Consider the following 532,411-nt stretch of genomic DNA (forward strand, 5'->3'; position numbering starts at 1 on the left):
CACAATTTTATTCTCATAAATTGAGAAGTAAAATTCACAATGTTTTACATTTCTTCAGCATCTGTCACCCTGAAGTACTGCGTGAATTAACTGCAGCAAGACTCATGGAATAACTTAGTCAAAGAGTAAGAATAGCAAGTAGCACTTACAGGCTGTATAAATAAAATATTTTCTACTATATCCTCATTCCTTAGGGAACTATGTGCTTTAGCAATTATCTGGTTGGGACATTTCATATCAAACTGATTTTAAGTAATGACTTTTAATGATAGTAACTGTTTCTAGATTCAGGCAATGTTAGAACTTTACTTAGTGCCAAGTAATTACTAATTAATGAAGTGCTAACTAGGTGCCAAAATGTAAGCTATACTATTTCAAATTATTAGTAACCAAAACAAGATTAAGAAGTGTCTTTTTTTTGCAGTATTTGGGAAGCTTGGCTGAAAGGCAACAAAATGAATTTGATTTTATATTAATGTATAGTTTCAATATCAGAGCTTTGTATGCAGCATGATCTGTTCAGTCATAATCAAATACTATTTCTCTTTTTTTCCTTAAAATTTTCAGAATAATTTGCATTGTAATCTATACAAGCAGAGCTGATTACATTAAAGTAACTTACATTATAAATTTTTCAATCTGAAATGCTTATGCTATATTCTGTTAATGAAAGTATATTGAACAGTGACTGTACTCTGCTGGCATTTTTATAGACTTAGATCTTACACTAGCAAGTGCATTGAATTGCAGTCTCAACATTTCATTACAGCTGCTCCTGCGAGGATATTACAGTTTGTGCATGGAAGCATACAGATTTTATGTTGCTGAATGGAAAAATACTTTTGATCCGTGAAATTAGAAATATACAAATAAATTTCCATCCTCTCAGTTGGTAGATAATGTTGAAGGTGCAAGCTGTTGCTTTCAAAAGGAAATGTTATATCCTATATAGTTTGAGGGGGTTTCTATTTACCGTGAGGCTAGTTACACAATTGCAGAGAAGTGCAGCTTCTTTGCTGGGCAGTGGATTACACAAATAATCATTGCTAATAAAATTTTGGACAAGTATGTCTGAAAAACAACTTCTGAGATCCATAGTGATTAATTATTCAGAAGAGTACTTATCCGCAGGATGGATTGACAAGTACCATTTCTAAATCTGTTCTCTCAGGTGAAAGTGGTAATGGCAAGTGTGATGTCCTGTGGGCTGTAAAATTTTAAGCCACCTTCTTTTGGAATGATCTGTGTAACAATGTCTGTTCAGGTTTGGCCCTCTGCACCCGTTCCCTTTGCAGTCTGCCAGTCACAAGTGACAGTGGTTTCCTGTTCCTTTTGACAGCAGCTTTCTTCGTTATAACCAACTATTTTGCCACATATTTTCATCTAGTAATTTCCTCTCTTTTTGATGCTTCCTGTGATTTGAATATTTAACAGCACAGCTGCAATATTCAACTAATAATGAATTTTAAATGCAGTACTTAGTGTAACAGGGAAAATCTGTACCTACAAAATAATAAGGAACATCAGCTATGTGTATAGAGTGGGCAGCTGAATATTGGAAGGTGGTATCATGGAAAATATTTCAGAGAACATAGGGAAAAAGCAACTAAACATGGGGGTCTAGTGTGAAACTGTCATTTCAGTTTCACAGTCTAACATACATTCTCCTTCCCACTTATTCTTTAAAACTCTTTTTGAGATTAAATTATAGCAAGACATCCAACATTTTCTGGTTTCCTCCATTTCATATCTTGATGTTGCGTGCATGACTGTGTTCATAAACTGAGGAGTGATTTCTACAGAACTATTGCCTAGGATGCCTGTGTATTTCTTAAACCTTTGTTTTAGTCTCCTCTACAACGTATAACCAGATTTCTTTCCTCCCCTAGGTACTGTGTTGTAATCATGACTATTTATCAGTATTGAATTTGTCACTATATTGTCTTCATACACAGTTAGGTCACTCAGAGTATCTTCCCAATCTGCCCCACAATTGTGAGTTATTTCCTCTACAAATGTCTCCTTCTGTACAGCCCTTTTTCTATATTATTTTAAGGGTATTTACATCAAAACCTTAAAAACACCTTAATCTTTTGGCTTTTCACCATTATTATGAATGACTATGACATTTCGTGTTTCATCTCTCTTAGGTTTTGGTCTATGACATTACTTCTTCCTCACAACTCGCTATGTAGTTTTTCTGGAAGCATTTAATGCAAGAATTGTAAAACATCTTTCAAAATTTCTATCACCTAGCCCCTATATCCACCACTTAACTAATGCAGAGAAGCTTGTTTTATGAGATAAAGTAGTTTATCTCCTGCTTTAGTGAAGGAGAATAGCTTACAAAGGGTTGACCTCTGCTTCCCCCTTCTGAGGTGTCTTTACTTCAGTTTTTTAAAATTTTATATTCTTGCTATAATCTTTTTGTTGTTAAAAGTTGTTGTGGTCCTGAAACTGGTGAAATACTATTTCTGTTCACTGACCCACCTGCTGAAACTCTTGCAGAAGGCTAGCATTGAGCATTTTATTTTCCTTTCATTTACTCCAGTTCACCATGAGTTTGACACTATGCCAGATTACCGTGGTAAAAAAAAAAAAACAAGAGGAAAGAATATTCTCTTTCCAGGCACAAAATTTTATTAAAATTGGGAAAATGGCACTGTACTTAAAAACAATGCCTTTCTGCTTTACTGTTGAACTTGTACCTGGTTTCTCAAATCCTTCCTGCCTTCTTTTCTTGTCATGGTTTTAAAAGCTGGGACCATCTTCCAGCCTGCTGTACTAGTTTAATCTGGGCCTCTCAAATACACTTTGGATCCCAGTACCTATATTCTCAGCAGTCCGCAACTCTTATTAAAAATCAGGCACTATGCATAGCAGGTGGCTATATATTGCGTTTAAAATGCCTAGCAAGTGGCTATGCATCAGATGGCAGCAATGGGTTATCTAGTAGAGGAACAAATTACTGAATCCGTCTCCCAAGGTTGTGAAGGAAGCACTATCTTAATTCCATGACAGAATGAAAACAAGTCAAAGAGATTAGGTATTGTTTGTGAAGCATTCTGAATATGTATAAATGCTAGCTATTAATTACTGTAATAACTCACTGGGGCTGGAGCCTCCCTGGCAGGGGGTGCAAATGGCAAAGTGGGCGATGCCAAGTCCTGTCTCCATGACAGCAGCATTGCCAACTCTTGCGACTTTATGGCGACTCTTGCAAAAGCCGGTGGTTTTCTGAGAGCTTTCACTCCTGAAATGATGCAAACACCTCGAAGGCGTCACTTTCCTCTTGCCAGCTAATAACTTCCCCACGACTGTGGGAGCAGAAAAAAAAACCTAGATAGTCTTTGCACTGCCTTCCTTCTAAATGTAAGAATTTTTCAGCAATGTTTTTTGGGGTTTTTCTTTTGAGCCAGTCCCTTCCCTTGCCCCAACCGCCTTTCTATAGCAGGGCTGAGGGGAGGGAGGGGGCGAGGCCGCCCTGCGCGCGACCGCAGAGAGAGCGGGAAGCGCGCGCGCGCCCGGCCCGCCACCCCGTGGCCGGCGGCGCATGCGCAGTCCGCCCCCCCCCAGCGCTGGCGCGCCGCCACTGGAGGAGGCGGGTCGAGGGGGTTCGGTGCGCATGCGCGGGTGGCGGCGGGCGCGCGCCCCCCCGCCCCCCCCCCCGCCCAACAAACCCCCCCGCCCCCGTCCGCCTCCCCTCCCCGCGTGTATGTGTGTGTGAGCGCGCGCGTGTGTAGCGGCGGTACCGGCTCCCCCGCACCAGCGCAGCCCTGACGCGGTGAGCAGCCGCCAGCGGAGCCCGGCAGCCGGAGCGGCTTCCCCGTCCTCGCCCGCCACCGCTCGCTCCCGCCCCCCCCGCCCTCTCGCAGGTGAGCCGGGCTGTCGCGGGGAGGAGGAGGAGGAGGAGGAGGAGGGAGCGGGAGCCGCGGACGGCGCTTATTGTCCGGCTGGGAGGAGGAGGAGAGAAAGGAGACTTAACCCCGGCTCGAACGCCGGGCCCTGAAGGGCTGCCGGCCGGGGATTGGAGGCGCCCGGTCCCCTCCCAGATCCGGGGAGGGTCCCGGCCCCCACCCGTCCCCCCGCCGCCGGCCGGCGCCTCCCGGAGCGGTGCTCTCCGCCGCCCACCTGTCGCCCGTCTCCTCAGAGGGGCTCCGTGGAAAGGGCGGGGGGGGCGGGTGGCGGCAGGGAACGAGGCGCCGTCCCCCGCGGGCCGGCGGCTCGGCAGCGCCCTCTCCCCCGCCAGCGTGTGCGGGGTGTCTGTGTGTGTAGGGCGACGGCGCTGCCCGGGGTCCGTCCCCCCTCCTCCCCCGGCCTTGCTGCAAGATGGAGGGACGCGTGGCTGCGGAACAGCCGCAGGCCGAGGTTGTTTGTGTGCGTGGGGATGGGCAGAGCCGTGTTCCCGCGTGGGTCAGCGGGCCCAGCGCCGCGGGAGGGGGGCCGGGGCGGCGCGGCGGCTGTAGCTGTAGCTGTGCGGTACCGGTCAGCTCTTTCCCGGGGGGGTTGGGGCACCTTCTTCTTCAGCAGGGCCGCCTTACCGTGACGGGAGGTGCAGGGCAGCGCGACCCCGGCCCGGGGTGGGGAGGGGTATTCGGAGTATCACACAGGACACGGCCGTGGAAATTGCATGGAAAAGCAATTATACAGATGTATTCTAAACCAAGATGAGTGGTGATGATAGGTAATAGTTTGAAGTAGCTTGTCCCTGTGTATTTCATAGTAGTTACTAGCCTGGTGAAATTCTGTGGATGTGTTTGTCTGTTGGCGAGATCCCGATGCTGACAGAAGGTGCCTTTGCACAGGTCTTCTTTCCCCCTCCCCCTTCTGTTCCTGTGCTAAGCGAAGGGGCTTTGCCATCACAGATAGCTCGAAGAGAATGAGGCTATTTCCTTTCCAGTGGGGTAGGTAGATAAGCAGACAATCAAATGTTTTGTGGGCTTACAGTTTTTTAGTTTTTCTGTCAAGACTGGGAAATGTTATAGGATGCAGAATGATTGCTTTTTTGTTTTTTTTTTTTTTCTTTATTTTTTCCTTATTGCTGCCTGCCTCTGCAGGGTGATTTGATTTTAGTATTGTGGTGGTGTTTTGTTTCTAAGCAAAATGGCCTTAACTTTCTATTCACATCCAACAGCGGTTTGCAACCTCTTTTGGTTGCACACCTATTGTGTTTTTTAGTGGTTGTGCACGTTTTTGTTTAATGGACTTCAACTCACCTTTTTTGTTTTGTTTTTATTAGATCTCAGTAGGCCATTGGAAATAATACGTGGACCTAAGGTTAAAAACTGCTGATACTTTAGTATTGTCTTCATCCAAATGGTTTAATTTTTGACCCTCTTAAAACAACATCGAATACAGAACAGGGAGGAGTAGAGAAATATATTGTCTCCCAAAGCTTTCTCTTGACAACATACATGTGTTTTTTCATGTATTGTTACTGTGAGGTTTAGTATCTAGGGTAATATAGCCAGAGGACTTCCATAGGCACCTCTACATGAGCTGTACTGGCTTGGGCCCTGCTCCTGTAGATTGGTATGAGCCACACAGGTGCCAAAACTGCTTGAGTGAATTGGTACCATCAAGTACCACAGTACAGCATAGTACAGAAGTTGGTAATTGCTTATGATCTTCTACTAGCAGTGCCTCTGGTTACTCTGAAAAATATTTCATGTTTCCAGGGTAAATTAGTCTGTTATAAGTTTCATTTTGGTTTGGCGGGTTTTGGGTTTTTTTTGTTGTTTTTTTTGTTTGTTTTTTTAAGGGAAATCTCATGCAGAAGCAAAACTATAACTGCTTTCTACAGCCTCCGTGCATCTCTGCATGTGGGTTGTCTGCAGTCTTGCTCAGAAGTTTGCTAAAGCTAGGTCACTGGAATTGAAAGAGTGCCCTCTGGTGACATCTGTTAGAGTTTGAACTGCATGTAAAGATGCACTCCTGCTAGTCTGAAATTAAATATTCCTCTCAATGAGGCTGGAGATGTATTCTGCACTGAAATGCTAGTGTGGCATGGCTGGGATGGGGAGAAGCAGTCACTTGCAAATTCACAGGGAAGATGTACAGCAGTCACTTGAAGGAGTCTGTTAGTCTCCTTGTGAAATACTCTACCTTGTAATTTATTTTTCTGGTTTTTGGTGAGAAATGCTTGATTCATTAGTCTAATGGAGGAAAAAACTGTCTTCATGAGGTTATCCTTTTTATGATCGGGTCTTTTATTTTCTCCACTGAAACCTACCTTTGTGCAGAACTTTTGGAAAGATCTTTTTCCTTCCACACTTCTATCTTGCTGGCAATTGTGTAGACTGAAAATCCCAATGTTTCGATATTTTATTGCTCTTGATGCTGCTCAGCACCGGTGAACAAGAATGGAGATACAGGGCTGACTCTTTAACTTCAGTTACTTGTATAAACTTTGATTTTTAAAATTGACTGTGTTTGTAATAAATGTGTTTAAGACTTCAGAAAGCTAATGAAGTCTTAGTGTGCCAATGTTCTGCTTGACATGTCTTTGAATATTAAAAGATTTGGATTGATAAGGACACACCTCCATCTTAAACAGTTTCTTCCCCTATTTTTTTTTTTTCATTGAGATTAGAGATTAATCTCTTCCTTTATATTTGCTTGGAGCTGAGTCATTTGGTCTCCTCCTTTCATTCAATAAGTAAAGCTGAGTTGAAAACTTCCTTTAGGGGTGGGGAGTGTACTTAGTTGCATTTTGTTGAAGTATAAGACATTAAAGGCATGGTGTATTTCTGATTTGAATGTTGTTTTGCAGCCCTCGTTAGAAAAAATACTTAAAAATGCATTTTGAAAATAATGATAAAACATTCTGTTAATAACCCTTAAACTTAAATACCTGGAACTGCTGTAGTAGAAATAATCTTTTAATATTTGTGCATGCATAGTACTTATTGCATGAACAGAAGCTTTGTGGACTTTGTGTTTTGTCTGTTTATTAATTAATCACCTTAAATGTCTAATGAAGCAAGAGAGTCTTAATGTTACAGGTGGGTGTTTTAAGTAGATGCTCTGCATGGTTAGTCCCCTAAAATGTGCGGATGTGTGACTGCAACTCCTTTTCCTTTACAAGGATCCTTAAAGGCCTTGTAGGACTCCAGGGAAAATGGCATTGGAATCCTTGTGGGCAAGCTGGTGCCACCCAGTATTCTGCCCAGCGGAGAGGGGACACCTGAAACGCTGGAGCGAGGCCGTTGTGGGGTGTCAGAGCTCTTGCAACTCTTGCTGCTGCAGTGGCAGTCCGGTCACTGGGCTACGCTGGTGGCAGCAGCTTTGTGCAGTCAGGAGGAGCTGTGTAAAGCAGCGAAGGCGGGGGGAAAAGGGACAGAGTGGCCCAAAGTCACAGAAGGAGAGGACGTATTCAGCAGCATGGTATGCTCTGAACATAAGAGCTTCTTGCTGTGACTTTCAAAAGTTAGCATGGTGTAAGTGATGATCATTGACCCTGCTTGCTGTCTGAGGAAGAGGGAGACTGTTTCCTGTCTATGTTTCAGTTTATAGGAGAGTTTGTCTAGAAAAACTAACCTGTTCACTGAATCTTATAGTATAGCAAAATAAAATATAGGGAGATCCAGTGGGCCAATGCTAAGTATGTGAAAATACAATGTTCCTGACGTGCTTAAAAGGTTAACGTTTCTTCTCTTGGGCTTACTGTTCCGAGGTGTGCTTCTCTCAAGTACATTCACAGCTGGTCCTTTCAAAACTCCCTACAGGCTTCCAGATGGGTTGTAGACTGTCATATGACACAAATGGTGTATTCCTGGAACACATGGAGATGCCTTGAGAATGCTCTCTGAATCCTTGCTCTCCCAGCTTTATTGTCAGTGTAACTTTTTCCATGGCCATAACTTCAGTGCAGAGAAGTGATGGCCTCCATGTTTGTTGTGTGCCTTTCTGTAAGTAAGGCTAGGATTCCTTTTCCTTCCCCTGCCTGTGTTGTCTTACAGCCCAAACTACAAGAACAAGTTTAAGTAGAACTGCAGGGCAATAATGCTGGGGAAAAAAAGAAGCTGTGTACCTTGCAGGTCCCAGAAGCCTTGCCCTTATTTCCATAGGGCTGCACCAGTCAGGCTGTGTCTTGGCTCCTTGACTCTATCAAGTGCATGACCAAGTCAAGGCTTCCTACCCCAGAAAATCTCTGGCAGTGCTGCAGTACACCTCTCTGCCTGGCAAAGGGAGGCTCAAGAGCTGCTTGGTCAGAGGATCAAGAAATGCTCTTGTCAGCCCCCCATATGCATTGTCTTTGTGGTTTAAAAACCTGCTTATTTCTTAGTGGTAAAGAGCAGCCTCCTTTGTTAAAGATCGAGCTTGTAACATGGCAGTTGATTTGATGCCAAATTGGAGAGAGCACTGCATCTGTTGTTGCTTGATGGTTAAATTGAAGCCCCCTCCCCCTTTTTTTCTTTCTTTGAAGCAGATATTGCTTGCAGTATCCTACCGTCCCTATGGTAAGATTCATCTTCATGCAAACTCTTAAGAATAACTATTTATTTTGCTTCTTTGAGGTGTTGGATTTGCGACCTGTTCTTCATGCCTGTCTCAGAATTTTATTTGTATGTATACATACCAATAGATGTCATAGGCAGTGTAAGCTTTAGATCGCAAGTGAACTGGGAGAGGCACGTGCCTGCTTTATTTTCTCTGGTCTATCTGGGGAGACTGTCAGTCTCCCCCATGTATTGCAAGTGTGACCACAACAGTGAGTGTAGCTCAGTGCCTCATCAGCATGTACTTGAGATTTGAACATGGATTAGAACAAGCTGGCTGAAGTTCAATCCAGATAAAATATACATGATGATGTGGATGTAATTATCAGCCTTCCTAATTGAAGGAGTGCATTTGCCATTAGGTAGAAGTGTTAGTGCCCTCTGGTGACTCGAGTTTATTAGTTGTTGTTCTTAGCAATCATATCAAAGCAGTAAAATCAGTTTCCTAAGTCTTCGACTGGAAGATTGAGACCTCCTAACCTGATTAGAGCTGACTAGAATTTGGTTGGAATTCATCTCTGCCCCTCCTTCCCATTGGTTTTAGATCATTATAGCAGTTCCTAGTGCAAGTAGTGAAATACAACTTGGGGAGGGCGTGGATCACTTACGGTAGAAACAACAACATGCCTGGGGATAAGCAGAAATGCCAGAGAGGAAGACAGATTGTTAGGCTTGCTGTGGAGTCCAAGTGGAAAACCCAAAGTGGTCGGCCCAATTCAGAAATTTCTTGGAGCTTGTGGATCTTCTCGCTTGTACTGCTTGTACTGTATGTTTCTTGGCTCTCCAAGGGCTGAGGCACCCAGGGTGACAGAGAAGAAATGCATAACGGGGCTCGCAGAGGAGAAGTTTGAGATATATTGGCTTTCACACTGTAACTCCATTTTAAAGTGATTTGGAGGCAAAATGTGGTGCAGAAGGTTTTGCTGACTTTAGAGCTGTCTCAGCAGGAGTCAGTGGCCCTGATGCTTTGGGATATGTTTGTGTTACCTCTTTTTTTTCCTCTTTAATGGAGCTGTGGTATTGGCAGCAATCAATTAAATCTGAAGTGACCTAGGGCTGGCTATCAACTCTCTGACCGTTGTTGTAGTAGCGTGGCATTAAAAGCTGTTTGATTTGTGCCTCCCTCATTATTCATTAAGGAACAGCTTTGAGACTATGGAATTTGCTTTCATTTAGACAGGCTTAGATTGATCATGCTAGGGAAGAGAATATTGATGGTTTTTAAAAGTTGAAGGTGTATTTCTTAGATAATAGTGCCTAGATAAAACTGGCAGAAATCCTGGGAAAATGATGTTAATGCAGTTTTTAAATTGGATTGCTTTCATCACATTATTAGGGTGGCCAGGGTTTGGTATAATTGTCCAAACTATAGTATTATATTTTCATTTAGATGTAGAATAAGTGGTATAATGTCACAGAGTGACTGGAGTTGCACCAGTCTTGGCTTGGTTTATTGCCAAGTTGTTAGTTTAATCTTCTAGTATCTCTTAAGTTCTGTTATTTGCTTGATAATGTTGGGGTCCTCCACAGGTAACTAATTTAAATTGGCTTGTAATTGAGTTAGGTTGTGACTTCCACATGCAGTGGGGCAGCTTATTTATTGACTGCTCACTTTTCACACTGTTTTAGCAGAAATACTAATATAGTGAACTGTGTCAGGAAACTTGCCTAGCTAAGAAATTTAGCTGCTTTTTTTTTTTCCCTTGCCTTGTTTTTCAGTTTGATAGTTCCCCTAAACTGTTTGTTCTTCAGCCATGCAAAATCTTGTGCTGATGTCATGGCATGAGGAATGAAAAAAAAACAGTTAGTGGTGGAGATGACTAGCAAGTACAAAATCAGAGTTCCTGTAAGCCAGCTGAAATCAGTTAAGTGGATCAGTTGCCCCTTTGGTTATAGCTGAGCTTGTGGACTGGTGACTTCTGGTATTATAGCACAAGCTCAACTATATCTTGAATCCCTAGCTGGGTTTGAAAGTGTGGGAACTTGGGGAAAAACTTTTGTTTTGGATGTCATGCAGAAATATTTGAGGCATTATAGGATCCTTGTGACATTTCTGAAAGTTCCTTTTGCATTGATCTTTTATGGTAGGCTGGTGGAGTGAGTTGAGAATGATGATGGTGTTACTGGAAACTTGGAAATACAGCCATTTTCTGATCAAGCAGAAACTAAACAGAAGCTTGTGAGGTATTTGGGGGGATTCCAAAAGCATCTGAAATCAGCTTCCTTGAGTGAAGTGTTAGAATGCTGGTAGCATCGCATAGTTCCTTAGGTGTACACTTTGTTTACGTGCATTTTGAAATCCAGTTTGAACTGCTAAATCAATTAAAAAAAAAAATGGCCCAAAGATTTGGACTACTCTTTCTTCCATTAATGCATCACTGTTCTGTGCTGTCACTAGTTAGTAACTCTGGTTTCATGAGGTGTATTGATAAAGCTAATGGTTAAGTGGATGACTCATAATCGTTGTATTTCATCTCCTACTCTCACATAATTAACTTTCTCCATGTGGTTAAAGGGCACCTGATCTGTACTGCTGTTGCTAGCAAGTCCAGACCACTCTGTAAACAGCCTTGTCTTTGATTACCAGCCAGTTTTCCCATGTGCTTTATTGGTAAGTATACCTGAGTAGTGGCAGCTATCTCATTTGTTTTTAGAATAATAGTCGCATACTTTTAGACTGACCAATTTATTTGGGTGTTAGTTGTCAGACTTGACTGGTAAGTACCTTAAAATAATTCTGATGTTCTTACTGAATAAACTTTTATGGTAATATACCAACAGGTATTTTGGAAAGGAGTAATATATAAGAGGAGTATATTGAATTCAATCCTTCCATGCAGTTGAGGTGATCTTCAAGTATCTTCTGGAGCTCAGAGTGCAAAATTACTGAAGGCTTAGCAAGATTTCTTCTTAGCTACACACTAACCGTGTGCTTCTGAGAACCATGAATGTGGTGGACAGTCAGCAGCCTGAAACTTGAGATGTTTGTTAGGGCATATAAAATGTGGGCTTGGCAGGTCTGCCTTAAGACAGGATGAGCATAAGCATTACCTAGGTATAAGGTTTTATTATTATTACTTTGCAATATGCCATGCACGGATGGTGTCACGTGTGCATTTTCTTATGAAACTGGTTTATATTTTATTTATATGATAATAGCAAATGCCTCTCTGTAGTAGAAATGTTTTTGGTACTTCCTGTTTGAAAAGTGCTTGGCTAGCCACCCTTTGCTGATTGATTGCCCTATTGATGATACAGAATTTCTTCTAATCCACCTTTGGTGTTTGTGGGGTTTTTTTGGTTTGTTTTTTTTTTTTTTTTCTTCCCATTCTGGCACTATTTTGCATTTATTTTGAACAGATTTTGCCAGATAACTCTTTGATAAGAGATTTTGGTGTTTTTAGTGGTATGCCCTGTTAAAAGTTGGACGAGGTCTTCATTACTAATGTACCAAAGGTAGCAGTACCAAATCTAATTGCAGTATGAAACTGTGATTCTTCAGTTATTTTTTTATACCGTTGTGTAGATCTAGCTATGCTGGCAGAAAGATATTTTCTTTGTGGAAGTTGTTCAGCTTTACTGACAATATCTATTGAAGTGTTCAAGGTGTCCACCAAGAAAACTTGTAAAGACATTTGGGGAGGAAAATTATTTTAACCAGGTTGTAGTCAAGAGGCAAAGTTGATAACTTTTCACTTGAGGTGGGTGCCAGATGTACAGTATTTTATGAAGTTGAAGGCATTTAAAAGTGATAGTAAAGAAGTGGAAAGACTGCTTTTTGGTTACAGTATTTCTTTACTTTTGAAGTACGGCAGCTATTCATAAGCAGATAGTGTGCTTTAGTACTTGCCTGCAGATAGTGCTTCCTCAGTCTCTGCACGTAATGACTTGCCCTTGTACTTAACTCGCTGTCTTTTTTTTATTTTTTTTTTTGATGTGGATAGGATCTGTGTGATGACAGAACTCTAACTGTATTTCATGCTGTGACTTGTGTTTAATACTTCTGAAAAGTCAATCTTGACTCTTTTCTGAAGCTGTCTTAGTGGTGGAAAGGCTTCTTTGTTAGGACCTAGTTCATGTTTCAGATAAGGTAATTCAACTTCTCTTAGAAGTATTTATACAAATCTGTATCAGCTAGCATTTGGGAGCTTTGGTTTGTTATAGATGTCTCAAAATTCTGTTAGAGATCAGCCATCAGAACTACTTTAGTTTTTTCTTTTTGGTAGTGAATGATGTATGACTAAGAGAGGGAGAAGAAGTCTAAATGTATTTGTTGTTACATGATCCCAATTTTTTTTTTCTATGTAATGGAAAGTTTTAAATTATTTATGGTGACATGTCAGGGCATCTAGAGAAACTTACCAGAAATCTTGATGGGTGTTTTTTGTCAGGTGAAATTGTGTGCCTTCGCTGTTCAATTTGATTAGCTTATGGGAGAAAACCAAAACATCCACTGGTGTGGAAGCAGCATTGTACACTTACGGCATGTGCTTGTTATAAGTCCAAAGTGAATATGTGGATATGAATTCTTAAACTTAGAGTAGCAAAAGTATATGTGCCAATGATTTGAGGCTGACGCAGTTTTATGGAGGAATAGTTCTTCATCTGAATTTTATGACTAAGAATTGGAAGGGTATTGCTGAGGCCAAAAAGCCATTTATAAAGGATAGCTTAGGGAAATAGTAAATTTGTTTGTACAGATCTATATAGTAATATAATTTAGAGGTGTGTTGTATTTATGTTATGCTAAGTTAGATAGACATAGAAATCTAGTTAGCCTATGTTAAGTGATACTGCTAAAAAGGAAGCTTGTTTGATAAATAATGAAGTAGCTAACATAAAGGTGTCTTGCCAAGATATGATGCCCACAAAACTCTAAAATCCCTCATTTATTTGTAAAAAAAAAAAAAAAGGTATAGTGTAGAAAAGTGGAGAGCTTTAAGTAATTATTTCATCTGTACCTATTTAAAAAAAAAATTACCTCTGTTTTTCGTGTCCTAGAAAAAAAATCCATGATTTTACATAATTTTTCTTCCTCTCTTTCTATGAAGTGATAGTCTTAAGTGGAAAACAGAATCAGGCAGTAATGGAGTTAAAGGACAAGGACAGAGGTGAGATCTCTCCAGGGAACAGGAAGAAAGACTTCGCTTGCTGGAGTTTCTGCATTGCTTTTAGGTGTCACATTTCTGTGTGGACTGATACTGAATGTCATGAATATCATCTTGATTTTACTTGTTGGAGTGAGGGAGGGAAGATGAGGAGAAGTGATGGGCTTCAGCAAATGAAGTTTTTGTTGCTGGTCTCTCTCTGGTGTCATCTTTCCCTATTACATTCCAGGTCGTTAGTGGAATTGGATATCTTCCCCCTGCACCGCCCCCCCAGGGGATTAGGGTGTGTGTCTATGATCTTATTAGACTAGCTGATTGGTGTTTCTTTGCAGCTTTTTCTCTATTTGTGATTCTCCTAATGTTGTTAGAAGTGCTTTGCTTACAGAAAGAAAATTGCAGTCTTTTGGAATTCATAATTGGCATCTGCTCTGATGCAGAGGAAGCCAACATTTTTTAACGTAACAATCCTCAAAATCAGAAAATATGTCTTGGAATAGAAAAAGGGATCTTCCCTAGGTTGGAGATCCCATTTGCAAATTGTGTTCTTTTTGGGGGTATAGTGCTGGGTTGAGCATGCAGTTGGGTCCCAGAGTAGAATTGATGTTGTTTGCTTCATTCATCAGTGAGGGAGCTGGCTTAATGCATCAGCCTCTGTGGTAGAGCAGCCCTACTGCCTGCGTTTTGATAGCTTTGTCAGATTTATGGTGTTTACTAGCTACACACAACTCAGGAAAACCCTACTCTGTTACTAGATCCTTAGATCAGAAAGATCCTGTAGATCGCTATAGGAATATTGCATTTAAATTGGTAGCTGCATTTGCTGTTTTTACTGAGGTTCTTTTTCTCTGTTGTCTTGGAGGTAGTGGAAGATAAGTTTGTGTAGCTTGTTAAAATATCTTCACTTGTAAGAAATAAAGCTGTTTCAAAAGTATACCGCCTGCCAAAGACACGCTAGTGACTTCAGTGGTGTTTCAACGTAAGGTACCCCTAATCTACTTATGATGTGGCTTGCTCTTGTTTATATTTAAATAACATTACCAGAATTAATTTGAAACTAAGTAAAAAAAAATCAAGTATGTTCAAAGTGCAACCAAAGTATTGGCTTTTTCAGCCATTCTTTTAACAGGTAAGAGGCAACTTGCTTCCTGGTGGTATAGAATGGGAAATTAATTACTAATGTGTGGTAGATTAGAAATTAGGAAAAACTTTTTTACGATGCGAGTTATAGAACACTGGAACAGGTTGCCCAGAAAGGTGGTGGAGGCCCCATCCCTGGAAAAGTTCAAGGCCAGGCTGGATGAGGCTCTGAGCAACCTGATCTGGTTGGAGATGTCCCTGCTTCTTGCAGGGGGGTTGGACTAGATGACCTTTGAAGGTCCCTTCCAACCCTAACCATTCTATGATTCTATGATTTAAAAAAAAAAAAAGTAAAATTCACTAATATGGATAATCTTGGCTTTGTGACAACACTGAAAGATCTGAATTTATTTAGTTAAAATAAATATTTTCGAACTGTAGGAAAGTGTGTCCATTTATTCATTTATTTCACCAAATTACTTGTAGTTCAGATTTTTCAAATCCTCATGGGCAGTATCAGTTGACTCTCTCATGGTGGTGACACCGTGAAGTGTTGCAGTATCACCAACTATCAAAACACAATGAGATCTTTTGTCAAAGATGGAGCAAGGCTAGGAGAAGTGGACGTGGCTAAGGTTTGTATGTTCTCTCTCTTTGCTTCAGCCCCTCCATGATATCCAGCTGATTTTTCTGTTACTTCCTTCTTGGACTCTTTCACAATGTGAAAGGTCGCAGCTTTTCCTTCCTATTCCTGGGTTATGGCCTTCCATTGCCAGTACACTTCCTTCTGGGGTCCATGGGCTTTCTCACCTCTGAAAGTCTATACACATGTTTGGCAGCCTTGATTTTCTCTGGTTTTTCAGGAAGGACGAAGTAGACGGATCTACCTCTGGTACTCGCTAATGTCAGAGGGGAGAGACCACATGGATAACATCTTGATTTAGGCTATCTGAGTATCCATTGCAGTGCTGCTTTTCCTACCTAGGAGAACATAACTGTGACACAAGTTGATTGCTTGAAGTGATGTATTTAAAAATAGCTTTCTGTGACCTTTCTGCAGGATCTTCTTTGTATTTATTAAGTACATTGTTTTTGTTGGAGGCTTGAAGCCAAATTTTACCAAATCTTCATAGAAGGAAATGAGGGAGATTCAAACATACTCAAACAGTAGCACTCTTTTTTTTTTTTTTTTTTTTTTTTTTTAGAATCTAAAAAACGTAAAATTCACATAACACACTTTTTAATTAGATCCTTAATGCCTTTTGTGTTTTCTTTAAGCTAGAGAAGCAGAATACTTTAGGGGGGACACTTGGGGGTCATCTAGTCCACAGTGTTGCTCAGGGCATGGCAAAGTTTATTAGTAGAACCGTTTGAAAATACAGCAATGTAAATTGTTTTAATATATCTCTTATGTCATCAAAGAATACCTTCTGGAATTGCAAATTTACACAATTTCTGAACCTGGAATCAACTTCACTCCTTGCTGCAGTATTGCTGGGATAAGGTAACTTGTCTGAAACTCCCAAAAATCAGGCACTAAAAATGCTTAAATGGTGCAGAATTTAAAAGTGCATGATTCTGCACAGTATTACTCAAATATCAGCCCATGGGCTGTGGTCTGCCTCTGCAGGGCAGCAAAATGTCCTGCTGGCAACCAGGTTCTCTGTCCAGCTCTCCCAGCTCTGTTTTTCCCAGCACAGCTTTCTCTTCGCTGGGGCTTTTTTATTCCTTCAAGCTAGGCTGCTCCCTATTTGGTGTGCATTGTCCACTTGCATTTCTTATGTAACTGATTTCCGTCTACCTCCAGGACAAGGGTGGTTTAAGTGTCAATAATGATGAAGTGATATCAAATCCTTGTCCAAATTGTAACTTAGACTATTGATTCCAAGTATTTAAAAACTGTTCCTCAGACCCTTTCAGTTCTCTGATTAAATCAGGGCCTTTTTTTTTGTTTTTCCGCCTGTTCAAGGAGAGTCTTGGACAACAGCAAAAATTCTTGTCTTGGCCAAGCTGTGTATTTATTTAGGGGACAAATTTTTTTTTTTAATTTTAAGTAAAACTCTTAAGGCAGCAATACAGGGCATGGCATGGTCTCGAAGTGTTGTGTTTTCATGTAGATGATGTTAAGAATTAGTTTTCATTGGTTTGTCCAGAATGGCTTAAGGGTAAGCCAGTGCTATTGATTAGTCTGCGCCAGAAGATCTCCTCTCTGTAGAGGTGAGGGGGTGGGGGAGGGAGAAGGCTTTTGGGCAAAATTTAGGGCAGAACCCCTGGGAAGCTTCCTGCCGGAAGCTGCCAGAGAACAGAAAAGCTTACCTGTTAGGTGTTTTAGGATCTGAGGATCTTTGCTTTTGCTCTAATTGTGTTTTCCCCAAGATCTACAGTACTCCCTTGTTTTAGCACTGTGATGGGTTTGGTGGTCCTAGAAAGGAAGATAAAGCATTTTCTAATCAGTGTGCTAAGAGTAGAGATTGTGGCTGTTACTGCTAACTGAATTAGCAGTTTAGAGTGGATTTTTTTTGGAAGGTGTCAGACTGTGAGCTTTTTAAAGATACAGTTAACATCACTGAATGGTCATAGAATAATGGTTTTTGTATTACTAATTGTGATACCCTGCCATGTAATGATGTAGACTTTCTTGCATTATAGCATTCTAGATTTACTTTTATCAGTTAAAAGATTAATTCAAAGATGAATGTAATTTTCTTTTTAGTTAAATGAACTGTTAAACAACATGATTTCCTTATTATGATTTCCATGTTATCTGCTGTAAAACAGTAGATTTACATTCAAAACACAATTCTCTCTTCTCTCTCTGTCATTGATCTTGGACCCAAGTTTTTAGCTTGCATGTGTCTGCGCTTAAATAAATTTTTAATGCATGCATCCATTAATTTGGCAGAAACGAATGCAGCTGCATTTCATAAGCTGAAAGATATGTTTAAGTAATAATTATCCAGTCATCCACCAAATATCTCAAATATCCAAGTAGCATTTGGATAGGATATCACTTGTGAACAAACTGCTGTGTTTGTAGTGCTAGAATAATCTTAATCATGAGCATGGCTCACAAACAAAATGGCATGCCTCTTCCTCCTTAGAAAGTAATTTGTGAAATTACTTGATTTCCTTGATCCTTGGTTAGTTTTAAAGTTATTGTGCTGTGAAGAACTTTATTCAGTCTTTCCCCTGCAGTTTGTCTTTTTCCCTGTTTTGTAACAAGAATTTGAGGCTTGGCTTTACTTACCATTAGAGGTAGACAACTGTTTTTGCGTAGTTGATTCTCGGTGTTTGCCAGTTACGCTCTTCAAATTAATGTTTGTGCTACATCTCAGTGTCTTTTTGCTATCTTCTGGAAGACACTGTATTCTACATCAGTTATACAAGTTCTACAAACTCCGTAGATATTTATTATGTCATTCATTCTTTAGAGTGATCCTTTCATCAATAATGTAGATAGATGGCTTAGAAATAGCTCCAGCAAGGCTCTCATTTATACTGTCCATTTACCTGAAATTGCGTTTAGTTTTTCTGGTGAATCAACTGTTGTCGTTAGTCCACAAGGCGTAAGGTGGATACACCAGAATTTCAGGCCTTCAAATAAATTCCCTTCTGGCTTGAATATCTCAAGAGGCAAGATTTCCCTACAAACTACTGTAAGTTGCTGTTTTGATAACAAGAGAAAAATATGATACCATCTTAAAAATATTCTCCTTCATAAAAATGTTCACTCTAAATTATTTCAGTTGAAGGGAACATATGCGTGATCTCCAATTTCAGGCGCTTTGAGTAGGTCATTGAGATCTGGTTGGGCCAGCTGACAAATCCTCTGTGTATTTATCTGGTCTTTCTTGAACATTTAAAACAAGATTCCAACATCCATTTGGTTTGTCGAAGCCCTGGATTTGTGTGAATTAACTTGGATTTGCTCAGTTTCTGTATCATGTTTTATTAGGCAGATGCTTTTGGTGGTCAGCAGTTACTGACTGATCTTGGGTGAAAAAAGTTGTTCAAAGTTAAACTATGGCTATTTGTGTCTTTACTTGCTCTCTCATTAGTTGCCTGATTTACCAAGGTTCTTCTAAAGGGAGTTAGAAATGTGGGAATGATATGGATGCTTGGATCGATAAGTAACTGGTTTGTGTATTGTTTACTTGTAGAAGTTTGTATCCTCTGAGCTTGACACATGTTCATAAACAAACGCAGGGAATGGGCAGAAAATCCAACTCTTCTCCAAATGTCTGTTGTAGTTCTATGTAATAGTCCTCATACCAAATATAGACAATTCATATGCTGTTAGATTTTTCCTGTTAGCACCATTTCTATAGCAACGGTGCAAACTTCCATATAGATGCACAGTGTTAAAAAAAAGAATAATTATAGAGAACATGGTTGAAAAGCTGTCATCACAGGTGTTACCGATAAAGACTGTACTCATCTCTTTGAAAGCTGAATTTCAAAATGAACTAAAAATTGTGTGTCTTCTTCAAGAAAGATCCTAGTTGTTTATTAGTGGCTTTAAAAAAATACAGTGAAACGTTCTCTCAACAGTATTTTGTTTTTCCTGAATGAGAGGGGCATTCAGTTTGGCTGGAGTTTTGCCGTCTTTCCCCTATATGTAAATCTTCTGTTTGTTTTACTATACAAGGAAAGTATGCAGTTGAGGCAGATATGTAGCGAGTCTCTAATTCTGTGGATTTGGAGGCTGTTACTCAACAACAGTTGGTGCTTTGTCATCTCTCGCCTGTTAAAAATCAATCCCTAGGATGGTTTGATCGTCTTGGTTTTGATTTGGCTGCTCACAATTTTGACTTCTAACTCTTAATGTCTACAGAAGATTATTCGATGACTTGAATGGATATTTGAGTTTTCTTTACATCCATGTGTGATGTGTAGATTTACACAGAATTTGGTCTAGATCCTCAGCCTTAGTCTTTATCATTGTTTTTTTTTTTCCTTACATGTGCTTTTGATGTGCGAGCTGTGGTGATTATTGGTGCCAGAGTTCCTGTAGCCTTTTGACAGTAACAAAGCACCTTGCTGACAGTTGCCATCTCTGTTTCAGAACTTGGAAATGTGCAGTTGTACATAAAATTTTATTTAAATATTTTTCCCAAATATTTTTCCTGGGAAGTACCTTTTCTATTCTGAGAGAAGGTATGTCACCCACATGGGTCCATTTGTAGATTGTTATAATTATTTTTTTTCAAGTGTGCCTTCTTTAAAAAAAAAACAACCAAACAAAACAAAACCCTAAGAATATAAAAGGCAGCTTTTAGAGATTTTTCATAGTGAGTATGTTCTGATGTTTTTCCTGATACGCAGTCTTATTATAATTCTTCCCTATGCATGTGTTGCTTGCATCATCCAGAAATGAAGCAAAACTGTGAATCTGAGTACCTCTGACAAGGATATTTGGATCCTGAAGTTCATGCTAGCAGTATTCAGTGTTCCACTGTTGCATGCTCTGAAGTATGACTCTTCTGTTCAGAATGTTGTATGCAGATGTATTCTTCCTTTGTTAGTTCCACTGACATGTCTAAATCATAACAAAAATATTTTGCAAACTGAGCATCAGTTAATCAACATGACATTAATCATTTACTGCTCCTCTTGTTTGCAAACAAAACTGATAGTTAAATGGCCATGCGGTGGGGGTCTTGGAAAAGCCGGTTGTGGAAAGGTTATTGTCTTATAGAAGTATGTAATTAATTAAAAAGTATCTGCTTCTAGTTTAAGTCATTCCCATTTATTTTCTTTGCCTTCTTTTTACCTCTTATTCATGGAAACAAATATCAGTAGTTCCTGTCTTTAAAAAATATTTCTACGTTATGATTTCTGCTGTGTTATGTGTTTGGGGTGAGGAAGGGTCCTCCTCTGGTTCCTAACTCAGCAAACTTGGATTTCTTCTTCAGATATTTAAAGAAATGTTACTCAAACAGGCTAAACTGTTGGTAGGCTTGAATTCTGGAGAGGGAGACTGAGGAAGGCAAAACCTTATTATACTTGATGTACTTTCTGTACTAAAATAATTTGATTCCCTACTGCTTACTCTTTTGGCGTATGGGAGGAAAAACACACCATGCATCATAACTTCAGATGTTCAATCTGTTCTAACAGCAATTGTAAAATAATAGCCAGATCCAAAGGAATAAAACATTATTCTGTGCAGCATCCTTTCTAAAGAACTCCAAAATGGAACAGAGACTTGTAGATGATCTCTGAAGAAAGAAGCACTTTGTAAGCAGTTTGTGAGCAGCAACTTCTTCAGTTGTTGTGCAGTTATTAGTGAACCTACATTTTGTCTTTTATTGCTCAAATGTTGCTGGAGAGACCTTTTGTTAAAAGAAAGCAAACATCTTTTAACCCCAGGCTAAACTTAAATAGCATGTACACATGTTCACATTTTTGGCTTACTCCATTTGTTGCCTGCAATGATTTTTTTCCTTCTGCTTGATTCATGCCTGCTTTGTGTGAGGGCTGGGATCTGCTACTGCTTGCAGCTGTGTACCAATGCTAGTGCTGAAATTTGTTGCCTTGTGCTATGGTGTCTACCAGTTAATTCTTGGCTGTGAGTCAGTCCACTGAGTATAGCTGGCTCTTGAATGGTGGAAGTCAGAACAGTAAGGCTCTTCTGCCTATTTGTGTGTAATTCATTTTTAAAACCTTCCATTTTGAGCTGAACTTCCTTCTTGTTGTTGTTGCAAGTTGATTACAAACTGAGCTAATAGTTTGATTTTTGTAGTAGGTTTTGGTAAACAAGTAACTTGTGCCCTGGAGAGGGATATTCTCCTGACTTTTTGACTTTTTTTTTTTTCTGTATCTTGTCTGACAAAATGGAAGCTACAAGTTGTAGCAGTTCTTGAGATTAAAGACGAGAGCACTGCATACTGAAGCACCATGATCTTGATAGCTGGAAACTGAGTAAGGTAGGAATGAGACAGAGCCTTACTATATATAACTTTAATGTTACTGCTCTCTCTTTTCTTCTCCCACTCCTCCCCCTGAAGTCAGAGAATGAAACGCATAAAAGCAGCAATAAGATGATTTTGTTGTCCAGAACGTGAGCGTACACGTGATAATGAAAGTGCTCTGCAGGTAGTGTTGTCTTAAAAAAGAATAATAATTTCACTTAATTATTTGTCCAGGTAAAGCCTTTTCCAGGGTAAGAGGAGAGAATCTACAGTAAGGATGATATTTAAATTAAGCTTTTTCTTGTATTTAAAACTTAATTGTCAAACCAAATAATAAAACAATTCTTTTGTTCTGTTTGCTATTCTGTGGATTTTAATTTCATCTGTCTGTGGATTTTAATTTCATCTGTCTTGGAGCTTAAGCAGCTGATACAACTGTGACTGCTGTGCAACAGATGCTTAGAGAAAGAGTGGATGGGTGACATAACTAATCAAACCAATGAAAAAAGAAGTCTGTGTTACTCTGTGTGTGTATATATATACACTTATATGTATGTATATATGTATACAGCTATGTTGCTGATGCAGGCACCATGTGACCTGATTTCTTGCAACAAGGAGTCTAGTATCAACTTAAGCAGCTGTGGTTTTTTTTCTTTTAATAGTGTTTTCTGGAAGCTATTTAAGAACTCAGTTGCTGTATTCTGATTTTGAGCATCAGTTTACATTTTATTCATACTCATGGTTTGTCCTTCTGATATTTAATTGTGACAAGTGTATCCTTGTGCAGATTTGACTTTGTAGTGTAAGCAAGCTGAGGTCTTCTGGTTTCCACTTCTGCAATGGAGTCTTCAGTGAATCTGGAAGTGCTTCTCTGCACATATTTTGTTCAAAAGTCTTTTGGAAGCCTAGTGACCAGAACTATATAGAATACAGGATCAAGGTCTCTTGTGAAATGTTTTGAAGGTAGTATTTGTCCATAACTAATGCAAACATCTTGAACTCTTGTGACTACTTCATGCTTCCAACATCGATGGCAGTCATTTCCAACTGATACACTGAAATTCATAGCAGAAATTTTACAGGGATCAATCCAAATGACCCTTTAATGACTGACTTTAATTTTTCTGTCTGTCAGTTTTTTGTCTTATATTATGTTGCTTTTCTGTGTTTCCTAATGTTTTATCGTTCTAACATGTGTGCTGGTGTTGCATATTTAAAAACTGTTGGTAATCTCTTCCTACTCTAATATTATACTTCTCTGTCTCTGTTTTCATCATGTCTCTAGCTTGTGCATGTCTTCTATTAGTGTCTCCTATCTCAGTCTTCATTAGAGCCAGCTTATCAAATGCTTTGCCAAGATTTATGTGTCTGACCAAAGATTTAGTAGTACGTGAAACTTCAGATCTGGGATTTGGTTATCTTCAGTGATAAATTTCCTGCATATTAAGTTGCTTGTGCTTTTATTTCATCTCTATTGTGGAAGTTTCTATTTTAATCAGTTTTGTTGTCTTATATTACCTCTTAATGTTATCATGCTTACTGAAAACTGGATTAAAGCATTTGTTTAGGTGGCTGTCATTTTTCTTTTTTAATGCTGTGTACATACTATCTTTATCTCATTGGAGTTGTTTTGGTGGGTCAAGTGTAAAACTAATAGATATAGTTTGGAAGAGACAGTTTGGTTTGACTTGATATAATCTTCTTGCATAGCTGGATGAACACTTTGTCCTATCTCCTATTCCTTACTGACTTTCTACTTGATTGTGGGGCTTTTGTGCGTGTTGTTTTTTTGGTTTGGTGTGGGGTGTGTTTTGTATTTTTTAAATGTCTTGTTTTGTAGTTTTTGGTTTGGGTTTTTTAGCAGTTATCTCTGCCTTTGAAACAACATGTTTTCTTCCCATCTTTCAACTTGTTTCCAGCTTCACCTATCTGTACATACCTCTTATGGACTTTGAGAGGCTCTAATGGGAAGGAGCTAATAAAGAACAGTGGCTTCTGGGGCAAGAGGAGGCAGCCATGTGTTTCTCTTTAGGTCAGGAGCATTAAAAGCATGGTGGTCTGCTCAGACTAGCGTGGATTTTTTCCCACTGCAGTACCTGTAGTCACTTTTGTTATCACAGTTCAGCCTTGTGCTGCTTCCCAAATCTTTCCTGTTGCAAAACAGACAATATGCAGCCTGGCAAAAGAGTGATTTTTCTTCAGTATTGGGCAGTATGTTCCTTTGCTAACACAGTCCTTATGTACCCAGGTCTTCTAGGTATATTGAGGTGCATGTGCACCAAGCTGTGGGGAAGAACTGAGTGTGAACAGCCCTTGCCCTGATGGCAGATGTTGCGAGTACCTGTATATGGTGGTGGCTATAGTGCCTGCATGCCAAGGCATTTTGTCTTCCTTACTTGATCTTCTGTGATGCCTGTGTGCCCCTGGGGCACCTTGAACCACTTCCAAACAGTTAACTTGGGTGTGTGGCAGATTGTATGCAGCTAGGGTCACACAGCACCACTACATAGCAAAACGTCCAGAACTTCCACTTGCCAACTTGATACAGAACAGTCAGAGGCGTGCGAGGCATCCGTGCTGGTGGTTGGGTCAGCAGAATTTCATTTATCCCTACTTGCTCAAGATACAACACGTTATTGAAGTGAGTGTCGCAACATAGAATCATAGAAGGGACCTTCAAAGGTAATCTATATATTGATCTTACAGGAAGTATGTTCCGTGTTCTATTAATCTAAAAACCAAAAAATCAGACTAAAACATATTTAATAACTGTGTGCCTTATAAAGGTTAAGGAAAAAGTACTTGGAGAATACACTGAAGTGGCAGCATCTTAACATTGCCTTTTTTTTTAGTATTGTTGGATTCGTTTTGGCCATATTGTTGTGAATTTTTAGCAGAGAGATTTTACCTCAAACAGCTGGGGGGGGAAGTGCACAGGAACCCAGCACCCAAAACCATGATGACTTCTGGGTGCTTTTTATTTAAGGTAGGAACTACAGTGTGCAAAATGAGTAATTGTAATAGAGGCTTATTCTTTAGCCCTGTATGGGCTACAAGGAGCTATAGATTAATTGGCCTGTTTTACATTTAAGAAGTTCTGATCAAAAGGGAAATGAGGCATCCAAGATACTGAAGTGGTTCCACAAAGTACTTCCAGACAGAAGGATCCAATTTGGTGCATATTAAGCAAATGTGGCAGTTGCTTAAAGAACTTGAATTTCTGTTTCACTAGACCTTCTACTTTGTGTTCAGTGATTAGAAGCAATGTTAATTTAAGAAAGTGCCAAACAGTGCTGGAAAAAATACACTTCTAACTAAGAATTAAAGGGCTTATATCCAGAATTAGAATTCAGTCAGTGGCTCCAGGATTTCACTGAAGTGTCTTGAGCTCCTGGTGTGGAAAAGTTGAGCCTAGCTAGGCTGTACTGTGCCTGGGAGAGTGAAGATTCAGTGAAGCCCAATACATTTCTGTTTCTTCTTCAGAAGAAACTTTTCCTGTACTATTTGTCAAAATACCAGTGAGAGTTTCCACAAGATCAGGAGCTCAGGTTCATTGAGTCTGGAACTAGTCTTTTGATTTTTACAGTGCTTTGGTCTCCAAAGCCTTTCATAGTGGCTTTGCATTCATAGTAGATGGTTAATCCATGCAAGGTCCTTCTATTTTCTTTGTGGGGATTGGTGGTCAAAACAAATGACATTCTGTACTGACATTATGAATACAAACACAGAGGATCTTGGTTATCGTGTCTTTTGAGCCATTCATAAACTTGTACTGTGGCTATGTTTCCTCAAAGCTTTTGTATGGTTCTGGACAGGAAGTTTTTGCTGTCATTTTAGAGTCCTGTTTTAAAATGCTATTTGTACTGTGTATTTTTGGGATACTGTTTGACCCAAGCTGAGACAAGAATATCTCTGGATCTTTCTGTGGCAGGGATTCAGGTTTAGGTGAATCAAATACTCTCTAACCAGTTTTTTTAGATAGTCCACACGTGGAGAGTGTAGTGTTTAATACTGAATTTACCAAATTGAAGATAGCTGATGGTAAATGGGATTTCCGAATTATCAGACTGATACAAAATATACTGAAATCACAATAGAAATGCAAGTTACACTTAACAAAATGTAGCAATTGCAATGTAAAGTTCAAGCACAGTACCAATGTGATCCCTGTTATTCGTCTCTGGAATATGCTCACCATCACGATGTTGAGTGTTTCTGGGAAGGAATATGTGGGTTGAAGCCAGCTGAAGCCTATTGCTCTCTTTGAAATTCCTTTGTTAGTTGTTTAGTTTCTGTACTGTCTGGGCTGAGCTGCTTACTCACTCCTCCCATACTGGCCCAGCTAACTTCGAGGGACATTCACTTTTTTAATGAACTCAGGGAGAAACATTTACACCACTAGTTGATTCACTCAACTGTAATAGTCGGATGATCTGCTCAACTGACATAGCTGTTTATCTAAAACAAAGGCCACCCTCTGGTCCCCTTTGTGCTGAGATAAAGTCAGCTTCTTTGCAGCAGCTGTGGTCAGTCACACCCTGCATTAGTCCGAGCTTCATGGGCACGTCACCCTTGCTCTTCTTTGGGAAACTGCCTTTCGTTTTGAGGGTTTGTAGGTCAGTCACTCTAATGGAATGATCATCAAATACGGCCTGGGGTGAATTTGCAGAAAAACTCAGACTCATTGAAGACAGTAGACCCTGCTTAGTCTAGATGTTTTCATTCTTTGGGTATGATTAATCTTTGTATCAGTATTATTAGTTTGCTTTTTACTGTAGAGTATGCATGGCATAAAGAGGTAGGAAGGTATCCCATAGTGTATCAAGGTTTCAGGTTGGCATAAATGCGTGTTTAAGTATTTTATGCCTCATAAAACACTTTCAATTCTGCATTTAATGAATTTCTGAGCACAAAGGTATTTGTTAAATGGAAGAGGAGAAACAGGCTGGAAGTTCAAATTACTCAGTGTAACTCAGCTTTGGTAATTGGATATACAGGGTATGCAGTGAACACCGTGCCTCACTATTGCAGTGTGGCAGGTCGCTTCACGTATTCAGTGGTGTTGCTCTGAACAGCTCTGCTGCTGCTAGCTTTCTGATATTGCTGTTTGTGGCTTATTTTGTTGTTGAGCAGAAGGGTGGTATAGCAAGTAAATTATTTAATTATTCAAGTGTTAGGATTTTTTCAGTATTAGTCTTAAATGACGCACTGGCCAGAATTGTTGCTGTGACTTTTTTTTTGTTAAGAGACTGGTGATATTCTCATGTCTAATGCAGCTTTGAAAAGTACATTTGAAATATGTTGCAAATTCTGGAACTTTAAAGTTGATGAATGATAGTTTATAGCAGTTCGGTACTAATTCTACCCTTTACTGTATCTCCAGGAAGCAGGAAAAAGTATAAATGTATTAAAACATTGTAATGTAGCAATGGGTACAATGTTAACATTGTGTGGACAGCTTTGTTATGATGCAGCCTGACTGGCAGATGTTATTTTGTAATCTCAATTTCCTTTGTATGCAGGGTTTTTCTAAGTGATTTTCTACTTAAAAAAAAAAAAAAATCCACTTTTTACTATATATGCCTCATAGGAGTCTCTTCTCATCCTGGTGGCCAATTTTAACCATTCCTGACTAAGGGACAGAATTCTCACAGTTCTCATCACAGTCAGTAACTAGGTAGAAAAGGAAAACCCAGATCAGTGTGCACCACCACTGTACAGTCCTCCAAGTGGAAAGTCTGCCGCATCCCAATTCCATTTAGCCTGCTGCCAGGTGGATAAGCGTGTGCTGTGCTCAGACAGCACAGGAGTAAGTGCTTGTCTGGCACTCAGAATGGGTGGGCAGATACGAGGAGAACTCATAATAGCTCCGCAAACAGGTAGCAAACTGGAGCTGCTTGTTAAGGGACCAAGTGTAAGGTTTGAGATGTGCATGAGGAAATATGGGGGTAGGCGGAGTTTACTGGTAGAGAATGTCTCGGTGCCTATGGGTTATATGACACTAATCATTAGGAAACTGGGCTTTAACCCTGTTGCTTGTGGAGGAATTAGTTTGCTCTTCTTTATCTGAGGCTGCTCTGCCAACTCTGTAGGCTTCTATGATACCCATAATTTCTTTTAAGTAGCACCATCCAAATCCCTCCACAAATCACCCCTGTCCCCCGCCAAGCTTCAGGTTTCGCTTTTCCTTGGTCAGAAACACTTCTTCCCCAGTTCTCCTGCTTGTTACTGCCCATTAGTATGGGGAAGGGGAGCAGCAGTATATGTGAGACAAGGGTCAAATACATAACCTTTAGTTTAAGGTTGGCTTTGTGTGATATAATTATGGGCCATATCGTATGATGAAATTGTGCTAAGTGTCAATTTTCCTTATAATTACAGTGGTTTAAAAAAAAAACCAACAAATTTTTGAAGGGTAACGTTGTTCAGCAGATAAGAGTGTTAAATTGGGACATGTGTACTGCTTTGAACATGTGGAGAGCCTGAAACTGATTTTGAGGATGTGGTACCTCTGTTCTCTACTCTCACTGCATAAATGAAAATTATGATGCATTAGTTGGTTTTATTTCATTACTTTTCAGTTCAGTAAATGAAAGAGACATTGGGGAGCTGAGCATTTGGAAGTAGTCCACGAGACAACCTGGAGTTGGAGTATAATGGGCTTGGGGTATAATGTTAAAGTGGAAGTAGCATCTTCTGTCCCATCAGGTTTTTTAAAAAAAGCAAAGCAAGGAAGGATAGAATGTGGGTGGCTGTTCTGAACTGCAGAGATACAGCTCAGTGTGGTTCAGATGGGGACTATGAATACCAAAAATACCTAGCAGCTATAGAGTTTGGCTTAAATGTGCGATGTGACTCTTTCAGTTGTCCTCCTTTCTGTATTGCATGCCTGCAATGACACTTTAAAGTTACTGCTTTTTTAAAGCATATTTTATTACTTAAAGTCCAGAAGGTAAGAAACCAAAATATTTATCTGGCATACCTGGTTTAGATCACTTGGAAATAGACCTTTTTGGATTACTTCAGTTTATTTCATTTCGTGGGAGTCTTAAGTATGAGATGCTGTAATACTGTTTCGTCATGTGGTATTACTCAGGTAACTGTCATTTCCCTTCTTCATTTATTTGCAGATCGTGTAATAGTTCTGAGTTAAACTGCAAACCTGAAGTGAACTTCATAAATAATAGCAACTTCAGAAACAGTTACACTTCTTATAAATAGACTTATGAAAACTAATCTATAATCGTTTTCACGCTAGAGGGCACTAACATCTCATGAAACTTAAGCCCAAACCAATGTTTACTCTCTCTGTAACACTTGGGTATTGGGTAGTCTTACTGTTCTCATAGTGGATACCAAAGGTTTAAATTTATTTGCAGCCTTTTCTCTGTAGAAATGAAAAGTAATAGCATTCTTGCAATGGTGCATTAAAAGTTAGTGTGTGGAGGTTTTTTTGTGTGAGATTTTTTAACTAAACAGTAACTTTGGTGATTCAAGGAGGAAAGTGTAAATTCCACTTGTCTTTTTTTTTTTCTTTTTAATGTGTTAATTTTGACTTGAAGCTGGTGAATAGACATGTAAGATAAGAAATTATTAGATAACTTCTTAGGAAAGTTATCTAATAGAGTTAACATCTGGAATATACTCTTACAAGTTAGTAATCAAAGGAAAGAATCATATGTGAACTGATGTTACGGGCCTAACTTTGATTTAGGGCTAATGCATACATTTACGTATTGATACTTGGTATATAGAAAATAGTATGGACAAAAGAATATGAAATCTATACTGCCAATAAGTAGTGGATAAAAACGGAACCTTCACTTGTTCATGTTGTTTTTAAGTAGGTGATTTTTAGATTGTGTTTGAATCTGAAGCTTGGACTTCCAAAATGGCGACACCGCTTTGAAGTACTTTACTTTTGTTATGGATTTTAGATACTGAGTCTTGTTCAAAACACGTGAATAAAATAGTTTCTGATTACTTTTTGCTCTTTGTAGGAATGGTTATTCAGTTGCCTTGGAGATGATCCTGCTGCTGTAAATGCAGGGCTGAAGATTAATGGTGTAGGCAGTATGGACCTAATGAACGGACAGTCAAGCAGTGTTAATATTGCGGCTACTGCTTCAGAGGTAAGGATTACAAAACTCACTCACTGGATTCTTAAGACCATAAGTACTCCATTTTTTATTTTAAATGCACCAAAATGTCCTGGGTTTTTTTGACAGATCTGGTACAGCAGATTCTTGTTTTGTGTGTTGATTTCATATGCCCCAGATTAGATGTGAATAACTTCAAGTTCTGACCTTTGTATACCAAAAGAAAGCATGAGCTAGCATTTACAGCCTTGCCATAGCCAAAGCTGCCTTTTTATGTTCTATTCCATCGCATCTAGACAAGGAAGCTTTTATTTTTAAGTTTTAACAATAATGGATGCTCTTAGCACAGTAAGATGGGCTGGCAAGACCTGTGGGAAATGTTCTCTTCTTTGACAGGTACTTGTGTGTGTCGAGGGGCGGTCTGCCACAGCAGCACTGGAAAAAGGTTGTTCCCTTTGTCTCTTGGACTATATTCAGGCATTGGTATGGGTCCGTTTCTGCCCTCTAGAAGCAAACAGCTCATGAGTTAAGAGCATATGTTCCAAGCAATGCAGATTGACCTCCTATGCTGATGCCTCTTATTTTGAAGTTAATACAGTTTTCCATTTGTCACCTACTTCTTAAGGAAAAGAAAGGACAGGGTGAAGTTAGTACCAGGATTTTTTTTTAGTTCTTTGTGCTAGGATCATGTGAGGAGCTGTTGAGAGTTGTGACTGATTCCTAAATCCTTAGCAATGCTGGAGGGTTTGCAAGACCTAGTTGTTCTTTTTGGTTTGTTGTTTTTGTTTGTGTTTTTTTTTTTCCTAGAACTCCTGCAAATCACTCCTCCAACTTTTTGTTGGTTTTTTTGTTAATGCCTTATAGTCCTGGGATAAAGGGAACTGAAAATGTGCCTTCAGTGTATATTGAGTGATCTCTGCAGATGTGCTGTTTGCTTTCTTTCTTTAGGGTAACTGAGTATGTTTTGGCTTGTGCAGATGTAGAATACTAACCTAAGCTTTCTGCTCAGGGGAAACAATTAGTTTATTGCTGAGGTATATTATTTTTATTGCTTTTGCCACAGTGTGAAACATGTTTTTACTGTAGTTGATTTTAGCTTGTCCTTTTTTTTTTTTTTAAATTCTTCACTTATCTTTTGTCTAAAAGACAAGGTGTTCAAGAACACTACAGAGTAAGTAGTGATGAGAGCCACAAAATCCTGAGAACAGTTGCTTCCTTTGAATCTTTGGACCTTACCAAAGGTGTTTGTTTTATTTATATAGTTACACATCTGTGTTAACAGAGCTGCGTGTGTGCTGTGCGCTTGTATGTGCATATGGAAATGGGAGGTACCACAAACAAGGTGGAAGGAAAATTGCAGTGTTGTTATCACAAGGAATAAAATTATCTCCAGCACAATTTCAGAAGTATTGTCAAGATTTAAACAAGAAAGCTTGCTTCAGTCTCCAAGACCATTGTTTGTTTTGATACAGATTCTTGTACTTTTTGTATTATTATATTATGAATCATTGACCATTTGTTGGCATGCAACTGAAAAAAATTATTGGAAGAAAGCTCTCTTTTTACTCAACAAGATAGTCTTGAATGTGTGATGTCTGATAAAATTGAGTAAAATATATTTTGGGAAGTTATATGAATACAAGTGGTATTTTTTTTTTTTTTTGTCGTATCTTGACTAACCAGGAGGAGGGAGGGCTTGTAACTGAAACGTTTCTCTAAGTAACTGAAAATGCTGATCTGGTTTGGAGGTTTTGGTGGTGTTTGCAAAGTCAAGTTTTTTAGAGAGATGGTACTGTTAGAAGAATCTAACTAAAACAAGACATGATTATTAAATGAGTACGTATTTTCCTGATATGTCCTTATAACAAATGTGCTTAAAAATGGGCAAGACTTTATTTCAGCTAGCTGAATTCACAGGGAGTTCAAATGTTCCTGTTACTGTGAGTGAGAAGCAAAAGTCAAATTATATAATGTAGCCCTAAAATACTGCCTTGTTAGGTTTTCAGGAGAAGACATTAGCACAGTAGAACTATTTACCAGCATCAGTGACCATGTGCTGTCTTCCCTCCTGCCTTGACATCAGCAGACACGGTTCAGGTGTTACTGAAAGTACAGTGCAACACTCGTAAGTTTGGCTTCCACCAGAAGTGATATGAAGCACTCATTCGTGTGTGTGTAGTGTAGATGACCCATATCCATGGTCTTGGAAACTTTCAACATTAGCAGTAAAATTACACAGGCTGTCAGAAACGTGGGCCAAACTCTAGTCTTGTCAGCTTTTTAGGAGGTATCCCCCTGGGATGGTGGTTAGGGTAGTGTGCTTAAGGATACATCAGTTTCCAACTTAAGACTGGGCACCAGTGCTAGTTTTCTTTCTCTCAAAAGTATTAGCAAACAAAGTGTTAGCAAAACTGTTGTGGGAGATCTGTTAGTGCTTACGTCAAGGCTTTGCTGTTGCTGAAGCATGCAGGTGCCATGCTGTACCTCAGGCAAGCGTGCTGTTTGTTGAAGAAGGGGAGTTAAAGTTGATGCAGTTATTGACTGTAGCCACTGTGGTCCTTCATGATGATTTTGTCCACGTGTCTCATCTCATTTCTTCCCTTTTTTAGTTGGGAGTTTGCTTTATGCTAGGTTTCTGAAAGTGAGAAGAAACTAAGAAGCATGCATAGCCTTTCGGGTCTTCGGAGGAGAGTGTGGGGCAGCAAAGTGATTACATGCTGTATGCATATTTCTGAAATAAGTATGCCTGGGCTGCAGATGTGAACATACATCCTGATGGGACATCTCAGTTTCCATGCAGAAAAAACCCTTTTATCCTTTAATGACCGAACAGAATCTAGATTTGCACCTATATACTGAAGGAAGTGATTAGTCATAACATAATGTATTGTTTTCATATCAAACAGTTGAGAACAATATATGAAAACAATATGAAGTGTTAATTTCATACAAAGTGTTTTTTTGAACCATATTTGTACTTTGCAGGGAAGAGAAATCTTTGTAGATAAACATTCATAGAATAATATTGTAGAATCTGGTATTTTTTTCAAATGTGAATTACTAGCATTTTTTTTAAAACCCACAAAGTAAAATTGTTTATACTAAGTGTCTTCAACAGGAACACACATGTAGCTCATAGTGTAATTTTTGTAAGCTCTAAAGCTTCTAAGAGAAACAGGAAGAGGTTGATACTGTTTGATGTTAACTATTCCCCTGGGACAGACCTTGTCTTTTTCTTCACCATAGCAGTATTTGCTGTTTGAAATTCAGTGTGACTGTGTTGTTGTTGTTGTTGTTAACTTTCCTGTCAACAAAATTGGGATTTAGTTATGCATTGAAATGCGACTGCTGTGTTTTGAGGAACAACTTTGAATTCCATTGAAGTCAGTTTGAGAGTCTCTGATTTTAGAGGTCTTTGTCAGGAGGAAGTATGTCCTGTGACTGACTTCTAACTGATAAATTACCTGGTAGAAAAATTCTGTGAACAGTGATGCTCGAATGGAAATTTTACTTTTGCGAGTGTAAAAATGAAAAAGAATAGGAGAGAAACAAAACATCATTAGTGATTTTGTTTGTTTCTGCAGAAGAGTAGCAGCTCTGAATCCTTGAGTGACAAAGGATCAGCTGAACTGAAGAAGAGCTTTGATGCAGTGGTATTTGATGTTTTAAAGGTTACACCAGAAGAATATGCGGTAAGCAAGTCAAGTAGTTTTCATTACTTTGTGTGTGAATTTTCTTGGCAACTCTTCCTGTGCTTCTCCATTTTTTTTTTCTTTTTTTTTTTTTTCTAACTTCCATCGTCCGTAGGTTTCAAAAATGGATCCTGCACTATAGTTCCTCGTTGTCTATATTCTGTTTAATGTTAAGTGATCTTTTTGGGCTATGTCATCGAGGTGTTGCTCACACTTAGTATGTAATGTAGACAAAGGATTCTTAAAGCTATATGATTCAGCTTAATTCTGACGTGCATATTTTAGTTGCAAGAATACACTTGTTTTATTATATCTGTATATTTTTATATATATGCCTAATATCTGTGCTTGTTTTTTCTGGAGGTCTTTTGAATTTTATTTCTGTTAATTTTTACATCTAGGGAGTGTTCCCTAGTTTTGGGTGCAGTGGTACAGAATGAGTTGGATATCCTGCAGAACCAAGAACAAATGAGTAAAAATACTTAACCAAAACATTGTGTGGTGTTTTTTTTTTGTTGTTGTTGTTTTTGTTTAAAACAAAACAAAACCCTACTTGTGGGAGTTAAAATGATGATCCCTCTAAGTGATTCAAGTGTGTTACTAGAAAGATTGCTAACAAGCTATTGCTCCTACTGCATTTATAATTCAGGTGATGAGATTCATGATGAGTTGTCCTGGGGAGGTTATTGATAGTAGTAGTAGTATGTGTTGCAAAATATTCTCTAAGTTTGTTCTGTTTTTTAATCATTAATAACTATTTCAGTTAACTATTAATGACTAAATTGATTTTAATGAGCACACTGAAAATTTAAAGTCTCTGGATTATGAAGTGATGCTTATGCATTAAATTCTTCTTGGATAGGTAACGGGATGTATTCCTCACTGTGGTTCAAGCCATGTAGTTAGGGCCTCTTCCTTGCTCCGTTGTCAGGAACAGCTGGGCAGTGAATCACCTATTCCTTATGGGACAATGTTTTTGGGGCTGACTCTCCTTTCAGTTTTATCTTACAATTTCTCTTCATCGTGGAAATATAAGTACTTAGGGAGTTTGGGGCTAGGGGCCTGAATTCAAGTGGAATTATTCAGGCTAGAGTAATTACAGGTTCCTCTGGCTCTGCTATTTAGCTAGTGGTGGATGCTGTTGAGCAGCAGAGTGGATCACATAGTCTCTGTGGAGTTGCTGTCAGAAACTTAGAAAATATAGGAAGTTGTTTTGTCTTGTATCACATTTCATAATCCGTTTGGTTTACTAAATAATCTCTCCTGTGCAGAAAGCTTTTACTTTCATGAGTTTTCTAAGTGTTACCTACTTAGTAAATCATGGTTAGATAAAAATCTTCATTGAAATCCAGTGTTTTCACTGTTTTCATACAGTGCCTCAAACTGGGCAGAGCTCCACTTGCAAACAGGAATCTTTTAATTAAGCATTTTGCATGAACATGTGGTTGTATTCTTGGTTTCCGCTACCTGGTATAACTGCCATTTTTCTCAATTCTTCAAAAGAAAACATCTTTACTTTTAGCTGTCTCCCTTTTAAAATATCTAGTTCTTATTAAGTCTCATTTACTGCAACTGGATCTGAAATGTCTTATAGATAAAATTCTGAACAATTGGGTGTAATTGGTTCAGCCCTTTGGCAAGGTTATAATTAATATAATTTCTTTTCGGTGTTTCTGTACACAGCTGCACTTCTTGGTTAATGTTTGTTTCCTCAGGCAAGTTTATCTGCTTTTCCTGAATGACTTGCTTGCTTTGAATGCTGTCTTTTTCTGATCATTCTTGCTAAAAGTTGTAGAAATAAGTAAATTTGCCAAAAAACTAGGTACCTTGTACCTTTGACCCTTACAGTTGATTTCATTTCATTGGCCATTTCCTTATTCTTCCTGTTTTTAGTCCTACCATGACATTCTTCATCTGGATTTCAGTGTTAATGTGAAGATTACCAGAGTCATGCAGTATGGCCAATCTCTTGAGGATACCAGCACTGATGAGAATGCAAAACTGTTAGTAAGGTTTCCATTATAATAGTGGGTATGTGCCTCTCAAATTGGACATGGATATGCTACCAATTGCTTTTTCAAAGTGTGAGAAAACTTCTAGTTTAGTGATAGCTCTTGTGAAATGGATGCAGTGCAGACTACTGACATCTGTGACTTAGTGAAGGCTGAATTCTGTTACTGACTGCAGAATGAATACTGTTTAAAAAAACTGTTTTTGAAGTGGTGAACTGAAGAAATAATTTGTGGGCTGTGTAAGTACCTTTTTTATGGAGAGAAAAAATAGTGTGATAAAGCCAGTAAAAGAGCAATAAAAGCAAGTTGCTGCATAAGACCTTGTTAGACAGCTCTGTAATAGTTAGGAAACCTTGGCTCGAATGAAAAGGAATTCAGTGCACAGGTAGCATAAAGATGAGAGTTAACTGATAAAGTCAACATCAGCATTGAGAAGTCTTATCCTGTACCTTACATGATATGTTCCATTTTGATCAAAACAGGTCGCTGTGTACAAAAGGGACAATTACAGTTATGCTAGAGAAAGAACAAAACCCTGAAAGATAATTAAGTTTGAGAGAGAGTGGAAATAAGATAGATGCTCGTGGTTTCAGAGACACACAGAGATCTTTTCAATTGCCACTGTGTTAGAGACATTGTTATTTTGAAACTCAATCTGTTCAGTCAGTTAATGGGTAAGAGACAAGTTGGACTACAAAAGCTATTGCTTGTAATCCTGTATTCTCAAGAAGCTGCTTACCATGCCAAAGAGAAGCCAAAGTGTAAATATTTGTGGTGATTTTATTTCCATATTCTTCCCTTTGACTTTTTTTCTAGCAAAAGTGTACCAGCCCTTCAAAGGGTCTAGTTTGAATAGTAACAGAAATTATTATTGTAATATATGTGTTACAGCACAGTCACACTGTTTTTAACAACTGGGTGTTTTAAGTTGTTTGTAAGGTTGAAGACCAGTCTAGAAAGGGCCAAGTTATAGCTGAAACAGGTGAGATCTTCAGGTGTAGCTGCTGGTGTTGCAAATTTAGTTTGCTTTGTTCCTCTGCATGTTACAAACACAAAATTTTCAGGACATATGTTGAATGCCTGTGCATTTTGTAAATTTTGAGGAAAAAGAATCTCATTCAATGAGTATAAAGTAGGACACGTTTGTGTTCTGCTAAGGGTTTTACAGACAGCTTTCTAGCTGTAACTAATAAGATGACTGTCTCTGTCTTAAATACCTGCTTTTAGGCTGATCACTGCTCACTTCTTCATTAAACAGCGAAAAGCCACAAAGCAAGTTGGTGCCAGGACTACCCACTGGTGTCTGGCGCTGCCGATGGAGCCATTCAGTACGCGTACAGGGTAGACACAGTTGCAGTGAATGCTGTCCATTTTCGTTGAAGGGAGAAGTGTGGTTTTCAGTGTACAGGGCACAATTTGTAGAGGAGGGATATGTTAATGGTGCAGTGACAGTAGAAAGGGGGGGCCTGGTGAGACTGAAAGCAAAAAGAAAAATGCTTTGGGGACATGAGCTCCATATTAAGATGCTGGCAGCCTCAGGTTGAAGAAATATTTATTTTTTTTTTTTGCTTTACGGTAAATTCTTATTCCTTAGACTGCTACTGTTTAATTATTTGACTGTTTATTACTTTTTGACTCACTCTTCCATTTTATATTTCAACTTAGCCACGGTGGTGTAAATATTTGAGGTAGAATTAAGGGAATCACAGCTGTACAAATCCATTGCTTTTTTTTCCACCTAGTTATCTAAGAAGGATTCTTTATTCTTTGCCCTCGTCTCTGACAGCGCTCTGCAGTTTGCATTGAGATGTATGTGTATTTCTCTTCCTTTTGATTACAGTTAAGCTTTGTCAAATGGATGTTGGAAAAAAAGAATACTGCTTAATTTGGAAACAACATACAAGTAAAGATTATTTTAAAATGTTTAGGTGAAACATGGAGAATTTTTCACAGCGATGTTCTTAAAATATTTAAATATCAAGTTATCTATATCTGAAGAAAGAGCATGAGAGTGTCTTTTGTAAAGGAAGCAGGTCTCAAGAGTTCTGGAACCGCATTGCGTGGGTAATGAAAGTGCAGAAATAGATCTTGAGGTGTGTGGGGTTCAACAAACATATTTTTTGCCACTTTGAACAGAACAAAAATAACTTAAACTAGCCTGAGGTTCCCCCCAGCAGAACTTTCTCTCTTGTGCAGGACTCTGGCGGATTCACAATCCCCTCTGCGAGTTCCTGTGCAGCTACTGGTGTGAATTGTGCTTTGCGGTTCCTGACAGTAATGTTGCTTTTGGCCTCTCCAGAGGCTGTTTGTCTGTGGATTAGGGAGTTTGAGGCAAGTCTGTCTGCTGCATCTGACAGCAGTTGGAATAAAGTGAAGTACTGGGCCCTAGGAGCTTTTGATGAAAAAAGACTTCTGCTGGTATGTGTCCCTGTTAGCTTTATTTTACAGAAGAATGCTAAAGAATAAGTATGCTCCCAATGACAGCAAGACGCAGCAACTTTGTTATAGTGTGTGGAGGAACTATTAATGATAAAAGTTCTGGAGCAGACTTTGTGAGAAAACAAGTAGAGTTTCAACACAGGAACTTTAATCCCTCAGCATTCGTTTTGGACAGCAAAATGATGCAGTGCTTAACAGAGGCTTAGCTATTTTTTCAGTGAGGAAGATTATTCTGGCAGCCTGGAGAAACAGTGCTAAGCCAAGTTGGAAGGCTTAAATATAATTCCTTCTAAAAATTCAGATTAAGGAACAATTTATGAAGTGCTGCTTGGAGCAACATGGCTTCAAGGAAAATCAGATTATGGCAATATTCTTCAATAACCAAAATGTGGTGAATTTATTTTTTTTCGTCTCAGACAGAAGCTTAGTTTTTCTTTTCACAATGAAAGTCTCTGTCCAGGAGCTCTATGGGAAGTGCACTGTCCTCGCGATAGGTACGTGACAGGAAAACCTGTGGTACAGCAAGTAGCCTGACAGATGGAGCTCGTGCTTGAGAAGGTCTAGGGACTAGAAAGTGGGATTATAGTCCAAATCGAAGGAGAACTTTCATATAAGGGCGTGGAGAGGAGTTTGATGAAGTGATGTTAGCTGCAACTAGAAGTTCTTAAGTTACAAAGGTTTTACGGAAGGAGGGTAATCCATGTGTGTTCATGGAGAAGAGAGAAGGAATTAAGGAATATTTTAAGATTTTTATTTCATTGAGCTTCTCCATGTTCCTCAAAGAAACACAATGAGATGTGGTTCTTAATCATCCGGTGGTAAAATTTCTAGCCTGAAAACCTTGCCTGAGAGAGGGGTAAATCTCTTTATCTATATATGAAGCTATGTGTTAGTAAATTTAGTGTTTTGAAGTGCTTGTTAACAAGTCCAACATCTCAACACGCTGGAGAGCTAAAATGTGTTATTAGGGACTATCCTCAGGCAAGGTCTTTCAACTACATGCAAAAGCTCCAATATCTGAGCAGGGAGGTAAAAAGTCATCTTTCCAACTACCATTCCAGTGTCTTAATTGCAAGATGATCATTCACCATTTTTAAAATACGGTTTTCTCTTGTAGGGTTCTTCAAGTGGTTGAGGATTAGGAAATACATTAGTTGTACTTTTAAAAATATGCTGCTTCTAATCATATTCTAGAATTATTATCTGGGACCTAGGGTAAACATAAATATAAAACTCCCTTTCAGGTCTTTCATTGCCTGAGCAATGGAGAAGTTCTTTATTATATATAAATGAACTTGACAGACTTCTGGAAGGGTAGAAATGCCAAGTTTCCCTATCTTTGTGTAATTAGGATGCTTATTTAAATGATGAGTAAGAATAAGTTCAAGGTTTTGTGTTGCACGTGTGATTTTATATTTTTTAAATATATGCAGCTGACAACTCAAAACCTAGAGGTTATAGTTGGCTTGCTTCATGTAACAAATTGATGTGAACACTTACAATTTTTGGCTTGACTGTGAAAACATTTAGGAGAGAGAGCTATCCAGGAATTTGTATTGGCTGGGTTAAGGAGCTGGATAGAGAAAAGTGTATTGTATCTCATCGCTACAGAAACCAAACTAGTAGTTTCTTTGTTGGGGTTTAAATTGCCCATAATTTGATCATGGTAGAAGTTACTTTTTTTGTAAAGTTGAGCGATGGCATCTAACATAAATATCATAAATTATTTTATACGTTTTATCATTTCAAGAGCTATTAATTAGAATGCCAGCCTTTCAGTTTGCTTTTTCTTTACTTAGCAGTGAGCAAGCACCCTTAAAATGGTAAAAATTCAGTGAAGTGTTAGATTTACAAATATGAATAACTGAATATTTTTTAAAAAAATTTGCCAAATGTATTTTTAAACACTTGTTTGAGGCACACTGTCATATCTACAAACCCAAATAGCTTATTATCCATCAGCATAAATATTCAGCTATCAGTTGTTTACCTCTTTTGAACTGTGAAAAAATTAAGTGCTTGGACCTCTTAATGGAAATTGCAAGCTCTCTAAGAAAGAGTTTTTAGTGAAAGAGTGCTTTTAGTGAAAGCAGCAAGATGTGTAAACCAAAGCAAAAAAAAAAAAAAATCCAGCCTAGTATCAATGTGAAACTGGAAGAAAGAAGCTTATCTGTTAAAATTTACTGGCTTTTTTTTTTTAGCTCTTAATAGCAATTTTAAATCTTTTTAGTAATGAACGGTAACCTTGCATTTTGGCATGTGTGGGTTTTTTCACCTAGTGTTAATATTCCATTTCCTATTTAAAAAGTACACATTTGTTTTGATGTGTGAATTTCGGTGTGAAGTTGTACAAGTCTTTGTTTTGTAAATAGTGGATATTGAGCCTGTCTTGTAGTAATAGTTGGTTTAGGAGTCACTACTGAAACATGAAATATTCTAATTTAGCTAAGGCAGTTCAGGTTCATTTAAGATCACAAATTCTGGAGGTCTGGGAAGAAAGACAACATTTATTTTTAAGAATTCTCCCTTCCGTGTGTACAATGAATCAGTTTCCTGGCTCACTTTTATTTTACTGATGGTAATCTTGTTTCAGTGAGGAGGATTTGCACTGAAATGTTAGTGTCTATTGAAATGCCTGTGTCTTTTGTAAGGATGTTTTAATATACCCTATACTAAAATTTGATTGTAATGCACATTCTTTTGGTTTCACCTTCCTCACTCCAGCCAATTTTCTAGTTCATTTCTTCTATTGGAAAGCATAGTGATGCATTCATTCAGCCACATATTTACCTAAAAGAGTGGGTTCCTGAAAAAGTTTGGTATACTCTAGCAGACAGACAGGAGATTAGAGTGTGAGTTCTGTGGCTAGCGTTTCAGGACTGGGTTCTTCACCTTGGAGGTCAAAAGGAAGGATCTTCTAGTCCATTTTAACTCTTGTTAAATATAGAGATGCACCTGCCCTAATGAGAATACCTGATCTAATGAGGCAAGAAGTGATGTGTTTTGCCGGAGATGACCAAATAAATAAACAAACTTGTGCCTCAACTCCTTTTAGGATAGGTGTTCTCTGAGCGCATCTTGCCTTATTTGTAGTTGACTATGTGGATTCATTAAATTGGTCTGATTTAATCTGACTTCAGCACAAGACTAGGAAAATCTAATACAACTTTTAAGCATGATTGTTTAGAAGAAGGAGCAGCCAACTGTAGCAGAATTCAGGCAAATAAATTTGTAAAATGGAAACTCATAAAGGGCTTGTTACTTCTATGGTGGTGTACTGCAAAGTACCAGATGATTTTGTCCAGTGTGTCGATTATAGAAACTAAAACTGATTTATCACTTTTCTAATGGTCATGTTTGATTCATACCTAAAAAAGAAATTGAGGTCAAGGAGATCTGATACAAAATGTAGATTTGGTCATCTTTTACAAAAGGCATAACTTGTCTCATTAGACCAGGTATTCTCATTAGGGCAGGTTCATCTCCTTGCATCTGCTTTCTTTCAGTTAAAGCATCCTAGTTAATTTTTTTTTTCTGAGAAGCTATTCTGCTATCCAACAATAGCATTCAATAGAAATTGCAATTTGAGAGTCACACAGCTGCTGGTGTGTAGCACAGTGTATAAATGGGGGAACTGCCGTTTTCAAAGAAACGGGAATAAAGCTATGCAGCTCGCATCCAAGGAAACTGAACAAGGTCCCTGGATTCATTATGAAAAGGGTATTTGTGACATCTAACTTGGATGGCAGTGGTATTTCTGGGCAACCTACATACTCTTTAAAAGAGACAGTATCTTTCTTTTGGATACCTAGGCAGACAGCAATCCTAAATTTTATGCTTAAAGTAAGGCTCTGTGAATATGTTTCAAAACGCAAAACCTGGTCTTGACTCTGTGAGTTCCTCTTTACTCTTCTTGAAGCCAAACAGACATCCCAGAATGAAAATGTACTTGTTGGTTCTGACTCAGTGGAAGTGAGATGGCTGTATTGAATTTTAATTGTTGGCTGTGCAACTGAACAATTACTTAGCTTAGTTATTCAAATATGGTTCAAGTATTGATTGAAAAATTTTAGGGATGTTTCAGTAGAATTCTGTAACACTTAGACTAAGAGTCAGAGTTTGGAGAGAAGCTGCTCTTGAGCAATGAAAGTTAGTTCCTTGTATTCTTAGGTAGCTTCTAATACAGTGTTTCTGAGTTCAAGCTCTGACTTGCATATGGAAGTGCAGGATTATGCTCCTGAGAATAACTTACCATAATTTGTTTTCTTAAATGTGAAGCACTTCATTTTCTGATTTTGCAGGACAACACTGTGGTAGGAGCTGAAACCTATGAAATTAGCTACAAAATGGAAGTCAAATAATAAAGGGAAACAGAAAAAGTACAGTTCTCATGCAGCACAGCAACTTAATGGAATGCAAGGTTAATTTTAAGCTTAACTAATGATACATATTTTTTAAATTTCAGGGTCAGATAACGCTGATGGATGTCCCTGTATTTAAAGCAATTCAGCCAGAGGTAAGTAGTTCATTGGGGTTTTTTTTTTTTTCAAATTTAAATGAAAAAAAGTTATTAAGTGTATAAATTCTGGAATTGCAAAGTGTAGTATGTTGATAAATCTTCATTTTTGTCCAAGTTCATATATCTCCAAAGCAGACGGTTTTAGAACACAAAAATATCTGGAACTAATAGTTTGAGGAATTAATTACTGGTTCAGCTAGTGCTAAAGGTGAAGTATCTGGGTGTCTTAATGTTTCTAAATGATGAACATATTAGTTTGACTATTCTGATATAATGTTTTAGATTTCACCTCCTAATAGCTCATGCCATACCTCATCCTGTCCCGTGTTTTCCTAACTGATGTATATCTTTTTTTTTGTAAAAAAAAAAAAAAAAAAAAAAAAAAAAGAATGGCTACAAGATGGTAACAGCATCTTGTATTCAAGATGGGTGTGATCTGTGGATATACTGGGATAATATATTGATGATTGTGTTCTGGTTTATTTTTATATAATGCCATATTCCTTTCTGATAGCAGCCTGACTTGAACTGATGTTTTCAGAATCTTCACAGTGACTATAAGTGATGAATTTGTTTATCCTTATTTCTCTATGATTAGCAGTTTCCTGTGGGCATTGTTTTGCACTTTTAAAAGCTTATTTTTCAGTTTATTGTCTGCTTTTGTCAATAATGTGGAAGTCTTTTTCAGCTTATCAGTCACCTTTAGACTGGCATAAGCTATTTTATTGGTAGCAGACTTTCGTCATGTCAGTCTTGCTGGCACGCTGAAGAATATTTTGCTTGAAGGAGAGAAATCTGACAAATCTCTTGGCTGTGATTGATTCCATCATCTGTGTACCCACAAACTTTTTTTTGAAAGCTTCCTTTTTGATCTGTACTTGAAAACACTGTCATAATTTAGCTTTCATGATTTCAGCAAGCTATTTCTCAACCCATGTGAATTTGTGTGGGTGTTTTTGGTTGAGTTTTCTGTTAGTTGGTTGTGTTTGTGGGGTTAACCTGTCTGACTTTTGCTTCTGGGCATCCTTAGACCTTTTCATTGGCAGAATATGTTTATCCTGATCTTCTGATAGGATCTCTTTTCTTTATTCCAAAACTTCAAAGTATTTTGCCCTTTTATCTGACTCTAAGTATTTTCCTCATGTGTGTGTTTCTGTCCTTCTTTTTCTAATGCTAAACACTACTCCTGTGTAGGATTACACACACACACACACCCCGCCCCCCAGTGTTGAAGTTGAATAAGCTCTGGGTGCTTTTATGCAGTGCCTCATCTCTAGTTACACTGAGCTTCAAAGGACTGGATATTGAAAAATCGAAACACCAGTTTGACTAGATAGGACTTTTCCTAATGATGTGCTGATAAAGAAATGCCGGTGCTTGAGCCTGATGGTAGTTTATTCTTTGCAGTCTGCTTCCAGCACTGCACAGGATGAGCAGTCAGCTGTGTAACAACCACAAGCAAGTTCGATACAGTGGCAGTGATCCAATACTCTATACCTCATAACTTCTTGCTAATACCTCCTGTATCTCAGGTGATGTTGTGTGAGCAGATCTACCGAAAATCTCTGGAAGATGAGAAGAAATGTCAAGAAAGCACTTTTAATTTTGTTAGCTGGTCTAAACTAATTGTAAACCATAAAGGGGAAAAGCAGGATAATGTAACTCACTAAGAGGAAAACTGTGAGAAAGTAGGCGAATATATCTAGAAAGTAATTCCTCTTAAGAAATCTGTAGGTACTACGTAAGAAAAATTCATGTGATGCCTTCACTGGGAAATATCCATATGTGGAAAGGTTATTGTTTTGACACTTCTCAAGTGTTTGCGTAAAAGCAGTTGAAGGCACTGGCAGCATGCAAGTATTATCTGTCCATCAGTGCTCCGTCAGACGGGTCTGTCCTCTCTCATCTAACGAGCCTCTAAATTGTGTTAATCCCCTATGGAAAAGGGGCATACAGATTAGCTCTCAGGTCAGAAGAAGCTAGAAACAGTTGAAATGCTTCCCTCCTGTTTTGCAGAAAGGGAAAACAGACATGGAACACTTAGTTTGCCTGGAGGTGTATTGACAGCAGAGTAAGGAGGTGCTCTAGGTTTGAGTTTCTTTGAAGTATCTACCAGACTGTGTGCCATATTTACATCTTGGTTCAACTTGTAGCTCTTATATATACCTTGATGCGTGCACTCAAGAATTGTTGAATTTGTAATTAGAAAAGAAGACAATGTTGAGCTGATTTCACCTGTATGAAAGGGCTTCTAAACTGAGGCTTTAATGAGTGATTAAAAGGCATTGATAGAATTTGGGGTTTTCATATCAATGCTAGTAGATTGTAGTAGATTAATGCTATTTAGAATCAAATTTTACAGCTCTCATCTGCATGCATGATGGGAGATGATGAGCAGCATCTTTCCCATGTGCCTTTAGTGTTTTCATTTGTTCTCCCAAATAAGAGTTCTGAAAGTTATATTCCAAGATGCTTAATTTTTAACATAACTGAAGATGAATTTTTTTCATCTTCAGGATGTATGAGCAGCATCTTTAAATATGATCATTTCTCTTGACTATCAAAATTATTGTGTTGCATCTTCTTTATTGTGTTAAAATATTTTCTTGAAGTACTGTAGGCTATTATTGTAAAAGTAACATCAGAATTTCATCTTGGTTATCTTAACAGAAACCAGAGCTGAATAACACTTTACAGCAATATATAGTGATTTTTCTTTTAGCATCAAAATTAATGAACATACTCATAGCACACACTTACATACTTCTACAGCCTTTTGCTTCTATTTGTAGCAAATAAATATAATTATTTCTGTTTATATTCAGATTTACTACAAATATCATGGGTTCATGTGTGTGCTAGAGTTCCTACGTATCACCTCTTCCTGTTTCATGCACCTCAGAAAAAAATGGACAGGGAGCTTAGCGTAGCCTGCATAACTCAGGATTAAGGTACAGTGGGTCACTTTATGTTTAGGGTGAGCCAGAAGCATGGACTTGAACAGTTGCTTTGGCTTAGATGGTATATACTGATGTGATTCTCTGCCTCAGCTTTAAACAGACTGACTCCAAATGATACTGGAAACTTTCTTCATCATTAAAAATTCTGCAAGTTACTTCTCTGAAAAGAAAGTAGAAGGAATTACTGGTTTCGTTAATTAATAATTGGAGGGTGCAGTATAAGAAATGAGGATAATAAAGAACACACATAGAAACTTCTATCTGCATAAAAGCAGCTGATTTACATTTTCGGGAAACAAAAAAAAGATGGAGTTCTCCATGTCAGTCATGATTTCCACCTGTTCCTCAAGAATGACAATTGGTGGGGTTTTTTGTGTTCTTTTTCTTGTAGTGGTTGTGGCTTTCTAGAGAGCAGTGACCATAAAGCAAAAAGGCGGTCATAGACTTGTTCAGTTGTGCTGCTGCTAGCTGCATTAACATTAGCTATGCCAGATGTCTCCTTGCAGAACGCATTAGCTTGCTTTTGTTGGAAAATCTGATTACTTATTTTACATATTTTAATACATTCTCCAAAATTATTTACCCATATGTACTCACACTGAAAATCTTTACTGGGTTATTGCCTTTAACTTCTTTATCCACTCTGTTTCACTAGGCTAGACAGTGGAAAAAATAGAGTTTGCTTATTGAATATTCTTCTCTACTTGTTCTGAAGTTGTATAGTGGTTCCACTATTAAGCCTTGCTTTTTCTCTCCTTCTGTTTTTTAAACTTCCACTTTGATCTGTATATAAAGACTTTAATGAGAAGCACAGTCTCTCCTTCTGCCATGAAATGCAGGTTATAATTCAAGTGTTCCTATAGTATTTTGTTAAGGAAAGTAGAATTCTGTAGACTCAAAAAGGAATGAAAACCAAAGTGTGTTATGAAGAAAGTTTAGCTTTCATGGTCCTGAACTTAAATCTTTCAGTCTTACACCTAATTTTAAATAAATTACACAAAATAAGGAATTGGTAGTTGTAGTAATGTAGCTCCAGTGCTTGAGTTGACTGACTGATCTGGAAGTAATCCTTATGAATACTTCAGACTTGAAACTTGTGATAGAAGTGCAGTTCTAGAGGAAGAGAAAAGAAACATGCATGAATTAGAGTAATGAAATAGGCAGCACAGTCTCTTTAGCAAATAAATGAATATTTTTATAGAAGTATAAGAAAAGTTTCTGAATACCAGTTCAGCAAATTAGTGTGCTTTATTGCAATAGTGTGTGCAGAGTCATGTCCATGCTTATTAGGACTGTATCGTACTTCTCCCAGACCAAATGCACTCAAGGCTGCACAGTTGTCTTGTGCATAGTCATTGGAGTATAGACATAAGATGAGTGTGTGCGTTCCTGTGCTGAACATGCCTGCATTTTTCAGGATAGGTTTTGGTGGCAGAACTTCCTAGTGAGGTTTGAAGGAATGACCCTAAATACAAAGCTAGAGACTCTGCATTTGTCCCAGTACCTACGGAGAGGAACATCTTGGATGTCTAACAAATATCAACATGGCACAAACTTCAACAAGTGGAAGAATTCAAGGTCTCTCTCTACTAGTTTTGAGACATTGGTTGAAAAGATGTTAAGAAGTTCCTGATTAAAAAAGAAGACGAAAAAAAACCCCAAAATTTCAAAAACCAACTTCATAGCTTAGAATATCTAGATACCAAATTCTTTTAAACTATGACTATCTTAAATGGTGCAATTATTGGTTAAGTGTTGAATCATCTTACCCACGTTATAGGTAGCTGTACATATAGTGTGATCCTGGTCGCAGTAAATAATTTTCAATGTGGTGATAATTTTCAGTGTGGCTTCAGAGTGAAAGATACAGAAAGAAGGCATGAATAAATAAAAATAAAAGGCTGTACTTTGCTCTTATGCCACTTTAATAATTAAACTGTCTCTGTATTGAATATTTTTCTTGTAGCACTGAGGAATAGGTTCTGTGCTGTATATGCTTGCATCTATTCTGTATGCTATTCTTTATGAATAGAAGAGCTCATTGGTACATTTAGTTTTGCATTATTTCAATTAAAACTGCTTTATTGAAATTAAGTGGCAGTAAATACCAAGGAAGATGATGTATTTGTCCAACTGCCAACTAAATTTTACAGACAAGTGAAAAAAAAGATGTATCTTTGTAGTTATGAAGTAATGCTTTTTCAGGCTTTACAAGTAGTGTGTTAGATTGTTGAGGCCTGTAGTTTTCAGGGTGACTTAAGGAACTAGTGAATTTTTTAATGATTATTTTTTAAGTCCCTTTTCTCCCTTTTACTCCACAAAACTGTTCACTTAAGTGTGGTTCAACTTAAAATAAAATTGTCTCCTTTGAAAGGGAAAACTGGACATAATGTTTGTTTAATTGTTGCTGCAAAAGATTGCAATTTTGCTATTTCTTTAATGCTACATGCCAAGTTAAAATAATGGCACGTGTCTCGATTGATTTAACGAGTTGTATCTTCTCAGTAGACTTTTAAATATCTTCAGAAATCAATTAAAAACAAAAGGACGTGCTGGTCTCCCTAGCTCTCATAGATTCACATATAAAGCAGGATTTTCTGTGGCAACAAAATGGATCTTGAGTCATTTGACTGGTTTCTAATAAGAGCTGAATTAAAAAAAAAAAGTCCCTAATTCAACAAAAGATGAACTGTAAAAATCTATTAATTGAAAATTAATGACACTTGTGGAATCTCAATTTACAGAAGAAATCGGAAGGTGTAACTATTACTTCAATGTATTATTGCTCTATTAAGTTACTTTGAAACTTTTAATATTTGTCTATATGCTCTTGGCTCTAAATGTGTGCGTTGTGCACTAACTAAAAAAAACCCAAAACTTCATTCTTGTTTTCCCAGGAGCTGGCAAGCTGTGGCTGGAATAAAAAAGAGAAATACAGTTCTGCACCAAATGCTGTTGCTTTCACCAGAAGATTCAATCATGTGAGTTATTTTTTTCCAGTGTCATCATATGTACACGTTTAAGAAGTCTGAGGAATTAAGTGTTCTGACACATGACTTTTATTACTGATCACAGCTGATTACTTGAAAACTTAAAGTATCTGCTGTAAGGAGTTCCTTATCTTCAGGATATTCATAAAGACCAAAACAGTACTGAAGAAATAGCTGTGATTTTGTTTTAAATAGCAGTTACTGATGAAACAGGAAAATATGAAGTGGGAGTTTTTTTCCCCATACATGTTGATTGTTCTTTACATAAAGACGGAATCATCATTATAGGTTAAAGGCTTATGTTACAGGATTTCTGGAGTAGTAATTAGATGTAGCTTCTTTCTGTATCAGTTGAGTGTCTTTTGCTCTACGTAGATGCTTTTATCCTGAGAAATATGAGCCTTTTGTCAGTATGGTTACCTTTTTAAGGTGATTTTGGGCCAACTTTAAAAATTCCAAACAATTTTACTGTACAAAACTTGTTCTTTATTTGGTATAATTTTTCTGGTAGCGTATTTGAGGTTTATGGCTTTCTTGCCTAAACATTTCTCTGTGTAAAATCAACTTCTAAAATAAGATCAGAATTTTAACTTTCTCAGCAATTAAAGCTGTATAACTCCAGCTACTAGTTGTAGCTAAGTCTCAAATTGTATGTAGCTAAGTCCCAAACAAATCTCAAAACTGTAACGCTTTTTAAAAATGTAATGCTGTATTTTGTATTTCAGATGAAGTAATTTTGTTACCCTCATCTCTCCTCTTGTAAATATTTAATAATGTCTCAAACTTAGAAGCTCTGTTCCAGACCTGTCTTCTATGCCTAGTCTCAGATCTACAGACATCTTTGTTAATCATTAAAACAATGATTAACCAAACCTCTAACCTTTTCAGATTTTTTAAAATAAATTCTTATGTACTTTCTCACTTTAGATTATTGCTCACATTCAGGATATGACCAAATCCTACTGCTTCTCATCAACACCGCTTAGGATATTTCTTAACCTTCTAATGGATTTTGGACACTTGCCTGATTCTCCTCTTCACTGAAGAGAAAAATGTTACAATGCAAATTTCTTGTTACTGTACCATCTACTGAAATCTGGAGGGCTGGGGGTTTGGGTTTTTTTTGGTTGCATTTGGTTGAAGTTTTCCTGATCTAGCTTTTGAAGTTGCTTCTTTATTGAACTATATATCCAGCCTTTGACTACGTTTACACTAATACTTTTTACAGTAATCTCACTGATAAGCTAGTGATTCCTATATTTGCTGTCTTGTTTATTCGTGTAAGTTATCCCTTCAAAGAAACACTTTGTTTTGCTGAATATTCTGAAATGTTTTTGTAGTAAGGGCCATGTTAGGCAGTGAACCTCAAGGACCTTACTCCTCATTTGTTACTGTATAATGTACTAAAGAACTGCAGGAATTGGCTAAACGGAAAGTCAACTTCAGACATATTGGAGAATTGGTGAAGTAGGCTTAGTAGCAAGGAAAGAGGGGAAACCTTATCATGGGAGCGAGCAATCAGCTGTGTGCAAACTGGCTGTTTGTCATTATAGAGCTGCTATTTAAAAATATCTAACCTGTAGAACATGTTAAGGATAGAGGGAAGGATGGTTTGCCTTGTACGGCTGGCCTGAACCACGAGGAGATACCTGTACTTTAAAAGTAGATGTTAAACACCTTGAGTGTTGCTAAAATATTAACTCTGTTGTTAAATAATATTTAGAAAACTTCTAAATACAGTATTTTTGTATTAACATACAGGAATTCCGTCATGCCAACAAAATTCTATTAGTTTATTACTGCAATCCTATCTTAAATCTCCCCTTCTTATTCATCCTAATGACTTTTTTGTTTTGTGACCATTTTATATTTTATTTTTTTTTAAGGATGTTTCTGTATTTTACTCTGTGGAAGATTTATCAAATCTGTTCACTGAATTATTAATTGATGGATGATACTCCTCATTTTGTTCAGTCTTAGTTTTTATAGAAATCCATGCAAAACTGGCTATATGCATACAACAAAGGCAATGAGGAGAATAAGATGCTAGAAATACCTACCTTGTAGTAATACATTTTTTCATAGTAGTTGATAGTCCTGTTTCCCTGGAAAACATTGCTAGCTGGTAAAGGGAACCTTACGTATTTTCAGTACCCTAGAATGCATGTTAGTTGTTGATAGTCACCAGCTTTTTAATCTGTCTTAATTTCCTTCTTGTACTATACTTCATTTATTTCAAGGAACTGGTATTTTTGATTGAAAGACAGGTCAATCTGAGAAAAAAAAATATAAAACTAGGTGGCTCTCAAAGGTCTGTAGTATATTTGAGCTTGCTCAATGTGTTTCAATGGTCTAAAAGACCTACATTGCTGTTGAAATTGTTTCAGTGTCGTGAAGGAGAACCTTGACTGAAAGGCAGCGGTCAGACAACTGCTCAAAGACATTCAACAGAGTTTCTTGTACTGTTTCTCTCCCTTCTTTCCCTGTGGCTTTGCATCTGAAAGCCTTGCTAGAAATGATGAAGTCGGAAAGGGACTAAGACTTACAAACTCTCCCTTTTGTAGCTTATTTTTGGGGAGGGCCAGAAAAGTAGTAAACATACAAACAGAATGTATTAGCATTAGATTGATGCCATGACAGGTGGTCTGTGTTTCTCTTTGTACGTCATTGTATTGACGTTCTGTATAGTGGCATGTACACCAATATTGCTGCAGATTTTCTTGTCATAAGGTTTAGGTTTGTGATTAAGCCTCACCCCATTCGTGTGCTTTCTGTACAGCCATAAAAGTTGGATATATCCTTCTGTCAGCTGACTGATCCCTTCACTGAGAATATCTTTGCTAATGATTGCTTAAGAGCCTTCTTAATATCTTGAAAATTTTGGTTTCTGTCATCTTTAAGCTCCAGCAAAGACCAATCAATCTGACAGGATCTGTCCCTGGCTTTCAGATGTTTCGTTGGCTGCTACAGAAGATTCCCTTACTTTGATGCCTGTTATTGCTACTTTTAATGTGTAAAACAAATACATTGCCAGTAATCTGAATTGTCCTTGGGACACCTCTGAAACAAGAACAGTAGCGAAATCTAGAGCATGTCTTTGCTGTGTTAGTGAGTTTTGCGGAGTCACCAGTGCAATCAAGATAGACCAGTTTGAGGCTCTGTTCCATTGATTATGTCTCAAGAAATGAAAAAAAAGGTCTTTTTACTAACAGGCAACCAGTACTCCAAGTACTTGGAGCCAGTGCAATTCACCATGAAATCACTCGGAGTAGAACAAGTGGCTTCTCTTTGTTTTTCACTTTGTCAGCACCATCACAGTTGGATGTTGCAGTGCTTAAGCTTTCTCTTGGACTGTATATAAAGCCAAAAGATTTTAAAGCGTTTCTAGGTCGTCTTTCCTGTTTCTTTTTTTCTTGTTTGTTTCTGCTCTTTTTAAGGTGTCATTTGGAAAACGTTGATATAGGGGTCATAGTAGCCTGTAGGAGAAACTCTACCTTGAAGAGTCGAAGAATAGGTAATAAACAGGAAACAAGTCCAGCTATTTAATGTCTGCTCAGATGCTGGGTTAGTTTGCCACTAACCAATTTTCTGCGAAACTGCTGCATGCAGCTTTGATGGCTGCGGGACATTCCATTTACAAGAAGCTCTTCCAAGAAGATTACATCAGCATTTATTCTGGCACGAAGGAAAGTCTTACCTTTGTATAGTGGGACTGGAGAGGGGAGGGTAAAGGGGCAAGTGTTGTTTCCATTGTAGGTTCCTATTATTCATGTTAGAACCTCAACTTTTGACTTAGTGAGAGTACTTTGGATAACTTTTGATGTGGTGTGGGCCTGTGGTTCCAAACGTGTTGTTGTGGAGCACTTACTCATTCCACTATTAATGTCGTATTTAGATTCACAGTCCTTTTGGGAGCAGTGAAACCCAAGGATTCTGATGGGATAGACAGTGGCAACTGGGAATAAGAGACATGGTGGAGTAAGGAATTTTAATCTTTCTTGTCTTGTTTGCTGCCTTGACGTTCAATTCTACCCCAGGTACTTGTTCAGCAGAGTGTAGATCCTGCTGGGCACCTGCCCAACTTACCTGAGGTTTCTAATGCTTACACCTAAAATAAGTAATCAGGAAAATCACTGTGACTTTTGGCTTTTTCGGACGTGAATACATTTCATCAAACTTCTGTTAACCTTTGGAATTTCACTGGGTTTAAATTGTGCATTATGCACCTTTGTTTCCTTTTTCCACTCAACTTGCCAAAGGAAAACCATGAAAAGCTCTCACTTTGTAAGTAAAGAGAATATTAAATCACCAACAGCTGCTTCACAGCAAACTGATCTACTGATAGCGTTTTGGAAACCGTAACAATTATGTCTCAGTCCACTGAGAATGGAGTAGTGTATTTCCAGCATTAGTTATGTGATAATTATATGTGGTGCCTGTAAAAACAGACCGAGTTCAGGGAAGAGAAATCAGTTGAATCGTTCCATGCCAGGACTCTTTTATTCTTGAAGAATACATTGCTATGTGGTAAACCATAGATCTACTCATCTGCTACTAGGTGTTGTTTTTCAAGATGTAAATTCTTTACATAGTGGTTTGGTTTTTTGTTTTTCTTTTCGTTTGTTTGGGTTTTTTGGGTTTTTTTGGTTTGTTTTTTTTTTTTTTTAACTCCTGATATCTGCCTCTTCCAACTTACTTCTGAAAGTTAGTAGTATGCTTGCATGCTACTGGTAGATCTGTCATGAGAGCAAAATCAAGTTTGCCTCCTTACTAAACTATTGTTTTCTACCTTTTGAAAATGATGTTGATATGAAAATATGTCATAGTTTATGTAAAGGTAACTATTGCTTACCTTAATAAAGGTAACTATTGCTATGTATTAATTATATGTATTAAAAATTTCTTTCTTCAGGTTTTTATTTAAATGGGAGCGGAACTGTGCTTCTACAGAGCTTAAAATATTAGATAAACTTGTCAAGTGGGTTCAATACATTTGAAGCATCTTAAAGCAAAAGATCCAACTTGAAAAAGACAAATTTTGTGTTTAAAACTGTGAAACTAGTTTTGTTGTGGGGTTTTTTTTAAACCAAATGGAAACATTATGTAGACGACGAAGTTTGTCTTAAACATTGTAGTGCGGCTGAGTTGCAGTGAAGTGTGACAATGGAATTCTACTAGGGTTATCAGAAATTAAGAAATGGAGTGGGGAAGAGGTTAATGTACTTCCTTTGGGAACAAACAGAAAAAACCCAAGGATTCTACCTTAGTTGTAATGGTGCAAGATCAGTATGTCTGTTTCACATTACATACTTTGTGTAGCATGTCATAATGTTTTTAACGGATATTTGGAAGAATGATCCAGAAACTCCATTGAAGAGAGAGTCTTGGATTTCCCTATCTACTAATTAGCACAGAAAACACAATTGGTTTCAGAGCCAACGACTATGAATGTAAAAGCACTAGTATAAAAAAAATTAGTATTTTCAATAAGGCAAACGTGATAATTTAAAAAATTTAAGCTGTGATTCAAGAAAAGGTATGTTCAAAAGTTAAGATGTTTCTCTAGGTTGACCTTAATAGGGAAGAATATAAATACACAAAGGTATGTCAAGGGTTAAATGCTCTCTTGAACTAGTATCAAAGACATTGGTGCCCAAAGGCCGTGGGTCATCTAATGGATGGGTATTGATGGGACAGTGTGAGAAATAATAACATTTAAGTAAGGTGAGAGAGAACTTGAAGCAAAAAAACCCCCACAAAATACCTGTGGAACAAATACGTATCATTTAACGTGAAGAAAGAAGCTGGTTAAAATAAAGTAGCATACCGAAGCAAAAGGTTTGTTTTAATAGATTATTTTTCAGTATTTGTAATAAATTAGATGATGGTGCTGCCTAAAGATACCAGTGAATAGACTAGACCGGTCAAAAATAAATGTCAATGCCAGTAAAAACACATCAAAGAGGAGTGGAGGTGGCTGGAGTGGAAATGGTTAAGTGTGTTTCTTTATCTCCTGCTTGCTCTGTGACTGAAGGGCTCGAAGCTTTGAAGAAAGTTTTCCATTGTTTTTGTTTGTTTTTTCCTGTAAAAGCTTAGAAGTGTTGAGACTTGGTCTGGCTGGGACTGGGACAGAAACCAGGCTTCCTTGAGAAAACAAGAGTACTTGTGCAGCACAATGCTCATGTCACTGTGTTACTAATGAACTTTCATAGAAGTCAGGGCCAACGTAGTGCATTGTTTGTTTTTCATCATTATGAAAATGAGCATTGCTCTGTATTTTGAGTAACTGTTTCATAGTCTGGCCTACCACAAGCAGTCTCCTACTTCATCAAAACTCTGTTAACTTGAGACTGAAGAGATTGCAGATTTTAAAGCTCAGCAGTACATCTGTTGTCTCTACCTGATTATTTATGATATGAAAATCTATGTTAAAAATTTTAATTCCCTTGGTCTTCAAAGGGAAACCGTATCTTTAGGAAGTTGTTCATCACTCAAGGGAAAAGTTGGTTTTATCAAGCTGTGTAGCTACAGCAGAACATCAAACCGAGGTTTAACTTTCTAACAGTATTTTGAAGTACTATCAAATACTTCAGTATTTATGTATTCAGTACTTACATATTTTATAATAATACTGTTTGCACAGAACCTTTTTTATATTTGTCAGGGTAACACAGTTTATCTGGAAATATTTTGGTTAAAAAAAAACAAAAAACAAAAAAAAAACCCACAAAACCGAAACTTGATCTCTGTGCCGATTCTTTCCTGGCTAATACAGCCTTAGAAAAACAGGCTAAAGGAAAGCAGTTGTTATGCAGGATGTTTGTGGGGTTTTTTGGTGTGTGGTTTTTTTTTTAATTCTTCCATTTTCCAGTTTCAGAGAGCTGTTGTGTTTTGACATCCCAGTTCTTGTCCTATCACTATAACTTAACAAAAAATATAATTATTTTGGAGGTGTGGATCTTCTCATGCTAGTCTGTGTAAAGAACTGACATACTGTACAAAGTGATACAGGATAAAAAAGATATTTCATTTTTTAATTGAAATTTTGAGCAGGAACCTGAATACATATGTGATGTTAGTTTACAAGTAGTTTAGCATCACTGTTAAAAATCAGAGCAGCGTGACAGGTTGAAAGGTATTTACATATGAGAGCATATACCTCTTCATACACTGTTCTCAATAGTTTTGTAAATAGCAGTCATACTTTATCTTTTATTTTCCATTGTTCTTCTCTGTGATGAAGTATTTTGAGGGCAGAGGGCATGAAGGCAGCAGAGGAGAGAAAAGATTAGAACTTGTTAACGAAACATTTCCGAAGTACAGCTTTTATGAGACGTTAGTGTAACTACAAAACGCAGCAACCATCCTTCATATTGTACTGAATGGAACTGCGGTTTTTATACAACAAGGAAGTTAGTCCTTAACTTAAAAAATGAGTACGCTAGTGTGCTGTATATTAGCAGGTAATTGGCTTTTAGATTTAGTATTATCAGATAGATTTAGGCTAGATATAAGGAAGACATTTTTTACAATGCAGGTGGTGAAACACTGGCACAGGTTGCCCAGAGAGGTGGTGGATGCCCCATCCTGGAAACATTCAAGGCCAGGTTGGACGGGGCTCTGGGCAACCTGGTCTGGTTGGAGATGTCCCTGCTCCTCACATGGGGGTTGGACTGGATGGCCTTTAAAGGTCCCTTCCAACCCTAACTGTTCTATGATTTTATATTGCTCTGATCTTTTTAAGAGGTGTGAAGAATTTGGAAATGTCAGTGAACTGTAGTTGAAGCCCTTCAACTCATCTGAAAGTTGGATAGGGCAGCTTTGAAGTTGCAGAAAAGCAAAACCAAAGGGTATAACTTAATTTTAGTTTTTATAATCTTTTATTTTGTAGATTCTCTTTAATAAAATTTCTTCATGATTTTATTTTCTTGGGGAAACATTGTTTGAAGTTTGACAGTTTTGCCATGTCCTTGTGTCTGTGAAGTCTCATCCTCAAACTTAGCCTGAAAATGAGTCTGTCTGCATAGACTGTACATGACTGATTCTGCTGAGGTTTTCTGAGATGTGCTGGCAGCAGAAGGGTTTTACTCAATAGAAAACCAGATCCTGCTGTCATTGTGTGCAACTAACTGGTGTGAAAGATTTTACAAAGACAAGTTCTAGCCATCCATACGCTTATTGGGAAAAACAGGTACCGGAACATGCACTGTCCAACAAAATAATGGCGTGCATGGCTACCTGTTATGAAATAGGGAAGGTGAAGAGAGTAACAAGATAAAAGCTTCATTTCTAAACGTAGGTTAGATTTACTAATTTGATTTAAGCAACTGCTTGACCATGTAATAGTAGAAGGCATCTTGGGTGAGAATGAGCAGAATACCAGAGCAAAACACTTTGAAGAAAGTTCTTTATTACTGTCTGGGTTATATTGTTTGGGATTTTATAGTATAAGTGTTTGGATCTTGTGGCTTTATAGATGGAAGTTGAATGCTGTAAGACTTTTAATGTATTACTCATGAAATAAAAATATTAAGTGTAATGTTGGCACTCTGTATTTTAAAAACGCACGTTTTCTTCTTTTAGGTAAGCTTCTGGGTTGTTAGAGAGATTCTACATGCACAGACTTTAAAAATAAGAGCTGAGGTTTTGAGCCACTATATTAAAACTGCAAAGGTAAGAATTTGGATGAGGGGGAGGGGAGGTTGTGGGATTCACCATGATGAAAGTTTTTATACTTAAGTTGGTCAGTTCAAAAATACACATGGGTAAATATTTATCTGGTACCTGATTTAGCTGTGGTTGTATCTTTTGACATGAACAGCTGTTTGGCTTCTGCATGTAACAAAGTTGTCAGAAATACTGACAGACCAAAGTCCTGAAATGGAAGCCTTTGTTTACAAAAAATAACTTACGTAAGGAAATGTAAAGATGCCTTATTTCAAATAATATTTATTAGATAATATACTTTACTGGATATGTTTCCTAATGTTGGTTAAACCGAAACACTGTGTGTAGAATCGGTTCAAACAGCATCAGTCAGAACAGAAATAATTTGTTTGCTTTGACTTTTGAAAGAATCTGCTATCTCTTATTCTGATTGTGGTGTGAATAATATCAACCTTATAATATTTCAGAAAATATTTTTGAACTCTCATCCTTCGATATCTTCCTGAAAGCCTTTCAGACTGACATAAGAGAGTCAGCAAATCTTTACTTAAGTGTCGATGAACCAGAGTCCTGGCCCTTCAAACAAAATTAAATTTCTTCATTGTAGTGTGAAGAGAGGGATGTTTTTCAAGTGTTTGCTGGCAGAACATGGCTGACTTACTACAGCTAACTTCTGTAACTGTGTCAGTTTACCTGCAAAAAAGATGTAAAATTCTTGCTAATTACCATGGTATTATTCATTTTGCATATGCATTCTTTGCCTGATATGCACATTTTTAGTGAAGTAATATTTTACTTCTACAGGATTTGACTTAAATTTTGGGCAAAGCAAGCTAATTTTGTAAGATTCCACAGACTTTGCTCAATAATCATGCTGTGGTCATAGTGGTTGAGAATGTTTTAAAAAATCAGAAACTGTTAAAGATCTCTCTTAAATATCCTTTGATAACTGACTTTGGTCAGTTAATGTATCTTCATCTCATTTATTTTTAAAAATAAATTCTTGGGGTTTTTTTGTTTGAAATACAAACATACAAAAATTTGCCTCCTGATCTGTGTCCCTCCCTAGAAAGGGAAGGGTTCACCAGTAGTGACCCCAGTGCAGAACCCATCTGGGAAGCCAAGCAGGGGTAGGCTGGTTAGTTCTTGGACGAGACTTGCTGCCACTGGGTGTTTCAGGCTCTGCTTTGGGCACAGCACCCTGAATACGCCTGATCTCATCGCTGAACTGCAGACAGCAATGTCTGCTGGAATGCTGCTGGTTTTGAAATAGTTATGTGCTCCAACAAGTGAAGTTAGTTGAGCTTTGCTTGTCTAGGATTTGTAAAATCACAATTACTAAAAGCAAGAAACTATATATGGGGTGGTTTTATATCTATTAATTTTCTTACTGTAGCTACTCTCTCGGCTTTGCTTACATATGGCTACTAATGTGAAGTACTGCAGTTAGCGCTGTTTGAAGAATTTTCAGTGTACACCAAAGCTATTATCAAAGCAGCTTGTTGCCAGAGGTCACAGTAATTAACTCTTCTTTAGGGAAGCTGTAAATCCACTCTACAGTGAATTCTTTGTGCTGGTGACTATCTAGCTATTGTATAGCTCAGTCCTTTAATGGTATCTCATGCTATACTGCTTTATGCATGAACTAATTGGACTTAATAGTTCCATTCCCTTGAAATTCCCACACTGTCCTGATTGATTATGACTTCTGTTTCAATGCTGGCAGCAGCTAGGAGAGCCTTTTTTTCATTTTTAATCAGCTGCCCTGCCCTTTGGGACGGTGAACTTTATTACCTTGTTTGGGGATGTGTAAGGGGGCAAAGAAGGGTTATTGTTTGAGTGGCGGGACAAACACCAGCAGTACTCTTGGGAGGAATAGTAGGACTATGATATATGATGAATATCCTCCACCCCACCTCACCCCACAAAATATTGATTGCTTTTTACACATGGCTACTGAAGAATACTCCTGAAAGAGGATTAGGAGAGGAAAACCGTTCTTCAGTAGGTGCGGAAAGACTCTCATGTGTCAGTAAACATGCTGGAACAGTAAGGGTCTGGGCACCCAGACTGAAATTGCTACTGTGACCTGACAGTAAGCATTAAAATGTGGCATTTCTGAGTAATGCCTATGAGGATTTTGTTCTATAAAAGGATGTTAGTTTTCTGGCAGTGTATTAAGTGAAGAGAGAATAATTTCCCTCTGCTCTAAAACTATTAGCTGGAAAACCATCCTTGCAGTATCGCTTTTGGCCTTCCAAACAAAAGTCTTCTCTGACATTCAGCATTTATTCAGAATGAAGTTAGCATGTCTTTTTTGTTGTTATCTCCTGAAAGGCCTCCTAATCAAGAAAACTTGGGTAAGCTAAGTTTCAAGGTGGAAAAAGACTTCCATCATTTTTGGACTAGAAGGATTCCTTATATTATTGTATCATTTCTAGCTGGAATCCTAACCTACCTTGGTAATCTTTCCGAACAGATTAAACAGGAATTGCTATAATGTGATTGAGTATCCATTTCTCTTTATCAAAATCTTTGTTGGGGTAAAATCTCAAGTTTGTGTGCACTCCACCAAAAATCCCTGAATGTAGTTCAGGTCTGCGGATGCTCTCAGCTATCAGAATAATTGATATTGCAGAAGAACTTAAGGAACAGTATTTTCTTCCAGTCTGTTTTTAAGCGTGTTTTTTTTTTGGTTTTTTTTTTTTTTTTTTTTTGCAACAGTAGTACCAGTAGTTAATTGCCCAAGGCAAATTGGTGGTTTTGGAGACAGAAAGAAAAATGAGGGGAGGAAAACTCCAAATATGTAAGAAAATGCACTTAGGCTCAGTGTATTGTAGAGAGTTTTAAAGAAAATTATTTTACTGTCTTCTGTTTCCAGTTTTGATTTTGTTGTTCCTTTCCTCTAGTTAGTTTTAGTTGTCATACCTCAAAAATTGTCATTCAGTGAGAGAAGTACTTCAGGTGCATGGCTTTTTAAATTTACCTGCTTGATTTCATCGTGCAGCAATATTTTTTGGATGCTTTGATGCAGCCTTGGTAGCTACGTAAACCTGCAGTGCCAAATGCATTTACAATGTTAAATACTGCTATGGGTACATCCTTCACAACTGGGGCTATGTGTTATTGCATGTTGAGTTTTAAAATTCTGTTGAATGCTATGAAAGGAATTTGTCAAGTGTGAATGTCAGAATACTTATGGCACTTGTTATATGTCCCAAGATGTGAGCCTATATAGATTTTTTTTTTCTGGACTATGAAACAGCTAGTATAGTCTAATCGAGACCTGTATAGATGCAGTAATGAAAAATTAAGAGGTGCCATAAAAGTGGTATGGATGTACAGCAGTTCACTGTAACTCTTCATTTTAGAACATGCAAGATTTCTTCATCTTCAGATGTTATTTATTGTGTATTCATTATTGACAGCATTTGGAATGTTGTTTATTGTTATTGTATATATTTTTGTCCTCAGAAACTATATGAGCTGAATAATCTACATGCTCTTATGGCAGTTGTGTCAGGCCTACAGAGCGCTCCAATCTTCAGGCTGACTAAAACGTGGGCGGTAAGTGAGCAGCAGGACGATGAAGGGGGTCTTAATTTATTCTTAGGAGAATACAACATTCTGTAGCTTGTTTTCAAGGTTGCAGTAATTATTACAGATACTTTTAATCTTCTTGTACCGTGTGCATAATGTTTCCAGGGCCTCTTAAGTCTATGGCTTGCTGTTGAGTTTTTTTTCCATTCTGGCATAGAAATATTTTCCTTTGAAAAATAGTTCCCTGCAGAGGCTTCTAATTTGGCCAGAAGCTATTTTGTATTTAGTTGCTGGAAAATTATGAATGCCAAAGTGGGTCATACTTTAATTGCTGAGGGGTTTATACTGTTGGATTTGGTTTTTTGGTTTTTTTTTTTGTTTTTTTTTTGCTATGGAGAGCAGGTGTCCAGAAACTCTTAATTCAGTTTCCGTGCAGAGATTTGTAGTTTCTCTGAGTGATAACTCTGAGGCAAATTGCTAGATTTAGTTTTCAGAATTGTTTTCATAGTTATAGCAACTGCATTACACAGTGTATTTCTAGGTCTGCTTTTGTACAGTTGTGAAGGAATGGCATTCTTTGGAGACATTTTGATTTGACATCTGGTTTTTTTTACTGAAATTTATGTTTTTATGCAACTGTATCAGTGATCAGAAGAACATTAGGAATTACTTCTGCTCAGTGATATCTCAGAGCTGAGAAAATATTGTGCTTGATTCAGCCATTCACTGTGTAGCTATTCAGCTGTACGAACAGATGAGCTGTCACATTTTCAAATGTGATAGAAATAATCAGGTGACTGAAATACTCCTGTGTGTGGGATCCATATAAGTAGGTTGTTAAAAAACTTTGACTGAAGACATGTCAACACACCCTTGCATGTTACAAAAAAATGTGTCTTTGATAATTGAACGATGATAACGTTCAATTGATAAATGTTACCAACAATTGAATGTAATTCACTGCTGAGGTAATAATCTAGAATTCTGCGCACATTTTGCAAATGCACATTTAAGACATTGTTTCAAAAGACCAAAAATCTAAGGAAATCTTAATGAAGTTAACACTTCAAAATGATCTCAAGAGAACTGGGTTTGTTTTTTGTTTTGTCATGTTGATGAATTGATGCCTTAACACTTTTTTGTAATGGTGATGCCAAATTGATTTATTTTTTTTTGTGCATAACTTGAAATAAATATCAAATGTAACCATTTATTAATGTAACCACATTAGTTACTACCATAATTATGCCATTCAGAACTGGGAATCCCCAATTTCTTTTCCTGCTTAATCAACTAGAAATGCTGGTTTGCACTTATGACAATTATGTGTGTGCTGTTGACATGTATATCAGTTTTTAAAGTTTGCCCGGCTTCCAGCCTCTGGAATGTCAGGTAACTTCTCTCACACTTCCACAGGTGTTTCATTTCTCATACAGTTGCAAGCGGGTCTGTGCTTTTTGTCATCCGTCATCTTCTTGTCAGCCTCTGCAAATTCAAGTTGCAGGATAACTCCTAGCAGTGTGCACTGCGAACTTAATCAGATGTCTTTCTCCTGGAAGTTCAGTTTATAAATTCTTGAAGTAATTCTAAGCCTTTGACTTTGTGTGTCTTAAAAGCAAGAAAAGGCACATAAGAAGGCACAGCAAGCCATTATTTGAGTTGCCAAGTCATTTGAGTAAGTTATACAGTATCCTTCCAAAACCTTCAGTAAGGAAAGATTTCTCCATTTCTGAGATTGTTTGTAGCAACCTGCAATCAACCCGGCTTACAAAGTCAGGAAAATAACCGCAAGCATAGTCACTCAAAAAAAAAAGTTACCTTATACGGTTGGAATCTAGAGTTGAAAGGAGCCATTAAATATTTGCTTGGTAATCTAATGTTCCTTAAAAAGATGAAATTCATGTCTTCTGACGATATGTCTGTGTATGTCTGAAATCTCTCACTCATTGCCTGCACACTCTCTGAACTCTGGAGAATAATAAATGCTTCTAATGTGTGATTTGCCTTGTTCAAAACTTGAAAAGAATTATGAACCTTTCCAAGAAAGTACATAGAATAGAATATTCTACTTCTCTCTGTTTAACGTAAAGGAAGTCTAGATGACCAGCTAGGACTTGGACAATGTAAGCAGATAGTTATTAGACATCTGAAGTTAGGTGAGTGAATCCTGCCCGACTTTGCCATGACCCTGAAACTTCACCTCTCCTTCCTTGCATTTCAAAAAGGTTGTTTTCAGTGCTGGCACACTGTAATTGGAAAGCAAAAAGCAGCCTGGCGGACTCTGAATCCTTCCCTGATACTATAAACTATCAGCCTTAGCTTTTGTTGTCTCTGGATATGTCTATATCTGCATTCATTGTTTTTAAAATTGTAATTTAGTTAAAGCTGTTTATCAAATCTTAATAATACTGGTTTGCTCTTTGGGAAATTAATTTTTGACATAGCTCTCGAATCAAGAATAAGAACGTATGTGGGAATTTGAGTTTTTGTGAAGCAGGATTAGTATAAAATTTATCAGTGTATCTGAGAGAGAAATGTTAGCTTATGGATTATCAGAGTGAATAAATTAATAATTTGAAATACTGTTGATATGGACAGCACATGAAATTGTGAAGTGTGTTAGCTAGATTAGTTTTCGATAACTTGTGGATTATTTCAGAAGGATTCTCCAGGATACCCAAGTTTTACCTGGTTATTTTTTTTAATGCATAGTTTAAATTTAACAGCCAAAATAGCTGCTTTTCTTTGTAAACTCTAAGTACTCATCCTTAAAGAGTAAATGCTGTAATTGTTGAAGCAGTTGTAGTTAAAAAACAAACCAGTAACAGCAACAGTGGGGAGGTGGAGGTGGAAATCTGTGCTTACAAGGATAAAAGAGAAATCATTATGATCAAACTTAGGCTCATCTGGTTTTGCCTTTTTTTTTTTTTTTTTTTCCCCTACCCTAGTTATTGAGTCGGAAGGATAAAGCCACCTTTGAAAAGTTGGAGTATGTAATGAGTAAAGAAGATAATTACAAAAGGCTTAGAGACTATATCAGCAGCCTGAAGATGACTCCTTGTATTCCCTATTTAGGTAAGTTGAAGTACGTTTAGTGGGAAACACTAATGACAAACATACTTCTATAGTAACTACACAAACTAAACACCGTCTTTTAAGCATTCATGGAACTATTTCAATACTTCGGCAAAGAATCTGTAAGCACTAGTTGATTCTGGATACTCTATATATGGCAAGAAGTAACTTCACTGGCTTCAGAAAGAAAATACCTATTAACCCTCAGAAACACTTCAGGTTTTACATACAGTATCAGTTTTCTAGGAAATTATTTTTCTGTATGTTATATAGATACACTGACTTCTGGAGAAGTACTTAAATTGTTATGCATGCTAGTACTCTTATAGCTAAATACTTGACTGTTATGGTAATGATGGCTTTTAATTTATGAGAAGCTATAAATCACCAGCCTCTGAGATAAATAAATGTAGATCTTAAGGTTTGGAATATGCTAAAATGTGAGATATTACTGCATTTAATTATACTAAGGTGACAAAAGAAACTGAGTTATGACTGACTCGGTTTTATGCAATAATTAGAAGTAAATTATATTCCTGTGTATCTGAAAACTAGATAAATGTGTTTAATATGTATTGGTTTTGTTGCCAAGCTAATCTAGTGTTACTTAATGTCTCAGTTTAGTTCAAAGTGATCAGTGTGCTTTTTTAAATGTAGCTTTTCTTTGCGATCATAAGATGTTAGTAGTCACAGAGAATTAAGGAAATGTTCACCCAATTTTTGCTTTTCCAGAAAAAAAAATTTTTTTTTCTGGTGCAGATTACTCTTGCATCCCTGGAGACGTTCGGGGCTGGGTTGGATGGGGCTCTGAGCGACCTGATCTAGTTGAAGATGTCCCTGCTCCTTGCAGGGGGGTTGGACTAGATGTCCTTTGAAGGTCCCTTCCAACCAAAACCATTCTACGATTCTGTCTGTTTTCAAGATAACCTCCTGTGGTTGCAAAGGCTTATAAACTGTCATCTCTTTGTTCCTGAAGTTTGATACTTCCTTTACTCAGCTGGGCTATTAACGTTTTCAAGATTAATAACTTAACAGTCTTCTGAATGCTGTGATCTATGTGTCTGTTGCAATATTATTTCAGTTGCTTCGTAGCTTGATATGAGCGATAATATCATCATTGATGTTAGAATCTAGAGTGGTGCCTCTAAAATGCATATATTCAGATTTTGCAAAATTGGTTGAATTTTACGTGCTTTATACTTAATTTTAAAAACAATAGTTTGCTATGGAGAACCAGTAGTAATTTTAATGACAAGTACTCCTATAGAGTTCCTCATTCTGTCTTCATTTTTTACTTCCCTGTTACATTCCTCCCAGTAACATCCCTCAGTTCCAACATGATCTTAACAGCTGTTAATTTCCTATATTTTCAGGTGTATTCAGATGTTGGTAATTGTTTGTACCTAGAACAGAAGGATCAGTATGAGGGTGGTGTACTGTGACGTGCTACCGTTTGTTGACATAGCTGTTAAAACTAGACCTGAATTAAAAGGGGCAAAAAGGAAGCCAAGAGCAATGTAATGTGATAAACTTGTCACTTTGTAGCTTTCCCATCATGTGTATGTATGTGATTCTGAAATGCAGTTTCTAGCTTTCCAGTTGCTTTTTACCTATATGCTTTGATTTTTGAAACATGAAACCAGATTTAAATTGTTTTCTTGCTGATTATAAAAGTCCCAAGCCAAACTGCTTTCAGATTTTTTAAAATCTCGTGATACTTTGACCCCTGTCATTATGATCTTCTGATACGTACTGCTGTACAGAGAAATCTTTGTGCTTTGGTGTATTTGTCTGGCGCTTTAAAAATACTACCTTGCGATGTGCAAGTGTGTATTTAAAAAAAAAAAAGGGAAATGTGGGAAAACGATGTTTTAAGTTTTGTTGCTTTCCTCAATACATTAGCAACTTCTTGTCTAACTTTTGCATTAGAATAAGCTTTGGACTGGGCTTCATAGTTTGAAGTGAAATGTATGTTTCTTTTCTACTTAGAAAGAAAGAAATGCTCTTTGCTGTGATCCCCTGTAGTTAAAGAATGTGTTGTGACCTGGTTTCATATGATATCAGTTCTTACTAGTGACATAAAGAATATCCTCAAGCTTTTTTTTAGTTCTCCAAAGGAATAGCAAGTGTCCATGGATGTGTAAGTGGGAGAAAGAACAAAATTGCCTTGAAACTGCAGTCATGATGAATCTGGATCTATCTGGGAAGACTGGCAGTTGAGTCAGATTTTCCTCATTTGATCAAGGCTTTACTCTCCAGTAAGACCTGAGTGGATTTGCAGGGATATGAATTTTAAAATTTCTTTCCTAAGGCATTTTTGCTAATGTAAGTCATATGGAGCAGAAGTAACTTAAGTTGCTTGTTTTACTTCTTGTTTTAAGCTTACCAGCTATAGGTTATAATTCCTGAAAGTATCTCTTTCTGCTGTTACTTCTGGTATAAAATCGTAACTGGGAGTAGTGCTGCTCTTGGTTTAAGATGTGTAGAAAAGTTTACCAAAAAGTCTGGGGTGTGAAATTCTGATCATGGCATGTGCTGGGGAGGGGGATTAATCATAAGGTCCTATTCCTCTGATGGTAAAAGAAGGATTGGGGTGGGGCTTTCTTCACAGTTGGTGCGGACATCTTGCAGTTGCTGTGCTCCCCTAAAATGCTCTTTAGAAGAGTGTAGAGCGTCAGGCCTGCCACACAGTTACATTTGCCATTGCACATTCTATCCGGAGAAACGTTGGCACTGGTTGTGAAGGACCCTGTTTGGTCATAGAGAAAGTGAGCATATAACGGAATTTCAGCTGCAATTTTCGAGGATGAATGTTTGACCCTTCAGAGGTTACTAGGTTTTACCCTTATGCAACCAAATATTGAGTGTAAGTGTGGAATTTTTTTTTCATTACTGTCTTGGCATTGTAAGATAAATGGAAGTGCTTTTTTTGTGTAGTCTTTGGAATGGGAAGGGAGCAACGGAGGTATAGATTGTTTCCTTATTACCACAGCTCACTCACTGTGGTCAAGATAAAGATGTCCTTCCACATTTAACTACAGGGAAGAATAGAAACATTTTTCAGTTCCTTGCAGCAATAAGTGTGATGTGATTCCAGGGTTCTGGAAATGCAAGTGACAACAGGATATCATCAGTGTGAACTCCTTAACTTAAATGTGAGTGCAAAGAGCTGTGCAACACTAATAAAAACAGTGTTAAATTCTCATTACTGGATGTCAGACGTTCTCAGTGTTGCATCGCCTGGCTAACTAAAGTAGCTGAAACAAATAGGAGCCGTATATGTGAAGTTATATTTCACCTTAGAATAAAAGCCCATTCTCAGAGTCTTATCATGGATTTCTGATTCATTTGAGATTGCACAATGAAACAATTGAGCCATATCTTGAAAAGTAAGATTTTTTTATTTAACTAAGCAGTACTACCTTGTGAAATATTTTCTTATAGTTGTCTTTCAGGAATTGTATCCAGAAACAGAAAAGCTGAAAACAGTTATTGAAAAAATCATCTGATGAACATTCTGCTGCTTCAGTGATAATGCTTGCACTAGACTTTGGAAATATATGTGAAAACTGTGTTTCAGGTTTAGTACAGGTTAAACTCTTTCAGGGCCTGCTTGGTTAAATTTGAACTAATGATACAGGAATGGTGAAAGCTACATCCTTCATAGACAGACTGCTTCTGAATGTCCTTTCCAATAAGCTTGAGGAATGCTACAGCCTCTTTCAAAAGACTTTTCTAAAAAATGTGAGAGAAAACATTGAACTTCTAAAGTCATTTGCTCTGCTTAAAAAATTCAACCCAAAAGCTAAGAACTGATAGTTACCGGCATTTGAAAGCAGTAGATTATTGTATTGTATATGATCCAATATGAAAAAGAGGCACCATGCTTTCCCTCCTTGTAATCTATAATCGGCAACTTAAAATTAAGTATTTCCTTTGAAAAAGACTTCCTGTACAGTCTGAGCTTTCTGAGTGTATTTTGTAATAATTTTTAGTTATTGTCATCCTGCAGCTGTAAGTTGGGGAAGGCTAACTTTTTAGATGTCTAATATATAAGATTTAATTTAAAGGCTGAGTGCAGGCTAATTTTACTTAGGGGTTTCTGCAAAGTACACCTTTCACTGGCTGCACTGAATAAACAAACACTGTTTTTGTAGCAGGCAAGAAATTCTTGTGGTAGAATAAGATCTCTTCCAAGGAGAGGAAATCTGTTGGTTGAATGAACTAAAGCTGTCAGAAGTGTTCAATAAAGAAATGTTTTGGAGGGCACTTTCAGCTTTTAAATTTACCTGAACTGCGCTTCTATCCAGCTACCAGAGGGGAAAAAAAAAAAAATAGTCTGAATTTTAAGCGTTTGCAATTAAAAAGCATTTGATAGAACATTCAGTCAGTGAGGTCTGTGCAATATTTGTAACAAACAAATATTCCTTTTATGCAGAACAATTTCAGAATTGTAGTCTTAAATGTTGGTCAGTGAAAATTTTTGGAACTTGAGAATGGAATATGTTGGGAGTGATTCCCCATCTGCCCACCCACCCCTGCCAACCCCAATTAAATATTGTTGAAACTTGTTGGTTCTGACCAAATCTTTAAATACAGCCCTTGCAGCTGTATATTATCAGTGAAGCTTTATCTACTCCAGAGAATCTGTTTTGAAAGCAGAATGCTATTTTTTCCCCTCTGAATTACAAATGAGATTTTGCATAGCAATTGATATTTACTAATTTAACATAACAATTATATTGGGATCTCTAATGTTAAATAGGGGCAAAGTTCCTTAAAGTGTTGAAGGTACATACGAGGTGTGAAACAAATACATTGGTTACAGTTTGGAACAGCATATTTAGTTTTTGTGTAATATCAAATTAAATTAGGTAAGCTGTGTAGCTGAGTACAATTATTAATTTTGTATACTAGGAAGAAAGCTTTCATTTTGGAGACTCTCATACCGAAAGGGAATGTTTTGTTATTTTCGATTTTGGAAGTATGTTATTTTGATGCAGAATCTTGTATGGCTTTTGTTAAAGGTTGGAAAAGTATTTTCTAATTCATTTCTTAAATTAGATATTAGCTCTGATTAATATCTGATATTAATCTGATATCTAGAAGGTAGAAAATTTAATATAGCCAGTATCAAAAGTTGTATATGTTTAGAGGAGGGGAAATGGGTGTCATAAAAGCAGTCCAATTTCGGGGCACAGGGAGAATATACTCAGAGCTGATTTCTAAGATTTGTTTTATTATGTTGGCAGAAAATTGAGTTGGAGAAAAACTTCTTATACCCAGAGACTTGATCCTTCTCTAAATTAGTGTGTGAACACTTGTTCAGACCTCATCGCTCCTAATTGGAGCAGGAAAGGAGTCTCCCAAGTGTCAAGTCATGATTTTAATAGTAGGACCTTTCATTTTGCCTTTTAAAGTTCAAAGTATCAAGAAATGTTTTCGTTTCAATAGGATGTTTGCACACAGAGGTTGAAAGTAAAAAAAAAAAGTACCAAGCAATTTGGTTGTCTTAAGTCTATCAATAATTTCATACAATAATTTTTCTTTTCTTATGTTAGGAACATTTTGCCTAAGTATTTTACAGAAGGTAAGATACATAGATCGTAACAAATGCTCTACACCACTAAGAAATCTTAGATTTTATGTTTAATTCACTGCTTCATTTTGAAATAGCTGTGTTGCAAAAATCTGTCTCTGCTGGCAGAACTAGAATGTCTTCAATTTTTTAATGTAGCTTAGCTTCTTTGAGTAAATCCTAAGCAGTAATATGAAGTGAGATTTTCATTGAAAGAAATAGCAACATTTTTAAATAAATTGTTAAATAACTAATCAATTTTCACATTAAAGCAAGACAATTTCATTTCACATATTTACATTTAAGTGTTGAGCTAACCTGAAAAAGCATAAGCTTTTTAAGTGAAATAGCTTATATCTTGTCATAGATCTGGAATTTTTTTACCAGCTTTAATAACTGTTTACATAAAGTGTGTTGGACTTGAACAAAGATAAATACACTTTGCAAGCACAAACATCTGCTTTTGTGAATATTTGCTTAAAAAAACACCGTCTGTCACAGTAGAAATGGTTTCTATAAAAAGGACAGGGGAACACAACAGGGAACAAAAGGCAGGAAATGTGTAGACCTGCTTTCTGCAGAGGCAGATTGTGCAAAATAATGATTAAAAAGTAATATTTTATTTTTCTGGAACTCAAGCACTGAGAAGTTTATACATGGTCACTTGAGCACTGTGGATTTTCCTCCTCAGTCTATAGGTCTGATCATCATTTGAACTGCTTTCAAGGAGTAGGAACCTCCCCGGTACTCAGCCCAAAATATTCCGTCCTGATACTTGCTCCTGTAGTGGCCTCCTCTGTACCACACCCCGTTAAGGTTAGAATGGGCACACGCATTGTACCACCAGCCACCTTTGTGAAAATGAGCACAGTTTCCTAAGGAACAGAAAGAGAAAAATGAACTTCAGCATTCAAGAGAAGTGGAGATTAGCAAAAGCTTTCATATTCTGGCTTGTTCTTAAAGGGAACTTAGAAGTACTTTGTGGTCATATCAATTGCTGCTTCTACCTAAATTATAAATTCTGTTGTAACAGCAACCATTGCCTGGAGGGGGGATTATTGACACAGTATTTAATGTGACAGCTGAAAACTAAGGAGATCAACTCTTCTCAGGCTACCAGCAGTGCTTGTCTGTGAGCTAACATTCAAGGAACTCGGATTATGTGCTGTTTGGAAATACTTCAGTGGAAGCAATGTGAGTTGATACAGTCTCAAGCAGCGTGCAGGGCCACGGTTCCACAAAGAGTTGCTTGTAACTTCTGTATTTAACGTTACAGGCTTGTTTGAGTTAGCAAGATTTGTCCAGCTTTATGGTTATTGACAGCTGAGAAAAAGCAGTTGAAGTGTTACACTCCCCAGCCTTTCTTTTACTGCCGAGGCTTTAAGGTGAAAGAATGAACAAAAAAGTATATTTTGAGGAGAACGAAGGAAAGTGATGTGCCCATTTCTCACGTATTGTTATATAACTAAGCCTGTGCACAATGGCAGTTCCTTTCACGCTGTTCGGAGGCTTTAGTTCATGGTGATTATTGTTTGTGGCCAAAGCACTGCTCTGAGAGATGCCCCAGACGGGTGCTCTGACTGCAGAGAGTCACATGCAAGTGATAAGAATGTTACTGAGCTAAATACAAAGCTTGTTCAATTGTGCCTGCAGTGAGGGTAATAGAATTTGAATTTCTGAATGGTGCAGGGGCTTGAAGGGGGCCCTGTCAATGGGATTTTTATTGTTACTGATTTGAAACATCTTTCAACAGAATTGTTTTATCACAATTTGCGTACTTTTTTTTGTACTGTATTCTTTTTTTAAAGGTGGTATCGCTAATGGAATCTACTGTATTCACTTTTCACTTACATAGTAGTTTCCTTACCTGAATACATATCCCTGTCTCTGTCCAGTGTTGTAAATTGCTTTCCGTTGTGCCATATCATGGAATCGCCTGCATTTCCTTGGTATGTTCCTAGGCGTAGCCTGTAGAATTCGCTTTCGGGCTCCAGGCGGAAGCTGCTGTACTCTGCATAGACTTTCTTATTGCTCCAGTCCTCTAACTCAATCAATAGTCTGTAATTATCCTGATTGGTAAGCATGTAAATATTTTCTAGTCCTAGCCAGTACTCTCCATCAATGTTTCCAAATCCTTTCTGTACAAAAGAAGATCAGAAGGTGATGTTAGTTACATTTTTCCTGTTTGTCAAAATGCTCATCAACAGGAGTATGAGTACTGAAAGCCTTTAAGCTTCTGAATAACTGCTCAGCATGTGCATTTAAAAGCTTTGTTTTACTGTATTTAGCCATTTACTCAGTTGGACTGCTAGCCCTGTGAGGTACTACCAGAATCAGTAAAGGTGGAGAAACTATCTGTTTTCTGTGACGTCTTCTTTTTAAGATAGAGATAATAGGGAAATGGAAACAATATATTTCTTGACAAAGCTAAGAGGATCTGTAAGAATGTGTAAATAATGAAATTTAAGGGGATACAGTTCCAGGTTGGAAAAGGTCTCCATGTTCAAGATAAATAACTTTTTGTTGCCTTTTTAATGTGACGAGTGTTGTTTTTACTGTAAAATCAATCACATAATTATCTATACTCTTCATTAGATATATTAGAAATTAGATATAAAGATATCTTTCCTTTCAAATCACAGACTACCAGTTTGGTAGTCGTGAAGTGGTATTGCATGTCTGCTGTCTCCTGTCCCCGAGTAAACCAGTGTTGTTGATGTTTTGTGTTATAGCTAAAATAGGTACATCACCCACTGTGGCTGCCCTATGCTTCGTGGTTTCTGAGGCCTTCCTACCTTCCTTCTCAGGCCATTGATTAGGTAGGACCTACAATTGATTTCCTGCTTTGAATCACTTTCTGGGGAAGTCTCTCTCCAGTAGATAAACAGTCTAGGCTCCTAACTCAAGCTGCAGTTTCACAAGAGGCTTAGATTGATCTGGCATCATGCTGCTGCCAAAAATGGTAGCAGTGCTTTTCTCCTGGCTCGTGGCCACATTTGCAGTACTTTCCTTGCGTCAGCGTTGTAGCTGTGCAACCACATAGAAAGCAGTAGAAATGTGGCCATGGGAGACATTGCTGCTGTTGGTGGTGCAGCCTTTAGTTTAAAGCCAGTCACAGAGGTGCACTTGCGAGTACCTGAAGTTCAGTGGTAATAAGAATGCGATCTTCTGCCACTACAATTTAATGAGAAGTCTTAGGGGCAAATTCTTGCCCCAGATTGAGCCATTATTAAACACTATTTATATGCTCCTCTATATTTTTGTTGCGTTATGTTAAAAATTTTTGTGGTAATTGTAAAACACACTCCATAGCTACCTTAAAACATATCTTAAAAAAGCAACCAAACAAAACAAACCAAAAACCAACAGCCTGATTTTCTGAGAAGACTACTTTGAATAACGATTACTAAATGCTGATTAATATTTGAATGATTAAATCCAAGAATGCAAAAAGTGAAAATCCTTATAGTAATCTTTTTTTTTTTGTCATTTTCTTTGTATATATGATATTACTTTTAGATTACTATTAAGTTAATTGTGGCTCAGTTATCCCTTCAGATACAATGCACATGGCAATTATGGATCCATTTAAAGTGAGCACAGTATCATAGGGAAAACCTGTGTTCTATGTGTGTGAAGTCAGCACAGGATTATTATTTTAAGAACTCAACTCAGATTTCCTGTCTAGCATGTAATTACTCCAAAGGAGCCTGTGTTTGTCATCCTGTATGTTATGTTTGCTAGTGCTTCATGTCACAGTAATACACAAGAATGTGTTTTCCTTCACCAGCCTTACATCTTCAGATTTTTAGCCTAATTTTAAAGGTAGAAATTATTTCCTTTAATTCATTATTAAGAATGTTTGTTTAAATTGAGGCCCTGATCCTGCAATGTATTAATATGCTTAAATGAATAATTCCACTGGCTGAGCTTGCTTATTCATAAGGGAGACAATTAAACTTCTCAAGTACTTACTGTAGCTTTCAGTGTGTTAATAGAAATCATGTGTTTACTTAGGTCTCTGTAATAAATGGCTTCCCAGTCACTGTCTAGAATAACATGTGTCTCCCCAGTTACTGTGTATTACAAATGCAGGCTATTTCAGACAATAAGTTAGTTCATACAAAGTTAAGTAATGCATCGAGTAAAACAGGACATTCCCACTGAAATGTTTGCCTCTGAGGGATTCCCATGCTCTTCATGTATTTTTTTTTTTTGTTTGTAAAATTAATTTCACTGTCTAACTTAAGCAGCTATCTATGTCTAATTCCTCAGTGTTTATCTTTCAGTATCACTGTTTGGAATGAAGAATTGCACTGAAAAAGTTTGCACCTTTTTGATTGCAACAGATAATGCCACTGCCGCACTGGAACGAAGGAGCTGATTTTCTGCACTCCATAATTTACCTTGTAACTGTCCCAGTTCCTGAAAAAGTTAACAGATCCGTCTGTCCTCTTCTGAATAACTGCCCATCCTCCAGGGTCCAGGCTGTTCTCACACCATAGCTGCATTGGCTCATTACTGTTTTCAGGTTTGATCATATAAATCCCGCTGTTGGAATGCCCAGCTTCCTTGGCTTGTTGGCAGTCTTTGAATGGACCTTTTTGGAAAGAAATACTGTAGGCATTCAAGCTTGTCTATGGAGTGTCAGTTGTTCAAGAGTATTTTGTAATGATAATAGAAAGTCAGTAATTCAATTAAGGTAAAACTACCGTGGAGAACAGTGTAAAAAGTTACTCTAAGATTAATTGTGTGTATATAAACAAACATGTCAATATGCTGTATGTATTTAAAGAAAAACTTCATTTTGCTAAACAGATAACAGACTTTGGTTACCAACACCCAATTTTTAACTTTGTCTACTCTGCCGAAGTTTTATACCCTGACTCTTAATACTCAGGAAGTTCATGATTTTCATGAACTGTTTTCTCCTGTACCACTTTGACAAAAGGTAGATGTCAATTTACTTAATTGTCCTAGTGCTCCCGTTTGAAACTGGTGAAAGTTTTAAACAAAACAAACTCAAGACAACCAACCCCCCCCCCCCATCTGAATACATAAATAGTTTTACAGCTGCTGTAAGAAATATTTAGTGTCAAAGTCTACAGGCATGGAATTTAGTGGAAGAGTATTCTTATACTGTGTAACTTTTTTGCCTTTATGTACTTACCCAGGCCTGGGATCAACCTGTTAACTGTGAATAGGAGTATTCATGTGTCATCCTTGTGCAACATGTGTAGATGGATACTGATGAAGAAAATATGCAACAATGAAGTAGGACTTCTGAGCAGCTAAAAGGGCTCTCATACTTGTTTTCAGAACTGTCATTCTACAAAAAATGCCATTGACAGTGCTGCTTGAAAGCTCTATTTTAGACCATCTGAATAGTGGTTTTACAAATAATACTTCGAGAAGAGCTCTTGGTTGTTCTGTAAGAAGCATGCAACTTGCATGTCTCTGAAAACTTTGCCTACTTTGCCTTTCAATTTTTATTAGTATTTTTGTTTTCTACTTTTTAGAAAAGGATTTGTGTTCATGTATCATTACTTCAGTTGATTTAGAGAGTGATTACGTACTGATGGAAAGCAGGATATGTTCTGAATGGCTAGTTAGTGGTGGATGCCCTAAATATATTTGAAAACTCATACTCAGTGAATCTGAAAATAAATTACCTATGCTTTTCCTTTCATTTTAGAAGGCTCGTTTTCTCAAATCTACTTGGAAGTTGAGAGAACTCATCAGTCAAAGCAGCTGCTAATTGGTGAAGAAGCGTAGAAAACAGTTGTTGAGGTTATTCTCTCATCAAAAGTAGAGGTCGAGTGACAGTGACCTTCATTGCACGTTAAGGTTGTGTGACAAAAGCTAACTGAAAGTTGCACTTCTAGATTTTAAACTAGTAGTTGCCAGTTGGGTAAGAGTGTGGTTAGCAAGAAATACATAAAGTATTTCATATTAGTTAGCATGCAAAAGCTTGTGTATCTTATGAAGGTGACTACTTAGAGCTTCTGGCTGTGACAGTGCTACCAAGAATGCTACAGACTTTGAGCCATCACTGTAAGTACTGCTGCATATGGTACTGTCAGTATTGGACAGTATTTTTGTTGTTCTTGCAGTGCATGCAGTAGTAGCTTAGGAAAGAAATACTATAGCTTTGGTATATGAGTGCTTTTTCTATTGTTCACAATTAACAATTTCAACATTGCAAAGTTTGTCCAGGGGATAAATATTTCCTGGGCTAAGTTGAGTCTCATTCCCTTTCCTTGAACTATCTAAAGTAAATTTGGGCACTGTATAACTGAACAGGGAGGTTGTTCTAGAAGTATTATTGTGAAGCAATTATTGCTTTAGAAAAACTGTAAATAGACAAGTAGTTTGTTTTGTTTTTTTTTTCGTAGTGTTAATTGAGTATTAAGAACACCTCTGTTAGATCTGCTGTGTATTATTTCATGTGATTTCTGTTGGAGGAGGAATTGAGGACTCACTTTTCCCTAAGAGACTCAAACAGATGTTTGGAGTGACTTTAAGTAGCTTTTAAGGCAGACAGAATTGTACTAGTCTGTATAATACACTTGGATAACTTCTGAAATTTGGGTGGCATTAAGGTCACAGACTGCAACTTGTCTGCTTTTTGATGCTCAGATTTGTCTATATGCTTATCACAAGTTAATGTTGTAGTAGAAGCAACAGATTTCTGCTACTACTGTAAGGAGATCCAGCAAATCCCGTAACTTTTGGTGCATAGCTTTGAATCTTTTTTGATAAGAAAATTCTTTTTTTTATGTGTAGTAACTTCAAGTTCACACATAAGAACTGATCCATTTCTTGTTCAGTGGGATTTGCTAAGATTTGAAACTGTAAGATTCTCCACAGTGGTGGTCCAAGGAGGGGCTCTGGCTAATGAAAAAAGCATAATGATTCTGTTGAAAATCTTGTAATCTGTGTAAGGAATGAGTATCTCATGTATATGTAGTCTTTTGTAACAGCCTGCGTAAGCCAAGTTGCTGAGACAATTAGTTGTAAGTTAGAAATATTCTGAGAAGATGATCTGTTAAATATTTCACTTCTAAAATTGTATTTTAGATGTATGATTTAGTATAGATCATATTCTACTGCAAATTACATGTAGAGAAGTGATGTGATGAAATATTTTAAGTTGAAAGCTTAAAATTGTGGCTGAGTCCTATTTTAAGATGCCAAATGTTATCTTGAGTGAATTATATCAAAGCTGTGCTTGTGTAAGCTTCATACAGAGGATTTTTTGGGCACTAGTAGAGGAAAAATAAAAAATGAAATTGGGCATATATTTTTAAAAGTATGTTGTTAGCTGAGAGATTAGCGGCAGAGTCGGGGGGATGTAATTTTTAAGTACTCTTTCTGCTTGAAGTTACTTTTTGTAGCATAGTGACAGTAAAATTTGGGAATAATGGTTGTTATTCCAAGGATTAAGATAATTGTGAAAACTATAATTCACAGGAAAATCATTCTTCCTCAATTTTTAGAGCAATTTCAATGAAAATTAAGCAAAATACTATTCAGAGGATAAGATCTCATCCCTCTGTTCCCCATATGTTCTGAATTTTACTCTCCGCTCATGCTATTAAGATGCACGTTGACCCGTCTGTAAACTTCTGCTGTGTGCAAGTATGTTAGGTACAGCTTCTTCAGGTGCAGTGGGAGAAGGCTCCTGTTTGTTTATCCAGTTGTTTATTCTGTCATAATCAAGTCTTTGACAGGCCTATTTCCAAATAGGAGTGTTTGGTTTTCACTGGTCCTTTTTTGACATCTTTATATATTATAGTAATCTTTTAACTGGAAAATTCATTTTTCTATGACAGACAATTTTAGTTCTGTGCACCATTAAATATGCTTACCTTAATTTAAAAAAAAAGAATCAGCTATAGTAACTGCTTATTGTGATGCAATTTGGAAGTTTTTGTTTTGATGATTGATGCTTTACCACCTGTGGCAATTATTAAACCTCATTTTTCCAAGGCACTGCAAGAAACACTTAAACTTCAAACTCAAGAATCGAGTAGTAAATAAAGGAAGTTGAATACTTTTCAAATAAATTTCCTAAGATTTTTGTGTTCCCTTCCAAAAATGGATTCAAACTCTGAACTTTTAGGGGTAAAGGGCTTAGTGAAAACCATGGTAGATAATGTAAAGGAAAATATATGCTGCTTCATTTTATATGTACAGCAGTTGTATATTGAAAAAGATGTATTTATAACAAAACCTTGAAGCACAGGTTTTCTGGGAAATGGGAATTCACCATTTCTCCGAATTATACTTTTGCTGTCTGACCAGAGATTAACGTAATGCTGTAGTAGCTGTTTCTTTTGTGTTATGATGTGCAATTTAAATTCTTGTGACATCTGGCATTTTACTTGGGCTCATGCCTGAATTTTTTGCAGACCTTGAATAAAAATAGTTGTTCTTTATATCAGCAGCTAGTTGTTTGTAATGCTGTAGAACAGTCACAAATAAATGTTTGTCTTAGGAATCAAGTTGAATGTCCAACTGTGACTAAAGGCAATTTGAAAGTAAAAAAAAAAAACCCCAACTCAACCAAACCCTTTAGATGTGCAAGTTAATAGAAGCCAAGAGCAAGCACATGCATGGATGTCTCAGTAAAAAATTGTTTTTCTGAATCCTTTATCACAAATCTGTCAAAACTGTAATAAAGTGATGATCATGATAGAATTTATGGCACCTGAGAGGTAGTCTATTTTCTTGTCACTAGTTTTGTTTCTAGTGATAAGTGAATTTATCTAATGACCTGAAGAATGTAACACATGAAGATGTGATACAATCTCCTGAATGTATTTTCATAATATTTATAGTATTAGTTTAACTTGCCATCCCTTACTGACATCAAATTACTGGGAATGTGGTTACTCATGTTAAATTTTGAAAGCTGAAAATTAAATCTAATTGGATCCAGCCTTGATTCAATTGTCCTTTCAAACTTACCCTACTCTCTAGCATATTTCAACCAAACACTTACATACTTACTGCACAACTGTGTTGGTGGACTTAGATGTTAATTTTAAAGCAACTGAGAATAGAAGGAGTAAAATTCTTCTAGCAAGTGTGTAAGTATAAAGGACCACTACTTAAAATTGCTTGACTTATTTAAGATGAATTAGCTTCTCTTATTCACCATTGGTTCCTGTAACAAGTAGCTAGTGTAGGCATCTTCAAAGAAACAGGGCTAAATACTAGAAAGTGTGTGCTATATTGCATTTTTATCCCTATAATTCAAGCCCAACTGGAGACAGAAACCCCAATACTTGTGATTCAAAGGTGTAAATTCTTCACATTGCATTTCTGTATAGCAACTATTTCAACAAATTCATTTTATGCAGCTATAGCTTAAGAATTAAACTATTTGCCACTAAAGCTTTCCAGGACAGGGGGTGGAGAAAATCAGAATCAGGAGCAAGTGCTAGCTGTACCAGATACTTTAAATTCTAAAATTTAAAGGATGGTTTCCCTCTGAAATAGAAAAATCTCAGGTTAGGTAAATAGTGATGGGTAACTCACCTTCATTAATTAAAGCTAGTGGTGGTACTCTGAAGGGACTTTTTGTAGGAGAAGTAGCTGGGTCAGGTGGTGGCCTTACATCCCTGTCTCTAGGGTAACCCGGATCTCGCTGTATCTCGTTACCTCCTAGAAGAATGGGAGTGTATGGCTGGCTGTTAGGAATGTGCTGTGGCACGACTTGAACAAGAGGTGGAGACCCGTGGGTGTCCTGTCGCGAGAAGATTCTCAAGCACTGCTCTTCCAGCAGTGAGATAGTCACAGACTGATTATTTACAAGATCAGTTAGTGCTGCATATTTTAGTTCAAGCTCCTTGTATTTTGTTGCCATCTTCAACATTTCTGTTGTAACATTAAGGACTTTGTTTTCCAGTTGGGAAAGCTCGAGTGAGTTATCACGCTTTCGAATTATCTCATGCAAGAGTTGCATATAGAGTTGGGTGACCCGGGAGTTCATGTTACGACTTTCTTTCCTCAATAACTTTACTTCATTCACGATGTTTCCATCCACATCCACCACCAGCTGTAAAATGTCAATCTCCCGCTTTTGCTTGGACAGCACATCCTTCAAGTTCTCTATGTCCATTCTTGTGACTTCATCTTTTCTGTTACCAGTACCTGGTCCGTTAGTATTCACACAAATTGGCCCTGTGATTTTTTGTTCTGGGACCAAAAACGTGTAGCCACATTTCTTCCCTTCCTCACCACTGTCTGCCGAACGAGGGTGCCTCCGTTGGGATGTTTTGTTAGGCGTAGATTGTTCTGTACAGCGCCCAATGGACAACAACAGGAACAATAGCACACCCAAAGTCCATTTAAATATCTTCATTTTAAAGTAAGTGTGATGACTGTCAGAAAAGACTATTAAACAGATAAAAGATAAAATCATTAAATTAGAGCCATAACTAACTGTACTGCTTAAACTGCCTAAACTGATGGATTTGCCAAAGACAAGTCTTTGGAATCTGTTGCTTGGAATTAGATTCCATTAGATTAGCTTCAAAGAATGGCTTTCTTTTCTGAGCAGCAAACCCTAAAATTTAGATACTGGATTTAGTAGAGAAGTTGTTGCAATGGATGAATTTTCAGAAATAGTGTTCTACTTAAATTACATATTATGCTTTCACTGTAACTTTGACTCTTTAGGTCTATACTCCTTGCAATTAAATGCACAAGGTTGTAGAACATCGAGTGCTTGCAGAATATCTTAATGGAAAGGAAGTAGGGAGACAGAGTGGTAGTATTTTCAAAAATGTATAAATTCTGGAATTGGGGTTCTGTAGGCCTTTCTGGTCCTCACTTAGCTTTATATATGTATATATATTTAGATGTATAATTTGTTAAATATACATACCTGTTCATATATACACACATTTTTCAAATTTATGTATACACAGATATAGTAAACTTGAAAAATACACACATATCTAACACTGGTTTTGGACATTAGTGTTAGGCAGGAGATGAGAGTAAGATAATTGTCTTAAACATTGAAAATTATATATTCAAGTAACTTTAAATTTGTAAGGAAAGCCTATAGCACTGTTTGCTCTCATCTGTGTCCCTACATAGTTGCCTTTTGACATGAACATTTAAAATTGCTGTTGCACTATTCTTGTATTTTTGAGAACACTTCTATCCAGATAATGCTGCAGTATCAGGTGTGTTATCACTATAAATAGCATCCTGAAGTGCTTCATTCACCTTTTAAATAAAATAATTAATTTCTTTTAACTTTATGTATATAATTAAAGTGCAGTGATAAAGATAAAAGAATTTTTTTGAAACACCTGGTTTTTAAATATTTGAGATTATAAACAAAGGTAGCACTTAAATCAGGAAAAGCCCCTCATTTTCCATGTTCTGTTTGCTTTGTCAAGCAGATCACTCTTCTTACCTCAGCTATTGATCTGGCTTTCCTTTCCAGACTCCTATTAATGGTGTACAAGGCCTCATACAGTGGCCTTTGTATAGTTACAAAGAGAAATAAAGTAAGACCAGAGAAAGTTAATGTTCATGCTGTTCCTGCCAAGTTCAAGTTTAAGTGCATTTGGCAATCCTGGAACAGTTGCCTTGAAGGAGGAGCAGACCAGTACTGCTTCCTTTAATTCACATTTATGGATGATAAGCTGACTTTTCTGTCAGGTCAGTTCTCCCAGTTCTGTTACTGGCTGTAATATTCCTACGTTTTATGTCTGCTCAGCCTCAGAGTAAACATAGCAAGTCTTTATTTTTTGCCTTCACCGAGAGCAGTGGTTACAAACTTCAAGCCATGGCGTACATGCAGTCAGGAATTATATCTAGGAATCTTGATCAAATGTTCCACTGTTACCTAAAAAATAACTTTTTGTTTGGCTTACAGTTGTATTCAAGCCCTGCTTCTGCGCTGCGAAGAAAATACTTGCTTTTTAACACCTACTGAAAATCATTTACTCTACATAAGTGGAGGGAATGCATAAATGTTTGCTTATATTTAAAAACTTACTCCTGTGTGTTTCAGTTTTAGTATGTAGTAATAAGTATTTTGATGTCTACTAGTAAATTTTTTTTTTTTTCAGGAACAGAACTTGGTTAAAAGTTTTGTTAGTATTTCTCTGCTGAAGGTGTAACTTCTGTTTTAAAAAAAAATAATAATTAGGAAAAAGTATCACTAATTGTGTATTTTTCTTCAGTAATTTCAGACATTTAAAATATTAATCACTTGAACAGTGCGGTTTTAAGTTCATTAGGTTCAATTTTCACGTGAATCATGGTAAACACATGGGAAATGGGTCTGTGCATGGTTTCTAACTTGCCAAGGCTGAGCTGAACTAATTGTCTGAAGTTTGAAACCTCTTCACATCTCCTAAGTTATTTTTCAATACTTCTGTTCAGTGTTTGCAAATGCAAGGAAAGTGACCTCATGGCATATGGTTAAGGATGAGGCCATAGTACAAGTTCAGTATTTTACTCTTTTCACTGTATATAATAGCTACTTCATAGTCCAAAAAGGTGAATAACACTTTAGTTCTTGGTAGTTTTTAAAGACCCTATATAATTACTTAAATAATGAATGACTGGAAGTTCTCCTCACAGCAGCACATTTTTCCCCTGAAAAATAAGTAAAACTTAAATGAATCTTTGAAAACCAAACATTTTGTGACGCAGGCCGCTTTCTGACCATGTATTGTGCTGTAGTCTGCTTTCCGAATATCTTTTAATATTAAATGCATTCATTTTGAACTTTCACACTTATGTCTCAGAAGTTCTGTATCTATATATGTGCTGTCAGACCATAAAATGAATTAAATGGTCTAATATAGCATAAGCAAATGGAAGAGCTGCGTAAGATTATGCCTAATAACTTTGAAATAATTCAAATGTCTTGTATTAAACTGAGACATTCAGATAAGCAGGGATGAGTTCCTTCTGAGAATCTACCTGGTAGGGAACGTATATGCTTCCATTAAAATTTTGATGTTGAAAAATTTAAATGTCTTAGGATGTTGCTTGGCATGTTTGAGCAGCTTAACGCCTAACTTGTCATACAAAAGTAGGTTCCGAGTAAAATATTTACCTGGAGTTTTAATCAGCTTAGAAGGAAATGAAAATACTGTTTCAGATATTTCCTGATGTTCTGGGCAAGCAGCTTAAAAAAATATAAACTGTTTATCCAAAATATCACAGAATGATAGCCTAATATGTAAGACCTAAATGCGACAACGTTTAGAGTTGGGAAATAGTTTTTGGGTTTTTTAATCAGACACATTGTTACAGATTCCGAGGTTTAGGTGTTTAGGTAGTGTCATAATCGCTGTGAGATAAAGTGGTTGAGGCTCAGGGATCAGTTTAGACAGAACCACAGTCTCAAGCCATTCCTGCAAATCTAGAGATACTTGTAGTGAGTGGGGTTACTGAAATACCTGAATGCAGACTCTTGGAAAATAGGCAAGGGAGATCACGGTTACAGATGCTGTTGCTTTAAAATATGTTATTTAACTCTTTATGAACTGTCGTGTTTTTTAAATCAGAATAGACTGTCGCTTCATTTGGTTCTGGGTGTCACCTGGTTTTGGCTCTCAGATTTCTCTAGAAGTGGCATTATGTTTGTTCTGGCATGCTGATGGTTTTTTGCTTCTGCAGGAGATGATGTGCAACTATTCCTAGTAACACAAACTGCGTTATCATCCTGTCAGTAATACTCAGAGCTGTGGATAGGGCTTCGATACCGTTTTACATTTAATGCCATTCTTGTGGTTTATTTTTTTCCAGACTGATCCCTATGCAAAAGAAAAAAAAACTTGCTTCCAAAATTAGTCTTTGATTTATTACTTAAGATGCTTAAAGGAACAAAATTTGAATTTAAAAGAAAAAAAAACCCAATAACTAGTATTTTTAACTTTCACTGAGAAACTACTGTAACATGGGCTGTATTACCCCCCAAATATTGTATCACTTACAAATATTAAGAGTTGCAGGGATGAGAAAGTGTGGAAGCTAGTATGTATTGGCATATTTTAACTTTCTACACAGCAAACTGTTTGTTTTTTTGTTATACTGCTGTGACTCACGTTCAGTAGGATGTAGAATTTGGAGACCCACAACACAAATTAGAATCTGTTTTTTCAGAGCTGATGAAAACTGCTTCTCCCTGGGCAGTGTAGGTTGTTACAACTGAACGTAAGGGAAGTGTTGCAGGTAGATGTGAATACAGGATTCCCTTTGAATGGGAACTGCAGTATCATACATCTATTTATTCAGAATATTTATTAAAATAATATGATCAAATGACAAATACGAATGTTACCCTGTCTTATAAGCTTCCATTTGTAAATGTGTGAAATGTTTTTTTTGAGAAAGGAAATTATAATACAACATAAAGATCCTCTGAAATGTGATACTAGTTAATCTGAAAGCTCTATTATTGATGTTACACGTACTTCATTTTTTGTTAAGCTTTGAGCTAAAACCATCTATTCTCCAATCTCAGAAAAAGTGGAGATTTTTGTGGAATTTTTTTTAGCTTAAAACTCTATCTGTAACATTAGAAGTAATACTGCTGTGAGGAAAACACTCTTGTTATATGAGAAATGTTCACATGGAATTTTTGATGTATCTTTGTACTTCTGTAAGTTACTTTCCTCTACATAAACAAGTGCTTTTTCCGGTAATTCATTCTGCCTTTGCTGAAATAACAGGATTACTCTCAATTATATTGACTGAGATCCAGAAATAATACGTACTTGGCCTTTGTTAGTCAGATACATGATGTATTGAGTCACAGAATTCTACTTCTCTGAGATTAAAGGGAATCTGATTGTTTTTAGAAAAAGCAATCTAAAAATCTTCAGGGGTTTTTGAAGTACTCATTGAAAATCTCACTTCTAAAAATGACAGATGTTTAGAAAATCTCTTCATAAGAGATTTTTAAGTCTTGTCATACTAGATATTCTGAAAACACAGCAAAATAGCATAACACTTCCTGATTTTTTGGTGAAGGTGGTTTTTATTAGTGAGGGTTCCTTTACATTTGTTTGCAGCCATTGTGTGTTTGCACCGTTTCAACAGGCAGGTACAATGGAGTGGTGCGTTTTGCATTTGGAAATGTGTTCTTTAGGGGCTCCAGAATTCTCAGTAAGATAGATACTGAAGACATGAAGCATCTAGTGATGTTTGCAGTAGGAAGTTTTTTTTCATTCATTGGTGTATAAGTTTTAAGGAGCAGGCTAATAGAGCATGTTAAGAACAGCAAATGAAGTCCAGTAAAACAATAGTGAAAACCTGATAAAGCTGTGTATGTACTGGCAGAAGTTTAAAGATTCAAAATTTCCGCTCTTTGAAGTGAATTGCTGTAAAATTTTAAATAGCATATTTTTCCATCATACTTCAGATCATTCTTGTGGCACCAGCATAATATTAGTAGTCCATAATTTGCTTAAAATTGTATTTCAAAATGTGAACTCTAAAGTTGGAAGACAACAAAAGAGAGAGTTAAAACCATGCATATTGCTTTAAAATGGACTCAACTGTTTTCGTTTGTGAAAGATTTAGGAATTATTCTAAGCAGTGTAAATCAAAACCTTGGCTAATCATGAATGAATGGAGACTGGTGTCCAAAGCACACAATGTAGGCTTCAAATGGCAGGGGGTGGGGGGCTTGTTGTTGTTTAGATTATTCTCTTTACTATTTATGAAGCACAAAAGGGTAGTAAGAAAAAGAGCTCAAGAACTTGGAAAGAATCCATCTTTCTTTTTTGTCAAGACTACTTCAGACTTTTTTTCCTCCCGTAGCTACTAAACCTTAATTAAGTTTGCTTTCTGTAACACTTTGCCTTTTCTTTTAGCATCACCCCTTCATTCTCTCTGATGCCAAACGTTTCTGGGAGTTTGTTAATACAAATACATAACTTAAATTAGTTTCCATTGTTCTGGATTATTTACTGCGCTTTAATCTCCAAGTCAGCATGAAGAAAGGCAAAAAGTAGAAAATTATGTATTAGCAATCCTTTTTTGTTTTTTATCTGTACTGTCTGTAAAACAGCTTGCTTGTTTTAATCTTTGACTTGCAACTGCGTCCTTCCTGCTCCCTCCCCCCCAAAGAACTGTAACAAAACCCTCTATTTTCACTTAGAATAGTGTTGCCTTATATATTGCATTTAATGTTTATGAAATAAATCTTTATTTAGAAGCAACCTACTGCCCAATTGAGGTAGAATTAACTTCCCCATCCTTCCACAAATTGTTAAAAGAAGGGATCAGTGCCTGTTGCAGCAATGTCTTTGCATTTTCAGCTGCACAATCGTTTGTGCTACAAACTTCGTTATATTAGGAATCAATGTATGGCTTGTTTCTTGGTTGTACAATTCTGACTACTTCTATGGCTCAGAACGACCATAAATAAATTTTAATTGAAATGATATACAATGACTGCTACTTACAGATGTGCATTGATTTACTTGGGACTATTTACAGTGGTTTTATTGAGGTATCCATTTTCTAATTCTAGTAATGCTACGTCTGTGCTCTGGCGTTGGGTGAAATCCAGCTTCCCTGAAGTCGATAGGACTCTTGGCTTTTGCTTTCTCGTAGGATTGGAATTTCACATTAATATGTTCGCAGTACCCAAATTACATGCTTAGCAAAGAATCTGGTAGTCCTAATTTTCTGTAACTGTATTTAACAAAATCTACAGAAGATTTACAGCTAAACAACTGAAACTTGTTCATCCTTAAAACTGGAATGAGTTAGTCTCTGCTCTTAGGCAGAGTCCCTTTTAATGCTTTCCAAGTTTCCAAAGTCTAACAAATGCCACAGAAGTAAGGTTTGTGTTTCAGTTGTCAAACTTTTCTCAGGCTGAGAGATTTGTTTCTTCACAATTGTATGTTGAGGGAGATATATGTAGAATTCACAAATAGCTCAAAATTAAACTTGCAAGTAAGAATAACTTTAAAACTTACCAAGAAAAAAAAATTCCCCAGCTGTTCTGCGTCGGTGGTAGATGGAAAATCCAGAGGCCAAGTTGCTTCTTCGTATGTTACCCGATGCTGTGGATTGTTAATCTGCAGTTGGAGTTGAAAACTGCTTTTGTCTTTCTCTGTTAGATCCAAGCTGGATGGAGGAATTCGGTTTCTCCATACGATAACCAAGCTAACTAATAATTTAGGGGAAAAAAAAAAAAAATGTTCCAGTATGTTTTATTCCAGAAGAGAGAGTGATGTTTTTTGAAACTGCAGTGTTTGTCTCACATGCAGAAGTGCACTAACCAGCTACAGCTGACCCAGATTCCATATACATCACTTTTGGACAGTTTTTTTTAAACAAACACACACTCGACTTAAATGTTCAGCCCACCTATGATGTCACCACGAACACACTGAGAGCAGAAGAAACTCCTCCTTCGGATTTCCTATCCATACCCTCCAGAAAAGGAGGGGGTAGGGAGGCTGAGAAGTTATGAACAAGGAAAGATTGTTTGCCAGTAGAAGGGAGGGTACCATATGGCAACAGACTGTGCAAGAGTTCAGCAGGCAATTACAAATCAAACATTTTTACTACGCTGCCTAAAGATGCCTTTCAAGTTATTACAGTACTGGGCTTCATTTAGAAGAAAGATTCTTTCAGGCTGATAAAACTCGATGTGTGTTGCTGGGAATAAAAGGGGCAGCCTGGCTGGATAGAACAGGAAAAATGAACCATTTATAGTCTAGAAGAATGTTCAGCAGAATGTCGCATTCAATTCTTGACGTTCACTTAATAAGAAACAGTTCCAGTTGTTAAACGCATAAAAACTCTGGTACATGTGGAAAATGTTAAAACTGTGTGTGTGATGGTTTTGGGTAGGTATTAGAATATTTGATAACATCTGACTGGTATTAGAAGTAGCAAAAGCCACAGAGATTATGCCTCTGAGGAATGCAGAGTACTGGTTTTAGGTCTGTCAATAGTCAGCCAGCACTGAAGTGCATTCAGTTTGCTTTCATTCATCTTTTTTGTTTCTTCACAAAGGACGTGTCAATTACATTTGAAGGAGAATTGCCCTGTATGTTTCAAAATTATTTTAGGCTTCATAGAAATGCATCAAATAAGTTTAGAGAACAGCTCTCTACAGAAGAGTTCTTGATTTAGCTTAAAAAAAAAAAAATTCAGTGCTTAGATGAGCAAGTCATTCAGAGACTCCTACAAATACATTGATTTATAAAATCCTGCGTAATATTTTAGGTGCCTGTTCATAGTGAATTTCCCTAATCATAATTAGTAAACATTATTTACTGTTTTCTGCGGAAGACTGAGCAGGTTTGGGATTTTTAGGGCCTGTTTGGACATTGCTTAGCAAAGTTAGGTTCAGGGCAGCTTATGCAGTCTAGAGAGCATAACGATTACGTGTGACTCTGTTTCTTATTATCCTTTCTATTTATTAATATATTGATTCTAGCAGAATAGAAAACTGAGAAATTTAGTAGTGTATCAGGTCATGTGTAATACCTTTTTATTCACTTTTTATATGTCACCTTTCAACCACAAGTATTTTAATTTGTTTCTGTGTGTGTGCGCGCACATGTGTGTATGTGTTGATTTTGGAATGATGCCCAGAGTTTCCCAACTCACATTTGAGGACTGTACTGGTTAGGTGCTATACAAACACAACTGCTGTTCTTGTGAGGTTGTATTAATAGTCTTCCACCTGTAAAGCCAAGCTTCTTGTTGTGATTTTGGTTATAAAAGGCTGAGAGGTAAAACAAAATATAATTTTATAAATTCCCTGTTACTGAAATAAGTTTCTTAGAAGTATTGTTTAAGTTTGTACGTTTCTTTTTCTAATTTGGATATCTTGTGGAAGATGCAGGGGATGAAGAACAATTCCTTTTAATAGCAGAGTTGATTGAGATATGTTTCATTTAGTTGAGACAAAAATTGTTAGTCTTTGGGTGAAGTTAAAGAAATGGAGTTGCATTTAGAATTGAAATAAGTGGTTTATCTACAGCATGAGTATGTAAGGACGAGGATTTTCCTCTGCATGATGAAGGGATTGAAAGAGTAGTAAGGTTACAGTGGTGGTGGGGATGAAAGCAGGTAGAATACTTTCAGAGACTTATCTAGAATGCTGTTGGATCTTTGGAGTTGCAACTAATACGGATTGCAGGATTTGTACCACATTTCAATCTGAGAGCACTTTTTGCCTGGTTAATGTTTCCCATGTTGCTGCAAGTTGAATTTTGAAGAGGTATAGATAATATGATTTTTCCTTCTTTGTTTTTTTTCTTTAATTGCTAAATGGAGGAATGAAGTAGTAGGCTTCCTAAAATCATTAGTAGTTTTGATCATGTATTTTAACATTGTGTTTAGTATGCTTCATATTTGTCAAGGGAATGATTAATTAGTGATATGGTAGAAGATCAGGTTCATGAGTAGTTGTGCATGTCCTTGTAATTACTTTTAGATTTAGAAATAATGACACCGTTAAAGACAAACTCAACTAGTACATGCCTAGTGTGATGCAGGAGGAAAGGGTCCTCTCTGCCTCCCGCTGTTATTTGTCACTCAGAGAACGAAAGCTTGTACACAGAAACCTAGCAGTACTCGTAGCCTCAGCGTCTGCAGGTACAGTTGAGATAAGATGGACAAAACTAAGGATTAAGTGATTGAGGAGAGTGCAAATTCAATCCCAAAAAAGGGTGGGACAGTGATGTACTTTCCTGTAAGTCCAAGCATTGTTACCATTTTACTTTGAGGCTCTTGGAGATCCTGTTGAAATGATTTCTCAGGTAAATCCAAACTCCTATTCTGAGGCAATGCCGTTGTCAACCTGCATGCACATTAGTCAATGAAAGCAAAAATTCTTCTAAATGTTGTTTGTGAGGGTTTTTTTTTTTTTTCTGGTAAACAAGAGACACTAAATCTCGACGTCAAGGGAGGTGATTCTCCCCCTCTACTCTGCTCTCATGAGACCCCACTTGCAGTACTGCATCCAGCTCTGGGGCCCCCAACATCAGAAGGATGTGGGCCTGTTGAAGTGGGTCTAGAGGAGGCCACCAAGATGATCAGAGGGCTGGAGCACCTCTCCTGTGAGGACAGGCTGAGAGAGTTTGGGCTGTTCAGCCTGGAGAAGAGAAGGCTCAGGGAAAACCTTATAGCAGCCTTCCAGTACCTAAAGGGGGCCTACAGTAAAGATAGAGAGAAATATTTTAGCAGGGCCTGTAGAGATACGACAAGGGGTAATGGTTTTAAAATAGAGGGAAGTAGATTCAGACTGGATATAAGGAAGAAATTTTTTACACTGAAAGTGGTGAGGAACTGGCCCAGGTTGCCCAGAGAGGTGGTGGATGTCCCATCCCTGGAAACATTCAAGGTCAGGTTGGACGAGGCTCTGAGCAACCTGATCTGGTTGGAGATGTCCCTGCTCCTTGCAGGGTGATTGGGCTAGATGATCTTTAAAGGACTTTAACTATTCTACGATTCTAAATAAATAAACTTTTCATTCTAATCTTATTCAGGTATCTATCTGTCAGACTTGACGTATATTGACTCTGCCTACCCGTCAACAGGGAGCATTCTGGAAAGTGAGCAAAGAACAAATTTAATGAACAACATTCTTCGAATTATTTCAGATTTACAGCAGTCGTGTGAATATGGTAAGCTAATGTGTAAATGTTGCAGTATTTAAGAGAACAACATTAAATGCTTTGATATTTGTCTTCTGTAATGCAATGTAAATAAGTCTCTGCCCACTTGAATGCTATTAGTGCTCTCCCTCGCCCTCTAAGCCCAAAAGTCTTAAGTTTATTCTGGTACTGTTGGTTTTGACAGAGCACCAAGGTGAGGAGACAGAATAAAATTGCCATTTTTATACATCACACACATTTAAAGTATGTATTTTCTGCTGAAAAAATGTGGAATACATTGTACTTAACAGTAGTTTTACTAATACATTATGAACTTGTATATCCCTGTTTCATAATTTTATGACTATGAATTCTAAAAATAGTAGAATTGCTTTTGGAGTAGTACTTTTACTGGAGATAATGAAATACACTCAGCTTGTCCTTTGGACATTTATAGTTCTGCTCATAGATGAGATAATGTATTTTTTTCTTCAAAGGTGGTCTCCTTCACAGTCTTCTCCAAGTTCTAGTACAGTCATAAGGCTGCATTTGTGATGGTGGAATGTGAATTAGCACAGGATGTGGCTTCACTGGAAGCTCAATATAGTGAGAATGTGGCTGTGAAGGAGTCTCAGATATAACCCTCCAGGTTCCAGGTGTGGGACTACAGTTTGACCAGGAGCGCTCTGTCACTTTTCCCCGATAGATGCTCTGATAAGCAGAGCAGCGCTAGGAGTATACAAACCTGGATTAATGGATGTGGAGAATGTCAACTCAATGCATGAGAATTGCTATGAAGGAAAAAAAATTCAACATCAGTAGGGACTGTAGTTTGTACCTCCATCTCACATAAAAAGGCGATAGATCTGATTCTGTTTAAATAGTTTCTGGAAAGTAACTTTGTTTACCAATGAATGGTGAAGTGATAATGGATGTCATCTGTTCTCCAGATATTCCTCTGTTGCCTCATGTCCAAAAATATCTAAACTCAGTTCAGTACATAGAAGAACTACAAAAGTTTGTAGAAGATGACAATTACAAGTAAGTATGAAATGCAGAAGATGACAATTGCAAGTAAGTATGAAGTGCTATAACTGACTGTAACTTGTTACAAAATAACTTGTATAAGACAAAGCTTGTCACTTGTAAGAGTGCACTTGTTTCAGGGGATTATGTGTCTCAGATGCACCAGTTGCAAGCGGTGAGGTTACAGCAGGATCCTCTGCTCAAGACAATTTTTAGCATGCTGAATGGCATATCTCCTCCTTTCCTATGTCTGACTGCATCAAGCCCTGGCTTTCAGGTCTGTTTGATCTGTTAATTTGGTGTGCAGACTCTGAGTGTTCATTAACGAAGACTCCGTACTTCTAGGTCACAGGTAACACTATTCAGTTAACAAGGCGAATCCCATGGTTGACAATAGCCTGTGTCACTTGTCATCAGAACAGTCATCTGTGTGTCCAGTCCCAAGTTCTTACCAAGAATGACTTAAGGCATTCACTTTCATATATATTTCACTTTCGTTTTATATTTTTCTTTTTTATTAGTTTATACAGTATGAGTAAAACATAACCATTTGATTTTTTTTTTTGAGAGGCAAGATATTGCCCATTTATGTCCCCACCCATTCCTCCCCCAAGTATACTACCCCAAACAGAGGTTTCTACTTCCTTAATTAAAAGACTATTACTGTATTAAGTGATTTGCCATCCAACAAAACTGGGGAATGGAAATCTCTGGCAAGAGACAGGAACAAGCCCTGAGGACAGGAAAAAACCTAAAGCAATTTTGTTGCATATGAAGAAAGTTTTTGTTCACTGACTGATCTGCTGGAGGAGGTTCCCCACCCATTCCCATCCTGCCCACCCTGGAAGTTTGTCACCTCAGTTGTGTTGAATTGGTTGCTTGTGTAGCTAGATTCAGATGGTGAGAGGGGTATGTACCCTAGAGGAGCAAATACAGCTTACCATTTAGTAGCCCTAACTTGGATTTACTAAAAGGCAGCAAATGGGGACCCTTCAGTTTATGTCAAAGACAGTTAGTGAGGGCTCAGACACTTTGTTTCCTCTCATGTGTTACAGTCTTTCAGATTTGTAAATTGTTCTCTGCATGTCCATATGCAGGCATCCAACTTTACCTTTTTGCTGGAATGTTCTATAGCCCGATTGTGAAAGTATTGCATGCTTGTCACTGAGAGTAAAGCTCTGTGGTCCAACGTTTGAAGGAAAAAAACCTCACAATCCCAGGTTCCTTAACCGCAAAGTCTGCTGCTTGGTGGTGTATTGTTTTCATGAATCTCACACTTTATCCTCCTCCACCTTCACTAGGCAGGACTCGCTACTGTAGCAATTCTATTGCTGAAGGAGCTGCAGTCTCTTCATCCTGTACAGCCCACATTTTGATAACAGGGAAATGGAGACAATTGCATGTAATGCAGAAACACGTCTGCTATTCAGAAAGTCTGTTTTTTACATCTATGGGTTTTGTACATCTCCAAAATGATTTTTTTTTTTTAATGGGATGGAGTGTATTTTGGAGAACTACTCTTACTATAAGTGTCTATTTTACTCTTTATCCCCTGCGAAAACACTGAAGTTAGAGAACAGCCCTTGTAACTTGAATACATGTGGGTTTTTTTCTTCCCAGAAGTTTTAATTTTATTTCACAAAATGAATTTTTTAAATTGTAGTGAATTACTGTTAAACTGTCTGGGAGAGGAGCTGTCAAACTTCAACCTTTTTCTCCCCAAAATTAAGTAGATGCTTGTCCAACCCTGCTAATTTCAAAGATTCTAGTTCTGCAGACTGTGTGGACAAGATATACTTGATCTTTCTGGAGTTCTTTGCTTCCGGAGTCGGCCCTCTTTGTGGTATTGTTGGAAATGGCATTAAAAAGTGCCTGTTACAGAAAAAGCTTGAATTATGTATGTGGTCAAGTTGATAATGTATTTTCCGAAATGCAAAAGCAAAATTTTGGCTCTTAGACCAGTAAAGACAAAAGGCTTGGCCTGGTGCACTAGTGCACTTTATAGAAAAACTTAATATATGAAGTGTAGTAAGTATGAATATTTTATCCAGGGTGGGGGGAGCAGTTATATACTTTCTGTTCCTCCCAGGTTTTATGCCAGAGTAGCGGTATCCTCACCGAGTTTCTGGTGTCTGCTGGCAATCCTAGGGCTGTGTAGGTCCTGGCTTATGTGTGGCTGTGTTTTCCCTGGAGGGTGGTAGCAATGCAGAGCAGTGGCCTCTTCCCCTGCTCCTTCCACAAAGTGTGACTTTGCCACAGCTTGTTAAGCTCACATTGAGCTTTCGCTGTCACAGAGGGTGAAAGTGGCAACTGGTCGCTGTTTGGCTGCTCGTGGCCAGCAGTGTCAGGCTCCCTGATGCAGAAGAGGTTGTAGGGCTGTGCTGTAGCCAAAGTTTTGCTGTTGAGTCTGGTCCTCTTTCAGCATTGCAAACCCCTTCTGGCCTATGTGAACCAAAGCAACGGACTCATTTTCTACATTATGCCCTAGCATGTTATGATTTGAATTCTGAACCCTGTTATAGTAGTAGGGTTTTTTCCACCCCCCAAAAAATGAAAAAAGAGTATTTGGAAGTTGGAAGTAGTGTTTTTTGTAAGTATAGAAACAGGCAACTTTTCAATTGTCAATTTAAATAATTTTTCAAAAACTTACTTTTATATGCTGCTTTTTTCCTGATAAAGTAATCTTTAATGCTTCTTTAATGCAGACTTTCATTAAAGATAGAACCAGGGACCAGCACCCCCCACTCTGCTGCTTCCAGAGAAGATTTAGTAGGTAAATGCTTAATAAATGTGTGAAGACTTGAGGTTGTCAAATGCATTCTTTTTCAGTTGCAAATGTGGAAAATATTTGCCTGAGGCTAGTAAAGTGTGAAGTCTAAACACTGTATTTGTAGTAGATAGTCTAAAGGTGATCTGTAAAGAAATTCTTTCTAAGAATTGAGTCAGTTTTTTATGTTCTTGTATGTATTGTGGCACTAACATGTTAGTGTAATTTGGGGTGAAGAGCTGTTAAATATTCATTCCTTGTTGTCTCTAGACAGAAGGGCCTTCATCTAAACTTTTCATGGTATAATGTGCTTCCAAAAACGTGTGTTATTTTTGATCAATGCCAGAAGTGGTTGAAGGCAGGAGTTTAAAACTCAGAATCAGTGGGACTTGTTTAATGCCACTGTAGTTAATGCAGCAACCTTTAGGAATTATAAAACACTTGTAACTAGGTGGTCTATTTGAAATAAGTGTCTTTATTTTTAATCCTGTGCAAAAAAAAAAAAAACTGCAGTAGAGGGTTTTTTAATTATCAGTGTATCAATGAGTTTTATTATAGGCTGTCTCCTAAAAATTGGTTAGGAAGTTTTGTGCAACTCTTCCACAATTTTCTGAGAAGTAACTCTGACAGTAATTCTGAAGTTACTTGGGAGTAATTTCCTTTTTCTTCCCAGGCTCTGAAGTTGGAGCATCTCCACAAAGCGGACGGAAAAGTGTGGCAGCTGAAGGAGCCTTGCTACCACCAACACCTCCTTCGCCTAGGAACCTGATACCACATGGACATAGGAAATGTCACAGTCTGGGATACAAGTCAGCATTCTGTCTAACCTGAAAATCCTTAGCTTTGTGATGTGTCATCTTTCACAACAAAAGCTTTGGTTTTATAAAGTAGCATGATTTGTACACAGCACTTCACTTAAGAGATCAATTTGTGGCAAGAGAGCAAGCTCAGAACTGTAATGGTAGTGTCCTAACCAAAAAGAATTAGTCAAAAAAAAGGAAAACTGTGTGGCTGTTATGATAAGAATAACCAATGATTTAACTAAAATAGCCTTTTCTGAATGACAGAACTATCACTTATCAAGCTGGAATAATAGCTTTATTGGTATTTTTAAAGTGACATCTCCTTTGTAGACTTTCATAAAGCTTCCAAGTTTCTTCTGTGTAGATGTACTTCTAATTAATATCTTGATCATTGTGTCATCAATTCCCTTGTCATTTTTTTAAATGCAAGATTGTAGTTATTTAGTAATTCATCTCTGAAGTTGTATTATGTAAGTTTACCTTTTATGAACTAAGGTTCAGTTATGTAACTGATATAGTAAGACAAAAATACCTTAAGATGTTGAAAGTAATTTTTAAAGTACTTCTGACTTTCTCTTTGCTCCAAGAGCGCCGTGCAGTTTTAAGACTAGCAATTCCTGTAGATAATATAGTTCGTGCAGAGTTGCTTATGACTTGCACAATGATTTAGTTTGGTATTTGGAACACACTGCATGCAATCCTTCAGGATGTTAAACCAATGACTCAGGAAATGTATCAAAGATAATGTTGTAACAATTTTGTCCTTGCTCATTTCTAGTTTCATACACAAAATGAATACAACTGAATTTAAAAGCGCAACATTCCCCAACGCAGGACCAAGACACCTACTGGATGACAGCGTCATGGAGCCTCATGTTCCATCCCGAGGGCAGGCAGAAAGCTCCACCCTTTCCAGTGGAATTTCAATAGGTAGGAACTGTAAACATACCCATGCAGTACATGGTCTTTTAATAAGGATTTCAGCATGATTAGTGGTTGTACAAGTAGCGGTACTATTGTAAAATACCAATTCTATTTTAGAAAAAAATTGAGAAATGTAAGTGAAGGGCAGCATAACTTCCAAAGCATGAACAGACAAGTTATTTAAAAAGCAATTTTTTTCTAGATCCCCTTTAATGACCCAGCCTTTGATACTCCTCTGCTTCCTTGATGGCGGGGGTGGAGGGAAGTGCATGGCACCCTTTCCTATTATCTTCTTTCCCCTATAAATCAATCAAAATCAAAAATGTTTTGTGGTAAGATTTCTATTTTAAATGCCATATGGAATTGGCAGAACTGTAAATTGCTGGCAGACTTTAAGAACATAATTTCTAAATAGTCCTGACTTTTGTCAGGTGTAGATAGCAATTTAACTTTCAGATACTTCAAAATGTCAGAATCCACTTCATTTTTATAAGTTCCTTATTTCAAATATTTAAGGTGGTGGTGTTCTGAAAACTCCTGCTTCCTGAGTTTCATGTGACAGCAGTTAACTCTTTTTTGCTGTTACACACAGGTCCTTAAAGTGGAGAGAGGGCAGGCCAAGTGCCTCTCAGGTCCCCTAACTGAGGCCAAGTTTAAGAAACTGAACCTGTATCACAGTCCTTTTTGTCAAAAATTACTAGCTTGATAGAATTCAATGGTGTTTGGTTTTTATGCGTTTATGTTAATAAAGATTTTTTTTGCATTCCTTTTGGTAACTCAATTTTAAAAAACAGTTTTGCTTTTTAGCCTTCATGGAGAGAGAAAAAGGTCGCACAGTTTCAAATTATGCTGTTTTCAGGAGCTGCTCATGTATTTTCTTGAGGAGAAGGTCATATTCTGAGCAAACATTAAATATATTTTTCATGTGGAAAAAGTAAAATATCTAGAGGCAATAATTAAAAAAAATAAAGTTAATAAGTAAATCTGTGGGACTTGCTTAGACCAAGTTAGAACCTGTTCACTTCAGACAGCGTCCCCTATTAAATGTGCATTGCCTGTCTCTGTTTTCTACGGGTTCTCTGACGTGGCAAAGCTTGCCATTTCAAAACCATCCAGCAGGAATGGCGCTTCACACCAGCGTACAGACAGCTTGCATTCGCGGAGGTTGCACAGTACAGGAGAACCAAACTTTTGTCACCTTTGAGATGTAGCATTGCTGTTTTCTCAGTGCAGTTTTTTACTGATGTTTTCTATCTAAATATATAAGAAACTTCTCTGCAGTTGATCCTTTTTTTCCTGGGTAAATTATTTGTTTACCTCCAGTAGAGCCTAGCAGGGAGAGTTTGCCAGAGCTGACAGGCAGTTTTTCTTGAGGCACAATTAAGAACCAGTCACCATCTAGACATTTTGGAGAATACAGAGTGTGCTGATTTTGGCTGGGGTAGAGTTAATTTTCTTCCTAGTAGCTAGTTTAGGGCTATGTTTTGATTTGTGCTTGAAACAGTATTGGTAATACAGGGATGTTTTACTTAATACTGAGCAGTGCTCACACTGAGTCAAGGCCTTTTCTGTTTCTCACTCCACTCCACTGGCAAGTAGGCTGGGAGTACACAAGAATTTGGGAGGGGACACAGCTGGGACAACTGATCAAAGGGATATTCTGTACCATGTGACATCATGTTCAACATATAAAGCCAGAGGAAGTGAGAGGGGTGGACCTTCAGAGTTATGATGTTTGTCTTCCCGAGTAACTGTTACGCATAATGGAGCCCTGCTTTCCTGGAGATGGCTGAACACCTGCCTGCTGATGGGAAGTAGTGAATGAATGTCCTTGTTTTGCTTTCCTTGCGTGTGTGGCTTTTGCTTTACCTATTAAACTGTCTTTTTCTTAACCTGTGAATTTTCTCACTTCTACTTTTCTGATTCTCTCCCTCATCCCGCTGGGGGTGGGGAGTGAGGCAGTGAGCAAGCACCTATGTAGTGCTTAGTTGCCAGCTGGGGTTAAACCACAACACAGGGTTTTTCTACTTTGTCTCATCTCTGAATTTTTCAACTCTGTTCTCTTGCTTAGCTCAGGTATGACCTTATCGACTTGATGTAATCACCCTTACAAGTTGGAACAAAATTGCCACTTTAGAAGACTTCTATAAATCACTTGTAAAACAGCAACTTAGGCGTTTTGTGTAAGGTCAGCATTTGTGGTTACAACTTCCACTCTCCCATACTCTTCCACCTCCAGGCTCCCTATACTCTGATACTTTATTTAGCACTGTTTTGACAGTCTTGCATCATTGTCATTTTGCTGCTTCTTGATTATGGAGATTTCAATGACACAAAACATTAGTAGCAGTGCTAGAAATACATATGGAGGAGGAGAGTAAGTTCTAGAGGCTTGCAGTATCTGTTACTGAGGATTTCTTGGAAATGTAAGTTGTCTGGCATTCTGTACTGCTGCTTCAGCAGGATTTGAGGAAGTTGATTGAAGCTGCTAAGTTCCTCCATCATATTTGAAGTTGTCTGTTTACTTAGTACTTGGAAATAGTACAGTCACTGCAGCAGAGAGGAGGTTTACAGTATTCTACAACACAACCTCTAAAGCAGATCAAGAAAACTTCTTCTCAATGTTTGTACTGAAAAGTGTTATTCCTCACCTTGCCCATAAACCTGGATTTAAACTTGTTGCTCTAGAAACAGGACTGCCTTTTCTTAGCTGTATGCCTCTTTTTGGATAAATGATCCCTCTTCAAAACATGGACAGTGTTTCTGGTGTGCCAGCAGCTTGAGTGTAACCTTAAAGATGGCTGTAATACTGCTTTAAATCACTCATGTTTTGAGGGCTCAGAAGTGTTCAGGCTTTCCAGTCCTTTCATACTGGAGGATCTGATATAATCTGCCTCTACATCAAATATCCAAACAGCAGTGTAACAATGGTATCTGTAGGATGTTTGTGTGCAGCACTGTGCTGTTATGATGCTTCATCTAAATCGTTAGAGTATATGAGTTCGTACATTTTCATCAGACCTTTTGTGTGAGTCGCCTTTGCTGTTTAACAGATTACTGTAGTCCATTTACAATTCGGTAAAGCGATTTATAGGCATGTTATGAAGTTTCATCAGAGTACTGGTTCTTTTTCTACTGATGAATGTACCAACTTCTTCAGATACTTAAGGACTATTCCAGTTAGGTTTCTTCAGTTATCTCTGTGATAGAAGCTTTCAATCTGTGCCAGAGATAGGTTAGAGCATCAGTAGGCTTGAGATTCATGGCTGGATGAAATTCTATTCTGCGTATAAGCTTGCTAAAACTAAGCCGTTAATCCAGCAGTGCATGTGTGTCTAACACAAATTCAAGTGGTGATAGACAATTTTGATTGTGGTGTGCTGGGAAAGACTGATGATCCATTCTGGGAATGGTGCATAGCATAACAGTATTTTTACATCAGTGTAATTTATATTTAAATATGAAGGATACACTAAGTGGGTGTTTTTCTTTGCAATTAGTGATGCCTAAAACAGCAGCAGTGCAGAAAGTGACCCAGGTGTGGGATTTTCTGAAAGTAGCCTACCTGTAACATGACAGCCATGGTCAGAGATCTTTCTCAGTTTCTTTTCTGATTCATTGTGGACATTCAATTCATTCTGCAAAAACTTAAAACTATATATATATATATACATATATATAAATAAAACTATATATATACAGCTCCCATATATACGTTAACTTCTTGTGCTTAGATCAAAACAGTTCTTGTTTCTAGAACTATGAGACTGTGTTCAGCAGACAGTGGTATATTTTGCTAGAGTAAGGGAGATATAAATCCAATTATGTTGCCTTTTTCTTTATAACATAGGAGCTTGTTATCCGAACAAAAGTGAGAAATCTTTAGCCAGCAGTGCCAAGGCTATCCTAATTACAAGGAAGAAACACTTCACCAGTCATATATACAGTATCAGATGGGAAAATGTTCTCATGAATTCAGGAATGTAACAAAAGGAAATAGTACCTTTTAAGTTTTAAATGTTCATAATTTAGACAACTAGTCATTTGGAGCTCTTTAAAATCACACAGAATTAAAATAATCAAGGATATGATTAATCTCATTCTTAAATGGGTGGCTAAAAAGAGGTTATATGACTTGTGTCCTTAAAACCCCACTTTATGTCTGTTGACTGCAAAGAGATTTTTCACAGATAACACATGAAAATACAGGTAGATAATACTGCTGAAAATAGATTTGTTTTGTGTGGACAATCCAGAATATCTGCTTTTAGTAAACTGAGACAGATGCTTTTACTTGGCAGTGAAAGTTCAGTGAGAACCCACACAACTGCTGTCAGTAAGTCTTAAAGCCACTATAGCTGTGTTCCGCGATCCCTCTGTTTTGATGAGGTCACTGTAATACACTCTTTTTTTTGGAAGAGTGAGTTTTCTGAGGTCTAAGCATTGCTCTTGGCTGAGTTGAAGGAACCACCTGGACTCTTTTAGCAGCTGTTTTCCTGCATGTATTTACCTGCTGTCAACTCCTCACCTAAAAGTAGGATAAATTAAGATGCTTTTACTTAGGTTGTGGTTCGACTCAGAAGTAGCATGAAAATTGCATTTATTTGTAAGATTATTTTTTAAGAATACATAGTTTTCAAGTACTCCTCAATTGTCTTATACTTTTAAAATTTTCTTCTCTTGCTTAAGCTTACTTTTAAGGTTCTCTGCGGCAATGTTCGCTTGCCTTCTTTAATATTCTCAGAAGTTTTGATTACCACCATTCCTTATGATTTGTCTCAGCTGCACTACAGAATTTCTTTTCTGAAGCTGGCTTTGTTTGCAATGGCTAGTTGTCTAAATAATTCTGTAGAGACAGTGCGAAATAGACCCTTCTTTTAGTATATTGCTTCTGTATGGCTTTTCTCTGCTTACATCACCTAATGTACCAGGTGCAAAGTAATTTTGCTTAGGAGGCGAGGTTTTTTTTAAGGGTGTAGTCTCACATGTGTGCCACTTAATAGATGTCAAAGTATGAACACAGAAATACTTGACTGAAATTGAGAATACAATTTTAGGTATTTAAAAATTTGAAGAAACACATTTATGGATTATGTTTGTAGCAGCGTTGGATGCAAATTCTGTTTTAACTTTGGATTGTTTTCTTTCTCAAACTGTCTTTTTTGCACTTATTTTTCCTAATATACAATTATATGGATGGCTGCTCTGGAAAAACACTCTTGGACATTAGCCTTCATTTGTGTGTTTCTTATCACTTGAGAATAACTTGAGCCTTTATGGTAATGCAATCAGAGAAATTAATGCTGCAGAGTCAAAGAAAGGTATTTCAAATTAGTGTGAATTAATGTAGGAAAGAGCTTTTATACGAACGGTACATTTTCAAAAAGAAATTGGCTTAAAATTACATAAAATACATACGAGAATTTCAACATTTTAATTCCTCTAAGTCACCATCTTGAAGTGCTTGAATTCTACAAGGGATTATGTTTCTCTTTAAATACGTGAAGTACAGGTATATAGTGTATGCATTTACTTTCAGTTTTTTAGCAGCCTGTACATAGAGAAGAACTCTACACAGCCAATGTTTGTTTGATTCCTTACCTTGTAGTATACTGTTCAGGTCTTTAGGAGTCTGAATGATCAGCAGTCTGCATCAAAGACCAAAGTTCAGGTAGAGTTTCAGGCAGAAGAACTATGTAGGATTTTTTAGCGTTCCATTTAAATGAATATATAGGTGTCTCTTGCCCTAAACGTGGATACCTCACTTTGCTTTTGTGAACTACTACTTTAGTGATAGGGTAAATATAAGAGTTGTATATTACTTCAGGTTTAAAATGCACATGTAGGTGCCTGGATTTGAGGAGGAAAGGGATATACAGGAGTTTTAGTACCCTATTTCTTTCCCAGTCCTTATTACTATTGTTTGGTCCAGGCATATGCTCTGGGGTTTTTGTTTTGTGTTTAATACAGCCGTACAAAACCCTTGTTTCTCCTGTATCTTTATTCATTTTATTATTTGCCTTTGTTAGTTTTTCATGATGAAACTCATTATCAGTGATGGTATTAGATGCTTTTGTTAATTCTCTGGTGGCGTACCACTGAGTCATTTGCCAGTCTTTACACCATTTTAATTTGGTTAACTAACAAGCCAAATTTGAGCTATTTTAATTTTATTGTACAATAGTTAAGTGGTAATGAACGAGTTTAAATACGCGTGAGGATTTTCAGTATGGTCATAGATTCAGCAAAGCAGAACATACTTTTAGGGCATGGAGTCCATCTCCATGATGTTAGCTGGGCTGTAATGTGCTACAACAATTGATGTTCAGGTCTTCAGACCAATTTTTTTTCTGTTTTCACGTTAGAATTTCAAGCTCTGTTGGGTCAGTTGTCGGCTACAGTGACTAGAGCTCTGGAAACACTGTGTAACTGGAGTCAAGAGAGTGTCAGTTGGAGATTTGAGAAGGGGAAAGAATTTTTAGTCTGAATACCTTTAAAACTCTTTGGGGTTGGTTTGTTTATATTAACACCTGTTTAACTTTGGGGACTAACTTCTGGATAAAGGAAGCCTGTGTTAAACATTCAATATCCTCAGACTTTCAGCAAAGAGTGGATGCTGTGACCAGGGGAGAGTTGGGTGTGCAATGGTGTACGCATTCCCTATCACATATCTAGGAACCTGGCCTCACGCTGTTTCTGTGGCGGTAGCACAGACGTGTGTATATGTGCATCTACAAATCTGAACAGCAAACTCGTACCTGTATTCAGCTATACTATTAAAGCTCTGTGAAAACAACCCTAACATTTCTCAGATAATCATCAGTACAGTTAGCGAAAAAAAACCATTTTGCCAATTGCTGTTATTCCTAAGATAGGAAAAAGCATTCCTGTTATGTAGTAAAGGTAAACTCAACTCTGATTTATTTTTGTGATCTTGTACAATAAATTTTTAATTTTATTAGCAGTAAAGAAAGCTAGGAAGATAGTAGTTTGTTTCAAGTGGCTTCTTACATAAAACCAAAATTTCTGTAGAACGTTACTTAATAAGAAGGATTTATACTGCCTAGGATTGGTTATTAAGTTTAACCTGAAGACCTGCTTGAGATCGTTGGAAAAACTCAAATATTGAGTACATACTCGAGAAGAATTTAAGAAGGTGATATATTTTTTGAAGTGCTGAATGAATGAAATATTTCCAGTTGAGGTGATAATCAAATAGTGCACTTAATGTTTAAAAAGAATTTGGCTAAGCATCTAACCTTTTATAAGTTTTTAACTTAAAGTTTTTTAATAAGTTAAAAACTTTATTAAAGTTAAAAACTTATTAACCTTTCACCTCTTTGTTTTGGAGGGAGGGATGTAATGTCTATTGTTTTGCTTTTCAAGAAAGGATTTTTTTTTTTGTATGAGAACTTCTGTTGTGCAAAAAGAATCTTCTAGAGTTTTTTAGAATCTAAAATAAGCCTGCTAGAGATGTTCTATATGGATGTTAAAGAGGACTAGTCAAATGCTAAAATTCAACCTTCTCCAGGTTTTTGTTACATTTTTTTTAAAACTTGTATAACCGTAAATATAAATGTTAAACCAATAGCTGTGATGTTTGGGTTACATTTTTCTAAATAACATTGCTTTTATAAGTGTAACTGAGAATTTCTGTGTAGATTAAACTTTTTAAAGGAAACTTTTTGTTTATGAATCCTCCAAATTTGTTTAACTTTTGTAACTATACTGATACTGTGACTGTAACAAGCATTATCACTTTCTGAAAGATGACACTTATGCTCTTTTGCTCTAGATTGTTTTCCATTTGTTTAAAAAAATACCAGCTTTTAAGTGTTTCTGTAGAGTAGTTAGTACGGTGTTTGAAATGTAACTTAGCAAAGCTAACATAGTTGCCATCAAAATGTCCTTTCAGATAAAATTCTTATGATCAGCCTATTTTAAGTATGAAAAAATTAAAGTACTGTTAGTGGATTCTAATTTTGTGGGTTTCTATCTTGGGGGCCTCAAATAGAGTTCTAGTCATATTAAAGTTGCACTTCTTGTTAATCTAAAGCTAAATCTATGCAGTAGTAAGGAAATAAATAAGACTCTAATTGTCCCTAATAACCTATAATATGTTGGCTGGATGACTACGGCAAGCAGGAATTTCTGCACCATTTTACAGGACAGACTGTTCCAAGCAGCAACAAGGAAAATTTCAATTACATGCAAGGACGTTTTTTTTTCCATGTGCAGATTGTGAAACACAGGAACAGGTCACTCAGACATTGTAAGCACTGCATCCTTGAAGAACGTGACTAGACGAGGCCCTCAGCAATCTGATGGTCAAATTATATTTGTTTTGAGTAGGATGTTGCACCAGATGACCTCCCGAGGTCCCTTCCAGTAAGAATTATTACAGAAGTCATAAGTAGGATAACTTATAGAAACAAATAGAAGAGACTCTCTGGACAGGTCTGGATCACGCAGTCTTAGAAACAGTTCAGGACCTACCATACTGTATTTGTGGAGACAGTCACTTGAAGTAAGTACGCTTACTCAGCTGTAGTAACTGTGGTTCTTTGATACATTGTCCTTGCAGCTACAGAGGAGCTATAAGTCACAGAAGTATAAGTAACTACTTTTATTTTAAGGGCAGGCTACCTGCTGCTATAACCTTTTAAGCAGTTGCATGCTTGAGGATCAATGATCTAAGAATGAAGTAAGTACTGAAATCTTAGACACTTCTAGAAAATAATTAGTCACCTGTTAGGTATCGTACTCCCCTTCTTGCAGACCTAGCTTAGGAGCCGGTACCTCCACTGGAGCATCGCTTTTGTGTGTTTCTTATCTTCTTCGACTATACAAGTCTCTTGTACTGTAATGTTAATGTGAACCAGGTTAGGATCTTCCTTTAGGAAAAGTTCAGGATAAGCTGAGACCAAATTATCTAGTGTCACTTAGAGGTCATGTTAACATAAGGATGTTTAGCTAATATTTGGAAAAGAGGCATCTGAGAACTTCAGTCTATGCTGAGGTTTTTATGGCTCTTGGCTGAACTTACCCCTCCTGTGTGAATTTTTATTGCCTCCATCTTTGCTCTGTGTTTACTCAATGGATATCCATCCAGACTTAACTTTGTAGAGATTATCTTTGTTCTTCAGGACACCCCTATTCCTTGCTGATTTCCTCTGTAAAATTACAGGGAACTTGTTCTGATTTTCAGCCCAATCTGAAAGGTGAAGAGCTAGCAAGATAACAGCTTGAACATTGTTTATAGTGCAGTTAGTAACTGAAGTTACTGAGTTTTGTTAACAATATTTGTGTATTGATATGCATTTACTGACTTTTGAGAACATTACAGGTAATACTACCTTGTTTCTGTATTTAAATACTAATTTTCCACCTGTTGTGATTTGCTGTAATTGTAAAGTTGGTGTGTTATTTATGGGCCTGCTGTGAGTCCATGCATCAGATATTTGGATTTTGTTTTATGTCTACTTTCAATGTTTAAAATAAAATACTTGCAGTAACATTGAATTAATTTGTGAAGTATGGAGGGATAAAATACTGTTGTAATCTGATACAGTAAGCGGGAGATAGCTTTAAAAAGTTGTTTAAAGCTTCTCAAATCAGCAAACCCTTCTAATGTATCAGAGATTCAGCAGTAAGTTTGCACTGCTGGAATTTGCACCTCTTTGTCATGACCATGTATGACTTCATAAGGAATTACTTAAGTGACCTTTCTTTTTAAATGCTTGTTGTTAATATGAAATTGACATTTAGGATGTTCTTTAAATTTTGAAAATGCCTTTCCCCTTTATTAGCACTCATATTCTTCAGCTTCTTAATGGGCACCTAGACCCAGTTCCTTGAAATCTCTGCCTCAGTTTATGTGAAATTCGTGAAGCAAATCACAAAGTATTTTCATTGTACTATTTTAATGAAGTACTTTTTTTACACATTTCCTCTTAAATATTCTGAGGAGAATCAGACATAATTGAAATAGATGGATGATGAAATAATGTATCATTCGTTCTTATCTTTTTCAAGGTAGCAGTGATGGTTCTGAACTCAGTGAAGAGACTTCCTGGCCAGCATTTGAAAGGTAAGCAAAACTGCCACTGAAAACGTGCATTTCTCTCTTCAGACATTGCTACTTACAGTCTCACTCAGTCATGAAAATGGTACTTTATTTTAGTGATCTAGAGATCTTCCATATGTAAGAATATTAATAAACTGTAGTAAGTTGACTGGATCTATTAAAAGAGCAGAGAAGTATCCTCTGCTCACTAGTAGTTAATATTGCTTTTGTCTAATTGGATGCTTCTTCATTGCACACATTCTTTTAAATAGCTCAACCAGAGTGCCATTAAACCCCAAAATGATTTGACTGGTTTTATATATTTGTATATTCTGTGTATGCTATTCATGTAACATGTATGTTTTTCATTTTCACTTTCCCTGAGTTATTTCATCCATTCTTGTCTCTTTTCTCTTGTCATTGACATTGTCACCCATTTTGTCCCTCTCATCTGTTCTTCACTTCATTGTTACGCTTGTCCCTGTGTTACATGGGAAAGCACAGTAATGCCCCTTGCCAATGCCTGCTTTTGTGGTTCAGAATTAATATCCTGCTCCTTATCCAAATACCTGCTCAGGTGACATTGACCACTTCAGTCCTTTCCCATATTATGTTTGAGAACGTGGAAAAAAGCTGTAGTTTAATAAAGTAAAAGGTGGAAATTTCATCTTCCCACAGTTCAGTTAGATGCACAATACAGTGCTTAGGTTGCTTCTATAACTCAATTTCATGTAATCCATCAGCTTGAGTTGCCATAGATGACTTTTCTAACATACTTTGAAGGCATATTTCATAAAAAAACTTCTGTTGAATAAATTTATAGTTAGGAACTGTTATGATAAACCTTATATTCTGCTTGAATTAATTGAAGCAGTTGAAGTTCTGTGTTACTTTTTGGAAGATGTCTTTGAAAATAGCTCAGTGCCAAAGTTGAACTCTTTGATATTTCATGCTATGAATGTGATTACATACATGAGGAAATGCCCTTATAATTCCATTATGTCAGCAATAAGAACGTACCATATGAACATAGACAGAAAATTGGGTCAGAAAGAAAATCTGTAACTTGTATGTGCTCTGTGGTGCAACCTGTAACATTCAAAAGGCTTTCTTCTTGCTTTTCCTTCTCTGTTACATTACAGAATTAATTCAGTTAAGGTTATTTCTCAAAGCCCAAAAGTTACATGGGAAAACCTTAGACAAAGTGGTGAACTGAGTTCTTTAACCTTAAGTAGCAGAAGAAACTTTAGGATTTTAGTAAGGTTCAGGCTTAAGCTTACATTTTCAGGGAACGGTAATGCTCTCCAGAACTGTGTGGACTTTGGAGATGAAGCAGAGGTTTTTCATTCCTGGCTGGGCCAGACTCCCCACAGTTAAAAGATTTGCTCAGTGTCAAACAATTATGTCAGAAGATTTCTCCTCCTCCAAATTCCACTTGCCTTCAATACTTTCCTCTCTTCTGAGAGTGCTCTTTGGGAGCTCTGTTTGAGGTTGCATGCTTTTGAGGGTGAGTTCTCTTGCCTGCTTCCAGGGAGATGGACTGAGTTCCTTATAGATACTCAAAACATCACATGTGAAATTCCTAGTGATAAGCTTTAACCTCGTGTCTGTTCCTTGGTTTATAAAATGATGAAGCATGTTTTGGAATTTAATAGATAATACACTGAAATGCAAATGTTAAATTTGAAGATAACTAGAGAGGACATATCTCTAGTTTTGATCTGTACAGTGGGTTTCCATTCTTATGAAAGAGTTTTTAAGTAAGGGAGAAGCATTAGTTGTCTGGAATTAACAGCTACTGGCAAAATTTGGATACTTCTAGTATATCTAGAAGTATTCTCACAGGTGACAGATTGTTAGATTTATACTATGTAGGAGATCTTGCCTGTACAGTTGTCGTAGTTCAGCCCCGATCGGACCAGACTACGCAGTCTCTCTCGCACTCCCCCCACCTTCCGAGAGAACAGGGGGAGAAAATATAAGGAAAAACGGCTCGAGGTTTGAGATAAGGACAGGGAGAAATCCTTAAAGTTACCGTCATGGGCAAAACAGACTCGACTTGGGGAAAACTATTCATTTATTACTACAAACAGCAGGATAATAAGACAGAGAACAAGATAACCTCCATCCACCCCTCCCTCTTCCCAAGCTTAACATTATCTCTACTACCTTCCCTCCCCGAGCGGCACAGGGGGAAAGAGGGAATGGGGGTTGCAGTCAGTTCATCATATGTTGTTGTACACCGCTGCTTCATGGTCGGGGGAAGAACTCCTCACATTCCTCCCCTGCTCCAGCGTGGGGTCCCTCCCACGGGCCACAGTCCTTTGTGGAACTGCTCCGGCGTGGGTCATCTCTTCCACGGGTGCAGTCTCTCTAGAACAGCTGTCCCAGCGGGCCCTCCACGGGCCACAGCCGCCTTCAGGCATCCACCTCCCCCGGTGCGGGGTCCTTCACGGGCTCCAAGTGGATCTCTGCTTCTCCGTGGACTCCATGGGCTGCAGGGGGACAACCTGCTCCACCATGGTCGTCACCACAGGCTGCAGGGGAATCTTGGCCAGGAGCCGCATTACTCCTCCCCCTCCTTCTGAACTGACCTTGGTGTCTGCAGCCGTTCCTCACAACAGGCTGGTAGATGTCTCTCAGGATCCTTTTTACATCTTATTCACTTCTCATCTCCTCTCCACTTCTTGCAGCCGGGCTGGACTGAGTTGGGCCCAGTCGGCTGCCTGGCGAGAGGCCAGAGGGTGAGGCCTGCAAGGCCCATGAGGCTCGTGCCTCCCCCTCTGCGCCTCTGCCCCTGCTCAGCTTCTTCACATCTTCTCTTCTCTCTCTTTTTTTTTTTCTATTTTCCCATTCTTAAATACGTTATCGCAGAGGCGTCATCACGAGACATTCTGCTACCAATCGGCTTGGCCTTGGCCAGCAGCGGGTCCGCCCTAGGCCTGGCCAAGTCCCCTGAACAAAGGGGAGCGACTTCTAGCAGTTTTCTACAGAAGCTACCACCTTAGGCCCCCCCTCACTAAACAAAACCACAACATTAGTTGTCATAGTCTTGTACTTAACTGCCTCTGTTACCAAAATTAGAGCTGATTTTTAGTCTTTCTACGTAATACAAGCAACTAAAATAGTGAATAAAAAATAGGAGGTGAGGACAAAGTGCATATGCTTCTGTTGACTTAAATGGAATTCAGTCAACTAAGAGATCTGACCCAGAAAAACAAGGTTCAGTGAAGCAAAGCAGTATTTGAAGGCAGGTCTAGAACACAAATCCTGGCTGTGGATAGCAGTATAGATCAGGTTAAGGACTCTAAAATGTGAAGCATGTTTGTAAAGTTTAAAGCTTGTATGAACTGGAGAGTTGAAATGTTGCTTAACTTACTTTAAAGTTACTTAATACAATAGTATTTTAAGCAGTGTCAGTCATATTTTGATAGTGCTTTTGATTCTTTTCAGCCCAACAGTTTGTATGTGTGCATACTCACAGAATTTGAATAATTTTTCGGCAGTAACATCTATAATCAGAATTCAGACATAGAAGTTTTATTAATATGGTTCCTTTACATTAATCTCGAAGAACGATATGCAGACTTTACTCTCAAAATGTATTATTCTTCAGTGCCAGTAAACCACTCCGGTATTATGAGTACTGACAAAGAGAACATTTCATGAAATAAAAAACATGGTATCCACCCCTGCATGCATTTTTCTAAATAAAATTATCTTCTGTTTCTTGTGTGGAAGAAGTGGCTTTGTGATACGCACACAAAAAAATACTGTGCTGTTTTAGCAGTGATGCTATTTGTGTGAGTAAAAGTATATGTAATGCGTACAATTTATAATGGAATCCAACAGGAACAGGTTGTACCATTCTCTCGGTCCGGGGACAAGAGTGTCACGAAATGGCTATCGAGGCCACATGAAGGCCAGCAGGTACAATCCCCACTGCACACAGAGGTGTCAAACTTTCCCTCTGGTGTTGGTGATTTGGTTTGGTTTAATAACTTAAGTGCGTGTTTTCTGATGTTATCTTTCTAACTTACAAGTCAGAATAAAGATAGAGACCTTTTTCTTCAGACTTAAAGCTTTCCTTCTCTCTGACTTAATCTGTATCACCATAAGGGCTTTTGTTCATTCTGGTTTGCAAATCCAAATTTTGAACCATTGGATCTTTAGATGACGGCTTAAAGATGTTTTACCAGAGGTAGCTTTTTAACTGCCCACCACTGTGTAGCACTGTTGGTAGTTCTCATGTGAACAACAAAGCTGCTTCTTGTGTTAATGGATGGCATTCAAGATGTTTTCTTTGCTGGCGTTTCTGTATTGAATTTCTTCTCCCCTCTTCCCTGAAATAAGAAATACAGCTAAAATGAGTAATACGTTAAAATTTGCCCCAGCTTATTCTACACAGTATTGTTTGCAAGCTGATGTAGTAATGTAACCGATTATTCTGATTAATTGAAATACAAATTCTGTCTGCAGCTGTGTGGCACTGTAGTTGGGAAAGAGATGACCGTTAACTATGAAACTTTTTTCATGTCAAGAAGCAAGCATTGTCTCACCGAATTAAACTCGTATTCATATCTGTCAGTGTCCAAAACTGTCTCCATATCATCATCCTCAGTAGATGCTGGAATGAAAATGTTTCCTAGATTTCCAGTTTACTTGGAGCATTCATTAATGTTAGGATGGATGAAACAGCAAATCCTGGCTTAATGTAGAATTGAGTTTCAGGTGCTGTTTAATTTCTTGGCTTTTCTAGAAAGCTGCTGAGTTCAGCAATTTAGTTATATGCTCTGATTGACATTTACTGAAATGATTCCTGATGTAATCTTCTGACTGAAAATGTTTTGTAAGCCAGTCAGCTTTGTAATTTTAATAAAGCTAAGTTTTCTTTTCAGTGCTGTACCTGGCATTTGTTTTAGCCTATTGTTCTTAGATCCTACATAGGCTAGATGATTAGTAGAGCACCAGATGCATTAAAACACCTTAAAGCTGTGGTTTGGGTTTCTACTCTTTATTACTGCTTCTGCCCACTTTTCTTGCTTTCAAATATTTTAAAGATTGTGCATGTTTGAGCTATGCTTTGGTTTTGATGTGCTAATGATTCCAGTGTTTCTAACAAAAAAATACTCACTTTCTTGCAAGGGCTGAAGGAGAGGTTTTAACACACATAGCAACAGTGTGAATGTACTTCAAACGTTTGCTTTTTAAAATTAAGTGTTCCTGTATTTCAACTGTCTTGAGTTTTTTTTTAATTAAGGATTACCTGCTTGACTAATTAATTTTTCTGATCACTTTTGCTTGTGAGTGTAAATTCCACAACAGCAATTCCTTGTAACAACCAAAGTCTTTTTCCACAATGAAGTCAATAAATAAAAAGTTGACGTTACTAAATTAAAATACAGATGTTTGCATTGGTTTGTGGTAATGATTGGAAAACTACTTTAGGAAAAATATTTTTCACACAAATCTTTATACGCTCCTTTCAGCTCCCTAGAATCTGAAGATTTGGCTGTTCATTTGTATCCAGGAGCAGTTACTATTCAAGGTGTTCTTAGGAGGAAGACTTTGTTGAAAGAAGGCAAAAAACCTACAGTAAGATCTTAAATTCATTTTCTGACCTTCTTCCTTTATTCATTTATAAACACAATAAAATGGCTATTGTGCAACTCATTCAAGTGTCTGAGATCTATTCTGCCTTGCTGATTAAGGTTTAGGGTAACTGAGAGTTTGCATTCTTTTGGTGGATTTATTCAGTTTATAAGGCTGTACCTGTAATCTAGGGAGTAGGAGAGAAATCTAATGCTACATAAAATTCCTTACAATTACGGATAACTTTAAAAAGAGAGAAGCATGTTTTGTCTTCCTGAATAGTAGGTGGATCCTAACAATTTATCTGTGGATAATAACACTTAGTGTTTGCATTGCAAATGCTTGATTATGAATTACAAATCAAAATACATATTCTTGACAATGGGGGATGGATACCTTACGGTAGTACAGAAAGTGGAAAAGGGAAAAGGACAAATGAACTCTTAACTCGATGAAGCTGTCAGTAAGGGTTGCAAAAAGCATAGAGTAAGGTGCAGAAAGTTGTTCTCAGATGAGCGAGGAAAGGTACGTGTGCTTTCTGCTTTCTAGATTTTCAATGGATTCTTAGGCCTACACAAACAACTAGAAACAGTGGTTTTGGAAACATGGCTGATGGTTTGGCTGGACAATTAGTGCTGTCATGTTCTTGCAGGATGATGCCTGCTACTTTACAGCTCAATATTATGAAACATTTCACTTATCTACTGCACTGGTTTTTTTTTCCGCTCTTTTCTCTCTAGGTAGCATCTTGGACAAAATACTGGGTAGCACTGTGTGGAACCCAACTCTTCTACTATGCTGCAAAATCTCTGAAGGCAACAGAGAGGAAACATGTACGTAAACCAGGCGTATTCCAGTATCATCTGCCAAAATTAAAATGTGATTTCCTGATGTAAACACTGAGAGTAGTTTAGGACTTGCATGATTTCTAGTCCACGCTATCCTGTCTTTCAGTCAGTCACCTCATATGGATATGTCCTAATGGAAATATCATGCACGTTTATATGCTACACCAAGAACATCTGCTTTGCATATGCCATGGGTCTCTTTGAATTTTTTTTATCTATAGGGAAGAGAACTGTCATTGGGTCTGTCTGCTTTTCTAAGGTAGAAGTCATATCTTTTGATGATCTCTGAATCTTGTAACAGTTGCTGCTTGAAATCCAAACAAGCCTTGATGTGGAAAGACTGAGAAGTCACTACATGTGACATTAAACATGTACTGATTTCATATATGAGGTGAAATTAGACTACTGTCTTTTTCAGTCAAATTCTGTAATCCATTAGCTACAATGGAGTACAAAACACTTCATATGTTAAGCAGAGAGCTAGCATATTATATGATGCTGGCTTTCCTTTTATTTGCTGCAACTTTATTTGAAAGAAGCTAAAAATACTTTGCTTATGCGGGGAAGTAATAAAAGGATTTTCTGTAGCTAGTCCAGGGATGTTACGATTAGTTCCTGTTTTCTGGTGGTTAATTATAATGGAAGAGGATGCCACCAGAGATTCTCTTAAGAAACTGGGTAAAATTTGAGATACTTGGATCTTTTTCTGAGTTCATTCACTACTCTGAGCCATTACTTATAGTTGCCTTGGCCAGTGTTTCAGTTTAATTTATAACAACTGTCACTGAAGAACATTTGCTTTGCATAAAGCTTATGTAATTTTACAAACTACTGAGGTGTGTTCCTAGAATCATTGTAAGGGGACTGTCTTATTTCTTTCTGGTACAAAATACTGTTTTCTTATCCTAATATTTTTATGTTCAGAGGGTAGAGATTTGAAGCTTAAGACTTCTGATTAGCAGACTCCTGGATATTTGAATTTTCTCTGTGGAAAGTTCATGTGTAATGTCATCTTAATCTACAGAATAATTGAATATTTTCCAGTTTTATTGAAAGTAGTTCACTAGGAAACAGTATTCTAATACTACTGTAAAGGAGTTTATTCATAGCTAATTACTTGTAGAAATATTTGCATAGTTTCTTTGCAATCATACGTCTGCCCCATCTGTACAGGCTTTGATTGCTTAGGTGGAATTGAAAGTGATCCTACTTAATTTGTCTTGCTAGTTAAGACAATGCTAGCCCAGACCAAAGGCCTGTTAGCTAAGCATCCCATCTCCTGGGTGTCTTTAGAGAAGTGTATGTGTTTGGATGCATTTGCCTCTGGTATCAGTGAAAATTGTCTCATTAACAGTAAAGATAGTTGGAAAGAGCAGACTTGTAAACTATTATGAGCAGAAATGTGAGTATTAAAGCAAAAGAACCCAGAGAGAACTTGCGCTGGCATTATGTCACTAACAGTTGGCTGCTTGGTTTTTTCTGAAAAATGGAGAAGAATTTTTTTATGTTAGACTTTGTGCCCCTGTTACTGATGTGATACCTTTAGGCTTTATGCCAAAATAGCATTTTGTTTCTTTTAAGAATAGAATGCATTTGTAAGTCTTGTCTACTGTCTGTCAAAGTACTGAATGATAGAAGACTACCATGCTTGCACCTATTCAATCAGAAGCTTTTTCAGTATTGTGTACAAATATTTTAAAACAATCTAAATAACATATGAGTTTAGACAACTTGGAAAAATTGCATAGCTGGTAATTTTATTGTTTGGAAATTAAGTATATTGATTTTTTATGTGGTCCGTTTGCTTATACATTTCCTTCAGAATAACAATTTAAACATTTAAATGGTCTTGCCCTTTATTTAGGAGAAGTAAATGGAGTAAAAAGGTAACAAATTAAATATTCAAGTCTGGTATCTGATCCTCTTGAGTCTCTGTTACTGCAAAAGCCTTTACTTTTGTCTTGAAATACAGTCATATTCATTTAGAATGCTGTTTCAGAAATTATTTTCTGAACCTATTGAATTGACTTTTAACATCCCCAAGTCGCTGATGCATTGTGATACCTACAACAGCTAAACTACCACTGAACAAAGACTAGTGCCGAAGAAGCTGAAATCTGTCTCACATCCTTATGTTCTCGTGTTTATTTGTCCAAGGATGTGCCAGCAGACCAATAATGAAGTTTGCAGATAGAGACTAGGAGACAATTCAAGTCTATAATGCTGGCAGGATTGCCCATCAGAAGGCTGCCAGCAAATAGTGAGCGGAGTTTGAGCAGTGCAGTTCCCAGGAAAGGGAAATGGAGAAGCAGTAGTAAAAAACAATGACTGCTAGAGCAGATTTATTTTTTTTTTTTAGCAGTTGGCTTTATGAAATTGGACTGAACTAACCAGCACAACTTTGGATTTGTCTGTTACACAGCTGATGTCTTGCTTTTAGCTTTTTAGGGCAGCAGACATATTTTGTTCTCTTTGTGGATGCAAAGCATGTTATGAAGCTCAGGTGTCTGATTTGGTTTCCCAGGTGCAGCCATGGTTAAAATAATGTAATATCTATTAGCTACAGTTTGGATTGTCCTTCATTTAAACAAATAGTTCACAGTGAATACACACATGCTTCTGCTCCAAAGGTTATTATAACACAGAGTATATTCTTTTTGCTGAAATTAAGGACGAAAATAACCTGGTAACTGCTGTGGGAGACTGAGGTCGGAGGATTAGGGGTAGAGGCTACAGTCTTATTAAACAGCCTGATAACAAGAGGTCTGTAACTTTGTTCAGCTAGTCTACCTGTGTTATACTTTTGGCCTAGCTATTGATAACTTAGATTTCCATCCATTTCACTGCAGGGTTATTGTACAAAATTTCAGCTTTTGTTCTGGAGTCTGTGAAGATGATTTGTCAAGCATCGTGCTTCAATTGACACTTGACTGTGTTTTCAGAATGAAAATTAATCGAGAGAATAAACTGTAGATGGTCAACCATCTGTAGATAGCTAGTGCATAAGTATATGTTCACTGTACAAATACAGTCCAGTGATATTCCTAAGATGTCTGCCCTGCAAAATCAAAGAATCATAGAATGGTTAGGGTTGGAAGGGACCTTCAAAGGTCATCTAGTCCAACCCCCCTGCAAGGAGCAGGGACATCCCCACCTAGATCAGGTTGCTCAGAGTGAAGAGATTTGATGCTAGATCTAGGCTTTGTTTTGTTACTGTCCAGATTAAATGCATAAAAAGGATGATACTGTCTACTTTGAAGCACTTCTATTTTTCAAAGTATGATACATTTGAGATATACCTAGGTAAAATATTTCAAGCATCTTCTGGAGCCATGTAAACATCTGTCTTTTCAGCTTCCTTTCTCAAGGCCTCTGTGACATGGAAAGAAGCGCTGGCAGCAAAAAAGTCAGTCTGCTATATAAAGTTTCCTGGCTAGAGCTCTCATGGTAAATGTGTCTTGATTACAGGCATGCTTTTGACTGTTCTGCTGCTGCTATTGCTTCAGGCAGCTGAGACTGAGGACTTGGAATGTGCTGACACTCAAAGCCTTTCCAGGTTTATAATAGCCAACCTCTTTGGAAAACTACCTCATAAAAATCCCAATGTAATCCAGCAAAAAGGGCAAGAAATCCTCTCTCTTTTGAGAGGGGCAAGCCAGCTCTTCTTGTGCTTATGGTCAAAGGAGCGCAGCCAGTATAGTGTGTATTCTAGATGTGAATCTAGTCCATAGGAAGAGGATGCTGTAGATACCTGGATATGTGACACTTTCTTGTGCTGCATCTACTAAGAAAGTCTACTAAATATAATGAGCTTTGTATTTTAAATAGTGAACAAGTTTCAGTTATTACTACAGTAATGGAAAACTCTAATGAGCATATGAAATTCAGAGCCCAGAGGTGCGATAGAGGAGAATCTGAGAGGAATGTGTGTAGAATGTTTAAGGTTTTCTCATACGCTGAAGTGGTACCTACAAACAGTGCTCAGTACATAAGTGGGGGTTGGCTGGGCTCTCACACTCCCCCCCTCCCCCCCCCCGCCATTTAGTGTATTTTAGTATCCCTGTATTTTGTTATCGTTGTCATTTTCCTTTGCTATTCTAGTAAACTGTTGTCTTCTCAACCCATCAGTTTTCCTTTCTTCCCAGTTCTCTCCCCCATCCTGCTGGGGAGGGGGAGGGAGAGTGAACAACTGTGTGGTGACTAAGGCCAAACCATGACAGTACTTGGAAAAGCAACAGACTTTTTGAGGCTTCATGCTCAAGCACGAACCCTTGTTCATTCCAAGCCTTCTATTGCCTGTTATATTCAGAATTAGATCCATTTATTGGCACTCTAGAAAACTTAGTAGTTGTTGCTCAGGCACTTTCACTGCAATACTCTGATAAAGAATGCTATCATTCTAGGAAGTATTTTCAGCTACTGAGAAAATTATTTGAATACTGGAAAGCTGTAAAATCTCAACAGGAGATGAAGAGGAGGAGATTTGTAGATGCCAAAAGGTTGGAGTGAAAAGTCTGTTCACAGATTGATTAAGATTTTAAAAAAAATTAAAGATTTATGCATAAATGCCTTTGAGCTCAGAACAGCAAGAAAAAAAAAAAAATTGTGAAGCCTAATGCCAGAGCTGTGTTATTTTCTACGTGTATAAGAAGTGTCATTCCAGTGGCCTGTATGAAAAAAGCAAAGAGGGACCGGGAACGTTAAATTACAATGAAGCTTTCATTTCCTTCACGTTAACAAAGTAAACTTGCTGTTAGCAAGGCTCTGTGCATCAGTGGAGAGTGAACTGCCCTGGGGGGACTATGTAAACATGGAATAGAAATCCAGCCGTGCACAGGGATGGAAAACTGACATATGTTTCACGTGATGATGGATTGATGCTGACAGGAAACGCCTTCCTTGTGTGGAGCTTTTTACTTTTTGGAGAACTATCATGATTAACTAATTGTTTTGAATAAAATGAAAAACAAGTGAGCTCTGGTAGTTTTGCATGGTAATTTCACGTACTGTATACATACTGTTATGATATATAACTAAGATGGGAAAGTGCAAATGTGCTATTTTCATGAAAATCTAGAAATGAGTGCAGTTCAAGAGGTATATTGTTGATCTCTAACATATTAAAACTGCTTTGTGGCTCAGATTTCCATCTCTGTGAAAATTGCCTGTTAATGCTTTGTAGGACTACTTATAAGTTTGCGTTTTGCAGGTCCCTTTTTAAGTGTAAGTTGTGTCATCTTATTTTTTGAAGCAGTATCTTCAGTGGGTCCATAGCAAGTCCTGAAAATGTTTGTTTTTTTTTTCTTTTTTTAAGAACTCATGAGCTATATCTGTATTTTATTCCCTTTCTCTGTCTTTATTCCTTCTTTCAGATAGAATTCCTTAATGTTTTTCATTAGTGACTGGAGTATTCAAAGAAATTTTAGTTTCTCTTTGGAAAGAAGTTACGTTATCCAGCCCTCACTGTAAGAAAATGTTATCTGATAGATCTTTGCAATTTTACTCTTATGAGGTGTTAACAAATCTGTCCACCGCCCAAAGGCAGTAGAGTTACTTAACTTCAGTATGTGTGATTCTGCGGGTTTTCTGAGGAATGGTTTTTCCCCTGCAGTTTTAGCCATAGTAATATCCAAAAAAGCGCATTCACTTTGAAGTTTGGCAGGCACGTCTTTCCTAAGAACAGTCATCAGCACTTCTATGCTCTAACTATCTGTACAAGCATCCCTTCAAAGTTTCCAAGCTTTTATATTTCCACTGATGTTACACAAATGCCAACTGAACATGACTGGTAGGAATTTGTGATGGAATGGTTCCTGCAAGTGTAACTATAGCGACCTAGAGGGCAGTATGTAGATGATACATTGAAAAGTTTGAGATGCAGACTGGAATCTTAAATTATTTTGAACTTGGTTAAAATACTTTTTCTTCAAATATTGGTCTAACATTTATTCATTTTAAGTTCTAATGTATTTTAAACTGAAGTTTCAAGTGCAGTCTGCACAAGTCCCAGACAGATAAACTTATCTGGATATTCTAGAGGCCTAAGTTATATGTCAATGTATGAGTAACACCTTGGACGGGAAAAGCCCATCATTTTGAACATCTTGTCGATAAATGAGTATGTTCTGCACTCTCATTTGATACATTTCATTCATCAGGTCATAATATTTAATTACACAGTTGAGTTATCTTGTCCACAGGATTCATGTTATGTGTAATTACAAACTACTATAATAACAAACACATGTTAACTTTGAATAATAATGGCACAAGTTTAATTCTTCTACTTAACTGTGGAGGGATTAGCTTTGCATTGTTAATGCACTTTTTTGAACTATAGTATACATGGTGAGGAATGCTGTATTCATACAGTGCAGTTTATATGTCTGACACATTTAGGGATTGTGAGATTCCTTTTAATTTGTTTTTAATGTCATTCATTGTGTTAAGTTCTGTTTTCACTAATTCTATATAAAATTTATAAACTTTATTAATTTTATGAAGTGCTGTGCTTTCTTTGAAGTTATTCTGTGTCTTTAACAGTCACTGAGAAGAGTTGCCCTTTTTAATACTTGTTCTGTGCATGCTGTCAGTCTGGCTGAAGCTTCTTGATTTACTTTGGTTTACATCTCTGCTTCTATTTTTAGTTCAAATCCACACCGAGTAAGAATGTGTCAGTGGTGGGCTGGATGGTGATGATGGCAGATGACCCCGAGCATCCAGATCTCTTCTTATTGACTGATTCTGAGAAGGGTAAGCAATGCTAGCACCAAGAGTGCAGTGAGTCCCAGAATAAACATTTGCTTTGCTGAGGTATTCATAAGCAACTAAATGAAATTGGAAGGATGTTGCCTTTCTCTTACTCAGCTGCTCTCCAGTGTGTCACGTTTGCCTTTGGAATGCTATGGGAACAATTGTGGAGAATCCTTAGTGTCTTCATTAAGTTCAAAGAACTGTCCAAACTCTAACAACTTCATTTGTGATTTTTATTGGAAGTGTTAAGCTGCATTCTTTTAAACTATATTTAGACCACTCAGACATTTTCACATATGTGAAAATGTAAGTAACAATTAAAAATGCAATATTTAGCTAACACTAGGTGCTCTGACCAGTCCCCTCTTCTCTCCAAATGAAAAACAAAACACAAACTATCTGTTAAAAAAAAAAAAAAAAACAACCAACAAACCACAACCTAAGAGATCCTGACTATTTTGCAGAGAGGCCTTAATTTCTGTTACTCCAGTGTAGCACCCTGGTTTCAGTTTAAACTGAAGAAATTGTTGCTTTTCCTTAGCGCTTTAAACTATGCAGAAAGAGCATCATTAAGGAGCTCAACATTATTGCTTTGCCTACTTCAAGCCTTAGTACATTTTCTTCCCTTGCATCTAATCTAGCACCAGTGATAGTCACGTAAATTATGAGTGCTTGTCAGCTTAAACACAGCAAGAGTGACCTGAGATCTTTTTGTAATACTTGGCCTTTTTGAACCCAAGCAAGCTCTGTATAACACCAGACACTGAAAAAATTAGTCTGAAATACATAAAAATGTTTAGGAACAATTATCAAATATTTTCCAATGTAGCTTTCTAGAGTGCATTTTAGTGCTATCTAGCACTTCATTTAAAATTATTACATGATATTATACACAAATTGTAGTAAAGGCAATGAACAAAAATATTTCTGGTCTGTGGTTCTAAGAAATGTTTTGTTCTTTCCTAGTTGTCACTGATGTTAGTTGAAATCTAGAATGTTGGAAAGGAAGACAAGCGAGCTGAGACTTCTCTCTCACTAGATCAAACAAATTGCACCGATACCAAAGTGTAAAGTTATATGAACTTTCTGATATTGCATCTTTCCGTAATGTTTAAATTAAAAGTTATTTGAATATGGGTAGAATTTAAGTATAGTATTGTTTGCATTTCTTTATCAGTTTTTTTCCCTACCTTTCTCACCTAGGAAATTCATATAAATTTCAAGCTGGAAACCGAATGAATGCAATGCTCTGGTTTAAACACCTGAGTGCTGCCTGCCAAAGCAACAGACAACAGGTGAGGGTAAGATGTTGAATAGAGATATGAGCTGTGAAGAACTCAGAACTGACAGGTCTTAAAGATGACCGAGCTGTAACTGATCACTTTGTATGAAAAGCCATCTACTCTGAGTAGCCTGTACATTGTTTTCACATGCTTATTGATTTACCTTAGCTTTCCTGTTTGTTCCTTTGCAAACTAGTCCTCAGAGCTTCTGTGTTAATGAAGAAAGATTTGGGGCTATCTTGAGGCTAATGTAAAGCAGCTGGGGAAATGGAAGGAATACTCTCAAATATCTGTCCTAGTTGCAGTTTTTTTTTTTTTCATTGCCCATGTTAAAAAGGCTATTTTACAGTTATATAAAAAGCTGTAAACCATAGCATTCAATATCAATTCCAGATAACTCTCCCATAGTGCTGTTTCATTAGGTCTTGGGCATGCATGTTTTCTGTTGTTTGTATATATTTCTAAAGTTCAGTCCTGGTTACATTTGGCAGACTTTGAAAGCAAAAATAGGATTTTTCCATTAATCAAAAAGAAACATGACTACTCTGATGAAAGAAGGGATTAATACCAAGGAATCAAGCTGATAAATAGTGATCAATGATTTACTAACCTTGAGAGAGAGAACAGTAGAGTCATAAACTTAACATAATGAGATACTTTCAGGATGCTCTAGCAAGAGCTAAGGTAAGTTAGATGGGAACATCCTGAGGGGGTACAGACACACTGGCTGAGACCAAGATGAGGGGATTTAAGAAGTTTAGAACCAACTGATAGGGTGGAATAACCAAGGAAATTGGGAACCAGCAAAGATAAGTCAGCAAGAAACCACCCTGGCAGCAAGAACAAAGCAGGACTAAGGTCTGAATCCACGCAGCTGGACATAGTAATAAGGAGAGAACAACCACCAGAGAGACTGTGACTCCTGAGCACAGACATGACATGGATGCAAAGATAGGGGAATAACCTGTCGTGGGAGGAAACTTATGATAATGATTTCTCAGAAACCTAATTAATATAACCAAGTCCATGGGAATTCTATGAATATGGATGTCTGTGATGCGTAAATACTGTACCTGTTGCTTAACACATTGCACACGTTTGGAGGAGCAATGCCCCGTGCTGCCCAGCGCTGAATAAACATACCTACTTTACAATCTTACAGATTGTGGAGTCTGTTTTCCGCACGTCACTGACACCTATCAAATTCTGTTCCCATAAATTCTTACTGACATTTTTCATCAGCAAGATCCTTTTGAAGTTACCGCTTTGTCATCCTGAAATCTCTTTTCTTTTGCACATTTGTTTATGGAGTTCTTAAAGCAAATGTACTACTGAATTTTAAGGGGAAACAAAAGGAGCTTTCCAGATCCTTTTGTGCTTTCTTGTTCAGTTCTGCTTCTGAAAGAAATCTAAGTAGTAAGGAGGGTTGCAGAACCTCCCTTGAAAGTATTTCAGACGGTGCAAAGGAGAGGAAATGGTGTTTCTGTCTGGAGAAGGTGGGAATAGTAGCAAATAGTGGCAAAGAGCATGCAAGAAAGTGGTGACTTCCAGGCAGGCCTGTAAACTACCCTCTGAGGACAGCTTTTATTCAATAAGGCTTAACAATACTATTTAATGCAAACTTGTTTAAGGCATTCTGCCCCTAACTTGTGCAAAAGCAGCAGGCTTTGAGGATCTTGGCAGGGTCTCCTGTGGAAAATATGACAGCAAAGTGAAGATAACTGTAGGAGATTATAAAGGAAAAAAAGGAGGGGAGGATTAATGAAAAAAAACTACCACTAAAAGGCCAAAACCCCTGCTACCATAATCTGTTGCATGTTTTCTGTTTTCTGGCATGTTTGTAGTTGTACTCTATGGGTTCTTGCAGCATAGGTGCTCCCACAGAAGCAGCAGTGCTTCACACAAACAGTACATAGGTTACAAAGGTTGGTTTACCAAATGAGTAAAAAAATTTTTTTTTTGTAATCCTGGAAAATTTTTCTGTTGATTGTGATTTGACTCCTGAACAGTGCTTCTGCTAGAGAGGTACCTTGCGGGATGGTTTAAAATGGAAGATCTTGTTTGCTTGTTAACAGTGTGACTGCCTAAGAAAGACTGGATCTTTAAATGTGCTTTCAAGAGGGTGTAGACACCTACCCAGCTGAGTAATATTGGCAACTATTTTAATAGCTACTCTTTTAAATTTTGATGGTGGAACTTTTAGCCCAGTTGATGATTCTCGCTTCTACAGGTAAATGGTAAATGTGAAATAAGAAAATGGTTACTTCAAGTCTGACCAAACTGGGTATTTGTTGACAGTCATCTGGAATGCAGTGGCTCTTTAGTAACCTGAGTAAACAAGAGTTGCTGCTGTCAGGCAAATTCCTGATGGGCAGAAAATGGGGATTTAAAGTACTGTAATGCAAGCTAGCTTTAATCTTCATGAAAGAGAGCGATGTCTGCAGCAGGCATTCAGGTTTCCCATGGGAAAACCTCAGGCAAGTGTTTATACTTTTTTTTTTTTTTTAATTAGTCTTAAAAATACTAGAGGGCATACATCAATCACTGACCTGTGTGCCAGGAATTCTCTAGCTGGGACTTAAGTGAGAAAGTTCTGTTTGTGTAGTTTGGTGCTGAGATATATCATGTTAAGATTGTTTTGCTGAAAACTTAAATGTCATCAAAATTAATAAGATCTAAGGCCATATAATGAAATTATAAACAATGCGGCAGTTTAATATTTTGGTTATACCTGGAGTTTCTACAACTCTAAGTGTACTTGTACTGCTGAATGATAGTTGCCTTCCTTCTCCCCTTTTTTTGAAACAGACCGGGCGTTAATGATGTACATTTAAACAGGTGGCTAGTCTGTGAAATGGTGGAATGTAAGTAGCTACTACCCAAAGTAAAATAATTTATATTTTTGTTTTCAGGTTCCTGCCAACTTGATGACCTTTGAATAACTGGCTAACACAAAACAAATAAAAGAACAATTTGAACCATCTCATAGTTGAGAAGGAGGTCTTGGTGGAAAATGTGCCAGCTGTATTCTGTGCCAGAACAGAGCCTGTCAACTTGATCTCTGAACTCTGGAGCCCTGAACAAAACCACTAATTGCTGGGGAGTGGAGTCCCCTAAATTAAAAATGGAGTTGCAACATGAATTGCCATGGACCATGCTTCGTTATATTCTCTGAACTGACCTATGGAAACCACTGCCTTAAAGAGTGAAAGGAAAAACAACATGAAACACCAAATAGTGTGTGTGAAACTTCTGGCGGTGCTGTGCTTGAGTTAAATAGATTGTAGCTAGTTTGAGTTTCTTTTAACTTTATACTAATTTTGAAAATAACTCACCTTTTTAGGCATTCTTAAGAAAACAAGAAAACTGGTATTTAAGAGTTGTATCAAAAGCTATGTATGGACTGGGTAAAAGAGGTACTACATGTTCTAGAGATGTTGTTTAGACTATACCTGGAGTTCTCAATGGGAGCTTGTCCCAGGCACTTGCCCTGGAGCAATGTTATTTCTTGCAGACCTACAAGTAGAAGAAAGGTAACAACTGTAAGTTTAAAATAGCAGTAAGTTTGCAAACCTTAGTACTGTATGGGAGCCGTATTCTCTCTGACCTGGTACAAAGGCTGAGCACTTACGCACCAAAAACTGTTTTGGTACGTTGTTACCTAATTCCTGGTTAAAAAGGTAGTTCACGTGTTTTGGGTGGTCAGGATGTTTGTGTGTGTGGAAGAGACAAAACTGAAAGCACTGTTGGGTCAGAACTGAGTGTTTTCTTCCCATTTGTGTCTACACCTGTCACTCTCCTACATATGAAAGGTGAATGACAAAAAAACGCAGCACCTGGGTACTGTTCACTGAGACATTTTACTTATCTGGGTATCTGTTTATTATCAGTTAGGGACCACTGTCAGTGTATGGCGTTTCATAGTCTCACTTAAAAGTTCCATGTTATAAAAAGATAGAGGAACAATTTCAAGCTTTCATGTTCTCATTTGGCAATAATTGATTTTATTGTCTGTCTTGGTCAAAATAGTTGACATTGTGTGGTATTGGTAACATCGCCTAAAGCAGACCTTGTGTACAGAAGCTCTTTTGATCTTCAGGCAAATAATTAATTTATTAGAAGGTAGGATAACCTGTGGAGAGAAAAGGTGTGGCACTATCAAAATTCCATCCTTGACAGGAATAATTCTTGGTCACTGAAATTACTCAGAGAAAAACATTATGGTTGTAAAAAGGGAGCCATGCTTTATGTGTGTTTTTTTGCTTAAGAGCTGGATTCTGGCTTTATTTGGGTTTCCTTGACGTCACCTAGATACAGTTTCCTGGATGATTAGTCTTTCTTTAATCTTCAAAAATATGATATTTGTAAAGCAAGAGAACATTGTTCAAAGTATGACTCCAATATCAAACTTTGAAGTCTGTGAAAAAGTAGTAACTGTTCCATTGACGTTGTGATTTAGTGGCCATAAATACGCTTGCAGATTCCACTATGAATACTTTTTAAAAAGAAACAAGCTACCTACCAGTCTGTGAAAGAGTTCTCTGGCTATCTAATAAAGGTTTCTACTGGTAGTGATTCTTTAGAAAACGTACAGTTTGTTTATTGCATCCAAGTAGAAGCCAATAAATTCACTTTTTGGGTTTTTTTTTTTCCAGAGTCAAATTAATTTCTTAATGGAAATCATTAATTTCTGATTTCTGAGGGATAAAAAAGAAGGATAATCTAATCTCACAGTAAAAATCCAAAACAAAACAGAAAAACCCCAACCACTTGGTGATGTCAAGTAAAGGGTAATAGGCTTAATAGGCTGATTTATGTTTCCAAGAATTGTTCTTGTGAATTGGCTCGTGGTAGAAAGAAAACAGTAGAAGGATGCTTCTGTCAGAATTACACCACAAGCACCATGGGAATTTGTGTCCCTTTGCAGTTTTGTTATTGTTTTGGTGGGGAATGAATAGTCTGTTCTGATCCTGAAGCCCTATATTTCGGGAAGGGGTTGCTTGTGCTAAATCCCTCTGCAATTCACGCATCTCCAGAGTTTTTACCCATGTTGGGTGTATAGTAAAGACATCTTCATAGCCAGCAGTGTTACTGTAGTAGACTTTGCACAACTTTAGTTTTGGGGTTCTTTTTTAATTTTAAAAATTACTGAGTGTGTCTTTCTTCTCAACAACTAAGTGTTTTTAACTGTGTGTGTACTTTCTTAAGCATTGTGGATAATAGCCTGTGGATTTTGAATTTTTAAATAAGCTATTATAGATTAATTGCAGCATAACTGTATCTGTTCTTCTGTTAGTGAAAGGAAACATGCAACTGGGAGCCGCAGCCTGCATCAGCCACAGCTTTGCTAAAGACAGAGCCAGGTCAGAAGGTGTCATTTATTACTGAGTTTTTGTATTTTTCCAGCTGTTTTGAGTTAGATTTTTGTGGTAGGAAGATGGTGCAGAAAACAGTTCACAAATCATCATTTAGTGAATTGTTGCTGTTACCAGCTTTCCTTGTTCTTAGGCCTCCTACTCTTCCTTGTTTTTCTACCCTCAGATATTCTGTTTTTCATGGGATTGATTGAATATTGTGGGAGGAGTTTCTTAAAATGCGTAGCAAAGCTAACTGGAGTGATTAATGACAACTTGGAAAACCTTATTGGCACTTGTTACAATGAGTAGTTCAGTACTTTCCTATTTCATCTGCTATTTAGACACATAGTCCTACAGGGCAACACAGAAATACTGAAATGTTACATATTTTGAGATAAATGGTGCTCAAAAAGAGGCGGTTGCTTTGTTCCCTGAGGGAAAGCTGCCTCAGCTAAGCTTTGGAAAGACTCAGACAAGTCAAATACACTGTAAAGAACATATTAATGCTCTTTTTTTAAAAGGGGGTTTAAAAAAATAAATAATTAAACAGTGAGTCATGATATCCAGGTAAGGCTGTCATCCAGACTACTTCAGGTAGCTGGATGTTTAGCTGGATAGTTTCTCTTTAATTTTTATTTTTAATGTATTGTTCTAATTCTTTATCTTATTAATAACTGCTGAAATACTTCAGCTAATATTTGTCACTTTATTTCTTTAATGTTTTGATTTTGAAAGTAAAAATCCCCCATACAGTTTTCCTGTTATGGAGGCATATAAGCAAAAAGTATTCAGAGTAGATCTTCATAGTAAGACTTCACTTGTAAACAGTAATCACCAGCTGACTGCTGACAGTTAGCTAAACTAACAGTCTTGGGAAAGATCGAACAACAGGGAATGCCTGGTTTATGGAATTGGTGCAATGCATTAGAAATACATAACATCGCACTGGCTGTTGAATACTTACTGCTAACTTTTCTAACTTAATCCATACTAGTTCTGGCTAGGTTTTTCAAACCTGACTTCTGTTCCAGTGTTCTTGAAAGCAAATAAGGAGATAAATTATCAGAGTTTTTCAGAAATTAGAGTAAACATAGCTCATCCCAGACACGTATTTCATTTTGCAGACGTTTCACGCCAGGGGAATATTACTCAGGCTATTATGATTCATTAAGTATTTAGGTGCAAGCTATAGGCATTAAAACTACAAATATTAAATGAATGCACATAAATACTTAATGAATGAGCTTTAGCACCCAACTTCAAAATTGTGTTACTGTTAGCTCTTTCAAGTTACTGTGAAAATCGTATACTACTTAAGAAAGATGTGAAAAGGAAAATACTGTAGAGTCAGACATTATTTGTCAATGCTGCAGCTGGTGTGTTGAACAGATGTTTTAGCCTCCTGCTTGAGGATCATTCTCTTTTGGGGAACCAGCTGATTAACTTTCCTCCTCAAAACAAAACTGCGCAGCACTTGAGCTTTTACCAAGTGTTTATAAAGTATGCGTATTTGAAAACATATTGGGAGCAAAAGAAAGCATAAAAAATCACTGCAGGATTTTTAGTTAACTTTTCCTCACTGAAAGTAAATTTATCTAATCTAATTTTTCTTGCAGCATCAGCCTCCTCTATTTGCATTTACACAATTTCAACAACAGTCCTCCTCTCTTATCAGACATAACAAATGTTAAAAGGAAATGCTTTCCCTTCCAGCAGAAGTAATTGCAGTTCTTTGTGCTGCTACGTTTTTTTGAGGAGGTGAGGTCCCTTTTGATAAAAGGCCAATTATCTTGTGGTTTTGGTTAACTGCAGCAAATCTTGTCCAAATCAAGATAAGAGAAATAATGGGATATTGTTTCTTCTGGCTCTGTCAGTGGCATTTTTCTTCATTGTTTGAGTGCGTTTTTGGTTTTGGTTTTTTTTGTTTTGTTTTTTTTTGGGGGGGGAGGGTGGTTTTTTTTTTTTTCTTCTTGTGTAGTAACTCAGCAGCAGTAGTAGTTCCAGTCTTTTCCATGGCTGGCTGTAGTATGCTGCCTGTTGCAAGCATCAAGACACCAGGGCTGGTACTAAATCACATGAGTTAACTGCTCATTCTCTCTCCAAGGACAACTTTTGGAAGTTTTGTTATTATTTAACTGTTGCCCTTTTTCTTTTTTTTTTTCTCTAAAAGTGGCTTGTGCATGAGGTGATTTGGCTTGGGCAAGTTTTCATTAAAAGAATCTGTACGAGTGGACGTTGAATTTGTCTGTAGGGGTTATCCTTTTTTTAAAACCATCGTTCTAATTTGTAATGCATTGAGAGGGCGAGTGCTTGGATTTCAGGAGGACTTTTGTCAGTGCCTTATTATAAACTTGAAGACCAATTCCTTTATTTCAGTGCTGAGAGTACCACAACGGCAGACTTGCATAGTGTCCTTGATGTACCAAGCGGTAACAGTTCCTTACAGCCATAGCATTTCTGCAGAAGTTAGTTGTTTCGGTCAATGTAAAGTAGTTGTGGCTTGAGTTGCTTTATTTTTTTTTCTGTATTTGCACAGCCTCTTTTTAGGAAAAATGCAGTGGTATTTGGTGGCTTGGGCTTGTTCAGCTTTTATCAGAAGTAGCTCTGACTTCTTCAAAATCAATTTATTTTTATTTTGGTATATCTTTAAATAGATTTAGTAGGGGGGAAATTGAAAAGGGTAGTCCAAGGCCTAGACCACATGAATTTAAGAGCTCACATTATTAGAAAGGAGCTTACTCTTGTCTCTCCTGTTTTGATTTAAACATTGAAGAGCATTCTTGCAAGAAGATTTTTCTTACAAGCTTTTTCTTAATGTAAAATAAATACTAAAGGAAAAAAACCTGTTTGGGGGAAGGGAAGGCTTGGATAAATCTTGTTCGTTCTTAATATCCCATAAGCTCCATTTTGTATATTGAGTTTCTAGTGCCAGCACTATGTAGAGAGTATTGTCCTTCACTGAAACAACTGCTAGAGATTTTTTTAGTAGCAAAAATTTATAAGCTTTAGAAGGAGAAGTGAAAGAAAGAGTGTGTTGTTCTTAAGCAATTAAATATTTGTTTTCCTGGAACACATCCTTATAAAAACATAGCAGTTGTACTATAGTGTTTATAAATTCAGATGTTGGAAAGGGAACGATAACTTCAAAATTAATCTTATGCTTTCTAAGAATCTTCAAAGACAACAGAAGGGTCAGGTCAAAGGAGAAAAGACAAATTAGTTAGTTTAGCCATGCCTGTTGCAGAACAGAGCTGACAAGTTTTCTTGACATTACATTGCTAAGAAAACAGCTGCATGAAATGTAATGAAATGCAAGTTCCCGTGGATCATGGCATGGTTATGGCTGTTAGCCTGGTCTTGCTCTTGAATGACTAAAAGCATCATAAATATCCCATTTCCTTTGTGTGTTCAACTATAGCGTATTATTTCTTTATTTGGTTAGATTCTGGTCTTCACATGTGTTTTCTGAAGGTATTTCTTACCATTCCAAAGCTGTTCACAGATGAAACTGAGAAGCAGTATAAATCAAATTTTGAAATAAAGGGTTCTAAGGTGCCTTGTTTACAGGCACTTCTAGCTCCTTGTGTGGAGGAGCATATCTGTTCGAATACTACTTTACTGAAGTGTGAAAAGCACCAGGAAATCATATATGTTTTTATAATAATCCTGTAAGGACCAACTGTCACTGGAAGGGGGGTCAATGCAGTAAACACAAGCCATTTTTAATATTCCCTGCTGGCGTGAGGCATTTGAGGGATAGAGGGATTGCACTATGACCTCATGGAGTGATGTGCAGTTTGGCTGTCCTCTAGCCTTTTTTCTTCAACTTTTAAAATTCTTTATTCTGTGCGTGTGTGTGAAAGTTGTGTGTTTGCATAAGCTAGTTTAAATGAATTTAAGTACAGGTTTCAAAAATCTTTCCTACTGAAATAAATGATTTAAAAGATGGCCTGTGTCTGAAGTTTTGATTTCTCATTAAAAAACTGCATTGATACCGCAACCAGGTTTTGCAACATGGAATTAGACTATCTCTCAGAATGATGGATTAGCTGGAATTTTAGTAGCTTTTTTTTCTATGAACCTCTGAAATGTAGCATGTAAATATACCATTGTCTGTTGGTACAAAAGAAATCCCCAAGCTAGCAAGAAATACAGCTCATTGAAGATGTTTGTTTGGTTTCAGAGATCATTCTGTTACATTATGTGGTTTTTGTTTGGTTTTTTTTTTCTTTCTATGGTAGTTTGGCAGATTATTTTTTTTTAATCTCTGTCTTTACAGATGTGATAAATTTAAACTCACTGAAAGCAGTCATCAGGCAGATTGGTTCTTAACTTAAGGAGCAGCTACATGAAAGATAAACTAAAAAAAGAACAACAAATGAATAGCATACAAAGGCTTGTACTGCATTTGCTTTTTTGTTTGGTGTTGCTTCTCTACTTTCTGTGCCTTTTAAGTTCTGTTAAGCCCTACTGAAAAGGATCGTACAGCTCTCAGTGGGAAATGCTGTGGGGTCACGTTCTGAAATGCTTGTCAGATTGTGAGCCTTGGGCTCCTTCTCTTTTTTTTTTTTTTTTTTTTTTTCCCCTCCTCCTTAATGGAACAAATTATTTCAAATTTATTTACAAAGAGGAAATGAATAAAGTAGATTTTTGTAGCCCTCCTTTTTCTCATTTCCAGATTACTGAGTTTGAGGAAATGTGCCCAATAGTGTAAAAATATACACAGAATTAATTAACTGGTGATTTCTATTTTCCTTTTTTGTTCCTTTTCAGAGCTCTTTTACTTGTCTGTTTCTGGCAAACAGATTTTCTGATGAGCTACTTTATTAACTTGAGTGCCAACTCCATGTTCTCAGGCAATAGCCTGAGACTGCAACTTGAGAGACAGAGAGTGAAGTGATTCTTGGTTCAGGTGCCTCTTCTCGGAAAAGACTTTTCTCCCCTGTTTCAACTGCATCTCTCTTGGCAATAGTGATTGCGAATCTGGCGCTCTCCTCTGTTAGCTTCTTTGTTTATCTGTGACTTCTCTTTCATATACTTCCTTACCTTTAAATACTTAAGGGCTGTAGCATCTTTTTGCAGTGCGTGATAGAAGTGGCTGGAGTGAGAGTTCTTTGAAGCTGTTTTGTTTTTTTTTTTCTGGTTGGTTTTTTTTTTGGGTAGTTTGTTGGTTTTTTTTTTTTCCTTCAAATCAAGGAACATCTCGAGGACTCTTTTGGCCTCTTTCCTTATGTCCTTGTCTCTTGGATTGCTGCCTAAAGGAGAGGGCCCCCAATCTGCAGAGTGAGAAGACAGGCTGGGGAGAGGCACCAAATCTCTTCCTTGCTTCCCAACTGGAATGATTTTCATTGTGGATATATTTCCTGCTGTCTTTCACCAGATGTATGTGCTGATGTCCATCAGTCCATCTTCTGAATGTTCCTTTTGAAACTGCAAGAAGTATGAGCTGCTGCTACCTTGGGTTTGTAACTTCATCTTTCTTTGTTTTTTCTGTTTGCATGTGAAGGAACAACAGTGTGAGGAGAGAGGGTGCTTCGCATCCGTAGGAGAAACGGAGAAACCAAACCCCAGAGGCATGAAATAAGCTGATAGGAGCTGATCTCTTTTTTTTTTTTTTTTTTTTTTTTTTTTTGTATTAAGCTTAGGTTTTTTTTTAAGAATGAATGTTAGGTAACAAAAATGTAAGTAGATGATATCCAGATGTAAGCAGATGATATCGTTTTGGCATGAACTTTGATTGAATAGTGGGGAGGTGCATTTTTGTAACAGCAGATAAATTGAATACAGAAAACTAAATCCTTGCTTCTAACTTGTAAGTGGTATTTTTATTAGTTTTCACTTAAATTGAGCATTATTAATGAAGTATACATCTTGACATAGGTAATATTTATCTTTGCACTGGTATTTGCCTCTTTCAGTTCCCTATTTTTAGTTCAGTTTGCTACTTAAGGACAAAATGCACATTCAAAGTAAAACCTTCTGCTTGTCTCCCTGAACTGATACAAGAGACTTAGTTGCTACTGGGCAAAACTAGCTTTTACTAAATGTGTTTATATCGCTCTTTTAAAAAAGCGGTTTGTATGTAACTTGTATAACATGATAGAGCATGGCAGGGACCTGAGGAAAAGTTCCAACATATAAGATGTTGCAGTTTTTATTCTGAAATACTCAAAAGGGTCTGCTCAAAATAGATCTGCAAAGGGAAAAATGAAAGTCTATTTTTTTTCTGATTAAATAAGTGGGAGTTTTTATGTGTAGCAAACCACAAAATGAGTCCAAGCCATTTTTTAAGCTAAAGAGAGACATCGTACAAGAACACAGCCAGCAGCCAAGCGCTAATATATCTTCCATTTTCTTATCAGGTAGGAAAAGGTTTCACTTTTGTTATGGAAGGAGCTGAGCTGTTTTAATGCCAAATAATAAAGCTAAACATTTAAGTAATTCATTGCTTGTTGAAGATGGTTATAGCCAAGGGTAAACTATGGCTTCTGTTACTCACTCCCTGACTGCAGAATTTCTTTAAATGTTTTAGAATGACTGTCTGGAAGATAGAAAACAGATAATTCTGTAGACGAAGATGTATGGAAATACAGTGAGCAAGCATGAGAAGAGGAACAATCCCAAAGCAATGACTTACAGAAAAATTTATGGTATTGTGAATAACTCAGTGGCGTTACATGAGAGAACTGGGAAAAGCATATGCAAGTTCTGAGTCCCCAATGCTGAAACAGCAGTATGTGTACGTACGCCCTTTAATGACTGTAAACATGGATCTAAGATTTATTCAAGACAAGTCTAAATTGGATAATTGATCTATTATATTTCTTGATTTGGGGATATTTGGTATTAGCAAGCATTTTATGAACTTTTGACTTGTGTTACATATGCAAAATAATGTGTATAGGCAGTTACTAAACCCCAGTTACTCTCACCTCAGTAATCAGTTCCCCATCAGTATGAAATCTGTAATGTTACACCAGTGCTGCTTTTGTTCTAATACTGTGATGCCTGTATCAGAAACTTCAGAGGAAAGTAAACGTACAGCGTGCAGGTGAGGACTTAACTTTTAGCAAGGTAAGTAACTTCTGACACTTAATGAGTGGCTTATCTATTGAAAGCTTTATAGTTTCAATTTCTTAACTTTATAAATGTTTCTGCTGATTTTAGTGTCCTTGATGTAATCCATCAAAATGCATGTTAATGAAAATTAAAACACTTCTGATAATAAAAATATTTGAGATCTGTGTTGAAAAGTATGTTTAAAATAACCCTCCTCCAGAAGCTTACTTTTTAATGTTGACTATTGCAGTAATCTGGATTACCGAACAAGCCCCCAGTCAGCACAGCTGAGAGCTGTAGCAACTTCTCAGGTAAGATTAAATAATAATTTAAAAAGTAATATGTACCAACACAATTTCTGATCTTGTTTTGACCCAGAAGCCTTTGCTTGACAGCTCATGGGAGCTCTCGACAGCCCCACCTTCCACTGCCGAATTAAAGACTGGATAGCAATTAAATGGCTCAAGAATAATCTTGGCCCTTCTAGAAAGGGTCCAGTCTTTGCACGTTTGTGAGGAGTCATATACACTGAGATACTTCATAGCTGCCACGTAGCATGCCCTGAAATGGATCAGGTGAAATGGCTTGGAGAGACACTATTCAACAGCACATTTGACATTCCTTTGTACTGAGCCTCTTTGACACTCACTAGAGAAGTGCCAGATAGAAAATAAGGATCATGTTCTGCATATGCTTGCTCAGTTTTAATTTAACTTAAAGTTGCTATAGAGAAATGAGAATCCATGCCTGATGTCTCTTTCCTGCAGTACTGTACACCACCAAAGCTGTAGGAGAGTTTTGTGACTCCACTGGGAGCAAGGTGGTACATAAAGCCCTTTGTATGAAGCTTACTTTTTTATAAACCCCAAAATGTATTTGGGGAGTGGGCAGATGGAGGGGAGATGAGATGCTTTCACTTCCTATTCTAGAAATAATGTTTTTCAAAAAGGAACTAACACTGTGCATGTAAGATGATAAAGAGCAGAACCAATGTGGCATGAACACACCAGCTTGGCCCCAATGTGAAATATGCCCCAGGCTTTGTGTTAAATCTTGGTTTACATCTTATCAGAGACATCTGTATATTATTAGTTGCTTTTAGGAGTCAAAGTACTTCATGTAATGTCTACACAAAAGGTTATTGCACGCAGCTTTGCATTTAAGTTATGAGGTGTTGGAATAAGGAAACTTTGAGGATAAATGTCTTAGCCATTTGGTTATCTGAGAAGATCTGCTAGCCATTATGCAGAGACATACCATGTTTGCTACTATGGTATCTAATAAATATTTACTAAACAACATTTGCTTAAATCATATTCCTTGTGCTGCTATTGTGGTCACATCTGGCCAAATGAGAGCTGTCAAATTAAGTAACTCAATGGTTATAAGATTTCAGGGAAGCTGTTCTTCAAGAGTGTGGTGATGCTTTACTGCCCAGTTCTTAATATTACAAGCAGTTAATATGTCTGCTCTTACCAGGGGATTCATCAGTCAGTCTCAGTGCCCTACAGAGGAAACCAGTGCCATACTGTCCTTGTGCTACAGATGGAGAAACTGAGGCACAGCAGAGGAGAAGTAGTGTGTGTGTGTGTGTTCAGTGTGCAACAGTAATAGTGCCAGGCTGGAGATTAAGCCAGCTCTGCTGAGATGATATCCAGTGCACTTTCCAAAGGGTCATAAATGCATAAAATAATCAAGTGAGAACTTGTCAGAGCACATCTGCTCCAGTGTTTCTGGCAAAAGTATATCCGTTATCCTGATTTAAATCATAGTTTTTGACACTGATGATGTGTGGAGGTAAAGCCCATTGGTGGCCTGACCATGTCTCTTGGACAGACAGACCAGGAAAAATGCTGGGCAAGCTAAATCATTTAAATCCTGGTACTGCCAGGGTTTTAGATGGGTGTATACGAAAGTGGGACCCCAGGGATTTCAGTGGGGCTCCATGCAGACAGAACGATCTCTTGCACTCAAAGAAGCTTATAATATCCAAACCACTATAAGAAAATAGTCTCTAGACAAAGCTTACTGAGCTGAAGTCTTTCCAATAGCACATCAGGTACTGCTCCAAAGAAGTGGTTTATTTAAGATTAATAATGCACTTGGATGACTGTGAGATGGCCTACTGCTCCTGTTGAAGTCTTCTGCTGGTCTCGGAAGAGGAAAGCTATTGGTCCTCTTGCCATTTTGTTTGCATAAAAGTGGCCAGGGAAATTAAGTAAAATCTTTCCTTCAAATTAAAAAGGTAAGGAAAAAATTATTTATTGAGTGCAGGTATAAAAAGGAAAGTACACAAACCTCTTAATTCACCCCTGTATTGTGGTCTTTTTAAAGAGTAAAAGGAGGTAACAAATCCCACAAGGCTTACACATTTATTATTTTCTATAACCGCTGCTTTGTGTTGCCTTTTGATCCTTGAAGTGCTTATTTTTCAGTGCTGAATGTAAAATACAGTGGGGTGTTTCCCTCCTGCTGTGCTTGTATGAAGAGCTTCCAAAGGAGGCTTTTGTGATGCATCGGACTGGTTCACCTGAGCTCATCAAGTCCTTCAGTTAAGCATGAGTTCTTTAATATATCGTTAGGTAATGACATAGAGCGCTCTGATGATACCAACCCAGAATTTGTTCCTTCACTGTCAAGGATATACAGTGGAAATGCAATAGTCAGTTAAAGTAAAAATATTCTGCTGGCAAGGAAGTAACAGATTGGATTAAGTCAATGCTGGTTTGAATGTTGGTAACTAGATGAATTTTAATTTCTCATGGTTTGTTTTAAAGAGCTCTTTAGGCACCCGACACTCCATACGTTACGGTTATGTTACTGTTTTAAATTTACTTCCTAATTCACTTCAGTATTTGAAAAATGTATTATTCCCATATTGTGAAACTTGAAGAGGCTCTTTACCCATTCCTGGAACACAAGAAATGGAAAAGAAACATCTAAAGTAAGAGAAGATTGTCATATGAACAAATGTGCATAAACTGGCTATAAATAAAAGATAAGCTTCACACCATCAAGGAGGGAAAGTTTCTGTTACAGCTTCTCAAAGGAACAGTGGGGAGCAAGCCCCTAACTGTGGGGTGGTTTTTTTTGTGAGTCTTAATCAGATCATGAAATAAATTATCGTACTACTTAGATGCCTGCAGTACCACGAGGCAGCAGTTGGCCATGTAGGAAGTCTCTTCCGGGCTGCGGTGTCATATGAAAACTCTCAGAGACTGTTAAATATTGAAGCAAATGTCATCATCTAAAGGTACTTTTTAAAATACCATATTAGTTCCAGTTGGTAAGCAGTACAAAATATTGAGTCCAACTGTACTGCAGGTGCAGGTATGCCTGGCTAGAATGGTGCAACTCTTACTGAAATCTGCCGCTTTCTGGGAGCTCGCAGGGTAGCCCAGAATTTCCTTCTATTGAAATTCAAGTTTGTAAGATGCAAGTTTTCAAGTTATGATGTCTGAACATCAAAGAATTTGAAGTTTCAAATAGCTATGAGCCTCTATTTATCTTAATTTAAATTGTAGGGGTTCTCAGCTACCCTGAAAATGCAAGTTTGATGCAACTCCTCCAAAGGTGGGCTCTGGTTCCTTTGTTAGTGTTAGAAGATTAATCAGAGCAGGTGTTTTGTATAGAAGTAATTACAAGCTATGGGAAAATGTTCTTTTAATTTTCCCTGAGCAATCAGGCTAAAGATTTGAAGTCATAACACATTTCTTGTGGTAACCCAAACTTAAGTCATGTGAATCGAGAACTGTAAGGGTTCCATTAGCACGCACGGAAAGTGGGATTGGATCTGTAAAAGTATTGACAGTATGTCCTGTTCCAAAGTATTATTTTTTTTTTAAATTAAAAATTAAAACCCTCAAGTGGCTTTACAGTTAGCTGACAGTGCCAGCACACTTTAATTTCCATTAAAACTGAAGTTGCCACGCTTTTCACTTTAAATGGAAATAGTGTTCTGCTGATGTCACTAGTGAGCTTTATTTTCTCCCAGTAAAAATGTTTGTATTAGAGTGACTTTTGACAGGAAATCCCTTGAATATGTTTGTCTTGGTGATCTGCTGCTGCTTTAGATGAAAATTGCTATACCACTCAGCTTGTGGGAGGATAAAACTACTTTTTTTTTTTTTTTAATTCTGTCAATTTAAATCCAATGTACACTGCAAGATATTGGAATAAATGTGGGGTTTTTTCTGCTTGGAAGCCTGTTCTGGGAAGAGGTGTCTCATCCCAATGCACAAAGGCTGTTTCTCATTTTGTTGATTTTTTTTTTTTTTTTATTAAAAGCAGTATCTATCTTTTCTGCTGGAACGCGTCTATTAATGCATGTGTATACCCAAATTTGTAAAGTCTCTCGTATCTGACTTATGCTTCTTTCGTTTCCCTCCCCAACCCTCAAAGAAGTCTCACAGCTGTGCCAAGTTACCCTCAGGACTGCTTTTGGGGATCCTTTTCGTCCCCATCCAATGCTCCATAGTAGCAGCTACTGGATTCACAAACACCTCGTGCTCTGTCTCTGTGAGCTTTTCAGCTGAGGGTTGGGCAGAGGCACTCTGCTTCTAGCCCGCTTCAAAACCTGCCCCTTCCATCTGCCCTGCAGCAGTTCTTTAGGAAGAACCTTTCCAGGCATTCAGGGAACAGGATAAAGTCCATTTTTCTGTTGCCGTGAGACTAAATGCTTCATCAACATGCATCGGTCCTCAGTAGGACCATTATGGAAAATGTTGTAGCCTTATTTTCCAGCATTGTAAGAAACATTACTACTCCTTACTGAAAAAAAGTAATCAAATTTAGCTAATGTGGAGTACTTTCTCAGTCGATTCATGAGAATTTGACACTTCAGTTGAGTACAATAGTGATTTTTAACTTTTTTTTTTTCCTTGATACGGCTTTCATGCAAAAGGGATTGCCAAATGCTTTACAGATCGTACAGAAAAAGAAAAATCATTTCTGGCACCAAATGGATCAGCCAACAGTAAGCAACCAGTTTAGCCAACCCTGAGCAACCAGTTTACCCAACTCATAAAATCCAGAATCTTATTTTAAGATGTACAAATCTTTCTGCCATCAAACAAAAAAAAACCCTGTCCACTTTAACCTGCCACTTACCAAGTTTGCCTTTGTTTTTGCAAAACTTGCCAATGGGTTTTTACTTATTTCAATGGGCATGACTTAGTCGTTTATATTTCTGCTGAAAGGTGGTGGCTTCCCCTGGTATTTATTTCCATAGCACGGCATCAAAATTCAGTACTGATGATGCCTTTCTGTCAGTGATTTATGGGTACCTCACTAGCAAGGTGTTTAGAGGAAAGACACATCTGTAAAAAAATCTTCCCTCGCCCTGGAAGGGCTGGGAAGTATGAACTCCAGAAACATATTTCCATAATAGCCAGTTGGTATGTGTGTCTGAAGTGACACAGGATTAAAACTGTCACACTCTTTCTAGAGCTGCATTTTTGTAGCAGATGACAAAATTACCTCCTCTTTTTTCTTTTTTGGTTTTTTTTTGGGGGGGTGTTGGTTTTTTTTTTGTTTAATTTGAACTCTAGGAAGAATAGTGATGTACTTCCAAATGGGTTTTGTGCCAATGAGATTTGTCTTTTGTGGGATCTGCTAGCTCTTCTGCAGGGGAAGGCTTTCTTTGCTGCCTGCTATTTGATCACCATTTCTCTTCCACTTCAAGTTCACGGTGACCAAGCACAGCTTGCCACATGTGGGTGGTGTAGCTGGTGTGGGGCAGTTGCACAAGGTGGGCTGTAGTAGTCCCTGAAAACCCAGGCCAAACACAGTTCTGTTTATTTATCTTGTCTTATTTTTCTACTGTCTTCCTTGTCTTTTTTTTTTTTAAGACTGGCTTGATGTTGTATCATTTGAGATTGACACGATTAAGCAAAATCCCATTCCAGATTCCTGATAATCCCCTCTCTGTTTGGTATTAACATTGAGAATTTGTTTCTGGTTTGTTTGTGGTTGAAAGGCTTTCCTCTCCCACAGCCCTGCCTGAGATTGTTCAAGAAATGTTGAACGGAGTGCTTAATGATTTCCAGTGCTTTCTCTTGACATTTCAGTTTTGGAGAATGAGCAATGCCTCCGCTGGGGACTTCCCTGGCAGATCCATGTCTGAACAGCCAGGGCTGGCTTCCAAGAACATTAAATTCCAGCTGCTTTTCCATCCAAGGCAAGGTTAGTTTAGTATCCCCCTTCCTCCCTGTGTCTTTGCAGCAGGAGATATTCTAGCCAACGTATTCGTCATGTTTCTGAGCCTCCCTGCTGCTTGATTTATGCAGAGAGGACCAGGGAGAGAGATTCCAGAGCTGTATGCCGAGTGTGAACTACCTGCAGGTGTGCAGGAGGGCGCGATAGCCCGGCACGGCGTGGGCCGTACGTACACGGCTACGCTGGTTAGTCCCCACGCGCAGACAGACGCAGCTGAGATACACACTGCGCCTTCAAACGCACCAAATGAGGCAGTATCAGTGCTGTCTGGCCCTGCGGATGAATCTTATGAAACGCTGGAGGCTGCGCTGCATGGGAGCAGCATAGAGAGGCTGAGATGGAGTGAGGGATGCTGAGACAGCTTCTGAGCTGATTCTGGCATCTGCTGTTGCTTCCCCCATTTATGGAAAGCAGCAGTGAAATAGTATGGTGAAATACTAAGTTAAACTGTAGGTAACAGTATGTAAGGCTTTAAGAAAATTTATGTTATCTCTCAGTGATGTTCCCTGTTACTTCTCCATGTTGTGCAGTTTACGCACTAAGTGCCCTTTTTTTTTTAAGATTAGTTATGCATAGTTGGTGCCTGGCTTAACACTTCAAGGGACATAATTTTCAGTGGTATAATGGACTGTTTGAGACTCTCTTGTCAACTGGGAGTTTGAGTATGTGGCACATTTGGAAATTCAGCCCATCCTGACCTCGCAACTGGCAAAGGAGAAATCCAAACCTATCAGTTGCCATTTAAACCTGCGATTTCTGCTTGCTTTTGTCTTATATGAGCAGGATAAGGCATACCTCGTGTCCTCTTTCAAAGCTGGTTTCACATGTGGATTTGCATGATGAAAGGCACCGCAGTGTTTTTAGAAACCCCAAATGTAGCCAGTCTCCAGCTGGTAAAGTTGTCATCGTTCACAGCCTAATTGAACTACGGAAATTTACCCAAGTAGAGGATCAGGTCCAGTGTACACAGCTGGGAACCAAGCTGAGCTCAGTAACTATCTGTGCTCAGCCCGAAGCCCAAGCCAACTGGGTTGCACACAGACGTGTCTCCTAGGTAGAACACACGGATCAATGTCCTCTTGTTCACTTGCATCCATGTCGTCCCCTGTTCTCCCTTCCCTTCTATCTAAGCAGTGCCTCACTGATACCAAAAAAAGGCATCGTAGATGAAAACCAGTCACCTTTTTCAAATGATTCAGACAAAAGCATTACTGCCTTTACACCGTAACTTCTCCAACAGTGGTTTTAATTTGCTACACACCTTTTCCTTGTTCGTGAAACAAGTAGGAGTTATGCTTGGTATGAGTACAGGAGAGAACAGAAAGAGATATTCAGGGATGCTTATTCTTCATTGATAGCACTTGTACGTTAGAAAACTTAAAGGTTTTGCTTAGGTCTTAATTTTCTGTGACTTTGTGGTCATAATTTTTACCAAAGCTTGTCTACAGATCTGTACTAGGACCCAAACCACTAAAATGCTTTGAAGTCGATCCTTTGATGCCCCTGTGTATTCAGCTAGTATGGTAAAATGTTTTGGTTTTTCTTTTTTTTCCAGAGTGTATGAGATCATTCAAGTATGGAGACTTGGCAACTTCTCTGTACGTACAAAGACGGCTGTTTGAATGTTGGACTGAGTGTCTTTCTGGCTAAAGATAAATTATTTGGTGTGTTAAATGAGGATTTGTTGCTTTATCTGTCATGAATAAGATTTGTTTATTGTCAGTGTCCCATCATGATTTACATTGGACTGCAGTTTTCTATCAGATTTTTCCATGTTTTATTAGATAAAAGCATAGGTATTTCTTTTAAACAATTTGGTAATAGAAAGGATTGTGGTAGTGAGTTAATATGGGTGAAAGGCCCAGAAAAGGCATTGCCAAACAGAAAATAAACAGTGGTAAACACAAAAGTAATGGTGGGACTGGAAAAACAGGTTGAATGTTTGCTTGGGCTTAACTGGTCATTTACATAGCAGTCTGTATAGAATTGAACAGCCACTACGAATTGAACAGCGTGATCTCTGGAAAACGTGAATGGGGACTTTCATAAATATGAGGGATTCTTAGTGAAGAGAGAATTTACCAAAAAAAATTAAAGAAAAATTGTTGTTAGTTTTACAATTCAGTTTTGATATCCAAAATGTCTTGTGGCTCTCAATGGAGAGGGGAGGAAAAAAATCTTGTTCTGAAAAGAACGGCATACATGGTCCAATAATTGTGGTTATTGTCAGCTCAGAAAGTGGATGCATTTTATGTACACTAGTGCCTCCTGTTTGAGAGACACACTAGTCTGGAAGTCTCTGTCTTGGCTCGAGGAGAAACCGTTTACAAAGAGACCTGCTGCTTGAACTGTGTGTAGTTGCCAGGGTCAAGTTTGCCATCTGCTCTCTGCAGAGGGTGGCTGCTCTGCCCCGCTGAACTGCTCAGAATGCTGAAGGGATGGAATAAATGTTTGGATTTTTTTCTAAATTATTATTTAATGAGCATTACAACTTGATTTGCAACAGCTGGGTCCAACTTAAAATAGTGTTACAAAAACATCTGTACATACAAACCAGAAAAGATTAATAGAGGTTTATTTGCTTCTAAATCCTCCAGCATGGATTAACAGCGTACACCACCTCTCTCTCTCCATTTTTGTTTAAGTTATACAGGCAGCTAGTCCATCTCTATTGACATTTGTGATGCTATAAAACATAACTGCCCTGCTTTGGGCCCCTTTATTTGCTCACAGTGCAAATGAGTGTCAGTGGATATTCACCTTCATTTCTTAAACTGGCAAATTGCTTTGTCCTTCATGGAGATTGTACACGCGCCACTCACAGTGCAAGTCTGAGCTTTCTTTTTTTGGGGGGCAGTATTTGAGAAATGCTAAAAGCACAAAAATATGGTAAATACTATAGTTTCCCCATGTTATCTGGTTCCATTCTTCATGTCAAGAGAGTCAAGAAACCAAGACATTACTCTTAATTGCAAGGAGGGATGCGCTGTGAAAGCCCTGGGCTTACCAAAGAAAAAGCTGTTCGTCCTTTGGCCTTGTTTCAAACCAGAAAGTAAAACTGTCAACGTCTGCGCCAAAGAGCCCTCTGCCTTTACTGGCAGCTCAAGGGACTTTTAGAGCTGACTTCAGGCAAAGACAGTGCATTTGCCCTGCCTGAACAGAGGAAATAGAAAAGCACCTGAGTTAAAAGGTTAAAAGTACAGCTTATAGGCTTGTGGTCACCCTCATCTTTTATGGGGTGAGCTTCTCGATTGTGAGTTGGTCAACCGAAGGGTTCCATCTCTGGTTCCTGTTTTGTCTCACTGCAGCCCTTTTGCTGGCAGGGCAGAATCGAAAAGAGGTGCTACTGAGCTGAGCGTCCTTGGCTTGGGATTACTGGGAGCCCTGAAGTTCAAGCCCAGGATTTCATTTTCTGTTTGCACAACCAGTGTTGTGAGAAATGGCTAGAGCAGTATCTTGGCCTGTGTGTGTCAGGAGCTTGAGCTGCTGCCTTTTTTCTTTTAGCAGCTAAAATGTCTTCAGCATTTGTGTGGATGAACTTCCAACACACAACGCGTTGCAATTAAGTCAATGTTGGGGACTGTAAGATGAAAGATAAGCGAGTGGGAGAGGAAAGAAAAATAGAGCAATAACCAAGACTGCTGCCAATAAGAACTAAAGAAACAACACCAAACGCTTGGCAAAGTACCCTGTGGCTTCTTTGATAGTCCCCCATCACGAGTAATAAAACACCTCTTGAGTTGTTCTTCACCTACTGGTTGTAAATCCTAATGTAAAGCTGCCTGTGTTTCCCGGAGTCGTGGGGACCTCACAAAAGCTTCTGCTCTCCCACAGTCCAGCCTGCCCAGCACATAGAGGAGCAGAAACGAAGGTGGGAAAAGTGGGAATCGCTGAATTTCTCGCTCTCCTTCAGGGGGAAGAAGGGGAGATTTTGGTGTTGCAGAGGGATCCCACTGGAATGTGAAGTCTATAGGCCATATTTTAAAACAAAACACTAGCACATTCAACGTTCCTTACTTTTACTCCAAATCACTGCAGCTGTGGTATGTATGAAGCTGTTACTGTTGTGTCTTTTTAATGTGTTTTAAAATGTGCCTGGAGGTTTGGGGAATTTCTTATTTCTTTTATTTGTATTTTTTTAATTCCTGCTGAAATGCTCTGCTGTTTATATTTAAGCAAAACCTCCAGCAGGAATGAATAAAATCAAAGAGCATCATAATCTTGAAAGGCAGATTGGAGACTGACAGATAGGTCTGGCTGAAGGAGCCTTTTCACGGGAGATGGGGCAGGCAGGGGTTTTGGGAACAGAGCAGCCCCTTTCCCTTCCTATCTCTCTGTGCGCGTCATCTCTCCTGCCCCGCGTCTCCCTCCTCTGCGTGAAGCGCGTATCAAAGCCAGGGTTTCAGCAACGGTGGCAAGTTTCAGCAGCATCCAAAAAAGTGAGGCTTGTTCAGCTGGGCCAGCCTGTCCGGCCCCTTGGCTGCTCGCTGCCTCTCGCTCTCCAAGAGCAGCAGCGCTGTCTCGCGCTTGGAGAAGCTGCTCCTCCTGTTTTCCAGTGGAATATCTGATGAAATTTCAGTTTCCACGCTATAATGCTCTTTAATTCTGAGTGCAATTTTTAGCAACCTGTTTTCACTCAAAAGTACCAGTAAACTCTGAGGGTTTTTTTTTTCCTTTTGTTAAGCTCCCCGCATCAAGTGACCTGGTGTCACATTGCTGGCCAGAGGGAATGCTTTTGGCCACAAGCGTGTGGGATTTGGTAGGAGTTCCTACCTTTATCCAGGAAAGAATCCAACAAAGCAAGGCTCACTTCTCACTATGCCTTCTCTAAGCTCCTCTCTTCAAAAAAAAAAAAGCAAGCTGGGCTGGGCAGCAGTGCTGCAGCAGGCCAGGCTCACAATGTATCTGTGGTGGGAACATGATGGAAAAAGAAGCTTCATCGCAAGCAAAAGCAGCTGGCAAAGATGGAATAATGACTTATTTTGCTTCCTTGCATCGTGCAGTGAAGACCTATGTGAATTTCAGAGAGAAGAAAATAGGAAATTTTTTTTTTTTTTGGTGTAAGATCCTAGACTTTCTTGCCTTTTTAATCCTAGAAATTGGGAGGCCTGGCTACCTGAGGGAACTCTGAGAGACCTTCTAGCTGATGTTGCCCTCGGGTTGGTGGTGTTATTAGCATCAGCAGCAGCGGGGAGTCTGAGCCTAGGTGAGACAATCAGGTTCTGGCATGTATTTGCCATCTTGTCCAATAGTTTTAACTGACTGTACAAAAAACACTGGGAGCTGCTAGGGCCTTTTTTATTATGGTCATTTGCTGGTGCTGATATGCCACGTGATTCTTGCAATAAGGCATTTTCTCAAATTGAGTCTGGTAAATGAGATATGCAGGTGATTTAATAACCTAGTCTTTTTAATTCAGGAACTGCAAAGATGCCCCTTCACTACTTTCTTGCTGTTTCCAAGCAAGAAAACATCTTGCAAGGACAGTGAATGAAAGAAGACTTGATAGTCCTGATGGCACGGGTTTAGATAGGGAGATGGGAAAGGGGAACGCAAGCTCGTGTGCCTTTAACAAACTCTAGTTCTACCATCAGCCTGCTCATGGTCTCTGCTGCTGTCCCAGGCCAAGCTACAACTATCTGAAGTCTTTCCTGTATGAGCTTTTCTTACATGACTCTCTTGGCCAAAGATTAAGCTGTTTCCCAAAAGCTTGTCTTCCAGGAAGGGCTCAGTGCTGGCTTTCAGGCAGGTGTGGAGATACATAGCAGCAGACACTGTTTTCTGATTCACACAGTCTTCATAGCACGGCTGCAAAATGATACTCCGTTGGATTTTGAGCATCTCTTAATGCTAGGGGATTAACCACAGTTGGAGTCGATTCTTGGAATCTTGTCCATGGTGTTTGCATCTGGTAGTTTTGGCTGTTGTCGTGCTACTAATAAAATCACTGAGACTCTATATAGGAATACGTGTTCCCCTTATCTTTAAAGGTAGCCCTAGCCTGTAATATTCTGATAGATCTTAAAAGTGATGTTTGTCGCAGTAGCTCTTCACATTTTTAGTTTCAAGTGGCCTATATGTTGTTACTTCATCTTTTCTGAACAGCAAATAAAGCCAAGTGCACTCCGTAAAAGAATTGCGTGATCCCAGGGCGGGCAAGAGGATGGGAGGCAGAGACCCGGGGAGTCCTTCCAGGCCGTGTTCAATCTTGTATTGAAGTTAAGGATAATCATTATCCCAGTTTCCTCTTTTTTTTTTTTTCTTTAAAAAAAAAAATCTGAACTGGTGTCATTAGTATACCAAAGACTGCAATTGATTGCATTGCTAGGCAAAATTTTCAGTTCTCTTTGATACTGAATTCTTTGTCTTCCCTTTCGAAAGAATTCTAAAACTCTCCTCATCTTCCAAATTAGAAGAAGTGAGAGTGATGAACTATTTTGTCTTATGTCAGAATGCCTTTTCTCTAAATATTGTTTGCTCTCCCTATTTCTGGTCAATAGATTAAACAAGATGTGTCCATTATGCTTCTATTTTTTTAATTAATTGTGAAGGTAAAGTATATATATGAACAGCTGGTTTTACTGGCCTGAAATTCTAAGCTACCAAGGAACTTTCCTACTGTTTTTAACTCTTACAAGCTTTAGTTATTTCAAGAGTTCTTATTTGGTTAGGCTTGTGTGCTTGGATTTTTTCAGATAGGAAAAAAAAGAAAAAAAAAAACCTGGGCCTGCAGCATCCCTTTTAGCTCAAGCAGCAAAACCAAATGGGAATGTCTGGGTTATTTCTGAACTCTACTAATGTCGACCTCCCTCACAAAAGGAACAGAACAATGTCATGTTCTGCAGCGCAGGAGAGAATCAGAGCATGCTTCTACCAATTCAGCGTACCCCAGAGGTAATATCGTGGGCTAATAGCCCATAACAAGGCAAAGAAATACCTGATGCTTACTGTTTTTGTGTGTGTGTGTGTATATTTATATGCATGCATGTGTATGTATTTAAAGAATTACTTGTACAGGCTCTTAGAAGAAAAAGAATATTTAAAGGGAGGTTTGGTTTCTTGGGAATTTCTTTTTTAATCTTTAGTGAGTTCCCTTAGTGTTTTGCTGCAGAAGATGAGGCTCTGGTCGCAGGCTTGTTTGGAAGCCTTGTGCTTGGCTTTACTTTGTATTTCTAGTGTTTCAATGGATCAAAAAAAGCAAAAGCAGTAACATTTGACCTTCCAAAACTGGTAATGTATTTTTTTTTCTCCCTTTATCCTTGTCTTTTCATGGTGAAGAAATAGTGTAAAACATTCAGCATTTGTTTCCAGGTGATCTGTTCTTTTTCACCCTTCTCTCCCTTGAGATGGAGGCCCCTGCCATCCTTTGAGATGTCAGGAATTTTAGGAGAAGATTTATGCAGCGGCATAAAAAGGCATTGGACCGTGTAGCGAGGGTCAGACATATGGCAGCAATGATTGTACACCCCAGTAAAGCAGTTTCCCTGCACATATTTGAACATATTATGAGAAATCTTTCCTGGATAGCAAAGTGCTTAAAGGTACATGGTGTATTCTGATCCTGTCAGGTACACACCATGCAAAACATATGTGGGAACAAACAAATAACTATTTTTCTTGCCCAGAATAAGTTAGATACATTGCTGTGTGGAAATGAGATTAAAATAATCATTTTCTTTCTATCTTGACTCTAGCTGTTGAGAATAGCAGCTCCTCAGGTCTCTGGTAATGTAGTCTTTACCTCAAGTAGGGATTCTAAAATATTTAAGTATCTCTCTCATGAGGCTTCTTGTTTCCTATTTGTTTTTTGTTGCTAAGCAATACATTCATACCCCCAAACTTAAAATTTACAGCTCTCAAATTGTCCCTCAGCCTTATTCTCCAAACCTCACATCTGTAATGGGTTTTCCATCTGCCAGTTTTCCCAGGTCCCCCCATCCATCCTCAAGTCTGCAGAGGAAAAAGGCTTGTGGTTGAGGTTGAGGGTTTTTTTTTTTTCTTCCCTTTTTTTAGTCTCCATCTGTAATTAATTTATTGCAAAGACACATCTGTCTGTTTGAGGGCAGGGGAAGTGGGGAAGGGGAGGTAAAAAGTGAAGTCACTCTCTCCCTTGCCCAATAAAATGCAGAATTTGGCAAGTGTGCTTGTAGTTCCTCGGGGTGTTTCAGCCTCTCCCTTCCACCCTCCAACCCTCGCCACCCCCCCCACTCCGGCGCGCAGTCAAACCCCTTACAGAGGGGTGAAGTGCTGCTGTACTTCAGCTGGTCGTTCTCCCGCCCGTGTGGAGCTTGTGGGTTTGTTCTGTGCTAGAGCCCACAGCTGACGCCACAGTATGTTTCTACTGGGGTTGCTGCAGAAGCTGCTGGCATCCTTTGGAAAACTTCCTTCTGTCAATATTTGAATTTTCACAAACCATACTAAATAGCTGCCATGATGTTTCTTTTTTAAAGACTTAAGAAATAGCCACAGTGGTTCCACTCAATATTCCTTCTCTACCATCGTCTAGCGCTGCTGTTACAAAATCATCTTATGTTCTGCAGACCACCAGGTAGCTTTGAGCCAGAGCAGGGCTTGCTGTGAGGCCGCTAGCCTGCGTGGTGCTCTGCTCTGCTGTGGTAGGGGAAAGCAGAAGGAACCAGCTGTCTTAGTCCAGCTAGGACAAACCCTTAGTGCAACGACTGCTCTGGAGTCTGGTGAATGTCTGTGAGATATTCTTTGGTTCTGGAGTTTCTTTGGGGCATGTGGTCTTCCTCGCTTTTGTCTTGAGAACTGTGACCTAGAGGAAATATCCTCCTCTCCTGCCTCTGTGCAGGAAATAGTTGGCACTGGTCCTAGAGCTTGGCCTTCCATCAGGTCACCTGCCCAACGCAAGGTCCTTATCCCCTTGTGTGACCTGCCACCATCACATCCCAACTCCTCCAGCTTCTTCAAATTGAAAAAGTAGTCATAATTTAGTAGAGGTAGTGGCCATCCTATAGAAAAGCCTTTGAAAAGGGCTATAGCAAGGAAGGTTTGCCATTGAGTGGAACACCCACAGACTAGCTTCTGACTAACTGTGATCTTGTGAGTGACCATCTGAGAGCTGCTGAGCCTGTGACGTGAGAATCAGCTTGGAGATCAGAAGTCCAGGAGCCTGTTCCCAACCTCTGAGCTTGTTGGCTTGCAGAGCTTGGGACGGACTCATCAGAGAAAGCAAGCTGGTTGCTTGTCTAGGAGGAACTTGAAAACCCTGAAATCTATGGGAAATCGGACCCGTAGGTATTTTTGGAGACACGGAGTTTCATCTCTTTGTTACTCTAATGCACATCAAAGTTGGAGGGTTTAGATTGAGCATCACTATTGTCAACAGCACTGATTTGAGTAGCCAGCACCTCCTTCCCACCCTCTGCTCCTCCCATACTTGTTCCTGGTGGCACAACTACTGTGCAGCCAATTGGTGAATTAGATGGGATCATTAATCAGGGTTAAATACGTACATGCTTTGTTGCCAGATTATTTTTAACTGGGGTCAATTCTGCAATTCAGTTTACTGCATGGCCTCACAGGCTATTGTACTGGCACAACTGAAGGGCTGGCATAAGAATAGTGGGATAAATGGTGAGAAGTGTGGTGGGGGCCAACTTAAATTGGTCGTTTCACTACAAAACAGCACTGCTTGTCAAACTACTGCCTAATATCTAACGCAGAGCATGTCCTGTGCAGGGCTGGGCACACAATATGCTGCCTGTTTATCCCTGTGCAAGTGCATTCTTGAGTATTGCTGTCAGGACAAGGTCTTTGGGATGATGTCCTTAATACTGGTAAGAAATGCCCCATTTTAGAGTAATATGATAAACTGAAATGCTGCGTAGTTAATAATTGTAGAAACTTCCTGACCTAGCATTCATCCCTATTGGACACACAACTCCAATAACTCTCCCAAAATTATAGGTTAGCAGGAGAACTATTGTATGAGTATCATACAATAGGACAGAAGGTAGGCTGGACCGAAGGAAACTGAAGAAAGCAACTGAGAATGGCAGCGCTGGTTCGGAGAGCATCCTAGCAGAGCCCCTGCGGAAGAACTGAGGCTGGCTTATATGGTCACCTGGAGTACACAGGTTGGTGGGGATATTGTGTGTCGCACCACACATCTGCCACAGCTGCCAGAGTACAGTGAGACCTTGTTTCTGCACAGCCATACTACTAACGTGTCTAGAAAATAATTTTTGGCAAGGGTCAACTTAAACAGCTTTATTCTGCCTCGGTCAGCTATCAAATGGCTTTAAAACACAGGATGGGTTGCAGCAGTCTCGTGAAGTGCCAGAGATGCTCACAGTTGTGGCTATGTATCTGTCAAGGAAAGCCCTTGGAGCTCTGGATCACCCGCTGAAAGATCATCACCCACCAGCAAACTGGTAGCAAATTTGGAGTGGTGAATGCCAACCTCATTTCATATCTCTTTGAAATCTTCCTGTTGTCCCCAGACTGCCATGACTGTGTGTTTCTGTCTCCTCATCTTAATAAATTTCACTGGCTGTAGGAGGAAAGGGGGAGCTCTGTAACAAGCTGGCTGTGGTGGCAGCAGGTCTCTGAGGAGCGGACTCATAAAAATAATGTGGTGAGAAAATTATTCTGATTCCAGTGTAAAATGACCCAAATCTGAAATAACACTGACACCCTGTGGAGATGTGTGGCAGGACATTGTGCAGGTCTTGCTGATCCTTGTTCCTGATACTGTAGCCCAGTAATTAGATTCTTTCATGTCCTCTGTTACAGAAAATATAATTTTTCCATTGAAATTTTTAATCTTTTTCTAAGTCCAATTAAAAAATAAAAATCCTTTATGTGTTTTCTATTAGAAATAATTCACGGGTTTTTTTAAATCTTGTAGCTAAACCCACAACAGCTCATTTGCCAAAAAGAGGATGGTGAGGAGTATTTCACGAGATCTGAAGACTGTACCTGTAATGAGTTGAGTTTCCCAGAAGACACTCTTCTGCACAGCTAGAACCATTGGAGGGGAAGTCAGGACACTAATTATTTCCCTTCCAGTCTGGACTATCGTTTAAAAATGTAAGACCAAGAAGATTTGTCTGATTGTAAATGTGCATTTTGAATACGCAGAGCAACAACTTCATGTTTTGCTTGTTCTTGCAGCAAGTCATTTAGTTGACTGTTGGGCTCTTAGGCATCTGTCTTAAGATGCCTTACTGCGTGTGCGTTCTGTATTTACTTCTGGGCAGAGAGCATCCCAATTAAATGTTTCCCTTTCACTCCAGTTGAGCACAGGATCCTCATTTACATGCAGGGTTAAAGATCAGAAATAAGAGGATGGTTATCAAACAGGCTCCTGATGATGTGAGTGCAGCCAGGCGTTGCACGGGAGCCGATGGCAGGATGAGAGCACTCCTATTTCTCATATGCTGTCTGAAACACAGTGAACCTGAGCGCTGGAAGTGTGCTATTCTCCTCAAGAATTGCCTAACTAATTTCCTCCAAGGATGCTAACATGTTTATTTCTTTCCTGTTTGCATTGTCTATAGAAGAGAGAACTGTTCCTGAGTCAGACTGGGCTGAGTAGGGGCAGAATATGCAATAGAGGGATGTGGTTTAGTGGTGGAGTTAGTAGTGTTAGGAGGAGTTGGACTTCATGATCATAAGGGTCTTCTCCAGCCTCTGTGATTCTATGCTCGTATAAAGAGCTGTTTGCAAGGAGAAGTTGATCTCTGTTCTTTTGGTAAGTAAGATTGGATGCAGTTAGCATGACACTGTATTCAGGAATCATTTTCCCGCTGCAGGAATGACATTGGTTGATCGGTCTTAGTGCTAGACCCTCACTCTGTCTTTGGAGATGCCTGCCATCCCAGAGGAAGTTCAAGCTCTAGCGTATCAAGGGCTTTAAAGATACCATCTCACTTCTCAAAACAATGGGTATTTCAGGATCCTGGCTAAATTGCAGTGTGGTTTTACTTAACTAACTAGCTGTGTCAACCCTCCCTCGAGCTCAGTGCTTTCATCTCTGCTGACATCAATATTTAATATGCTGTGCAAAGCTGCTGCGTGGGGTAGCAGCTTGCTGGCCAAGCAGTCGCTTCGTTTTCCCAAGCGGGAATCCTATCCCAGCAGTCAGGGAAGAGATTTCTCCACAGAACCAGCATGTCTGTCTGTAAAAAGCTTTAAGATGAAGAGTATTTATAGACATTTTAAAAATTCTTACGGATGAATCCAGCTTCCAAGACTGGAAATGCTCATGGAAATAGGATTAAAGACTCAACATGAGAATAGCTGAGCCCTAAAAGGGCTGGGCTTGCTCTCTCCCTGTGCCTTACCCCCAAAAAACAAACCCCCTCCTAGTTGTGCTCTAGATGCAATATCCACAGCCCTGCCAGCTGCAGATGGGGCAACATGCCCCCCAAGTCAGCCCTGTCCCCAGGGGCTGCTGCTTTCCTGTCAGTTATCTCCTGAATTTATGGTCACTGAAGTGTGCTACAGCCTGAACAACAGGGAGAGACGAACTCGCCCCATATTCTGCAGCAGTTGCCTGCAGCCCTGAAGGGAAACCATCAAGAGGGTTATCTGTAAGGAAGTGTGTCAACCTGTAGCCACGGAGGACAAACGGCATCAATCACTCCTTTAAATAAAGGTTAGGTAAGTTTGAGTGGTGTCCTGTCGCACCAAGAGAGGAATCAGAAGCCTTTTTTATGAGAGCAACTCTCAGCCCTAGAACCGTAGCTGTTGTGTAAGCAGCCAAGTTGGAGTCAAGATCAAATAACTTAGAGAAGTTCCCCATGTCGGTTCTCAAGCCTGTGCTTAGGATCCTTGCTCTGACCTCTCGCAAAATCGCTGAGCACACTTTTAAAAGGCTCATGTGAAGAATGAAGGACTTTCATACTGGAAGTGAAACAAAACAGTCACACAGATGAAAAAATACCTGTGTGATTCCGCTGACAGCCTGAGAAAGTGATGGGAAGAATAATAAGAGCCTCTGTATAACTTCTTCAGTTTGGTCTAAAGTCAGATAGTTATTATTTAAATATCTTGAATTCTTTCAGGCTCATACACACATACAGGAGATGAAGAAAGGTACTCAAAAAGCCTGCCCCACTGGCTGGCCTGTTATCATGGCATAGCGACTTATTTCAACCTCTCAGTTGAACAGGGCTTGACTTGTTATGAGAAGCTTGAGAATACTTTTTTTTTTTTAAATCCATTATCTCTAACACTTCTATTACTTCTAGTGAGAAAGAGAAAATCTATGTACTGTAGGTATTACTTCTTTTCTTTGGCACCATCTCACTCTGGGGAGTTTGTTTTCCAAGCGAGGCAGCCCCTCTGCTCCCTTTCTTTTTCCCAGGCTGTACTGAACCCTGATCTCTTAAACAAGGCTCTGAATAATGCACACAGCTTTTATTCACTGGATTTTATTTTGTAAAAATTGATTTTGGCCTCTAATGCTGCATGAAACAACCAAAGCAGACATTCAGTTTAATTTAAAAATACTCTGAGTCAAAAAGAAGAATTTTTGATCTTTCATTCCTTTGGTGCAAGACATGAAAGCACAGAAAACCGCCTTAAAGTCCCTGGGTTTTGTTTTTGCAGTAACTGAACTGACAAATTTGAAATGGCCACTCCAGTGCTCTTGTCAGGTTTTCGGTGTGCGTGCAGCTCTGATGAGATTTTAATGGTCCTCATGTTCTCCTCCTTCTCCCGGCACAGCCTCTGGTGGGAAGGATGCAGAGGGCAGTAGTTGTGCTCCATGGGAAACCTACCCCAACCGACGTCTGGGCTTTGTTTAACCGCTTTTTGTTTTGTTCTTCCAAGGGACTGGGACTCTTCCCCTGGCCAGGAGGAGGTTTGGTCTATAGCGAGCTGGCTGCTGCTCCACTGGGTGATGAGGCTGGGATCTGGCAACTCCCATGCAGGAGAAGAGGCAGGAGCAGGCACGGGCCATCAAAGGTACGCACACACGCAGAGGTGCTGGTGGAGAGGCAAAAATCAGCTTGTGCAATGCAGATTTGTATTGCTGCGCTATTCCCTTAGCAGCCTTCCTGCTCAGGTGGAGAGGTGATGTCTTAGTGCTGCTTGTCAGTTCTACTGCAAATAAACACTGTTTAATTTGCAGTGACATTTAAAAGCACTTAAGGAAGTTAAATGTTAAATGTATGCTTTTGTCTGTCCAGTTAAACACAGTTTCAGTGAAAAAAAAAAAAATCCCAAATATTTAATTATAAAAATTACAATCTAATTGTATATATAAGCCTAACACTACTATAAAAAGATTTTTCATCTCTTGCATAACTGCTTTAACTTCATGCTTCAGGGTGGAGTGCTCTATTAAAATACTAATAACTTACTGTAACTCCTCTACCCAGCATTGTCTGGGGAGCAGTTGGGGTGTGCCTTTTCTAATCTGCTTCAGGCAGAATCACCCAAGGCAGCTCAAAGCACCTGTACAAACCAACCCTGTTGATTTTTCCCTGAAGCAGATTAGGGAGTGATGATGCAGAACTTGTCTGCACCTGCTGGTAGTGACCAGCAGCTGGAGAGTGTAGTGTCTTAAGCTGGATCTGGAAAGTGAGGTCTGTTGATGTCCTTCCCTCTGGAAATGTCCAGGAGAGAGGAGTGAGCTCTGCCTGGTGCGTCTGCTCCTTCGGTGCCAGCAAACCTGCTGTCAACTGCTTAAGTCACTGTGCCTGAGCTGTCACGTGCCACACTTGCTTTTTGTGCTTGCTTGGGAGACTCCTGCATGCCTCACGTGTTTTCCAAAGCCCAGATCCCATCCATCTAATCCCAGTACCATGGGACCTGGCAATTTTGACCATATAGTGAGGGACCCCTTTGCCACTTTCTAATCATGGTGAAAGCTCTTCCGTGGCATCTTTCCACTGAATAATGACCTTGTGGCCCTTGCTTCTGTGTAAAAGTAGCACCACAAGGAAGGGGTGGGGAAGGTGGCCACTCGGTGGCATTAACCACCATACTAACAGGATGGGATGCAGTCAAGCCTGGTGAGATGATCCAAGAACTCCTCTTCAGACGTGAGTCAAGGCATCGATACCTGTTCTTCTCACCACTGCCTAGGAGAGAAAGAAGTATAGGGTTGGGGTAGCACCTATTTATTGAAGAGTTTCCATCTGAGAGCCTGTGCTTGATACTTGACCTCAGCGTCACCCTGTCTTGAAATTATTTCTGTAACTTTAGCTTATTGTTTCCATTGGCATATGGTTTTATTTTATATTGATATCTTCTGCAAAGCGATACTTAACATGCTTTGCTGGGTCTAAGTGGTGTTCTTGACTCAGGAATTTCTTTTGTATTGTATAAATCTGATTTCAGTCTGTTGCCAGGATCACACACCTCTTTGAACAGGAAGATCTGTGCAGCATCTGGTGACAGCGTGTATGTTGATTTAAAGCTTTCTCCTTCTGAGCACACTGAGATTTTCCTGGAGCAGATAGAATTATTTAACAGCCTCTCTGGCTTCCTTCCCACACCAGCCCCAGCTTTTGAGACGGCCCTTTGACTGCAGTTCCCCAGTCAGACCTTGTTCTCCAGCCTGAGACAGCCTTTGTTCCCGTGACCTACAGATTTTTGTAGGCAGCCTCAGCTCCATCAGCTCTTTTTCTTGATCTTCCTGGAGTCCGCTGTCTCCTTGGTGAGGGATAACAGAGCTCTTCTGCCTGTCACCTTTGGAAGATGATGGCCCATGGTGACTACTCTGTTTCCTCCTGGTCCCTCTGCCATCCCCAGCTCCATGGCTTGTCCCTAACCTAATCCACTTGGCCACTTCTAGCTCTTCATGTTTCTATAGGTGTAGTCAAGTGCTCAGCACTTAAATATTTATGTGCTAATTAATAATGAAAACCATAACTGTAGTTAGGTTTAAAATTTTAATTAGGTGAGGAGTTAGCAGAGATGCAGTCCATAACAATGAAACTGCACTATTAATATATACATGTAAGTATCTTTCCCTCTAGCAAGAACATTGCACAAGAAAAGTATCCTGTGTATGGATGTCTGTGAAGATATTCGCTTGCGATGCTTGGAAGCTCGGACCAGGAAGTCATAAAGTACTAGGTATGATTTTTTTTTTTTTTTTTCCAAAGGGGTTTTTTAAAGTCCTGTTAAAAAAAGGTTTCCATTCCTAGGCTTAAAAATGGAGAAGGGGAGGGCAAAATTCCTGGAAGGAAACGTATTTATTTTCCACTTCAGACAGGCCTGTCTGCAAATGCAGCATTTGTTGCACTCTTAAAGAGCTGAAGGTATTGCATTCAGCTACGGTCATAAAATCACAGTGAGCTGATAACAAAAATAGTGCTGTTAGGATGCATGGTACCAAACAAACCCAGGATGCTCTGCATAGGAAGGGTTAGATCCATGTGCAAGATGAAAAATTCCCCACCAAATTCTGCCTGTGTCTCTGCGAGGCATTGCTTTACAGCACCACAGAAATAAAACTTCCTTGGCGTAGGCGGGAGTCGGTGGAAGCCAGCCAGATCGGGACGTAACTGCAGTGCATTTCTCAACAAGCTCCCCTCTTTCCTGATAGCTGATCCCACATCTGTGGTCCCAAACTCCTTCCCTTGCAGCAGGGAGGAGGAGAGCCAGGGGACGGAGCTGCCACGTCGCAGCCCGCTTCCTCCACCAAGAGCTTCTGCGATGGAAATCTTTCACTACGTCTCATTGGCCTGATAACTGAGGTCTGGCACTCCCCGTTTCTGACTTGGCCTTCAGACCTGCTTCACTCGCATCTCTCACCCAAGGGTAGGGAGTGGTTTGTGTAGAAGACAGTCTTCCAAGTTGATATGCAAAGAACTTCTCCTTTTCCCCCACTCAAATTAAAGAAAAAAAAAAATAGCGTCCAGTCTTCAGCAAGCAATTTGTGCCATAAAAAAGCAAGATGCAGTTGAGGGAGACCTGGATGGTGGGTACTGGGTTGGTGAAGAACTATGGGAGGTGCCCTCATGAGGCCTGAAGAAAGGGAGGGAGTGATCTTCCATGGTTTGGTGGCCTGGTTCCAGAAGTGGAAATAGGGTGGGCAAAAGGGACAAGAAATGATCAGGAAAAGAAAACGGAGCAGAAAAGATGGAGAAAGTGTTCTGAAGAGCGAGGAGCCATGGAGGAACGGCAAGTATAGGCTGCAGTTATGGAGCGTGCGTGGTGCCTGGGGTGGTGTGCGTGACCCGAATAGCTGTGCCTTGTCACCCTCTCTCGCTGTTGTGTTTTTCTGCTGTTCAGCGGCGGCTCCTGCTGAGATAGGGTTGGCCTTGCACCAGCTGGGCCTTCCCTGCCAAACTTCGCGTGATGCCTGCTGAATCAAGTCGACACCGGAGCATTGCTGTTTCATTAGGAATGTGTAAACGTCAGGGAAAAAATTAAATTAATAGATTATTTGTGATACCATGGGCCTAGATTCACAAGTTTTATTAACGTTACAGCTTTTAAAAGGTGTATTGTTTAGGACTATAATATAGTATAATAATACTGTTAGAATTTTAGTTAGGACTTTATAGTATATTAAGACTCTGCGATATTGTAAAATAGGGCTGTGATTCAAAATTTACAAAAGCCCAATAGCTCCCAATAGCCTTGTGTGGTGTTACTGGCATCTGTGACATAGCTCCTCTTTACACAGCACGCTCCTGCCCCTAGAACAGTTAAGTTTTTTTAACTGCACGTTTAAAAATGCCTCTTTCCCTTGATTTCTCCCTAAAAACGTCTCCTCTCTCCCCTGGAGCCCTAGAACGCCCCCTGCCCGGCGCGGCGGGCCGGAGGGGGTTAATCGCCACTCGCACGCCATTGGCCGACCGGCGGTGGCGCTCCCTCCGCCGTTCCTATTGGAGGCTTGAGGCCGAGAGCGCTAGGAGCCAGCCTATGCGAGGGCGCGTCGCGTCCCGTTGGCGAGGGGAATGCCGCCGGCTGATTGGTCGGAAGGCGGACGGCGAGCGGAGCGGGGGGAGGCGAGGCGGCCGCCCATTGGCTGCGGGGCGGGGGCAGGGTGCCGGGCGGCACCATGTTGGGGAGCTGGCGGGGGGGCGGGCGGTGGCGGCAGGGGCCATGGAGCGCGGGCACCGGGCCGGGTGAGTGCGGCGGCGGCGGGGGGGTACCGAGGGGGTGGGGGAGGCCGCTCCCGCGCCTGCCTGCGTGGCTCGGCGGGGCGGTGGCACCTGAGGGGCGGGCACGCGCCTGCCGCCTCGCCCTGCCCGCGGCACCGGCCCGGGGCGGGCGGGGACCATCCCGGACGGTGGCTGTGCGGGGCCGGGCCTCGCTCACCGGGGCGGCCGCCGCGCGCGCTGGGTGCCGGCTGAGGAGCCGTTAGGACCGTTACGGCCGTTGGGCAGGTGCGCGGCTGGCTCCGTCGGGCCCGGCCTGGCGGGGGCAGGGGGCGGGCGGACGGGCAGCGGCCTCTCGCCGAGCTGCCCTGCGGGGGGGAAGGAGGAGGCGGCAGGGGCGGGCTGCGCCCCGCGGGTCCCGCTGCGATCCCTGTGGCCGGGCCCTCCGGTACGTAAGACGCGTGTGTGAGCAGATCGCCTGGCTGGGAATTCCTCTGCCGTTCTCGTCCGTGGAAGGTCAGCTGGATGTACCCGCAGTACCCCCCGGTTTCATCCGCGGTCAGTTAAGGGCTTCACAGACATCAGTGTAGCAGACGTGGGTCTAACGTTTCCGTCCTCTTCTGGATTCTTGCTCTTAGGTAGGAAAAGTGCCCCGCACGGCCGTGCTGCCTTCCTAAGGACGTTCCCCCACGCGTGAACAGCCGTCTGCACAACGGACTGGTTCACAGAGTCCCACTTGCAGCTTAGCAAATGTCACTGTCTTGCTGTGAAAAATAAGATGTATATTGTTGAGTAGAAGCGCAGACTGTAGTTGTCAAAGCCCAGGGTTTGACCATTTTTAAAGGACATCTGTCTTTAGACCCTGTCTGGATACAGATGTGTACGAGCAGTGCAGCTGTTTTGGTTTATGCTAGCTGAGGACCAGGGCCTGCGTGCTTTAGGGTCTGAAGAAACAGAAAACTGTAAAATGTAGATTCTAGTCTTTCAGTGAATGTCATGTGAGTAGATCCCACCTGGTACTTGTTACAGAGCAGAGCGTTAATACTGTGACCTTATTTTAATTTGAGAATGACTCCATGTACCCCATATGTCCTTAAGTCTGACCTGCTTAGTTGCAACAAGATTTGTCACTGTTTGCAGTACAAAAATCTCAGGAGAGTGAGGTGGATTTTGTTTCCTTGAACGTTAACGAAGTTGGCAGCTCAATTCTGATACCGAAATCTCTTGTCCTCTGCTTCATTGTCTGCTGCCTCCCCTCTTGGGAGTGCGGGAAATTGCTTGGTGCTGTCTTACAGCAGAGACAGGCTTGTTGTTGCTAAGTGTCAGGTGAGCATGCAGATCAGGTTGAGTTTTTGGTGCCCATGTTAGGTATGAACTGAATAAAACTTAAGAAAGTCAAGTTGAGAAGGAAGGCTACAGGATTCTCTCACTGCTTTGGCTTCACTTCCAAGTTGAACAAGGCTCCCTGAAATGTTTCCAGCTCGCTTTATTGTTGTTGCATATCTGCCTGCAAGGGTCAGGTGGAACTTCAGTAGCTGGGTTGGGGGCGAAGGGGAGTTATTTCCTTAGTATTGAGGCTGCATGGTTTCGGTTGTTTTCTGACCGCTTCGATACCTTCAGCTCCTGCCCGTGTCCCGTACCATTCCACTTTACAGTACTTTCAATTCCTTCCTTCCCGTACATTGTTTCCAGCTCCCTCCGTGTACCAGCTGTGCGCACGCTGGCTGCCCAGATGGTCAAGGCGAACAGACAACTGTTGAGCTAATGCCGCAGCCTTTCCCTCTGTGCTCCCCAGCTGCCAATTTCCAATAAACATTTAAGCTTTGTCTTCAAAACATCACTGTTTTCTCAGATATATTTGAAATTAACCAATGGATCCAAAAGCTTACTGGTGAAAAGTGTGATAATGTAAATTTTGAGGAGAATGAAGGAGGATGAAGGTTTTCTGGGTGCTTGTTTGCCACATCCTACCATAGTAACTCCTGCCTGTCTCCTACTGCCCTCAGTCCCCCGGTAGTCCGCCTCTCCCCAGGGATGTGCCCAGGTGCTGTGTCCTGACCTGCCCCGTCTGCATGTGTGCAGCCAGCTGAGTCAGGTGTTCCTGTTTACTGAGCATCCAGCCGGCTGCTGGTAAAGACTGAGGATGCAGACCAAGTTGTCCTTGGCTTTTTGAGGCTTCTCTTCTCCATGTGGTCAGTTGTTTTTGTAAAGCTCATGGACGTATTCCTCCGGCAGATTTGACAGAACTGTAGGCAGTGGATTCTAAAGTTACTAGGGAATATAATGGGGCAAGGTGGACAGACAGAGGGATAAAATTATTTCGTTTCTCTCAGATGAAGTGTGAGAATATATCAGGCAGTTACTGACTTTTACGGTTGAAGGCACAGATAATACAGTGGTTGAAATGCTTGTAATCTTTCATGTTTATCTGCATTCTAGCTCTCAGCCGTGGATGCAGTTGTGCATGTTGGAAAGGAAAGTTTGAGCACAGACTGTCACAAAGATTTTGCCTGTTGATGGCAGAGTTTTTGGCAGAAAAGAGGTGGAGAAATAGCAGACGAGTAAATATACATGAAGCCTTGTGCACTGAATTACTGAACTCGTACACAAACCAGGCAGCGTACAGAGTGGAAGTGACAGAATGAGTCTGAAAAATCTAAGCAAAGGTCTGTGGGAGCCTGCCTGTGAAAAGTGAAATAAGCAGGCTTACGCAGAGAGGGAAAGCATGAGCTACCAAGGAGTTGGCCAGAGAGAGGACGATAGGAAGCAAGATTGATCTGGTGAGACTGAAGTATGTTTGAGGAAGAGGAAAATGTTGCTACTGTATAGACTGTTTTTTCAAGGCATTTTCCAGGGTTTACTTGAGAACTTTAAAAGATCTTTTCATAGAAGATCCCAAAAGGCATAGTGTATTTGGGAAGAGAACGTGCATTTAAAGAGGAGCTACAGCATGCTTAACCATATTGCTTTCAGACTGTCATCTGTTTGAGCTGTGATTATTTTTTTTAATATTTTGTGTGTGTGTGTCCTTGTGCTGACAGACCAAACCTTTGCTTGCCTTCAGACCTTATTTGTTACTTGGAGCATAACAAAATCCTTGTAAATTGTACCTAGGTGTTCTTGAAACAGTAGCTTTCTGATACAAAAATAAGATTATGATGCGTGACATAGTGTTGTTCTTGTGAGTCTAATAAAAATCTTCTTCTGGGATACAGTCCTCTGCGAACTTTGTAGGCTGCTTACAGTCGCTGTGATTTTGCCGCTGTTTGTAGCAGGCAAATTTCATGCTGCTTTTTGAACTGGGACTAAAGTGGTATGATGTTGGTATTTAAAGCCAGTCGGCATTTGTGTGCACAGTGACCCCACCATGATATTTAGAAGGCGCTGTTATTTGGATATTGACTTGGAAGACTTGTTACTTGCTGAGAATACAGACCTGGCTGTAATGAGAGTCAAAATTGATCAGGAAAGATCCTGAAGAGGTGGTGAAAAACAAGAAACATTTCTTAAGCAAACTTACCAGTTGACTACACTATTAAAAAGCTAGTGTGATTGTTTATTTCTGACTGTTTTCTTTTCCTTGTTGATCAGGAGTATAGTAGAGGGAAGTGGGGTTTTCTGTACTTCTGACATAGCGATGGAATTTGGGTGGTAAAACAACAAAACTCTTTGGATTGTGTCTTCTACTTAGTAATGGTAGGTGGAGATAATGCTAAGCAGAAACTTGGCAAAAATAATTAAACAAAACAAAACAAAACAAACCACTTTGAGTAATGTGACCTTGGTAAGATCGGGGGCTACAGCCTGACAGCAGGAGGGAACGTGTGTTCTTCTGGGACTGTAGGTGTACAGGGATTACTTTGTCATTGTATCATGTTAGCTCTGGTTGGAGGCTTACAATGTGCTTGACCTCTGAAAAGTTTATTTGGATTTTTCCTTCTCTGATCCCTTCTGGTTCAAGGTGCATCTACTATCAATTTTATGCATCCCATATTCCCATGACTCTTACATAGAAGTAAGCATCTACTCTGTCCCTTTGCCCCTTTTTGTCAGGCTTGAAGATCCTTGCCTTATCCTCTCGCCCCTGCCAATTTCTGGAACTATTTAGTTTTTGGGTCTCCTTCTGAGATTATCCCTGGGTTTACTTTTGTCATTGTCCTAGACCCTTTTGCTGTTTGTTCCACAGACTTCTGCTCACAGCTTTCCCTATTTTTCTCTTTTAAAAATTTCAGGGTTTTGTTACTATTTCATTTGTTTTTGTGGCTACCTTTCCCATCTCTGTCCTCATTCCAGGAGCAGCTTCATGCTTCCTGAGCTTTCATAATCCTCTTTTTCAATACAAGTCTTTTGCAAAGACTTGTCCTTTTCTTCAAATTATTTTCTTCCAAAACTGTGTAAGTATTTTCTTACAACACCTCAATACTGCCACTCTTGCCATCTTAAATTTAAAACAATAAAGCTTGAGTTCTTGCTCTCTGCAGTAAACTTCTTCATGAAGGAATTCATTTTTGTTGGCTCATACAGCATGGAGCATAAAGTTGGCACCCAAGGAGTAATGTGCAGGCTCTGCAGCTAGCATGTGAAATCGATTGCATAGCAACCTCAGGGGTGTTTTGTTGTTTGTTGGAGAACAGCAGCTGATGAGTCATTTCAGCAGATGTCAGTAAAAAGTCAGAGCCAGCTCACCTGCTTAAAGCTACAGAGAGCAAAATCAGAGCAGGGGTCTAGCTGGGATGTCAGAAGTAATTGTATAGCTTCAGGAGAAATGTTTAGTGGGGATTGGTTGTTCAGTTAAAAGAATTACTGAAATGTCTTAGAACAAATATTTACTTGGTTTTGGTAAATTCTGTCTACGTCGTTGGAGGTTTTCAGGCAAAATTAGTTTCAAAACTGTCACAAAAGATAAACTGAGTAAATGACCTTTAATTTAAGTTGTGACTCTCGTTATATTCTCCTACCCACAAGAGGCATACCCCTGGAGAAGCTCAGCATTTCTGAAAATCAGTCTAGTAAAGTGAGTGCCCAGCTTGAGCTCCGAAGGTATGAAACATTTCTGTCCACTGCTTTACTTGGGCAACACTGGGCTGCGAGGCTTTCTTTACAGCAGTAACTGTTTTGAAATGAACTGTGTTCTTCTCTTAACTTCTTACAAACTCTAATGGATTTTAAAAATGAAGGAAAGCAGATCTTGATAACAGCAATGTTCAAAATTATTTAGAATTACTAGATTTAAAGAAGTGAAATTATGAAATTATGGTTAGCAGGTACAGTGAGGACCTGATCTGCTTTGCTTGCTTTCTTAAATTTTAGAAAATGTTATTATTTAGGCCTCTCCTCCTGGGTGAGTCGGTATGCGTAAGAGCTTTCAGGTCAGGTGCATCTTCCTTGTCTGTGCTTCTCATTCTCATGCTTGCAGTGTGTAATATGCAGATTGACACGCTATTTAGAGAAATACAGGCTGCCTAAACAGATCTGAGATGAACAATAATTTGTTTTGACTTCCATATAAATGTGTGGCTTGTCTTTCACTCTTAATACAAGCACTGATTTCCCAATAGATTAAAGTTAGTGTTACGTAGTTAACAGGGGATCATAGTCCTAGTTTGAAGCATCCCTGAGACTTGGTAGCCTTCTTTCACTCTACCCTCTACCCTTTGTGGGGTTTTTGTGTCGCTGTAAGTGGTTGCTATTAGCATTAAGCCACTCGTTCACATTTCAGTTTTAACTCATTGTCATTAGGAGACTTTCACTTTCTTTGCTGTTTCTGCGGACAGGTTTTATAGAAAGTATTTAAGAGGCAAAATGTGTAACTTGAGAAGGGTCAAACTGAACTGAGCTGTCACCTGAGGTGGGACAATGACAGCAAAAAAATTCAGATGGTAAACTGGGCTAAACGCCATGCTTCTGTGTTGTCAGAGCATGTCACCTGTAAGTTGAGTGATGCTCGGCTTGGTCCCTGTCCTGAAAATAGTGGTTTTGAAAACTGGAAGATCTGGTAACTTGTTACTGAATTTCCTTGTCCTGGTTGATGGACTGTTTCTAAGTGGTTCAGCTTCTTATCCTTTGTTGGGCTGGCCTGGGCCATAGTTTTACCTGCGTGTATAATCACTAGTGCTGCTGCCAGGAGAAACACTTGTTCTCGGCCTTGTGGTGCGCCCTCCTCAGATGCTTGTGGAACTGCATTGGAAACCAGATTTGGAGGAAGGAGGAGTGAAGCTAAAAATTAATATAAAAAAATGTTCAAGCTTTAACATTGATCAGATCTTTTGCAATCAGTTCATTGCATGAAGGTGGAAAGTATGTGGAGGGCAGGGCCATTCTTTAGGTGACAGGGCTGACTTGAGTAACTTAAGGTGCCCCTCTGTAGCCACTTGCTGCGTCATCTCCTGCTGTTGGAGCTGCCCTCTCTTGTCGCTCTGACTTACACCAGTAGTCGTGTTTTGTGGTCAGATGATAAGCTGCATTGGCTCAAAAACTAACAACAGTGAGCGGTTCACACATAACCCAAAGAAGGTGGTTAATGTTTGTGTGTGTTAGCAACCTGGCTCATGGAACTGCCTCGCAGCTGGGCTGTATGAATGCTAACACTGACGCAGGGGAAGGTGGGAGAGCCGTCGCTGGGAGGTAGGGTGGGTCCAGTACAGACCTGATGTAAATTTGTTTAAAGTGCTGTGGAGTCATTCTTGGGCTTGCATGCGGCTTTGTACCAGTACTCTTATACTGTGCCAAGCCTGATTCTGCCCAGACATCTTGCTCAAAGGGTGCGCCGTTTGCCGTGGCCTTCATCTTTGATGGAGATGTACCTCAGCGATATGCTCAGGCCCCTCAGAACTGTCATACCCCCCGTGACCTTTGCACACAGGGCACGGTGTCCATGTAGCACTGAACATGACGGTGATCTGTAATGGCCAGCAAGTCATAGTCTGGCTGTGCTTTGGTTGCTGCTGGTAAATTAACTTAGCCTATGCAGCTTGTTTTTCCAGTGACATGATTAATAATGACTGGTTTGTATGCTTATTGTTAAACCTCATGAGAAGGCTTTTCTATATTAGTCCTACCACAGCTCAGGATGCCATTTGTGGTTTTCATGATTAGCATCGCTTGCAGAAAGAGAAATCTCTGTTGGCTCTGAGCGTTCCTCAGAGATGTGCCTTGGTATCTGTTTCCATTTGGGTTTTGACTACGTTCAGCTAATATTAGGAAGATAATTCCTGTCCTCATAGTTGAAATACGGTTGATTAACTGTGTGTTACGTGGTCTTTATACACTAACACTGTACTGGCAAAGGCTTGTTGAGGGGTGAGACGTGTCTTGCAGCCTGTTGTAAATATAGAAACATAGATGTGGCCTTAACTGTGTTGCAGGTGAGGTTTCTGAGAAGAGACAGTATTGGTGTCTGAGGGTTTTTTTTTCTTGTTAATTTGGTGTTGAGATTACAGATATTTTGTATATTTGTGGTTCTTGGTTTCATGGTTGACTACAGAAGATACATAGTTAACCGCAAGGAAGTAAAGATGCCCTCCCCTTTTTTCTTTTTTTTTTCTTTTTTTTTTTTTTTTTTTTTTTTTCTTAAAGAATGGAAAAAAAAGATGGGTAAATTGTAGTGGCAGCAAATGAGAGGCAATAAACAAATTAAGTCTATTATCTCCTTATGTCTTGTACCTTTAGGAAACTAGGTTGTGCAGCTGTTCTCATCAGTTGTCAGAAGAAAGAAAATCTACCTGGGAGCTTTCTCTTGAAGGACAAGTCTTTAGAAAACCAGAGGTCATGGGTTCTCTTACTAAAAGAAAAGTGGAGCTATGAAATTTGGAGCCATGAACTTGAACTACAATTCTCTGCAAAAGTCTTGCCTATGTTGGTTGCAGCTGTTACAATTTCAGCTGTGTAGAGATGCTATCAGGCAATTTCTCTTTTCGTGTAGATCACGGAAAGGCTACGGGAAGACGGCAAACCCCATGTGTTTTAAAATAAATGTTTTGGCTTTAGGATACAAGTGCACATAAGTGCAGTTCCAAGAATAAACTTGAGTTTGGTGGGATCTTCAGGAATGCAGTTTTGTAAGTTTCTGTTTTGTTTATTTTTAGGAGTACCAGAAGATGCTTCAGTGTTGATACCTCTTTCACCATGCAAGTTATGAATGAAATTCATTAACTAACATCCCCTTCCTCACCCTGATCTCCGATAGACTTCCTGTACATTTGGAAGAAAGGGTCAGGGTAGAAGGGTTGAAGGTCACCATGAAGCTAAAGCAGCGAGTTGTGCTGTTGGCCATCCTCCTTGTCATCTTCATTTTCACAAAAGTTTTCCTCATTGACAACTTGGACACCTCAGCTGCCAACCGGGAGGACCAGCGCGCCTTTCACCGAATGATGGCGAGCCTCCATGTAGAACTGAACCCCCGGCTTGACCATACGTTACAGTCCCCTTGGGAGATTGCAGCCCAGTGGGTGGTGCCCCGGGAGGTGTATCCTGAGGAGACGCCCGAGCTAGGGGCTGTTATGCATGCCATGACAACAAAGAAAATAATAAAAGCTGATGTGGGATACAAAGGGACCCAACTGAAAGCTTTGCTAATACTTGAAGGAGGACAGAAGGTTGTCTTCAAACCCAAGAGGTAAATATTGCCTTCAGTGACTGAATTAATAACTGCTTTATGTATAGTTTTTTGTTAATCTCCGTGTTGTTGCATTAATGTTTAAGTTACAAATTGACATCTAAATGGAAAGGCCATTCTATTATTTGTGAGACAGACACTAGAGAGCCTCGCTGGTGCTCTGGTAACATTAGGTTGCTGTGCCAACTGTCTCTCAGGCTATATAGCAGCTTTGATGCTCAAAACAGCCCGTCTTTAGGTTAAAAGAATAATCACTGTGTTCAGTCCTGAGGGAATGTTGGTTAAACCTGATGTTTCTAAGCAGTATCTTCCTGATTGTGGAAGTGCAGGTCCTGTCAGTGTGGAGACAAGTTTGACTGCTCTTTGTGAGTAAGGGTCATGTCAGACTGCCACGAGAGAATGCAGTTCAAGAACAGGGAAGGAGCGAAAGTTGACAGTGGTCTTAGAAGTAGATCTGGGTGTCTAGTGTAGCTGGATGAAGACTGTAAAAATTGCTTGGTAGGTGAGAGTGAAAGCCCCTGAGATTCCTGTCTGCCAACAGTGCATACTGGAGAAGCACTGTTAAGAATGGGTGGGTAGTGGTAATTCCTTGGTACGGTCTCTGCTTACGGTGATCCACAGGGACATGTGACATGATTGAACATTTATGAAGAGTCTTGTGCGTGTCTGTAAAGCTTTTTGAACTGTTTATCTTTGGGGAAAAGGAGAAGAATGAAAGATGTAAAAAAAGTGAGGCAGGGGTGTTTTATGGGAATGCGCTGCACATGTAAAGTGTGGTCATCACAGAATGAGTACATCTCTCTTTAAAGGATTTTTGGGTTGAGCAAGCATGACTTTTTCTGTCATGTCAATGAATTATTAGGGAATGAGGAAAAAAGAAAACCTGTCCTCCACTTCTTGAATTCACAGTCCTATTTCTGTGTGGTCAATTACTGGTCTGGCTGGAGCTTTACTGTGGGGCTAGACTGTATAAAAATAGTGTGAACCTTTCACACAAAAGTCTTGGTGGTACAACAGGCAGCTCATCCAGTAAATGCAGTAACAAGAAATGGCATTTCTATAGTGCTTTCTGTATAAGTAAGTGCTGTAGAGTGTTTCACCAAGCATTACATTACATCCCCATAATGGAATGTCTGTGCAGACGAACGCAGTGCCTGTGCTCTGGCAAAGACACGTGGAGCTGGGAGTGTTTATGGGAGTGCTAGACAGTATGGCCCTAGCCATTCTGGTAGACCTGTGTTCTGGTGGTGACTGCTGAGTAAGCTAGGCTTGTAGGTAGAGTCTTGTTCTGTTGTTGCAAGATAGTTGACCTGAAAAGTATGTCTAAGTTACTACAAAAAAAAAAAAAACATTTAGAGAAAACTTACTCATTGAGGAAGAACGAATTCTCTTGTTACCTTTGCGCTCAAAAGGACTAGATGCCTCCTGTGCATGTAAGCAAGAACTTGGTTCTGTTTTACTGATAAGTTTTAGCTCTGCAGCTTTCAAAAAATGTGACTATATTTTCAAAAGCCTACTCTTAAGTACACACAAAAGACCTGACTTTAAAGACATGTTCTGAGGGGTAGCTGTCTCATTTCAGAATTACTTGAAATGCATCCTGCATTACTAATGATTAATAGTTGCTACCATCACATGCTAGTGGTATATATGAAATAAGATGCTTCTTTGGAATAAGTTCCAATTTGTCAGGAGTCTGTCAGGTCCTTCTTTCAAAAACTCCATGCTGTCTTGCACTGCTTAAATTCTCTTTTGAGCTGCCTTGCAGAAAATCTAAAGCATTTGCTCACAGTGATGAAATGGGCTGTTGTCTTGTCCCAGATCTTCTCTGAGCAGGGCTAAAACACCCAAGTAGAGTACTGTGGCTTCTCTTACAGTGTTGCTGTTACTACTTGAACCCTGAGTCTGTTGGAAATAATCCAGTTTACACGATTTGATACTTAGATGGAAATGAGAAAATAGATAATCTAATTTGGCTTTACTTTATTGGGAAATGTATTGCATTTCACCTGTTTGCTTGGTATTGATTGTGGTATTTTACGCTCACCTAAAGCTTGCTGTCTAGACCTGATTCAAATATCATGAGTCTCAGAAATTTGTATTTGCCTTGACTATTTAAGTAACATCTATTAAGAAAAGAAAAAAAAAAAGGGAAAAAAAACCCCACTGCTTTACCAAAATATACCATTGCTGTTGTTAAGAGTGTCTAGTTTCTATTTCTTGCTGTTCATTATGTCTTTTCTACCCCAGAATAAAGGATCTTTTTATATTCAGTATTGTCCTCAGGTTCACGCTTGCTGATCTGCTTGCTACTGAAGATTGCATTTGGCATTTCTTCCACAATATCATATTGTATTCATATCAATCTACAATCCATTCTAACCCCAAAATCATTTGTGGAGTTGCTGCTTTCCAGTATAAACAGTCCTCTTTTCTGTAGCTGGGTCTGTGCTCTTTGTTCTTAGATGTGACTTGGCATGTAGTTGAATTAAAACTCATTAGTTTGAATGAGCACAGCTTCCCAAGCTCTTGAGATCACTGCACATTACTGACCTTTCCTCCTTATTTACTACTTCAACAGTCTGTGCGCTATTTAATCTCATTAATGATTTTTCCCTCTCCCATTGGCAATCATTTTGAAAGTCACCCAGAGTCTGTTTAACTTAGCACTGTTATTGCGCTTGTTACTCTGAACAGCAGAATTGATGGGACTCCTGCGTGAATCACTTTATTTTACTCATTTCAATTACAGATATGCCAGGGATTATGTAGTGGAAGGAGAACCATACGCTGGCTATGACAGACACAACGCAGAAGTAGCAGCCTTTCACTTGGATAGGTATGGAATTATTGGGTTACCTGGTTTTATTGTCTCTGGCAAGTACTTTTTTGGAGTTGGGAAAAAAGGAATTCCTTGAAGAATACACCTCAGATGTGAGCTATTTCTAACCTGCTAATATACCACATTGAAGCCAAAAATAAAAATTAGCTTTTTTGTGAATCTTCATTTTGAAGATCTGTGCAAGATTCTAACATTTAAAATTTTTGTGAAAAATTTGAAAAGGGGAATGACAACTGAAACCGCTGATACTTCATATTATATGGAAGAAAGAGCTTAGCTAAAGCCTGTGGAAGAGTCTGAAATGCTGAATGTATGTGCTAAGTTAATGTCCAGTACTCTAAAAAGTTAAGTCTAATATCTAGAAGAACAATTTAGTCTGGGTCAAATATGAATCATTGCATCCTAGAGGAAAAAGAGCTATTGATGTGTTGATTGTATTCAGTGGTACCCAGGTGGTTTTATGGATCTGAGCAGTTACCATATTTTATCTGAGGGTGCCATTGTTTCAAGAAGGATCTGAGGAGTCGTATTGTACGTTTGCTACTAACGGGAAGGCTGTGCTATCTGGGATACTGGCCTTTCTGTTATGGGTCTGAAAATACAGGGACAGGTTTACAGATCTGTTTTGCACTTATTCACTTAGAATACCCACATTTTCTCAAGCTGTGCATAATGGTCTGTATTGGGTATGAGTTTTGTCTTTATGCGTATGTGATTTGTTCAGGCAGTCATTTTGTGTTGCCTTTTCTTAGAAGTATTTTATACTTATGGAAGGGGACTTGTTCATTGAATATCTAAAAAAAAAAAAGAATACTTTGCAGCTCTCACAGTGTCTCTGTGGAATGTAGATTGTCCCTTTGTCAGAAGGGACAGTCCCTTTCCAGTCTCTTTTTCCTAGATGCAAGACTACCAAAAGGATATCAAAAGTACATTAGGAGAGTTGGGGCTGACGCTGAACTGATGTTTGTACTCCTCCTTTAAGCACTTCTAAAATTCCATTACAAATACTCAAGTCATTTGTGGTCACAGAGCAAAGACTGTGGCAGTCATGGGAGTGGAACCTAGATCTTGTGACTGCAAGTTTTATGATTATTCTTCCCACCTCTGGTTTTTTCCCAGACACTTTTCAGGCATTCAGTTTTGTTCTACCATTTTCTCTGCCATTCTCCCCCCTCATGCCAAACAAAATAACTCCTTGATTGTTTACTTTCAAGTAACATTTTAATAGATAGTAATTCCCACAAATTATGAATGATCTTTCCAGATGAGTAGCCCTCATAGGACATATGGTTACTGCTTCAGCTTGTACACAAGAGAGATGATGGCTATTTCTGGTAGGAAGTCTGATTTCTGAGAGTTGGAGCTTGGTGCATCCTGTGTTGCTCTGCTGCAAATGCTCTAGTAAAGGAGTGTTACTGATGGCCTGTAAAGCAAGTTTAACATCCAGGCACTTAAGAAAAATGAGTTTCCTTACTTTGCCTTGGCCAAGAGAGGAGGTTGCTGCAGGGTTCCAACTTTATTCTTTGGTCTCAGTCATCTCAATTTCAGCCAATGGCACAGAGACTGTGTTTTTGTTTTGTTTTGTTTTAATTTAGAACTGCTGCCTATGCTGCACATTCTCATGTCGTGTTTTTCCACCCCAAATCAGAATTCTGGGTTTCCGACGAGCTCCACTGGTGGTTGGCAGGTTTGTGAATCTACGTACGGAGATCAAACCAGTTGCCACAGAGCAGCTTCTGGGTACTTTCATGACTGTGGGTAAGTGAATTCCATGGATTTTGCAGCACAGTAAATAAAAATGTGTTTAATGGGGCAAAAGAGCCATGGGGTCTGAGACAGTTCTAGAACAGTTAACCATGGTACAGGAAGCTGGTAAGTCTCTTTCTGTGCCAGAGAGATCCTAATGCTTGTATAACCCCATTTGGCGGGGGAGGAGGACTTGATTTTCTCCAAGTACTTTTTCCTCTGTAACTTCTCTGAGTTCCATCATGCTGCTGTTACAGATGGGATTTTTTTGAGTACGAATTTTCTCTCTGCTGTCAGAGGTGGTTAGAAAAGTCTATGATTAGACCTGAAAGGAAAAAAAAATTATTTGTATTTAATGCAAACACAGTGGTAATTTGGGATAATTTATAGAGCTGGTGTGTCGGTTGGTGTTAGGTGTTGTTTGTGCTACATCAGACTCTGCAAGCATTCATAACTAAATGTGTCAGAACTTCTGTATGTTGTTTACAGTAATAATGCTGTGAAGGGCACTTAATGGGAATTATTAATGTGAACTCCTACCAGCTGGTCATCAAGCACCAAGAAATGACTTATGCTGCAGCCTTAACTGCTTCAGGCTTTCATAAAATATCCAGTTATTACTCTATTTTTTTGTTTATTTGTTTGTTTCTAATAAGAAGACTCTAGAGATGATTGTTCATTACAGCTGATAAATATGTGTGCCTGTGTGTATTTCTATTACAAGCACTGTTGGTAGTCTCACCTACTAAGTTTGCCTAACACTTTCAGTTATAAGGTGTAACTTTCAGATGAGAGTAGCTCTGCCTTGCCAAACTCTTTTTGCAGTCAGCTTGGGTGTCTGCCTCAGGCAGACTTTACTTTTTCTAATTGCAGCCAAGATAACTAAGCAGTTTTCTAGCAAAAATGCTGACTTGAAAAGTATGAGTCCAGGAATTTTTGTTGCCTTTCCTTAGGTTCCTTCGAACTGCCTGTTCTGTGGAGCATGAACCAAAGAAATGGGTGGATCTGGGGAAAAGATAGTAATCTCTTGTCCACCCAAATTTGACCATGTTTTTGAGATTTTGAAGACAAGATAATTCATGCATTCTCAGTGCAGATTTGCAGATAGAATTTCAAAGAATTCTGTCTCCTGCTAGACCCACTGCGGGCCATGGATAGGAAGAGAGACTTGCAGGGCTGTCCACGCAAATAAGAGATCTGATCTGCTGCAAGCTCTGTGTTGTTAACGATCTTCTCTGATGTCCTCAAGCTGTCTGGCTAGGGTGGTGGGAGCACAAGAGCAGGGTCTGGATGGACTGCAAGGGAGTGCTGGCTGTCTAAGGAATTGTCATGTGTAAGGATGGAAAGTGAAGAATACATCTTACAGTGAGCTGGGCCTGGTTTGGGGAGAATGTTGGATGTAAGGCCAAAGGAAGGAAGGACAGGCAATAAGTGGAATCACAAGGAAGTGAGACTTAGTTGAAGAATATTTTGGAACAACATCTGTGAGTATGGAACTGGAACTGACTTGGCAAGAGTCAAGCAAGGCAGGTTAGAAGGGTGAATATAACAGGTTAAGCTAAAAATGTTAATCTAGGCTACATAGGTTACTGTACACTACAGGCTATGTAGGCCTTAATGGACTAAAGACCGTAGGGTTTTGTTGTTCCTATCCTGTCAGAAGACATGTGTGAAACTTTTGACAGATCTGCATTCCTAGGTCATATAAGAATGACAGCTCATTCGTGTTTCCCCTGCAGAGTCAGCTCAAGTAACTTGAGATGTGTGGCAGGTCCCAGGGCTCCAAATCCGTTTGAGTTCTGCTTAGTCTTTTTTCACTTGTCTCTTTTTGGTCAACATTTTCAGAAAAGTGTGAAATCTGACACAAGAAGTGTGAAACTTAAAAAACAAGCAGTGCTAAGGTTGCAAAGTCAATGTCCCAAGGATTAGGGATCTCAAAGACTTGTTGATAACACTCAGTGTGATAAAAACATTAGAAAATATAATTGCCCTCTCCTTCGAGTATTAGTCTTTTATGTTACTTTGAATGAATAGATGTCTGTTTAATCTGTTTTGAGCCTCTCCCTCTCTAGGGTAGGAAGCATGAGGTCAAGTGCAGTGAAATCTTATTTCAGTGAAGACTCTGCTGCAACACTATACTCCTGAATTTCAGCTAGCATCCCTTGGATTAAGTCCTGCTCTTTGGATGCCTCTTTATTTGTTGTTTTTTTTTCTTAAGGTAATAACACTTGCTTCTATGGGAAGTGCTACTATTGTCGCGAAACAGAACCAGCTTGTGCAGATGGGGACATCATGGAGGGATCTGTGACCCTGTGGCTACCAGATGTCTGGCCTCTTCAGAAGCATCGGCACCCATGGGGTAGGACTTACCGTGAAGGCAAACTTGCCAGGTATGAGAACATAAGGTTATTCTTTATACATGATAATTTGTACTAGCGTTATCCTTGCAATACAGTGGCTAATTAAGGAGCAAGTGTTGTCAAAACCTGCAGAGAAAGAAATTTTCATTGTTTTCTATGATACTAAGTGGAAAAGTCCTGTTTCTGCTTCTTGCCTGGAACATAAATCCACCATACAGTCACTGCAAGCTCTGAGAATCTTGGCCCTGGGCAAACTGAGACTTTCCTCTTGCGCCCCTAGACCTTCTTTTGACACTGTGCCTCTCTGTCCGAGTAAAATGTAGTAGCACTGTGCTATTTTCTGCCAGACCTCATTTCATGGTCCTTGTGGTTCATTTCGAGAGTTGTGGAACTGGCTTAGCTTAAGTAGATAGGCACTGAAAAGTTCTTTTTTGCTTTGAACACCATCAGTATTTGATGACCGTGCTCAGCATCTAAAGAATGCTTTCAGAGAAGGACAAACATGGGATGTAGCGATCTTGTACAATAGATGTAACATATCCGTGTATTTTGGTTGGAGGTGTTTTTGCCATGATCAGAGCAAATGGTTTTGAGCTTAGTAAATTTTTCCAAGTCTGTGTCCTGGACGAGTGATCAGAAAGAGATTCTTAGTTCTTGATCTAAAATATCCATTGATTTCAAAAGATGTGATTGTTCTCAGAAAGAATCTAATCTGAAAGCTTCATTGAATTGCTTAAATACTCTAAAGAGTACTAAATATACAGTTTTGATTTTTGAGCAGCAGATGGTATCTGCTTTCCGACAGGTCAAAAGCAGCTGTATTTAGTAAATTACAGTAATGAATTGACTGAATTTCTTGGAGGTGTTTCTTTTTTTGAAAGACTGTTTTTCATCATAAACTGCCTGCTTATACAAGAGTTTACCCTGATACCTATGCTGATTTGATGTTTGCTCTATTTTAAATGTACTTGGTTTTGCCTTTTTCAGATGGGATTGCATGGTTCTGTTGTTTTGCACCTTGTCATGTTGTGCTTTTCACATTGAGAGCATCAGGAGAATTAAATGTTCTAGATGTCCTGCTCTCCTTTTTCTGTGTCTGGTAATTATGGAAAAAGAACTCTGTGGGATTTTTTTTTCCCCCAATCTAGCTGCTTCTATTCTGTCCTGAGTTGACCTTTTCAACATAACTCATATAGTCGCAGTAGTGTACATGATTTTTAATGGATATATAATAGATAAAATCCCTGACCTTCAAAGTCCTATGCTAATACAATATAAACGATCAGAAATAAATGTCAGACAAAGATCTGTTTTGAAAGAGTGAATGAAAAATGAGAAGAGAGGGCACAGTATATCTGAAAAATTGTTGCAAGGAGATTAAGTACTGATCTAAAGTGAAATGAGAGAAGAGAAACACTTGAGGGAGAGAGAGGTGTAGCTTAAAAGAAATGAATCCAGTACAAGGAGGAGTATGTTCTGAAAGTTTTGCCTTAGGAGTTTGTACTGTAAGTTGAATGGGAGTTGGACCTTGACGGAAAAGAAAGAGGGAACTAGACACAGCATTTGAGGAGGGAGTATGACATGTTAACAAAAACATTGAGAAGATAAATTTTTGGCCACCCAGATTTGAATAACTGGAGGAAAGATGGGATATTGGGAGCTTAGGCTTCAGACCTCTGGAAGATGAGATGGGCTATGTGACACTTATAGTAGTTAAATTCTGATCTTCTCCCTGCTTTTATGACTCTCTGCAATTTTGAGCACGTCAGCGAGTCCCTCCAGCTTGTGTTTCATCCATTTCTATTTCCAAGTCACAGATGGTTTAACGCATTTCCAACTTAACTGCTATTTTGTGAAGAATTGTCTCAGTCCTTACATGGAAAATGTTATAGATGTACTTGTTATTTAGGTTGACAGATGGAAAGGATATACACTGGAGATTTGGCTGTTTTGGTGGTAGTGTTGAATAGCTTTGAAAACTGTAAAGAAGAAAATGAGAAAATTTTAAATCCTAGCTTTGGAGAATTGAGACATGATATCTGTGTTATAAGACCACAAGTATGTGCCTAGGTTATGCATAGAAAGAGAGGAGAGAAAAGGGGAGCCTGAAGTCTTGCCATTGGAGGAGAAGGTGAGAGGCTCTGAAAGGAAAGTGGGGAGGAGAGAGACAACTGTGAGTGAAGAAGAATGGACACAGATGAGACCCTTCTCCTCAGAACAGAGGAGGTCATTCGTAACCATTATGAGGTTATTTACTTTAGAAAGAAAAAATGAAGAGGATCACTGGAGAGCAAGATTGATGGAAGCAGGTCAAGGCAATAGAAATAGACACGCTACTTGAAGTCCTTAGTTAGGAAATTAAGGGAGGCACTTCATGCTGGTAATCTTGCCCTGAGGCAGCCTGACCACAGCTGAATTGTGAGCAATGAGGAAGCAAACTGACCTTGTTTTCTGCAGGAAGGTGATGTGTAACCTTGCACTGAAACTATAGCTTGCTCCCAGTGTTAATTTACTCTTTTAATAAAACTCTTTGCTCTTTTAATAGAACACTTTTGTCTAGCTCTTTCTTTTTTATATAGCTTTGCTGCACTCACCTTTTCTTTATGCACTCGTAAGTGAATAAAGAGGCAGTGATAAGTACTGTTGGTGTGCAGTGATGGAGAGTGTTCCTTGAAGATGTGATTTGTTTTCTCTTGATGGCCTACAGGTGGGAGTATGATGAAAGCTATTGTGATGCTGTGAAGAAGACTTCACCCTATGACTCGGGCCCCCGTCTCCTTGATATCATTGACACTGCCATCTTTGACTATTTGATTGGGAACGCTGACCGGCATCACTATGAGAGTTTCCAGGATGATGAAGGAGCCAGTATGCTCATCCTCTTGGATAATGCCAAAAGGTAAAGGAAATCCTGGTGGCCAGGCAGTGGTCAGCACAAGGGCACAGATTTATCTGTTCTGTATCTCTCTATTTTCTCTCACTAATTTTTTCATTAATACCTTTTGTGCTAAAAATCCAAAGCTTTCCTTCCTAGCAGAAGTTACTCACCAAATATTAGGGTCCTTCAAAGGCTGCGATGCTTAGTGTGTGCTCTTACTCCAACTACAGAAATGCTCAAATTAGCACAGTATGACCTTTTATTCCCAGGCTAGTTTGAAAGGTTTGCTTGTGTCTCTCTTCTTAATCCTAGAAAAACCCCTCCATTTTATTCTTTTAATTAATGGAAGATTAAAAACTTATGATTTATTATTTACCAGAGTATTAGTGAGTGCTATAGTAAAAGTAGGTCTTTTCAAAACGTGTCTCTGAATAATTTGGCATTCCGTGCCATCTGGATATGGCTATTACGGCTTTACAAGGTTAAAAGTTAAAAATAGAGATAGAGCTGCTACTGAGAGCAAAATATGCTGATATCTTGAATATGGACGTTAGCTATTATCAAAATGAAAAGGGAGCATGTAGTATCTGGGAGGAACTGATGAGAAGTCCTTCTTGAGGCCAAACTTTACTATGCATATGTGTTTAAAATGTGAGTTGTTTTGTCTTTGCTATAGTTTTCATATGTTGACAGGTATAGCTTAAGTTAAAAATCCTCTGGAACATACAGCCATGTTTAAATCATGGCAATTTGCTTATTTTTTCTTAAAACCAAAGACAGCCTATTCCACTTCTTCATGATTTAGTTCAGAGACTCCTGAGGTTTTTTTCTGATGAGCGCTGCCACCTTCAGTGGCTGTGAGTTTCCCTTTCTGCAGATGGACCAACGTCTGATGGTTAACTCTGGCAGTTCCTGTGCCAGGCTCTGCGCTGCAGTGGCTTCGCATGCCACTTGTGCGAAGTGTACACAGCAGTTAAGACCTCTGATCTAGACAGGTCCTTGGGAGGCTTGGAGTTCCCATTTCTTTCCCCATTTGCCGTTTGTATAATGAATTCCTTTCCTTCCTTCCTTCCTTCCTTTGTTTCTAATTTGTCTGCAGTGCCTGAGTTGAGTATTTTGTCTTTATGCATCAGCCTGTTCTGTAACATTCCTTCAGTTATGTCGGCAGGATGCATTCCACCTTGGGACTACTTAATGATTGCTGCTTTCCGACTGCTTTAGGTGAATTTGGCAAAAATTGTCTTTCTGTAATGCTCTGGCAATGTGCGAGGAGAAAGTTAATGTATTAGTCACTGGAAGTGAATATGATAGTTGAAGGTCATGTCAGACCTTTTGTTACTGTATGTGCTTATAACTTTATGAAAACATTTCCAGTGGAGCTTTGCAGGCCCAGAAATAAATTGTTTTCTTGAAAGCTTAAGTAAAGTTCTTTCAGCTCATTTGAGACAAGGGATGGGGAAACAGGTCTTTTTCATAGAATCATAGCGGATCTCAAGTTGGAAGGGACTTTTAAGGATCATTGAGTCCACCTCCCTGCTCCTTGCATGGCTACCTAAAACTACACCATATGACAAAGAGCATTGTCCAGACGATCCTTGAACTCTTGACGGGCTTGGTGCCATGACCACTTCCCTGAGGAGTCCCACTCCGGTTTTAAAGCTGCTGATAATAGAATTATTTGAGCAGAGTAATGCCAGACTCCTAGAGTAAGTTATCTTTATTGAGGGGAAAGTTATTTGTTGAAAACAGTATTATAAGGAGGGTGAAACTATTAAAAAAAAATAGCATGTGTTTAGATGAAGCTTGCAATACCATGAAATCCTTTGGGCAGGCATCCCTCAGAAAGTGTGATCATGTAATGTTAAAGATGATCACCTTGTTTGTTGAACTGCTGATCTAAGCTTGGCCACCTCAAACAGCATGTGGCTGCTATATTGCCATTCCCTATCCAGCTGTGTCAGACAGGCAAAGCTTCAGCTCTCTGTGTCCAAAATACCAACTCTTCCCTTCCCCTGCTTCACAAGATGAGCTCAATTTCTTAATTCCTCTGAAGTTTGTTTCTCAGGTGCCTTGGTCTGATAAAGAACTAAGTATGCTGGTGTTGCTTCCGTTTATCTGGTACATTAGCTGATGCTGTTGAGAGTTATATGTGTAATTGGTCATGGCCTGTTTATATTTTATTTAATGATTTGAGCTGTTGGAGCATGAAATTGCCTAGTATTGATTTTTTTTTTTTAATTATTTACAAATCTGTTGCTATTGAGAACAACATTAGGAGTTCAGGTGGCTCACTTGGTTTTAATTTTGCTTTTCAGCTTTGGAAACCCTGCCCTGGATGAAAGAAGCATCTTGGCTCCTCTTTATCAGTGCTGCATGTAAGTGAAATTCAGGGATGCTGTTCACTTGACTTACGCAACTGGTGCCCTTAAGTTTGCAATAATTAAGTTTGAAGCCTTCTGGCAACCCGGAAATGTTCGCTCGGGTACATAGTGCTTTCCTTTTTTGAGGTGCTATGTATGTTTAGTGTATTGTCACTGCTCAAGAAGCTGAGAAATATGTTTTTATTAAGGTAATAAATCAGATGGTAGACTGTAAAGAAGTAGTCTTGCTTCCAGGTCACTGGTTCAAATCAATCCTTAGTCAGTACGACAGGTACGTTGCATCTGCAGCTGTCTCCATCTAGCTCCTGCCGAAAGTTCACATCACAGTTTGAGTTCTCCCTGACAGAAGCTAAGGACTCGATGTGTCTGGCAACTTAATTACCTTCATTTCCAAATGTTCTTTCTAAACAAGGCTGCAGCACTGCTCAAAGTATGTCTTTCAAAGTGAAGTTTGTAGGGTTTTTGCAGGATTTGGTTTCTGCTTTGGCCTTGTGAGCTGTGTTTTCGTTTGTTTTATTTTTAGAGGCTGTGACTTGTTGATTGTTGTTTTCTGTGGCCGCTCTCTCACCAGGCCATTGCTACTTCTCATTAACAAATAGAGAAAAGTACCAGAAGAAAAATACTGCTGCATCTGTTTCCTGCATCTGTTACTTCAGGTTAACGTTAACTCCTTTAAACCTTCCAAATTAAGCATTTAGTTGAGAGTTCCTCAAGCCTTGTGGAGGGTTCTGCCTCCCAAATTCCTTGGGGCCTGTGAAACCTGGGAACTCTGCAGAAAGCCTAAGCTCTCACCCTCTGCTTGCGCTAAGCAAGGCTCTGTGCATGCTACAGTAAACCTGGCCTACGTTCTGCAAGATTCTTGCAGAATCTGTACAGAGCATAATTAAAGTAAATTATTTTCAAATTCTTTAGTTTTCCTACATTAATTTTAAATGCATTTTTAATTTCCTGTTTTATGAGGATCTTTTGGAGTCTTTCTCATCTAGATTCTCCCAAGTGCAACCAGAAGAGATGTTTATCTATGTAAGAGACTGCAGTTTCCTGCTTTTCAGATACCCATCGTTTCTGATGCCAGGCAAACGCCATATAAGAAGTCATATGTATAATTAAATGTTTTAACTATAGGTTTGTTACAACACTTATATTGCTGGTTTCTTTGGAGGCCATCAAAACCCAAGAGTTTAGACCAGTGGTGCTAAAACAGAAGAAATAGGAGGAGAATCCCAAGAGATTTCACAGAACAAGACAGTTTAGATGTGCTGACATGAAGAAATTCAATGGCAATGAAGCAGAAAGATCAGTGCTGTGTTCACTTTCTGTGAAAGTTCAGTAGTCTGAACTTCCTTTATGATTAATTGTTGGTCAGCGGTGCTCTTCCTGAGGTGACGTGAATTTTGTTTTTGAATTAACAGCCAGACTGTTAATTTTCTTTCCTTTTCAAACTGTCTTCAGGAGGCCTGAGGACTGAAGAACTTCCTAGCTAGCAGTTCAAAGTGTTCCAGTATAACATAAGAATTACATCACATAAGATTCTTTCTTCTTCACCTTCAGTTTTCAAATTTCACTTAGATTCTGCATATAATGCAGTTATACTTAACCCTCCCATGCCAAAACCACTTTAGTAATAAGACTCTTTTCTGTTTAAATAAAATCATGATGTAGCAGGCTCCCTCAAGAGGCAGGCTTTTGGTATTGCTGATGGGACTTCAGCTGGACAGTGGTGTGTTGACGTCTTCGTTTCTTTCTCTTGCAGCATCCGAGTTTCTACGTGGAACAGACTCAATTACCTGAAGAATGGAGTACTGAAGTCTGCCTTAAAAACTGCTATGTCGCATGACCCCATCTCACCAGTGCTTTCTGACCCTCATCTGGATGCCCTAGACCAGCGGCTGCTCAGCATTCTGGCTACGGTGAAGCAGTGCACAGACCAGTTTGGGCCAGATGTTGTACTGGTGGAAGACAGGATGACACTGTCTCATTTGTAATTGTTATGGAACACAGATGAAACTCCTTTTTTAAAAACAAACAGACAAAAAAAAGCGATAGAAAAACAGCACAATCAGTTCAGAAAGGCTGTGTGGCCAAGATGGACTGAAATGAACAGGAAAGCGTCTGAGCCAGAGAAGCAGAGGTGACTCTGGCTTTTATCTTGGGCTGACAGCAGTGAGAGGTGGGAAGCTGGGGCCTTGGATGGCTCAGTACCCGTAATGGCATCTCGGCCGTTGTGGTGTGTCCATTGCCGGCAGTGGACATTGCACTGGATAAAAATTGCTCTTGGTGTTGGTGGAAGTGTGTGGAATACAGATGCTAATTTGTGGACTGAATCTAGAGGGGACAAATGGAGATGAACAGTATGATCCTCTCCCCACATACACTCTTGCGAGTTTTTGTCTGATTCAGGGTTGTACATAATCAGCTGTGAGCTGGTTAGGCATTTTACTGCTTCTTTAGAGAAAGAGGAAGTGGTGAAGAAAATAATTACTAGACTGAAGAGTTGTGCCACCCCGCCGGGGGTGGGATGTTCTTCTGAATGTCGTTAGGAGTGGGAGGTGGCTCAGTTGTCTTTTCCTTAATAAAAGGCTGGGAATGGGGTTTGCCTCATGTGATAATGCTTCAGTGTTTTTGCTGAAGCCCTATCAAAGATTATCCACAGGGTTGGAGATTTAGGGGAGGACAGGGTGGTTATACAGCACTAGGTAATTAAGGAGTTAAAGTAAATTTCCATGTGTCCTGTTACTGTTTTCCATTTATAAGGAATCTGGCAAGGTGTGAGTAGAGGAAACTGCCTTGCAGTCCTGTGTCCATATTAACTAAATTTTCATTGTATTGTATCTGAGGAGGAGGGCAGCATTTGTTCTTGGAAGCAGGTTCTGTTTAGAGAGGACACACTGCTTACTGTATGACCTGTTTAATTTGGGGAATCTGAGCATGTTGCACTGGCAAAAGAGAGGTGCATTGCTGGACTTCCCCAGTAACCAACAGTTGTGGACAAGTCCCTGAAGAGTGGAGAGAACCCTGAGCTGTGTTCTTTCTTCTTCATCTCATATGGAGGGAGCTTCCTGCTCCCAGATGTTGTAATCACAGCTCAGTGCTGCTGTTTTGTGGAACACCAGCAGTTTTTCAGTCCCACCGTCTGCCTGGCCTGGCTTGTGGCTGAGCTCTGAAGCTGTGAGCACCTCCAGTAAGTTTTCTGCCTTCCCCAGCTCCTTCCTGCAGCCCCCACTGTGATGTTCTGACTGGGATGATCATCCCGGAGTCCTCACTCCTAATGGTTTTGCTGTAGATAGGGGAGAGCTGGTGTGAAGTTGGCTTTTCAGGGCAGACTTCTAGTACTTGTCTTGTGCTAGTCCTGTCATCCTTCAGCACTGCATCAGCCTGCGATGCAGATGAGCTTGTGGCCATAAAACTTGTCACATTTGTGGTAGGTCTGAATCTCTGTCTCCAGAAGGGAAGCAGCTTCGTCATTACATTTCCAAACTTGACAGCTTTGCATTGATTTTCAGTTTGAACAGTATGGTCCTTGGAAGTAAGGAAAGAACTCACTTCCCGAAGTGATTACATACTATTGAACTTGTGAGCAAGAGCAGCAAAATGTCAGTTTAAGACCTTTTCCTTGATTTGTCTGTCAAAATCTTTCTAGCTCTGCAGTAGTGTGGTGGGCGCATAAAGAGCTGTTTCCTGTTCTTGCATCTGCTGCCATACCTGATCAAAGAGGTGGCAGTGAGAGAGTTTATTTTTAAAATGCAGGTTTGTTTTGCTGAAGTCTTTTTGTCATTGCCTCAGCAGAGTATCTTGAAAGCAGAATGCAACTGTACTTAAAATTGAGTTTTGTATTCCTCTACATCTCTTCTGGACTTGGCCACGTCACAGACCTGCCCCACAGTCAGGATGGGATCTAGGGTTAGTTATTGGTGTTAGTAGTCAGGACTGTAATGCACAGCCAGCTTTTAGGACAATGGTGTTAAGCTAGTGCCTGTTTATCGCTGTACTTGACAATATAACACATGCTTTAGAAGCCATGGTCCTTCGGTGAGTTTAACCCACCGGTGTGGATTGTGCCTTGCAGGTTGTCTTAGGGCAGAAGCAAGTGCGCTCAGCGGATGGTGAGGGATTGCCCTGCTCCCTCGCTGGCTGAGCTGGCCTGCTGCATGGTTGGCTGTCAGATTTTGGTGCTTGAGCGAGACAGTTGGGAAGTACTCTGGGCAACAGTTAGGTGGTTAGTGAATGCCTTTATTCTAAAGCAGAATAGATTCATCCTGGGGCATTTTGGCATAAATTGTTTCCCAGGAAATTGAAGACGATTTACACAAAGGGGCGATGGTGAAGAACATGGTAATGGCATGTAGCATTTTTAAAAGCATGTTCTTCTCTTTGAGCTTAATCATGAGCACTTAATATTTTGGGAAGGATACCAAAATTTGATGTTTTAATTTCTGTATGATCACTCTTGATCATTTACATTTGATTTAATAATGGACTCTGAAGAAAGTTGTTCTGTCTTTATAAAATAATGAGTGTTCAGGGCTTAGGTATTCCTTGTTTACAGGGCTCTAAGCTGAAGCTTTTGCCATCAGATGGAACTTGGGGATAAGTTTTCCCCTGGTATAGATGTCAAGGATTTAAAGCGGTGTATTGGTTTACTTGTGAACAAAAGACATGAAATGCAACATCAGCAGCAGGAGGAAGCAAGAAATGGTTGCTTTTTTCTTTTTTTTTTTTTTCTTTTTTTTTTTGGCATATTGATGCTTCTGGTCACTGTAAACACCACTGGAGCTTGGTGTTCTGCAGCAGGAAAAGAATAAATTCCTCTCTTACCCAAAGTCAGGAAGATCTGATTTTGGCCTTGTGATAATCTCTGGCATTTTGTCAGTGATCGTTGTTTTGCTTGAATATAGAACCCTGAGAAATTCTAAATTGTAACCGTTGCAAAGGAAATAAGAAGCAGCATCTACATGCGAACAGGGTCTGCTTGAATCTCTGAAAAACGGTGTCATTTGTGAGGCGGGTGCTATGCTCTTGTTGATGAGATTTTCATGACATCTTCTAATTCTTGTTCACTGTGCACACTGTAATCCACTGGCTCCAGATGTTACAAAATGATTGTGTTGTGGAAATTAGTAATATCAGAGCGCTTGAAGCACAGAAATCAAGAACTAATTAAAAAGAGAGCATCATCAGCCATCTGCTATTTATCTCCTCTTTCCTAAGTCAGCAGTCGGGCTGGAGGAGACACTGGAGTCCGCTCCTCTTCCAGCAGCTAATGAACTGGAGTGTGTCTTGCCAAACAAACTTCAACTGAAAAATACTAATTTATTAAGAAGGTAATTTATTTGCTGTGGCAGCTGGAGCAAGATGCTCAAAACAGACACCCCTCTTGGAGCTGTCAGAAGATTGCCCCTGGGAGCAGCTGCACAAATGGAGGTTGCTAATAAGAAAACAGAATGCAATCATGACTTTCTACTTGTATCCTCCAGGGTCAGATTCCACATAAAGCAACATTGTGTGAATAGAGATTTTAATAAAGCAACATTGATGGATTGTTTAAGTCTCTCTCTCTTGTCTCTCTCTCTCCTGTCTCTCTCCTGTCTCTCTCTGTCTTGTTCCAGCATGTGGTGGGCTGAATGTTCAAAGTGTTTTGCTGCTGATGTTTCATAGTTATTTCTGCACTAATAGTTATCCATGGCATTTATTCCAGTCATAGTTAGCGAAGAATGGAGTCAAATGTGCCGGTTGTTTGCAAGAGCCTTGTTGGTAAAGAAAAGTGTGTTTAAGAATAGTGTCCCAAAGTGATGCAGAAGAACAACGCACCTAGGCTGATTTCTTGGTTGTGTCCCAATAAGTTGGCTTGGTTACATGAAGCAAGGGACGTATATTGAGTTGGCAAGAGATGTGGATAGAGTTGGCAGGTGTTCACGGTTGGCTGTTCTACGCTTTTATTGAAGCCCTTTTATGAGACAGGGCAAGTAAACAGCCATCCAAATCTGTTCCCACAGGGTGCAGGGGTTTAATCTGCCTGTATCAGAGCTTGTTTTCTCAATAACCCCCTGCAGTGAGTTTTTCAGAGGTAGGACGTGATGCTTGCAGTTCTGAATGTCAGGCATCTGGAAGCCAAGGAAGCCACCGAGAGCTGCTGTGTGCTTCTGAGGACTGCGTGAGTTGCTGCCAGCCCCCTTACGGTTCTCGGGGACAGGACAGCACAAAACCACCAAGGCACCATGCTTCTCATGGAAATGTGGGAATGCTCTTTGACTTGGCCAGCAGCATCAGCATGGTGGTGTGAAACGACCAAAGGCACCTGCTTTTTCTTAGACTAGAGTTTCTCAGTTGAAACTTTGCACTTCAGCATTGATGAATTTTTTAAGAACTGGTTTTTGGGTTTTATTTTGGGGGTTTCGTGGGGGAGGATGTTCTGGGGTGGTTTTTTTTTTGTCTCCTAGCATTGTGTGGTGAAAATAATTTTTCATATCCTCCATCTCTATTTTTGAGGTGCCAGTTTGCTCAGGGAGCAGGACAGGATGCTTGCTTGTGTATAAGCAGTTCAACTTGCAGAAAAGCTACAGATGCTTTTAAGTTTTGAAAGGCTGGAATAGCTAGTTTTGAGAGCTGTTTTTTAAAGCACTTTTTTGTATTACTGGTATGTAATTTTGGAGTAGTTGGCCTTAGTAACAGAGTGAGAATTCATATAGCTGGAAGATTTTAAAGTGTTTCTGATTATGTAATGAACATAATTTTACAAAAGAATGAACAGAAACAAGTTGGAGCCAATGGAGAACCAAAGGGGCTTGAAAATTAGCACTTTCTTCTGAATTTCTTTCAGATTCTTTCCCTAGAAATATTTATTTATTCTAAAAATTGTAAATGAAAATAAGTTCTTAGTTCATATATCCCAGGTGTGGGACTGGTGCTTTGTTGTTTTTTCTTTGTGGAGTGTCTCAATATTTTTAAGAAACTGTGGATAGGATAGGACTTTGTGGGGAAGAAAAACTAAAGGAAGGACGGGAAAGGACTCCCCTTATATCCTGTATTCCAGATCTTCCTTTTATTTAGAGATCTAATCCATAGCTGTGTTATACTGAGCTCTGGAGACACTCCCCTCTCCATCCTGCCTGTCAGAGTTCATCTATAGATGTGCAGAAGGAATTGCTGTGTGGAAATGGGAAAAACCATAAAAGGATGGCTGCATGGCATTTCCCTGTCCAGCAGATACAGCCTGTAGTATCGAATGCTGGACTGCAAGGTTCCCTCGGAGTGTTTGCTTGTATCGACTTGTGTTAGGGGTGCTGAATAAGCCAGGCATAACCACACTTTCATGGCACTGTTTGTTCTTTCTTTTTAGATGATATCTGCACTGTAAGACCTGACTGGACCCAAGATCATGGATTTTTTAAATTGGGTGGTTGCTGCTTGCCAGGACTGGTTTGGCACAACCAGCTGTGAGGTGAAAAGCCATCCATCCTAGCATCGTCTCTGGAGCCACGCAGATCCCTGCAGCTACCTCTTCCTGTATGACTGTCAGCTGAAGGTTAGCAAATAGTATAGGGAGTGTTTGAGATTCAGCAGAGAAAGAAAAAAAAATAGTGGAGATGTAATCCCAGGAAGCTGTACTAGAGTGTTGACTGCTGGGCTTCCTAGTTCCGTCCTTCCCAAGACGGAACTTGCTCAGGCATGAGCGAGTTCTCAGTGCAGGGCAGTAGGATCTCTTCCAGTCTCCTGCAGCTTCCCTTCTAGTCCGTGGGGATAATTTCCTCCCTGAGTCCCTGCAGAGGGAGTTGAATTTTTTAGGGGAGTGGATTTTTATTCCCTTCTCCTCAACCCCATTTCAATCCCTTGTTAACCTCAGAGCCAGGTCAAAGAGCGTGTAGTTGGCAGGTTACTAAATGACTACTTTTATTTACCTCTCTAGCTGTTACCATTGCCATGTCTGGGTGAAGCTGACACCCCAGGAATTATGCTGTAGTACAGTGGAGCCGGTGTGGTGTTGGACAGTCAGTTGTTTTGTCTTTCAGAATTTGTTTTCTCAAACTTTTTTCCTTTGGAACATGGAAGGATCTACTTCTTATGAAGTCTGTCCCTTTTGATAAGCTCTCTTCAACTAAAGCACTTGTCCCTGAGAAGGCAGAGTTTGAATGTTACAGCTGTGAATTTATTTATAAATCTATATAAATGCTTCAATTCAGATCCTTCAACTAGTTTTCAGAAAGGCTGAGAGCAGTTTGCTGTGGCTACAGTGAGTTCTATTTTTCATTGATTTTATTTCTATGTGCACAGGTTTTAGATCTGTTTAAGTTAGTGCAACTGGTGTTAAGGTTTTAGCCTCACCGATTATTTTTGAAGCTGGAGGGGGTAATTATGTTAATACCAGGATCTTTAATGCTGCTGTGTAATCTGTACAGCCACCCATAGATGGTGATGTGCTCCACACCGCACCTCGGCGGAGCTGTGTCCCGCTCCCCATCCACCTGAACAAGTGAATCGCCAGGCTGCATGAATTGCATTCTTATTTTTGTTTTTCTAAGCACATGAGATAACTTTGAAATTCTTTCCATGTCCAAAGCATCTTGGCCTTGTCTCAGTTAGCATAAGTTGTGGGTAGACTTGTCCTGATGCTCAGTAACTTGTAGAGGTGTTAGTCCCTTATAATAAGCCCGCAGTGGGTACAGCTTAGGGCAAAATACAAGTTACATGGGGCTTATCCACTTTCCATCTCCCCCACAGAACTGAGTCTGTGTACTTAGCATGGCAGCACTTACCAGTTGTGCTTTGGAGGGTTGAAGTTTACCTGTTTCCAAAATCAAAGCCAGGCTTTGCATGGGGTCTTGGAATCTCCTGCCAAAGCACGGGCAGCCAGCCCTAACAACTGCTCGCTACTCCCCTGCACAGGAGGGATTTTACAGCTTGTTGGAGAAAACTGGTTGGTGGTGGTGACCTTAGTGGTTGTAATGAGTTCTTGTATGTGATTTCACAGTGGTTCTGTGCTGATCTGATTTTTTTTTTTTTTTTTTTTTTTTTTTTTCCCCTGGCTGCTTGGGTGGAGGCCACCCTACCTGTGTTAGTGTTTGGATGTACCGGTGTATGAAGAACACACTGATGTCAAAGTAAAGAGCAACACTCCCTGAGGTAGATGAGGCATGACACACGTCCAGTGTAATGCAGCAAGCCTGTCCCAGAGCCAGCAACAAAACCCTTTCTCCTAGAGCTCTGGTCTAGTCGCCACACCGAGCTCACAGCGCGGCAGGCAGCAGATGCACTCTGCACAGCACAGTGCAGCTGCCTCTGCTCCCCGTCTGACTCATCCGCAGGCACTCCTGCCTGCCTGTTATTTTTGTGTCACCTTGGAAATCACCCCGATGAACAACTGCCAACGCCTCTTGCATTTGTGGCAGCAAAACAGCTGGGGCACTGGGCTGCTTAAAAACTGGATTATGTGCTGTCCCCAGGCATTTGTTGCTGGTGCTGCAGCTTTTCCCGGTGTGGAGGGTTGCAGTGGTGCAGCTCAGCGTGAGCGGGCTGGTAGCGGTGCCGGGGGCTTCCTTGGGCATCTCTCCAGCCAGGCTGGCAGAGGAGCCGCTCGCCTTCACTCCCAGCGAGGGTTGGCGGGACCCGGGGAGAGGATGAGGTCCAAGTTTTGTGCTGAACAGGGACTGGAGGGGTGCCTCCTACCTCCTTTTGGGAGCAGGGTGGGGGTTTGCAGCGTGGCGCTGGCGGGAGCCATGCCCAGCCCAGCGCTGCGGAGTCCGGCGGGGTCTCTGTTCATGGGACGGGGGACGAGCCCGTGCCCGACGTGGCAGTGACACCACCCGACGGCTTTCCCCTCCGCAACTCCAATTGCAGCCAGCCAGGAAGTGAGATCACAGCTCGGGCGGTTTAAGGGAGGCCGGGAGCCTGCTGCCAGCCAGCAGAATAGGAGCAGGGGCCGCTCCCAGCTCTCTGGGATCCCCAACCCACCGCCATGGGTCAGGGCAGGCCCTCGGCCCTCCTGGGGCTGGCCTGCTGCCTGCTGCTGCTGGGGGGCTCGGAGGGGCTGGGGAACCGAGGGACAACGCCGCGGGGGCCTTGGGAAGAGGAGCAGAGCCCGTTAGCAGAGGGGGGACCATGGGGCAGGGCGAGGTACGAAGCTGTGAAGGAGCACTTGGGAGCTGTGGGTGCTCTCTCCAAACAGTATTGGCAGTACCTGGCGTGCAAGGTGTGGCAGAAGGGCTGTGAAGAGGAGGAGGAGGAGGAGGAAGAGTCCAGTCCCAGGCCAGGTAAGCTCCTTTTTCCTTTCTCTCCCTCTAGTCCATGTTTAGGGTCTAAACACCCCAGCAGAAGGGGCTGTGCCCCCAGCCCCTGCAGACACTGTCTTTCCCTTCCCAAGGGTTGCTGCCCTCAGCATCTCCCTCCCCACCCCCATCTCTCATGAGCCAGCTGCTGCCCCTTATGTGCTTATTCCTCCTCCCCACAGCTGGGAGCAGGGCTGCTGTTAACTGGGTTCAGCTGAGCATCCACACAAAACACAAAACAGATGCTTGCTGGCACGTCTGTGCTCAGACCGCTGCCTTTTCCAGGCTGGAGCTTGCCTCTGGTGGGCCAGGATTACCTGGAGATCCTCTCTGCCTGGTACTGCAGCTTCGGCAAGTGCTGCAAGACGGGAGACTGCAGGATAGTCAACAACATCACAGGTAGGTGCTCTGCCTGGGAGACCCCACCAGTGCTTGTCTCTGCTGCCTCTCCCTATTGTCTATTTTGTTAGTTTTGGGGTGATGTAAGTAAAGGGCGTTTCTGAGCAGGATGCTGAGCTTGTGGGAGGGTGAGGGGCTGGGCTAAGTCCTGCTTCCCGTTATTCCTTTGTACCTCCGAGACTGCAAGAGAATTTACTCCTTAACTGTACAGCATGTCTGCTCTGGTTTGCGGTGAGCCCTGCCTTCATCTGGTAGCTCCCAGGCATATGCAGTGGGACCCAAACTGGCCCAGTATCCAGCCCCAGGGCAGGAGGTTACACTGAGAGCTGCATGTAAGCCCCATGCAGATGTCATTGTGTTTTGCTGGCCCTGAGGCTTCTGATGTCCATATCCTCTGCTGGGAGCTCCTGAGGGCCTGTGGGCTTCAGTGCTGCCTGCAGCTGTCAAATACCTCTTCCACTCCCCGAAGGAAAAAAGGAGTCAGTGGAAATCTGTGTCATTTTGCAGGCGGGGCACAGGCAGCCTGCCTCATTAACCCTGAGGCTGCAATGCCACTTCAGACTCCTCTCAGGCCCCACCAGCAGGTCCGTGTGAGCTTAGTGCCCTGCCACCTTCTCTCCTCTTATTTCTACCTGCAGCACCAGCAGCAGCTGGGCTTGCAAGTTAAAGCTGAGCTCTTGTGCTCTCTTTCCTGCAGGGCTAGAAGCAGACCTCAATGGGCAGCTCCACGGGCAGCACTTGGCCAAAGAAGTCGTCATCCGGGCAGTGCAGGGGTTCCTGCAGAGCCGGCAGCCGCAGAAGGCTCTGGTCCTGTCCTTCCACGGCTGGTCTGGCACAGGCAAGAACTTTGTGGCCCGGATGCTGGCCAGTCACCTGTACCGCGACGGGCTGAAGAGCGAGTGCGTCAGGGTCTTCATCTCACTCTTCCACTTCCCCCATCACAAGTACGTGGACTCGTACAAGGTAAGAGTCAGCAAACACGGTGGGGATGGTCCAGGGTGCTTGGTCCAGCTGGGATGGAGTTTCTTTTCTTCGCAGCAGCCTGTAGGGTGCTGTGTTTTGGATCTGTGCGTAGAACAGTGCTGATAAGACAGCAGTGTTTTGGCTGCTGCTGAGCCTCAAGGCTTTCTCCTTCTCCCACTCTGCCCCTGCAGTCAGTAGGCTGGGGGTGCGCAAGAAGTTGGGGTGGACACACACTAGACAGCTGACCAAAGGGATATTCTGTGCTGTTCAATGTCGTACTCAGCTATAAAAACTGAGGGAATAGGGTTTTGGGGTAGGAATCCATTGCTAAGAGACTGGCTGGGCATCAGTGGCAAGTGTGGGTGATTGCCTTTGCACCACTTACTTTTTTTTTCTTTCTTTTTCCTCTTTCCTTCACTTACTAAGCTATCTTTATATTGACCCACATGTTCACTTGCTTTTGCTCTTCCTATTCTCTGCCCTGTCCCGCCGGGTGGGAGGGAACGAGCGAGCGGCTGTGTGGTGCTTAGCTGCCAGCCAGGGTTAGCCCCCCGCATCCATGCTCAGCCCCTGCACGATCTCTTGGCACCAGCGACTGCTGCTGGGCCTCTCACGCGCCCCCCTGCTGCTCTGCAGGCTCAGCTGAAGAAGCAGATAAGTGATACTGTGCAGCTCTGCAAGCAGTCCCTGTTCATCTTCGATGAGGCAGAGAAACTTCATTCCAGCCTCCTGGATGCCATCAAGCCTTTCATGGCTCGCAACGACAACAAGGGCCAGGTGGATTACCGGAGATCCATCTTCCTCTTCCTCAGGTGATTTCTGGGCCCCCAGAGGGATGGGGAGGAACAGAGTGGTGGAATTTATCCCCAAGGTGTGCGATATGAGGGGCTGAGGCTGCAGAGGAGGGGAAAGAGATGTCTTAGCTCCTCCAAGAGGCAGTTTTGCTTATTGATGCTGGGCATCCTCCCTGGGTACAGGGCGTTTGCAGGAGGAGCTGAGGTCCAGTTTGGCTGGGACACCTGAGCCAGTGTCTAGGCAAGGAACCAGTGAGTCAGTGCTAGAGTGGTGGCACTCTGGAGAGCTGATCCGGGAGATCCCGTGCTCCAGGGAGCAAAGCTGGGGCTTCACGTCTGGTGGGAAGCTTGTGTACGATGTGGTGCTGATAGCTGGGAGTGGGAGGTGGGGAGTTCCCACTGCCTGGCCGTGGCTGCAGGCTGAGGTGCCATCTGTGCTGTGCCGTGAGGGCTGGCCCTGGCATCGGCTTGCCCTCTGATTTGGTCCCTGGAGGTTAGCTCCTTTTCCATCCAGAGGGAGAAAGGATTTTTAGCACGTGCACACCCTAACATTGTCCTGACCCAGGCCTAGATGGGACACATCTAGGGGGAGAAGTGGGACGCGTCAAAACCGAGATGCGAGGTAGGCACGTGCCTGAGGGAGCCAGTGAGAAATGCCAAGGAGAGACAAGCATCTTGGGCCCCCTTCAATTTAGGATTTACAGCCTTCAGTTTCGCTCTGACAAGAGGAGTTCCCAAAGTGGGCAGAGTATTTATTCTCTGTCTCCCACTGGTGTTTAAACCTCCAAGCTTGGTGGTTCCCCAGGGAAGTTCCTCTGCCCATGGAAGAGCTGTGTCTGTGCCGGGTGCTTGTGGAGCCAGCCACGTTTCAGTCCTACCTGCGCCAGCCCGTGGCAGGAGCTGTGGTGGACGGGGCAGGTTCTCCTGTGTTGCTCGGGGCAGGGTGGACGTGCTGCCAGCTGCGCTGAGCTGACCTTGTGTCCTACCTGGCAAGCCGTGTAGATGCTGGCAGGACACGTCAGCCCCTTTGTGCCACCGAGCAGAGGGAGCAGGGTGCCGTGAACCGCAGCAGCGTGTCATCCTGGGGGGGTTTCATCATACCCGGTGGCAGTGTGACACAGACCTGTTGTAGGAGGGCTGGCTCTGCCCCAGGGCTTCTTTGGCCACCAGCCTGCTTCTGCAGCCTGGGCCAGGTTTAGGGGATGGGGTGGGAGTGGCTGGCTGTCCCCACGCAAAAGGGGCTCTTTCTCCTGTGGTCTGGGTGGGAGCAGGATCAGTTCAAGCTGTTTCCCTCCAACAAGGCAGTCGGGGGGAAACTGGTGGATTTTTAATTTTGCCTCCCCTCTGTTTGAATGGGTCCAGAGCCTCTGACACAAAAGGAAAGATGGGTGCAAGATCTGTGTCTCCCAGTGCGACTCTGCCTCCCACCTACACAAGCCCTGCAGCCAGCTGGTTCCCAATATCACTGGCTCACTGGTGGTGGGGCGCTGGGGGCTGTTGTCTGTGGCTGTTGCAAACCCCTCACCAGCAGATGGGGGCTGCCTGGCCTTGAACTGCTTTCCAAGGTGAGGGGCTGCCCTGGGAGCCTCGACAACTGTCAGGACCTTGTGTCCCCCACCATGGAGCTGCCCCCACGGTGGGTGTCCACTGGAGTCCTTGCGTGGGAACTACATTGCTTTGTCCCTCGGGCAGGCGATGTTTTGCCAAGTCCTGGGCTGCCACTTGAATCCTTGCCCTGGATCTTTACTTCCAGTGGAACTCCTGCCATGTGCTCTGCCCTCCAGCTTGGACTTTCAGGGGTGGCTTGTTGAGAGCTTGGTGCGGGGTCAAGTGTCACCTGCGAGGTCGATGGCATCCCAGCCAGGACAGGGGACTGACCGAGATGGAGGATTCTGCTGGCTCCTGGTCTCACCCTGGGCGAGAAACCACCTGCCCCAGGGTCTGGGCTGGCAAGATGGAAGATGGCCATATAGATGCCTACAGAAAAGGGACTCTTTGCGGAAAAAAACTGGTTCCTCCGTGTGCTAATATTTCAGATGCTGATCCTACCCAGCAAATCCTTCGTTGTGAGCAGCATGGCTGAGGCCTGTCTGTAGGGGAGGCTGCTGGCACCTCTCAGCAATTCATCTGTGGGGGCATGGTTGAGTCACTTCCCTTCTGTGTCCACAGCAATCTTGGTGGCAACACCATCAACGAGGTAGCCCTGGACTTCTGGCGAGCCGGCCGGGCACGGGAGGAGATCTCCATGGAGTTCCTGGAGCAGCGGCTGCGGCTGGAGCTGCTGGAGCCTGCAGGTAAGAGCTGGGTTCGCTTGCGGGATGGTGTGGGCAGGCTGCCCGCAAACCTGCCCCTCCACACCACTCAGGGCCTTCTTACCCAGTGCCATCCACCTTGTGGTGCCCAAGTGTGTGTGCTGTGGAACAAGCCTTTACTCCAGCCCTCACTCCGGGGTTATTTGCAACACAAGCCCCTTCCTCCATCCACATCTGCACAGCCCCACGAGCACGGCACCGCTGCAGCAGCGAGGGCCACGGGGAGGGAGCTGTGAGTCCTTCTGGCCCCCATCAGCCCTGGAAACGGCCAGGTTGTGAGAGGCAGCCTAACACTGAAGGGAAGCATCGATGCTTCTCTTGGCCTGAGATGGGCAAGCCGTAGGGACGTTCTCTGTTCAGACTCAGTGCTGGCCAGCTCTGTACAAGTGGGTGTCTCTCTCCCACCACATATGCCTGGATGAGCCAAGACGGCCCTCCCAAGAGAGATGAGCCCTTGCCTCACAAAGGGACGTCAGCTCTCAGATGAAGCTTCTGAAGTTCGTTTTGTCTTGCTTTTTTGCTGCAGAGAACGGTTACGCCCGCAGCCACCTCCTCAAAGAGAACCTTATTGATTTCTTCGTGCCGTTCCTGCCCCTGGAGTACCACCACGTGAAGCTCTGCGCGAGGGATGCTTTCCTGGCCCGTGGACTCGTGTACACAGAGGCAACCCTCGACGAGGTGGCCAGGATGATGGTGTTTGTCCCCAAAGAGGAGAAGCTTTTCTCTGCACAGGGCTGTAAATCCGTATCCCAGCGCATCAATTACTTCCTTCCTTGAAAGCCAGGTGGGACTACACCAGTGGTGAAGGTGGTTCTGCACACTGGGAGCTGCTCTCCTTGCAGAAGGTCAGGCAAGCAGACTACCCAGCCATGCACTTGCACGGGGACAGAGACTTAACCCCGCGTTATTGCGAGGGCTGTTTGCAGGGAAAGAGGTGCACCCCACCCCTCTCCTGGGACGCAGTCATGGCCTGCACCTGGCTGCGTTTGAAATCAGTGTGGCATTTTTCAAGTCCCTTCTTTTAGCAGGTGATGAAGTAGTGATTTGGTTGTGCTGACAGATGCGTTGTTTGACGTGAGCTGGGATGGCCAAGTCCTCCGTTTGTTACCGTGTAATGAAGGCCTTGGACAGGCTGGTCCTGTTGAGACAGCCCAGCAGAAGCAGCGTCCTCATCCCTGTCCCCTCTTTTCTCTGTCACTTTACAAGATTGCACAGAACTCTTTTGCTGGAGTTGAGGTTTTTTTCTCTATTGCTCTCCTGCATTCACAAGGTGTCTGCCACTTGGGGACACATGCGCCAGGATCACGGTTTGTGCAGGGAGGCCCTTGCGTAGAGAAAATGACTGAATAATCTCCTCTGGAGATGTCAAATCCATAGCCTCTCACTTTGGAGTGTCCCTCTCGTTGGAATCTTCCGTTGTATGGAAGCAGCTGCAGGGATGAGGTGAACTTCTGCTGAAATTGTTTTTCTAAGCAGTTTGGTGAAGAACCTGTTTGCTTCACTGTGAAGTTAAAAAAAAAAAACAAAAGGGAGACTAATTCCTCTTTTAAGGGCAAAGGGCAGTTGAGGAGGCTGGGGGCTGAAGGAACAGGCTGCAGTTGAATCTGAGTTTTCAGGGATGCAGTAAGCTTGTGTTCTTTCTTTCTTTTTTTCCTTTTTTCTTTTTTTTTTTTTTTTCAGTATGTTGCAGGCTGTGTTTTTTTGGCTGTGGTTTTTTTATCAGCATTACTACACCAAGGGGCTGTTTGCTGTCTGGGTACTTGCCAGGTGATAAGTATGTTACAGCAGGACCAAAAAATTTCAGCAGTGTTACAGGAATCGCTTTGTGACCTCTAGGTCAAAACTCCCCTCCAACAGCGCTGGGCTGGGGGGCTGAGGTGAAACAGCACGCGGCAAGGACAGGGCTTAGCTCCCCGCCAGCCCCTGTGCGGACCTTGGATCTATTTTAAGCTTGGAACCTCTCTGTGGTGCCAGTGATGAGCAGCACGACCTCTGGGAAAAGATTGACCAGACACACTTACGGCTCCTGCAGACTTTGAGTTCGCGTTTCCCTCCGGGCACGCTGGCTCCGTTATCTAACGAGGCTTCATAGTCCAAGGCAGGAAGACAAGCCAGCCGCTTTCTTGCTGCTCAACTGATGGAAAGTTAATCTTACCTCTAGACTGGACCTTAGGGCCTGTGCCAGCGTGGACTGTTATCAGGCATTTCGGAGGCTCGGTTTGTGGATAATCTCTTAATCGCAAATTGTCAATCCTAAAGCTTCAGCCTGCAAAGAGCAGAGGGAGACTCCGGGGGAGTCAGCTGGGGAAGGGAGGATGCAGCCCTGCAGAAGGACACAACTTAGGTTGTGTTCTGTAATCTGGGCAGAAAGTTTAGAAAGTTGTTAGTTGAAGGCTTGTTGCTTGGAAGGTTGTAGAAACCAGGACAGCCTATGTTTGTTGTTGTTTATTTATTTTTTTTTTTTTAAATAGAAAAGAATCTTCATCTGTCCAGGTTAGACTGACGCTCTTTGGAGCGGAAGGGAGTCACTCTGTCAGTGTTTTGCCAGCGCAGGGCTGGTGTGAAGCTGGCAGGTTAAGCAGTTCTTACCGTTACTGGTGAAGGAGCTGGTGGTGGTGGTGCCAAAGAGGGCAACTGTCAAACTGATGATGCAAGACCCTGCGCTCTGCCAGGTCACACTTGTCCATGTTTGAGAATTATGTGAGCAGTTGATTATACAACCCCAACAGTAAGAACCGCTCTCCTCTTACCGCCCAATGGCAACATTATGTTTGATGTTAAAGGCATAAATAAAGATACTGCTTTTCTTTGCAATCTGGCAGAATTAAATGATTTCCCTTTTTAACAGGTTTATAATCAACTTGCCTTTTCTACCCAAAGTAACAAACTCCAAGTTAGTAGTAAACAGCTTCAAATATTCCTTAAGGGGAAAAAAAAGCAGCGGACACTCAAGTGTTTTTGCCAATAAAATATTGCAACCTTTATTTAAAACAAAACGCAAATTGGCAAAACTTTGTGGAACGACAGGCAAAGAGGCCCTTCAAAGGGCCTTATTTACATCAAGTTTAACACTGTTCGCAGTTCACAGTCAGACGATAGTGAGAGAATTAAATTAGAAAAACAACCAAAATATATTACAATAACAATTAAAAACAAAAAAAACAGTTGACAACACTGGTAGAGTGATTGGTGATTAACGTGTTTCATTTCAATCCATTCCTGCCCTCAATGAGTTCACTACCGATACAAACAGCGTGCTGAGCCAGCTGGGCTTCACCTCCTGTGCACAGCAGACACGTTTGGAAGAATGACCTCCTTTGGTACAGACACTTCTTCGCGTGTAGGTGTTTGTTAGAAATGTCAGTGTCCCGTAACCTCTCCTTTCCTACCGTCAGGCAACAGGCTGCAGGTTTTGCTCTACCCTACAAGCAACTGGCGTGCAGCCACAGTGCCCATCCGTGCTCAATGGGCACGCTGTGGTCGCTACCCTGCCGTTTTCCTGCCAGCTACTGAGTAGCAGCAGGGCTGGGTTGAGTGTTTAAGAGAAGAGAGCAGCCTGTTACGTTTGCAAAAGCAATCTTTGGGATTCATTAGTGCTTGTCACAGCTGCTGATGCCCAAGAGTACGGACAAGCAAAACGCTGAGCACCTCAGCCGCTGGGGAAGCCTGCCTTAGGTAAGCAGTACAGACATCAGGGGCTGGATTTCTTTCTGGGTTTACAGCATAACCCATCCTACCTGCTCACGCACCCGCTGCCTTTTCAGGAGGGGATGTTCTCTCAATGTGGCAGTTCTGGTGCAGCTATTGCCCCACGCTGTGGGGTTTAGTTCCTGCTGCCCACAGAGAGCGGTGTGCTGTGAAACTCTTGCGTAAGCACACCTGATGGGATGTCAACGTGTGTGTTTGACTGTGTGTCACTGACCCAATGCCAGTGGTGCTCAGGAGAAATGTCCTGTGGGAGGAGGACGGGAATAGACAGCCCCCCCCACTTCCCCATTGTCTTCTGCATCAGCAACACTGCTCCATTCAATTCCACTTTCCCAGCAGCTAAATTCAAGGCAGTCCCCAAACCCAGACTCTTAATTCGGTTTCACCCCTGTCTGCACTAATGAAAAACATGATTAAATCGAAGTGCTGCCAGTCAGACAGCTGAGTGCACCACTTCTGGGGTTAAACAGGGTGTACAGTGCAGGAAGAAGAGAGAATTGCACCTGTGAGTCGCTAATTCCCCACAGCAGCTAGCAAGAGAAAGTGCCCCACATCAGCTCACTCGTGTGAGTGCATGCTTTGTGCTTGGCATTACCAGGCCCTACGTGATGCCATCCCCTTGCAAACAAGACCACTTTGAACTCTAGCCCAAGGTACTGCGAGTGAGAGAGCCCGGCTGCAAGTGCCTTCTGACAGCGGTGAGGAAAGGACACACAACAGGAGTGCATGCCTCGTCCCTACCCTGAACAGTGGAGCGAGACGTGCTCTTCACTGGGCCACGTAACGGGGCTCCACCATCCTTAGGTTACTCTGAACGCACTGTGTGAGGCTGGAAGCAGGGAAGCTGCTACGGCAGCCGTTAAGGCTGAAAGAAGGAAGAACAGCTGAAGAGTGATCTACAGCAGAACCAGCTTTCCCAGGTATCATCTTTTTGCTATCCTGCCAGAGGGCAGGGGAAAATTCCAGTTTGGGAATACACACTATTGGGCAGCAGAAGCAGCAGCAATTCTGCAGCCATCTACTTAGGGGAAAAAAAATTCCACACCTATTGTCAAGTCAGCACTACCTCTGCCGTGATCTACCTACCTGACGTAAGACAACAGGTAAGAGCAGAGAAAACGCCCTCCATGGGAGCGATGACAGGCACATCCCCAAATTCCAGTGTTCTGTGTTTACCCCTCCACTGGAGGGATCAGGACTGAATGGGCTTCTGCGTTGCCCACAGAGGTTGTGGAGGCTCCATCCCTGGAGATGCTCAAAAGCCATCTGGATGTGGTCCTGGGCAGGTGGCTCTAGGTGGCCCTGCTTGAGCGGGGAGGTTGAACCAGGTGACCTCTCAAGGTCCCGTCCCACCTTGGCCGTTCTGTGACTCTGTAAAAGCAGATGGCTGCTTCGGCTGTGTTACTGCACACTGCCTTGTCCCACTGCCCAGCGCCTCTGCCGTGGGGAGGAGAATCCAGGCGGCATCTGAAAGGAAGCGCGGATGACCAGGGAGGGGAACCAGTCCTTCATTAGGGCACAGTTAGTTTCTCTGAAAGGGGTCTGAGAGGAGGAAGTTTTAGTAGTTAAAAATTCCAGGAATTGTTTGCTAGTCTATCGCTTTTGCTGGAGCTTTTCTGGAAGACTGGCATTCAGGGAAAAAAAGGCTTCCTTCAAAATACTCATCAGAACTGGACTGACAGCTTTAAAGTTTTCTTGTTAAAATACCTTTCCCCTGAGAATCACTTCAGTTTCAGTCTGTTCGTCCTAGGCCGAGCAGTAGTACAACGATGAACCTACATGATTGTCTGCCAGGGCAAACAAGAGCTGCCTTCCTGCCCTGAAGAAAGCTCCCACACCTCTTCAATCCTTTGATTGTTTAAAAGGCCATGTGACACAGTATCACAAGCCCTCTTCCCTTTGCAGGTCACCTTTCCAAAGGCAGGCAGTTTGGTGTGCAGCGATGCACACCTTCAGTAAAGATGACTGAAAGAGATAAGGTAAACCACAAAAGCCCTCAGTAAAGTCTACAAGATAACGGTTTGGCACTCTGCGTTACGGCCGAGCGTTGCTGTGAGAGCGCCCCAGCACGGCCTCCCCTGCCATGGGCTGCAGGAGAGCCTGGGCGCGCTGAAAATCCTAGTGCAGAACTAGACAGCAGGCTTGGGTGGGGGGGCTTGGTACTGCTCGCTCAGGATGAGTAACCCATGCTGTACTTTCATTTGTCTCCACTTAGATGCTAGCTCACCGGAGTCAGGAATAATTAATTAATGCCTGTCAGCTGGGGCGGAGGGGTTGCTTTTATTGTCACCATATCACTTGGACAGTGTAGCTCACATGGTCCGTTTTACCTCACCTACTGCTCGCTCCACTGGTGCGCATTCATGCATCGTGACACAACTTTATTTCCCACAGATCAGTGATAAAATGAGGATTCTCAAACACCAGTCCATTTCTACAGATTTTTCCAGGACACTGTCTTGCCATGCTCCATGGAAAAAAACAGGGACACTCCCTGAGACGGCCCAGCACACTTCCAAGCATCAACAGGGCAATGCTTCTACACAGAAACGGACGTGCCCATCTTCTAAATTCACACCTGTGCTCCAGCTCAACTCTAAATGCTCAAACTAAAAGTAGCACAATCACACTTTAAAAACAAGTTAAAAAAGCATTTTAGCCAAAAATAAAAGATTTAAGGTGCAAAGCAAGCCAGATCCTCAAGTGAGCAGCAGCATGCAGGGTAACGTGTATTCAGAGCCAGGTATCAGACCTGTTTTCTTCCTCTCTCAAACCAACAGTTACTTGAGGTCTTTCTACTTGCCAGTACATTTACATCTCGGGGCGCCGTGTGTATACACGGAAGACGGGCTTTTTGAGGCCACAACAGTTTACAAACAGCACTAGGACCAAGGAAGACAACTTCAACCGCACGACTCCTTTCATTCTGGGATTGTCAGTAGACATCAGACGGCAGAGGCCATAACCCAGCGAGAGCTCTCCGAGGCAGAGCCGTAACACTGTCACGTCCTGGGCAGGGGAGTGTACAGTTTATGTGTATGTTCCCTATGCCACAGCATGAGATTCTGGTCTAGCCTTTAAAACACATTAAAAAAAAAAGACGGCTGTGATTCCTCCATGGGGTGACACATCTAGTCACCTTTAAACGCAGGAAAGCCTGCGAGACCAGCAAGCACTAGAACAAATCCCAAGAAGCCAGCAGCGCGCAGTGTTAGTGTTATGCCAGGAGTAGGGACTGGTCCAGGGAATCCTGCAGCAGCAAGGGCGCGGGGCGAGCAGGTGAGGCTGTACTTTCCAGCTCTCCAGCTGGCCCCGCAGCGCTGTGACTGCTAAAGGAATGTGGAGAACAGCCAGGGGTGGCGGAGGCTCTGCCTTACCTACCACGGGTCCTCAAGGTGATGAAACTGAATTGGGGAATCAACCTGGTAACAAGTTAAAAACAATCTAGAGCTTAAAAAAAAAAAACAACCAAGACCAACCCACCCACCCCAATAACAACACTGGCAAGTTGTGCAGGAGCCCCAAACTACTCACGAAAGCCCATCAAGCAGCACCTGTGCTAGACCACTAGAAATAGATATCAACCAAGTGAAGGCTGTGTGGTGGGGAAGGGGGTATTCCAGTGGTAAGTCTGCCCAGCATCCCTGACACTTCCGATACAATGGAGATGAGAACACGTGGTGGATGAGTTGGACAGGACGGAAAAGGGATAGTTTCATACATTAACTAATTTTGCAGTTCTCGTTACAGCAGCAACAGCACTGTGGAAGTAAGCCATCTGGGCTAGTGCATCCACCTCCAGCAGCTCTGGATACTGTCAGTGCATCAGACCTTTCCCTCAACCGCACGCAACCTCCTCCTTCAGAGCTACTCCAGCTCAGACTGCTTGGCAGTTGGTACCAGCGGAGCCCCAGTGCCCTTCCTTTGCCTTGTCAGGAGGCCAAAGCATGCGTTAGTGCAGACAGGGGAGGATCGGTACAGCTGAGTGGCCTGCAGCCACTCCAGTACTCCAACTATCGCGCATCAAACCATCCTTCCCAGAGCGCCAACCCGCCATCGATTCTCCTGCCTCTCCAAGGGAGGAGCAAGGAACTTCCTTCCCTTGCCATACCAAGCAGATCAGACGGACTAGGTAAGGACAAATACTTGATGCTCTGCCCTTTACAGCTTTAACCTGCCCTCTCCATCCCCCTTTCTTTGAGATGAACCTGTAAACGTGAGGAGAACTCAGTGATCTGAGGTACTTCACATACTCAAGTATCAGTCTTTCCTTTTGAAAGCATCAGTACAGAAAAACAGTCCCCCCCTCCCCGCGTGTATTTCTCTTACCCCGATTGACAGTAGCTACCTTTGCACCACATCGCTGATTTCTTGGACACACGACAATAAGTTATTAAGGACGGGGTTTGCCCCAGGGACGCTAGCAGCTGTTGAGGACACCTGCAGTTCCTGCAGGCTGAGTTCCAGTTTGCTCACGGCTTCCCGGAAGGCAAATTTGTTGCGTGTATGCGGGATGCAGTCCACGTAGCCTGAGCAGTAATCCAACAGCTGGTGCCCTGTGTCCACCAGCTGGCTGTTTGGTGTCGGCTCGGCGATGGCGCTCGAGAGCAGATCTGCGCACTCCAGCAGTGCTTCCTTGCTGATTTTGTCTGCAGAGATTTTCTCAGCTGCCTGTTTGGTCTTTCTGAGCGCTACTTTTGCGCCAGCCGTGCCATTGGCCATTTTCACTGGGGAGGTGGAAGACGATGACAGAGGCACTTGAGGTGAAGGCATCACGAGCCTCCCAGATTTTCCACCAACAGGTGCTGCTGCTGCTGCCTTCTTGCTCCCTTCACTTGATTCCAGTCCATGCTGCGCTCCCGCCACATTGCTCAACTCTTCTGCTGCATCTGAGCAGGCAGCTGGCTGTTGTAGGAGCCTCATCACCGGTGGTGGAGGTGGAGCACACTTTGGTTTTACCCGTCTGGGCCGGTCCCTGTCGCCGGAAGAAGTGACCTGATGCTCAGATAAGAGCTTAAATTTATTACCCTGAGAGTCTGTGCCAATGAGCTGCACGTCTGCTGGAGTGTGTTTTAGAGTGGGTGAGATCAGGACTGGCACTTTGTGGTTATGAGTGGTTGGAAGTATTGCTGCAGCCTTTACTGGAGATGACCACCCCGGTCTCTCACCATCTTCAAGGGCCCCTTGCCGTGGGCCACTGTTTTTCTCTTTGCCCTTAGGAGCTGCTGTCAGCCCTGGATTCTCCTTTTCTTCCGATCCAGAGGGAGTTCGGAAAGGAAGTGCTGTGGCACCCCTTGGCAAGAGTTTTGCTTTTGGTCTCTCTCTGGTCAAAGCAGGGCCTTCTTCAAACCTTTTGGGAAGCAGGTCATTGGCCCTCCCTGTGCCCTCATCAGGCTGAGAGGAGGTGGACACTGTCCGTTCCAGCTGGATTTTTGACCTCTGGGAATTTCTGGGAAGAGTCATTGCCATCCTATCCTGCTCTGGAAGCCCTGAGGACATGGAAGATGTAGAGTTTGACCTTGGAAAAGGCTTTGAAGCTTCTTCATTGCCAGTGGGTTTTCCCGCTCGTAAACCCAGTGTCTTTTTAATCAAGCGTGGCGTAAAGAATCCAGTGATGCCCGACCACCCACCACCAGTGCTTACACCCCCACCACTGCTGGTACCAGTGCCATCATCGTTGTAGAAGGTCCTCTGCACAAAGCCCCCGCCATAGCACTTGGGGGGGGCCAGGCATGCGTCCTGCTGCGTGGGAGCAAAAGAGAACCCATCCACATGCTGCAAGGAAGCAACAGATGAAAAGTTACCCGTCAGCTCATATTTCTTATGGGGCTGGTTCTCCATCTCCCGGAAGGAACTGCTGCGCTTGGGAGGTGTGGGAGCATTCCTCTTCTTCATGAAGGAGCTGAAGAAGCCACCTTTTCTGTCCCTGGTGAAAGTGGTCTCTTTGGCATCCTCCAACAGACTGCTGGGTGACTTGTCCCTCTGCTTGCGAGGCAGTGCAGGAGACCCACTTGTTGGCTGTGTGCTTCTGATAAAACCTAGACAGAAGAAACAAGGGTGAATCTGCAAAATCAATTGCCATTTCCACCTCCCTGTCCTGCAGTGGGCTTTATGGGCCTGGTGCATTTAGCTGCCCAGGTTCTGCAGAAAGAGACTGAGAGAGGAAGTTAGCACTTTTATTTTTGTGCGAGGCTGGCATGCTTTTGATTTTTTTTTTTATTTTTTCCCCAATTCTGCATGCGTGACTTGTCTGTTGTCTATACAAAGGAGGCCACTTAAGAGAGAGTTCAGGAGAAAGTGAAGTTACTCTTTTTTTCTAGTTTCTTATTCCCCTCCTGTAGTTTCTTCTCCTTCCCCAAATACCATAAGTATAAAAGAAAATCTCTTGTTGCATTGTCAACTTCAGTTTTGAAGCTGTCACTTTAAAAAAAGCAGCAGAAGTAAATTGAAAAGAAAAAAATATAATGGGATTTACTAAAAGAACATTGTACAAGCCGACAGTGTTTTCTGTTTGCTAGTAAATAAGTGGGCTGCTGAGGTGGCCAACAGCCCTAACATGGCAGCACAAAGCACCTTCCCATGTCACATTGTTCTGTTTTCTTCTGTTTCTCCGGCAATCTACACCGCAGCAAGCCTATCCCAGAACACATGGCCTCACCGCCACTGTCCCAGTGCCCACACCTGGTGCCGAGCTGGAGGCCGAGTGCTCCCCAGTATCTTGTGTTCCTTCAATGTTCTCCTTGTTCTCCGCCTGTTTCTTCAGAGTTCTAGTCTTGGAGGGAAGCATGGGTAACCGTGGCAAGTAAGGAACCAGGGATGAGGAGGAGGCCGTTCTTCCAAGCTCCTCGGCTACCTCTGTAAGGAGAGAGGAAAAGAAAAAAAAATAATAATAATCAAAAAGGGAATGGTTGGAACAGAGACCAGCAGAGGAAAAGGAAAAGAAAATCAGAGTCTTTACTGCAAACCCAGACTGGCAAGAAGAGATATATGACTGAGAAATATATAGTTTATGGATTTCGTTTTTGCTCAAGTCCAGGCCACTTGATGTGCCTGTTCTAGACCTTCCCTGATAGAACTCAATCTAGTATGTATTTGCTGTAGTAGGGAAGTGGGTGGATCAGCTTTGTATTTAATTTAAAAATTTAGAAGATGCTCGGACAATTCCGCTCGTCTGCTGTCTAGTATCACACTTCTCACCAGTGTTTACCTCCTAGTTGACTACGTTTGAGAGTTGAGTTGCACAGATTCGTTCCTAGAAGTAGTTAAGTAGAAAACTCGGAGATTAAGGCACACTTTTTAAAAACGAAGTATGGTAGAATAATATTTAATGACCTAATTGCTGCAGTCAGTAATGGACTGTGATATGCACAGATCTTTCTCTCTGAGCACTCTTCCTTGCTCTTCAGTCTGAGAAACAAGAGGCTTCTTCTAATAGAGGAGACAATATTCTTTAAATTAATTCTTCGGCATTTTAGTGCTCAAATGAATTACTATACTGTCCCCTCCACTGGTGTATGTCTAAAGTTTATTTGGTATTCATGCAGCAAATAAGAGAACCTATTTACCCACTTATGGTTAAGAAATTAAGGGACAAAGCCTCTCATAGCCTCAACAGCCAGCAGATGAGCTAAGAGCCCGTCCATAAGAGAAAGCTCTCTAGGGGATAAACGCCAGTGCTGTTTCAGGAATAAAGCAACAGAGGCTCTCACCCTCTGAGATGCTCGAGTCGTGGAACATGGTTTCAAAGGCTTGGTGGGTCTCAGCAAAGGACGGACGGTCTGGTGGGTTCCACTTCCAACCTGCAAGGTGAGAAAGCAGAGTCTCAATTCCTGAAACAGGTAGGAGATGATTTTTTATTCAGTCCAAGGAGACAGAAAATATGTACGCTTTCTTAACTGCAGTCAGACTCTGATCTTCTACTACTGAACGTGCTTTAGAGTCAATTCGCAGATATGAATTCATAGCAGCAGTCAGTCACCCTACTGTATCCTAACAAACAGGTCTTGAGAGGAAAGAATAAATTGTAAAAATCTCAGCTCTCTGCCAATTCCACAGCTTTTTTTTTTTTTGTGATCTCTCCAGCCCTCTTTCTGAATTTTTTAGGCAAAGGAGAATTCCGTATTTGCTACCCAGGCTGTGTGGGCTGAACTCATCTAACCCAGTCACAGATAACCGTGTGTGCAAAGCTCCAGGCAACATTCTGCTCACATGCTCTTAATACTGAAATTCAGGCAGAGCCTTCCAAAAGGAGAATGTATGCACCCTACTGAGGAAAGAGGAAGAAAGTGCAGTGATCTAAAGATGGAATCGGAAAGTTAAGGAAGGGTATCATGACAAAAAGAGTAATTTCTGTAGTTAGAAATCTACACTAGGGGAATGTATTCTGGAAGCGCTATCTCTTGATACCACTATGAGGCCTGGAAAGTGACTGGCATTCTGCTCATATTTAGTTGCATTAATATTATAAGAATTCCCTACTTTTGGGCTTTTGTCAGCTTCCTGAAGGGTTTTTGAGGCAATATCCTTCATCATTACTTAGCTGCTTTGTTTCATAACTGAAATTCACCCTGACTTTCTTTGACGTGCTGAGGATTAGGCATCGCTGGAGACAGGCTGCAGAGTGGCCTCTTAAGCTCTGGTTTGTCCATCTTGTACGCTGACAGCCACCCAGATTGCCTGAGTTAGCACCGAGGAGTCTCTTCCCACCCTGGTCACACTGACAGGGTGTCTCTGCTCACAGCTGCTTACCTTACTCAACAGCACAGCCTGGTTTGCTCCCTAGGATCTTTGCCCAATGTATTTGCCCAGTATGTTCTCTGCTCTCGCGGGACTGAAGGACATTGGCAATGCTCTTAACTCTTGCTCTCTTCCTGCAGCCTGCTACATCTTTGGTCTTTTATTAGTAGATTTTCAGTTTGTCACAGAGCATTAGGAAGCTTTTCATGGCCAATACTAAGTAGCATGCTTGGAGGATGTGTTTTGTGCAACCTTGTCAACTATATGTCCCCTGCACAGGCACTGTGTTTGCAGAGAACTGAATTTCCTTCTAATTTGGCGATTCCACAGTAAGGATCCCACTGACAAAATACCAGTACAGTTTGCCACAAACTGTTATCTACCTGTACTCAGAGATGATGGCTTTTGAGAGTGAATTCTTATTCCCTAAATACAAGACTCATTTTGTATCAGTAACCTGGTGCATTTCAGATGACAGGGCCTTTTCCACATTAGTTAAAAAAATGGTACATATGAAGTAAGGATTTAAAAGTTAACTACACATTTCTCCCAATCCTCCCAGGCTTTGTCCTCAAAATTTGATTAAAATACTCACATGCTCTCATCAGTTCATAAACCTTTGGAGGGCACCCCTCGGGCTGTTCCATCCGATAGCCCTTTTCCAGCAGATCATACACCTGAGAAAGGTCAATGCCTGGGTACGGTGACATCCCATAGGTAGCAATTTCCCATAACAGCACCCCAAAGGCTGCAAAAGGAGAAAAACAAAATTCCTCGTCATAAGCCTGCGCTCTTCTTCTGTTGTTCACTACATTGTGGCCTGTACTGCAGCCTGAGGCAGCATCTTTTTCTTGTAGATATTTCAAGCCAGTCTAGGTGAAGACAGGATATGTTAAAAATGCTATTGATTTGTGAAGTTGTGGCCTGGCAAATCTTTCTGCCCAAGCCAGAATGCAAGTTACTGTCTAAGTTGGCAAAGAAAAACAAAATGTAACAGAAAAGAACACTGAAGTAGCGCTTTCTTACCCCACACGTCTGACTTGATTGAAAAGGTGTTATAGGCCAGGCTCTCAGGAGCTGTCCATTTGATTGGAAACTTGGCTCCAGCATGAGCTGTGTAGGTATCTCCAGTCATAAGTCTACTTAAGCCAAAGTCAGCCACCTTCACCACGTGATTTTCTCCAACTAAGCAATTCCGTGCTGCCAGATCCCTGTATAAAGGAAAAAAGCACACTCCTTTACTAGAGCAACAGCTGGGCTTTTGAATACAGTCTTCTGGTTGGATAGCCTGTCCTCTCTTCTGAACTGGAAAGCAGTCTTTTTATACAGCAGGTAAAGGCAATGCGAGCTTTGCTCTAAACAGTGTCAGAAATTGAGTGGACTTATTCTTAGGAGCAATAAGGTAAGTCAGTATTAGGGTTCATTCTTTAAATTTTATTAAATTTCCAGCAATGATAGCTGTGACAGTGAGAAGTTTGTTTGCTAAGCACACAACGAGATCAGCAGCTCATCACACACTGGTAACAGCTTTATGGCACGGCTTTATCTGGCTGGATTAAACTAGGACATTGTGGTTGACAATGGCTTGCACATAGTGGGTATGTCAGAACTGGACAACATCAACTTTCATAGCTGTCAGGTAGTTGGGCACAGGATTGTAAGTCTGCTATAAAAGTCCTGGGGAGAAAGTATTGCAAGACAGTACTGAAACCAAAACATCCAATGGATAACCCAGCCTCAAACCTAAATCTGGAAGAAACCTCCCCAAAAGGAAGAATTTCTGGGTTACCATGTGGTGGCCTGTTCATCATTGCAATCTGAATTTGTACCAGCTCAATGTGACTTTACCTACCTGTGAATGAAGTTCTTCTTCTCCAGGTACTCCATAGCAGACGAGATCTGGGTGGCCATGTAGAGTAGCACAACAGCACTCACTTCCTCCCGGTTGCACTCCCGTAGGTAGTCTAGCAGGTTCCCATACGGCATGTATTCTGTCACGATGTAAAAGGGGGGCTCCAGGGTACATACACCTAGTGGTGAGGAGGAGGGAGCATGTGAAAAAAGCTTCCTTTTTTTTCCCCTAGCTTACCACTACTCCTGATTTAATATCCACTTGTCACGTTTCGTACCTATGAGCGTTTCTCGGAAAAGTGAGGATTTCCACCTAGAAGACCCAGGTCAATGCAGCGCAATTTAAAATTCAGTCATCTGTCTATTTATCTGTCCATCCACTTTACAGATAGACAGAAACACGTCTATCAAAGCACTGCTATTCCTATATAACATACATAAAGGAGTAGTTCTATTCTTTGGAGGGTTACAAAATGAAATAGGAGTTATTCTGAACACATATGATTTGCTTTTCTTCCTCTCTCTTCCTTCATAAAGCTAAAGAGTGGCCAACTGGAAGCAGGTACCTGTCAACTGCCAAGATTGCCAGACTGAAATGTCACTCCAGAGTAATGTGAAGCACTCCCATGTGTGTGAGCTGGGTAAGTGATCAGCACGGCGGGATCTGCTCCTAAAGCAGCATTCTCACACATTCCTCAGATGACTGCTTGCTACAGTCATTGCAATTATGTACGAAGTATGTATTAGTGTGGAGGAGGGCAACAGGATACTCCTGTCAAATCTCTCTGAACTCCCACTGCAGCGCTGTGGAATGCCTGCTTATACTGTTACGCACATACAGGAGTAAAACGCAACCACAGTGTGCAGCAGAAAGAGCAAAAATGCATCTCTGATGAGACATCTTTTAGTCTCTACTCATGGAACCAGACGGGGCTGGGCCCGTTTTTCAAATGGGTACAGAATAGTTGCCATTATTAAAAGCCTTCACATTCTTCACATTTCTCCTTTCATCCTAAGCCTGGCTTGACAGCTTTGCTCCTGAAAGCAGCAAAAGTCCAGAGGCAATTAAACACCAGTAAAGGTTTAGAGTGTCTCCTTAAGAATCTTTGTACATATAGAATTAACAGCTATACAGACTATTCAGTAGTGATCATCACATCACGCATTTGCCAGTGAGACAAACAGGGCACAGCCAAGCTGTAAAGCCGGCAGATTTCTTCCATTCATGTGCCGTTTGATCTGACTTGCTTCTCCACTGCCTTGATCTCATGTACTTATTTGGTGATACACAGGGTCCCTTACAGCAGCAGCAATCTGGTTGAGTTCTGCTTAATTATGGACTAATTGTTCTATTCAGTGCAGCTTTTTCTATAAAAGTCTCTGATTTGGGAAGCATGAAGAACGGTATTTTTTTTCTTTCACTTTGAATTTTCTTACAATTTTGTTCTATCAGAAAAATAAGTCACGGAAAACAATTTTGTAAATCTAATTTAACACAGCAGAAAAGGAATCTGACCCTGATAACTGAACCCTAGAGAATGTCTAAGGCCAAGGATACAAACTAACAGGAGGCTGATATTGCAAACTTCTACATAATGCATAGTCATGCCTCAACAGCAAAGCTGTCTACTAATGTAAGTGACTATATTTGATTTTTTTTTTCTTTTAAGTAGCATCTCTTGGCTCCAATACTACCTAAAGGAGTAAGCTGTCAAAACCACCACCCTGTAATCTGACCTGATTCAAAAAGTTATATAAATACAGAAAATCTGCCACTGCTTTTCAACAAGACAGATTTCATTTTGGTGGAAACTCAAGTAAGAACTGAAAGAGCAAGAAATTTCACTAACCTAACAACTGCACTAGATTTGGGTGCTTGATCTCCTTCATCACAGCAGCTTCTTTCAAGAACTCTTCCACCTCCATGGTATCTTCCTAGAAAAACAGAGAGGCAAAATAAGGGAAAATTTATCTTCATGAGCAAGGTCTGCTTAACACCACGTATCAGAGCTGACTATAAACGATGGTATCCTCATATCCATCGGTGGACAAGGGACGAGCAACAGATATCATCTACCTGGACTTGTGCAAAGCTTTTGACACTGTCCCGCACGACATCCTTCTCTCTAAACTAGAGAGACATGGGTTTGATGGACGGACCACTCGGTGGATAAGGAGTTGGCTGGATGGCCGCACTCAGAGAGTGGTGGTCAACGGCTCAATGTCCATGTGGAGACCGGTCACGAGTGGCGTCCCTCAGGGGTCCGTGCTGGGCACGGCCCTGTTCAACATCTTTGTCAGCGACAGGGACAGTGGGATAGAGTGCACCCTCAGCAAGTTAGCCGATGACATCAAGTTGTGTGGTGCCGTCGACACGCTGAAAGGGAGGGATGCCATCCAGAGGGACCTTGACAGGCTGGAGAGGTGGGCCCGTGCCAACCTCATGAAGTTCAACCAGGCCAAGTGCAAGGTCCTGCACCTGGGTCATGGCAATCCCAGGCACAAATACAGGCTGGGCAGGGAATGGATTGAGAGCAGCCCTGAGGAGGAGGACTTGGGAGTTCTGGTGGATGAGAAGCTTAACATGAGCAGGCAATGCGCCCTTGAGGCCCAGAAGGCCAACCGCATCCTGGGCTGCATCAAAAGAAGCGTGGCCAGCAGGTCGAGGGAGGTGATTCTGCCCGTCTACTCTGCCCTGGTGAGACCCCACCTGGAGTACTGTGTCCAGTTCTGGAGCCCCCAACACAAGAAGGACATGGACCAGTTGGAGAAGGTCCAGAGGAGGCCACAAAGATGATAAAAGGGCTGGAGCACCTCTCTTATGAGGACAGGCTGAGAGAGTTGGGGCTGTTCAGCCTGGAGAAGAGGAGGCTCCGGGGAGACCTGATAGCGGTCTTCCAGTACCTCAAGGGGGCCTACAAGAAAGATGGGGAAAGGCTGTTTAGTAGGGCCTGTTGCAATAGGACGAGGGGTAATGGTTTTAAAATAGAGGGGAGTAGATTCAGATTGGAAATTAGGAAAAAAATTTTTACAATGCGAGTTATAGAACACTGGAACAGGTTGCCCAGAGAGGTGGTGGAAGCCCCATCCCTGGAAACGTTCAAGGCCAGGCTGGATGAGGCTCTGAGCAACCTGATCTAGTTGGGATGTCCCTGCTCCTTGCAGGGGGTTTGGACTAGATGACCTTTGAAGGTCCCTTCCAACTCTAACTATTCTATGACTCTATGATCCAGTTTGCTGGTTTGACTTTTACCAAAGCAAAATGTAACAGCCCTGAAAAGCTGCCTGGCTGTCCCGCAGCACGGCTAAGTGACAGACCTGCAGTACTCAAAAAGTGCTAGGCTTCCTTGTTGGGTAGCTATTGTGGCTACCAAAGCAGCTGTGGCTGGTGAGAGGAAGACCCTCAGGATCACTGACTTAGTTCCCCTGCCTAGCTATAAAAATTAAGCTTGAAAGCTCCCTTTTTTATGGAGTATGTAGTATTGTAGCTGTTAACGCTGAAACAAACAGAAGGCTTTGAAAACGAAGATGAACAGAGAAGTTGAATTTTTCCAGGAGTACGGGAGAGGTTGTAGAAGATATTGCCAACACCTTTGATTTCTTAAAGCTTCCACAGCTCTTCTGAGGGAAGGGAAGCGGACTTGGTAAACATTTCTACAGATCTGACTTGGACACTTCTGCAGGACCTTGCTTGGCCAAAATTCTAAATTGTTTCTAACCCACATGCATTGATACAAGTTTGATAAGCTAACTTTGTTCTGCAAAGCTACTCTCAAGCATGGATTTTATGCAGATCAGCACACTCTATTTTCTGATTTTCTTATCATTAGGAGGTGTAACTGAGAAGGTTACCATTTCCTTAGCCTTATCATAAATGGAGCCCAAATAAACAGTGCATACCAATCTGAAAACTCACCTTTAATGTTTTCACAGCAACCGTGAGATTGTATTTCTTCCAGACACCAACATACACCTCGCCGTACTGCCCTCCCCCAAGCTTGTGCTTCATGGTGATGTCAGTCCGCTCCATCTCCCACTTGTCGTGGATGGGGGACACTCCATAGACAGTGGGCTTATTGCACTTGGGTGCTGGGTAATGCAAAGTTGTCACCAGTCCATCTGCTACCGTTGAGTGATGGTGCACTAGCTCTGCTAGTGTGCTGAAACGGCTTTCTGCTGTCACATATACCTGTTAAGAATGAACCAGGAATCTACTTAAATGAAGGCAGCTGGAAGTGTTCAGTAACACTGGAGAAGAGGTACAGTAAAAATATTCTAAGCTGTTTAGAAAAAAAAATACATCAGAGAACCAGATTTTAGAGTACTTGTTCTCATCTTGTTGGGCAAATGAAAGATACCACCACATCAAACCACAACTGCTTTGCTCCCTAGCTGCTTTCTGCCAGGATAAGTACTGTCTGCACTTCTTCTGAAGTGGTGTTCAGTGAGTTACCACCAAACTCTTAGCATATGTTGTTTTTTTGGGGTTTTTTTTGTTTTTTTAATATATTAATCAACCAGTGAACATGTTTTCTCTCACATACACTCTTCTCCCAACAGTCTGTAATGTGAGATTCTGTACCACCTCTTAATTAATATCCTTACTTCCCCTCCCCACAGCATTATCCAGAGACCCTTACCTTTCCATCTGAGGTGGTATTGATCCGGTAGTGGTAAACACGTCCTTCGTACCTGAGCGAGATGGATAGCTGCCCTGGGCTGCTCTCGCTTTCACGAACCAGGAAGCTGCCATTGATGAGACTGCTCAACAGATACTCTGCTGCACTGCGTGACACTGGCCCATGGTACCATGAATGCTTTTCCAGGCTGTTCACTGGTGTGATGTAGTTGCTTGGTACCCAGCCCTGCCCATTCTTTGAACGTACCTCACTCCATTCACCATTTTGGTTGTAACCCAGGACTCGCAACTTCTCACCTATGACCAGAAAAACAAAATAAGCACAGCGCAGTCTATTTGGTCTCATTAAGGGAGACACTGACCATCAGCTGACTAACCCTGGGTTTGTGGCTTAACATATCTGCAGTAGTGGTCTTATAACTAAACTGCTATATATAAAGTATCTATGAATAAGAATTTCAGACAGAATACCTAGGATACTGTTCCCTAATTTACTGCAGTGTGATTGATGAATGCAAAAAGCTTCCTGTAGTCTAGCTTTTTAGACTAGAAAGACTTTTTTTCTTGGAGGGATGAGGTTTGTCTCCTTCTTGAAGCCTTAAATGACATGTGATTTAAAACAGTTCTGCAGCAGGTCATATTCTGATACATGTAGTGAAGAGAAACAGAAAATCTGTGCAAACCTTAATTCTTGATTTTTACCCCAGCTGAAAGTGCCGAATTCTATTCTCATCAATAATGTAAAGGTTTTCCTCTGCCCCTTCCGAAAATAGGTGTCTCAACAAGCCAGTGATCTGGGGAGCCTAGAACAGGACCAACTGTAGCTGGGCTAGTCTGTTCAGTGGTATTACAGAAAGCTGTATCTGTACTGGGAGAACTGCCCGGCAGGTGTCTCTCCAACACCAGTGAGAGAAAGACAGTCTGCTTGTAATTATCAGTTTAGAGAATAATCTTCTCTAACTGCATTCCTATTTCTATCTGGAAAAGGATTCTGCTTTCTATTTTCTGTTGCTAAGTTTTCAGCCTAGTAGGTGCTCTGCAATTCACAGCCTTACCTTTGGTGATACTGAGCGTGTTGTCACCGCTTGCTACAAAATCATAAAGTGCAACAAAGAGATTGGGATCGCTCTCAGTGGCTCCAAGCAGGTTCTCCTTGGAGCTCCATCTGATGGCTTCATTCAGTGCCTGGGGTTCAGCATCGCAGCCATAGGGGCGGTGCAGGGCCTCTGAAGAAAGAACAGAGGGGAAATGACTTTGTGTACAATTGCAGACAGATCAAAACCCAGTGTACAGCAGAGCTCCTACTGCACAATATGCTCTTTATGGAAAGAGAACACCACACCTGCACATCTTAGATTGGCGGTTTTCACTGCCCACTTTGCTGACTCTTCTTTTTATAGGAAACTTCTAACAGGGGCTGGAGTAGGTAATTAAATGCCTATATACCAAGTAGCAAGCTATATAGATAAAATTTCTATTTAATATTTATTACATTCTATATATTTCTATTTCTACACACTTCTATTTGAAAGTATTTAAGCATTCACAGACTAAAAATGGGTAAGAAATTAGAAGTGCTGTTTTTATTTAGGTAAAGTAGTGAAGGAAACCTCTTGACACTGAAATGTTGTGTTTTAAGTCTTTATCGTTTCTGTTGCTGAAGTAGATAGCTTCAATCTGAAACCAACATTATAAATACAGGTAAGTAAGACTGAATTATGACAAAAGAGACCTACAGGTTGGGACAGTAACTTATTCAGTATTAGCAAGGATTACGGTGATTTCTAATACATTTCAAAACTGTGTAAGGAAGAGATGGAAAACTGACAGGGGTGATGCTAAGTAGTTAGCAGCAGTGTTTCTGAATACCCAGGCAGTTCTGTTTCGCTGTTTCAAAGGACAACTGATGTAAACTTGATAGTACGAGGGCGTGGGGGAAGAATCAGACTTCTTTTACATACAAAACAACCTAAATACACAGGGTTTTGGAAAGAACTGTAGTAAAAAGCAAAACTGTCTGAATACTTGATGGTAGTGCTATGGCAAGACCATCACTGGCTTTCTAACCCATAGAGAGGTTTTCCAGGAACATGTAGCAGAATAAATTTCAATATTAAGACAAGAGAAAGAGTGATGATGGTGTTTCATACATGTGGGCTGCTCAGGAGGGTAAAAAAAAAATATGAAGGTGTAAAGACACAAATATTTTCTCTGATGGCACAACTGATGTAAGTTCCTGTCTCAATACGGATCTCCAAATTATCTTGTGGAACTTACGGAAATTCAATGTAAAAAGACTGAATGCAACGCACCAAACGTAAAAAATCCTCTTAAAAAAGTCGGGTCCTTTCTTCGTTTTACAATCATTGCTTTGGCCCATTTCTGAGGGGCAGAGAAGTCAGGCTCAGGATATTTTTAAGCAGACCACAGCCAGAGAAAATGTGTATATAATACCCTCCTTCCCGCACTGCCATGAGATCTACATTCATGAGCAATAGCTAGTCTATAAGGTACTTTAGAAGAGAACAAAGAGCTCAAATGCTGTACAGGACAGGAAAACTGGGAAGTCAGTGAGACACAAAACAGGAAGAGGCCTGTGCCAAGTAACAGGTAAACATATGCCAAATCTGTGTCACAGGACAGAGCTCAAGCCTGTAAAACAAGGATGTAAGGAGGTTCCTAGCATCTACGTGCAATTTTTTGTCTGTACTGTAGATACATGAGAAAGTAAACGGTTGAGGTTTGTTCTGTTTTGTTTTTAAACATGTAGCTTAGTGGCTTTTGACTTCATTTCTGGTAATCATTCTGAGTTATACTGCTTGCATAACCTGCTCATCTTGCAATTACTTAATAACCTACCTCCTGAGCCTTGCCAAAGTAGCACCCTATCAAGGTTCTCTTAGGGAACAGAAGGGACTAGAGACTAACCTACCAAAATGTCACTTCTTTCATTTCAGTATCTGCAGATACAATATTTACATATGCCTCTTGTTCCTAACCATCAACTGCAATTAGTTTTACAATATACTAACCCATCAGACTGAATGCTATCATGGAAAAGAGGAAATCCCAATGTCGGCTCAGCTACCTCCATCATAGCATGGCTGCCAACATCCCACTGTAATTTTTTAGGACTGTGTACATACGCATGTCCAGTTGTCAAGCACCAGGAAAGAAAACCAGTTTCTAAATCCAGGTCTCTTTATGGAGTAAAACCACGTATTTAATTCAATAATACATTCTTTATACTCCTACTATGACTTGTGTTAGAGAGTGTTGTAGTGCCTTAAGCAAAGTCACTCAGCAAATGTGCTATACAAGAAATCTGACTTACATGTCTCTGCTAAGGAGCAAACACAAAAGTAGGCAGTTTTTTTTCAAAAAAAAACAGCCGACCTTTCAGCTCCAGAATACCTTAATGGTGTTTAAATATCTTCTTACTATTAACTATGTAACTGCCAAAACGTGCAAGGCTTTAAACAAAAATACATGTATTTGTTCTAAATCAAAGCATACTTTAAGTTTCTTTCTCAAGCTAGCGAAGCTGATGAACTGAATATCCAACCCCTACTTAACAGCACAGAGTTAAGCGTTTAACCGTGCACTCGATGGGTAAGCCCGAAGTAGCCTAGTATCAGCTCAGCTTCAGAGCTGCTACCGTAAATCCCATGACTAGTTAAGCCTGCCCACACTGAGCCCAGCAGTGGGCTCTTAAAACAAGGCAAAACCAGCAGAAATGCCAGCTGCTCCTTACTGCTGAGCAGCTCTGCCCACATGAAACCATTTGTGGTGCTGTGCCGGGTTGCCAGCAAGGATTCAGAGTAGATGTGGGACTACTACCACTTCCTTGGGAATGCCTGGGAGGCTGGCACGTGTTCTTAACACCCACTTTATGTACTAAAAAAGCCAGCAGAAGTTAATGTTTGATGAGGAGCTTCAATCACTTAGCTACAGTGCTTACCTAAAAATCACATTACCTAAAAATCAAATGCTTTTAAGAGTTCATATCTCACTAACTTCCTTCACTTTCATTTTTAGAATGACTTGGATGCTTAAGTAACTGTAAAGGTTACCCAGTATCTACTAAAGAGGATTTTACCAGGATATAAAAGTACCTATCGCAGGTTACTATTACATAATAATCTATGCTGCCTAATACGGTGTGGGATTTATATAATCCACTACGTAAGGATATGGAAGGTCAGTGGAACGTGATAATCGCATAGACCTCATTAAGGAAAATAAGATAACCAAAGCATATGACAAATGATACCCCTCCAACTGAATAGTGTGCAAGCTCTGGTCACACCAAGAGTAAGGAAATGAGCTGGGAAGTTTTGGTTTATATCAGCTCCTTTTAAAGGCTAACCATAAATCATATATTACCACTTTCATTTCCTATACAATGGAAAACTTACATCATTGTTTAGTGTACAAGTAATACACAATCACGCCAGGAGGTTATGCTTCATCCATCTCCTTCCTTTTCTTTATTCCCACAATACAATTTGCTTCTCTCCAGGTACGCATGCTTTTCCTATTCTGCCAACATGTAAGGGGTGTCTTATCCCCTGCCCCGCGCTGCCAACACAATTACCAATCTCTTCGGTCCAAAAGCAAGACGTAGTACATGCTAAATCTTAAACTTTACAACCACATGAAGTGTTGGAGAGTGTTGTAGTGGTCTCTATTTCTGAAATACTAACTGTGTAACTGCTCATAATTCAAATAATCCCAAAACCTGGATAAAAGCAGGCAATCTCAGTCCTGCCCCTGGCTGGTCTCATACTACAAGACAAAGAGAGACTTAAAAGGACCCACATCCTCCTTGAAGCGCTTGGAGAAATACAGGAAAGGGATGGCACAGCATTACATCCCTGAGCATCATACCTGTGAAACTCACGCCAGGCTCAGAGGCTTCCTCGCCAAGGCAGCAGAACAGCTTGCCCTCTTTGCCATAGCTGCTAGACTGGAAGAGGACTGTCCCCACGATCATGATGTGCTTCGCAGCAAGCAGAAGAGGCTGCTTGACACAAGAAGTCCTGGACTGCCACTACCAGCACAAACGTCACCACGTGTAGATGATCACTACTCGCAAGGCTGGCAGCCAATGAAAAAGCCAACGCTGCCGAGCAGGCAAAGGAGAAACTGGGGAAATCAAGCAGTGAGTTAACGTAGTTATTAGCTGGAAGTGAGGGTGGAGCCTCCTAGGGAACACTGAACAGACTGAGGGTGTGGGTACCAGACTGCAAGTTGAAACAATTTTGAGATGAGCTATAAAGACAGAGTGTTGTTCCGCTAAGCGTTAGGCAACAAAGTGTTTGGGAAGAAAGCAAACGGTTTCCTTGGAAAAACTCCTTTGTACAAATTACAAAACAAATCACCCATTAAGGGGACTGCCCAGATTGATTCATTTTTCCACTCCACATACCATTGCTGGAGCACTATTTACATGAATCAACAGGAAACAACGTTAGTGAAAATACACATCTAAGAGACGTAGAAACACTGAGCAAGTAAACAGTGTCTAACATTTTAGGATTTCAGAAAGAAACAGAAAGCAAAGGCAGTACAGTACGCCCAGTCTGAGCTACATATTTGCTGATTTAGGGAGACTCAGGACAGATCTCCAAAAGGACACCATCAAATTACCCCTCAAAAAACCACAAAATTTGTTTGATGAATTCTTTAAAGGCCCTAGTTTTCTAGCAAAGGCTGTATGGTTTGTAGCAGGACAGGCTCCTCCTAACACATGGACAAGGAAGGGTTAAAGAACAATCCATCACCATGGCAGTCTCACACCTGGGAGGGTGGTGGGCCTGCAGAGGGGTATAAAAGGGAGCAGAGAAAGGGAAGTCAGTGGTTTGGCCTTTGCAGGGGGAGAGGGGCTTTTGCAGCCCACCAAGGGGGAAGAAAAAAAAAAAAAAAAAGAAGCAGCATTTCTATAACCCATGAACTCCACTGTTCTGTGAGAAAGGCAGCTGCACCACGTGACGAGGACTCTGATCAGGCTAAAGGTAAGAAATGAGCAACCTGGTTTCTTCCAAATGTTTGCATTTTGTAAGACTGTGGATGTGGAAAAACACTATATAAAACTGTGCATATGCTGTGGTGACAAGGAGTTGCTTTTTCCTATATGCCTTGTGATGTGAGTTATTTCCCCTGCCAACAGTACCTAATGCATGTGGAAAAAATAACCAAAGAAAATACCTTAGGTTACTCTTGCTTTCCTGAAGTTCTGACAAGTGGGCCACCTCTTTTCCTCTTCCGCCAAAACCAGGCTCAGTGAATCTTGCAGCATGATACCCAGTAGTTACAGGTAGAAATGTCCTTACCTAAGAGCTCCTAGGCTTTTTCTTTTTTCCTCTTTGTTTTTCCCTCTTGCAGTTTATTGTTTTCTTCCCTCTTATTTACTCCAAATACTCTTAATTATGCTGGTATTTGTACTAACCTTAGTGTATCTGTTAATACACAAAGAGTAAGCAGAATTTGTAGAGAAAGACAGCATAGCCTCAGAAACATGCAGATGACCTTTGTGACAAACACAATTTTCAGGTGGGTCTGAAACAGTACCAGGAAACGGCAAGCTACATATGGATTTGTGGCTAAATTAGTCTTAGCTGTAATAGTTAATAACCTTAACTAAAATAACTTGTTCATTAAAATACAACATACTAGTAATTGGTATTTGGAACAAATTGGATTGGCAGAAAGTTAAGTTGGATTAATAATGTAACTTGCAAATGTATCTATGGACCATATTAATTTTACCCTCAGTCAGAAGAGTATCCTTAACCAAAGCCTAATGGCTGGCTGGTCTGCTAATGAGCTCCTGATGGGAATCAAGTAGTGGTCAGCACTGGTGTTATGGATGAGTAACATTTTGGCTGTAAGCTTCCTGTAACAAGGCAATTCTGTCCCCTCACCCTTCCAGCCACCCACCCTCCTGAAGGTGTTTCTCAGTGGACGGACACAGGGTGTCCCTTGCACAGCATGTAGTTGTTCACGAACTCTTGTCACATGCACCTAGGCAGAATAAAATCAGGCATCCTTCTACTTTCTAAATGAGCATTATTTATTCTACAACTCATTTTCCTAGACAGTTATTTTACACTATAGGCCATCACCTTGATATCTGCACCCACCACATCTGCATCCTGTTCCTATTCCCCTTACAGTAAGTGCACAATATAAAATCTTAATTACGGTATACTCAACTTCCTCGGTGGAAGAATCCACCTTTCAAGCACAGCAGCTCTTCCCAGCTCTTTAGACTATTCCCGGTGGTGCCCTTCAAAGCTGTTTCCTGAGAGTGGTTGCCCTTCCTGTACAACTTAAATCATCCATTTAGAAGCATTTCTCTAGTTCTTCCAGTGGTGGGAAAAAGTTAAATATAAGGAAAACTTGCTGACTATGCTACTTGAAAAAGTACAGCTCTGGAAGCTTCTAAAAAATTTGTTATACTCTGAATTTATGAACCAACTGTCAATTTCTCTTAAACAAAAAAAAAAATGTGTAATACAGCTCTGAAAAGGATTTGGTGGTGTTGGCAGCAGGCAAAAGTGACTGGTTTGTCAATGGAAGGAAGAGAGACAAAGAAAGGATTACAGGGTATATACTGGTTATTGCATACAGTCTCAATCTGATGTCTTAACATTTTATATAAAAAAAAAACATACGGTGTACGTATGTGTGTGTATACACATACACACACACACTGTGTTTTATCTTCCGGCTTCTCACGTGCCTCTTTTTCATGAAGGGACATTTAAATACAAGGCTACCAAGATCCCTGCATGTGCCACATCCTTCACTTTATCTTAGCGTTTTTAAACTAAATACCAGTATAAACATCCATGATGCTCTCTTACACACAGACTCATTCTATATGCTTGTTTTTAAGACTACCAAAGAACAGGCATTGGTCAACTTAAAGCACAGAAAGTAGACCATTAAGTAACTAATGGCTGCTAGTATAATTGATATTTTCCACTGTTATCTTCAAAACGTACATCACTTTACACGACTAGACTTCAAGATCTTTAACCAGCTTGTTAGTGGGAGGATTTCTGCCTTAATGAATACAAGGAAACAAAATTGATAACAGAGCAGCAAGTGGGTTTCCTATTTTGCTGACACGATTGGAACGGTATCAAGTTCTACAGTAGCTTTCTTTCTGAAGCCAAGTCTCAGCACTTCCTACTAACCAAAAATACTCCAGGCAAACTACATACTAAAAAGCAAACCAGTGCTGAACAGGCCAAGTTCCTGCTGTCTAATAATGTGGTAACATAGACGCAGACCTATGAACTTTCTTTACCCTACAACAGTCTTAAGCCCTTACCTATATGGACCACCTAGTCTTTCTGCTGACACAGACGTGGCCACAAAAAACACCAGTTTAAAAGGGTCAGACAGCTGACATATGGCTTTGGTAAAATGCAGGCAACCTAACTAAATGCCATTCCTAGGTGTTCCTTTCCTGCAAGCAGCCAGACTCTTAATAACGTGGTTTGCTTGAGCTAAGCACAGATCCATAGTTAGTCTTCGGGCCTCCCACAGAGTGGTGCAACGTTGAAGTACTGTAAACAACCCGCTGAATAAAGCCAAGAAATACAGCTCCAAGCCAAGAACTTGGGATGGGCAAGGAATAGGTTTCTATTTATGGTTCCAGGCTGGGAGAGACAGAATGGGAGGAGGCTTCAGAGTCAGTGACAAAATCGCATCATGAACAGCTCACATCATATAAAAAGAAATGTTTCAAGCCAGGCTTGTAGCACTGTCTTGCCTCAATTATCAAAATAAATCTGAAATAGAAAAGGTTAATAAAGGTGACCTTTGGTATCAGAGAGAGAAGTATAAGGAGAAATCTAAAAGCTCTCCATATGCCCCGCCTCTTAGGAGCAGATTTATTTTGCAACACAATAAATTGCTGCATGATATTCCCCTGCACTTATTTAAGTAAATTTAAGTTAAAGTAGCGGGTCTTTACCTAGAAGACGTGTTTTTTGGCTAGCTTGATATAAAAACCCAAGGGAAGACAAGGTCTGAGCTTTTCAGCTTTACTGAATTTTAATTGGTAGAGAGAGAGAGACAAATTGATCTCCACTGATTTGTTACAACAATGTATGAATTCTACCTGAATATTCCAAGAGGCTAGCTATGTTAAGATTTTAAAAAACCCAAAGAAACCCATGTTGATAGAAGGAACCGCCTGTCCTGTGTTTCACTGGTTCCAGTTATAGTCTCCCTTTGTTATTAATGCTATCAAACAAACAGAGCTGTCCCTCAGCCCATTTCTTTGCTCAGGTGTCAGTGACACATACGTACACTATTTCTCCCAGTATCAACTTAAAGCAGCACTTCCCTACTTTTTTTTTCCCTCAACTGATTTCTGGTAAAGTAGTATCTTTCTGGTGCAGAATTTCATAAGAAATAAATCAAGCTTAAAGTTCAAAGTATGCATTTGAAAAATCTTTGTCCATTCCTTGTTGAACGCAAGATGCGTAAATATCTTCATAGATCAACAACTGCATAGGCTGTAAGTGATCAAACAGTTCAGTGAAGCATTTGGTAGCACTGCTGTTCTAAGACAGAATTTCAAAATAGATGAAGTATTGATCATCTTCAGTACAAATGCTGCTAACTCAACAGACTGGCTCTTATTGCCTCTAAGATTTTCTGTCCTCTCAGAACTCCGACAGGAAGGTGACTCTGGAATCACAGAACAGTTTGGGTTGGAAGGGATCTTTAAAGGCTATTGAGTCCAAATCCCCTCCAAGGAGCAGGGACATCTCCAACCAGATCAGGTTGCTCAGAGCCTCATCCAGCCTGACCTTGAACATCTCCAGGGATGGGGCATCCACCACCTCTCTGGGCAACCTCTTCCAGTGTTTCAGCACCCTCATGGTAAAGAACTTCTTCCTTATATCTAGTCTAAATCGATCCTCTTTTAGTTTAAACTCATTATCCCATGTCCTATCACTACAGTCCCTGCTAAAAGGTTTCTTCCCATCTTTCTTATAAGCCCCCTTTAGGTACTAAAAGACTGCAATAAGGTCTCCCCGGAGCTCTTTCTTCTCTAGGCTGAACAATCCCAACTCTCTCAGCCTTTCTTCATAGGAGAGGTATGGAAAAATGCAGCTAGCAAAATTATGCAGGTTTTTAGATGCATCCAAAAAACACGTTAGGATGAGAAACTCATGTGAGCACAGGAGAGCTGGACCTAAGCATTATTAAAAGGTGCAACAGATGTTTCCTGTCACAGGTACTGGGAATGGTCAGAAGCATTAGAATTCACTCAAAGTACAAACCTGACTTCTTTGAATGTGCCTCTGAGTGAAGAGCCAAAACACAACAGATAAGAAAAATGCCTTCCTGCAGTAGAAAATAATCAAATGCAATTAAAATCATGTACAAAAAGGATTATTAGAATGAAAAGCTGTAAGTGCAGCCTCTTTGCAAAATCCTGAATACTGTATCAAAATGTTTGTTACCTTAATTACTAAGGATTTGTTCAGCTCCTATAAAGCTAGTCAGCTTTGTAATTGCTAGTATCTAGAAACAAGCAGAGAGACCACCAATTCTAAATGCTCTGCATTACATACCTGTTTCCATTGAGTACTGAGGTGATGGAAGTTCCAATCTTTGTTCCTCTGAATCCTGTCTATAGTGGACAGTAACTACTCCCACAATGACACTTTTAGGGAAAGGAGTGCAATGAAGGGACACCTGGATTTCCAAGATAACTGAAAAACTGCATACATGTAGATCAAAAGTCTATTTTACATTCTTCCTCTGTGATGGTTAAGTTCTAGTAAACCTCTCCAGTATGAAGGGTAAGGAAGATTAGGTCACCCAGACCTTCTCCAGGAAAGGTGGGATGGCCAAACATTATGACAGCTTACACCAAGTCATTTAGCATTTTTTTAATCAGTACTTTGGGAGAGAAGTTGCTTAATGTGGATACACTTCACTCCAACAGAATTCCTGAGGAGTCATAATACTGGTCAGATCAAAGTAAAGATATTATCTACCTCTAAGCAAGTCAAATGAATAGCTACTTACTTACACAGAGTTAAGACAAACATTTGCAGTAAGGGCTCTTCTGCAAAAAGAATACTTGAGTCTAGCTGGTGAGAGGTTTATTTTGCTGATGTAAAGCACTAACTGATCAGAACTTTAAAATGACATAAATGTCCAAGCTGTTTTTCAAGTGACATAATATTAGAAGATCTTATTAGAAGTCCTACAGTATTGGGTACTCTCCTTAGACCTGGAACAATGACCACATTGAACTGTTTCTTATCTGGCTTAGGGGAAACTTGGAAAGCGAGGGTAGAGCCTAACTAGGTGACTTGTCATCTCAAGAGTGAAAGAAAACGTCAATTTAACAGCCCAAATTTGAGCTGATGTCACAACTTGAGGCCCGAGTAATTATTTTTGCAAGTGCCTTGGACAGGGACCACTGCTTACCTTTCGGAGGATATTCAGAGGGCAGAGCTCCCCAGGTGAGCTGATACAACTTCAGTTTCCAGTACATGAGTTTGATTTTTTTAAATGGAATCCCAAAATGCTTGTCAGCACAGATGTGACTTCTCAGTTCCATCCACCCACGCTGAATACGCAGCAACTGCCAAAGCTACACAGTACTTCTGTTTAAAAAAAAATTCTCTAGCTAAAAATAAATCACAAAACTGTCAACCTCATTTGTCAGCAACCAATATGCTGTTGAAGTCATTGTCCGCAGCCATTTTCTTCTCTTGAACAAAGAAGGGGTTTCCTTTCTAAAATATTTACTTCATTGGACAAAAATACACTTGTGATCTTGCCTCCTTGAAATTTACTTGTCTTAGAAAATAAACTAGCATTTCCTTTCCTCCAAGAAAAGCTGAGCTTTAGCACGAATACTTGCCCAAAAATTGCATGTTGTCTTGTTAACTTTAAAACCAGGGAAAACCCTTAATGTGGATGCTCGTTAGGAGATCCCCAGAGTCTGACATTCAGCTGAGCCCTGGGTGAGGGAGTTTTCGTTGTGTTGCTCCTTCTCAGCCTTAGGGACTGATTTACTTTTGGGGGGGGCGGCGTGAACGTGCATGTATGAAGTCAGAGGAATACATCCATTGCACTAAACTTAGTTACTGGCTGCTGTGCCACTTCCTGTTGGCGAAACCCAGACACTTGTCACTGGCTCCGCTGACCAGACAAGGGACTCCATTCACCAGCGCTGCTTCCAACAGCTGCTAAATAACCAGGGTAACACGAACCTCAGCCTCGGCAAAAGGAGAATTCCTAGCTCAGCGCCGACAGCTTTGCAATTTCAGGCTGCATCGCTACATTTGCTTTTTCAAATCTAACAGCAGTGTTTAGCCCTTGTGTGTCTGAGTCCAGTATTAAGACAAAAATGTACTCATTGAAATAATGTTTTGGGAAAAACCATTCTGGGTTATGGTAGAATTAATACAGCTTTGAAGGAAAAGAGATGATAGTGAGACTGAGCAAGTTTGATACTCCTATTCGAGAAGAAATCAAAGCTACAAAAAAGTAATTGTTTGAATTGATAGTGTACTAATAAAATCAGTTTAATTACAAAGAAGGACAACTGTAAATTCATAGACAAAGATTATTAATAAGCTGAGTGGATCTGGATTGAAAATGCCAATACAATTAAGTAGGTTTGTAACTGATATTATTCAGTAGAGATTTGATTATTTTGACAGAATAAGAAAAGAAAGTGTTTTAAAAATAACTAATTGAAGAGAGATAAGACTAGCCAATATATTCAACATGAAGGAATTTTATGCAGCTAAGATACAAATGTGTATCTTATGTATATCCGCTACTGTAGTAGTAACATCTGCTGTAACATCAGGCACAGATTATTTTTTCTTTTTAGGAAGTACAAGTACTTCTTGATTGTTGACATCAAAACTATAGAACTTTTAAAGGAAGTATGATAGGAAAAAAAAGTTCTGCTTCTCACGTTTAACACAACACGTAAGAATGTCAAAAGCAAGTCAGCTAGCTGACAACTGGGATTCTTCCATCATTTAACAACCACCATACTCGGTCACGTATAACCCAGCATCCTGCTGTTACCAGTGCCAACAGAAGTTGCCTGGGGAAAGGGCAATGGTATTATTCCAGAATATTTTCCAAGCCTCCAACATGTTACAGCTCAAGGTCTTTCTGAGCCAGAGCTGGTGGTGGTGTAGTTAAACTTCCTAACAGGCTTCTTCCATTATTTTGCCTAGTTGCTGTCTGAAGTAACGCGAACTAAACTCATCACACAAACAATATCCTGCTGCAATATTATCAACAGCTCAACTGCATGTTATAGAATAAAGAACAGATCAGAAATACAGGCAGTATTCAAACCATACATTTTTGTACAGTGGCACAATTATACATCTTTCTATTCCTAACACTCTGCTTTTTGGACTATAATTCTAAATGTTGTCATGATGCTGTCTTACTACAGCTCAAAGATTTATTTCTATTGTTGTAGTATGCAAAGGTAGTGTACCGCCTTCCACATGTTTACATTGACTCTTGTACAACTTCTTCAGCCTCCTGCAATTCTTCAGTCAACTTTTGTCTCTCCTGTCTTTAGTAACTCAATATTATTAGCAACTTTACCCTCTTGTTATTTGCTTTCTTCCTCATCACATTTGTCACAGCTTTTAATTAAAAAACAGGTGAACTGTAGAGAAGTTGGAAAGTTGAGTGAAAGACATTTTCTTTATTCCTATTTGATAGCTGCTTCATTTCTAGCACCTTTTCACTACACAAAAACATTAATGTGTTCCAGCAAGTTATATACTACAATCAGTGCTTAGTACAGAGTATGGTCTGGTTAAGTCATCAGATACTGCTGTCCAGTGGTGAGGAAAAAAAAAAAAGACAGACAAAAATGACTTTGCAAGGGAAACTGCTGAACTAGAAGACTGGTTAAAGAAGGTGTAATTGTCTCCAGGGAGAAATACTGCAGGAGATGGGAAACTTAAATGTCCACGGATGCAAACAGAGCAGAAACATCCTGTAGATCATGTTTTTTCTACTAATTTGTTTTCAGAGAAGTAAAGAAAACAAACAAAGTACAACAGTGTGGAAATGAGTGACTTAATTCCCTGGAAATGTCAGACCAAATCTTTTGACCAAGTTGAAGACTACCATTTCAAAAACCAGAAACTGCACAGAAAATGCTTAGGTTAACCTTAAATAAGGCTCTCCCCACAAGAGCCAAGATCTGTGGCCAATTTACAATGCTATCCTGAACAGTAACAGTTTGCTTTTCTACAACACTGCAAACATTCCCCGCCTTGTGCTGGGGAACTATGGAAGAGCAAAATAGTTGTACGGATTATCTAGGATCATAAAGGCTCTTGAGGCAACCTTAACTAAATTAAGTTCTATTTTATTGAATTGGTACCACAAAACCTTCTATTCACCTGGCATAAGGGAGACAGATAATAGAAGCTATATTGTAAGAGTAAGGCAGGTTTTTCAAGACTGGATTAGGCACAGTAACTTAAAAGCATGCTAAGATTAACAATGAAAGGGGAAGGCACTAATCCTGCCTTATCCCCCTCAAAATGCAGATGCTCTAAAAACAAAATATAGAGAAGTGTTCTTTTGGACTGCTTCAGTGGTGAAGTTCAACTGAGTGCTGCTACTCCAATTTTAACCAGATCTAGTCCTCTTTCATTCCGATTTTCATCATGTCCCTTAAGAGGTTTTTGAACAGAAATGCAAAATTACAAGGAAAGTATTCACACCCTTCTAAAACAGATCTAGTAACTAGAAAATTAAAAAAAAAATTATTACATTTTGTCACTTCCCTGCCACACAATTACCTGACTTATTTTTCCAGTTCAGAAGATGAAACAACAACTCAATGTTGACATAGTCAGCGAATAAGACCCACTGCTGGTTATTTAAAGAGCCTTCCTCCCACTTAATACTGGCATAGCTGTCTGAGACATCTCTCCTGCTGCCAGTACTTGTGGTGGTATGACTGGGATGGTCAGAGGATTGCTCAGTATATTGTCAGCTGTTTTTAACTGAAGGCTACTTTAGCTTCTATTGCTTCTGCCTTTGGGTGCCACCTCCCCCAGCGCTTAATTTACTTTATTTACTATATATATTCTGAGGGAGGAAGGAAGAGGGAAAGGGCTGGAAATTCCCAGTGGGAGGTCTAACATTGCAGCTCACTCAGCAGTTTGTTTCCTCTTGCTTTGTAAAGTACTGGTTAGTTCCTAAATTGCATCTGTCTACATCAGCTTTTGGGGCTTTTACCATGGATAGCACGTGCTTTTTTACAGGGACAGGGAGAACAGCACATCACAAACTGGGAGGATGTGTCACTATTACCTTGTGTGTTGTAGCACTGCTAAGAGCTTTTGCACCAGCAGCGATGGTAGTAGTTACCAGGAGAAATGCACAGAAGCTGTCACTCAAGTTGATGTGAGTTATCACTGATACACAACATGCACGAACAAGACAAACATAATTTTGTAAAGCAGAGAAATCAAGCCATTCATATAGCTCACAGGAGTACTTGCAGCCCACAGAAGGAATGGTATCTGTACTCTATCACCATCAATCAAAGGATGGGGAAATTCATGATGTGCAAGATGATTAACCTAAACTAGAAAATAAGATCTCTGACAGAAGAACATTAGCTGCATTCAGTTTCCCAGCAAGATTTTTGCCAGTTGTACCATACAGCTTGCTTTGAGGAAGGTACATAAAACTGCTTCTTAATTTAGGAGAGTTGTTTTATGAAACGTAGATCTTGAACTGAAGTTGAGACTCAAGTCTAACTGTGCCACCCAGAAGGGAACTCACTTGCAGCGTCCCCACATCTTTTGGTTTGAAAGGCCAAGAAAGCTCCCTTTATCGTTAAATTATTTTTTTCTAATTTGATAGAGTTCCACCTCAGTCCTTCCTCCTCCCACTCCACAGAAAAATATTGCCAGTTGTTGGCGTATATAGGTTGTCAGGACAGCTGACTGCTTGGATCACACACGGCTATATTGTATCCCCTCAAGAACCAGCCACACTAAGTGCTTCCTTTGGGACCAGGGCTCACTACCGGGCTGTACCAGAACACCAGGTGCCATCCTGAAGTTGGAAATTCCAAGACAACAGGCACTCCTGCAAATGCTCCTCTGAAATATCATTCTCCCTCTCGAGCCTCTTACAGTACAAACGTAGCCCAAATCAGATATCTGAGTAACCAAAAGCATGGTGAACTTGTGCTCAGTTCTGACTCAGCCTCTTAAGCAAAGGGACAGAATGCTGTCTTCTGCCTTTTGTCTGGGTACTAGAAAGTAAAACAGCTCTGGCTTTTGGTAGCTTGGGAGAGTTTTCAGTTACATTTCTACTACTTACAGCAGTTACCTATGGCAATCCTGTATTTAAATGTTTTCAAAGTAACTGTAGCTCTCCTCAATGCAGTAGTTAGAGAGCAAAACATTTACCATCCCATGTAGATACTGCTTCCAGCCAAGGGTTTCTCTATCTCATCCTTATGGAGACCTCTTGTTTAGCACTACTGCAAGACAGTCAATCACTGCCAGCTTCTCGAGATGCCGCTAAAACCCTGGCTTTTAGGGCAGTTCTCTATTAGAATTCCACGCTGTTGTGACATGTTACTTAACTCTCAAATTCTTTGAAAAAGTACTCTTGAGGTAAACTACAAGGCATGCCTCTGCTAAAGAGCCGCTGTTCGGCAAGCAGTGGAGCATCCGGACGGAGATATGACTAACTTCAGATTGAATGCTGCTGTACTATGTAGGTTTCAAATGTTTTTTTTTCTGCTTAGAAGGACTTTATAGAATCAGAAGCTAATCAATACTTCAAAGTTATTTGAAGGGTCTTCAGAACTAATGACATGTTTCCTGCTCATCTACATCATTGCCAGAAATAGTCTTCCCATTGCTTTCAAGCTACTTTACGCACTTAAAGACAATACACCTATGTGCTGCATGGGTTGCTTAGAAGTAACAACTTCCCGGGTACACTACAGAACTGAGCAGATGTCAAAAACAGTGAGGGAAGTGAGGCAAGGAAAGATATTTATATGGACATATTATTGCTTTGAGATCTAAGTCTCTTACAGTCTAAAATAAATCATACAAGCATAACTTAAAATTTTATAAAGCCTGCATGGTCAGTCCCTGAGAAACTGAACCAAGAGCTGAAATTCAGAAACCTGGAAGCACCCAGCACATTTAAGCTGCTCCAGCAAGGATGCTGAAGCTCTTGCATGAAGCATCAGCAGAGATTCTGGAGCAAACACCCCCTAAGGTCATGCTTTCATCATTAACACTAGGTTGCCTGTGCCCTCCCCCCTCCCCCTCCCCCTCCCAAAAAAAAAAAAAAGAAAACCTCTGAAGCACCTACAAAGATCAACTGAGGCACCCATTAAGATGAACAGCACACAAATCCATGACTGAAATACAAAATATGAGAGCCTGGGGAATATCCAGCAGAGACCTGCATGGAGTATGAATTTTTTTTTTTTCCCTCCACTAAAAAGACTGGTAAATCAAACATTCAGAGTCACACCTCAGGTTCTGAAGCCGGAAAAGCTGAGTAATAGCAAACATCAAATTGTCATGATCAAATACACTAAGCGGAATCAGCTCTCAAAAGGACTGACTAATCTAGGTTGGCACGTTCTCTTGTTAGTAACGTCAAATGTGACTGCTTAGTAAAACCTCTATATTGAGAATTGTGACTAATTAAAATGCAGCAACAGATTACCAATGTAAGAACTTAATTCCCAATTACTAGAGAAACTAGACTAACAGATTTATTCACAGAACTCAGACTCTTTTGGCAGAAATATTGGTCAAATAATCCATTTGGTTAATCTGGTCCTGATCGGGGCTGAACTACGACACCAACTTTAAGTTCACACCTATTTCAGCTTGAAGGACAGCCAGCCTTTTCTGTTCACGGGCACTGGGTGATAATTAGCTTTTCATTCAAGGCATACATGTGTAGCAGGGTAGAAGGCCATTAAGGCCAAGAACTCAATGAGCACTAAGTAAAATACATGTTAAAAAAACCCACCCTTAAACCATGTAAGAGGTGATCCTATTCCTAGAAACTTGGAGAAGTAAACTCTCATGAAGAGATACTGCCTTTCACTCTTCAAGCATTTGAGTTAACTAACTTCTGAAGGTCAAAAATTCTAAAAGGACAAATGTCAGGGGCACGTTTCAGATAGCAGCCTTGCTAAAGAGATACAATGCTAACTGTATGTGTATAGCCTATTCAATTTTTTCTTTTAGTCATCTCAAACTGGATTCATCAAAGCTCTCACCCAGGCACAAGAGACACAACCACTAAACTGTTCTGCTAAGGTTCTGAGGGTGCGGACTGACCACGCGGCTAAGCAAACCCAGCCAGCAGCTGCTGTGGATCGGTGGTTGTTTCCCCTGCTCCCAGCTGCCTCCTTTGCTGCTTCCCATGTGCTCACACCCACATTCATCCGATGTGCAGTAACTTATAACACACTCCATCACAGAAAAAAAAAAAAAATAATGCAAGTATTCTTAGTTTGAAAATTCCTGGTGAATCTTTTGGAAATTATGTATGGTGAATATTGTAGACAGATTATTTGTAATGGACTTCACACTACTGGTACTGCTGCTGTTGGCCCCATTAAGAGGAAATCACATTAGACACAATAGACACATGCTCCAGCAGCAGGACTGAAACTAAATGACTCACTCAATTAAAATATATGGAATCTAATTACTTACTAAAGAAAGGGCAGGGCTTCCTACATAATGACAGGTACAATTATGGGGAAAACGACAGTCTTGGCTTTGTTCTTAATATATGAAGGTGGCTGCTGTAATCTAAGACAAATACATAAAATGCAGGTTGTTCCTTTAAACTGGGGAGGAAAAATATTCAGGTCTGGGTGTGGAGGTCTCAAATCAGTTTTATTTGGCACTTTGCCAATGTTATGAAAGCAGTACATCATGTAAGGGTGGTAGCCTACTCTCAAGGAAAAAATACAAATGGAAAAATCAGCATGTGCAAAAAAAGGTGCAACCTAGGCAGGGGAAAAGAGGAAACAGAACTGAGAACATACTGGTACAGCACAGAAAAACACTGTGGCCTATACGAGCATTATTTATGTTCAGAGGGATGTGGCATCCACGCAGGCTGAGACCACCAGAACTCCACCTCTATTAAGAAGTTAGCATTATCTTGACAACTTGAATGGGGATACGTAGCCCTTACAACCACCACTAGAGACTTACAAAAAGAAACACTTCAAATAATGCCTCACCCTAATTAAGATTCATAAATGGAGCCTTCTGCAGCTGTTGAGATTCATCTCCTGTTTTTTTGTCTGGAGATTTGGGGTGGGGATCACTGTGGAGAGCACAGACCCTGGCAGACATGAATGCTAACTGCGCAGCTGTCTTTGGAGGCATGCTGCTGAAAGGACTCGGCATTCCTCCTCAGAGACCAGGCCTGAAATGCGTAGTTGTATTTTTTCAGATTTAAAATTGCATGAGTGCTAACATACAAAGCTGAGAGTGAACACATGTCATCCACTGACGTGCCTGTTCTTTTACACAAGAGACAGTCAGGAAAGAGCAGCACAAGCATCTCATCCCAAACAGTGAAGTTTTTTTAAATCCAGATAATTGCTCTCTGGAGGTTCAATTGTTCTCCAGACCTGTGACAAGATGCAACGATATTTTTCCAATGAGGACATGAATTCTAGTAAGATTTATTTCAAAACCCTCTAGTAGGTAACCATCTAGCCTGCTCAGATGTCTGCAACCAAACAATGATCCACATTTTTTGCTGAAACACTTTGTTAGCAATTTAAGGAAAGAAGAGAAAATTATGTATCACATCCCAACTTCTGCTAAGGCCTTACCTGTTTTGTGGGTGACTACCCTCCCTAGTGCTAAACACTCTGTACTCTTCACCAGCAGTAAATGCTTATTCTCATGTATTAAATTCACAGCCTACAGAACATTTTCAGTCAGGGCATGCTAATATTATGACTTGATACTACATGGGATATTTTTGTAGCACTTGATATATTGAGTACCTCACAGTTATGATATTTTATTCTCTTGTCAGTCCTACAGAGTAGGGTAGAATTTGTACTATGCAGAAGACAGTCTAAAGCAAAGAAACAGTCATTTGCTAAGGATCAGTCTGGAAGGTATGGCACAACAGGACTCAGACTGATGTTGATCAGCTTCCTAAAGCACAATACTTGGAGCTTTTGCTACAAACTCCTTACAGTATCTCTCTCCCTAATGAGTAACACTTTAAATACGAAGACAGCTACTGTCTCAACTACTGATGTTCTCTAAATAAAAACTCCTACACTTCCTCACACTAACGAAGTAGGATTAAAACAAGTAGTTTTAAGTTCAAGCATCAAAAAAAGGGAAGAAAATCTGTCATAGGACAAAGTCCAATAGAAAGCCTCTACAGTCAAACTGGGAAGAGAAAATATGGTCCCACAGAAAGGGTGCTGCATTAGTAGTTGTGCTAGAGACCTGTTGCATAAACCATCTTGTGTACTCATGCCTCTCACTTATCTGTATGATAAAACACCATCTTCCTTGTATAAACTTACTACTCTACCAGTGGGAAAAAAAAAAAAATTAGACTAAATAGCTAACTACTACAGAAAAGTTTTCTTAACTGCAGGGTTTTTACTCATGCCAATATCTCATTTTTTATTATGAAACAAAGATGGTACCTTCACGGGGAGAAATAATTTTCTTCAATTCCTGCATGTCTGTTTTCCTGGTTTTAGAGCTGACATACTTTGCCTGTCAGCGAAGGCAAGGAATTTGAGAACAAATCCCCAAGAGCAGAGAGAGTCAGACAGAACGACACCGTGTATCACCTGTCTCACTTTCAGAACAGACATGTCTCCAAATAAAGATACAGGCAGCTGAGTGAGAATGCTAAATGCTCCTAGGAAAGGAAATAGTTGTTCTTCCAAACTGGTCACTAGTGCCAATTCCTGGACATTCACTTCTCTTTCCCTTTAAGCCTCAGACAACCTTATTTCACACAGTATTCACTGCAGAATGACACTTGTTCTCAGCACACAGGATCACTATCTACTTTCTAAAAGCACAAGAGCAATCCCTGAAAGGGTAACCTTCAGCTTGTCGATATGAAGCACCACTGTACCAGAGCAGTTTATTCTATATACTAAAGCCTGCTTCTCTATTAACAAACCAAGAAGCTCTTTCTATAATAGCTTTTATGGTTTAAAAAACTACAAGCTCAGATCCCTGTAGGCTCAGGGGGTGGAGCATAGGGAGTAACTGTGTGATGAAGAGTGTTTTAATTTTTCTGTAAGAGGAAATAATGGACGAGTGGATGTAACAAAGGCAGATGCCAAGGTCTGAAATGCACGCAAGATCTCAAGCTCCCAACAAATTACGAAAGTGTAGGGGAGAAGAAAAGGACAACTACAGCACACCAGACATCATGCCTTTGATTTTACATGATGGCATGCAAGACAGGAAGTCTGTCTTGGTTGTATTTTAAGCAGATTTTCATACCTCCTTTCTAGTGGTCTGTTTTAGGACTGACTAATGTGTTTCTTTCAATGTGGCCTTTCACTGACTAGTATTAAAGGGAATGATAAGTGACTTTTAGAAAAACACAAATGCATCCCAATTTAGTGTAACAACTACCCCACAGCTGAGCAGTCAATGATGAACACCACAGTAGTGTCAGGCAATCTTTTTTTTTTTGTAATTACATGTTTAACCCCTAAACACTAGGTTTAGAATTTCTTTGCAGAGATCCTGTCCCCAGAAAATGACCCAACTGTTTGAATGCTTACTGAAATGCACCCTTTGTTTAGCAGCAGAGAAATACAAACAATGAAAGACAGTACACTGAAGTTCTCCAACTCCCTGTAGCTTCAGCCTCTTTATGGAAGCTGATAGACAACATTCAAAGCATAGTGCTTTCAGCTTCCATTTCAAGGCAAGTCAAGCAATGAACATAAACACTAAGCTTCTTTCAGATCTATTATCAGGCCACAAGTGTTTTGAAATACAGGCTAGAACCACAACAAAAACATTTTTCTCTAAGAGCCTACAGGATGAGACAAGAGTGTGTGACTGAACACTTAGCCTGCAGCCAGCTTTTCTGGGTTTGTTTATGCACAAGTTAAGTATAAACATCTCCATAAAACAAGCAAGTATTACTGTCCTTTTACAGATTAGACACGCACAGAAGTAATGAAAAGTTACTCTTAATTTAAGGGCTCAGATTATCTAGCAGAATGATCAGATTTAATGTCTTTTCATGCACGAAGGGTTGCCTGCATACTTACACATAAACAAGTTGGAAAAACTCTCTTATTGGCAGATGAAGTTATCTAGGATAAAGCCCAACAGAAACAAAACAACTAAAAAGGAAGCAGTTCAGCTCTTAAAGGCAAAAGCAAAATAAACATGTATTCCCTTAAAACTGAAGACAGCTATATCTGCCTTTTGATATGTAGATCTTGCCTATTTTAGAAACCAACAGTTAGTTAAATCCCACTTCACTGTAACACAGTAATGTTGAAAAACACGCTCTGCTTTTCCTAACAGAAAAACCTTTTAGCAATGAACAAATTAAATCAAAGCATTGTAGCACCCTCTCGTGGTAGGCTGGAAAATCCTGTTCTCCATGAGCAGCTGCAATTGATCCTTTTTACCTTCTTACTTTAAAATTCACACAGCCTCCTGTGTGCCGCCCAGTCTCCTCGGCTAACAGGGTAGGTCTGCCCAGCATGAAGCTCCGCTCTTTCATACTCACCTGCTCCCCGCTGACAATGCAGTGTGTGTTTCAAAGCCTGCTTCCTGCTCGAACCTAACACGGTGAGCTTTGTGTGGAAAGAGGAAGGCCAAAGAAAGCAGAAAGGCTGTCTAAGAGGTTCCTCATAGTCAAGTGCTGTTCCTGTTCAGGAGCAAAATAGCTACTGGCAATGCCTCACACATCAGCTGCAGTGTAGTTCTGCAACAGCTGATGCACAACAGAAAACACAGTAATAATCAGCACCTGGGGATACCATTCCCCCATGTGTAAAGCAAGAAAAACTAGCACAGCTCACCTGAGTCTGAACAGCCTATCATTACATTGCCTTAAGGCACACCAGTTTTCACAGCCCACAACACAAGTGAGTATAATACCAGGGCTAAGTCCATCCACCTGTGGCTGAGTGGGTACTGAGAGGCCAGCTCAGCATTATTCTAGAGCTAGGCTGCACCAAAAAGCAGTTAGATGCTTTGCCACCAATGCCTAAAATGAGGAAAAACGTGTTACGGAACAGAAACACTGACAAGGCACACAGAAAAAGCAATTGCACCTCTGCTCTCATGATGCAAGCTTGTATGGGTATGGAAAGACACATATCGAGTATCTTACTCAAATGCAGCTTAAACGATTGACAAAAAATAGATGGAAGCTATGCAGTCTTATTCACATCAAAATAAGAAGGAATTAGAACTTATCCACAAAACTACAGACAAGCTTAGCTTCGACAGACTTAAGCACGTGGCCTATTTCAGCTTCCCAAAGCACATCCGTACTTCTAACTAGGTGCTAAAGTGCAGGAATTCCCACACAATTAAATGACTCTGATATAGAGGGTAGTGCCCTCTTTAAACATTTTACCCCTAAATGAGTTAAATATATTAAATTATGCCCTAAAAACAGAAAATGAAAAAATCTTCTGACAAAACAGATTTAGTACTCTTACAACAAAAGCAAGCATCAAATTTGCTAGACTTCTGTTTCACAGGAGAGCTATGGCAGTCTCCTCAAATCATCATTTGAGCATCTATTGATGTTGTGCATCAATCCTAAACCATCTAATGTACTTCTGGAAAAAAATAAAACTATGACAAGTGAGCTAGTTGTTCTTCTGCAGTTTATACCAGACTCAAATTTATTACATTACTCAAAAAAATAGATCTCAGTTTCTTCTGACAGGAAAAATCAGCTCCTTCCTCACAGCTATGTTGCAAACCTTTATACCTACAATTTTTTGAGATACTGAAGAAAACATAAATTTAAATTGAAATATTAGCACTGCAAGACACGATGTACCATTTTCCTATTTATTCTAAAGATCTTCTCTAGACAAAGCCTTTTAATCTGATAAAGTACCTCTGCTTTCTCTGTTTACTCATGGAATTCGGGGGGGGAGAGGGGGGGAAGAAAAGAAAAGCAGCCATAAATCAAAATTAAGTAAAACCAACAAATACCATCCTGAATAACAAGCACAAAATTTATCACTAGTGGAAAAGTGTTTTGCCATGCTTCACCGGGTAACTGGGCCCGAGCACAGGTTTCACACTGATATCAACTACAAAAGCACTGTTCATCCCTCCCCAAGCTGTAAGTCTCCCTCCCCCCACAAAAAAAGATGACAAAATTTACCCAAACCCCACTCATCTTCCTAGCCAGGAGAAAGTGCAAGAATTCTCCAGGGCCTGCAGAGAGCTGGCTCTCACTATTTATATATGTTACTGCCATAAATTATAAAGTTCACTATGGCTTACTTGACGCCAAACAGTCAGAAAAAAAAACCAGCAGATTTGAAAACAAACCAGAAATGAGTGATATCACCACAAAGTGATCAAAAAAACAACTTTCAGAGCATCCGTTCAAGGTCTTGCCTATATCACAGCCTTTATGCTTTGATCAAGGTGCCATTCTAAGAGTAACTTTACTGAGACTCAACTCTATTACATCAACAATATTCTAAAAAGCACATGTAGGACATTCAGCAATTTAAGTCCAAGTTTGAAGAACTTGCTATTTTAACTTTCGTATCTTGAATCTGACCCCAAGAGCTGCCAACTACTACATTGATTTTTTTTATTTGTCAGTTTATAGGTGAAAGGATGAAAAATTTTAATTTACAGGAGAGAAGGAAACACATATCAGGTCTCAGACAAAGGATGCTGTTTCTCTTTCACTTGTGTGGAAGTGAGCAGTGGACATAAAGAAGCTTTACAATTAAAACCTGTGCTCTAATTAAAAAAAAACTGCATTAACCACAAGGAGAAAGCTTATGCTTATGCAGTCCAGCTCAGGCCAGTATAAGCTTAAGTTCTGCTACACCCAGTGACTTAATGGAGGAAGGAAGCTATGCCACTAACTATTTCAAAAGATCTTTAAGGTTATTCAGATGTCTAAGAAGAGATCATTTCACTCTTCCTAGATGACATAACTAGTATCAATTTTTTTAAAAAGTTTGCATACACAGACTTTTTAATTGCTAAACAGTCACCATAGTTTCATTAATTGGTAAGTTCTGATATTAGATTGCTGGACTAGAAATAAAACTTTATAATTACTTCTTTTTAAATCTCTTCAGGGCTAATCTAAATAATTTTTCCAGTTTTCTTCTATTATTAAGTAAATTTCAGAGACATCACTATAGCTGTATCTCGTCTCTACTTCTGCTCTTGGCTTTTCTAGGCAGCCACACAAAATTGATATTCTCATCAGTTGCACAGCCTCCCACAAGTTTCTGAATAGCAGCAGTAAAACTGAACAGTCTTGTTAACTCCTTGACACTACTGGTTAGGAAAATGAACCCTGAGCACCAAAGGCTTTGAAATAATCTTGAGACACTGAACTGACCCTCTAAGCTAAGGAAGGCCTCGTTATGTTAATTTAAACTCTGGTTTGGGCTCAAAGGGTTATCTTCACAATCCAGGGGCTACAAAATTAGAATGAACAAATGTTTTTTTGGTTTTGTCTAGAAAACAAATCCATGCTCTGTAAACACCTTTTGGACTCCTGATGTTTAGGGTTAAATATAGGAGGTAATACTAATCTCCTTGGATATGACAATATTCCAATACGCTTTCAAGCTAGCCCATGTTGGAGTGTACAGATTTGTGATGAGGAAGTGTTTCTTCACTTTGCCATTCCTATACGTTTTCATGTGTCTACTGTACAAGCACACTACTCTCTACAGTCAACTTTTTCAAAAATTATGGGTTTAATTGAACATAGAATCTGAAAAACAGGAACACTTCACGACCTATGCTACATACTTCCACCATAATAGCCAATATTAATACAATTTATTTGAACCGGAAGCAAGCCTGACATGTGTTTCAAAATCAGCCATGGTGCTGAGCACACTTAACCCGCAACAAAAGCGATTATTGGCATCTCAGGCCAACCCACTGCATATCCCACACGTGAACTCAAAATAGTGTAGATGTGTATTCACTACTCAATTGTACTTGATTCTGCCTCTGGTAAGAAGGCAACAGGAGGAGGAGATCTTGTTGGTGGGTTTTTTCTTCCCAAAACAAATGCTCCTGCAAATTAACATTTGATTGTGCTCCAAGAGCTCGGAACTCCTCATCTTTTTGTGCCTGGTACCCATAATCAGCTATGTGGGGAAACCCCCCAACAGGTATGCTGCCCATTACAGGGACCTTGGTCAGTAATCCACTTCTGACTTGTCATAGATCTGTTTAGGAGGCCCACCTGTCTCATTCAACAAGTATTAGGTATACCCTAGATTGTATTTGAAAAGCGTTTTTTATGAAGCTGAACAGATGAAATAAAATCTCCAGTGTACTTAAGTGCACTAATAGGCAGAAGCTGCAAGATCATCTTTTACCCTTTTCTCTTTATCCAGTCTTTGCTCATTTCTGTTCCAGCTCTTTCCTCTCCAGCATTATCTGTTTTTACAGAGATACTCTTCTCCATAGCTGTTCATCCTACATATCCCACTTCAGACATCGACAAACAGGAACAAGACACACTTGATGCTTTGTTTTTGGTATTATTATAAGAGAAAGGAAGGAGAAACAGACTGGGAGGCGCATACGGTCACAGATCCAGGATATTCTCATCCTCCTATCTTCTAATTTGATTCCTAATTTGACCCCTATAGCAGCAGGGGATGGTTCCTATGCGTTTGCTATATACAGCTTATAACAAGAAGAAGCTGCTTCAGTTTCACTTTAGTATTAAATAACAACAAACTACCACCAGAAAAGAGATCAAAATCCAAACCAGTAATATTATCAAAGTAAAGGATGAGGGGATGCAGAAGTGTCCTATAGAAAATGAAGTTGCCTTCACAGAAGATCTACTTTTCTTACTTAACTGTAGTCCCAATTCTCACATCACTATTGTAATAGAATACTTCCAAATCAACCTAAGTGAAGCTTCAAGTTTCTTAACACACGTAATTATGTGTTATTATCTATGTATATCCCATAATGTTTGGGCAGGAAGGACATGAGAAGAGGAAAGGAACTTCTTGAAAAAGTTCAGTCTTAAAAGAAATATGTTTAAACGGCCTTTAAAGAGACTAGAAGATGGAAATAAAACAAATTCAATTCTCAGCGAAGTATTTTTGTGCATCTCTGTCTCCCCCTCAGAAAAGCCAGTTATATTTGGACTGTTTTTTGAAACTCCTGTGCAGATTTAGCTGATACTGAATGCTACCTATTAAAAAAGTAATTTATACACATTTGCAGATAGGCAATCATACTGGGAGATGTGTATGTCTTTATAGAAAGACCACAAAGCACATGAAACTTCCTAAGCAGATATGGGTAATATAACTAAGCTTTGTTGTTGTGGTTTACAGTGTTACCAACAGGAAGCCTCAATGGTTTTGTAACGGTCGCTTATTCTAGACAGAATAACCTCAATGGATAATAGCAAGATCAGCCTTTAAAATAAAGTATTTCATAACCACAAAACCAGAGAAATGTCAGGGATGATGCACTAACGATGAGAGAACCATTACTTCAGACCCAACAAGTCAACTGTGTTACCCCACTCAGCGCAAGCTTTTGTTTCTTTCCTGTTCTGTTGAGGCAAAGAGTCTGCTGGTGGCCTAAACAGCTATGAGAAATATTTCTTTACCAGTTAGTACTCTTCTGAATGCTCTTAAGAAGGAATCTGTGTGCCTACTTCCACCTGCAAAGCCAGTCAAGGGGCCATTCGCACTACAGCTACCAAGCTTTGCAACATTCATCATTACATACTGTTGAAAGAACTACTAACCGTTTGGCAAGCAGCGATATAGAATATCAGATTCTGAAACAGTTATAACATAAGTGAGGCTTTAGTCGGTGATCCTTGGCTTTTTGAAATACAACCAGGTAAAAATGAACTCAGCAAGTCACTAAACAAAAACTAACTGTATTACTTTTAATAACTTTCACAGGCATCCCTACTGAAATAAGTATAAACGGCTGTTTCTTGTTTTATACTAGTTGTATTTCATAGTTTCTTGTGAGTGTGAACTAGTCAGCTGTCAGCAGTATTTACAAGACTATGGATAATAAGTATACTGGAAACATTAAGTTGTGACAACTAAGAGAAAAGGGCTAGAATAAATCCTGCTAACAATAATCTAGCTTTATCTATAAAACAAAGATCTAAAAAGTATGATTTGACTTCAGCAAGGAAGAGAACAAACTTTCTGCTTTGACAACAAACAAACATGACTTGTGGAGTACTGGTGGACGAGAAGCTCAACATGAGCTAGCAATGTGCGCTCGCAGCCCAGAAGGCAAATCATATCCTAGGCTGCATCAAAAGTGTGGCCAGCAGGTTGAGGGAGGTGATTCTGCCCTTGTGAGACCTCACCAGCAGTACTGCATCCAGCTCTGGAGCCCCCAACACAAGAAGTTCATAGACTTGTTGGAGTGAGTCCAGAGGAGGCCATGAAGATGATCAGAGGGGCTGGAGCACCTCTCCTGGGCAGACAGGCTGAGAGTTGAGGCTGTTCAGCCTGGAGAAGAAGAGACTCCAAGGTGACCTTATAGCAGCCTTCCAGTACCTAAAGGGGGCTTAAAAGAAAGATAAGGAGAAACTCTTTGGCAGGGCCTGTTGTGATAGGACAAGGGGTAATGGTTTTAAAATAGAGGGAGGCAGATTCAGGCTGGACATAATGGAATTTTTTTTTACAATGAGGGTGGTGAAACACTGGCACAGGTTGCCCAGAGAGGTGGTGGATGCCCCATCCCTGGAAACATTCAAGGCCAGGTTGGACGGGGCTCTGGGGCAACCTGATGTGGTTGGAGATGTCCCTGCTCCTTGCCAGGGAGTTGGACTGGATGACCTTTAAAGGTCCCTTCCAACCCAAACTATTCTATGGTTCTACAACACATGCTGAAGTAAGTGGGTCACAGAACAGGTCACTTCTCCTGAACATCAGCGAAAACATGACTTCAAGCCTACTGTTCCAGAATGTGTAATTAGTACCAGCCATAAAATATTCCTGAAGCCAACCTTGCTACAGCATCTTTAGAAGATAGTCCAACTATCTTCCAACTCTAATTATGTGAGCTCTCAGTTCCACAGGATTAAAAAAGATTATTTAAGCCACTTGTGACAATTTGCTTTTGTGTCCAATAGCTAACACGTTCACTTTCCACCGATTTGTTCACTTGGCCATGCCCCTATTTCCAAAAAAAAAAATCCCACAATTTTTTTTTTGTAAAACATTGCACTTGCAAGCAATAGCAAGTTTGTGAAATATTGCTAGAACAACTTGTACCACACCATCTGCTACATGTGGAGAACCGAGAAATCAGAGATCTGTCTGGGCTCTGAAATTTGATTTTTAAGTTAGTTCTGACGAACATCTTTTGAAGTACCTTCATTTCAGTCTTACTTTCTTCAGAGTATGTTCCCCTGTCTATGTGAAAAGTTCATAGGAAACACACTTATGCCAGAAATTATAACAGATCTGTAGTCTGTATTATATTGTCCCTTCCACCAAGCCGGGAGAGTCCTCTCATTTGCAAACTATAGTATGTAAAAGCCCCAACTTAAGACAAGGTATACAAATGAGTATTGAATGCAACTGAATCTGCAGGAATAATTTAGATATCACAGAGAATGATGCAATAGAGAAAACACCTATAATTTCATGTTCTACAGGAGATGCTTCTCTAGACATTTCGCTGAACTGTCCTTTATTCCCCAAATAATTAGTTAAGAGTTATTTATACATTATGGTCTCACAAGATTTCTGATTTACAGTACAAAGAGTCAGGCACTGAATACGCTGATTATATTCCATCTGCACAGGGCATTTATTGACAGGAAAGTCTGCGGGCAAGTAGCTCTGGCCCGAGCTTGCTGCATTTCACTGGGATGAAAAATAAAGAACATTTTAGGCGGCCCACAAAGTGCAGTTGTTAAACTGACCCTATTTTCTCTCCTTCTTTCCACTTTCCTGCATCCAGCCCTTCAGTTTCACTGAATTTCAAAGGGATAGTGTTATTTATGCTTCTTCCTATTTTAGAATGTTTTTATCATGTGGCATAGCACTCCAACTGCCTTAGGGGAGCTTTAATGATAATTTTATTTTTAAAAGTATAGGCTTATCTTGCCTGACCTTGATGCATATAGTAAAAGGTTGCTAAACTCCTCCTCTAGAAAACAAAACAGGGAACAAATGTCCTGTGCCTGCTGGATCAAAAGCTCAAGTGTGGCAGAGTCTTTCGCTACCCAAAATATATCACCAAGGCAACTGTAGCAATATTGCAAACAGGTATTGCAAAGGCTTCCCAGCCAGGATTTAAATAATCTGATTTTTCTGCAGTATGTTTTCTACAACACTCAGCAAGTCTTTTTGGAGATGAAAAGCACGCTAACACCATTCCAGAGAGTATCTTGGTACAGTAGGCAGTTATCACTACACTTCAGAAAGAAAATTAGAGCATTTCACTGTTCAAAGGTCATACAAGAAGTCGAGGAGAGCCCGGGCAACTTGGAAGCTGATGGTTGTCATCAGTTGTACCCCTTCCCTCAAAAAAAATACTGAAAGCATAAGGAGATAACCTACTTCCCTGTTCTCTCCCCTGCTCTTTCTCTGTAAGTGAAAGCAAGCTCATCCTGTAATGGCACCAAGTACTTCTGGTTGCACTGAACTGTAAGAGTTTGACTGTAACTAGTGTTCACTACAGCTTCTCCCTCTTGAGCTGCTGTCCCTGTGATACTAGTTAATTCCAATACAGTGTACATGGGAACTCTAGTGTTTGAATAACCCTTCTGTTCACACTCTTTCTTTCTAGTACATCACCAGCAACTAACATGCTTGATCATCCATTTCTTGCTTTTAGAAGTCACAGATAACATGCTAGGAATGCTGGCAGTGGGGCACTTTGAAGGGTTAACTGCAAAATCCATGACTATCTTTTGCATCTTGGAGAACTCTGCTCCACAGCTAACAAAGCACATCAGTATATCAGCTTGCTTAACGCTTTTCTGCAGCAGCTTTTCTATACAGCAGTGCTCACAGAATTCAATAGTACAGTGAGCTGAAACCCCTAGGAGCCTAGGTGTCTCTTCTCACGACAGAATAGTGGGATGCCGCAATACAGATTTCCCTGTTCTTTCTAGAAAGCAGAAAACATCTTTAAATTCCTCGCTTCTTCCAAAAATACATCCTGAAGTAGGTAGCGCCTCTATACCCGTAGTGCTTCTCCTATGCAGCTGTAACACAGCAAACCCGCTTGGGACAAACTCAATCTCTTGATTTTTCAAGGGCAACTACGCTTCAAGTTAACTGCATAAAAATGCAGGTTTTTGGTAGCCTAGCGTAAGAGATTTTACACACCCTGTTCTTCAAAATCCTGTAGTAAAATGGGTTTGAGTCTGAAAACATTGTTTACTTTCATCCTTTTCATCAACAATCCAGAAGAAGCAGCCCCTCAAAATGAACTTTGGCAAGAGTACTTAGTGAGGGTCACATCGTTCCTGGCATAGCATGAAATAGCATGAAATCTGCCAACATGAGGCAGAGATGAGCAGCTTGAGCTGAGGCAGAGATTAATACCTGTAAGGGTCTAGCATTAGTCAACAGGTTGCCTTCCTTACATCAATGAAAGTATCAAGGAAAGCCAAAGAAGGTAGATAATCCAGGCTCATCCTTAGACTGGCTGGTTTGGTCACTGGTCCAAGAGCGCTAGCCCCTAATCCTGTGCTTTTTTCATCACTTTTCACACACTATGAATACATGTCTTAGAGACAGGATGGAAGGTTCAGGTTCTGAAAGAAATTACTAGAAAAGTAATCAAGTGATATCGCCAGCAACCACCATGTCTCAGCAAAAGAAGTGTAGCACTTAAAGAAAGCTAGCCAAAAGACCGGTTAAGTAAAACAGGAGAACAAGGTCAGTAAATGAAAAATAAGAATAGAAGTTGAGAGGAAAATAATTCTCTCAGACAAAGGGAGGCAGAATCACAAGACGAGAATTTCTCTGAGAAAGGAAGTGAACTCCAAATTCAGGGACATGACAAAAATCTTTGTTATTGCCCCAGACAAGTGTTTAAATAGGTACTCAATTTTGACTAGCACTTGATATAGATTACTAATAGTGAGTTGTTCTCTCATTTCTAGTAAAATGTGTACGGAATCAGGGAACTATTTAACATGGCTGAGGTATTCACCAAAACGGGATAGGAGTTTGAAGCCTGCCCTCAAACTCTCAATAACTGGATTGCCAAAAAACCCCACCCCTTTCACATAATCCAAAAGAATGAAAGGCTGTATCTCATTTTCAATAGAAACATCTTTCTTTACAGTCTGCAAAGAAAATAACAGAAGCAACAAAAGCCTAAATAAAATTATATTCATTACCTTACTGCTGAAGCAGATAATCTAAGCAATACAAACAGTAATTATTTTAAAAGATGCAATCACTGTTATCACAGAGAAGTTATTTTTATATGCCACTGAACGGTTTTACTCAGAGTGTGTTGGCTTTCCAGGCTCATTCTTATTTCTAGGTCTAGAGAAGACAGAGCAGAAGGGTTGGTAGAGCACATAATTTGTCTATTTGGTGTGGATGCATGCTTAAAAAAGCTTTTTCTCTCCACTTCCCTGTCACTTTAAAATTTAGTAGCGTGGAGGGAGGAGCTAGAAGCATTTGCTCAGGATGCTGTACTAAATCACTATTAAAACATGCAGTAATAAATAAGTCAGTCTTAACTGTGTTATTCTGAAGCAACTACACATCTCCACATGCTGTACCGTACTTCCCACAAATGTCCTTCCCATCCTTGCCTTGTGAGAGCAAGAACCAAATAGTCATCTTGGTCCTACATTGTAAATTTACAGTTTTATTCTATTTTACAGTAATTTTTCTACCAAAGTGCCTTTTAAAGTACAAAAATACAAAGATGATAAAGTAAAACATGAAGCTGATGATACTGCAGTTGAAAGATGCAATAAAATAACAATCCTTAGTTTTAATTGTAGTAATAGCAGGTCAGGCACTTCGGCAAGCAGAGTTCTGTTTTGGTTTTAAAGTTGATACTGCTCACTGAACCCAAAAGCTGTGATAACACTGTGATTTTAAGAACCAGATTTAGTGCTGCGCTCTTGTTTTGATAGATACTTAGGCATCAGCAGTCACAGCAGATGATATTTACATTTAGAGTGCTGGTTGCATGTTCCTTAATCTTTTTGCCTATGCTCATTCTATTGAGTAAAAGAAAATACATATTGTCAGAAGCAGCCTTGCTCTATAAACATTTATGTCTCTCCACCTAAAGCCAAACCAGCCAAGCTCTCCATAGCAGATTCAGTTCTTTAGCACTGGAGATGCATGTACGCATCCATCCTCAACACGCCTGTCAAAGTAGGTTTCAGCTGATCATACCTTCCAAAACTTGTGCATGATATTAAGATGCTGCCAAATAGATGTAAGAAATTAAAAAAAAAAAAAAAAAAATCACAATTACAAAGGGTGATTTGAAATCATGCGGTCCTCCTAAGAGAGATCACAGAAACCAATTCATGTTGCATTAAACATTTCCAGTACCAGTTTCCAGCAATAAGAACAGAAGTGGACAGGCAAAAACTTCAACTGAGAATCCGATGGCAGCTATAACATCTCACTCAAAACAAAATCGTTTGCTCTGCCAGGAGCTATATAGCAACAAAGACTTATGGATCTAGAAGGGCAAGTTATGAGCGCCTCAGTAAACAGAAAGACAAAGCACATGTAACGTTTACCTTTGTAAACAAAACCAGAGCTAGGAACCGCTGCAGTGACAGCTACTAGGCACCGCAAGTTGTGATCCCCGGCGGTGCCACCTCGCTCCCGCTGTGGGTGGCGGGGAGTCGCCGTCCCCAGGTCCGGGGGAAGTTTCTCCGGCCCCCAGCTCGCTGCCAGGCTCCGGGCCGAGGGGAGCACCCCCCGGGACGTGGCAGCGGCGGCAGGGGCTGCCCCGCTCTCCCCGAGCGCCTCTCCTCACCTCAGCAATTCCTGCAACTCTCCCCTCCCCCAATTACACCAACAACAACAAAAGAGGGAGGAGAGGAAGGGCGATCAAGCCCTTTTCCCCCGAGCTCCCCACCCGACCTTCTGCCGGGAGCCCCCTCCCCAGCCCCGGCCCCTCCCGCCCGGCGGCGCGGCCCCCGGCCCGGCCCGGCCCCTCACCGTGCTGGGTGAAGATATTGAAGCCTCCCTCGGCGGTGCGGCCGGCCGCCTCCCGCCGGCGGCCCGCCGGCCTGGCCGCGCTGCTCCCCCGCAGTCCCCGCGGCTGCTGCTGGTGCTGAGGCGGCGGCTGGTGCTGGAGCCCGGCGCCCAGCTCCCCGACGCGGCCCACCTGCTGCCCCATCGCCGCGGCCCGCGTTCACATGCCGCCGCCGCCGCCGCTCCCCGGCCCGGCAGGCGGCCTCCCGCTCCTCCCCCCGGCGCGGCCCGGCGGCTCCCGCCCGCCCGCCTCGCCGGCCCCCGCGGAGCTCCGGCCTGGGACTCACGGACTCGCCCCCTCAGCCCCCGCCGCCATCTTAAACCACAGAGCGCCGGGAAAGAGGGGACAGAGCGGCTCCCGCAGCCACCTCCGGTCCTCCGAGGGAGGCCGCCCACCCCGCCCCCGGCACTCACACGCGCACGCAGTCACGCGTGGTCACCCACGCAGGGTCACGCAGGCAGCGTGGCGAGGACAAGGACAGGGACAACGAGGGGGCATGCCCAGGCATGAACTGAGGAGCCAGACCCCGGGTTATTGCCGGGTCGCACCCTCAGAGGGTCCCTCCTCTCTTGGCCACAGGTCACCCGACCGAAGGCCGCGGCCCCAAGGTTGCCCCGCTCGTGGCTCAGGCTGCCCCATGGACACGCTTTCCCTGGAGGCTAAAGCCAGGCCGGTTTGCCTACGAACCGAAGCAGGCGTGAGGCGTGAAGCTGGAGTCGTGCAGCCGGCTGCAGAAGGGAGCGGTGGTGGGCCTGTCCCGAGCCGTGCGCATCTCCTCCTCCATGGCTCCCCGGGCAAACTCCCCGGCTCCCACCTGCTCTCCTGGCCGAGGGTGTGGAGGAAGAGGAAGGCACTGCTCTGGGACTAACGTCAGGCATGTTGGTGGCCAGGCGTGGTTGGCAGCAGCAGCTCGTCATCAGGTGGCTGAACATACACTCTATTCTGTAACTAACTGGTAAACTGTTGTCTTTCAGCTTCTGTAGTATTCGCATAAGGCTCTCCAAAGCAGAAAGGAGGCTTCATCCTGAAAGATAATGGTGCTTGTTGCAGTTTAGATGACCTAGGCACTTGGAAGTACTTCACTCTCCACGCTAACTACTATTTCAGCAGGGTTTTGGCAATGTTGCTTCATTGTGGATGAGCCATAATGCCACTCATCTCAGATGCCCTCACCACATTACTGAGAACTGGTGTGACGGTGAAAAATTGGCTTGGTAACACTCAGAGCCAGCCAGATTCCAAGGAGCCACAGCAGCCTGTGACAGGACCGATTTTTCTGTGGCTGTCCTGGGGTGGGAAGGTGAGGAGAAGCTCCCCTCCGAACTGCATGAAAGTCAGCTTTCTTTCATGAAATGCCCAGCAACAGGAATTCTAAGGTCGTATTCTACCTTCCTAGGGTCATGAGGTGCTACCGAAAAGCCATCTATACTGTCACATGCACTCAAACTGTGCCCTGCTGTCATAATAATTCTGCCTAAAATAGGGGTGGCTCAACCAGCTGGGCTGGTGTGTGCTCTGACACAAGCTGGGATAAATGGGAGTGAGGAGCATGTGGAGCCAGAAATGGCTTAACTCACTAAATTAATGGATGAAGAACATTGGGGAGATCAGGACTTACAGACAGACTTGTTAATAACACACAAAAAAAACCCAGTTCTTAAAATACTGCTGGGAACATCTAGGGTGTAGCGTGGGGTACGCATTGCCAGGCCCGGGACCTTGCACGGGCATGGTTATGTGAGTACGAGCAGAGGGTGTCTCTGCAGGGTGGACAGTCTCGGGCAGAACTGGCCCACATGGGTAAACTCTGCAGTGGAGATATTTCCTGGTCTCATTCCAGCTAGAATTTGCAGAGTTTGGCATTTATAAATGGTTTGCCTTGTAAACAAAATGTATGTTCTCCGGAGACTGTAGAGAGACAACAAACACAGAACTCCCTCGTGCCATTTGCAGTTGCCATGTAGGATAGAACCACTCTTTAAAAATCAACAGGAATACTGTTTTTCTTTCCTAATGCCTTTTACTCGCTGATTCTAAAGAACTATCCAGAGGAAGGCCATTAGCATTTTATAAGAAGATGCAGTGTCAAGAGACTATTATTCTTAAGTGCACTAAGGAGAATTGCATTTAAATGCTGTTATTTCTCAGATCTCATGAAATCCCTCATTCTCTCTACCAGGAGCTTTTGCACATGTAGCAGCTCGCTGCGGGTTATGTTAATGTCCAACAGCATGGAAGTTGTTTGACACACAGAAACATCTTAACTGGGGATGGAGTCAGGCAGGGGCTTTCTAAAAAGGCCTGTTGCAAGAGGAAGAGGGCTGCAGCATGGTTACCATGTGCTATTGCACAATACTATTTTAAGGTCATGCCGTACCCTGTTAAAAAAGCCTCAAAACCAGTGCCCCAGCCATTGCTTGTTGTGTGCTAAACAAGCCACACCCTCAGACTGTACCCGACTCGGTCCTCTCAATAGCATTGTTTGTAGGGTATCACATAGATAGGGGATGCCGAGCCCTCCTTGGTGACCGCTGTTCTAGAGTGCCTGCCAGAAGAGCAATGGGGGTATAAACAAGAAACTCCTCAAACTGAAAATGACTCTGTGCTACTGAGTCACCGATGACACTAAGCCACACCGTTCCCTACTGTTAAAACGAGGGCTAATAAGTACTTACTTCACAGAGCGTCATAGTTATTAACCATGCAAAGATTACAAAGTGCTTTGAAGAGGTAAAATCTCTATCAGTGCTACCTATTATTATCAGCTGTGATGTTATCAGCCTCATGTAGTATCAGGAATAGGTTGTTTCTCAGAAGATAATTTCTTTTGGTCTGGCACCATGCATTAATAAGGCATCAGTAACAGTTACGGTCCTCCTGGCGATTTTGGGCTTCCAGTCAATCTGCCGTCTCATGAGCTGTTCGAGCAAGGGATAAAAAGGACCAAGGAACAAAGGCAGCATTGAGGTTACAGTAATGTGCCTGATGAGAAATGTGATATTTCTAGAATCCCTTCTGAACTGACTTTAAATATTCACTGTAAATCCATTTATTGAAGCTTCTTCTAAGCACTGCCAATGCCTTGCTCCACAACAGCAGTGTGCTCCAAAAATCACACAATCAAAAAGTTGCTGGCTGGGCAGTCTTACGTGCTCGGCATTACGTGTCATGAGCATGCTGCTGTCATTTGCCTGAAGTATGGATTCTGTGCCAGAAGCACAAATTGGAGACTCCTGAATCTAAGTGTTGAGTCAACTGGGCAGTTTCTGTTTGTAATTTAGGAAAAATTAGCTAGCATTACTCAGTCGGTGGCTTGAAAATTAATTCTAGGAGTAATCTTCGCTCTTCTTTCAGCTCATATACCTTCTGTGCAGCAAGCTACACAGAGAAACAGATTTGTTTAAAACATTTGGCTAGTATTTAGGACATGGATGGCATTAGTTAAGGAATTTGTTAAGTGCCCAGGACAACAGAGGCCTGATCAAGCCATTTTGAGAGTTCTCAATAGTAAAGGATATATGTGCATAACATGTCAGAATTTTTATGCTTTTATTGCAATACCAGAACAAGTTGTGGGGCTCAGGACAGCTGTAACTCCCCTGGGATGTCTGCAAAGGCAGTGTGTAATGTCCACTAGATGGCCCGTGGCATTGCTGCTCTGTGTTCCTCTAACACCCCGGACATCACCTGCATGGAAACCATATGGTCACCTCTTAGCCTTAATGGAGGGGTTCTGGGGAAAGACTTAAAAAAAAAAAAAAAGAAGAAAGATTTAAAAATCTGATAAAGGCATAATGACACAAGGTTAGTTACTCTGCAATAAACATTGAAAGCTTGTAAGCACCGAGCCATTTCAAAGGAGAATGTCATTTCTTGGTGCAACATGTACAAGCACTCATTCTTTCACCTATGAGTCACAGCTCTTTCATGACACAATGGGTAGTGTTTCAGTGTTTAAAGTTATTTTGAATCATTACTATGATTTAAATTAGAATTTATGTATAGTGTATGCAAGATAGCTTGGGGTACTCACATGCCTCTTCAATGAGAGTCTATGAACATAAAAGCTTTCTGGGGAAGCATGGTTTTCTAACAGATTTTGCCCAACGGCACAGAAAGGTTCACATGCAGCCCTTGACAGATTAAATTTCCTCTGTTAGTAGATGTTCTTTTTTCCACTATAGCCAACATAAAAACTCCACATAGACAACCTCCCCCAAATGCTGCATCCCGCCACCCAACTCAGCCCTTTCCCCAGTGCAGCCAATCTTTTGTTCTCTCTTTGATGCTGCTTCAGTTTTAACTTAATTCAAACCACTTTTCTGACACTGCCAGCTACTAGTCTAAACATTGACACCTACTGAGAGAGCAAGAAAATGAAGGGGGAAATGCAGGAGGGAGAAAGGGCATGGGTGTATGGTGTTGTAGCAGAAAAGAAGTGTCTGTGTGTAGAGACCACCTCGGGTATCCCAGTTCTTCTTTTATTTGGTCCTGTGTGTTTGTGTTAGGTGTACTGTGTAACTAACAACCCTCACGGATCATAACTGTGTGGCCAGTCCTTGTGTACATATCTATTAACTGCAAACAGCAACACATTAACTGTGCTGAGGTTTTGCATGAACTACACCCGTTGTGGTATAACCCATAACCTTTTCACAGCCTCTGTCAGAGTACAGCCAGAGGTGGGGAGACATGGAATAAGCAGATTATAGCACTTCTTCAGTAATTGTTTTTCTGTCTGATATATTTCTGTAAGTACTACAACTGCACTGCCCCTCCCAAGTATCTGTTTAAGGCATGAAAGCTTGTAGAAGGGTATGCTAATAAGAACATTAGGAATGCTGTTTGTTTGTCTTTTTCCCTGGAAAATGTTGCCTCTACCAAACAAAAATGATGACAAGTCTCTGCATCTGCTGGGAATTGCCAATAAGTACTCAGCTTGCACAATGTGCTCACTGATAAAGTACATATGCTGAGGTAATATGAGGTCCCTCAAACAGCGCTGGTGATGATTCAGGATTATAGGCATTTGTCTGCAGGTGGGTCAGTAGGAATGTTTTGTGACCAGAGTTCCAGTGTTGCCTTAATTCATGTTTAGGAATCTAATTTTTTGGCTTCCAAATTTGAAATCTTATTAGCTCATTGGACAGCAAAGGGGTTCTCCAGTTTGCAGATGGAAGCTTTTCATCCTGTATTTTCTTTTTTCTCTCCCTGAGAGGTTTGTAGCCAGAGAACTGACATTTAGATAAGTGATAGCAAATGCTCCAGAGCACAATACTATGCTGCAATACCCCATCAATGCCTCTGAGACCGACCTCATCCCACCTTAGATTCCTCTGATAACTACTGTACTGTATTTGAATTAGAATAACCACCATGAAAGTCCAAAATAAAGGCTACATTAGCCAGAAAAAAAAAAAAAATCTTTATCTAGTTTTTCTAAGACATGCAGCTAAAATAAGATGAATTTAGAATTAGAATCATAGAATTAGAATCATTTAGGTTGGAAAAGACCATTAAGACTCCGGACTTAGCAGTGCTTCCTCTCCATGCTCCTTGCTTCATGTGCTGATTTCCCCTTATATCTCCTTCACCTCTGTCTTCTTGCCTCCTCACACTGTCACTCATGCTCAGAATACTTTGCCAGCAAGTTCCGGCACCTTAACTTCCCTTTTCTAAATCGTACTGAAAACCGTGTCTTCCAAAGTTGCCATTGTTATAACTAATCTCTCTCTGATTGCACTCCTGGTATTGTTTAGAGTTGCACACAGTTCTGAATTTAGTCTTTGATCTTGCAAGGGAGCCTGAGTATACAACTTTTTGCAGGACTGGTGCTCTGTGTTATAAATTCAGGATGGCAGGGATCCAGCCTTTCTCTGGACCATTTTAGTAAATGCCCATGTGCCCTCGCCATGAATGATGTCATGCTGTATGCAATGGTCCTAAATAATTGAATCACTTTTTAAAGTCAAAGTTTGGTCTAAAACATTGTTACTGTTTAATTCTACAAAGTCCAGATAGATTCTTCCTTGGCAGGCTTTTTTATTTAATTATGCAAGAATTCTAAGTGATTAGTTTGTCTTTCAAATGACATTCTGTTCCTGCCTCACACAGTTATATAGTATTAAATAGCCCTGCTATTCAGCTTCCAGCTTTAATGTTATTTCTTTATAAAATGCTCAGTAGTGTGAAGCTACTCTAAAGAAAAATGTAATTGTACAACTGGAGCAGGAGAAAGCATCAGGGTTTTGTAAGAACGTTTCTGTGAATGTGTAAGTATGTGTGTGTGCACAGAATAGACTGGTACCCAAGAAAGCAGCATATACATTTGTAACCAAATCTCACTTAAATTTAAAACTTGTTCCTTCTGTTAAACATGCAAATATTTCCATTCTCTTTGCAAATTCTGCATCTCTGCTCATTATCAAACCTTTCAGAACAGACATAAGCCCAAATCTTCCTCTGATCAGGCTCTTAATGTGTTTTCTGTGGTCTTTATTTAGACTGTAAACTTGCTGAAGTAGGAAATGTCTTATAAAAAACCAACTACACTGTCTCATTTCACATCCAAATTCTTCTCCCATACCAGCTGTGTGTGTTTGCCTAGCAGCAAGTCTTCTGTTAATGAATGACTTGTTCTCATTAGCTTGTCAGGCTGGATGTGTAGCCTGTAGTTCCCACTCATACAGAGCAGCGCTCCTTTCCCTTGTACCTTCTGGTAAATCAAACAATGAGATACACAAAGCCTTGTGTCTCCGAGTCTGACCTTTGTACTTTTAATCATTAACTAATACAGAATGCCAAAAGAAAGTAACTGGCTGGTGGTTAAATGTATTTAACATAAGTAGAGTCCTATGGATTGCCTGGTGTGGAGATTGTTGCAGGCTTTACCATCGGCTGCCACTTCTGAGCCTTCTTTAAAAGAGGGGAAAATTAACTCTCTGATGAGCAGAGCCAAAGGAGTTGCACTCAATACATTTGTTTCCTGAACCTGAAGCCCAGAATGGATTCTTGACACCTCGGAGGTTTTAAAAATGAGGCTCTGAGCAGCCTCATCTAACTTTGAAGCTGGCTCTGCTTTGAGCAGGAGACTGGGCTAGAAGAGCTCCAGTGATCCCTGCCAACTTAAATGCTTATTCAAATAAAAGTTGAGTTCATCGGCAGGTTTCCTCCATTCAGAGCATTAATTAAGACTCGGTTCTCTAACTAGGCTGATTTTTTCACAAAACTCATAGGAAGTGAGTATTTCTGGAACCTCTGTCTCTCCGTCTGATTTGCATAAAATTGGCCGACAGGTTCAAAAGTTACTGGGAGGTAAAAGACAGCTGGGGTAGACAGACGGACACTCCCTTCCCCACATACATAGGACAACTGTATAAGCCTTGTTTTCTTAAGAAAACTTTTCTTCCCTTTATGTTTGTGCAGAAGACTTGTCAAGTGTGCATCTAATGAGGCCTGAAGTCATGCTACGTACTCCCAGCTGCAGCCAACCTGAAATAATACCTCCCCAGAGCCAACAGCACATTTCATACAGCTGAGGTATTTACTGTGCAATCCAAACTATGTAGAGAAGTTGAGACATTTAGGAGTGAAACCCGGGCATCTTCTTTCTGATAGTCAGAGATTATATCGTTGTGCTCACACGAGCATATGTGTAAGTCTGCCTGGTGCCTTGTCCGTCTGTGCCAGCAGACACGGGAGTATGTCCGTTACCTCTCTGGGTTGTCCTCAACTTTCTCATACTGGAGAGTGACAGAAAGGGGAATTTGATCTCAGCGTGCTAGAGACCGCCTGGCTGTCTGCCTTTCCCTTTTTGTCTACTCTCTCTTAGGATGCAGTCACACTACAAAATTACCTTGAGTCATCTGTCTTGGAAGTTTTTCCCATGGATTGCTCGTGATAAAGGGCAGACATACTAGGCGCATTAATAATCAGCGCTGCTAGGGGAGATGCTGATATGGTGTGACTCCACTGTGGATTGCACGTGCTTCTGAGGTTTCCACCTACCTGAGCCAACTTCACATCCCTCCCCAACATCTCTTCTGCAAGGGACCAGTTCTATAGCTTCAGTCCACAAAGCCTGCCTGATCAACCAAGAGAACTCCTTTAGCAGCCATGGCAGCAGATTATTCTGTTTCCCTTTCTCCCAGCTTGCAGAGAACACACCTATCTTCCTCTGCTTTTGATGGCCCTAGAAAACATTACTTCTTGTTCACAGGAAAGAGCTTCAGACCACTTCTATTTTCTGCCTCACAGGGAAGCAGAAACTGTGAAATTATCAGCATCCTCTGTTTGTATGTTCCCTGGAGCTGTTACACTGCGCAATCTGAAGTAGAGATCTGGCCTCAGGGATTTGCTAATGGTGCATTCAGTCTCAGCATGGCACATGCTCATTCCTGGGGAGTTACTGAGTTAGCATTTATAGTTCTACACTTTTCCTCTGAGTAGATGAAACCCTCTGATTTTCCCTCAGCACTGAGGTCTTGTGCGTTGGATTCTCTTCTCATGACAGCTTACTTGGAATGGCACCAAAAAGCTTTCAGCCTGGATCTTTCCTCCTAAAATCGTAGACTACAGTAGCATCACGCCAGTGATTCTCCCATAACTTGGTGCCTGATCAGCAGGCAACAGGAAAATGAGGCCTTGTTAGACATATTTTCAAAATTATAAAACAAAGACTTCTGTGCTGAAGAAGAGTGATTGTTGTTGTGGGCACTGGAAGCTTTTTGCAACTGGGTGAATAAGCTCACAAATAGGAAGCAAGGAGCAAGGAGTCAGTGAGGAAAGCACAAGTGGAAAAACCATGGGGAGTGAGCACTGCTGGTTGTTTTGATGGTGCTAATGTTGATCCCTACTGTAGAGAAATGGCAGTGGTAAAGGATGAAGTGAATTCACTCGAGGTTTAACCTGTTCTCTGGTTGGTTTGTCAATTCATGTTTCTTGAGCTCCTTTTTGCAACAAGGGATTTTTTTGTGTGTGTGGGCAAGGGTTGAACTAACAGGAACACTTTTACTATATTTCATATTAACTCGGTAGTGAAGACAAGACCTCTCTTGCATGACCTACATGCCTGAACTCAGAATCCCTCTCCTGGGCCTGCCATCTTCAGATTTAAATCCTTTAAACAAGCTCAAGTTTTCATCTCCTCATCCATATTTCCAAAGCATGTAAGCCTCAAGGCACTAGGCCAACAACGGAATAGTGCTGAGCACAAAGATGTTTTTGTAACCACATCAACTCAGCCCAATGCAGATCAACTGCAGCAAACCCTGCAGATTGCTTCACCTCCCAGAGTCGTTGCATTATAACCTCCCATTTTTGCTAGTCTTCAGCTGATAGCAAAAGCTGCTCTTTCAGCTTTGTAACTCTGACTCTCTTTTTTTTTTTTTCACTTTCAGTGAAATGCTGTTGAGAGCTGCCAGAGACTCAGCTGTGACATAGAGCTATCTGAATTCAGGGGTTTGGAAGTGTTCCTTCATGCTTGTCATCTCCCTCAATAAGCACTGCATTGTACCAAGTCTACATTCTTTACTGCTCTACTTGTTGCTATGGCCAGAGGTGCCAAGTTTCAGCCCAGTTCTTTTGGGAGACTAGACAGAAATCTGGATTTTCTTTCTTTCTGCTTTGATTATGCTCCTGGCTCCTACAGTGTTCTCCTTTACCATCACCCAAAACTTTCTAAGGCAGGAAGGTTGGAAACCACTGCCCTCTCCAGTCCCTCAACTTGTATAACCATCAGCAGTCCCTCCTTGGCCTGAATCATTGCAGAAAATAAGTGAACACATGGATGGACTCCCTCTCTGGCCAGATGTTTCCAAAATCAGGAAGAAGCAGAAGGGAACAGATGGGAATGGCCTTAAGCAGAGAAGAGGGAAGTTTTTGGCAGGCAAGCTACAAACGCATGGTGTTATCAGTCTGTCTAAAGCTTGGGAAAGGCTCTTGTAGAAGGGAGAGCAGCAGGACCTGCTGCCTCATTCCCATGGAAACAGCCAAAGAGCTGGCTGGGCAGATTTAGAAATGTTTCCTGCTTGGGACTACTTTTGGTAGATGTCATCTATCTTTGCAGAGATTAAAGCAAAGTGGAAAAGAGCACATGTCCGACACTGAAAGCAGAAAATGTATTTTCTTTCTTAGTTTACAATGGAGAGTCAATCTTCCATGGCTTTATGAAGGTATTTGTTCTCCTCTGAGAAATGCGTCCTAGTTTTGATGGGAATTATTTTTTCCCATGTCCTTTTCAGGGTCTTTCATTACAAAGATCAATGCCTTCTGGCTTTATGATTTTAGCTGCCATTTCAATGCTCCTAGACTTCTCCATGGTGTTCCCCATGTGTCTTGCAAGCACACTGGCTTACATTTCTCTGTAAGATCTCTCCTTGATGACGCTAAGGATCTCTAACTCCCTCAAAGAGGCTGATCTGCTGTCACTATACCACCTCAATGTTTTTTTCCCCACACTTTTCAAGTTCAGTACCTTTCTCATGGCCTCATAATGTTATTTTTGAAGACAGTGTAAAAGATTACAAAAATATATATATATTACAGCTTGTGAATGAAAGCCCTGCCCTAAGAACATGCTTCTGTGTCTACAGCTGGGGAGAGTAGAAAGCCATGGAAATCTCTCACAGTAGAGAAGTTAAAAAGTTGACTACTGCACAGAGAAAGTTATTAGTCCCCATAACCGGCATTTTGCAAAGTTGAGAATAGATAGGATTGTATGATTACCTGCAAACAACTGACTTGGGAATCATCCTGGAGCAGTCATTCCATAAGCACTAACTATCTGTCACGTCCATTAGCAGTCAGCGTGTTTATACTGTAACAAATAAATGGGAGACAACGAAATGGCAGAAAATACTGGCTTACACTGTTTTGTCCACCTAAGCACTTTAGCAGCTATGGGGAGAGCAATAGCAAACTGTTTTGTATTTACTTAGGAAAAAAAAGAAAGGATGCACATTTTTATGAAATATGGAGAGAAAGAGATTACTACTACAAAGCAGTAAGCAGTCATTAAAGTAGGTGTAAAATGTCTCCTCTTCCAGGTGCTGTGTCTTAACCTTCACAAGGAAGGGTCCCAGCTGTGTAGCACAGCTGGCAATCTGTGGAGTCACAAGGAACATGTACAGTTGCTACTGTAGGAACAGGAAGGAGATGCTGGCCAAGTTCAGTGTTACGTTTCCACAAAAATATTTAGAAAGCCCTTATACGCAGGAGAGTCAATACTGGTAACTAGACCTGTTTGTTCTGGAACTAACCTCTCTGCAGTCACTCTTCCAGGGCTGACTGCACATTTAATGCCATGTGTTCCTGCTGAAACAACTTCAGAGACCCTCTCATTGAGGCAGTTCAATATTTTCATGCAATTTTAATAAGCAGCAGAATATGCTGCAAAATAAATCTGAGATTGGTTTGAGCTGGTGCCACAAGGAGAATGATCATAATATATAATGTGGTTGGGACCCAGGTGAAATTCTTTGAGCCTAATGGAAGGAGAAAGCTGGTATGTCACAGAGGGTAAAGAACAGTTTCAGAAAACACAGTTCAGCTTAGGAGGGTTAGACAGTAGTTATACCTACAAACATTCAATACCTTTCATGGTTTAATGTTTAGCCAGATTAGAAGCATCTTCTCCTTTTTTAAATATACTGAAGAAATAACCTCCTCAATTCAAACAAACAAAATCCCAACTATTACACCAGCCCAGCTGGCAAGATTAATTATATTACGTCAAAATGGTAGGGAAAGGAAAAATTATTTGATTGTCAAAAAATAATGCAAGTTTCCCTTTTCAGCAACGGAATCACAGCAATTAACTTGGCTGTTGCACCTCCTGCTTGGTTGGGGCAAGAAGAATTCAACACTTAAATATCTGAGCTTGGAGAGGAAGCCAGCAACCTGCTGTCTGGCAGTAGGGCTTCAGGTTTTTTTTTAACTGATTATTTCATTTCAGTAGCAAAAAGTGATGTGATGTTTGAGTAAGGATACCACTGCCCTCTGCCGAGAGAGATGCGATTGTTTCTTTCTGACTGTTTGATTTGCCAGCAAAATCAGCAACTTCATTGCTTGGAAAGTAACTGTGCAAGGAATTGCTCGCTGAAGTCAGAGTTTAATTCCTGCTGCTTCTGTCTTTTCTCTGAAGTTTGCTGATATGAATCTCTTTCACAAAATATTTTGAAAACTCTATGCCTCATATAAAGTAAAGAGGAGCAAGGGTAATTACATGCAAAATCTTGACATGACGATAGCAGGAACTGTGAAAACTTGAATAAGAGTTTTTAAAAAGCAATCTTTATGATTTATAAACACTTCAAGCATCCTCAGCAATTTGATATCTGCTGGAGCTAGTTTTTGGTTTTCCTGCCAAAATTCAATCATGCGTTATCAGATCAGGCTTAAGTCCTTTACAGTTTCTTAAGTCTGTTTTTTTTTTTTTTAACTGCAGCACTTGCCTAACTGAGGGCGGGAACAGAGAAATAAATAAAAAGAAAGGGGGGAAACAAACAGTGCTGCAGAAATCAAGTTGCTGCCTGGCACTGGGAAGGTGAGAGCAAGTGAAGCTTAAGCAAAAGGTTGGGGTGTCGGGGACACAGGTTCCCACGTCAGCAAACGGAGCGACCACGCAGTGATTCAGCCAGGAGTGCTCAGGAACGGTTGTGGTTAGGCAATCATTGAGTAATGTAGGATTCATATAAAACATTATAGAAAATCAAGATTGACAAGCAGAGTAAGTGATGCAGCTGATTAAACAGTGCAGCAATTTGGACCGGTGAAGACAATAGCAGATGATGAGTGTGAGTGGCAGGAAGCAGAGGTGGCAATGCTTTCTTCCAATTTTTTGTGTAAGGGATAGGAACAAAAGTAACAAGAGAGGCTCCTTTGCTTTTCACCTTCGTTGAGCTGCAGGTAAACAGTCCCTAAACAGAAGGCAAGGTAGACTGTGAAACAGCTCTGCTAGGGAAAAACCAAGAGACCAGACAGGAAGCTTAGTGCCCGCCACACTATTCTGCCTTGGCCTGGGAGGTTTGTCAAGAGGTGCTAATACAGTCTGGTGGCATCTATCCACCACCTCTCTAAGGCAAATTAAGAAAAGCAAACTGACCAGCTTTGAAGGTTAGGTGTGCTTTTCTTTCATCATCCCTCCCCCCAGAGTTAGGGTTTTACTAGTTTGATGGAACAGTCCATCAACAATTTGTTGAACTTTTGGACTTTTTTTTTTTTTTTTTTTTTTGCTTTTCCACTTGTTCACCCAGCCGATGCTGGCACCACCAGAAACTTCAGTGTAAATAGCTAGCAAAGCATTTTCAGCATGAAGACACCAGTGATTGTGTATAGCCTGACTTGAGAGTATCTCTAAGCAGCATTGTGTTGAAACTGACTTCTTAAGAACAGGGGCAAAGTTATGTGAAAATTCCTGGTGCTGTCAGCCACGCAGCTATTTGCATTTCAACATGATAAGAACAATGATAAGATTTTTTTTTTCTTTTAATTTTTACAACTTTTTTCTTACTAAGCAGCATGGAAGATGGATGGTGGGATAATAACATGAACACATATTGCAAACTGAATCAGTTTCAGACATTTTCACTCAGCGGCTCTGCTCCTAGTTCCCACAGGTTATTTAAAACCACTTCTGAATAGTTCCAGCTGAGTTACAGGTTTAGAAGAGTGTGTCTCAGGTACATGTTAGTCAAAACAAATTTGTTTTATTAACAGGTCTGATAAGGTAGAATGTGATAGAAATGTTTTAATACCTCATCATAGCTTTGGTTTGGGACAACTTTTCAAGGTGCACTTGCGAACAGATTGTGCATAGCACAGACCTGAAGCTGTGAGAAGGAAAAACACGTACTTACCAGTAGGAAATTAGTGGCTTAGTTCTCCTGACTTTGGGAAAACTTTCCCGTTTAGACTGTGAAATGCAGCTACGGAGAGGTTACTAGAGTTTGTTTGCTGGTGACGTGTTCCTGTGACTCACCATCCCTCACAAGCCTCTCTCTGCCTGGGGAAAGAGAGAAAGTAAGGGTGCAAATCTGAGTCTCCCGCTCAGTTTTTGACCCTCTGGAGTACAGGCTGGGGCTGGAAGGAGACCTCTCCAGCCAGGCCCCCTTCTCAGCTCCCTCCCTTACTGCTGAGCTGCGGCTCACGCTTCCCAGGGTAAAACTTGTGAGGGTGAACACCCCCCTGGCACAAACCCCCCACTTCTTGGGGACAGGGGGTCCTACTCAAACTGGCACGCACTCCATTTTTTGCTTCCCTTTAAAAATATTTGCCCTCACTCCCGTAAAGCTCTTACTAATGTAAGAGCACGCGTTTGTACTGCATCTCAGGGGAAGCGGTGGTTGAGCAAGCCCTCTGTTCCCTCTGAAGGACGAGCGCAGATAAAACCGCCGGGTCCTTCAGGCCTCCCAGCCTTGACTTCTGCGTCCTTCCAGTTTCCTGAAATAAGTTTTCCTTGTGCCAGGGGGTCTGGGGGGGGGTGGGCAGGGGGTCTCAAGGCGAGGGCAGGCCTGCCCGCGGGTGCTGCCGAAGCCGGCCCCGGGTGTTGGGTTGAGAGGTGGCGCACCTCTCGCTCCGCTTTGCTTTGCTTTGCTTTGCTTTCCGCCGCAAGAGGAGCGGCATACGGTGGGCGGCGAGCGGCCCCGTCCCCCCACGACGCCTGACAGGAAAGGCGGGAAACCGGGGGGCACAGGGTGAGGGGGCGGGGAGCAAAGCAGGGGGCGCGCGCGCCTCACGTGCCAGCGGCCCCCCCCGCCACCACTTCAGCCCAACCCGGCTTCCCGCCGCCCCCGCGCCGCGCGCCCCCCGCCCCCGGAGGAACGCCTCCCAGCCAATCGGCGGCGGCGCTGCTTCCCCCTCCCTCCCCGCGGTGACGTGCGCGAGCCCCGGGAAGAGGCGCCGGGCGCGCGCGGCGGAGGCGGGAAGCGGCAGCGGGGAGCCGGAGGCTCGGTCGCTCCGAGGTGACGCTTCCGCGGGGTGAGGGCGGCCGGTTCCTTGGCCCCAGCCCGGCCGGTTCCGCGGCGGCATCTCCGTTCCTTCCTTCCCCTCCCTCCCGCTGGCTGCTGCAGCGGCTCTAGGCCTGGCCCGCCCCCGGCGGCACGGGCGTCCTCCCGGCGCGGTGCCGCTGAGGCGGCGGGAGCTGTGCCCGGAGCCCTTCCGGCGGGCCGTGCGGCTCGGGAGAGGGGGGCAGCGCCCCGCAGGCCTCCGGGAGCCCTCAGGGCTGGGGCTTGGAGGGCAGGTGGGGGCTGGGGCTCGTTGCTTGCAGCGGGCAGCACCGAGTAACGTTTCCGCGGTTGTTTCCAGGGAGTTAGTGGAGAAGGGAGCTTCATGGTCTCGGGTGTGCTCGGAGCCTCGGCAGGGCTTTTAGTGCAGTTACCTGCAGGTTTCCGTTTGGTTTGTTTTGTTTGTTTGTTTGGGTTTTTTTTCCTGCTGAGTGTTTTGCGCGTTGCAGGTGAGCTGTGGAGTGACCTTAACTTTGCCCAAGGGCCAGAGGAAAACTTTGAGATCTGAAAAGCGTTTGGGATAAGGTTATTATTTAGCATAAGCGGTATTGGAGGTAGGAGATGTGCCTTTACTGTGCTACCAAGCCTTTTGGAGTGCAAAGATATACTTCCTTTTAGGGTGATGCCTTTCTCCTAAGGTGTGCTGGTAATTTCCAGTGTTTTGAAAGGGAAGGTGGAAAAACTCAAGGCTTCTGAGACCTGTTACAAGTATCATAACACAGTCGTGGCTATAAAAATCATAGAGTTTCTGACGGGAAATCTGATTACGGGACACATTTGTGGCTCTAGATGTCCTACAAGTGCCCAGAGTGGGGTGAACGGAGTGACTCTTTACTAATGGTGAGGAGTGATTTCCTTTAGTGGAGAGAATGGTGAACATTTTGGAGTTATCCTGGCATTGTGTCGTGATTGATTTAGTTCTAGCAGAGATTAAAGGGAAGGTCTGATGCCCTCTTTACACAGCGATGTGCTGATAAGTATGTAATGTTATATTCTCTTCATATGGAAACTAGACCAGGAAAATGTTTGTTTCCCCTAGCACAGTTCTTGTTTTGATGCAAAAAAGACTTTGTTCTGATCACTTAGCCTATCTAAACTGAATAACTTTTAAAGTTAATTCCTTTAACTTTTCTTTTTCCCTACACATTATTTTTCCTTCCCCCATCCTGAAACTCTTTATTTTTAACCCCTTTCTGTTAGCCTTTCAGTGAGATACTCTAACCACTCTGCACTGGAGAGGAAGGAGTGCCGCCTTCACCTCTTGAAGAACGTGAAAAATGTACTCAGAAAAGAATTAAACTTGTGATCCTCTGTTAGAGCTGGAAAACCCACACCTTTAAGGACAGGTGTAACTCACAAGAACAACTGAACTTGGATCAGGAGGCAATGGAGAGGCTTGCTAGTGGCCCAAGGAGTAGCTCATTAGTGCATTAATTTATAAGGCAGCTTGATTTTCCCCCCTCCAGTGCTCTGTAAACCCTATTGTGCAATCCATTCTTATCCTGTGATAGAGTTTTGGGCATCTCTCGTGCAAGAGCAGAAAGATTGAAATTACACCTGTCTAGGATCTCCATGTAGCTGTAAACAGCAGGTGGGCAAGTTGATCCTTTCCTCTAATGTGATGCAGCCATCTCTGTACCTGGAACCTTGTGGGAAGGCTGGGAGGTGGACAGAGTAATGTCTTCACGATGGTGACTGCTTTGTGTTTGAAGGCAGGAGAGTTGCAGCAATAACTGTACAGAGCTGGTACAGAGTGGATACAACCTGCCAGCTACCTTTCTGTGCCAGTGAACTTAGTTACTGTAGGAAGATTTACCATGTTCTTGCCTGGTTCTTTCTGTTCTTCGTGTAAATGCTTTTTCTGTTATGTAAATTATGATACTGTGAGTTATCAGGTGTTGTACAAAGCCAACTGAGAAGTTTGTAATTTTTATGGTCTTTGTTTTATAGCTTATAGATCTGGCTATGATCTCCTGAGATAGAGAGCTGAGAGGCAGTGTTGCAAGAAGTGGTGTTGGTGATTGAATTAGTGATTTGTTGTTTGGTGTTGCAAAAGGTTAGTTTTTTTTTTTTTCCCCCCTATGTGCTGCGATGCCCAAAAGGAGAATGAGATTATTCTACTTAGAGGGACAAACACGGGAAGCTGAAGCCTGAAAGCATCTGATCAGAAGTCTTATTTCCCTTTTGCAGAAGTGTATTCTGAGGAAATCCATCCTTAAATAACTATCTACTGCTTTCTTAGCTTTTCTACAAGCACATGAAATTTTCCTTGCTTGTCTCTAACAGCTCATCTGTGCTGGTGCATGTGTTCTGTTCACTAGCAACAAAACACGTGTCTATTTGAGAGTTTCTGCCAAGGTGAAAGAATATATCAAAAAGGAGAAGTGTTAGTTTGAAAATGTGGTTACATACATGCCAGTGTGGTTTTCTGGAAGTCTGGTTCTGAAAATTGTCCCTGGTTGTAGCCACATCTTCTTGAGCTGAATTTCTTTAAGAGTGTGCTGGAATGTTGCTTCATGACCAAATGAATCTTCTTCCCTTTTCATTAGCTGAGAATGTTTTGTTTTCAGCCTGGCTGTGGTGCTTAAGGTGTTCCCTACTAGCAGCTCTGTCACCAGCGGTGACCTTTGTCATTGAGTCTGGCACAGTTCAAACCTGATTTTCTCTTCCTGTTTTCCCGCGGTTTGCAATGCAACCCTTGCCTGGCCAAGCAGAGTACAAGGATCTATTGAGGAAGCTGATCTTTCAGTGAGAACTGAAAACTTGACAGGAAGGAGCTTGGCTCAGGAAAAATAAAGCGAGTGATTCTGCAAAGCAAACCTGCCAGATCTCTCAGAAGACAGATTTTGCTATCAGACTGACTGTCAGAAAGCATTTTCAAGGGCTTTTTGGACTTTTGAAGATTTCACAAAGGCTTAATCATTTTAAATACTCAAAAGATCTGTAGGGGAAAGGAGGGAGCTGTGGGGAGAGGTTTTGCTAGAGACAGGAGGGGAAGTGTGATCCACAGTAAATGACTAATACAAGTGTGTGCTTAATTTCCCCTGCTCTTGCTCTGAATTCATAATGGAGGGAAGGAAGTCTAACCTTAGTGTAAAGACGGCTATGTAAATTTTTATTCTTGAACAATGTAAAGAGTAAATGATTTTCTTTTGTCATTAATTATTTACTATCCTTTTCTGATCTAGCTAGGTAACAATGGCAGGTGAAGACTGTGTAAGAAAACGCCAGTCTGGCTCTACTACAACCTGCAAGACCCCCGAGAATGAAGAAACTCAGAGGAGACCTGAGAGCGAGAGGTCATTTCAGAACTCAAGCAATGGTGAGATTTTTTTTCGCTTAGGATTAGTTGCATCTCTGGCATGGGATCTCCCCTTTCTAGCTTATGGCTCTTGCTTCTTTGCTCTTTCATTCCATTTGTTTTGCTCATAGAAAGTCTCCCAAAGTGGAGCTCCATATGTACCAGCTGCACTTCTTCAGCAGGTGTAGGTTACTTGGAATGCTGTCCTGCAGAACTTTTCCTGAGGGGCTGTGTACTGTGGTGCTTACAGGGATCTCCAGTAAAGAAAGTGATTGTCACAGGAGAATTACGCGTGTGATGAGGAGGAGAGGCTTTAATGCTGTAAATGGTGCAAATGCATCTTGAGTAATCCTGGTAAACACTTTTTCTGGGGACATCATCTTGCTTCCTTTACAAGATTTAAATATGTGACTTCCACAAGACTGAACAAAGTGGTCTTTGACATACTGGGCTAAGCTGGTGTGTCCGCCCTGACAGACAGATGGAGGTGGGATGCCACAAACAATCATTCTCTGCTACTATGGGGCTCTGTCAGTGTCAGAACAGCTGCTTTCTGTCCGTTCTCAATCTTGGCTGCTGTAAAACAGAACAATAAACAGTTGGGTTTGTATTCATTTATATTGTGTTGACCTTAAAATTTATGTGGCTTATAGCTGGCTTTGTGGGAGGGTCACTGCTGCCCTGTCCTGTCCTATCCTGTTGCTGCCCTTGTCCCTGAGTTGCAGGGACAGTTGTGTGGCAGCATGAGTGGTTTTACCTGTGGACACTGTGACTGTCTCTAATTCCTGGGTTATGCTGTACCACATTCCAGCCCAGTGGTGAGGTTAGTGATGAAATTGCAGCTTTTTTCCTTTCTCTTTGGGAGATGAAATAAGCAAAAAGCTAAACTAGTTTATCACAATGTGCTATGGGAATATAAGTTCCAAAACCCTGGTGCAAGTGACTCAAGGAGATAATTCTTATCGAATAGAATCTTTAAGGTTGGAAAAGACCTCCAAGATCATCAAGTCTTACTTGTATGCTTCTGAATAATGTCACTGTTTCACAGTACTACTTTCAACTGAAACAGGAGTTGGAGCAAATTAAAGTTTAGGACAAGTCAGGTTTCTTCTTGCCAAAAAATATGTTGGTGAGAAAGCAATCCCACAAACTACTTGGATAACTGGGATTTTAAGCTGTTGTTGATACCCTCGTTTTAATTGAATCAAATGAGACTGTTCCATTAGTGCTGTTTTTAGGAAGTTGCAAGGAGTTGATGGCTACTGGAAAACAGTTAGGATGGGTTCAGAAGCAGACTTCTGCCTTTTTATCTATGGAAACAGCTTAATTGTTATGCATAAATTTGAGTTCTTGCAACCTTGTGGGTAAAGAATAAATATAGCTGTGATAATTAGCACTTGATAGGTGCTTGATAGGCCTATCTTTAAAAGCCTTTTGTTTTAATACCTCTGAGATGTGGCATAATGTCCCTGCAGGTGAGATCCTGTGGGCGCTTAGCAAGTAGACGTTCTTGGGTAGATGTCTTGAAAGTGTACAAAGCTTTCATGCCTTTTCTGGTGGATTGGCTTAGAACAAAGCAATGTGTTTTAATACAGTACAAACTGCAGTGAAGGGCAGGAAGGACAGCAGGGAGGAATCCTTGTTAGTTAAGATTAGGTGCCTGGAACCTGCCAGCCTTCCAGGGTTGCTGCAAATTCAGCAGAAGTTTCACAAAGGCTTAAGTGTTAACAGCTTTCACAAACTCTTTGCTTGGCACAGTGATGGGACAGCAGGAATGCCACAGGGAGGCAGAAGGCATTAGTCTGATGCCTAACCACATTATAGGCCCAGGAGGCAGATGCATCCCTCTGGTCAGGAATTCCTTTGTCTGGTGGGGTTAGATCAGCATCTCTGTGGCACAAAAGTTGGAGCTTTACGAAGTTGAAGTGTTCACATCTTCCAGATAGTGACTTCTTCATATAGTTGAGTATGCTTGCGTAAGTAGCTAGGGCTTTCTGTGAAAGCACAACTGAGGTGGAAGAATTTCTCAAAAGGAGTAGCCATAGACTTTTCTTCTGGCTTTCTTTTGTCCTAGCCGTTCACTTCTGAATCACTGTTTCCAAGGCGTTGATCCTGACATGTACAAGAGCAGCACGAGGCTAATGATCTGCTGTGTCTGGCAGCATCCTCTCTATAGCATAGCATCTTAACATTGGGTGTTGTGTAGAGTTTTAGACAAGATCCTTTTTTTTTCAGTCAAGGTATTCTAGCCAGATCAAGACTATATATGTAGTGTCTTTGTAGCAATTATTTGTGTAGAAAAACTAAATCGCTAATGTGATTTCCGACCCTTGATCCTCCCTGATTAGCAAACACAATCTGCTTTTTAACTTAAGAGTTAATGTGTCAAGGGCCAATTGACTTGTTTCCAGAAGTGTGTGAACTTTCTGCAGAAACTTCTAGGCCCTTAATCCCTTTTTTATTAAAACTCTAATGCATTGGATCATCGGAAGTTGCTTAGAGGAATAATTTTAATCTGTATATTGGCTTTAGAGCTACATTAGGTCTGACTTTTCCATTTTTGTAGTTCAGGTTATTTTTTTTCTTGCCTCGTTTTTCTGCTAAAAAACTGTCTCATTGCTTGCAGAGTTCTAAGACTGAAGAGTTCGTGCTTGGGTATCCCCAAATTTATAGCAATGTGGAAATACTCATAGCTTTGAGATTGCCAGAAGAATTCTTATGTCCCTTGATGTGTTTGTATCTTGTAATCATTCAGCCTGTAATTTCACTTTGGCAGAGTAGCTGAACTTCAGTCTCATAAATCACTACTTGAATTGGCTCCAGTGTTATAATTAAACAACTGATTTGGTCCTGGCATAGAGTCAACAGGTGATCTGGGCAGCAATAATATCCTGTGAAGAGCCAGGCTTCCTTAATAAGGTCAGTCTAATATGTTTTCAGCTGGAGATGCATAAATAAATATTAAACTATTCTGCTTAATGTGTTATTGATATCAGGCAGTACCAATTTTAGGAAACCCTACCTGGAATGGGTGTAATAGAAGCTGAATGGGCAGATCTTAAAAGGCTGGAGAGGGCATGGCTCTTCAATGTGTTGGAATGCCTCTAAAATGCTAAGCTTGGACCATTCAAAACAGTAAACTGATGGTTGTGGAGTCTGCCCTTGTTTCCTCAGAAATCAGAAGACACTACTTCTAATCGGAAGTATCTCTGGATACTGGTCTGCAAACAAGCTGTGTGGCATATCTTTGTTTGGTGTGAGTAAGCCTGTTTGGTAATACTGGCCTTAGAAAGGGGTTGTTATCTTCCAGTGAAGAGGTTACTGTTGATCATTCTCTGTGCGAAAGTTCATGAAGCTGCATGAATTGTGTGTGCCTACTGATAGATGGAGGAGGAGGGAACTCTGAAACGGAGCAGTTTGGAAAGCTTTCGAATTTGCTGCCTGACTTACAGCAATAAGTATTCATTGTATCAACAGGCTATTTCTTACACATTAATGAGTTGGGGATTTAGCTGCTTGAATTGAGTTTCTTGGATGTGTTTCAGGGAGGTGGATGAAACAGAGCCATCTTGTCTGAGGCTAGGTGGATTTTGGTAATTCTAAGTGCTCTCACATTTTGCAACCTGTGGATTTGGTGAAGGCTGAGGAGTTTCTTGTGAAGAGCCTGTGGGCTTGTTGGCATGACAGAGAATGCTGGTGTTTTCTCCTGCTAGTAAAGATGCTGTTTGGGTCCCATGTCCTTGTAGGAATGACTTTTTAACTGAATGCTTTGCTCAGCTGCAGCGCAGTGACCTATGGCCTGTGCATTCTTTAAGCAGATCAGCTGAGCTCTGGGAGCAATCTAGTAGTAACTCACCTCTATCTGCTTGCTGAGTGACCAAATAAATTACTTTAAGTCAGAATAAAGGCTTATTAGCATCAAATTATTAACATTTGCTGTATTGCACCAGATATGGAAGACTTCCCCTCTTTACAATAGCCTTGCACTAGGTTGGCTTTACCATTTCTCTCCTTCAGATAACATCTTCAGTGTCTCTAAAGACTGAGCCTTTGAATGCAGGTATCCAAAAGTAACAGGAAATCCTTTGCCTGTGTTGCTTTAACCTCTTGAGTGGTAAATTATTTGATCAAGAAAGAATGAAGATGATAATTTTAAACTCTTTTAGGGAGGGCACTATTGGGTACAGTTTGTATCTGACTTGCCATGGCAAAGATCCTGAAGCTAAACAGATCCTGACATTAGGGGAAAATGCTTCTGAACTGAGTGGTGTGCTCGGTTGTTCTGAGAAGTGTTTTTTTTTTTTTTGAAGTATGTGTGTCAATAAACTGAAGTTTGTTCCTGTGTTTTTCCTAGCTTTTCTGCAAGGAGGCATTTTTGTCTTGAATGCTGTGCAGAGATTAATATAGCAGTAGTCTCCCTGGGTTGTTCTAACTGCTCAATAATAAGCTTACTGCCACAGTGCAGGAACAGTTTCAGTGGCAATGTCTCAGAGCACTGAGTTGCAGGCAGATTCTGTGGCTGGTGAAGTCACTACAGGCTGGAATTGTTAACACTACATGCAAGCCATGGCTTTACTCAAATTACTTATTCCCACTTGTGTCCTTCGTGGTAATTGCAGACTGTAGCAGTTCAATAAAATGAATGCTTCTTAAGACAATTTTTGAGAGCTTCGTAGAGTGCTGCCTAGTTTCTTACATAGAAGCTGTTCTTGTTGGATCCCAAGCTGCCATGCTAACAGGTCATATGAATGGGACTCTTTTCTAGTTATCTCATATGTCACTCATCTCTTAACATGTACAAGACTAGGTTGAAGAACAAACAATGAGATTCTTTAAGAAAGGTGGTTTGTAAATCTCTTGTGAAACTTTAAGTTGCTCAAGTTTTCAACAATAAAAAGCTTTCTCAATCTTCAGGTGATCTTTTATTAGCGTTATTTCCTATGGAAACAAAGCTTACATTTAAATTGCTCGGGTTTTTTTCTTCTGACTTCTGAACCTGCTTGGAATTTGGACTGTGCAGAGGTGCACATCCTACAAGGATCAGTTTCTACAAGCCCAAGGCAAGTGGTCAGCTAAAGATCTTATCAATGTCTTTGCTGATGGGAAGGGAACACAATTCCCATGATGTTAAAACTTCTCATTCTTTCAAAGCAAATGCTGCTTCAGTCTCCTTTGACATTTGCTACTATTTCATACTCTTCTTCAAAGATTATTTTCTTCCTTATGACTTTAAGTACACTTCCTGTTTTCTTAAGGCATATCCCATCTTCTTTTAAAGGCTAAGATGTACTTGCTTGTGTTGTGCAGCCTTGAGCCCTTTTTTGTAATGATGTTGCAATCTCAAAGTAATACAGAGGGATCCAGGCTTCATTTTCAGTGTCAAAGAAAGATGAGGATTTGGACTTCTCAGCATTGCATAGTTCCTTTTAGACTCAGTCATGTGATGATTCTCTTGAATGACCTCACAGACTGTAAGTAGCAGCTTTCACAACAGAAGATGAGTGATGATGATGAGTTTGTGTTCTCTGGTATCTGCCTTGTGACACAGCTTGAGTTTATGGGGCAATACCACACAGCAGAATGAGTTGTTTTGGGGTGGTTTTTATTCTCCAGGAGCCTTTGTTCTGGAAAAGAGGCAACAAGCTTACAGGTGGTTTTACTTTGTTATACGAGATGTATATAGTGAAGACATGGAGATCTTGATTTGAAAGCCTTCAAAAAGATGCTGTTTATAGTCTGTGCGTACACACTGGTATGTGGGTGAATAAAGTGTATAGGAGGGACACAGCATACAATTCAGCAATTACAATGTCAGCAGGTCAGAGACTGGCCTCATTTCCTGTACAACCATTAAACCTGAGCATTGGGTATCTGTAAAACGATATCCATCTTTAAGTCCAAAAGGGGGTTTTCTTTCCAAAAGGGGGTTTTCTTTCCAAAGTGAGCCACACCTGGGAAGTTATAATAACTTAAGACTTTAAATGCAAGATCTGACAGGAAATATATGGTCAAGCAGTGGTTATCTATTTTTAGACTGGCTTACAAAGGAAATAGTGCAGTTCCTTAAGTCTCATGTGTCCTGTCCTCTCTGGCTGTGTTGGATGGCTTCAGGCAGACTTGAAGACTAACAGCTGGATAAGAGACAAATTCTTACTTTTCTGCAGGAAGGTTAGTTGTGCTTTTGAGCTCCAAATCTCTGGTCTGCTTTCCAACAGGTAAGCACAAGGTGGTTCTCAGTGTAGTAGTAATAGGGGGAGGGGGCTTTTAATACATTTGTGGAGTGCCACAGTGAGGGAGCAGAGCCATTGAGATTGTATGAAGGGGATACAGTTCTGCTTGTGGAACAACTTGTTTGTTGTTCGGTTTTTGTTTGTTTGTTTTTTAATTTATTAGGAGGGAGAATGGGGGAATAATTTGAGACCAGGAAAGTACACAAGCTGGGTGGGACATGGGATTCTCTAGTGATATCTTACACTTTTCTCTTGAATTGTTTTCCAAACTGCTGTTGCTTGGCAAGTGTAACAGCATGATGAGCTTAAATACTGAGGTAGTTTTCTTTGTCTTGGAAGTGAGATGCTTAGCAACCAGGAATTCTATTTTTGTGAAGTGGATCTTTGCATGCTGCCAAAAATTCATGATATTAAGCAGTTTTCTTGTTTGTTGTTGCACCACAAGGCTGCCAAGTAATAGGCTGTTGTTGCTGGTCTGTTCTTAAGTTTATAGCTTATGTACCAAATTTTATAAACCAAAAAAACCTCGTTCTTCCTGCTTGATTGGGGCTGAGTGAGGGGAAATTAATGCTGACAACTGAGCATAGCTTCATTAAAGATAAAGTCTCTTGCTTCATTTAATTGTTCTCCAGTATTGGAATTGGAGTTCTCTCTGAAACAGGTCTATCTAAACTTCTTACAACTGATTGCTGATAAGAGCACCTTCAGACTAGCATCCATCACAGAAGCACTTGCTTCTGTTAAAACAACACACTGCATTTTGTGCGCTTAGGCTGTGCGGATAGAGGGAGGCTGCATTATGAACTGTGATATTGCTATGAATCTGTTTTCTTGTCATGCAGCAGCACAACATTGGCACCTCTGCTGCAAATGTGTTAGCTCATGCTTCACTGGAATGTTACTAAAGAATCAGTTTAGTATCTTTTTCTCAGTGGTAGTGTTGAATTAGAAACTGAATGTGAAAGTTGTCATACTAGCTCTGTGTTACTATGTGAGGTACTGGTGTAGGTGTACCTGTCAAAGGACATGCACGAGGCAAGGTTTGTTGCTATCTTTTCGCCCTGACCAGTATTTTAGGGGGGTAGATGTTGCTGCTTTAATCTTGCTTTTCCTTCATGTGGAAGACTCTCTGTTTTAAGTAACTTTATCTTCTGTGTTCTCGTTCTTATTGGAGAATTAAAACACCAGCTGACTTCCCAGCACTCTACAACCATGGCAGACAAACATTGTCTTAAAACTCAACTAGTCTGAAATGTCTGATTCGTGTATATTGTTCCTCTTGATGTAGTAGAGGCATCTCAGATGTGTATAGTTCTTTATGCAAAACAAAGGTGATATTTGAGGCTTTACATATTAGCTAGTGATATGAATAATGATAAAAGTCAGATGATGTTCATTGCATGGCTAGACCTGACTGCTTAAGCAATGTAACATAGAGAGATGCAGTCAGGCTGATGTGTAGCACTTCTAGAGCATGAAAGGAGTGGGAGTAGCCAGGTTTGAACACAGGATAGTCTTCCAACTTGCCATTTAGCCTGTCTTCAGAGCTGGTTATGGTATTTTACAGATAGTTGTGACTGACTGCCTTGTCTATTGGCAATGTAGAGACCTCCAGACAACCTAATCTTATGTCTAGTTCACTGTGTGTAAGATAAAGCTCTAATAAAAGATCAACGCACTTGAATATGACCTTCTAAGGGTTGTTCTAATTGCTGCGTCAAGGCTGAATATGTTTATGGACCTTGGGAAGATTTGCAGAGTTGCTGATGGAAAATAAAGCTTTTGAAAATCCAGCATGTTATCAGCTGTTGACTGCCTTATAGTGCTGCAATCCTAAATGACTGTTTAAAATACTTGGTCATAGCTTACAAATTTCCTGCAGCTTTGTTTTGAACTTAACTGGGGCCTTATTAGAAGTCAGAAGTGCTAATGAAAAATCAGTGGCTGAGCTACTGTATGTTGTGCTTTCTGTGTTTTCAGACATGCAGCTTGCATCACTGAAAATGCAAATGTTAATTATTTGCTGTTCTTCCTTAGGCCGGGTTGATGTCGACCATGTGATAACAAGAAAAATGCAGCTAATAGCAGAAGCTGAGGTAAATACACTCTACTACTTGCTTGTGGGGAGGAGTGGGATAATTGACCCTGAATGTCTTTTGGAGAGTCACTAGTCCTGGAACAAATATCCCTATTCAGTCATAGCTTGAGTGCAGCGACTTTTGTACAGCCCTCTTTCTCTCCTCCTCCTCTCTTCTGACTTTGCACGAGATATTATCAAATGCAGTTCTGTCTCACTGGACCCCAGTAGGTTGAAGTCCAAAGATAAGAATGAACTTTGAGGCCTGTAGATAAAATAGAACTTCCCTGACCACTAACTTTTGGCAATCTGATTATCAGCTAGCCTGCTTGCATATTTAGTCTTTAAAATGCTCTGTGTCCTGGTATCCATTGAGTAAAGGGCAGCCTGTAGCCTGTGTCCCACAGCTTTTGTTGCCCTGGCTGTGGAGATCACCTTCCTGAACCTTGGTCCCACTCTTTTTGTCAGTGAGCAATGTCTTCAAAGAAAATAACACTGGGTATTTCTAACATCATCTGCGTCTGTGTGAGCTGCCATTGTCTTAGATTATGTTAAGGTGATTTATGCCCAAAGTAAATGAAGTTAGCTAACAATGAACTGCACCTACATTGCTAACCATTGTTTTGTTCTGGGCAAATCATTCTACACTCTTGCTTCATTTTATTGCAGAGAATTCCACGGTAAAGATAAAGCAATCTAATTGTACTGGCCTTACGTGAATATTAGGGAGTGGATACTTACAAGACATAGAAAAATATCTTGCACCTTTGAGATGTTTCCGTATTTTAAGTCTTTTTTTCACCTCTGTAGGTGTGTGTCACTTATAACAGATATAACTAAAATGTGTTTAAATGTCTTCTGCAAAGCGTGTACTGCTTTTTGTGCCAAAACTCATACAATTCAGCCCATTAGAGGGATAGTCAGCTCTGAATTTTATTTCGTAAGTTGCCTTCTCTGAATGATTCTTAGTGAGGACATGATAGAGCAAGCCTCATACGTGTTCTCTGCAGACAAAAGAGCCACTGCAAATCACTGTGTTGGCAACAGATGTTTACGTGAGAAAACTTTAACTGTTGAGCACATGTGGCTTTAAGTTCCAGGGAACACTACTTGCTTGTAAGGGGACTTGACCTTGAATTTCTTTCTTCAGGAATGTCTCTTGTTTCTAATTTTTTTTTTTTTTTCTGGCCACCAGATTTGAGACACACTAGTTTCTAGACCTAAGTGATTTCTTATCTGCAAAGAGAATCGAAGAAAACCAGCAGGGTCAGTGTCACTTTTAATTACTGAAGTTTCTCCCAAAATATGGGGAGTTCAGGTTTTAAACTCCGAGTTAGGCAGCTTGCAAATTTGTTTAAGGTATCTTAAGGGTACAGTAATAGCTGCAAGGCTAAGTAAAAAAACCTCCATCTACTGCATAATTCCTGACATTTCCTGGAGTCCCTGCCCTTTTTGTTGTGTGAACCACTGAACAAAGATTTGGATTGCAGTTTGCCGTTTAGGTGATCGATATCTGAGGTCTAGACAGATGCATGACTTCTGAGAAGTGCTGGTCACTGACAGCTCCCACTGATTTAAATGGGATTTGTAGGCACTAGGTGTTACTCATGCACAGGATGCCTTCGTGCATCTGCAGTCCAGTCTGAAAATCCAGTCCTTCGTTCATCCTAAACTGAGTTGAGAATGGTGTGTTCTGTCACATGGTGGAGGCTGGATGTTGTCATGTTTCAGTGACTGAAATTTCTAAATCTGTTAGAATGAGTAAAATGCTGGGGGACTCTTGCAACCTTCTCTTTGTAAGTAAGCTACGGGGTTACTTCCCTCAACTTTCTCCAACTTCTCATTAATTATTGGCCCACTTCTGCTTTTTATGGCATAACATTCTTTTCGTACTTGCCCCCCTTTTGGTTTTGTAATGGTCTGATTATTTTGTTTAAAACTTATTGGTGGCAGCTGAGTTGATCTGCCCGGTTCCTTGTCTGAGACTTCAGGCATATTTTAGGAGACTCTTGGTTAAGTGCTCTCCACTGGTGAAGCTGCAAGGCCATCTGTGTATCCATGACCTGTCATAGTGAAGGCTGGTGGGAGGTGCGCTCTCAAATGTCATTTATTTGGTTGCTGGGTAGAATACACTTATTGAGCACTAACAGTTACTCTGGCACTTGCTCAAGTAGACTGCCCTTTGAATGACAGTAGTAATAGTTGATAATAGAGCATGGTATGTTGTGCAGTTTTGTTCTATAGAATTACAATTACTGTAGGGTCTACGCTCCGGTTGTATTTTATTTAATGTAATGAGAACTCATGCCCTGCTCTCCCAGTCCAAACATATGCAGGTGTTCATATCAGCCCTGGAGGGTTGTATTAGGAGGAGGCAATCTTAGCAGACTGCTAACTAGAGGGAAGAGGTAGTTTAAGGAAATCTCTGTTAAAATCTTGCTGAGAGGAGGTTAGGCTGAAGAAAGGGGAAAGACTTAAAAGGCAGAGTTTTGGTAGAAATGAATAGTGCTTTGTTTGGCATGGAAATTTGAGTGCTCCAAGAAGACCAGGAATTTCCATTTTACTTTTTTGGTAGGGATATGTGCATGCGTGCTGTAAAAGCAGGCTGTGCCAGAGAATGCCAGTGTCTTCTGTTACAGATTGTAGTTCCAAAATACTCTTTTTTTTTTTTTTTTTTTTTTTTTTTTTTTTTTTTCCTGTTTTTAGAGGAACAAGTCCACATCTCTTACAGAGACAGTCCTCTCATCTGCCTCCCAGAAAAGCAGCATCTAAGAGTAGCCAGCTCCTAAGAGCTTCTGTTTCATTAAGCACTAGCGAAGCTTGTTTATTCTATACTGGCAGCTGCCAAATAGGGTAAAAATGTTTTAAGTTAAATATTAATTTGCTCCTTCTCCTACTGCAGCTTCTATTTCAGGATATCTCTCTGGCTCTGACCACTGTGAAACAGGAGGAACGTAGAGTTCTGATGCATCTTGACTTCAGGGTCTTCTGGGTTTATGTGGTCTCATTTCAGATGGTCTTGTATTTCCTGCCAGAGAATTAAACTTGCTTACTTGGCTGTTGTCGCGTTAGACAGTAGCATTTTGTCAGAATACATCATCTATTAATGTATTTTATTAGCCTACAAGTTTTGCTTCTAGAGAGGCCTTTTTAGCTTAGTGTTTTGGGGAATCTACTGTATAAAAGCAGTACAAGCATGCTTGGAAAATGAAGGATGTATCATGGATGACAAATGTCCACCAGTGGAAATCAAGACTTCTTAAAACAGCTGTGGAAAGAGGTCTGTGTGAGAGGCAAACATATCACTGCTGCAGCTTGGAGCTAACACTTCAGTTATCTGACTTTTCCTTCTTTTTCTTAGATCTTGTGCTTGTTCCTTTTTAGTGAAAACAATGCTGCTCCAGCTTTCTTTAGCATAATAGTTACGCACTGAAACATAAACACCTACTGACAAATGAGCTCAAGTATCACAGATGCTGTTTTGAGGAAGCGTTGTTTTTATGCACTACTTCCAGGCTCTTTCTTTCCCTTTTTGAAAATGGATTTCTTGGTTTTGTTACTTTTCAGCATTAAGGATTAGAAAGTAGGTAGGAGTTGGGAATTCTGAAGGTGATAAGGGAAACAGACATGTTTCCTTTATCTAGAAAGATGGGGAGAGACTGTTCAGTAGGGCCTGTTGTGATAGGACGAGGGGTAATGGTTTTAAAATAGAGGGAGGTAGATTTAGATTGGATATTAGGAAAAAATTTTTTACCATGAGGGTTGTAGAACATTGGCACAGGTTGCCCAGAGAGGTGGTGGATGCCCCATCCCTGGAAACGTTCAAGGCCAGGCTGGATGAGGCTCTGAGCAACCTGATCTGGTTGGGGATGTCCCTGCTCCTTGCAGGGGGGCTGGACTAGATGACCTTTGAAGGTCCCTTCCAACCTTAACCATTCTATGATTCTATGTTTCTTAAGCAGCTGATCAGTAGGAAGGCTAGGTGAAATAGCATGCAGTTGTTGTGTAGGAAGACTTGGGCCTTGAATCTGGAGGCAAACTTGAAAAATCTCAGGCAGAAGAATGATCAGACAAATGTTGCTAATAGACACTTGCATAAAAAAACAAAACATGGTATGTAATTAGTACTTCTTGAAACTTGTCTATCTCCTGTGCTGAAGATGATGGCTGTCTGGCAGACCATTCTAGAGAGGCTTGTGGTTCAGGAACTCAAGGATTAGCTTTCAGCTATACTTCATCAGTAGGCTCAAATATTGAGAAAACCATTTGGTGTCATGCAACTGAATTCTCAGAAGTCTTGTAAACCACTGTCTTTTGAAGTGCCAGAGATCTTAGGATCTTTAGATTCCCCGAGTTCTTGTCATAATGTAGTGAACACATGTTGCCTTTTCTTTCCTTGAGGGAATTCATTTTGCCTGCTTTTTTTTTTTTCTGGTCGTAAGAATAACTGTTATGCCACTATGCAAGTCTTGGGATCCTCTCTGCATATAAAGGATAAGAGGATTTGCGCCATAGCAAAGAGCTCAGTATAGCACTTACTGCAGAAATAAGTAACTTTGAACATTTTAATCATTCAGTTTCTTCTACTTGCATCTAGTTTTAAAAACTCTGCCTGGGGTGTGGGAGATCAGGTCTTTGAAAGTTCATGTTGTGAGACTGAATAGCAGGTCCAACTATATTGCAGACAGGAAAATACAGGAATGAATTACATGTGCTAGTCTTCAGGCAAGACAAAAGGGATATGGAAACACCTTAGCATTTTACAATCTGCCTTTTGAAGATGAATTATATCCTTGTCTGGATAAGTGACTATTGGGAAGGTTAAGTAGTATTTTCCTTTCTAGAAAATAAACTCTTTATCAGGTGAAGCAGCAGTCTTTGACCAGGGTGACCTATGTTTTACCCACAGCTGATTATCTGCTTTCTTTTTTTTTTTTTTTTTTTTTTTTGCACTGTATCAGTGCATTCTTCAAAAAAGATGGTAGAGAAGGGAATGCTCATCGACGGTTTTTCTTGGACCCTCGGAAGTCAAGGTCTCGAGTAGAGCAGGTGCTTCAGAAGTTGCCTTTGTCTAATGAAATGAGAGAAGAAAAATATGAATAGACTAAAAATAGTGCAACTTTGTCACAACTGACTGTAATAGAGAAGACAACATGTATGAAGCTGTCTGAAGAAAAGGGAGTGTAGAAGATTGAACTGGGATATTTAATCCTGTGAATTCTTGAACTTCAGTCTTGCTGCCTACCAGTTTTGTCTCTCTCACTGCTCAGTCTTAATGCTTAGCAATGTTACCCTGTTTTGTTGCTTTAGTGAAAATTTTCTGTGCATTCTGTAATTTCAGTGACACAAGAACGTTTTCATCCAAACAGTGGTAGCAGTGGAAGGGTAAATTTGCTCCTTCCTGCACTCGCATCAGTGAGATTGATGTTCTCATGCATTAACACAGAAGCAATGGTGATTGCTTAGCCACAAGCATGAAAAGGTCCATTTTTCCCTCAATAACACTAGATGGGCTAAAAATTAAATCAGGTTGTACTTGTTTTGTAAGCTAAGGATGTAAAATTGAGAAATGTTTTCTGGGGCTCATGCATTAAGTTTAGCTCAACCTTCTTGGGAGCATAAAATACGTGAAATAACCTGCCTCTCCAGACATATGTATGAAGATCAGTATGTTTACTTTTCTCCTCTGTGTCGCATCTGATAAAGAAGTTTAAACATCATTCAAAGTCCTCTGGCCTGAGGTGCATGAACAGGCCAGGATAAGTTCCTGATCTTGTCCTAGTTGACTACAGCTATTGGCAGATGGTGCAGGAGTGTTTTCTTGATGCCTTGCTCTGTCCTGCAATGTGATAAAAAGGAATATAAATATTGTATGAAAGTGAACCCAGAGTGTTAAACAATTTTCTGCTCTGTTTTTACTCTTATCAGCAATTGAAGCCAGCTTTCATGAAGGAAGTGGACAGTCACTTCACAGAGTTTGTGAACAGTTTGGTAGCAAAGTCAGCACTCCTGGACTCCTCATCTTCAGCCTCTCTCTTCCCAGCTTCCTGCTCAGAGAAGGAACTGCACAAAGCCAAGTAAGTCAGTTTTAAGCTGTCCCTATAACAACATTATGTTTCCTGGAAGCTTTGTTTCCTTTCTTCTTCATTTGCAGGACCTTGAGGGCCCCTCCAGAACATGGGAAGATCTTTACTGCCAGAAGGTCCCTCTTGGAGTGAGTAACTTGACTTCACATTTTCCATTAAATTCACTGAAAACACCCTTGATAACAAACTAGCTGTAGCCTTTGCTTTCAGGTGCTCTCCTCACCACCACCCGTAGTCTTATGTTCAAACCTCTGTGGACTGACCCCTTTAAGTTTCTCTGTTTCTTTCTAAAACATCTCTACTATATCTTGCAGGCTTCCTAAAAGTAAACCTTAATTACAGTCCTCTCAGTAGCACTAAGCTGATGGCTAATTATCCTTTGTCTGAGGATAAACTGAGGAAATGTCTGTCTAGACTGGCACCCAACTTGTGCATTAAGGTCAATCTTTCGAATCGGGAAGGCAGTGGTGTCATCTTACCTTACCGTGAAACACTTTGAAAGCTAACATACTGGAGGTGTGATGTGCTATGTGAATAGCCTGATAGCATTTGAATCTCTCCCTTAGTGAGCTGTTTGAAGTGAGTCACATCAGGACGATCTACCACATGTTCATCGCTCTTCTCATTGTCTTCATCCTCAGCACTCTTTTAGTAGACTTCATTGATGAAGGAAGGTAAGAACGCTTGGAAAGACAGGGACCAGGGCTCGGGAAATGGTCGCTTCCAAAACACCAGGGGTACATGAAACTGCAGAATGCTGCAGAAAGAAGGGAGAATCCTTCCTTGGGATGTTGTTGGAAGGGGGATTTTCAACTTGATATACTTAAAATATATGCTGGAATTCTTGTTGAAGGTATATGATAATTTCAAATCAGATAGCTAGATGTTAGCAAAATCCTACAGATTGTTGTATTCCGTGAGAATTATGGCCAGCACAGTTTGGCCTCACGTCCTTAGTTCATCACAAGGCTGAAAATAGGAGAGATCATCGCTGATTGTGGACTGCTCTAGTCGAATATATTTAATGAAACAGTAAGTTTCAGCTGCTTGTGTTACTTGATGGAGTACTGTGTTTAGAAAAAACTTCAGCAGTCCTCCCTCTGAAAAATGACAGTTCTGGAACACTGTGCTTGTGCTTAAATAAAAATAGAACTTTTTGGTTTTCCTAGTGAAAAAATCTCAAGGGTATTGGCACAGCTTCTGTTAAAGTTGTGCTTTGCAGGTAGCCAGTTCTGAACATGGTTGTGAAAGACTGCTTTCCTCACGCTTGCTTGTTGCTTTAAATAGTATCTTTTTGGCAAGCTGTATCCCATGTACACAAGTAGGATTACATGTTTATCTTGCTGATTACTTGATCTTCAGTGTACAAAACTAGAGCTGTATCTTGATTATAATCATTATTGCTCTTGTCTAGATAAAAGAACAGGCTTGTGTGCTATTGAATATTTAGCTGATCCTAACTTAATAGTGTATGGACATTGGGGGGAAAATAGATATTTACCTCTAAAATTAACTAATAAGATTGGATTCGCTGATTACTTTAAAAGAAAAAAATCATTGCTATGTTCTCAGCTAGATCTGATAGTTTGGATCCAGTTTGCAATTGAGCCTCCACATGAGAACAAATTAATTGTGTTGGTGTACTCTGTACTACCTTCTCCTCTGACCTTGGTTTAGAAGAGCTGCTTATGTGTAGGAGTAAGCTCTGGTGACTTTGATAGCCAGTAAGGTTGAACATTCTTTTGGTTATGTCCTTATATTTTAAGCTTGATTAGTGAAATAAAATACCTGGTGCACACCACGTGGACATATTCGGACTGACTGTCTAATGACCCAAAGCCTTTTGGGTGACTTCTAAACTGAATCCATGTGGAATGCCTACAGTTTTCACAAAGCAGAATTAAATTAGGTTTGACTGCTAGATGTTAAAATACCTCGTGCCTACAGAGGTGGGGAAGAAGCCTCTTTAGGTGTTAAACTCCTGGGAAGAACTGATTCTCAACGTAATAGTGATGACGCCTTGGGAGTGTTGCCCAAAAGCTCTTTTGGACCCTGGTTCAGCAGTGGATCATTTAGTCATGTGCTTGTTCTTACCAGGGATGAGCTTGAGCGTACTCTTAAAGCACATGCTGATCTTATAGATGTGCTTAAGCCCTGTGGGATTTGAAGGTAAGCTGTGCCTGGCAGCATTGGTGGCATGAGTCCTTCATCTCTTATTTTCTGATGTGCTTGTGGATGGTCACTTAAATCTGCCACAGACAGCCCTCTGTTTCCAAGCTGAAAATTGCCACAGTCACTTCTGTCTAGACTGTCAAACAACTATGATCTGGAAGCTTTGCATTTTGTAGCCACTCAGTGGAGTAGAAGTATTTCTTATGAAACAACAGACACTGAATATTGCCTCTTTCTTTGTGCTTTCTAGGCTGGTCCTAGGATTTGATCTATTGGTCTTTGTTTTCGGAAAGTTCCCAGTCGTCTTCTGTACTTGGCTGTGCATGTTCTGTGCTACAGTTATAGTTCCATACAACCTTTTTGTCTGGTGGGCCCAAGGCTACTGCAGTTCTTCCCATCGTGTAATCCGCTCTCTTTTCTATGGGATGTTGTTCACGCTCTTCCAAACAGCTGGGCTTGGATTTGGACCAACGTATATTGCTGTATCATATGCCCTGCCTCCAGCGTCCCGTTTTATTGTAATACTGGAACAGGTAGGTTCCTACCCAGTATCTTTGGATGTATTGAATCTTGTTTTAAAAATGGAAAGGGTCTGTTTTTCTAAGGAGACAAGTATTGGTTTTATTATTAAATTAAGACAGGGCTGTAGATAGAGTTTGTCTTAGACTTGCAGGCAACAAGTCTAATGAGAAAAAGTAGATAGTAAACTTAGTTTTGACCTGGAAGCCACTTGTATTTCTTACCCTGTATTTAAGATTTTACTGTGGGTTTTTTCTGAATGTACTTCAAGGCTGAAATTCCATTTATTTCTAGTTGTTTTGTCGATGCTAAATGCTTACAGCTAATTTTAAGAACCTATTGTGCTATAGTATACAAGGAAGTTGTAACGTTCCTCTTAAAAAAAAGGCAAGTATGTAGTCAACAAGTGCTTCCTGTTTCCCTTTCTGTTCCCAAGAAGCAACTGTCCTTGTCTTGTAGTCAGTTTTCTTAAAAGTGGAATTTTCTTTTTTGAGGGAAGACAAGGAAGAGTGCAGGAGTGTGGAGGACTGGTCAGACCATAAGGTTATAACAAAGGTCGTCAGAGGTAATAATGTAGACTTCAGGAATTAACTTTGGATTAGTCCTCCTTTTGGTCCTTCAGGTACTTCTTATATGTGGCACCACCCTATTCTAACGTAATAGTAATTGCTGTAGAACACATCTAACTTCAAGGAGTCTGTTTCAAAATTTCAAAGCATACTGGCCTATTGAAATGGATAGGGATTTTGTGTGTGTGTTTGTGAATTTTAAGTTAATGTTAATTGGTTAGCAACTTACTGGTGTGATTCGGAGGCCTTGTGTAGGCTGTGGTCCTGTGAGAGTAAATGAGATGTGTTTTGATTCTTCTGAGTCATGATTGTTACTGCATGTTTCACGTTGCAGTGTTTTAAATTCATGTCAGTTAAACAAACTTGTGGGCAGAGGAAGCAGCCTTTTTCTTGTAAAAGGGATAAATTAGAGAGAAACTCAGATGTTGAAGGTATTGCCTTAAAATGCTTGATGCAGTCTTTATTGTGAAGTTGGGAAAGTGAGAGTATTAAACTGATATTCTCTCGGTCTTACAGGTTCGTCTTGTTATGAAGGCTCATTCGTTTGTCCGGGAGAACGTGCCCAGAGTCCTGTCCTCTGTAAAGGACAAGTCCAGTGAGTAACTGGCCCTGCTTTTTATGATAGCAGTGTATACCAGCTCTTGTTTTCCCTCCACTGCTTTGAGCTGCCCTCGTGGATTGGAGAGGTAGGATTTGAGTAGGTGGCTTTGGATGGGCAGGTGAAGAAGCTCTAGGCTGACCTTCTGCATCGTAATTTCAGCCTGACCCTTTTCATTTGATAATAGGCAATGAGTTAGACTATTCAGGTGAGTCATCTCTGTGTCTTAAGTTTTGTTTCAACAGGATTCCTTATTTCAGCTTTTGTGAGAAAAAGATGCGTAGAGGCTGCCTGCACACCCCTAGTTCAGTGCTCTAGTTGAAATGACAGCAGTTGTAGAAGCACAGAAGCTCTTTCAGCAAGGCATGTCAGAGCTGAACATGAACCCACGTGTTGATACAGGCCTTATCAAGGTGTTAGCACTGCACTACCTGTTAGTCACCCTCACTTGTTGACTATGCTTCATGGCCAGGCAGTTATCTCTGATCTGTCTAGTTTGTTTTATTCTCTGCAAATCCCATACCTTTAGTTCCAGTCTGATGTGTTTTTTTGAGGTAGTAAGGGTTGCATGTTGTGAAAGGGTACTGGGGAAACCGAACCTTCAGTAAGCAGAAAGATTGCAGACTGTTGTTTTTTAATCTTACCCTCTTCCAGGTACAGTACCTATTCCCAGAATTTCTCAATACCTGTACTTCCTCTTTGCTCCCACCCTCATCTACAGAGACAACTATCCCAGGTAACGTGAGCCACACCAATAGAACATGAAAGTAGTAGTCTAAAAACAGAAGCCACCATTAAGCATACCTGAATGTGATCTATTCACCTTACGAGTTAGAGCTTTTGTAAAGGTTTGGTTAAGTCAGTAATCTGGCAAGAGCAGGACTTGGTCATGAAAACTCACTCTAATGCTAATAGTATTTTGACTTTACAGTTCTGGTTTTATTTCTGTGGGAAGTGCACTTGAAGTGAAATAAATTAAAAACTTGCTACTGAATATCTAGCAACACACAGTTCTTGCAGCAGGCTTGTGTGTTGTTTCTCTGTGGTGCTAATAAGCAGCCCTGTCTGAGTTTGAGGAAGTAGGCTGAAGCCTTTAAAACTGGGAACTCCCAAACTTTCCTTTGCTCGGTTACGCTTTGACAGTGTCAAGTCCGCAGTCCTTTATGTGACTATTGGGCAGATCACCACTTCCTACATAATTGCATAACGCTCCCCTCCACATACTTTTCCATTTATGGAATTTCCATAGTTGTCCTGCTGTCGTTGAAAATGAGGAACCAACAATTTGAGCAGATACCTCTTGGATATCAGGAAATTAAGAACTCTGGAATTCAAAAACCAGGTCTTTTTCAGAGTGTAGGTCAGTAAAGTCTATAACTGAAGGGTGATTTTGACTGCTTTGAGGTCCTATTTAGGTATATCATGTGTTGTTTTTCCTAGGAATCCCATGATAAGGTGGGGCTATGTAGCTACGAAGTTTGCACAGGTGAGTAGTGCAGCTTTCTGAAGAATGCACTTTCAGACATCATCTAAACTGTGTTGCTAAACAGTTCTCCCTTTGTCATTAAATCACTGTTTACTTTGTGTGGACTTACAAGAAAATAATATTTTAGTGACTGAAAAAAGAAACAGTGATCTTGCTGCACTAATGGTTATATCAAAGAAAAAAAAAAAGTCCTTGCTTAAACAAGCCTTTAGACTCCATTCTGTACAAACAAAAGCTGCATGTGTCTGTGAGGAACACAATATCCATGCTCTGTCCCTCTTTCTGTACACTGATGCTGTATTGTAATGCACTGGCACAGCTACCTGTCTGCAGATATTCAGACTGATTTTGAAACAGACCTGGAATCCAAATCTTCAGTGCTTATTTGAGCTCAAGACTGACCTGATCTTAACATGTGTCTGGATGTGAGCTTCAATTGCTTCTTGAGAATGTATTTCCAAATGGCTTTGCATGATTGAAACTTACTGTCATTCAATGCATTCGTGGTTTAAAAAGCAAAAGAATTTTAAAAAACCCAAACAAAGAGGGGAAAAAAAAAAACCACACACGAAAAAAACCCAACCCCAAAGCGTGCTTGCTCTTTGACAAAAGAGGGTGGCAAAGCACACTGTTGGAGTACAGCAGTCAGAATATTTAAAGCAGTGACTTGCATTTTGACTGCAACTTCCAGAACATGGGTTCATGGACCTGAGGTGATTTGGCCTGTAAACATCTCCTTTGGGATAAAAGAAAAGTAAGCTTTAATATTAGATTTAACTACCGTAAGTATTTGTCAATTATTTCTACCCTTGTCTTGGACCTAGATCACAGGATACTTGTCCCACTTACTTTGGCATTGGCACAAATCTTCTGTGCCGTAACTTCTGAGTTGATAAGTCTAGGAGAAACTTGGAGATACTAGAGTGGAAATGACAAGTTGATTTTGCTCCAGGCTGTCAATGTGCTAACGAGATGGCTGTGGCTTACTTTCTGCCTGGACCCTTAGGGAAGTTTATTAGCAGCAATATAAAATAAATTACTTTGACTTGTGTTGGCAACTGCTATTCCTCTCCTAGAGCTGTCAAGGGGTGATGTGTTAATTGTGCATTTCTCTTAGAGTCAGACTTTCATATGTTCCAGGTGCTTGGTTCACTTTTCTATGCCTACTACATCTTTGTGAGACTCTGCATTCCTCAGTTTCGCAACAGTAGTCAAGAAACCTTCAATCTTCGAGGGCTGGTCCTCTGCATTTTTAATTCCATTCTGCCAGGTAAGTCCCAAATTCATGAGTGACTATATCTATGGAAGAGGCAAAAGGGGAGGGGAAGTGCTTGGTATCAGATACATCCATGACAGGCGAAGATCAGCAAAGGAGGTCTTGTGGGTGGACTTCGGTGTTACAGTGTTAAACTTTAGAGTCAGCAGCACAAAATAAAAGCTTGGGTTTGAATTTAACTGTCTTCACAGCCACCTCTGTGGCAGCCTTGCACGACCTGGTGTGGTGAGAAACTGAAATACTTTCACTTTTTTGTATAGGGAGCACAAAGCTCATCTGTTTCGGTGTCTGTAAGAACAGTCTTGACTGTTACATGCTCTTGCTTATATCTGAGAGAAAACACTACAAACCTGGTGTGAATCTACCTTGTTTCTAGGTGTACTGATTCTCTTCCTGGTTTTCTTTGCGTTCCTTCACTGTTGGCTCAACGCATTTGCTGAGATGCTGCGCTTTGCAGATAGGATGTTCTACAAGGTAAGAAGCAGGAGTTACAGTTTATAACGCAAGCTTCACAAAACTTCTAAAATTCATTTTCCTCATGAAAATAAAAGAGGAGGAAACTGAAGATTGTTTTACCAAACAAAGCATCCGCAGGATTTTGCTTGTTTTATGCTGTTAGGGCTTCAGTTGCTGTGCTGTAGAAAAGATCTGATTTCTACTTGACTGAATTGGTTTTAAGGTAATATACTCTGTGCACAAAGAGAACCAGCCACTAGACCTACCCAGTATCTCTGTTAGCATTCTTTTTATTCTTTTTATCATTTCAGCCACTGCAGTTTGGGATAAAACTAAACTTTGATATACGGAGTAGAATGTTGAAAGTGCAATGGAAAATATTATTTCATGGTGCAATTTGTTGTATTAGCTTGGTATTATTCTGATCAATATTTTTCAACTTGGTATCCCAGAAAAGACCTGTAGAATGTTTTATGCTTAATTAGATTTAGTCTTTCAACTGTACTTTCAGGACTGGTGGAATTCCACTTCCTATGCAAACTACTACCGAACCTGGAATGTGGTAGTACATGACTGGCTCTATTACTATGCCTACAGGGACTTCCTTTGGGTGAGTAACAGGCAGATATATTCTTTTGCTTTGTTAAATAAACACTTAACTACTGGGCAAGACAGTACATTTGTCAAGATGTAGCATCACTGTCCATTGAGAAGCACAAAAAAGTCTTGCCTGAGCTGTTGTGGGTAGCCACTGTGCTTTTTAGAGCTCCGTTGCTCATTTCCAAATCTTTAATGCGTGCAAAATGTGGATCTGAGACATACGAGTGTGAGGATTGACTCAACAGACTGAACTTATCTTGCACTATTTTGATGAGCTCTGGTAGATATATTATGAGTGGACTCAACCTGAGTACTTATGCAGGAGACCGGAAATATGCCTGAAGAAAAACACCTAAAATCCAAAGTGCTCAACCAAACTAAACCCACAGCATAATAGCTTATAATCCTTGGTATTCTTCTCTCTTTCAGTTTTTTGGTAAGAAGTTCAAAGCAGCAGCTATGCTGTCTGTCTTCACAGTATCAGCTGCTGTGCACGAATATGTTTTGAGCGTCTGCTTCGGCTACTTCTATCCAGTTCTCTTTTGCCTGTTCATGTGCTTTGGAAGTAAGTTCCCAGGAGAGAGTATATGAGTGGGTTGTGGGGTTTGTGACTTTTTTTTTTTTTTTTTTTTTTTTTTTTTTTTTTTTTTTTTTTAAAACAAGCTTGCTCTGCTCTTCTGATGCCAGTTATCCTTTAGGCACTAACACACAGAACTGTTTCTTTTCCAAGAGTTGCAATTGTGGGTCCAAACTTTGTGAGTGTTTTTTTTCAGCAAACATATATGTATACGAACACTGAGTTTGCAAGCCTGGGTCTTGAATGAGCAAAGTATGGATGGGGAGGAAGAGAGCTTTATATGATACACTGCTGTTTATGTGACACTACATATGCTTTAATAGCACTGCTGCTTCTTTGCCAAGCCTTAGTTGAATTGCTGTGTGTCAGCAGGCTGGAAGTCATCTTCTTTAAAGTCATAGCATAAGACAAGTATTACTTTACTACTGCAGTGAGGAAGAGAGCCTATTTAGAAGTTAAAGCTCTTGCATTTCATTTTGAGTTTTGAACCTGAATGAGTTAGAGCCCTCTAATAAACTTTAGGCCATCTCTGCCAGCATGTCTTGGTCACCAGCATAACACAAACAATATTGATCCCCAGAGGCATACAGCTGAGCCAGCTTGTTGACAAACTTATTGGAAGTAAATGTCAGAATCAACTAGTATTTGCTCTGTTGCCAAGCATAATCAGGTTTTCTTGCACTCTACTGACCTTATGGAGGAGCCTTGTTGCTCCAGAGATGAAGTGAAGGGAGGAAAAGATCCAGTGAAATCAATTGGTCTTTGATTCTTTAATCCTGAGTTTGTTTATGAATAAATCCTTTTTTTTTTTCTTTCACCTTTTTCCAGTGGTTTTCAACTTCATCCTTAATGACCGTCGGAAAGGGCCCATCTGGAATGTGATCATGTGGACATCTCTCTTCCTGGGCCAAGGTGTCATCATTTGCCTCTACAGCCAGGAGTGGTATGCCCGACAGTACTGCCCTATGGAAAACGTGAGTGACTGACCTTTCCTGCGGGATAACTGCCGATGCGGGTGGCTTGTCCTTTCTTGCTGTGGGGACAGGGCAGAAGTTAAATGAGATGAGCCTTTCTGGCGGTGTGCTTATATCGATTCATTAGGAGTCATTTAGTCTTAGAAACTGTAGAGAATCTAGGAAAGCTTGTCCGAACAAGAGTGCTTTCATTAGTGCTTTTTCTGTGCTGATAGTATTTCAGTACTTGAAACTGAGGGTGTTTTTTCCCACATTTCTGAGGACACAAGGCACTGCTTGAGAGTACGCTAGACCATTCAGGCTGTGTGAATAGAACTGCAGCGCTTGGCCAGTGAGGTCAGGAGAAACCTTTCTAGGAGGCCCACAAAAACAAAGTCTCTTGTGCCTGTCCCAGGCTAGAGTGGGTGCCAGTGAGAATTGGTTGCCTAGAAATGGTCAGTTTTGGGTTTTGTTGGTGTTACTTTCTGACTTAGAACTCATTTTCTTGATACTTGATTCTGTTCTACATAAAACTTCTTGCTGTCTTAGTTGATCTCAGTTTTAACCAAAGATGTCCTCAGGCAAACTCTATTTTTGATTCTCTTCACTTAAGAGTTTGTTATTGTAAATGACTGGCTTCCTGATACAGTATGTTACTAGTGCAGTATTTAGCTGATGTGTCAGAACTAGGGTTAAGGCAGATGGCAGACAAACAGCTTGTTGTAACTGTAGCTACTCTTCCATACACTGTTTTGTGAGGATAAGAATAGGGTTAGAGGATGTAAAAATGCAGTTTGATCTTTCCTGTTAGGGAAGCTTGACTTTTACAGACCATACCACAGCTGGTGCTGTTTGCCTGTGACTAACTTGCTGTCTCTCCATGTTTTGCAGCCTGTGTTCCTGGACTACTTAAAACCACGTTCATGGTCTTGTCATATGAAGATGTAAAAATGGTATGCTCTGGCCGTGTCATCACCACAGAAGATCAGAGTTGTCCTCCAAGTATTTGGACCTATGACCTAACTCGCTATGGACTTTTTCTAAGGGAAGTTGTGCCTCCTGATTATTGGGGAGAAACTGTCATTTTTTTTAAACATTACTGAGGCAAACCAGTTGACCTGGGTTGCAGCAGGCTTCATAGGCAGCATCTACTACATGCTGTCCCACTTTGAGCCATTTCCATGCCAGTAAAACATTGAGCTGAAGGTGGAGCCTACTGGAATCCTACTCGTCCAGAGGTCCCCCCAAGCTGCTGCTCTTCTGGACAATAGATGATCTAGTCAGATTTGCTGTTAGCTCATTGCTGGCATCCGTCCATCTTCCTTAACCCCCTCCCTTTGCAATTTTTTTTTTCTCCCTTCTGGTAATGGGATGTCTACAAAACTTGTATTCTTTGTGATCCTGTCTGCTTCAATAACGTGGACAAGTGGCAGAGCAACAGGATATTTGCCTCATCGCTCTGAAAATAGCCAAAGTACTCCTGGATGGCTTTGAGCTGTATTCTATGTATGTTGGCTGCCTACAGCTTTAAAATGGCAGAGGAAGAGGGGATTGTCCGTTTACTTGTGGCTACATTGGAGAATCGGGTTCAGAAGCAGGGCACAGTGTGTGCAGTCTTTATATGACTTTTTACACTGAAAAATTGTTTTCTCTATATTCATTAAGCTCCAAACTGATTTATAGCATTTTTGTTCTCCGAAGGCCTTTGCAACTTGAAGAGTAGTTTTTCTTCTAGCTCTTCCTTTCTCTTGCTCCAGGTAATCAATTTATTTAACAATTAACTTGTGAAGGAGCTTTTGCTTTAATTTGGCAGATGCTTTAAGGTATACTAGTTGTTAAGGCTTTCTTTAGTGCAGAAGATTTGAAATACTATGACCCAACTCTGAGAAAATGCAGTCGACTTTACAGGTACATAGAGCATTCTTGTCTGAAATGGCTACATCCCAGTTCAATATGCCAGCGCATCTTGGTGCTTCTCGCCAACGTGTCGTAACAGCACACATCTTCTCATCAACACTGTTAAAGGGAAAAGCATTATGTGAATTTGGCATTACAATATTCATTAGGTAGAGTCCCTTCAGTTTCCTTGTTCTGTCAGATGCCAAGCACAAAAGGGAACTTGCAGAGTATCTGGGTACCTGTCTCTTCAGTTTTACTGGAACTGCACCTCCTGTTATTGGAGAAGGGAGGGTAATCTGATGGAGGTACCTTAACTTTGGTCACAGAGATTTCTGGATTACTCAAACGTTCTTTATTGGTGCGTTTGGTAACAGCTTTTCCTTGCTGACCGGCAGCCTAGGTATTTGATACCAGCAGTATTGGGACTGTTGATGGACTTGTCTCCTAATCCACTTAAGATTGTCTTTTGGGCTTCTATTTTTACTAACCTGAGTCAAAAGTAATTTCAAAAGCTGGACGATACTTAAACTCTTCCAGGTTTTCAATTTCCTGTAAGAAGAAATCTCGCTCTTCAGAAAGGACATTGCGTCAGGTCAAATTTGCCAAATACAGCGTTTGCATATGTGGCTCTCCTCTGAAAATACCTCCTACTAGAACTTGTTTGCTGAAACGGTTGGGTTAATTTCAGAGGAAGGAGTTCATCTACGTACTGAAACTTGGCAGTATTAGTATATAAAATCCTGAGAATGAAATGGATTACTTTCTCCTCATTCAGTTTGATTTAATACTACATCTTTCACCATTTGTTTTGTGGGAGGAAGGGACAGAAGCACTGGGGCATGTAAGCTTTTTTTTAAAAACAAACAAACAAAAACATCCCACTCTTTGGCCAAATAGTTTTGTCACCTCCTTAGTATAGGATGAAATTCAGTCCAGTACTACTTAGTTATGGTGCTCAAAACACTTGTGTACAGCTCTAATTGCACTCAAATAGGGTGTGATGGATTTTTAGGGACTTGATTTGTCATCTTGATGCCAGTGTCAGGTCTTGCTCCTGTCTCAGTATTCTCAAAAGGAGATCAAATCATGGCACTTTATGCCAAGTTTTGGTGTTTCCCTTGCAGCTGGTACTGTCATATTCCTAATAAAGAATATCAGCATTTACTGTGTCAGCATCCTCAGTGTTTGAAGCCTGAGGGCTTGAGCATCTGGCAAGCAAAAGGCAACCAGAAAGGGATGCTCAGCTGTTGGAACTAATCTTAGTTTTTGACAGGTTGAGGTTTTTAGCCTTGTAGATCAAGGCATCTGGCAACCATGCTGTCAGGGCATTAACAGTTGAGATTACTTACAATTTCATGATTTATTTTTTTTGTAATTGCTTTTGAATGTGGGCTTATTTTCATTTTTCTCAAGGGGAAATACTAAGTCTTTTGCACATTACTTTTTAAATTAGAGTCAGTTGTACCATGTTTGTTTGAGTTTTCTTAGGCTGTGAGTGCCAGAGCTAGCAATATGGTGTTCTGGTCAATAATGAGGATGCTAAGGTTCACAACCTGCCCTTTACCAGTTCTTAATAATAGTATATATTGTTTTCTGTAGTTCTTTCCAACACAAGAATTGTGCAGCTTGCTTCCATGGCAACTCCCTCGGTTTTGAGGTGGGAAGCCTCCAGCTTTGGAATGGCAGCCAGTACAGCTGCAGCTCCTTGCTCAATAACATCACAAGTATTAATATAGTGAAATGTGTCCCAGTTTTCATGCGGATAACAGTTTGTTCTCAGGAAGGCTGAACCTCTGCAGAGTCTTCATGTCCTTTCTGTTGGGATATTTAACTTCTGGCCTTCAGAGGTGAAGCAGTCCTGCATCTGAGCTGCTAACTGTGCGCTATCCCATGACAGCCATCTGCATAAGGCCTGTTCTATGCGTTGTGGTTGGAGGGGGGGAAAATCCTAATGTATTTTTTTAATATGAAATGGCATGGATTACATGAATCAGTCCACTTGCTAAAGGAAAACTGAACTGTTTGAGCTCCCACCTTCTGAATGTAGATAGGCTGGAAGGACGGAGGTCCAGCATGAGCTGTGAGCAAGCCCATGTGCTCTACAGCATCAGGGTTATGAGCCAGCTCCCTGCAGTGCCTCCGAGCCAGCCGAGTTCAATCTTGTCTTGTTTCCCTGTGCTGGCAGCTGGGGCCACGAAGCCATCGCTGCCCCTTCACCTGTGGTGACAGGGAAGAGGCATGCAAGCAGAGGATGGCCCAGCAGCCGCCATGTGCCGCTGTGCCCTGGCACCAGCGGTTCCATGTATGCAACCTGTACTGTGTTCTGTCATGCAGAAGAGCTGTTTATAATCTACTGTATTACAGCAGTTGAAATATATTTTGCTATTAGGGGAGGAAAAAAATTGCCTTGGCCTGTTTCTTTCTTCTCTGAGGCTTGTGATTTGGGGAGAGGGAGAGGTGGTTACAAGAGGGCAAAGGGGAGTGGGGCTGGGGGCAGAGTAACATATGTGGGGTTACTCTTCTGGGAAGGTGGCTGCTGTGGGGAGATGTCCGTCAGAGCCTAATGGGGCTGGGGAGTCCCTGGCACAGCTGCGTCCCAGCCCTCCTGGATGGGGCTACAAGTCTCCCCCTTTCCAAGAGTAGAGAGGAGAGAGATGGAGGCAGCTGTGCTGTGGCAGACCCAGGCCTGCAGGTACCAGGCAAGACTGCTGGAGGGTAGGGAGAAGACCTCCTCTGCTGGGTGTGTAGGAAGGAATACAAACCCTTCTTCAGGTCCTAAAAAGCAGCAGGAAATGTCAGAGCTAAATACCAGCCGAGCAGGATCGGCCACTGCATCTCTGCGAGAGGAAAGGACATCCTTGGAAGTGCTGGAGAAGAGCATGGGGAAGGAGCTGATAGCTCTTGGAACAGACCAGAGTTTCTAACCTCTCCTGATGTAACGCATATTGAATTGGAGCAGCTGCCAAATGTATGTCACGTTGGTGATTTCTGCCTTTATTTTGGGCCTGAAAGGGTTTGTGTGCCAAGAACTTAATGTGATATTTTCCAGCTGTGTACCATATGGTCTAAAGTCTTGTCCTTAAACTGTAGCTACTACAGAACAGTGTCATTAGTCTTCCCATCCTTTCTGGTAGGAATATTGTGTACTGCCAAAAATAGCTGTTAGGAAAAAGTTTTCTTCTCTCAGAAGTTTTTAGCAAATTTTTTTCATTTTCTTTCCGAGAAACTGTCTACGCAGCAAGACAAGAAACTACATGGCAAGATGACTCCTAGATTATACCTACACCCACAAATATGTATCTGAAGGCAAAGAAGTGTAGCTAACCCGATTAGAAAACAGAGACTACAAGGATACAGCTGATCAGGAGGCCAAAAAGTTATAATACCAAGGGTATTTATAAGCAATATATATTGGCAAGGCTAGTGGCAGGGGGAGGCTTCAGAAGAGAATTCATGGAGATTACAAAACTAATGGAAACACTTTTTTTTCATTAGTAAGATATTGTTAAGAAGAAAAAGTGGTAAGATTAACAACTAGAGACAATTAAAATTAAATCTCTGTCCCAGTTAGATGTATAACAGAAGCAGTTCTTAATACAGTTTGTAGATGGAAAACCAAGCACCCCTATGGAGGATGTCGCAAAGCATCAGGGGATTTTTCCCAAATGAAGGACTGAATGTCAAGTGTAAGGGGGGGGTCTTTGACAATAAATAATAATTAAAAAAAAAAAAAATTAAAGCTGTGCAGTACAAATGCAGTTTTAATTCTGTTTCTGGATCATTCATGACTGCAAAATTCCTTGGCTAAGCGTTAAAATAAGTGTTCACCATGCCCACAACTGGAGCACCAGCTCCTGGACCAAAAGCCAATGGAAGGAAACTGAACAGTGCCTCTGCATTAAGTTTTGCCTTTATTTAGGCATTTGCTGATATTTTAGGATGTTAATATCTTTGTAGAAAGATGACTGCTAGCAATCCACAAGAAAGGAAATGGCTTTACAGAAACATGCAAACTTTAGTTCCTTACAGCATCCCTTGGTGTCTGTGCACCTGACAGCTTGGTGCAGTCGTGTGACTAGTGCTTTATCTCCTGTCGTTAGAAGGTAATAGTTGTTCTAGGCTTCACCGAAGATCTAACAACTACTAAAAATGGGATTAGCTCCCTGCTTTTTAATCTCACTTTCGGGTAAGGGAGCAGACCTCTTGTCACTGTTTTTCTCAGCCCTCTATTTGATCATTGGTTTTGCTTTCTCTTTCACCAGCAGAATAAATGTAGTTGCTATGGTTCTGACATGCTATTTTCCAGACATCCCCAAGGATGCTTGACCCACATCAGGCCCGTTTCTTCCTCCCTGGACCATAGTTTTGTTCCATAAAATGATTTCCACAGCCTGACCTGTGCCAGCATTTCTCTCTACAGCCTGGAGTACTTCTGGCCCTGCAAGCCACCAAACCCCCACTGGGATTCAGGGTGAGCATGCTTCCATCTTCTGCCACTTTCTGTCCAGAATTGTCTCTGTTGGGGTGTGTGTTCATTCCCTGGGCAAAATGAACATTTGCCAACCTCGTAAGATAAATTTATCTTCTATTGCATTACTTTTCTGACGGTGCCATTTGATGCAGATCCAATGTGCTGCCTTCCAGTGCCTACAAAACGCACTCGCACCCTGGTGCTGCCGTGAAGCCCTTGCTGAGGCTGTTTCTTTAGCCTCAAGACAGAAATAATGACATGAAGCTTGTTCAGACAGCCACCCTGACCTCTCCCATTCCTTGGCACGTGTCTTGCTAAGAAGTGACAGCCACGTGTGCCTTGTCTGCAGGGCTGCCTGCAGTCCAGATCGGCTTTGGCATTATCCTAATCATCGGAGCAAGTTCAGACACCTGACGGACCACCCTGTCAGTTTGACAAGCGCTGGAAAGTAAGCAAAGAAAGGATAAAGAGCCCAGGGCGATGGAAAGACATTAGAGCTGGGAACGCAGAGCTAGATCTCTCCCTTGGTCCTTTTTTATGGTAGGTGGCTGTGCTGCCTAATGTGGCTGCATAAATGGGCCAGCTGCCCTGTCTGATTTCGGGCTGGAGATATTTGAGGGAAAGATGTTTTGGGAATAATAAATTAGAGTTGTTAAAAGAGCAATTCTTGGAACCATCCTTCCAAAGGATGCCAGGCTCACAGGGATGCTCTGTGATCCATGATTAAGAAAAGAAGCTCTTCTGGCTTTAATGGACTTAGCGAGGAATAGTTTTACGCTTATTTGTAAAAAAGCGATGCTTAACAGCACTAGGAAGTGAAAAATGTTTTGCTCTTTATCAGACACTGAATATGTATGCAACAGGGAGCTGGCAGCAGATTTGAAAAAAAGACAGGCAATGCGAGGTTAATCTGCCTAACAAACATTATCTCGTCAGTCTTTTTTGGCTCGGGGAGGGAGTCCTGGCCATGAGCCTGGCCTTGGGCTGAGCAGAACAAACCTGTGCGTGGCTTAGGCTGGCAGTAAGGGAACGATGGGTTGCCTGCAGGCTGGAACAGCAAACGAGCCCTTTCCCTCCATTTCAGGGATGTCCCTTACCTGTGTGAGATTGCACCTAGCCAAGAAGCTATGAAAGCAATGACTAGCAGAAGATCTTTTGCTGAGAGTTGTCAGGAGCAGATAGGGAGCCATGGTACAGTCTCATGTACTCCTGAGAGCACTGCTGTTCAGGAGTTTCTCTGTGTGTATCCTGATCCTAAAACTCATCAACTCTCATTGGGGCTCCAGCCCCCCAGCTTGCCTGCTGCAGTTTGGTGTTAGTTGTTTCAATCTGGTTTTGGACATAGATTGTTTCTGTGGAGCGGGAAAGGGAAAAGCAGTGTGAAAAGTCACTACATGAGCTTCCCTCTCCCAGCTGCCAAACCTGTGTCTTTGAGAAGGAACTGGGAGGGTCTTCACATCTTTTATGCTGATGTTTTGTGCTCTTTTTTTTTTCCATCCCCAGCGAGCATCCCTAGCAGGTAGCCTGGTTCCTGAGGAATTTCACATCGTGAAGAACCAGGTGAGTTTTGCCCTTGAAGTACTTCCATGAGTGAGTGCTTTTTCCTTTACAAAGGTTTGTCCTCAACTGTTCAGAGCAGGGGGATAAAGTGATGAGAGGCTGAGGATGCTGCCCAAATAACACTTCTTGCTATTGGGAAGGGGAGAGTATAAAAGGGAGGTTATGAAAATTCTATCCTTTTCTTTCACCCTGCTATTTTGGGGTGACTAACAGAATTTGCCACACACAAGTACTGATTCTCAGGGGAGTTCTGGTAGTTGAACATGGATGTAGAAGTTGAAGTATGATTCAATCCCTGGAGGTAACTTTTGGAAGTTGCTACTGGGTTTTTGCCCTTTTTTGTTTCTGGGTTTGGTTTTTTTTGTTTGGACAAGGGGGTGTTTTTTTATGGTTGGTTTTAAAAATTTTGCTTAGTTTCTCTGGTTTTCTTTTATAATTGCTTTCTGCCACAAAGCTGGGTGGGCTCTGAGTGGTTCTTATTCTCACTTCATGTTTGTAGAGTCCTTCTAGCATCTTGAATTCGACTGGTGGGGGGGTGTGTGTTTGAAATTGCAGCTTTTTTTTTTTTAAACCCCGGGCTGTGAGTTTTGAATTTAGTTTACCAAGCTTTGCCCAAAAAATGCTATTGAGACTCCCCTTGGTCTCTCCAGACAACTTACTAAATTTAAAGGAGGTTCTTTTTCCTTGTTCAAGGATTAAAATACAAAGATAAAGAATGAAATCCTCAGAATGTGTTTGCCAACACGATGTAACCAAACATTATTATTATTTTTATGATCTCCTGTGATCAGTCTCTGGGTGGGTGTGATGTGATTGCATGGTGCTTTTCTGACCCCACCAGTAAATTTTAAACCCATTGGTCACTTCTTAGCTGAGTACTATGAGAGGTCTTAAAGGGAGATGGTTTCTACAAGATTTCTGTTGTTAGTGGCAAGAAGGAGCTCCAGCTGGGGGAACAGCTGCAGGAGGTCCAATTGTCATGTTAGGTACAGGATGCTCCCACTGAAGATCAACCCTGCAGACCATTCTTTACTTCTCCAACTTTTATCAGCTCATACACGCGACTAAGAGATTGAAGGAGAGAGTGGGATCCTGTAGCTAGCACTGGAAGCATTGTTTTGTAATTTAGTTCTAACGTTTGTGTTCATTTCAGTGAATAGATAATGCTGCTCAAAGACCATGAAAAGAAACTATGACTGTTCCCATCTGTGTAAGTACCACCCTGCGTGAAGTTGTTGGAAAGTAGACTCAACCACTTGAGCCCCATTTCATTGCTGGTAAAGCTCCTGTGTTACTGTCAGACGCCTCTCCTCTCAGAAGAACACAGGGCCGAGAATGTTTATTTCAGATAACAGGCAGAAACCAGCTCACATTGGTTTGCAGGCTCTGTGTTAGTGGAAAGACACTGACCAACGTTCTCGAGCATTTCATAATTCTCTTGGCCTCAAGGTAGGGGCCTGTCTGTGATGGGTACCTGTTCAAAGTGTTTGTATGCGTGGTTTATGCTGCTCTATGGTTCTCAGTAAAGCATTCAGTACTTTGGCTGCTATTTGAACTTTCAAATCTTGGTCTAGTTTCAAATGAGCATTAAAATTTGAATGCGTTCACACTCTGCTTTTCTTTCTTTACTCCATGTCCCCTTTTCTCTACCTGAAACTTTTATTTTTCCTCTGTTTCCCCTTTTTCTTTGTGGCTTTCTTCCCTGTCCCTGTTCCTTCTCCATAAAACCAAAACAGATCCAGGCTAGTGTAATTTTGGCCTCATAGATATGGGGCTGCATGGTATCGCAGTAGCATACAAGCTACAAGGAGTCAAGCACTCGGTTCTGGCATACCCGGGGAGGGTGAGCCACCCTAGTCCTGTTTCAAAGGGTTTGTCAGCGCTGTGCTGTACTATTACAGACATTTCCCAGATCTCTGATATATACATCTCTCAAAATAGCTAGGGCAAAGGGAAGATTCCTCTGACTTGGATCAAAACAATCACAACCAGTCCCTTTTCCCACCCTCTTGCCCAGTGCCTGCAGGACACAGGAGACCAGGCTGATCTGCAGGAAGAGACATGGCCGTTCAGGGAGAGATTGGGTCACGCTGGAACAGAAACAGAGCATTCCAAGGGGTCCAGCCAGGGAAAACTGCAAATTGTCTGCAGCAGCTTCAACAAGCAGCTTCAGTAGTTCCATTGCAGTGACTCGAGAGTGGTCCAGAGCGACCAGAGGTAGCAGCCCACTCCCTCAACCTTTGCCTCGTGACAGTAGGTCTCACTGGCCCAGTGCAAAGCATGCACTGACTCTCAGGTGCAGTGAGATTTTGTGCAATTTGCACGTCCCTTACTGCTCTACTTTACTTCTCAACACATGTGTTTTGATAACCAGGTCCCTAATGGTAACTCCAAAGAGATGCTGTGGATGTGTGGTTGAATTCAGAGGAGCTCACGCTGCAAACCAGAACGTCCTTTTTGCAGCTGTCATTGCTGTAAAAGAATTCTTCTATTTAGTTTGGTTCATTTTAACTTGAATGCACACACACTGATGCTTCAATAAAGCATTCAGTTCTCTCATGTGCAGATATGAAATGAGACTCTGAGAGTCAAGAGGTTTCAAATCCAAAGTCATTTTTTATGATACAGTGGTTGTATTTTGCAGGCTTTTTGTTAGTCCCTTGTGATATATTAAATAAAACAAAGCATAAGTGCAAATACAAAATGCAGAAATATACATAGTGTGTGCGTAAACAAAATACATCACTTTACAGATTTTATTCATAAAGTTAGTAATGTCTGAATTGTCAACACATGCTTGAATTTGATTTTCGTCTTTTCTGGAAGTGAAATATTTTCTTAACTGGCACCCAGTGTTTGTATTACTTTGAGTGAGAGAATAAAAACTTCTAGTTGAGTAGGGCCTGATGGTTTTTAATTCTCTTTCAGTTTGTATCATAAACTTGGTATGCATAGAGTATATTTTCACTCTTGGCTTTACACTGGCTACTAAAGGAGTTTTCTTCTCTCAACTCTCATCCCTTCTTTCCCTCTCCAATAAATGAAAAGCTACTGGATGAAATTCTACAAGATATCAAGAACTTGGTAAATGTAAGATTCTGGAAGGCTGCACATATTATCAAGTGGTATCTGCTTAGCAAATTACCATGTTAGCTGAGCCCCAGTGAGCATCTATGCCCATCACAAATGTGAACAAAACCACATCAGCTCAAATCTTTTGTACTGAAGCTTAAACTAAGAGTCTATACATGAGAATTTGTAATTGATCAATACCACGGTTCAGCCTGTGCATTAACTTAGTCGTGCATTTGAGCACTGTCTGACCAACAGTTCGGGTGACTGATAAATTATATTAATTCATAGAAGCACTCAGAATTGTCACCAATAAGTTTCCAATTTGTTGTGCTGTCTACTTACTGTGACATCTTTATGCTCATGAACTCCTCACACTTCTCTTACCTGATTTCCACGATCTTTCTGTTGCAGCCAAGGAGTGGTCCAACCTTTAAGGGCATGGCGATCTTGCTACTTTTCTTTCAGATGCTCAAAGAAGACTTAAAGCAGTATGGAGGGGTGGTGCACCTAAGAAAAACTGAAAGTCTGAGGAGTGCTGCCAGCCTGCAGGAGCACTGGACGGAGCTGGGACAAACACTGCTGAGTCGACATCAGGACTTTGCTAGAGCGTTGCCTCCACAGCACGCTGCCCTGGAAGAAAGAAACCAGAGGATGTGTGGCAATACAATATAAAAATAAGTGGGAATAATGGTAAGGAATGACCAGTATTGCAGTTCAGTCTTTCCTTGGGGATGCCAGGAAGGTAGCGAGTAATAAAGGACTGTTTGACAAAATCTGTACTACCTTTTTCCAAAGCTCAAGTCTGACCCCCAGATATGTGCTGGGAATCAAAAGCATTCAAGGCATAAACTCCAAGAAAATCAACTTGCAGTCATATGTAAAAAGAATATCTGAAATTTTAAATGCGATATAGTGCAAAGAACTTGTAATGCAGATATACCATGAGGAAATCGTGTGTTCAGAGGGAGCACAAGTGGTTTGTGACTATATGGATAAGTCATGTAAAAGAAAATAAATGTAAAATGAAAGAATGGATGTTTAAAATCCATGTAAAACATCACTTTGGAGGTCATTAACCAGATAACAGTCTCAGAGGGTAATGCTTTTTTTATTACTTTATCATTAAAACAAAGTTATCTCAATCTAGATATTGAATTATCTTGATAATAAAGTATGTAAATAAATGTTTGCTGATATAAAGTTATCGTGTCCAGTGTAAGATAACAAACATATGTTGGATAATTTGCAACTAACCTCAACCTTTGCCTCTTAGCAAACTCATGTTTGCTAAACTGCTTCTCACACTGTTGTTCTTTCACTCAGGATTGTCCTGTGCTTTTCCCTACACTATCTTACACTACATATTATATTTCGGCCTACTAAAGGAGCGGAGATAGAATGATAAGTCTGTCCATCCTAAAAGACAGCTAAAGGAATAAAATATTCCCGGTAGTTTTCATTAGAAAGTGAGAGAAAGAAGAAGGAACTGGGCCATAATTGGCCACACACCAGCATGTCAAAAAGTTAAGAGCCGATTCTCAGAAGCCTCGATGGTTGTGATCTGAGCAAAGGGCTAGGCAGCGCAGCCCAGGCATCTGGTGCAAAATTGCTTCAGCCAGTTAAGTCCAGAAAAAAATTATTTTAGCTTATTTTAATAAGGGCTTTGTGAACTGAACCATAGGAAAGGCATTCTCTTGATCCATACAAGGCAGTGTATTTTGAAGGGCTTTAATTCATTTTTGCATTGTAATGTAATGGCCTTTCAGTAGAAAAGACAAGGTATCCCTCTCTTTAAATTGCATCTCTGGTATGAAACAGTGAAAATGAAAAGGATTATAAAGAATAGATAAGAGAATACTGAAATCATGGTAATTTTGTCCTGTAAGACAATGGCACCTAAAGTATTTCTCAGTTACCTGAAGTATTTATTATCTTCTAAGATCTGATTATCTGATGTCAAGCAGCATGTGTCAGAAATACAAAGGGTTTGGTATTTGATGACAAGGATTAGAGATGCAGAGAGAAAAATGAGATATGAGGCTGTTTTAGACAAGAGATATAAGAGAAGACTTACATGAAGTCTATAAGATTTGGCTTAAGGTCTTTTCTTTCACTCGATCTTCCTTGGTCACTTCTTAAACCTTCACAGTGGACATTCTGTGTGAGAATAAGATGTTTTTGACTCTAAAATTGGCACTTGGGACTGGAGTGACCTCTCTGGTGAGCTCCAGTTGCTGGGGAGTTGATTAAGCTTATAAGAGAAATGCAATGACATAGACAGCCTTCCAAAAGCAAGCCACTATTTAATAAGGATCCAGAATACTGTCTAAGGGCTAATAAAGCCAAACCACACAGAAGCAATCAGAAGTGATTTTTCTCCCTCATCCTGTGCCGTCCTGGGACCCACCTCTTTTTTTCTTTCCTCTTAAGCTGAGGCTGCATGGCAGGGATACTTAAACACCTTAATTCCTACTACTTCTCCTTGGTCTCTTGGTCATTAAAAACTAATGTCTGGTTGTAGGGCTCCCATTGTGTGCCCTAAAATGCTCCACCCTGCAGAGGGTAACCTCCTCCATTTCTTACCAGTCTGGACATCCCAACACTGCTTCATTGCACTTCTCCCGATCCAGAGGAGAAGTTAAGCAGTTCTACCTCACAGCTGTACAGTGGGGAAGCCATCAAAACTATTGAAATATTTTTAAAAAGTCATCACCTCCATATGCATAGCATGCCATCTTTGCTACAAGATGCCATGGAGGCCAGGAACTCGCCAGGATTTAAAAAAAGCTTAAGGACTGGATGTCAAGAGCAAACAGTTACATTTCAAGCACATTCCCCAATAAAAAGAGAATATTCATGGGGATGTGCCAGATGAGTGAATGAACAAGTAATTTACTATCTTGTCCAAGCATTTTTGCACATCTGTGCATAGTGTATCACCCACATCTTTGAAGAATTGGCTTGTAACTGCAAAGCTGTTTTAAAAAGAGTTATATTCAGCCTTTATGCAATGAGGGAGCCAAATCTGCCAAGACAAGAAGAAAAAGTCAGGGCTTCAAATCAAGCCCATTTTCTTTCAGCTTGCTTTTAATTCAGTGCTTACTAAACAGCTCATTCTTAGTCCTAAGTGTAGCCAGTTCCCACAAAGGCTGTTCGTCCCTCCTGGCATCCCTCTTTGAATCCAGCTTTGTTTTTGTTGGCTGAAAGATTTGTAATTAAAGGTTTGTATTTTCTTCCCCCACAGGCACAGCTAGGTTTTGACAGCCTTGGTGAGAAGTAGGGAAGATTGGTTATTTAAGGTGCAAAAGCTGAAGCAAGGTTCTGGCATGCACGAAGCTGGGCTGTGGGCATTTTATCACAAGATTCCTGCATGGCTGGCCCGGGTGGATGCAGTGATGAGCTGTACAGACTCCAGCCAGTTGCATGAAGCTGAGAGTGATAAGAAACCACATTTCCCATAGGGACAGAGGTGTTAATTGTGTCTGAACCGACCTTGTACATTAAACTACACTTGTAAGAAAAAAGAAATGTTCTTTTGTGGGGAGCCTGGCACAGGAAACTGGCAGTGGGATAAATGCGATCGACAAAGTGTTAAAATGATTGGCGACTGCCTTTCATTTGCTTTGATTTGCCAATAACTGTGGAAACAGTTGATGGCTTCAATATCGCTCCTGGAACATCCCCATCTCTCTCAGAACTGCCACCTGCCTTGGAAGTCTTGACATTTGAAGAAAAACCAAAATATGTGATTCATTTACAGTCAGATTTGTGGGGACATATTCCTCTTCATGGTGCTCTATTGTCTTTGGTAAATATCATCAAGAAATAAATAATTTGCAGAGCACATGCATAATGTATATGTAAGAGATTTCTTGCAAATGCCAAGTTCGCCCACGACTATAGCATTAACGAAAATGCCTATGTCATGTTTCCATGGTGTACTAAAATATGTTGTTTTCTTGGACTTGGGAAGTAAAAGGTGTCTTTGAGATAGAAGATCCTTGGGTCTGGTGCACTAGAGGTCACTTTGGTTCTGAATTTGCTTTTTTTTTTTTTCATGGTGGTACCTAGAGGATTTTTTAAGATGATTCAGTGATGGATTCCGCCCAGGAATCATGCGGTTGAGATGTCACGCATCTTAATGAAAAGGTAACTAATTGTAAGCCTGAAACTGCTAGGGATAAGAGCACTAGATCGAGTATTCACCCTTTCCTTCGATGTCCATCTGGCCAGAGCACAGGTGTGAGGATCGCGTGTTTCTCTTCTGACACTTTCCTTCCTGTTTGAGTTGAGTTCCGGCTTTTGTCTTCCAGTCAAAGGAGAGCTGAGGAGAAGTCCTTTAAAAATAGCTGTAAGGTTTCTTATACAGCACATTAACACAATTTTATTGTTTCATCTTTAGCAAGCATTTTCTTTGGAATAACATTGATATTTCCTGTTCAGAGAACTGTTTTGGCTGCTTCCTCTCTGTGTTTTTTCTTCTTTCTCCCAGAAATGTAGATCAGAGGCTCTTATTAGGCTTTTTTTTTTTTTTATTTCCTGTAAGTGTGGTGTGTGATTTTTGTTTTGTTGCTGAATTCTGGAAAAGAGAAAGCACCACATGGCTGATAAGCAGCATATGATCCTAAACAAGAACTGGGAGAAGGATAGATCCATGATAGGCAAAGATGTGTTTGTAATGGGAATGAATATGGGAGGAAAAAAAATGATAAAAACAAATGTTTGTGTCATTAGGTCAGTTTGCAAATTGAATTAGTTAGGTTATTGACTTATGTGAAATACACTGACTTCAGACTGCTTGGTGAGTCCAGTCATTTATTGCTGGTTTTGATTTGCTCTGATGTTTTGTGCAGGTGAATGAACTGCACCGAAACTTGACCCAGTGACTGGTGAATTTGCCGAGACGCATGACAACAGACCGCTTGTCCTGGGAGTGTCCCCAGTCGCAAGAGTCAGACTCTTTTCTTAGGTCCTAAATGTGCCTTACTGGAATTTGGAGGGAGCCTAATAAAAGAGGAACACCTCGAGAGACAGGCAGTGCCTCCTTTATACCTACTACTGCTGTAAAACATGCTAGCACCTGTGATTGCATGGGCTACAACTATCTCCAATCTCTGTAACCCAGTGAATGCACCAGCAACCCAAGACTATCAGCCAGTGAGACTTCCACATCTGAGTCAGATAAGCATTTTAGTCTGTTTTTACTGCCAAGATCAGTTCAGTGCCTGAACTAGCCTCTGGTTTTTCATGTTTTGCTGATACTGAGCTCTTGTCTGTGCTATGACTGTGCACTGAGACACCAGCACCAAACCAGGTACATGCCACTGATAAAATGCAGCATTGTTGGTTTCGTGTTCACTTATAGAAGGTTTTGCTCTTCCCAACCAGAGGGAGATGACTGCCACCAAGTTGTTGACTCACTTTTCTGAGAAAGAGTTTGAAGCCCTGGCGATACTAGAGCATCTGCAAGTGCAGCTCCTGTGGGTACTGGTCGTTTGCTGGAGGCCTGAGCAGGGCAGGGTTTCATCCCAGGCAAGTCCCTGATCTCTGATAAGGTTCTGCTTCATCCAATATCTGTTGGCTTAACTTTGGGTTTCCTTCCCTTCTGATTGCCTTGGGCCATTTATGTTAGCTGAAGGCATGACCCCTGTCAGCTGTCCTTCATCTGTGTGCAAATTTTCTGTCTTGTGTACTCATGAGGTATATTGCAGAGGTACTCATTGTGGTTTTCTGCAAGACTTCTTAATACTTCAGGTCCTGTTAGCACTTGCAGAGTGCTATGTGAATGCCGCTGAGTGCTTCCAGGGCCTGCTAGTGCCCAGGAGCTTGGTAGGGGCACCCAAGTGGCTCCACACAGAATCACATCAAGGTTTGTGTTTGGTAATGACTTTTTCCATACCTGAGCAGGCTTAGGCACTCTGAATTACATTCCCTCATACTTCTCATTTTGTCTGTGAGCTTACATTATCCAGAGTTACCCCATCTCTTTAGCTTTGCTAATAATTGACTGTGCACAATATTTTTCTCTGCACAATGAGAATCAACATCTTACCCTTTGCAAGCAAACACTGAGTTTTAAAATTAACTCAATTTGCAGGGTTTACATAAATGTGCCATGAAGTCCTTTATAGATCTTTTAACAACACCCTTCTCTGAAGCTATAAATGTGTTTTGCAGAGTCAGTCAATCCCACTGAACGCGTCAGCGTTCTAAATCTTTCTTTTAAGTATCCTCCTAGCAGCTGCTTAGATTTCAGGTTTCAGCATTATCTTTGCGTCTGTGTTTTAGAGAAAGAGATCCGTACTCAGAATACAGAGGAGAGATCTGAAGGTCTTAAAGAGAAACTGGAAGAAGCTCTGCAGAGAATCAAAGAGCTAGAGTGTGAGCTGGAGAAAGAAGGGAAAGTCATCCCAGAAGCAACACATGAAAAGAATCAATATTCTGAACCCTCTTCTAGACTCAGAGAAGGAAGCAATATTGAGGACACCTCATTCATCTCCCATTTAGTGCAGGACCCTCTCCTTCTAGGTGCGTCCTAGGGTTTAGTCTAGAATCTTTGTTAGAGGCCAAGCAAGGAGGCTTTTACCATGACTCTAGATCAGGGCAGAAAGAACTGCTGAGCGTGGTCTGTTTTTGAGATAAAGCAATTTCGTTTGATTTTTACATATGACACAGGGTCTCTATCTAGGAAATCACCACAATTGACTGCATCTTCCTTGTAAGTGAGTGTTTGCTGTTACAGTCAAGATCTATTTGCAGATATGAGTGCAAATAGGGTAATGTTTGTGCCCTGACATAGTACCGCATGTCTCTTCACAGTCGTATTTCTCAGGCTAAGTGTTGTTCTTTTGAGGCATTATCTGTAGAGATGTTGGTCCTTGATGTGCCAAGGAATCTTGGTCTGGGTGGATCATTTTACATTGAGTTAGAAATGCAGCCAGCAAAGTGTTCAGAAAAAGGATTATCTGCAGCTCACTCTGTGTAGTATTACAGCCTTTTGCCCTAGGTTGGGAAACGGGTGCCTATTCCAGCAGCATGAGAAATAACCAGAACCAGCCCTAGAAAAGTAACTACACAGCTCATGTTCTCCAGTGGAAGATTACAGAGCGGTTCCACTTCCCAGAGCTAGTTTCTGTGAGCGGATCACTACTGAGATCTATTACAGACACACAAGCAGGAGCCACAGCCATCCTGCCACCCTCTCCTGAGAGGGTTTGCTGTGGCAGAATGACTTGGATGTGAGATTACACCTGGAGCTCGCATGCTCGTGTGATCACAGAGAAGTTCACAGGTGGATTTTTTTCCACTTTCCAGCCACTTGTAAGGGAGCTGTTTTGCTAAGTGGCTTCACTGTGAAAAAGCTAGCAAATACTTGTAGAGTGAGTACTACAGGAACACTGAGTATTGAGAAGGGGAGTCCAGGGAGCTGAAGGGGCTGATTAAATACAGAATATGTGGTACTTAGTAGAAGTGGGATCCTTGTCCTTGGCAACAGTATTAAGCCAGTACATTCAGGCCATCCTCATGACACAGCTGCATTTAACAGAAGTATTACCAATGAAACGTGCCAATGTGTGTGAGTGTTACCAGCAGTCAAAGAGAGACTGAATAAAATGAGTGAAAATACAAGAGTGAGTGACTGGCCAGGTAACCCCTGATGGCCAACTGCTGTGTGGGCAATTAAGAGAAAAGCCACAAAGTGCCCTCTATCTTGGCTTCTACAGGCCACCAGCAGCAGAACAGGGAATGGCTGTGCAGGGGAGGCCTGCTCTGAAGCAAGGGGAGATGCTGCAGGTTAAGTAAAAGGGCAGAAGCAGAGCTGACATCCACCCAAAGGGCACCAACATGAGAGAAAGCTAGTGCAGTGGTATTTCTTTTGAGAGTGCTCTGTATCTTTGTCGAGGGAAAGGACTGCAGTATCTGCTATTTCAAATAGCTTTTGGCAGGAAAGATACATACGAATTTTGAGGATTATAGGAGTTTTGAGGATTTTCTCTGTTCCTCCCCTGTGTGTACCAAGGCAGCTGCAGCAGGCAAAAGCATTACTGTTCTCGAGGCTGTCAGCTGGCTCTTCCCCAGCAGTACTGGATTCCCGCTTGGCAGCTCGCTGGGAGCTGGTTAAATGGATCATCTCTAAAATTTTCAGATGCCCACCAGCTCAGACCTTGTCTTGCCTCTCCCCCCAGTGGAAGGAAGCAGCAGCACAGCCCACCTTTCCTCCGTACAGTTGATGTGCCTTGCAGGGAAGTGCCAAGCCATAAGGCTGCCCTTTCCTCCTCTTCCTTTTCGTCCTATTTTAGAACTAGGGCTAAACACCTCGGTTGCCTGTATGTGTGTATGTATGTGTGCATGGGTGGGGACTGAGATCCCATATCCAGGACTACGCCACGGGAGCCAGCTCATTCCCTCATTGCAGAACCACCAGGCTGGCAGCAGATACCAACCTGCCTGTGTGCTGAGCCCCTTCCTGCTCCCCACAGGCTGTCAGGCTCCCACCGCCGCCTGCCCGGCTGTTCAGTTTGGGGACAGGGGCATTTAAGTACATAAGGGTAAGTCTGTCTGTCCTGCCAAGGTGATGGGGCAGGATGGGATCAGACCCCAGGGGCCAGGACCTAGAGTGTCGAGGTGCATCCGGCCCTGTGAATAGGAAGGGACGACATCGCTCTTCCCTCAAGCCCCTGCTCACACACGTGCCAGCCCTGGTCCTTATTTTTCCCTTTCCAAAACAAGCAAGAGGCTTCTTCCATGCACAATCCACTTTATATTACAGGCCTGGGCTCCATTCCCTCTTGCCTCCAGATCAGGACCTGCTGGTGGGCTGCCTTCTTCCTCCTCTCTGAGCAGGACTGACCAGGGGCAGTGTGGCAACCATTTCTGGGACAGCTATTAGAGCATGGGTGAGTCCTTCTTGTCTTTTGGGTTTTCTGGGTTTCGGGTGTCTGTCAGGAGGCTGCTCGCTGCTGGAGGACTGTGGGTAGCTGGAGAGACCAAGTTCATGGCATCCAAAGGCAAGGGCAAGATGAAAGCAGCAGGTTTCTCTGTAGTAAGGGAGTGCAGTGCATGGAGGTAACGGAGCTGAGCAGCAGCAGGGGCACTGGACAGGATCTCGGCTGCCTTCCGCAGGGACTCAGAAGCAGCTTTTTCCCCCTCAGCAGCGATCACCTACCAAGCAGGGGAATAAAGAAGGTTTCTGTGAGGCTGGGAGTAAGAGGGCATGGACTTGTCATTACAGAGGGAGGTTGCCACCATGAAACTCCCAAGGCCAGTGTGATTATAACATTCCTGCTCTCTGAAGATCATTATGTGTACTAGACTTCTTGATGCTCCTGAAAATTTTGGAGCTTGTGTCTAACTGATTTTTACTAGATCCACTGGGGCTCACAGTTGGCCCAGGTACCAGATCTGGGACTCCACTGAGGTGGCCCAGACTCTTGCTGCAGCTCCCCTTGCTAGACACAGCTCTTAAATAGGAGTTAAAGGAGATATTTCATCCCAGAGCTCTACCTTAGTGTGGCATGTCCTAGGGACCTCAAACCAGGAGAGGGAAAGGAAGAAGGAATGCTTTGGAAGGAGATGGGAGGTATTCAGAATTGGCATACCCGCACTTTTGCCTGTCTCTGGGCCTCCGCTTCCACAGCCAGGGACTGCCGGACTTCAGCAGGCAGCTGCACGTTGTTGCTGTGGTAGGAAGAGACAGTGATTAGCTGGGTTCTAGGCTCTCCTGGCAGTACTGGATGGTCTATCTGAGGCTTGGAATGGGCTTATCAGTCAGTCTCTGCAGAGCGGTTAATTCATATTCTTTGCTCCCTGGCTGTCCTTCTTTGAGTGTCCCAATTTAGCCTTCTACCTCCATTCCCATCCTTCTTTTCCAGCCTGGTTTTCTAATGACAAGTCTTGCATGATCACTAGGCAGCAGAGACCTCTTCTCTCTGTACCTCTGAGGCTTACATCTAAGCTCACTTTTTGTGAGAGACCAGATAATCCACCAGGAGACTGCTCTCGAGACAGGCACAGGAATTTCCTTCATTTCACAGATTTACTCATTCACTGCTTGGCACTGTCTTCCATGGCCCTCTATGTGATAAGCATGTCCCGCCTTTCTGCATGGGCTTCTGAGTGACGAGCCCATCCCTACCAGTGCTTTGATCTCAAGTAGGGCACAGAGGGTTTGGTGCCTGCTGTGCCTCTTGGGCTATCAGAATTGGGTGCAAACTCTGCCCATAGCAGTGGTGAAAAGGTGATGAGATCCCAACTACGGATCCCACCCTGGCTGTCAGTGCAGGAGCAAGCACAGTCTTTGCACGTGGAGGTTTTACATGAGGCAGAGGCTGAAAGGGGCAGCAAAAACAGGAAGGCGAGGGGTGAGGCTCTACCCAATGTAGAATAGCTGCAGAGAGAGAGCCAGAGGCAAAGTGGGAAGAGGAGCAGGCAGCAGTGAGCAGGGCAGGACAGGTACTTGCAAAGGGGCCAGGAAAGCTCCCCCTACCAGCATTTCCTACCTACATTTCTGTTCTTTCCACTTTGATCCCCCAGCAGCCTGTGACCGCATCCAAAGCCACCTGTGAAGAGCAATAATATTTTTAGAACATGGAGAGAACACCAGCCCTGGCCTAGGCCCCTTACAGGGAGTAAGACAGTGCAAGGACATTAATTCAAGGCAGTTAACTGCAGGACTGTAAGGAAGATTTATTAGTTTTTGTCTGCTATTGTGTGAGGCCCCTCAGAAATAAAATTACTTCCCTCACTTTACTTCCAATTTGTGTTTGCCACAGGGGTTTAGCACAATTTAACTAGTCCATACTGGTTCAAGTGTGGAACCAAATCAGTTCCATAGCAAACATTCAGTTCCTGACTAGCGTCATCAAGTACATGTGTCATGACCACAGAGAACTGCTGCTGGAGATACCATGTATGCCAGGTTTATGGCAGCTCACTCAGGCTGCAGGATACATTTATTGTAAGAATCTCCTCTCTGGGGTAAGTAGTGAAGATAGGATACCACAAAGCACTGACGAAGCCGGTCTAAGTGGTTCCTCCATGCCCCTCACACCATACTATCTGCTACACACCATGGCCACCTGTGGGCCTCACACTGTATATCCTTCCCCTAAAGTGATCCCAGTCAAAAACAAACAGAAGAAAAATCTCCCTTTTTTCTGTGAAGGAGACATATGTTTTTATTCTACCCTTCTGCAAACCAGTGTCTGTGATTTTGAGGGACTGATCACCCGAACTTCTTTGTGGAGCCTCAGTTCACCCCTTGCTCTGCTGTCTCCCCACTGTGCAAGCACCTTTATCTCCTGGCTGATGCTTTTCCTCTCCAAGAGAAGTTCAGAGAAGGCTCGATGTGCTAGGAGGCGCTTCGTGGTGGTCTGCACCAGCAGCTGGATGGCACTGGAGATGCTGGTCAGGGTGGTGAGGAGAAGAGAGGCATTCTCCAACCGGTAGTAGCAGACAGCATCTATCTCCAAGGTAACCATGTCTTTGGTCACCACCTAATCAGAAGACATTAGGGGAGATGGAGCTGGTTCTGACAGCTCTAAAGCACAGACAAGCACACAATTAAGGGAATGATGATGACTAGCTGGATGGTTAAGTCTTTGTAGCTTCTGCCTCTGCTATTGACTGACCTTGGGTAAACTATATAACCTCTGGATTTCAGTTCCCTGAGCAGCATCTTTGTGTCTGTCTGCTCAGTACGGCTGCTGAGTTAGGGACTGTGAGCAGGTTGGCATCCTGCACTGTGTTTCCCTGCCCATTGCTGCCTGCTCCATTCCTGTTCTGAGAGCATAGGCTGTGTCCTGAGGTGTGTGCTCGGTTATTGCATCTCCAGAAGCATTTGCTGTACACCATGAGGGTGAGCCTGCATGTGCTGCCAGACAAGGACAGTACCACTGGCAAGGCAGAAGCACAGACAGCATGTCCCAAAAGGAGAAGAGCGGCTGTGGCTAGGGAGGTTGCATGTTCAAGGGTTAGAGAAAGGGTTCAGACCTTTCTTCCTCCCAGGTTTATACAGGAGCAGTATCTTAGTTTGATCTCCTGTCCTTGCTGCGTGCACTCCTCAGTGTGGTGGGTAAAAAAACCCTATCCAGTATATTTGGCTCAGCCACTCCCTCTTGGTGTATGTTATCACTAAAGCATGTCAAATTGAATGGGATTAAAAGCAGTAGTTTTAAAAAAAGAAGAAAATTCACAATGGTGAATTTTTTGCCTTCAATTTTCTGAGGTGTTAGGGTTACTTTGAGATGTTTTTCAAACTTTTCTATGCAGACATGAGGACTGGAAGCATAAGGTGTAATGTTAAAGAGATCCAAAAATTAATGCAGAGAGGGAGTGTCAGCCATACCTGATGGGAAGGGATCTCTAGGGTTTTGAGGCGGAGGTCTACCTTGTGATATGTGTCCAGACAGGGAAGGAAAAAGAAAAGGCCTATGGGAAGAAGAGAAAGGCAGCTGATGACCATCAGAACCACAGAAATTGCCTCTCCTGCTCTGGAGAACAGGGGAGGATTTGGCATGTAGACCTACAAAGGAACAGCAATACACAGGCTCAAACTTTGAGGCTGCTTCTGTGATGGGAAAAGCCATTAGAAGCTACTGGCCCTAAGAAGAAGCGAGCAAAGACATCCCATCTTCCATCTGGCTGTGTCTGCTTGGAGGACACCAGCATGTGAACTTTGGTAGAGAATGAAAAAGAGGAGTGACATGGCTGATGGGTGCTCAGCAATCACCTTACCAGGCCCTCTGGCTCTGCCAGGAAGGAGATGCCCAAGTCGGAAAACGATGGCTCTTTCATATTCCCGCACTACCTGCAGAAGGAAACAAAAGCCAGGCTGGAGAGGAGTGTGTAGGACTGGGGAAAGGGGCCTCACCATTAGGGAGGATGTCTGTTCTGGGAAAGCCCTGCAAAGGGAGGATTTCAGCAAGAGTTGAGCTAGTGAAGTCACCTGTCACTGAGTTCCTTTACCCAAGCAGAGAACCTGCCTGGAACTGCTGGCTGGCCTTGTGTGTGAGCAGTGTAGGAGCAGCCACAAGACAGCCCAAAATTTGGAAGAGCACCCCATGTTAGAACTGCTCAGCTTTTCCCAGGATGAGACTAGAATTTTGCTTCCTTGTAGCCAGGTCAAACTTGAACATCCTGAGCTAAAATTTCCACATTGGTTGTTTGCCTCCAAGGGAACCATGTGTGTGTGCTCGCACGTGTAAGATCGGAGCCATAATACTGACCCTCTTGTTGGGAACAAGATGCACATGAAACTTCCCGAGCAGCGGGAGTCAAAATATGCCTACCTTTAGCCATGTTATGAATCTGAGGAAAGGGGAGGAAGAGGGAAAATCTGCTGCTAATTGAGAGATCAATCTCTCTTAAAATTTTTAATTAAAAACCTATTTACCCTGCTGCTGCAACGCAGCCATCTCCGGGCTGAGCAGGCAGAAGTTTGTTTGAAAGTGAACAGACCTGCAATTTGTGTTTTAAAAAAAGAGAAACCTAAGCCCCTGCCTGCTGATATTGCAGCAGGAGAATTTGATAGGTGATGGTTGGATCCCTGTGCAGCCCCCTGTTGCAGCAACATATGATAAAGGATAAGTTAAAATTAATAATGAGTTGAAGAAGTGTACATAGGGCCTTAGACAAAAAAAGCTTCATGCTCATGTCCAACATATGCTGAACCAGTGAGTTACATCCACATCAGACACCAAACACTAAATCTAGAGAGGTCCCATGACGATTCTCACCTTCATGCAGAACCAGACAGAAATGGGGAAGGTCATTATGATGAACAGGAAAGACAAGATTGTCAGAAGCCACTCACAGATGCCCAGACCCGGAGACTTTACACCTAGAGAGAAATTCAACATGACAGTTAGCAGAGGACTGCTCCCAAAATACTAATGGCCTGACAAGTGCCTGCACAGATCAACTTCAGTGCCTAGACCCGGTGTATGTGAACCATTTGGCTCTCTATGGAGCTGTGTTAAAGAATACTCCCTGGCCCAGGTGGCCAGGAGCTGCCAAGATGGACTGACAGGTTTTGTCTCCACTTTACTGGCAGAAATCGAGCCATGCTTCTCCATAGCACCTTGACTAGAGAGCAGCCTTGAGCTTGAAGACCTGTGGCTTCCAAGCAGTATTGAAAGCCTTGGAATGGCAACTTGTCAGCTGAGCTGGGATCCCAGAAGCTTACCTGGAAAGATAAGCTAATGGCAAAGAGAAAGATTTTAAATAAGAGGGAGCTTTCGAATTGCAAAGGCTGAAGTACCCTTCTCTATCAGAGGATCCTCAGGTCCTTTTGGAACAGAATTTTAGTTGCATCCCAGCCCCCTAATGCAGTGAGACCAAGCCAGTGGTGCTGCTGAAATCTCACTGTGCTTTACAGGGAGCACTGTTGAGCTTGACTGAGGTGATCAGCCCCAGATGAGTATTACCTTCTACATCTCCCCAAAGTGAGTGTTGGTAATCTTGCTCTGGCTGCCCTTTGTTGTGCTCCTGCCTGAGGGGAAATCTGCAGGTATGGCATGCAAATAGATAGATTATTTCTGGGTATGCTTAGACCCACAGGGTAGACCATGTTTTTCAGCAGTGAAGTTAGCATTCCTCCTGTTTTGAATCCCTTCTAGCCCTTCCATCCCTGCCTTTTTGCTTTTGGAGCTTTCTGCAGAGCCACCAGGTCCTGAGGGAGGTTCGGATCCCAAGAATCTGCATGATCACTCTAGCTCCACAGCACCGCTCACTAGCTGGGACTCCTGTACTTGAGGCAGAAAGAGGTACTTGTGAAAAATTAGTTCCCAGAGACACAGAAGCAAGTCTGAACCTTTGTGTCACTCTAGGGCAGCAAAGGCGCTGGGTCCTGTAATACACATCCCGCCAAAAGACTCGCAATGCTCCCTCCAGTCAGGGCAGGCTAGGAAATCTGCCTGGAGAGGAGCTGCTCTTGACGGTTATCCAGAATGGGAGCTACAACTGCGCACCTCAAGCACGGTTCTTCCCTGCATTGCAGTTCTTCAGGCTGTGAACTGGCATTAAGGGTAACTCCATCCACCTAAAGAAGGGCAAGCAAGAAAAGGAAGAGAGTAGAGCATGAAGAGAACTGGGGAGCAGTGAGCTGAAGCACAAAAGATGCTGGGGATGTAACTGCTTGTTGCAAAGTTCATTGCTTTGCTAGACAGTGCTGATCAGCCTGCAGTACTGACTGCAGAAGCTGGCTACAGTCTCCCAGAACCTGTCCTGAGGATAACCACATGTCTGTGCAAGGTGGGTGTGATGACGCTCATCATTCAGAGAGCAGAGTCATGCTGTGACCCATGCAGGGTCAGAGAGCCCATAGCTTTCCAGCCCCTTCCCTTGCATAAGCCATACCTTCCTCTTGCTGCTCGCTGTCCAGCAACGCCATTGCCTCCATTTCTTCATCAGATATCACATCATCCACGTCCACCACCGTGGATGTGTGCACCCTACCGTCAGTCCCTGCAGTGCTCTTGATGTCCTTTGCTTTCTCCTGCTTTATGTCTCCCCTTCCTTTGCTGGCTTCTTTGCTGCTCTCCCTCTTCTCTCGTTTGCTCTGGGTAGCTGGGGACTCTCTGCGTCTCCTATGAGACTCCCTGGAAGAACTCCGAGACCTCTTATCCATCTTCATTTGTGCCAAGGAGCATGCAGCTCGCTCTGGGAGTAGGATGAATTTGTGCTTGAATTTATTGCTGCAGACAAGAAAACTAGGCAGGGGAGGAGAGAAGGGGAGGTGTCAGATGAAGGAGGCCTGTTTCAAGTTTATCACAGGCTTGTCAAACATAATGGACAGTGAAGTAAGCAAGCTGTTTCCCAGCTGCTCTGCTCTCATTTGCACACTGCTGTGGAGATGGGAAGGAAGGTTAGACCTGGATAGGGTGGACTCCAGGACAACATTCTGTTTCTATTTTCCTGCCTTTGGAAATAAAACACAATCAAAAGCACTCAAATGATTTTTAGTAGATGGTTTCTGCAAAGCTGCTGAAAAGCAACCTAAAAGTGACTCAGGCATGTGGCTCTGAACACCTCAAATGGCAAGAGTGGCCCAGAACAATAAGCACCAGGGTGAAAAACCTTCCCTAGTGAGACCAGTGGCTTAACTCAGGAGTGTTTGGAGAGGGTGTTGCAGGGAATGACTGGGTGAGTAGCATCTCACACTGGTCTGCTCTCTAGAAACCCTTTGTCTGGCACAGTGGTGGGATGCCTGCAGCAAACTCCCTTTCTCTAGGGTCACCTCCTATGTTAGCAGGGAGGGAAATTAGCTGGTCCCAGTTGAGTCATGAACTTCGCTGAGTGGATGAAAAGCATGGAGGCCGTTGCAGGATTAGAGCTGTTAAATCTGTCTTCTAAATTGCCAAAGGAGTTTGTGCCTAAATGCCTCCCTAGTTTTCCACAGCAGGATCGTGACAGAGCAAACGTATGAGCTTTTTCTTTTCGTGCCTTGCAGCCTGTGGTGACAGCTGCAGAAACCTCTGCAAGAAACACTCTTAAAGAGTTTTAAAGTCACTAACTATTAAAGAAACCAGCACCTGGCTAGAAATAATACCGCAGCAAGACAAGGCTGGAACATAAAGTGGTGACTTCCCTCTCAAGGGAGCAGTGCTGAGCTCAGGGATGCCTGGTGTCTGGTGTGGAGGAGCAGCTGGAGGCAGCCAGGAAGCTGGCCAGGGAGGTGCTGCTCTTGCTTTTTCACAGATTCCTGTTTTATTGGAGACTTGTGGCCTGCCCGGAGTCAGGATATTGCGGGCAGGGAGGGCAGGAGCAGCAGCTCCCTGCTTTCTCTGCTCCGTCGTGCTGGGTGCCTCGTCAGCAGGTCACCAGGGAAGCAACAGATGGAGAGGGCTAGCAGCGTAGGAGAAAAGTTCGGCAGAGATGGGGTGTAATTAATAAATTCATACAGTGTCTGTATTTACTTTGGAAGTGCTCCAAAGACCTTTTTGACTTTGTTTATCACTTGGCCAGCGTGGGGCAGGGAGAGATGGAGTCCAGCTGAAAGGGCAGGCGGTGTTTTAGGCAGCAGCAGTAAATGGTGGCTCAGGTCTGGTTTGGTCAGGTGGCACAGACTCGTTGATTTCATGTCAAAAGCACCATGGGATATTTAACACCTACAAACCTGTAACTTTCTGGTTTTCCCTGATGTCTAATTCCACCAGTGGGTCCCGACTCCTCTGTGCCCATGGGAGTTTTTTGGCTACTCCCTTGGGACCGGGGAGATGATTTGAGAGTATGTGCTGGTGGATTTGCAACATTTGCTGCCCCAAAATCTGCAGTCTCGGCCTCCCTTGTCACGCTGACACCTGTCCCTGCGTGGAAATCAACCACACTGTCGAGCAGGTTTCTCAAATGTCTGTGAACCCTTAGGGAAACGGCCATTGCAACCCAGTTTACCTTGGGAAAGCCACTCAGCGTCTCTGCTGGGGATTTTCCTCTCGGATGAGACTAAAAAATATAAGATATCCGCGTTTGGGTTTAAATATTCTCACCTTAAAGGAGCTGGTCCATTTTTTTTTTTTTGTCTGTGACGCTTTTGCAATGTGCTGACTTTTCCTGTCACAACGGGAACACCCCTAACGTTTTTACTCAGGAGAAGGCAGGGGCAGCTGCTCCGCCTGGGCCCCACGGCTGCCGGCCCGGCCACCGGTCGCCTCAGCGCGGGGGGGGGGGGGGGGGCGGTGCGGGCAGGGCGCTGAGGGGAACCGCGGCCGCCGCCTCCCCCCCTGCTCGCGCGGCGGCGCCCTTAAGGGCCCCGCTACAACGGGGGACTGGGGGGTGCGGACCGGACCGCCCCGCCCTCGCGCCCCGGAAGAGCGGGAAAAGGAGCGCGCAGGCGCAGAAAGGGTGGGGGCGTTTATGAGCGGGGCGGCGCGATGGCGGGGTGGGTACGCGTAGTGGCTTGTGTGAGGGGGGTCCTCGGCGTGTGGTTTAGGGGCACCGGGATCTCTTTAGGCGGCGGTGACCCTATAGAGCAGAAAGGGGAGTCTCCAGACCTGGGTTTAGGGGCACAGGGGTCTCTGTGAGGGGCAGTGAGCCCATGGGGTGGGCAGAGTCCTCAGGCAGCAGTGTCAGGGTGCAGGGATCACTGTGGAGTGGCAGGGTTTGTCGAGGGCAGTCCTCGGGGCAGGAGTTTAGGGGTGTACTAAACTGGGGGGATGCAATGCTTGTAGGGGGTGTGGTCCCATGGGGACAGGCAGCGAATGCAGGAGGAGCCATGATCCCAACATCAGAAGGATGTGGACCTGTTGGAGAGGGTCCAGAGGAGGGCACGAAGATTATCAGAGGGCTGGAGCACCTCTCCTGTGGGGACAGGCTGAAAGAGTTGGGGCTGTTCAGCCTGGAGAAGAGAAGGCTCTGGGGAGACCTTACAGCAGCCTTCCAGTACCTACAGGGGGCTGATAAGAAAGATGAGGAGAAACTCTCTGGCAGGGCCTGTTGTGGTAGGACAAGGAGTAATGGTTTTAAACTAGAAGGAGGTAGATTCAGACTGGGTATAAGGAAGAAATTTTTTACCATGAGGGTGGTACAACACTGGCCCGGGTTGCCCAGAGAGGTGGTGGATGCCCCATCCCTGGAAACATTCAAGGCCAGGTTGAATGGGGCTGTGAGCAACCTGATCTGGTTGGAGATGTCCCTGCTCCTTGCAGGGGGCGTTGGACTAGATGACCTTTAAAGGTCCCTTCCAACCCAAACTCATTCCATGATCTTAGCTGGAATGGCAGGTGCCGAAGGGCAGCAGCTCCAGAGGTGCAGGCAGGGAAAAATGGGGATTGGTAGGTAGTGGCTGTTGGTGAACCTGGCTTGCTGCCCTGCACTCCACCAGCTTTCAGCTGCTAAGTGGTAGGAAGTCATTTGTCTATATTTGAGCAGCCCTGGTAAGAGTTTTCTGCTCGCTTTTGTCTCCCCTTTAGTGCAGACATGTCGAAGCAGATGCAGCTTATGGAGATGCTGAAGAAGGAGGTGAGATCACTGCTGCTGGCTGCCAAAGAGGGCTTAACCCCAGCACAGCTGGAGAAGGAGTACATGGCCATGGTTGGCAAACGTCTCCCTCTACATGACCTGGGCTTCCAATCCACCTTGGAGCTGGTGGCAAATATGCCTGAAGTTGTCAGAGTCTGTCCTTATGAGAAAGGCACTTCAATCCTCAAAGGTGAGATTTTGTTTCCTTGCAGGTAGAGAAGTTGCTTAGAACCACATATGGATATGAAGTGATACTTCAAAACAGGGATGTACAAGATGAATTCTCAGAGCTCACACTTCTGTTACTCTTTTTCATATATAGCTCTGTTTAGTTTCTTGTCTTTGATGTTTCTTTCTGCATTTTTATCTCCCTTTTAATGCTTTTACACTCTTCCTGAAAAATCATGCATGCTTCCGGGTTTTTTTGTACATTTTGCGTTCTGCACTTGGTTTAGAAACTGCAGTAACGTTTCTTGTGAGTACGCTAGGATTGGTAAGCTTAACTTTTTCTGAAAATGCAGGCTACAGCAGGAGGCAAAACAAATGATGGGGCTTCTCAGGAGAAGCTGTAAGTGTTTCTCTGCCTGATCCAATGGGAAATTTAGTCTGTATCAAAGAACCTTTTTCATTTTCCTTTTCTTTGGAGAAGAGCTATGGAAACAGCTTTGTAGGTGCAAATCGTGGATTGGGAAGGCTGAAGTGATGGTTTGGAGTTTTTTTTGAGTGCTACAGTAAGACAAGAAAGAAGTTGTTTAAAAGCATAGAAAAGACCCGTGCTGCTGTCCGGGGAGACCTTGCCTGGATGGGTGGGTGCTCCATAGTGTGGGTTTACTGTGATTCTGGCTGAGGAGAGCAAGGAGACCTTTACTGTTTTCCCAACAAAGCTCACAGCAGCTGGGTTTCCTGTTGTGATCATGCATCCAAGAATTTGACCCACCTTCCTACCTGAATCTGGATTTGTAGGGATGAGGGTGCAGATTGGTTGTTGCTTGTTAAAAATAGTTTGGTCCAATTAGCAAGCAGAGAGGAAAAGCGGTTGACCTGCTGGAAATCAGCCACAATTTAGTGTGATTGCTTTTGAAGGAGACACCTGCTTCTGAAAAGAGTGGAGAAAAGAGGAAAAAAAGGAAAGAAGAGGAACTTTGTGTGTGTAGAGCTTTTTTTTGCTTCCTGTTTTGGTAATCTAATAGTTTATTTCTTTCTGTTGTAGCCATTGCAGATGAGACCACCAAAGACCTTGCCAAACTGGTTGCCAGACAGAGAAGTGTTAGGACACAGAAGAGTGCTGTTGCAAAGCCAGATGCTGTTTCTCTCTCTAAGAAGCCACAGAGTTTCCCTTGGAGGGGCAGAGCTCCCGTCCTGCCAGCAACAGTGAAGGCTGAGCTGCAGGATCTGCTGAGTTCCTCTCCGCTTCTGCTCTTGGACTTTGATAAGGCCTTCTTCAGGCGCTTTGGACGAGTATTCCAGTACACTCAATATGGATTTTTCTCCATGTTTGAAGTCCTCAGAAGCGTGTCTGATATCATTGCTGTTGAGCAGACAAAAGCAGGTTCCTTGCTGATCCTGAAGAGGTACCTGGCAAGTGAGATAAAGAAGGAGGAGATGCTGCTGGGTGAGGTGCGGGAGGAGATGCCGCCGGGTGAGATGGTTTGTTATTTAACTGAAAGCACAGAGTTCTCACAAGCATTGTGGCCAAGCAATAAGCAGATGTTGTTGCATTTCTAGTTACTATAGTTGTCCCAATTCCTGTAGGTTTTAGCACAGAAAGTGCTGTGGGGTGCTGCAGAAGCAGCTATCACAAGGGAGTTTTCTTGGTAGCAGAGCGCTTAACTGGAAGTTTTCTATAGGTTCTGATCGTTCTTTGGTGTGAGGTGAGAGAAGGGATGTTTAGCCCATACAGTGTGTGTAGGACTGGAATGTCTAGTCATTCCAGGCAATAGATAATGAAACTAGAAGGATCTCCTGGACATCTCTTCCACAGGCTGGTAAAGCCTTTCTGATGTGCTTTTTGAGACTGAAAAAAGCATTAGCACTCGTCTGAAAGGCAAAGCTACAATGTTCCACAAAAGAAAACAGAAGAGACTGCAGATGTCCTCAGCATTCCCGTTTAAGCTACAAGAGAAGGCAGAAAATCACATACAGTTCCTGCCAGATTCTTAACCTTTCTGGGGAAAATTCATTTTAGCATCATTCTAGCAATTGATTTAACCCTTAACATAATAACAGGAGCAAATTAGGGTTTTTTTGGGTTTTGGTTTTTTTTAAATTAATACAGTGAAAGATGCCTCTCAAGTGAATCCTCATGACTGGTGGTTGTGAATGCCTCGAGATGAGGAAAACAGCACCAGTACTTTCATACTGCCTTTTTCAGATGTCTTCTCTTTCTGCTTAATATGTAAATAAGGAACAACAGCCAAAAACTGTCTTTACAGCAGCACCTGCGGTTGAGATGCCTCCTTTGGAACCCAGCTGTGAGACAGAGAGCTTTCACCTGACAGCAGAAGAGAAGTCAGAGCCAGTGGAAACACAAGCAGTAGATTTGGGTGATGGCCTCAAACAGGTACGTGGCTGGATGAGCAATCTGTAGCTTTCTTAATGTCTTAATCCAGGAGGTTATAATCTTATTACTGTTTTTGTTTCTGTTGAGTTTGTATTGTTGATGCACTGCTGCTTCCAAAATTTTTTTTACCTGCTTTAGATGAGTCTAGAGGTGACCAGACTCATACTGATCTGGTATATAGCTTCATATGCCATCCAAACTAGGTCTTTTTCTTTTCTCTTTCTGGTCTTGAGAGCTACATTACACATCCTCCAAGGTCACTTGAGCATCGTCTTGGTCGCTGATAATAGTGGTGATACCTTTTGCTGTACTTACTTGTAATTTGACTTCAATAACTTTGTTCTGATACTAGCTGTGTGGAATTTGCCCTGCTGCAGTAGGCAGGGCTGGTCAAGCAGCTATGTGACAGAGCTCAGGAGTGGTCCTCAGAGACCTTGATTCCTGTGGTCTCCATTCTGCTCTTTGGTTGGACTTTGAAAATTTTCATATTTTTCTGTTTGTTTGTTTGTTTGCTTGCTTTGGGGTTTTGTTTGGTTTTGCTTAGCAATTTATTTTTAGAAAGGGATGGAGAAGAACAATACAGAGGCTCTGAACTGCCAAACTTGATTAGGAGAATTTGTTAGTGTCCCCTGGATTTTTATCTTTTTTTTTTTTTTCTTTCTTTTGAGCATCTTTAGGCCTTCCTTTTCTCAGGATAATCCTCCTACTGAGTGTTATTTCCTCTACCAAGCTTGTCTTGTGGCTGTATGCAGCTGTACAGTTGAAGCACATAGGCAGAGAAGGGGTCTCAGGAATTCTCCCAGACTTTAGTGTTTTGTGTACTAATGAACTGGGAAGTTTGGGACTGTGAGTTGGATGTTGCACGGCACTTCATAAAACATACCCTTTAGAGATTTTTGGCAGGCTGTTCTGATCTTTTAAAGAAATTTTAGTTTGTTGTGGTGCAGTCCAGGGGGAGTTCCCCTAGAATTCAAAGTCTGCTTGTGGGAAGGGTAAAAAAGGGGGAATATGGTCCGGGTAGTCTCGCATCTTGTTCTTGTGCATCACAAAGTGAACCTGTTTAAAGATCCTGGCAGGATGAGTCTTGGAAGATGTTTGTACAACTAGCGTTTGTCGTGAAACACCAAGTTTGCAATTTTGTTTTTAAAATGCCCTAAAAAGGAAGAAAGCAGGTTGAAATGTATTAGTTTGGGTATGCAACGCATACTTGTTCATCAGGATGCTGTGAGGTAGAGGGGAAAGATGCGACCCGATCCCTGCCCTGCTGCAAGGTATCCAAGTACCCAGTCAGGAGACGCTAACAGTGGAAGTGTTGTAAGGGACAAATGAGGGATGAGGGCTGAATCAATCCCCTTGGCCCTGAGAAGGGTAAAATATATAGGGCTGCTGCTCTCAGCAGCTTTTTCTCGCCACTGAGCAGAAGGTGAAGTGTCATTCACACAGCACTTGGCAGCTGCCAGTCCAGCTTGACTCCAGAAGGAGTTAGTCTATCTTGCAAGTCGTATTTCTTGTAAGCCTAGTTTTACAGTGTTGATTTATCTTATATTTTTGTTGCTTTTTTGTAAACGTGTTTTTAAGTATGCATAGTTGACGTCTTTCGCAGAAATATCTATTGTCCCTACCAATATGTGAGCTAGATGGCAAAGATCGTGTGTGTCCGTAACAGTCTGATGTGAAGAGTATTCTCAGAGCAAAACTGTCATTTAGAAATGCCTCTGTTCCAGGGCACTTTTAGAGGAAATCCATACCAGGTAAGGGCTTTTTAGAGGAAATCCATACCAGGTAAGGGCTTTTTAGAGGAAATCCATACCAGGTAAGGGCTTTTTAGAGGAAATCCATACCAGGTAAGGGCTTTTTAGAGATGATGCTGCTGCTCAGGCAAGAATTCCCTCAGTTGCTCTTTAACTCAAAAATGGTAACTCACTGTTTAACTCCATGTTTTAGTCAAAATTTTTAACTCGGAAAAAAAAAATTTAAGGGCATTAGGCTTTGCTCAGTCTGCAGAAGGAGAGGCTCTCATCTGCTTCTTTAAAAAAATGGTTAAAAGAGCCAGTATTGTAAAACCCCACCCCATTGTTTGGAGTTTAATTTAGGCAGATAAGCAACAGAGCATATGCTGGAAGACAAATTTCCCATACATTGACTGATGTATAATGCAGTGGTAACTTGTAGCATATTCATGATGAGTAAAATTGAAATAATTTAGACTTTTGATCGTTGGAGGAGTGCTGTTCATTGACATGAAAGAAAGCTTTTGAGGCAGTGGGAGTAGCTGATCTATGATTAAGGTTCCCATCAGCACTAGTTCAAGTGAAATGATGTTTTCAGCAGTTAAAGAATAACACAAAATTGTAAGCTGTGCGAACAACTCAGTCATGTACAAATTTGTCTAGAGTGAGAAAATAACAGAATTTGTAGGTTTTGTTTGTTTTTATCCTTGGGGAAATAGCTCTAGTGTGAAAGTGAGATGGATTTGTGCCTTCTGTCGCTTTTGAATCATTTTCAGGTAAGAGTTTTGCTGGTTCAGTACATGAAGCACAGAAGTAGCATCTTCTGTGTAAAATCCAACAAACAGGTGGGTTGTGTTTAGCTTGGTTTTTCTGGTGTGGGTTTTTTTGTTCTGCTTTTTTAGCAGTAGCCATTCAATACTTTTTGTCTAAATATGTAACATGACTTTAATTCCTCTCCTTTATTCCTTCCAGGAATATGGGCAAGGTATTTTTATTGCACTCCTCTTTATGCTGGAGGGAAGAAAAAAGAAAGGAAGAAAGAGAGTGTGAAAATGAATGCTTCTGTCACAGGGAAAGTTTTAATCCAAGTTTGAAAAATTTATGGGAATCTCAGATATTCAGTAATTCATAGATCCTCAGGAGAGCAGAATTACTTTTTTTTTTTATCTTCATGGAAAGGCCAGTCATGTGTGTTCAGTGCATGACAAGACATCTTGAGTGCCACCTTCCTCTTATCCCTTTGTAGCCTCAAGATTTGGACCTGTCCCTACTAGCCAAGTTGATAATGACTCCAGAGATCCCCCCAGATGCTGTTCAGGACAGAAGCCTTTGCAGTTTACCGCCACTGGAGATAAGGTGCTTGGTGGGAGTCTTTGTGGAATTCATCGTCTCTCCTAGCCAGTTCTACATACACGTCTGCAGCAGGGAAACGTCTGATAAACTGCAGGATATGATGATTGAGATGAGGTGCGAACACGCTATGCTGATTCAGTACTACTACCCATTGTGTGTGTGTGTGTTTGTGCTGGGAAACAAGGCACCCAGCTGTTAGCTGTGGTCACTGCTGGCTTCATTACTTGATACAGAGATGCCAGTGCTGTACTGAAACATGTACTCATAATGGTTACCCATTCATCTTAACTTGCAATCAAAAAGTATGGTTAATAGCAATTCACGGTTGTTTGGTTGTGTCCTAGACAGTCCTAAGCTTTAAAAGCCTGGAAGGGTTTTGGAAAGGAACTTCAGGGTTCCTTTGCACCTCTCTATTGTTTGTACTACTGTTGCTGATGTGCTCTATTAAGGCTTTTACTTCCATCTCCAAAGCTTGCCAAAAAGCAACAGGTAATGGACCTTTGTCATATCTATATTTGAAAGCCAAACTCCATCAGTGGCTTTGTTTGTGTCAGTTACATTGTGCGTTTGGTATTCTGTTCCACCATGACAATGCTACAATTGCTGTTAATTGTGTGCCAAAGTAAATGCTTGATGTCTGTGGGGCACATGTAAAGTGTGATACAGATACTGCGAATATGAGCCAGTACTCCAGAACCTGGTTCATAAGAAGCACTAACATCAAGGTAATGTTAAAAATTAATTACTAGAATGATGGTATTTAGCCTCTGCTTAATCCCCATTAATTAACTTTTTGTTGGACTCCAAGAACATAATTCAAATGTTGAGTTTGGGGTTGCATTTTTTACTGTCACTTCAGTTTAAGTGTAGCAGAACAGGGATGTAAAGCATCTATTGAAACAACTCCTGAAAATTCCTGTCATGGGGACTTTGAGAAATGGCGATTCTTCTGAAGCCTTGTATATTTCTCTTTGTTAATCTCCTGCGTTCTGCCCAGCACGTTTTTTCATTATGTTCTTTTGCAGACACTGCTATGCAAATAAACTTGTTTCTGATCGCTATGTCATGCCTGAGTCTTCAGTACAGCCTGGACAGCTTTGCTGTGTAACGGTCTCAAAATGGTGGTACCGCGTTATCATCCACCGTGTGATCAATGACCATGAAGTAGAAGTGTTCTACCCAGATTATGGAAACCTCGAGACTGTCCGAAAATCCTGTCTGAGATTCCTTAAGTAAGTAAATTTCATGTGGGTGGTTGAGGTTGGAAGAAACCTCTGCAGGTCATCCTGTCCAAGCAGGGCCATCTAGAGCTTAGGACTCTGTCAAGACAGTTTTTTAATGTGTCCCAGGATGGAGACTCCATGACCTCTCTGGGCAACCTGTTCCAGTGCTTGGTCACCCTCATAGTAAAAATGCTGCTTTCCAGCCCATCAGACCTCAACATGTACTGGTGTATAGTGTTGTTCCTCCTCAAGTGCAGGTTTTTTTTAACTTTGTGAGGTTCCTGTCTGCCAGTTTCTCTGTCCTGTCAAGGTCCCTCTGAATGGCAGCATGACCTTCTGGTGTATCAGCCACTCCTCCCAGGTTTGTATCATCAGCAGACATGCTGAGGGCTGACTCTCATCATCCAGATTGTTCATGAAGATGTTGAATGATATTGAACCTAGTATTGACCTCTGGGGTACACTGCTAGTTCCTGGCCTCCAATGAGATTTTGTACCACTAGTCACCACTCCCTGGGCCTGGTCCTTCAGCCGGTTCTCAGTCTACCTCACTGTCTGCTCATCCAGTCCATCCTTCATTAGCTTCTCTATGAGGACCTTGCCGGACACAGAGTCAAAAGCCTGACAAAAGTCAAGTTAAACAATACCCACTGCTCTCCCCTCACCTACCAGGCCACTAATTCCGTCACAGGAGGCTGTCAAGTTGGTGAATCCATGCTGACTACTCCCAATCACCTTGTCCTTCATGTGCTCGGGAATGGTTCCCAGGATTACTTCTTCCATCGCCTGTCCAGGGATCAGGGTTAGGCTGACTGGCCTGTCTTTCTTCAGAAAGACATCCCAGCATACAGATTTCCTAGAAAGCATCCGGGTTTTTATTCCGTAACGTTGCCTTGCAGGCACTTCCTTGCTTACATGTGAATGCTTGAGGTTACATTAAGGCCTGTTTTGCTGATCACTCCGGGCCCTTTGCCTAGTAATCCTGTCCATCACTCCTTCACAGTGACTTTGGTCTAAATCCTTTCCTGTTTCTGCCTTAATTCCTCAGTCTTTCCTTTTGCCACTTTCTGTCTTTTGGGGCAGGCTCCCTAACCTTCCTTTCCTGGGTTCCATGAACGGATGTAAACATCCTCCTGAACGAACATCAGTCCAACTGGGGTGCGTTTGCAGTGTCAGAGGTACTCATTCTCCTCTGCAATTCAGTACTTTTTTGCATATTTGCTTTTCCCCTGTCATTTGCCTCTGTTCATGCCTGACCGTTGTCATTTGTTGGTTCAAAAGTCGTTGTCCTCTGTCCGTAACTTTGTAATCATAGGGGATTGTGATGGAAAGATGCTTGGGCAAGGAAAGGTGTAAGGGAGTAGCTGTTACTGCCATTTCTGACACACCCATTCTGTGGAGATGGAGTGTTTTCCAAAGCTACTGTTGGGTTTTATTCATAAGTGCAAAATCCAATATGTGCCTCTCTATTCCGAAGCTGACTTTAAAACCCGAAAGAGGGGGGATGTTCTGGTCTTCTGCCTGGTTTTGCTGTAATGGTGATGGCTTTGTTTTGTATTATAGGTGGTGCTACTTGAAGCTCCCTGCTCAGGCCATCCCGTGTTCCTTGGCATGGGTAAAACCCGTGGAGGTATGTGTTCACATGCAGTCTTGTTTATTGACATATGTATGAGAGCTATCAAGTACAGGTTGCCTTTTTTCTCCTGATAAGGACAAATGTCTGGATTAATTCAGCTCCCATTGATGTTTACAGCAGAATTGCTGCCGTTATGTTCAGCAGAGTATGGTTATGTCTGTCTCTGGAAGTGACCACCCTTCTACTGTCTATTTTCCTTATGAATATTCTTGTTGCAGAAACAGATAGCTACTGTTAAGCAAATGAGCCAACTCGTTTCTTTCCCTGATAGTCTTCCAGGGTTCTTCTGAAGCCTTGGTAGCTCCAGCCCTCTCTTTTAAAAATTTCTTCTGTGATGGAGCTTTAAGGGAGTTGGTCTGATGCAGTCAGCATAGCCAAAGAAGTATAGTGGTCATAAGAAAGTTCCTCTGTGCTGGGAAAACTCTTGTTCAAAAAAGCCTGAGAAATACAATCTCTGAATGTCAGCAGAGTTGCTTCTTCTGTGTTTTAAAGACATTATGTTTAAAAAGATTTTTCCTCTTTTTTTTTTTTTTTTTTGAGGATTAAAGAATCACAGTTTTCATCGCAGGGAGGCTTAGCAACTTCTTAAAAACTTCAGACACTTTAATGTTTATACGCGCATGATTCCTGGAATTCTGAAAAAAACGGAACTAAAACTATTTTAAGCAATTGTGATAATATCACTGATAAATGCTATCAAACCATGTTTGGAAGTAGGTATTTAGGGTGAAAGGGCATTCCCAGTGTAACCAGCATTGCAGGCTTTGGGGTGGTTTGATTTAGTTCAGTGCTGGAAAGCTTGTCTGCCTGACTTTCCTGTATTTGTCCCTAGCCTGACCTAACTTAATTGCCTTTTTGACAAGTGCCCATAAGGGAAAGTCTCAGGTAGTGGGGGTTTGTGTGTTTATAGTAACTTTACATTCTTGTTTCTTCTTCAGGGTACGTGGTCCAATGCAGCAACTCTCCTTTTCAAGCAACTGTGTGGCTCCAAGCTACTTGTGGGCATCGTGGATGAATACGTGAATGGCATTTTGCATCTCTTCCTGTGTGACACGTCCACGGAGAAGGATGTCTACTTCCATTGTGTCTTGGGGGATGAGGGATATGCTGATGTCTGTGGAGAGAATGTTCCTTCCCAGGTCAGGAGGGAGGCGTGTGCTGCTGAAAGGAGGGGCAAGGGATTGGTTGGGTGCCAATAATGGGAAGATCTTTAGCTTGAAGCAAGTAGGTTTGTGGAGAGCAAAACTGGTATTCCCTGCTTTCCTGTAACTTACTATTTTGTGGCTGCATCCCACAGTGTCTAACTCTGGTGAGCGCTTGCTTAAGGTGGAATCTGGTAATACAACAGAGATGTTCTGGTTTGGTAGAACAAATTATTTTCATCCTGTCTTCCAACAGTGGCTTAGAAGATTTCGATTTTTTTTTTTTTTAAGTTGACTAGCTTGTTAGTATTACAGACTCATCTGGAACTGACACACATCTTATATAAATAACACAGAAAAGTAAAACATCTATAGATGTTCTGAGCATAGGGCTAAACTGAGATGGAATTGAGAGGTTGTTAGGAGATGTGTTAATTACTTCACTACCTGTTCTTAATTCCAGCAGGTTTTGTTAGTCATAAGTTGAGGCCCCTGATTCATCCCAACAATGACAGCAAGTTGATTAGATTTTGTCTGACTTAAATTAGGGCTACATAGTGGCAGGGGCAGTTAAAGGAGGAACACAATAGTTAAATAAATTATTTTGGCCTTCTCTGTGCTAGGCATTGAAGATTGGTTATGCCATTAATAAACTGAATTATAGAAATAGTTTTGGTTTAAAAAGTCTCTTACTTTGTCAGTGAAATGTACAGTGTTGGACAGCGTAACCATGGTAGATGATTGCACGTTATGCCTTGGACAGACATTCAAGTTGTAAGCCAGTGCAGAGAGCATTTATGATTTAGGCCCATCTGTGTCATTATCTGAATGTCTCAGCTCAATTTTGTTAAGAACTGTGTGGATATGAAAACTCTTAGAAAGGTACCATCATGATATTATATCTCAGCAGAAAGTCAGGCTTTACTGCCAGGCGTGCTCGTATTTGTTGTTTTGTTCAATAGATGCACAATGCATGTTTTGGCAGGATTAGAGCCTATAATGGTATTTTTTGCATGAGTATGTCCAATTTTGAGGGGAGGGGAGCATTGCTGAGTAATTTTGTTGCTGGAGGGAGCGGAGTTGATTTTCATAGTAAGACAATTTGTGCAAGAATTTGAAGCTAATTTGTGGGTGGTGTGCTTCTTCATAAAACCTATTAGAAATTTGCTGAATCCTTTTTATTCTTTGTGGCAGCTACAACATGGGGGTTTTTTTTATTATTTTTTTATTATTATTTGTTCCTAGGGATTCATGGAACTGAATCCTTCAGCCTTGTATGTTCAGCCCAGTGGAAAGCAAGAGAATGCTGAACTGGTGAAGCCAGACCTTTGCTTGCAGCAGGAATCTCTAGATGCAGATAGTGAAACAGCAACCTCAAAGCCAGATGAGGATGAACAACGTGACCAGGTGGGAGTTTGGCTGTGGCATAGCTCTCGTTCAATGAAATCAGCTCCAGGGCTCAGTACACATATATTGCTTTAGTCCCGTGGAGTTGGTTTTTTGCTTTTGTAAAAAGCAAGCAGGACCACAATATAAAAAAAAAATTACACGTGGACCATAAATACATCCCCAGATGTTTGTCCTCTGATTCCTTTGCAGATTTCAGGGAGCGTGTGTGCTCAGTGATTTCTGTAACCATATGCACCATAATTTTTCCATTAGAGAGTGAATGGACTCTTGAGAACTCATATAAATCTGGGAAAAGAGCAGAAGAACTAGCAGCGTATTATTTGCATTAAGGGTCTTGCTCGTTCTAAACTTAATCTGAAAGGAAGCGGTTTGCAGTCCTGACTGTTGCAGGGGGTAAGGTTGTATACAATTACAGTTTTATTAAAAAGATAATTCTAAAGGTGAATGATATCCAGATCTGGATACTGCTTTATGCTTTTGATTTCAGAACACGTTAAAAAGAGCAGCCCTTTGCTGTTTAACAGGTGGAGAAACTGATGAACAGGGGGGTTAAGCAGGGAGTAAAACCCAAGTCTTAAGTGCAGTCTAATGTAGCGCTGTTAGAAACACCAGGAAAACTTGTCTACAGGTGACTATCTCTACTTTTCTGTGTTATTTAAGATATACTGTTTTCATTATGCATTTTGTTACAGGAGCCAAAGCATCTTTCAAGGAAATGTCAACTATTGAGTTGTTCAGCAGTGGGTCTGCTCCGGGGCTGTTTTTCTGACATTGCTCTGAGATAAGAGTAAAAGCTAGTGTAATGTTAGTAACTTTGTCCTGGTTTTGGCAGGGATAGAGTTCATTTTCCTCTCAGTAGCTGGTGTGTTTTGGATTTTGTGTGTGAAGAATGTTGATAAAACAACCTCATTATATGAATTGTGGTGAATGAGACCAAGGACACTGTCCTGCTTTCCAAGACTTGCTAATTTGCAGATGCAGGAAGCTGGGAGAAAGACAGACAGAACAATTGACCCAAAATGGCCAAAGAGAGCATTCCATGCCGTAAATGTCGTGCTCAGTATATAAGTGGGGGTTGGCCAGGGCGAGTATCTGCCTTCCTGGCATCCATCCTCCTCCCTTGAGTACTGGCATCATTCCCTCTACCTTGCTGGCTCCCTTTTGCTCCTTTGCCTGCTGCTCGGTTTTGTTTCCGTGATAGCTGCTCGGGACGGGCTGTATGGGTCATGGGGACATCGGGTGGTGAGAAATCGTACATTGTTCATTTTGTATATTTTAATATCCTTATATTGTTATTATTGTAGTTTTGCCTTGTTATTTTAGTAAATTGTCTTCATCTCAACCCACGAGTTTTCTTTCCTTCCCAATTCTCTCCCCCATCCCGCTGGGGAGGGGGAGAGTGAGCGAGAAACTGTGTGGTAATTTGGGCTAAACCGTCACAAACTTGTAAAGCAGTCATTTTACCTAGGTTTTGTTTTAGCCAGCTGCGTTTCTGTGCTAGAGAAACTCTATTTAAGCTGTGTATCGTGAATGTTAAAGGCCTTGCACTGTTGATATATCCTCTGAACTGAAGGACAGAAGGCAGCATCTTAATGTATTTATTTGGAGGAAATTAATGTGACAGAGACTGCAAATCTGAGTTTATTGTGTTTTGCTTTGGTTTTTTTTATTATTAATGGAAAAAATTGTAGAGTACCCTAACCAGTTAACTGTAGCAAGATCCATTTGTGTAAATGTTAGACATAGCTGGTGATATGGAGACTAGAGAAATGTAAATACATCCAGGCTTTATTATGTCTGATTTCAAGGCTCTTAGCAAAATCCTTTTCCAGAAATTGCAGTCCTCTAGATCTCTCTTTAAGTGTAAGTCTTTAAACATTTCCTTCTGTGCTGCTCTGTTTAACTGTCCAAAATGTTTCCTTCTCTTCCGTGGTACATCACTAACGTGATCATCAATGACAGTTACAAAATGGCTCAAAAAGTTTTAAACTGGAATGAAATGTATCTAATATGACACTTGTCACGGCTCAGCTAGCATTTTCTGGTAACTCCTCTTAACCAGTGGGGAACTCCCGTTGCGTTGTCCAGTCTTAGATTTGCCTTGTCAGCTTTTTTCCCCCCCGCCCTCCTTAAGTGCAAAATGACTGGCCACTGTGTATCAGCTCTGCTATGTTAGGCCCCAGTTCTCCATGGTAAAATTTCTCAGAAGGCAATGAGCAGTAACCAGAAAACATAGCTGGAATAAAACTGTGCTTTCCAAGTGATAAGTTTTACTGTGAAGGAAAGAAGGTAAAGTGACAGTTAGCTTCTTGTTCACATTATTTCCTGTCCTTCCATGTTCTTTCTGTCCTTTTCAACTAGCTCAACCTTCTCCAGATAGCAGTGTTAAAACTTCTGAGCAGAACGGAGAAGCTCCTTTGCATGTCTCTTGGTTAATCTCTCAAGAGTCGTATCCTCTGATTGCTCTGTAATCTGTACTTCAGTAGATTTGCCGCAGTGCATCTTACTTTCTTCTACGCACGCTAGCTGTACCTTTTCTTGCTTTGTCTATCTCCTTTGCAATGACACCTGCCTGCTAAGAAAGAGACATGGGATGATGCGCAGCCACTTCAGGATGAAGTGAGTGTCCCAAGAACAGCAGACCAAGACCCTGAACTTGCACAGGAGGGTACAAATGAAATTCCTACAGAGCTTGTGGCAGTGGTTAAGGTAAGGGCATTTTTTTTTCAGCTATTGCTGTTGGGAGGGATTTCTGTTGTTTTAAGATTATTTTAATAACCCTTTGATTGCTTTGAAATGTGTTGGGTTTTTTTAAGTGGCAATGGAATAATGACTGGCTGTTAGCATGGCTCAGAGCTGTAAGTTTTCCTCTTTGCTGGTATTACTGATGGTCCCCTAGTGCTCCATTGGCACGTCAAGGTATTGTGGAAACAAGACTGACCATTTCTGGACTTTATAGATCAAACCTGACCCTTCTTCACTACTCTTTTTTTCCCATCCGTTCATAGTCCTGAAAATCATTGAGAGTGATCGTGGGGCTACTAATGGATCACACAGGCCTCTTCCTGAGTTAGGAGAGTGGATTTGGGATGGTTGCATTCTGGGCTGTGCTTTGAGGCATTGTGGTGCTGGTGTTGCAACTTTGCTTCTTATATAGAGGTTAATTATGAGTCTAACAGGACCTGCAGTGTCGCCTTTTGCTCTGGGCTCAGCGGGGAGCCTGTATCACTCAGGGTTTGTTGAGCCACAGAAGGCATTACAGAGCTGGAAATGGAAGTGTGCCTACAAGGTTTTGGATAACTACGGCTCCTTACACATCTGGAGGTTGATAGTGGCTGAGACCAAACACTTTCTGGAAAGATGAGGGGGGAAGTTGGCTCTCAGGTAGACCAGAGCAGAGCTGGAAGAACTAGTGGCTCTGGGAGATGTTACCTGAAAGGGATGGAGAGAGCAAGCTGCAAAAACGGACTCTGAGAGAATGAGGGGAAAAAAACTTCTGCTAGCAAGTGTGGGGAGAATGTACAATGAGATGAGAGGGAGGCCAGTGGGTAGATAGTGAGTGATAGGGTCCTTGTGAGCTGACTTAAATGCTCCCCTGCAAGTATTAAATTATGTGAGTTTCAAAGCATAACAATTTCCTAACTGGATCAGAGAAGTCCTGGGCATGCTTCCTGTCCCTGCTATCATCTCTGTTATAGTCTTTAGAAGAAGTTACAAGAATTTCTATTGAGGAATATCATGGGATGAAAAAATAATTCTGCCTATAGACATGAAGGGGGAAAAAAAATGCACCAGTCAGCTAGTTGTGAGGACAGACAAGAGGATTTCCTTTCGTGCTCATCAATTGGCCACAGCGTTCTGTGGTGCTTGCAGCATCCAAAGTGGTATTCCCTCCTTTCCAGTTTTCAGTGCTCATGCTTTCATTTTCAATGGTGGTGGTGGTGGTAGTTGTGTGAATCAGGAGGAAGAGTAAATAATGGACCCTGTCTAGGGTATTCTGTCTCATTTGCCACTTCTGTAAACTAAACAGCCTCTTTTTTTTTTTTTCTTTTAATTATTTCCATCCTAGCTTTTTCCAGTGCTAACAGGCATTTCTAGTGTCCACTCTTGCACCGTGTCTGTTTCTGCTTTGCCCTGGAGTGGCAGTGACACTGCCTGTCTCCCAGCAAGGATAGCGTGGATGGCAAGAGGAGATAATATTAATCTTTTAACCTTATTCTTTTTCTTGTCCTAACACTCTGGTTTTTTACTGTGTGTTAGGCAGAGGTTTTTAGTGGGCTAGTGGTATCAAGCTGAGTGTAGCTGGTTAATTGGACTCCAGTCATGCCGGTCGTTCAAATTATTCTGTCCTGGCATCCTGTCAGCATAGAATTTCTGCTGCCCAACCATCTAGCCCTTCTTGCCACTTCAGGAGCGCCTCATGATCCCCTTGTGGAGAACAACTTAAGTTGTTTAAATATGCTTGTGTAAAAACAATTGTTTTATTCTGGGATAATCCTCTGAACAGACTCTCACAAAGGGGTGAAGCACCTCTGGATGGTGATTCAGCCCTTCTGAAGATGGACGCCTTTCTTCTGCTGCCTTGACAACAGAAAAAGCCTAGAGAGCAAGCACCTCATTTTTGAGCATCTATGGTTGGGCAAGGAGAATTGCTGCTTGTCTGTCATTCCACTATTTTTCTCCTCCATGCTGAATTAACAAGTAGAAACATTGACTGTAGTCCATATCTGTGTCTGAGACATGGGTGATCATCTCTGGAATGTAAGTGTAATTTGTATTCTTAAGCAAAAAATGCAGACAAACTTCCTCTGACTCAATTTCCACTCCCTTGCAGAAACTCCCTCTGTCATTGCCGTCATTCGTTCTGTGTGGGGCTGCTGAGAGAGGAGCCAGCTGTTAATTCTTTGCTAAGACACAGTGATTTGTACCTTGTAATAATCTGTCACTCTTTGCAGCTTGCTGTGCAGGAAAAGCCTCCCTTTGGCCAAGGTTGTGAGTAACTAGGTTTTATTTTTTTTTCCAGTTGCTGTCATTCTAGTTCTTTGTGGACTTTGAGAGATAATAAAGATCAGGGCAGGTAATGGACCAAGTGTGCACTAATCACGCCCTCTCCTGAGTTTTTTATATACATTTGCAGACACCTCATTCTCTTGGAGAGTCCTCAATGCCTGCTGTCTTATTCAAGTCATTGGAAGACTTTCACACCTCCTTTATCTACTCCAAGCAACCAGCAGAAATGAGCCAAGATGACCCTGATCAAATAGAAAGATTTTCCAACAAGGCCCAACTTCGTGAAGCTCTGCATCCCTCTGTTCTACTTATGGCAATACCGTTTATGCTGGACAAGCGTAACAGTACGAACAGATTTGTTAGTAAAAGTTAACACGGTGGAAAGCAGCACAGTCTGTTGCTGTGCTAGGAGTCTTGCAGTCACTTTTGGGTATCCTAGGGCTGGTGCTGCTTCTCTGCTAGAACAGATGAAAATGTTGGTGTTTCTGTGGGATGGAGATGCGACAATAATAAATGGCTGGATAATGCATTGGTTTGACCTTTGTGCAGCAAAATGGATTTCTAAGTGTTTAATGGGAACAAATGAATTAAGGGTTGTTTCTCTGTTGATTTTTGTTGTGCTTTCTAGACTTTCTACTGCTTTCATGCAGAAGTTTGTTTCTCCACTCCGTATGTTAGCCTGTGTTCATTTCATACTGAGAGTCTCTTAATCTCCCAGCTGTAAGGGAAAAAAGCATTTTTTAAACCTTATAAGGTCCCCTGTGTGGGTGTTCATCTTCCAAATGATGAAAGAATTTGCAACACCCGTGTGAGAGTTACTCAATTTACGATGTAGATTAAGTGACTTGCTGAAAGCAGTGCCTGTTTGTGCCTTGGAACAGAACTGTCTGCTGTCTGTCTGAAGTGGGGGCCCACATCCCCAGACAGGAGCTACTCAGTTCACATCTGGTTTCCCATCTCTGGGGAAAGCAGGGGTGAACACTGGGAGGAGAGGGAGAGAGGTTCTTGGATTATACCATGTCGGGCTCATCAAATAGGTGGGCAGTAGAAAGTTCTCTTGCCACGTCGTGGTAAGGTCCAGGCAAAAGGGATTTCAATCTAAACTGGAGCTTTTAGAGTTGCCAATGTAGATACCATCTTTCTTTTCTGTCTCTCTCCTTATGCAGGTGAAGAGAAAATGAAGAGCAGAGACCTTCCCGGAAGTCTTGCGTGTGGCCTGTGCAGTACCAGTGGGCTGTCTGACCAAAGGCCATCTCAGAAACTGTATGTCCCTCCTACCATGCTGTCTACAGTGTTGGCAGCTGCACGCCTAGCCACTTCCAGTCGCTACTTCCAGTGGCTCCCCAGCCTGAGAAAGAAGGTGTGAGAAGAGAGGAGAAGTTGCAGCAACTGCTGAGGAAAGCAGCCAAGAGCAGTAAAGGCCCTCTGTATGACCGTGCTGTCATTTTCTTTGTTCAGAAACCTTTAATCCCTTGAAAAACTTGGAGCCTGACATTTCAGACGTGCCCAGTACGTTAGATAAATGTTACTTTTATTTTCAGCGTTCGGTTGTGTTGCATTGATCTATTGTTATTTAATGTAATGGTTTGCAAGAACATTTAAGTGTCGCACTGTGTTATGTTTTTGTCAAGATTAGGAGAGGGAAATTGGCTCCCTGTCCCTCCTTCCCTCCATGCACAAGCAGTTTGACATTGTGGGGCGAGATGGTTTTGGTTTTTAACACGGTGGCCGCTCTATGCGTTTCTTGCTGTTAGGAGAGAGAGAGCTGGTTATATCCCAGCTCAAGCCTCAGTGTGTGGAAGTGCTGGTAACCTGCAAAAAGAAACCTCTTTCCCCAGTAAAAAGATGCTCTGATTTTTTTTTTTAATTTTTTTTGTGAATTAAGGTACCATGTATACGAAGCGTCAGAAATCCTGTATTACAGATATCAAATGAGATCTATAAATAATCCAGTGGAGAAAGCTGGAAGCTTGACATTGGTTGTGTTTATGCAGCTCCCTGCCTGTGGTAAGAAATCCTCTTGGGCTTGAGCTTTTTAATGCTGAGAAAAGCTGTGAAAATAGAAATGCCCTGGTTATGAATGCTGGAATTCAGCTGGTTTGCTGGTGCCTAGACTGTTCCTCAGGTCTTCAGGGGCTTCTGGGGCTGCTCTGTGCCCACCTGCAAGCACGCCAGAGGTATGTTCCACTGCAAACCACCAGGAACAGCTCAAGGTAGGGTTTAACGTTAATGTTGGAACGGAGAAAAGTCCAGCATAAGAGGTTTCTTGGTTGAACTAGATGATCTTTAAAGCTCTTTTCCAACCCAAACCCTTCTATGATTCTGTGACTATTTTGTTCTAAGTTGAGCATTTAGGGGGTGGTTTTGGAAATGAAAGCACTAAAAAAAACAGAAAATCTGGGGCTCATCAGGAAATGACTGCACAGAAAGCTAATGAGGGAGACTGAAGCAGAGAGGTGAGCAGCTGTGGCTTGAGCAGGGGTTGTACAACCCTGCGGGGAGGTTTGGGCTTCAGACCGGGGGGTTGCATTGCAGATGTTTGTCATCCAGCGTAGGGAGCGGCTGAAACGGAGCTGAGCTTGCTCGGAGCTGTCTGGGTGATGGAGTGCTTGTCTCCAACAGCACCCTTTCTGCTGCAGAAGTCCTTTTTTGTTTCAGGGAGGTGAGAATTTGGACTGAGATGTGCCCAGGAGCCCCCTTGTGTCCTCCCTGGGCTGCAGCAGGATCTATCACCCTGTCCCTGCCACTATTGGGTCATTGCTAGCTGGTGGCCGAGGTCAGCTCTCCATGGCTTGGTTCCCTTCAGCCTAAAGCTCCTCTGCCGGTCTGGGAGGGTGAGGAAGGTGAGAAGCTGAAGAAGACCCTGCTGCGTGGACAGTATTCCTGTGCCTGTCTGGGGCTGCCTCCATCCCTGCTCCCCACCTGGGGCATGGTGGGTCCCGTGGCTGCCTGGAGGTGTAACTGGAGGTAGGATGGGTCCCACTGCTGCTCGGCATGGGCTGTGGTGGGAAATTGGGGATGAGGAGATGGTATGGGTGTCTGGAAGGGGGGTGCGTGGACACTGGGAGCTTATGTGTATGCAGAAACAGAGCAGGCAAATTTGTGGGAGGGAGCCAGCAAGCGTTAAGGAGTACCAGGGAATCCTCTGTAGCTTGGGAGCTCCCTGATCTTCCGATTTTTGGAGGGAGGGAGTGTATTCTGGGCTATTATCACTGTGTGTCACTCTTCTTGCATGCTCTCTCTGGGTATCTGTTGGAGGTGGGGTACAGGGCTTTGCTGCCATTCCCTGTACCTTTTCTGATTCTTAACTGGTCAGGATTTTTCTTTTTTTTTTTTTTTTTTTCCATTCACATGTCTGCAAATGCTTGATTAGTTTTTCCACACCCTTTCGATTGAGATAAAAGGTGTGTGAAGAACTGAGCCTTAACCCTGAGCCAGGACCTCCCCACTCCCCAGCACGTCAGGGACAAAAAACCTACCTGGAGCTGCTCCCCTGCTCCGGGGTGACCTGGGCTGATCTTCCCAGCCGTGCGGTGGCATCTCCCTTCCCAGAGCAGCTCGGGTCGCGTTTCTCGTGCCTGGCAGGTCCTTGTTTGTACATTTATTGCTTAAGGCGGTGGAAAAAGAGGCACCTCAGGGACTGGAAAGTGATGCCGTATTCATGTCCCTGCTCCAGGGCATTGTCGTGCCAGTTCCGGGCGGTGGGGAAGGAGAGGTGGCTGTGCCAGGGCCCCTCTCTGTGGCAATGGGGTAAAGCTGAGCGAGCTGTGGAATTTGGAGGGGCCCACCGCCATGGAGGTGTCTGATGAGAAGAAGGCAGATGTTCTGCTCTCCGACATCCCTGTCTCTGCAGGCGCCAGGTCCCTGGAAGGGCTGGGGTCCCCCCATCCTCCTTGAGGAGCTTCTCCGTGGGGTGCTGGGGGCCCTTTCACTGGGGCATCTGGTGGGGTGCCCCTCATCGTGGGGTGTAAAGGGGTCCTGCTCCTCCAAAGGAGAGCAGCTCAGTGTGGAACTGCTTCCCTCTCCCTTGTCCTCAGTTTCCACCCTCCCCATAGCTATGAGGCAGCTGTGCTGCCAGCAGAGGTTATCGACTGGAAGCCCCCAGTGGGGAGGACCAAAATGTTTACAGCAAATTAAAAATTGAAAGACGATGCAGCTCTGCACCTTTCCCTAAAAGCTGGGGTTAAGCAAAATGCCAGTGAGGTGTGTGCTCTGGGGACTTGCTAATGGACTTGGGCGATGTGTTGGGTCCAGGGTCAGCCCTGCCTGGTGGGGGAAGCTGGGGCAGGTGGTTGTCCTCCCAGCTGGGGTGGTGGGAAGCGGGTGCTGACATTTTGGTGATGGAAATGTGGAATCCCCTTGGCTGGGGCCTTGTATGTGAGAGCAGAGCTGGACCTGGACCAGCTGAAGAAGGACCCTCGTGCCCTCCAGGTGTGGGTGGGTCTGGCAAGGACAAGGAGTGATGCTCAGGGCACGGATTTAGTTCTGGGGGTGGTATGGAAGTGTTTCTCATAGCATCTCTGAGCAGCTGCCCAGCTGTGGTGGTATCAGGTGTTTGGAGTTTTAAATAGGCTGTCAGGAAGCATTTGGCTGGTGGGGAGGAGGCTGGAAAGCGACAGCTCATTTCGGATGAACAAAGTGCTACACAGGCAGCCGAACGCCGTCGCTCCTGGCACCCTGGTGCGAAGCTGGGCTCGGCAGAAACTGAGGTTGGGGTCCCCGAGTGGCACACCGGGGCCATGAGGGGTCCCAGGCTGGCCCCTGGGGTGACTGCAGGCACCTGGGCGCTGCCGCTGTGGCTGGTGCTGTCTCTGTGTGGTTGACGTTTTCCAGATCAATGCATTGGCCCATACCCTCCCCACCCCTCTACAGTTTTAGGTCTACCCCTACGCTTTGCAAAGTGGGGTTCAATTCACAAGTCATTTGGACTTAAAAACCAAAATTGAGTGCTTCTGACCCCAAAAACATTTCTCTTTTTATTTTTAGATGTTTTTTTCAGATGGAAATTGAATCTTTCCCTGGTTTAGGGAGGATAAAAGTGCACTCAACCCTGCACCAGATTGTTTCACTTGACCCACGAGTAAATGCTTTTCTTTCCTCTGACCTGGAAGGATTTCTTTTTCTTTCCATTTGGCAAGAAAAAGGAAAAAGCTGATTCTTGGTACAGGTCACTGCAAAACAAGGTCTGGAGCTAGCTTTTCAGCCCAAGCTCTGTGCCAAAACCCATCAGCTCTTCCCACCACTCCCGAGTGCACGCACCGGTCCCTGGAGTGGCTCCCTGTTTCTTGCAGTAAAAAGCCCTGCTTTCCTCTGCATTTCGCTGGGAGCAAATGGCTGCCGGGCAGGAGAGCAGCTGCTGGGTTTTGTGTGAGCGGAGATGGTGACGATGCTTGTGCCTTGCTGGTTTTTCGGAGGGTGCCTTAGCAGCCAGCCCTGGGATGGTTTGTGCAAGCTGACTGCCACTTCATCTCTGCAAAAGCCCGTTTGAGTGGGTTTGGGGGTGATGCTGAGATGTTCCTGCTTGCTGGAAGGAGGATGGAGGAGACCTGGGGCAGCAATGCTGCTGGAGCGTCCCTCAGGCGCTGCCTGTTAGCTGAGCTAGGGCTGTGCTCTGGGGCAGGCAGGGCTTGGTGCTGGCTGTGAGGGTCTGTGCGCACCCTGTCCCACAGAAATGGGGGCTGTGGGTGTCCTCCTGAGCACCCCACTTGCACCTGAGTGAGTCCTCCCATCTCCTCTCCTGTCTCTGTCTTGGACCCGGCTACTTGGGTGCTGTTTGGTCACCAGCCAAGGGAGAGGAAGAAGGGGGGAGTCCTTGTGGGTGCTGTGTGATGCCTTGAGCTTGCAGGCAGGGAGGGGAAGGGGTGAGTGCAGGGTGTGGGCTGCTCTGCATCCAAACTTTCGGGCAGTAGAAGTACCAAACCATGAGGACGAGTTGGAATTGGGGCTCTTGCTGGTGCAACCCTTCACCGGTGCTGCTGAGGGGGGAGGTTTGCTCCTTCCTATTGACAGTGTGTTGGCAGGGCAAGCGAGGAGGGCTTGGGACAGGTGAGGTTCCCCCATCCCCTGCTCTGCTTGCCCTGCGCGTGTGCTCCCACTCCTCCCTGCTGCCAGGAGGTTTCTTTTCTGGTTCAGCTCTTCCAAGGGAGAAGCTGATTGCAGAGGGGTTGCGATCTCACTTGTGCTTTTAATCCCGCTGCTGTCAAGCTCCATTAGGAGGTTTGGCATCATCCTGCTACCTCTGGGGCCGGACCGCCGTTCGCCCAGCCTGAAATGAGGACAAGCCTGGGCTACGCGGGAGCCGGCAGGGGCTGGGGAGGCAGGGATGCTTTAGGGGCCGTTGCTGCCCCCACTGCCCTCCCGAGCACTTCCAGCCATCGAGGGGGCTGCAAGGAAGTGTGAGCCCAGCTTCTTTGGGTGGCCTGGTCACTTGGGGAGCTGGACAGAGTGGAGCTGGGGTGGCAGAAAGCACCATTCCCTAGGCATCGAGGATGCTGGAAAACATTTTGGCTCTGCAGCCTCAGCCCAAGCTCTTTTCCATACCGGGAGCGCGGCTGCATTTCGGTAACCTGCTCGCAACCTCCCTCTGCTCCTGTCGCAGCACGTGCAGCTGTGTTCACGCTGCGTGCAGCTGGGCATCCTTCCCCGTGCTGCCGCATGCAGCTCCCAGTCCTCAGCCGGAGGTAAAGCAGCTGGAGAAAGTGTTTGCGGGAAGAGGAGCTGATGGGTCAGAAACTGGGGCTGAGCACCCATCCCAGCCTTGCAACGTGGGCTGCACAGCTCAGCAATAGGAGGGGAATATGCTCTTGCTCATCCCCACCCCAGCCACAGATGCCATGTGGGCACCTCCTGGGACTTTTAAGGGGTCAGTGCTCTGGGCACACACACACCATGGGGAGGTTGGGGCCAGCCCAGCTCGTCATTGCTCTCCTGAGTTTGTTCACAGCTGTTTTGCAGCCCTGTCTGCCTGCAGGCTTGTGGCTACCTGGAAAGGAGCTGACGTGTGACTGAGAGCCTGAAGAAGGGCAGGGAAGATGTGAACAGAGAGAGCTGGAGCCCTAATGGTGCCTGGGGGCTGGCTGGCCAGTCATCAGGGTCACATCTCCGTTTTCCTCGACCTCTCTGCCAGCTGTGCCCTAGGAGAGCTGCCCTGGCTCGGGTGCCGGGGCTCAGCAGGCTCGGCCGTGTTGATTATGGCTGAAACGTGGCTTTGAAAGGCTTCTGTGCAGCCTGGGGAGGGCTCTGCTGCAAAAAGAGGGAAGAAAACCTTCCTGGGGCTGCCCCTGCAGTGGAGGTCTTCAGCCCTGCCCTGTGCTGGGGCTTAGGGATGCTGGTGTTTGTTGAGGTCAGGTTAGGACCTCTGCATCCTTTGCCCCACACTCGTGGCTCCTGAGCTTTTCTCTGGACGGCACACAAGCTTCACCCCCGTGGGTTTCCTCTGCGTCGTGTGGATGGCCAGTCTCTGGGAGGATGCTCTGAACAAACCAAAGAGCTTGTATGACAATGAGCCCAGAGAAGTGGTCAGTGTACCTGCGGTAAGGTCACACTTGGCTGGAAGGAGTTAATTTTCTGCTCTGTCCTTCCTTCCCACTCCTTTGAGCATCACCCACACTCCCCCTGGGACAAACTGACTGTGGTGGGCTTGTCCCCATGCCCAGCGTTGGCACTGTTTGGAGCCGTGAACCGCAGGTCCCACAGGACATGTTTTCCTACAAACCCAATGCTGCAGCTGTGCCCGTGCAATCAATGAGCCTTTGCCAAGCCAAGTAGGACTGCGGCTTGGCAGGCGGAGAGACCCCGCAGCTGATCGATGCACCGAGGAAATCCCCAGCTTGGGAGAGAGCCGACCAGCATCACCTCTCTGCGGCGCCTCTCCCCTAACTGGGAGCTCTTCCATAGGCACTGGGGCAGGGCGAAACCCTTGAGGGCTTATTTTCCTTGCTGGAGAGCCCTGGGTCGCTCGCACGGTGGGGCGCTTCCTTCCTGCTGCCAGAAAAGCTGCTTGGCCACATCAAATATTTAGGCTTTGTGTTTGTGGGAGGGTGGAAGGAAAGATGCGGCTCATGGCAGACCTGCACCCACAAGTGATGGGGAGAGCAGTGGGGCTTTCCCTGTGGGACCCCCACGTTGGCCAGGGAAAATCCTGCCTCCTCGTGGGTGCTGGGTGAGGGGGGTGAGAATCAACCGGGGGGGTGTGTGTTTGTTTGTTTGTTTTCTTATTTCTCCACATTTTCCATGGATGTTGCCTTTCTCAGAGCCATCCCAGTGGATATAGCTGGTGGGTTTGGCCCAAATGTTGAACCTTTTCCCCCCTTTTTACCCCAAACTTGCCCAGACCCCCTGTGAGGAAGCGTGGTCTCTTTGCACGGCTCACACTGTGTCTCCCAGGGAGGATGAACCCAGAGGGATACTTTTACCCAGCTCAGGGCCAACATCCCAATTTTGGGATGAAAATGTGATAGGGGACTTCTTTCCCGTATCTTGACCATCTTGGAGTAAGGTAAAGTGCATCCACAGCCCCTGGCAGGGCTTAGGAGCACACAGATGAAACTCCGCGTTGCGCATTTGCTGCTGAACAAGGAAAATAACTAAGATGGTGAGCAGCCAATGGCTCCTTAACTGGGCACTTAAAAATTGCAGTGCGAGGCGGAAAAAAAAAAAAGTAAATCTTCCTTGGACTGCTCCAAATGTGGCTTTAAGTGGCTCATAAATCAGAAAAAGCAGCCCTGGTCCGGAGCTGGGAGAGCCTCCCGTGTGAATACCAGGCAGCCGGGATGCTTCCTGGGTGCCTTGCTTTGCTGCTCGGGCTGCTGGCAGCTGCGAGGGCCCCTTGGCAGCAGGGATGTGCAAGGCTTTTGCACCCCAAGGGCTGCACTTGGGTCCCTCCAGGCTCTCCCGCTTCGTCCCGTGCCCCTGGGATGGGGGTACTGAGCCAGCTCAAGGAGGGAAGTCAAAGCGGCTCCTGGGCAAAGCTCTTGCTGCCAGGCCGATGCTCTGGGAATGCGACGGGTTAATGCTGCGCTGCTGCCTAATTGCAATGGAAAGCTGTCAGCCCCCAGCCGGGGAGCGTTCACTGAGTGTCTGGATGTAAAATACACGAGGGCTGAGATTTAATGCCATTTGTCTTTGTTTGGGAAGGAGACAGTGTAACTCTTGCCTAACGACATTACCTGAGGCTCGTTCTGCAGAGGCAGATGCCACCGCGGTGGAACAAGCCCTGCACGTCCCCGGGTGTCTCCCACGCAGCATGGGCAGCCCTGGCCCTCGTCACCCAGGTTGAAGCTCCCAGGTGGTCACATGTGATGGACAAGAATCCTTTTTTTTTATTTTTTGGGAATGTGACCTCCCTTGACCAGCTCCCAGGGGGAAGAAAAACCCATCTGCCCCATTAAACGGGCGTGCAGGCACCATGGCAGGTCTCTCCTCCACCCCCTCAGGAGGGGGGAGTCCCTGCACTCCCTTAACCATGTCAGATTTGGGGAGTAGAGCTGCACAGCGACCTCCTGTGACACTGATGCATGTGTGATCCCTGAGTTGCACGACGGGCGCATCACCAGCCGCATCGCTGGGATAACGGGGAGAGGTCAGGGCTGCCGGGCAGCTCCTGCCGAATGGTTCTTGTGCGATCGGTTGGGTTTGTTTTCCCGCGCTTGTGCAGGCAAAAGCGAACCCAGCGAGGTGTACAATGACTAATCCACATCTGGCGGGAACGTGCTGCAGAGGGGAAAGCTGTGCATTGACTCCGGAGCCCTCCCCGGGGAGCAGGCAGGCTTCGGAGGCTGCGGCAATGCGCACCCGCCGTGCTGGGAGGGAAGGAGGTGCGGCGAGGGCATCACAGCATCGCGCTGTAAACAGTTCTGTGCATGCTCCTATCCCCCCCCAAAAAAACCACAGGAGGGCTGAAGATTTCTCTGGCTGACCCCCAAGGTCCTTTCCACGTGCTGACGTCCCCACTTACAGCCCAGCAGCCCCGCAGCACAGGGGGCAGGGAGAGAGCTTCAAACGCCAGCGGAGCAGGCTGGATACCGGTGGGGGTGGCATTTTGCACGGTCAGGCTTTTTTTGATTGATACAGCCGCCCTAGGCTCACTAAAAATGAAAATAAAAGCAAGATCCAGCATAGAACAAAATAAATTCCCTTGCCAGCAGCTGCGGGTTCAGCTCCTGAGCATCCTTCGGCATCAGCACTTCGGGCTGGTGGAAATTCCTTCCTGAAGAGGAAGGAAATTATTGATGTGCTGAGGCGCGTGGGTGTAAGGTGTAATAACGTAAGGGCACCCGTGAACGTCAGGCTTCTCTGCAGCGTGGCCGCGTGTGTGCACACAGACGGGGAAGTCCTGCAGGGTCTGCGTGCGCGGATGTTGGGGGAGAATCATAGAATCATAGAATGGTTAGGGTTGGAAGGGACCTTCAAAGGTCATCTAGTCCAGCCCCCCTGCAAGGAGCAGGGACATCCCCAACCAGATCAGGTTGCTCAGAGCCTCATCCAGCCTGGCCTTGAACGTTTCCAGGGATGGGGCATCCACCACCTCTCTGGGCAACCTGTGCCAGTGTTCTATAACTTGCATTGTAAAAAATTTTTTCCTAATTTCCAATCTAAATCTACCTCCCTCTATTTTAAAACCATTACCTCTCGTCCTATTGCAACAGGCCCTACTAAACAGCCTTTCCCCATCTTTCTTGTAGGCCCCCTTGAGGTACTGGAAGACCGCTATCAGGTCTCCCCGGAGCCTCCTCTTCTCCAGGCTGAACAGCCCCAACTCTCTCAGCCTGTCCTCATAGGAGAGGTGCTCCAGCCCTTTTATCATCTTCGTGGCCTCCTCTGGACCTTCTCCAACTGGTCCATGTCCTTCTTGTGTTGGGGGCTCCAGAACTGGACACAGTACTCCAGGTGGGGTCTCACCAGGGCAGAGTAGAGGGGGAGAATCCCCTCCCTCGACCTGCTGGCCACGCTCCTCTTGATGCGGCCCAGGATGCGGTTGGCCTTCTGGGCCGCAAGGGCGCATTGCCTGCTCATGTTAAGAAGGGACCCAAGCAAGGATTCGCTGCCTTGTTTAGCCGAACGTCCATCCTAACAAATAAGGGAGTAAAGTATTGGTGCGCAGCACTGAAGCCTGTGGGCTTAGATTTTTACAAGAGAAAAAAAACAGAAGGGAATAAAAGTATTTTCTGGCTTTGTTCTAAAACTAGTCAGTAAAATCCGTTTCAGCACTGGGAAGAAGGAATCTCATAAAACTCACACGAGCTTCCTGAGCTGAGTTTAGCTGCAGTACTTAGAAGCTTTAAAGCCAATGGTACATGAGGGCACTGCAATGTCTGAGGACTGCGGAGGGTGGGATTTTGGCAGGCTGATGATCCCTGTATTCCAGGGTGCCTGTGCGCCCACGGCCTGTGCAGGCCGAGCCGCACTGAGCTGCGTGTGGTGCCGTGGCGGTGGCAGGTACCCAGATGCAGGGATGCTCTGCAGGTGCTTTGTGCTTCCTTCCCCCCTAAAGAAACTGAGATGAGAACTTGCAAACCAATCGAGCAAACTGCTGCTCGTTTTACCAGCAGCGCTAACCCCAAGCACTCCAATCACACCAGCTGAGCTTCCCAAACCATGTGTTTTATTTAAAACCACATCGACTGAAAAGAACAACTTTGGGTTTAATTTTCTTCCCCGCTGCAGAGCATCTGGCGTTGCCGTTTCCAAGCTTTTCCCAGCCACCACCAAGGCAGGAATCCCACTTTTTATGTTCTGTTTGGCTGCTCGCGTGCTGCTTTAAAAAATAATGAGCCGATGATAGGGAACATGGCTTGGGGGGATAAAATGAGACCAGCAACAAAATCACATGAGCTGATAACCCTGCTCGTTACAGCAATGCTGTTTCGTGTTTTCTTTGTTGTGGTCTTCTGCAGCTCCCACCTGCTTTGGGCTGGAACCACGGGGGTGATGGAGGAGCGTGATCTGGATCTCAGCCTGGCATTAGCCAAGTGACTCCTTAATCCCAAAGAAACTCTTTTCCACGTCTGCCTATGGAAACAGCAAAAGGTCGGTTCCTGAATTAGCTGTAATAATGCCTCCCGTGGCCCTGGCAATGCTCTCCAAGGGGAGAAGTGGCTCTCCCTGCATCCTGAGCTGTCATTGCCTCCTCCCATCCTTCCCAGAGCAGCCCAGGAAATGACTTTCTCACTTCTCCTGGCCTCCTCCCACTCTGTGCTCGCCTGGATGTCTCTAATTTGTGTCCCTCCGGCAGCTCTGAAGCCCAGCTAAGGGAAAACGCCTCTCTACCACCCTCCGCAGAAACACTCCGCGTGCTCATTTTTCTCGCCCGATGCTTCTCCATATTTACCAGCTCTCTGACGCGCTGGGGTCGGTAATGTGGATTTCTTTATTGGTGAGGGAATAGGGAGGCTTCCCTCCTGGCCCAGGGTTTTTGTGGACGTATACGTGTGCCACACAGCCCTTCGCCCGCAGCCACTTAGATCCTGCGGCACGGAAGGTAAGCGCTGTGACAGGATCCACTCATCTCGCCTTCGCATTTCATAATTCATCCTGCCCTTTTGCTAAAGGCGCAAAGCCATTTGCATCCGAACGAGTGTTTGTTCCCTCCCGGCTCAGCTCTGCCACTGGATCCCGGGGAGGAATCAGCAGGTTGGGCTCCTGGCACCGGCTGCAAGGGCTGGGATAACAGGGAGAGCAATCCGAGGCCAACAGGATGCCCTGACTGACTGCAAAAGTGACAGAGGAGGAGGTGAGTGGATTTTTTTTCTCCCTAGCTTTGGAGCTTGCTTTACAGGGAGGAAAAGTATTGATGGTGTCCCTTACTTAATGGGGAAACTGAGGCGCATGATGGTTCAACTGACTCGATGTAGCGGGGCTCTTGCTGTGCGTGCTGTGGCTCTTGTGCCCTGTAGAGACCGAAATCAGAGAGGAACAGGTGAACGCACATTCTCCTGGCACAGCAGTCCTCATGCTCGCAGTGGCTAGCTTGCAGTGCAAGCCGTGAGATTCGATTATCCTTATCACAGCTCACAGAGGTGAGCGGCTCTCCATTTCTGAAGGTGATGCCAGCTCCAAGCTGCACCTTCCCCAGCCTAAACCCTCGGTTTGGAGCTTCAAAACTTCCCAGCAGCTGGAAACAGTTATTGAGTGGAAACACCGGCGTTGGTGTCTCCCCAGTGCCGGCATGTGCTTGGGGCACCGCAGCGATGGGCCGAGCTTCCGGCAGAGCAGGCGCAGCCTCACGCTGGGAAGCCCATGTCTGCTGAAGGCTGGCTCTGTTTGCCCGGGAGTTGTGGGGACGGGGGATAATCTTGTTTAAAAAATAGCAGGGTAGGCTTGGCATCCTCGTCCGTCTCGCAGCGGTGTGACGGGTTTTTGCAGCATTGGGTCCCTGCCTGCACTGAGGAGCAGGAGGCTGCCATTGCCCGGGATGTGGTGGGACATGGTGGCATGGGTCAAGCCACAGCCGGAGCCTCCAGACCCTTGTCTATGGGCTGGGGTGATGGTGGTGGCACTGGGGACACTGGTGGGGCCAGGGGTGCTCGAGGGGCTGCGAGGCTGGAGTTGGGGATGCTGCGGGTTTGGCTTTGGGGGTACTTGGGGGCTTAGGGGTGCTCAGGGGATGCTCCTCCCGGCTGGAGGAAGGCTGAGCTCGTACCCCCCTGTTTCCCCCCCCCCGCCGTAGCGCAGGCCTCTTGGGGGCTGCGGGGGCCGTGACCGGACTCCCCGGGCCCGGCTTCCCCGCGGAGGAGTTGCGGGCCGGGGCGGGGCGGGGGGCGGCCCACGGGACCGGTAGCTCCGGCCCCCGGGCAAACTCCTCCCCCGCCGGCCGGACCCGCCTCGGCTCTGCCGCTCCGGCCGTCCCTCATCTTCCTCCCATTATTTATCATTACCGCCGTTATTATTGTCCTCACCCTTCTCCTCCTCCTCCCCTTCCTCCTCCCGGACCCGGCTCCGCCGCTGCCCGCGCTCCTGCCCGGCCCGGTCACCCAGGTACGGCTCGGGCACCCCCTGCCCTCCTTTCCCCCAAACCCCGGGCACCCCGGTTTTGCAGAGGGGTCAGGGCAAGGGAGAGGCTCTCGCTTGAATTTGGGGCTGCGGTGGGAAGGGGAAGGCGGGAGAGGAGGGGGGGCTGCGGGCTGGGGGTGCCCGGGTGGGATGCTCCCAGCATCCCGCTCCCAGCATCCCTACACTGGAGTCCCCGCGCCGCAGCCTCGTCCAGGCGAAGCTGTGGGTTGCTGGTTCCCAGCAAGGTCCTCACTTATTTTCTGAGGGTTATGCGGTCCAACTTTATGTTGAGCTGGGGTTTTTGGTTTGTGGGGGGTTCTTTTTTTTTTGTTGTTTTTGTTTGTTTGTTTGTTTGTTTGTTTTTAAGTTGCCGTTAACCGTTCTGGCTGTTCGGGGCGGGTAGGACTGAGTTTGCTGGTCTCTAAACCCTACTTCTTCACGGATGGGTGAAGTTTTTGAAAAGTCCCAAGCCCAGGGTCCAGCCTCTCGCTCCCTCGGTGCGAGCCCAAAGCCTTGCCGTTCGGCAAGGACGCGACAGCCCGACAAATCCCCAACCTCGCCACCAAAACTCGCCACGGAAATGGTTGCTGCCTTCGCTGAAGTGGAGGAAATCAAATCCTTTTGTTTATTCCAAGGCTCTCTGTTTTATCTCTCACCGTGCTGTGGTAATTAAAGGAGACCTGCGCTCAAGTTACCCGCCTGGCTTTTGTTTTCTCCTAAGGTTATCCTGGAGGATTTTATTCCCTGCAAAAGGGCATGTGGAACCATTTAGTGTTTTCAGCTGGATTTTGTTTGTGTGTTATTGATTGTCTCTCCAGCAGAGAGATTTTTCCAAGGTGTGGTGGAATATTCCACCCCAACGGAGGCTTTTTATTTCCCCCCTTCTCCCAGCCTGCCCCTCGATCATCTGAGCTGCAGTTTCCCCCCTGATGCTGTTTGTGGGGTACTGGGTGTACTGAGGCTGCCAGTTGGCATTCGGTGTCATCCCTGCGGGATCTGATGGGCTCTAAGCTGGGCTTTGCCAGAGAGGGAGGAGGAAAGGCTTTTCCTGGGAAGGGCTTTTTCACCTGTTGAAAAGCCAGGAGGGGAGAGCAGCAGTAGGCTGCTGTTCCCAATACTGTGGCGAATATTGGATCAGTGAGTCCCATCCCATTCCAGCACTGTTTCCGCCAGGATGCGAGATCCTCTCCCATCTCTTTCCAAAGCACTGGATACAGGCCTGAGGACAGCTGGCCCTGCAGCCCAGCTCCGCTCTGCTCCGGCCCAAAGGATCCTGAACAGGGTGGAAATCAGGTGCGAAGGATTTCCCACCCGGCAGACCCTCCGCTCCAGAGAAGCCCGGAGCATCCTCCAGCCATGTTGCGTGGGAGTGTTTTGGGTGCGCAGAGCGACGGGAGGCCCAGGCAGCTCCCTGTCTGCTGGGATGGGGCGTTTGGAGGAGCTTGGCTCCCAACCAGAGCAGGATCACGGACCTTTGCCATGGGCACAATTGGGAGCACGAGAGCTGCTCCCCTTTTCAGGGTTTGCTTTATGGTGATGCCTCCAATCCAGCAGCCCCCAGGGCGAGCAGCAAAGAGAAATAAGGTCAGGCCGCGGTGTTCCTGTTGTTCCCTGCCCTGGCTGCCTCCCCCTTCTCCTCCTCCAGCCTCCGTCCCCGCTGCGTTTGCCACGGGAGTCCCCATCGCCCCCCATCCCTTCCGGCATCTCTGCCTGCCCGACCTTCCCCATCGCTGCTTTCCCACCAGGATGAAATATTTATTGAGGCTCCGTTACCCTTGTTTTCTTGAAAGCGCGTTTCACACTTCATTTGCAGGAGACATTAAGAGACTTCATGGCGGGTTTTCCTTCTCCCTGGGTACGCGTGATGGTTGTGTGCATGACCATCCCGGCCAGCCCTGCTCGTGGGCTGGGTGAGGTTGAGCATCTCGAGCCATGGACAAGTCTGTATCCCCACCATGTGCTAAATCAACTTGGCGGGGGTGGGGGAAATTAATTAAAAAAAAAAAAAAAAAAAAAAAAAAAAGCTGGTCTGAAATCCAGCAAAGAGTTTAACTCTGCAGAGCCGACCCATGCCTGGCTGCATTGCGCCTCCTCGCCCCAGCTGGGATGCGGTGGCTGAAAGGAGAGCGAGTGGTCCCGTAAAGCAACCATGGACGAGATTTTTCCATGGCTTTATGGAAAAATGTCCCTCCTGTAACAGAGCCTAGAGTGACTCTGCTTGGATTTACCCCAAAAAGCGAGGCTAGGGTCAGGCACTCTGCCCCATGTCCTCCCACAGCGCAGGGTCGGGATCGTTGCAGGTACTGCAATTATCCAAATTGTGGAGCGGGAAAGGGACTCGTGGCTTTCCCCTGCCCGCATGGGGAGGAAAATGCGGGTTGATCCCAACTGATCCGCTCTGGCCGTGTGGGTGAGAAGGGCAGGATGGGCTGACCAGTATGCGACTCGGTGATGGGGATCCAGGCTGGTTCCCCTCCAAGCTGGCTGGTTTTTAGCATGACCGCTTTGTTCCCCCCACCCAGGGTTCTCCTGATATGGGAGGAGCAGCTCGTCCTTCCCCCATGCTGTGTCCAGCTCCCTGCCAGGGCAACCCAAATCCCACCCGGCTGAGCACCTCGCCCCTGCTACAGGGCCCTTAAAAGCACAGGGGAGCTAAGAGCACACATGTCCTTACGGCTAGGAGCTGGCCCCCCGCGGCATAGGTGCCGGTCTGAGGCTCTGGAGATGGGCGTCCAAGCTCCGGGACAGGTCGCGCCTCCTCCCTGGAGTTCAGGGATGAGCAGCTGGCAGCAGCCATCGTGCCGGTCAGGCGGAGGCGAATGAAGAGAGGGACAGAGCCTTTTCTGGATTGCTTTTTTGGATCCCGACCGCAATGCTGTGTGCTGCTCCAGAGCTGGCACCTGGGCCCCCTGTCTGGCCCCACCGAAAAGAGACAGTCTGTCTGCCTTGCGCTTTGGGGAGGCTGTGAGAGCCCTCCTGACTGTAGTACTGCCGCACGTGGGAGGCTCCTCGCTCTGTATTGCTGCCTGAATGCTATTAGGCTTTAATGAGTCATTAAAATAAATCTCTGTTTCTACTCCAAGCGAACATGCCGGGGGGATGCTGACAGTTGGAGCAGCAGGTCTTGCATCACAGAGAGGAAGAGGCCACGCTTCCCCACGCCCTCCTCCCCGGGGCTGGGCCACGGCACTCTCCATCTCCCTTTTCCATGGAAAAAAAAAAAAGGATTTTTTCCAAAGCACCGTGCAGGTTTGCAGCTACTGTGGGAGTTGGGTTAAATTATAAGCAGCCCTAGGTTCGGGGTTTTTTTTGCAGAAGCGATGGTCTGAGGGTTGTCTGCTCTCTGACGCCGAAGGGTGCCTGCCCAGCTAGAGGGGTAGCCAGCCTCAGTTTTCGGCTCCTGGTTTGTGAAAGATGCTGGTGGCTGATGGCTGTGTCCTTTTGAACCCGTATCTGGATCTGGTGGGCACCTGGGGGACATCTCAGCCAGCCCCGCAGCTCAGGTGAGCACCAAAATATGAAAGGGAAAGTGTGGTGCACCGCTGACAGACGTCTGTATGGTTTTCCTGGCCATAAATGGGATTTGAAGAGAGCTGGTGAGCCAGGAGGGATGCTGGTGGCCCCTCCTGCTCAGGCACAAGGCTCGTGGTCCTTCCCATCACCCAACTGGCAAACGGTCCAGTTACCCCTAATGAAGTCTTTGCTAATTTAATCCCTCTGCAGTGGCTGTGTCGCTGGCGGGAGGGCAGGCGCTGGCAGGACACGGCGGGACCGTCCCCTGCGCGTCCCTGGGGAGCAGCATCTCTCAAACACGCGGTCGCTGTGTCAGCCGCCGGCCCCGTAGCGTTATCCGGGCTGCGGGAGGGCACGGGTTAAAACCAGGGGTTGAGCAGGAGAATTTATTTTATATTTTATTTTAGCAAAACAAATAAATTAGGTGACGTCAAGGGACGACAGATCCGCCTCGGCGTGACTCGGACGGCGTTGCCTGAGCATGCTGTGCCGGGGGGGCTGAAGCCGATGGGATTACAGAGGCTCCAGCCTTGGACAGAGCTTTTCCCTTGGGTTTTGCTTTCGGGAGCAGAGCTTGCTGCTACGCAGAAAGGTTTTGCATGAGTTGTGTTTCCTATGTCAGGCCGGGAGGAACGGGGACGGGGTGGTGAGGGCAGAAATTCTGGGTGGGAATTGAACGGAGGATTTTCATGGGAGTGATGGAAACAAGGTGGAAAGGGTGAGACAGCACGGGTGTCCAGGGCAAGGAGGGAGATAACAAGGTGGTGCCTGGAGGAGAATCTGTCCTGGGGGCTGTTCCGAAGAAAGCTGGTGAGAAACTGGCTTAACGAAAAGAAAAATCTTTAGTGGGAAACTTGCTTCTGTGCTCGGTTGGATCTTGTTGGGGATGTTCTGTGGGGATGTTCCGGTCTGTGTTGCCTCTGCTGGGACTGATCCTCCTCTTCCAATTGGTGCCAGGGGTGAAGATGCATTTGTTGTCCCTGCGTACCCCAGTGGGATTATCCCCGCGGCAGAGCAGGGCATGCACCTTCCTGCGGTGTGGCAGCAAGAAAGTCGAACTGGGGAGAAGATCGTATCTCCATGGGGTGTGTTTGCAGCCCCCGGGGAACAGAGGGATCTGGCCAAGGTCTCCTTCCCTGTGCCCTCGTGAGAAGAGCCCGCTGGTGTGAAAATAACCGGGTGCTGAGGAGGCGAAGGTTTCATCTTGGTGCAATGAGGGTGCTGGAGGAAATACCCTCGCGGGGCTGGGAACAAACGGCAGAGCGTCCGCGAAGGGAGGCCGGCTCTGTCACGCTGCCACAGAGGGTCTCCAGGCTGTGGGATCAGCAGGATCCTGATCCATCCCCTGGACCTTCCTCACCCCGAGGCCTCGGTTGCAGGATGGCTGGAGGCTGAGAGCTTTTAGAGAGATCCCCGCTGCCCCATTTTGCTTTGCTGGTACCTTCTCGCCTTTTGCTGGGGGAGCATTGGGAGCGCTGGCTGGTGCAGCGGCTGTACCTGTGCTGTGCTGGTGCTTTGTCGTGGGGTTAAATCGCTCATGGGGCACCTACACCAGTACAATGAACTTGTGCGTTCTGGCCGTCGCTGGGGATGTTTGGGCGCTGGGAGGGATGGTGCCCGCGGCAGGGATGCTGGGCAGGTCCTGACTGGCTCCGGAGAGCCCGTGGGGATCTGACATGCGGGATAATCTCAAAAGCCCTTCTCTGTGCCACTTGGCTTGATGCCACCAGGTTTGTCCCTGGTTATTTTGGGACCCCGGGCGCAGCGGCAGGAGATGAGCCATGTGGGTCAGGCCAGGGACATTTCCATCCCGCATCCCGCTGTGGGCTGCCCACGTCTGATTCCTTCCCCTGTGTCTGGAGTTGCACCAACCCACCGTGACTCCAGGGCTGGGGAGCCGGCTGAGCAAACGCAGCAAGTAGGAGATGCATGAGGGGATGAGGAGAGAGGTGACACTTTCCTGCTCTGGGTTTTAAGCTGTTGTGCAATGAGGAGGGGCTGTGAAGGGGCTGTAATTATGTAGGGACTTGCCTAGACCCAGCCCTGGGCACGCAGTACCACGTTGATGTGTGTGCTTGGGGTGGGACAGGATGGGGTGACGGTCCCTTACATGTCCCCCTGTCCCTACACTTGGCTTGTTAATCCACACAGGCAGGTGAGACAGGATCTGAGTAGTCGCTTAAGGAGATAAAGGGCAGATGAGATGCCCAAGTAACGAGATACTGGTGTAATCCGTGCCCGAGACGTCCGAGGCTGCACAGCCACCCTTCCTCCAAAATCTGTGAAGTGCTGGGAGGTCCCCCTGGGACGGCGATGCGGATGTGCCGGCTGGTCCCGCGGATGTGTCCGGGCTTTGCACACCCGGCAGCGCTGCTGCCGGAGATCAGATGGTGATGCTTGGTGCAAGGCGGCTGTAACGGCGATTGCTGCCGGTGGGGAAGGGTCTTGGGCTGCTGCAGGGGAGGACAAGGCCCGGCGTGGCGGGGGGCGAGCCTGGGTTGGCAAGAAGGTGTTTTTTGGAAGAGTTTGACAGTGAGGAGAGGGGATTTCTGGGGCTTGGTGAGTCTGGAGCATGGCATTAGCAGGAGCGCAGCCCTTGCTGCCCACCCAGGAGCTGGGGTCTGGCTGGTGGCTTCCAGCTTTGAAGTGGTTTGATTTTTGCTAATTGTAATTAATATCTTACCTTTTCCACAAAGCTTTTGCCAGAAATGAGCTGGTTTCAAAACTTTGCCGATATTCCTTCTTTCCCATCCCTCGGCTGGGAAGGAGGCGATGGGGAGCCCCGGAGCACGCGCAGGTGGCGGAGGGAAAGCAAGGGTGGGCTCGTGGCAGGGCGCAGGATTTTTGGTTTTGATAACCGACTGCAAATCCCCGGAGCCTCAGCGGGGGGACGGTGTCACCTCTGCCACCTCGTTGTCCTTGCGGTGGCCAGAAGCAGGGAGCGGGGTGTTGGCTGAGGTTTCCCATGGGAAATACTGCCCGGCCAAACCCTGCACGGCTCGAGGCACCGAAGGGGTCATGGCACGTAAAAGCCTCAAGTGGGAAACGGGTGGCACCAAACGCACTTTCTGCTAGCAAAAGCCTTTCTTGGTGTTCTCTGCAGCAGGCTGAAAACGAAGTTTTCCCAACCGCCGCTGTGATTTCTGTCCGCAGGCTGGTCCGAACTCAAATACAGCTCGGGCAGCACCAGCCATGGAGCCCGGTGCCACGGGCAATTTTTATGCCTTAAAGATGCTTTCTCCTCAATGTATTTGTTAACAGCATATCAAAAGTCAGAAGGGGCTGGCCCCGTCCTGGCCCCTACAAAAATCATGTGGCTTATGCAAACTGAAGTGCAAGGGTAAATCAAAGGAACAATTTGTGACTCCTCCAAGTATCAGCATTCGCAGACCCTGGGACGGGCAGCAGCTTCACCTCCCTAGTGACCCCCGTGGATCCCTTAGTTGTAAGTTTAAAGGCTTCAAAGTGACCGAGTGGTTTGGGATCCAGGCAGGAAGCCCAGGGTCGAGTGCTGGGCCTGGACCATGGCTGCTTGTGGCTGTTGGCTGGGTGCAGCCCCCACATCCTCGTGCATCCCATGTTGCCATCGCTGTTTGGGTGAACTTTCATTTGTGGCAGAGTTCTCCTTGTTTCTGCTCCCCCCATGACTTGGCTCATCCCCTTGCGTCTTGCAGCACAGAGCATCCCGTATGCAATGAGTTTGCAGGGTCTCAGCCCTCCGTGTGCACCGGTCCTGCCCTCCAGCTGAAAGGGGGGCTGTGCTGCTCATGTCCTTCCCCACCTCGCTGAGGTTTGCAACCATGGGTTAATCCCCCCGAATCTCTCCGGGCTGAGCCCACGCGGGGCAGGACGCAGCCTCCCAGGAGCTGCTCTGTTGTTTGCTGCCGTGATCTGTTTTGAAAAGGCAGCCCCTGATGCTGTTTTTTTCCAATTAGGCCCTGGGAGATGATTCTGGTAAGGCAGCAGCCGGGCTAATTTACCAGGCAGACATTTCATTGAATTAGCCCGTCAGCTGCAGAGCAAAGCTGGGAGAGCAGAGCCTGGGCTGGGGCGGGACTCACCGGTGAGGTTCGGCATGATGCTCACAGCAAATAGCCGCGCTCTGCCCGAGCCCCAAACCTGCTCCCGAGCTCTCAAGTTGGTGTTTGACCCTTGTTGGACTGGGGGGTGAGCTCGGGGCTGGTCATACGCGCCGGGCGAGGAAGGACAGGGGGTTCTCAGCTGGGCTGAGGGTGCTGGCGGCTGGCAAAACCTTCGCCGTCGACTTGCAAACCGTGCAAATCTGCGGTGGGTGTCACTGAAGGAGAATAAATATAGAAGCCTGCGATGCCGCTCATTCCCGGAGTCACTTTTCAGGCTGTAACTTTGCGCCGCGAAGCGACATCAATTAAAGAAAACGTATCTCTGCAGCAAGCGGTTTTGCGCGCCTGCCCGGAGGAGTTTGATGCGGCCGGGGACCCTCCCTCCGCCCTCTCTGCTGCACGGCTCGCGGCGCAGCCTGAGGCTTTTAGGGGACCCCTAAAAATGTACGGCCTTTTGTCGGGATGGGGCGGTGGGGCCCGAGCCCTGACGGGAGCTGAGCCAGTGGAGCCCAAAATGCCCCTTTCCTGGCAGGCTGGGATGTGCTTGGGGAGGGCAGATGGAAAATGGATGCAGGCTGATCTCCGTTGGCCGGGATGCGGCTGCTGGGGCTGTTGTGTGGCCGCTGCATGGGCTGGAAAAGGCTGATGTAGTCCTGACCCTTTCTGGGCATATTTACCCTGTAATTCCCAAACTTCAATTACTCCTGGGACTGGGGCTCTCGCTCCTTCCCCGGAGCTCTCCCCCTTCTGCATCCCTGCAGAAGAGAGCTGTGGGCTAGAGAAGGCTGCTTTGTAGGCACAAACTATTTCATAGGCACAAACTGGGCAGAAAATGAACTGCTAGGCTGCTGGTGAGCAGGATTTAGGGGGCAGGATGGGGAGGAAACTTCCTCCTCTCTGAAAGCATTACCTCCAAGGGGGTGAGAAAAGGCAGCACTTCTCTTGTGGTTCTTTTTAACATTCACTGTTTTAGTCAGGAAGGGGCTGGCTCCTGAGTGGGGCTGGTGAAATGCTGATCTCAGCAGTCCCAGAGATGGGAATGCCAGGGATGTGGCACATGGAAGCCCAGCCGCCCTTGAGGCAGCGCTGGTCGGACTTGGAGGTGACCAAAGGGTCCCCAGAGACGGTCACTCCCTGCCCAGGGTCATTCTCTGAGGCTGCCTGTTCACTCCAAACCTCGGGTAATTGGATGCTGCTCTCCGAGCCCTAAATCAAATCACAGCTCCCACAAAATGAAGTTTTCTGGATGTGAACGGCTGCCTGCATCATCCATCACCGCCTGGCTTGCGGCGTGACCCTCTCTGGTGTCATCGAAGGTCAACACTTACCTTTTCCAGCCACCCACTGTCAGCTTCTCCCCGTTAAGGATGGCATCTGGGGAGCTGATGGCTCTATTGAAGGCTCCCCCCCCATCGCTGGTTGCGTTTTGGGCTGCGGTTTGGTAACAGGGTGCAGGAGCCGAGCGTGTCAGGGTCTATTATTAGCTCTGCGTCAGGTCCCCTGATGGATGCAGACATTAGCTGGGTTATGGACCTATTGATTTCTCAGGGTTGGGTTTTGTTGTTGTTTTTTTTTTTTTTTTTTCCCCCTTGTTTCATGTGCGAGAACAGCTCGAGGAGGAAATCCAATGCGTGCCTGCCTTTTGGCTCCATACAGAAACTTTCCAAGAGATGAAAATAAATTTGCGGCGGGCCAGATCCTGCAAATCCCCACAGCACAGTGAGGAGGGTGGGTGATTTTTCGGCGGGGGGGGGGGGGGGGCGTTCCCCACGGCACCTGCTGGCACGTGCGGCAGCAAGGGGCCAGGGCAGAGTTGGGCAGGTGTCATCTGGAAGCTGCCACCTCCCTCCGTCAATTAGGGCTGTGTGGCAAGCAGGTTAATTAGATCTCCTCGGCTGCAATCGGCTGGCACTTGGGCCCTATCAATTAGCCTTGCTCTGGACAGTCCCTCTGGACTCCAGTCGCTCTGGACAGAGGGACGCGGGGGCTGGTAACGAAATGCCAGGCATTGCTGGAGGGTGGGGGCAATGACAGCAATGGGTGCACCCATTTCTTGGGTGCCAGTCTCTCACTTCTGCTGAAATTGCAGGTTTTGGGCACGGGCTCTTGGTGGTTTGGGTTTACCTACCTTCACAGCACTCACCCTTCCTGCTGGTCTCCCTAAAAAAGGAATTTATTTAGCCCCGCGACTGAGGTGGCATCAGCGGGGATGGGGACATGGGCAGGGGGGATGAGCTAATGGTGGGTTCTCCTTGTCCTTCCTCCCAGGGCCACCAGCATCTCTCTGTGGCCATGCAGCTCTGCCCGTCCCCGCCGTTCGCCCCGGGACCGGCGTGACCACAACGCCCTGCCTGTCCTTTTCCGGGTAGGTGCCCGTGGGGTGGCAGAGGGATGCTGGGGCTCACCTGCTCCGGAGGGGATGGAGGGGAGAGCCCCTTTCCCGCAGCACATAAACTATTGTCCACCTACGCAATGGTGCATCCGCCTCCTCCATAATTAATTGTAAAGAGGAAAAGGCCGGCTGCTGACTAAGCCAGGCCTTCGCCCCACAAAGTGGTGTGATTCACGAGCTGCTGATAGCACAGCCTTGTCCTGCGGAGTATTTCTCCGAGCTTGGGAAATGCCTCCTTTCTCTGCTCCAAACTAAAGAAAATAGTCATAATTATAAAAATAATAGATAATAATTATCATCATCATCTGGAGGAGCTGAAATGCTTTTTGCACCACAGAGGCTCCCGGGGGCGCAGGCCCATGCTGAGCCCCATCCCCGTGGGATGGGGGATGTGGAGCAGGGCTTCCCACAGGTCCCAAACCAAGGCAAATTCTGGGGAAGCAGGGAGACGTGCAGGGGGCGGGGTGCTGGTGGGCCATGGCTAACCTCTCCTTCTGCTCCTTCCAGGTCCAACGCCTCCGTCACTAAACGTAAGTAGCCCCCGGGTCCCCCACGGCATGGGGACGGTGGTGGGGGCTGCTTGGCTCGTAGACCTGTTGGTGCCCGGCAAGTAGCTGGGGTGCGTTTTTTGGGCTCAGTCTGCTAGAGTTGCCGTGTTCAAAGGCTCCCCTTCGGCTTTTCCTGGTGGAAACCCAGATTTGCTTCTGCATTTTGAAGCAGAAGCTGTATTTTCTGCTGAGAAGGTGGAAATTCGCCCTTTTGGCTCAGCAAAGTGGGAGGCTCTGCGGGTGGACTGCGGGGTGCTTCCCAAAGACCCCAAGCGAGAGGCAGAGATGGCAGCCAGGGGACACGATGCTGCATCTTGGGTGTCCTCTCACTAAGAGGAGGAGATATTGGGTGATGGTTTTCTGCCTGGGGAAGGGAGGAAGAGGGATGCAATATTTTTGAGATGCCTCATGGGCATCACGTCTGTGATGTGCCGATGAAGCCATGAGGTCAGTGAGGTTCAGGTCCTGGGGTGACGCGTGTCTCTCTGGCCCTGCCTTTCAGAGTTTGATGGAGAATCGGTCGGATGACAGCGGGAACTGTTGTTATCACCGGGGGAATCCTAGCGACGGTGATCCTACTGTGCATCATTGCTGTGCTCTGCTACTGTAGGCTACAGGTGAGCCCCGTGGCTGCCCCCCATCTTGCCATGAACCCCAGCAGCGTCGCTGTTCCTTGAGCCAAACTGCTGGTGCAGGAGGGGTCTTTTTTTCCTATGATGGGCCAGGAGTTGAAACCTCCTCTTCCTTGGGTGCTGCAGAGTTATATCCTTACCTCCTCCCGGCGTGGGGGGACTACCCTAAGGCTTTTGAAGATCTGCAGTGCTTGCTTATTTAGGTGTAGGCTTGGCTGGGTGTGCAATACCAGATGGAGACTTTTTTTTTTTTTTTTTTTTTCTTCCCCCTCTCCTGTAAATTAAACGGGGCAGGCTTTCAACAACAGCTAGCTACAACCTCCTGCTCTTTAAAAGTTAATGTGAAGTCTGTGCCACACAGCAGCACCCGTGTGATGAAAAGCCCAGCAGTTCCTCGGGGGAGTTTCCAACTGGCACGGTAAAATACCTTCCCCTCGCAAATCTCGCCGGGAGGGGAGAGGAGAGGAGTCATTGCTGGCAGCTGCCTCCTGCAGCACGCTCAGGTCTAGGTTTTATCCGGCTTCTCCTGCTTTGCAGGAACCAGGTACCGGTGGAGCGGAGCAGCGAGAGGCCAGCGGAGGGTTTCTCTGGCAGGGGGATGAGGGGAGTGGGGAAGCCAAATCTGCCCGCCAGCTGCGTGCTCCCCCTAATGCAACCCCTTCCCTTTTGCGCAGTACTATTGCTGCAAGAAAGATGATTCTTATGAGGAAGAGGAGGAGGAGGAGGAGGAGGAAGAAGAAGAGCCTGCCCTTCCCATGCACTCGCACCTCGGCACGTGCAACGCCTGCAGCTCCCGCATGGTCGACGGCCAGGGCAGCCCCGCGCCCCCCGCCAGCGAGCTCAACCAGCACGGGGCTCACAACTACTGCCCGACCTGCTCCCCTTACGGCTCCCCCTTTTACATCCGGACTGCTGACATGGTGCGCAACGGGGGCGAGAGGGTTGCCTACGCCCCCGCGTGCTGCAAGGAGATGGGGCCGCCCATCAACATGGCCGCCCTGCAAAGCTACCCGGTGAGCCGCCACGGCCTCCTCCGCGACGGCTTCCCGAACCCGCGGGCTATCAGCACGGAGGTGTAGTCACCGTTGCCACTTAGCACAGGGTGCCCGCAGCCGGTGCCCGCCCGAGGGAAGGGGCTTTTCACTTGTCTTTGGCGGGGCAGGGGGTGGGTTCATGCAGAGAGGACCCCGTAAGCCCAGCCCAAGACCAGCACGGTCCTCCTGCTGAACCGCCCGGCACGGCTAAGCTTTACGGGTGAGAAGACGAGATAGACCTCGAAGGGCGACGTTAAACCGGCCACCTCCGAACCCATCATAAGTGTCATTATTACTCTGTCTCCTGAAAGGACTTGTCTTAACGAGGGCTATGTACAGTACAACCTAATTTATTTACCCTGAGCTCCCCTGACTCCCTGAGGCCTTCGGTGTCCCCACGCAGCCACCCGAGGCGATGCCCACCACCTCCGGCACATGGAGCAACGCGTGGCCAGCCATCAACTGCCGCCCCCGGCAAATCCCGCTGCTGAGCTGGGAATGGCAGCGCTCCTTGGTGATGGGAAAGCAAAGAAGGGAAGGGAAGATCCAAATTGTCCTGCTCCCCTCCTACTGCATCAGTTGCCACTAGCAATTAGCTTTTGTGTTCGAGTGTAAGACAGGACACCATCTCCCACCTGCTTCAGTCTTTGCACATGCTGAAGAAGTTCAAGACGTGGATTTAGATCACCGCCGGGGGAGGAAAAGTTGCTCGCGAAACCGCTCACCCACGCAAACAGGCACAGGCTGATCCTTCCACGGCCAAAGCCCCCACCTCTTCTACTCTTCACAAGCTTTCTTAGGAGCGATTTTAACTTGGACCCATTAAAATGGCAAGATTTTACTTAGGGGAAGAATTTCATCCCCAAATAACTGCGGTTTTGGTCGCCTTTAGTGTTCGAAGCCCAACCCAGCCCATCCTGACAGCTCCGGACAGAGGAAGGTTGGCTTTAGGATGGCTTTTATTTTCGACAGCGACAGCAGAGGCCACTGGGTCACATCTCCTCCTTTGCAGGGCCCACCACCTCCCATGGGAGAGCAATGTTCAGGTGATTGGGGTCCTCTCCCTTTTGCTTTTGGAAGAAGAGGGTGCAAGACCCAGACTTGCATTCAACCAACTCTGCAGCTGGTAATGACAGCCAGTGACTCTGCCTTTCTGCAAAAATGAACGTGGGAAAGTTCCTTCTTCCTCCATAAATCAAATTAGGTGAAAAATTACTAAAAGGACATTTCCATCATTCATGGGCACTTCCATAGCAACCGATGCAGGACCGCTCGGCTGAGTGCTTCCCATTCATGGCAGGGGGGAGGGACCTGGATCCCTGCAGCCATGCGGGTGCTGTTGGAGGCAACAGCAGAAAACACTGGCCATGCCTTTGCAAAATAGGATATAACCGCTCAGAAATGCAAGTGGTTTGGTGGTGGGTTGTTTTTTTTTTTCACCACCACAATTTATAAATCATCCTGCTGCTGAAAGGATGTGGACTTAACCTCCCCGTTCATGCACTGAAAAAGTAGGTCTCAGTATAAGGCGCACGCTTACATGAGCCTTGAATGTCTACCTTGTCAGGCAAAAGGCTAACTTACACTTTGGACCTGCTCATGCCTTGGCACCTCTGCTCAAACTACCCAAAGAAAAGGAGCCAGATGAACGCCAAATGTGGTGATGGTCCTTGTAACCAAACGCCTTGCCCCAGCCCACATTTTACACAGCCTTTTGAGCAAACGTTACGCACCATCTCCCCCACCTCCATTCCAGACAAACATTGTATTTCCGTTATCCTGAGACTCAGCCTAGCTGCATCTCTTTTAGAGTCTCCTTCCATTCTCCATGTAGTGATAGGAGGTCTTTCAATGTCCTCTCCCATTAAGGGCAGGCAGGAGGGAAGAGGAAAGTTAGCAGCAGCAAAGCTCTCTGGCTCCCATGGCAGATAGTCCATAGCTCCTACTGCTTCCCATCCAACCAGTACTCCACCCTAAAAACATAATCTGTAACTGGAAAAAAATCTTGGCTAACTCAGTAAATCCCATCCTTTCCCACTAGAGCATCCGCTCAGTGAGGTCTCCATCCTGCTGGGAGCCACGAGCCGTACGTCCCAGCATGATCTGTGGGCTGCCACCCGCACGGCTCTGCCAGCCGGCCCTGCAATGCCATTGATTGGGAGGGCGCAGAGCCAGCTCGCGGGCATAATGGCTCCCGGCATCGAACTCTACCTCTTGGCACACAGCAAGGCTTTCCACTGCAACGGCAGCACTTGCTGAGCCGTGACCTCCGGAGGGTGGGAATAACACAGGGGGCTTTTGCTTCCGTGGGTCACCCTTTTGGTGAAAGGGAAGCAACAGCATCGTCATCTCCATCACGTGCAAATTTAAGCGTGAGCTGTCGCCCGCTAATGAGGTGCCAAGGCTGGCACGGCAGTTCCAGAGTAGCTGGATGGCCAAGATGAGGGTTATCCTCACGGCCAACGCAACACCCTAGGCCTCGCACGGCTACAGAGAAATGGGAAACTCTAAAAGGGCTGGAAATGTGGGAGATGCAACTGTGGGTTGCAAGGTTTTGGGGATGATGGAGGAACAGGATGGGGTAGGGGCAGGGATCCCAGATTTTTTCCACTTCAGATTCCTCCTGTTACTATTCTCTGTCTTTGTTGCTCAGCTATGGGTCCAAATTCAATGTCAGAAATAAATGAGGACTTTGAAATACAAAACAGGAGTGGTTGCTGTTCTTTGGCAGGCAACACAAATGGGGGGTTATCTGGTGCTGCCTGGAAGCTGTACTGGTGCAAGGGTTTTTCCTCCCCACGCTTCCTGCTCTGCTTTCCTTCCTCTTGTGTCTCTCTGCCTCCCTTGCCTCTGGCCTAGGTAGATGTATTCCAAAAACATGGTTTTACAGTTTAGCTCTTTATTGTGACACAGGATTTTTCAGTGTGGTTTGGAAATTGCCCTTGTAGTAGAAAAATCTGCAGGGCAGACCAGAGTGACAGCTGCATTCATCCGTGCCCGGCTGCAGGCTGGCCTCTGCGCCCCACCGCCTCCAACTAGAGCTCTCCAGAGATGACAGCAGGGACAGGCTTTCCCAACTCACTTCTCAGTAGCTTTCTAGGAACTGATGGTTTGTCTTGTGTGAAATCCTCTTGGTGGAGAGGGAATGGTGATGACTAAGTCCTAGGAATCCTTCCTCGCTGAGCAGGCTGGTCTACAGGGACTGGCTCTACGGCCAAGCCAAGTTGAGTGGCTTCAAGTGGTAAAGTCTGGCTCACAGGGCTCTTGCCCCTGAACTTGGAAGGGAAGTACAGCTTGGCAGCAGTCAGGGTGACTTGAGTCGACATGACCGGCAGCAAGCCCTCCTGTAGTACCAGTGAGAGCACAGCTTCACCTTCAGCACCAGCACACAGTTGGCTGTCGCTTTGTCTTCACAGTCTTCTTCTGGGGAGCAGAAGCATCCAGAAGGGGTTAAAAAGGAGATGTGCTTCTCTCAGCTGAAAGCTGGACAGAGCAAACGGCTCCCAAGGGCTCCTCTCCCACTCTACCCTCCCAGACTTACCTGGTGCCTCTGTGGGGCATGGCTGGAGTTGGCACATCTGCCTGGCTTCTGGTTTGGAAGTGGGGTCGCAGCCCTGAGCCAGCGCTTCTCCCTGGTAACACTTGACCTCACGCAGTCGCACACCAGCACCACACGTCTTGCTGCACTGTCAGGATCGAGAGAGGCATTTTTTTATTTTCCTACAGTTCACAAGTTCGCTCTTCCAGTGAGGCATCCTGATCCCTGCTCTGGAGACAGTTCTTGAGGAGCTTTGGGTCAAACCACACACTGATCTCAAACTTTTGCTCCTCTTTTGTTGCTGGAGGAGACCCTCCCTGAGCCAGGGTTGGGGCAAAGCAAGGGAGGAGTTTGGTTTCATCTCTTTAATGCAACTCAGAATTGTTTTTGCTGTGAGTGTTGATGCTGTAATAAAAAATGGAGAAAATGGCTCCTGCAAGCCAGGCCCAGCTACCCCTGTCCTCCTATTCCCTGCAAGCTCACCAGTTAAAATCAAGGCAAAGCAGGGAAAGACAGAACATTGACTCCTGGCAGAGGAGGAGACGTGGCTGTACTGCCTGCAGTGCAGTGCCTGGTTTTTCTTGAGGCAATAATCCACATGCCCTAAGGTTTTCCCCAGCTCCCGCGTGCCAGCACCTCCATCTGCTGCCTGGTCTGTGGAAGAGCAGAAATCATGTTCCCATCCAGACCTAATGGATCCCTCAGCAGAACAGGCTGCTAGAAAGCCTCAGTGCAGGCTGTGCCCCACCAACCAAGGTTATGAGGCATCTCCCCTTTCCCCACCACCCCGAGCCCTACCTGAGACCAGGAGGTAGTGAACCAAGTTGAACATGGCCTCCTGAAACAGGCAGCTCGTTCCTCAGGTTTCTGAAAGGCTTCACAGCGCTTCTCGGGGTACTCCCTGTACACACCATTCTCCAGGCCCGCGCACAAGACGACTCGGGTCTTCATCCCTCGCCCACAGCTGGCATCACACTGGGAAAAGGAACATAACACCCAGGTAACAAATGATGCTTGTCAGCTACAGGGCTTCAAGTAAGATGGCATCCTGCTCAGAAGCAAGGTCCTTAATGCCGGTGCTAACACCAGTCTAACAGCAGTAGCACTGCCTGCGTCACAGGAGCAATGGTGTCTGAAGGGAGCTGAATTTCTTAAGGAGTGAGGACAGGAGCTCAGCCAGCACTGGGGATGCTGGATTCACCTTGGCTGGCCTTGAGAGCAGCTACCACAAGGGACCTGGAGCAGCCAAGGTAAGACTACAAGAGGCTGTTTCTGTCTTATTTTATGTGTATCTATGTTCTCAAAAACCATGTAGCCTATCTGTGTAGCAACCTACATCTTGGAGTACTGACAAGCTTTGCGTGGGCCCAAGGGGACCAAACTGGTGCACTGCAGGTGATTTGCATGGACAAGTACCGCTGAGCCCAAAGCCATGCAGGCTTAGCTGGGAGGACTCACTCTCTCAGGACACTGCCGAGAGAAGCAGCAGGAGGCAGGATCTGATTCTAGCTCTGTTCTGCTCCCTGATGCCCACAGAGGCAGTTCTCACTGCTTTGTGCCCTTCTCCACCACAGCAGAACCAGCACAGCTGGCTTGGATTCCCCCCCTTACTCATCCTGTGAACTCAGAGCTGAGCAGCCAAGAACGCAGCAAAGGCAAAGAAGCTGGCACAGGAAAAGGTGGTCTTCCAGAGTTCAGGTGAGTTTAATGGCCTGACACAGATGAAAAACTGCACAGCAGCATTGTGTGTGACTTGCACCACAGGCCAGGGCAGGAGAGGGTTACGGGACTGCCATGGGTCCCCAGGTTTAACCGGTTTGTGCTCATTACCAGTGCTGGAGGGAGACTCAGCTGAATGAAGTCAACAGCTATAAAGGGCAGCAAAAAGAGAAACAGAGCTTTAGCTGTGATTGGAGGGAAGATGGCTTGGCTGTTTCTCTAGAAAGCTTTTTTTCCTTAGTGCTTTGCAAATACCTGTTTTGCTCAATACTTCATAAGAGAAAGCCTAAACCCCACAACTAACTTATTGTGTTCCTTCTGGGTCCTCTGTGACTTAGATCAGCTTGCAACAAGAAGCCCAAAGTTGCCCTGAGCACCGGAAGCAGGGTAAGTAGACTGGCAGACCAATTACTTGGTGGAATGGTGCACCTGGACAATGTTCACTGGACTATGAGTCTTGAGGCAAGTACATAGTCACGGCCTAGATGTGACTTCCAGGACAGGGATCTGGGCTGTAGTTCTGGTTTAACGTTGGCTATTATTTATCAGAGATGAAGCTGGTTTTGTTGGGGCTTTTGTTTTAGTGGTGGGACCAAAATTTTGGGGGGGGCTGAGTGCAGGTTCTGGACAAAGAGCTCTTGAGGTGTCTCCAACTGCCAGCTGGGAGCTAAAGGTGGGAGAGGACAGTTTCCTTAAGACATTGCTGCCCTCCAATGGATGTCCCTGGGAAGGCAGGAAATCCTACAAACTTTGGGGTGGTCTTTAGGGTATGATGAGGGACAAGCCGGGGTATTCATTGCTCCTTTGCTCTCTCTGGAAGAAGCCAGGATGAGGGTACAGCTCCTCAGCTGGAGGTCGCACCACAGAGCCTTGCTCTGCCAAGGGAGCCAGGCTCCACCATCTCCTGTGGGATATAGGGTGGGAAGGAGGACTGAGAACACACAGGGCTGGGCTTGGCTTGGCTTTACCTGGTCCCACTCCTGCTCCACCCAGTGTGCAGGGCAGTTCTTGTCTCCACACGGATGGACAGCCAGGGGCTTGGTGGCTGGGTCACACTGCGAGTCAGAGATTACTTTGCCCTCCAGGTTGCGACAGGCGACGAAGCGGCTCATGCGTCCCTCACCACACGAACCTGAACACTTGGAGGAATAAAGGGCATTTAGACACATCAGAAAGCAGGAAGGGGGAGGGGTCAGGGTCAGCAGTGCCAGGACACCTGAGTCCAGAGCCTAGCCCTGCCACTGGGACTGTAGTACTGGATCCCAAGGGTCTTTAGCAGTACATTTGGTCAAGGGTTTCCATTCTCCAGGTGTCGTGAGCTTCCCAGATTATTGAATGGAGCTCACCTCACAGCTAAGCAAAATTTACAGCACAGAGAGGCAAAAATACAGATTATTCTAGTTTCTTTAGCTTAGCCTCTGCCAGAAGAAAGCCAAAAGAGAGCAGCAGCATGACTGCCCACCTGCTTCCTCCTGCCAGCCCTGCACCCCCAGCATGAGGTTCAAGGAGAAGCAGACCCTCTGCACTCACCGGGCCCCAATCCGAAGCGGTCCAGCGGCGGTCGCAGGGTGGGCCTGTGCACACCTTCTCGCTGCTGGGTTTCCGGGACTCGTCGCAGAGGGGTGCTTCCACTGAGCAGCGCACCTCCCGCTTCATCGTCCCCTGCATGCCACACCGGGCTGAGCACTGCAATGGCCATACTCAGTCAGCACCAGGGCTCAGAAGCAGGGAACAAGCAAAGGCAGGGGCAGGTAGCTATGCCTTCCCTCTTTTTTTTTTCTCCTGCTGCACTAGGAGAGAGGGGAAGAGCCCCAGCGGGACAGGAAAAGGTGGGTCTGTCTCTATCTCTGCTTAACTACTTTGGGTCCTAGAGCTCTAACGCTCCGAGATGCTGAGGCCTGCACTGCTATTCATAGTCACCGGGCAGCTCCACTGTCCCAGTCCCAAGCAGGCCATGGGAGTCAATCAAAGGGATTTTGACTGGGTTTTACCTCCTCTCTGTCTCCATGCTTTTTCCCCATCTGCCCTTATTTAAATCCTTGGGAAGTGAAAAGCCAAGCTTCTTGCTGACAGGGCTTTCATTCAGTCAACGTCCTGCTTGAGAAGCGACCTTAGAAAAAATGTTTTGCAATGTCCTTTGTTTGCTGGGCAGTGCCAGAACAGGGGAGCGATGGGTAAAGGCCAGGGTCTTCCTCAGCACCTAACATCTGCCAGACACCTCCCTCCAGGCCCCAGCCCAGCCCTGGCTGCTTACCTCTGGGAGCAAAGCTCCCCTTCTGCCTACCTCAGACCACCCGGAGAGCTCCCACTGGGGCCCACAGGCCTTGTTCTTGCAGGCTTTCCTCTCCATGGGCCTGGCCAGCCCAGCTGCCTCACAGAGGTCGTCATAAACAGAGCTGTCAAAGCCTGGAGCCAGCATCTTCCAGCAGCGCACAGTGCGGTACTGATAGCCTTCACCGCAGGTCCTTGAGCATTCGCTCCACCGGCTGGTCTCCCACCTCCGTGAAGAGTCCCCAGGAGAGAAAGCACAAAGGAAAACTCGTGTAAGGGGGACAAGGGACATGGGGTGGCTGGGGAGTACCTGCTCATCTGGGATTCCCTCACCCAGTAGCTGCTGCTATGAATCTGGTCATCATGTATCTGTCTGTGCTACAGTGATGCTGGTCTTGAAAGCCAACTTTGCCCTTAGCAGGCGATTCAGATAGCAAATGATAGCCAATTCCTTCCCTCTTTTTGCTTACAAGGGGATACAAGGGCTTAGCTGTTTAAGTATATCTTCCAGCCCAGAAATGGCTGTATCCTTTGAGCAGAAAATGATCCTTGCAAAGATATGCTGTCCCCATGGGCAGCTAATGTCACTACCACTCACCTTGGCTGGCAATCTCTCCCTGTGCAAAATTCGTGAGTAGGTTCTGGTCGGGTCAGGGCGTCGCAGTATGTTTCATCCACTTCCACTCCGTCATACCGGACACACATCGCATAGGAGGTGCTGATACCTGCTGGGCAATCAAGACACTCTCTTGGTCAGGCTTCATCAGATCCAGAAGCCTCCTCCCACCATGATTAAATTACTGGAGTGTTCACTGCATCTGAAACTTTACCTGCCACTTTAAAAAAATACCAGTATTCTCGAGATCAACAGCCAAAAAGGACCTCTCCGTGACTGGTCACCTGAAGCCAAACCTACCTGAAGTGCATGTGGAGCTGCAGGGGGCATAAGCTGAGACTTTCCACCGATACATGTCAGCCAAGCTGATGTCATCATGGCCTATGGGGCTCACATCGAACTCATTGCTGTGGAAAAAGGAGGCAGTGTGAGCTAAAAATGAAAAATAGCTGCAAATATAAAAGACAGTGAATTTCCTTCTCACTGTCTTTGAAGATGGGAAGAGACCCAGTGTTCTGCTCTCCATCTCCCCCACCTTGGGTAAGACGGACCACTGATGGACAGAGACTGTAAAGCCTTGATCCACCTCCTGAGTTCAACTAGCCAGGCTGTAAAAGGTGATGCATCAACATCCTCTGAGAGGAAATACGTTCATAGTGAGACTGGTCTGTGTTATGGTCTTTCGAACATGTGAGTGCTGTCAGGCTCAGTTCAGAGGTAGGACCTTCTAAGTAAGGTCCCTCTTATCATATAATATGGTGAGAGAGTTCACATGTAGCTTGCCAGAAATGTTTAAAAGTTGGCCTTCATTTTCCCGCCAAAAGTTTATTCAAGTTACGGAAGCACGTGTGACGGAAGGGGCATAATGGGCTAGTAAATGTGTGTATGTGATGTCCTACAGGCTCCTGGCCTTCTTTACAATCACACTAGTGCTGACCCCTGGGGTCCTTCAGAACCCATTTAAACAGATCCCTAAGAGGTGGCAGAATCCATTCTGGGAGCTCTGTGTCAGACCAGTCGTGCCAATCAGTCTTTGGAGGACGCAGCATTGATCAGGCATATAGAGCGGCTGCATGGATAGACACTGGTGAATGGGGACATCAAGGACAGCAGTGAGACCACCAGAGGACTGGCTTGACCCTCCCTCCCCAGCAAACCATGCTCCTGTTTTGCCCAGGAAATCAAGTGCCACCTTTCAGCGCCAGGGGCTTGCAGAGGCTCTGCCTGGCTGATGTCCGTGGTTGGGCTGGCACCTAGCAGAGGGCTCTCCACAGATGCCATCATGCTGTAGTTGGCTGCTTCCCCCTGACTCCCAGCAAATGCCTCCACCTTCAAGTCCTTCACTGAGTTCTTACGGGCCGGCACTTTGTGGAGGCCCTGTGGCCACCGGGCAGCTGTCTCGGTCCATAGTCCTGCTGTGGAGTTCCTCAGGGCCAGCCTGGCTGCCAGGTGCTGCAGCTCCCTACAGAAAGCAGTGTTGTGCGGGTCTGGGTGACACAGCCGCCTGAAGAGACGAAGCCTGGAGGATGCTATGCGGCTGTTCTCTGAGAGCTCGGATCTCCTCATGCTGTAGGGTACAGCTGTGCTGATGGAAATCTGATTGAATCTGAGAGCTGGAAGAAAAATACAGGGATGGTTTAACTATATTGGATAGCTTATATTTCAGCATGTGGTATTTAACAAGGCAAAAAATCATTGAGTATTTGGCCTCAAAATCATAAACTTCCACCAGGGTGCACCAACAGGCCTTAACTGCCCTGACCAACTTGACAAACACTCTCTCCTCATGGCTCAGGAGCTCCATTTAAGCTTGGGCTTGGGCCTTCAGTCCTGGCCTAAGCAATGCTACAGGTGTACTTTGTCCCTGAATTGTTGTTTGGCTTTCCCAGATTGACCTCAGATTTGACTTGCCACCTTGCTTTCACCTGATGATCACTGGACTGTTGCTAGGACCTGTTGCTGTCGCTGCCCTGCTTGCCAAACTCGGGTACCGTGGGATTGCCCTGCCTGAGAGGGCACTGCCTGATCTGTATTGTGCCACCCTCTCTCAGCCCCCCTTCTCTTATGGAGCTACTGGCCCTTGCTGCTCCCTGACAGTCTCCACCCTGCTATTATCTTTCCCTCCTGTCTGCTCTGATAGAAAAGCCACCTTAGATTTCAAGAAGAACAATGTGGGATGTCTGCCCTCAATGAACAAAATGGGAGAGAAGGAAAACAAAGCAACCAACCCAACTCTGTTTCTCCAGCAATTGCTGCTGCTTCCTCCTCCTCTTCCTCTCCTGCTGTGTTTGCATGGTAGATCTGTCTTATCTGGAAGTCATACTTCTTCTCTTCACCTTGTTCCCAGCCCCAGTCTCGAGTCTGACTGGTGGTGTTTGTCTGGAAGAAGTGTGGGTGACCAAAGCCTAAATCTTCATGCCCTTCTCTTAGAGGAAGCTGTTCACTGGTGTCATCTGGCGACAGGGAGAGCCATGTAGCATTGAAGTCCTGGGCAGCTCTGGAGTTGGCTGGAACGGGATGGTTCTGGCTGGTCTCTGGGAGGTGATGATAGAGAGGTCTGTCCACAGCAGGGGCTGCAGTTTGGAGAGGTGGTGTCCGTGGTACGGTGTAGTCGTAAGTTATGTGTGGCATTTTCCCATTGAAGTTATAGTACTGGAGGCAACAGGGAAAGAAAACAGAACCCGTTTTATTTTAAGGACACTTATTTCCCAGACACCTCTTCTAGCCACATCCATCTTGTGATGGATGTTAGGAGAAGATGGCATCCTCATAAATCCAAGAGGAACTCCCCCGATCAAGATAAAATCTGACTTCCTCAGCCACCTACACACTCAGGTTTGGCTTCAGAACCAGGCTAATATTCCCTTTGTCTGAGGGAGGATAACAGTTTTTGGACAGGCAAGACAGGAAAGCTTAAATCTATCTCCTCACATACCATGGCGTTCAGAGACTGGTTAGTGGGCCCGTGAGCTATGATATACTCCAGCCCATCTGAGTTCAAGCTTGAGGGCCGCCGGTACTTGAAGATTGTGCCAGCTACTCTGAAGTTCTGGGGGTTGTCAATGGCAGAGTTGCCGTTGAAGAAGAAATGCCCGGATTCATCTGCGAGTGCTTCAAAGAGACAGAAAAGAGACAAATGTGATACTCCATGCAGAGCACTACAGCTGCGCTGGCACTGAGGACAGCAAATGGCTCATGATTGGGAAAAGCCCAACAGAAAACAAAGGACCGCGTGCCCTCCACTGTTCATCTTCCACATCAGGTCAGATCAGTGGTGTTCAATGCCTGCTGCTTTCATTTCTCTCTCCAACAGGAGCACAAATGTCTTCACAACAGGGACTGCCTATAGGGAGCTTGGTTTCCCAATGTGCCTGACTGCTAGAGATGTGGTAGCCTTGGTTTACGAAGAGATGAAATGCTCACAGCTCTCCTGCATCACGGATGGGAGTGAATAGAGCCCTCCACCTCACTCGAGCCTCACGGGCAGCTAAACTGGGACCTCCACATCCATCCAGTTCTGCTGCTCACCTAGGATGTTTTCTGTTTTCCTGCGCTCAATGATGAGGATGTCCGTGGCACCGGCAGGGATGTTGGTGATGAACACGTAACCTGAGGAATGAGAACAGAACAGAGAGTGAAGAAGCCCCAAGGACAGAATAAAAAGGTCTAGGGAGGGAAAGCAGCCTGTGGGATAAATGTGTCTGCAGGAGGGCAGTACTGCCCTTCAGGGGCAGGACACTAATGACACAAACGCATGTTGTGCCAGTCTGGGAGCTCTAATGCCAGCTCCCCCTCTGAAGTCTCATAACAGATCACCATTACAGATCTCTAAGGCTCAGACTGAGCACTGGTTTGGAGTCAGGAAGCAACTGCAGAAGTGTAACAGTCTGGCTTTAGGTGTGTGAACAAATGTGCTCTCACGCTTTTTCTGGCAAGAGCACAGAAAAAGCTTACTAATGATGAGGGCTGATGCTGAACAGAGGATGGAAGGCTGTAGGTCCCCTAAGCTCCTTACTCAACAGAATTTGTCTTGGGAGTAGCATTAAAATTGACCTTTAAAGAGAGAGGAAATAAGAAGGCTCTTAGATTACGTGGTCTGGCAGCTTATCTTTTCTGCTAGAAATGCAGGTCTTGTCTGATCTGTATGATTTTATAAGGACTGGAATGGGAGGCCAAAACTGTATCTGTACTGCTACAAGGGTTAGCACCGTTACCCCTGCTCTGGGAAGTGGCCTGATTGCTTTTCTAGTCTGGTGTCTGTAGAGAGCAAGGCAGACTAGTGAAACAACAACAATGTGAAATGATGTTCCAAAACATCCTCAAACCACAGTTAATTACTAATGAGCATACCACAGTCTATTCCTTCTAGGGGTGGAGAAACAAGCCATGAGGTTACAAGGGATGAATGTCAGCCCAGTTTCAGAGGGACTGTCCCTCAGCTGTGACAGCCAGAGGACTGGGGAAAGCAGGAGACTAAGTGCAGGCTGAAACAAATGCCGTGACCCTCATCGCAGGAGCTTAAGTTTCAAATGAACACGTAGCACAAATAAAAGAAGATTCATTGATCTCTTCACATTATCTGAGGTGGGCGAGATGCCAAAATCAATAGGAACAAATAGATCCCCAGCTGCTTCCTATTGTAAAGAGGTGAAGGGAAACCTTACCAGCCTAATATACAGCACATCAAACCAATCTCCTCTGCTGATTAAATGAAAAGGACAAAATACAGCCATTTAAGCACGGGTGGCACTCTTCAGCTCTTTCCACCAAGCAGCTGAGAAACTCCTACTCGCATTCAAGCCAGTCACCCTTCGTGCCAGCTGGTGGTAAGAAGTAGCAGGTGAAGTCTCCGGACTGTGGTAGCAGGGAGTACCTATCTGTGAGATTGCCTTTCGGAAGCTGCCTGAGACACGGTGGCAAGTGCTGCCGTCCCCTCCACACACCCTGCATCTGTCCATCGTCCAGGGTGAGTACAGGCTCCCATCGCACCCAACTGGCTGCAAAGAATAAAACAAGAGAGGGTTTCCTGGGATCAGCTTTTTGCTACAGGTCAGAGTCTTTTCAAGGAAATGCTACCATGCTCTTTTCCTGACGTTCTGGGTGTGGATGTACATTAGCTTGGAGTGGAATGATGAATGAATAGATCTAGCAGAGGCTGAAATCCACCTGTGTGACTTGTGACCATCTATATTGTGCCCCTGAACCCAGGGCAGGGGCTTGTGCGTGTAGGTGAATGGAGTAAGACTCGGATAAGCTGTTTTGGTTCCTTCTGTCTCTCTACTTAGGCCAGTCCTTCTCACTGAAATAATTACACACACCACCACCCTCCAGGAGACGCTGGATCAAAGGCAGGCCTTTCTGAGGTTGTAAGGCACCTCTTTGTAACACTATATACAACCACCCTTCATCCTTGCAATGTGAGGTGAAAAATTAAATGGAAGACTTATTTGGTTGTTTTTTTTTTTAATTGGATTACTATGTAAACAAACTTGCAAGTCTAGTCTTCTATGTGCTGGGAGGAAAGTGCTGTTGCTCAGTGGGAACGTGTGGATGTATATAATTCCCTTTGTGTGAACCTCTCTGCTCTCCTCTAGACCTCAGGCATTCAAGAGTAAATCTAATCACGCCAGGCCTCTGTTTCAACTCCCTGCTGAGACCCCCGGCCTTGTGATAACCAGGAGGTCTAGTCATGCACTTACACTCCCAGTTTCTGTACTATTTCCGCCCAGAGCCTCACCTCACACTTCCCATTGATGCAGACTCCTTGATAGGTCCTGTCCTTGCAGGAGGTACCATCCTGTGCTTGGGCCATCAGCTGCCTCTCTCCACTCCGTGTGGTGCACTGGAGGTCACACGGCTTGTTGGAGATACTGGTGTAGTCATCTGAAGGGACAGAGGCAGAAAGTCACCTGGCAGATCAAGGTGCTCAGAGATGGGCAGCAAGGCAGGGGACTTTCCTCTTATCCATACTGATGGTTCGAAATTACTTTGGATGTTTTTGCCACTTGAGATGAGACTCCAAGGCTCCAGAATTTGTAGTAGTAAAGGGGTCATGTTATGAGGCTGCAGTTGGGGACCATGCCTAGCAGAAATGCTTCTTCCTGGCAAACCCTCTTCCTTGCTATACCCTCTACCCTTTGCACTGCCATCCCCTGTGCCAGACATGGGAATCTGCATCAGCAGATCCTAGGCCACACATAAATACACAAGAGCAAGCAAGACCTGTAGGAAGGGTACCAACTGTGTGGGGCTGTGGCCAGCTACGCCCCATTCAGCTGAGCAACTGAAGCCAGAGGTGCAGATGCTCTACGTCCCCTTGGCAGCTAATGGAAAAACAGGTGGGTCCAGAAAGAGGGTACTATCTTAGGTGAGCTCAATCTGGGCTTCAAGGGACAACTGGCAAACTCTGTGAAGCAATCTCTCGCCTGTGCAGGAAACATTCTGAACAGAATGCCCATCCAACCCGCCACCAAGCCAGTGGGAAGCATGCTGGGTGACAGAGGCAGCCAAAATGGTAGAAGGCACAAAGACCGTGAACACCCACTCTGCCAAGATGACTGCTGGTTAGCCAAGACAACTCTGAGGAGCCTGTGTCCTGTCTGCCCACCAGTGCTTGCTGATGTAGGATCCAAAACAGGAGCAATGTGGTGAGAGAGGAGGCCTGGCTGGGTGGAGCGGTTCTGTGAAGAGACAGGGAATGGTTTCTCCAAAGCAGGGAGCATAGGGAAGCACTTCCAGACCAGCCAGGAGCATCCATCCCTTGTCCCCTGGCACCTTCCCCTTCTCCTGTGTCTGAGAAGATCCTGTGGGTGTTTTCTCACCCTGATCCTTTGTACAAAACGGTGAAAACCCACCTGGATAGAGGGGCATCCAGTGGTAGTAGCGTTTCCCAAAGGCTTTGGCATTGAAACTGGAGCACTGCTGTTGTTTGAAGCTTGCTGTGTTGGCTGGGCAGGGCTATGGAAGGAATAAATGTGATCAAAAGTTCCCTATGTCACAGCCGTGGTTGTCACAGCTGCTTGTCCCTGCTGCATCCTTGGAGCATGAAAATGCCCTGTCCACCCTGGAAGGAATCAGCAATGGACTCTGAGGTGCTGTAATAGAGGCAGAAAGGCCAGGCCTCCATTGCCAAGGGCCCCTCACACAGCTGTATTTAACAATCCTGCAAAAATTACTTGCAGCAAAGGGAAAAGTGTACTGGAAAAACTTTGTCCCTTCCCTCACCCCACAACAAATATGTTTTTATATCCTTTTCCCCACCTCTGCAGTCCTGCATCTTCCAAAGCACACTGTCAACCACTCCAGGAGTGGTTTGTACCCCTCGTCTGCACTCCTCTGATGGAGCAGTCACAACCTTAGTGCTGGTGCTCTTGCAGCTCCAAGTGTGACCCCCTGAGTCCTGCATCCCCCAGTGAGGACCAGTCACTACTGGAAGTGGTTCTCACCTGCTGCTGGCACAGTTGGTAGTGCTTGGCTTGGCCAACACACATGGTGCTGTTTGTTCCCTGGGGCACCTGGAGCCTGCAAAGCAGAAGGAAAATCAGCTGGAGGTCTGTGAAGTACTAAGGTATTGAGAATGATGGAGAAATCGGGCCTGACTTAATGGGGAGAAGCAAGGTGGGCATTTTACCAGAGCAGAGCTTTCTGGATCTAGACTAGACAACATCTTCTCTGAAACGCGTTTGCAGTGCTTTTAGGCAGACTGTGATTTTAGGCTAGTCTTGCTTTAGGGCGGGTTGAGCAGATGGGGAGCAACTGCAGTTATGACCACCACTGTGTCCCTTCACCTCTCAACTCCAAAAGGGTTGATGTGACAAAAGGACAATAGACCCTGATGATCCATCACTCCCATGGACATGCCCAGGACTTGCAGTGACCAGGGGAGTTGATTTCAGGATTCACTGTGCAGTATGCAGAGAGATGGCACCTCTCATGGGTACTGCCCACCTTAAAAGATTAGCAGGAAAGGCCCAGTGGAGATGATGGACTAAAACCTCAGGAATTTCTCAACACTTGATGCTCTAGGTCTGGCCAGCTGGAGTTATCCAGGGGATACTGGTGTCCTTGACTGATGCAAAGGCAAAAGAATTCTTGAAAGCTGGGAAGACGTAGGGAGAACAGCTGAGACCACAGATTACAGCAATGTGGTCTGTGTGAAGATCAGCAGCAGAAAAAGTTAACAGTTCTGGGAACTTAGGATGCACTGTGTAACGAAGAAACCCGTAGGCATGTTCAAGCTGGACTGGCTAGAGGTACTACAGCTAACCCTCCAGAGCAATGCTTTACACAAGCAAGGCAAAGCCTAAATTTGCACCACAAGGCTTGAAAACTGCCACTAAGTTCAGCTGAAGCAGAGCCTGTCTGCAGACTCAGGCAGAAATTGTTTTGTGGGCATACTTGGCTCACACTTCAGCTTTCTGCTTGAAGTTGCATAAATTCTTTGGCTGAGTCTTATGTTAGGCGCTTTTTTTTTTTTTTTTTTTTTAATTTAGACTTGAACCCTAGAGTAAAATACCATAGCAAAGCCCTCTCCTTCCCAGCTGTGGAATCAAGGATAGAGCAGATGCCAAATGGAGAGAAAAATCTCTCTTCTGGCAGAAGGCAAAGGGCAGAAGGGCTCCTCTGGCTGTGCGGGGTGTGAGACAGCCCCAGGCTCCCTCTCACCCTCTGTTTCCCACTGCTCTCCCATGATGGCCACAGTGTGCTGGGGAGGAGGAGCAGTGGCAGAGACACCAGCAAGCCCAGTTAGCGGGGAGGCCACAGCCAGACAGAAGGTACTGCAGCACGTCTGGACCCTCACCACCTGCCAGCCAGCCCACATAAAAGAAATTTTCTGCTGCAGGAAAGAGAGCAGGTGGGGGCCCTAGGCTGAGCTTCCTCCGCTCGGGAGTGCATTCACGCAGAAGGGAAAGGGGCCGAGCGTGGGGTGGGCAGCCCCTGTGGGCTTGCTGTGCTGCAGGATGCCTGCTCTCATTAACATCTCAGGAGCCTGGAGTAGCAGGTTAGTGAGGTGCCTGAGGAGGAGGGTGGCTTGGTGGCAAGGTGACCTGGAGGGGACAGCAAGAGTTCCAGCAGCTGGAGTTCCCCAGCTCTCCCCACTCCCACAAACCCTGTCCAACCGATGCCAGGACTGTAGCAGCTGTAGGGGACAAATGTGGCTCCAGGGGACAAATGGAGATACTGTCAGGTGACAGCCAGATAAATGACATAGGGGAAAAAAACTTGCAAGCTCTGCAGGGAATAAAGAGGGGAAATTGCTGAGACGTAGCTGAGCTGGCTACTGGCAGGAGTAAATCAAGTCCCCAGAAGGTGTCTGGGAATACGTACCCACATCCTGAGCACAGGAACTGGCTACAAATCAGGGTTAGGTCACTCAGAGCAGCCATCATAAGCGAGAGTTTGCGAAAGAGAGGGGAAGAGGAATACAGCTAGTCTTCTCCAGCCCACAACATCTTCAAGTCTCCCACAGACTCCAAAAAGGAACCAACCCCCTGCTCCCCATCAGATGAGCCAGGCTGAGTGAGTGACATGTTTAGGGATCCTGTTGCCTGCCCCACTGCAGCATGTTTCTCCCTTATCATCCCTCCCCACCGCTGCCTGCTCACCACTTACTCCACAGGCAACAGCCACCTTCCTTTCTGAGAGGCTGCAGAAGGGCTGACCCTGCAAACCCAGGAGGTTTGGCTCCAAAATGCAGGCCGGGGACATCCCATTTCTCCTCTGCTGCTTGAGGCCTGGCCAAGGGTACAGGCTGGAACACAACTCACCTCTGTCGCAAGCAGTGCCTCTCCCGGGACATTACGCCTCCCCCACAGGACCGGGAGCAGGTGGACCAGGAGCTCCACTCTCCCCACCATTTGGTGACTTCTTCATCCCAAGGGCCAGCTCCATCTGCTGCCTCACTACTGTCCTGACAGAAACAGAGGATGGTTAGCTGGAGAACCTGGGTCCTCTCTGGGAGCCCTGTGAGGCCACACCAAGCTCCTACATCTCAAAATTCACATTTTCCTCCAAGACTGAGTTATGCACGGGAAGGAGGATATCTCCAGGACCTCATGACACGATGTGGAGAAGGGCTGTAAGGCTGGGCACATGTGGCAGTAATGCCGGCTGCAGCCTGACCTCACAGCATCACTCCCAGCCCAGGTCAGCTAGAACAGCAGGTCACAGCTCATGGTGCCCGCCTGACATGTGGTCAGGAGAGTAGAATAAAACCTGCGGTGCTTGGATGTGTGAAGGCCTGCCTGCAGGGAAACTAGGGGTATGCATTTGTCACTTGCTGCAGCTGCATTTCAATGAATAAACTTTTCTTTATTAAGAAGTCAGCTCAGATCCAAGCTCTTCACGCTCCAACCCTCATAAAAGTCAGTTTCAAGAGTGCTTCAGAACCAGTGCCTCTTGCAATTGCTGTCATCCCCTCTCCCCATCCACCCCACCATGCTTAGAGGAGGATTGCTCCCTCTCCCAACATGCCTTGCTGGGGCTGAGTCTTTAAATTTGGCAAACGTGAGCTCTTCTGCCCCCAGTGTAATCATTGAAGCAGGCTGCTGTTGGTTGTGCCTCCACAATTTCCAGCAGGTAAGGGATTCTGTGTTTTAGCTGTTTTTTTCTTTCCCTTGCAATATTTTCCTGTTTAGTGTCTGGTGGTCTGGAAGCTCCCAGGGACTTTGGCAAACTAGCCTGTGCAGGAGCTAATGTTCTCTTTACTGAAATACAGCTGTGAGTGGTGTTAAATGCAGCAATGAGTTTAATACAGGACAGTGACTGGGAGGGATTTATCCACCTGAAAAGGCTGACGGTGTTTCAGTATTAGCAGAAGAAAACGAATAACTTGTGTGCCTGGGAAGTCTGCGATGTTAAATAAGGGCTTAGGGGAGTGGTATCAGTGCTACTATTACCAAAACATGCTGCTTTGTGGCAGTGGCTGATAATCCCGTTGCGAAAAACTGGTCTGCAAGGCATAACTGATGGATGGAAGCTCAGCAGGGTTTGCTCATCACAACATCTGCTCTGTTCACTATTTTGGTTGACTGTTTCCTGACTTCATATTCTTACATGGTGTAATAAAGCCAGTGTTCTTCATCGTGTAGTGTAATTCCTGCCTGTGAACTTGTTGTTTCTACAGCATCTGCCAACAGAACATCCTCTGGGCAGAGGAGGTGCAGCTGGTTTTATGCAAATATTTTTAAGTTGTAGCTTAGTGTGGCTTAAATGCGCATAGTACCTCTTCTTGGTGATAGCAGAGCATGTTGAAAGTAACCTACTCTGCTGCAAAAAAGCACCGTGTTGCCTGATGCTTTACTCTCTGTAATGACAATAGTTGATTTAGAAAACAATACAACAAAACTCTTTGCTGTACTTAGATGTTCTGGCTGGAGGTGACTTGCCAGACAGGGGCCAAATGCCACAGACAGCAGCTGAGTTGCTCAAGAGAAAAATGAAACTTAAAAGAAACAGACATGTTTTGAAAAATATCTTTTTTTTTTTTTCTCTTCCAAATGATCACCTCCAATTATTTCCTATGAGAATTTTTGTCTGACTGTGTACTATCAGGCTGTAAATGGAAATGCTGACTATGTAGCTTCCACATTCAGAAAGGAAAGAAACCAAAGGTCTCTTATTGCAAGGCATTTTCATCTTTCCCTGACCCCTCCTCTGTGATAAGCATCTCAAGGCCTGTGGCAGATCTTCACAACTGTTGGGAAGGAGAACGCCAATGATTTATCTGGTGTCTGTGCAGAGAGCTCAGTGCAAATCAGACTCTCCCATAGCTGGGGTAATAATCAAAGCTCGTGTCTTAACACTTCACTGAGTAGTTACACAAGGTGCACGGACAGCTCGGACGGAAGGCATGTGGGCCAAAAGTTGTAATATTTACACAGCTTTTCCCCAGGTGGCAGTAAAAATAACCTGCAAGATAGTCTTGCTCCAGAGATCTTACAATCCAAACGGGTGAGATGAGGTAGAAGGGGAACAGGTGAAGGGAAGAGAAATAACCTGTTCTACTGACCTACCCCTAGATATGAAAAAGACTTCGTGTATTTGGAGTGGTGGAAAGCTGCAGGCTCCTTCTCAGGGTTACTGCTCTTAAGTGTTTTGCCTGGATGCAAGGAGACTTGGCATGTGGCGGCAGAGCTGAGGTTTGGGGAAAACCAGCATCTCTGCCTTTGTGTGCCTCTTTCTTGTGGTTAGAATAGGATATGTTTCTCTCTGCACTGCGACTTTCAGGAATGACAGGAGCCCAGATGAAGATTTATTGAGGGATGCTAGTCAAAGAGACTATTTTTTAATAAAATGTGTTCCCCTGTATCCATAAGCCCTGTTCCTGCTTCCTCTCTGCACTGGAGGAACCAATCACTTTTTAAGTAGATTGATTTGGCTCTCGGGTTTTCCGTGACCAAGCTCCCTTGCCAGTCCTTGCCTAGGAGCATTTATTTTCTTGTGTAAGCAAGGACAATGCTGTGCTATCCCCTTGGCCAGTGAGACTTACGGCACGATCGCATCCGAGCCCTAGGCCTGGTGATGCGGAGGGGGAACTTGAGGTACTTAGAGCTGGGGCAGCTGGTTCCAATCTTTATTATATTGTCAGAAATAAATCTGCATTAACCATGACACACAAATGGTTCTTGTTTTTAGTCAGAGATACTTGCATCTTCCAAATTTCCAGCTAATAAATTAAGGACTGTGGGACAGACTCCAGATTAGATTAGATCCTAGCTTTACTTTCCCAAGCCCCTCAGCAAATCCCAAGAGCTACCTTCTGTCCCAGTGAACCGCCCCCCCACCCCCCGCCTCCTCCTTGCAGAAAGGAGAAATCAAAGGGGCTTTACAACAACTCTTTTGCACTCTCCTGGTTATAGGACATGCTGGAGCTGCTCTAATGTGCGCTCTGCTGCAGAACTACAGAAACAGAGCAGGCTAGAAACACTGGAGCAGGAGGTGCGCGTAGGTCCAGTCTTTATAAGGCTGGCTCTGCCGGGGTTTGGGTGAGGGCTCTGCCCAAGGGAGGTAAAAGGGTCAGCTACGATTCCTTAGGTGATGAGCAATATAAGGCCTAGAATTTACATCTGTAGACAAGACAGACCATATTCCAGCTGGGCCAGGTACTCTCCACAAGAATTTCCCCTGAGGTGTTTGTGGCTTGGCACTCGGTGATTATACAGCTGCAGTTCTTCCTCTCTGAGGTTAACCAAGTTATTTCTGCGCCTCGGCACCGACGCTGGAGGCCATGCAGCTGAGTAGGTGAGGGTTGCCCTCCTGTCCCCTTGCTGAGAGGACCAGAGCTTTGAACCCCAACCTGCAGGGAACTTTTCCAGGATAAAATATCTGTCTCCAGATTTGCTCATATCAATGACAGAAACATCAGTCTCTAAGCCAGCATCACGGAAAGCTTTTTCTGCCTAACTGAAGGCCCAGCAGCTGCTTCCCCTCTCCCCCCTGCCAAACAAAGGCTGCCACAAACAAAATGCTTCAGCCCTGCAAAGAAGGGTGGGCCTGCACTGGCATCCTATCGGATTTCCAGGCGGTCTTTCTGAAGGGCTGAAAGGGATAAAATGAATTCTCCGCTGACTCTCCGTTGTGCTCTGGATCAGCTCTGAGCTACACTGGGTTTCCCAGAAACCTGGGAATAACTGCAATGGCCCGTGTCAGTGGCCCAGCCTCCTGCGTTGCTTATTGTTGTGCCTAATCTTGAGATTCATTAGAGCCTAGGTCCTGGAAAAAAGCTGTCTGGGAAGAGACACCACAAACATGCCTGTCTAGTTCCCTTAATACAGGAGCCTGGGGGGGAAGGCTCTGCGTTGCAGCCTGGCATGCCTTAAGGGCTGGCCCACCACTGAAGGGCAGAGTAGCTGTCACAAACTGTTCTGCTTAACCCTGTCTGATCTTGTAAGACTACTAGAAACAGCAGCTGAAAATGAAATAAATTCTTCACAGACCTTTTCTGAGGCCATTAACTGCATGTCCTCTACCAAAAACTTCCACAATCCCTTTACTTAAGGGCTTCTCTCTACAGCAAACCACACTAATTGCTGAAATACTAAGTAGCTTCAGATGTCTTGATGCCTGGAATGGACGTCAGATTATTATCTGGAAATGAATGACCGTGTTCAACTCCGCTGGCTTGGGTTCCCCTGTCATTCTCTGAGTAAAGCTGTGGTGATAGATTCTGCCACAGCCCTGAAAAAAAACAATAGCATTTGCAATTATGTCCTGATGTTTTACAAAAGAATTGGTGTTTGTGTAAAGCTATTTCTCATCCTGTCACATTTTACCCTGTTTGGGTAGACTAGATAGTTTGTTTGAGAGATTAGATGTTGGAAGCAGACACAAAACCAAGTTTCCCTTAGAAAAGTTGAAAGAATATATTTAAGAAGGAGTTTTCCATGAGGGAAAAGTACCCTGAGGTAAGAAGAGCAATGCAGAATAATTTTTACGGGATCAAGGAGAACACTGATTGGAGGAAAAATGGTAGCTTCCTAAAGATCTGATAATGCAGCAAATAAGTAACAGAAATCTGGACATAAAATGAGGCGCAGATGAGAAGTAAATTAGAAAACCGATGAACAGAAGCCAGTGGAGAACTATCAAATACTGTTCATAACCCTGCCGTGACAGAAAGTTCACAGGCAAGTGCTGCACGTCATTACAAAACACTCAATCCAAGTCAGTTAGGTCATTCCCTTCAAGGGGGATAACGCGCCTATTCTGGGGCAAGCCGATAGAACGGATGGAAATCTGTGAAGGGGAAGGAGGGAGTAACAGGCAGCGTGCATGAGAGGCATCTCTATCATTTTTCAGGGGCATTTAATGCAGTTAGCCCCACATAGGAAGGCATTTGCTTTCCCTATCTTTGGATTGAGGCTTTCTACGACACTCTTCATATAACCATGTTGTGGTAGGAGCCGGGACAGCAAGAGGAACTGCAGGCTTGTGTACACATGTTGATGGAGGAGTCCCTCCAGGTCAGTCCTAAAGGAAGGACTTCACATCTGTTTAGCTTGACCCAGCTTGCTCTGCTTCTCTCTGACTTAGCCCTACAGTTAAGGGGCAAACAGAACAGGCAGCAGATGTGTGTGAAGGTAAAAACAAAGCGGAAATGAGACCCTTGAGCTTTAAAATTAAGACAACTCCAGAACAGGAGACACTGCTGCTTCTCAAACCTGGGTTATCTGCAGTGAAGCTGTGGTGTTCTGGTCTTCTCTATGTTTAAAATAGCTCATGTGAGATTGCTTCTCCCCAGCTATGGAGTCTGGGGTGTGGAGGTGGGAAACACAACGCAAACCCGTCTTCCTTTAGCAGAGTGGAATCCCTTCGGCAGCAAAGAAATCCGGCTGGGTTCCCCTCAGGGAAATGACAACGCTGAGCCACAATGCATGCGGTGACCCATGAAGGCAGAGGCAGAGCTGGCGCCCTGCAAAGCTGGGATTTCTGCCTCTCCTGCCCCAGTAATGGGGCGTGATTCTCCCAGGCCTTGGGCAGGAGAAGGGGGCTGGCAGAGGGGTTTTGGGGCTGCTGCGAAACAAGGGCCAGGAGGAGGGCTGGGCTGAGGAGGGCCTTTGTGGAGGTGATGAGATGAGATGAGGGGAGCGTGGGGTTTCGATGCCCAGACGTGCACTGTTAGCAGAGAAAGCAGCCACCTAAACCTGTGCCTGGGGTGGCGGGAAAGAGAGGGAAGAGGAAAATCTGTTCGTTTTCAGCTCTAAACAGGAGTCAGCCCTCTGCTAGGGATAAGCATGGGGGGCAGCCTCAGGCGAACCCCCACCCAGGGAAAGGCCCTGCTCACCATGGTCCTTCTGCTGATGCTGGGAAGCCTCCTCAGGCGTCCTCACCCCACCATCACCCTTTTGTTAGTGCCAGGCTGCTGAGCAGCGGGCAAAGCGTCCCGTCCTCGGGGTAAATTTGGGGGAGCCGCGACAAAACCCCCTTCTCAGACACCTGAAGACTTGAGAGAAGGCGGCGGGAGGACCCCCAAGTCCAGCCCGTCCCCAGCAGCAACCATAAACCTGCGGGGAAGGGCGAGGGGCCGCCTGCTCCCCTGAGGCGACCGCCTGCTCCCCAAGGGCGGGCCTGCGGCCACCGGGTCACCCTGCCCCGCGCAGGCCCCGGGGCGGCCGGCACCGGTCCCGCCAGCTCGGAGCGCCCGCCCTAGCCCCGCCGCGGCTCCCTGAGGGGAGGGAAGGAAGGAGGGGAGGCTCCGCCGCCGCGGGCCCAACCCGCCGCCGCTTACCTTAGCGCCGAGGGGGGCGGCGGCGGCGGCGCAGAGGAGGAGGAGGAGGAGGCGGAGGGGAGCGGCGGCCATGCCGCGCTGCTGCTGCTGCTACTGCCGCTGGTGCAGCCGCCGCGGAGGAGGCGGCGAGGCGGCGCGGCGGGCCCACCAGCGGCGGTGGCAGGAGCAGCCGCCGGCGGAGCGCGGGCCGGCATGGCTGAGGGAGTTAATGACTTTACAACCTGCCGGGCGGCGACCCGCGGAGCCGGCTGGGGCGGGGGGGGGGGCCCGGGCGTTCCTCAGGCCCCGCCGCCCCGGGGCTCGGCCCCGCGTCCCGCCTGCCAGCTGTGGGGCTGGCGGGGGGGGTGGGGGGGGGGGGGCGGGCAGCATGGGCTTGGCCCCCTCCTACCGCCCTGCCCGGCGGGCTGGAGGGCAGCGTGTGTTCTGTTCGGTGCCGGGGAGGAGGGAAACCCTCTCGCTGGCGCGGTGGACGGATCGTCCGTGCGCGGTGAGCCAGTCCGACGGCCTGGGATGGAGTTGGCACGCTGCAAAATCCCACCGCTCGAACACCCTCGCGGCAGTCTGCTGCTTGAGGCCTTCTCAGAGGATGTAATGGCACCTCAGAAGCCCCCATAAGCTCTCTGGGACCTTCCAGGCTCAAGAAATCTGTCGATCCCCCTCTCCAGACGCTGCTTTCAGGCTGGCACGCTGACACCATCATCCGTGCAACTTAAGAGGAACGAATTTGCTTGCTGATACCTTCCCCCCCTGCTTTCTGGGTCCCCCCCTTGCTGTGCTTGTGATCAGAGGGCGAGATGCTGTGACACCTCAGCCCTCCCAGGAGCTGGCTTCTGTGAGCCGTGGACAGAGGCTGTGCAAAAATAGCATCAGGTGTCCCCCAGCCTGGGGCGAGAGTCTGGGGAGCAGTGGTTTCTGCCTGCCAGATGTGCTGCAAGGAGTGCGGGAAGGCGACCCCAGCGCTCTGCCTTTCCCCCACCAAGGGTTTCGGCCTCAAGGTGGAGGGGGGGGGGAGAGGAAGGAGATGGAGGGGTGTCAGCAGGGGGGAGCGACCAGGGAGCTCCTGATCAAAGCTGTTTGCTAGCAGGCAGGGGGCAAGGGGAGGAAGGAGGCCATCCACTTCTGACCCACCCAGAGAAAGTGAGTGTGAGGAGCGCTGACAAATAACATGGTTGTGCCATGAGCTGCCTTCTACAAAAGCGGGGCGGGAAAAAAACTTCAGAGTCAATTCCTGGCTTTCCTGCCCTGCTGCAGCCTTATGCAATGTCCCTCTGGAGCCAGCGCCTGCCCTGCAGATAAGCAAAGCTGTGGAGAAGCACAGAGGTGGGGGAGAGGCTGTGCCTCAGAAGAAGATGGGAGCTGGCTCCAGCTGAGTGAGGGACTGGGTAGCAGTGTGGGTCTCACACGAATTTCACTATGTCTGATCTTCAGCTCCTCTTAAAATCAGCATCTGAGCAGGAGCCCTGGGAGGCAGAAGCAGGCTGTTGAGTGCCACTCTGTGTAGAGAGGATTTGGGGAGGGGGATCTGCTTGTGAGGCACTAAGGAAGCGTGACAGGGCGAATCTGGGTGGCCTGCGATGCTCTCCCCTCCAGGGCCCCTCTGTGCCCCTGCGCTCCTGACCTTCCTTGCCAGTTCTGCTCCCATCCTGCAAACACAACTCCTCAGCCTCTTCTGTTCACAGGGCTGGTGCAAGCGTGGTGTGGAAAGCAGCATTAAAATGCTGGTTGCCATTTTACATCCTGAGCTTAAGCATTGTGATTGTTTTTTGGGAGGGAGATTCTGAATACTCTCAGTCAATGTGGGAGCAAGCGTTTGGGAGATAAAGGTTTCCTCATAGTCTTGAGACTCCCCCAGGTAACCAGTGTATGGAAAGGTTTGATTGTGCTATAGAACTGATTAATACATTTTTAAACCTTGCTAATAAAACCAGCCACCACAACCAGCTTCCAGTCTCATAATAATTTCTAATCCGCCTCTCCCAATTTGTATTTTTTTCCCTACTGTCTTTATTTAAACCATAAAGTTGACACTTTCTAACTGGTTCTGCTGTGGGCTATATTACACACGTGAGCAGGCTGAGCTCTGCATGTGAAGCAGCCCTTTGTGGTTTTGCATTCAGCCCTGCCATTACAAGGGGCTTTTCTCCAGTTGATTCCCAGTTTCATGTGCCCTGTTAACAGAAACTAGGTCTGTATTACCACCAGGGAACGTTTAAAGGGTTCACAAAGGTTGAGGAGCACCCAAGACCAGAGCCACACGGTTTCATCCTAACAGTCTTTCCATAACCAGAATTGAGCTGGGGCCAGCTGATGTGTTTCGTTGTAGGTGCCAGCCACATTTGGACACGTGGGCTGCTTAGGAGGACTGATTCGTGCTCATCCCTTGCCCCCTGGAAGTTGCCTAGGATTATTTCAACCTCTTGTTTCATTTAACTGGGTTTCATCAGCCAACTGTTTCTCAAAAAAGCTTACAAACACAGTCAGGAAGGGAATCAAAGGGTATGGCTTCTGGCAAGGAGGACCTGTGTTTGTGGCCGCTGTTGCAACAGGTCCTGCAGGACTGGGAGCAGACCATCCTCTAACACGACCTGAAGGGATTTATTCTGCTCACAGCTTGCTTGCAGATGTCACAGATGGCAGCCGTCTTCCCGCAGGCAAAGTCCCGAGATCATAATTATAGAGGCTGAGTTTAGCAAAATGCATGTGAGAGAGTGGCCTGGAGTGTAAAGGTCTTTGGACATCCCTTTATTTCTGTGTGTGCGTGTGTTTTCCTCCCCTCGACCAAGCTGCTGGAGGGAGCCTGACTTTGATAGCAGTCTTGCAGGATGGTCTTTTAGTCCATCCCAGTAACTCAGTTGGCTTTACCTGGTGCTTGCCCCAGCACAGATGCCCCTTCCTGGCCCCAGGAGCAGAAACCACAGCTGGACTTTGCTCTCCCTGTGAGAAGGAACCTGTGTGATCCAAGGCTCCCCTCTGCAGATGCAAGCTCTGACCAGGGAAATGCTCTGAGCAGCTCCAAGAGCTCAGCTCTGTTAACAAAGAGAAAGCAATGGCTTTATTCAGCTCCAGCTATAATTGTGGGAAGAGGCCAGGTCTGCTCCTCTGTGGAGACCACCGCAACCAGAAACTGCTTTCTCAGAGATGTGTGAGCAGTCCCTTGGCTGCTGGGTCAGGGGATGGGGCAGACCTCAAAGGATATGTTGTGGGGAGGCGGTTTCCATCCCTTGCCTCAAACCATTCTGCTGCCTCCGCTCTGGCGCTGAGAGGATCCTCAGCCCTCGAGTGCCCTCGCGAGGGATCTGCAGAGCCCTCTCCTCGGGCTGAGCATAACTGCGCAGCCCGGCCTAAGCGAGGAGAGGCCAGCGGGAGATCTGCTTGTGGCTTTGCCCCCTCCCTGTGCTGGGAACACACTTGCAAGCTGTCTTCTTCGAGCCTTTTCATTGCGGGCTCTTGGATCTGCATCCCACAGGCTGAGGCCAAGCTCCTTTGTGCAGTTCATTGTACAGCTGCTTCCCCTGGAGAGGCGAAGGGAGGAAATAAAAAAAACAAGTCTTAAGCTCCCAATATCTGCAAATCTCTCTTACAATGGAGGTTTTGTAGGCCTCAAAGTGACCCCCAACTGACCAGCCCTGCGGCAGCGGAGCCTGCTCATGCGTGGAGATGCAGGAGGGTGAAGCTGTGGACGAGCTCCCAGAGGTTAAAGCTCAACTCAGCTGAGCTCACTACCTGTCTGTTTGTGTCCTGCCTTCTTCCAGCTTCAGTCTGTTCTGGTGCAAAGGGGTAAAAAGAGATGTGGCACAATGTTCCTGCGGCAGGGACAGCGATGCTGCAGGCAGAGCAGGTTGGCGTGCCAAGCCTGTGCAGCACCAGCCGGGCACTCGCCTTTAAACGCTGAGGAGGATGAGTTTATGTCAGCTCATAGGGCAGTGGCATGCTCACATGTATAATCAGTGCTGATTTTGTGGTGGAGCAGTCCAGGCTGGCATTCCAGAACTGGTTTTGCCCCTCAGTTGAGCTGCTTTGTAGTTTTCAAGCTAATTTTTAGGGTCATTGAGCACCCTGTGGCAGCACATCCTTCCCTCCAGAACTACTGCTGCTGAGAGCAGAGTTGGGGAGGGGGATGCCTTGTTTAACAGGCCAAATAGAATAAGAATTTTAAATTTTTTTTTTTGTAGATTAGGAATTGAAAAATAATTTAGTTTTAGCATTGACGTAACAGCACGCAACTGATGATAAGCTTCAGCCAAATCCATGGCGTTGCCATGCTCAGGCAATGTGTGTATGTGCGGGAAGAGATGCTGCCAGAGAGGTTATCAACAAGGTGTATAGATGCCAATGTTATGAGCACTCAGGTTGCCAGGGCCTGGACAGGGACTGAAGAAAATCCAGAATAACAGAGTAAATCCTCTTTTTTTTTTTTTTTTTTTTCATCCCTCTCTCTGTTTACGCCAGAGTTGGGCAAAATAATTCACCACAAACATAAAAATTTGTGTGTCTGAGGTGGTGTGAATTGGGTGGAACTGATCTGATCCAGGCTGTTGAAATGAGAAATATTTGCTTTCCGTATTTCTAAAATATTTCAGTTGTTGGTGTATTTCAGTTTAATCATTATCAAGTGTTATGCAAACCTCGGTATGTTTCAGTCTGAGTTGAATTCAGCAGCTGTTTGGGGGTTTGTTTTTAGTTTTGCCTCAGCTGAAAAAGCTGCGAATGTTTGTCCCAAACAACTGAGAAGAAGGTTGTTTGGAGTTTTTCCAGGAAAAGCAGATACTCACTTCGTTTGCACAACTGCAGCCCTGACCTAAATAAAACTGTGTCCAATACGATGATCTCTTTTGCTTAATGAACTGAAAATAGCTAGAGAAAAAACCAGAATACGGTAAGATTCCAGTCTCACTTCAAAGACTTTGCTGGTTTCTTTCACAATCTCATTATTTATTTTTAAATAGAAGTCTTGTTTCAGAGGCAAGAAGATATTTTGTCTTTAAAAGGTCATAAAAATATCCCTGCGTTACAACAGCTCGGGTGGATGACACTCACAGCAACGTGCCCACGCAGCGGCAAGTTGCCCTTGCATACCTTGGCTATGCGTTACAAACACAAGACGTAAAACTGTGAGCAAGATGAGGTTAAAATACAGATTTCTCTCAAGATATTTACGTAACGTGATTAATGCTCTGCCGGTTCTTACATCAACACCCATGCTGAAGCGTGCAGAGCAGAAACAGTGTTTTCTGTTACCAAAGTAGTGTATAGCAATAAAAAGGAAGGAGAGGAGGAAGCAACCCGCATCTTGTACAAAACCATGCCCTGGGCTGCCCTGCTGATGCTGGGCTCCAGCAGGTCATTCTCACGTCTAGCCCAGTGTTTGTCATGGTTAAAACCTCTGTGGTCTCATCTTCATGTCCCCAACCAACCGAAAAGTTTGATCTTTGGTTAGAACTTGAACAAATAACCCCCTCTTCTTCCTTCATTTTGTCCCCTCCTCCAAGTTAATGGCCACAAATCTCCTGAGACAGGTCAAGGCACATGACAGGAGAAAAGAAGAGACAGGCTGTGGTTTTAGGGTGAGTGGCTGTGCCTCAGCAGAGCCATTGGTGGGGCAGACCAGCAAGGCACCGCTGGCAGGAGACCCAGCCAACGCCAGGGTCCAGTTGCTCTAAGGAGCACTCAGATGCACTGCTTGTAAAAACACCATCATGTTCTCGGTTTGTGTCTTGTTTGGATACAGAGCCTGGCTCTGCGAGGCCCCAGTCTGTGCTGCTTATACGGAAATAAGCTGTGCTCTGCTACAGCCACTCCTTCTCCAGCTGGCAGCACCGTAGGCACAAGCGGCCGAGGCCTGGGGCTGACTGTTGGGTTATTTATTATAAATGCTGTAACCTGCACCCACCCCAAGCTGTCCCCTGAGTCGGCTGCTCTGCCCCAGAGCATCTGCAGAAACGTAGCGTGCAGGGGCACCACAGTGTTTCCAGGACTCGGATTTCTCTTCCTGGGATGCAGAAGAGGAGGCACGGTAAGAAACTAGCCTGCTTTGTTGAGGATTTTTAGTGTTAAGACCAGAGATTTTGTCTTTACCAGCTAATCCCAGCTCTGCCCCTCGTTGCTTCAGCACATGCCAGAGCAGCAGCTGCCTGCAGGGATGCAAATGTACCTTTGGAGGGCAAGGTGTGCTACCCTACCTGGTTTGAAATAAATATCGATGTTAACATCTACATTCATCAATAAAAGTTAGCTGGGGAGAGGCAGGCAGATGGCTTCCTGCTCTACACACAGATCAGAGATCCTGGGGAACAGCAATCTGTCGTGTAGGACCGAAGCTAAGGCATCAGCCCAAAGAGATGGTCGTAGCCTTGTGGTGGCAAAGGGATCAAAAGCAGACTTTTTTTCTAAAGATGTGGCATTAAGTTAAACTGTATGCATCATGCTTTCATCTGTGCAATCCATTCATACTATCAGAGCGACAGTAAGGTGGGTTTTGTTTCAGTGCTCCCTGTCTTCAGAGGTTGTTCTCTGGCATGTGGGATCCCCTCAAGGGATCTCCTCACTGAGGTGCAGCGTGTAAGTGCTGACAACCTGAAATTTCTTGTAATTGATGTTTAGGGGATTTCTGAATTGCAGGTTTGTTTGAAGATCCCATATTTAGGATCTGGTCTTTGCTGGGTGTCATTCAGTCTGTGCAAGTGGGACTCTATCAGGACTGACTGGTCAAACCCTTGACTAGCAAAGTGGTTTTCTTTTTGAAGCTTGCCTTCAAAATGTTAAGTTTGGGGGAATTTTACCTTCCTGTGTTCCAGAAGCTCTCTGCGAAGAGAGAGAAACCTTCTAGATAAAGTACATCTTGAGACTGATGTACATGACATTAGCAAGCTGAGGGGCAGGGAGAAATGAAAGAGCTACTGAATTGAAGTATCTTTCTAGCATACTAGTTGTGTACATTATTTGTGTATTTTTGGACAGAATCGCTACCTGCAAAGTCCTGTTTTCCCTCCTGCCTCCCCACACAGCAATGTTCTCAATGTGTAATTAGCAGCCTAAAATATCCGCTCTTCCCATCTGCCAGAAGGAAGCGTGTGATCTATCACCTCCAGGACTCAGCTGGCCAAATGGCCTGGATCTATTTGTACCTGTCCAACTCTTCCCAGGAAGGTTCGGTAAAACAAATTAAAGAGAAATAGCACTGGTTGTGCCTCCACCTCCACCGGAGTCAGCCAGGACTGTCTTTCCAACCCCTTCCGGGGCTCTGGCAGCCTTTGCCCCTAAGGTTTGGTGTGAACATGGCAGCCTCCCTTCTCAATGGCCTGCACCGGGTGGATCGGTAGGACCAGGTGGGAGATGCGGCTCCACAGCCCACTCAGCTTGTCGGAGTCCATGTGGTTGTAGGAGCTGGGGGTCCTGGTGTTGGTGAACTTAGCCCAGAGGAAGTCGCGGACCCTCTCTTCCACTTGCTGGAGGCTGATGTGGGTCTCCAGCGTCTCCTCCTCCAGCAGCACGGTCAGCAGCAAGGCCACGTCCTTGAAAGCAGCACTTTCGTGGTCACAGTATTTGTAGAAGATGAGGGTGGCCCCCGCTGGCAACAACTCGAAACGGTGTATCACCGCAGCACGGCCTCCAGCCTGGAAAGCTGAGCTCAGCTCTGAGTCCACCTCCAGTTTGGCTTGGTCACTCTGGAGCCTGGATTTATCTGTGCCATCAATCTGAACAGTGCTGGCATGCAGGGCGGCTGAGTAGGTGTCAGCCACGTGGGTGCTAAGGCATCGCAAGGTCCGCTCGCCGTTGCGAGCGGCCGTGAAGATGATGATGGCCGGCTGCGTGGGGTGGGATGCATTGAGGTGCTTCTGCAGAAACTTGTGCCCGCGAAGCCACAGGTTGGGACTCTGCCCTGGAAACTTGTTCTGCAGCTGGTTGAACTGAGACAGAAAGGCCTCCACTGTGGGGTTCTTGGGAGCTTGCTGGGACTTGGAGGCTGGGTTGCCGAAGCAGAATATGCAGAAGCCGAGCAATACGAGGGTCATGACCACAATCCCTGTTCAACAGGGGAGAGAGCCGAGATGGGGAACAGAAGTCAGTTTGAGTGACCTGCAGCGATATGCCGGACAGTAGCTACGAAAGCTTTTTCCCCTCCCAGACCTTCCCCGCTGCCCCAGGAAAATGGTTCAGGTTGGCACGCTCTCTGGAGGCCCAAGAATGGTGAAGAGGCTGCTTGCCTCATGTTGTGGGACCCATGCTCCTGCACACCAGCTGGGGGGTGCACAGCTCCAGAGATGGAGGCAAGGCTACAGCTTTGTTGTCTCAGTGAAAAATTTCCTGAGGAAATTGCAGCTGGCCACAAGCTTTCTTGTCTTTCCCCCTCCTCTGTTTTCTTTAAGGTTTGTGGCGTTCAGAGCACATACCTCCACATATGGAGGCGTCTGACCCAGCTAAGGTGTCCTGTTCACTGCCTTCCCCCTAGCTGTGCTGGGTGAACAAAGGCCATCATGCTTCTGCCCAGAAAAGGAGGACTGCAAGGTCTAGACACAACTGCTTGCGTCTCTCTCCATGGCAAAGCAGGGTCTCTTTCTACCAGGAGAAACGCGTGGTGTGGATCAGCATCACGGTTCCTGCTTGGGGCCCCACGAAACAGAGGGGGACTGGGAAGGGGGACCATCAATGCAGGAGACTATCAGATCTCCCAGGACGTGCCAGAGCGCTCCTGGCATGCTGAACATGATGTGCCTGCTTTTGAGGCGGGAGAGATGGAGGGAAAGCTGCTACTACAGACTCAAACTGAGCCTATTTTTAAGGGGATGGTTTACCCCTCAAATGCTCAGAAAAGGCTGTGAAAGGTCCTGAGAGAGAAGAATTATTAAATGTGCTTCATTACTTGTTCCTGGAGGATCAGTGCCTTCCGGTCGATGAGTAACGCACAAGGGAAGCTTCTTTTCCTCACCTTTCAGCAAGAGGGACCCTTTGGCCTTCTCCTGGTCTGTGTTTTGGGTGGTGACATTCTGCAAGCAGGACTGAGCCTCTGGCTTTGGGGCTGTGTGCCCTACAGTAAGAGAAAGAAACGTGCCACTCAGTGTGGAGGGAACAGGTAAGTTGGGCTGTAATAAGAAAAGCAGCAGAGCTGCCAGGGGCTGCCGGCTGAGAGAAGGAGTTAGAAGCAAATACTGCTTTGGGTTGATACTGCTTTGAGTCTTGGCTCCCCCTGCTTTTGGGGCAGGGGAAGGAGAAAGATGATGCAGAGTGCAGCGTGCTTTCATGCCTTTCAAAGCAGGACAGTAGCCAAAAGAGAGGGAAAGAGAAGCCAGGTAATTTCTTATACCTTCTTTTCTGCTCGACTCCAGAAAACTGACAAGAGGCACTAGAGATCTCACCATACCACTTTTCTAGTGCCTGTGGGAAGTGTTAGACATGGGCACGGTGGAAGAGCAGCAGTGTGCACCCACTGGCTCACCTTTGGTCCCATGTCTGTTCCTTAATGTGCCTTGGGATCCACTCCCCTGTGTTTCATGCTCTAAGTGCTCTTCTGGCTCCTGATCTTGAAGGGGGGCACTGGTGCTCTTCTCTGCCAAAAGGCCCTTGGTGACATTTTCTGTGGCAGTCACATCCAAATGTGTCATTTTACTGTCAGAGCTCAGTGACTTGCTTCTGGATGAAGAATCTTCCTCTGCTCTGCAGGAGCTTTCACATTGCTTGCTTGTCTCCTGGTCCTCCTGTATTTCCTGGTGGACAGGGCTGTCTCCTTCACTGTCCACTTTATCATGGGCCAGCCTGGCTGTAGGGAATAAAATTTGCAAACCTACACTTAGTCTCTTCCAGCACAGGAACCAGCAACCCTTTCTCCTGCTCTGCCTCCTCTAAGGAAAGGCCCGGGATATCAGCATTTTGGACATGCTGTACACATGGAAGGGGACAGACTCACCTTCATCCAAGTCATCTTCTTCCTGGGATCTTTCTGAGGCATTATCTCTTGTCTTCCCAGATTCTTCCCGTGAAAGTTCAGTTTCCTGGGGAACCTTCTTCTCCACTGTGGGGCCAGCTGAATCCAACAGTGCCGTCTCTCCTCCATCAGCAGCTGGTGGTTTACACACCAAAGAGTCCTCCTCTGGATTGCTGGAGGTCTCAGGCCACCTGCTTTTCACTTGATGCTCAAGTGTTTCTTGGGTGGGCTCTTGGTGTGCAGGATGCTCTGCTGTGCTCTCCACCTCATCTTGAGCTGGCTCAGCTGTGGGGATCAGAGTTCACAAGCTCAGCTAGCTACGCAGAAGTCAAGAATACCCAGTGCTTTGCCACCACCCTGTCAAACTCCTAGTTCTTGCATTTCAGAAATATCTACCCCTAGTGAGATGGGGGAGAGAATAGGGTGACCAAAAGCGCGAAAACTCAGGGTTTGAGATCAATACAGTTGAATAGATGAAGGAAAGTGTGGGAAATCACAAGCGATGCAAAGGGAATCGCTCACCACCTCTTACAAGTGGACTGATGCCTGAGCAATGGCCACCGTGGAAGCCAATCCCTTCTCCCCTTCTTCCTGTACCTCAGTTTTCATTGCTGGGCATGATGTTATACTGCATGCAACATCCCTTTGCCCACTTTGAGTCCCCGCCCAATCTTCTGCCTGCCCCAGATTATTTGCTTGGTGAGGGGAGAGGGAGGAAAAAGAGAAGACTTGATGCTGTGCCAGCACTGTTCAGCAATAGCCAAAACACTGCTGTGTTATCAACTTTTTTTTTTTTTTTAAACTACAAATCCAAAACACAGCTCTGAATAGTTAACTCAATCCCAGCCTACGTCCCACGCTGTCCTATGTGGGGTGGGCAGGCACTTCTTTCATTGAGTGGTGGGATATGTTACCACATCTTCCACAGATACTGGGTTTACCTAGGTAGGTAAATTAAGGCGATGGATCTGAAGAATTTCTAAGACTGTTGTTGAGTACTGGCCAGAACAGTTATGGCAACGCACTTCAAGCATCTGTCTGAATGTAAATGTTAGCTCTGCTTGTGCTCCTTCTCTGTTCCTGCTCTGGAGCTGCTCGCCTAAAGAGCTATGGTAACGTGTAATTGAAAGCAAACACTGGAGTATAATTCAATAGAGAAATTCTGAGCCTGGACATAAGCGCTTGCAATGAATGTAAGCATGTTTGAAAACAGAGAAAAAGCTGCACTTGTCATGTGCCAGAACATGCTGTCCTTTGGAGTATGATTTTTACATTCCTTGTTGCTGATTTTTACAGGAGCATGTCTGACCGCCTAGGACAGATATGAGCTGATTATAGCATCACAGTGTCACTGAAATACTCATATGTAGTAGTCATAACAAGGCAACCAGAAAATATAAGTACACGGTAGAAACTGAAATATGAGGAACCTGCTATTCAAGCCTGGCACAGTGCTCCTTGCCCTGTCTCCTCCAGAGGTTTCCCATCCATAGGTGGTGGAAAACTGGGTTATTATTTAAGCCTCTGTAGATGGGAAGCACTGGGATGCAAAGAAGAAAGCTCTCCCAGGCTGGAGCTCCATCTTCAGCCTTCCTTGTGCTGCCATCCTGGACACAAAGCCTACACCAAGCAGATGGGAATCCAAAACTGAAAGTAACTTAACACTCTTTCACCCTTCAAAAAAAAGATAGTACCTTGTTTTTCTTGGCCTGGAAAACAGGGGATTTTTTTTTTATTGTTATTTTGCTTAGGTTTCCCATGTCACTGTTGAAATCTCCTTGCAAAGGGATTTTCCTAGTAGGTGGAGTAAGCACAGGATTCACTTACCTCCAGACAGATCCACACTTGGATTCTCTTCCATTTTCTTTCTCCTCTGGAGCCCTGGCTTCTGCACTGTTTTGTTTCACTTTCTCCTTCGGTCATAAGGAGATGTATCTCCTCGCTGGTCGAGTGGCTGACCGAGTCCTACCCATCCTCACAGACACCATCCCGTCTCGGTCTTGGGAGTTGCAACTAAATGCCTGTAAACCTGATAAGCAGAAATGCAGGAGCAGTGATTCATGGTGGAGAAGGAGGCTCCTCCCTCCATCATTACCAAGGGGGTGTGAAAATGGATGGATGCCACTGATACCCGTGAGCCTTCAGCACAAGGGCTATGGGCTATTTTGCTTCCTGGCAGGCTACAAGCAGTCCTTGGAGGACTTTACTAACGCAAACCGCAGTTGTCTTGCGACAAGCCAGTGGGGTGAGCTGTTTCTGATGCAGACGGGCTCGGATGGACCTGGTTGTGCTCCGAGATGGCAGGCCTGGAGGCTGGGGCTGGGCAGGCTGCCCTGCGTGCTTTGGGGCACCTGGTATCTCACAGCCAGGTCAGCACAGAGCAATGAGCCCGCTCCACCTTACCTTCCTGCCTCCGGTGTGTTGGATTGGGAGCCTGCGGTGCTGGAAGGCGAAGCTGCTGGCAGAAACACCCCCCAGCCCCTGTGCAGTAGGGTTACCCCCACCCAACCTCCTGCCCATCCAAGGGGGCTGATCAGTGCCCTGGCCAGGTGTTGTGAACCTGGAGCCCCAGCCTGACTCTCCTACAACCCCCAGCAATACTTCCCCCTCTGCTAAAGTGCTTTGGGACCAGACAGCCGCGCAGGACGGAGCTAGGCTCACCCGTGTAACCTGAGAAAGTCGAGGGCTTTCACAAGCGCAAAGCCTTCCTGCGGAAAACTTGGCGGCATGGAAAGCTCCCGAGAAACTTTCCCCGCTGGAGAGCGGTTTGTGCAGATTTCCGCACAAAAATCTCAAGCCCAGCTTTCTCAGCAGCTGCTCTTCTAGCATGAGGCGCGTCTTCCCCCACCCGTATGGTCTCTACAGCTAAGTTTTCTTGCTAAACACAAGATTGGAGGTGTGGGGGGGTGCAATTGCTGCTCTTTGCCGCCCAGCTCTCGTCCCTCCCCTCCCTGTGCTGCTCTAGCTGGTGACGCTCTGGCAGAAGAAGGAAGTCAGAGGAACAAAGTGGCTCGCGGAGTCGGACGCTTACCCAGGCTTGGAGTTCAGAGCTGGTCCGGATGGCGAAGGGTGGCAAGAGGAGCCCCTCCGCTTGCCCTTCCCAGAGGCCCTTTGGCTCTGCTGGTGGCAGGACAGTCCGTGGCCCCAACGCACACCCTTAATCCTCCACTGTCAACGTGACAGTGAACTCTGCCCTTCCACGGGCACCCGGCAGGCTGCTGGGAGGTGTAGTTTTCCTTCTCTCCCTCTCACCGAAGGCAAACGGCTTTTCCTCAGTCAACAGCGGTCGTTCTCAGGAGGATTTAGGAAACGATAACTTATTTTATGGCTGTATTTCTGAAACTCTGTGGACAAGTTTTCTTCAGGCAGGCTGGATGATGGGTGGTTTCCTGCGTTAAGTAACAGCGTTGCAGATTTAAACAACTAAATGGAAGGAACTGTTTCGAGAGTTGATTTATGAAGATGAAAAGTACTGCAAGAAAAACAACCCGAATACTTAGCCAGCAAACCCCTGACTCTGGAAATGTCACGTTGTGCAAGTGCAGGGAGGCTGGGGAGCTGCGGGCTGTGAAATGGAGTGTCTTTAGCATCAGCCTGGAGGGCAAGGGATGGGGAGACCCACGTGCTCCCCTTCCAGCGTGGTCCAGAGACTACAACAGAGGGAAGATCAGAGAGAGTGTGTGTAGCTGCTCCTTGGCTTCATTTGGACAACGTTTTTTTTTTTTAAATTATGTTGTACTTTGCTGTGCCCGCAAACGGACAGGTATGGTCCAACCCCCTTCCCTGTTTCCCCTGCCCAGGACACATGCCCCAGGGAAAGGCATCAGCGCAAGGAGCAGCAGCACAGAGACTGCACCCCCCCCCCAAAAGCAGCTGACAGCCTTTTTGCTAACGTCCCCAGAGGACCCCGGTGGCAAACGGCTGAGATGAAGCATGGGGAAAGGCAACTGAAATGGTGCCTGTAGGGAACAGAGGCTGGGACTCAATTTGGAGCGCAGGGAGCTGAAGGGGGAGATTTGACTCACGTGGAGCTGTTATTCACCAAATCCCTCAGTACTAGGACTTGAGACACTTGTAACACAGGTAGGAGGTTGTGTTCAAATGGGGAGAAAAGAGTACTTTACGCTGTGTGCAGGAAACTTCAGGACCTTTCTGGCACAGGGATGATAGAGGCAGAGTGTCAGAAGGCTCAAAAAAGGATGAGTCTCATTTGTGAACAGCAGATCCATGAACAGATCAAACAGGACTGGGCAGAGCTGTGAATGGGAGATGCCATTTAGGTGAAGTGAATGAGCCCAGCCCCGTCCTGTGCTCTGTTCCCCTTATGCTCCCGCAGCAGCTGGCACTGTCCCACTGGGGATGTTAAAGCCGAAAGGGGCTGTGTGTGCCCCCCTGTTTGTGCCCCCCCCCCCGGCAAGACTGGCCAGAGGGTGCCCTGCTTCCCCTCTGTCTCTCCCCAGGCCTCCATGAGCTGCCTCCTGCCCTATGGCCAATTTAGCGTCCGCCCCTTGATGATATCGTAACTGCTCAGTTGCGACACACGTGCATCACGCTACGCAAGTGGTGAGCACGTGCACGAGCGTCGATACCGCTGCTGGTCGTATCAGGAAGGTGAGGGGGTGTGAGGTGTGTGTGGGCACAGCGCGTGCAGCGATAGCCGGGTTGCAGCTTCTCTCCAGCAGCGCAGGAAGGCAGCGGCTTCCTCTGCGACCCGCAGAGTCACCCCGCTGGCAGTGGGGACAGAGTCTGCCTCCCTCCCCGGCAGATTCAGCACATTCTTTTATCTGGGACAACCTCTCACTGGGTGCAGTAAAAGTGGGCAGAATGGCAAAGCAGGAAGGAAAATGTCTGCGTGGCTGATCCACAGACGCCAGGATCTCCCTGAGGGCGCTGCTCTCGGTTGCCATCCATCTCACATCCCAGCCAAAGGCACATTTGACTTATCAGCTTCTAGCCATAGGTAAGGAACAGCCAAGGTGGCCAAAGCGGACAGGAGCTGCAGGTGTCAAGGGCTTTGTGAAAATCAAAGTATTTTACATCCCCCTGTCCCTACATTCATCCAGGCAGCCCCTTCCTCAAGGGAGGCAACTGGGAGTGGGCAGAGGGAACTCTCTGTCCACAGAAACACAAGTGTCATGAAATTGGTCGTGGAACACCAGCTCAGCAAGTGAAAGAGGCGGGTGCATGACAAAATCGGGGGGGAAAGGGGGTAGCTTCAGCCTGTGCAGGTTCAAGATTGGGTTACTGACAAACAGCTTGGCAGGAGAATTAAGCGGTGGGTCTACGACAGTAAGTCATCCACCATCACAAAACTGTCACAAAAGAGCACGTCGACATTGTGTAGTGTTGCTTTTCTTCCCGTAGCATTCACAGAGTCATGGGATATGAGCTGGGTTGTAGAATTGTAACTTAACAAATCTGGTCTTTTTTTAACTCAAGTTTGAGGGAAGATTTTATTTAAATAGGAATAACATTTTCTCTCAGTCTGCAGAAGAATCAGCAGTGACGAGGTGAATTATAGAGGACGTGCTATGTAAATATTTACATAATGTAATCATTTTGTACCTTTCTTTGGAAACTTGCGAATGAGGCGATACCACTTGTAGCTGAAGTTCTGCCCGGTCAGAAATCGTGAGCCGGTCACCCTGAAGTCTTTTTCTACTTGATTCGAACTGCACGGACAGTTCAGCTTACTTGGAAACCTCCTGATGCGGTGTTTGTTACATCCTCTTTTGTTTTCGCTTTAGAAAACATTGTCTGTGTTCTGCTTTTGTGTCTTGAAAGAATGGCAGTACTTATTGCTGGGCAAGGAGGGGGTACGTGTCATTTATCTCACAAATAACTCGCTTGCTTCTGGATTAAGCTGCCGGCTGTGTTAAACCGAAGCCCTGCAGCGTAGGCGCTTTTCACTCGGAGCACCCAGCGCCCCTCCCGACCGCTGCGGGAGGGAAGGGCACGGGGGCGGCCTGCCCGGCGGCCCCGCCTGAGCCCCCCCCGCCTCGGGGTAGGGCCCGGCCGGCCGCTCCGGCACGCAGGAGGCAGCGCCCGGGACCCGGCTAGGGGGCACCCCGCCGCCCGCCCCAGCCCCCGCCCGCCTCGGCCCCTCAGGTGGGGGAAGAGAAGCCGCCCGCCGCGGCCCTGACCCGCCGGGCCCGGCCTCCCCTCAGGGGCCGCCCCTCGCGGGGCCCCGCGGGCTGGCGGGGGGAAGGCCGCGCCCGAGGCGAGGCGGCTCGGCTCGGGGCACTCCGTCATTTTTTTTTTTTTGTTTGTTTTTTTTTTCAGCGGCTGTTAGCCTCGGCGCGCAGCCGGGCTGCGGGACGGCCGCTCCCCGCCGCCCGAGCCTCTATCGGGGCGGCGGGCGCGGGGGGGGGTCTATGGCGGGCCGGCCGCTGTACCACGTGACGCCGCGGCGCCCCCTCCGCGCACAGGCAGCGGAAGCGGAGGGCGCTGAGCCCGCCCCGCGGCGGGGCCGGCGGGAAGTGAGGTTCGCGGAGCCGCCCCCGCTACGGGAAGGCGGCAGCTTCGGTCCTGCGCGGAGCGGAGAGGAGCAGGCGGAAGCGGCGAGCGGTCGGGGCAGGGGGCGGCGGCCGCTGCGCGGGGCGGCAGCGGGCAGGATGATGGGAGGGAGCGACGGGCAGGCTCCGCCGGACGCCACTGAGCTGAAGCGGAGGCGGAAGAGCCCCCGGTTGGCGGCGGCGCGGGCGGAGGAGGCCGAGGCGGAGGCCGCGGCCGAGCCCGGCCCCGGAGGGGCGCTGGAGGGTGAGCGGAGCGGGCGGGCGCGCCTAGCGCCCCTGCGGTGGATCCCGCGGTTGAGGGCGCGGTGGGGCGGCGCGAAGTGGGGCGGGCGGGCGGGCTCGCCCTTCTCTTTCCCCGCGGCCGCTCTGCCTGTGGGACGGGGAGGCAGGGGCAGCCCGGAGGGGAGGGTGTTGAGATGGGGCTGGGGGGTACCCTCAGGAACAGCCCCGCTAGAAACACTGGGGTGTCCCAGTGAGTCTGAAGAGGGTGTCTGGTGCTCCTGGAAGGCTGTCAGGCCTGGAGGTGGGGCGAGGGGGGAGTGAAGTGAGCTGCCCGGCCTCGGCACGTCCTTCACCTGTTTCTCGTTTCAGGAGCCGAGCATCTCTTTGGGAGCCCAGACTCCTTGACTCGACCCCCGATAAAAGCATGCAGATCGCCAGGTAATTTTTAACTCGGAGAGGTTTTGTGCATTGTGCTTGCAAAGGCGCTGATGTGTACAAGACTTTGGAGGGAATTGAGTTTATTGGGGATTAGCTCCTTTGCAGGTTTTACCGTGGCTCTGGCATACAGGTGAGGAAATCCTGCTGTGGTTTTTATTCCGTGAGGAGTGCTTCTTGGCCTGCCAAAAGGATTGGTCTGCGTAGAGCACGCTGAAGCCCTTAGGTGGCTGTTTTATGTAGTACGTCACTTGGAACAGTATTTTTTCAAGTATCTTGAGCTGTAAGACTGCGCTCTGCAAGGGAGCAGCATTGCTTATGAGGGTGTGCACAACTGGGGCTTGCCTGTCCTTTCTCTGAGGCACCAGTACACCAGCACCAGTACATTGGTACTTGCTCTTGGACACTGGGAAGGACAAGCTGTTGTTAGCTCTGTGCGGCACCTTCTTGTTTCTTTAGTTGATTAAAACGGTATCCTTCTCAAAACTTCAGAGAGATGCTAACTTTGTGTAATACAGTCACGTGGCTGTAGCCTGTCATTCCATTAGAAAACTGCAAGCAAATTGTCTGTATTTCCTCCCCTTTTAGTCTGTTGGTCTGTTTTGAGTTGGACTGTATACATTATTAGTATGTGGCAATTTTCAGACGGATGAGTTGGGCTAGCCTGAGACTATTCTCCATTCCCATCTCTATTCTTGTGACTGTATTCTTGGCTGTCACCCAGCTCTTGTTACAGCTGCAGTGAATGGCCTTAATTTTGTGGCACTGCCCTTAAAAAGGGCTGCCAATATTATGCTTCAGAAGCAGAATTTCCAGGAGGTGTGGAAAAATGTTATCTTGAGGGACGAAGAGAGAGGTTATGAGTATTTCTTTGGGAAAGTACAAAGATTTATCTGTGAAAAAAAAGCTGTGGAAAGCTGTTTCTCCCAGATGATGGCTAACAGGGTACTAATGTGCTTAGTACTTTAAATGTGGCTGGGCTGCTTTTTTTTTTTTTTTTCATATAGACATCTCTAAAAATGAGGCTAGAGGCAGTGATGTCCCAAGCTCTTGACAGCAGTATTTGCTAACAGTCACACCAGGCATAAAAGTATGATGTTAAGAGACCCTAATGCTTTATATAGAAGTGAAGGAGTAATTTCCTTCTGCCTGTATACAGTATTGTTTGAGGTTTTTTTCTGCAGTTTAGGGGAACTGTAAAGCAGCGGGACAAGCAGGGTGGATTTTTATAAGGATATAATTGCCATGCCTCCCTGAGAGCAAAATGGAAGCAAAACCACAACTTGAGAAACTGGTTTCTGGCTTCTGTTTAGAGGTTTTAAATATAGATTAGGAAACTTGCTTCTAGAGCTAGAAAGCTTTAAGAGCCTACAAAAACCCTGCCTTGAATCAGGCATCTGCTAGATCAATGAGCTAAAGATATATGCTAGCAAACGCCGTTGAAGTTGTCTTAAAATATGCAAGTAGGGAGCATGACCGTACGAGGTAAAGGCAGGCACTGGGTGTTTCTGGCACTTGAGTTTGTGCTGTCTGTAGGTGCTGTGGAACCTATGTTCCAAGTGTGTTGCAGGCTTATCTCTGTGTTGAAAAAGATTGTACCCACAGGGATAGATATGTACTAGACTTAAAAGAACAAGTTCCACTATATTAAAATAGTGGCTTTATATTTTGGTTTATAAGCCTGTAGTTTATGAACTTGCAGATTTCTAATCCCTTTGATTGAACTGGTATATGAAATGGGGATAGTAAGAAGATCACTCTCTCTTGGCAGATGACTGTGCAGTAGGTGGCCGGCTAGCAGACTTAAGGTGGATTGGAAAATCCTCGCTAGCTGCCTGGGAGGCAGGAATGATCCTTTGGGTAGGCGGCCTAAGGTCTTGTAGGAAAGGCATGCCTGGACTGGAATTTACATATATTTCTAGGAAAGTTAAACCTCATAAAGGGGGAGTTGACTTTTCTCTGAGGGGATGCTGTGTGTGCAGTCTGCTTGTGCTAATACTCTTCCTGATGGTGTTAACTCTTCTGCTGTTACAGAAGATGCTGATTCACGAACTGTCTTCATGTGAGAAATGATGTTGTATATATTTAAATCCTTCCTTTTTACAACAGCTTTTAAGAACGCTTTGAGAGACATAGAGTACTGGTTGATGCAAAGAAGGGGAAAGGAATTTAAAAGTTTGGACTGTATGAGTACCCCTCTTTAGATGAATAGATTTTTCTGGTCTTGTGGGTTACCGTCCACCACTACTAGTGAGATTTTCCTTGCAAAACCTCAGTACTTAGTGAAATATTATGGGTATATTGTTTGGCATTCCTGAAGATCAAGTAATTTGGTGAGTATCTTCACTCTTAGCTTCGTGGGAAATCAGTCACTTAATGGCTTTTTGAGATAGTTGTGAAAATACAGTAGTATCCCACTCACTACGTACAAATACTTTACTGTTGTACCTATGATTTAATATCTTGGTTTAAAACTTAGCATTTTCTCCCTTGTTTATGTTTTGGGTTTTGTGGTGGTGTTTTTTTCCTCCTTTGTATGTTTCATATGCACATGCTAAAGATGCCAGAACATATTAGAAGAAGGCTCTATTTTCTTTTCTTGAAGTAAAATAAATAAACACTAGGTGGCAAGCTGTGTTTTGCCCTTGCAGGTGTGGTAAAAGAGCTGCAGAAACACAGTAAACCCTGGGAGGACCCAGTACTGTTAAAAGAATTAAAGGGCCCAGTGGGAATGTTAAGAGAAAAAGTTTTACCAGTTGTATTCTTCCCTTTGCTGTTTCCTCTGCTTATGGCCTTCAGTTTTAGCGATGCGTCATGGTCTCTGTTCCATAACTGTACTACAGCTTTCTTTCCATACCTGAACATCCCCCTCCTGCTTTGAATCTGGACAACCATGTTGCTACGCTTTATCCTTTCAAATTTCTTCTGATCTGCTTTTGACTGGTTTTCCAGCCCTGACCTTTGCTCTATGATTCCTGTCATCTTACAGGGCTTTATTCTTTCTAGTTATTAACTTTAACTGAGTTGGGTTTCAGCGTGTGAATGGCTGTGTAATGTGGCAAACAGTGTAGAAGTGTTGGTTTAGATTCTTCCCAGTTACCTGAGGGGATTAAGTTAGGAGCATAGGTGCCCTAGATTGCCATTATGGTTAATGAGAAAGAGACCCAACTAAAGAATGGCTTGGACTACATAAAAAGGGGACTTATGTTCTATACGTGCCCCTCTCTCTCTTTTCCCCTCTGCCTATACTATGGAAGACAGCACAATTATCGTTTATAAGTTGTGTGCCCAAAGCTGTGAGAAAAAGTCTCTTTATCCCATGCTTGTGTATTTACTAGTTTACACTGAATCCCTTTAGTGTAAGGCATTTCTTGGCTCTTAGCATTTGGTGTCTTGATATCTGGTTGTTTTGTTTTTTTTTTTCCCCAAGTATTTTTGAGCCAAGAACTCCTAAAAAAATTTTTTTTAAATGCATGTGGTAGTGTAGACAGCTATATTTGTAGTGAATTCAAATTTACCATAAGCTTTTCAAGTCTTGGTTGCTTTTGGTTACATTTTAAGAAAGTAACTCTTGGGAGATGACAACTTGAAAATCACTGATTTAGATCATGCATGTTCTCAAACTGTGTCTTAGTTCTTCAGTTTTGTGATGTTACGAGCACAAATAATACTGCACCTCTACTGGCCCTCTTCTTAGATATTTTTTTTTCTTTTTTTTTTACCTCCTGACAGGCAGTTCTTCAATTTACCTTCAAAGTAATCCAATAAAGGAAAAAGCAAAGGCTTACGACAGTAATGAACCCGAGAAACCAGCAGGGCATCAACCAAACATTTATACACCGTTGAAAGGTAACAACATTAGTTTTATCAGTATGTTTTCCGTGATGTAGCAAATGATTGCTTAAATGTGCTAAAATGACATTCTTTCAATTCTGTTGGAAAAGAAGGAGTTGTTGTGTTGAAATCTGAATGGATGAAGAAGTTGGTTTTAAAAAAAAAAAACAAAAAAAAAAAACCACAACAAAAAACTTTCAGAGTGTACTCCTGCCCATGAGTCAGAATAAAACTGATTGTAGTGTGACAGTCATCTGCTTGAGTGTAAAACCTTAAAGTTCAAGAAAGTGCAGTTTTAAACTTTGATAAAAAGATAGCCATCTGTTTTTTGAAAAGCAAAACAAAAAGATGATTAATATCAAACCTGCTTCAAAAACTGTTATGAGAGTGGATTTTTAATTGTCCCAGGCAAAGCAAAACCAAACTATTATTTTCCTAAAAAGATTAATTACTTTGACTTTAGCAGGGGGAAGCTGACTATACCAAGTGATTTCAAAGTGAGGAAGCACATTTTCTGTTTGTTGCTCAGAGATTTTTCTCTGTGTTTTACAGAAGCAATAGGGGAATACAATGAGGAAGAAAATATGGGATGCTTTTTAGCCCAGCAGAAGGTCTGAATACATCCAAATAGATACATTCTATAAGGGAGGTTTTTAGGAGAGCTGGTAACAGAGAGTGAGGTAGTGGCTTGCATTCATTCAGTGGTCAGTAGCAGTCCTAATCACATGGTGTCTGTGGGAGAGCACTGAAAGCAATTGTGAGCCCAGACTGACGAAATACAGATGTGAACCAGGCAGCTGAGAGGTGCACAGGAACGCACCTATGTCAGCCTGCTGTTTCCCAGGAGCACATGCAGGCGTTTTGCTCAGGCAGGTAAGAAAATGCCCATGTTTGCTGGAGTCGCCCTGGTCTCACAGCAGTGTTGTTAAGGTGGTAGCTTTACATTGTTTATTTTTGTCTTTCCCTCCTGCTGAACAGTTTTGGTTTCAGAAGTGGCGAATCTCCTGCTGAACAGTTTTGGTTTCAGAAGTGACAAATCTGGTAGCCTCCATGAGCAATTAATTAATGCTGCTGATTTCCCATCCTTTGCATTTTATCATTATTGCATTGTTGCTTTTTTAAAGCAAAAATAGGAAAGATAATTTTGTCATATTGGAAAAAGCAGGGTGAAGGGCCAAATTAAGCCACTTGTGTTAGATAATAGCAGCTTTCTCCATCTGCAGAGCAGTCCAAGAGGCTGTCAGATGGTGCAGGCTTGGTTCGGCAGTACAGCATACACTCCTTCCGTAACAACCTTTGAAGATTTCGTAGGAAGAGCTAAAAGCATGTATGGCTTGTCTGTCTTACTCTGACCTCTGATGTGATAACCAAGTTCCTTCATTTGTGCTTTGGTTTCAGAAAGAAAGGCTGACTTCCTTGAGAAAAATCAAGAGCACCATTCACCTACATCAGAGAGTAAGTAAAAAAAAATAAAATAGATACCTAGTCTTTCCCTGTAATTAATTGAAAAGTACAGAATTCTTTCTCTTCCCTCTGCTTATGTTTCTTTTTGTTCCCTGGGACATTCTGTCTGGGAAGGTGGAAACGGACCCAAAAGATTCAAAGGGAAGCTGGAGAAAGCAGCACATTCCAGAGCTAGAGCCCTTTTATGAGGTTATTCAACTCGTTGACGACAGAAAATGACCCAGTTTTTCTTTTTTCTCTCTCTCTTTTTTTTTTTTCTTCTTTTTCTTTTTTGGCTGGGTTAGGAAATGGAGTTGACTCATGGGACAGTCAGTAGATGCAGAGTATGTATTAGTGGCATTGTGGGGGTGAGCTGAGGAAGGCAACAAAACCTTCACCTTTTGGTAGCAGCGAATGTTAGATCAGTTTGTACACATCATCTTCCCTTCTAGCCTTTCCCTGCCGTTACTAATGGTGGCCTGCTATGATTGAATTAGTTGTTGTATACTCATGGAAAGGAGCAGCATTTTTCTTTGCTGGCAAACTTCAGTCTGTTCATCTAATGACCAATTCTTTGTGTTTCAGATTTTTATCTTTTTTTTTTTTTTTGTGGATTTGTTGGTTTGTGGGTTTTTTTTTTTTTTTTTTTTCCTTCTTGGAAGAGTACTTGAAAGAAAAGGAAAAAAATATGTTCTGAATTCTTAGTAGCCTTCTGTTCTTAACATCACAGTGCTCATTTCTATCCTGAACAGGTACAGATAAACAAAGTCTTGTAAATGACAATTCATTCTGGAGAACCTGGGGGGGGTCATTCGGGTTTTTTTTTTTTTTTTGAAAAGCACAGTGCCTTCCAGAAGAGAAGCTTGTCTTGTGGTAGCTGCACATCTGTGGAATGCCTTTGAAAAATGAATTGGTGCTGGGAGTTCTTGCTAGTCTGGTACTTTCTCTTTCCTGTGCCAGAGGTGATAGGTGCTGTAGGAGTGACTAGTTGTGTGTTGGGTGAAGAACTTTAGAAAATCATTTGAAACTCTGAAACCTTTAAGTTGTCTGCAGAAGTTACGCCTTTTGAGTTAGGCAAGACAAATAATTTGCTTGGCCTTTGTGCAAATTATGTTGCAAGTAAGGCAAGCTTCTTAGGTAGGACAGGATCTGTTTTTAGACTGTTTATTGAAATATTTTTCCTTTAGGGTATGAATCTCAGCTGTCTCTTAAATGTGAAACCTGGTCCCTGCAAACAGGGCTACGTTGTAAAATATTACAGAATTGAGGTGATTTTGATCTGTTAACTATTAGAAGACTTACATAAGCTTACCCAGTTACAAGCTCCGTGTCTGTGCCCTATTGGGGCAGGGGGTTGAAATTACAGAATGGCGTAGCTCATTAAGCCAGTTAAGCTCCAGCTTAAACCAGAGCTGCTTTTAGCACCCTCTGCAATTACATTCATGCAGAAACCAGGTTACAGAATTTATTTTGGTGTTCTTGAAATAACTACTGCAGGATGTGTTTGTTCAATTTATTCTCAATAGTGCCATTGACAGTATCCTGATTTTACTATATATTATTAAAGAGCCTTCAGCTTTGAACCAGTTCACAAGGAGATGATTCTCATGTCTTTGTAATTAACTGACTAAATGCAGAAAACATGCTGACCAATAATTGCACTGTATATATTCATACTGGTCTCTTGGGAAAGTTGTTCATAACACTCTTTTATGGATAATGTCTCTGGTACTTTGCTGTCTGAGCTCATTTAAATAAATAGACCAAAAGTATATTTTGAAGTTGAAAGCTTGCATTTTGCTTTAAAGCACTATTCATCCCAAGAAACTGACTGCTGATGAAGCAGGCCTCTGACCCAAGCTAGATGGAGGGAGGATAATCAGACTATGCCTTTAATATATTGCTTTGCTTTTGCTACTTATATGTTGTATTATGTTGTTTTCCTAATATTGTGTGTTAATTGAGCTTCCGTTTTTCTGTCCGTCAAATTCTTGAGCAAAATCAGGAAACTTAACTGGGACATGGGATCCTTGTGCAGAAAATAACAGGTTGTTAAATCTCTGCCATTTTGTCATCTTCTACTTGAAATGCCCCTGTTTTCATTTGCGTAACTTTTCAAGAGTTAAAAATCTTCGAGGGTGATTTGTGATAGATTGGGGACTTCTGCTTTTTATGCCAGGCTTAAGAACTGACGTTTGGCAAATAGTGTAGGTGGAGAGTTGGTCTGCCAGTTGAATGAGGCATCTCAGGCTAGTAATAGAGGTGAATGTGTCATTTTCCTTGTTCGAGACTAGCCTTTCTTGAGCACAGGAGCGCAGATGGTGCAGAAAAGAACAGAAAGCCCCATGCTCGGTACAGCCCTACCCAGGATGAGGTCACAGCCTCGCCTTTGCTCCTACTTTGCAGGACTTTGTTCGCTTCAAGGGGGTGTTATGCAAGGGTGCCTTGTTAACCTTCCTGTCAGCTTTGTAGAATTTTGTATGTAGAAGCATAACTAAGAACAGCTTTTTGATGAAAATAACACAGTTTGGTGATTTCAACTCCCTGCTAAATTTGCCGCTGGAAGATTGGTTATAATTGTTGTCTTAGTACTTTTCTTGTGTTCCTTTCTTACTCTCTTAACAGGCAGAAGTAAATTTCGAGATCAGTCCGGAATAGGGAAGCAGTCGCAGCCTTTGGGCAGAAGTAAGACTTCAGCTTTCCCTTCTATTTCACGCGTGTGTTACATTTAACCATTTTCATGTCTGTCCAAGTATGAGATTTCCTGGTACCTGGTGCTAAACCGAGGGTTTAGCCAGAACAGATGGACTTGCTTTCCAGAGCATGTGTTTTCAGCACTAAGAAAGCAAGTCTTGTATAATAGGTAACATTTCAAACTGAATTTAAGGTCTTCCACCTGTAGTATTTACAAGATTTGCTGCAAGATTAAAACTGAGGCAGGCCTGGTGGTAATCTTATTTAACAGCTGTTGTGTTGCTGTCCTAATAAAAGTTAGGATATAAAAAGGTAGCATAAGGTATCCTAGTCTTCCCTGTTTCCAGGGAGGCTGGTATATTTTGTCACTAATTTTAATGGGACCAGAATTGAGCCTTATGCTTGTAGTAGGTCAAACAAGTGTTAATTGAACTGTTCAAATACAAAACCAAATCAAAATATCTGATAGTCTGTATACTTCCTCTGCACTGTTTGCTGTGTGTACTCTTTGTGAAGCTGACTGATGCAAAGGCCACAAATGTTTTCTGATAGTGTGATCACCAGTGTTTGAGATGCAAATACTGCTGCAGAAACTATTTTTATACTTATGGGGATAAAGATGAGAAATAACAACACAAACCATTCTGGTGATGCCAGATTTTGGCTTTTTCTGCAGAGCTTAAATGTAGGAAAAAGCTTGAGCTTTCTTTAGAACCATTTTAAGCTCTTAGTTTGGATTTAATTAAATAGAATGGAGTATTGATAAACTTCCAGAAGAGCTCCTTTTTCAGAAGAATGTCCAATTTCTTAGTCTATCTGGAAGTATGTAAAAATGTCCTTTTTTAATGCTATTACTTCACTAAGTTGCTAAAGAAGTTCAAAGTGGGTCGTTGTTGTTTTTTTTAACTAGAACATCTTTATGCTCTTCCAACTGCTGTACCAGTAGCTTGAGAGTGAGATGAGTTCATTGAATTCTACTGTTTCCTCTTATTTTCTCTCACTTGTTGACTTCTGATTCCTTTTAAAACATTGTTTTCTTCCTGTTTGCTCCTCCTTTCTATAGATGGTGGTGAAACACAGAGTGGATTTCACAAGAGCTGGACTTTGTTACTGGTTCTGTTAATTAGTGTCCCATTGATTTATGTCCTGTGGAATGGAATGCCAAGTCTTCTAGATACAACTTTGTCAAGTAGAGATACTCAAATTCTGCAAGCATTTCGGGCCCAGATGAAGAAACTAAAAAATACTTACCAAAGTCAGGACCCCAGTCTGTGGAAAAGAACCCATGTGTTCCTCGAGAAACATCTTAACGCTTCCCATCTGCATTTGGAGCCGGCCATCTTGCTGCTCACAGCTGGACAAGAAGCTGAGAAAGCGCTGAGGTGCCTAAGTAATGAGATTGCTGATGCTTTTGCCTTATCTCAAAATGCTACTACAATAAAAATTAATGGGGCGGACAAAGCCATATTGGATAGTGACATTGTCAAGCTGGAGGTAGATAATGAGCTCAGCTCTGGGTTCAGAGAAGGCAAGAAGGTAGCAGTGGTGCATCGATTTGAGTTACTGCCTGCAGGCTCCACTTTAATCTTTTACAAGTACTGTGACCATGAAAATGCAGCATTTAAGGATGTGGCTCTTCTGCTGACAGTTCTCCTGGATGAGCAGTCACTGAAAAAGAGCCTCACCTTACAAGAAGTTGAGGAGAAAGTTCGAGACTTTCTCTGGGCAAAGTTTACCAGTTCAGATGTTCCTAGCTCTTACAATAGCATGGATACAGATAAGCTGAGCGGACTGTGGAGCCGTATATCTCATGTTGTATTGCCTGTTTGGCCTGAAAAGGGCCTCCCTGTGGAGGGATGCACATAAAAGCTGCTGGAGAGGACTCAGGAAAGGAGAGAATCAGAAAATGTATGTTGCAATGGCTGAACAGAAAAGAACTTACTGTGGCTGCTGAGCTCAGGTAGCATACAGTCCTTTCTGTGCAAAGAAACCACCAACTGGCAGGGTTGTTTCTGCTAAAGTAACGAGGCTTCTCTACATCAACTGCAGAGTGTAAGCAAGGAACTTGCCGGTTGTTGGTAAGTTGTGTTCAGTGACTTATTCAGGCTTGGTGTCCTGAAGTTGGAAGTAAGTGTCCACTAGCACAGACCCACTCATCTCCTTCTGAAGCTGTCCTGGTGCACTATCTGCTTTGCTACAAGGATCCTTTTCTGGTGGTGCATAAAGCTGGTTCCGCATTTGACAAGGTAATAGGATGCAAAAAACATCACCTTCATCTGTCAGAATTGCTTACTTTTCTTCTAACTTAAGAAAAAACATAAACTGAAAATGACGATAAAATGATGTGAGTCTAAGCACAAGGATTATCTTTATCCATTTGATCACAACAGCCGTCTCTGGTGACTTTGCTTGAAAGATTTGTGACTTGTAGAGAACTTTTCAGCAAACGTTTCTTCCTTAAATTAGCCTGCCCCAAACAGTTCTGGAAGGTGAGAAAAGCTGAGGTACAAAGGACTGCTTGACGTTAGTAGTACTGACATCAGTTAATCCCTCAGCACCCCTTTGCCTCGCTGCTTCCAGGAATTCTCTGCTCTTTGTCAAAGTTCAGCAAGTCTTAAAATTTGGGGGGAAATGATAACATCAGCTGTGTGTGTGTATTAAAGACCTGTTTTATCTTTTTCCAAACAAAAGTTTAGGAAGACATACATTATTTCTCATTTTAATAAGATGATTATTTTTGCATCAAGAGAATTTATTTATTTGTGGTACTTGGTATCCTAGAAAAATAACCTTTCCTAATGTGTCTGCGTATAACCTGCTGCTTGCTGTATCAGCTTCTAGGGAAGAACAGACTTGCAGTGCATGTTCTTAGAGTGCCTCATGCCAAGAACCCCTCACACCAAACTAAAAACATGTACTTGTTTCTATTGTAAGTATTTTGTACGTAAAAAAAGGGAATTGCAGCACTTCCATTTTCTTGCTGTTAGTGTATGCTCTTGAACTATTGGTCCATATGCATTTGGTTTTAATGAGTATGAAGGAACATGTGAAGACTGCTCTCAGATTAATAGGACGTTTTCTTGTAAGAGCTGAGAGATTAGAGGCTCTTGGACCCATCCTTTATTCACAAGCCCTTTGAGCTGTCTTGTTGGGAAAAGTCCTTCTTAACCAGGAAAACCTCTTGAGGTGCTGGAGCTTCTGGCTTCTTTGTGCAGGCAAAGGTTTGGGGTGTTACGTGGAACAGACCAACATCACCTTAAGCGCATAAAAGAACACAGTTTGAGAGAGACACAGCTGTCATCACTTAAACCAGAGGAGGATTTGTTCTAACCACAGAAAGCCAGCAATGGATAGTGCTTTTTATCTTAATGGGAAGAAAGAAAAACTGTAAAAAGACATGGAAGTGCTGCTATTCTGGATGTTTAAGAATAGCTCAGGAAGGAAAAGATGGCATTTACATTTTGGACATTTCACTGGACAAATGTTTTTTAAAAAAACAACTGTGACTTATTTTCAAGTGTGTCCTGATAGCATATCTGTTTGTACATTATGTAAACTATTTTAGTAATCATTATAAATAAATTCACTTGTTTGTTTTATAAGCCATTTTATTGAATTTTAAGTGGTCAGACTTTTTTTTTTTACATGTTTAAGAGTGTTCCTTTTACCTTTGACACAGAAAGGTAAAATACGACCTTTTTCAAAATTTAGAAGTTCTAAGAAACTTGAGTGGGGGGATAGAAGCATATATTCGATAATATCAGGGCTTTAATGGGACACAATTCGGGAAATAGTAATAGCTCTGAATTGTCTTTTACTTGGTGTTCTTGTACTGTTCCTCAGTTCTGATTTCAGCTGGAACTAATGATAAGATATGGTTCACTTGTTTCATTAGTCCGATACAAGAGTCAGCAGCTGACAAAAGGGATGACTTCATTCTCGTTCCACTCCTAGCTGCATGTTCCTGTACCTCTGCTGTTGCAAACTAGAGCACTGTGAACCAACTCGAGGGACAGTCTTACTAAAAGCTAGCTTAGGAAAAAAGTATATACTTGGCAGAATTGGCAACTGCAAAAACCCCTAAGTTATGACATGAAGGCAGCAGAGTCCATGCTCTTATACAAATGAAACACATGTAATCCAGGTTATTTTCTGATTCTAAAACTGCCGCCCCCCCCCCGCCCTTTAGATTATGGGGCATTAGAGCTATGTTCCTGTTTTGAGACAAAATAGGAATGTGCCTGGAAACTAAAGACTTACTGTTCTGCATAATGTTGTGTCAGACAAAGGAGAATCACTTATTTTCTTTTGCAAACTGTAGGGAAAGTGAGGTATATTTCCAAATATATGGTGTGGTTCTTAGTGTGGAAAAATAAATAAAAAACAGGACGATCTACACAGTAGCCCTTTCTGGAGGAGGGGGAAGGCTTGGGATTAGAAGACTGTTCCTGCTGTTGAAGAAGTAGGTCCTTTTTGTAGCTGTTTGTGGCTTTGTCCTTAAAAAGCTCTCATTAAATATCAACAGGTGCTTAAGGCAGCTCTCATGAAAAAACTCCTCCTCAGCCAGAGGTGAAGAGTAACGTCTGTCTGCGTTGCTCACAGGCAGCTGATTACTATCCCCCTTGTATAATTACTTCATTGCCTGCAGCAAACATAGCCATTTGATGTTTTCCAAACTGTAAAATACTTTGGCATCTTCTAGAGAAATCTTGCTTCTGAAGTTGAACTGTCCCTAACTGTCAGCAGCTCGGCAAATTAAGTCTGTGACAGCAAAAATGTGCTTATGTAGAGCAAAGACACCAGGTCTGGCCTTGAGCCTGAGAAGGGGATGTTTCTTGTTCTTTGGGCTTACAGCATGCAAACTTTGGGCAGAATGCAATCTTTGGGGAGCAGAACCAGCTACACATGAATTTGCAGACAAAATTTTGAGCACTCTGCAAACTGGACTGGAAAACACAGTCAAACTGCTTGGGTTGCGAGCAGACTGGTGAGAGCCCTCTTGCAGGTAGCCAGCCCATGTGGAAGATGGAGTGTGGCCCCTCTTTCTGCTACTCCTGCTGTCATCTTCGGGCACCTGGAGGATGGCAATACCCATGTTGCCTTCAGCAGCGGATGTTGTAAAAGAGACCTAGAGCAATGCGCAGCCCTGTCTGTTGTTACCTTGACTCTCACACCCTGCTCTGAGTCATGTTGTGCTGAGCAGTGGAGTTTTGAGCATGCTAAGCAGGTTTGTTAAAAGGACTAATTTTTTTCCCCCCATTTTTATACCAACAAAAGCATTTGCTTATTTTCCACAAATAAAAAAAAAAATCATGGTTTTCATACCCTTTTTTTTTTTGAAAAATGGTTTTGAACCAATAATCGATTCAGCTCAAACTAAGCGCAAAAGGCAAGGTGAGCTACGTGCTAAGGTAGGCATAAAAGTATTTGCTGTACAGACTGTAGCTATACGCACCGTCTGCAGTGCAATTGCTGGCATGCTGTATTTAGGAAAAAAGAATATCTTTTTGGAGGTGTGTAATGATAGATGAACAACTTGCCAGATTCTGTGCACAGAATGTCCTCTGTAGCACAGCTGGAAAACTCTTGAGAACAAATCTGAAGTGATCCCTTTATTTTATAAGTCCGAATCACGCAGAGAACAATTTTTCATGCATTGTTTTTTCTGCAAGACAATCTGCAAAATTGTAGGAGTACGTAGAAGCTGGGAGGGGGTGAGGTTCCTGTAGTCCTCACAGCTGTCCTGTGTCCTGTTTTATTGTCAGGTCCTGACAGTTGGATTTATAATTGAATGCCTGGACAACCTCATTCCATGTCCAACAGGTGGAAGCACCCTTCCCCAAATTCCTCCATGTCTCCTGGGAGCCATGTCAGTCAAGGAAAGGGGGGAGGGAGTCCGGGGAGCTCCAGCCGTTCTTTTGGCTGCAATAGCCAGCTGCCCCATTCTAATTTTAGAAGGGGTGTGCAAGAGTAGTATGGAGTGGAAAACTTTCCAAACCTCTCTCTTAAAGCTGCAATAACCAAGTTAGCGTAAGATGAGATTGTGGCTCTTTACTTTTAACTTACTGTCTGTCTCCATCCACTACTTTCAGCGCTTGGGCAGTGCTTGCTGCAGCTATCTCCGTTGCTTCGCATTTTAGTGAGCAGTTCATCAAGCTGGAGCGCGTTCAATTCTTCCTTTTCACTCAGCTGTAGCTGTTTGCAGGTAAACAGTTTCTTTTTTTCTAATCCTTTAGATAAGAATTTCACAAGATGACACATTTTCTGTAAGAATGTCCTTCTCCCTGTCAGAGCTTTATGTCCATTGGCTGGGAATCTTTGAAAAAGTAATCTGAAGTTTTACAATTAGGTTCCACTGACATATACAGAGAATAAATAGAAGCAAAAACAGTAGACAAACATTGTCCTTTAATTTTATTTGACTGACTGAAAACAAATGATTTTCATGTTTGAGAAAATCCTAATGTGATGCCTTGTTTGCCTGAAGATTAAAAGGAGGAGCATGAAACTAGATTAACTGCTTCCAAGAAGAAAAGAGAAACTATGTTTAAAAGCATAATTACAGAGGTAGTTCATTACAAAAGTGCTGAATAATGTAAACAGGCTGCCAATCCAGCAATATTAAGCAGTAAATTTAAGCAAACACTAGGTGATGACAGGGAATGTAATAACTTCATTTGCCCTAGTCTCTGATCAGGGATCCCATACACTGTAGTAATATTGTTTCCATTGACTGAAATTGTCATTGTTATTATTATTACTTACAGTCTTCTGTGTTTGGGAGGAGCAGGTTTGCTCTTTGAGGATTCGGGAGAGAATTAGGCACTACTCACCACTTTTTCCCATTGGAACTGTGCTTGTCTTTCAGTGTTCACGCATTTTTTCCCTCATCTGGCAAAAGAGAAAAATTTTCAAAGGCTTAACCACTGACATCTCAAGCTTACCTCTTCTTTCAAATGAGCTATGCTTATGCTGGAAAATACACTCTGTAATTAGCTTGTGTATGTGAAAGAGACAAATTAAGGATAAATGGGTATCCTGTAATTGTGACATGATTAAGTTCTGCGTTGCCTAAGCTTTGCAGCTGTAATGGTCTCTCTGTGTTTTTGTATGGTATTCCCATATTGGAATAATTTGTATGCAAAATGTTGACCATTCACAAGAGGAGAGGCTACGTAAAAATAGTTTGATCCTTTTTCGTTAAAAAAAAAAAAGGGAGTGGGAAAGCTCCACTAGTTTTTGTGATCCTTTAGTGGTTGGGGTAGATAACTCTCCGCCCCCGAGCTCCCCGAAGAAATCTGGCATGTGTAGTCAAACAATCATGCTAATGACTGAAAACCAGGCTCTGGTGAAGTTGTAGACAAGCCCTGAAGGAGACATTCCCAGAATAACTGTAGGAAGAATTTCTTTTTTCCTATTCTAATAACTTTCCTTCTTCAGTGGAAATAATTTTGTTATAGCTGCATAACATCTTAGACCTATTTTTGAAACCTGGGTAGTTTAAACGCATCTTTGGCGTGGAATCTATGCAATAGAAGACAGTATACTAACAAACTCTTCCAGGTTTATAATGACTGTTAAAAGTGAAATTAAGCCAGTGCTACTCAGTCATCTCTATGAAGTATTGCAAATGTTGTTTATTTAAACTTAAATTTGGCAACTGGGAGACTGTAATCAGAGCTGCTTTCATTTTGAAAAAAAAAAATTAAATTATTTTTATAAAGATGACTTAGCTATGAATACAAATGACTAAAAAGTGGTGCCCTAGTTTCGACTGGAGCTGCTTCAGGAATGCCAGCATCAGCGCTGGCACCGCTCCACAGCAGCGGTTTAATAAACATTGCGAAGCCCTGTTCTTGCATCAAAACCGAGAGCTCTGCCGCAGCTCTTTTATTTTCACACGATTTGCATGTGGACTGAACCGGCAAGTCAAGCCTGCACAACCCTTCGGGCGGGGGGAAGCTTTGAGGAAAATATTGGAAAACGACGTTTTTCTGAGGTTGAGGGGAGGGGTCTGGCGCCCAGAGAAGCGTGAGGGCTCGAAGCTCTCCGGGCCCGTGGGGTGACAGGAGGCCCGGCGGGGCGGCGGGAGGCCTGGCCGCCCACGCCGCGGGGCCGGCGGCCGCCTCGCCCGGGGCCAGGCGCCACGCTGCGTGGGCTTGCCGGGCACCATGAAAGGTGCGCTGGGCCGGCGCCGCCCTCAGCCCTTCCCGCCACCCCGGGTGCACCTGCGGCGCGGGGCCGGGGCCGCGACGCGCCGGGCTCCGCTCCTCACCTCAGCCCGGCTTCGGCTTCAGCAAGGTAGGCGAGCTGCGGGACAGCTCGGCTGCGGCCCGTCGAAGCGGTGGGACAGGGCGGGGAGCGGAGGGGAAGCCGCGCCGCACCCAACATGGCCGCCGGCGGGGGTGAGGCGCTGGCGGTGAGGAGCGGGAGCGGCGGGGCGCCGCCATGTTGTGGAGGTCGGCGGCGGGCCGGTTCTCGCGAGAGGTGGCCGGTCACTCCCGCCCTGCTTCGCGCCGCCGCTCTCGCTGCCGCTCCGTGTCAGTCGTTGGCCGGTAATGGCGGCGGGCTGGCGCCGCTGAGGGGGAGCTGCGCGCCGGCGGGCAGCGGAGCCGAGCTCGGGGCGCCGTCAGTTCCCGCCGCCCTTCTCTCCGCTTCTGCGGGATGTGCCGGGACCTGCCCCCGGGGCGCCGGGCGTCGATCGCCGCCGCCGCGACCAGGTAAGGAAGCGCCGGGAGCGGCCGTGCCGCCGCCCCAGGCCGCGCTCGGCCCGGTGCCGCTGGGGGCTGCCGTCCCGCTACGGGCCGGGGCGCCGAACGAGGTGGAGCCGGGGCGGGGCTGGCGGCGGGGGCCGGGTTCGGCGGCTCGCGGGGGCTCAGCGGGCCCGGCCGGGGGCCCGGGGCGCTGGACGGTGGGCGGGCGGTGCTGCCGGCTGTCACTTGGCCTCTGCTGGCGGCGGGGTTCGCCATCCTCTGCTGTACCCATCTTCTCCTTTAAGTCTTCCTCCTTTTAGTTTTAATTTACTTGTTGTATCAGCGGGTAGCGGAGGAAGGGAGAGGGTAGGGGAGCTCTGATTTCACTGTTGTCTTTTCGCCTTGTATGGGAAAACCGCCGAAACCGGGTTTTTCTGTGCAGCTGTGCAGGCTCCGGCTGGCTGTCGGGCGGCTGGGCCCCGCTCCCCTCGGAAACCGCCCCGCTGGACCCGCGCTGGCTTTTAAAGTTTAAATGTGCGCTCTGGTTGCGCGTGTGCCGTGGGCTTCCTGCCCTCGGCCTGGGGCTTGTCGGGCTGGGGGATGAGGGCCGGCATCGCTCCGTGCCTGCCCGCTGAAAGTGCCTTTTACATCCCAGGGTGACGTCTGCCCCAAGCGTTTTCTGACTTCGTTGGTGCCATTCATTTTGGCTGCTATTGGTATAAGGGTTTTTATACTGGTGTGACTGTGGCTTCTTTTTTTTTTTCCGTGGATGCAGTTTTCTGTGATACAATGTAGTTCTTCTGGAATAATTTATCCTTCTATCTTTGAATATAAGCTGTATCTCAGCAGCCAAGCATCTCCTGGCACGTTGTGTACGTATGTGCCTGTGGAGATTTATGTGTCAAATAGCTTCATTGTGTAGATGAACGCTCAGTGTCTTGCACTTGAAAACTTAAAACTTAACCAGTCATGTCTGTGTTTTGATTGTCTTAAACTGCTTCACAGGGCTACAGAGTGTACAGGCTTGAAAACTTATTCAAGAGCGTACTGCAACCAAAAGCGTACTTGCTTGTGGGACAAATGTGTGGAGCTGTAGACAGTCGGGCACTTGTGTGTGAGCTCAGAACATTCTGTCAGACCGTCTGCATGGACGGGCTAAGTTATGTGAACTGCTCACTCTTTCGTATAGTTCTGGTTGCTACAACAGTTTCATTAGGTAATGCTTTAGATAATTAAATGCAACTGAGGGTGTGGCCATGCAAACACTGTAAACTGTTGAAGGCTTCAGTTTCTGTGAGTGACGCTACCTTGAACAAAGGTATGCTGCATCCACAAAATAAAGCAACTTAATCTACGTAGTAATGACACATTTCTGGAAGGGGCCTGGGTACTGCGGAAATTATACTGCTGATTGGCGTAGATCTTCTGGTAGACACCCTAGGCTAGGTGTGGTGGCAACTGAAAGAACATGACTTTAAAACTATAAAACACTTTGTTTGCATGAATTTGTTTTACTGAGCTGGTGTATAGCAGAAGTTTGCCACTGTAGCACTAGAAAGACTTTAGGGATATAACAGTCCCAGTGTGGACAGTGTCTTTCATGCCTTGAAATAACTTTATCAGTGATTTGTGCCACCGTAGTAAAAGCATTCCTTAAATGGATGAGAGTCTAATCTTGGAGGTGCCACTTCTACTCTAAAGGTTTTATTGACTCAGGTATAATGCACTTTCTGCATCTCCTTGCACCCCTCTACCAGGCATACTGCTTGTTTCTCCTAGAAAATTATGTTATATCAAACATGCTTGTGCAGAAAGCCATTAATGTGATTAGTCTCATTGACTTTAGCGTGCCCAGATGAGGTGGTAGTCCTATTAACGTCTGTAAAGTTAAGCGTGTGTTTGAAATCAGGAGCGTTAGTGCACATAGTGCTAGATCTGTTTGATGTTGCTGTATCGGTGGCAGTTAGGTGAAGCTGCACAACCTAAGGTGAGCCAGCATGATGTTTTGCTGTTGCTTCTCTTCCCGCACTTTGACTAGTGCTGACATTGACCGTGCAGCAGCCTGGTTCAGTTTGATAAACTGGTAGAAAACTAACCAAACAAAAGAAGAAAAAGTGAATCATTTTCCGCTGGGTTAGTGAGTTGAACTGGCTTGTGACACAGTCTGATGAGCACCGCATCTATCACAGAGGAGTGGCAAGATTGCTAGGGAAGGTAGGGAGGAATATATGCATTTCTTTATCATTGTCAAGTTGCTAAATCTGCTTAACTCTACTGTAGAAATGTGCATCAGGAGTGTGACTTTTTAATCAGTGCAGCAGCACTGTTTGAACTGTGTGACTGATGTACTTAAACTGATGTAATTCATGGTGTTCAGACAAATATGAGGACAGGTATAGTGGTATAATAATGGTAACAGAAGGGTTTTGGTAGTTGATTGCAGAGAGAAAACTTTCCCAGTAAAGTTAATATATTAGGCGTGTGGCTGGATCAGAATTGTCTGAGTGTAGAATTTATCCATAGAGGTAAGTGCTTGGAAGATACATGTGTATCGTTGTGCTAATGATATAATAGACTTTAATGGACTACTCAATTGAGAATAAAATTACTTGTAAGTGTGAAACCTTTGTCAATATACTGCAGAAAGAATAGAGCAAGTAAATTAACTAATCAATTATACTAGGTCGATTGAAACTTACTGAATGCTAACAGAAATTCTGGCTGTGTTTTAGCTTAGTAAGAACACCCCTCACTGAGGGCAGAATTTCACACTGAGTCTGATCCATGGCAGAGTGTAAAAGTTTGAGTTACATTTTCCTCTGCTGTTTTCCAGTCGTATTAACATGGTGTGTGTTGTTTGCTGATAGCAAATACATCGGGTGGAATTCTCCCACTGAAACAGAAAAGTCTGGATTTGGAGTTTAGGCACTTAAAGCATTTAACGGGGTGGAGTTATTTAAATGTGATAAAATATTTTATTACTGTTTTTAGCTAGCCAAGAAAAAGTGTTCTCAGCAGAGTCCTGGTACCAGTCTTTGTAATGCCAGGTCGGAGACAGCACTGGTGGTCATTGTTCTGCTTGTCATGGGGTTCTGGATTTTTTTGTCTCATGGATTGTTGTGTCTCATGTTATTATTGAGACATTTTTCAGATACTACTTCTCAATGCAGTTTCACAGCAAAGGCATCAAACTTGAGAAAGTGACATTTGGAACGTTTTCCCTTAAGTTTTCATGCATTTTATTCTGCTTTGAAAGAAAACAGCAATCAGTCTGCAGTTGACGCAACTGCAGATGAAGTTGCTGCTCTGCTCGTATGTCCTTGGTATTGTTGAGCAGCTGAAAGCTGTTGTCTTAGACTCTTAAAATTGTCAGGTCTGGTTCTTGTACTGGACAGAGAGGATTGCCCGTAAGTTCTAAGAAGACTTGCTCACAGTGGAGTGTTCCCTGTGAGATGAGACAGGACTTGTTGAAGAATTTGACCATATTCTGCTCAATGGATTTATTATGGGCTGCAAGAATTTAAATCTTTTAATGTGCAGTTTCTAGTAACTGTAGACAGAACGAGCAAACTTTTGTTTTGAAGGCCAAGGCGACAAATGCAGGAGTATTTTATTTGTTCTTGAAACTAGGCTAAGTTGCTTATTTTATTTTCTGTCATCAATCCAAAGATCTTTGAAGTCAAAGAAAATACAGAACTTGTGAATGGATGGGCAAACCCTCATGTGCATCTCCTTAATAAATGGATGCATTCTCCGTGCCTTTGTACTCTGATTTCTTCATGAACAATGAATCAAGTTACGCTAGCTGTCACAACATTCATTTCAATAGATTTCCTCAGAGTATCTCCTAGCATGTGATGCAGCAGAGTAAGACATCCAATGCGTTTTGCTTTCAGTAAAACCGCTAATTTATTTTTTAGTGCCAAGTTGGTTTTTTTTTTACTTTTACAGCACTTGTGATGAAGCAGAGATACTTTTGCAAGTTGCCATGTCTTCTCATAGCAGAAAGGCGTTGAAAATGTCCATCCTCAGCATACAGTTGGAGACAATCAGATTCAGTAATGTTTCATTTATAGAAAAATCTTTACTGTAGTTTAGATGCAAATTTAGTAGCTGACTGACGCCAGTGATTTAATCTTAGAGCTCATGAAACATATTCATATTTTTCTACTTTATTTTCTGACATTTGATGGATGTGTGACTGTTGATGTCATTTATCTTCCATGTTAACAGCTAGTGCGAGTAAGACGTGCTTTGAAATTCTTTACTGCTTTTCTATCTGCAAGTGTGCAGTGTATCTTGATTACTCTTTTTCTTTTTTAATAACCTTAATATCCCTAAAAGCTTTTTTTTTTTTCTAGCTTAAGACAGATCAAATTTTATTGGTATATTACTTTTACTTTCAAAGCTTTTGGGGATTTATTATTTTCCAAAGTCATAATGATTGGAATGTGAGTTCTTCTGGTATATTTACTGTTTGCATTACAAGACAAAATACTGAATATTATCTAAAATTTTATGTATTCAGAGCAGCTAACAAGCTCCTTGGGCTTTTTTGGTGTTGTTACTTCCAGCTTTTTCTTGCATCAGCTTTACTTAATTGTGCCCGTTGTCATTACATACAGCCTTGCTTTTGGGGTGCAGTGCAATCTGGACTGGTAAAGTATTTCTAAGTTGAATAGTTTTAGCAGCCAGTCAGATTAAATATCAGCAAACCTACCTATAGAAGTACTCTGAATAGTTTGAATCCACTGACTCTTTAGCTCAGCACCACTTAAAATTTGGAAGAAGAAAAATCCCTAACTTTGTATCAGAAATAATTTTGGAGGAGCAGAGCAGAGATTGCAGACTCAAGATAATGTAGAGGAGAAGTCTTAAGATGCAGTTTGTGTCCGTGAAGCATTGTGCAATTGGAGTTGTACTTGGATTTTTAATATTAACTTCCTTTCTGAACCTTTGCCTCTGAAATGAATTTCATAAGGCTTATTGTATAAATGAGCATTGAAAGAACATGAGAGGAGGACACTTCTGATTGTGCAGAGTCAGCTATAGATTCTGGAGATGTGGCACTTTTTTGACAAATACGTCAGGCATTTGTTTGCTGTGCTGCAACATGTCCTCAGTTCTGAGGTAGGTCAGTAAATCACTTGCATCTAATTGCTTTGAGAGACAAAGTTTTCTCAAAATGTGATGAGGCCAAAAAAAATTATATTATTCTTGTATCAAAAAACCCCCCCCACTTTAAAAGCCCATACGCATAACAAAAAATGTTTAGAACAATGTATTCTGGATATTTTTATCTCTTGTTTAAATGGGATAATGCAATATGGTAAAAGCTCAGATTCCAGAAGAATGAGTAGGTAAAGGTATTTGTATTCCAGACTAACACATATCATATTAAATTGTATTCTGTGGAGTTTGAGGAGACATGGAAAGTGTTTCTGGCATCTTTAAATAGAAATTCCATCACTTTCAGTGGACTGGCTCAGAAAAACAGTTTACTTGACTACATCTGATTGTGGCTGTCCACCTGTGTGTATCTGTTGTTGCCAGTAATGCAGAACTGTAGCTGCACAGATAGGAGTTCCAGAGGGTCTTTAGGCTTCAGAAGTCAACTCTCAATTATTTGTACATGAAAACTTAAAATATTTTTGTAAATAGGGAGAAACATATCTAAAACTTTTTATTTGTCTCTGTGCCTATTTGCTGCATGGACAAGTTGCCTGTGCTGTGCAAGGTGTGGGTGCAGTGGGATACACTGGAGCAAGGCTTGTAGACTCCAGTGGTATCTCCACAGGTAAGAAGGTGGTGAAGTGAATGGTTCTTGTTTTCTCCACTCTCCTTGAGGTAAAGGCAATAGCAGCTTCAAACACTTGCTTTTGGGGAACAACTGTAGATTATGATACGTGACAGCAGCTAGTACAGGACTGAGACTGATGCAGCTGTTCCCCAATGTTTCCATTCCTTCTCCTTCTGCTTGCATGGAGGTTGTTGCTTATGGTATGATATAGCTAAAACTAATAAGGCAAAAAGAACAAAAAAGCCACTTTCAGACCTTACCACATTCTCAGTCCACTTTTCTTTGCCACATAATGCCATTGACTTTCTTCCTGAATAAGGTAAGAGAGGCCAAGGCATAAAGAAAGGAAAATATGGCTTCTTTTCTTGGCACTGCTGCCTTATGGTAGCTTAAACTGTGTGAATTGCTGGCCTCATGCATTGTATACCCAGTCTGTAGCAAAACCTACCACTTTGGGGATTAAACATTTAAGAATATCCTGTAGAAGTCAATATTAGATTTGTTTATTTCCCGACTCTTAGCAAGGCTTCATCTTTTCTTTTGTGGTATATCTCTCCCGTTTGGTATCCCTGGTGTTTTTATAAGAAGTGAAGTCTTGAGGAATACTGTTCCCTGTGCATACTGCGTTGGGTTTTTCTTTTTTTTTGCATAACCGCTAAATGCTAGTGAAAATAACAGTGGGCAATCTCTTGCTCACATTCTCTGCCTTCACGGAATCTGTATGATTCAGTTTCCTCTCCCATTTCCTTGTTTCAGTGCCGTGACTTCTGAGTTTCCTCTTGCCTTTTCTTATCGAGGTTGTGCTACTAAGAAAAAAATCATACTGAGGGTGCTTGAAAAACTTTACAATTGGACTAATATACCAGTTGCTTTTGTTCCTTTTTACTACTCTTTACTGATTCTTCAAAAGTGCATTTAATTTTTCTCTCCTTCCTGCCTTTCTCCATTCTCTTCCTTTTTATATCCTGCTTCTCTCACCACCTTTCCTTCTCTTTTCCCAGCCCTGTTTTCTATCTCCTGATGTTTTTGTGTACCTTTGCTAGGCATATTCTACTTTCATATCTCCTGCGCCTTTCCAAATGCTGTCCTCTTCCTGTATTGACTTATTATTTTGTTATCTGTTGTGCCTTTCAATGCCATCCTTGGTATGTTTGGTAGTAAATTTAGTGCTTGTTTTTACTCGTTTTTATTTGGCAGTGTTTTTCTCTTAGTTTCCATTCCTCCTTTCTAGTGTCTTCTCATGCGCTTTCTGAACTGTCAGTCTTCTTTAATGTCTTTCCGTAAGAACAGTGCTTGTGGAAGAGTGTGATGTATCTGTGTGTCCCAGTTTCTTCCCAGAGGTTGGTGTTTATCTTTTTCGTGGTAGTTTCCACTTGGGTCCTCATTTGTAGCAGTTCTACTATGCCTTCTCTTGTGTGTGGTGGGTTGGGGTTTTGTTTGGTTGGGTTTTTTTGTTTTTTTTTTTTTTTAAATCTTGGGCAAATGAGTAAGGAATGAGATGAGGCCTTGATGTGGGATTGAAATGTCGGAGCACAATGGTGTTTGTATTTTAACCGTTCACCCAAGGCAAGGCTTGGCAAACCAGCCTTGAATGAACCTGTGTAGGACGTCTGTGTCTACCAGTGAACAAATAACCAGAAGACCAGTTCTGCTGATTCTGCAGTCTTCCACCTTTTTTCAACAAACTTTTGAGATCCTCCTCGCCTTACCCATCTTGCAGATAACCTTTTGCTATCACTGCTGTCGGCTCAAAAGTTCTTTGGCATTTCATCTGTTGAGCTGCTTTTTGTCCCCCTACTTCCTTTAAACTGTATGTTAAATAGTAGTGGATCATTTAGTTTAGCAGAGAAAAATCTTTTTGAAGTAGTCATTTCGGAATGTAATTTTGTGATGTTGTGTATGGGACATTGAGACAAATTTTGTATGGATATAAAATGTATTTTAAAAATAATTTAACTTCCTTTGCATAATTTTTTAGTTTAGTATTATGCTCTGATCGGTATTGATTTCAGTGTGTTTTAGTGTTTAACTGGTCCACTACCCTGCATGCAAATCCTATAAATAGACATGACAACTGTGTCTTGATTTATTTCTTTTTTCTCACCCACCCCCTAGCTGTACTCTTGATAGCATGTAGTGTCTTCTTGGTCTGGTTTAACTTCTTGCAGAGACAAGGTACTGAATTATACAAGTACTTGGTTTTTGTAAGATGCTGGTTATTCATGTAAACTGTGACAATAGAAAGAAGTTATGTAGGAATTTAAAGGCTGGTGGGTATGATTTGTAGGTAGGTTTTGAATTTGAAGGTTGGTGGGAATGATTTGTAGGTAGGTTTTGAAAAGCTGCTCAATTTCTCCCATCCTTCCAAAGGAAGAGGAGAGGGACATCTGAAAACCAAATCCTTACAATTAGGAAGACTACGTTGTGACTGTAAACTGCTGCAGTGTTGGCTTCCTGAAACTGTAGACAGCTCCAGAGTTTTTGGTTCTTGCATGTCTTTTTTTTTTTTTTTTTTTCCCCAAACAGCAACAACCTGAGTTAAGCAAAACTGCTGTGTGGATCTCAGCAGGCTGCACTGAAGCCAGTAAGTGCCGTATTGTATGCTTGAAGCTGGCACTGCAGATAATTGCTAGGAGAAATACAGCAGGATGCCCTGTGATTACTTCCCAGCTTGTACAGAAAGGAGGAGAGGCTGAGTGACCTCAAATAGGACCTTTATTGTATACTTTTGAACCAAGACATTGGCACGGAACTACTGGCCATTAGTGACCTTCAGCATGCATCTGTGAATTATTAGTAGAACTAAGATGTTCTCAGAATTGTGTACACTGTTTGACTTGTGTTCTGTTGAGCTCAGGTAAAGGACTGACAGCTTTTACTTGAGTGTCAGGATGAAAGTTGTAACAAGCAATTTCAAACTTTTAAAAATAATCTGGTAATTTTTGTAGAGAGTTAAGGAATACATAGAGTATATTACAATACTGCATTCACAGAGGCATCATAAAATAAGCTGTACAAATTTGTGTGTGTATAATGATGAAAACAATTCTAGTCCCTGACTAAGTTATCCTGTCTATACTAGTAATTCTAAGGATAAGAATAAATCCCAAGCAGTTACATGAAGAGTGATACTTCATCCCTTAAGTTTGTTTAAGGTTGTTTGTCTGGGAGTTCTCACTAAATTTACATGTTGAGTAGGTTTCGTTATGTTTATGTTTGGGCAAGAAACCCGATAATGGTATGATATGACATTCCCAGCAGCTCTCAAAATTGGTTCTTTATGAGAAAACTCCTCCATTTTTATTAATACTTGTTTTCTACTTTTCTAGCACACTAGCTTTTTGCTACAGTGATAGAAAAGATCAATTAGATGAGTTCCAGGGCAGGGTGGTGTTACGATTTACAGCATGAATGATGTGAAGCACAAAGCTGTGGTTCTGCATGAATGAGCTTTGCAGCACCTGTCCTAGAAGCAGAATTTTCTGACTTCACTTGCCTTGCTGCCCATAACTAGATACTTAAAAAAAAAAACAACCCAAACCAAATAAACAAAAAAACCACTCCCCACTTCTTTCTAGAATTTCTGCAGTATTGTGAACTTCCCTGATGTGTGTGTATGTGTGTGTTTCTGTACCTACACGTGGTTGAACTTGATCTTAAGTTCAAAAGATCTTAAGATTTTAAAGGTCCTTTCCAATCTAAATTATTCTGTGTTTCTATGAAATGTATAGGCTCACATATATTTTCCCGTGTCTTTCAAACATCTATTTGTAGTCATTAAAGAAAGGTAGAACTGAAAGTCTTTTGAAGACCTGTGTTCTTATTATTGATAGTCTTTCCTGGGGCATAGGAACAGTTTTGTGGAATAACTCACTTCATAAATACAAGCTATGTGACTGAACGTGAGGACTAAACTTCATTGTTGATCACTGTGGGTATCCTTAAAACCATATATGAATAAAATCCTTGTCACAAAATATACAGGCAATGATCTGTTCCAGTAATTAGTACACAGTGTTAATTTTGTGGGATGTTCAGTTACCTTTTATCAGAAGAGTGGCCATTATCTTTGAATGCCCTTTTATGTGGCACACTGTAGGTAAGTGAAAGCAAAAGAATTTTTCAGAAAATAAGAAAAATTGTATCTGGAAGTGCACGAGAGAAGATAAAGGAAAATTTACCTTTATGACTCTCTTAGAGGTCCAGAACTTCCTTTGTGACTTCTGTGATCACATGATTTTTTCTTTTCATAACAGAAATGTCCTCAGTCTGTTGCGAAGACAGACAGCTCAGTAAGCATGTGCCCCTGTATAGGAGATGCTTGGTGAGAGGGTAATGGCAGTACTGACTAATCGGAGTTTTTGTTGGCTGTATATGTTCTTCTTAGAGCTCTTAAATTTACTTTTTTTTTTCCTTATGTAGCACTTCTTTAAAGTCTGTTACATCTTTACTTATGACAGCCTGTCTGTTGCAGAGGAAGTAATGAGAAATAACTATTTGCATACATTACCTGCTGCCTCTTTAAAAAATTACCTTTCCTGATTGACTAGCTTTTTTTTTTTTTCCCTCTCTCTCTCTCTCTCTCTTCTTCCTTTATTAAGAACTCCTTTGGTGATAGCGGCTGCCTGGTTTGTTACTCAGAGTTTGCAGGTTTTTAGATTCACGGTGGGTCTTGCCTTTGAAGGTCACGGGAAAGAACAGCTCCAGTCCTGTCTTTTTTTTCCTGGCTGTAGTGTCCCACTGCGCAGTTCTGTTCTGCCTTTTTCTTTAACAGAGATGGGTGACACATTCATCTGTCATTGGTGGAATTGGGTATTTTCGCCAAGCCTTTACAGGTTCAAGCCATGCAGTGCTGCCTCTGTTACCCCTTCATGTGTAGTATTTCAGTGTGCTTCTCTTCAGACTTGCTGGAATACTTACGACTATGATCTGGGTTTCCTTTTATCAAGTTCACTCATCTTTGTCACAAATAAGAACAAAAGCAAAACCCTCTTTATCCACAGACTTAGGTGGTTTCTGAAAAATGGCAAGCTGTGAACACATTTGCGATTTGGTGCTGATTTTCTGATCTTGTTCATGAGATGAGTTTGAAATCATCATATGAGGTGAACATTTTATGATAGGGATCAAGGTTATGTTCTCTCTAGCATAAGATGCATTTGTTCTTACTTTATTCTTCTTTGATTATTACATGACTGGTTTTTTGTAGATAAATTGACACGATGTGGAGCAGCAAGTCAAATGAGGTGCCTCTACAAAATCCGAGGCATAACCAAAGCAAAGATTCTACTAGAGGTATGGATTTTCTCTGTTTTATTGCCTTGTTTTGGAAAGTGTTTTATCATGAGTTGTTTGAGCCTTTGGGGAGTTTTTGTAGAAGGCATTCTCCCGCCTCAATTGGGAAGCTAAGACCGTGTGTTATATGACTTCCTTTTTGCAGAGACAGCACTTTCATACTCTGATCTGCAGAGTATTTACCTGACCTGCATTAGGAATTGCCTGCCTATGGTATGGTTGCCAAGATGGCGCAGAGGCAGATTTTTTTTGAGTACTGTAGAAGAGGAGCAGTGCAGGAACAGAAATTGGGAGCTCTAGGCTTCTGAAAGAAGTGAAGAATTGCCTGATAGGCAGTTGTTCCTGACTCTTTCCAAAGTGGTGAAGAGGTAAAGACACTTGAATAGCGGCATTACCTTGAAACTAAGATGACTTGCAGCATTTTTGTCTCCTTAAGCTGGAGAAATCCTGTTAGCTTTTTAATGTCATGATTACTCTGTAAATTAGGAAAGGAGGAGGGGGAAAAAAAAATCCCCAAACAACAACAAAAAAAAACCAAAACAAAAAACCAACAGTACACCTCTGAATCTCTGAGGGGAAGAAAGCTCTAGTCTGTAGAGCAACTGAGTTGCATGTTTGTGTTTCCAGGTCGGTATTATGATCTCCACTATGACAAAATTGGACTCCAGAAGTTATTTCAAAAGTAGAGACATTATTATTTTATCTATAAGAGGACATTATTGCTGATTGTTTCCTGTGATATGTTCAGTTTCTTTTAAAATTATGTACCTTATGAAATTGAGATGTTCTGTAGGCATGAAGGACCATCTCTTGAAGTCAAAGCAAAGTTGTTTCTATATTACTTGCTTAACCCTCTTCCTTTGTGTTGTTACTTCTTACCTGAAATGAAGTTGTCAGCTTTTGTACTGTAAGGAAAAGATTTTTATTTTTAAAAAATTTCTAATACCGTTATTCTCCATGGTTCTGATGCACATTAAAGTTTTGGATGTTGCATTGCGTAAGCCACTAGATTAGAAGAAAAACATTAGAAACCAAAAGAATAGGGAAACTGAGGAAGTCAGTGTTTTTAGGGGAAGGTACAACTGCATCCTACTGAACTGAGTTATGCATAGAGTATGTGCTATCTGTTTAGATTAAAAGGCTGCAGTTGAATAGTGCCTCCTAATTGTTCTTCACAAATACTACTTTTACTTTGTTTGTAGGGTGTATAGTTCAAAATTATTACTATTCAAAGTTCACGTGCTCAAAGCTTGGTTTTTAAGTAGAATCTTTCAGTGACCATGTATTCATGCTTAGTTTACTGAAGAAGAGAATGGAAGGGGGAAATAAGAGTAGTTAAACTGTACTGTAATGGAAAATGTAAGGTATTTGTGTTGGGATAGATAAGCAGCTTTATTTAATCTTCTGACATCTTCTATAATGTGTGGTGATTTGATTTCAAGTGTAATAATGTATTCAACCTAACATAGTGAACTCATTAAATTTTACATTACATATTTTATTGCTCTGTTAAGATCACTCTTGACTGATAACAGCCTCTCATAGAGGAGATTTACAGGCTGAAATTGACTCATTAAAAGAACTTGATTAGTAAGCCTATTAAAATTGTTTTGAAGCAACTTTTTTTTCATTGTTTTCCATGTACTAATGAGAAATTTATTTCTTTGTTTCTGCCCTGGAAGATCTAACTGCAGCATGGGCTACTTTTTCTCAGACTAAGGCTGCTGTAAGTACTGATTTTTTTTCCTGTTCTTTTTTTTTTCTTCTTCTTACAGTTGATGGCTACAAAAACTTTAACCAAAGTATTATTTTGCTCAGTGATTGTCTGTTAAACAAGTTGAAAATAGGGCAAGCAGTTTGGAGTGTGTACATGATGAACATTGTTGTATCTTGCAAAATGTTTTCCACACAGAGTAGAAGAAATCTTTTGCCACAGCAAGCTTAGTCTTGAGTATAGTAATGCCTGCTAATTCTTGAGTGTAATATTACCTTTTTATTTAGGAAAGTGGTGGCTTGTAATTTTTCTGAAAACTTGAAAAAAATAGCTCTTCTCTTCTTACCCAAACCAGTCAGAAACAGAGACAGCACCATTGTATTTCATAATTTTCCATCTTTGAGTGTTGGAATTGCTGTCTTTCTGTGAGATCTTAGACTTAGGTGCTTAAGATGTCACACTAGTTTTTAAAAGTTGGCTTCAGTGAAGCCAAGCAGCTTGGGTTGTCAGGGAGTTCAGCTCTTTCCCATAGCTTTGTTCCTCTCATCTCGAATAGCTGATCCATCAGTGTGATGTTTTATATGTGGAATCTTGTATCATGCTCCGTTTTGAAAAGAGTATTACAGAATTTATTCCAAATCGAATGAATATTTCATTCAGGCCGAGCATTGAGGCTCTGAGTAGCATGTTATAATTAACTTCTTCACAACAGCCTACTTAGGGAAACAAAACTATGCAACAAAACCTAAATTAGATAATCTTTTTAAACCTTAATAATCTGATGTAGGTTCTGGCCATAAGGCTATATAGTTTTGCAACATGAGCCTTGTGAAGTTGCTTTTGCCTGCAGTTTTATTCTTTACAAAAATGAGGAAAAAATTTGTCATGTTAGGGGGGAAAAAAACCCACTGTAACTTAAAAAATGAAAACAATATTCTAATTTCCATTATCTTCAAATTCTAGCTACGTCATATAGAGAACAAATTGGAAATAGCTCCCACCAGCACAGCTGTATTCGATTGTGTCATGGATGCCAAGAAGCCCTCTGTTAGCGCTGGCAGGAAAATAAGCAGAAAGGGTATGTATTACTGAGGAGAGAGCGTGTAAGGCAGGGTAAAGCCACTGCGTTCCTGGAAAACTTGATTTCTCCTCCCTGACCCCAAGTTGTACCCTGCTAATGATCTTTATTCATGAAACTCTAACTGCTCAGGAGAAACTAATGTTTTCTTCCCTTAGCTTAGGAAGGAAAGTGTCTTGTCATAGTCACTTGGTGAGAGGGAGTGAAAGACTTTCCCCGTGCTGTGAGTGAGCAGTGCTTATCCCATTCTGATACCATATTTTTGTGGAGGTTTGGATAACAATTGTGTATGTCTATATTTACACTGGACTAGCTGTTTATATTTTTTAATGTTTGTCAACTGTTACACCCTGACAGAATGCTAAATTTGATGCTTCTTTATTTGCTTATAAGAAATAAGCTCTCGTTTTTAAGTACTAACTATTTAGAGTGTTCTGGTAGTGTGCTGCTGGAGAACAGACAGATCGACCTCTGTGGCAACACAGTAAACTTTCACAGATTTAATTACTTATAATTAATGTTTAAGCATTATTATCTCTCTTTAAATATAATTATTGTTTCAAGCACTTGCCACCTTGCTCCTAGTTGTTGAAATCAGCTTGCTGAAAAAGAGAAGGAGTACTTTAAATGCTACTTTGGAGTGCTTCTTGAACCCAGGAGAAACTGTATTCTTAACTCTTCAGCCCCGAGAGCTTTCTTTTTCTGGAGATATAGGTACATAGAGGATTCTTTGGTTTCTGCTTCAGCTTCCCGGTCCTCCAGCCAAAATAAATCAACCAAGGAGAAGTCCTCACGCAGCCCTCTTCGAGTGACCACTCTTGAAAGCAACGTGAAAAAAAGCAATCGTGTGGAATTTCGTGAACCATTGGCTTCATACAGGTTAGTGCTGGGACAGTTGACTATAAAAGAAAGGAGTAGTAGGAAATTTAAGAGATTTCAGGGAAAAGAAGAAAATGACAGCAGCTAGGCTCGTGCCTTTATATTAAATTGAGAAGAATAGCTTTCTTACAGTAAGAAGACTGTGTGGCATCAGGAGGGATTAATTCAGGGATTAACATCAGAGCTGCTACATTAACACGTTACTGCTGCTCTGAGAACAGCCTGTAGCCTGTGCTTAAAGTGTGCATAGGAAAACATACACAACAATGTGCGTGTGTATGTATATATATACTTTTTCATGACAATGTGTGCAATTAAACCACTCTACTTTTATGTCGATTGGTAATGATTACTACACTGTATGACCAAAGTGTGCTACTAGAGAGGGGTAGCCCAAGTACAGTGTTAGGACCTGGCTTAAATGAATTCTGCAAACAAGCTCACTGAAGAAGGAAGCCAGCTAGCCTACGTGCCTGATTTTCACATCTTCCGCCCCTCATCAGTAAAAATATTAAATACTTTTTGTCCTGACACCAGATGTGCCATGAGTCTATTCAAACATGGAGTCTGTGGAAAAAATACTGAGAGCACCTTAGTCTGTTGAATTCCTGAGCTCTCAGTAAGCTTTACATTTGTTGCAATACAGGTGATTCATTCTGAAGTTCCTGTCAGGGGCTTGCCTTTTTAATGCTCAAATACAGGGCAAGGAGTTTTGTTGCAATTTGTTTTTTCAGCTATGCTCTCCAGGAACAGTGCATTGCTTTGTTTTAGAGAACATACATTCATAATGCTTCTCATTTAAGTTTTACAATTGGTTTTTATTTAAAGGGGTTTGTTTGGTTTTTTTATTATTATTTTTTATTGAAAGGTGATATTACTGCTTGCTAATTTTTCTACATGCCCTAATTTCAGCTCTTTAACTGCCTTTCTTTTTCCTTCTGTTACATCAGGGATACATATAGTTCTTCATCTTATAACAGTTCTAGCCAACTTGAGGCCAAGCAACTGCTCTCTAGTTTGGACCTCAGTGAAACAGAAGGGAAGATTGAACTAACAGGCTGTATGACACATGACCAAGATGAACGGGATCTGCACAGCAGAGATTTTGAAAGCCCGTGTTCTTCTGCTGCAGATGAGACTGTTGTTAGGTATTTGAATGACCGACCAGCAATTAATGCCTTGCAGAATAATGAGGCATTTCTTAAGGTTGCAACATCTCCAGGATTGGATGAGGACAAAACTAGTGGCTCCAGAGGAGATGAGAGTAGCACTAAAACTGCTCAGAGTAACACATCCCAGGACAGTGAACTGAAAGAGTCTTCCCCTTCTGCAACGAGTACTTCGAGTGCTCATAGACTGGAAATCTTGAAACGGCGGCAGCATGACGCAAAGTTGGAGAAGCTGAAGGAGCGGATTCGAAAGCAGTGGGAGCGTTCTGAAGGGCTAGGTGGCAGAGGGCAGCACTCGGGATATGCTGAGCAACCTGTCGTCATCACAAACACGGAGAGTGTGGTGACTCCCAAAGTCAGGAAAGTGGCAGCTGCACCTGTTGCTCCGTCATACAGAGGTATGGAGGTGCAGAATCGCTCCCGGTTAGTTACGTGTGGTGAAAGAGCAGATTTCGATTCATTGAGCAACATGTGGAAGCATGGACATGACTCATAGCTGTGTTTGGGCATTACAGGAGTGGATAGCATGGTTTGATCACAGATATGGACAAGAAAGAAAAGAGATTCTTGCCAATTTATGGAAGTTTGGATTATTTTGAAATCCTTCTTGTCTCTTCTTACAAATTACAATAGAAAAGAAGCTTGCTGTAGTAGTATTTGGGTTTATTTCAGTACTTTTTTTTTAATGGTTCCAGAGCTCAGTAACATTGTATTGATTGGGAAAGCCTTTCACATTTTTAATAATCTGCTGTTTTTCAATTGTGAGCAAGTGGCAGACTGGTGTATTGCTTTCTTCTAATTTAACATTAGAAATTAAAATAGTTCCTTTCTTACATGGCAATTTCCCAGCCCTTCCACTCTGAAAAAGCGCTATTTAGATTTTAGACAGTTATTTTAAACTCTGAACTTGTTTACTTTCAGGTTTCAATCCTGCTGAAACCAAGATTCGCGCTCCAGATGGAAAGATCTGGTATGAGGGAGAATTTCACATGAGTCGGGAGCTGTACAGAGGTATAGCACTCCAGTTAACAGGTGAGACTCAAACTGAATTGATTAAGCTACTTAACCTTCTTTAAGAGGCAGAGAAACATATTTTGTACAAATCTACAAAGTCATGGAAACAAAAAATTGAAGCAATGAGTGTTAAATATATTGTACCTCTATCTGCAGGAGCAATAACTTCTTGAACACTAAAATGAATTAAAAAATCCTTCTCTCCATTCTCTTATTAAAATACTTTTAATAGGAAACCAATACTGAAAAGAATCTAATTATGGCTTTTCTTTGAAACAGAAAAAAATATTAATTAGAACAGTTTTTGTTTAATTTTTGTAACTTTTTAATACATGTTTGCATGAATGAATGCACTTTCCTGTTTAAAAGGACAAAAACAAACCACTTTTGGTTTTTATGAAACCTATATTATCTTATGGGAGCAACTTAGAAATTTTTTTTTTCCATTTTTAACACCATTAAAGTGATCTGTGCACCATATACAGTATGTTAAAGCCTGAATACTACTTCCTTCAATATGGTGTTAACAAATCGTTGGTCCTGAAGCTGCTGTGGGAATTGTTAGTGGTTTAGTTGGAACGTATAGGTAGCTAAAGGGGAGATGAGGGGCATCTGCCATGGAAAGTCTCTGGGAATACTTATTTAAAATGAGGTAGATAGCCTGCAGTAGAAGGTGTATGCCTTCAGCTATGTGTGGTGGTGAGATAATATGGCATTAGGTTGTTTTAATATCTTTGAACTTGTAGAACTTTGTTGCTTTATTCCAGAATTATCCAAGTCTTCATGTTCTCAGAGAAATTTGTGCCCCAGAGATTTGTAGACCTGGACTTTTTTAGAGGTCTTCCCTGGATTCCCTGAGGAGGGGGAGAACGGGTAGACTAGAAGAAGAGTTAAGAAACCTTTAAAATAATTTAATGTTATTTCCTATGCAACTCTTTTACCTTCAGTGTTTTAAAGCCTGGATAATATATGGGAGGGGAGACTGTGTCACTTTGCGGTGGTAAATTAACAGAAAATTACCTTTGGAGTTTGTTCCACGTGAAGGTGTAGGAGGGAATGTTGAATGCTAAAAGCTTAGAAAACCATTACTTATTCCTCTTTGCTTAATGGTCTTTTGACAAACATTAAATATTGTTGTTGCAAAATGGTAATACAGGAAAAAGGATCTTTTTTAGGTGATGAGCTCATTTACCAACACACTATTCTGATGGTTAAAACTGTGAGCAAAGATGATAAAAACATGCTGTATGTTTGATTGACAGTTATGTTGCTAAAAGACCAAACCGGTAATACATGCTTTATATTTTCAAATGTCCTGCTCCAAGACCCTCTCTTTATAAATTTTTCACTCTGGAAAACTGTAGTACCATTGGCAGCTCTTTTCTCTGGGTGATCTAGGGTGGGGTGCCCAAGTGTGCTTTTTCGTTTCCTAGACTGGTTACAGTAGAGCACTGTAACGCTGAATTGCTTTTGGCTGGCTGAGTTAGGGGAGGGAGAAGAAATCAGAACCTCCAGTTTTACAGCTTAAGAGTTTGCATATTAAAAATAACTTTTCTCATTGGTCAGAACATTTAAGACTGTCAGAAAATGCGATGAGATTGTAAACCTATAGGTGTCTGTGTGTTGATAGTATAGTGGCTCATATGGAAATTATTAGACTTCGGTATCTTTTGCTTGTACAGCTTGAAAAGGTACTGAGGAATTTTTCTGGAATCACTCATTTTAAAAGTTCAGAAAGAAGAGCCACTTCTTTTCAGTGAAAGGTTTGCAAATACCGTATTCAGCATCAGTCCGTTAAAGTAATGCCAAATTTCTAAAGATTTTTTAATCTATGCTAGCATTTATTTATTTTTAGTTTTGACAAGTATAATGTAAATGATTCTTGAGCTTTTTATAGAAATGCAAACTTCAAAAAAAATTAATTGAAGAGGTCCAATTAAAAAGGCACTTGGATCATGTGTTCAGTGGACTTCTGCCTGCGGAAGGGAAGGAGCTGTGTGTGTGTGCTCAGCCTACGCTGATGCCCTCTGTAGAACAGCTGGCGTGGAATGTGTCGCCTTTCTGACCTGAAAAGATTATAATGACTAGCTGATTCCAAGTAATCAAATGCTGGTGCTGTACATAATATATACTGTAAATGTATTTTTAGGTTGTTGGATTATCTGTCCAAGTGTTGATTTTTTATTAAATTTACATCACGTGGAGTTTTGGGTGTGTACAGTCAGTTGTATCAAAACTGTTCTATGCTTTCTAGTGCTAAAATAAGCTATAATATCTCTTAATATCTACAGAAGCATTGTTCTTTACCGCAATGAGGTTTTTACATTTAAGTGTAGACCATACAGAATGTCTTTATTTTGGTTTAGCAGTTAGGCTAAAGGATATTGTATGGACCACAAGGTTCCAGTAATTTTGTCTTAAAGATGTTCAAGATTTGCCTTACTTGAAAAAAATTGCTGTAATATGAATAGAGTGAGTGGGAAGCAGCCTGCAGTTTCCTGGTATCGGGAGGGAACTGTTTGTCACTGAAAGAGGTGAGGAGGCAAGCTAGATTTCTGCAGGTGCAGTCACTGAGGCCTCCTGTACTTGACACATTGATTCTATCTTCTCTGCACTTATCAGCCTCCAGGATAACTGGAAAATTTGTAAGGAAAGGGTATTAAGAGGAAGAAAGACCATTAAAATTCCATTCCCATATCCTTTAATATGACTTGTTCTGTCTGTGATACTTCCTATGGCCATCCATCAGAGAGTGGATTCAGCTGAAATTAGGGGCTGTAAAAGTTAATATTGGCATCTATATAAAGCTTTGGATATATCCGTGGAGGAGGTTGCGTTCTGGTTGTTTTAAGTTGTCGCATTACATTCTTTATAGAAGAGGAATGAGAAAACAGTGGTAATAGTGGCCATGGAATTCCTCACCTACAGTTCATTTTTGGGTGTCTTCAAGGCATGTAAACTAAAGTGCTTTAACAAATCTTTGAAAATGTCCAGTGTAGGCTGCGGAGACTGAATATATAGCTTGCTTGTCTTTCTTGAGCAGAGCTTGTCTCTACTTTGTACCTTAGGCAGCTGGAAAGCCCACTCAATGGGGTGGGCCACATCCCAGATTTTCTTTTTGTTCTTTACCCTAATGTGAAAACATGGTAAAATATGACACTATCCTTGTTAAGTGTTCCTGGCATCTCTAAAGCGTAAAACCTAATTGTGTTGTAAATGAGGGCTTAGGTTATTCAGAATAGTTCTGCATCGCTGGGTGAATTCTGAGACAAGTTTTGCAGAAAATAGAGCGCATGGGTATCCTGTTTCCCATGTGCCAGCATGGAGGCAACAAGGGAATGTTCCGTCATGCGTTAATGTGGAAGCAGCATCCCGTGTGTTTCAGGAGTGAAGGAATTATGTGTTCTTGTGGAACATTTTACTGTAAAAGATAATATCTCTAGTAGAAGAGAACCAACAATTGTTCCTGTCTAACTATCAAAATTTCTTTTAAAAACTAAAATGAACTTTGTAAAGATCTATTATGGCATTGCTGTGGCTTCGCTGTGTTTCAGTGTGTAGGTAAACAGCACTTGATTGAAAATTTTCATGCTATGAGGATTTTAAAATGCTGGACTGGGAGTAATTTATCTCAATATGTAATCTGGGAGAGTCAGTGAATTTTGTTGTGTTTCTGCTTTTTTGTTGTGTTCTGCTTTTTCAAGGTAAGTGTTGAAGCAAACTGTTATTCTGTGTTCTTTCCTGTGGGATATCACTTAACAGCTTTTGTTTGTTTTTAGAGAATTCAACAGTGAAAGCAAAACCTAGTGAGAGAAACAAAGAGAAAAAAGGAACTAGACCAGTGCGGAAAGTGCAAAAACTGACACGGTTGCCAAGTCCAGAGTCCAAACAAGGTGACTAGCTCTACAGTAGAGGGAAGACTGTTGCGTGTCCTTCAGAGATGAGTTTTGTTTCAAGAAATAAAGAAAAATTAAACTTTTGATTTCAAATCTTGTCAGATGTGCAACAATACTGTTATAGTGTGTTTGTAGATTGTATGCTGCATTGGGGATGTGTGTGTTTTTGTTGTTGGTTGATTGGCTGTGTGTGCTTTTTTTGCTTTGTTTTAATTTGCTGCCTTTCCACTTGCTGTGTGCACCTTACGGGAACTACTGAAGAGTGTGTGTTTCCTGGGTGGGGCGCGCGTATCCTTAGGTATCCGTCAGGCCCACACACAAAAAGTAGCATTAGTTTTGTTGTGGATCCTGCTTTTCTTTTCCTTGTGTTGAAGCTGGTTAGTGCCTGACCTGCAGTCCCGTGAATCATGCTGAGAGGAGGAATGGAGATAGTATTAAAGTCAGTGCCAGCAGGACTTGCCGAGTTGCTCTCTTCTGCGAGGGGAAGGTGCAGCAAAAGCTGTTCTCTTGTATGATTTCTCAATGGGGAAACAGAGAACAAGATGTCCTTCTCTTCTCTGGCTCCTCTTCTACGTCCTGTGTCAAGTTGTTGCTGACCTATACCTTCAGTTCTGACTTGACCCATTCCTGGCTTTTTCAGTTAGTGAAAGAATGTAAAAGCATACTCCCTTGCAAGTCTTACAAATCTTGATTTGTAAAGGAAAGTTTTTCTTTTACTAATTAAGATTTTAAAATTTTTACCATTATTTGACATTTCCACTGCATATTAAAGTCAAAGTCTTGAGAGAAGATCATGTGAGCAAGTTACTGTAGAGCAGTGCCTTATAGTAGAAAATGAAATTAACTACATGTGGAATTCTGTCAATGCTTCTTAGTTTTCCATAATGTTAATTTTTGACATTGCGCATAACAAGAATTGTGAAGACTTCCACATCTGCTTTGTATTTGAATTTTCATACAAAGTGAGTTGTTATGACAGCAATGATACTACAGAGCAATTTTTTTTTCTTTAAATACACACGAGGTTAGGCATCTCTTGCACCTTTTAAGGTTTTATGTTTCTCCTCACATGCAATGACCCATAATAGTTGAAGATGTCCCTGCTCCTTGCAGGGGGATTGGACTAGATTACCTTTAAAGGTCCATTCCAACCCTAATGACTCTGATTCTGTAATCAGTAAACACTTAGTTGAAGAAGACCTTTTAAGAAAAAAATTTGCTAATTTAAAAAAACTATTGCAAAGCAGTTTTGAGAGTGAATATGCAATTCTGCATGCTTAAGTCATGAAGCTGCACGTGAATATTTTGTGGTAATGAATGCTAATACTTTTGGCATGGATTTGCTTCTTCCTATTCTGGTGGATTCATACTTCAGGAACTATACTGAACTAACACGTTTGTGACAGTTCCAAGTGAGGAAGGAGGACAGAGATTGCTGCAAGTTCTAATGGCATTGATTATTCTCTTTAGTGGGTTAGGTGTGAGGAGAGTGATGGCCTGAAATCCCTAGAAGACAACAACCAGATCTAAGTGGCCTATCTGTGATGGTCTGTCCTCTTCCAGTCGCAGCAATAAGAAACTGCTTAACATAGCAAAGGCTATAAATAGCTGCAGCTCATGTTCTGCTCTGTTAGCGTGTTTTAGTTCAAACAGCTGACTTGAAATGGAAGATGAGACTTTACGTTGCCTTTTTAAATGCACACAGAAGTAATTGAGAAGAGTGAGTTTGGCAAAAAAGCCCCTTTGGCTGATAAATCTTTTTAGAAGACGCTTGTAGTGACATGTTTCAAGTGACAGATTTATAAAATACTTGGATAATTTACAATGCAAGCAAGGAGTACTGTTAGTGATGAATGAATAGTGGGTTACAGACTGCTGGCTGGTTTCCTCCTTCTGGTTTAAAACAACAAAAAGGAAAGAAAGGAGGAGGGGGCAGGGATTGAGGACTGCGATTACCAAAACACTGCTGGTCTGCTGTCCTGGATTTTGCTTGCAGTTGCTTTGGTACCAGGTCTTCAAAGTCCTGTCAGGCCCAGAATACAATCTTTTTTTTCGTCCGTGCTGCCGTGTCTGGGTTTGTTTAGGCAGTTGGTTGAAATTGGTTAGAAATCAACTGTGAATTGGGTATGCAAGTTAGGTGTTTTTCTAGCAGTAAAATATGAATTAGGTTATTAATACTTTTCTTTTTTATGTTATGCCTTTATCCAAAACTCTTTAAGATAATTTTTTTTTTAAATTATTAATAATATGGGGAGTTACTGGGATGAAAGATGAGTTGAATAAACCTAGCATTTAATCTAACCAATTTTGCGTAAAGATGCCACTGTACTCAGTTTTTATCATTTAGTTAAATGTAGGATGATAAAATAATACTAATAACATTTTTATTTTATTTCTGTCACCTGCACAGTAGTCTGTTCTTGAATTAAGTATCAACTAATAAGTTTGTTTCTTAACTCTTTTCGGTCACCGTACAGAAATCTCAGCTAGAGGACAGTGAGTTAGTAGTGGCGCAGAACAAGTGCTACTCGGTATTTTTTAATCTCTTGCAAGACACCTTTCTCAACAAGTAATTATCTGTAAAAATCTCTAAAGTTTTTGGAGATTTTCTTTCTAGAATATCAACTAATATTCTTTTAATATGAAGGTGAATAATTTTTTTCTCTCTTACCTTTTTTTGCTTTTATTGCAACATTTTAGATCCTTTTTTCTTATTTTCCTTATTCAAGTGGAGATGAACAGCTTCTTTGCAGACCTCTACAAATATTTCCCCTCTCCCCAGTAACATTTACTTATATGTTTTAGACCTGTGCAACTATTTTTTTCTTTTTTAAAAAAGTTTTTCTTTTTAAAATCAATTTTTCTTTTTTAAAATCAGTGTAGGGCTTTAACATGCTGCAGTATGTTTTGGATTTTTGCATTGTGTTATGTATAGACAGCGTGATAGTTGTGTGATGCAGCTGTTGAGTGTCTTCATGGTACATCACTTATGACTGTTCTGTGTGTTCACTTGTGCAGAACTAAATGGTATGGAAATGATTAATAGTTGCAATAAATACTACTTCTTGATACACTGGAAAATCCATCTAGTGCTTGACCCTTATTTATTGCTTATTGTGCAGGTGGAAACTATCTAATAAGTGCATCCTCCTGGCGGGAGGGACAAAAGCTAGTAAAAAAGATACTGGGTCCAGCGCCCAGAATAGAACAGGACAGAAGAGCTGTATCTAGTGACAGGACAGGACGAGAGCGAGCTGCCAAGTTTGGTAAGTTGTACTTCTATCACTAGGCTTCTTTCATTTTACTTAATTTATTGTATAACACTGCATGTCTGTAGAATAAATTGGACTTCTGAGATAGAATGTAATCAGTTTCTTTCAAACAACTCCTATTTTTAACCTGGGATTTGAGGGGGGAGAATTTTGCTTACATTCATGGTTGGATGCATAACCTCTCTTCCTGGGTGAATTATGAACTTTTCTTAGTGTCATGGGAAGCCTGCCCTGCTCATGTGACTTGAGGGGCAGTACCTGCTGCAAAGGTGCTCAGGAGCTCTGGAAAAGATGTGAAATAGGTTGTAATGGAAAAAAAAAAAAAATTAAATGGATCACCTGCAATCTGTCTTTACCTCCTGAAGCTAGTGGGGAAAGGAATGGTTGGCAGTGGTCCACAGGCCAGATGAATTTTCCACATGTGCTGCATATAAAACATAAAATATGGTTGGGCATCCCTGTTTTACAGGAATTGTGGTTCTTCCAGATACTGTATAATGTCCACATGCATCATAAATCTTCATTGATTCCTCCACCAGTCCTTTTCAGAATTTATCCAGAATCTCTGACAGGGCAAGTAAGGGATGGTGGTAACTGCTGTGCTGCTTACGCCTGTGAGGTGGTGAGGCTGGTAAGAGTGTAAAGGGTGAGCTCAAGTCTCAGCAGAGGCTGCTATGTTCAGACAATGACACTGAAGGAAGCAAAAACGCGTTTGTAGTGAGATCATCCTCCCTTTTGCAGCTTTTTCAGTGATGGCATAGAATCTCCCAATTTTATTTTCACCTGAAATATTTGACAAATCTTATTCTTTAGCAGGCTGTATTGGAAGGACAGGTTCAGATTCCAGGCTAGATGTTACCCATAAAACCTCATCAAAAAGTTCTGAAAGGTCAAGGAGTAAAGTACGGTCTGAGAATAACCTGAAGAAACTGGAAGCTGCTCTTCCAGATGATAACCAAGAAGATCATGCCTCTGTAAATAAGGACTTCCTTCCCGTGGAGATACGTGGAATTCTCGACGACTTGCAGTTGGATTCTATGAGTACAAAGCAAGAGAAAGATGTGGAAAAGCAGAATCAGAAATCTGTTTTGCCTACTCAAAATGCCAGGAGCCACAGTCCAACCAAAAGGAAACCAGACAAGATAGCTACCAGTGAGGAGCCTCAGGTGATCTCTAAGAAACGTCACTATGATACAGATGAGGTTCGTCAGTACATCATCAGGCAGCAAGAGGAGAGGAAGAAGAAGCAGAATGAAGAGAAGAAAGCACAAAAGGAGGCAACAGAACAGAAGAACAAAAGGCTCCAAGAGCTCTACAGAAAGCAGAAGGAGGCTTTTACTAAAGTGAAGAACGTGCCTCCTCCTGAGCCTTCAGCAGCCAAACGGTTACAGGAAACCTATTCTAAACTATTGCTGGAACGTACGGTTTTAGAAGAGCCACCTCAGCTGCCTACAGTGCAGGAGACACAGGTATAGCTGATTCACTAACTTAATGTGTTGCAGTTTGCAGGAACAGGAGGTCATATGTTTAGGAAGGTCATGACTTGTCCTGATCTGGTTATCTGTTCAGAGAAGGGATACAAAGAAAACTTTTTTTTTTTTTTCTTAAAAACATAGTGGTTTTGATCCAGAACATCTTTGCTGGTGGCTGCTTTTCAGCACAGCAAAACCTGCCAGAAAGGTGAATGGAGATCATCTTTCTATTACAAACAGACGCAGAGTTCGGGATATTGGCTAACAGCTGCTATAATGGTTGGCTCTTAAGAAAATTGTAAGCATCAGTCAAACTGTGAATTGAAGGGCTTGGTCTGAAGTCGCTTCCAGTAGTGGACAAACTTCATCAGCAGTGAGATAAATAAGTTTGCTAAACAGAAACTGAATATGAAAGAAGATTAATATACGGTAAAAGAGTAATAACGATTTGTGTTCAGTTGAACTAGTTCAGTATGTGAGCAAAGCTCTTTTCCCAGTACTTTCTGCTGACACAAAAACATAAGTGTCTTGTGTTTTTAAGTCTTTGTGTGGTAGGAAAGATGTGATGCTACACTGAGAAATGTAAGCCTTTTCAATTTTAATGAGACAAGAGCTTCTGAACTCCTACAGGCTTTTGAAAATGTGTTTTTCTGGTTGTCTTTATTTCTAGCCCAGACCTGGTTATCAACCATCTGGGGAATCTGACAAAGAAAACAAGGCTCAAGAGCGTCCTCCTAGTGCATCTTCAAGTAGTGACATGTCGCTTTCAGAACCACAGCAGCCGCTACTGAGGTGAGCCACTGTGGGCCTTTTGAGAGAGAGGAAAAAATAGTCTAGTTTTTATCTCTGAGAGGTGAAAGTAGACTAGGCTTCTAAGTTCATGTTCTGGTGAGAGGAATTGTCTTCATGGCAGTTGTAACATTTCCTCACAGTAAAGAGAAAGCTGATGCAGGAAAGCATATGAAAAATTTGGCTTTGGTTATATAGTGAGTCCGTAAATAAAGTGAATTATGTTTGCTGTTAATCTTTTGCTGACATCGAGGGGATGTGAGTTTCATATGAGGAGACTATTTCCTCTGCCATTGCTGTCGAGCAAGATAAACTGATCATATGAATACATCCATTGATTTTTCATACTTGATTTGTTCAAGGTTTCTATTTAATCTGTTGTCCTAGATTCAGGCCTTTAGTTACTGTCTCTAAAGTACTAAAAACCATGCTTCTGCTTGGAGCTGGCCTTTCCCTATTTCCTTTCATGCTGCTTTCCCCATTTTTAATTGTTCGGTGTCTTATCAAAGCTTTTCTTGCTGTAAGTCAAAGTGCCTAACCAAGCACTCAAATATAAGGAACTGAAAATAATGAAGTTTCTTACATATCCTTAATATCCCTGTTGTGCAAGTGTGTCTTCATTTTTAATTATAATGAATGACTGCTTCTTAAATATATGCTGACTTCGTTATCTGTACCTTAACTTGGTCAAATCCACGCTGACTTTGTAAATTCAGTGAGACCTATTTCCTTTCTGGAAAAGTTCAAGAAAGCACTAGGAATGCTGTGTAGTACTGTGTATAGAGTAGGCAGCTAAGCCGTGTGGTAGTAAAAATTGTTAGTGTAACACAGTAAGGAAAAAACGTAAGTACTAAAAGTAGGGGAGAGGTGAGACTTAAAGGGCTGCATAAGGGAAAGTTTCTAGCAGCTTCTCACAGAAACCACCCCTCCAGCCCCACTGCTATCAAACCCTTGCCATGCAAACCCAATACAGGGACTTTCTTGGTATTCAGAATATGTGCCAAGTGGTATTAGTAAAGGAAGGTCTCTGCAGAGCTCCGGTCATGCAAATGAGAGATATGTGGAAATAAAAAAAGATACCTTGCAGAACTTTAAACATCCTTGTATTTCCAGTTCTCCTTTTCCTCTGAGTATTCTTCATGCCTACCCTAAGTGACAGCTCCAGTGAAACATGGGCTGAGGTCAGCTGGAGGGGGAAGGCTGAGACCAAGAAATTCCATGGAAAAAAAAGATGTTTCCTCCCTTCTGAAATCAGGAAACTTTTGAAAAAGCCTTACTGCTGCTAATAAAAACACTCAGCTTGTTACAACTCTGAAACATACAGTATGCCATAAATGGTATTTCAAATTTGGAAGGTGCTGTGTTGGTTTTTTTTAATAACATTCTGTAACTGTTTACTCTCCCATTCCCTGCCCCTCTGACTCCACCAAACAGTATTTCTTCCTGAAAAATAAATCTGTGGCAATGGTACTTTCATCTAAAATAACAGTACTTCTATAAGTCTGAGACCAGCCCTGAGGAGAAGGACTTGGGACTGATGGTGGACGAGAAGCTTAACGTGAGCAGGCAATGTGCCCTTGCGGCCCAGAAGGCCAACCGCATCCTGGGCTGCATCAAGAGAAGCATGGCCAGCAGGTCGAGGGAGGTGATTCTCCCCCTCTACTCTGCCCTGGTGAGACCCCACCTGGAGTACTGTGTCCAGCTCTGGAGCCCCTGACATAAGAAGGATGTGGACCAGTTGGAGAGGGTCCAGAGGAGGCCATGAAGATGATCAGAGGGCTGGAGCACCTTTCCTATGAGGACAGGCTGAGAGAGTTGGGGCTGCTCAGCCTGGAGAAGAGGAGGCTCCGGGGAGACCTTATAGTGGTCTTCCAGTACCTCAAGGGGGCCTACAGGAGAGATGGGGAGAGGCTGTTCAGTAGGGCCTGTTGTGACAGGACGAGGGGTAATGGTTTTAAAATAGAGGGAGGTAGATTTAGATTAGATACTAAGAAAAATTTTTTTACACTGAGGATTGTAGAACATCAGCACAGATTGCCCAGAGAGGTGGTGGATGCCCCATCCCTGGAAATGTTCAAGGCCAGGCTGGATGAGGCTCTGAGCAACCTGATCTGGTTGGAGATGTCCCTGCTCCTTGCAGGGGGGTTGGACTAGATGACCTTTGAAGGTCCCTTCCAACCCTAACCATTCTATGATTCTAAGTCATCAACTTAAATGTTGACTTTTCATTTCAGGAGCGATTTGATGGAACCTCCATGGGTACAGCCAGACAGGTTGAGCCCAAGGGTCCAGCTCTCTCACCCACAAGTTCCCATGGCCTCAAGTGGAGGCCCTTGCTCCCAACACTGGAGTCTGGAGCAGATGGACCTTTTGTCAAAGGAGTGTGACGTGATGTTGGCAGGCAGGAGAAGCCATGCTGCAGCCGTGGGATCACGGACCTTGATGTCTCAGCCATACCTGAATTCAGCTGCTGCACAGCAAAATCTCATAGTAAAACCTACTGCTAGCCAATATAAGAGCAAATTAGATCGAATTGAAGCTTTGAAAGCTACAGCTGCTTCCCTTTCTAGCAGGATTGAAAGTGAAGCCAAAAAGTTGGCTGGGGCTGGTATCAATTATGGTACCGTGTGGAACTCAGACCGTGCCTTTATGCAAGAAAACCAGGATGATGGGCGGTGGGCAAAGGCTGTGAGTCCTCCTGTGAGAGAGGAAAATGAAGATGCTTTTTCAGCCAGAATTCAAAAAATGTTGAGTACCTGTGTGTCTCATACAGCCCTTGATGACAGCCTTCCTGGGGTAGGCAACCTTAGTGAATTTAAAAAGCTCCCTGAGACGATCAGGCCTCATACTGCTGCAGTCAGCCTTGGAATGAGGTCGCCTGCTGCTAACAGGCACGAGGGGACACTGGGGCCTTTATCTAAGAGACAGACTGACTCTCCAGGGCGTGAAAACCAGGCGTACTCTCCAAACAAAGCTGTAGTTCCTCAGGAGTCTAGCATCGACTCCATCAGCGAAGGGCCTCTCCTGAGTGATGGAAGCCTCTCTGAAGAGGAAGGAGGCCAGCACAAACAGTTGCCCCTGAAGATGCTAGAGACATTAAAAGGGAAGGATTTCTGCATTCGGGATAGAAATGCTTTTGAGCCCATAAAGGAGTTTCAGAAAGAAGCTGAGAAGTATTTACCACTTTTTACTCAGACAAGTGGTGCGCACAGCAATGGGCCGTGGGAGGAACTAGCAAAGGGAAGTCCTCACAGTGTCATCAACATCTTTGCGAAAAGCTACCAGCTTCATGGAAAAGGTAAAAATGGAAAAATTTCTCGAAGCACTTGTGAATTACTATTTTCCCAGTCTTACTACTCCTTACACTTTATACTTCACAGGTAAGGAATGTGCTTTTAGATGTCTCAAACGTGAATCTGTGTAAGGCTTTATCACTTTACGCTTGGATGATAAATTATTTCCTTTGCTGCCTTGTTTAAGGAGAAAAAGCAGAAAAAGAAACCCAACACTTTTGGGCTGGAAGCACATTATTTTTGTGTTAGATTGCTCTGTACTTCTAGATCAGCAACTAATTCATGTGCTGGTTTATATGTGTTAAGGACACCCATAGTTATGGAATTGTGAATGTAAAGTTTACGTATATTGAATCCAAAATTGCATAATAGATCAAAATTGCCAAGAATGCACTTAGAAATGGTTTTCTCCACCATGGAGAATAGACCCTTTGAATTGGAATGTGTATCTTTCTACTATATATGCACTCCAGATATCTGTAATAACGCATCATTCCTGTTTCAGTTAAGGTGGAAAGATGACATTCTGCTTTGTGCAGCACTTACTTCATGGTGTAAACATGAGTGCTTCATATATCCTGAGTCTTGCTATGCAAGAACAATATAGCTTTACTATATTATTAGAAAGATGTAAATGAAGTGATTTAATGGCTTGAGCTTTCCTTTTGCATCTTTGCTCATACATGTTGTGTGATCATGTCTCAAAGTAGTGGAACAATTAAAACTCCAGTAACAGTATCGGATTTTGAGAAGGTAAGATTTTGGTATATCGGTAGGGAAAGTCTCTTGCTTAAACAAGCCCATTTCAAGTGTTAGTGTCTTAGGTCTGCTTTACAAGTGTCTCATGCAGGACACTTCATTTAGATTTTAATTTTTTGTACAAATTTATTCTTCATTTTATGAGCACTGTTTCTCTTGCCTTGAGTTCCTCATTTCAAGGAGGAGTGTTTTCTTAGAAGTTGATTTTTATCTTGTGGTTTTCTTGATTCTTTTTTTCCTTCACTTTATTTCCCTTAAAGCTGATTGCATTTAGATTTTCTGCAGATGGCTCTACTCTCAAGCACTGTGCTCTTCAAGAATGTTTTAACTGGAGTGTATTGATAAAATATTTGGTAATTTACAAAAGGAGGAAGACTGTGCTTGCTGTGTTAAAACTGCCGTAGGAAAGCTATAGTGTTTTCCTGATGTTTTTTTGTTGGAAAGGAACTCTTTGTAACTCATGGTTGAGAGCATTTTAATTCCTGCAGGTTTTTTACCTGTTTGCACGTTTCCATTTGGTGTCATTTTTGTCTTTTTGCTTCTTTGTCCACGCTTTAGTCTTTGAGGAAAGGTCGAGTGGAGGGTCTGCCCTTCTGCGCCCTTTGCTCCCTGTTCTGAGCCCTCCAGAGAGCGTGGTTTCTTTCGAAGATGATTTTGCCTCGTCGCAGGGAAGTGGCACTTTAACAGACAAAAAGACTGCACGTGACCTCAGGTGACTGTGTTAGACTTTTTGTAAAAATCAAAATACAGAATTTGGCAGAAAAGAGTTAATGCAAAATATGTTTTATAATGTGCTGGATATCTTTTCAGTTATGCTGTATTGTAATACTAGTCAAAGTGATGAGGTATTTCCTTAGGACCTTGCAGCTAATATAGCAACCAGTAAGGTTAAGTCATAAAGACTGGAGTCAAGTATTCCTATTCTCTGTCTAGTTTTTGTTCTTTAGTCTGGCAGATAGCTTTAGGCAAGGTTCTTACGCGTTGTAGTCAGATGAAAATTCGTACTGCAGCTTGTGTGACTGCTATATGCTCAGGTGGTTGGTCTTTGTAATTTAGAAAAAAAAAAAGGTATTTGAAAGTGTTAAAATAGCTTCAGAACTTCAAAATTTTGTAAAAAGCCTGTAATTGCTTTTAGTAAGTGTTCAGTAATGACTAGTAATGGATACATAAATTGTATGTAAGAACTTTTAAAACCTTTTGTTCAAACTAAAATTTGAAGACTGTAAATCCTAAACTGTCTGTGTTCCTGCTGAATTTATGTGGCTTCCTGAATTTCTTAAGACCCTTTTTTAATAAGAAGATATATTTACATCTTTTGGGCACCTTAGGGAAGGCCACAAATACTGTATTTATATTGTTGGTACTTTACCTCAGAAGAAAGGAAGGTAAAAGGCACATTGTAGGCTGAAAATGTTGGCTGCAGAAAATGCTTTCTTTCTGATTAAACTTCTTGATTGGTCTTCTGTTGGTATTATTTAGTATATAATGCATTACTCCCTTATTTCCAAATCTTTTGTAATCCTTTATTGAAAATCACTCATTTCTGTCAATTTATTGATGATATCTGTATGCCCAGAGATTATCTAAAATGCGGTCATATTTTCAGGTAATTCTTATGTTGTTCAAGTTTGTAGTCAAATAGCTCTTAAGAGTTAGCATTGGAAAGGATGATTGTTATCAATCTTTTACTGTTTCATATTATCGGAAGTGTGTTTCAGTATGTTCAGTATCATGTCAAACTTCCTAGTGTCTCAACTGCCATAGTTTTTAATCTCAAAAGCAATTATTTTCAAGATAGGCTAATGAGTGCAGTTTTAGCCATCTGTCTCTAATTTAAAGTGTGGTGGATTTCTTGTGCACACTCTAATGTGGGAGTTGGAAGTCCTTAGTTAATCATTTTCAATGTGCTACTTCTTAGTGTTGCTGGCAGCAGTAATTCAAGCATTCAGGAGGAAGTTCCTAGTAGGAAGTCTCCCCGTGAACCTCGATCTGTAGAGCTTGCTTCTCAGCAGTCATCTGGACCACAGTCTGCAGCATCTTCTCGCTCATCTGCTTCCTCTAAAAAGAGAGGGAAAAAGGAACGTAAGTACAGTACTTGACTGTAGTGTATGTTTTTTAAGGAGATTTTAGGGCTTTCTTGTTATGAAAATTGTAGTTTTTCTACAGATCAAGAAACTTGTAATCTAGCACTGATAGGAAGATTTATTTATTTCTCCAGTGATTCCTTCCTAAATTGTTTTTGACTCTGATTATTTTCTGACCTTAAAATACAGTCATCTGAAATCAAGTAGGCAAGAGGTTCGTAACAGTATTGCAAATGTTTCCTTTCTTAAATGAATCTTCTAGCAACTTAGTTAATTTTAATATCATATGGGAACTATCCTTGGATTCTGTACTGAGGAAATTCCAATAGGCTGATGAGAAGTCTGAGTTATGGCCACATTTATGAAGGCGACAACAAGTTTGCCTCTATATGCTTCATCTTTGGATCACAGGCAGTTTTCATAAGTGCACAAATTAATAAATACACTTCTTCCTATGGTAACTTACGCATTACAAAAACATGAAGAAACTTGATATTTGGTACACTCTTACTACATAAGCAATGAATGACATAAGAAAAAGCTAGGGTTAAAGTCAGTAAAAGGATGAGAAAAATAAGACTGGACGTTCCCAATTATCTTCCTATTATATCAAAATTCTCTAGCTTACTCAAAGAAAGTTAGGCTTTATTGTAGTTGTCAGTATTGAATAGTCAAATGCTTGTTTTCTTTATTTAAGCTGATAGTATGCTGAAATGAAAGCTGAGTGACAGTTTTGTTGACAGTGGACACAATATGCAGAAAAGAACTTAATCTCCCGTAGGAAGCTGCCAAACTTACATTTCTTGCTTGTTGAATTTATACACTTCTAACTTAAAGGCATCCTTAAGTGAGGAAAAAAGTTCTCAGGGTTTTTTTGGGGGCCTACTAACGGCTAGGATATTCATGCTTAGAATACCAAACGTAAACTTTTGGCAATGTTGTTGCTTTTTAGGGTTGAGCTCTTTCAATGGAAGTTCTCACCACTTTCCTGTGGAAGAAGATAAAATGCTTTCTGAATTAGAGTGGGGATCCCAGCAGGCAAAGAAGTCCTTATTGAGTAGCAGAATTTCTAATAAAGATCATGAACAGAACCCAGATACAGACAGCACACTGGAAAATTTGTCTGGACACTCCCTGTTGAGGTAACATGGACCTTAAAAGGCTGTACGCAACTGTGACTAAGCTTGGTAGTGTCATAGCATGTTATAAAAAAATGGATACACAGAAGGAAAGCAACAGAAATTATCAAATGTTAGTAAAATGGTCATGCTGAAAATGTTTTTTTCCCCTGTATTTTAAATGTGAAAACCCAAAGTAGATGGCTGTAGTAAAGAAAATACAAAACAGCAATTCCTCTCCAGATGACCCCTCTGTTTTTGTAAGGATAACTGGCCAGTACAGGTATCCTGTCAGACTGAGTACCTACCTTAAGCACTGAAATACAATTTTCATTTTCCACTCATTAATCCTCTTTGGCTTAATAAAATGGGAGTATTAAGTTTAAGGAGTATCTGTGTGTAGAACATGCAGATACTATGTTAATTTTTTTTAATGTGTGTATGATAACTAGGTTGAATACTTGGAGGAAAAATAGGGTGCTCTAAAAACTTAACTCTAAGTTGGGATATAGGTACAAAACCCATCTCATGAGGCCATTTCCTGAATGCAAACTGGCCTGTGCAGACCATAAAAGACACTGCCTTTTTCATGGAAGAACTAGGTTATTGTTTTACTGTCTTATCAAATGGCTGGTCTTAAGAGAATGTTGATGCCTTTTACTCTTTCTTTTTTTTTTTTTTTTTTTTTTTTTTTTCTTCTTGGTTTCAGTGCCAGTTTCTCAGACAAGGGAAGATCCCAGAAGACGCCAACTTCTTCCCCATCTTCAAGTTCCCAAAAAATGTTGCAGTTTGATTCTATAGGCAATACAGCAGAAAGAGTCAAGTCACCTGCTGGCTTTTCTGGAAGTAGTGCATCAGGGCTGAAGTCTAACGTAGCCTTCCCTGACTTGAGTCTGGGAACTAGTAGATCTGTAGCAGGAGCAGCCTCAGCAAGCGGTGAGTTGTTTTGTTAAAGCCGTAGTAATCCCAGAGCTGTTACATTTTAATTTTTTTTTTTTTTATGTGGATCATTAAAGTCTATGGAGTTGACTGATAAGTCTTATCCTGCAGGATGTATGCGCTTCTCCCCTGCTGGCCTTCAGCATCGTTTGTCAGCAGAATTGAACTACCTTAGTGCTATTGAGGAGTCTGTCCGACAGCTTTCAGATGTAGAACGAGTACGAGGCATATCACTTGCCCAGCAGGAGAGTGTTTCTTTGGCTCAGATTCTAAAGGTGAAAATATTTCCTTGTCTTGATGTTGAGTCCCAATGCTATGCGTTGTAGTTGAGGCAGGGTCATTTGCCTTATTCCATGTAAAGGATATTTTAGGTTGAAAGTGTCTTATGTTGACAAGATTGCCTGTTCTAGTTTGTTGAATTAATTGATCTCCTAAATCCTCTTCCTTTCTACACTGTGGTGGAAGAGTGTAGGGAATGTGCATTGTCTACTGCCTACTTTAGAAGAGAGAGGGTCAGTTGGTAGGCTGAAAATTTTACTTTAGTAGAAGAGGTACCACCAGCAGAGTACATCTAGATCTTCCAAAGGCAGTTGCAGCCAGTGGCTAAGGCAAAAAACTTCTTTCCATTTAACTTGCATGATTGAAACTTGTTTTCCTAATCTGTAGGCACAGCAGCAGCGCCACGAACGGGACTTAGCCCTTTTGAAAATGAAGGCCGAACAAGAAGCTTTAGAAAGTCAGAGACAATTGGAGGAGGCAAGGCAGAAGGCAGCTCAGGTAATGCTGCCCTTCAAAAAATGTGGAGTGTGTAAGAGGCAAAATGCTGTAAGTAAACCCGTGCCTACGAGTATTCTTAATTTGAAGCTATGAACATATGGCAGTGGTGAAGGGGTTTTAATATAGCTGAAAAAAGCTCTTAGGAGCCAATTTCAAACTTTTTCCCCCTCAGATTTTGAGAAATAAAACTGTACTTATTGTAGCCAGAAAATTCTGAAGAGCTGGACTAACTGTGTTTTTGACATAGGTCCATGCAGAGTCTCTGCAGCATCTGGTCCAGTCACGGCAGGAGGCTGGACAAGAGACCCCATGCAAGGCTGCAGCCAAGCAGGCGGAAACTGCACTTCTCACTACAGATGCAGCTCACCAGATATGTGAGGTGAGGTCCTGAGTGAAAGGACAAAGCTATTCTAATGTCAGTATTATTTTGAATGCTATTTTGCCTCTAGGTTGTTCTCTGTTCAGTGTCATTCTCAGTGCAACTTCGTCACCTCCATAATGTGGTAAATTATAGCACTTCAAAGGAGCTTTTCTGGCATCCCTAGTAGGTAGTGAAGTCTTGGATAAAGACAAAGAAACATTAATAGAACAGAAGTGAGTGGGAACCAATTAAGAAACAAGGTAGAAGAAACAAAGACAGCTTTTATCTGTTGCAGAGTTTTAATTTCTTCTCTTGCTTTAAGTTTGAAGTCCAAGAGTAAGAGGTGCTAGTGGAGAGGAGGATGGGGGTGACCTGGTCAGTGATGATGGGCTAGCAGAGTAGGTTTTCCATTCACGTTCATGAGTGACTCCTGGTATTCAGTTGAACAATCATTTCTTTTAGCAGGAATGCAGCAACAGACATGCTGGTTGCCAATGTGCTAGGGAATATTTTTGGATGTAATTTCTTATGTATAAGGAGCGGAGTTAATTTTCTGCATTGCTTTCAATTAGAAGTTTATCTTATGCAAAAACATAATATAGCATGCTACTGTACAAGTTTGCTTAGAGTTGACTGTCATACTAATGATCAAAGTGCATGATGCATACAGATAACAAAATTTTTTTTAAAAAATCACTTTTAAAAATAAAACTTTATGCATTACAATTAATGTATACAGTAATTCTAATGTATACAGTTAATGTATACATTAATTGACGAATTAAGGGAGACGCTCAGTATGTGGGAAGTTACTCAAGTACAGCTTATTCCTACCTTTCAAACCAACGGAGTTCCCTGATCTGCAAGAGGCAGACTTTTGAACAAGAGAGAAAATATTAAATTCTAAAGCTTCTAAAAACCAGTGTTACCTGCAGTGATTTCGGAAGAAGTTCTTATTTCTAGTCAGGTACACAGTGACTGCCATACATTAAAAAGGAGAAATTGATGACTATCTGTGATTTAATGCTGCCAATTTCAGACCTAACAGTTTGCATGATATTGGAACTTAAACCTGTTGATTCCTTTAGAGTTGAAACAATATTTCGTGTTCTTTGGGCAAGATGCACTTTCAAATGAAAAAGAAAACATTGTTTCTGGTCGTTTTGTTGGGTTTTTTTGTTTTTCTTTTTTTTTTTAAGTAATTCTAATAGTAAGTCTGGAATGTTCTGTTTTGTGGGGATCATTCTACTGCTCAGAGTTTAAGTTGATTAGAATGATATGATAAGTAGTATCTTGCATGTCTGTAGTCTCCTATCAGTAATTCCACACTGTATAAATTAAATAATATGTATTTACAGAGCAATATGCACTTCCTACAACCAAAATTGACACATACATAATTACAAATCATCTCAAAAACATGCCTTACACATTTGTTTAAAAAAATCAGTAAATTGCCTGTGAGAATTACTGTTTTCTTTCAAAAACATTTTGATGATGATAAGCTCATTGTATTGCTTTGTTTTTTATTGTACTCAGATGACAGAGTTAGCACGAACCCAGATCTCGGATACTGTCAGCGCTCCAGCGGCTCCGGTCGCCACCTTGTTTGACCAGCAGCGACAGCATCATTCAGAGTTCGTGAAGCAAATGAGAGCCCGAACTGACGCAAACAGGTTTTGCCTAATGTTTTGCATCTTGGGAAGGGAGAAGTAAAATTTGTTATGTTTTGCTACACCTGTTCTTGAAGAAAATGTTAAGATGTCATAATGAGTGAGCATTTAACAATAATAATTTAGATTCCATCTTTATGCTCTTATAATGTATGCCAGAGGTGACATTAACTGGTTCTGTGAAGCTATATATAAGAGAGTAGAAAAATACATTCTACATGTTTTGTGGGATGATTTAACTAGTCTAAGCTTTGAGTGATCTTTTCAGAAATTTTAGCTGTTGCTGCTTCTAGTAAACTGATGAAAGCCTGTGAAAACTTTATTACTCTTTCGTTTAAGACAATGTAGATTTACGCAAAGCGATTCTCTTTCTCAGGAAATGTGAGTCTGGTGCCATATCACAAGGTAAAAAGGAGACAGGTGACTCAAAACAGACATACTCACCGATGTTTGATAGTTATTCAGAGTCCTCAAGATCAAAGGTTCATGATCAGAGGTAAGACGAGTTTAGATTACACAGAAGTTTTTTTTTTGCTATCAATAAGAACTAAAGTAGAAAGGAATATCAAGATTTTCCCTTCAATATTTTTTTTAAAAGAGGCAAAGTAAGTGTTAAACCTTCAAGAGGTAAGCTTGTCTTGAAGATTTACATGCCTACCAGAATTTGCTTTGTCTTCAATTAAAAATCCTGCTACACTGTCATCCACAGCATAATAGTGTGTTGTATGTTAATATCTTCAGTTTTGAATTTGCTGTATTTGTTCTAATTGGACACTTCTGTAACTTAAGAATAATTGAATTCCACATCTGTTTCTCCTTCAGCTGAATTAGCAAGAGTCTAGCAAGGAGGTGAAGGGAAGTGGTTATTCCCCTCTGTTCAGTTCTTGTGAGACTGTGTCTGGAATACAGTGTCCAGTTTCGGGCTCCTTGGTGAAGAGGAGACATTAGCATACTGATGCAAATCCAGTGGTGAACCAAGATAGTTAGAAGGCTGGAGTATGTGAAGTAAAAGAGAGGCTGAAGGAACTGAGCTAACTTAACCTAGGAAAAAAAGAAGGCTAAGGGAACAGGGATCTAATTGCAGTATCCTGAAGATGGATTGTTAGGGAACACGAGGCTAGGCTCTTCTTGGAGGTGCGCAGTGAGATGACAAAAGGCAATGGTGACATTTCAGAAAGGGGAAAATCATTGGGAAAAATTGATCCCTGTGAGGGTGGTCAGACACTAGAATAGGGGTGCAGGGAGGTTGTGGGATCCTCTGTCCTTGCAGGTGTTCAGAACTTGCGTGTGGCCTTGACTTTGGTTGGATGAAATGCCTTCAGAAATTGTTGAGCTGAGATTGTTCTGATTTCTGTGCTGTGGCCTACTTGTGTTCTTCTATTGCATCACCTTTGTAACCTAAAAGCCACTTTAAGTCTCTGTTTATCTGAGTCTTTTACCGTGTCCTAAATATTTGCATTTTGTGACCTTCTCATTTTGCTCTGTGTCTTTTTGAAATAGACTAAAACGTAAACTGGAGCATATGTTCTGAAAATGCAGTGCCAGGGACCCGTAGAACTGCTACCTCTGTAATGTGCATTACTTTCTATTCTGTTCTGTGTGTATCTGGCCATTTTGTTAGGGTTTTTGTTTTCAATGCTGCTTTGCACTGGCTTCAAATTTTACATGAAGTGCCTGGAGTGCTGCTTGCCTGAGGTTTAGATTTGACTCATTTCTGGTGTTATTTTTCAGTATCTTGCCTGTGTTTAATACTGGATTTTGGCTTTTTATTTTCTGTTCACTTACCTGATCTAGTTAGGTCCCATGAAGTTTCTTACAGCCCTTCTCTGATCTTGACCAACTGGAATGATTTTGTCCTCTATAGCTCTTCTAATTTAAAACAGTAGCTCTGTCTCGTTCATCCTCTTAAAAACTGTAATGAGAGATGTTTGCAATGGTTTCTTGTCAATACTTATGGCCAAGCAGAGGGTGTGCATACCTACAAACCACTTGCATTCTAAGGTAGAGTAAAAATGACAAGTTCTGCTGTCAATCAACAGCTTGATGAGGCTTGGAATTTTAAAGTAGCCAAGCTTCATTTTAAAAACAAAAGCAAACCCTCTGCACGTCAATTATTGCTGGAATGTTAATCATGGTATGTACGGTAGTAATATAAATATTTTCAAATGTGTAAAGTAATTTTTTTTTAATTATCTCTTGATATTGCAGTAGTACCAGTAGCCGCCAAGAGAGTCCTTCAGTTCCATCTTCTAAGGAGAATGAGAAAAAACTTTCCCGTCGTGAAAAGATAACTAGCAGTATTGAAGAGCAGGCTCATACTGGTGTAGATGATTCCTTGCCGAGTGATAGTATTTTATCACTGCCAGATGAAAAAGGTTAGCTGTATTGTTTGTATGTGAGGAATCTGAAGGTGATAAAGGGAGAGGGAGGGAGGTGCTGTGTTTCAGAATTACTTTCTGAGATAAATGAGGGAATATGTGTGAAGAAAGCTGAGGCCCTGGTGAAGTGGTAGCCTCTTAGGAGGTAACAGAGTGTAAAACCCTGATTTCTCCCTCAGATTCTGCTTCTGTTGCAACAGAGTATTCCCTGAAATTTGATGAGTCCATGACAGAGGATGAGATTGAAGAAAAGTCTTTTCGGTCTTTGCTGCCCTCTGAGAGTCATCGCAGAAATAACTTGGAGAAGAAACGGGGTAATCGTGATGATTCTGATGAGGAAGTCTCCCCAGAAAAAACAGCTCTGTCATCTATCAAGGTAGGTCAAGCAACCATAGTTAAGGTAAATTAACTGAACTGAAATAGTTAGCTGATGAGCTTCAGATGAGCCATTCTTCGTTGTGTTTGCAAACTCTAGGATTCTTTCCCTTCTTGTGGTTCTTGAGCATCTCAAAACATAGAGTTGTATGAATCATCCTGTATGTCACTGTTATACAAGTGCAATGACTTGACTTACAGAACAGTCTGTCCAGGCCTTTACCGGTTGTCTTGTGGCTTTGAAGAAGAAGAGTGACTTTTTGAGGTAGGTTATAAAAGCCCAGTGGATTAAGTCTTCCTACTGTGCCTACACACAGGTAGGAAGTACGAGAGGATGTTTCATCTCTCTGGCCCAAGAGGGGACGCCGCAAAACTGTCACACAGCCCAGGGCAGAAAAAGCTAGTGTGCACAAAGCTCAGAGAGAAAACAGCTTCCCTTCTTACATCTGTTTTTGTGTGTGTCTGTGTATATACGCACACACTTTGTAATTGAAAAAAAGTCTTGGAATTTCTGTATTATCAAATCATGCAAAATTTGTCTTGCCTTCTAGGAGCTAAGCATGCCATTCTCAGGAGGGCAAGATAGTTTCTCTAAATTTACCATGGAGATGGTAAGACAGTACATGAAAGAGGAGGAAATGCGAGCATCTCATCAGTCCTCGCTGCTTCGACTCCGGGAGAAGGCTCTGAAAGAGAAGACCAAGGCCGAATTAGCTTGGCTGGAACACCAGAAGAAGTAAGGCAGCTCTGAATATACACTGTTGCTAACTGACCATTTTCTTGTATTTCTACTTGAAATTTTTTGTAAGATTTTGCTTCTACCCCACTCCTCTTTTATCAAGTATCAATGGTTGGACTAATCTTCTGACATCAGTAATCTATATGAATGTTGCTGTCATTTGTAAAGAATAGAACCCGGTTTGTAAGTGCACTTTGATATTTACATTGAATGTGAAAGATAATTTCGTTGAAACATTAGAACATCAGATGTTTGTTGTCAGAGAAGGTAGTTCCCAACCATTACTCTACAAGTCTTAATTCAAGAGGGTATAAAACTGTCAAGCAGTTAGACCTTTATTTGCTTGATGTCTATTTGAGGTCATTTTAGTTGTCTCAGGTCAAATTTTGTGAATCTGGATACCTGATGTACTTAATAATTTGCTTCCAACCTAACATGTGCTGTGTCCTGGAATGCCACTTGAAGTACTTAGTGATACTACTGAACAGTGGTAGTCAGATTTAAGCCATAATACTTTTCCGTGGTCACTCTCTGCATGAGAGTACCATTGTTCGCCAGACATTTTCTTCCCACTGCTTGTCAGTGTGGGTTTGACAAAGGATTGTGAGGTAGTGACCCAAGGGTTCTTCCTTTTGTCTTTCTGAAATGATGAGCATGCTACCTCTGTGAAGCTTCTGCCCATTCAGGTAAGATCTTGTATTATCTGCACTGGCCTTTTTGACTAAACAGTACAAAATATTCCACTATAGAGCATACCCATGATTAAGTACAGGCATATACTCTTCTGCAGATTAGGAAAAGTAATTTTACTTTGAAGAGTAAAAGACTCATTGTTGTGCACTTTTTTCTCATTTAATCCTTTCTTCCAATCTATTTGCAGGCATTTGCGAGACAAGGGAGAAGATGATAAGATGCCTCCTATTCGAAAGAGGCAGCGGGGTCTGCTGCTGAGATTACAGCAGGAAAAGGTAACTGATGCCCGCTATGAAAATCCTGTTGAAACCCCTGTGTAGCCATTAAAGGTTTCAGATACTGCGAAAGCTAAGAATTGATAAAAGTCCATACCAGGCTTTTGGATAGGAAGCTACCAGTATTTCTTACCAATAAGGTTTATTTGCATTTCAGTAGTATTTAACACATTGTTTAAAAGAGTCCTCCTGTATCAGTAATCTCACTGGTTGAGACTTAGATGTATTTATTCATCTTCTGTTCTTTGCTGCTGAAGTTCAGTAGCTAGTTCATCACGTAACAGCAGTCATCTTAAACCCATAGCATGGACACTGGCAGCTTTAGAGTGTGTTCTTGAGAGTTGTCTGTCACAGTTCTTATGCTTAATGTTTTATACCTAAAAGGCAGAAATTAAGCGTCTTCAAGAGGCTAACAAAGCTGCTCGGAAGGAGAGGCAACTGATCCTTAAACAACAGGCGGAAATAGAACGAATCCGTCAGACTACAATGAAACTACAGGAAAAACTGAAGTCTGCAGGAGAAAACAAACTAGTAAGTGTTCAGTACAGAAGCTAGAGCCTTCCATCTTTGGCTGTGCAGCCAAAGTACTAGATTGGACCTATCACTTGGAAGTTTTGTCTGAAGTGTTTTAAGTGACAGTAGATTATTTTTGTTAATTCTCAAGCTTAACTAATGACTTTGGGAATATATTTTTTTTTATACTTAGATCTCTCAGGCTCTGATTTTGTTTGATTATTTGTCAGACCCTAAAGAACTGAATGTAAGCACTAAACCCAAAACTTGCTGCTTTGTGTGTGTATTAGTGTCATTACACTAAGCTTTTTGCATCTGCTTCATGAGATAGCAAGATGGGATTTTGATAACTGTCTGCCTCCTTATAAAATTTTTAGGATATATGTGTTTAATAATAGTAATATGGAAAGCATTGGTTTCCTGTTAGGGTAATTGAGTTCTGGTGGGTTTTTTCCACCCTAGATACAGGTAGGGGAGAACTTAAATTATGGAGAAAAACGTGTGTCCTAAAAAACTTTGTGTCAAATAAAAATGAAATTGGAAAATGAATTTAAATCTGCAGGTGAACTGACTTTATCTGAAGTAGTATTTGATGTAATCTGGGGAGAAGTATGCTGAGTAACTTTTCTTACTTTTAATGTTGCCTTTTTTTTTTTTTTTTAACACTTAATTGCAGGAACTTCACAGTGAAGATGACATCAAGCAGAGCAATGGTTCTAGCCCGCTTCCAACTGATGCAGAAACACGCAGCCCTTCCCCAATCTCAATCTCCAGCAGTGAGACTAGTAGCATTATGCAGAAACTTAAAAAAATGCGCAGCAGAATGGATGAAAAGTAACTAATTTTTTATTTCATATACAAAACTTTACTATTTGACCAGAATTAGTTGATTTGGCCACTATCTGCACTAAAAATGGCCATCAGAAAAATTACAAAGGTACTGATATCACATACACTTTGATCTGAGTTGCCTTAGAAACAGCTGATTGGAAGCATTAATAAAACTATATTAATCTTTAAATACAACATTTAAAGGCTGCAATTCTTGCATGAATGCTGAGATTAAAACATTGTTAGTTGGCAGACTGTGTGGTCAAGGTTTTATTGTAGAAGATTGGTTTTAATGTTCTTTGTACTTGATAGAGCTGGTAAAAGCACATCTATTTAAGAGGTTTTGATGTTTGTGCGCACAAGGAACTTGGATGGGCTGCAGCTTGATCGTACATCTTGTCAGAGTTCCTCTTGCAATGAGACCTGAAGTCAGTTGGTCAAAATGGTGCCTGTATTTTGTATCTGCCCTTTTATTATAAAGGGAGTGAGACTCTGAAATTAAAGTTCCATTTTTTATCTTGAACTGAAACATTAAGTTATAAATAGCAATAGTCTTATGGAAAAACTGATAACTGAGTTTGAGATCTGACTTACAGAAAGTCATTGAGCTTGTCAGGCACGTGATTTCTACCTTATTATCTAGCTGCTGAATTTCAATTCTAATTGCATTAAAATGGGGATAAATTTTGTAAGTATCTTCTTAGTTAATGGAGGTGGTATGTGTGTGACTGAGAAGATAGGCTGTTAATAAGACTTTTCTTTTCCTACTGCGAGGTCCATATGTTGGAAAAAAAGTTGAAAACAGGTGTTAGTCTTCAGAGGAAATAATGAAGTATATATGCAGTTCCTGCATCTGAAAACTAAGACTGAATCTGTTTATTTCACCTGTTAAATTGTTTTGAATTAAAAAAAATGTTTCTGCATCTTTTCAGTGTAGGAATTACTTTGTCTGCACTAAACATCCCAAATGCTTTACCAGCATGTGCCCGTTAGTTTGAAGCCTTCAATTCTTATTTGAGACTAATCCATTAAAAGTCTGGCCTCTGCCAGTTACTGCAAGGAACAGTCTTTGCTTAAACAATTTTTTTTAACTTATAACTAAGGTAGGACCCATTTTAGACCATATGAATGATCTTTGCAATGGTTTTTCTCTTGATAATCTTAACACAGCTGGGTAAAACATAAAAAAATAAGCAGTGTCATTTGTAAAGGCAAGCTGACTGTGACTCCTTAGAGCCGTTTGCTTATAATAATTTGAGAAGCACATTTCCTATGCTTGCATGTATTTGTGTATGATTAAGATAAAAAAACAGTAGTAAAAGTGAGGATTTGGTGAAAGTAGGAAAAAAAAACAAAACCATGTTCTAGTTACATGGTCTTCATATTCTAGCCTGAATTGATTGCTATTTTATTCAGACTCCTCTGGGTAGGAGCTGGTAAACTGAACAGCCAAAATCACAAATGGTTTCAAGTTTCTGAAGTGTCATATTTCCAAAGCTAAACTCTGAAAATCTTGTGGAAACCTCACCATTGTTACAGGAGCAAACTCTTTCTGGAAGTATGTTTTGAGGTTGCTAAATGGCTTAAGTGGAGACTTGAAAAGGGTGTGCTCTGTAGGCCATGCTGACTGAGTACCAAGAAAACAAGATTTTTCTTCTGATCCTATTTTTTTCTTAAAAAGAGGGTCTTTATCTTATTTTTTTCCACCCAAGATTCAACATATAAAATTTCAAATGATGATACAAAACCAAGTTACAGTTTATGAATTTTGAGATATAGTATTAATACACTATTCGAGATGACAAATATACTTTTATATTCAAGGCTTCCTTTCCCACTTCTTATCAGGTAGTGCTTTTATCAGTACTGGTTTTGAAATCTTGTTTTTTCAAAGTAAGCAACACTTAAAATTGCAGAAAGAATTGCATATTAATAAGTATTTTTTTTTTACTATTACAAGGGATAGTAGTAGATACAAACTTAAATACTCTTAAATTGTCAGTCCAAAATATTGCTCGCCTGGAGAATACTTTTGAAAAGGTGGATAGCAGTATTTGAGCTGAAACAATTGTTTTTTGGGAGAACAAGTGGAAATCTGTAAAACGCATAAGAAAAATATTAACATAATAGAGTAAGCTGTTTGGTTTGGAGCATAATAACAAGAAGCTGCTGTTTGAAGGGAATCGATCAGATTGTGAGATACTGCAAAAGGAAAGAAGCTGAATGACAAATACAAAGAACTAGAGGAAGGAATTGGGAAACCCTACTATGCTGGATTTGCTGTACTCCATAGCAAAGTGAAAATCCTTTGACTTTTTTACTTATGAGGGAGCTTTAATATTTAATATATTATAAATATAAGCTTTAATATAGAGAATGAAATAGTAGTTCTGTTTTAATTTCAATTGATGAATCTGTGTGCCCTGCATGTGAACAGGAGCATGCTCTGTCAAAGAGAATTAACTACTTTCCCCTTGCTTTCCTTGCATATGCAACTTGGGTGATAATCTGTGTGATAGAAGAACTGATTTAATGCTCATTTTCTTTTGCTTTTCCTGAGTAAGCTTCTTACCTTGCATTGTAGTTGATAGAGCTATATGGAGCATGGCATTTTTCTATAAATAGGATAATTCCTTAGGAATTAGCTTAAAATGGTAATTCTTTAGGAAATACCATTTTAAGCACAGCCGTAAGTTTATGTAGATTTAAAAAAAAAAATAGATGTTATCTTTCTGCAGCTAGTACTTCAAATACTTCAAAATAAATGAGTATTCTGAGACAAAGTCTGCACTTTACAAAAAAACCCAAAATAGCAGCCTGAAGTTGAATTATAGGTATATCTCAGACTTTTCCTAGAATTGCTCATGTTTTAAAAATAGATTATTTAATTTAATCTTTTTTTTTTCTTTTTTTTCTTTCTTTCTCCCTTTCACTGGTGCTTACCTTTGGAGAAGTAATTTTACTGAGGTTTCGCCAGGTGAATGTAAATGTGTTTAAAGTTTCAGACTGGCAAAGTTGTTTATATCACAAAACCAACATGCTATTTAATGCTAGTAATATACTCTTATCAATGGTTAGAATAGCAGGAGTTGCAAAAAGATCAGCTTGATATACATCAACTGGTGCATGTGGAAGGCTGCATCAAATTAATAAAACTCTTTCCAAAATTTAAAAAAAAAATAAGTGTGAAAGTAGCTTGCCTTTAATTAACAGAAAATGAAGTGTTGTAAGTGTATGTGTTCTGTTACCTTCTGCATAACAGTGTATAGTTTTTCTACTTCAGATGTTGGGTAATAACTATACAATGTTAAATGCAATTAATTTTAAAGTTCTTTGCTAGATGCTATCCTTTTCTCGTTCTTTCTGCCTTTTTTTTGCTATCTTAGTTTTAAACTCTTCCTCCTTATTTTGTAGACACTGCTCTCCTGTTCACTACTTCTTCTCTGTCTTTACGTCTCACCACTGGGCCTCTCTCAGTGTCTGTTTTCCCAACCTCCACCCCAAATTCCAGCTGTATATCTACAACCAATTGGTCAGGTAACTGTATCTTTCTCAAGTGATAGACTCTTTGATAGAGCATGCTCTGTTCAGTCTAGAAAGTCAAGAGGTTCTTCATTGGTGAACATTTTTGACACTTTCCTCACTGTTTCCCGATCTATATTAATGAAATAGACAGTGGGATTGGGTGCAGCCTCAGCAAGTTTGCCAATGAAACCAAGCTAAGTTGGTGCAGTTGATTCACTAGAGGGACCTGGACAGGCTTGAGGAGTGGGCCAGTGTGAACCTCATGAAGGTCAACAAGGCCAAGTGCAATGTCCTGCACCTGGGTCAAGGCAATCCCCAGTATCAAATAGACTGAAGGATGAATGGAATTGAGAGCAGCCCTGCAGAGAAGGACTTGAGGATGCTGGTGGACAGAAAACTGGATATGAGCTGGCGATGTGCACTTGCAGCCCAGAAAACCAGCTGTATCCTGGGCTGCATCAAAAGGCGGGTGGCTAGCAGGTCGAGGGAGGTGAGTCTGCACCTCCACTCTGCTCTCCTGAGATCTCTCCTGGAGTGCTGCATCCAGCTCTGGGGTCCCCAGTACAAAACAGGCGTGGACCTGATAGAGTGAGTTCAGAGGAGGGCCACAAAAATGATCAGAGTTCTGGAGCACCTTTCCTATGAAGAAAGGCTGAAAGAATTGGGGTTGCTCAGCCTACAGAAGAGGAAGGCTCTGGGGAGAACTTATTGTGGCTTTGCAGTATACAAAGCGGGCTTATAAGAAAAATGGAGAGAGACTTTTTAGCAGGGTCTGTAGTGATAGAACAAGGGGTAACAGTTTTAGACTAAGAGAGGGTAGATGTAGATTAAATATAAGGAAGAAATTTTTTACAATGAGGATAGCAAGACACTGGCACAGGTTGCCCAGAGGTGGTAGATGCCCCATCCCTGGAAGTGTTCAAGGCCAGACTGGGTGGGGCTTTGAACAACCTGGTCTAATAAGAGGTGTCCCAGCTCATGGTAGGGGGGTGGGACTAGATGATCTTTAAGGTCCCTTCTAACCCAAACCACCCTATGATTCTAATCTCTTATTCCCACTGTCTTCTGAGTGGCAGACAGACTGTTCACTTTGCTCCCACTGTCTGGTCACAAGTTCAGAATAGCTGCTGAAACTGTCTAGTTTGGGCTTAAAGTCACTATACCTTGGATATAAATGTACGAGTACAGGTTAGAGAAACAGGTTAATGCTTCTAGGTTAATATTTGGAATGCATGGATAAAATGTGTGATATTAGCACCACAGAAATAGTTAGACTTTGAAATCATGCTAGTATAATCTGAGTGCTGCTGCTTCCTCTTTACTCCCCAGATTTCCAGCTTCATAGATGCTAGATGTGGCTTTGCATTTTTTTTCTGTGAAGGTGCCCCTGCCTTTGAGGACAAATGTACCCTTGGTATTGCAACTGGAACCCTCTAGACTGTAGTACATGTTAAGGCATTGTGTATGCTACCTTGTAGCTCTGACCTTTTAAACCCCAAGGTTATAAAAGGGTCTGCATCTTTAGCTATGCTGCTTTAATCCTCCTCTTCCTATAGGCTGAATGTTGGAACCCTCTTTCTCTCCCATCACTTCTTTTGACTTCTCTTTCTTAAGTAGTATTTGTGTGTTGATTAGTTTATGGCCGTTTAGTTAATTCTCCTGTTTGTAGTCTTCTGGGTTAATTCATCTGGCATCTGCTTTTAAGGAGTTCTGCTCTTTTGAATCCATTTATTTCAGCTTTTCTCTTGCATTTTATTTCAACTGAACTTGCCTCCCTCAAGATCCAGTAAACTGTGAAGATGCAGACATCCTGATGAAATAAAACCATGGGTGAAGGAAGAAGAAAAGGTTGCCTTTTGCATTGAGATCATTGTAATAATGACCTCCATAACAAGTTCCAAATACGTGATCTGCTAGACTAATTGGAACTGATGTGTATCTGAAAGTAGGAGTTGATAATCTGATAGTGCTGGTGAAAAACACAACATAAGCGTGACTGTCCGTGTCATGTTTGTGATGCAATTACTGTTGGTAGTCTAGTTTCTTAATGATATTAATCTGTCAGTTTTGCCTAAAAGTAGGTAATGTTTGTTTGTAGAAAATTATAAATTAATGTACAGAATCATGGAATCTGTTAGCTTGAAGGTGGCAGGTGTTCCAGAGGCTCAGAGGTGCTTCTGTTTTTTACCTGCTCTTGTTTTGACCATAGGAAAGAAAATTGTGGACATGTCTTACTGGCTTCTGAAACTTTTATCTTCGCATCATAACTTGTCCACCTTATCTGAATCTGTCTTAGAGAAGAACTTATTTGAATCTTAACCTTTCTGATCAACTGCCTCCTCACTTTTCCAGGGAACAGAATGAGCACTATGTCCCTTAGCAGGCAAGACCTCCAGATTAACCCATTGGTCATTCCAGTCTCTGTAAATAAAAGGGTTTTTTGAAACATGAGAGATTAAAAAACATAGATGAAATTATCTTATTTGCAGCTTAAAAACTTTGATGCAACGTGTTTGAGATGACTTGAAAATTACAAATTATGAGGGCATTGCAAAGCAAAATATCATAAGTCTTAGAAGACTGCCTCTTTAGGCACCGTACCTTCTGTACCAATGATGAACTCTCACTCTACCTGGCAGACCGTGTATTTTCTACAGAGTGATTTCGTGACATCTTGTTTACTTCAATATTTAGAAATAAGACCATGATATTGTTGTTCAAAAGCTGTCAAAGAGAATTAGTATATGCACACAAACTTATTCGTACCTATGAAGCCCTGTAAGAATTTCCCCATTTCTGAGGTTTCATGGATCACTTAAGAAATCTTCATCAGAAAAAAAAAAAATTGCTGATTTTCAGCATGAGCTTTGCATTTTATCTACTCTTAAATTAGCAGCCAGATCTTTTCATAGCTGGGAAAAAGTCCTGCATCCTTATTCTCTTGATGCTGTCAGCTGACAGTTAACATTCCAGGTGTGGCAATCCATAGAGATGATGCTTAAAGAAAGGATAAAAGTTCCAGTAAGAGAATAGTTTCAGGATCACCTTATCTTATAGTTACGTATTTGGAAGGAACTGTGGGGCTACTGGGGTTACAATTTTTCTGTCATTGGAAGGAGCAAAAAGAAAGGTTCATTTTTCAGTCACTGCTTTCTTGAGAGTTCCAGTTTAATACCACAGGTACTTTTCATGTCCTGAAATTGGGAACTTATCCTGTTCATTTGAGTGAATAATTAGTAGCAATGTTAATGATTTTTAAGATCTTTAAAATGTAAGCAGCGTCTTTACAGTATGTTGTAGACTTTACTTACTGCAGAGAAAAAGCCTCCGTCTATTTGGTCTGGTTTGGTTTTTTTTTTCCTCAGCAGCACATCAGAAGTCTAGGAGGTAGTAGTCAGTGTAGATATTAACCTAGAAAACAATCTGAATAGCTATAATTCTGGGAATTGCGGCAGTAGAGTATCTGGGTATCGGGACCTTTGAGTGTCATTGGCTGTTTTCCCACTGTCTTCTGCTCTGTCTGTCAGGTTCCTAACTAAGCGAGAACAGAAGCTGATGCAGCGTCGACAACACGCTGAAGAATTGTTGGAGTGGAAACGTCGCCTGGATGCAGAGGAAGCAGAAATACGGCGGATAGAAAAGCAGGCTTTAGCTGCCTGGGACAAAGAGCTGCTCAAAACCAAAATAGCCAAGAAAGATCTGGAGGATCAGAGAACTGAGCCCAAAGGTAGTAGGAAGTGGGGGGAACTGATGCGAAAGACAAAAGTAAAACATAATTTTACACCATGGTTGCTTAGGTTTGCGCTTTCTTCCCTTTTTAATGTTTTGGTGGTAGTTGTTCTTCTCTGGACTCTGAGAATCATGATTTCTGCACTGTTTACTGCCTTCTGTTGCCTTGTTCTTTTAGCCCTATTTTACACCTTAGCTAAATCTGTATTCCTCCTTTGCTGTATATGTTCTCAAGTGAACAGTGCAGCATAGACCCATCAGATGTTTCTGTATACAATTTAAACTATATTTCTGTCTTTCAAAACAAAAATATTGCATAATCTTTTGCTGATCGTCTTCTGAATTTACTCTATTAAAATAATTTTTGTCTGTAGTGCTCAAAACGTCTATCCTCTTAGCCTTATTACTGTTGGTGAGGATGGCTCTTAGCAGGGCCTGCTTTCCCCTTGTCTGTGTTTTAAAAAAATTGAAAGTGTTTTCTTCTCCCCCACACCCTTCTGTTGTTAATGCAGTGTGACTCTTTGAAATCTGCAACTGTGCTAAAGTGTGATAGAATGTAATTAGTATAAATGATGCTATTGTGAGGAAAAATAAGTTCCTGGATTTTGGAGCGACAACTTTATTCTTCTGTCTTAAGTGAACTGTACTTTCAGCATGAACCAGCTTGCGGTGAGAGAAAGTAATGAAACTTCAGGGATTGTTTTATAAATAATCAATTTCCCTTTTTTTCACACTTTGCTGAAAGCTGGCCGCCTATCCTTTGAATGTACAGGAGGAATTCAGAATTGTGCTCTATTGCACTTGTTACTGAAAACAGTAATGTGGATTTTAGGTATTGTAAGACATTTTAAAGATGATACGTGTATGAATCAGTAAGTTCCAATAAACAAAAGTTCAGCATGAATGCTGAATTCTCACCAACAGATGAGAAAAATATACTTGCTTTCTATTAATGGTATCTACCAGTAAGCACTGGACCTTAGCCCTGCTTCAGGAGAAGTTCCTCTCCCCAGCCTTTGCTCAGATATTAAATAGTTCTCCATGGCTGCCTCAGTAGTGCTGTGACTCCTGCGGAATTTAGTAAACTGGAATATTGAAAAGCCAGCTTATTATTTTACTTGTTGCTGGTTGAGAGACTCATGATGAAATTATAAGGTTAAAATGTTTTCTGCAACTACTGTAAAGGAAGCAAACAATTCGAAATTCAAGAGCTGGCCTGCAGATTATATGCTCCTCCATGACTTCTTCAGACTAATAGTGATTCTTGCTGGTGTACAGTCAACTGGAAGGACAGGTTCCCTAATAATATTTTTCAAGTGTGTTGTCTGGAAAATGTTAGAATATCTCGAAAACCTCTTTATTTTAGCCATTCAGTGATGACTAAGAATGTTTGGCAGTCTTAAAACATAATTATCTGGTAAACATGCTTGTTCTTGCTAAATATTCCACCCTCAGTTTCTAGGTGAGTGAAATAGCAATTTGACATGTATTGGTAGCAGTCACTACTTTATATGCAGGCAGCAGTATCTCTGAAGGCGTGTAAGTCACTGTAAGTTCTTAGGCGCTTGCATTTTTTCTCTCATTCAGTCACAGAAACGGCTAGTGAAGAAGAGTCTCCAATGCCTTCTTGCTCTCATCTGAACAGTGAAAGCTCTATCCCAGAAGATCTTGGCAGTCCAGCTGCTGAGTCCGTCCCATCAGAGACTATGGGCCATGGACAGCCAGAAAGCCCAGATCGGAGTACAATTAATGAAGAAATTATTTATTCTGAAGAGTTCAAGTCCTCTACCTCACTAGGCAAACTTGTGAGTGAGCTTTTTATGCTATATATGCTTATGCTTGTAAAAGGCTATCAGAGAGGTAGTAAACATAACCATCCCCGTTGTCAAAGCAGAGATTAAACTATTTCCTGTGTTTGCAATACCATTTTACATAACTATGAATAAACATTGTGATCAGATGTATTCTTTGCAGTCTTGAAGAAAAATTTGCTTCAGCACTGAGTTTAGATATTTTTAAGCTTCCAGGTAGTCTTGCAAAATGTTTTGCGTATGTCACGTAGGTATGCAGTATTAAGTGGTGTAACACTGACCCAGTTTACCAGTGTGAATTAGCTGTAGGCTAGCTTGTTACCATTGTATAAATTCTTTAAGGCCATGGAAACTATGCTCTATTTTTCCACTTTGCTTTACTCGTAAATAATGTATCCCAAAGTATAGCTGTAGGATGAAGGAGCAGAGTTTGTAGCCTCACGCACAATCTTTTGGGTTTCAGATTATATCTGCTCACTGGCTAATTCTGCCTTACTGTTCTATTCTAACTATTGTTTCTGCATGGTTGATAATTTTGATAAGTTTCATCCTGATAACTTTGCCGTGTGCTCAATGAGACAGAAAATGCAGTGTCTGTGGGGTAAAAGAATGGTGCATCTAGACTTACTACAAATACTTCCTTGGAAAGATTGCTGAGAGGATAGTAAGGTAAAATGTCTGATATGTGCCAGAGGTTATGTTCACGGTATGTAAAAGGTTTGTGGTACTATGTTGAGGCGGTAAGCAGCATTTTGGAAGAATACCCTCTCCTAGAAATTTTTGCCTGGCCTCAGAGAAATCATGCGCTATTGGTTTACTGTTTTAAAAGGTCATCTTGCACCCCTTAGAGGAAATGGTCTTTTTTATTTCATCAGTATATTTACTAGGAGTTCCTATTGCCTGATTGTTACCAAATAAGATTACATAAACTGTTTCAAACACCTGTGGGTCAGAACCATGTTAGTTAACTTAGGGTGGTAATAGAGAAGTCTAAGCAGGTTTACTGAAATCTAGACTCAAAGTAGGCAGTTGGCTATTGCTGCTCTCGGTATTTTAGTTTTATTGTCTAGCAAACTAAGATTAAATTCTTCTTAAAATAGTTGGATAGGTACCACTGCTTATGAGATGTTCTCTAGTCATGATGTTCTTCCCTTGTAACTAGCTCTACTTTCAAACTGAGCTTTACAAGCAATTACTTATTTGTCCTTTTCTTCTCCCATAGTCTCCTCCCAAAAGCAGCATATCTGTATCAAAGCAAGACTCCAGCAAAGGCAGCCACAGAACTGGAGGACAGCTACGTTCACCTGTGAAGTCCCATCAGATATCTCACAACTGGTCTGATGAATCTTTATCTATTACACAATCAGGTGAGTGTACTATGTGCTTGGGTTTAAATTGCTTTTGAAAAAGCTTTTCCTTTTTATGAGTAAACTTGAAATGCAGACATAACTGTGGAGAGGCAGGCAGAAATGATTGGACATTACCAGGGTTTGGGGTTCTGTGAGAGTGTTTTCCCATGACATAATTTGATCACTTCAGCTTAAGAAGATCTTAATGTATGAATATCTGTATATGATACCTTCTTTCAGAAAGCAACACAGATTGCTGCAAATAGGTATGAAGAAGATCACGGTCATTAGTTAAAGTGGTCCTAGAATTTAAAAATAGCAAGGTTAGCTGTGCTTTTAACCAGTGACACTTCTCCAGCCCTCATATTTTAAGAAAGCACGATATGATTCAGCAGCATGATCATCCTCCTTTTGAACGCAGCCTGGTTCCAGAAGCAGTATGGCTCTGTTACCGTGGCAGTATAAGTAAGCCTGTTGGCCTTCCGCTGGCATGTGCAGAACGGATGGATGCTTGAGGACATAAGATTTTTTTTTTGGAGGAGGATTTGAACTGTATGCAGTGAAATAAGGCCTAAGATTGCATTTTGAGCTATACAATACAAATATGGACTCTTTATTATAAATATTTTAATCCACTATCCAAGTTGTCTACCAGTAAATACTGAGGGGTAAAATATTAGAAGTGAACTGGTACAGAGCGCTCCTTTCCCTGGTGTGCTCTCACAGTCTGTTAGTCACATGGATTGCCGGATTTACTGAGCCACCATTTAGTGGTTCACCATCATCATCTCTGTTAAGCTGTGAAGTCTATTTTGAACCTTTCTGTGCTTTTAGTCTCCAAAATGTCTTGTATTTCACAGTGTAGTTCATACAGCATCATAAAATACTTATTAGCAACTGAGATGGCGTTTTCCTGCTTGTTTTTTTTTTTTTAATACCCTAAATGATCAGTAAGTGTTTAGAGGAAAAAGAATTAGGTGGTTCTATTGCATGTGCTGGCTGTTGTTTGTGATTGACGGATAAGTTACTGGCGTGCATACATATCCAGTCTGTGTGGTGCTTGATGTTGCTACCTTAAGCTTTTATGTTGGTTTTTTTTTTTTGTTGCTGTTAAAATGTATGTAAGTGCATTAGAAACACAGTAATTTTGAGGCAGCTGTTCTCCTGCTGGATAGAGAAATGAATACGTCAGACCTAGATATTTGCACTGAGTGATTTGTATTGGGATTCTCTCTGGAGAGCTGTTTGCAACACAGTGAAGCATTCAGCAACTTGATAAAGTTATTTTCAAGTTATGACTGAGAAACCACGTAAGGAAGCCATTATGAAATGTAGAGCAGGCAACAGTGATCGTGAAAATAACCTTTTTTTAAATAAAGTATTTGCAATCTTTGATTTCAAATACTGAAGAGGGTGTAAGAGTTGGGAAGTCGATCAGGATGGTGCTGGTTTCACAATAAGTCATTCCATTGTAAAGAGACAAATCTTCCAAGCTGCTGAGTAGTAATGAAGTCATTGCTATGTCAGTCCGGTGCATGCGTAGACCAGATCGTCAAAGATGAAAGCATGTGTGGATCTTTCCCTTATGAGTTGATCAAGAGGAGCTGTAATTACATAGTGGTCACTTACTATTTGGGAGGAGCTGTTAATTGCAGTGGCATCATAAAATACTCCTGATTAGCAAGTGCGATTCCATTCTTTGTGCTGTGTTTTTTTAAAACTCTCTAAATGGTTAACAACAGTTGTTAATGGAAAAAGAATACAGTAGTTTGATTGCATTTGCTGGCTGTTGATGAGGAAATCCTTCATTATGGAGGTTTGTTGTCTTGAGAAGTGAGATTGATTAGCAAAATGTCCTGCTGTTCCTGCTAGCTGACCAAATAATACTGGTGACTTACTTTCTAGGATGTTCAGTAAAGCAATTGGCATTTATGAGCATCCAAGTCCTTTGGTCCAGAAAACATTATAGGTAATATTGAGCATTAGAAAAGCAAACCAGACAAGATCCTTCTCTTAGGAGCAGCAGCTGCTGCTATAGAAGAGGAAGGGGGGGACATCAGCCACAGGGAGGAGATCCAGTAAAACGATGTCAGATAAATATTTTAAAGAGTTTTTGATACTTAGTTGTGGTAGCGCCAATCTGGGACAAGGATCTTGTTTTGCACTATGTTGGTATACATTTGAAAAAAAAGAAGCAAGTGGACATAATCAGATGGGTGGAAGAGAATAAGTAATGAGACACTGAGGCAAGCTCTGTAAAGTCTGAGCGGTCTGAGAGACTAAGAGGTTGTTACAACCAAAATGATGAAAGCAGCAGTTACTGGTAGAACGGAGTTATCATGCGGAGAATGGATCTAAGTATCTGGGGACAGTGTCCCAATGGAAAAGAGGTACAACATCATCAGGACTGGAAGGCCAGGTTGAGGGAGTTCTGGGGATGGAGAGGAATGGAGGAGATCTTATTAAAATTACTAAGGATATTTATTAAGAAAATTTTTTTTTAAGTGGAAAATAGCTACAATCAATAGTGGCATCAGACGAGGGTCTGTAAAATTGAACTTGGAGCAAAGATATGCCAAGTAGCTTTGTACACGCTACTATGGAGTAGTCTATCATGTCTAAGCATAACAGCAGCCCCATTCACCCTGAATAAATTGTCATCCTGAGACCTGACAAGAGTGAAAATCTCTGCATTGTTCATATTGACATTCCTTCCAACTCTTTATCTGTCAGCCCTCCCATTTCATAGATGTATTTAGTCTAGGTGGCAGAAAATCGTAACTCACCAGAAACCTAAACTGTTTTTGGAGTCCACTGTTCCAAGTGAAATTCCTATCAATGAAGTGTACCCTGTAGCTTGAAACTGTATATTATGATTGTGAACAAATATTTCAGATATCTTATTGGTATGCATCTTTTGAGTTGTCATATTTTTAAATATGTCAGAAAAAAAATCATTTCTGCAACAGCTGACATGCTGAACAGGTAATGAGATAGGAGCATAAACATGGGCAGTTGATGTGAACAAGTTTGGTAGCAAGTTTATTGTATGTAACAGAGCCTTTCTCTTATAAATTAAATAAGATACGACACTTTTTTGTGTTACGCAGTAGTGTTTTGAATCTGAGATCTTACCTGGTGTCTTATTATATTTAAGGGTAACATGTTGACATGAAATTCTTTTATGTTTCTTGGACCATACTTTGTATTTACTAAATGACCGTTTATTGCTTTGCATAGAACTGTTTTGTGAGGTGCAAGCTTATAAAGACTACAACTAAACTTTTTCAGAAACCACATCTGATCAAAGTGACATTGAAGGACGGATCAGGGCCCTGAAGGATGAACTACGGAAAAGGAAGTCTGTGGTTTACCAGCTTAAAAAGGAACAGAGAAAGAGACAGAAGGAGAGACTGAAGGCCCAGGAAGCCAGTTTGATCAAACAATTGGAGGTAGGAAAAGTAGGAAGAAGGGCGAAGTAAAAGATTGTTCACTTTGGATAAATCATTATAGTATGGAAGTTGTTGGCACAATATTGTATCAACAGCTGTGAAAGACACATTGTTGTGATAGAAGTGGGACTGTGTTCTGGCTATTTAGCTATTTTCAATAACGAACCAGAGCCTTGAGGCAAAAATGCCATTCCCTTTTAAAATGTATATCTTTAATGGGTTACTAGCAGTGTTCAGGGGGCTTATGTATGTTTGTAGATGTTAGTATCCTAGCTTGATTAAAGAGTGATGCTCATGCAATTGATTTTTGAAAAGTGAAGTATTAAAATTTCTAGGATTCACAACTGTAGAGCTTTAGGAAGTTAAATAGATTGCTTTACAGAGAAACCAAGTGTATCCTTTATTCATTTAATAGGTTTCAATTGCTGAATTGTAGTTATGGTTTAATAGACTAACACCTGTAACTGTTTTCCATGTGCAGTCGTACGACGAGTTTATCAAGAGGACTGAAGCAGAGTTGAGCCAAGACCTGGAGGCATCACCGACAGCTAAACCTCAGATTAAAACTCCATCCTCAGCTGCTGCTGAAAAACCTAAGATCAAGGCACCACCACTCCATAGGTAACTGGGATTTCTTCTTCTTTTTGAGACTATTCTGAAACTGTGGTGAATGCTGTTTTAGCAGAAACCATGAGTGCAAGGAAAGCTCATAACTGCTCTTCCTTAAAGCACTGGACAGTGACCATATCCTGTTGACCTATTTGCTGGTCTCATCAGACCCAAAACAGATAAGATGTACTGTCCCTGTAGTTGTATGCATCTCACTTTTTTGTCCTGCCTAGTCTTTCAGATCCTATTTTCAGGTTCTTTCTGAACAATAATTTCCAGTTTTAGAAGACTGTGCCAATTAGTTGTATGGATTACTGACCCATTTTTCCCCATTTTTATCACTCATTATGCTTGCTGCACTGTGCGAGGCAAATCGTTCATCTTTGCAACTTAAATCTGGTTTAGATCTTAAAAGGTAGAGAATTCAACTGACTTCTGCACTTCCTATTGCATTTTTGAATGTTTCATTTTTTACAGCAGACGGTGCAATTTTATTGCATTGAAGTTAAAAAAAAAAGTTATTTTCTTTTTCTTGCCTGCAGAAAAGGTTAGTTTGATTACTCTTCTAGAAAATGACTTCCCAGGACTTGCCAAACTGTCCTCTCTATCGCCATTCCTATTTTGTAAGGTCACGGTATGTTGACAGGCCAAACTGTTTATGTTATCATTGGTGTAGTATTATAATTCTAGATGCTTGTATTTCCATTTTTATATATTAAAAAACAAACAAACAAAACCCCCTAAAAACAAAACAAAACCAACGCTCTTGTATAACCAAGATTCATGCAATTTGATTTTTCAACTTTAGGCCCGAGACAGTTAAAAACTGGAAATCACTGTCTGAATCAGAGCGATCCAGAGCATCTTTGGAATCCATTTCAGAACATGCAGGTATGTGACTGGAAGAATCTGTACTACAGGCAGGCAGACGCCTCTCAGATTCTCTTCACATCTCGTCTCCTCTCCACTTCTTGCAGCCAGGCCAGGCCGAGTCGGGCCCAGACGGCTGCCTGGCGGGAGGCCAGAGGGTGAGGCCTGCAAGGTCCACAAGGCTCACGCCTCCCCCTCTCTGTCCTGGCTCAATGTCCTCACATCTTTTCTTCTTTTTTTCCCTGTTTTTCCCCTTCTTAAATATGTGATTGTAGAGGCGTTATCAGGGAACATTCTGCTACCAATTGGCTCAGCCTTGGCCAGCAGCAGGTCCACCCTAGGCCCGGCCGAGTCCGCTGAACAAAGGGGAGCAACTTCTAGCAGCTTCTTATAGAAGCTACCACACTAGGCCCCCCTCACTAAATAAAACCAGAACAGGCTCAGTATTATATGGCATTATGAAATACTGGTACAAGGAACAGAATCGAAAAGAAAGTGTTACAACCCTGGAACTGAAAGAATGTTGCTCATGTTCACAGGACATTTAGAAAGACATGTTTCCAAGGCACCAGTTTGTATCTTTTGGTGTAGAAACCTTGAGTCAATTTTGTTGCCTATGGTTTCAGTTTTCAATAAAACAATGCAAGCTATACGATCTGCTGTAATTAACTTTTTGTTTTCCTTCAAGATACTGTGTCATCAAGAACAGAGAGATCTGCATTTGTGCATACCAAGAAGGTGGCTGTGACAGATGTTCATGCAGAACCTTCTGGAACACCTTCCTCGGTTTTAATGTCACCATTAAGGAGTTCCAGAGGAGGAGCTGGTGATTTCTTAGATAATGTTCCCTCATCATCTCTTCTCAAAGACGTGGAAGATGTTAGCAAGATATCCTGTGGGTCAATGAACAATGTAGTAAATGCATCCAATGATGAGGCTGCCTTCAGTCATAAATCTGAGATACAGGAAGACTTGGAATACATAAAGTCTGAGGAGTATGAGACTGAAGGTTCTCATGTTAAACCTTTGGAGAGTTCTGACGTCTTTTTGACATTAGATAAAGAACAGGAGAGCTCACTGGACATCCTTCCAAAGAAAGTCCTCCGTTCTGAAAATGAACACTCTCAGAAGGAATTCTTTGATTTGGCTGTAGAAGGTCTTCATGGTACAGAAGAAATCTTAGAACAGAGACTGGCAGATAAAGATACTGTATCTGGCCCAAGTGTAGAAGAGTCTTCTCGCAAACTGAGCAAATCAGCAGAAGAAAAAGGTTATCTGCTTTCCGAACAACTCTTTAGTCAAAAGGAGCCATCATACCTTGAAGACTTTGAAGGATCCTCTTCCAGAAAACAAGCATCAGTTGAAGAAACACTTCCTGGGGAGCGTTACAAAGATGACTTCGAAGCATCTCTTCTCTCCCTTAACGGGGATGCTCACTCACTGACAGAGTGGTCACAGCACACGCACACACAGACCAGTAGAAGTAGATCCACCAGCCTTGGCAGTGATGGCGAAATCAGTGAAAACCTCAGTGATAGGTCTCTCTCTCTCTCTGGCAGCACGCGTTCAGAGAGGTTATTAGAGCTTAAGTCCCCAACAGAACTTATAAAAAATACTGAACGCAGAGATGTGGAGCAAGAACAGGCCCCTACCGAGTCACCACTGTGGGCCTCTGTTTCAGTCACAGAAGAAACAGATGGTTTGCCAACTTTCAACATTGGTGATAGAGTGCTTGTGAGTAAAGTCCAGCCTGGAACATTGCGATTCAAAGGTCTGACTAAGTTTGCCAAAGGGTTTTGGGCTGGCGTGGAGTTGGATAAACCTGAAGGGAACAATAACGGAACTTATGATGGTATTAAATATTTTGATTGCAAAGAAAAGCATGGTATTTTTGCTCCTCCTCAAAAAATCTCTCACATTACAGAAAGTATTGATAGCCATTTAGACACGAATAAGGATGAAGACTCCTTCTTTGATGATAGACTGGAGAAGCAACACAAAGCTAAGCAGAGAGACAGAGAAAGTTCCAAACCTGGTAAAGAGGGTGAAAGCCAGGGCAGAGGTACAACAGAGAACTATTCCCAGGATAAAGCTCCTTCAGACAGAACTGTTTCAGAAGCCTCAGCTGAGGAAAGCATTGATAAGGAGCTGTCTTCTAAAGCAAATAGCATGAAGGAGATTTCTGTAGCTGCTGAATCACTTGCCCAAGAACAATCAGTGGTGGATTATCTGAAGCTTGCTGTAAAACAGGAGGCCGGCCTTGCTCCTCTCATTTCTGGTGTTGTAGATGAGATTTCCACTGTTCAGTTGGATGATATCTCAGATTTTCTTTCTGAAAAACTGGAGAGGCAGAAGACACTGGGGGAAGAATGTGCTGAAAAGTTAGATGATCTCTCTCCTGGAGTTGTGGAGAAGCATGCAACTCCACTTCTGGATTTGCTGACAAAAGAAAAGAACCAGTTGGAAGCCCAGCTTAGGCTGCCGCTTAGAGAGGAAGAAAAGTCAAAAGACCAACTGGAAAAGGTCAGTTTGCTAACAGATAGTCTACTCAAAGATTTTGTGAAAGACACAGTCAATCAGTTACAGCAAATAAAAAGAGTCAGGAATGAGAAAATCCATCTCAGCAACCAGGAGCTCTGTGATGTGAAGGAGAAATCCAGTACCCCGTCCCAGCAGATAGAAAAGCAGATTCCCAATGGACTGAATAACTTTTTTCTAAGTTGTGATTTGGAAGATGAAAGAGAAGAACTGTCCTCTCCAGACATGTGTCCCAGACCAGTGAGTAACAGACATCTTGTGCTGATTTTGAGAGTCTGTTGTTCCTTTGGCTGATGTTAATTGAATTAGAGGAATGCTGTGTGGCATCAGTTTGTTTTCTCCCAAGTTCTGTTTGGTGATGTGGAGATTGTCTGTATGTATGTGTGTTACATGTGTGTTCTTGTGTATCCTGGTTCATAGCTCATTTTGGTAGCCGTACAGGCTGAAAGACATGTTCTGGCGCATGAAAGTGAAAAATAATACATTTAGGTTGCATTCTGCTTATGTGTTCAGTTTGGATTTAATCCTTACCCTCATTTTTTTTATTCTAAAAATGGCAAAATACTGTAAACTTACCTCTATCTATTCTTAATATGAAATAATCATCCTCAAACATAATTAGTTGCTGTCAAGGCCATTAAGGTGTCAGTGCTCTATCCATTGAACTAATATATCATGAGTACTGGAAGTTTAGGCTTCCTCAGGACAATCACTAATGCTACAAATAAAGGACTTAGCCTTTCTGCTGAAGATCCCAGTAAACCTGTCTGCTTTGCCATTGATCTCCATATATTATCATCACAGAAAGGTTCAGCCCATTTCACCAGTGTGAGCACTGCTCAGTCACTAAAACAGCCATCACCTGCTAAAAGCTTTTAAGCTGTTGATTTAGATCTGCGGCTTGGTAAGTGAAAAGTTGTACATCATAGAATCATAGAATGGTTAGGGTTGGAAGGGATCTTCAAAGGTCATCTAGTCCAGCAAGAAGCAGGGATGTCTTTGAGTAGATCAGGTTGCTCAGAGCCTCATCCAACCTGGCCTTGAATGTTTCCAGGGATGGGGCATCAACAACCTCTCTGGCAACCTGGGCCAGTGGTCTTTTAAGCTCTAGAGTGGTAGAAAGCCCAGATATTTCAATCAAAACATTTCTAATTTTACTGTGGGCTATTTATTATTTTTTCTGAGTATTTATGCGTATATTGCCAATTACATTAGTAGAGCGTTTAAAAATGTAAGTTGAGTTAGACAATAGTGTGACACCGCTTCTACATTTACTCTGTGGCTCTTAATTCACAGGAGAGTCCAGTGTTTGGTGCCAGTGGTCAGGAAGAGCTCGCCAAGAGACTAGCAGAGCTGGAGCTCAATCGGGAGTTTTCGAGTGTGCTGGGAGATGATCAAGACTGGTTTGATGAGGACTATGGCCTGAGTTCCCGTAAGATCCAGCAGAAGCAAGCTGAGGAACCAGCAGTGCTGCCCAAGGTAGAACCGCAGAAAGTACCAACAAAGCCGTGCGAGGAACCTTTGGCAGTCCCTCATACTGCGGTGGAGGTGGAAGGTATGGTGCATGCAGCAGCTGAGGAGCTCTGGAAACTGAAAGAGCTGGGTCATGATCTTCAGAGTTTCAGCCTTCATACAGATCTTAGTAGTACCCTCAAAGAGCAGGACACGGACACGATAAACAAGCAGGTTTATAAAAAGGTACAATCTTTAGGCATTTTGTTCTTGTCCTTTGAATGTTTGCCATGAGCAACAAAAGCTTTTAACTTCAACTTCTTTCTTTGCTAAGGTGGTATTTGATTTAACAAGAGAGATCTTTGGGGAAATCTTTGCTGAGGATCCTAATCTAAATCAACCCATTTGGATGAAACCGTGTAGGATTGCATCTGCTTACTTTCGCCGAGTAAAAGATCCAAATGATCTGGATGAAGTCAAGGTAGGAAGAAATCTTTGTCATGCAGGGAAAGTGAGATTAAAAATATTCTACTGGCACTTGCCTGAGTGTTAAAAGATCGTAACAGGTTTGTCCAGTAAGAGATGAGTTGAGGAGAGAAATGAGATTAACAAATCTGAAAGAGACTGTGTCAAAATGGTCCTTTTTTTACTCAACAGATTTGCCTCCCTGTCCATTTGGTTGCTTTTAAACCTTAGTCCTCTGTGCAGAACTGCCAGGATGACCTTGATTTTGTAAAGTTGGTATGCTGACGGACTGCTGCTTTAGCAGATTTCAGTGTAACTCTGTGTGGGTGTGTTGGCATGGATCCAGCGGTAGGGTTGGGCCAAATGGGATGAGCTGGATTTTTTTACTCAGACACCCCTATGCCAGCCTCACTGATGACGAGCGGGAGTTGCCCAGAGGCACCCAAAATTTGATTGATGAGGGCATTGTTGTATCTGGCAAGCCAGAGGAGGTCTCCTGTTATTGGTGGTAGTGCTTAAGGAAGGACAAAACCTCCAAAAGCTAGAGCCTGACTGGACCTAGGTGAAACTTGCAGAGCTGGACATTCAGAAAAAAACTGTCTCACTGAAAGTGCTCAACAAAGAACCTTCCTTACAGCTCATCAGGACACAAATGAAGACTTCCACCTGTACTGTTCCTTCTGAAATGGGAGTGGGGAGGGAGATGATGACTGTATTTTGATTAACCTGCTGAAGATACAGCAGGTTAACTGTCTAGAAAAGTCAGAAATACTATCTAGATCACTCTGTTAGGAAGACTTTGAAAAGCCTGCAGCAAGGGAGAGCGGGGGCACACGACAAGGACACCAAATTCTCACCTTGCTTTTCTTTAATATTCTCCTGTAAAATGTATTGTCATAATCTCCCATTTGCTGTACTTTTTAATCGAAAGCTTTGGTTCTCAAGGTTGTTACAGCGGTGGATGTCACTTTTTTTTCCCCACCACTTCTGGATTTAATAATTGTTCTGCCTGTGTAATGCTGCCTCAAAGACTTTCACTGTAACTTTCTTGCATACCCAGTATGACTCTTAGCTAAACGGAAAGCTGCGATGCATTCTATAATATGACTTTTTAGGGTAGGTACTTTGTGCATACAGTTTATTTCTTGGCTCAAATGTGACAAATCTCACCTTTACTGTTCTGTAGAGTTTCATTGCAGCTGAAGTACTGAAGTTGTTCAGCCTGAGGAAGGAGCCTAATCACAAAACAGACTGGCAGAAGATGATGAAATTTGGGCGGAAGAAACGAGACCGAGTGGATCATATACTGGTCAGTGGATGAAAACAAGCAATCATGTCAGATACTGTCCACCAGATCGAAGTGTGACATATGATTGTATTTTTCAGTATTCGATCATGCTGTTTAAAGAATACAAAATGTGCATGAGGTCTTGATAGAAGGTGTTTAATTTTAGAGAGCACCATATTGACAAAAACAGAAGTCCAGTGCCAGTGAATTCTGTCTTCATGCCTACTAATGTGACTGGAATATAAATTTGCCCACTCCCAAAACTTTAAAGGATGAATTTACACAAGAAAACATTGAAATATTTGACTGAAATGAGACTAAATTTTTTATTTGGGAACGGAATATGTTTTTCCTCTTACTTTAATTTTAAATGTTTGTATTTTGAAGTAATATTGTTTAACTGGAGATAGTGATACTGAGAACTTAGAATTGTACAGTAGTTAGGGTTAGAAGGGACCTTTAAAGGTCATTGTAACCAGTTCGTAGGATTCCTATGGACAAAGTTCACCCAGCATATGATATTTAAAAGCACAACAGTATTTATTGCTCTATTATAGCCTTGCATAAGCAGTTAGTAGCATAAGCAGTTACAGTTCCTAGCATAAGCAGTTACCAGCGTATTGTTTTCCCTTTATGAGAGTCTTATCAACCCGACCACGCCGAAGACACCACCGAGCAGGAGGATGATTATCTGCGGGGTCAGAGCAGAGAAGGGAGGTAGGCGCAGCACCTTCAGGGCGTCCTGTTGTTTGCAGAATGTGCTCTGTGTCCTTTTTCTCCCCCTCTGCTCTGGGCTGCTCTGTTCATACCCTCAGCAGATTCAGTGGCAGAGTACTGACCAGGTGTTGGTGCACGCATGGCCAGCACATGCAACAGGGCCTGCCAAGCACATGCTCTGCTGGCTAACAGCAGTTCCCAGACAGCAGCAACATACTGCTCAGTAACAACCCTCCTGGCTCCCCTCTCTGAGATAACAACCCTCCTAGCTCCCCTCTCCAAGGTCACGTTCTCACAGCTGTGTGCAGCTTGTAATTTCCCACAATGACCTTACATGGACCGTCACTGAGATCCCTCACACAGTCATCCAGTCCAACCCCCCTGGCAAAGAGCAGGGACATCTCCAACCAGATCAGGTTGCTCAGACCAGAACTTAATAGACCAGATCTGCAATCTTTCTGTTGAATCTGGTTAGCAAAGTTGTTGGGTTAGAACAGTGAACACTTTGAAGAGGCTGTATGGGGCATGATAATCTCTAGTACAAGGTAACCGGTCTGCCAGATAGTACCCACAGCTAAGCGTTCCCTCAGAGCTAAGTAACGAGCTGGAATCCTGCTCCTGTAGTACTTCTCATGGAGTAGTGAATGCGGCTGCCACTGGGGCAGAGGCAGTTCAGTGTTAGAGCTGTGCAGGACAGAGAAGGTCTGGCTGTGTACTAGTTTTTGAAAGTTACATGTTGGCTTGTATGGCAGGATGATTAACATCTTTATTGGCTATAATGATAGTGAAGGTTCTGCTTGGGAATATGAGTCGTCATTAACACCGTGCTTCACTTAATTATACCTGAAATTGATTCCACACATGCGCACATATAAGTAACTTCAAGTCATGGGTCGTGTGGTCTTTTAATTGCCCATCAGTGGAAGGTTTCCAACACAGGCTTTTTTCCAGGTGTTTAATTTTAATTGAATGTAAATAGAATATGTATGTTTAGGACCTGCATATCCTAGTACACTTGATTCTGGGATACACTTAGTTCTGGGATATGGAAGCTGTTAAAGCATTCACAAAACAGTCTTAGGTTTAGATCCCTGAGAAAACTAATAGTACAACTATTATGCCTGTGTACCGGTTTCCTAATTTCTTTGAACCATATCTGGAAAGATTCCGGATTGGAAATTTTTTTTCTAGTTGAAGGCATCTGAAGTGCTTTAGGTGGAATAAGTTCAATGTTCAGACAATCTGGTCTGTGATTTACATGCAGACCCAGATGTCAAAGATTAATGGACCTCTGACAAGTTTGGCTTAATAAGGAATATGTTTAATTTTATTTTGTTCTCACAAGAATATGGTAATAAAATTTTAGTTGAAGACTGGGAGTAATTCTGTGAAGATTGCAGCATGCCATGCTTTAGAAATAAGGCTGTCTCAGTGGCATTGCTAACAAATTTATACTGTAATGTGAGACACTAACAAGAGAAACTTCTGACTGAAAAGTTAAGGAGATAGTGTTCAATTTCTCTTACCTTATTTTATTAAAATCTCTATAAAACATGAAGTATCTGAATAGCTTTCTCTGTCTCCTAGTCAGCCTCCAACTTGTGCTTAAGGTTATGGGTTCTGTGATAACGCAAATCCAAGGTCGTAAGTGGATAAACAGGTTTGTGCAAGATCTTTCCATTAGTAACTCACAGGGTAGCCCTAAACTAGGCGGTCAGTTTTGGACTCTTCCAAATTTTATTTAAAATATATTCAAGTAGTAGAACACAGCAATTTCCTGAAAGAGAAATCAAGACTTTTTTGGTAGATTTGAGTGCTTTAGAAATCACAATGAAAACTGCTTTGTTCAAGATTTTGTGAAGATTTAGCCAATACACACCTCTTGCAATGTGCAGGGGATGTCATGTGAGTATGTATACGAGCTGGTTGATTCTCCACATTCTTTTCCTCCTTATAAAGACAAAGACTGTTAAAATAAAACATGATCTTTTGAAGGCAGAGGTAAACATTCTTAGGCTTCTGCTGTTTGCATTTAAACATTAAGCACAGGTCATTCCCAGTTTCTTTGTTTTTCCTTCAAGTAAAACTAACTTTCAAATGAGGTTTCTATTGAGACAACTGTGTTTTTAGTGACTTTGATGAGAGGATTGAACACCTCTGGCCCAGGAGCTAGGTATGACTAGGATAGGGGTTTTGATACAGAGGATGGGGAGTCAGCTGTATACCTCCTTCTCCAGCATATTAATAATGACTGTCAAATAGTGACATCATCTGACTGGACAGTTGAGTGGCTCTAAAACCAGGAGCCATGGCTGTTTGCTGAATTTCCTTTTGTTTCTTCTGAAGGCATAGAGCAAGTGCCAGGCTATTCTGCCCAGCTTAATCTCTCTCTGATTATTCCTGGATGTGTCTTTCTGGGTTTATCATACTAAACCAAATCCCCAGTGGTCCTTGTCTCCACCAAAGGTTCAGCCCTGTAGGGAAGGGGGCACAGCAGTAGAAGCAGCCTGCACTTGTGCTGGTGCTCTCTGTGATGCTGGATCCTGTGGGTGACTGCAGTCAGCCATCACACCCACTGGAAATTAAGGGGAGAACAGGATGGATTAGTCCTTCACCTCCTTGATCTGCCTTGCTCTTTGCTACTTCCAGTAGTCACTGCATAAAGATGCATTTTTCACTCGTCTGCTCTTTTCCAGCATTGACACCAACATAGTTAGCCATGTTTTTCTGCAGGTGACAGAAACTCTACCTTCTTCTTCTCCTTTTTTGCAGCACTGTTAATTTTGATCAGGCATCTCTGTTCTCAGAAAGCATTTCTAATGGGATTTCTTAGGAGAGTTGTCTGGTCTGCTCGGTAGTTGCTCCAGTTGTTAACAATTACAGCAAATCTTGGCTTTCAGTAAACAAATAGAGGAGGTTCAGGTTTATGAAAAGCTACTTTGTTTAAAATCAAGTTAAAGGAATGTTTAGGTGTTTGCTTTCTTCTTCTCATGTCCTTTTGTGCTGCCACCTTTACCACAGGTATGCTGTCTGTGCTTTGTGGGAGAATCTCCGAGGTACATCAGAGCTGCCTACACCTTTCAAAACCTCTTTTTAAACTACAGCAAAACTCCTCATATCTCCTTATTTAGGTTCAGGTGCTAACAATAGACTGTTTCCACTACTTTTTTTTTCCCACTGGTGTCTTGAGCCAGAACTCCCTGTACTGATCTGTTTGCACAAAGTGTGCCATTGCTTTCCCTGCCACATCCCCTTCCCTTCTACCTGGAGCTTGAGAAAGCAAAGCTCTCATGATTCTGCCAAACCTATGTGGTTAGCTTTCGCACCTGAGAAGCCTGCCAACAGGGTGCTGAAAAGCACTTGATCTTCTGACCTGTTGACTTACTGACTAGAATGTTTCTCACCATGCAGTTTTGAACTCCGCAACAAAGCAAAGCTGTTTCTATCAAGCTGACTTAATTGAAAGCCCACTTTCTGTGGCACCTGAGATCTAAATCCAAGGGGAGTGGAACAGTAAGAAGAGAATCGAAGCCTGCTTGTATGCACGGTTGTGCATCTTAAGATTTCCAGGCACTCTGAGAGCAAAGGGCTGTGAGAATGTACCTGCCTGCCTTCCTCCTACTGGCATTCTTCCAAGGCAGTAGTTTATTTCTGGATTTTTGTACTTTTCAGTCTCCAAGTGGTCTTAGTTGCTGCTTAAATCTAGTTTATGTGGCAGATATTCATGTTTTTGAATAGGAACCTCCAGAAATCGAATCCTACTAATTTACTTTTTAAAGTTTCCTTCAGATTATATTCTTTTAAGTGTTGGTTTTTTTGTGTATTGTGGCATTTATTCGATGGCCAGCAGGATCATGCTACCTCATCTCTTGATTTTTCTTTTGTGTGTGTGCCCCCTTCTTTCTTTGAGTGTTTAAAAAAAATATACAAAGCACACAAAAGCCATACTACACAGCCTTGTGCATTGTGTCACTATTTATTTTTTCCTGTAGAAAATTAATGGAATTCAGTTTCATTAAAAATGTTATTTTCCTCACTTTGCCCAAATGCAGTTTCTCTCTGGTACATCGCTTACTTCCTGCTATCAAAAGTGTGAAGTTTTACTTTTGTCCTGAGGGTGCACAAGAACTTAAATGCTGTGCATATACTGAAGACAATGCAAAGCCCACTTCCATGAAAGCCACAGTAGTCGCCAAATATAAGCGAGCTATCTCCATTACTTAGAAGCTGTTTGTAATAATATGACAAATGGGTCAAACATTTCCCAGACAAAGCAGTCGCAGCCGCCTTGGCTTAGAAGTCTGCAGCTAGGGCAGCACAGCAGTTTCTGCACATGTTCTGAATACAGTATAAGCAAGACTTGCCTGCAGCTGCAAATTGCACATTCTCTTAGTTTTCCAAGAGTATGCTCGAGGACATCCTCCTAATGCCAAAGGAAATTGTGCACTCTGTCTCTGAGAAAAAGGGGGAATGATAGAGGCAAGTGAAAATTAATCACTGATACTGTTTTTCTTTCTGGATCTTTCTGTAGCTGTTTCACATCTAGCCTTTCTCTGCCTGGATCAAGCTACCTTGTCCTCTCCCATTTCATTGTGTTTCTTTATCGTATGAATATTTTTTTTTTTTTTTTTTTTGGTTGCGTTTTTTTGTTTTGTTTTGTTTTTTTCCCCATCCTGGAGTACAGTAAAGGAACTGTCCCATTACATTGTTGCAGATGAGAGAGAATAAACAGCAGCTTAGTGTGGATCTGGATATTGGGGTTTGTTTAAGGGCCAGTGAGATCAGAGCTTTTAACCTGCTTGATTATTTTACTCACTTGCTGCCCCCCACCCCCCTCGTTATGTTCACTACATCTTGACTTTGCTTTCCAGCAGCGAGGTTGCTGCTGACCTGGGACGGTCGGGCAGAAAATAGCATCAGTTGATACTGTGCAACTGCTCCTGGTTTCCAGTCTCACATGTCATAAGTCAAGGTCCCTGGGTGTCCTCTGGGATTTGTCTCCACCCACCTTCTTCATCTCTAGGATCTTCCCCCATTTCCAGGATCTTTCCTCTAGCAAAGATCTTCACCTTCTCCCTTCGGGGCCCCTGTCTTCTTCCTGGATCACTCCTCCTTTTTGGGAACCCTTCTTTTTGGTATCACCTCTTCTTTTCGTGACCCCTGTCTCTTGCTTTTCCTCATCTGAATAGTCTGTGATGCAGACACGCAACACATGATTAGCCTCCAAATCGGTGCTTCTATTTTATGCCTCTCTATTGATGGGAGGACTTGAGACATGCTACTGCTGTTTAGTTGAGGGTTTGTCAAAATTTACAACCAGCATGTACCAGTTCCAGGCAGCAAGCTTCTGCTTGAGAGACAGTTCAGAAGTCTGTTTCAGACATTCACCCCCACACAAACTTAACCCAATTATCTGCTGCTTGTTAGCATTCAATTTAAATTATTTTTCACCTACAACACTCATTCAAAGTTTGATTTGCCAATATTGTTGCTTCTTCCTTATTAGTAAGAAGCATAATGAAACCATTAACACCTCGTCTTTGGCAGCAGTACGGGAAAGGAGGGCTGTGCTGAAGAGGTGTGCTCACTGTGGTAGTGCAGAGATTTGTAAGCATATGGCATGACTCCTCCAAAGCTGTTTGCAGGATGAGATCCCTGCCCCTCTCCCCAAGCTCTCTTAAGGGAGGAAGAGAGGAGCTGTCAGACTGAAACCCCGTGTATAACTGAAACCTTATGAATGACTACAAACCCTGAAGCAGTGCCGGTTCCCTGGGGTTCCTATAGCAGCCTGTTCTTGGGCTTCACACTGTGTTTGGGTTATTGAATCATCATTATGCTACAGCAGCTGTCACCTTCAAAATGGACAAGTTTCTGGGCAGTTCACCTTCAGGAAAAAGAGGGAGAGAGGGTGTTGGGTCTTGTACTCTCTTTAGATAACAACACTATTACATATTGGTACTGGATTAGTGGATTTTCAGTATGTTTTAACCTTATTTTGGCATGGTCTAGGTGTCTGGCCCACTTGTCTAAGTGGACAGTGTAAATGTGTTTTGAATTCGGAGTGCAGGATTTATGGTCAGAGGAGCTTTGTGCTGAAGCTGAGCAGAGAAAGAGCTTTCAGCAGGTTTTCTTTGTCATTTTAAATATGAGTGATGTTTGCACTCACTCTTTCTTTTCTCAGAAGTTGGAGCTTTGATAGGACATATCTGTAATACTGAAATGGTCACTAACGCAAATTTTTAATAAGTTTAATTGGAGATATCCAGTTTGGAGAGACTCTTGGTAAGACTTGATTTGCTGAACTAAATTATATATTTCTGTCTGTTGCTAAAACACTTACTTGCCAGTAACCAGTAAAACTGGATTTTGCTTGTCAACAATTCAGGAATAGAAGGAAATAAATACTCTTTGAATTACTGTTTTAGCTGTAATGGTAATATTACAAATTCCATTTGTAATAATGCTCTTAAATCCAACAAAGCATGGAGTATTCTGTGCAAATGAGTTGTAATACTAACGTACAACACATGCCAACATTTTGTCTTCCTATACAGAAGAATTGGAAAAGATAGTTATTTTCTTTAGGTTTTCTAATTCTTATTCAAATAAACTGAACGGCAGTAAAGTTTTTTTCTCCTTCTCCTGTTCAAGGCCTTTGCATGATTTCTTACCAGCTTAAGCTGTATGGAATCAGCTTCTTGCAAATATGCAATTAGGAACTTTTTTAATAGAGCTTCTGCTGTTGGCCAAGAATATCCCATTAGCTGAGTTCTTTCAAGCGAAAAACTTGTGCAGGAATATGAAATCCTTTAAAATTGAGTCAAAGGTAGAGAACATTCATACAGTGAAATAGCCTGGTTCAAATAGATCTGTGTTCATTTTGCAATTCCAAGCGTTTCCTGTAATCTCTTACAAAGACAGATATGTTGTTGGCAGATGCACACTGTTTTGGACTCTTTCTGGAACTTTGCAGAGGATATTGCCCTAAAGCAACAGAATTGTAATGTTTGTTTTGCATTTTCCTTTCTACCCTCCAAGGTGCAGGAACTTCACGAGGAAGAAGCACAGTGGGTGAACTACGACGAGGATGAACTGTGTGTAAAGATGCAGTTGGCGGACGGGATCTTCGAGGCCTTAATCAGAGACACTGTTGATGTACTGAACCAGATAAATGAGAAACAGCAGAGATTGCTGCTTGTCTGACAGTGCTGAAAATAATATTACAGCTGCGTAACCACTGAGTCACGGGCCTTTCTGACTCCTGATGTGCTCTCCATCCTGCAGGCGCTGCTACTGGACTTCCATGCATGGGGTTTAAAGGCAGTTCAGATGTGATTAAAGGAACCTGAATTTGCATCCACTGCCACTAGAGACCGCGCACCGGATTTATTGTTTGGAACAAGCTGATCCCTCACTCAAGCTTGTATTGTGGAGTGCTCAAGACTGTTCATGTGCCAGTGCAGTTCTGCCACATAACTGTCAGCAGCTGTCTGGGGCCCCAGCCTGGGGCTTTGACATGTTCAGCTTGTGCTCTGAGAGGGTTGAGTTCAGTTGGGATATTGGCTGCTTTGCTGGAGCGGCCGTCAGCCACCAGTACTCGACTTGTCTTTAGAAATGTGAGTAATTTGGAGAAGAAACAATTTGGTCAGGTTTTAGTCATAAAAGGAGACTTACCATACTGAACAGTGTTACAATCTTAACACCTCTTCTCCTGCACCCCTAACAATGTGCATGAGTTTCTTCTGCTCCAGAGCCCATTTAATTCACTTCTCTCTGGAGCTTGTTTTCATTTTTGTTCTGTGATGTGGTACCAAGTATGGTGCCGGGCAGTCCAGGGAAATTAGATAACATTGCTTTGTGCATTCAAGTAAAGAATTCTTGCTGCTCTTCCTATGTAACTTGCTTCAGTCCCAAAGTGGAGCAAGATAAGGGCCGCCTAATGTCAAGCATGAAAGATGAGCCCATGGCCAACTTTCCTCCTACTGTGTAGCACTTCTTCTCTTCCTGGAGCACCAGCTGCTCTCAGATAACGGATGCTCAGGATTTTCTCAGGCAAGAGACATGCAGGAGTGGAAAACATTTTGTCACAAAAATTTGGCCTTCAATCCCTCTGCTTTGTCCCTTTCTGTCGCCTAATAAATCGGAGCAGCCGTTACTTGAACAATTTAGAGAACAGAGTGTATTCACCAAAGAAAGCAGTGTCCAGTGCTTGACTGTCTGCATGTTTTGTGCTTGTGGGTTTTTTATTTATTTTCAGATAAGTTATTAAGTGGGTTATAAGAGAGTGTCCTGTGCAGTTGGCTGCACTGTCTTATGTTTTGAGACAGATGAACTTGAGGAAGCATCTGTTCTGGAAACTTCCAGAGCCCCATATTCTTCGCACAAAACCTCCAGCTTCTTGAGACAGATAGGAGGAGGAGGGGAGGTAAGAAGAAGAAAGCCTCAGTGACCAGAGGTGGGAAGCAAAGGCAGGACTAGGAGCGTAGCTTCACCCCACCTGGTTCAGAGACAATGGAGAGTTGAGGGGACTAAGCTGAAAAACAATGTGAAACTTCCCTGCTCTGTCTGTTTCCTTCCTTTCCCTGAACTTCTAGGCCATGGGCAGCTGTTAAGTGGTTGATTCGGTGCTGGATTTAACTGTAGTGTCCTTCTGCTGCGTGCTCCTTCCTAACTTGTCCCTCCCATTCGTGTGTTTTTCTTGGAGGAACGCAGACAATCTGGGGTTGAACGTCGATGCCTTAATAGTGGATGTCCCTGTTTGCTAACCTGGGACAAGACCCAGAGGAGAGTCAGATTCTCCAGACACACTGGAGTGAAGAAAGACACTTTGAAGCCCTCAGAGGTGCCCCAAAGATGCCGCAGCCCATGATAAGCATGGCAGGGAGATCTCTACCATTTGTTTCATCTGTTTGGTTCTTGGGCTTCCTGCTATGCATACCTCTGCTACTGCTCCATTTTGTTTTCTTTTCCACCTTTTTTTTTAAAAACTATCATTGGAATATTTGCGTTTTGCACAGTGACATGCAGCTGGTAATTCTTCAGGGACAGCACTGGGAAATGTTGGATTTGTCGGAGGTCCATGCAAATTCTCAGATGTAATATTGCCAGCACCTCACTTGTGAGTTAATGGTGAGCCATATGCATGCGAGCTTAATGAGTGGAAGAACAAGCAGGAGGTCGTGGTGTACAGGAACACCTCCAACGGGCATATATGCATGTCTTTCCGGCAGTAGTGGCCCTTCTGGCTAGCTGGAAGTCAGGTGGTCTTGGTGGAGCATTGTTCAGCTTTTTTTCCCTAAGTGATTCACTTGTCTACGTAAAATGTCATGATGCTGAACCACGAAACTCTTGAATGCTTAAGACAGAAGCAAACTAAAGCTGCTGCATTGGTGTCACTGCCTCAGATTCCCTTTCCTGGGTGTAGCTTCTTCAGCAGCGAGGATTGTTATTTTTGTAGGTAGCAATTATGGAAAGAAGGCAGAAACCTGCAGCGTAGGTTTGTGGCTGGAGTATCAGAGAAACAAAGTTAGTTTCTGTTCTGTAGATACTGTGGCTGGTGTTGAGAAGGTCGCCCTGCATTCCCTAGGCTTTTCAACTCTTCTGCAGGGCTGGCATGGCTTTTCTGATCTGCCCGTCAGCAGGAAGAAGGTTGTACAGGTGGTCTGCCAAGGTACCGGGGACCATTGGAGATCATATGCCTGTTGTCTTCCTGGCTTGGATAGCACTAGTTTAGTACCCTCAAGAGAAGTAGTAACTATTTTGACAGCTGTTTGGGCAGAAGGAAACTGTATCTAAGTAATGGCTTTATTCGTTTGCAAACATCACCATTTGTTTTTGGTAGCAATCCTTGCTAGGAGCAACCCTAAAAAGACTTGAACTATCTTCTCAATACCTCAAGTGTGTTGAGTTGCTTTGAGTTGAGTGTATACGCAAGACCCTTGAGTGTGTTGACTACTTGTGGACTGATGATTACCATGATGCAATGAAGCATGCATTACCATGAAGCAATGGTCTGTCTGGGTTGAGGCTGGTAACGAGGAGGTATGAGGAAGCCTGGAGTCTCAAAGAGCCTGAGTTCTCTCTTTCTTTCTTTTCCCCAACCTTCCCATTGTTAGAACAAGATGGTATTTCTGGGTCCTGGTTATCTTGGTGCATCCACGTTAGAAGATTCAAGGCTGAGACATTTTTCTGAGACCTGTAAGCCATTTGGGGCAGTGACTGTCATCAGTCACTGGGGAGTCACTGACTCCCCACAGGGGAGATGTGGTTCCCTCTTCAGAAGGATCTCTATGCCAGGTGGGAAAGCCCAGGCTTGTGAGGAGAAGGAGCGCGAGTACCTCTCTCACAGCAGGATGCTCCCTGAGCCAAGCTGTGGAATATCAGTACCTGCCTTTTCAGAAAAGGCTTGTTGCTCACAAGGTGGAACAAGGGATATTGAAAAATCCCGTCTTGTTCACTTTCCTTTCTTGAAAAAGTGGCCTTAGCTTTTTGCAATACTTGAATAAGTGTGTACCTGCAGAAGATCTTCAGTAGCACAGTGATAGAGACTTTGTAAGTGACTATTCTGTGAGGAACTGCGTGCAGTTCTGACTTTCATATCCCTTTGCTACCTTAAGAATATTAGGAAAATAAAGTACTTTTCAGCAGAGAAACAGTTGAATCCTATAAGATATTTAGTGCATCTGAAGTGTTTACAAATCAACTAAAATGGAGAAGAGCAAACTATTGAACTTATTTGTAATTTAAACGTTAAGTGCAAAAATATATACAGATGAAAGAGGAATACTGTAATTAACTTGCATTTACTAGTTTTTTCCTTGACTTTGCAGAGCCTTTTGATATACACTTGCAAAGCCGCCTTTTGGGAGTCTCCGTCTCCCTGTGTTCTGTGTTGTGGAGATGCTGAAACCCGTTTACTGTGTATGTGTAAATAACCTGGTAACTTGGTTTTTGGGCCAGTTTCAGCTGATGTTCACATCCAGAGCAGCTTTGCACAGTAGACAGACCCAAGGATGTGGAGGGGTTTTTTGTTTTGTTTTGTAATTAAGAACTGTAAAATAACCAGGGTCGTCCCTGTGTACACCAGTGTAAATATCTTTGGTAACTGAAATGTACTTTAAGAAAACAAATTCTGTAAATAAACTGATTTATAAATTAATCTTGTTTCCTGGTTCTTTATAAAATGGCGCTTTATAATTATCCAAGTGGTTGCTAATTCTGAAGGTGTCCTGGAGATTTGTCCCTTGTATGTTCCCTTTTCTGTTTGATGCTGTACTTGGGATGCCAATCACGGGCCACAAAATCCCATTAGATTTCCCTTAATTATAATCATAACATTATTAGAATTTCCTTATTGTTAAAGCCAACTGTTGATGCAAGCAAGACCAGAAAATAGCATTGTGTGATCGCTGCAGCAGTGCACCGCATGATCTGCGGGAGAAAAATTACTCCTTGCACATTTTTATTTAAAATGAGTTTTTAAAACCTATGGTTTAAAACATTTGAGGTGGAGGGGAAGCTGCTATTATGCTAAGCAACAGTCTTGGAATTAAATCCTTCAGAGCCTCAGCCTTGTTTCTCATCCCTCAATTAGGCTCCTAAATTGTTATGCCTGTTGTTACCAGCACTGATCCCTTCTTCACCGAGGTGACAAACATTGTTCCCTGGAAACTTTATTTATTCATAAATCTTTGCCGTTTCCTTTCTAGGAGGAAAAAAAAAAAATAAAAGAAGAAGAAAATCAACCTGACTTTAACATGTGAAAGGTCCTGGAGCTCTGTAAGAGGACAGCTGAACAGTCGCGGTGCCAAACCACAGGTGTGCGGGCACGTGGCAAACAACTGGCAGCATGGAGTGTGTAAGACCAAGCATGTTTATTGAGCCTCCTCAGTGCCTGCAGCTGCTGCTGCTCCTGTACCTCTGCTGTGTGTTGGTGCCATTTATTACCATACAGCCCAGCAGAATGGGCTGTGCTTGCAGTTTACTACAGATCTCTACAGAACGCAGCGCTGATCTTTCCAGCTTGGAGGATGCTGTGTGGCAGTCTGCTCCTCACTGCTCTTCTCTGCCTGGGACAGGTGTATGCATCAAATCGAGGGGAACCTGTTTGAACAAAACTGTTGCAAGGGCTTTGCACTGTGCTGGGCAGTTGTCTGCTCTTTGCTTTTCCGTAGCAGAGGTACCTCATCTTGGAGGAAGACTTGCTTCACTCAGACTTTCATTTTGGAAGCAGCTTTGCTGCAGTGCCACGGTGCCAGTGTGCGATAGGAGTAGTCCTCAGCAGAGCGTGCTGGGAACACTATCCGCAGCCCTCGTACAGACAGAGAAGCATGTCGCATCCCTCTGAGCTCGGAGGGTTGAACTGGCGGCCAAAGCGCGGCGGTTGGTCATTTGGTGTCCAAAGGGCCGAGACAAATTGGTGCTGCAGCCTCCGTGCTCTCATTACCAAGCAGCAGGAGAGCATCCGTGTCGCTGCTTTCCTCGCCTTGCAGCTATTTTTGCTCCACAAGTCCTGTATTTTCAGACAGTGATCTACTTGCAGCAGTCAGCATCCATCCCTGGAAGTGGCTAGAGTGCATTTCACGTTGAAAAAAAAAGAAATTGATCTGTGCTTCTCTGGCTAAAGAACTGGCTTCACTTTAAAACAGCTCGAGCGATGGGAACGCTGCCACAGTGCTCTGGAGAGTGACACAGCAAACTGCTGCATTGCTACTGCTGTCCTTGTCCAGGATGCCCAGTAATCAGCTTGATGAAGGCTCCAGTTTCCTCATTTGCAAGTTTATGTTGCTTCACTTTGGCACTGACTTTCTACAGTGGTGTTTGTGCAACTCTTCCCAGAACCCTTGAAGCGCAGTTGCCTTCGACAACCGTTTCACCCGTGGCCCTGGTGAAACTCCTGGGTTGGGCAACGGCAGGCTACCGCCTTCAGCGCACTGGATTGAGTGGGACTATTTTGGTGCCTCCCTTCCCAGGTGCCACCCGCTCCCAAGTGCCTCCCTGGCGAGGGTGATGCCAGCTGCAGCCATCCCATGTCCTAAAATGTCTGGCGGAACGCTGGAGCACTTGAAATGTTGACTCTGCTCCAGACATCGCTGTGCCCTCCCCTAGCACAAGGGCTTCTGCAATGTCCAGGCTCTCGTTAGCACAGCCCTCAGAAGAAAAGGAACCTGTGGGGAGCTGCTGACCGCCAGCTCTCTTTAGCAGGCAGGAAGGAGAGGAGGGGGGCTGCCCGGCCACTGGCACCCAGCCTGGAGCACAGGCTGTTGGCGGACAGGAATGCAGATGAGATGTAATGGAGTTTGAAAGCACAGGGCAATCTCGGGGTCCTGGTGGGGAGGGAAAGGCACCCTGCGAGGTCAGGAAAGTGGAGCAAACAAACCCCGTAGTTGCAGCTCTGCACCTTCCTGCCTCTTCCCCAGTAGCATCTGGCAGAAATTTAAGGAAAAGGAGGAGAATAGAGCTGTCAAGGGGCAGCAGCTCCATTTGGGAGGGTGAGGGTTGGGCAGGATCAGGGCATAGGGGCAACATTTAGGCCCATTTATTTTGCCTGACAAGCAGGCTGTCTAAGGATGGTCTGGAGCAGGTCTGGTTGGTTCCTGCTCTGAATGTTCCTCTTGGCTCTAGTTTTCCAGCCCTTTGCTGCAGCTGTGCAAGACCTGCTGTGTCCCTTGGGCTGCGTTCCCTCCCTGATGTTAGTTTCAGGTGGCTTCCTCTTGCAGGCTGACTTGTCTGTCACCGCCCTGTGAAATCTAGGCTGACTCGAATTAGGGTTTTGTCTGTGAGTTTGCTGGAAGTTGAATTTATGCTGGTTCTGGGGGATGTCCCAGAGATTTTTATTTTCTTTTATTCCAGCAAAATAAAAGAGGCTGCAGGGGATTCTGCCCTTCATGTTGCTCGGCTTGAGGAGCTCTGCAAGGTCCCTGGTCCAGTGTCCATGTCCTGCTTTGTTGCTCTGCAGAGGTGATGGAGCCAGTGCTGCTCAGTGAACCTGAGATTGGGCACACCAGTCCTTGGTAGGTGAGACCTTGCTTACGTTGCAGAACTACTGCCACAGCAAGAGAGGAGTATTCCGTTGTCATCTGTGTGGTATTCAGTTTCATGCGCTGCAATTAAACCAGCTGCCAAATAATGATGTGGCAAATCTGAGTGGTGTGGCCTCCTCTGATCTGCTCCTGGAAGCTAGGCAGATGAGCTGGAGTGGAAAACATCTGCTCTGTGCATCCTGGGTCATGGTGATGATTTATGACTTTAAGTAGATCTTAATTTTGCAGGTAAAACATTTCCTACCCAGACATACCAAAGATGGCACCAGTTCCTCCCAGTCCCCCCAGGTCCCTCCGAAAAGAGCAAGGGCAGCATTGCTGCCGTCCTTTTGAGCAGGGATGAATCAGCAGAGGTGAATAGCAGAAAGGGGCTGGTACTGCTGCAGTTTCTCTGCAGACACAAACTACGTGAACACATTCATCATATCCTGAGAATGCACCCCGGATTTTCTTTTACGTCTATTGTTATTACAGGCTGGTTGGGCTTGAAAGGTAGAAATCAACTGTATCCGAACAAGCCTGTCTCATGTAGTCAGCAATTCCTGGCTCCTGCTGGGGGCTGCAAGGGGCTTTCCTGGTCTTCACAGGTGTGAGCCTGGCAGAGCCGCTGCAGAGTGCGAAAAGCACTTGGGGTTCACATCCATTCCGTACGTTATTCCATGTCTCACCAAAGTTGCAGAAGCTAGCAGGTTTATCGCGCAGGCACTGCCAAAGATCTTGTCTGAAACTGTGTCTCAGCAGATGTGTGACTGGTGCCACCAGCAGAAAAGTGCCACCTGGACTGGAGCATCCCAGCTGACTTTGGTTTGGCCAGCTGGGAGGTGGCAGGTGGCACGATTTTCACTTGCTCTCTGAGGCTGTTTGGAGATGCTAATGAGGGAAATGGAGCTTTTTCTTTTATTTAGAGAAGGACCACTCGTAAGTGGTGCTGTGCTCCAGTTCAAGAAGGGCTTCACTGAGTTCATCTGTCCATCTCTTGAAGGCTGGAGAGAAAGGAAAACTATGACGCTTCCTCTGCAGCTGGTATTTCCGAGGTGCTCGCAGAGGAGTTGGATGTGAACTTCTTTGAATAGCGTACGAAATGCCAGGGCCAGGTGACGGGGTTGCCATGATTGTATAATGAGTCTTGCATTGGTTGCATGTTTTTCTTAGAGTCAGTTCCTGGAATCACACAATTATGTAGGAACACGTTGTTTAATTTTCAAGGAAGAAAGTCCATTTCAGGATCTCCCTGTCCCCAGACCTTCACAGCTAAAGGGGAGTGAGAAGGTCCTGGGTTGGCTTACCTGGCTGTTTTAAGCTGTTGATGTTTTGCAGCCCGATTCATGCTTTTAAAAATGGACAGTAGAAGACTTTCCCCAATTTCTGAAGCACGTTCAGTAGTCCTTTCTAGCACTTCAAAGGCTGAATACATAAAAACCCAGCTGCTCTTTCCTTGTCTCCTCTCTAACCCAGCACAGAGGCAAATCAGAGTAGCTCTTTGTTGGTGAAAATGATCCATTCTGGGTGCACGAAACAGGTTCTGCAGGGCTTAAATGTTTTGGTGAGATCTTGGCAGCCTTTGAGGCACTCAGCCTGTTGGTGTTGCCCACACCTCATTGACTTTGAGGAGATTCCTGTTGGATGTTTGGGAAAGGAGATTTGAGAGCTGATGAGCTTAATGAACAAAAGCCACGGCTTGGCTGCTGCACTGGGACTCGTGCAGTGCGGGAACCTCTACAGTGGTCCCTAGCCCATGCCCTTGCTACAGTTGAGTGGAGCGCATCTCTTCCTGAAGTTAAGGATGCTGAGCTGGGCGCTGAAGGCTTTGCTGTGCAGCACAGCTAAAAATCAAGTAGATTCCTGAATGTGCTACAAGAGCCTAAAGCTGGGCTCTAGGCCTGCCTGGGGGCTCAGCAGCCACGCATCCAGGGTCACCCAGCACCCATCCCCTGTGCTTTGCTTCCCAAAAGTCAGACACTGCTGGGAGGGTATTTCCAAAACTTCCCCAGGTTTCTTCTCCTCCTTGATATATATATAGTTTTTAAAATTCATCTTAGTTATTCTCAAATCCATCTTAAAACAAGTCCTTTCAAAATCTCTGCTTTATCTTTGGCTTTCCATGCCCATGCCCTGACTCAGGGCATTCTGTGATGAAAATCCCAGCTCTTCCCAGTTTGAGATGGAAGAAAAGCCTCATCTCTTGCTTTGCAGCAGCATTAAAAGGAAAAAGGTTATTTGGGCAAGTCCGTGGGGACAGGAGGGGACGTGCCAGCCTGGCGGCAGGTGGTCAGCAGCACCCGCCCCCCGCCTCCCTGGGCAGCCGGATGCAGGCGCATCCCCACCCTGGGGCTTCAGGGGATGAGCAATGGCGTGGCTCACCTCAAAAGGAGCCGGAGCCCTGGGGTGCGGGCTCTCGCCCATCTGCCTTTGCGTTAGATGCTGCTTTTGCATCTAAAAAAGGATCCAAGGAATTTGGGCTCCTGGGAGGGAGGGGTGAGCTGGATGGGGAGGATGCTGGTAATTACAGTGGCTGAGTACATCTTCTTCACCCTGATAACCTAATCAAGCTGTCGAGCCCTTAAAATAAGGACTTTAGCCCAGGGTAAAATAACGGTGATAACATCCCTAAGCACAGGGATTTTTGTCTTTCAAGGGCTAGCTAGACAAAGACAAATTGTGGCAAAGTCAAGTTGTGGCGAGAGCCAGGGACCACCACCTTCCAGAACAGCCCTGCACAGGCTGGACTGCGCCTGTCTCCCTTCTGGAACAGCAAGGTGTGATAATCCCTTAAGCATTTACAGCTAGCAGCTGGGCTGGAGCAAACCATCTTCTGCCCCATTTGCATCAGCCTGGACCCACAGAAGATGGGTGGCAGGGTCATGTCTGACAGGCTCTGTCCCCTACAGCGGGCCATCTTGGGGAGCCCTGTGGCTCCCCTAAAGCTGTGCCCTGTGCGGAGGCTCCTGCCCTCTCCTGCCACGGTGAGGCTTGGGTCTGGCAGGCTTGTTTTTCTAGCATGGCAAGTCTGCCTAAAATACCTAGGTAGGGCCCAGCGTGGCTAATGGCCTTCTGGGGACAGAGCCAGCAACCAGCCCTCAACAGCAATGGGCACCTCCAGGGCCGGGGGTCCCCTGCCCTCAGGAGGTGGGGAGGGAGCAGAAGGCTACATTTTAGGGCTCATGTCCACCCCAGCGGTGCCCAGCTCTGCCCTGGGGCACTGGGCACAGGCACATTCCTGGCTGCGTGTGCGCGTGAGACGTGGCACGGCTGGGATGGCAGGGAGCAGACACAAGGCCTAGAATGGAAGGCTGCTTTTTTGGGGGGGTGGAGCAGCTGGATTTTGGGGCCTTGTTGGGGATTCTTGTTATATATCCCGATCCCCGGGATCCCTGTCCCGTGGGCTACCCGGTGACGGTGGATGACATCAGGGCGCCCAACCTGGGCGCTGCCCTCAGGCCAGCAGCTCCCCTCTGGGGTGACCGTCATGGCAGCACCGCGGGTTTTGGGCCTGAATCAGCCACCTTTGTCTTTTTCTCGCTTTATCAGAATTTTATCATTTTATGCCTCGTCACAGGGCAGCGCTGCGGCCTCTCTCCCCCTTGCCCAGCGCGCTGTGGGGGTTGCCTGATGCCGGGGAGGGGCTGAGGGTATTTGGGGCCCCCCTCACGGTGCGGGGGTATGGCGGGTGCGGGTGTGTGTGTGCACCGCGGGGCGCGCCGCCGCGTGCCCGACAGGGGGCGCCGCGATGCGGGCCGTCTTGTCCCCGCCCCCGGTGGGCGGGGCGCGCGGGCGGCCCTAAAGGCGGCGGGCGGCGGCGGGCGGGCGGCCTGGCGGGCGATGTGGCGGCGGCGGGCGCGGGGCGGCGGCGGAGGAGGAGGCGGAGGAAGGGGGCGGCAGTGGTGGTGGTGGTGGCTGGCGGTGGGCCTGGTGCTGTCGTTGTCGCTGCCGGCGGCGCGAGCCGGGGGGCTGTACTCGGCCTCTGACCCTTTGGAGCTGCTGGGGAGCGGGGCGGAGGGGCGGCTGCTGGGCTCCCCCAGCGCCTGGGCCGTCGAGTTCTTCGCCTCCTGGTGCGGACACTGCATCCACTTCGCGCCCACATGGCGGGCCCTGGCCCACGACCTCCGCGGTGAGTCCCCGGCACGGCTCCCCCTCTTCCCCGCACCCTTGCCTGCCCGCCCCGTCAGCACCCCCAAACCCTCCCTGCGCCCTTGCCCTTGTTTTCCCCCCTCCATCCCTGTCTTCTCCCATCAGCACCCCCTAAATCTGCTGTGTCCCTGCCCCTGTGTCCTTATTCCCCTAAATCCCCCCACATCTCTGTCTGTTCTCCTGTCAGCACCCCTAAATCCTCCCTGTGCCCCTGCCCTTCCATCAGCGCTCCTAAATCCCTCCCGTGTCCTTGTCCCATCATCCTCCTCTCTGTCAGCGCTCTGAAATCCTCTCCGCGTCCTTGGCCCTGTCAGCACCCCTGCATCCCTTCTGCGTTACCTTACATCAGCATCCCTAAATCCCCCTGCATCCCTGCCCTGGCTTCCCTGGAGCATCGGCCTGGTGGGGAGGCCCAGCCCCTCCGTGATGCCCAGGGCCCCCTCTGGGATGGCCAGGCCCGGTTTAGCAGCATCCTTTGGCCGGGAGAAGCTCGGGCTGAGCCTGCCCCAGTCCTTGGGGGTCCTGCTGCCCCCCCGGACCCTCCCTCAGCCCCTCTCCTCCCCGGTGCTGGCAGGGCGCTGGGCCCAGATGCTGATCGTAGCTGGTTTGTTCCCAGCTTTGACCTTGATGCTTGGCCTAGCTGGTGCCCAGTCCCACTTGGGGACCCTCATGCCCTGCTGCCAGACCCCTCGCCGTGCCAGAGCTCCTCCCGTCCCCCCCCCCCACCTGGCATCCCCGGGGCACGTGCGGCTTCTCCATGTTATTGCTTTAATTGATATAGTGCCATCACTGGTGGGTGAGTCAGGGCACCGGCCAGGGCGGCCGTCCCATCTCTCCAAGAAGATGCCGTCCCTCCCAGGGGATGCCGTCAGCGCTCCCCAACACGACAGGATGTGAGGAATGGGGTGCGCGCCCGGGCCCTGCGGGAGAACACTGGCTTTCCTGGTCCCTTTCCAAAAGTCCCCCCCAAGGGCTCCCCACTCCGGAGGCTGGATCACAGATGGGGTGCCCACAGAGAAAAGGCGGGGAAGCCGCCCCCGTGCTGCTTGGTGTCTTCACTGCCGTTCCCATGGATGGATTTTTGCAGGAGTGAGCTGGACGGGGAGGATGCCAGGGTGACCCACGGGTACCACATGCTGATGAGTCCAGGAGCATGCCAGGCCCCTGGCAGCGGGGCTCGGCACCAGCCTTCCTGTGCCACTGGTGCTGGGGCAGCTGGAAGCGGCTCGCTTGCCCGGTCACCTGTGACACAGGACAGTCCCAGTGGGTCCCTGGCTCCAGCAAGCTCCTACCTACATTGGCGTGGGTTCCATCCGTGTGCCTGCACCGTGTCCCTCCCCATCCCGCTCGAAGGAGAGGCTGGGTGTTCTCCAGCTTGCATCCTTTACGCTAAAAAGGAGCCATTTCAGGGCTTTTATCTCCATTTTGCTCTTGGCTTTCAGAGCCCGCTACTTGAAATGCCTCCACGTCCCCTTTTCTTCATCTCTGTTTTGCCCCAGAGACCCGCTGATCCTCCCTGGGGAGGTGGCAGTGGAGAGACACAGCAAGGGAGCAGATGCTCAGCCCCTGCGCGGGCTTCGCCGTGGTGCCCCAGCCTTGTTCCCTCTTGGTTATCAACCGAGCCCTCGGTCTGGGGTGAGAGGAGCTGGAGCCCGTGTTCCCTGCGCTCCCCCGGCCGTGGTTAGCCATCCCTCCCCTTCTCCCAGCGGCCACTTCCCGCTGGAGCAGAGGCTGGGCAGGCAGAACCAGACAGGCAGGCAGCTGCGGGCAGAGCTGCCTGCGCTGGGGCGCCGGCAAGAACGGGGCGTGCAAAGCCTGGTGCCGCCTCGCACGGCTTTCCCCACGCTCCTGCCGCACAGAAAGTAGGGCATCAAACACCGACGCAGACTGCGGCTTCAGGGCTTGGGAAGCACCAGTTTGTCTCCTGCAAGGAATGAGCCAGTTTGGGGCCAGGAAGAGCCGTGTGCTGGCGCAGCAGGAGATCCTTGGAGCGGTTTTCGGGGCCGTAGAGGGGCTGAGCTGTGCTGACTGCATCCTCTGTCCCCGCAGAGTGGAGGCCTGCAGTGATGCTGGCGGCCATCGACTGCGCCGACGAGGCCAACCAGCAAGTGTGCACCGAATTTGGGATAACCGGCTTCCCCACGCTGAAGGTAAGGGCTGTGCGTGCCGGGCATTTGCCATTTTCACTGTGCTTTGCCTTTTGGCTTGTCCCTCTCTTGCTCGATCAGATCGACAGTGCTATTGCACCAAAATATTCCCTTTGAGGCTTTGCAGGCTGTAGCTGTTTCACCCGTCCCCAAAACCTAACTGTGGCCCAGCTGCAGCCATCGCAGCTCCTGGGTGATGTAGCAACAAGGAGGGGGGAAACCAAAATGCTGCTTTGTGGTGAAACGTAGAGACCAGTTCTCTCGTAGGAGGAGGGAGAGTCCAAAACCTGAATTGGAAGTGCCCAGGAAAGGCTGGTGGAGGGCAGAGAGCGGTTGCAGGTGCAGGTTTTGGAGGAGGGCACAGGGATACTGTGGGATACTGCACGGGGCTCAACTGGGAGCCTCCTGCAGCAGCTGGCGAGGTGCCATTCCTCCTCCTGGGCCCGTGCCCGGCCCCTTAGCTGTGTCAATACTGCCGTTTCGCGGCGTTTCCCACTGCAAACAGAGCCTTGCTCCAACAGAAGCAATAAAGGCCAGGCTGGATGGGGCTTTGAGTGACCTGGTCTAGTGGAAGGTGTCCCTGCCCGTGGCAGGGGGCTCGGCATTGAGTGAATTTTAAGGTCCCTTCCAACTCAAACCTTCCTATGATTCTATGAATAAAGCTGAAGTGCTCTAGGTGCAGGTGGTGAAAGCCAGGATCGCCTTGAGACGGGACAGGGGGGATAAAGGTTTCATTAGACACGTCCTCAGTTCCGGCTTACAGGCTCAGCCTGAGGTGGGGTCAGATTTAGAGGTTTGCCAGCTGGGTTGGCTTGTGCCCCAGCCCTGCCCCGGGGTCTCACTAAGCACCCAACACCCATGGGACGTTGACTGAAACATGTCCCGGGGCAGGGATGCATGCTGATGTGGCAGAGCCAAGGAGTCGCTTGCTTTGCATCCCCTGTCCCCGCCAAACACCTTTTGCAAACAGCCCATGCTCCCAGCCCAGCCTGCAAAGCAAACACCTGTCTGATGCAACCTGGTTTTCTGCCCTGGCTGTACTGCAGGCACTGGAGCCGCTGTGGGAGGCCAGGAGTGGAAAAAAAAAAACCCTTCTCCCACTTTGTGAGAGATCTGGAGCAGAGAAAGAGCGTTTTGCAGGACCGGGGAGGTCCCAGTTGCCTCCCTGGGACCCCTCAAGATGCCTGCCCTGCTGCCTGCCAGCACTCAGCCCTTGACAGGACACGACTCCCAGTCCATGCCTACGTCCCTACCCTCCAGGGACGCCCCATGAGATGGGGCCGTGGCCGAGAGCTCCTTCTGCAGTGGGTGGTGTCAGTGGGCATGCTGTAACGTCGTGGGGAAACTGAGGCAGAGGCAGTCCAGGGGGAGCCTCTGCCTGCTGGGCTGTGCTGCCTCCCTGTCACCCTCAGAATGCTCTCACTCCAGCTTCCTCACATGTATTTTTTTATTCCCTTTCAGTTCTTCCGAGCTTTTAGCAAGAAGGCAGAGGATGGGATAAGGATTACCAGTGAGTATCGGGGCCACGAGGGCTTTTTCCCCTGAGTGCCAATGGCCCTGCTGCCCGCACCCCCGATGTGTTGGGACCTTGGAGAGCCCTGGGGGTGGCAGCTCAGAGCAGCTCCTCTTGGCTCAGCCCGTGGGACTGGCTTCCCCAGGACTGACCCCTCTGCATCCTGTCCCCTCGCAGGTCCCGGTGCCACCGTCGAGGACCTGCGCCACGCCATCATCACCAACCTGGAGCAAAGCCAGGACGCCTGGCCGCCCGCCTGCCCTCCGCTGGAGCCCGCGAGGTAGGGGTGGCCTGATGGGGTGGACAGCGTGATGTGGGGGTGGCTCTGGCGGCCCCCATCCCATGGAGAGTGGGTGTCTGGGGAAATCCCGAGCTGAAAATGAGCACGGAGCAGCTGCTGCATCACCCATATCCCAGGGAGATGCGGATGGCCTGGCCAGGCTAGAGCTATTTGTGTGGCCTGGATGAAAAGGGCTGTGTTGTCCTATCTCCTAACGAACCTGCTCATCAGCCTTAATTAGAGCAAGCGGTGCCTGAGCTGGGAACGTGGCAGTGCCATGCCATGACGAGTGAGGCTGCTGCCGTTAACAGGTTTTCCTGCCCTGAAAAAGGATTTTCTTGATTCAGTACAAATTTTGAGGGGTCTGAGTTGTCTTTGCCAGACACAGGTGGTTGCTCTGCTGTGCCAGGGGGGAGCATTTAGCTTTCGCAAAGCGATGGTCGAGCTGGGCACGTGCTTCAGGTCTCCGGTGCCTCTGTGTCCTAGCCAAAAACCCAACAGCCCTTGTTCAAGTTCATTCCTGGTTTTCCGCTGAGCGAGCGTGCAGCTCCCTCCTGCCCTGCCCTGCCCTGCCTGCGCTTTGTTTTCTGCCTCCTTGGCTGACCCTGGCAGGTTTTCTCAAAGCCTGTGAACCAGAGCAGAAAATTGGGCTGGAAACTTCAGCAGGGAGGAATTGCCTGCTCAACGGGGCTGAACCCGCACTGGCTTTCCCTGCCAAACCACCGGGGCCGAGGGCTGAGCTCCTTTTGGGCAGGAGGGCAGAGCATCCGGCTGATGCTGAGGCACCTGCTGCCATCCTCTTCTCTCTTGCAGCGCGGAGGAGGTTCGCAGCTTCTTCCAGAGGAACAAGGACCGGTACCTGGCGCTCATCTTTGAGAAGAGCAACTCCTTCGTGGGCAGAGAGGTGAGTACAGCTGCATTTATCTCCCATTTCTCTCGAAGCCCGTGTCCCCAGTGCCAGATAATCCCAGGGTGCCTTTGGCAGGGAAGTCCTCTCCCAGCAGCCTCCTTGGTCAGCTTGCACGCCACTTTGCAGGCGTGAAGTGTTATACAGGGTGCTAAATAGCCTTGCTCCATCCCCAGTGAGGCTGGGGGTCCTGCCACCCACCCCAACTGACCCAGGGCCGCTGGGCTTGCAGGTGGCGCTGGACATGCTGCAGTACGAGAACGTAGCAGTGAGGAGGGTGCTGAACACCGAGGAAGAGCTCGTGAAGAAGTTTGGTGTCACCACTTTCCCCTCTGGCTACCTGCTTCTCCGCAACGGCTCCTTCTCCCGCCTGCCCGTGTGAGTGTGGGACGTGGCAGGGTGGGGACCCTGGTGGGGTGCCAGGCTTGTGCCCCATCTCTCCACTCTCCTTTGTAATTGTGGGAAAGTTCATTAGGGAGGAGATAGTGGCTGGATTGGGCAGGCTGGCAGGGGGCTGCTGGTGGGCACTGAACAGGGCTGCCACCCCTGCCTGGAGCTGGCAAAAGGGAAAAAATGGTTTGTGACCGAGCCACCCCTCCACCACATTTGCCTGGGGGTGGCATGGCAGGGCTCCTCAGGGCTCAGATCTGCTCTGGGTTGGGTCCCAGGATACCCACCACCGGGGTGGCCAGAGAGCGCAGAGCACCCAACGCTTCGTTCCTGAGGTCCGAGTTGCTGGTCTGGCTAAGCCTTCGGTCTCTTTTGCTTCCTCCTGGGGGCCAGGGGCTGTTCGGGAGGGAAGAGGGTCTTGTTCACGGCTTCTTTCCTTGCAGGCATGTGGAGGCACGCTCCTTCTACACTTACTACCTGCGCATGCTCTCGGGCGTCACCCGTGGCTCCTACAAGCTGAACACAACCATCGGCGCTTCCAACGAGACCAACGTGTCTCAGCCGAGGCGTGCTGAACGGTCAGACCTCCCCCTCCATCATTTTTGGGCTGCGGGAGGCCGGGGCGGGTGCGGGGAGGAGATGTCATGGCTACGAGTGGGCAACGGGCTGGGACTGTGCCTTTCACGTGGGGAAAACCCCCAGATCGTGGCTGGCTCCCTGGGGGTGCCGGTTAACGGGCTGATGGACCCTCGTGTTTTGCTGCCCTCCCCAGCTCCAAGGTGTACATGGCCGACCTGGAGTCCACGCTGCACTATTCGCTGCGGGTGGAGGCTGGCCGTGCTGCCGCGCTGTCGGGAGCCCAGCTGGCTGCCTTCAAGTGCTACGTGGCCGTGCTGGTGAAGGTGAGGAGCTTTCGGTGTCGTGGAGGCACTGCACACGCCTCCCCATAGCTATTTATAAGGTGAAATGCAAGTGCAAGGTTTGGGCCACTGCGTCCCAGTGCTCGCAGGTAGTGAAGCGTGGCAGTCTCCGATGCGAGCCCTGTGTCCTGGCACTCAGCGCGTCCCATGGCCGCTGTGGGGCTGTCCCCATCCCCGTGGATCTCCAGACTCAGCCCAGAGTCCCAACAGGAGCCGAGAGCAGGTGCCGGAGAGTTTCAGACGAGGCGTGGGACGCAGGTGTTGGTGGGCAGAGCAAGCTCCGTGCTGGCTGAAGGTGTCGTGTCGAGGCAGTAAAGTCTTTTCAGAAGAGATGCTGTCACCCGCTGGGGTGGCGGACGTGATCGGAGGGGTTGGTAACTCTGATCAGTCGCTTTGGATGCTTGGCTCGGGGAGCTGATCTCTGTAGGTTCCTTTGATAGTCTGGGAAAGGGACTCCCGCTCTGAGTCTGATTTAAGGTCTTTTTTCTCTTCTGTTGGCAAAATTGAAGCGTATTGGAGCTTTGAGCCAGCAGAAGCAGGGCAGTTTAATTCTCTGGTGTGACAGAGTGTTTGGCCAAGGTTTCTACCAGTGGGGTTGAAGGAGCCCTGTCCCCGTCCCCGTCCCTGTCCTAGCCCAGGCTCCTTGGCAGACCTTCACCGAGCCATGGCCACTCTCTTTGCTCCCTCCTTTGTTACCTGGAGCCTCGCATTCAGTTTGGACCTTGTGTAGCCCTCGCTGATGTGTGAGCCACCCCCTGCTCTCCCCCAGCAAAGAGCTCCAAACATGAGCCACTGGTGCAATGAGTCTGAAGTCCTCAGCTCAGAGCTTCATGTGGCTCTTCCTCTGCTTGCCCCCAGCTGTCTCCCTCGCTATTTCTCCCTTTCATGAGAACCCCAGCATTAGGGAAACAAACCTCCCCGTCGCACCAGCTCCCTGGCCAAGGGTACGAGGTTGCTTGGGTGGTTGGGAAGCAGCAGTGGGTTTTTTTTTAATTAGCTTTTAATTCTTCCTGCACACCTTCCCCTCACTGGCCAAGGATGAGCTGTAGCACCGGACCTGGCAAGGAGGCAAAGCCGTGTTCCCACTGCGGGCAGGAGGCACCTGGGTGGTGGGTGCCGGGGCTTCCCCGAGGATGCTGAGCCGGCACTGCCGTTGCTGCGCTCATCCACAGGACGGAGCCGCATCCCCAGGATTGCTGCCAGCCCCGCAGAGCTCAGGCTGGGGGAGCTCAGCCAGCACGTCCCAGCCTTAACTGTTGCGTTCCCAAGAGGTGTTTAAGGCAAGGAAGGGCGGAAAGAAATTCTTAACGTGGAGAGAAGCGATGGCTGGAAAGCAGAGCATTGTGTGAAAAGCCTCCCACCGAAGGAGCGGGGGGGACACTACGTTTTGTAGCAGAAACATCAGGTCGCAGATGAATTCCGCTGGGAATTCAGAGCTTTCGGTGTGATTCCCCACAGGTTCAGGGAGAACAGCTCAGACCTAGCAAAATACTCCTCCCTTTCGCTTCCCCATTGCTGTTCCTGTGTGATGCAGTCTCATCCTCCCCGTGGGTTGTGGGTTGGTCCCTCTGTCCATCTGTCTGTCCGTGGCACGCGCTGGCGGGTTGCCCCCTCTCCCTGGAGTGCCTGCGGTTTTAAAGTGCTGCTGCTAATCGGCTTTGCGTTGACTTATGGTCAGAGTAGCTTTTTGCCTCCCTCAGATGGGACTGAGTTTCGGAGCCTAAACACAGATGCAGGGGCCTCGCTGTGGCTCCCAGCCCCTTTGGGGTCAGGCACCAAAACCTTGCTGGGACCACACAGCCCTCCAGCACGCACTGCTGTAGAGGATGCTGATGCTGCCCAGTGCCCGTCTTGGCTGCCCACTGCTCGTGGTGGGGGTCTCCTCACCCCTTTCCCCTCTCTGCAGTACTTCCCCGGGCGCCCCTGCGTGCAGACCTTCCTGCAGTCCCTGGACGGCTGGCTGAGGAACTGGACGGAGCCCGAGCTGCCCCGCGGTGCCTTGAAGGAGGCCCTGAAGAATAACAGAGATGTAAGGCACCCATGGGGACCCCATCCCCCTCTCTCCTCCCCCCTGCCTCTTGCCCCTCCGCCTGCATTAGCCACCAGCTCCATGTCCTTCTGTCCTCCAGGCCTCCCACCCCGCCGTGCTCCCCACCAACGTGACCTGGGTGGGCTGCCAGGGCAGCGAGCCCCATTTCCGCGGCTACCCCTGTGGGCTCTGGACCATCTTCCACCTGCTGACCATCCAGGCTGCTGAGAGCGGCCCCGACAAAGGTATTGGCGTCCCTGGGGGGGGTGAGGAGCACGGGGAAGGGACATCTGGGTGGGCTGTGGCACGGGCAGGGATGCTGCGTGCAGGCAAAGGCTTGTCTATGGGGAGGGCAAGTGCTGTGGAGTCGGGGTGCAGGGCTGCCACATTGGCCGAGGGACTGTGGTGGTGGCACCACAGGATCCTGACTTGCCCTCCTGTCCCTGCTATCCTCTGCTTCCCCCCAGAGCTGCCACTGGAGGTGCTGGGCACCATGCGCTGCTACATCCGGCACTTCTTCGGCTGCCAGGAGTGCGCCGAGCACTTTGAGGCCATGGCGGCCGCGTCCATGGACCGGGTGGCAAGCCGGCAGGAGGCTGTCTTCTGGCTCTGGTCCCACCACAACGAGGTCAACGCTCGTCTGGCAGGTAAGGGGGGCTGCAGGGAGGGGACTTGGGGCGGCTTCCCGAGGGGAAAAGGAGAGGCGAGGTGGAGGAGCATCCCTCCTCCTGGATGGAGCTGGCAAATGGCTGCATTAGGGTGCAGCGGTGGGAACATCCTGTTGTCATCATCCCCCATCGCAGGGGACAGCAGCTGGTCACGCAGCATCAGACCGCCCCAGAGATGCAGTTGGGTCTTACACGCTCCCCGCAGGCAGCTTCCCCAAGCTGCCGTGTGCCCTCAGAGGACCCCCTCCTCCTGAGACGGCTCCTCCAAATGTCCTTGTCCCTGTCACCGTTCCCAGCTGCTGGATGCTGTGGGGTGTTTATACCAGTACAGCGAGAGGGCTGCGTTACCTGTCCCCTCTAACCCGCTCGCTGGCTCCGGTCCCTGCAGGAGGTGACACGGAGGACCCCAAGTTCCCCAAGCTGCAGTGGCCTCCGCCAGACTTGTGTCCACAGTGCCACAAGGAGGAGCGGGGGGTGCACGCCTGGGATGAGCCGGCTGTGCTCGCCTTCCTCAAGGCGCACTTCTCCTCGGCCAACATCTACCTGGACTATGCTGAGCCCGAGCCTGAGCCTGTCCCCGTGGCCGGGGAGGGGACAGGCGCCAGGCTGGGAACTGAGGGCCTGCGAGAGGAGAGGGAGAAGGAGGAGGAAGAGGAGGGAAAGGAGACAGAGAGTGAGACGAGGGCTCCGGGACGACAGGGCTCCCCTGAGCCGCGGCGCCCCAGCATCGTGCGGCTGAACCCCAAGCTGCGGGAGGTGGGCGAGGACATCGTGGACCTGGACTCCTTCAGCGAGCAGCATTTCAAGAGCCAGGCGTTGCGAGCGGTGGCCGGCCGGCGCCGGCGGCTCAGCAAGCGGGACACCATCGCTCTGCCCCGGGATGCCGAGGTGGCCCGGGAACGCCGGCGGGCTCCCGGTGTCCTGGTCCAGGAGGAGGAGGCTGGGGAGGGCGTGCGGAGGAGCCCTTGGCTGCGGGTGCTCGGCTTGGGCTTCTCCCGCCTGGACATCAGCCTGTGCATCGCCCTCTACTTCCTCTCCTCCATGTGCCTCTTGGGCATGTACACCTTCTTCCGCCTCCGCACCCGTGCCCGGAAGGGCCGCCTCGGCTTCCCCGTGGCCTGAGAGCGGCTGAGGGGGCCAGGGGCTGGGTGTTTCGTCACCCAGCAGGAAGGGGTTTGGTGCATCTCCCCCGGGAGCTGCCAGGCTCCTGGCACCTGCTCCCAGGAGTGGGGGAGCAGAGGGCGGAGGGCTCTCTTTGGGGGGGAAGGAGGTGTTGGAGCATGCCCCTCTCGGGTCGCAGTGCCATGTTTTTGGGTGTGCAGGATCTGGGACACCAACAGCGGGCTCAGGTCTGGGCACTCAGCTGCCCTTGGGTGCTCCCCGGCGCTGGGCTGGTTTCAAACTGGGAAGCTGGGGAGCAGCCCTTTGGGTTCAAACCACTAGTAGGGCCAGGAGGGCAGGGGTTTAGGCCACCAAAAAAGCAGACACTGCTGGGCGGGGGGTGGCAGTTGTGATTTCAGCTGCATTTCATGTGTCCCCTCATTTGAGACCTGGACTGGGGCCCCCCCGCTTTTCCTTGCCTCCTCCCCGCGCTGTTGTTCGCTCTCTGCTTGTCTTAGTGAAATAAATTATTTTTGCCAACGCTGGCCCCACTGTGTCGGCTGGTCCCTGCCACGCAGGCACACCGGGGTAGCATCTCCCCTCCCTGTTGTTCCCCCACCGCCGGCTGTCCCCACTCCAGCCTCCCCCGTTGCCCCGGGAAGAGTACTGGCTTGGTTTAAATCCTTTAAATGTTGTAAATTGTTACTATCGTACGTTTTCTCCTGCTTTTTTTCTTCTGGATGCGTCCGTGGCCAGCTGCCCCGTGTAGAGCTGGCATGTCCTCATGGCTAGGGTGCCTCGTGGTTTGTCCTCAAGCAGGATGATGGGGAGGGAGCAAGGGGGAGCCAGGAAGCTCCTGGAAAAAAGTCGGTGCAAGCCATGGAGCTGCGGTTCGGTGCCGGCCATGTCCGTGGTCCAGAGCAGGGAGGTACACACGAGCATACCCCTGGGGACCTGGACCTCTGTGGGTGCAGGTCCCCTGCGCCTGTCCCCGATTCTCTCTGCCCTTTTATCCTTGTTAGGAATCATTAAGGAAAATGGTTGTTTTCCAGAGCCGGGGCCAGGGCCATCTGCTCTCCTGGCGCTGCCTAAATCCCCCTGTAACAAATTCATTGGGATTACGCTGCCCTCCCCTAATCCCAGCCCTTCCCCCTGCGCAGGGGATTTAAAAGGATTAGAGGCCGGCTGATAATAAACTTTATTAAGGGGGAGGGGGGGTGTCAATCCGATTTGGAGCCTTTTTCTTGATATCTTCACTTCGCCCAGGTGGGAGGCGAAGGCTGGCAGGATGGGGAACGAGGGCGGCTGGCTCCGCTGCAGCCCGGGTACCGGAAGCTCTGGTCCCTCCAGCCCTTCCTCCCTCACTGGCCCTTGCAATGAATTTTCTTGCTCTGTGTTTCCTCTTCTTCCGTGTCTGTGCGTGGTCACACCTCCACGGGCCGTGGGGCTGGCACCCCTGCCCTCCCGCCGCTGACCCGCTCGGCCTTGGCCGTGCCCCTTAGCCAAATCCTCCGTGGTCTCATCCCCGGCACAAAGCCGGGGCTGTGTCCCCCCAGCCGGGTGCGGGTGCATCCCACCGCCAGGTGATGGATGGGGAAGGTGTCATGGCTGCAGCCCCGCTGCCTCCTTCTCCTTGATTTCCCTGGGGGGTTTATCCCCGACATCAATAACCCCCTCGTGCACCCCCTCCCCGCCAGCTGCTCCCCTGCCTGCGACTGAGGGCTTGCGATGAGGGGCTGCCAGTGGTTACCCCCCACCAAAAGAAGCCAGGGACAGCCTGGGGGATGTGTTAGGGAGGTGCGGTGGGTGGGTGCATTGGCGGGGGTGTGCAGCACGAGGGTGCAGGGGATTAGAGGTGGGGAGGTGGGTGCTGAGGTGGGGGTTTAGCGGGCAGGGCTGCCCAGATTAGCACCCACGCCAGGCCCACCAGGGAGATTTACAGGGCTGGGGAGCTAAAGCTGCCCTGCGCGCAGGAAAAAGAGAGTCCGGTAAATAGACTTTCCGTAATCCTGTTTGGTGCAGTCCCAATCTTCCCAGCCCGGCTCTCCAGGGTTGTGGCACTGGTGGGGGTCCCCACTGTGCTCCCCCCAGGGATGGTGGCACAGGTGGAGCATCGCAGCGTGCCGTGGCCACGCTCATGGGTAGGACAGGCTGTGTCCCCTGCTCCAAGCCCCCCGAGGTGCCCCCCCCCATGGGGGTTACCCCTTCCCAGCGCCGCCATGAGCCGGGGTGTCCCCAGGGCTAATTACCCAAATGGCCGCAGGCTGGCGCGAGGCGGCCGCTATTCCCTAATTCAATTTACCCTCAAGTGCAATTTAATTTTCCACGAGGCCAGTGGCCGGCCCCCCGCGCTCCCCGCACACCCAGCCACCATCCCACCCCTTCAGCACTCGCTCCCTCTCGCCTCGTCCCTCTTCGCTTTCCCTCCTTGGTGCGGGTGAGAGCCTTTCTGCACCGGCATCCCCCCGTCTGCCCATGCTGGGGCCTTAAAATCACCAGGGGTTTGCTTAACGTCGATTAATTTTCAATTAAAATTAGCAACGCCCCGTTCAGCGACACCTGCGAGGGGAGAAGCTTTCTCCGGCCGCTGGTGAGTACAAGGGTCCTGCCGTGCTTGTCCTTGCTCCAGGCCAGTCCTGGCAATAGCGGGGTGTGTGGGACGGGGTCACGGGTAATTATTGGGTTAATTAAAAAGTGGGGGCTGCTGGTGTGCTGCGCACATGGGGGCTCGGGGTGCTGCGGCCAGTGCTTCAGGAGGGGAGGTGGCCCCATGCCGAAGGGTGGCTATGGCAGCTTTGGCCCCATCAGGATGTCCCCCTCCTCGGGCTGCAGGTGCTGGTTTCGTCATGCAAGGGGACTCCGGGAGCTGGGCTGAGACCTGGCAAACTCGCTGCATGGGTGGTATGAAGCCCTGCTGTCATCTGAGCTCGCCAGCATCTCCCAGCCCAGTCAGGCTTTGCTGATGGGGGACACGGCTGCGCTCACACCCCTTGGGGCACGGGCCAGGCGTGGGTTTTCCTTGCACCCCCCCATTTCCACCTTGAAACACCCCTATTGCGCCTGGGAACGATGCACGGACGTCTCTGCCCTCAGTGTCCCCAGGTCCCCTGCGCCCGGGGCTGGGGGTGCACCAGGGGAGGCTGGGTCTGGGTCTCAGGGAAGGGTCTGGGGTTTACCTGCTTTTTTGTTATTAATTAATGCCGGCAGGGAAGGCGCAGGAGCGCCGTCCCCATTTGTCTGCGGGTTTTGCGTCACCGCGTCGTGCTGCCTGTGTCTTCATCCAGCTGCAGGGCCAGAGGGGGGTTCAGGTGATGCCAAGGAGGGAGCGGGGCATCTGTGCCGGGCCAGCCCCCACCAGACTACCCCATAAGTACAACCTGACAAAAATCGTGACAGTCACACTTCAGCAGTTGGGTCACTGCCTACCCGTAGCCCTGTTTTAGCTCCAGGAGGAGGAGAATGCCTGGGGGACGGGGGGGGCACTTCACACCTATCACATAACCCCCACCTCCTTGGGTGCCACCAGGACCCCACAGCATCTTGGGTGGCAAAAGGGGGTTTTCTGGGCCAGCAGCTCGTGGCCTCCTCCACCACCCTCCCCTCCCCATGCGCTGGGATAACAGGCTGTGCTGGGGAAAGCAAACCCAAAAGAGCCCAAAAAAAACCCCAAAAGCGACAACAATAACCCCAAAAGCAACCAAAAAAAAAAAAAAAACACCACCTGAAAGAGACCAAAACCCCACCAAGGTGAGGAACAAATGGACAGCGGGAAGGATGGAGGGGGACAAAGCAACGCCGCAAGGTGGATGCAGGCTCTGCTGGGAAGATGCGGTGAGCTGAGAGCGAGCAGGGAGGAAGATGCTGGTGAGGTTTGGGGTTTCTTTTAGTGGAAACTCGTGGTGGCAGCTCCCCTGGCAGCACAAAGCTCGCCTGAGGCGAAGGCTCGGGGCTGTGCAACTCCCTTTGCCTGCTGCCATGAGGGATCCGCAGCGGGGCAGAGGGGGCTGGATCAATCTGGCAAAGCAGAAAAATGAATGAAAATTGAATTCCCTGAGGAGAAGGGGGTGGAGGGAGCTGTTAGCCCGCCTGAGAGATAAATCAGAGAGTGCCGGAGAGGGGAGACGGCGATGACTCCCGGCAGCGGCGGAATAATTAGGGAAATAGGTTGGAAATGCAGAGAGGTGGGACGGGGAGGCCGTGGGGCAGTGTCTGTGTGTCCGTCTGGCAGCACGTCCGGCTAAACTTCTCCTGTAAATCCGCCTTAGGGACCTGCCTTCCTGCATCCGTGGGCTGGGAGCCGCGCTCTGGCTGGGGACCCCACGGGGGGACGATGGCCGCTGCCCCAAGGGGCTGCGGAGCGCAGGTGGCTGGGGGCTGCGGGGGCCTGGATGCGCTTAATGCACTTAAGAGCTGGTGCTTGATTTAGGGGAGAAGGGGAGGGATGGGAGGGGAGAGGATGGGATTTCACCTCCCCCGTGGTGGGGAGCCAATTTTGGGGCTCGGTGAACTGTGGAGGTGGGGGCTCAATCCTGCAATGAGTGCACGCAGGTCTCTGCCCAGCGCTATGGGATGAGCCAGCTGGGGTTTTGGTGGTAAAATGAAGCTTTGGGATTAAAAAACCAGCAGTACATTGAAAAAAAAAAATCTTTATTTTCCTAAGGGAAGATCCAGCTTAATAAATTTATTAGGTTTTATTACTTTTTTTTAAAAACAACTTCTTTTTTTTTTTTTAACTGCTGGCATGTCCCATCCACACGTTTCCTGAGGAGTTGGTTCAGGTTTTTTCCGGTGGGAAAAGTCCCTTCCTAGTTTGCATGTTGGTGTGGAAATTAAAACACAGAAAGGGCACACGTGAGCCACAGGCAGTGCGCCCTGGGCTGGGCTGAGCATCCTTCCCTCCCCTCCCTGCACTGCAACGTGTGCCGGCTCGGAGGTTTCACCTCGCTTGGGTGGGCTCAGGGCTCCCAGTGCCTGCGAACTGGGCAGAGCGGGGCATCAGAGCAAGTTGGAGCTGTTTGTCACCGTTGTCCCCAGGCCAGTGATGTGGTGAGCATTGGGAAGGGTGATGGGCAAAGTGCCCACTCTGGCCAACTTCAGCTGCGTTTTGGTGAGCTTCCTCGCTCCGCCCTTTGCCGCGGGGTACCCCTGCCCCGTGACGCATCGTTTTTGCTCTGGTGAGGGTTGGGTTGCCCCAGGGTTTTCCTTTGGCAAAGCCCGTCGAGGATCCTTCTGGAAGCCATGGTTGCGCCGAGCCCTTTGCGCTGTCCCCTTGGCATCGCCACCCTTGCACCGCAGCAGCCGGCTCTTAGTCCTGGCTCTTTCTAAGCCTGGCTGTGTCCCCCGGGGAGTCGCTGTTGGGACGGGCCCCAGGTACGTGACAGCATCCTGTGAACTGGAGCTTGCTGCTGCCATGCCAGGTGCTGGGCCTGCCCAAGGGAGTCACCAGCCCCTGGGAAATCACTCACATTGGCAAGGGATGGTGATGTTCTGGTGTTGGCTGGAGCCAGGGAAGGTGCCCGTCTGGCTGAGACCCCGTTCCCAGCGGCAGGAGGGACGGGGCTGGGGCTGCGCGGCCGAAGCGGCAATGAGGGTGGTGGAACCCTGGCCCAGGTTGCCCAGAGAGGTGGTGGATGCCCCATCCTGGAAACGTTCAAGGCCAGGTTGGATGAGGCTCTGAGCAACCTGATCTGGTTGGAGATGTCCCTGCTCCTGGCAGGGGGGTTGGACTGGGTGGCCTTTGGGGGTCCCTTCCCACCCAAACCCGTGGCTCTGTGACTCCCCCTCCCACGGAGCGGGACAAGGCTCTCCGGGCCCTCTGGCCCTTCGCTCCCTCCCACCGGACAGAGCTCCCCACTGCGTGGTGTCGCGACAGCGCCAGCCGCTCCAGGTTGCGGGGCGCCCCCAGCCCCCGCCCCTTCCCCGCAGGCCCCGCCCCGCCGCACAAGCCCCGCCTCCCGGCAGCGCGGAGCGGGCGGCGATTGGCCGCGAGTGGGATACCTGCCCCCGCCCGCGCCCCTCCCCTCCCCGCCGGCGGTGACGTCAGGCGCGCTCCCCGCAGGGGGAATGAATGGGAGGCGGGCGGCGCTGGCGGGCACAGCTGCGGCGGCGCGCCCGGCACCGCCACTGCCACCGGCACCGGTCACCGGGACCCGGCGCTGCCTCCCGCCGCGGGGCTCCGCCGGCCCGGGGCCGCGTCTCTCCCGCCCCGCTTCTCTCCCCCGCCCCCGCCTCCGCCGCCCCCGGGGCCAATCAAACGATGCAAAGCGCCGCGCTCGCTGCCGAAGGGGCTGTCAAGGGGCTTCCCGAGATCCTCGGTGTGCCGGTGCAACGTAAGGACGCCTTTTCCTCCTCTCCCTCCTCCGCTCCCGGCCTCCGGGAGGCTGGGCAGCTGCCTCCCGCGCCCGCCCGCGCGTGGGTTTGGTTTTTGTTGGTTTTTTTTTTTTTCTCCCCCTTTCTCCTTTATTTTTTTTTCCCTCGTGTTAATAGACGTAAAAATTAGGGAAGAGAGAGTGGGGCGGGCGGGCGGGCCCGGCCCCGACGGGGAGGTCGGCGCGGCCGCGGCTCCGGCTGTGCGTGTGCAAGTGCGTGTGCAAGTGCACACGCGTGCGTACGTGTGTCTGTGATGCTCCGGTCCCCGCACGCCCGGCCCGCAGCTCACCACCCCCCACCCCACCGCATCTATCGTTTATCGCAACAGCGACAGGGGAAGGCACCCCACGGGTGTGCGTGTAACCGGCACGGCGATGCCGCCGCGTCCGCCTTCTGTCCCCAAATCACCTGTGGGTGCGCGTGCGAGGGTTCGGGAGCTACAGGTAGCGTGTCCGTGTGAAAGCCGTGGGCGTGAGGGACACACACGCGCACCCACGGACGCGCGGGTGGGTGTGCGTGCAGGCGGGGGTACCTACCCCACGGGTGTACGAGCCGTGTTGCAGAGCCGGTGGGTGCGGAGACGGGGCGGGGGCTGCCGTGTTGTTGTTGTTGTTGTTGTTGTTATTTATTATTTATTATTTTTTTATTATTATTTATTATTTCTCTCGGTTTGCAAACGGTTCCTGAGCCCTGGGGCGCCCGCGCGGGCCGGGAGCGTGGGGATCCCGCCGAGGGGAGCCGGGTGATGCTCGGACCGGCGGTTCCCAGCCCCGGGGCCGTGGGTCTGGGGAGAAATCAGGGGTGGGGGAGCCACCGAACTCCCCTCCCACTGTCACTGCCATTTCGGTGCTACCTCAACCGGCGTCGGGAATTATCAGGAAATAATCGAACGCGATACGAGCATCGCTCTTCTTTCTTGAAGGGCAAAAAAAAAACCAACCCAAAAACGGCGGCGGGATGGACACACGCGAGGGTAGGCTGCCGTGAAAGTTTCCGTCGCTCCACGGTTCCCCGGGCGAGCCCTGCCCCGGCCGTGGGGTTTCGTGGCGTTTACACACCACCCCTCACCACCCCACCCCCCCGGGGACCGATCCTGCACCGGTTCCCCGGGGCAGGGAATCCCTTCCCGAGGGGAATTCAGCCCCACTGCCCCCCCCCCCCCCCCCGCTCCCCGCAGCACTTCGATATTTCATCCTGCGGGATGAAAATACCTGACATCTTCATTCCTAATCGCTATTAAATGGCAGATTTTTCCTCTCTCTTTAACCACCTCCTTATTTTAGCAAGGGCTGTGTCTCGCAGCATCCACTTCAGCAAAATTTTGGGGAGCTTGTGGGGCGGAGGGGGGGAAGATTTCCCCCCCCCCCCCCGCCAGTTTTGCAGGCGGGATTAGTTGAGAAACGATAATTCCGAATATTGTTGATGAATATTGTTTTTGCGAATCTCACCGAAGTCAAAACTTCTGCCCAAGCCAGCGGGAACGGTGCCCGGGTGCCGGCAGCCCCTGGCCAAGGGCTGGGGGGAGAAGCGGGGGGGGCAGTGATTTATGGCCGCTGGGAAAGTCGTTTGCACGCTGCAGAGAAATGAATCGAGGAGGGGTTTGGTTTTTTTATTTATTTTTTTTTTCATGTGAAGGAATGAGGTTTCCTCCCCACAGAGTCTTCTTTTTTTTGAGGAGTCCCCGACTCGGTGTTTTTCGTGGGCCGGGTGTTTGGTGCAAGGCACCGGTACCGGGGGACCGGCTCCCCGTCTTTGTGCCCCGGCTTCCCCACCCGCATCGCCGTGGCACCGGTCCTGCGGCACCTTCCCCTCCGCGAGGGCTCGTCCCTTCCACTTAAAAATAGAAACAAAAAAAAAACCCAAAACAACAGAAAAAAAAAAAAACCCAAACCCCCAAAGAAGGAGGTTTGCCAGCTCGGGGCCGGGGTGCGCCAGGGGAGCGCATCCCCCCTCCAACCTGGCATCGCCTCCCTCCTCGGGGTTTGTGAGGGGTTTTTTGGGGGGGTCTGAGGGATTTCTGAGGCCATCCGCGAGTTTGTTTCGTTTCCATCGTTTTGGTTTTTTTTTTTTTTTTTCCTTCGTCGGGCAGAGAGAGCAATGGAAAGCTGGCCCCGCTGCTGATAAAATCCCGGGAACGGCTGGCGACGTGGGGCCGTCACGGGGGTGCCCCGGTGCGTGGGAGGCTGCGTGGGGCCGGATTGCAGAGCTGGCTATGGGTTTTAATAGGATACGGCCAAATCCTTCCTGGGCCGGGTCGGCGGGATGCAGGGATGCTCTCTCCGCCCTGGCGGTCCCCTCCCGGCCACAGCATCTCGGGGGTAGGGGGGAACCCCCAGCCTTACCCCCGGCAGCGGTGCGCATTGAGGCTGCTGCACCCCTGGACGGGTCCCCGGGGGTGGAGAGGAGAGGGCTGTGGGGGCTGTGTGCGTGTGTCCCACCCGAGCATCCATCAAGCCAGCCTGCCCACGGAGCCAGCCCGGAGACGCTGGTGGGAACGATGGAGCCCGTACTGCCGTTAACGTTATTCCTCTTATATCAAATAATTTAGCTAAAACAAGTGGAATAGACGCGAGGCTTTGGGCAGGCAGGGAGGCAGCGCGCAACCGGCCCTGGCGCAGCCGCTTCCACTGCACAGCACAAAGCAGGGATTTGTGTCTGAGAGATTTTTCTCTCTGTGTGCACCAGTGGATTGGTTAGGACGTCTCCTGGTGCCCAGGCAGCTCCCCCTTATATTATTATTATTATTATTATTATTATTATTATTATTATTATTATTATTATTATTATTATTAGGGGAGAGCAGCCAAGTCGATGCGCATTCTGCACATCGGTGTGTGCACACACAGACCTGCGTGCATTCGGCTGGTGCCATACCTCTGTGGGCAGATTGGAAACAAAAAATAGGACTCTCGTGGAAAAAAAAAAAAATTATTTGGGAATTTGGATGAAGATATTGTAGTATTTGCTGCAGTCGTTTGCTTGTTGAAATTAAGCTGTGTTACTGTGCTTAAGAAGGAGAAAGCTGTGTTTGGGAGCTTGTGAGTATGTAGACGTATGTGAGCGTGTGTGTACACACACGTTTATATAAATAACCATTTATACACAAAACATGTTCCATAAACAACCATCGATGTTTATGAAATAAATAAGAAGGATTTTCTTCGCAATGCCACCAGGCGTACCTTGGTGCTCCGCTGCCTGGCATTCGTCCGTGCTACCGGCTTCCACGCAACCCCAAAGCAGATTTCAGGGCTGGAGCGTGGAAACGGCGGCTGGTGCCGGCCCGCAGCCCTGGTGCGGCTCGCAGCGGCGCGGTGCGGGGGGAGCGGAGCGCCCAGGTGCTTGCAGGGCGAGGAGAAGAGGGACCCGTGGAAGCTGGGCATCATTTTTTATTTTTTTTAATTTATTCTGCTGTCGTTAATGCGATGCAGGCTTAAATGCCAGCAATAAATACAGGCTGAAGGGCGCTGGGATGGTAACCATCTAACCTTGCGAATGATAAAAAAGCTGCCTTCACTTGAGATACGTGTGCGTACCCCAAAGTACTTTAAAATTGTTTAAAGCTGTAATGATACAATTTTCTCCCGTGCTCTTTCCTTCCCCCCTTTCTTTCCTTCCCCCCCCTTTCTTTCCTTCCCCCCCCTTTCTTTCCTTCCCCCCCCTTTCTTTCCTTCCCCCCCTTTCTTTCCTTCCCCCCCCTTTCTTTCCTTCCCCCCCCTTTCTTTCCTTCCCCCCCTTTCTTTCCTTCCCCCCGCCTTTCTTTCCTTTCTCCCCCTTCCTTTCCTTTCTCCCCCTTCCTTTCCTTTCCCCCCCTTCCTTTCCTTTCCCCCCCTTCCTTTCCTTCCCCCCCTTCTTTCCTCCCCCCTCTTTCCTCTTCCCCCCCTTTCTTTCCTCTTCCCCCCCTTTCTTTCCTCTTCCCCCCCTTTCTTTCCTCTTCCCCCCCTTTCTTTCCTCTTCCCCCCTTTCTTTCCTCTTCCCCCCCTTTCTTTCCTCTTCCCCCCCTTTCTTTCCTCTTCCCCCTTCCCTTGTTTCTTCCTTTTTATCCATTTCAATCACTTCCTCTCCTTTTTTTCCTTTTTTTCCTTTTTTTCCTTTTTTTCCTTTTTTTCCTTTTTTTCCTTTTTTTCCTTTTTTTCCGTTTTTCTTTTTTTCCATTTTCTTTTTTTTTTGTTTTTCCTTGTTTCCTTTTCCCCTCCTTCCCCCTCCTTTTCTTCCTTTTCCCCCCTCCTTTTCTTCCTTTTCCCCCCTCCTTTTCTTCCTTTTCCCCCCTCCTTTTCTTCCTTTTCCCCCCTCCTTTTCTTCCTTTTCCCCCCTCCTTTTCTTCCTTTTCCCCCCTCCTTTTCTTCCTTTTCCCCCCTCCTTTTCTTCCTTTTCCCCCCTCCTTTTCTTCCTTTTCCCCCTCCTTTTCTTCCTTTTCCCCCCTCCTTTTCTTCCTTTCCCCCCCTCCTTTTCTTCCTTTCCCCCCCTCCTTTTCTTCCTTTCCCCCCCTCCTTTTCTTCCTTTCCCCCCCTCCTTTTCTTCCTTTTCCCCCCTCCTTTTCTTCCTTTTCCCCCCTCCTTTTCTTCCTTCCCCCTCCTTTTCGTCCTTTTCCCCCTCCTTTTCGTCCTTTTCCCCCTCCTTTTCTTCCTTTTCCCCCCCTCCTTTTCTTCCTTTTCCCCCCCTCCTTTTCTTCCTTTTTCCCCCCCTCCTTTTCTTCCTTTTTCCCCCCCTCCTTTTCTTCCTTTTTCCCCCCCTCCTTTTCTTCCTTTTCCCCCCCTCCTTTTCTTCCTTTCCCCCCTCCTTTTCTTCCTTTCCCCCTCCTTTTCTTCCTTTCCCCCTCCTTTTCTTCCTTTCCCCCTCCTTTTCTTCCTTTCCCCCTCCTTTTCTTCCTTTCCCCCCTCCTTTTCTTCCTTTCCCCCTCCTTTTCTTCCTTTCCCCCTCCTTTTCTTCCTTTCCCCCTCCTTTTCTTCCTTTCCCCCCTCCTTTTCTTCCTTTCCCCCCTCCTTTTCTTCCTTTCCCCCCTCCTTTTCTTCCTTTCCCCCTCCTTTTCTTCCTTCCCCCCCTCCTTTTCTTCCTTTCCCCCCCTCCTTTTCTTCCTTTCCCCCCCTCCTTTTCTTCCTTTCCCCCCCTCCTTTTCTTCCTTTCCCCCCCTCCTTTTCTTCCTTTCCCCCCCTCCTTTTCTTCCTTTCCCCCCCTCCTTTTCTTCCTTTCCCCCCCTCCTTTTCTTCCTTTCCCCCCCTCCTTTTCTTCCTTTCCCCCCCTCCTTTTCTTCCTTTCCCCCCCTCCTTTTCTTCCTTTTCCCCCCTCCTTTTCTTCCTTTTCCCCCCTCCTTTTCTTCCTTCCCCCCTCCTTTTCTTCCTTTTCCCCCTCCTTTTCGTCCTTTTCCCCCTCCTTTTCTTCCTTTTTCCCCCCTCCTTTTCTTCCTTTTTCCCCCCTCCTTTTCTTCCTTTTTCCCCCCCTCCTTTTCTTCCTTTTTCCCCCCCTCCTTTTCTTCCTTTTTCCCCCCTCCTTTTCTTCCTTTTCCCCCCCTCCTTTTCTTCCTTTTCCCCCCCTCCTTTTCTTCCTTTCCCCCCCTCCTTTTCTTCCTTTCCCCCTCCTTTTCTTCCTTTCCCCCCTCCTTTTCTTCCTTTCCCCCTCCTTTTCTTCCTTTCCCCCTCCTTTTCTTCCTTTCCCCCTCCTTTTCTTCCTTTCCCCCCTCCTTTTCTTCCTTTCCCCCTCCTTTTCTTCCTTTCCCCCTCCTTTTCTTCCTTTCCCCCTCCTTTTCTTCCTTTCCCCCCTCCTTTTCTTCCTTTCCCCCTCCTTTTCTTCCTTTCCCCCCCTCCTTTTCTTCCTTTCCCCCCCTCCTTTTCTTCCTTTCCCCCCCTCCTTTTCTTCCTTTCCCCCCCTCCTTTTCTTCCTTTCCCCCCCTCCTTTTCTTCCTTTCCCCCCCTCCTTTTCTTCCTTTCCCCCCCTCCTTTTCTTCCTTTCCCCCCCTCCTTTTCTTCCTTTCCCCCCCTCCTTTTTTTCCTTTCCCCCCCCTTTTTTACCTTCCCCCCCCTTTTCTACCTTTTTTTCCTCCCCTCCTTTTCTACCTTTTTTTCCTCCCCTCCTTTTCTACCTTTTTTTCCTCCCCTCCTATTCTTCCTTTTTTTTTTCTTTCCTCCCCTCCTTTTCTTCCTTCCCCCTCCCCTCCATTTTTTCCCCCCCTTTTTCCCCACTCCCCCCGTCTCACCCCCCCGGGACGCAGGGGTCCCTCTCTCCCCCGCCCGAGCCCCCCGGCACGGCCGTGCCCGTTCCTCCCGCCGCTCCCCTCACAGCCCGGCCGTGCCGAGCCGGGGGTCTCGTTTTGCCGGGGGTGGGCGAAGGAGCCACCCAGGCTGGGGACAGCAGGGTCCCTCCTCAGCCTCCCCAGCACGTTAAAAAAAAATAAAAATAAAAAAAAAAACCGAATACCCCTCCGCGATTTACTGCCGGCCCCCCGGGGCAGGAGGCAGCCCTTATGCATGAGCATCGCTCCAGCTGCAGACGTGGGGGGTGTGTGTGTCCCGTCCCCCCCCCCCCAAAAAAAAATCAATCTCCCTTCCTGCGTGCGTGCCAGCATTACGTGCCGGGCTTTTACTGGGCAATCTTCTCCCGCAGACTTTTCCAGCACCTCCCGTTCATTCTGGCCTGAGGGCAGATGGGGGGGGGTCGATGCCCCGCTCTCCAGACCCACGGCAGCTGCCCGTCCGTGGGCAGACACTGTGCGGGAGTCTGGACGGCCGGGCCTCCGGAAAATCCCTGCTCCAGGCGTCCTCTCACACCACAGGTGCTGTGGGGGGGGGACTGGATGGGGCTGGACCCGCCACCACTGCTCTTCCCCTGCTTTCGGCTGCTGTGCTCCAGCATGGCCCGCGTTTCCAGTATTTCCAGTGGCTGGGGTCTGTAACATCCTGGCTGGATGGGAGAAAGTGGGTGGAAATAACAAGAAAACCAGGGTCTTGGGGACCAAGCGTGTGTTGGACCGTGGGGGGATGCAAAGTGGCTGACACGGGCGGCTCGTGGTCCTCGGGATGCGGCGGAGGGGCAGAGACGTTTGTCTGTGCTGAAAAAGCCTTTGCGGATGGGATGGAGGTAGTGGGGGTCCTGGAGCCCTGGGTGACAGCTGGGACCCCCATGGGTGAATCCCTGGGTCACCCTGGCATCTTAGGGGTTCAGGGCCAGGTTGGGGGCTGCAGGATGCCATCCCAGAGCGAGCGAGAGGCAAGCGGGGAAATGGGTGGCAGGGAGCGTGGCCTGGAAAATGAGATGCAGAAGGGAAAAGCATCATGTGTGTCAGTGCATTGGTGGGTTTGCTACCCCGGAGGGTTTTGGCGAAGATTGGCAAAGGAAGGTGTGCCCGGCCACCGGCGAGGCAAGGGGTGGCAGCTTATCACCCCAGAAAGCACCCGCACAAGCCGACGTGGGCTGGGTGGGAGAACAGTGAGGGGGCCGCGGTGGCTGACGCCGCTCTTCTCTCCGTCCCTCTCCCCAGAGATCCCCCAGTGCGCCGGCTGCAACCAGCACATCCTGGACAAGTTCATCCTCAAGGTCCTGGACCGGCACTGGCACAGCTCCTGCCTCAAGTGCGCCGATTGCCAGATGCAGCTGGCCGATCGCTGCTTCTCCCGGGCCGGCAGCGTCTACTGCAAGGAGGACTTCTTCAAGTGAGTACCGCTCGGGGCCGCAGCCCCCGAAACCGGCGTCACCCTGCTCGCCAAGCAGGCAAACACACAACATTTAAGCGTCATTTCTCCAAAATCTTCATCTATCTTTTTTTCCCTCGTTGTTGTTGTTTTTGTGGAAATAAAGGAAAGGCTGGTGCTCCACAGCTGCCGCAGGCTGGATGCTGTTTGTTGGAATTTAGCCTCCCTGAAGCCCCCAATCTCCTCGTCGCTCCCCTGGGCTGGTTTTTGACCCCAGTGGGACGGCGAGCTGGGATGGTTTGGCAGCGGCCCCGGCTCCGCTCAGAGCTAGAGGGCAGGAGAAACCCGCACAAGGCAGCGCTGCCGCTCCTGTCCGAGCCCCTCGCTCGCCTCCCCGGTTGTGCTGATGCGGTTTCTCTCCCTTCATCTTTTTTATCTGTTGTGTGGGTTTTTTTTTAATTTTTGTTTTTATGTATTTATTAAAAAAAAAAAAAATTATTGTTTTTCTCCCAGTGTTGTGAAAGCCTCATCTGATTTCCTTGGCAGCTGTCCCCAAGCTGTGCGATGCCCCAGCCTCGGCGTTTCCCTGCTCCCGCAGGACAGGACAACCCATTTCCCATTAAAAAATGGACTTTTTCAGCGGGGATGCTCTAGCCCCTGGCTGCTGGCGAAATCCAGGAGCTTTCCCAAGGGATGGCAAGGCGTACTGCACCGGGGCTGGCAGAGCTCTGCCGGCGGTGAATCCCTGCGAAACGGAGGGGTGCAGCTTTACACCTCCCGCCAGGAGAAGGGCCAGATCCTGGCCAGCGGGCACCGGTTGCAGGTGACGGGACCTGGCTGAAAAGGACTTGCTGCGATTCGGGGACCAGGACCACCTCCCCACGCTGTCATCTCCCACCCATCCCCGGCCACCCTCCCTCTCCCCATCACCCTTTTCCGCTGGCCGGCCGGCTGAACCAACCAATGGTGATTACACCCCGCGCTAATCCCCAGGCAGGACTTTCCCTGCCTGCCCATCCCTGGGCCCTCAGGCCTCCTACATCCCCCACTCCATCAGCCATCAGAGCCAAAGATGCGTCTTGAATTTCTCCTTCCCAGCTGGGGAGCGTGCAACGGTCAAAGCAGCCGCCACGGCCTGGGTAATAACCCTTCGCTTCTGATATTTCCCAGCCTGTTAATGGCCAAGTCATTTAAATAGTCACCCAAAAGGTGCGGGTAATCAATGTTAATTAGAGCAGAAAGATCAGTGACTTTCTTAGATGAGGTCCAGCCTGGATTATTGGGTGCCAATCAATCGCATCTCGGCGCTCGCTCGGGTTCTCGCCTCACCTTTCTTTCAACCGCTCATTGATTTTGGGGTGGGGAACCTGCGGAGGACACGAGGATTTAGGGCCGATTTCCCAGGCAGGTTTGCAATGCAGGAGCTGCTTCTGAAAAGATCAGATTTTAAAATTTTTATCTTTTTTTTCCCCTCCTCCTCAACTGCAGGTCTTGGTCCCTGGCCAGGGGCAGGGATGGGGTGTGGGGTTTAAAATGGTGTTATGTGAGGGGGGGCGGATGGGCAGGGGGAGGATGGGGCTGCAGAGCGTGCCCTGGCTCAGCTGTGGGCATGGAGAAGAATTGCCTGGCTGTCTGCCCTGTCCCTCCCTCTGTCCCTCCCTCTCTCCCTCCATCCCTCCCTCCTTCCCTCCCAGCTGACCCCGGGAGCGCTGGGGGTCTCCCCAGCAGATACCCGGAGACTCTCCCTTTAGGATACAAGCCAAGAAAATGAGACAAACCAGGTTTTCCCTCTTTCGCCTCCTGTTTGCCAGTGCCCCTTTGCGAAAGGGGTGATTTTTGCGTGCTCAGGGGGTGTTCACCCCTCAGGGGCTGCGAGAGGTGCCTGGGGTGGCCGTACCCCCCGGGCACCCGCCCCCCCCACCCCTGCGGCCTTGGGGCTGGGGGCCGAAGGGCTCGGGTTTTCCTGGGCTGCCTCCTTTGAAGCCGACGGGGCTGTTGAAGGCGCAGGGCACAGATTTATTCTGGCAGCTTTGCTGCCTGGGCTGTTGCTGCAACGCTGGGACGGCTCTGCGGGGTCCCAGCGTTTGTTTTAGGGGAGCAGGGGAGACCCAGCAGAGCCCTCATGGTGCCGGTGGGAGGTGGGGGGGGTCTGCCCCGTGTCAATGCTGAAAACACCAGTGGAATGTCTGCTTCTTTTTGCTTTTCTTCTGTGCCGCCACTGCCTTGTGGCGTGCGTAGCCTTCGTGCCAGTAATTCCGTTTACAGTGGGAGTTGTCCAGGTGTTGTCCAGGTGTCAGTCCATGTCATGCCTGCATAGGGCAACCACGTCCCACCATAGCCCATCCTGGAGCGACGGGCACCCCAGGCTCTCCGCGTTCCTGCACGCTCCTTGCGTCGCTGCTTCCACACTTCTCACGTGCTCCCTGCACGCTCCTTGCCGCCGTGCCCACACCTGCTGCTCGCTCGGGCCCACACCCGCCTCGAGCCAGCACACCCGCCGGCCCGTCGTTACGGCGTTAAGAGCCCCATCATTCTACATTAATCTGGGATTCATCATGCTAGCGGGGCGGTGTAATTAATTTATTTGGTATTAATGTGGATGAAATATGTACTGTCCTTGCAGGGGAAAATCAGGCAGCCTATAAGCATTAGTTAAAAGAACCATTAAAATCAAACCTTCCTCAGCTCCATTAGGCCGGTCTCTCACGCTGAAGAAGATAAACCCCAGCCGTGTGAAGTGTCATGCGTAATTAGGTTGATTGCTGGTTTAAACTCTGCCCTGTCTGCTGGTCCCCACCCCGTCTCTGGCGAAGCCCACCCTGCCGAGGGGTTCAGGGTGACCCTCTTCTCCTCGCAGGCGTTTCGGGACCAAATGCACGGCGTGCCAGCAGGGCATCCCCCCCACCCAGGTGGTCCGCAAAGCCCAGGACTTCGTCTACCACCTCCACTGCTTCGCCTGCATCATCTGCAGCCGGCAGCTGGCCACCGGCGACGAGTTCTACCTGATGGAGGACGGGCGGCTGGTCTGCAAGGAGGACTACGAGACCGCCAAGCAGAATGGTAGGTGCCACCGCGGAAGGGCTACGAGGCGGGAGGTCGCGCCGAGGGGTGTCCGTGTGTCACGTCACTGGCATCGTACCAGTGGGAAGGGGTCGCTGCGGGCTCTGGGGGAGCTGGGTTTTGGGGAGGTTTTCTCCAGTGGTGTGGGCTGGTGGTTGGGGGGGGGACACTCAAGCTGCTGCGGTTGGGGCTGGTACTGGATTCCTTCACTTGCAGATGACTCCGAGGCAGGTGCTAAGCGGCCCCGGACCACCATCACGGCCAAGCAGCTGGAGACACTGAAGAATGCCTACAAAAACTCCCCCAAGCCTGCCCGGCATGTGCGGGAGCAGCTCTCCTCCGAGACGGGGCTGGATATGAGGGTGGTGCAGGTGAGGCCATGGGGATGTCCCTCTCCACCCTGCCCCTGGTGAAGGGGGACGCAGGGGTCCCACTGGGGTGCTGGGCTGCAGGGCTGCTGTGTTTCAGGGGTTTGGGGGGGGGTTCTGGGGTGCTGGGTTGCAGGGGTGCCAGGTTTCAGGGGATGCAGGGGCACAAGGGTTTTTGCGTGGCATGGATGCCTGGGAGCTGGATTACAGGGATGCTGGGGTGACTGGGAGGTGGGCTGCAGGGATGCTGGGGTGCCGGGATGGAGGGATGCTGGGGTGTCGGGATGCTGGCCTGCTGGGTTGCAGGGTTGCATGAGTGTGCAGGAATTGGGATGCATAGGTGTTGGGGTGCCAGGGTGCCGGCATACTGGGTTGCAGGGGTGCTGGGTGGCAGAGGCGCAGAGGTGCTGGCATGCAGGGGTGCCAGGGTGCCGTGGTGCCATCGACGTTCCCATTTTCCCGCCTCAGGTGTGGTTCCAGAACCGCCGGGCCAAGGAGAAGCGGCTGAAGAAGGATGCGGGGCGGCATCGTTGGGGACAGTTTTACAAGAGCGTCAAGCGGAGCCGCGGGGGTGGCAAGCTGGAGAAGGAGAGCTCGGCCGAGGACTGTGGCGTCAGCGACAGCGAGCTCAGCTTCCGTGGTGAGTGGGGTGCCGGCGTGGGGCGCGGGGTCTGTGGGGCTCCCCCCTGCGCTGACCCCCCCGCTCTGCTCTCCCTCTTCTCCCCCGCAGAAGACCAGATCCTCTCCGAGCTCGGCCACACCAACAGGGTTTATGGCAGCGTGGGGGACGTGGCAGGCGGACAGTTGCTGAACGGCGGCTTCTCCATGGAGGGGACAGGACAGTCGTACCAGGACTTGCGGGACGGCAGTCCCTACGGCCTCCCCCAGTCACCGTCCTCCATCTCCTCCCTGCCGTCCCACCCGCCCTTGCTCAACGGCCTGGACTACGCTATGGACGGCGGCCTGGGGCTGGTGGCCCACGGGGCGCAGGGGGTGAGTCAGACGCTGCGGGCCATGGCCGGGGGGGGCCCCACCTCCGACATCTCCACGGGGAGCAGTGTCGGGTACCCAGACTTTCCCACCAGCCCGGCCTCTTGGCTGGACGACATGGATCACCCCCCTTTCTAAGCACCGCTCGCCCCCCGACCCTGGCCCTCCCTTGCTCCCCCTCCAGCCCAGCACAGAGGGCTCCAGCCGGCAGTTGACTTTTCCAGGATTTCCCACGGGAATCGGCCCCGGAGGGCTGGAGCTGGGGGGACGACATTGACAATGGCGGGGGGTGGCTGTGCCTGGGGCAGGGGGGGACACGGAAGCCTTTGGGTGTAAGCACAAGAGAGGTGTCAGCGCACGGGACGCACGGCGAGGACCCCGGCATGGGGCTGGGGCGCGGTGGGACGTGCGATGGCACGAGCCGGACGGAGGGAAGGACAATCAAGGATGGCAGAGTCCGTCCGGGCGCCCACGCCAGCCCTGCACTCCTCCTGCCCAACACCGCTGCTATTTTCAAGAGTTATTTTTCGATACGGAGTTGAAACGCGACTCGGCGCTGCCCCGAGCCTCAGCGGCAAGAAGAGTCTATATTGTAGAAGGGTTTATTTTAGGGAGGCTGGGGATCTGCTCGGGCAGTGCCGTTGCCCCGCTGCCCAGGGACGATGCTGCCCGCTCCGGGGGCCGTGGGAGTGGAGCTGGTGTGCAGTGGCTGTGGGGCTGTGATTTATCTGTGGGAGCACTCACGGTGCATCGCTGCGGGTTTTACCTTGGCCGGGCGGCGGGGAGGAATTAAAGACGAGGAGCCACCGCAAGCTCTGGGGCAAGGTGGGAGGGACAGGTGGGGAATGTTTCCTCTGAGGGCAGTGCAAAAAAATTCCGCCCCCCAAAAAAAGAGGAGGAAAAGGGCAATTCATCAGCTGCAGAAACACACGTGGTGGGAACTGGAGGGGATGAGACTCCTGACATCAGCTGCCCACCTTTTCCAGCACCGCAGGAATCCACATCCCTGGGCTTGTGATGGCCACTTGCCCACCTGCCCTGGCACAGCTTGCACCTCTCAACCCTCACCTTCAGCCCGACGGATAAAATCCAGCTCCGTCGCTGGGTGCCCAGCTCTGCCCTGGCCCCGTGGGGCTACCATTGGCTGCGGGGTCCCTGCCATCCCCCTGCATGTCTCTGGAACGATGCTGATGGTCCCAGGCTGCTCTTTGGGGAGGGATGGTGGCAGATTGGGTTCGCCAGCTGCTGCCGGAGGCTGAGAGGGCTTGGAAAAAGAAGGGGAAAAAAGAATAAAAACAAACAAACAAACAAAAAAAAAGCCACACAAGAAAGCACATCACCAGTATGTCCCTGTCCCTCCTTGTCCCCCTCAGCTGGGTGTGCTGGTGCTGCAGGAGTTGCCCCAGCCGCACTCATGTGCCCCCCCCGCCTTGGGTGCTGCTTCGTGCCAAGCCCCCGGCCTCGCCAGGCCCCGCGGGGCGGCTGGCGGTGAGGGAGGGTTGTGGGGGGGCCGTGCCTGCTGCTCTCCATCCCTGCTTTGCCAAGGCCAAATGCCTCCCCTGCTCCCTTCGCTGTGTAAATTTTGTACAGTTCCAGAAAGTGAGAGTCTTGTTTCCTGGGGGGGGAAAAAAAAAAGAAAACCCAACAAAAACAATAATTAAAAAAATAAATAAAGAAAAGAATAAAAACCTTATTTATTGCCACGTCTTTGGGGAGAAAGGACCCTGTAATCCCCCTGACTTTGGCTTTTGTACCCCACCTCCCGTGCGTTGGCATGAGATGTGTACGGTCGACCCCTCGCCTCGAGGGGAAAGCGATGGCAAATAAACTCGGGATGCTCTTTAGCAGCCTTCGGGATTTTTCTTCCTTAACGGGAGCACAGTGGCATCGCCTGCTCTGGTGCCGTCGGCTGTTTGGGGAAGGGGTCGGGATCCTCGGGATGGAGGATGCTGGCATCCCTGCATGGGACGAGCGGCATTGGTTATCGTGCACTAGCTTTTCGCAGGGATGGGTGGATTTAGGGTGGGCATCTCCAGCCCTGCCACGTGGCTTTTCTGTCACCACGCAGCGATGGCGGCGGGCACCCGCCGCCATCGCCCGACTGTACCACCGGCGGGCACAGGTGAGATGGAAAAACCATGCCAGGGAGGGTCCAAACCCCTCCACGCGCAGCCGTATGTTGGCTTTCGCTATTTTTTTTTTAATCATTTTAACATTTAATGCTTCTCAATTAAAGTGATTTCCTGGAGTAGATGCCAAGCTTAGGGCGAATGCACATTAACCACTTTCCGTATCGGTAGTTAAAGGCACCGAGGGATTTAAACAGCAATCCGCAAGGCTGGTGGGGAAAGGTTTGGCTGAATAAAGCAGATTATAAACAATAATATATGTCTTTCTCTTTTTTGGCCCCCCCCACTTTTTTTTTTTTTTTTTGGAAAGGCTCCAACCTCGCAAACAGACCTAAAGTGCTATAAACATCTCTGGGGCTGAGCACTCAGCCCCCAAATGTGCTCTCTGAAAGCACGGGCATCGCGGCTACCGCTTCTCATCCCTGCTTTAAGAGAGATTTTTATTTTTTTATTTTATTTTTTTATTACCCAGCGTGTCCATCAAGCCAGGCAGCGGCTGTGCATTATGGCACTGCGGTGGCCTCGCTTGTCCCTAACCTTGATGCCACCACGTTTCCATCCCGAAGCCAGCGGAGCGGCTCCATGTGTAGCCCCCCAGCATTGGGGTTGGCATCTTTGCTTCGGCCGCATCGGGATGCAATTCGTGGTCAATATAAGGACCAGCGCAGCATCCAAGCCAGCGCAGCAAACCGTCAGGGTTAGCAAAAGCTGGCAGGGGTTGGCAGCCACCTGAGGGGCCAAAACCCACGCGTGCCTCCTGCCCAGCCAGTCCTTAGCGGAGGGAACGTTCCCATTAATTTTTCTGAGGTTGGATGCGCTGCAGAAAGGACTCGATGGCAAGCAGCTTCCCGTCACAGTGATGGAAATTTCCTATGCTCCCCTTGGCTGTAGAGGTTGTGCACGAAAAGGAAGCAGCACGGCAAAGCCACAGCCTTCTCCTGCTGTGTACGCCCACCCAAAGCAGCAGGAGCCCTCCCAGGCAGGAGTCA

At 43.7% G+C, this 532,411-nt stretch overlaps 15 protein-coding genes and 1 long non-coding RNA gene across 38 annotated transcripts; 10 read left to right on the forward strand and 6 right to left on the reverse strand.

Moving 5' to 3' along the window:
• Positions 1-3,740: 3,740 nt before the first annotated feature.
• RALGPS2 (Ral GEF with PH domain and SH3 binding motif 2) lies at positions 3,741-124,496 on the forward strand. 6 transcript variants are annotated; one of them, XM_086753313.1, is made up of 21 exons: positions 4,244-4,368; positions 11,017-11,112; positions 29,604-29,735; positions 33,287-33,394; positions 42,311-42,361; positions 48,222-48,305; positions 56,898-56,987; positions 60,456-60,548; positions 63,470-63,596; positions 89,688-89,825; positions 90,746-90,836; positions 93,527-93,594; positions 94,262-94,397; positions 95,170-95,321; positions 105,351-105,405; positions 109,234-109,311; positions 110,871-110,976; positions 111,714-111,806; positions 118,469-118,574; positions 119,778-119,869; positions 122,770-124,496. In XM_086753313.1, exons 3-21 carry the CDS (start codon positions 29,679-29,681, stop codon positions 122,797-122,799), a joined length of 1,755 nt encoding a protein of 584 aa, XP_086609439.1. In that variant the 5' UTR covers positions 4,244-4,368; positions 11,017-11,112; positions 29,604-29,678; the 3' UTR covers positions 122,800-124,496. The 6 variants fall into 6 exon arrangements, with proteins under 6 accessions (XP_086609438.1, XP_086609433.1, XP_086609434.1 ...); XM_086753311.1 differs by lacking the exon at positions 4,244-4,368 and adding an exon at positions 10,590-10,685; XM_086753312.1 differs by lacking the exons at positions 4,244-4,368; positions 11,017-11,112 and adding an exon at positions 3,741-3,875.
• ANGPTL1 (angiopoietin like 1) lies at positions 69,293-86,413 on the reverse strand. Its single transcript, XM_010120437.2, has 5 exons — positions 86,154-86,413; positions 78,721-79,578; positions 73,581-73,774; positions 71,042-71,312; positions 69,293-70,049 (listed from the first exon to the last, which is right to left on the reverse strand). The coding sequence occupies exons 2-5, from the start codon at positions 79,544-79,546 to the stop codon at positions 69,862-69,864; spliced, it is 1,479 nt and encodes a 492-aa protein (XP_010118739.1). The 5' UTR covers positions 79,547-79,578; positions 86,154-86,413; the 3' UTR covers positions 69,293-69,861.
• A 31,998-nt stretch (positions 124,497-156,494) lies between the features above and the next one.
• Positions 156,495-182,885, forward strand: FAM20B (FAM20B glycosaminoglycan xylosylkinase). 3 transcript variants are annotated; one of them, XM_086753816.1, is made up of 8 exons: positions 156,495-156,551; positions 164,609-165,138; positions 167,891-167,977; positions 169,629-169,738; positions 171,945-172,116; positions 174,794-174,985; positions 177,280-177,339; positions 179,099-182,885. In XM_086753816.1, exons 2-8 carry the CDS (start codon positions 164,762-164,764, stop codon positions 179,328-179,330), a joined length of 1,230 nt encoding a protein of 409 aa, XP_086609942.1. In that variant the 5' UTR covers positions 156,495-156,551; positions 164,609-164,761; the 3' UTR covers positions 179,331-182,885. The 3 variants fall into 3 exon arrangements, with proteins under 3 accessions (XP_086609942.1, XP_086609944.1, XP_086609943.1); XM_086753817.1 differs by lacking the exon at positions 156,495-156,551 and adding an exon at positions 156,740-156,812; XM_086753818.1 differs by lacking the exons at positions 156,495-156,551; positions 167,891-167,977 and adding an exon at positions 156,737-156,812.
• A 4,409-nt stretch (positions 182,886-187,294) lies between these two features.
• Positions 187,295-192,849, forward strand: TOR3A (torsin family 3 member A). The gene is made up of 6 exons (XM_086754079.1): positions 187,295-187,589; positions 187,890-188,003; positions 188,701-188,966; positions 189,603-189,778; positions 191,930-192,054; positions 192,599-192,849. The coding sequence occupies exons 1-6, from the start codon at positions 187,295-187,297 to the stop codon at positions 192,847-192,849; spliced, it is 1,227 nt and encodes a 408-aa protein (XP_086610205.1).
• A 7,265-nt stretch (positions 192,850-200,114) lies between these two features.
• ABL2 (ABL proto-oncogene 2, non-receptor tyrosine kinase) lies at positions 200,115-245,667 on the reverse strand. Its single transcript, XM_086754072.1, has 11 exons — positions 245,487-245,667; positions 212,062-212,232; positions 211,008-211,303; positions 210,284-210,556; positions 208,218-208,302; positions 206,369-206,546; positions 205,543-205,727; positions 205,112-205,264; positions 203,490-203,579; positions 202,462-202,635; positions 200,115-201,818 (listed from the first exon to the last, which is right to left on the reverse strand). Exons 1-11 carry the CDS (start codon positions 245,665-245,667, stop codon positions 200,125-200,127), a joined length of 3,480 nt encoding a protein of 1,159 aa, XP_086610198.1. The 3' UTR covers positions 200,115-200,124.
• Positions 209,511-397,081, reverse strand: TOR1AIP2 (torsin 1A interacting protein 2). 3 transcript variants are annotated; one of them, XM_086754075.1, is made up of 7 exons: positions 396,964-397,081; positions 395,760-395,945; positions 393,915-394,217; positions 393,447-393,767; positions 392,940-393,038; positions 389,706-392,036; positions 209,511-209,587 (listed from the first exon to the last, which is right to left on the reverse strand). In XM_086754075.1, the coding sequence occupies exons 2-6, from the start codon at positions 395,791-395,793 to the stop codon at positions 391,270-391,272; spliced, it is 1,524 nt and encodes a 507-aa protein (XP_086610201.1). In that variant the 5' UTR covers positions 395,794-395,945; positions 396,964-397,081; the 3' UTR covers positions 209,511-209,587; positions 389,706-391,269. The 3 variants fall into 3 exon arrangements, with proteins under 3 accessions (XP_086610201.1, XP_086610199.1, XP_086610200.1); XM_086754073.1 differs by having other exon boundaries at positions 392,874-393,038; XM_086754074.1 differs by having other exon boundaries at positions 392,874-393,038; positions 395,760-395,961; positions 396,964-397,061.
• On the forward strand, positions 260,427-290,488 carry SOAT1 (sterol O-acyltransferase 1). Of its 2 annotated transcripts, none has more exons than XM_086753905.1 (16): positions 260,427-260,483; positions 263,714-263,847; positions 272,094-272,152; positions 278,062-278,210; positions 278,288-278,347; positions 278,786-278,893; positions 280,642-280,924; positions 281,996-282,074; positions 282,732-282,813; positions 283,518-283,563; positions 284,704-284,833; positions 285,216-285,313; positions 285,807-285,905; positions 286,325-286,460; positions 287,301-287,446; positions 288,317-290,488. In XM_086753905.1, exons 2-16 carry the CDS (start codon positions 263,724-263,726, stop codon positions 288,371-288,373), a joined length of 1,656 nt encoding a protein of 551 aa, XP_086610031.1. In that variant the 5' UTR covers positions 260,427-260,483; positions 263,714-263,723; the 3' UTR covers positions 288,374-290,488. The 2 variants fall into 2 exon arrangements, with proteins under 2 accessions (XP_086610031.1, XP_086610033.1); XM_086753907.1 differs by lacking the exon at positions 260,427-260,483 and adding an exon at positions 260,884-260,974.
• On the reverse strand, positions 307,317-314,064 carry NPHS2 (NPHS2 stomatin family member, podocin). Its single transcript, XM_010127776.1, has 8 exons — positions 313,788-314,064; positions 312,167-312,270; positions 311,166-311,238; positions 310,777-310,859; positions 309,722-309,925; positions 308,934-308,989; positions 308,030-308,108; positions 307,317-307,592 (listed from the first exon to the last, which is right to left on the reverse strand). Exons 1-8 carry the CDS (start codon positions 314,062-314,064, stop codon positions 307,317-307,319), a joined length of 1,152 nt encoding a protein of 383 aa, XP_010126078.1.
• Positions 317,346-334,848, forward strand: TDRD5 (tudor domain containing 5). Of its 2 annotated transcripts, none has more exons than XM_086753768.1 (11): positions 317,346-317,577; positions 318,598-319,034; positions 319,792-319,947; positions 322,924-323,144; positions 324,056-324,262; positions 325,817-325,883; positions 326,828-327,028; positions 328,277-328,457; positions 331,008-331,150; positions 333,579-333,795; positions 334,618-334,848. In XM_086753768.1, exons 1-11 carry the CDS (start codon positions 317,346-317,348, stop codon positions 334,815-334,817), a joined length of 2,262 nt encoding a protein of 753 aa, XP_086609894.1. In that variant the 3' UTR covers positions 334,818-334,848. The 2 variants fall into 2 exon arrangements, with proteins under 2 accessions (XP_086609894.1, XP_086609895.1); XM_086753769.1 differs by having other exon boundaries at positions 318,598-319,026; positions 319,820-319,947.
• LOC104475565 (protein FAM163A) lies at positions 347,353-360,557 on the forward strand. Its single transcript, XM_086753798.1, has 5 exons — positions 347,353-347,425; positions 357,304-357,400; positions 357,935-357,957; positions 358,478-358,592; positions 359,282-360,557. The coding sequence occupies exons 4-5, from the start codon at positions 358,500-358,502 to the stop codon at positions 359,684-359,686; spliced, it is 498 nt and encodes a 165-aa protein (XP_086609924.1). The 5' UTR covers positions 347,353-347,425; positions 357,304-357,400; positions 357,935-357,957; positions 358,478-358,499; the 3' UTR covers positions 359,687-360,557.
• On the reverse strand, positions 362,530-377,650 carry LOC104474643 (ADAMTS-like protein 2). 3 transcript variants are annotated; one of them, XM_086753339.1, is made up of 17 exons: positions 377,553-377,650; positions 375,231-375,306; positions 374,640-374,742; positions 373,523-373,668; positions 372,659-372,782; positions 371,314-371,394; positions 370,721-370,896; positions 370,014-370,437; positions 368,978-369,398; positions 368,086-368,192; positions 367,768-367,894; positions 367,183-367,396; positions 366,429-366,584; positions 365,867-366,037; positions 363,978-364,154; positions 363,183-363,327; positions 362,530-363,064 (listed from the first exon to the last, which is right to left on the reverse strand). In XM_086753339.1, the coding sequence occupies exons 1-17, from the start codon at positions 377,582-377,584 to the stop codon at positions 362,946-362,948; spliced, it is 2,799 nt and encodes a 932-aa protein (XP_086609465.1). In that variant the 5' UTR covers positions 377,585-377,650; the 3' UTR covers positions 362,530-362,945. The 3 variants fall into 3 exon arrangements, with proteins under 3 accessions (XP_086609465.1, XP_086609466.1, XP_086609464.1); XM_086753340.1 differs by having other exon boundaries at positions 362,530-363,061; positions 367,768-367,897; XM_086753338.1 differs by having other exon boundaries at positions 367,768-367,897.
• Positions 397,082-400,288: 3,207 nt separating the features above from the next.
• On the forward strand, positions 400,289-412,691 carry LOC104483815 (torsin-1A-interacting protein 1). Of its 2 annotated transcripts, XM_086754076.1 has the most exons (6): positions 400,289-400,691; positions 401,039-401,107; positions 404,837-404,953; positions 406,337-406,393; positions 409,007-409,066; positions 410,139-412,691. In XM_086754076.1, the coding sequence occupies exons 1-6, from the start codon at positions 400,307-400,309 to the stop codon at positions 410,939-410,941; spliced, it is 1,491 nt and encodes a 496-aa protein (XP_086610202.1). In that variant the 5' UTR covers positions 400,289-400,306; the 3' UTR covers positions 410,942-412,691. The 2 variants fall into 2 exon arrangements, with proteins under 2 accessions (XP_086610202.1, XP_086610203.1); XM_086754077.1 differs by lacking the exon at positions 409,007-409,066.
• Positions 412,692-415,461: 2,770 nt separating this feature from the next.
• On the reverse strand, positions 415,462-417,486 carry LOC147599927 (uncharacterized). Its single transcript, XR_015259277.1, has 2 exons — positions 417,351-417,486; positions 415,462-415,966 (listed from the first exon to the last, which is right to left on the reverse strand). It is a non-coding gene; the product is annotated as an uncharacterized LOC147599927 (long non-coding RNA).
• Positions 417,487-417,643: 157 nt separating this feature from the next.
• CEP350 (centrosomal protein 350) lies at positions 417,644-492,986 on the forward strand. Of its 8 annotated transcripts, none has more exons than XM_086754058.1 (39): positions 417,644-417,795; positions 428,778-428,863; positions 430,546-430,589; positions 431,541-431,655; positions 432,402-432,534; positions 433,485-434,101; positions 434,625-434,735; positions 438,497-438,610; positions 441,736-441,879; positions 442,699-443,354; positions 444,028-444,149; positions 446,381-447,444; positions 448,757-448,910; positions 450,117-450,280; positions 451,235-451,424; positions 452,110-452,336; positions 452,451-452,614; positions 453,006-453,164; positions 453,364-453,495; positions 455,017-455,153; positions 455,527-455,646; positions 457,359-457,525; positions 457,708-457,904; positions 458,455-458,639; positions 459,523-459,610; positions 459,995-460,141; positions 460,800-460,957; positions 468,007-468,206; positions 469,802-470,013; positions 471,242-471,386; positions 474,660-474,820; positions 475,302-475,441; positions 476,238-476,320; positions 476,988-479,077; positions 480,134-480,535; positions 480,624-480,770; positions 481,941-482,063; positions 482,681-482,759; positions 489,798-490,964. In XM_086754058.1, exons 2-39 carry the CDS (start codon positions 428,791-428,793, stop codon positions 489,848-489,850), a joined length of 9,417 nt encoding a protein of 3,138 aa, XP_086610184.1. In that variant the 5' UTR covers positions 417,644-417,795; positions 428,778-428,790; the 3' UTR covers positions 489,851-490,964. The 8 variants fall into 8 exon arrangements, 7 of the variants coding, with proteins under 7 accessions (XP_086610184.1, XP_086610187.1, XP_086610186.1 ...); XM_086754061.1 differs by lacking the exon at positions 482,681-482,759 and adding an exon at positions 464,369-464,491 and having other exon boundaries at positions 453,006-453,116; XR_015259276.1 differs by lacking the exon at positions 482,681-482,759 and adding an exon at positions 492,875-492,986 and having other exon boundaries at positions 417,645-417,795; positions 489,798-490,375.
• Positions 492,987-500,620: 7,634 nt separating this feature from the next.
• On the forward strand, positions 500,621-511,594 carry QSOX1 (quiescin sulfhydryl oxidase 1). The gene is made up of 12 exons (XM_086754001.1): positions 500,621-500,909; positions 502,979-503,079; positions 504,538-504,586; positions 504,767-504,869; positions 505,683-505,773; positions 506,009-506,154; positions 506,610-506,744; positions 506,939-507,068; positions 508,993-509,115; positions 509,216-509,360; positions 509,583-509,762; positions 510,172-511,594. Exons 1-12 carry the CDS (start codon positions 500,621-500,623, stop codon positions 510,903-510,905), a joined length of 2,226 nt encoding a protein of 741 aa, XP_086610127.1. The 3' UTR covers positions 510,906-511,594.
• A 5,546-nt stretch (positions 511,595-517,140) lies between these two features.
• Positions 517,141-529,431, forward strand: LHX4 (LIM homeobox 4). 2 transcript variants are annotated; one of them, XM_086753727.1, is made up of 6 exons: positions 517,141-517,213; positions 524,725-524,896; positions 527,733-527,935; positions 528,152-528,306; positions 528,772-528,952; positions 529,037-529,431. In XM_086753727.1, the coding sequence occupies exons 1-6, from the start codon at positions 517,141-517,143 to the stop codon at positions 529,429-529,431; spliced, it is 1,179 nt and encodes a 392-aa protein (XP_086609853.1). The 2 variants fall into 2 exon arrangements, with proteins under 2 accessions (XP_086609853.1, XP_086609852.1); XM_086753726.1 differs by having other exon boundaries at positions 528,772-528,943; positions 529,034-529,431.
• The last annotated feature ends 2,980 nt before the right edge of the window (positions 529,432-532,411 follow it).

The sequence above is a fragment of the Chlamydotis macqueenii genome, chromosome 8 (genome assembly GCF_036417535.1).
Source record: "Chlamydotis macqueenii isolate bChlMac1 chromosome 8, bChlMac1.mat, whole genome shotgun sequence".
Lineage (NCBI taxonomy): Eukaryota > Metazoa > Chordata > Aves > Otidiformes > Otididae > Chlamydotis > Chlamydotis macqueenii.

Bases quoted from the DNA above. Each gene is read 5' to 3' on its own strand.
- RALGPS2 (XM_086753307.1), top strand. From the start codon at position 4,330: ATGGAGGGACGCGTGGCTGCGGAACAGCCGCAGGCCGAGGTT. The intron at 4,372-29,603 runs GTTTGTGTGCGT...TGCTCTTTGTAG, and splicing joins AACAGCCGCAGGCCGAGGTT to GAATGGTTATTCAGTTGCCT. The intron at 111,807-118,468 runs GTACGTAAACCA...TTCTATTTTTAG, and splicing joins AGGCAACAGAGAGGAAACAT to TTCAAATCCACACCGAGTAA.
- ANGPTL1 (XM_010120437.2), bottom strand. From the start codon at position 79,546: ATGAAGATATTTAAATGGACTTTGGGTGTGCTATTGTTCCTGTTGTTG. The intron at 73,775-78,720 runs GTGAGTTACCCA...CTTTCCAAAAAG, and splicing joins ACTAGCTTTAATTAATGAAG to GTCCATTCAAAGACTGCCAA. The intron at 71,313-73,580 runs GTAAATTATGGA...TCTTTTGTACAG, and splicing joins GGAACTGGGACAGTTACAAG to AAAGGATTTGGAAACATTGA.
- FAM20B (XM_086753816.1), top strand. From the start codon at position 164,762: ATGAAGCTAAAGCAGCGAGTTGTGCTGTTGGCCATCCTCCTTGTCATC. The intron at 167,978-169,628 runs GTATGGAATTAT...ACCCCAAATCAG, and splicing joins GCAGCCTTTCACTTGGATAG to AATTCTGGGTTTCCGACGAG. The intron at 177,340-179,098 runs GTAAGTGAAATT...TTTCTCTTGCAG, and splicing joins CCTCTTTATCAGTGCTGCAT to CATCCGAGTTTCTACGTGGA.
- TOR3A (XM_086754079.1), top strand. From the start codon at position 187,295: ATGGGTCAGGGCAGGCCCTCGGCCCTCCTGGGGCTGGCCTGCTGCCTG. The intron at 188,004-188,700 runs GTAGGTGCTCTG...TCTTTCCTGCAG, and splicing joins GATAGTCAACAACATCACAG to GGCTAGAAGCAGACCTCAAT. The intron at 192,055-192,598 runs GTAAGAGCTGGG...TTTTTGCTGCAG, and splicing joins GGAGCTGCTGGAGCCTGCAG to AGAACGGTTACGCCCGCAGC.
- ABL2 (XM_086754072.1), bottom strand. From the start codon at position 245,667: ATGGGGCAGCAGGTGGGCCGCGTCGGGGAGCTGGGCGCCGGGCTCCAG. The intron at 206,547-208,217 runs GTTAGTGAAATT...CCTCACCACTAG, and splicing joins AAATCTAGTGCAGTTGTTAG to GTGTATGTACCCTGGAGCCC. The intron at 202,636-203,489 runs GTGAGAGCCTCT...CTCTCCTTACAG, and splicing joins CGACTCGAGCATCTCAGAGG to AGGTAGCCGAGGAGCTTGGA.
- SOAT1 (XM_086753905.1), top strand. From the start codon at position 263,724: ATGGCAGGTGAAGACTGTGTAAGAAAACGCCAGTCTGGCTCTACTACA. The intron at 278,348-278,785 runs GTGAGTAACTTG...TCTCTCCCTTAG, and splicing joins GCCAGAAGGTCCCTCTTGGA to TGAGCTGTTTGAAGTGAGTC. The intron at 278,894-280,641 runs GTAAGAACGCTT...TGTGCTTTCTAG, and splicing joins GACTTCATTGATGAAGGAAG to GCTGGTCCTAGGATTTGATC.
- NPHS2 (XM_010127776.1), bottom strand. From the start codon at position 314,064: ATGAAGATGGATAAGAGGTCTCGGAGTTCTTCCAGGGAGTCTCATAGG. The intron at 308,990-309,721 runs GTGCTTGCACAG...TGCTCTTCACAG, and splicing joins GCATCAGCCAGGAGATAAAG to GTGGCTTTGGATGCGGTCAC. The intron at 307,593-308,029 runs GTATGCCAATTC...CCTGCTTGGTAG, and splicing joins AGAGACAGGCAAAAGTGCGG to GTGATCGCTGCTGAGGGGGA.
- TDRD5 (XM_086753768.1), top strand. From the start codon at position 317,346: ATGTCGAAGCAGATGCAGCTTATGGAGATGCTGAAGAAGGAGGTGAGA. The intron at 319,948-322,923 runs GTACGTGGCTGG...ATCCCTTTGTAG, and splicing joins TGGGTGATGGCCTCAAACAG to CCTCAAGATTTGGACCTGTC. The intron at 324,263-325,816 runs GTAAGTAAATTT...TTTGTATTATAG, and splicing joins TCCTGTCTGAGATTCCTTAA to GTGGTGCTACTTGAAGCTCC.
- LOC104475565 (XM_086753798.1), top strand. From the start codon at position 358,500: ATGACAGCGGGAACTGTTGTTATCACCGGGGGAATCCTAGCGACGGTG. The intron at 358,593-359,281 runs GTGAGCCCCGTG...CCTTTTGCGCAG, and splicing joins TCTGCTACTGTAGGCTACAG to TACTATTGCTGCAAGAAAGA.
- LOC104474643 (XM_086753338.1), bottom strand. From the start codon at position 377,584: ATGTCCCGGGAGAGGCACTGCTTGCGACAGAG. The intron at 375,307-377,552 runs GTGAGTTGTGTT...TCTGCTTTGCAG, and splicing joins AGGCACTGCTTGCGACAGAG to GCTCCAGGTGCCCCAGGGAA. The intron at 366,038-366,428 runs GTGAGTGCAGAG...TATTCCTCCAAG, and splicing joins CCGCTTCGGATTGGGGCCCG to TGTTCAGGTTCGTGTGGTGA.
- TOR1AIP2 (XM_086754073.1), bottom strand. From the start codon at position 395,793: ATGGAAGAGAATCCAAGTGTGGATCTGTCTGGAG. The intron at 394,218-395,759 runs GTAAGTGAATCC...TGATCCCCACAG, and splicing joins AAGTGTGGATCTGTCTGGAG to CTGAGCCAGCTCAAGATGAG. The intron at 392,037-392,873 runs GTAATGAAGCAC...CCTGTTGAACAG, and splicing joins CACTGATCCTCCAGGAACAA to GGATTGTGGTCATGACCCTC.
- LOC104483815 (XM_086754076.1), top strand. From the start codon at position 400,307: ATGGCGGGCCGGCCGCTGTACCACGTGACGCCGCGGCGCCCCCTCCGC. The intron at 401,108-404,836 runs GTAATTTTTAAC...ACCTCCTGACAG, and splicing joins AAAAGCATGCAGATCGCCAG to GCAGTTCTTCAATTTACCTT. The intron at 409,067-410,138 runs GTAAGACTTCAG...TCCTTTCTATAG, and splicing joins GTCGCAGCCTTTGGGCAGAA to ATGGTGGTGAAACACAGAGT.
- CEP350 (XM_086754061.1), top strand. From the start codon at position 428,791: ATGTGGAGCAGCAAGTCAAATGAGGTGCCTCTACAAAATCCGAGGCAT. The intron at 428,864-430,545 runs GTATGGATTTTC...CTGCCCTGGAAG, and splicing joins AAGCAAAGATTCTACTAGAG to ATCTAACTGCAGCATGGGCT. The intron at 479,078-480,133 runs GTGAGTAACAGA...CTTAATTCACAG, and splicing joins CAGACATGTGTCCCAGACCA to GAGAGTCCAGTGTTTGGTGC.
- QSOX1 (XM_086754001.1), top strand. From the start codon at position 500,621: ATGTGGCGGCGGCGGGCGCGGGGCGGCGGCGGAGGAGGAGGCGGAGGA. The intron at 503,080-504,537 runs GTAAGGGCTGTG...ATTCCCTTTCAG, and splicing joins CCGGCTTCCCCACGCTGAAG to TTCTTCCGAGCTTTTAGCAA. The intron at 506,745-506,938 runs GTCAGACCTCCC...TGCCCTCCCCAG, and splicing joins CAGCCGAGGCGTGCTGAACG to CTCCAAGGTGTACATGGCCG.
- LHX4 (XM_086753727.1), top strand. From the start codon at position 517,141: ATGCAAAGCGCCGCGCTCGCTGCCGAAGGGGCTGTCAAGGGGCTTCCC. The intron at 528,307-528,771 runs GTGAGGCCATGG...TTCCCGCCTCAG, and splicing joins TGGATATGAGGGTGGTGCAG to GTGTGGTTCCAGAACCGCCG. The intron at 528,953-529,036 runs GTGCCGGCGTGG...CCCCCGCAGAAG, and splicing joins CAGCTTCCGTGGTGAGTGGG to ACCAGATCCTCTCCGAGCTC.